The sequence below is a fragment of the Balaenoptera ricei genome, chromosome 9 (assembly GCF_028023285.1).
Source record: "Balaenoptera ricei isolate mBalRic1 chromosome 9, mBalRic1.hap2, whole genome shotgun sequence".
Classification (NCBI taxonomy): domain Eukaryota; kingdom Metazoa; phylum Chordata; class Mammalia; order Artiodactyla; family Balaenopteridae; genus Balaenoptera; species Balaenoptera ricei.
In genome coordinates, this window is record NC_082647.1 from 80,263,949 (window position 1) to 80,840,664 (window position 576,716).

Below are 576,716 nucleotides of genomic sequence, written 5' to 3' on the forward strand. Positions count from 1 at the left end.
TTTACAATAGCATAAAGCTCCTGGAAACATATTATGGTGTCTATGGTATTTTTATGGTGGTTGACGTTTACTGGTGTTCTCATAAGTTGTGTTCAGAAGGAAACAGTCCTTGTTCATTTCCGTACCTCACTTTTCTCCTTCCAACATCATTGCCAACAGCAAATTAAGTTAAGATGATGTAAATGTTTTGACTGTCTTTTCTTTCTTTAATATGTCTTTTTTTTTGCACATCTTACTGGGTAGGACATTCTTGAATGAGAGATCATGTCCTATGTCCCCTTCCACCCAAAACTAAAATTTTTTTCAACAACGACTTTGTTTTAAGCAATTGGAATTCTTAGACATAGCCATTTTTGATTTTTTAAAAAATAATGATATAGGCAAAAAAATAATTTATAAATGTCATTCATATATCATTCAATGATATTCAATTATAATATTTATCATTTATAAATATTATATCATATAATTTATATATATTTTGGAGGAATTTGGAGGGGCTGGGCAAGTAAACATAGCTATTCATGTAGAATTATTACAGCTTCAGTCTCTAGAAAGATAGAGAAGCAGAATGGCATTAATTGCAATAGTTGAAGAACTTAAAACTCAGAATCCCTCTAACATGGTTTCCATTTTTACCAGATGGTAGAATCCTCACTTAGAAGCCCGATGCTTTGGTAGTGCGTGTCCTCACATCTTTCCAGGGTCAGTCTCCTCAGTCTAGATCAGAGAGAAGGCACCTAAAATATGGTTGTTTGTTGATCAGCCAATATGTTATTTTATTGTGTTAGAAATATTTTAAGATGTAGAATAGTGTGTGTAAACAATAAAGTCATAGTCTTTCAGAAGAGTGAGAAAAAATGGTTTGAATATGAAACCTAGAGATAAAAGCTAAAATATTTATTTGAAAATGTAAAGATTTATGCTAGAAGGCATCAAGTTTAATATCAAAAGTTATTGCAACAAGTATAATAATGAGTTTATCTCTAACAGTCAAGAAGGGAAATAATGTTAAAGCTCATTAGGAGATATTTTTAAGTTAGATCAGTAGGAATCCTGTGATTTCATGAGTTAACACTGGGAATGCAGAAGAGTGGTGTTGTGAACATTTTCTTATTTTAAACAGTAAAAAAAAAAAAGAAGATTAACCTAAAGGCAAAATAGCAGATTGAGTGAATATTTAGGTGCCTCTTAATCTTATAACTACATAGTTAGTTAGTGCACTGTTAGGTTTGTTTGTTAATTTCTTAGATGTAATAAAAATTATATATTTGTATGTTTCATTGACCAGATCAATCAACAAATACTTAGTGAAGGCCAACCATGAACCTGACATTTTTCTAGGACCTAGATATACAATAGTGAATAAAACAGATAAAATATTTGCTCTCATGGAGCTTATATTCACCTGGGGAAACAAAGACAAAGAACAAATAAAGATATAGAGATAGATAGATAGATAGATACATAGATGATAGATATTCAAATTGCTATGACAGAAGGTAAATAAAGGTGTAGGTAATAAATTGAAATAGGAAATGCCTGGGGAGGAATGTAATTCTTTTTTTACAGGGTGGCTAGAGACCACCTCTTTGGTGAAATGACATACATGAGGTAGGAAGATGCAAGGTTATATACAGGGATTGTGCTTATGCTAAAGGAATAGCAAATACAAAGACTTCAAGCAGGTATGTGCTTGGTGTTTTCAAGAAACAGCAGGGAAATCAGTGTGGCTGTAGAGGAAGAGGGAGAGGAAGTATGGTCAAAGAGGTGCCATAGACCACATGAAACTTACAGTCACTTAGTGACACACTCATATTCAAGGATAATACCTGTAAGTTTTTCCATAGTGTTCTCAGAGCACCAACACTGCAAGCACGTCTCCTTTTATGCTGTACTTATTGTATATAAATTGTTTTGTTTTTTACAAATTCCTGTATTGTGTTACAATGAATGAACATATTATAATGGTTACTATGATCTATTGGAAGGCAGGTTTAATAATTCATTTGCATTATAATGCCAGAATCTATTACATTAGTTTTTTTTAAATTAATTAATGTATTTATTTATTTTTGCTGTGTTGGGTCTTCATTTCTGTGCGAGGGCTTTCTCTAGTTGTGGCGAGTGGGGGCCACTTTTCATCGTGGTGTGCAGGCCTCTCACTATCGCGGCCTTTCTTGTTGCGGGGCACAGGCTCCCGACGCGCAGGCTCAGTAGTTGTGGCTCACGGGCCCAGTTGCTCCGCGGCCTGTGGGATCTTCCCAGACCAGGGCTCGAACCCGTGTCCCCTGCATTGGCAGGCGGATTCTTAACCACTGCGCCACCAGGGAAGTCCTACATTAGTTTTTGTTAGATGGTCAATATACATAATTTCTCAGTGAATGAGTGAATAATTCAAATCCCTTTTTACACTGAGCGGTAGCATAACATGGTCAAGAGCACAGACCAGAGAGTAGACTGCCGAGTTTGAATGCTGGCTCTTTAGAGCTATATTTCTTTAGTTACCATGGGGATTACAATTAACATTATAAACCCTAAATTTATAACAATCTAGTTTTTATTGATAGCAGATTTAGCTTCAATACCATACAAAGCTCTACTCCTATGGAGTTAGTTCTCCACTTCCCCTTACGTTAGTGGCACACATTATAATTGTATATATTGTGTGCCCAATAATAGACGTAACTATTTTATGCATTTGTCTTTTAAATCACATAGCAAATAAGAAGTGGAGTTATAAACCCAAAACTCAGTAACTACTACAGTATTCTTACCTATAAACTAGTTTAGATTAGGTTATTGTAATGCTCATTTCTAAGTTGATGCCTGGACATAACTGATTATTAAGAGCAATATCCAATTAAAAGTTTGAAAGGAATATGACATTTTAAAATTGCAATTTGTTATTATAATTGACATCATTTAAATGCAAGCAGTAACAATGTTGTCCATGGTATTGTTAAATCACTATAAAATTTTAAATTTTGGATAAAAATTTTATGAATGTTTATAACTGAAATAAAACAGAATTTTGTAATGGAAACATAAAGTAGTCATAGAATTTTTGTCATGAGGAAATAAATTTAAAACCCATCTATATCAATTCATTTTTTCAGAAACTTTAAAGTGAATATTCCTATATTCTGTCGTGTAAGTAACGTTTTACACAAAAATATTCATTAATTTAAAATCTAAAGGAAGGTTTTCATCACCTTTTGAGTTCTAGACCAAACAACATTTTAGCTATCCATATTTATCATAAATTTACATTTTGTAGTGAGCCTTGTAATGAGTACAGAGTATCTGAAATAGGTTTGAAATGTTTATTTATAATAAAGTAGAACACTATTAAATCACAGTATAGGTAAAATAATCTTTATTCATGATTGAAGTATCTCTTTGTAATGCAGCCAAATTAAAAAGAAGTTCAGCACAGAAGTTAAGTTTAAAAATACTATAGCCAGTTATAATAATCATGCAAATTAGGATTTTTCAAAGGATTTTACCTTAAAAATTGCAAGTACCATAGGGACCTTAATGAAGAAGCCAAGAACTGAATTTTATTCCTTCTTGGAACAGATTCTTTCTTCTAATTAGTCTGCTATATCAGAGCTGTTTCTCCTGATGGATTAAGAATAGACAAAAAGCCTCTGCATCATTTTCCCCTTTGAAAGTTTGTCTTTCACCAAAGCCTTTCTCCAAATATTGTTTTAAATTATACCCGTCCAATTTCAAATTAAAAGAAAAAAAACTTGAGAACATTTTTATTTTTTTGCATCTCAAGTTCCTGTAACTTTTCCAATCTGGTATCTAATTCAAAGTTGATAGTCTAATACAGATAACTCCCGTCTATCTTGTTTTAAACCCAAAGCTCCATGTTTGAAATCTTTTTTCCCAACTTTAAAGCTTTGTATTTATGAAGTAAATGCATGTGACTATAACTTCCTTTTAGAGATTCTTATCAGCAAGAGATAGCCAGCAACAACAAAATGAGCTCATATACGTCCTGCCAATAACAAAAGATATGGAAGGTTTTCTTAAGTCAGTACAAACAAATCTGGATTACGTGGATATACCTTTTGAGGCTTGTGGAATTAGGCCCACGTTATGCTTTAAAAGAACTCCTACGAGTTTAGTTAACCAAATAGAAACTATTAGTATAAATTACTAAAGATATAAAATGTAACACTATTAAATTAGATAGCGTTTATTGAGTACGAAATATATGCTAGGTAATTTGGATGCTGTATCCCATCACTCAGCTGAGAAAACTAAGCAGAGTATACTTAAATTGTCCAATGATACACAGTTTGTAAATAGCAATTTTGATATTTGAAACCTGCTAACAAACTCTCACTTGAGAGCCTATACTCCAAGCTATACTGCTTCCAATGGATAGAAAACCAGGGCACATGTACAAGCAAACTGATATCATTTAAAATTTAAATAAGAAAAATTGCCAAAGCAAGCCAAATATCTCATTCTTCATGTCTCCAAACAGCTTATTTTTAAAATTACAACCCATAGAGAAGTTGGAAGATTAGCAAAATTAACACCTATATAACACATCAACTAGATTCATCAGGTATTAACAGTATTGCCACATTTGCTTTCTGCTATCCCTGAGCAATATTTTGCTCTGAATCATTTGAAGGTAATCACAGACATTATGAAACACAATTCCAAAATATTTCAGCATACATATTCTAAAAGCTAGGATATTCTTCCACATAAATGGGAATTTTGTTATCACACCCAAGAACTTTAACTTTGATACAACATCAGAAAAAATTCTGAAACTTGTAAATAGGCAAAAGAGATTTCTGAGTTTCCTTTGGTATTCAGTAGTACTAAATGGTAAATTTGGTAAATTTTCTATCAACTAGTCTATTTTAACACTTAGGGTTTATAAAATAGCAGAGGTTAACTTGTCGATTTTGTCTGCACAGATGAATGATTTCTATCTATTTTTAAAAAGATAACCCTGATAGCTATAGTATATTGCCCTAGTTTTATATCTAACCCAGCACTCTTATTTTACTAGTCCCTTATTTAATTTGCCTGTAGAAACCTTGTTCTTCATATAATCTTTGGTCTAACTTTAACATTTTACTGACTCATTAATTGATAGGCTAAATAAAATCTTTGACATATATTTATTTTATATTTGTGAGTCATGTTTTTAACTTTTTGAAAGTTACACTTTAACTACAATCTTATCTAATATACAGTTCTTATTCAAATTTCCCCAAGAGTTTCAGTAGTATTCTTTATTGTTCTTTATTTATCTTGATCCAGGATTCAATCAAGGATCCTACATTGTAATTGTTTTACATGTCCTAGTTTCCTTTAATGTGGAAGAATAGTCTTTCCATTTCATCCTGTTGCTTTTGTTTCTCATAATACTGACTTCTAAAAAAAAAAAAAATGCAGCCTAATTGTGTTATAGAATGTTCCACCATCTGGATTTGTCTTTTAGTCATGATTAAATTGAGGTTAAGCAACTTTGGCAAGAATACTACAGGTGATGTTGTGTACTTCTTATTATATCAGATTCACTTAATGATAGTTTGTCTCTTTTTTGAAAATGCTAAGTTTGATCACATGGTGATTAAGTTGATTTCTGTTGGGATTTCTCTTTTGTAATGTTACATTTCATTGCACATATTTATCAAGGTATCTTTGAGGTGTTACTCTGAGACTATGGAAAGATCACAGCTTCCAAAAACATTTTAGTCAGTGATTTAGCATGTTCTGATGATTCTTGCTTGGGCTAATATTACACTGGTATTTGCAAAACTAATTCTTTAATATTACAGTGTCAGTGTTTATGAGCAATAGAATGTTTAAAGGAGCTCAGGATTGGAGTCAAAGATATACATACAAATGTGCATGTATATCTAAGTGCATGTATATCCAAATTTCAAAAAATGGTAAACACTTGAGTATAAAACTATTTTTAAAGGCATAAAACAAGTAAACAAGTATCACACTTTACTTACTTTATAAACTGGTGTCAAAGAAGTTACTCAGGTTAACAATGCAGGGGTTAAGCCATGAATACCATTCTAAGACTCAGTATATCAATTAATAGAGCAATCAGGGATCAGGAATTCATAGTGAAGCAGTATGAGCCTACTTTTCACCACCTGCTAAATTTGGAAAAATATATCTACTTCATAGGGTTGTATTGAGGATTAATTGTGATGCTACATGTAAAGCACAGATCATATTTCCTAGAATGTGATAATGATTTTTAAATGTTAGCTATTTTTACTGCATTACATTGTCCTTCCCATCATGTGATTTAGAATTTTTAATTTTTAAAAATTACTGTATGAAACAAAGGAATAGTGGGAATAAAATCTAGGCTGCTTTAAGATTTTTCCTCTCTACGTATGCAATTTCATTTGATGGATTTGCTTTCTCCTGTATGTACTGTTTCTTGCCTTAAATCCTTTGTTCATTGTTTTAAAATGGCCCACATAAAATCATTGGAAAATGTGACTTTCATTCTTAAAGACATTCATTTAGAGAGGATGTGGCAATAGCAACATTATTCTATACATATGGTAATACATTCTGTGATGTCATAAATGCATTAGTTATAAACAGTTAAGTTCCTAATTGGAAGTCTGCAGTAGAAAGAAAAGAATATACAGAAGAGTAATAATTCCAGGATCATGTATGGCAAATTAATTAAATGAAAACTATTAAAATATTTCATCTGTTTGTAAAAAGTGGCATTTCTTTCCAAGGACAGAAAAGTAATGTTTGAAAATCAGAAATGGAAGTTTGCTTCGGTGTATTTGAAATGTAAGTGCACTTGCATGTGTGTGTGTGTGTGTGTGTGTGTGTGTGTGTGTGTCTGTGTTGGGAGAGAGCTGTGCAACATCCTTATGCAGGACACTGTTTTTAAAGCTTTTTAAACTTTGAATTGTTCCTATATGGAGTATGACTGCCTGGGAAAGTGTCAACCAAAGTGTTTGCTTCTGTTTATATTTTGAGTTAAAATTGAAGAAGTCATGGAGCTAGTTTAGAAACTTTCAAAATTCCTCATAGACAAATAAAAAGGCTTGCTTTTAAAATAACCCATCCAGCCTAATCTTTACACTACTTACAGCACAGCTACAAAGATTGCTCATCAGGAAAGGATAAAAGGAATGTGTTGATGTTTCTTTGTAAATGATCTAGCTCTTACTTTATTTGCCTGTTACTTTGAACCATTTCTGTATCAAAGTCATGTCTAGTAACGAAAGAGCTTTGGGGGGATTTCTGACTGACAGGTACCATTACAAATAAACTGCCTCAGAATGTAAAAATGTGACCCTTCAGGTGGTTCAACCACATTGTTTGCAAACTGTGACTAAGTATCAAATTCCACCTTTTTTGCTAAGCACACACCATGGAACAATACAGTTCCACTCTTTAGTGCTTTGACACTGATTGTGTAGGTCATAATTAGAGATTCAGCTGGGGATGACTAGAGAAGAATACAGCCATGCAATTGGCTGTAACCAATCTTGACCCTGCTTGATCCTCACTCCTTAAAAACCTGTGACTTCCTGAAGCCTCTTACATGATCCCTGTATGTGGTTAGCACTGCCTCCCGACTAACCTTTTCATCAGTAGGCTTTCTAGCTACTTTGCTTTGTAGCCTTATCAAGGCATTCATTTTGAGCTATAATAAATAGCATCTAGGAGTTCAAAGTTTGCCGAGCACAATAAGAAAAGTCACAATGGGTTTCTCAGGAAAGAAGGTGAAAAATTTTGTAGAAAGCATGTATTTTAAATAAGTGCATATTGGAATTAGGGAAGAATTACAAGAGAATGGAATAATGGGGAGAGAGATACAAGGTGTCTATTTTATAGACTCCAGTATGTTACCAGGATTCAACTTCACAACTTTTATTTAATCCATCAAGATCCAGTTTACAGGTGGTCCATGACCTCTTGTTAAAAGAAAGAAGAAAGAAGATAAATCTGAATGTAAAATACTTTCTTAATCCAGCTGTTTCATGTTGACATGACAAAAATAAATCAATAAATAACACCAGAAACATTATCAACGTATGTAGGGAAAAACTTATGATTTTTCAATAGAATTTTTTACATAGTCTTAATTTTTAAAAGGTTAATAAATTTGAGCCCATCCCACTTAATCCCACTTGTTTTAACAGTAGAGTTCAAGACTATATCATCATACCCAAATATCACTATTTTAAGATACAGATGTATTTATGTTAGTAGTCTATGTTAGTAGTCTTTATATTAAACACATTTTTTTCAAATGTGTTTAATATAAAAGACTGATTTGACTGGTATTTTGGAAACACCATAGTGGAATGAATTACTTTCATCATAATTAGGAAGTAAGCAAGGACTAGTATTCTAATATCTCTCCAAGATCAATTATTCCTGACAAGAAAATGTCTTAATATGTCCCACTCAAGTTTCTGCTCCAGTGACTATGTTTTCTATTTTGTCTCTTAAATATGTTTAGTTGTTAAAATAGAAATTCATAGTTACAATCATCTTACAACATTATAAAACAGACTCCAACTAGTCTGCTACCAATTTTCTCCTATTCCAGAAATCAAGTATCACTCAGGGAAGAAGGCCATCTCTCAGCCTCTGTTGATGCTTCTGAAATACGGTTAGCTTTTTCTCCTAAACACACACCCACATACAGACACACAAATTCACATGCATTCAAAAGTTTTTGAATACACTGACTTAACTGCAGTCCATATACTTCTGTCTTAAACCTTAAGATTTGGGGACAATGAAAAGTTACACCCCCTCAAGAAAATCTGGGAGAAGTTCTATCTAACAGTTGCCACTGTGTGAATATAATGTTAGTCTTGTAGGTGCAGATATCCTGGGAAAATTGTCAGATGCCTTTTCAGAGTCCAAGTGTGGAGAAACACAAATACTTTTGAATGCTTTAAAGGCATGGGGTTAAATGCTCCCCCAAGCAATTTGCTATTTCCGCGTTAATTCAGTTTGTAGAAACATATAATTAGAATCTGTAATACCTGCATTTTTCTTTTCTTTATGAGAAAAACATGTGGTAATGCACAGAGCATTGGATACACTGGGAAGGAAACCCTTTGTGGGGTAGTTTTATATTTCCTGCTGAAAGGCCACAACTATATTTCCAACAGAAAACAAAGCAAAATAACACTTTATTCCTTTATTGGAAACTAGCACCTTTCCTTAAAACTAAAATAAGTGCTTTCATGTAGCATTAGTAATTTTCTTCTTTACAGGTGTTGAACAAAGGAGCCTGGGGAGTGTGCAGTCTGGGCTGGGAATTAAATCCAGGTTGTTCGCTTAATAGTATAATACATAACCATATAGGCACAGGTTGACATTAAAAGAATGACTTTTTAAGATTATAGAAGAAAAATGCTCTCTGATGAATAACCACAATCACTACTTGTAAGGAAAAATATGTTGTGCATAGTTCATATATATACATATATGTATATGTATATATATATGAGTTATATGCATGTATATTAGTATATGAAAACACAATAATTCATGTGAATTTCTGTTTTCCCTTGAACAGCAAACAATTGATCATATAATACAAGAAGATAACATTAATTTACTTTTGTTGATTCTTGTACAGGACCACAGAAATATTTAACTGTCTTGTGATAGTCACTTAATTTGGCTTCCCCAGTAGGAAAATTGTCTTTAAGATCAATTATCATATAACTAATGCTACTTCATAATGTGATCTATATTAATCATTCTTTCCAAACAGAAAAAAAATCAAAACTTTTGAGAGAATAAGTATAATATTTACATTTCTTTAATGATATTAATACTCCTGTATTTTATACCTCACAATAGAAGAAACTTGGAAACCATTACATAATTCCCTGATAACTTAAATTAGGACACAATTTTTATAGTTTCTATCTATACTAATTTATTTTAAAAGTACTTGTTTCCACAAATCATATGCCATCATAGCATAGTTTTTCTCACCTAACTTATTTGGTCTAAAAATGTCAGCATTTCAGAAAACACATTTGCTTTCTCCTTCTCATTTGGGAACAATTAAATCAATCACAAATAAGTTAGATTTTTTTTCTTTTAATTCAAGAAGGATTTAAAAATAAATGTTTTATATACATGGATAAGTAAATGTGTTTCAGGGAAGCGAGCAATTTTCAGCTATGATTCTCTGGTAAATGCTAAGTTAAATGTTAATAATGTCAAAGTTACTATCTTCAAGTTTTGATATGAAAACATCTGGGCAGTTGTAACATGCCAAAGAAGTAACACAAAAGGGTCTGATGGGAAAGGTGACACTGGGATTTGTATAGTGTGGCAGACTTAGTGTGACAGATCTTAGGGTGATGCAGAAGCAAAATAGAACATTGAAGTGTCCTGTAACTGTGATTTTAAAGGCTACAGAGAGGAATTGCCAGAGGAAGGTGATGTGCTTGAAATGTCTGATACTTCTGAAATCGAGAGAAAACACTTTTCTAAGAAGTAAATGGTCAGAAATGTCACACGCCACCGTGATATTAATCAGGACAAAAGTGAGAAAAAGCCACCAGACTCCTTTATGTTCAGTGAAACAGCATAAAGCTCCTGTTATAGGTTCTGGGAAATTGCAGGCACACAATAAATGGTAGCTATTATTACTTTCAATAAGAAGGGGTGGGATTAAACTCAATATTAGAGTCTTAAAAGACCAGTTGGATAGGAAAGTGAGGAAGCAGCTAGATTATATGCATGCTTGAAAGTTGAGAGCGAGGAATCAAACGTGGATCATCCCTCAACATGTCTTTTAGTTGTTTTGTTAGTTTGCTTATTTTTACTTTTCAAAATAACCGTCTCAGTCCTTTGAAAAAGTAAATTGAGTAAGACACGGATCACCTAGCACAATGCCTGGCACGCAGGTGCAAAGGGGAAATAATATTTTTGTTTCCCATGTGCCATGCCCAGATTTATCAGCTTTGCATGATTTATCTCATTTAATTATCACGAAACCCCCTGGGCTGGGTGCCACTCTACCAGAAATAGTATCACATTCTGTCAATTTACATATCAGGAAACGAAGTTCCATAGCGGTTAACTAAGTTTTTCAAAACTACTCACCTAGGGGGTTTTGTCTGACTTCTCTCCACAATGCCACATTACATGTTAAAAGTTCCTCGTGCCTACATATGTATAAAATATAAGGGGAAGAAGTTCATGGAGAGTGCTATGGGCGAGGTTACAGAGTATTTTCATTGAAATGCTAGAAGTTTCTATGTAAAATAAACGTTTGATAAATATTTATTAAGCAGGTGACTGATACTTTTCACACATTTGCCTTTTCCTTATATCACAATTTTAATTAGAGCTGGACACGTGAAGTAACAATAGGATGAAGTAGATTATTATTTGATATTATGAGCAAAGCTGTAGCTTTGTACAGTTTTGAATTTCTGAGTTGCTCTTTTGGTATGCCTTTAAAAACTTCTAGGGACTTCCCTGCAGTCCAGTGGTTGAGACACAGTGTTTCCAGTGCGGAGAGGGGGCTGGAGGGCGTGGATTCTATCCCTGGTCGGGGAACTAGGATCCCACATGGCGGGACAAAAAAACAAAAACAAAAACAAAAACAAAAAATAAATAAAATTTAAAAACCTTCTATTATCAACTTGGAAATGTAAATCATCGAGATTTTGAAAATCTGGAACAATAACCATTACATTTTTGTGTTTTCTTTGCAAGAGAATATATATGTCATGTTGCCATTATACAACTGTTTGGACACAGAACAAAAAGGAAAACATACACCTTTTGTTAACTTATATTTGACAATGATACACAGGCATCATCAAAAGTTAACATGTACTAAAGGCTTATTGACTACTGGTTATCCTGCTGAGAATTTATCCTTATTTCATACCTGATGAGGTAAATACTATCTCAATAAGGAAATCAGGGATTAAAGTTTGGGTCCTATATAATTTCTCTAAGGCAAGAAAGTAAAATAAAGAGTATAAAGATAGAAAAGAAAGAAAACTTTATTATTCTCATGATTTCTTCTTACGTGTCAAAGCTTCAACCAGGAACGCTTCCCAGCTGCATATATTTCAGCCTTTGGAAGTTTGCTTAATGAGAGTCAGTTGGCAGGTAAATTCCTTCCCTTTTGGTTTTCCTGAAAACAAATATTTTATTACACCTTGGTTCCTGAAAGATAGTAGTGCTAGATATGGGATTATAAATTATAATGCTTATTTTCTCTCAACATATTGAAGGTATTACAGTGCCTCTAACTTCCATGTTTGTTACCTGTCTACTCTCATTTTTTAGCAAAGGGTTTATCTTTCTTGTCATTTCTAAAATTTTCTTTTTGTCCCTGAGGTTCTATTACTCTTTTATAGTACTATAATTACAATTATAGTACTATTATATATTTTATTGCTATACTGTATCTTGCCCAGATCTTTTTTTCATTTACCCTGGTAGTAGTTTCTAGCTCTTCCAGGATAAAACATTAGATTTATTTAATTTATTCTGTAAATTTATATTCATAATTTCATAATTATATCTCAAAATTCATAATTTTACACTTTTCTTGTCAAATACTGCCTTTTAACTCTTCTTCTACTCTTTCTATTCTGGAATTTCAATTAGACTTATATCAGCCTTCCCCAATTTACTTTCTATGTCTCATAACCACTATTTGATATTTTAACTCCTCTCTGTGGATTGCCTCATGAATATTTTCTTTAGTCTGTCTTCCAGTTCTTGCTTCCACCTTGATGCACTGAATTTTTTTTACTTTACTTTTTTCCATTTCTAAAACTTTGTTTAGATTCCTTTTTAAGTCTTCACAGACATTTTAAAGTCTCTTGATCTTCACTCAAATTTTCATGCTTCTATTTTCTGAAATATATGAAACATAAATATTTAAATTATTTTCTTATACAGCTAATATATGATATCTCTGCAAGTATACTTCTGCTAGTTTTGAACTCATGGTACGTTTTCCCCCTATGAGTTTCTTGGGTTTTGTCTGTGTATAAGAGTTTGAAATTGAAGTTAAGATTTACTAGTGTAGATTCTACACTTGTGTCAGTTGCCTGGGGGTCCCCCCTTCCAACTAAATTGTATAAAATTGAGGAGCAAATCTGCATGAAGACCAAATTATGGTTATGAATTCTCAAAGGATATCGTTTTCCCCTCACACAATACCAGTGACATAAGGAAGTTTATTTACTGTCCCTTCTCCTGTGAGTTTATTGCAGGTGTAATCCTTTGGGAACCCAGCTTTATAGAGCAATCTCCTATCATATACTCTACTTTAAGCATACCCAGGGCTTTCTCTTGTGTCTTGAATACCCTGAACAGCCATCAAAATAGAAACCTGAAGTCCCCTGTGTTTGGTGCATCAATGTAGGGTAAAAACTGACTTTTAAGCACACCTAATTCCTAGGCTTCTATTTTCACTGTTTTTAGCCTTTATGGATTTTTAAATTCATTTTCACTACAGAAAGGCATTGAAAAAGATACCTGCTACATTTTATTTATAAAATGTAAAATCAAATAAAAAGATACTTATTTCTTATTTATTTTTATTGGGAGGTCCATTTAGTTTTGTCTAATTGTTGCATTGAAAATCCTATTTTCAAAACTTCAATTACATATGCCTTTTCTTGTTATTATATGTTAACATTTTTTTGTATGTGTTAAATGTGTAGATTTTAGTTTTTAAAATTTTTATTTGTTGTTTCAATCAGCTCTCAACTATGACCTACTGATACTGGGCTCTTTGTTAGAACTGATACAAAACACAAATGAATGTTGATAAAGCATATTTATGAAATCAGCCTGTAGAGAACTAGGTTCCTAGGAATTATACCTCAGAAATAACATCCCAGTTTTACCTTAACTGTTCTTCAAAGATTAGCAAACAACATACAGAATGCTACATCCTGTTGATTTTATATGAAAATTTTTCTTACAATGACATTCTATAAATTCTTGATTTTCCAAATCACATGGTGCACATTGGGGTAAGGTTGACTTAATGATCTGTCAGCATCTATCAGTTAAAAATGCATTAAACTGCAAGTAACAAAATACCTGACCAACAGTGACCACACAATATAATATCATATATTGCTTATTTAAAAGCTGTCTAGAGGTAGATTGTTTCATGAAAGATTCAGTGACTAAAGAACTATAAAACTCACCTATTTTCTTTCTAATTTTTAGTATGCTGATTATTTTTCCTAATCATTCTTGTGTCTTGGCTAAAGATGGTTTCCATAGCTCTAAGAATCACATTAGTAAGGCACAAACAAAGGGGAAGGAGAGATGCCAGCAAGCTATTTTCTTTTACTTCTTTGCAGCAAATTATCTTTTGAACAAGACACCAGTAAAATTCTTCTTAGGTTACTTTGGTCGGAACTAGGCCACATGACTATTTCTTGCTTCAAGAAAGACTATAAGAATGAGAATCTGCTGGGAATCCATTGGCGGAATAAAGTTGGGAATGGCTTGAGGGAAGCAAACTAATGGTATCTGCAATAGTTCCTCCACTGGCTCTTCAACATCCATACTCATATCACATGGAAGATGCTCACTTCTTCCACAAGGGAAGGTTCATCCATTTACCATTTATTACATATGGTTCCTTTCCTAAGATAAGTGGGTGATATGCATACTCTCTGAAAGGTTAGATGTGACTACTCATGATCCAGAGACTGAGTTAAAACAGAAGGTATTGCCTTTAACACATACAATATACAAGAAGAAATGCTATAACTTAGTTTTTTTCATTTTAAGTGTGAACAATTGGAAACACACAATAATTGCTATCGAGAGCATATATCTTACCCTGCTATTTAGTAATGGCAGGAAATCCTATCCTGGCAGTGAAGTAAGTTTCCTGATTAGCCAATCATTCTGTCCCCACTTCTGTTCCAAAATCTTTAGTTCTATCACCAAGAGAGGATCTTTCCTCTTTATTATCCTTCCCATCCATATCTGAATTGGCTGCTCCTTCCGGAGGATCCACTGCTTTAGCATCTCTCTTTGATGCCACTTTGGAGGCCCAGGGATTCCCACAGATGTTTCCTAGCTAGATTTCCTATTTTATTGCTAGTGTACTTCCCTCAAATTTTAGTAGGTTCTAATTTATTTGCTTTTAAGATGGCTCCATGGTGCAATGGAGAGTGCATTGGACTTGTAATTTACTTACTTTTAATCAATTCCATGCTCCTGTATCTATGGCCCAAATAGCTTAAACATAATATTTAAGCTAGGCTAGGTAGACATGCAATTGGGTCTTTGCTAGAGGGTGTGTCCCCTTGATGAAAGGTGCTGGGGAGAATCTGAGGCACCTCTTTATCATGCCTCCTAATGAGACTGATGTTTCCATGCTGGCAGTTATACTAGCTTCAAGTTGGCATACAGAAGTTGGCTCTTCTAATCGTGCCGAGCTGTGAATTATGAGGATGGACTCTCAGTCAGCCTGGATTGCAAGCCACAGGCAGAGAGTGTGTAGCCTCAAAGAGTAACTAAACACAGGCCAGCATTCTGAGTTTTAACTACTCATTCACCAGCAGTTCAACCTCTGCTACTATGTTGTCTACATTCCAAAGTAGTTCAGGAAACAGTTTGAGGAAATGTTTCACCAAAGCTTAACAACAATCTCTAAAAAGCAGGAATTGTTGATTTCTGGCTCTTCTTCACCCTATTATCAAACAATACCACATTTAGAGGCACTGGCATCAACCCAATTCTCCTCCTCTGTTGAGGATATGTATTGGCACTCATTGATGGCTTGGGAATCTTACAGATGATTTGATACCTCTGCATTAGAATGTCTCGTTAAGTGTGACTTTAATTACTAAGTATGCTGAGTAAAGTAGCACGTTAGGGAGAAAAGATACAGAAAACAGGAGGAAAACTGGATAATGTTCTCACAAACTATATTTGTGACCAGAAAGACCATTTCTTATTACGTGTAGTAAAGGAGTTAATACTCTCAGTATCGTTAAAATTGACCTATGAATTGGTTCTCAGCTGTTATAATCATAATAATTCTTGGACACCTCCAGCTTTTTTCAGTTAACTCAATATATTCGAAGTATAGGTAAAAAAAATCTTGTACTGCCAGATGTGAGGGAGGATTCCTACCACATTGGCATTGGGATTGGAAGGACCTGTACATGTCTCAATAGAACTTGAAGACAACCAGTGGCTGCACTTGCTTTATAAATACTAAGTGTCTCAGAAACACAATCATCTATTTTATTGTTATTTTTATTTATTTTTTTATTTTAGGCAGAGGACACTTGTGGCTGTTACTTTGGTTACAAAATAATCATGCCAAACTGAGTTTAATATGTCAACATATAGAATGAGATGGACACAAGGGTTAGGAAATTACCTATATTCTTTTAATCTCAGCTTGCATAGGCAACGTTCAATTCTATACATTTTTGAGTGCCCTCGAATGTATTCTAAATATTTTGCAGGCTGTAATTTCTCTCTCTCTCTCTTTTGTTTTATATGCCTACAGTTATATCTGTTCTGTTTCATGCATAAACATTCCTTCATCCTCATTCTGTGTAAGTTTAGTCATAAGTTTTAGAAACTTACTGTCAGTATACAGTGGCAAAAATATAGGTGGAATACATTTTCATTCAAGTACACAATTTTTCTGTACCGTGATGACTACTTTAATGTTTCTAAGTAGAATTCCTCAGCTAAATAATGTATATTATGTTATGCCTAGGAAGGGTATCTCCAATCAGTATTCAGCAGGTATGTTTAGGAGCTCTGTACAGTTTTATTAAATTTGACGTATTAATGTTGCCAAGCCTTCAGAGATTTGCGAATTGTTTTCTTACCAGCCTGAGCTAGGCTACTCAGAAGCCAGGTGTGTACCATTGAGTTACACAATTACATACTTGAAAATCAAAAGGGGGAAATGAAACCATAAAAGCTGAGTAGACAGGAAAGCCAAGTGCACTCTCAGGGCACATCACTACCTACTTCAGACACACAAAAGAGGCCTCCCTCCTACAAATAGTAGATAGGGAAATCAGAGAGTGCATCCCATTGACAAGTGGAGAGAGATACAGGGAGGTTAGCTTCACTCTAGCAATTTTCTACCTAAGTGAAGCAATTCCAGTATACCTAAAATGTCAAAGGCAAAACAAACTTTGATTCTATTTCATCTAATCAAGAAAACACCTACTATTTTTTTCTTCATTTAATTGGTACCTGACAGAAAGAAGCTTTCTTTGCAGAGAACTTCACCGCCAACATTTCTAATCCTCATGATGTGAGACACAGAAATGGGCCCTTGCTCTTTTTTCTTCCTCCTCATAATATCTCCTTTTCATAAATTGCTGCTTGTAATTTGTTCCTCTGTAATTATAAAAAGAAATTCTGACTTTGATAACCTAGATTACTACCTATTTTCATAACAGTAAGTAAATATTCCAACTAAATTTCACACTTTTATTTTCCTAATCATATTAATGAAGCTTTGTTTCCTCACAGCCCTTGGGGAAAGCTAAGCAATCAGGAAGTTTTCCTAGGATCATACAACAGAGCTTTAGGGAAAGTGTTTCTGAGACTGTTATCAGAAGCTAAAATTTCCTCAGATACAGCATCACTCTAATAACCTACTAGCTACTAGAAAACTTATTTATGTTTCTATCATTTGTGCTTTCATTCCTAGGTCTTAGTATAGTTTCAGACCCATAGAAATTATTTAATAAATAAAGTAGTATTCAGTTTTCCTTTGTATTTCACATTGTTATATAAAGTTGTATGAAGAATTACTAAGAATCCCACTGATTGTTACAGTCTGGTCATCTGGAAATATAGAGAGCTGTATAAAATTAAGATATTAAAAATTAAACAAAAAAATTTCTGGGATCCATTTAATAATGGTTTTAAGTGTAATCAACAGTACTCTCAATCCCTGCCCCCTAAAAATGAAAGAAAATGTGCTTGAAAACAGTACAGATTCAAGAGGAGTTATCCTGTAATCCTTTCAGTCTTCAAAAAGCACACAACAATTTCCACCCCTTTTAGAGAGACGTAGAGAAGCAATAAAGTTATGGTTACTTAACTACCAACTTCCCTAAAAACATCTAAATCCAAGACAGCTTAAGAACCAGGTAAATGTTTTGGAAAAGCTTTTTAAACTCAAGTTTCTTACGTGAGGTAAGAACCTACCTGTCAACTAACAGACTTTTCCAGAGACACTGAAATTCAAATGTTTTGAGATCAGAAAAAAGTCTGTTGCTTTTTTTTTTCTTTTCTGGTTTGGGGTAAAAGTATATTCTACCACAAAATATCCTTTGTTTTTAAGGTTGTATTTTAACATAGGAAATAAATTGAGTTCTATCTTCTAACTGTATTTACCATGATTCCTGTAAATAGGTCACTTCCACTGCCCACAGGTGGTAAAATTATCTCACGTGGTTTTTATATAACAGCCTAGAATAGCAAGACCTGAAGAACAGCATCAAATGGTATCATTAAAATGATTGTAAACATGCCTGTTGTGGCAGATGCGAGCTTTCTTTCTGCTGATACACATTCAAATTGTTTGGTAAGATCAAACAAATGTGGAGTTTCAATATGTCAAACATGTCTACATTCTAACAGGTTCTTTTTTAAAGAGATCTGTTTCTTTAGAAATCAGGACAGCTATAAAAGAGCCAGACTACAGATCAGATTCAAAGTCAAAACTCATTTTCTCTGATTACGGCAGAATTCTCTGTATCTGTATCATTTAGCCAACAGTTTTCAAAGAAAAGAGATCAAACATAATAATGTTGCAGGTATTAAATTAAGATGGTGGTGGCATGTGTGTCTATTAACTAACACTAATTAGTGTTAGGTTTTGTGCAAGACGAAATTAAATATTTTTAGTCATTAAATCTAATCTGTCCTTCTCCTAACCTTTTCACCTCTTCATCACCATGCCTCTTCCTCTAATTTATTAATTTATTTAGAATAGTGTCACACCACATGCTCTAATTTTCAGACCATTTAAAATTAATTCTGGGGAAGCCAGTTAAATTTGAAGTTCTCAAGCGCTGGCTTTATTTTTTTCCAGTAACAATAAAATTAGATTTCTCTGGCAAGTTAACTAATATGATGTTTTTTAATTTTAGCAGGAAATTGTGAATTAAATATCTATATTATTTGTACGGAAAAATGCACATAGAGTATGTTTCCCAGTTAAAGCTAATAACCATCAAATACTTCATCGATGTCTGGTATTTTATATAAATTATCTCATTTAACCTTTCTGGACCCAAAATCACAGAGCTAATAAACCAGGATTATCTAAAAAAAGAAACTACAGTCCTAACCATTAAAATATACAGCCTGTTAAATTTTTCATTTGAGATCGTGTTAGTTACAGAAACTTCTTTTATTAAATAGGTCAATATATTTATAGCCTTCTCTCTACAAAGATGTAGGAGGTTTTTTCCTCTCTTGTGGCATACAGTAATAGTCACCAAATATTCTATTATCTTCCCTACGTTCCTGTGTTCTATTACAATTTTTTTGAACCACAATACTATTTTTGGAGAATAAAGTGCAGGAAGAAGTGTCATGTGAATTATTTTTAGGCTAAGATAGTGGATATCTCAGGCACCATTCTTCATTTTCTCTCTTGCTCTGCTGTGTACCTAGAAGGCCTTGTGTTGTGAACCCAAAACATCAAAACAGAATGGGTTACTGCATTGCTGCAAGGCAAACAGTGTCCAAAGAATTGCTCAAATATGCATTGAATTCAGAATGAACCCGAAGTAAGCCTTTGTTGTACTGAGCACTGAGATGTGGGCATTGTTTTTGTCTATCTAATCTATCCTACCTAGCTTGTCTGTCTTAGCTAGCCTATCCTGGTTATTGTAGAAGTTGGTAACAGAAGTGAGATGATGTCTTTAAAAACCTAATATATTTGGCATTGACCTAGTGATCCAGTGGTGGACGAACAGAGAGAGAACTGATATTAGAGGTTTTTGAAAGATAGAGATTTATTTCATACAGTAGCAAAGCATCAGAATAATGTGAGCAGCCGCAGTTCATGTGCCTAACAAAGTTGGGACTCTGGTTTGAAGCAGGATGTTAATAACGTGTGATTTGCTATTAACTCTATTCAGCAAGGTATATTAAGTAATAAATGTGTTCAGAATAGAAATGGCTACTTTGTAAGCAGAGATGAAATGGGTAGAGAAAGTCTAATACAGTCTTTCAGTGTTGGTAAAACAATTGCTAATAAATGATAAGAGTGCAAAAGTCTTTACCGATAAATGTCTGGTAATATATTTCCAACTGATTAAATTGCCTCAAAGCAAAGAACAGGTTAAGAAAGTGACAGTCAGTAATTTGGTAAAATGATTCAGGGCAAAGATCAGATTAGGAGAGTGGCTTTGCCCAGAAATTCAAACAGCTTTTGTGTAACCCTGTTATGTAGAGAGGATGAATAATGGAGTGGAAGAGTAGAGAGGTATAAAATAGAAAAGAACTGGGTATATTCTGGATACATGAAGAAGATTGGAATGAAGCTTACCGGATTTATTTAAAGTTCTCTGGTAAGGAACTATGAGTTTGGACAAAAAACAAAACAAAACAAAAACAAACAAACAAAACTTAAAGGCTTTAAGTGACTTGAAATTCCCAAACTTCTATGAGCAGAAAGCTGGCTCAGAAAACTCCTCAGATTACAAGTAGAGGATATTCCCCCAAACCCATATCCAATGGGAACAAGGATAATGGGAAAGAAAAAGCATCCTTAAAGATGAAGCCATGAGGTACAGAGAACAATGGACTTTCTGGAGGCTGCCAAAAGAATCTAAACCCAATGGAGGAACATTCCCCAACACCAGTTTAGGACTTCTCACAATGCCTGCTCATGGGGACCGAAATATCTATGTACCAGTGACTGAGGTATGTCTCAGTCTTCTCCTTTCTAACTAGTATCTGTTCTGTTTCTGTTCCACCATTATTAGTAGTATTTTTTATTATCATTTATTATTGAGTGTTCATGTACGTGTATGTATGTATATGGAGAGGCTGCCTAAACTTGTCTTTTTAGTTTATATGTATCATTTAAAAGTACTGACATCAGAACCTGATAAAGAGACTCAAATATCAGCCAGAGGTCTGAGTGATCCACAAGCAGAGACTGGATTGGACCTTTGAGTTGTCTCATTTGGAGAGTAGTTGACTGTATTTCTTTGTACATTAATGGGAACAAAGGATATTGGGTGATGGAAACAGTCCTCAAATAATACTTCCCACATATTCCATTAGTCTTCAATATTCCCTTGCTCCAGAGGTTAAGTGTAGCCAAGAACTATGAAAACTGATATGGTCAATGAAAGGTGAATAGAAGTGACACATAAAACTTTCAGTCCACGAGAGTTTGGCTCATATTTGATTTTCCAATCTCTCTCTCTCTCCCTAGCTTGGCAACAACAAATACTTGTGTTAAGATAATGGTCACATGATTGAAGCAGCCTGGATCCCTGAGCTGCTGTATAGAGAATAGTGGTCTTGGGATGTTATGGGATCCACAGTGCATTTGTGGGAATGAGAAATGGACTTTTGCTGTGTTAGGCCTCTGAGGTTCTTTTTTTAACTTCAACAAAACCTCACCTTTCTTGTCTAGATACTACTACTACAGCATTTAATGTAAATTTTGGAGAGACATACTGCTTTCTGGTTTCAGACTGAAGTAATGTTTAATTAACCTTTTAAACAGACTTATGTTTGTTCATTTTCATTCTTACATATTATAATAATGATGAAATCGATCTCTCTTCTCTTCTGAAGTCACAGTGTTGGAATTATTTTCTATGGTTAAGGTTCTGTAATACATAGGCCTAAAATAAAATTTAACACATAATAACACATCAAAAATAGTGTGAAACCTGCAGATGATAATTATTTTTAATTTCTCAGTGTCATAGAAAATTGATCTCTGCCCTAACATCTTAGCAAAAATAATTGGAACAAGGAACCAATGAGTTATTTAAAGGACTCATTAAGTTTCACATGACCCTATTTGTAATTGAGACAGTTGTGTCCTAGAAGTACCCTCCAAGAAATGATTAATGAGGTTTGCAAACATTCTAAATTGACTGACATGGAAGGGAGTGATCCTGTTCTTTAGCCAAATCTCTGCGAGGTCCAGGCAAAAGGGAAGACTTATCTCAAATAATTCATGGTAGTGTCTCATATTAAGCATTTAAAAATGCAATTATTTTTCCTAAAGTTTAAAGAGCTCAATAAACTAGGTCAGTAAGGACATACATTTATCAAAATTTTTCTCTAAATTGATCAAAGGTAAAGCAGGTTTAGATATAGAAATCTTTTGACCTCACTCATATTACTAACAAACTTTCCACAAATGCATTGAATTGCACAAAATAATTAATTTATTAGATTTTTCCCACTGTTTTGGTCAATGAATGAGTTATAATTTTACCTGTACCACAGAAGTTTGAATGGCAATCTGATATGTTTGATCACAATATATGGCTCATTTGAATAAATTATAATTAGACCCCTACTTGTATTAAACAGTAGAACCTAAGGACTGGAATAATATGAATCAATGGTTAAATTCTCCCTTTCCCTAGTGTAAGTTGGTACAGCTGTAAATTTGAAGTAAACTGTCAAAAGTGAATTTAAGAAAATGTTAATATAGCAGTATATTGTTGCAAATGAACTAATAATTTTTCTTTTTCCAAATTAACTGGACTTTGGAAGTTTCCTTCTGGTTAAGGATGAGTTAACAGTTGTTACATTTTATCTGTGTAACCAATACCCCCTTTTTGAATTTTCCATCCAGTAAAGTATAAAAATTAGTTAATGTGTGGTGGGAATATTCAATTATATTTTATCCCATTTATTTAATATTCTCTAGCAGAGAAGTACATTGGCCTAATATACATCTATTGTTCATTTTTTCCAGTTTCTTAAATATGTATTATAAATATAACTTGAATTTTTCCAGTTCATTGTTCAAAGTAAGAGCTTTCCATGTAGAACAAGGATTTTTAAACTATTATTATTAATGTATTCTTATACTAAAACTTTAGAGAGAATTCTTTTTAAAAATATGTAATGACAAAAATGTCTAATAGATATCCTAGGAAATGATTCTGGCTCACTTTACATGCATTTCCTCAATTATAAGGAAAATGATTTCAGTTTTCCCTTATATTTCACTGTGATCAAGAATGCATCTTCTTAAAAGAGTTAACTTTTGTGATATAGGCTATTTGTGCACAGTTAAACTAACTGTGACTAACTATAATACCAAACAATATCTAAAATGGTAAAATTGTTACTCATTCAACCCTCTGAGAAGTTTCTTTAGACTGTTTCCATTACACATACACACACACACACACATCATAACCAGAATCTAAAGTCTGTAGTTCAATTAAAAATAGCATACGAATTTTGAAAAGGGACATGCCACCTTAAAATTTTTTGTAACTTTCTGAATCAAGACAATGTTTCTTTAAATTGACATCATCTTGATTTCCTCAACTAATAAATAAATATCATACCTGGTCTCTTATCTGCATCTCCCCACTTCGTGTTTTTGTTTTTCTTTCAGCAGATATATCTAAATAATCTTCCTAAAATATCAATTAATCCCTGAAACATCCTTATTCATATTGGGTTATCTCATCAAGACAAAATTGTCTGTCCAACATTTAAGACCCCGCATAGAATAACCTCAAAATATTCAATCAATTGTATTTCCTATTAAGAATCAAGTTTAACTTTTGCTTGTTAGGAGTGTCTTCTTACTTTCTTCTATCAGAATTCTAGCTTGGATAAGAAAAGAGGGGTCAAACTGGACAGTGTTGGTTTTGCAGATTACAGACAGCATTTAGGACAATGAACCCAAATGTAGGTTAGTAAATGGGAGATCAAAGAGGGGAATTTTGTGAGACAGGTGTGACCAAGGGAGTAGGAGAGGGTGGTAGGCAGAAATTGAATGCTTTTAGCAGTTTGTTGAACATTTAAGTCTCTGTGTATTTGAGGTCTAAATGAGTGCCAGAGGAAGCTATCTGAATTAGACTGTTTTGCAAAAGATATCTGTGCCTGTTCTTGCGGGAATCTTGATGACTGGAGACAGCACAAGAGCAGTCTACCTCTTGTCCTGCCTGTAAACAACTGTCACCAAGGCTGTTGTATACTGTTTTTTGCATGAAATAGGGGCTCCAAGATGAAATATTCTTATGATAATGGGCTTAAATCCTCTAGGTGAACATCATGAGTAACCTGCAGCAAATTAGAAAAATGATTAAAATTGCGGTCCTTTTTTTCCCTCTCCACCTTGACCATGTTCCCAAACTCCATACTCAAATTAGGATCAGCCTCTGTTTATTGGATGGAGCTTAGTCTAATGTAAAGTTTAATAAACAACATATTAAAAGTTAGAAATCTTTAAGAAAGAAACAAAGTGAGATTGCCCATCCCATGCTGATGATGTGCTAGGAAAATAATGACTCCCAAAGAGGTCCACACCCTAATCTTTAGAACCTGTGAATATATTACTTTACTTGGTAAGAAGACTTTGCTGCTTTGATTAAATTTAGGGGCTTTGTGATGGGGAGATCATCCTGAATGTAATCTAATCTAATCACATGAGTTCTTAAAAGCAGAGGACCTTTCCCAGCTGTGGTCAGAGAGAGATGGCCAGATGAGGATTCAGTTCCCCGTTGCTCATTCTAAAATGTAGGGGTCTTTTAGCAAGAGCCAGAGAGAGACCTTTAGAAGCTGGAAAAATCAAGAGAATTCTCTGCTAGGGCATCCAGTAAGGAACTGAACTTTGCGGTTGGTCCCAGTTGCCAAACTTCTGACCTATAGCACTATAGAAGATAATAAATGTGTGTTGTTTTCAGCTACCAAATTTTATTAATTTTCCTTGGTAAATCCATTACATTTTGCTCAATTTGTTCATGATCTCTATCAAAGCAGCCTCGTGCTTCCACTGCCTAGCCAAAGTGCAGACAAATTCAGAGTGTGGTCTCTGTTACTCCATTCACTCTAATTTCCACTCTTGAACCGTGGTACCTGTATCTCATATCATACAATAGAACCCTGAATTGCTATCTGAAGATTTTGTCCATTTTTCTTCTGCTGCCAGACTAGACTATAAACATATCACATGTATGATTTAACTTTATCTTTCTTTTTTGTCTTCCAGTTCATCTGGAACAGTGTATATTTTTATTGCTCAAAATCACTTACAGTAATAAAATTAATCACTTAAATCTCTTTTTTTTCAATCCAGGGATGTATCCTTTTATTTTCATCTACTGTCCCAACTTTTATGATATTATGTGATAAAGTATATACTTGAAATACGTTGCAGAAGATCAATCTCGTTTCTTTGGGAATACATGCTGGACTCAATATTCTGAATTCACATAAAACCTGTCATGGAATTTCTCATATTGCCTTATAATTCATTGAAACAATTTTTCCAAAGTCTAATATACCAAACTCAGTCTCATTCTGAAACCATAACTTTCATTTACATTGTTAGCATTTGAATCAGAATAGCCACAAATTAGTTGCCAAACAAATCTAATTTATGTTTTTAGCAATTGTGTGTGAATCATGTTGCCAGTGTTTTTGTCTTATTTGTTACAAATTGTCCCTAATTGGCAAGTACTGTAGCAGCAAAATATGAAGAGAAAAGCCACCAATACTCTGAAGTTTGTTGGTTACAAAAATTGGATGGGTCTTCTCATGTTAATTTTGATGAGCATGGAGCTTAGTTTTTTGTTTTTTCCTGTTTCAGTCTTGTCGCCTTATTTTAGTTATGGAATAAATTGGTAATTTGCGAGATATTTTTCAAAACCAGACCATTTCCTCAAATAGAAGCTTTGTTCTTATAAATAGATACAATTATGTTCATATGTTTGGTAGATGAATCCAGTGGTGTGAGTGTTGAACAAAATGTCTCATGAGTAGCTTCCTTAGTCCTTTGGAATTTCACTCTTGTATAGAATCAGTAGAGACAATTCAATCTGAAAAATAATTTTTCATGATGACAATATTTTTCATCACACACTTCATCTTGTATGTATGTACTTAATTGTATTAGACAAGCTCTGGCAACATTAACCATATAGCTATAAATTAACTCCATGAATTATAAACTAACTCCTAATTATTATAAACCTTAAGGTTTCTTCCAGTTTATTAAAACTTGGTACAAATGTATGAAAATATGGTCATGGGTGTTAACTTTCGTATTCATAAGAACAAATGAATAAATGTACATTCATTTATAATCTTTCCAATTTTCGGTTTTTAAGTATACTGTAAATTATATAAAAAGTATTTTATATTTGAATTGGTAGAATATGCATTCTTTAGTTTCTTTGTAAAAAGAAGAAACTTAAGATTGTTTTGAATATCAAAACATTAGATTGCGGATAACATGATATTATGGACAACTCTATTTACCCATAAATATTGGGAAATGAGATTTTATTTTTGCCTATGATGAAGTGTTGTATCATCTGCTCTTATCACTGTGTGATAGTGAAATTGCCATCAATGGGACGTTCCCAAGGAGAGGAACCCTGTTCTGGACCAATGGGGGAGGGCTTTGGGGTGCGTGGTCAGATGAGCCTGAGAGGATTTGTGTGAATTCCATTCCCTAAGAAATCACCACCTATAACTGGAAACATGGCTATGTTCAGGTAAATGCCTTTTGATCAGTGGTAGCTGGAAGAGATTCACCACTAAGAATGTGAGTCTCCGCCATCCTAGAGGAGACCATTTGGTGAGTCATAGCTAGAGTTTAATTAGGGCCCTATTTTGGATGGAAACCTCTTCCTACTGTCCTGAGATGTCTTCGCATGTCAGAAAGTTCTGTCGCTGAGTTTGGGTAGCAGAGACCAGGGATGAGAATATCTACCACTCTGGGCTGGAAGGTGGATTAAGTGAAGTAATGCCCCACAGCTCTCCATACAGCCCTGATAGTGAGGAAATTTTCAATCAATGGAAGCTGTGGGGTTATTAGAAGGATGAGCAAGTTATCTTAAGTAAACAATAGAACTTGGTACTTGTCACACTTAATGTCCTCAATAGTGTTATTTTTCCCCAGAAACTGCCTCTTTTAAAGTACTATGCCATGTTTCAAGCATTCACATCTCTCCTCAAGATTGCAGACAAAACCATAGTACACATAATTCTGTCATATGTAGATACTATGACAGAATGGTTGGTCCAGTTGCATCCATCTCACTAACATAAGTAAAGCTCTCTGATTCCCTATACATCAGAAAACATATACTCTGAAAACAATTACTCCCACCAACTATATCTAGTATCACATGGCTAGATAAACACCTGTTACCAATCCATTAGGCCAATTATATTACTGGGTGCTTACCTTTTCAGCTTTTACATATAATTCTAATACTCCTAAATATATTTTAAATTGTTTATTGTGATTTTTTCTGGCAATAACAAGTCAAGAAGATTATTTTAGCCTAATTATAAATAGAGACAAATATAAAAATGATAAAATATGCTAAATGCTTATAAACCAGAGATAGTTTTAAACAGGTTGTTAATTGCCCTCTTAAACATTAAACATCGTACAGGTGTACATACACAGACACACACACACAGGCATAAATACTATGTCCCACAGTTGAGACCATATTAAATGCTGTTTTTAAATTTTTCTTTAACAATATATTATGGGAAATGTACATGTTGTCATTGAATATATATAATAGGTATATATATATAATGTGTGTATATGTACATATATAATACACATATATTCATAAAATATATATGTATTAAATATACACATGTTTAATATATATGCATCTTTATGTGCATAGTGTTCATTTCTATAAATATTCCTTTTTGGATAAACATACACTTTCCATCTCCACTATTATCGATATTAGCAGTGCTGCAATGGACATCTTTATGTAGATGTCTTTGTATACCTATGTATTTTTATTCTTTGGATGAATTCTTTAGGATGGAATTGTTGGGCAAAGGTTAAACACATTAACATTTTTGGTACATATTGCCTTTCGCAAATCCATTACTGATTTTTTGTCACCACTGACAAGGTAGTGTCTTAAAGTTTATATGAATTTCATTCTCTATTCCCACTGTTTTCCTCCTTCGGGCTACTGCCCATGAGATGTTGCCTGAGAAACATTACTCTCCTCCTGCTCTCACGCCAGGTCTTCTCGACCATGCTTTTTCAGTAACTCTTTCAGCTGGTCCCTTTCTTCAACATTGAGGACTCCCTTGCTGACCTTCTCCACCCCTTAAGCCAATCTCATCTCACGGCATATTTTCAACAACTACTTTTTAAAAGATATAATAGAAAATAAGGATAAATTTTACAATATTAATAAATGTAATTTAAACTTTCTTTGAAAATTATAATGCTCATTTTTATTTGCCAGATAGTAGGCTAAGTTCTGTATATGTATTATATAAATAATTAAATACCATTATTAATATTTACCTTTGCAATAAAAAACAAATTCAGAAAAATCTTAATTACTTTCCAAGGGCAAATAGCCAATGAGTAGCACACTTGGGCTTATATCCATGATTGTATGATTTCAATTCTACTTTCTCTTTTTCTTCTTAATTGAGGTAAGAGCACTTAACATGAGATTTATCCTCAACACAGTTTAAGCACATAATGCATTGTTGACTAAAGGTACAGTGTTATAAAGCATATCTGTAGAGCTTATTCATCTTACTTAACAGAAACTTATGCCTGTTGATTAATAACTGTGTTTCACTCTCCCCTCAGTCCCTGATAACCACCATTCCAGTATTTGATTTTATGGTCCATTCTGTTCTTAACTACCATGATATACTGTCAGCATTTGGAGATTCAGAGACAAATTTAGGGCTTTGCCAGAACTTCAGAAGCGTGATTCTGGAAATTAATTGTATTGATAAATTACTGTGTGATGAAAAATGTAAATTTAGATCAGGATAAGTCTAGGCTGATATTATTTTTTGAGCAAATGTCTGTTATTGGATTCCATAATAAAGGGTTATTGCTTGTTTTTTTTTTTTTATAATGATTGCAGATATTCTCTAAGAGATATCTAGTTAAAATATATTCATATAATTATGATGAAGCAGAAACTTAGGCAAGCTTGTAAGTAACTAATTCTGTACTTATCTGACAGACTATTCAGTGTGTACTGAATAACTGTTATGGCATAACAAGCACTGTAAATTCAGTGCCTTAAAATAACCGTCCATTCAGTCAGCTGGGTTTTATCTAATGTGAGTTCACACTAGTTTCTGCAGGTTGGCTCAGGTCACTGATCTAGTCTGGGCTATGTTGGGGCAGCGTATCAGGACAGCTGTGTTCCACATATTTCTCATTACCCTTCTGGGACCAGTGAGTTAGCCCAGGCATGTCCTTCTTATAGCAGTGGCAGAAGAACAAGAGAGTAAATGGAAGCACATAATATTTCCTAGGCTTAGAATTGGCACACTATTACCTTCACGCCATTCTATTGGCCAAAGCAAGTCTCATGACCAAACTCATAGCCAACGGATGGAAATATAATCAGCCCTTTTTGTGGAGGAAAAAACTGCAAAGTCATGTGGAAAAAAGCATGAGGATAAGAAAGGAGGGAGAACTGGGGCCACTAATGTGACCTGCCACCAAAACAATTGCATTTTATTTAAAACTGCATTGTAGTTTCAAACTAAATTATTAACTTATATTCTTAACCACTTGATCATGGGATACAGTGAAACTTTCCGATTTCCTGAGGGAGAGAGGAGATGCTGCCGACTTCTTGGGTTTTGGTCAGGTGTTTTCTTCTTATGAAATGATATTGCTCATGTTCTTTAAGAACCTCTTGTGCGTCTCTCTGGGTTCAGTTTTCAGCACTGAAACCTCTCAGTGAGTGACTCATTAAACTAGTCACCACTATTTCCACCACCCACTCAACCTCATGCCACAGCCTCCAAATCTGCGGCTGCTGTGTCATATAAGCATGAAAACTGTAGAATCCGGAATTCCTATTCAACCGGTGCCAAAAAATCAAGTCTGAAAGTTTGAGAAGAGCATTTGAGAGTAATCGTCTGTAAGAAAAATAGCTTGATTGCTGGGGAACCTGATCCTAAGGTGACTATTACTCACTCACAGTGAGTTAAGAGGAAATTGGAGGAGGGAATCATAGCCCAGGAGAATAACCGAAGATAGAAAGCCGGAAATGTCTAAAGCAGCTGAAAGGGTGAACATATTTTGTCTAAAAAGATAAGGCAGCTGAGAGAGAAAAGTCATGAGCCAAATTTACATACAAAAATAGTGGAAATAATCTCTGAACATCCAGTTTGGGAAGAAGTGAGGAAGATAATAGAGCTCTGAGTGGCTAGTGACGAGAGAACAAAGAGGTTAGTGATGCCTGCGAGAGATCAGTAATGCTTCCAAGGTGTCGTACAAGAGTTCACTGGCAGTAGGAGAGAGGTGTTCTTTTTTGCCTTTTTTTTTTTTTTTTTTAAACCAGCTCACTTGGTTTTGATAAAAGTTCAAATATGAAAGACGTTTGCTTCCTTGGCTTTTCAGAATATTTAAAAATACATCAATGAAACAATCTTTGAAGTAACAAAGGGAAGTATTCATCAAGAAGAGGCCCTTTAACAGGCCCTGTCTAAGAGTCCTATGACTCTTTGTGTTTGACTCTAGGTGGAACTTAAAACAGTCTTCAGGAAATTTTTAATATCTTTATATTCTTACAGCCAAAGTCTTCAAATGATCTAAAAGCAAAGCAGAAAGTCCAATTAAGTGTCTTCTCATTTTTCCAAATTCAAATATACAGGACATTAATTGTTTTTCAATTTCTGTGAGTGATAGGGCTTGTCTTGATATAAGTAGTGAAATGTATTTAATTAACATGTTTTAATATTTTATTTTCTTGCATTGTTTGACACTATGGTCTCAATAATGAAGACCTAAATAAATCATCTAGTTTCACATGAAAATTTAAATTTTTATGTCATAGGATTATTTTTGAAAAAATATCATAGTATTCTGCATCAGGGTAGAAAATAAAGATAATTACAAATCTGGATATTATTAATGTAACCTCAAATTCTACTTGTTCTAAATGTCTCATCTGTCTACCTCTCCCATATTATATACTATAGATAAAATCTCTGAGACACGTTACACATTGTCCAGTAGTAACCATTGGCATGCTGGTACAGATAGGTATATCTGATTCTATAACAAGTTTCTGAGGAAACAAGACAATAAAGGAGGAAGTGTTACTGGAAGGAGGTTCCGCCAATAATTACTTATGTGATCTGATGTATGGTTCTCCATGAGAATGGCAAGAGGGGAATCCTATATATATAGATGTTTGTGTGTATGTATGTGTGTCTGTGTACATGTGTGCATGTACGTGTATGTGTGTACAACAGGACCCATCATATGAAATCAATATATGCACATATATGTATATATGGTACATAGGTTGCACATATATGTTATCTATCCATCTGTCATCTCTGTGTATATATGTATATATATATATGTCTGTCTTCCTATCTGTCTATCTATCTATCCATCATCTATATCCATCTTCTATCTGGTTAGGTAGTACCATGCATAGCTTTTGTTATCATGGAGAGCCCTGGGGCCCTGGGAAGCTCTACCTGTGGCTGGGGAGCATGCTCTATTAGTTTGTGGTTTATGTAATCATCTTTGTATGTCCCCTCATCTTTTGTTACTAAAAAAATTTCATATCTTACAACTTCATCTCCATGAATCTCAGTTTCCTCCCCTATAAAATGAAAATTAAAATATATACTGTAAAAGTATTTTTGAGGTGTAAATAAAACAATGCATATTAAAAACCTTGAAAGGGCAAATGTTTACACTTACAAATTGAAACGGAGAATTGATAGAATGAAGTAAATGAGGGTTGATCCATGGCTATAGTAGTTCAACACAGCAAACAAGATTCTTTGTATGTTTTTATTATTTTTAATTGTATTTAAAACCTAGTTACTCTAAGATTTGCTGGAAATTATAATTCATCTATGGTTTCCATATTTATTCCATATTTTATTTAAGAAGGTATCTGTTAAACTATATAAATATGGAGACAACTTATACATTAATAATATAAGGTATTGGCATATGTATACGCATATTCCCGATTCCCTAATGAGGCTCTGGAGCTGTGGAGCATGAATACCACAGTGTGGAGACGAAGAGTATGAATTGTAGTTTGCATATGTTATCACATCTAATCCTCATATGTTTTTAAACACATCTTTCATCATTTCATGCTTATATTCAAAATCTGCAATGCCTTCCTTTGCCTGCAGAGTAAGTTACTAACTAGTTCCTTGAGTTTCCATTCCATGTTACTGAGACTCTGACTACAACCTACCTTTCCGAGGGGTTATCTTCTACTTCTGTCAATAAGATTCTCTGCTTCAATCAGATAAGCCTGTTCATTCCACCCACAATTCCACAGACAGTAACATTCTCATCTTTATTTTCGTAGCTTTCTTTCCCATCTAGGATGGCTACACAACTTGACCAAAGATTATGCATCCTACATCCTTTGAATAACAGGTCTAGCCTCTACCTGGAGGCATTTCTGCATCATCCTAGCCCATGACCATCCCGCTGTCATCTAAAAAAGTAATATCTATATTACTAATTTTCATTAGTAGAAAATTAGTAATTTACTAATTAGTAATAAAATTTGATGTATTTTCTATTAATAAAGATATAATTAATTGACTAATATAATGAGTGTTATAAAAGGGGCTATTAGGTCTGTAAATTGCAAATTTTTATAAAGTATTTAATAATGTATTCTCTGATTTACATTGCTATTCTTTTTCCACACATGTATATATTCCCAACTTATGGAAAATGAAAAACAATGTTAGATGACTAGTAAAATACTATCTATTACTCGAGGGAAGGAAGTATTATAATATCTTATAACCACTAGTGTCCCATCATATCCTCTGAACAGCAGGAACTCAGGAAACAGCTATTTGCTTTTGAAATACTAATATTTGGTACTGACATATAACTGTATAGCTTTTTTATACAAATTAAATATTGCCTTTCTCAATGCTTCTACCTCTCATTCTTCTGTCCAGAAGCCATCATCTCTCACCTCAACTGGATTCACTGCTTTCACTTTTGCCTCTATACTTTAGTCTCCCCACAGCAGCCAGAATTATCATTTTAAATGTCGATATGATAATTTCATTGTCCAAACATGCCAATGGAACACTTGCAGTTTAAAGTAAATTCCAGGCTCATACTTATGACTTTCATATTTTGTCTCAGACTGCCTCTGACCACTCCTCCTCCTGTTCTTTCCACTTGAACAAGGCTGGCCTACTTGCTGCTCCTTGACCATGACAAGGAATGTTTCATTACAAATATGAGCATTGCTCATGCTTCACCTCTCATCACACATCACCATATTCTTAGAGAAACCTTCCCTGACCAGCCTCAAAATATATAACCCCATCACTCAATATCCACTCACACCATTTTAACATTATGACACTTATTACTACCTAACATTATATTTTATATTTACTTGGTCATTTGTTTATTATCTGTCACCACATAAAAGAATGACATATCTGTGAGTGCAGAGTCTTTGTTTTGTTTGCCATTTTATTCACAACACCTAGGTTACCATCTGGTATATAATATATGTTCAATTAATTTATTTTGAATAAATAAATATTTTCAAATACCTAGATTAGAAACATACACGTCCTTTCTAGTTTGCAGAATTAGGGTGTTTGATATGATATTTCTTAAAAAGATTGCCTGTTCTAAACATCCAAAGATGACGCTTTTCTTTTATCCCAGGTCTGCAGCTTCTTTTAAATCTCATAAACACTCTGCATGTCAGTTTCTCTTCATGAAACAGTGATAAATATTATTTGTCTTTGTTCTTGTCATTTGGTGTCATGAAACTGATTAACAAAGTACTTTAAGAACCAAAAATCATTTTCAACAGCACACTATTATTAATTCCTGCCCATGACTAAAAATAATTCTTGTATTTGGTTCCAAAGAAAGATGATAACGCACATTTGGTAAAAATCCCCTAGAAATAAGTCTATATAGATACAGGATATTAAAATACATTTTTTTAAAAAAAGTTTCCAGACATACTAAACTTGTAAAATGTCTGGCTCCAAGCTGGTTTGAGGTTTTGCTTGGACTCCAAATATAGGTTTGTGTGTTTTATATGTTCATCTCTATAATTATTGATTTCCATTGGGATGCAATTTTGGCAAAGTGGGTTTATTGTTTTCAGTCAGAACAACAATAATATAATTCTAAATGAGATGAATTAACATTGTACTCTAGTGATATCTTCAGTTTCAAGGATGGATGTATATTTGAAAGAAAATCTAAACTAAAGATACATCATCAAGATAAAATCCAGTTACTGTGTAGACACAAATGTACACACAAATACAGAGAAAGACAGAGAGAAAGTATATATATATATATGATATAATAACCAAGGTAAATCAATGTAAAGCAAAGCAAATAAACTTGAACAAAAATAAACACCTTACCTAAATGTTTAACATAATATTCTAAAAAGTATTCTAATTAACACATTTTTCAGTAGAAAATACTTTCTATTATTATCATTTGGCTATACATCTCTGAGATAAGATTGGATTCAGTGTTTTGAGAAATAAAACAAATCTTCACCTATAAAATCTCTGGATTTTCATTTTGTAACAAAGTTGTGAAAGTATGATGTGACTTTGAGACGCTGCCCCAAACAGCAAAATGTAAAACTAATAAACCCAAAGCAAAATTCTGGCACAGTGATGTAATATTTAAGTGGTCCACAAAATAACTGCCTGGGTTTGACATACAAGTCACCTCTGTTGGGTTGCAAAAAAAAAAAAGAAAGAAAGAAAGAAGGAAAAAGATTACGTATAATGAGAAAGTACTGGGTCCTAGTCAGAAACTCTAGTTTGGTGAGCAAGATTCACTAAAAGTACAATAAATGAATTTTCATTCTATTCTTGAAGTTGTAACAAAAAATAGACTTTTTGAGGTTTATACTATATTTTTAAAAAATATTATGGTGTACTATTTATAAGCTTAAACACTTTATGTGTTTAATTTTTCACAGCACCTATAGCATTACGTCGTGATTCCTTATTTACTCAACTAAACCAGAATGTCCTTGGGAGCATTAACTCTGCCTCATTCAAGTTTTTATTTGTAGTACTTTCTATGGAGTATGTGTAAAATTACTACATATTTGTTGATACAAGGCCTAATATTTTATAAACCTAAGATTTCTTAGAGATCCTTTTAAATAAACAAGTTTGTAGATTTGGCTAAGGGAAATTATATGGCTCCCAAAGAATTAAGTCCAATCTCTTTAGCTTAATCTTTATATTTCATACTGGATTTCAGCCTGTATTTCCAGCCAATGTCACTCTACCTGTATACACATAGGTCTACTCATTATTCCAGATGTATCTCTTGTCTTCTCATCTATATGTTTTTTTTTTCCCCACTCCATTTTTCCTGTCTGGGATGTTGTTTTTCCTCCACAGGTTGTATCAAAAGCTTAGATTCTTGTTAAACCTCAATTCAAATCTAGTCTTTTTTCTCTGAAATAACTACAATAGCTGCAGATAGCTAGACTAGATTACCATCTTTGGGGAAATCTATAGCAAATCTGTCCTTTGAAAATCCAGAGAAATTTTTAGCAAAACTATTGTTTAGCAGTTATATTATAAAAAAGATGTGTTTTATTTATGCATATACCTTAGTGCTTTAAATTTATTTTAGAATTCTTAAAGACATAAACACATTAGGTAGATTATTTTGGAGAGTTTATTGGCTTAGTTTAGGAACACTTCTTTTTAAGGGCAATTGTATGTAACTTAAAACAAACCAAGTAGAATTTATTAGTCTGTTTCTTTAGATGGAAAATTAAGTAACTAGACTAAATTATGAAGACATCCCCATAACTGGTAATTCCATACATAGCCTATACATTTGTTTATTAGTAGAAAAAGTCTTTTACTCACACTCCACCCCGTTTCTAGAGGGATTTTGCTGTCAATCACTTTGTATATCCTTCGTAGATGTATTTGAACAGGGAGAAATGGAGAAGAGCAGGATTAGTAGATTCACAGAGTATTTCATAGAGTTATTGTCAAGACCTAGGACAAGTTACTTAAATTCTCAGGATTTCAATTTGCACAAAAACTAAACTTGGAATGAGATGAGCCCACCTTATAAGTTTTGTTTTGTTTTGTGTTGTCTTTTGAAGATTAAATGAACTATATGTAAATTATTTAGAACACTGGCCTGCTTAACAAACTCTTAGTAAGTTTCTGCCATCATTAAATGAAACCACAGTGAGAAATCCTCATGACCAAGAAAATAAAAATTTGAATCATCTTTTTTAAATAGTTAGTTTTAGAATAACAATTACCTGCCAGTATGCCTGTCATCTTACAATACCTAGAAAATGACATGTGGATTTTCATTGAACACAAAAGCCCTTTCAGATGTTGTTTATGATAAACCAAGTGTATCTCTTGAGGGAGCCTGAAGTCATTCTGCCTTGGAGTGCTCATCTATTAAGACAGAAACAAATGTGTGTTCTATATTCTTGCTTGATTGGGCATGAAGCCCGGTTGTAACCTACAGAGTTCTACAAGGTGAAGTGAGATTTGGACAGCAAAGACACATTTTCTACTATGGTGGTTTGCTCAGAAAAGTAATTGGTTATAGAAGATTAATAAAAATGAGTAATTCACTGTATTAGTAAATGAATATTGAGCATGTCCTCATAATTTACATGTTAATAACACATTTTTGTACCCCTTTTTCCACTGGTAATTGTTTAATGCCTATGTTTCTCCCCTAGAGTGTCAGATTTATAAGAGGATAATAGAGTTTTGCTTTATTCAAAACTAAATATGGGCCTACTTCAGGTCTGTGGCACATACTAGTTTCTTAATAAATATATGATGAAGCAAATTTTCATTGTTGTGGCATTACAATGTACTCCTCTGCCTAATTGATAAAATTAGATCATAGGGTACAGTGAAATCAATAATTAAAGAAAAAGAAGGTCTTTGACTTCCTCCTCCATCTGGACATGGGGGCATGAGAGATATTATAAACCAAGGAGAAGGATATCTCCTGTTTTCCCAAACTCATCATTAAAAAAATAATCATTTTTGATTTTTTTGAACAAAGATTTATCTGTCTATGGTAGTTTCAATGTGAGCTTTCACAAGTAGTGGAAAGCCTTTATTTTATTTTTCCTGGTACATATAATGCTCAAATAATTTAGTTGAACAGTAGTGTCCCGAATTCTGTTAAATTTTCTAACCATGTTATAATTACTCAAATATAATTATAATTCTAATATTATAATTTTATCTCATTCAAGATAAAGTATTTCAAATATAAGCTAAATTCATGTTTCTGATCACAGGTGTACTATATTCACAATCTCTTAGAATTACTTATTAAACTCTTAGAGAAATATCATCTTATAATATGTATATGGGTCTCAGTATCCTAGAGTAGTATCTGGTTCTGGTTATAAAAATAAATATGTTAAATATATAATTCATTTAGGAATATCTTAAGAGTAATTCTGAAGTTGTTTTCAAAGGTAAGAACATAGCAAAATGTGAATATGGTGAGTAATAAGCGGTAACTAGAAGTCACCACAGTAAAAGTGTTGTTGCCAATGTAAATGAACATATCAATGGAACAAATGGCAATAATAGAGTATGAGGTATAATTGAATTTAGTTTGGGAAGGAAGAGTCTTTCGAAAAGTGAGAGACAGGTTAGGGGAATAATTTTTGGAGTCTAAGAGATAAGGGTGTGAAGTCCAGATTCACCCCATACGAGCTGTGGGCCTTGGAGCAAGTTATTTAAACTCTTGTCTCTTTTTCAAGGGACAAGAATGGGCATAGCTGTAATAAGTGCAGAGAGCACAAAGTGCTCTCATACTTGGACTATTCTGAACCATAAAGGCACCAAAAGAGTAATCATTCTCTACTTCCAAACTCTAAATATGTGGGTGTTCCCTTCCAAGCCTGACTATTTCAGAAGACTGTGTAAGACAATGTTCTCTTCAGCGTGCAGGCTAAAGGGAATTCAGGTATAATTCCTCCTTGTCATGTCATTTATTTTCCTGTGGCACAAACTCCACCCAAACATCTCTCAATTCTCCCTGCAGGGTTGAACTGACTCTTTCACCTCCATCTCTACTCCTAATTATTATTATTATATAATTGTCGTATGTTTTTATTCACTTTGTAGTGTCATAACCAGAAGGTAATGGTAAGGCGGGATCCTATTGCTGACTTAGTACACAGCTCAGCTTTGATCAAGGATTCTAACTCTCCTTGGTTGAAGGCATTCTGTGTTTGTAACTGCCCTCATTCTTGTGGTTAAAAGAATGCAAACAATTCTACTGTTCCACCTCTTTTTTCTTCCCCCTTGTTCTGTTGTTTTTTTCTTTCCTCTCCCTTTTCAAGGTCTCTTTGTGTCCTCAGGGCCTGCCTGACCTGAACGGTCTATTCAGAATTTACTAACCTCTTTTTGTTGCAAAAATTACTCTTGCTTCTTTCTTTTTTCCTTCTTCAATAATGAATTTTGCCTCTGATCCATAATTTCTACTCAAAAACAAAAACCAAAAATAAAAACCACACCAAAAAACCCCCAGAAACCAACAGCACAGTAATGTTAATAGAATATTGGATTTTGCTCTTTAGAAAGATATACTTAGATTCTTGTGTCACACAAGAAAATACATCTCAGGTTATAAAATACTTTGTTTCTTATTCCATACAACAGTATACTTTTTTGTGGCTAAAATAATTAAATACAAAAAATTCAAATAATTAAAACATTAGAAAAATAAATAGCTTAAATCCAAAAAAGCCCATCGATTTCTAACCTTAAATGACAAAGAATTTGTAAGGAAAGAAGTACTTGATAACACAATATTAAGTTTTCATTAGAAACATAAATATAATTTTTTTTCAATATTTCCTTTTTTGTTTAACCAATAGTCATGTGCAAACTTAAAATTAAGACAAAGAGTTTTTAGGGAACATGAAAAAGGGTTATGTTACCATATAAAACTATTGGTTTCAGGACCTCTTTATATTTTTTTAATTATTGAAGACCATAAAAGGTTTTGTTTATATCTATAAATATGTATTGTAATAGAAATTAAAACAAGGACATTAAAAATATGTATTTCTTGCTTTATTTAAAATTGTAAGAAAATAATCATATGTTAACACAAATACATATTTGAATGAAAATGAATCTCCAAAACCAATTAGAATGTAGCATTGTTTTATATTTTTGTACATTTCCTTAATATCTGGCTTAATAGATGGGTTCTCATATCTGCATCTGTATTCAATTTGTGGTGACAGCCCCATCTGTAGCCTCTGGAAAACTGCACTGTACGCTTACCAGAAAATGAGAGCAAAAGAGGCAGATTAGATCCTCATATTATTCTGCAAGTAGTTTTGACTTTGCAAAGCCCCTGAAAACTTACTGAGGAAACTTAGGGTTCTCTAGCTCACATTCTGAGAACCATTGTCCTAAATCAACCATATCCATACCAGGAGTTGGGATTCATAACAATGTCACAAAAGCAGCTTGGTTGCTCCATAATTAAGCAGGACTAGAAGAGGTGTGAAAGTAAGTCACAAAGTTCTCTAAACCTAAGGTTTATTACCATGTAGCCACTCAAATTAGGTTAATCATATTGATTAAATGGAAACATGTTTATGTTATAAAACTGAATGCAAAAAGATTGCAAAATTGTATGTTTAATGAGGCCAATTAAAAAATCTACATCTATTCACATTTTAGAAATGACTGAAGTTAGATCTAAATAAAGCTGTTAAAACTTTCTCTTAAAGAACTGGAAAAAAACTGGAAGCAAATTCCCCATCAATGCTGCCTTTGGGACATGGACATGTATTTCCAAATGTCCAATAGTGAAAAGTGAGAATCCAATCCCATCTGGGCTATCATGGAATTTTAGGCCACTGAACTGTTTTCTCTCAGGATTCCTATTTCTCTCACTTAGTGAATCAATTCTTTGTTGGTTAGAATTAGAACCAAAGTAGTCATTTCCCAAATAATTCATTTCCTTTATCTTTGACGGATGGAATTTTCAATAAGGTGTGTCAGGAACTTGTCAGATGATGTGACTTTGCTGAAAGAGAGTTTCAGCAAATGTCTATAGACTGACTCTCCCATTGCTACTTTGTTTGGCTTCTGAGGCAGCTTGGTGATCTGTGTCAGGACATGTCATCCATTTCCTTCCTCCAGCTGTTGCTCCATGGTACCCTCCCACACCACTGTTTGATTTGTAGCTTTGCCATTTTTTTCCTCATCCATTTGATCTGCGGCATGTTTCCCTACCTAGATGAATGAATGAGTGTATCTTTACTGCAGGCACAGTGTGGGTCTCTGTGTGCTCGGTCTCTGGAATAGCCCACAGTTCAGTCCTGGGTTTTCAAAGAGTGCTCCTACAACACTTGGTGGATTATAAATATGTTAAATGTATAATTCATTTAGGAATATCTTAAGAGTAATTCTGAAGTTGTTTCCAAAGGTAAGAACATAGCAAAATGTGAATATGGTGAGTAATAAGGGGTAACTAGAAGTCACCAGAGTAAAAGTGTTGTTGCCAGCATAAATGAACATATCAATGGAACAAATGACAATAATAGAGTATGAGGTATAATTGAATTTAGTTTGGGAAGGAAGAGTCTTTCGAAAAGTGAGCATCATTAAAAAACAAACAAAAAAATAGGCAAACTATTTTCAAGAAGTTATAAAACTATCATAGAAATGGAAGAAGGGAGAGCCTAGAGCCACGTTCACCTTCCAATTCACTTGTAGGAATGAAGGAATGAAAGATGCAGCATCTTCTCCCAAGTTCTTCAGTTAACCTCCCAGCCCTAACCCTAAAGATGCTTCTCTGACTCCCAAGATGATGTCATTTGTATCCACATGATTGAGCAATAGGAAATTTTCTGAGGATTGTCCTTGCTGTACAGTGCACTTTTCCAGATGGCTTAGCTTCCTGTTCTATGTCATGAGACTCATCATTATCATGGCATCATTAGTAATCAAAAGGTTTTTCTTCACTCTCCTATTCTATGTTAGTGTGATGTCCACTTATTTTTTGCCTTTGAATATAGACAATTGCTTCATATTAAAAAGACCTAATTCCCATGCTTAGTAAAAATAAATGTATTTATTTGCATATATGCATAGATCCCTTGCTCTTGTGGTAGAATCTCCTCTATTTTGTGATACCTCTACATTTTTATTTTTCTGTTTTGTTATTTTCATTTGTTCCTATCTACCATTTAGGAATATTATAACCACTGGTTTCAATTATGTATAATTTCTGCAATTCAATATAAATATTCTTTCTTTCAAATTATAAAAGTTTCTCAAGTCCATTTAGCCATACTCCTTCAAAGCAAGCTCTCTCAGCAGAAACATGCTCCGAATTTAGTCATCTCTCCTTTGGATCATAATCTCCAGTAGAACTCTGAGCCACTGTGGTTCTACTTGGTGACTACTTAAGATATTCTTCTGAAAAACAGTTTACTTTTTCCCCAAGATCTAGTCATTACTTGCTCCAAGAGCTCCTGCTTATTTTTTAGTTTTTAACTTTTTTTTTTTTTACTAGTTTCTGATAACCACCAGGAACCAATTAACAGTAATTAACACCAGCCTTTGAAAGTCAATTAGTTATAAACCACCCAAAAATCAAAGCATAAGATCTTTAAGAATTATACAAAATTAATTAAACTCACCTTCTATGGAAAAAAAAGAAAAAATCTTGGTTCCTGCCAAATCTAGTAAGTTTTCTGTAGGAGATTTGAGATCTTGCATTTTCTTTCTGCCTTTGTGGCTTGGCCACCCTGCCAAGAAAGGAAATTACATTGATTTTCTCTTTGTAAAACTACCCCATGCTCTCTGAGATGATTAAATAAATTTCTTCCTAATTAACTTCCTGGTTAATTTCTTATATTACTTGTGAAAAAGTTTCCTGTTTCCTAAAGTTACATGTCTTTTCTATTATCTTTGTATCTGGCTAATAGTATACTCACTGAAATAGTATCACAAAAATCTTTTTTGCCCTTCTTGACATTGTTATGCATAGTTATAACTCTTGTGTTGTTTTCCCTCCCTTTCCTCCTTCTTTTCTTCCTTCATTTGATAGACTGCACATTTGTTGACCGCATGTCCTCATGTCTCAGAATTTATTGTCAATTACATTTGATGTGGGAAAGAATGAAGATGACCCAGTTCTAATTTTGTTTTGAACGATTTAATTTCATTCCATTACTACTGAGTAGATGACAACCAATCTAGAATACCCTGTTTTGCCTCATTCCTATATTGTTTCCCTTCTGACTTGTCATAGTTTTATAGCAAAAGTTAAGTATACCTATACAGGTTAATATGGCCTGTTGAAAACATCTCTCACAATAAAATCTGTAATAAGCATATGAAGTTATAAAACGTTTTCAAGCATTCAAGCGAAAGACGAAATACAGAAAAACAAATATTAAACTTTCAGTTCCTGATAATAAAATTTTTTAAAAAGATATTTATAGCTCTACATTTTAAAAATTCAAGGTAGGTTTTAGTCTTTGGTAACAGAATTTTTAAAGAGTTATTTAAACTTGTAGATTTGTTTTAAAGGGCTGTAGATAAGAATAGCTGGCCCCAAAGTGTGTTTATTCCCCTTTGAAGTTTAGATAATTTAAGAATTCTATGCATATTAGCAAAACCAGCATAATAAACTATATGTTCTAGACTTCATTCTGACCTGCTCCAAGTAAATTTGGGCAAGTGAAAAATATGCTAGTACTTTTGTAATTATAATGTCTTTCTATGTAATACCTCCCAAATCTAGCAGAGCAAGGATTCTGAAGTTGTGAGTCTATTTAGGAATTAATTTGTCAACATGAAATAGAGAAAAAAGTGTCATAATTTACCTGTGTGGTTCTCAGATAGACTTAATCAGAATTAAGCTGCTTTGTGATCATTACAGTTTGCATAGTAACTTTTTTCTTTACTTACAGCAAAACATCCATACCTGGAATTTCAGAATCAATCATTTTTCCAACATCATAAAAAACTTAAATACCATTGTGCAGACTTATCAAAACTAAATTTTTAATCATATTAAAACCGTTTCATAATAAAGTAATTCTATTATTTGTATTTACTTAAATTGAGGACATTTCAAAAATCAAAATACATAAAGAAGTTAGACTAAGTGACCCAAATGACATCCTTTTATAGTTAGACTTTCCTGCAGGTGCAAAACTTACTTTATATATAAAAAAAAAAAAATTGCAGACTTTCCAAACTGCGTATTTTTCTCATTAAAATGCATGTTGTAAAGGTCTTGATTTCATAGTGATTTAGTTTTACTTTATAGAATTCAATTTACATTCATTTAATAGACTTCTACTAAATGACTGGTTATAATTAAAAAACACATTTCTGAAACTCTTATGTTTAAAGATGTATTTAAGATTAACCTATAAATTCCAGGCCATTTTCTTATAATATGGATTAGGTTGAGAATAGAGTGCTGTTTATACTCTTGGAATTAAACTCAAGTGAATAAGTTAATTTAAATTTTGAATTTGATTATAAGTATATATTAGAAGTAAAGTTAATTAGCATTGAGGTACAATAAGTAAATGGCTATCTTACCTCTAAATTATCTTTTTAAAAGGACAAATTAAACTCATTATATTGCATACACTGCAACATCAACATGATCCGAATCCTTACATACTTTTAAAACACTAAAATAATTTTCAAAAGAAAAATATATTTTTAATATTCATAGATATATCATTTATTATGCACAGTAGGTAAATAAGGTCTGTAAAACACAGTTCCTGAATCAGAAATGTCGCAGAAATTTGTATGGCACTGCCATTTCCTATTAAAACCATTTCTGAAGACTTTTTCTAAGCTATTTCTTTTCGTTCTAGGATATTTCCATTTATTTCCAGTTATACCATTATGAAGAGCCATGGGCACTTCAGACAGACCAGGTTCTTCATTAACATTTTATTGATCAGGGAATATACATTAAGAAATTACATTCTCAAGTGTTTACAAACTTGTCTTTTATTCCTGCTCTTTTGCCTTAAAGCACATTAACTTGGGATCGTATATTTTTTAGCTTTCTTCAATTTATTCCTTAGTTTTGATTGTCTAGATTCAGCAGACAGAAATTTTTCCAAGTGGAAATAATATGATATGAACCCTTGATCAGATAAAAAAAAAATTTTAAAAAGAAAAGTGTAATGAGAGATTACTGGTGAGAATAATTTAAAAGTTAGTTGTTGACTTAGTAAATTCAAGCTTTTTAGAAAACATTTATGTAGGTTCAGATTATCCATTTGTTACAGAATCAACATATATAAGTGTGGTATATTTCTATACTTGAATATGGGTTAAATTTTAGTTTATTGAATGAATGAAATCATTATATCCTATAAAACGGCTGAGAAATTGAGCAGAAGCAGCTTTGCTTTTGTTATACTGAACTTGTGAAACACTAGAGACTTGGTTTCTGGTCAAAACAGTTGTTTCTGCCTTCATATTGTGGACATTCTAATTTAGGGAATTCCATTCTGTATACTTAATTTCCCTGAGAATCTTAACTGGAAATGATCTGCGTTATCCTCAGTCAGCCATGAAGGTCTGGTGTGCAGATGCTATATTTCATTCTCATGAAGTTACGGTGGTGGATAAATTGATTTCGTGACTTGGTTGGAAGACTAAAATTTGCTATGATGCAAAGAATAATAAGGCCATATTTTCACATCATTTTTGGAGGAATGACCTGAATTTAGTAATTCTAAGTTATTTTTATCTTCTCCATCTCCCTACCAAATTCTAACTATACATCTATTTGTTTCTCGTGGTGGTGCATACGAAACCCATGGACTCAGAAAATACATTTATAAAGAATCACATCTTAAAGGACTAGCACCAAATTCTTCTGTTTTAGAGAAGCATTTTTTAAAAAGTGGTATAATTGAAAGAATAGTTTCCCCCACTCCACCCCAAAGGCAGAAACATTCCCAACAGTACTGTTTTGTCTCTATGTTTGGCAGGATAAAACCTATTGTGCATGTGATTTAATGTTGCAAATGAATATGTTGTTTTAGAAAAATCTCTTAAAAGAAACTCTATCCAAAATGCTGGCATCTTAATGGAGGATATAGGAAAAGGAACATAAATGGGAGGGAAGTGGAAATTGAATGGGTAGAATAATGGTATAGATACATACCTTCTTACAGTTAATAGTAAAATCTATTTTTAAATGCTTTATTTCTCTTGTATAAAAAAGGAAATGAGAAATAGTTTGTTTATTAAAAGAGTAAGTTCAGAGCCATCTTACCACTTAAGGAACTAGCATCAGTTGCGATGAACACAAATCTCTGGTCTAAGTTTTCTTAGCTGTGTAGATCAGGTAAATATTACACAATGACTTCATATGGAGGGAAATACATTGCCAATGCTCTTTAGTATATCCCTTTATGTCCAAGAACTGTGTGGATTTGTTATTGCATCATTATAAGTTTTGCTTTAAATTTTAAATGTTTATAATATCATTTTGATGAAATTTTATTTTCATCTAGAACATGGTGACATTTTTATTTCTCTATTTTTTCAGAGTGTTAAGCTTATAGTATATGATTTGAGAGTAAGCATTACTGTGTCAAGATAACATATGTTCTTAATAGGTAACTGACACATAAAAGAAGAAAAATATGATTTAATGAAGCAATTTCAGTATTTGTAACTTAACATATGGTTTGAAAAGAGGATAAAATCAATAAACAATGTGGACCTAAAAGCTCACAGGCAAAAAACTACTTCTTAGGTTAGATTCCATGTATTATGACATTTTAATATTGTGATCATTGAGGCTTTACTTACTCCCTCTGAAAAATATACTACGGAAAAAAAGCAACATTTCAAAATTTTATTTCAATTCTATAAATAGCATAGCATGTCAGTTTCTACTCTAATATGACAAAGAAAATGAAACACTTTTCCTCCATATTTCATATTAATTCACTCATATATGTTGAACTATGCTTTACCCATCTGTATCTTTATATCAACTATATATGTTATGTAGGATCACAAAAATATATTAGGCATCTGGAAGATATACAAAGAAATAATTTATCTCATAGAGAAGAGTTTCTTGTGATGAAACTTGTTATTTCTGGATTACTTTTCTTTTTTTGTTTCAAGATATTCTGAGAACTGGTACAATTGATGAACAAATTTTCCAAACACCTCTATTTAATTAAAAAAAGAGAAGAGGATATATGTTTATGTATTTGTATGTGCATGTATGTAGGTATATAATGTACTATATAGTATATAGTTGTTACAGTTTAATTTGATGCTTGTCTTTACCAATCCAAACTTTCTTACCCATTAACTTCCCATAAGTGAAATATCAGTCTCCCCTTATTTGATTTCAATACTTATTTGAGGATATAATGAATCTAAAAGAAGGATATGGCAGTATGACTCTGATCTGCTTACTTTCTGATAGTTTCAGATGTGTTCCAGGATGCAATAGCATATTGTTACAGAAATGTATCCTCCTTTTCTTCCCACACTATAGCCGTGTTACATAATCATGTCCCTGAAACATTCCACAATCCATCCTCAGTCTTGGCCCTTAGTATGCTATCAACATGACCAAGCAGTTTCTTGCCTTATTAGAGGAAGTGGTCTACTATAAAATCTAGTTGAATTTTTGAAGTTCTGTTTCTATATTCTGAAATAGAGGGGCAAAGGCTATCATGCTAGGTTATATTAAAGATCAGAAAACTCAATTCCTAATGTAATATATATTTGGAAAAATGAATTGTGAATTTGGGGAGCTATGTTTCAGAGGCTTATTCAAGATATGATATTACTAGAGGAGAGTAAGCAAGGTCTAAGTCCATGTGTAAATGAGGATATGGGCATTATGTATGAGAAGGATGGGAAGGCATTTTGAAGGCCATCTAAATCATTAACAATGTTGACATTGACTTTATATAAGTACTGTGAATAAATATTTACCCTATACAAGCTCCTAATACCTGACTATCCAAAAAGTGTTTTCTAATGTGTTACTTTAAGGTATATGTGTGTGTGTGTGTGTGTGTGTGCGCTTGCACACATGCTTTCATATAACTTTGTATTTATAGTACTAATTTTCTGTCTGGTTTCCAAGAGGGATCACAAAATATACACAACTCATCTTATCTTCACTCTGTTCAATCACTAAAAATTCTTTAGGAGTGCCAAGTGTCATGACAGATAAGTTGACTACATTTCAAAGGTTACTTGAATTTTTTTGGAAACAGTAATTGAGAGATAAAAACAGTTGGGAAATACAAGTGATGAAAATAAAATAACAAACATGTTAATTAAGGATTTATGTATTATTGGTATGACTGTGCTCTGAAGCATTCTTTGGTTGCCAAGCAGCCTTACTGGTGATGCTTTTAAGAATTCTAAATTTAGATTTTAATATGGTATAGAAGACACTGTATTTTTAAATAAGATAAATGAAAAATAAAAGTGAAAATATCCATTGTTACTAGTAAACATGTCTTCAATACGGGGGAAATGCAGAACACAGGGAACACAGTAGCAATGTCTGTGTAAGTGTAATTTGGGCCACTGGTTTATGACTTTCACCCCGTGCATGTCCAATCACAAAGAAAATATTATTCTGGTTTTAAAAAAGTGAAGTTACTAAACACATAAAACTGTGTTCTCTTAAAAATTAAATGTATTGATTGTTTTCAATGAAAATTTACTGCTTTATGTATGATTAAGAGGTAATATTGCCTCACTCTCCACCTCTTGCAAAGCACTTGATCAGGCTCTATAATACATCAGTGATGAGAAGCTATGGACAAGTATGTTAGAGCACAGTGATGATGGAGATGATGTGATGTGAACAAGGACTAGGGGAATGAAAAACAGGAGGTATAGAGTGATATGAGGGATATTTTAGTGATCAATGCAATAGAGATTGGCATAGATTAACTGAAAGATCATGGAAATATATTTGATGAGGAATATAAAGAAGAAAGAGATGTCAAGGTTAAATTCTAAATGTCTGGCTTTTGTGATAGAACAGATGTAACACTGAAATAGGGAACACTAGTAGTTAGGTCAGTTTGGGGTTACTTAGGGCAGCAAGAATGTTATTTCCAATTAGGAGATATTGATATTCCCTGGAGATGTGAAGAAGGGAGAAAGAGACATAAATCTGGAGCTCAGAGGACCAGCCTGGCCTAGAGATCACATTGTTAAAAAATCTTTACATAGTTACTCATTGAAGTCATAGATGAATATGAGAATATCTAGAGATTATAGTGGAAAAAGAAAGGAGAACCTGGAACAAATTCTGTGAGAAATTATCAATAAAGTCTAATGCTGTTAAGATATCAGATAAGATCATGTTTGAAAATATACTGTTGGGATTATTAACATGGAGGCCATGGGTAAACAAAGGACATATGGTTCTGGTGGATCCAAATTGAAGTGGAGGGAAGCCTATTCCCTCATACTTACAATTTCCCTCCAGCTACAATATCTGTCCAGATGTTGCACATTCTGCAGCCAATATCTTCCTCCCCTCTTTATCTTCCTATGTTCACTTGTTCAGGAAAACCTTTTCTGACCTTACTGCCTACTTCAAATTTCTATATTATATGCTTTTCAGAGATATTTATCATTCTTCCATTGACTTGAATTTTTTAAAAACCAATATTAGTCTCCTTTCCTAGAATTTAATCTTCATGAGAGTAGGACCATACTATTTTTACAGTTCATTTGTATCCCAAGCACCTCGTCCATTTTGGGACATTGTAGGGGTTTAAAAAATATTTGTTGAGAAAAAGAGAAGATACGGGAAGGAAAGATGAAGGTGCGGAAGGAAGGGAAGAGGAAAGAGAGTAAAAACTATAAAGTTTTATTCACTAAGGGAGTAAATGAAGAACAAGAAGCCAGGGGGAATTAATAGACTTTCAGAAAAATATTAAGTAGATTATATGACTCCAATATGGAAAAAAAAATACCTCAGAATGTAAGTACAAACCACATGGGTAAGTGAACCACTCAATTATACAACTTGATAAAATAATAACTTGATACACACAAACTCATGTGACCACCACTGAGATAAAAATATGGGATTCTTTCATGTCAGTTTCCAGAAAATAGTCCCTCAAGTAAAACTAACATTCTGACTTTTTTCACTATAGATTAGTTTTTCCTCTAATTGAAATTTATGTAAATGGGAACATATAGTATTTACTTTTGGAGTCTGGCTTTTACTCAACATTATAACTATTAGATTCATTTTGATGTTTTGATCATTTTTCTGTAGAAAGTAGTCAACTAAAATCTCAAAATAAACCTTCAGAAATTTTAAATTATTATCTTTAGAGGTATAATTTCCTTAGCCAAAGAAGAAAACAGAAATCCCAGATAATATTCAGTGAGTTTACATTTTGTTATCTATGTGGAAAAACTAATTTTTATGTCAAATATATATTCACAAATATTTAGTATTTTCTGTCATATAAGCCCCACAAAAACAATCATCTTAATTAAAAATCCTGTAAATTTTATCTTTTCTTTTATAATACTAGTGTTAGTTAAGACTTCAGCAAAACCACATTAAATTTTGTGATAAAATTTACTTTTCATCAGTATTTTTTTTGTTGACTTTTTAAAAATAGATTTCAGTTTTTAGAGCAATTTTAGGTCCACAGCAAAATTGAGTGAAATGTGAAGAATTCCCGTATTTGCCCTGCCTCTCACATGTTGAGACTCCTCTGCTGTCAACATCCACATTAATTTTAAAATCAGCTTCATTGGAATATAATGTACATATAAGAAAATTTACCAATTTTAAGTGTAAATTTGATGAGTTTTGACAAATGTATACAATCATCTAGCCACCACTATAATTGTGATATGAACATTGCCATAACCCTCAAAGTTCCTTTATGCCCCTTGGCAGTCAATTCCCTCATTTCACCTCTGGCCACTTAAAATCACTTATCTGCTTTGTGAATCTAAAGCTTTACATTTTCTAGGATTTCATAAAAGTGTCATCACAGAGAATACATCCTATTGTGGCTGGTTTCCTCTACTTATGAATTCTTTTAAGAATCATTCTTGTTGCATGTAGTCTGCTCCATTTGATTCTTAAGTAGTTTTTCATTGTATGGGTATACCATAATTTATCTAGTCGCTAGTTGATGGAAATTTTTGTTTTTTAGTTTTAATATTATGATAATAATGTTAATATTATTAATAATAAAGCTATGAGTTTTGAATGCACATCTTGGTGTAGTTACATGTTTTCAATTCTTTTGGGTAAATACGTAGCACTTAGACTGCTGGATTGTATGGTAAGCTATGTGTTTAAATTTATAAGAAACTGCCGATCTGATCTGTTTGCTAAAGTGGCTATACAATGTTGCATTCTCACAAATAACACATGCAAATCCCACATCCTTATCCATACTTGGTGCTATCAGTATTTTTAGTGGTAGCCAAAAAATAGTGTGTAGAGGAAGCCCACTGTGTTGATATTTTGCTTTTCCCTAATGACTAATGGTGCTAAGCCTCTTTTCTTGTGCTTATTTGCTGTTTGCATTTATTCTTTGGTAAACTGTCTACGTATATATTGTGAACATTGTTTAAATAGAGTTGTCTTAATATTATTGAGTTGCAGAAATTCCTTATATATTCAGGATGCAAGTTCTTTTTCAGATATATGTTGTGAACATACTTTCTCCCAGTGTTTTAGTTTAGTTTAGCCTTTTAATTTTGAATAAGTCTAAGGATATTAACTGATGCTTTATGTCCTACTAGGTCTTTCTATGATGGAGAGTGGAAGCATGACCTATGATCCTTTAGCTCCAGATTATTTTTCTGCCTAATCTTTATAAAGTGGTTCTTTCTCCTTCCTAGAATAGTCTACTCTCACACATGAAATCAGTAGTTCCCCAAAGATTGAAGAGACCACTCTGCAGATATACAAAGGTCTCTCTTATCCTCTGTGGAGAATTCTCTCCAGGACTCAGGTCAGCCAAGTCTAACTGCCTTGGTTTTTCAGAACTTGGTTCTCTGTATCCTCAACTCAATAAGAATTTTGTCCTATGTTTGAGTCTTCTAACCCTCTCTGCCCTGAAGTCAGGATACTGCTTCCAAGAAACAAGCTGATGCAATTGTAGGGCTCGTTTTGTTAATTTCCCTTCTCTGAGGGACCCCAGTCCTGCACCACCTTTTGTTCAATGTCTTCACACCATTGTTCTATGTACTTTCTAGTTGTTTAAGGCAGAAGGGTCAATCTGGTCCCTGTTATTACACATTGGCCAGAAATCTTAGTATTTACCTTCCATAATATTGGAAGTATTGTATAAAATCCATACTGAGTAGATTGACAAACGTTTCCATTTGAGCAAATTTTAATATCAGGAATATCCATATTCAAATAGATTCTAATGAATTCTTTGCAAAAGTGTTAAAATCATAAAGTCAGGTTGTTTCCTTAAATAATTTCTATGTTTAGGCTTTTAATTTTCTATTTGTATCTTGAGGGACTCTTCCTTTCCTGATTCATACTGTTAACTTTTTTTGACATCTCCACTTGGTTGTCCCATAAGCACATCAGCTACCTCCCAATGCCAGATTATCCTCAATAGACAAGTGTTTCCTTAGAGAATCAGTATTTGGCAGAGGATGAGGTAGTATTCAATAATCACTCTAGAGGATTTAGTTTGAGTAAGCCTGAATTAAATTACTTTTAAGCATCCTAATCCTAGTTGCCTAGCTCAGTTATAGGCAATTTAATGTAGTCATAGGCAATTTAATCAATCCACCTTCATTAATTTTCCATATGTTCTGCCATAGAAATCTTTCTAAAAATTACCTTGGATCATATAATCCCTCTCCTTACAGACCTTCCAGTGTTTTCCATTGCCTGGAGGACAAAGCTGAAATTTAAACATGGTATCCAACATTCTTCACAAATGTGACTCAAGTTTATAATTCCAGCTTCATCTCTTCTCTACCTCTCTCTCCTCAAGAATAGTATAATCTGGTGGTTAAATTTGTGGGCACCAGAGTTCAGATGTTTTAATTCCTTAGCTATACATTCCTGCAAAATTTACCAAAATGCTCTAATCCTAAATTTAGAGTACTCACGTAAGTGAATTTAGATAGTATCAGTAGTGCCAATTTCACATGTTTGTGAGAATTAAATGAGAGTATACCTTTCAAAACATACAACATGGTGTCTGGCACTTGGGAAGTGCTAAGTATATGTTATTCTTATTATTCCTTCTCAATTAGAAGAATTGTACTAGTAACTATTTATAACCATTTTTACCAACCTCACTAGACTGTGTGTTCATTCAAGAGATGTGGAAAATTTACAATTAAGTCCACTGACAAATATTAAATTGTGCATATACATATATATGCCTAAAAGCCTACTTTTCCTTGTATTTAAAGATCTCTTATTTTCCTTGAAATATTTATTTAGTTGAAAAATAGAATTTGAAGGCCTGTATTCTTTCTACATTTTTAAAAATTTTCTTAATTTTCCATTATTTATTCAAGGAGACAGTGTTCTTGTGCTCATGGCATTCACAGTGTAGATGTTAAATAAGTTATCACAAAAATGCATTTACAAACTTTGACAAGAATTCCAAAGAGAGGTAAAAAAGTTTCTATAGCAACAAAGAACAAATGAATCTGATTTGAGGGTTTAGGCAAGTCTTCTTCAGGTGGTGAATCATAGATGACATGTAAAGAAGGAGTAGAATTCCATTTGTTTGGAGTTGGGAAAGTAGCAAATGCATTGTGGACAAAGATTCTAAGGTGTAAGGCAGCATAATCTTCCAAAATGGCAATAGAAATTATTCATTAAAAGAGTGGTCTCTAGAGTTATACTGCTACTTTCAAGTCCTTGAAGGGGAGAGGAGCTGGGGTATATAGATGGCATGTCCAGAATTATAATTTTTAAAAATCATTTTAGTGTCAAGCATTGAGGAGACTACATTGAAGAGCAGCTAGAGTTAATGGGAGAATAAGGAGGCTATTTCAGTCATCCAGGTTTGAGATGATGAAGGCTTGGATGGATGCTATCAGTGGAGATGGAGAAACTTAGATCAGGACCCGTTGATGGAACGAATGTGGAGTGAGAAAGAGTAAATAATGACTCCTAGGTTTCAAGCACCTAGATTCATGAATTGGTGTGAGAATTATAAGCATGTAGGCAACTCGTTCATGCTTTACACTTTTTAATTCAGAAGAAATGTCTTGGATGATTTGGAATTTAAATGGTGTTTTCTAAAAAAGTAGAAGATATAATTTTGCCTTGAGATAATCTTTGAAGATTGATAAAACATACAGTCCACTATTTGAAAGCAATATTTAAATCTTTATATCACACATTTAGAAATTGCTTAATAAGTGGGTGCTAGATAAGTATATCAAAGTTAGATACATGATCACATTAACGGCAGGGAGAGCAACAAGTATGTGTTTATCATGTAGTTCATATTATGGTAATTCATGTCTACATGAAGTTAAATGGAGACTTTACTGATCAGATTATTCTAATAATTAGGTTCATATTTTTTCAAGTGATCCTTTTATTCTTTTGAAATTGCCTCACTTTTCTATTTTACTTTGTCCATGGAGATATAACCACCATAAAGTTTAAGCTAAGAAACTTTGACTATCCGAAGAATTCTAATTTCACTTTTACATTTTAATTTTTTTATGGAAAATATTTATAAAAAGTTTTACTATTTTGTTTTTATACATCATTCAACTGTCAACAAAAAATTTAAGTGTTTTCTCCAAAAAGAAAAAAATTCTGATACACTTCCACCAGAAATACCGAGCCAGTTATAAATTTATTAATATCATAGTTAACCTGACACAAATATTTCTAATTCACTTATATCTTTTTAAATACATCTACATAAATCCATCTTGAACTTAGTATAATCCTATGGCTAAATTGAGTGTCATAATTAGGATATAAAATGGCTAGGCTTAAAAAATATTCTTCAATTACAAATGTTATTCTCAATCAAGGAATAGATTTTCATTGAATTATTAATAAATTTTAATATATTATTTTTAATTTACCTAGAAAAATGTCACTTTCTCAAATTGCCTCTTCAGAGCATTGAGAATTCATAGCTTATAGTTACATTCATATAATATTCAATTAAATACACATTTAAACAATTCACTTTAATAATCTCCTGTACAGGAATTATAGAAGTATATGAAGTAAGTATTTATTTTTCTTTATAAGATTTAAATAATCTAAAAATAAATTTATTATATCACATCATGGTAATTTTTGAAAATATGTTTTCTAGACAAAGTTACAATCCATTGAATTTTTAAAAAATCCTCCTGGCTTTTTTTTTCCTCTCTAAAATGATATTGAATATATATCCTAAGTGATGATTTGAGTACTGGAATTACTTTTCCCCAAAAATTAATGCATGTGGGTGAAATAGTTCATCTATGAATGTTGGAAATTTTTTCAGGAATACTACCATTAATATGTTCTTTAAAGATGCCATTGGTGTAAATTATCATGTGAAAGCTTTGAAAACTGCTGTCGAAATTGAGAAGATGGAACACTGTTCAGACCTACTTCACAACATTTTCCTCTTTGCTGTACTTCTCAAAGAAAAACCAAAATTTAAGCAGCATCTCACAATATTTTGCCCTCATTGCTGTATGAATGGGACCAAAATACCCCAATCAAAATAACCACGCTTATATTCTTTGACTCCATACCTCATGTGCTCAGAACCACAACTATGGGGAAAAGTTTTACAAACATACTTTAAGTCACCAAACCCTTTCCATAGTTCTTGCCAAACTTCTACACAGTAGGAGCTGTGAAAACAAGTGCCAAAACCTCACGTTCCTCATATAGCTTCTAACAGCTGCAAACCCTTAAGCTTCAAGTGCAGCTGCCTCGAGTAGAACGACTGAAAGGACCCACAAAGGCAGATACACAGATTACATATGTTCAATAACTTTAAAGCAATAATAAGAATATGTGGTTATATTAAGGCCATTAGGCAAGAGGGAAATTGTACAAGCAGTCTCTAATTGACCTTGCAGGGAGAGTCTGATCGCCCTTATTGTGCCTTCATTAGCCCCCAAATCATCTACTTTTGTTAGGATTATATATTTTTTCAACACACAGACCCACACCAAATAAAGTGCAATTACATTGGTTTAGTTAGTGCCCCATCTCTGATTTGTAATTTTCCCAGGGAGCACCATTTGAACAGTTAATTCTTGAAAAGTCTAAAGCAATTCCTGGCACCAAATTATTACCAGGGACCCAATATATAGGATATATGTATATCCCAACATGGAGAATGGAACCTACGACAGACATCTGAGCTACACCATATAAAAACAAAGAGCAAATTCAAGTAAAACCCCACATCTGATGAAAACAACTTAAAACATGTTTTCCTTCCAAACTTTAAAAACTAGATTTGCCTTGCAGTTCTCTTGTTCCCAACAAAGATCAAAATAAATTCAGTTAATACCTTAAATCTTCTTTCCCTTTTCTTTTTAAGGCTGTAGAAAACTGAACATTTGTGAATTGCTCTCCTATTCTTTCAGCTTCTAACTGACTTTATTCAGTTGAATGGACACACACAGAAGCTGGCATTTAAAGATTTTTTCTTGTGGACTTGGGCAAGCTGAATCCCCATCTCTGCCATTTTAGCGCCATTATATTAATTTATGCCCAATTTCTGTGTTTAAACGTCCAATTTTTTCGAACATTCATCCTTAGAGGCAAAAGAATAATGCTGGAGTTAGAAATAAGTGAAGTCTAAGAATAATTTAAATGTGAATTCAGGCTAATGTGTGTTTAAACTCTTAGGCATCATGAGTTTCAATTTATAAAATACAAAAGACATCAACATTATAATGATCAACTCTTACTGCCTATTCTAATGTAAGGCACAGGCACAGTGTTAAAATTTGGGAGGGGGGCATAATTCTAAACAGTTATTTAATTTAGGGTTTAACTTCCTCCTCTGCCTAAACTTTAGTTATAGTTTAAACGAACAGATTTGTTCTACTATAGTTTTCTTAATGGATGTCTTTTACACTGTCATATTTTGTAAGCATTTACTTTTCATTCATATTATATTTATTTAATCACTTAGCCTCTATTGGGATAAGTAGAACATTTTCCACTGTTTTATATATATATATATATATATATATATATGTACATATATGTGTATGTGTATATAAACATATATACCTATATATATACATACATATATATGTGTATTATATACACATAAATATATATAAGATTGTGATGAATATCTTTGTAAATAAAGTTTTGATAAGATTCAATATTCCTGGAACAGTGAGATTTATCTTCAACTTCTGCTTGAAATGTACCCCTCCCAGACATCTCACTGCTTCCTGAAATTCATTGCTCGAAAACTTGCTACCGTTTTTGGTTTTTGTTTGTTTTTTATTTTCTTTCTTTCTTTGAGACTGTTTTGGATGCTACATGTAGATCAGGAGGAACATGTGCCAACCCTCCTTTCCCACACTAAATGTAGTGAGAAGTATGACATCAAGCCCCAGCTGCATGAGGCATTTATGGATCTAGGGAGATTCTTTATCAAGGAGTTTCCAATGATCAAGAATGCAAGCTTGCTTCATTCAGATCTGCACACAATGATCCCTCCCTCTAAAGCCTTTTTATATTAAATTGAATTTGAATCCATTCCTCGGTGAACTTTCATCTTGAGCTAATTATGACTCAATGCTGCTTGGCCTTAGTAGGCTTCTGTAGCTTAGGATATGGTTTTGAAACACTGCCAGATGAATGCAGCAAAGTGTGGTACACATGGAGTATTGGCCCATTGGCATCTGGGGAAACAAGATGAGAGCTACCTGTCTTCTCTGAGTGTGGTTTCTTTGTTTTCTCTTTAAAATACCTGTTTTAAGGGATGAAATATATAGATATAGATGCAGGCAAAGGTCTGTGTATTTTTGTGTTTGTGCACACATGTATCAACAAAAATGTGCTAGACAATAAAACATAGTTTCAGTATTTTTCTTGACAGCTATTTTGGAATTAAATCACATATGGCATAAAAATAATTCATTGAATTGGATAATAATAAAATAACTGAAATGTATCCATGCTAATTATGTGCCAGTCACCTTTAATTTCTTAACCCACATAATAATCTAGGAAGTGGCACAACTTATCCCCTTTGGAAAGTGAGTGAACTGAGGCTTAAGAAGTGTCAGTTACTTGTCCTGTCACCTCGTGAGCCAGAATTCAAACCCAGGCGGTCTTCATAACACATCTTGTTCTTTACCACAAACACCAACCCATTTCTATTACAAAGATAACTTTAAGTCTAGAGAAGGTGTTGACATAATAGAGATAACAATTATGCCGTTCTTAGAAAAATTGTATCTAGGCTAGGCTTCCTGAAGTAAATTGAGGTGGTAAATAGATTTTTCATAATTTAACTTGGACTGACTATTTTAAACAACTGTAAGACACACTACTCAGTAAGTGTGTGTTTGTGTACATATATAATGGTAACATTTATCATCCTTTAATAGGCCTGCTAGGGGATGTTTCTCCCTAGTGCGTTCTCCTAATGGAACCCGTTTGTGTGCTGTGTAGATGGCAAGGCCTCCCTGGTGGCTGGTCTCTCCTCCTTAGATGCATTTCTCCCACAGGCTCATAGAACACTGTCCTACTGTATGGAGGTAAAATGGAGGTTGTGAAATGCAGTTCATGTTTTCATTCTGGCTTTGACTGAACATCTGCTCACCCAAGACCAGCTTTTTTTAGTTCCATCTACTCATTACTATGGTTACCATGGTATATACTCTATTTTAGGCCTGTATCTGTTGGCGTGTGGCCATTCTCTCTGGGAGGAAAAAAGAAAAAGTTTTCCAGAGCTAAACTGGCCTTCTATTCAGTAAATATGGTAATTTTTGCCTATGTTGAGTTTCCTCCCCTCCTCTTTCCTTTTTTGTTTGGTGTTCTTCTGTTTGAAAAAGGATCTTTCCATCCAACTTTTTTGTGTGGATTTAACTACACATTTTCTACTTAATTACTCCCTCTGTTTTGAAAAGTTTCCCCTTAATTGCACTCATATAGGGTTTGTTTCTATAGTCATTGTGATATTTAAATGTGACAGTTGCCTGCTTATATTCTTCTAAATATGGTATCTGGGAAGAAAAAGTTCTGATATTTCTTGAAGAAGATCATGCTGTTAGTCTGTTAGTAAATTTTAGCCACACTGTAGACCTGTGTTGTTCAATAGGATCGATAGCCAGTAGCATTGTTTGGCAACTGAGTTCTTCAGTTGTGCTAGCCTGAGTTCAGTTTTGCAGATTTTGAAGACCTAATAGGAAAGAAAGAATGTAAAATATCCCAATAATTTTATGTTGATTACATATTGATGGCATGAACTAATAATATTTTTGTTACAATAGGTAATAAAATGTATTATTAAATTAATTTCACTTAATTTTTTTTGCTTTTTTAATGTGATTACTAGGAAATTTAAAATTAAATAATGGCTCACATTGTACTTTAATTAGACTTTGCTGCTTAAACCACTTCTGAGAGTTGAGATATCAGTAAACACACAAACAACAGTAATTAGTATATTCATTATTTGGGGTCATGTTTGAATTCTTACTGCGGGCTATAATAATTTCTTTCTTAAATGCATGTCTCCATAGTTCATAAATGTCTGTCATTTAAAGGTAATATGTTTGAATATCCTAAGAAAATGTGAATCACATAATCTTTACCTTCCAGCAGGGAATAAACAGTGTCTGTGTGTGTGTGTGTGTGTGTGTGTGTCTGTGTGTGTATGATAGGTAGATTGATTGATAGATAATATTATATATATAGATACACAATTTCTCAGTTGATCTAATAAATTATTATCTTCCACAATTATAACTTCTATATGCCAATGTAAAAATATCTCTTAGCAGGGAGTAAACCTTCATAGTCAAAATATACATGCAAAAGATCTGAGGAATAAAGACATAAAACTTATGTATTTTATTATGAAAGGGGAGTAGCCCATCATATCAAAAACAATCAAAATTATGTAAAAATGTAGCTATATACATTTTATAAGTCTATTATCTTAGGTTCTACATGCAACCAATATTAATAATAAGTTTATAATGGGGAGAAAAGAATTACTCAGGAATCATAGGAATTTAGAGAATTTTTCCTCCCCATCTCATAGAATAGACCCAAATTATTTCAAGTCCTGTAATTGAAGTTTATATGGGTGAATCTGAGTCAGTAAGGACATTTGAAAGTACTTATAATAGGAATTACATACCCAATATTAGAAATTGGTAATACATTTTAGAAACATTTTTACCCCAAAAAGGCAAAATAAAATAAATTTAATGTTTTATAAACCATTTATTTAATTGTTTATCTTATTTACTTTATTTTTTATTTTATTATAAATTATAAATAAACTTTAGTTTTCTGGAAATTTTTTTCACCCATAAAGCATGATCTCAGGTAAAAATTAGGTTAAATTTTCTCTAGAACTAATTGTAAAATACTTCTGACATTACTTTGAAATCTATTTCACATATAATATATTAATAAATTTATAAAAATAAAATTTATAGAATAGTAAAAGTAAAAATGGCAAACAAATTTGCATTTCCAAAATATTTACTCCTAGAAAAGACCAATCCATACATTTGGAGTCACGTAGACAGAAATTAATAGTAGGTTTAGTCTTTGATTACTTGCTACCTTTTAGTTAATTAACTTTTAATAATAAACTTTGTTCTTGGTATTTAATCAATTGGAAGAAAAGTCAGGCATGGATATTCACTTTTTTTTTTCATTATACTTGGTGGACTTTAGGTATATACCAAAATCTGTTAAATACTGTAGATAACACAGTCCAGAATCTGAAAATTACTTCATTCCAGTACATAGTTTAAATTTCTGGCAGTGGAACACAATGTAATATGGGACATTTGAAAATTGTTTCCCTTTAAGTTTTAAAAATAGCTTCCTTGATGCCCCAAGCCTTAGAATTCATTTAACTTCTAACAGATACTTAGTCTCTTTATTTACATATAGCATATGTCTTGGATAAAAGTCACAAACTGAAAACAAAAGAGAAAAATGTCACTGCTCATCGGCATTATGCCTTTGAAAATTTCCTTTCTCTAAAACATTTCAAATTAGCACATGTACCGAACTATATCTTCTGACTTTCTAGCCTTGGAGCAATATTTTTTTCACCTGAATTTTTTTTTTTTTTTTGGAGGGTGGGTTTTTCATGGCAAGTCGGAAGGGTTTGAAATTTTGAAATAGTAATGAGAGTGTTTTGGTTGCTTTCTATGAATTAGAGGCAACTAGTTTCCTAGTTATTTTTTTTTTCCTTTTTTTGCTTGTTTTAATTTCTTCTGTGAGTTCTGAGAATTTTGATAAAGAGGCAAATGAGGAGTTTAAGAGTATATAAGAGTATAAATGAGGAGTATAGAGTCATTGTGGGAAATCTGAAACATCATCATTTTCAAGTTACAGTGTTATTGAGGTTGCTTATAGCCAATAGAGAGCCATTTTCTTTCTCTATGACTAGAGAGTCATAGTGTTGCATTTCTACAATCTGGTGGAAGCGTAAACACCAAAGTAGGGACAGTCAAGGGAGGCTGTAAATGTGTTTGTGATGAGGATGTTGATTGTAGCTCCAACTGAGAATTTTGGAAGATTGTGATTTTACCAGGTATTTCTAAATTGACACTCACATGCAGTATGTAGGCACTATTGCCATTTCCTATTTTACATAGGAAACTTTCCATCAAAGCTGGATTTTTGTCTCAAAAATCGTGTTAATGGAGCTAAATAAAGAGGTAATTAACGGACACCCTAAAGCAAGCCTGTAACAGTCTTCAAGGCAGCAGTCTTAGACTGAATCATGACTTTTTAAAAAATGAGATTGCATTATTTCTCTTTCTTATCTTAAATAATACAGCAATTCGTAACCCTATGATGTTAAATTGTTGTATTGACAACATGCCTGCTGTGAGTAGAGACATTTGAAAATAATCTCTTTGGGTGTAGAAAACTTTATAAAGTTACTCAATCTTTAAATATGCTCAAGAACTATGAATATTTACTCTGAAGTAAAAGCTAATATGTAGTAATCACTTTAAATGTTTTTTCTTCTACAAGATTTTTCTGTGAAGCACACATCTATCTAGCTACCTGTCTATCTATCTATCTATCTATATCTCAAAGCATATCAGCACCTATTTCATTAGTAGAGCATATGAAAATAGACAAATACTTCAATTTATCAATGCGTTAGATTTATTATGTATACAGCCATATGTTACTGAATTGCCACTGAAAAACCAAAAGATTAGTTTCTTCATATTAAGACAATTCCAACTGATCTTGTCTTAATTTTAGCCATTACTTTGAAAGCTGACTCCCACTTTGGCCCAGGATCTAATATAGCGAATTTAGGAATTAATAGACCTTTACTTATTTAGACATTTACATTTCGACAGACTACTGTCCAGGACAGCCTAGACTAGAATTAAGTATTGATACCTCCCTTCCTTGGCAGTGCATCTGAGTACTGTGAAAAAAAATAAAAGAAGGTAATTACGTTTCCGTGAATAAGAATTTGTAATTATTTACAATCATGTCGATCACATTTTAATGTGCTGCGGATATAGTGTCTTTTTTTGGAAATGAGTCACTGGGATTTAGAATGTTAGGTTTATTTGTAATATCCTGATGAAAACATCTGGTATGAGCCACTTGTAAAACTCATAATGCCACACCAATACTCACATTAGCATGTTGCATGATTCAATGACCTATGTAAGTCTTTGGATCCTTTGTTGGAACTCTCTCTCAAAGAGTACCGGTAAAGGAGTCATTACTAATGGTAATGGTAAAAACAAGTTACTGAGTGAAAAAGAAAGACAACTGAATCCTGCTTATGATAATTTTGTGAATGAGCTGTAAAGATATTAGTAGGAGTCAGAGATTTTATTTACATTTTTGGTTCTATACTTCATTCAGGCAAATTGTATTCTTCCCAATGTGCCAGAACATTTTGTTAATAACAGGAAAATACCTCATTGCCAGTGGGGTTGAATAGGCTCTTTTCCACATTCCTATTTTATTTCAGAAGATTGGACTCCCCTTCCTTTCATTTCTCCTTTTTCTGCCACTAAAGGAGCATGCATGCACGCACACAGACTTCATTCCCTCTTATTACTTGCCAGCTGTAAGACTGAAATGCCAAACTCTAAAATGTGTTTTTTTTTCAAACAGCAGCAGCAACATCTGGATCTATGCAACTTTAATCTTGGCTGGTTTCCTTCTTTTCCTTTTTGGCCTTCCAGGCACCTGTGGACGTCCTGTACATACACAATGACATAAAACCATAGTTGGAAATCTGATTCTCTTGGTATAATGAACAACGATTAGTTAGAAGCATATAAAACCACAAACTGCTAGTAATAAGAACAAGTTCAATGCATTACAGACAGGGGGCAATGAAAACTCCAGTTAAAAAATTAAGTGAATTTAAAACAGTTAATGAAAACTAGAGTCACCTGAATCTTTTATTTTCAAACTTTATTTTAAAAGTGTTGGTTGGGATTAAAAACAGAAAAGCACCTTTTGTTTAAGGGGGAAGGCTCTTGTCATAAAATATCAAACCTTGATTTTGAGCTAAAAGAACTTGGGAAGGAAGCCAAAAAATTCTTCCAAATACCTCTGGCAAATTTCTTAATCATCTTGATACTTCTATTTTTTGATACCTCAAAGTTCCTAATGTCTGTCTTTTTGAACTCCAAGCTGAATGACTGCAAAGTGGGATTTGGAGATTATTCAGAAAAACAATCAATAGTTCCAAACAGAAAACCATGTCTGTCACAGGTATTGACTGCTTGAAACTCCATTCTACATATTCATGGTATTCAAATGTAAAACATGAGATATAGAATTTGATGTACAAAACCTAACAGTATGTGATGCTGGTCTCTCTTTCCATGGCACGGACTCATCAGTTTACATTTTGAATGCTTCGGCTAACTACCTTCAGGTATGGATATCAAAGAGATAGATATAGGACAAAGTCCATTCCTATACTTATTGATTCTCTTTGATTTAATAAAATCCAAACCATTCTTATTTCAGAGTATAAAAGAAAGACCATTATGGCTGTTAGCATGAGCTCATGGAAGAGTTGGATGAAAAACTGTGCTTGTAAAATTCTAAAATACCTAATCATTTAAGTGTGCAATAAATAAATTGATTTACCCCTACCATGCCCCATGTACCACAGGGGGAAAAAAGTTGTGGAAAATTAGTAGTGCAATCAATGGCAGATGACTGTTTTGGGTGGTAAAGGAAAAATAAATTAGGTAATATCCTTTCAATGGTAAAACATATGAAAGGGGACATGCTTTTCTCATTTTACCTCCTCACAAACTCTGTCACTGTCTTCAAAATGCCTACTTATGATACTTACCTGAACAGATGATATTCATTGGAAACACTGAAAAATCATAGATCTTATTATTTAATGTTTTGTTATATATAGTCTTCATTAATTTTTTAAAAATTGTTTCAAAGTTTAGATATTAGGTTCCCTCATTGTTCAGTAGGTACAGTTAAAAAGTCATTTATCTCATCCATTTTCTTTATTTTTGATATAGAGATTGTTGTCATCCTTATTTTGTGAGTTATACTATAAAATATTTAAGAAATGACGGAAAACATATTAATGTCATAAAATATTTTTTTCAGACTCATTTTGAATTCCCAATTAACTGTATTATTAATAGATCAACCACAAAGTTGAACAATGGAACATATATCCAGGGCATAAAATATTTATTTCTGCTTAATATGAACCACTGATGCCATAAAATAAATTGAATATAACTGATCTCATGTTTCTTTTACTTGACTTACTTCTTATGGGAATCTTTTTTTTTTTCTATATCACACCTTTATACTTGGCCATTAGGTAAGAATGTGGGGCATTTGATTCTCAATCACTGTGATTGTCTCAAAATCTCTATAATTGAATAAATCATATTTGGGGCACATCAATTAAACCATCAAGTACAAGCCCTAAATTTGCTAGAAAAATCATACCATAAAATTATTGTAGGGTAGGACAGTAATTCATTAAAGGGCCACAAAGGACCCATGTGAAGGCATACAGAGAGAAGTGCAAATATGTGAAATAAAATAACATAACTTTTGGAATTATGCACTGTATTCTCTCAGTTTTTACTAAAACATTTTATATATCATTGACATTAATGACTGTTGTTTAGAGAAATATAGGATAACAGTATATTTTATAGAGGTTTGGTAAACAAAACCATGGTCCCAATCTTATTTCAGAATCTCATTGTTGTCCACTTGGACTATTTCAGTAGTTGCCTGATCTGATGTCAATTTCTCTTCTAGGTTTCTGGGAGAATGTTCTTCCTAAATTCTGCTACGTTTATGTTTCTCCTCTGATTAAAATATTCCTCAACTCTTTTGCCATAACAACCTCTCAAACTCCATATTTTGCCTACTTGTTTCATTAAAATGTCTTCTGACACACAAAGCTAGATGTAATTCCTTGAATATTAAATGTTTTACTGCCTCCATGCTTTTATACATACTGTTACCTCTGCCTGGAATGTCCTCGTTGAATTTGACCCTACTTTGCTATATCCCCATGTGCCTGGAACAATCTGATAAAAAATCCCAGGTTAAAATTACTTCCTCCAGGAAATATGTGAGCCTGAGTTGAAATTATTCACCCCGTACTACCTCTGTATCTTTGGTTTAGTTACGTTTTTCTACTTCTCTCCCTAATGAATTTACATTTTTACCTCCTATGGGATTTTGAGTTTCTTTAGGGCTGGAACCACATGCTATTTATACCTGTGTTTCCTGTGTCTAGTAGAGTGCCTACATGCTTAGTAAATATCTGTTGGATGAACAAAAAAAAGCAAATGAGTCAAAATGAAGAAAAGTCAGTTCAATAAAGGGTATTTTTGCTCTCTATAAACTTGCCATAGATTGTTGAAATAGATCAGCTATAATCAATTGATTCAGTGTGGATAAAGATACATCTCATCTGAAAAGAAACCTTCAAAGATTTTATGTATAACAAGTAATGTTTCATCTTTCATAAAGATAGAAACTTTTCATATATAAAAGCTCCTTATTCTGAAAATTGCCATCCATTTCCTCTCTCTCTCCTTCCCTCTTTGCCTCCTTTGCTTTCTCCTTTCTCTCCCTTTCTTCCAAGAACTAAGCATTTATTATATGCCAGAAATGTCTCTAGGATATGGTGTTAAGGGGGTCATTAATGTTTATTTATGGTTGCCCAACTCTCTTGTGATGGTGCAAATGAGTTTTTGAAGTGTAAAGATGGGGACACTAAAATATTTTTCCCCATAGACTGCCATAAAAAATAACTGGCTTCTATTATTTCCAGTCCTTACGCATTTGACTCTTTTCTGGTTCTCTGAGTAATGTTCCTAAAGAGTATAACGGCCCTTTTATTTCTTTATAATTTACAAAAACACTTATTTTTACAAAGGGAATTATATGCAATCCAATAAAAACAGGCTATTTAAAAATAAATGGAGCCACCCATAAATTAAAGATTTAATTCATAAAACTCAAAACTGTAATCTATCAATCATCATCCCAACAAATTCGAAAATGCTATAAATTATCTTTGTGTTTTATTTATTTCGTGGCAAATGCATACAAATATTATGTTGTTGCCCTTAATCCAATTTTGAATGTTATCACAGGCTAAAAGACCTTGCAAAAAGGAGAACAGCCTTGAGGGCTATCCATTCATCAAAAAGACCATGTACCATAGCTGCTTTTCTATACTGAAGTTTGCTGTATTTGCATGCTTTTAGGCTTGAAATCTGTGATTAAATGCTACATTCTTACATTAGCTAGCAGGGTGAAAGTTATGAAACTGGAACTAGTTCAAAACAATGCAGCTTTGAAAAAATAAACTCATATCTGTAAAATGATAGTTCTAATGTACAAATAGTAACTTCATAGATTTTTAAAAGGTCTCTTATATAGAATTATTCTAATCTTACAGGATTCAAGAATATTTTTACATACTCTCATGCTGTCTCTGTTAGGAATGACACATGCTCTTTGATACTACCTTGACTATATATGAACAATCCTAGTATAATTCTTGGCATACCTCGAGAGCTCAGTATTTCCCCACTTCCTTTGCCTGCCTGCTTTTCTTTCTCTCTCCTTCCCTTTCTCTCTCCTTTTCTCCCGCTACGCATCACGACCACTACATTTACGTGAAGTCTTCCCTGATTGTTCCAGTTAAAACTGACCACTTGCTTCCTAACTGCCACTGAACATACCTAATGGCTTAGAATTAAGTTATGTTATGAATTTTACCTTGAAAGGTCTTTTCAAATTCTCTCATATATAAATGTTCACCTCCCTGGAAATAATGTAAATCTATCGAGGGCAGAGATCAATTCATCGGCAGATTTTGCACATTTCAGACTATTGTACTTAAGTGGGCCTATCACAGCCTCCAAAATTATTTTAAACACAAAGATATACATTAAAACATTTAATAGACACATATCATTGATAAATCCTATTTTTTTCACAATGCAATTACTTTTTTACAAAGTAAAAACGAATTACTCCATATTTTTCTATCAACTATAGAATGACTATGGACTTTACTTATATTATCCCAACCTGAAATAAGTCAAAAGCAAATAATTTAAGAAAATATTTGGTTTTTTTATGGTTTAAAAACACTTAAATTTAATTTATAATATTTTTTTCTCAAATTATAGAATTGGCCAATTTAGAATTTAACCAGAAACCTTTATTTAACCATTACCACTATGAATGCCCTTGCATAGGCAACCAACATCTCTCCTCTGAACTACTGAAAAGCTGTCTAAATGATCACCACGATTGCACAGGCAGCTCTAATCACCTCTACTCTGCTGAGTTGCCAGAGTGGTCCTTTTAAAATATGCCAGATCATATCACTCCTTTGCTCAAAACCTTCCAATTACTGGCAAATCTCCCATGGCCTGTTGAGTCCTTCAGAGTTCACAAGGCTCTTCATGTTCAAGCTCCCTCATACCTCTCTGATTTCATCTCCCACCATGTCCCTCTCTCAGGCCACTGCAACCACACAGGCTTCCTTGCTGTTTCTAAAATACTATACTTCACCTGGATATTTTGAGTCTCTGATGCCTCAGGCTCTTCTCATAGATATCCTGTGGCTGACTTTCTCCCTTAATTCAGATCTTTATGCAAATGTGACCTCATTAGAGAAGTTTGTTCTGACCCTCCAATCTAAAATAGCACCTCTCACCACCCTTTCTCTCTTTTTTCCCACTTTGGTAGTTTGTGGGTTTTTAATATAATTTAATTTATTTCTTCATTTATTTGTTGTCTCTCTCCTTTCCCTAGAATACAGGTTTCATAGGGCAAGGACTTTCCCTGTCCATTTGTCCATCTAGACTCCAAAGTCTAGAGCTGTGCCTGCCCCATAGTTGACATAAACTGAATATTTGTTTAAAAGATATATATAATATACATATACTATATGATATATGTATACACACACACATATATTCCTTTGTTGTAGGTGTGTAGGCCTATTATAAAAATAAGGACAAATATAAATTATTGCATATAAACTGTTTATTACATTAGCTGTGGCACTCCTTTTCATACTCTTTATTATGCAATGAATGTCTTTTTTCTTTCCACTCAAATATAAGCTCTCCGAAGGAAGGGGTTGATTACATCTACATACTGTTAGTGTTACCTACAACACTCAGTACATGCCTTATACATTTTATCAAACAGTAAATATCTATTTAATGTTGAAAACATTATTTTTGAAATTATTTTTGTGGTTGATAATTATTTTTTAATTTATTTTATTAAACTCTAGTTGATTTACAATGTGTTAATTTCTGCTGTACAGCAAAATGATTCAGTTATACATATATATACCTTCATTTACATATTCTTTTCCCTTATGGTTTATCACAGGATATTGAATATAGTTCCTTGTGCTATGCAGTAGGACCTTGTTATTTAACCATTCTATATATAATAGTTTGCATCTGCTAATCCCAAATTCCCAATCCATCCCTCCTTTACCTTCCCTCCCCCTCGGCAACCAGAAGTCTGTTCTCTATGTCTGTGAGTCTGTTTCTGTTTTGTAGATAAGTTCATTTGTGTCATATTTTAGATTTGTGGTTTGTAATTACAACGTACTCAGGGATATTGTGACTCTTCTTACCATTTTCACTGATATTGCAGTCTATTTAACTAGACATATTTTGATATGTACAGTTGTCTCCCCTTATCTGTGGTTTCCCTTTCCACACTTTCAGCATCCATGGTCAACCACTGCCCAAAAATATTAAATGAAAAATTTCAGAAGTAAACAATTCATTAGTTTTAAATTACCTGCTGTTCTTAGTAGTGTGATGAAATCTTACACTCTCCTGCTCCATCCCTGTGTTCATCATATCCCATCCCTTGGTCATTTAGTAGCCGCCTCCGTTATCACGGTTGAGATACGGCAGTGCTTGTGTTCAAGTAACCCTTATTTTACTTAATAATGGCCCCAAAGCTCGAGGGTAGTGATGCTGGCAATTCAGATATGCCAAAGGAAAGCTGCCAAGTGCTTCCTTTCAGTGAAAAGGTGAAATTTCTCGACTTAATAAGGAAAGAAAAAAAAATCATATGCTGAGATTGCTAAGGTCTACAGTAAGAATGAATCTTCTATCTGTGAAATTGTGAAGAAGGAAAAAGAAATTTGTGCTAATTTTGCTGTCCCACCTCAAACTGCAAAAGTAATGGCCACAGTACATGATAAGTGCTTAGTTAAGATGAAAACGGAATTAAATTTGTACAATAAGATATTTTGAGAGAGCGAGAGAGAAAGAACACATTCAAATAACTTTTATTTCAATATATTGTTAAAGTTCTCTTTTATTATTTGTTATAGTTTTTAATCTCTTACTGTACCTAATTTACAAATTAAAGCTTATCATACATATGTATAGGAAAAAGCATATTGTTTATAAGTTTCACTACTGTCCACATTTCAGGCATCCACAGGGGGTCTTGGAGCATATCCCCTGAAAATAAGGGGGAACTACTGTACTTTACTTTTCATAAGAATAGAGGATGATTTTAAGACTACACACCTTATAATAAATTTCAGTCTCTTTGAAAAAATGAATTCAGGAATTATTTTGAAATTTTTTGTTAAAGATTTAAAAATTACATATTTTGTTATCTAAAATCTTCATTTGGTAAAATATGATGGCCAATGTATATATAATCATCATTTTGCCATTTATCTATCAGCCAAAAACAGCATTTGCTTTGTTTCAACCATATGTTCTTTTCTTTTTGCTCTACAACAATCTTGTTTTTGTTCATTCATTGGAGCTGGCAGATAGCTATAGGGTTTGAATTCCAAAGTCAATTCAGCATTAACTTTATATCCATGACCAATGTCAAATGTGAACTCTACCTAATAGAAATATTGAGTAATCTCATGTTAATCTTCTCAGTGTTCCAGCTCTGACTAGCACTATTGAACAAAGTTTGATTGGAAACCCCAGTAGATTACTATCATCCTACAGAGTTTACTTTTGTAGGAAACCACCCTATGGATTTATCCCACCCACCTAAGTCAGGCTGCTGTGGCTCAACAACATTTGAAAAGTCTTCATACACCTTGTAATTAAAGAAATCCTTGACTCATGGTGTCAGGAATTCAAGTGGGTTCAACCATCGTACTGGTAAATACGAGTTCTTCAGATAAGTTATATTTATTTACACATTTTGACATTGTGTTGATTTACCAGTTTTCAAAAGAGTTAGGAAAGGTAATACATAATTAAAAACTTTAAAACAATTTATTTTAAACTACATTTTTAAGAACTAAAATGTATTACTCTCTGGAAGAGAATAAACAGACTTATGCATGATTTTAAAGTCACATTTAAATAAAAATATTTGACATAAATATTTTTATTGTGCAGATGTTGTGCTATAAAAAAGAAAAATGCATAGGATATCGAGGTTTTTGTCTGTTATCATACCAAAGAAATTAAATGTTGAATTAAAGAATAAAATTCCTAGCCTGTGTTGCATAAACCTTGAATGATGGTAATCAACCATGATGCATGACTAAGGCACACATCTGTCTATATGATTTATGACAGAATATAATCAGAAAATAAGCTTTCCACTTTTTAAAGAACTATAGTTCATTGTAAGAAAGGATCATATTTAGCATGGAAGCATGGAAGTATTTTTCATTTATACTCCTTCTGCAGGGTTCTTTCAACATTTTTCCCCCAACTTTACTCTTTTTTACTCATTGCATGCTGCAGGTACCCCCTTGTGAACGTCCACTCAGGAAATGACATGATTTCTTCTCATTAGAGAAATGTTTTCTTTTTAAGAAGCGAATATACTTATGTTCTGTTTTAGCTGAAGGTGGTCTTTCTGTCATACTTGGCATGTTTGATTATGTAGTGATTAGTGCCAAAAGAACATATAGATTAAGAGCCTTGCTAATATGAATATTAGCAAACTTTACCAACCATACCACCGTGAATTGTATCTTCAGAAGAGGGAATCAAGCTCTCTTAAGAATTCATGCCTTTGATTGACATAAATATTACAGTATAGAGAAAAATGCACAATTAATTTAATGTCAGTCTATTAGCTGATCTTCAGAAGTCATAAAGAGTCTTAGCCTTGTTGTTAATACTTATCAAGCATTTCTTATGTATTTAATTACATTTAGTATTTTATGACATTTGTTTAAAGATTCATTTAATCTTTTTTACAACCTGATAATGAGTGTACTATTCTCAAAAAAAAGTGTATTTCACTTTATTGATTAGAAAACTGAGGCTAGAGTTGTCACTTGCCTAAGGTTGCCTGTGAGTAAAATGGTGGAGTCAAGTTTCCACTCTGGTGACTCTGTGGGTCATGCTTATAACTGCTCTTCTGCTCTACCTGAGTGTCAGGAACCGAGACCCTCTTCTCAAATGTAATCTTCAGGAAGCCTCTACCGAGTTTAAATGTGACTGATGTGCTTTCCCATTTTTTAAAACCCTCAAACACTTTTTTGGTATCTTTCTTAAAATATGTATATTTTCCGTGAATATAATTATAATACAAACGATGATGATAGTGATTCACTAGCAGTCTTCTATTGTGGGTTTTTTTTGTTTTTTGTTTTTTTAAGGAATTCCTTTATTTTTATTTATTTTTGTTTTTTAATTTTTAATTAATTAATTTATTTATTTTTGGCTGTGTTGGGTCTTCATTTCTGTGCAAGGGCTTTCTCCAGTTGCGGCAAGCGGGGGCCACTCTTCATTGTGGTGCACGGTCCTCTCACTATCGTGGCCTCTCTTGTTGCGGAGCACAGGCTCCAGACGTGCAGGCTCAGTAGTTGTGGCTCACGGGCCTAGTTGCTCCGCAGCATGTGGGATCTTCCCAGACCAGGGCTCGAACCCGAGTCCCCTGCATTGGCAGGCAGATTCTCAACCACTGCGCCACCAGGGAAGCCCCTGTGGGTTTACTTTTAACGGGCGTTTGTTTTACAACTATTAACTCATTTATCATCACAACACTACGAGGTAGGTAGTATTACTGTTCACATTTTATATATGATTAAACTAAGTCACACAGCTATTTAGTTACAAAGCAGTGATTTGAACACAGCCAGTCTGATTCCCAGATTGCATGTTTTAAAAGTTACGTCTTAATCATTATTGCTGGATTGTATCATAGAGAAAGATGGTGCTTTATTTAAGTTCTGGAGTCCTTTTATAAAGTAGTATCCTGAAATTTTAATTTTAGTGATAATTGTTTCCCATCTAGTTTCAGAAAGCAAGTAAATGTAACTTAGGGAAAAAACGTAGTGAAAACATACAATAAAGAGCACTTTTACTAATCAATAAATAAATATTTGTAGAGTTAAATATGTAATAATATGGTTAGTTAAGATAACCATAATATAAACATAAAGATTATGAGATGAAATTAGTATTATCAATTAGAATTGGCTGTAAAAACTATGTTGTCCTCCATAGATTATATCCAAACAACTTGATTTTATCTAGGTAAACCGGAATTTAGGAAAATGATGGTAATCACAATTGTTATTGCAAATAAGACTCCTAATTCAGCTAAATATGTATTTGGCTAACGTTAGGTAATTCACCAGTATTAGTCACCACTAAGTATTTAGCATACCTGTGGTGCCAATATTTTCATATGTCTTATCATTTAATCTTCACAATAATCCTGAATGGCAATCATATTCATATTCATTTTGCAGAAGAAGAAAATGGAGGCACAGAGAAACAAGTAAGCTGCACTAAGGTAACACAGCAAGTAAATTGGAAAAGTCCATCTCATTTCAAATCTCCTACTTTATTATTACATGGCTTCATCCTTTATAGTAACACTTACAACTAAATAATTATACATAGTTTATCTTTTTACTGTGACATATAACTGCTCTGTGCTCAGGTCTTAATTTATAAAAGTGACTGAGTAACAACAAAGAGAGATCAAATGCCACTGAAAGAGAAGTTTAATGTTCCTCACAGTTTTCCGAGAACGAGAGGCATGCCATGCCACGCAGGGCCTGAGGAAGAATACCGTGTTTTGGTCAGGAGGTAGAAGCAGGAGTGAGGGAGGAGACTTTACTGGGGTTTCTGCAGAAAAGGCAGTGTTGGACAGAGTAAGCCATTTAGGATTGGTTAGTTTGAATAATTCTGGAAGGCTTTGGGCTTTAGTTTCTAGTTGTCTGGTACCTGGCTGGCTCTGGGTTCATTTAGAGCAGGGAAATATTGGCTTGATGTATCAGAGTTAAATAAGAAGGTAGGTGGGAATATGGCTTTGGATCTGAAGATCTGCACATGAAAGGTATGTTCCAGGCAAGCTGTCCACCATTCCCAGGAATTAGCTTGTCCTGGGAGGGTCAGTCTCTCTTTGGGTCTGTAAGGCTCCCAAGAGATGTCAAAACATCATAGGTCACAGAAAATTCTTTTAAAAATATAGTTAATACAATAACTTACATACAAAAAACTCATATCTAATTTACTTCTAATGTGTAATAAGTTTGCCTTTTATGAAGCAAATGACTTAATAAAAATCCCTTAACTGATTATTTCTGCAAGTGGAGCATATTTCCTTTTAACCTTTTATAAATAATTCCATATATCCAAGTACATGCATTTAATAAGTAGTTGATGCTAGCAATATGAATTTTATAATTTTGCTAGCAATAAGAAACAACTTCTTTGATTGGTTTAATATACTTTTAGCAATCCTGCTTGGGAGGAATTCCTGCTAAAACTTAGCAACTTTTTTAGTGTACCAGAAGGAGTGTAACATTTTTACTGTATACAAAATATAAACTCTATAAATAGCAGACAAAAACTGTAATATATCATAAGTCTCAGAGACAACGTATCATTTTCTGATACCAGCAGGAGAATTTAAATGTATGTCACCTGTTAAGTATTGTTAGGACTAAAGGTATAACACCCATTACCATGTAGTCTTGATATGGGGTTGGGGTATCAGTGATTCCATAATCATAATAATACTTGGTCCCAGGAAAGAAGAAAGAGAATCGAGGTGGGAATGATGTCAGACACAGTAACAGAGAAGTGGTTCAATTGAGGTCTTTGCCGCCGACTGGGCTCTTGATTTGGTTTCACCTACTAGAGAGATTTACTATTTTTCACATCTTTTTTTTTTTAATATTTTATAATTCCCTTTTACTGGCCTTTTCTTCAGAATCTGGTGGTAATATCCCCTCCCACCCCTCTTCTTCTCTTGTTTTCTAATTATAAAAGTAATACCTGTACATAGTCATGGTAAACAATTCAATATTACACAAATATGCAATCGAAAAATGAAAGTCTCCCACAATCACCAACCCCCAAATACTGCTAGTCCTTTTTTTTTAACATCTTTTTTGGAATATAATTGCTTTACAATGGTGTGTTAGATTCCGCTTTATAACAAAGTGAATCAGGTATATACATACATACATCCCCATATCTCCTGCCTCTAGCGTCTCCCTCCCACCATCCCTACCCCACCCCTCTAGGTGGTCACAAAGTACCGAGCTGATCTCCCTGTGCTATGCGGCTGCTTCCCACTAGCTATCTATTTTCCATTTGGTAGTGTATATATGTCCATGCCACTCTCTCACTTTGTCCCAGCTTACCCTTCCCCCTCCCCATATCCTCAAGTCCATTCCCTAGTAGGTCTGTGTCTTTATTCCCATCTTGCCCCTAGGTTCTTCAGAACTTTTTTTTTTTTTTTATTCCACATATGTGTGTTAGCATATGGTATTTGTTTTTCTCTTTCTGACTTACTTCACTCTGTAGGACAGACTGTAGGTCCATCCACCTCACTACAAATAACTCAATTTCATTTCTTTTTATGGCTGAGTAATATTCCATTGTATATGTGTGCCACATCTTCTTTATCCATTCATCTGTCGATGGACACTTAGGTTGCTTCCACGTCCTGGCTGTTGTAAATAGAGCTGCAATGAACATTGTGGTACATGACTCTTTTTGAATTATGGTTTACCAACAAACACATGAAAGGATGCTCAACATCACTAATCATTAGAGAAATGCAAATCAAAACTACAATGAGGTAGCACCTCACACCAGTCAGAATGGCCATCATCAAAAAATCTACAAACAATAAATGCTGGAGAGGGTGTGGAGAAAAGGGAACCCTCTTGCACTGTTGGTGGGAATGTAAATTGATGCAGCCACTATGAAGAACAGTATGGAGGTTCCTTAAAAAACTAAAAATAGAACTACCATAGGACCCAGCAATCCCACTACTGAGCATATACCCTGAGAAAACCATAGGTATTTTTCACATCTTTTGCAGCCTGTTGGAGTCCATGAACTGCTTCAAGAAATGATGTCTTTAAATGCAGCAAATAAAATCTATAGTATTACAAAGAAAAACAATTATATTGAAAAAATTATAAGAATCTTGAAAAGAACAAATTTTTGATTTAGTAATATATGCCATTTTAAATTAAAGCATTAAACAAGAGGATATAGTGGAATTGTGGAATAATACCACAGTTTGAAAGGGATGGTGACTCTAAATGACATTCTAAGATTTCTGAAAGAAATGTAATGTGATATGAAAATATCTGCTCCCTTTTGGTGGTACCGTTATAGGTATTACTAATAAACCACTATGCTTTGTTACCTACCTTCATAAATGAAGGAAATGCTAAATTTCAGTTAAAAGTTAGTAAAAATATTTTTTTTCCAATTCAAGTTCATTGATCACCTGAATTTTTCAACAGATTCTTGGTGGTCTAGGAGCTCCTGGTTAAGAAGCTTTGGGGTTCTTAGTAATCTATTTTCATGAGGTTAAGGAAATGGTTATGTCAGTGAAGTATGTCTTTGACACCATCTGCTTCTTTACTTGCTGTCCCCTTCCAGCTCATTGTGCCTCTACTTACTTCTCCTCAGAAAAACCTATTAGATGTGTATTTTTTAGAAAAATTGCCAAGCACTTCATCAGGGCCTAACATCGCATGAGCTGAGCACTCTGTGTTCTATTTACCCTTCCAGCTTCCCTTTTCCCGCTAAATGCCCCTGGCCAAAATATAGATGCTAAAAGCCACAGAGCCTAAGAACTGTCTTTGCCATCAGGTTGTATCATCTAATATCAGTTCTGTCACTGATTATCCATAGTTATTGAGCTTTCTCTCTCTCATTTCTTTTTAACCTGTAAAGTGAATTTAAAATACCTGACTGAAATGTTGACTGAATTAAAATAGCTAATTGGTTTAAAATGCTTTGAACAGTATTTGGATTATACTAAATGCCCAGTAATAGTAGCTACTCTTCTCCTGACCTCTGGCTGATGCATGGTAAATTACTGTACTAATCAGCCTCTGTATGGTAGATAAGGAGACTTGAAATCCCTTGAAATTAGGGTTAATATTTTATTCAACCTCTTACTTGCATTAACTGGTGAGTATGTAACATCTGTGATAATCATTTACATAAATATATTTAAAGCAATGCATTCCCAAGACCATACCTAAAAGTATAGTGATTTCTAAGTGGATAGATTTCAAGGAAGTCTCGTGGTATCCTATCACCTAATTCACATATAGGTGTGGTAAAGGTGGCTATATAAAGGATGTTACCGAGCAGTGCAATGGTACACAGAAATCGTTTTATGCCAACTGACCAATTTGTTCTATTTTACATATCTTAATGGATACAAAAATAAAGAAATCATTTATTCACACAATAAATGCTAAAGACAGATCTGTGGGCAATTTCCCTTATTTAAACTATGTTTCAAAATTGTGATAAGTCATTTTTTCTTAACAACTGGTGATTATCAATTTAGTATTAATATTTAATAGCTAAGGAAAGAATGGGACTAAATATAAAAAATCCATATTTTTTAATGCTACCAGTGTTTAAAAAGATATCAATTTCATACTAAATGCTCAAGAATTAGTTATCGCCTGTTTATTTTAATGAACAGGAAAAGAAGGCTCAGATATGACCTAAAAGTCATGTGACGAACAACTTGTTTTGCTTATTTCACCATTCATGCTTTGCATCTTTTACTGTATAAAAATGTAGTGAATATCTCTAGATCAACTGATTTTTAAGAAACAAATATATCTTTTCAAATGATTTTTGTTTCAAAGCTTTTTTAGAAACCAGGCATTTTTAATACAATTCTACAGTTTCAGGACTTTCTGAAGTAGTTGCATTTTCATGGAGTTTGTCCCAAGAAATGCTGTCCGCAGAGTACAGATATTTCAGTTAAATAATTTATTGGCGACTCCTCGACCATAATAACTGATGAAATATGTTGAGACAAGGAGTAGTCAAGTATAGTGAATGTGAAATGTACTGCGAATTTTAGAATAGGAAGAGCATATGCCAAGAAAAATGAAAAATAATACCTATAGAATAGTAAGCTTATATTTGGTTTTTTTTGCATTTTTAAACTGAAGAAATAGTGATATTTAGGTAAAGACAAACTTTGTTAAAATATAAGATAAAAATAAAAGAGAAAAAAAAGCTCTATGCCAGAAAAAAAAGAAAATGTATTAGTCTATTATCTTTAACACCTAGATAGGCTGAGAAGCAAAAATAAATGAATTGTGATAGAGTATGCCGTCAGTGAATACATAATATCACGGATAACTATCATGTAGCCCATATTTAATTTTCTATACACAGCACTCTTATCTCTAGAAAATCAGGGTAAAAGTAGGAAATTAAATGAGGAGAAAGAAGTAATAGCGCATTCTTAGGTTTACTGTTTTAACAATCACCATCAGTGACCCAGTTTTCTTTTGTCTTTTTCCCTTCCAAAGAATCTATACATTACTTCTACAAGTTTTGTATAAAAGTCCCTCAAGGTTACATGTGACTAATGCTTCTTTGGGACAAATGCAGCCCGAGGGATGGAAAGAGTTTTTAGGGTCCAGAAGCTGACTCTCACATTAATATGGAGAAGTGTCCTATTAGGATGATGGGTACCTGCTGATAGTAGAACTTCCTAATGTGTGAAAAAAATCTTTTTGCTGGTGTCACGAGCTTTGTGCTGGGCGTACTGGTTTATTTGGAGCCCGTTACTTGTGAAAGCTTCACCTTTTCCATTTTTAGAAAATGTGAGGCAGCAAAATGGTTTTTGACAAACTGCAGATCCTGCAGAGTTTAATCAGCTTGATTGTGGACACCGCATGCCTCTCCCTGTCCCTTATTTTATTTGACCACTGGTGAAATTTTTCTGCTACTGGATTATAATTTTAAAAGAAAGTAAAATAATGTGATTCTTGAAAACGAAAAGTCTGCTTGATCAAAAATCATCAGCAAACAATAGGAAAAGACTCACGGGAACTCTGAAATGGTAACTAATTTTCTCTCTGTCTCTCAATGTTTCCAAGTATACTTTTAATATATAGACTTAGAATACCTCTTTTATCTTATTAAGGACTGAGATAGTACAGTAGTAATGTACTCTGTGTGATGCAAAAACAAAGGAGTTTTTTGTATGTAAATTAGTGGAGTTTTGGTTTGTGTACCTACATTCTTTATGTTGCTAAATAAATCTTTTTTCCAAGTTTGATTTAAATTGTTATTATTTGAAATTATTAACTGATTTGCCTGCTAAAACTTCTTTATATCAGTGGTAATTTTGGTTTTAATTTGGTTACAGTGATACTGAAAGTTTAAAATGGTACATAGAACTTAAGGCAGTGGTCCTTTTAATTCGAACAATTTTAACTCAGTTAATTTCTTTCAAATGGAACTGAAAAAATATGTAAGAAGATGGTTTGAAAAGAGTTTAGTATGAAAACAGGGAGAACTTTTTAAAATAAATAACAAAAGGAAAAATATAAAGTTAGAGGAAAAGGACCCAAAATTACAAAAAGAAAAAGAAAAAAATTAGTAATACAAAAATAACTAAGATGGAGTAGTCCCTACAGTTTTAACCAATGAATATATTTAGACATGAATAATCAGATTTTTGGGTAAATTTATATTCAAAAATCACTAGCAAAATGTCTTAATATCATAAGATATAGGTATCAGAGTAAGCTATTTGAATGTAATTAAAGTAAGTTTTTATATGAAATTTTTGAAGGAGTTCGTAACCATAAACCCGAAACATTTGCTAAATTTACTTATTTATGACAAGAATATATAGCTGCTTATTATTTTCAGGGTTGTCTGGTTGTTTTTATGTGTTATTGGTTCATGTTAAGGATGAAATGTAAGAAAAACTTCAGTCACCAAAGATTGCTTACGTAACTGTTTAAGAAGGAGATAAACTATGACCAGACTAGTTTTAACAAAGGCAATTTAGATGATTTCACATTATTTGTTTCTATTCTTTAATTTGATGACAATAACCATAGCTGGTATTTTAAAAACAGGGGTCACAATTGTGTCTATTATTATTATGCCAGTCATCCAAGGAGAGTAGAAAGTGGCTAGACTTTCATTTCTTGGGGTCTTTCTTCCCCAAGGCTGTTGTCTTCAGTGTGGTATCATTAACATACCAAGTTCTTCAAAAGTTAAAAATATCTAGAGGAGAATAGTTCATACTCTCTCCAGCCTAACAGATTACATTTGCATATCATACCTGTTCACTGAGCTGACAAATTTACTGATTAAAGTGATATATCTTAAAATTTCAGCTTGATACGGTGCTTTGGAGTCTTCTGCAGTTTTATTTTGGTAAGGTTGACTCCCTATTTGGAAATGAATGACTTACCCATCCAATCACACCAGCTAGAACAGTTAGTAGAAAGTTATTCACAACAAACAAAAACTTCTCCAGATAATATTATTTTCAGTTAGTTTATTATTTACTTATTCTTCATAATTCTACAGCATTGTGAAGGATTTATTATGAGATTAAAACAAATCAAACCACTTTCTCCATTACTGTTCCAACATTCTTTTCTTCTTTTTATACTCAGGGAAAATCAGCTTTTACTCAGAACAATGCCTCTCTGACCAAGTCTTGTCAGCCAATCCCCTGGAATTCCTGCTGTACTAAGGCAGACAGGGCATAAAATGAATTCTTTCTGAAGCAGACATTGCTTGGCTGAGCAAAAGTGACTATTGTCTCCGACATGGTGTTTTCTCTACACCTTTTGCTTCTGGGCACTTTCTATTGTATTATTCAGTCAGTGAGGCTACACTGAGTTGTACTATGGTAACAAATGATCTCAACATCTAGGTGGCTTTATGATAACAAAGTTTATATATTACACATGTTTTATGCCCATCATGGGACAGTTTAGGCTCTGCTTCATTATTCTAAAATAAAGAAGCAGGCCCTGAGGCGTACTCATCTCATAGCAGAAGGACAAGGACAACGGCAGAACCACGAGCTGGCTTTTAAAGCTTCTGCACGTGTTACTTGCAGTCACACGTCATTGTACAAAGCAAGTCATATGACCACATGTAAAGTCGATGGTGCTAGAAGTCTAATCCTCTTGCAGCGACTGGCCCAGCTGAGAGCAGCAGCACATATCTTGACAATAATACAACCTACCAAAGTCTAGTCACGTATATTCACGTTCCTCTGCTACATGCACCAAAAAACCCATCTAATCACGTGTCAGACTCACAAGTCTAGCACTTCATGATAGCCCAGATGAGGATCTTAATCTGGAGAACTAGGAACTAAAAAGGATAATTTATATACTCTATCCCTCCCCCTTCATCCGGCACCACACAAATACGCAGTTCTAATATACTATGGTGGACACTTTTAAACAGAAAGGGGAAGAAGTGAGACACAAAGCAGTCACCATGTAGATTATAGCAAATCCGAAATGATAGTGGAAATGCCCCTTTCCTGGTTATGGTGAATGTTCCCTGATGGTCCCCAGGTTTGATGCCTGCCTGCAGTTGTCGACCCTATGATCTCCATGGCTCTTAGCTCTGCCCTCTGGCAGATCTTTTCTATTACACTCCCTCCTTGGCATTATCTGAAGAGGGCATTGTGGGATATCCCCCCTATCCCCCCTACTATCAGGCTAAGTAATATCTTAGCCTGATTTTACTGCCAATAAAAATTTGGTAGGCCTGAAGTTTATCTTAAATTTTGAACACTCACAGTCTCTTTTATTCTGGGCTGATGGTTCATTTGGCAGTACAACTTTCTCAACACATAGTAGGCTTTTTACTAATAGTATCTTATTTTATTCACAATCATGTACCAATAGCTACACCCATGATATCCATCTAAACTCTGGTACCTTGAGCTTACTGGGCTTCTAGAAGACTTGTATCCTTTATTCTATTTTCTCTGAGCCATTGTATCCAAAGGAAAGTATTTACTGGCTGCTACCTTAATCAGAGGGTTCTTGTTTGTTTTGTTTTCTTTTCTTTTTTTTTTAATCAGCAGAGATTTTAACGAAGGGAGTGAAAGTTACACTCTCGATTTGCTCTATGCTAAGAGGCTGTGTTGAAATTATCTTTTGTGACTTAAAGCTTTTCACAGTTTTTCTTTTACTAAGTAATGAAAAGACGCAGTTTCATCTTTCAGTGCTGTTAAGGCCTGACATTTCTAGATTCCCTCTATTTTTTTTTTTTTTATTTTGATTCTCCTTACACACTGGCCAGTACCAACTGAATAATGACAGCAACTTGAAGCCACAGCTAATTTAAAACATTATATGCTCCCCAAGTTATTGCAGTTTACAATTTTGCCAAATATTGCTCTGTAGCATTATATGGGTCACCATCTTTCCAACCTCCAATAGAATTTTCTCACCAACTACGGCTTGATCTCAGTAAGAATAAAGCTTTTTAAATACCATTCACATTATATATATTTTGTGTGATGGTTTCAGCTCTGCTCTATTATTTTGTACCCAGACTTAAGAATTAGCTTATATCCCAGGAAAAAGAGTGATGGCAGAACCATGCCGTGGTCCTGCAACTTCTGTTCAGAAATAGGCCCTGGCACTATCACTCACATTCTATTTGCCAAATCAAGTTACATCACCAAGACTGACATCAAAGGAGTAGGAAGTATAATCTTCCTCATTCGCAGGGACACAGCGGAGAGGGGATGTAAATATTTTGACAGTAATGCAATCTTAAACATTTATCTTAAAGTTATGTTACTCAGTATACTAATATGTTAGTTGCTTGACATTTTTAGATAATTCTGTTTTTTTCCCTAATGGAGCTAATAACGCTGATGCTGCTTATAAATGTTTGATTTGTTAGTAAGATTAGCATGATATAGATATAATTCACTTATGCAATATTATATAATATAATACATTAGCTTCACTAATGGAATGTTAGATACTCACTGATGAAAAAAATGGAGTGCTTTGTAATATGCAGTATATAAGATACCTAAATGTTTGTCTATAATTTTTATTTCCCTAATGTTTCCAAGGAATAAGATCATAGATTTATAACAATCTTTGTCTTAATTAAAATTTTACCTCTTTAATTATAAAACTAGATGTATTCACTGAGTAAATTTTAAGGGGGGTTTAAGACTATCAAAATGTTTTAGGACAGGGGCCAGGTCTAGAATGAACTTGAGAAGGGTAGAAAATTTGGGTGTCATAGTTACAAAAATGATTCTCTCTCTTCACTCATCATAAGCACACATCTGGAGACACAGCATACACTTCTAGACCTTTCTATCACAAACTCACTCAACAAGCATGATTTTTTCCATTGCTTTAAGTGTAAAACTGAATATGGTACCATTCAAGCTAAGAGGAAAGAAGAAAAAGTTTCTTAACAGGTAATTTACAGGATGAAACCTATTGTTAAAATATCTGAGACCACAGAAGAGGACAATAAGTAATTAATTTGATTTATTCCCAAATAGCTATGAATCAATATTTTTGCTTTTACAGAGTTGCAAAATAAATAAGTGAAAAGATTTATAGACTTACAGTTTCATTCTCCTCCTAATTTCTACTGTTTTACTCTCAAAATTGGATTCTTTTGATTTGTATGGCAATAGAACTTCAAAGAAAATAAGCATTTAAGTGTATCAGAGCTGATACTCTGAAAAAATAATGATAAATAACAGTGCATGACTTAATTAGAGGCAAGTGGCCAGTGTGGTTAAAGAAGTCTGATATTTTATTCACAGTGTTTCAAAGAGAAAAATAATAAATCTACTTTGCAAACAACTTTACAATAGGTGTTGCAAACATCAGAAAGTTTCAAAAAAATGTACCAGTCATGTTTCTAACTATGATTAAGAAATAATAGAAAGATTCAAAGTCTTGTAGGGAATCATATATATTCAGAATAAGGGATTATATATATTTAGAATAGGTGATCACATATATTCAGATGGAAATAGGGAGTACGGAAATTGTGGTGGTACTAAGCCGTTAGATAATTTAAGTTTAAAGTTTAATTAAAACATTACAAAGAATGTACAAATCAGCTAAGGATTCTCCAAGGAGAGTTCGTGTATGTGTATGTATGTGAGTAAACACACATGTGCTTGCATATGCATATGTGTTGTGTATATGTGTTATATATAATTTTATACAGTGCATATTAATATAAATAATATATATATATATATTAGGAGATATATGTGAATAAAAGTTTACAAGATAGAATTATTAATATGAGTAAACTCAAGTATTTAAGCTATAGGTGATTAGTTTTATAATAGTTCATAGAATTTATTTTATTGGGAGAAAATTGTTTTCAGTGTAATTTTTTAAAAGCTTTTAGGAATTATCTGTTACCACTGGGGCTCTCTTCATGACCTTTTAATGACCTAAAACTGTCCCAAGAAATTTGTCCAGGCTGATTTAAAGTCACCTGAAAAGACACTAAGCAGTTTATTTAAGGTAACAATTATTCTGAAGGGTATTAAACTAAGGGCAAATATGCTAATTTTCTGTTACTTTGTAATCTCACTGAAAATAAAAATAATAAAGTTTTTAGCTTCAGGTCTGTATTCTAAACGTGAGACAATCAATGACACTTTGGGATTTAGAATTTGTTTAGTGAAAGGATAGATGCCATGCAAATATTTTGATCAAATTATATTTATCCTCAGCCAGTGAAAGACTGGATAATATGACCTGTTTTAGGTCGTGTGAAGCCCCACATGCCATTTATTTGTTTCAGTTGCCTCACTTCATATTACTTCAAATATATTAATTCTACCTTTGTTCCTCACTGAGCATTTGTTTTTGTTTTAAAAATTTGAAAACTCTTTATAAACGTACCCTTTCATTTCATTATCATTTTCTGTGATTTTTTTCTAACAATTTTTATGCATATTTAGGGATACTTGCAGAGTAAAAGAATCTTAAATATAAAGAAGCTTTCAGTTTAATAATTAATAAGGCTGAGAGTTTACATTTAACAGGAATTTATTTGAATATTTCTTAATTTATAATTTGCATCTTTTTTCATATTTTAGAAGTCATTCAATTTTTCACAACTTACATAATCTGGGACCTTGGAAGATGTATGTGTCTTCCCTGAGCAATTTGCTGTATTTCCTAATGATATATCAGCCCCAGATATGTATACTCTAAATCTTGACTGTGTGTCTTTAATCCTCTGTTCAGAGACTTGGAGCCCTGAACACCCCTATAGTCTGACTCACATTTTTATCTCTTGTTTCCTAAGCATTCAGTACATACGACCATCATTATATTCATCATATTGAACTTCATCATTAACTTAGTTGTCTCTCAGTAAAATAAAAGATGGGAGACAGGAATGTATATTCTTTCATTGACTCAAATATATACATTCATTCAAATATATACATTCACTTAAAATACATATTCATTGTATATATTTGTTGGTTTTTTAAATTAATTTTTATTGGAGTATAGTTGCTTTACAATGTTGTGTTAGTTTCTGTTGTACATCAAAGTCAATCACTTATACATATACATATATCCCCTCTTTTTTAGATTTCCTTCCCATTTAGGTCGCCACAGAGCATTGAGTAGAGTTCCCTGTGCTATACAGTAGGTTCTCATTAGTTATCTGTTTTATACATAGTAGTGTATATATGTCAATCCCAATCTCCCAATTCATCCTACTCCCCCTCCCCTGCTTGGTATCCATAAGTTTGTTCTCTACATCTGTGTCTCTATTTCTGCTTTGCAAATAAGTTCATCTCTATTTGAACACTACTCTCTACCAGACATTGTTCTATTCACTGGGGATATAGTGACAAATGAAAAGCAAGTCCTTCTTCCCCAGAGGTTATATTTTAGCTGCATGCCTAATTTAATTTTACACCTAAAACATGGCCTGACATATTGGATACAATTTTTTTTTTTAATAAATTTTATTTATTTATTTTTGGCTGCGTTGGGTCTTCGTTGCTTCACGTGGGCTTTCTCTAGTTGCAGTGAGCGGGGGCTACTCTTTGTTGCGGTGCACCTTTTCTCATTGCAGTGGCTTCTCTTGTTGTGGAGCACAGGCTCTAGGCGCACAGGCTTCAGTAGTTGTGGCACAGGGGCTCAGTAGTTGTGGTGCACGGGCTTAGTTGCTCCGTGGCATGTGGGATCTTCCCAGACCAGGGCTCGAACCCGTGTCCCCTGCATTGGCAGGCAGATTCTCAACCACTGCGCCACCAGGATAGTCCTTGGATACATTTAATAAGTATTTTAAAGTGTTAATAAATAAGTAAAATATGGAATTTGTATAATTAAACATAATAACCTTTGAAGTTACTTAAATTTACACAGTTTAGAACAATTTAAACATTCAGAACAGACAACACATATCTTTAAGTTATTTGAAATATATCTACTAATTCTAATCAAAATCACTTTGAATTCTGCATCATAAATGAAATTAAATTTCAACTGATTACTTTTAAATGTTTTCATATCTATTTCCCAAATTACCTCATCTTTTCATCCACTCTTGAGAGAGAGAAGGAGAGATGGAAGAAGGAAAGGAGAAAAATTGAAAGAGAGAGATTAAATTTGGAAAGAACTTTTCTAGAAATATAAAGAAAGTTTTAAGTCTTTGCAATAAATTTGCTATGTTATTTTTAAAGAAAATGACCAATGCAAGTTTTAATTCAGCTGACTCCTAGTAAATCATTGCTTAATGAAAACAAGAACCGCAGAAAGTAAAACGTTACATTTGTTCTCAGTACATTCCGGTAGGAACTAGCAGACATCAGATTTGTCAATGCCACAACTTCCTTAGAGTTTCCAGGAGAACACCAGGATCAAAGAAAAGAAATAGATAAGATAAAGAGTTACAATCTCTTTGCAATAGGAGTTTCCCATTTAAGTTTTACTTGTTACTATCATTTTAGAACAAGTTGAAAGTATCCTGGTTAGAAATGTTTACCTGACACTAATGGAACCCCTTCTGACAGATATTTTATTGAAAAATTACATGGTGTGAATGAAAAAAAGAACTGTCAGGTTGGATCAGATATTCTGTGTCTGCAGGTGGTTACTTGGCTCATATAATCTTCCCAAAGATATATGGAAAACATCACCTGTGCCAGAAGCTTCTCTATTTTATCAGAGAAGAGGCACATTTTCATTCTGTCAAACAAGTATTTAATCATAGTTTAAACAATATCTTGTGTGTTAGAGTAAATTTTTTTGACCAACGTGATGGTTCCGTGGTGGTCAGTTTGATATAGAGAGATAAATGAAGTAATAAAACTTTCATTGTGTAAGTAAGCAATTTTAATTACTTTATCTGTAGTTGGGTTTTTTCTTTTTTTTTTCTTGGTTGTTTGTTTTGTTTTACAATATTTTGATTTGACCACTGTATTGTTATTAACTAGAAAATTGTGTTTGTGGCCTAGACTTTACCAATTTTTATAGTACATTTTTTTACCAGTTCAAATTTATTTACAGTTATAACCATTTTATATTTTGCCTCTCCATTTCCTTCAAGTCACTCCTCCCTCACGCGTTAGTCACTGACTTTATTGCCTTTTCTGGAGCAATCAGTGCACAGTCTGGCCTCAGGACCTTTGTATTTATTGCTCCTTTGGTCGTAAATACTCTTTCCCAAGATATACACATGGTTTCTTCCTTCAGACCTAAGGTAAAATGTCACCAACTCAGAGAGGACTTCCCTGACCATCCCAAGCAAATTAATACCCACCCACCTTCTATCCTTTTGTTTTATAGCACATAACATTGCCTGACATTGTATTACAAGTTTGTATGTTATTTGGCTTATTGTTTGTATAACATTTAAGTGCCTTAAGGCCAGGCACTTTAATTATTTGTCACTACTGCCTAAAATACTGTCTGGCACATAGTAAATACTCAATAAATATTTATTGAATTAATAAAAAATGTCTACATGGATTATGAACAATCTGTCCAGTTAAAGTTTATGAAGCTGTTCACAAAATAGTTAAAACGTTTGTAACATCAGGATAAAAGAAAATTCAAAGACATAAAAAGCAGAAGACCTTATATTTGGAACAAAACTTCCCTTTCTTGAGGCTTCCAGTAGTGAAATTCAGGAGATCAGAATGCTGAAATATTCTGACCCACCCCTCTGCAGGCCTTTAAGTGTTCATATGCAGAATATTCAACCACATGGTAGGCATGGCCACCATCAGCTGGGCTCAAGAGACTGGCAATGCCCTCAAAGTAAGTTGACCTCTAGACTGGCCATTAGAATTTCTTCTGCACAAGTCAAAGGGAAGCCCACACGTGGTATACGTTCCTCACGTACAGGCCATTACTGACGGAGGTCAAGGAAGAAAGACTCCCCCTATGTTAGTCTAAAGGTGTCCATCGGAAATCAAGAGGAATTCACACATCATTTGCTGTATCACACAGCACTATTATCAAGGGTCAAGTGGTCACCCTAAAGCCCTGAACACGCCTGACAAAACCTCACAACCATCCCTTTGCCCTCACTGACATGCACAGCCTCAACCCTGTGGGGAATCCCTCATCCCTCATCCCTCATTCCCATCTGTCTTGGGAAAATGAGGATTTGACTTATCATGGCTGTTTTTTCCTGTTATGTCAGTAACCAGAACTTTCAAGTCATTCCTGACTCTCAAGACCCTAATCCTCATCTTCAAATTCTGTCTCCTGGTGCTCTTTCACCATGCTCTCTGGAACTCACCAACCAGGCCTCTTTATTTTCAACTGCTTATGTGTATTTTCTTCTTCTCTCTAAATGAAGCCTGGTTCTTCCCTGATGACACTGCTTCTCATGCCCGCTTTCAAGAGAGTGCTATATTCCTGTCACATCACTTAAATCGCCGGGATTGGAGGTAGGGTAATGTTCTGTTCCTCTTCAGTGTCACTTCCAGCACAGTCTCTTTCTTCCTCCCTGAATTCCCTAGCTGTGATCTCATGACATTGGTAGGTATCACCTGATACTCCTCTTTGTAGAAGTCTTCCACCAACCTCTGGTCACTTCCCCTCTTCTTTTAAGATTTTAGCTTTAGCTTACTGTTACTCTCTCCAACTTCATTCTTGCCATACAGTATGGTAATTTTAACATTCAAAGAGATGACTCTTCAAAAACACTAGTCTCTCAGTTACTTGACTCCTCTCCTGCAAAGATCTCATTTTCCACCATGAAACAATTTCACCCCCTTGTAATGTATGTGTACAAGGAATATTTAACATGGTATTGACATTTGAGTTTCAATGTGTGCATATATATTTAGGGTAGTAAATTTTCTGTTTTTTATCTATATACCTATCATAAATCCTTTGCTTAAATCAACTCTTAATTTATCCCTAATACTATCACATAGTAAGGGATCCAAAGAAGCATGTGGGATAATGTGTTCTACATTTCTGAAAAAATATTATAGAAATCGTCTATATTTCCCAAAAATGTACAGTAAAAGAAACAGGATTGGAAATAACTGTGAGAGCACTACTTCTGTATTACTGTAGTTTTTATTGACAAATAAGATTAATATTGTTTAATAAGGCTAATACTTAGCTAATGAATCTCCATTACATTCTTTTTTTTTTTGAGATAATATTAGGTTTTTGGCCCAGATTTGAATTGTCTTTATTTTGTTTTCTACATTGTTTTTATTATTTATTCAAATATGAAATAGTGAAAGACTAATGTTACAAAGCATCTATTTTAGTAAAATAAAACTATTCAATGCATATTTTAAATTTCATATTTAAAAAGATTCCGTTATTTAAAATTTATATTTACATATATGCCATATTTTCTTTATTTGGGAAAAAATAAAAAGCTTTTGTTAAAATGAAATCCTGTTACTTGCTAGCAGTGCCATGGAATTACTTCTTAGCTGCGTTGTCACTTTGAGCCTTTCATCATCAGTAGTGAAAAATGTTAATGACATCATAGCATTATGGACAAATCAATAGAGCATGTTAGAGTTTCAACTAACTCTCAAATAAATCAGGTATTCTTTAGCAGAGTCAGAGACTAAATAGTGAATTATTTCAAAGTACCTCAAATCCAATTAGTGATTACAAATTGTCATTTGTTTGAAGGAGCCAGAGTGAAAAGGTTGTCAAATTCAGTGTCTGCCTCCCATAATACCTTTTCCCTTCTTACATTACATTTTCCAATGCAACGAATTGAAGTGGTTTGAAAAAAATTTATACTGACTTTTAAGCACCTATTAATTAACAGCTAATTGTTTTATTTACATTGAATTCTAAGAATGACCTTGTTTATTTTTATAGGGTACTTACTGTGTCCAGGTACTTAAACAGTTGGACTGAACAAATGTACCTCAGGAATTAAGAATTCTTCCTGGAAAGAGGTAAGAGATTTGAAAATAGGCACATGTTTGTATGTTAATAAGTTTTGGTGAAAACTTAGATTTACTAGTACATTTCTTTGGCACATAATTTAGAAGGTAATTTCTAAAAATTAAGGGCACTTTCTGTTTTCACTTGTATAGTCTTCTTTTCTGTGGAATGATTTGGTTATATGAGAGGGCTCCAACATTAAGAAAAAAAAAAACAGTAGTGTTTAGGGAAGCCACATTGCCACTTTAAAATGTCAAGATCTGGATTGCTACTATTTTGCTTTTCTTTCTTTCTTTTTTTTTCTTTTTTAAAAAAGTTTGTTATACTTAGGAATTAGACTGGGTTTTCCATGTTCCCTGGGAGTCACAGAGCAGAGGTAGATGGTGTGTGGGCAGATTGCCATCCAGAAAGATCCTTTGGCTAGCCTGCCCCTTCTACATTTCCTGGACCACATACGGTTACTATCAACTTGAAGCCATTCAAAAGTTTAAGTGCCAAACACAGAAGAAGGAGTCAGTTTTTAATGTGTTATGCTGTCTTAATTTTGACCTCAGATGTGAGAGACTGAAATATTACCTTTAAAATAAAATATGGTTAGGAAATCTGAATGTATACATATTACTTTTTTTAAAACCCTCTTTAACTGTGATTGTTGCTCAAGACTCATTTCATTGTATAAAGTAGGAAGAAAATTTACCAGCATTAGGCTTACCATTCCCACTGTATTATATATATTGCTATTAGAAGGAATGAACAAAGGAGTGAAAACATACAATAAACATCTATGAGTAGTGTATGGGATTGGTAAGGAAAAAAAATTAAGTGTTTTTTTCCCTTATGGGTCTTTGAGTAGAATAAAATTCACTTATCAATTTTAGTTTAATTTTTATTTTAGTAAAACTGAAGATATTCCAATTTTATTGAGGTTCTTTGGATTTAACTAGATGATTATTCCTATTTAATGTGAACAACTGCTTTTTTCCCTAGGTTTTTTTTCATATTTAGTATGAAGAAAAATAAGATTTTTATGAAAAATATTTATATTATAATTGCTATATGGAAGCTTCACTTATATATGCAAATCATTTACCACATAAGGTGGAAATTCACTGACTTGAGGTGTACATTGGAATTGTTAAAGTTAATATCAAGTCAATATGGATTTTAAAGTTTTTATAGGGGATATATCTCATATCTTTAGCATTGGTAGGGCAATAAAGACTTCAAAATATGGCTTTTGTATTGCCAGTCCTCTAATACATACGTATGTATATATACATGAATGTCAACATCTGTATGCATATGTATATATATTCATTTTCAGCTAGATTAATTTTTAGCCTTCCACAATACTAATTTCCTGGATGATATTTTCCATTAGTGCGTCATGTACGTAAACAGTAAACATTTGCTTTCTTTTTCAGCAAATAAGAACCTTCCGATCTTCCCATTACAATTGCCTCATAGGACACAAATAAAGGAGGCATGGTTCACAAAGTAAATTTCCTGGGTCCTAATTAAAATCTGTCCCAAATTTATGAAGGCCAAAGTCATATATAGACTTGATTTCTATGTCATTGCCATCATCATCTTTAATGTATACTTGATAATCAAGCCAGTTTTTCAAAATTAATTTATAAAAACATCAGCAGTCCATATGGATGAGTCTTAAATCACCGAATGCAATTAACAAAGTACACATTGGATTGAAATGAGACAGTGACTGGTTGTCAACTCATGAATATTTATAAAAGAGTAGTAAATTCACCAAAAATCTGATGAAATTTACTTCCAGGTATTGCATCTAATAGAACTATTTGCAGAATTGAACTTACGATTCTAGGCTTTGAGTGATACAAATACAAACTAGGGTAGATAAATATCAGTTTGTTGGAAAATGCCATCTGGCCATCCCAAAGTGGGAGGCCTGAGACCTGTTTTTTATCAATATCCATTTCAGTGACAGTGCTACTTTATCCCTTATTTTCTCCTTTTTATTTTTTCTTTTTTAAACAGAGCAACCTGAAGGAGAATATCTGCATGTAAATTTATTAAAAATATTTAATATAAATAATTATTTTAAAGAGTAGACAATCAATGTATTTTTTTTTGTCCTGCTAATTCTATTATTTAATGGCTTATTTGCTTAGGGAATGCCAAGATCCATGGCATTTTTTTCCTCTCCTGAATCTGAAAACAGTTCTGCAAATATAGACTGTTTTCTAGACATGGCTTCATATAAGTTTGATTCTAAACAAATTCTAGATTGAATATATACAAATATCTTACTAGGAAGCTCATGACAAAAATTTTAAGCATCCATAAAAAAAGTAGAAGGCAATTAAAAGAGACTGTAGTTAAGAAAGAGATGTGCTGATTTTGGAAGAGGAATACGAGATAAAATTCCACATTAACTAAAAAAGAAAAATTAAAAAGGTGTGGATAAGAAGGAAGAAGAAGATACAAATCAGAATGCTAAGAAGAGTAAGAGTAGTATATATAATTTGTTATTCCATTCAAAGTTCATTGTCTTATGACTACTGAATAACTTTGGTCTGTTTTGTAGGAAGTTCTCATATACTAGAATGAAATTATATTCCAGACTCACATAGTTCTGGATTTTCAAGCTGAATTACTGTGTGGCCTTGAGAAAATTACCTTGCTTTTATCTAATTTTCTCATTTATATGTTGGGACTAACAATACCTAATTTTACTTGCTTACATTTTTTTTTGCTTACACTTTTTACGTATTTTGAAACAGTTTATGATTTACTTTAAAACAATTTTGAAATGTACAGTATAGTTTTCCCTTTCTTTGAATACTTTACAAAGTGCTTTTTTATTTACCTTATCTTTCAAAAGAGTTCTACTTTTTTCTTGGATATTTAAGTATGTCATTTTTCTACTCTAGATCGTAAGCTTTTTTAAGGTGAAAAATATTTTTTATTCATATGCCTCCCCCCCGCAACCAATGTAAGGAACAGACAATAGTTATTTAGTGAGTGACTGAAGGAAAGAGTATGAACCTTTAAAACAAAACCATTTAAAACATTTAAAATTCTCTAAAGGATGTCAATATTTAATAGATAAAGCCCTTTTAAAAAATGATGAATAACTCAAAATGTTCCTGTATTAATTTAGCTGTTATTTAATTTTGATTGTTGAATATGTTCTCTTAGCTTATAGCATATTAGAATTTCAATATTTAATATTGAATAATATTCAATATTCACTTCTAAGATTTTTCAAGGAATTAAAATAATTTTTCCTTATCAGAGAAGTCCTTAGACATTTTTTTTTTTTTTTTTTTTTTGTGCGAGGGCCTTCTCTAGTTGCGGCAAGCGGGGGCCGCTCTTCATCGCAGTGCGCGAGCCTCTCACCGTCGCGGCCTCTCTTGTTGCGGCCTCTCTTGTTGCGGAGCGCAAGCTCCAGACGCGCAGGCTCAGTAGTTGTGGCTCACGGGCCCAGTTGCTCCGTGGCATGTGGGATCCTCCCAGACCAGGGCTCGAACCCGTGTCCCCTGCACTGGCAGGCAGACTCTCAACCGCTGCGCCACTAGGGAAGCCCCTTTAGACATTTTTTAAAGAAAAAGAGAAAGGTGAGCTAAGAAAATCATGCTGGAACTGAGCTCCTACTTAGTTGTAGTGACAAGAATCTTGGTGACCTGGGCAACTAGGAAGCTCTTACCTCATTACCCTGGCCACATATTAGTGCCCACAGAGTCAGAAGGAATGCTTAGAGGCATGACTTTCCTCCTGAGGGAATCTAGTACATGCCTACCTTCCTCTGCACTCAGTGAGGGTGGGATCGGAGTGGCCACGAGTAGGAGAGGAATGTTACCTACCTTTTAAAAAAACTTCATTGTCTGCATGTTTGCACAAAGCCTGCTTCAGATTCAGACTGAGTCGTTTATTTTTCTGGCTAATAATTCCTTCTTTCCCTAAACTGTAATTTTTTTTTTCTTCAATCTTTGATAATCTGTGCTAAATGGTTTTAGGTCCACAGAATTTCTGAGCCTGCAGGGACTTAGGAGATCATTTCATTGTTTACATAAAGAAACCAAGGCCAAGAAAAATTTAATACAAATTACAGAGACTAAGAACGTCAACTCCAAACTCTCATTCTACAGTTCTTTTCTTTATATCATCATATCTTGCTTCCAAAATACTGCTTTTGCTGGATTTTCTTCCTTACTCATTTTGGGATTGTCTGTTGACAGTTTCCATTATTTATCAGCATTGTCTTCAACTGCAATTGATATTTGTGTGAACAAAATAAAGAGGTGGCATTTTCTTCTTTCACAAAGAGAAGTCTGTCAGTGGGTGGAAATAATTGAGCAAAAAAGATTGGGTAATAAGAGAAAGACATATGTACTACACTACCTCAAGGAACAACCCTTTTGGGGGAATGGAATTTTATGGCTGGTTAAATATATGTCTCTATATATGTGTCTACATATATATATAAACATATGTCTACATATATATAAATATTTGCCTATATATATATATATATATATGTATATATATATATATATATGGCAAAATGCTGCATAGAACCTTTGTCTCTGTTAAACACTTTGAGATGTGTACGACTTCTTTGGGTGAAGGCTCTCTGTCAGTTTATTTTTCCCTTACTAACTTTACTGAGGGGATACTTTAGGTAATAGAAACTGCACCTGGTTTAGAGGGCTCAATTCTGTGAGTTTTGACATTGCTGTACACCCATGAAATCACCCGCACAAGCAAGGTATAGAGTATTTCTCCACCCTGACAAGATTCCTTGTGACCGTTTACTTTTTTTGTACTATGCATTAGTTTGCATTTTATATGAAATAAGTATACATATTTGTGTGTATTTTTTTTACTTAGCATAATGGTTTAGAGATTTACTTGTTTGTATCAGGAGTTCATTTATTTTTATTGCTGAACAGTATTCCATTGAATGGATACACATTTGTTTATTCACTTGATGGTGGATATTTAGTTGTCTTTAACTTTTGACTTTTCTTAATTAATTTTCTCTGAGCATTTGTGTGCAAGCCTTTGTGTGGACATGTGTTTTCATTTCTCCTGGGAAAATATGGAGGATTGGAATATCAGAGTTATTTGGTAGGTGTATGTTTAATTTTTTAAGAAATGACAAACAGTTTTCCAGAGTGGTTGTACCATTTGGCACTCACCTGATCAGTGTATGAGAATTCCCATTGCTCTGTGTCATGGGTCTGCAAACTATACTTCTTGAGCCAAATTCAGCTGTACTTATAAAGTTGTAGTGGAGGAGAGGGTGTGGAGAAAAGGGAACCCTCTTGCACTGTTGGTGGGAACGTAAATTTATACAGCCACTATGGAGAACAGTATGGAGGTTCCTTAAAAAACTAAAAATAGAACTACCATACAACCCAGCAATCCCACTACTGAGCATATACCCTGAGAAAACCATAATTCAAAAAGAGTCATGTACCACAATGTTCATTGCAGCTCTATTTACAGTAGCCAGGACATGGAAGCAACCTAAGTGTCCATCAACAGATGAATGGATAAAGAAGATGTGGCACATATATACAATGGAATATTACTCAGCCATAGAAAGAAATGAAATTGAGTTATTTGTAGTGAGGTGGATGGACCTAGAGTCTGTCATACAGAGTGAAGTAAGTCAGAAAGAGAAAAACAAATACTGTATGCTAACACAGATATATGGAAAAAAAAAAAAAAAGTTCTGAAGAACCTAGGGGCAAGACGGGAATACAGACACAGACCTACTAGGGAATGGACTTGAGGATACAGGGAGGGGGAAGCGTAAGCTGGGACAAAGTGAGAGAGTGGCATGGACATATATACACTACCAAACATAAAATAGATAGCTAATGGGAAGCAGCTGCATACCACAGGGAGATCAGCTCGGTGCTTTGTGACCACCTAGAGAGGTGGGATAGGGAGGGTGGGAGGGAGGGAGTTGCAAGAGGGAAGAGATATGGGGACATATGTATATGTATAACTGATTCACTTCGTTATAAAGCAGAAACTAACACACCATTGTAAAGCAATTATACTCCAATAAAGATGTTATAAAAAAAAGTAAATTTCAACCCAGAATTCTACATACAATGAAAATATTCTGTAATGTAGGAGGCAAAATGAAGATACTTTTTAATAAAAGATAAGTAAGAGAATTCATTGTTGGCAGACCTGTACTTCAAGGATTGCTATAAAAAAGTCCTTCAGATTGAACAGAAATGATACCAGATAGGAATTTGGCACTTTAGGAGAAAATAAATAGCGTCAAAATTCGTTAAATATCTGAATGATTGTAAATTTCTTTAAAATAATATACTATTTAAAGTAAAAAAAAAAAAGTTGTAGTGGAACATAGCCACACTCATTTGTTTATGAATGAGCTGCTTTCATGCTACAAAAGCAGAATTAAGTAATTGTGACAAAAACCATATGGCCCTCAAAGCTTAAAATATTTACTATCTCGTCCTTTAAACAAAAAGTTTGCTGATCCCTGCTCTGCATCCTTGCAAAACTTCATGTTGTCAGTTTTTTAATTTTAGCCATTTTCATGTATATGGAATAGTATTTCAATGGGGCTTTAATTTGCATTTCCCTCATAACTAATGATAATGAACATCTTTTAATTTGTTTATTTGCCATCTGTATACCTTCTTTTCTAATATATCTATTGAAATATTTTGCTAAATTTTTAAATTGGCTTTTTGTCTTACTAATAATTTTGAGTTTTAAGAGCATTTATATAATCTAGATACAAGTCCTTTTGTAGATATATATGTTTTGTGAATATTTTCCTTCGCTTTATAACTTTCTTTTTCATTTCCTTAAGTTTCTTTTGAATAGCAAAAATTTTAGTAGGGATCAAGTGCAATATATCATTTTTTTCTTCTTTTATGATTGTTGGATATTAAATCTTGCTTATCGCAAGGTTACATTTTTTTCTCCAGTATTTCTTCTAAGGGTTTTACTGGTTGAGTTTTGAAGGACTATGACCCATTTTGGGTCAATTTTTGGATGTAGTGTAAGTAAATGTCAAGACTAATCTTTTATTCCATGTCAACGTCTAGTTGTTCTATATGTTGAAAAGACATGTTTTTCTCCATTGACTTATCTTAGGAAATTCATCAAAAATCAGTAGCCTATTTCCGGTTTGTCTAATTTTCTCCATTGTCTACCCTTTTGCCAATAACACACTGTCTTGATTTTTGTATTCTTTTTTCTTTTTAATTTTATTTATTTTATTTATTTTTGGCTGCATTGGGTCTTCATTGCTGCGCATGGGCTTTCTCTAGCTGTGGCGAGCAGGGACTACTCTTTGTTGCAGTGCGCAGGCTTCTCATTGTGGTGGCTTCTCTTGTTGTGGAGCACGGGCTCTAGGTGTGCAGGCTTCAGTATTGTGGCATGCAGGCCCAGCAGTTGTGGCTCACGGGCCCTAGGTGTGCAGGCTTCAGTATTGTGGCATGCAGGCCCAGCAGTTGTGGCTCACGGGCCCTAGAGCACAGGCTCAGCAGTTGTGGCACACGGGCTTGGTTGCTCCGTGGCATGTGAGATCTTCCTGGACCAGGGCTCGAACCCATGTCCCTTGCACTGGCAGGCGGGTTCTTAACCACTGTCCCACCAGGGAAGCCCGATTTTTGTAGTCTTAAAATTAAATTGTATCAGATGACCAACTCAGCTATATTTTAAATTTTAAAATTTCTTTGGTTCTTCTAAGTGGTTTGCTTTCCCATAAAACACGCCCCCCCAAAAAAAAGCCTCCTGAAATTTTAATTAGGATTTTGTTGAATTTATAAATCAACTTGTGTTTCTTTAGATATCTCATTATTATTGATGTTTAATTTCATTGTGGCCAGAGAACATACTCTGATATCAGTCATTTAAAATCTACCGAGAGGGACTTCCCTGGTGGTCCAGTGGTTAAGAATCTGCCTTCCAATGCAGGGAACGCGTGTTCAATCCCTGGTCAGGGAACTAAGATCCCACATGCCATGGGGCAACTAAGCCCATGTGCTCTATAGCACACATGCCGCAACTAGAGAGCCCACATGCAGCAACTACTGAGCCTGTGCACTCTGGAGCCCTCATGCCACAAAAAGAGAGAAGACTGTGCGCCGCAACGAAGAGCCCGCGTGCCACAACAAAAGATCCCGTGTGCCGCAGCTAAGACCCGACACAGCCTAATAAATAAACAATAAAAAATGAAATAAAATTTTAAAAATAATAATTTTTAAAAATAAATAAATAAAAAAATAAAATCTACTGAGAGTTGTCTTAAGGCCCACTGTGTGTGTTTCATACTGCATTTTAGATCCACTATGTGTTTACTGATCTATTTTTGTCTACTCATTTTAATAAAATCCCTTACTATGATTAGTCAATTTTAATTTTCTTCCCTTCCTTTAGTTCTGTCAATTATTGCTTCTTGTACTTTATGGTTCTTTTATAAGCTCGTACACATTTATGCTCAGTATGTCTTCCTGCTGAGTTGCCCCTTTTATCATTATGTACTGTTTCTTCTTATCTTTGGTGATGCTTTTGCCTTGATGTCTACTTTAGATGATATTAACATGGTCAACCCAGCATTCCTATGCTTAATATTTGCCTCTATTTATTTTCAAGTCATTTGTTTAATTAATGCTGAAGTTGAGCATTTAATGCATTCTGATTTCTGTTCTTTTGTCACATATATCCCCCCTATTTCCCACCAGAAAAAGAAAGCTTTTAGGATCTTACATTTGTCCCTGATATTCTGACATGTAGTTATGTCAGATTTGGGATTTGTTTTATTTTGTGATCATTGCACTAAGCACTAAGCAGACCCTTTTAATCTGAAGACTTATGCCCTTCATTTATGGGAAATTTTCTTGTTATATATAAAGATCTTTATACCTTTATGTCTATATATAGATATATAAATACAGATAGATACAGATAGATTGATATATATGTATAAAATAATTATCTATATATATAAATAGATATGTGAAATATATATAAGAAATTATATATAATATATGTAATATATAATATGTATTTCTTCCCTGAGTTTTCTGTCTTTTCATTCTGTTGGCCCTAAAAATCTGATATTTGACTGCTTTAATTGATCCATTAATTTTCTTTAACCTATATTCCTCCATTTTGTGTTCTTGCTGTCATACTTTTTGGGAATTTTTCCTGGTTTTGTCTTCCGACAATTGTATTATAGTTCCTATTCCAGTTATCATAGTTTTAAATGCTAAGAGCTCTTTTTTGGTTCTCAATTTCTTTTTTCTTATAATCTTGTTTGTTTGCTTATTTATTTTTAATAAATTAAATATATTTTATTTCTGGAAAATGTTCATTATAGTTTTGAGATGTTCTTCATGTCTTTCATCGTTTTTGTTTTCTCCTAGTTCTTTCAGTTGCTATTTTGAGGGGTTTTGTTTTCCATTTATGTTGTCAGATTTCCTCTTGAGTCAGGTAATTCTGAGCTGTCTATTGGTAAAATATCAAACCATTTTTGGAAGCATTGTATGGGTAGGATCGGGGAGGGAGGGATTAGAGTGTATTTTATGAATCATTAGATTACACTTTGTATTGAAAGGTAAGCAAATCAGTCTTTTCGCAATGGACCACCAAATGATGATATGTGGGGTACTTTCTCTAGTGCTGTTTAATTTCTCCAATAGTTGGCAGAGGGAAAATACTGAAATTGATCGTTGATATTTTGGGAGCAAAATGGGGGAAATGTTGACCTCCTTATTTTTATCCTGGTAAGGTATGCCTTTGAGCGCTCATCATCTCCCAGTTTCCTTAGAGTGAGTGGGTTTGCTTTTCTTCAGAGGTCTTCTAACTCCACTTTGTCAAGTTTATTCAAATTCCTTATCCCCAAATTTCCTTAAAGTCTTATATTGCTGTGATCATTTTTATCATTCTCTTGGTCCTAGTGGATGAATATATTTCTGTTTCCTTGTTTGTTAACTCTCTTATACCTTTACTGGGGCTAAGGGAGGGAGAAGAGATGGATTTGTATGTTTAATCTTCCTGGTTTAATTGGAATTCATATTATATGCTTAACAAATAATCAGATATTGTATAAACAGATTTATAAACTTAAATATGATTATGAATGATGGTGATGTGTTTCCAGAGGTTTGATAGGCAGAAGAAAGAATTTCCTAAGTTTCTCAGGAACAGATATCTAGACCAATGATTAATTACACTTTCCTCCCTTGTGGCCATATCTTGAGAATCATTTTATAACTTATTGGCACCTTTACTATATGAAGAGAAGAAAACTCACATGTCTCCATTCTAATACATACTAAGAAATTTTACTAAGAGATTCAGTAGAGGAGGGATTGGAAATTATTGGCTAAAACGATGCTTTGAGATTATCTGCAGATTTCATTACTCATGTTATTTCTGTTCTCCTATTACCATAGATAATTGACTATAGCTTAAGTGGGAGTATAGACTAAAATACAGTTACAGCTCATCTGGGTTTCATCAAAACTGTATCCCTGTTGGGGCACAACTGGACTTTGAAACAAGTTATGTCTGGAAGTACTACCCAGAGTCATCAGAGATTTGCCTGAGGTCTGAGACAGTTGCTGTGGAAACTATCCCACTCCACTCTTCTTTAGTGAAACCTCAACCAACAGCAGTTAGCCAGAACTGAAAATAAGAAAAAGTGAAGAAATAAGCAAAAAGAAACAGGTATTAACATTAGTTGAATTTGTAGACTGTTGTACATAGATCCATGTAGATTAGTTATTATGAATGGAGTTTCTGGAACAATTAATTTTAGTCAACACTATAAACATTAAGGCTCAGATCCTCAAGTTTTTGAGGAATTTTGTCCCACATCATTCTAAACATGTGGTCACAAGTTCCTTGAACTTTCTTTGTTAAGCACAATTGTGTTTTGTTTCTAAAAGTGAAGTTAAAAAAATTCAGACCAAAACATAGAATTAATTTTTAATCAGAAAAGCAGCGACATTCAGATGAGATTATTTAACAGTCTGTATTTTAAGTAGTGCTTTTCTAAATATTATTAAAATCTCAAAAAAGTATATCAAACGGTATTCAGAAAGCCATCTTACTGAATAATATAACAACTGACGTGATTTGAAATGGTGTTAAAGCTGTAAATACATTGTCAAATTGTCAAATTGTGATTTCTTTTGGGGGGGGAGTTGGGAATTTTGAAGTGAAAATACATTTTTTTAAATGATGGTATTTATAAGATTTTTCACCAACAATACTCACAATACTAAATTCTCCTTGTATAGTGATTAAAAAGCTATCAAAAGGAGTATGGGGATACAAAGATGAATAAAATAAAAGCGTGTTTAATCATAAAGTATTCCCAGGATATCTAAGATCAGTTACATCAATAGAAAAATCAATTGCAGTTCTACGATTATTTAAGAACACCCCAAATTTCCCTGTTAAGCAGTCAAGAAGTCCCTATACACAATGACAACTATAACTTGCTATATAGACTGCCATTCTGCCATAGATTCAGTTGGTAAGGAAATTATGATATCAAATGGATTGAAACACATTGCTATTACCAGATAATATGCAAAACATATCCATCCCTTACCATGAATCTCATCCAATTTTTAAACTAGTGGATGGGTGTGATGCTCGAATTCATAATTAAAAAGAAGATACACATGTTGAAGTGGCTATTTTGAAGAAACTACATGAAATGGTTTTATCAATTGGTCTGCCAAAATGCCTAATTTCAATCTCATCCATTCATCTAGCTAACTCCGTATAAACGTTCACATCTCGGCTCAATGCTACTTCCATAAGAAAAGCCTTCATGTTTTACAGTATTGTCATGCTTAAAACTTCTTGTTCAATGCTATCTTTTATATGTTATATTTTCTATTAAGTTAGTGATTGTGATTCTCTATTTACTGTTTTATTCACTAGTAGTTGCTCAGTTAATATATTTATTATTATTGAGCTTATATTTAAACATTATATATTTTGCTTAATTATTATCATGGTTTCTTATTGCTTTCAGTAAAATATGAGAATACCTATGAAAGTGGCTTTCACTTATGGATTTATGGACATGTTTGAATTATCAAATCCAAACTATGATAATGACTATTATATCATAAGCTTTTGCAAAGTTATCCTAAATGTGTTGTTGACTTATTTTCAAAATCATAATAAAAATCCTTGATTATAACCTAAATTTAAGTGCAACCAAGAAGGGGTACACTATATAGTAAAAAAAAAAAAAAAAGATGTCTAAAACTTTGGCTTGAGTATCAGAAGGAATTAATTACAATTTTTTACTTACTAGTTGTTTCGTTTTACCAAAGAAAACAAAGTTAGAACAGGAAGAATTTTTAAAAATGATTCTGCACAATTCTTTTAGGTATAAGAATGAAAGAAGTGAGGAGAGAAAAGCACAATGATTTGTCCCAAATAACCAGAGTCAATAGAAAGCGTAGGTATAGAAGACAAATTTTTGAAAGCTATAAAGACACTTTTTCTACTGCAAACATGTGGACTTCATTTTAGTTATTTCCCTCCTTAAGAATTGTGTTCTTTAGAAAAGTTGTGCCTCAAGCAAAAAATAAATGATACCATTCATGTTTCGTGAATGAAGTAAAATCTTTCTCTCTACAGCCTGGTCACTTAATGTAAGAATATCCAACAAAAATAACAAACCTAATGCCACTCATTTAACAACAAAATGATGCTGTCAGCATTTTGATTAATGTCTTTTGAATCAAGAGACCATTGTCTTATAGATAAATTCTAGAGCAATTGATAGTCTAGACTCTGAAGTTGGATGGAGGTGCCTTCTAAATTAAATCCTTTCATATCCCACAGGCTGAGATCATGCACATCTGAGATGTGTTAGTTGAAATTCCACACAATCCTCAGTTGCCAAGTTTGCATGGACTGAACATGATACAAAAAGCAAAGAAGCTAAGAAAAATTAACATTAAAAAATGAATATTATACAAAGGTCCTACACACAGCAGTGAGACGAGAAGGGCCCCTAGCATTCTCCATTCACAGATTTAAACCTGAAGTTGAACTATACTTAACCCCAAGAAGAAACTCTGAAGGTAGGGAAAAGAGTTTCAAGACTGAGCAACCAAAAGTGAAATAAGTCAGAGACAGACAACTACTGTGTGATCTCACTTATATGTGAATTGTAAAAAGCTGAAACAAAGTAGATTGGTGGTTGCTAGGGATTGGGGGTGGGGGAAATGAGGAGAATTTGGTTAAAGGATACAAACTTCCAGTTACAAGATGAGTAAAGTTCTGCGGATCTAGTGTACAGCATGGTGTCTATAGTTAACAATACTTCATCGTGTACTTGAAAGTTGCTGAGAGAAGATCTTAAATGTTCACACACACACACACACACACACACACACAGAGTAATGTGAGGTGAGGGCTGTGTTAACTAACTTTATTGTGATGATCATTTCACTATACATATGTGTATCAAATCATCATGTTGCAAACCTCAAACTTACCCAATGTTATTTGTCAGTTATATCAAATAAAGCTGGAAAAGAAAGATTGAGTAACCAATTAATTCAGAGGTATGGTGTGAACAGCTTTCTGTTGGGGACACATAATACAAGATGTGATTCTTTCCCTCAAGTATCCGGCAATTTAATTGAAGATGTACTTTTCTCACCATTTTACCAGTTCAGCATTCATTTCCTGAATATTTAGAGCATTCAGGTATTATGATAAATCTTTGGTAAAAGAGGAATAAAAATAAGTGCCCTATAATCAGAGGAATGTCATCACGGGAGCAATGTAGTAAAATTTTCATTAAAATATGGTAAGTGCTAAGATGGCAGGGTGCCCACTTCTCAGTATTTGCTTAGCCTTCATAGAACTCCCATGAGAAGAATATAGGAATTTAATTTATTTAATTATGGTGATAAATATAGACAAATAACCTAATATGAAACTGGCCAAAGCATATAAATAGGAAATTATATCAGACTAGACTATAATGTGCAGCAAGCATATGAAAGGATGCTAAAGCTTACTAGTTGGAACCTGCCAACTATAGCAGTAATGAGATGCCATTTTTCTTCCATGAAGTTGGTGAAAATTAAAAAGAAGAAAACAAGTCAGTGATTTCTAGGTTTCCAGGAAGTAGGCTCACTCATTACTGGAGAGAATCCAAATGGCCATGAATTCATGAAAACTGATCAAGAAATAGGTACTAAAATGAAAATGCATATATTTATATATATAACAACTAACAAACAAGTAGGGCAAATCAACAAGGACAAAAGTGAAAACTCCTCCAATAGTATCCAAATCTTCACTACTGGGGAAGAGTTAAGTAATGCGGTTTTAATCTGGACTATTGACTATTACACGTTAATTAACAGCACGGGTCAGATCTATGCATTTGACTGGAGGCCTATTCATGATGTATGTGTCATGAAAAACTGTTTTGCTAAACAATGTTTATGTTGTGATGCTTTTTGTAAAACAGATTACATAGAACTCAATCGATATGATATATGTATATACATATACGTATACATATGTACGTGTTCATCAGTGTGAAGAAAGATGTGGAAGAGGCTGGTGCTGATCTTGGCAGCCTGGGGCATGAGGAAGGGAGTTAATATAGGTGATTTAATGTAAAATTTTCCCCTTACATAGCTTCTTATATTTTCACTAGTTGAGGTGAACACATGTTGATTTTGTTTGAAAATATTTATTATAACAAAACATAGATATTCTGGGAAATAGTGAGATGAATGCACTTGAAATATTTTTTTGGATTATTAATTGTTTGTAATTTATAGACCTGTGGCTTTTCCCCATCGATTTGTACAGGTAATCAAGAGATTAATAATATTACTTCTAAAATTAAGATATTATAAACCAAAATAAAATTGTTAGGGTTTTTTACACTAATTTGTGAATTATTTTTCTATCTTTCACCGCACCTACTAATAGGTAGGTTGGAGTAGGTAGCGTTGTACAGTAACACTTTATAAATGTGTTATTGTACATACACGAATAGTCCATACACAGAATGTAACAAACACCATTGATTAATGTTCAGAAAGAAGCCCTGACATATCTACATAAATCAACATGCAATTGTGAGAAAGCAACTCCAGCTCCTTTGAGAAGATATTCTTTCATGAAACTGAAGTGCTCCTGACCTGGGTCTGAATAAGTAATTTTGTCAGTCCACTGCTCAGGGCACTGTGGATAAAACCATGAGGCTGATACTTCACAGCAGTGATTGGCCCAGATGTTTGAATTTTGATTATGTTTGAGATGGAAACATTCAAAAATATGTGCTTTAATTATAGACATGGAAATAATTATTTCTCTGCCTCATCCATCACCCTGCCAAGGCTGAGATATTTTAACTACTGCTTTGTCCAATGCATTTGTAAACAGACATTCTGCAATTCTGCTAGAACTGTTTTCAAATTACTACTTGTATATAATTTGCTTCAAGAAATATGTAAATGCATACTCACATACATACATTAATATATTCACCGATTATTTCTCTACTGTCTGGTCCACATGTAAAAACTTTCAGAGAACCTGGGAAGATATTTTTCACAGCAAAATAACCTACAAAACATACACTAATCTTTGACTTTTAAAATACATCCAAAGGTCTTTGTTATGGCTAATCCCAATTTTCTAATAGAAAGAGATGCAACTTCATATCACTTTTATACATTCTTTTTAAAAATTTTATTTATTTATTTATTTATTATTGAGGTATAGAGTCACATAAGTTTCAGGTGTATAACATAGTGATTCGTGATTTTTAAAGGTTATACTCCAATTATAGTTATTATAAAATATTGGCTATATTCCCAGTGCTGTACAATATATCTTTGTAGCTATTTATTTTATACATAGTAGTTTGTAGTACCTCAATATTCCACCTCTATCTTGTGACTTTTATATGATATTTATTTACACATTTTTGCAACTACCAAATTTTGTGGATCACAAAGTGACAAATTCTATCTTCTGTGATAAAGTTTGCTGAGAAGAAATTAGGAATATTTCTGATTTGTATGTTTTATGCTTCCTACACATTTTTATATGATATTGCCTTCAAGTAAGTAAACTCTTGAGCATCTCCTTCATTTTCAGAATAAAGGATCTCAAGTATTTTAAGTTTTATCTACTCAGGTAATTAAACGGGACCCAGGGTTTTCATCAAGAAAACCCTGCATATCATAGTGATAGACTTTTTTTTTTTTAAGTCAGGCATCACTCTACCGCATTCTGAATAAATTATTTAAATACATTCATGAAATTAGCTATAATTTATAGCAGCAATTTCTATATCAAATCTTAGTTAAACCATATATCATACTAAGCACATATTCTACTTTCCCATTTTACCTTCCAAAGAAGCACTGACAATTAGGCACCATTTGACATTTGTCATGCTTATCGTCACAGCTGCAGTGACACTAAAGGAGACTAAGAATGGCGAGAACAGCTTTTTGTAAAGAGTAGAAAATAAAGGAAAATAACGATTGCTTCTCCTTTGCTTTGAGTGGTTGGAGGCAGATAAGCGGATTTGTAGTGAGGTCATCAGTCACAATGGGGTGGTAATTTGAAAATGGATTAGTTTAGAAGTAGCGATTTCTGCTCCATGGGCTTCAGTGCAAAAGTCTACCTGATTCTGTAAGAGACCTCATAAACTGGCAGAGATCAATGCCTACCTAATGCGCCATTATGCACTGGGCACACTTCAGTGATTACAGCACAGCTGTGGCTGGGTTTTGCTTGATAGTTCCTTAGCACTTGCACCACAGGTGCTCCACAAAGGAATAAACTCTTTAGGGAATTAAAGTGGACGAGAGAGGCTTTTCTTCCTAAGAAGCTTTTCACTTTTAAACTGAAGAATGAACAGTGTCAGATGTCAGTAATGTCAGCCCAATAACAAATAAAGACTAAACAACTTATGAGAAGGAAATCATCCTATATTATATGTCTGAATGGCACTTTCTTATGTTTAAAATTTTATTGCATAAGATTATCTGACTGTGTATCTTGAAAGAACATGACAATACAAATTCCAAGTTGGAAATGTTCACTGTTTTAAAGGTTATAATTTCATATTGAAATGTAAGAGCATTAACAAGTATTTAAGTTGTTTAGCTTTTCTTACAGGCCATGCAAATTAGTTGGCAACAAAGAATGAGAAGGAATTCGGTCAAATGAATTTACAACAAAATTTGAATATGAGATACCTTACCGATAATCCTTAGATTCTTATGCTCAATAGATTTCTTCACTATTGCTTGCAAATGTTATGCGTAGGAGCAATGAATAAAATATTAAAGGCAGGTAAAATAATTTGAAATGTAAATCCATATAGTATAAATTAATAAATTCTGTTTTATACTTTAAACAAAGGAATATTAGTAATGTTAGTTATATGAAACTTTCCATTTTCAGCTCTTTAAATTTGATATGATATGTAATGAGATGGTATGAACGACATTCCGGGGTAATGCATCACACAGAAAGAAATTTATTGAGAATAATTTGTGATTAATTCCTTGGCACTAGTTGGAATAATATCTGGTAAATGGTCTGAACCCTTTGAAGTCCTTTTTTCTTCCTTTATTTAAGATAGATAATGTGTTTATAGTTAATAACCAAATTTAGCAGCAACATCAGGTTTCATTTTGCTGGCTGACCTGTTCTAGGGAAAAGGAATACAATTACAATGATTAGCAAACCATACTCTTTAAGATTTTAGGGGCATATAAAAGGGTTTCCTGTCCCAAATCATTCCTCAATCTTCTCATGCAAAATCCTTTCAAAAAGGAACATTCATCTAATCCACAGTTAAATATATTAATCTCTAAATTAAATATTCCTAGTAGAGGTAACATACTAACTTGAAATAGTTTAGTACATATAACAAGGATGGTGACAGTCCCATTTAATACTTCCAAAGAATTATGTTCAAATTCCAAATGGATAATTAATTTTAAAAAAAGGACTTAATTCAGAAGAGAACTGTTGCCATGTTTAGGGGACTCACCACGCCATATGCAAAAAAAAAAACTTATTGGGAAAATTGGGGAAAAGAGGCAATTTGAAGGCTATCACATGAAAGGAAGATGAAGTTTCAGCTGTGTAAATCCACCAGGGAATACTTGGAATACTCCCTGGCTCCTTAGACATAATAGATAAATAGGAAGAATAACATTTTAGCTTATAGAACAATCTAAAAAATATAATGAATGGAATGAGCTATGTTGAAATTATTACAAACGGTAATCCTTCTCCAAGGGTATTGAGCTCAGAGAAGAGATCTTTGGATTCTGAATTAGCCATGGTTGCAGGCATATTCTTTAATATTTTGTGACACTATTGTTTTATTCATAAAATAAGTGGGTTAGTCCTATTTTTAAATAATAGAAATTATCTCCTAGGTGCCTCTTATTGGGTGTATTAGATGACCTAAATTGGGGATTAACATATACACACTACTATTTATAAAATAGATAATCAACAAGGACCTACTGTATAGCCCAGGGAACTATATTTTATGATAACCTATAAAGAAAAATTCTGAAAAATAAAAATTATCTCTAAATGAATAGATAAATACTTTGTGTGTTACATTTTTAAAATGATCAAGATGGAAGTATCCATTGCCTGAAGTATAGAAAAATAAGACTCCACATTGCGTTTATGTGTGGAGGGGGTGATGATTCTCAAAGAGAAATACTGGAATACAGAAGGTAAATTTTTCTTTCCTTCCCATGTTTCTAAAGCCAGCATTGATCCTTGTTATAGTTTTTGTATAGTGTCATGAGTTTAATATAATTAATCTAGTTAAATACTCACTCTCAGTGTCCTATAATGACTTTCTATTTAAGGCAAACCGCAGAGGCACAGTCTGAGCCTACAGATATTATGGCAAACCTGTTGCGAACAAAGAACATTTGAAGCGTTTGGTGTAGCTGGCTTACACAACGGCACACTGGACAGAATACTGCAGGTACTAGTTTTTCCAAACTTGCCTCCATTTAATATACATAATCATAAATCTGAGAAAAATGTTTTTGGCCTACTTTTCAAGGTAAAGAAATCCATAGACAAGGATTAAAATAAACTCATTGAAGAAACTGTTGTAAAAATTTAGTAAATAAGATGAAGATTTGCATTATTTGAGAAGTAAGAGCTTTGGTTAAAATGGTGACTGGAATGGACAGTTCCTCACAATTCATTCTTGGAAAAATAATCCAATTAGAAAGTCTTGTCAAAGACATGCTTTTCTGAAATTATTGAAAAATGGAAAAGAAACTTCACATTTGAATCAAATGGGATGTCACCTTAAAATAAAGCAAGATAATAATAATAATAACAGATGTAGCAGGTTATGGGTTTTCAGAAATCAAATAGGCTGGGGAAAAGCAATGAAGAACAGAAAGGAATCAGGCCTGGTAGAAGAGGAACACTCTTCCAGTGATATTATTTGGCAGAATGAATTTGAAAATACATCTGAGTGGAGTTTGGATTAAGAGAATGATAAAAGAAAAAGAGAGATGATGATACATTGGAAAAGCAAAATAGATGATCCTTTTCAGCTTTAAAAATGCTATGATTCTAGGCTTTAGATGATTTGGCATGAAAAATTAAGAGAACATGGCAAGTTTAGTTATTCATAACAAAGTAAGATAATGTGAACTTTACTGAGTTATTATATTCATTGAGGGATAAAAATACCTTGACTCTGGTGTAACTTAGATGAAGCAGAACCTGGGATGGTGCCTGGTGTGTAGTCAGGGTCAGTCATTTTTTAGTTGAATTATCCCACTCATTTCAGTAGATGCTGAGTTAAATACTTAAGGAACTTCTTTGCTCTGTGTTTGTGTGTCTTAGAGAAAATACTTATATTTTCTAAAAATTGTGTAAGTATAGATACAATGTATAACTTATTGGTTTTAAATATTAAATATAATTATTGATGATATGAGTTGCATCAAATATTAAGAACCTTGGAAATACATTATTATTGCATTCTTAAGTGGTGCAAATGTAATTCCTTGCATTTAAAAAGTTGAAGCATATACAACATACTCAGGAACCTAAAACAGCAGAGCATAGCATTAAAGAATCAGTCTTCAGTGCAGAGGGAGAGTAGCAGTAGAGTTCAAAAGTTGCCTACCTTTGAGGGCTGGCTATTTCTTTGAATTCTATCTGCTATTTTGATAAACTTTTGCTCAAATTCTCTAAGGCCTGTTTCTACAGAATGGGAAGAAACAATAGTACCTGTATCACAGAGCTATTCTGAGGAAATGAGTTGAAGTAGTAATAGTTTTTCCAAGAAATGTTAGCTACCATTATCTAATAATATGAGAATCCTATCAAACTAAAGGTTGTAAATGGAGAGCTTTAAATACTGTTTTCTTTTTACTTTCCTAGAGAGTCATATTTGTTACTTATTCTTTAACCAGAGTCTATAACTTTCGATAAAAGTTTTTCAGCCGTCCTTGAGTAATTTTTGTTTTAGAAAGCGAGGTAATAAATATATCAAAATGAAATTCTAAGCCCACTCCTTCCTTCAGCTGCTTTACTTTCTATCTGTTCTACATTCCCTCACTGTCTGGCACTGAATTCAATGACTTCAAAATGTGAATGAGAGTTTGATTTGGATGAGTGTCAAACCAAAGCCACCACTACTATGTTGAGGTGCCTTGTATTTATTTCCTTTTTTTCCCCTTAAAGTAAAAAAATCCGCTGCTCTGCAGTGTTTTAGCTGTGATGGGGGAGGAGGTGAATTAAAATGTTTTAAACAAAATTTAACATGCCAAGACTTCAATGGAATTTCAATCATTATAGTGTATGCATATTTGCTGAAGGCTATGCTTTTGCTAATGTAAACAGCTATTTTTTTTCTTTCCCAACAAGTTGCCTGTTACCAGAGAAAATATCTCTTTGTATGCAGCTTCTTTTGTGTGAACCATCTTGCTAGTTAAATGCAAAACGAACAAAATATTCAATGAAATTCTCAAAAGATAAATAATAGTAATAAAGGTTTTTATGCTAGCCTTTATATTTGTTGGTTAAAATGTTTGACATCACCAGCCTTTACGTCTTAATATTTAGTTGAAAAGAAATATAACTTTACTATTAAATGATTTGGGTTTAGTACTTCCTCTTGCCATAACCACGTTTTTTAGGAATTCCATCGTGTGTGGGTGTTTGTGTGCATGCGTATGAACATACGTATTTTTTTCTTGTATACCTTTGTTATACCTGTATTGCTTTCATTTCCTGGAAGGGCTTTTAGTAGAGCATAAAGTCAAAATTCTTTGGATTTGCCCTTTGCTTCATGTCTTCCCTCAGGTTTTCAGGCACCTGCTACATTGTCTTCTGTAGTTAAACAGTAAAGGAAGTAGACTCATTGCAGAGGGAAGTTTGATTTTCTTCTCTGAAACCACCTGGCAACTGTAGATAAACGGTATATGTAAAGGGGGAGAAAATTTCTTAGGACCTCCACAATTACAACACAAATAATAAAAAAAAAAAAAGAAGCTGTAGTTACACTGTCGAACATAAAAGAGTACAAGAGAATAAATCATAGAATGTGCCCCACCAAGCACACATTGAGACCTGCTGTTTTCCCTGTGGGTGTTCACATGACTTTGATTTTCATCTAATGACAAGAAAACACAAACATTGGCAAAAGCTTTACTCGAGTTTTGGTGACCCCACTGTGTTAAATAGGACTTGAATTTGAGTGCCTAAAGAAAACTTCTGTATGATATGTTTGTTTGGCTTTTATTCCCAGAAACTTAACAGTCCCATCAATCAAAAAAGAAACATCATCTAGAATATGGGAAGAAGTGTTTTGATAGGGAGATTAAAAATTAAGCACATTCTCCTTCCTCGTGACTTTTGTTATTAATAACTTTGAAAAAGTCATTCCATTCATAGGACACAGTGATTAAAAGGGATCCAAACTTCTGTTTGAATTGTTCAATACTCTTTACAGCATAGGATGCTCAAGTTGAAGGTCAAGAGTCATTTTAGTTTTTGATGAGTGTGAGGAAATGAAGCAGATTTTTACATCCTAAGGTTGACCATCTACCTAGCCTTGTCTGCTCTCACTCTGAAGTTTTGTAGGTAAAGTCTAATGACCTTAGGTGGTGATATCGTCGACTAGGGTGGATTTAGGGCTGCATCTGCTGTTCTGTGTTTCAGTATCTCAGAATCTAATTTTCGGATAGTTCCTGAGTCATAATTCTTGAAAGAAAGGAGAATGCAGTACTTAGAGAAGGGTAAGAGAAGCTAGTCTTTGAAAATCAGGAGAACCAGGTTAAATATTTCCTTAATAGATAGCCCCTTTGCTGTTTCTACTAATCAGTGTCAGCCAGCTCTTGAAGTAAACACCTGCTCAGAGACAGGTACACATGGCATTTACTTTAGAAGATAATGTAGGTGCTCAATTTTTCTTAAATTTAGACCTTATTATAAATCAGTAATCTGCTTTCCTTGTATAATGCAACTATCTGGATTTTAAAAAAGAAAATAATGCTCATTTTTGGAAGTGATATTAATCATAACACTCTCATTTAAATATTTTCTATACACTGTAGGAAAATTTCCTCTCCCAATCTAGAATAGTGATAGTTTTCTACCATATCCAGTCAGTTGCCAAATTTTCTATATTCTTCTCTAAAATATTATATTTTTCTATAATTTTATTATTTTATTTTAACTGATATTACTTTTCTTTAGGCCCTTTTAACCTTTCACTTAGTAAATTACAGCACAAGGAAGGAATTACAGATTGTTTTGAGTATTTTCTGGAATTTTAAGCCTGGAAAGATGACATTAAAAGTAGTAGTTAAAATTTTAAAAATTGAAGAGAAAGATGAGCTTAGTTTTGACCAGATTCAGCTTGATACATTCGTTCAGTTACCAGCACACAGTTTAATGCATGCACGTGTCTGTGTTTGAATGTATCATAGAAAAGGTCAGCATGTATGTTTTGATATACTGATTCTAGATTGGTATAATCTTGGGTGTTCTGAGAGCAAAGATTTAAGGTTTGAAAGATTAAGTAGGTTTGCAAGCCAAGCTACCCATTATAACCCATGAAACTTGCACACATACACAATTTTTGAAGATTAACAATCCATGTTAAACTATTAAATACCTTACATAATTTTACTATTTTATTTATATAATTTAATTAACTATTTCTAAAATTTATTTCATTATGATAGTTTTTTTGAAATTTTTTAAAAGAGAAAGTGAGAGAGCACAGCTGTTACTATATAGAAATGCAAACATTTTTTCCCTTAGAAAACACTGATTTAACTTATCTAATGAGTAGAGAAGTCTGCAAAAAAGGGTGAAAGAAGAGGTTTCTAAACTTTAAGGATAGGGAGATGACAGAAGATGTTTTAGGATAAGAAAGACTTAATTGTGTTTATTAATAGATAATGGGGGAAAGTCAATAGTGGTAGCATGAAATTTCAAGAAATTATAAGGATGATAAAAAAGATCATGAAGGCAATAAAAATAGATAATATCAATTTAATCACTAACATAAAAATGAGTTCATTTAAAAAGCTTTTGCGGACAGCATTCTGGAGTTTTGAGAAATGATATGGCAAGTTTAAGGAGAATAGAAGTATTTTGTAATAGCCACAACAGGAAATGCAAAAAAAAGCTCACTAGGAAATTGAGGATAAATAAAAGTATTGTAAATCAGCTTTGAGAGTCCAGCAGTGGTTGAAAAATGTGAGTTGACTGTGAAGTTGGTTGAAAGTGGTAGATTTATTCCAGTTAAGGATGATGAGTTGATACGGTTATGGACAGGGGTTTCTGTGTGTCACCTTTGGCAATGCAAGTTTCGTGTCATCAAGGGCTCAGATGATTTTGAATGTTATGAAAGAGATCATTTAAAATGGACAATAAAGAAATCCCACTTCCACATAGCTTCTGGATGGCAGCCGAATGGCTACCTTCTCTCTTTCCTTAAATATCTATGAAGATTTGAAAGATAAAGAAAATGTCTCAACACTATCAAAAAACATTGTAATAATAATAGTGAACATTTATTGAATTCTTACTATGTCAAGCCAGTATAGTCATATGTATTGACTCAGTTTATCTTTGCTAATATTTTATTATTATCCATAAATTATTCCCATTTTTCAGCTGAAGAAATTGAGGTAGGGAAATTAAGTAAAATACTCAAGTTTGCATAGCTAGTGAACAAGAGTTGGATTTGAACCTAGTGAATGTGGCTACAAAGTCTGTTCTTTTAAACACCGCATTATATTGTTTAACATCAAAACCTATGAGAAATGATAATAATTTCACGTTGGAACAAGGTGAGAATACAACTGGAATGAGAGAAACCCAGGCTTCTGTTGATGACCTAAACTGTTTTCCCCTTTTTTTCTTGGCGAGAGGAGTAGGTGATCTCTTTCTAATCCTATCCAAGTACAGCTCATGTGTGATGCCCACTTAATTATCAACACGCTAACACCAGATCTAACTTCCACACAGCTGCCAGGTGACTCCCTGGGACTTAGCAACAGATCATGCTCAGCAGTTTCCCCTGGCTGCCCGTTCTTTCCTTCAAGTGGTCTTCCTAGGGCTGCTGGCCTTTCCTTTTAGTACCACAGACTTCTTCTATGGATGATTGTTATGCTAATCTCACCCTGCTTGGTCCAGCTCTTACAGTAGTGGAGAAGTAAGGAGGCAAAGAGAATATAATCCTTATATCAGAACTGAGTTTTCCAAGTAATAAATCTTTGATCTCAACAATTAGAGAAAATGCTAGTGGCTTGAAAAATGCTTTTGAAAAACTTAAGAGCAATCACTATAAATTTTAAGCATGACACGCATCCTCTTACATAGCAGTAAATTTAAAATCAAATTGAACACAGTCCATATAACAAAAATATAGATGTCAAGGACACATGAGATTAAAGAAAAAGACAAAGAAGAAATACATCTGTTGTAGTAGTAAATTGGGAAAATTCCATCTTAAGATACATTCTCTCACTTAGGGGAAAAAACAAATTTCAGTGATACACCATTTGAAAGATCAAATGCCTAAAATTTGGTATCATGAAGATTTTTAAAATTTTAACAGAAAAATGAAAATCCAAACAATGGGTGAAACTCTATCAAGTCATTAAAATTAGAAGAAAAGTGACAATGCAATTTTAATATTTCTATATAGGCATTGCAACAAAAAAAAAGATTAAATGGGACAAAGAATTACACTGATTGGAAAACACATAATTCATAATATGGACATAATGTAACTTTAACTCTGCCACACATTGCAATGGTATAGTGATCTTTTACATTAAGCTTCCTACCACCAAGGAGCTCCTATTTTGAGCTCAAGGGGCCATGTGATTCATGCCGATGGAGGTATATACAGAATGCTGTGGAGCTATATACTGAATAATATCTAAATAGACTGGGAGATCAGACAATACTGAGGTGACTTTTATTAGGAATAAGTTACATAAATATGACAGTACTTGTCCAGATACAGAAGAGAAATATTATATAACCACAAAGACCATGCATACAGCAGGCCAGTATCACACATTTCCCGTGCACACTGGCTTCAAATTATGATGCGTTTGACTAACTGCAGAAAAGTTTTCATTTATCTTCTATTGTTTCATATAAAAATATTTGTTCTGCTTTGTTTGCTTTCATCCTTTTTATTAAACACAATTTTATTTGGAAAAAATTCAAGGTTACCAAAAAATGTCAAGAATGGTACAAAGAACTCCCATGTATCCTTTACTACCATTTGGTTTTGACAACTGCCCAGGCAATTATCACAACTGAATCCAATCCAGCCTGGTGCCTTGCACTCACTGGTCACGTCATTCTCGTCTCCTTCAAAAAGAGTAGTTCTTCAGTCTTGACTTTTACAACCTTGACATGGTTGGAGATTACAAGGCATTCATTTTGTAGAATGTCCCTCAGTGCAGTATTGTCCAGTGTTTCCTCAAGGTCATACCTAGGAATATACCTATAAGGTTATGCATTTTTGGCAGGAATGCACAGGAGTCATTCGGTGTCCTGTCAGTTTGCCTATGATATTTGTGTCTCATTACGGTCATATTGCCTTTGATAATTTGATTAAGGTGGTCACTGCCACGTTTTTCCACTAGAAAGTTACATTTCTTTTTTCTCTTTGTAATTATTAAGTATTTTGCAGGGAGCTATTTTGAGATTAAATAAATATCCTGTTTCTTTTAACACTTCATTCATTAATTTTATTTTATTTTTTTATCTTTTATTTTTTAAATTTAAGTATGGTTGATTTACAATGTTGTGTCATTCATTAATTTTAGAAACTGTTGATATTTCTTGCCTGTATTATTACTTTGATGATTATTTTCTAATTTCATTTATCACAATGCATTTATTATTTGATACTCTACTGTAAGGGAGAGATTTTTCTTCTCATAATTCATTTATTCATTTGTTTATATCAGTGCAAACTAAAGAATTCTAATTTTATTCAGTGTGTTATAACCATTACTGTAATTGTCCAGAGTTGATCAGCAAGAGTCCTTTAAGCTAGATCCTTTATCATTTTGACATGTCTAAATCATTCTTTGAGTACTTCGATACTATCTGGTGCACACAGTGTTCTAGAATCATCTTGGAGTTGCTGCAGCACAGAAATTAGCCATTTCTTCAGGGAGCCCTGGTTCCTTTCATAGGAAAATACCATGTAGAAACCAAGATCATGTGCTTTTTATTCTTGGGATTTTGCTACTCATAGGCCCTCTCAGTGGACAGAGCTAGGAAATATATGTGTTTACACTTACACACATGCACATACAGAACTTTTCATCTATATCTGTAACTATACTTATATCTATATATTGAACTATGACTTCATGCTAATAAATCCAATTTTTTAAGACTTTAATTTTTTAGAGAAGTTTAGATTTAAAGCAAAATTGATGGTAAGGTACAGAGATTTCCCATGTACCCCCTACCCTCACATATGCATAGCCTCTCCCATTATCAACATTCCCCCACCAGAGTGGGCCATTTGTTACAATTGATGAACCCGTATTGACACATCATAATCACCCAAAATCCATGGTTTACTCACATGGATTCTGACTTTAGTGTTTTATCTAAAAAGTTGTAGACATAATCAAGGTCATCTAAGTTTTCTCCTATGTTATTTTTTAGGAGTTTCATACTTTGAATTTTACATTTAAGTTTGTAATCCATTTTGAGTTAATTTTTGTGAAGAGTACAAGATCTGTGTCTAGATTCATTTTTTGCATGTGGATGTTCAGTTCAGTTGTTCTAGCACCATTTGTTTAAAAGACTATCTTTTCTCCATTGTAATGCCTTTCCCCCTTTATCAAAGATCATTTGAGTATATCTATGAGGTGAGGTTCTATTTCTGGGCTTCCTCTTCTGTTCCATTGATCTACTTGTCTATATTTTTCACCAATAACACACTGTTCTGATTACTCTAGCTTTAAAACTGTAGTCTTGCAGTCAGGTGGTATCAGACCTCCAACTTTGTTATTATCCTTTAATATTGTATTGGCTATTGTGGATCTCTGTGTAAACTGTTGAATCGGTTTGTCACTATCAATATGATAACTTGCTGGGATTTTGATTGGGATTGCATTGAATCAGTAGATCAACTGATATCTTGACAATATTGAGTCTACCTATCCATAAACATGGAATATTTCTCCATTTAGTTGTTTGATTTTGTTCATCAGAGTTTTGTAGGTTTCCTCATATAGCTCTTATACATATTTTGTTACTTATATATAAGTATTTTATTTTTGGGGTGCTAATGTGAATGGCATTGTGTTTAATTTCAAATTCCACTTGTTCATTGCTATAAAAGAAAGCAATTGACTTTTGTATTTTAACCTTATATCCTGCAACCTTGCTATAATAACTTATTAGTTCCAGGAGGGCTTTTTTGTTACATAGACAAGGCTTTGAGTTTTTCACTATTAAGCATGATGTTAGCTATAGGGTCTTTTTAAGATATTCTTTACCAAGTTGAGGAAGGTCTTCTCTATCCCTAATTTACTGAGTGTTTTTTATCATGAATGAATGTTGGATTTTTTCAGATGCTTTTTCTGCATATATTGATTTGATCATGTTATTTTTTCTTCTTTAGCCTGTTGATATGATTGATTACATTACTTGATTTCCAAATGTTGATGCAGCCTTGCATACCTGGGATGAATCTCACTTGATTGTGGTGTGTAATTCATTTTATACATTATAGGATTTGATTTTCTAATACTTTGTTAAGGAATTTTACATCTACGTTTATGAGAGATATTGATCTGTAGTTTTTATTTCTTGTAGTGTCTTTGGTTGTGTTATTAGGGAAATGCTGACCTCACAGAATGACTTAGAAAATATTCCCCCTGCTTCTATCCTTTGAAAGAGATTATAGAGAATTGGTATAATTCTTTTTCAACTGTTTGGTAGAATTCATAAGTGAATCCATCTGGGTCTTGTGCTTTCTGTTTTGGAAGATTATTAATTATTGATTGAAATTCTTTAATACAGGCCTATTCATATTGTCTATTTCTTCTCATGTGAGTTTTGGTAAATTGTGTCTTTGAAGGAATTGGTTCATCTCATCTAGATTACAAAATTTGTGGGCACAGACTTTTCCATAGTATTCTTTTATTATCCTTTTAACGTCCATTGGATCTATAAAATAGATTCAACTTTAACCTATCATTAGTCATGCCTGTGCAATGACTTTTAAACTGAAACCAGATTGAGGGAAGAAAAAAAAGAAAGGCACTTGCCTTTTTTCTTAAAAAGCCTTTGTTTTTGCTGACATTGTTTTTTAAGGCTTCCTTGTCATCTCCTAATATTCAGTGACTTTAAGATGATGGAAGGATGTCGTTTTGTCTCGTCCCCTCATTTTAAGCCTAAAATGATTGAGAGGGAAATGGGACTACTTGCAAAGCAGCACATTTAGGGAAAGGTAAAGTCATACATTTTACTCAGAACATGTAAGTTGTCTAATGCTTTATCCACCAAACATTATTTTATATTTACTTACTAAAAAGAAAATAAGATGACTAAGACTTAGCTAGTTAGATTTCATATTTATTGAGGGACTGCTATAAACTGGGCACTCTTTCATAAATTGAATCTTTCAATCTTTTCAACAAAAACATGCAATAGTAGTTAAAAATCCACTTTACTAATGAGGATAGCCTTACTCAGAAAGAATTAATGAATTGCTTAAAGTCAAATAAGATCATCAAGTATGGCTCAAATTTTGCTGAATTGATTCTAAATCTGCTGAGCTTGATAGTACATTACTGCCTAAGACATCTGTAATAACAGAAAGAGGGCTAGAGTGAACCATGCCAAATGGCAATTGAATTAAAATAATCAATGATTTTTAAAATTAAATTAGATAGTGGAAGTGATTGATGTTTAATTTATTTTTACCATCTTATTTGTGAAATAATGAGTCCACTCAAAAATTACTTTAGTAAGCACCTACTATGTGCTGGAAATTGTACTTTTAATGGACGATTAAATGGTGATTAAATCATACCATCAAAGACTCAATTAATAACATATATATGTGGGAAAATATACAGTTAATAAAATATATATTAAGCATAATATAAGGAAATGCTTTTTGTGAAATACATACAAAACACTATAGAAGTACAGATTAAGGAGCCAGCAGGTACCTTCAGAAAAGAGAGGGATGTAAGGAATAAAAGCAATTTTTCTTTTTATGAAAAGAGAAGCATTAATCGGAGATAGTATGTTTAATGAAGCTGGGCCACATCTATCTTTTTTACACCGCTATTACCTACTAGTGTTACCTGCTTCAGTGTAGACACTCAATAAATATTTATTTAATGAACAAATAAATGAAAGAATAAATATTGAGTGAATATCCAGTAGCATCATGTAGCTGAAACTTAGATTATGGGATGGGGAACGGCAGAAGGCAAATTTGGAAATATTAATCGAGGCACACAGTGAATGTTTTCACTACCACTTTATGTAATCAGGACATTGTTCTGTGATCTTGAACAGCAGCAACCAAAGTAAATATAATGTGAGACACACAAATAATTTTAAATTTTCTAGTAATCACATTAAAAATTAGTAATGTATCCCTACTCTACATTAAATGAAATTTATATATCATTTATATATCATTTATATATCATTTATATATCATAAGGATCAAAATTATTATTTTGACATATCATCAGTTTTAAAATTATTAATAAAATATTTTACATTCTTTTTTCGTACTCCTTTGAAATCTGGTGTGTATTTTACATTGACAGTAAGTCTCAACTTTGATTAACCACACGTTAACTGCTCAATAGCCATATGTGGCAGTGGTTAGTGTACTGAGCAGAACAGGTCTAGGGTTCTGGTTACTTAAAGTGTGGTCCTTAGACAAGCAACACTTAAAAAGTTGGTAGAAATGCAGAATCTTGGGCTGCACTGGAGACCGACTAAATTAGAATCTGCATTTTCTTAAGAACTTCAAGTAGTTTTATGTACATGACAGTTGGAGAAACGCTGGTCTAGATAACCAGCTCTAATGTTAGCTGTGTACATCCCAAGGAGTTCAGAAGATACATGCTACTGGAGTGCAGAAAGACTAGATCTATCATTTACATTACATTACATTTTAAAAGTCCAAAGTAAATTAAGCTTCACATATATTTAATATTGTATCCACACTGGTGCCTTTATTTTGTCCAAATGTCAGATTATCTCATGTCATTAATGTCTGGTAACCTGAGGTAAGAGTTGAAGTTCTGCAAAGGGAACAAGTATTGTGCCTGTTATCTTTGCCTGTTAAATGGATTTATAAGTTTTATTGTCTCTTATGTTTCCTGGTATTAATTAAATAACAAAATGAAGACTGTAAAATATTTTTGCAAATGCAGTTTTTCAAATAAAAGAAGACAAAACAGAAAAGTGCCAGAGCTAACCATTCTAATTCTCACGGAAAATCTTCTTTAGTCTCAAATATAAGTAGGAAAAAAAAAAAATAATGATGATATAATCAGACTTGCTAAGCAGTGAGGTGAAACCACTAAAGTTATCAAAATATCTACTTGAAATATAGATTAACACCCCTAAGGTTAATGGTGAATTTAGCTCCCAGAGTATATTATACTTTGAGATATTACCTGATGATAGTAAAAAGCCATTATAATTAGTAAGACATTTGAAATATTTTTAATTTAATCTTTGTTAGGTGTTTTCTACAGGCAGCTTTGCCTAGGAGAGTTCCAATTCACATCAGTTGTCTCAATATAATTATAAATAGCACCACCTTTTGCCCTCAGAAGAGGCTCTGTTTGGAAAAGAAGTCATTAGGTCACCCTGTTTATCACGTGCACTCAAAATTTGTCTTTTGAGTGTCTTATAATGTATGTAATGTGTAAGTACAGCAAATAGTACATGTACCTAATTTTAAGATGAATGATCATATATACTGGTAGAAATCTATTTATTTATCTATTTATTTTTGTTACGTTGGAGACCACACTGTGAAGACCTGACTTGCGAGAAGCTGGAATGTTTCCCAGGTTCACTCTTAGTCCCACGCTTAATTGTTCTCGGCAGCCTCTTTCAGGCCAGGAATATGTGTTCCCTCTCAGACTGATGCAAAGTGACAGTCTAAGCAGAACTGTGTATTTTTTTCTCCTCTCTTTCTTCTTTCTCCTCCGTAATTGTGGGAAGAGGGAGAAATAATTGTTAGGAATTTCAGAGGTCTTTCCTGCATAGCGGGTTGTTTACTGACCCAAGAAAAGGCAGAATCAACAGGAGGCAGCAACTTAACCAAGTTGAGTGAGAGTGGCCTGTGAGCTTTGAAGGCAAATTTGCAAACTGCAAAGTGGCTCATCCACTCATGGTTCACCTGGGATAAGTTAAATATACCTGTAAATGGAAAATTTTATATTTAAGCAGATAAAGTAAAAGATAAATTTTAAATGGTTAAAAATGGACAGTACCCTAAATAAATGGATGCTTATATGATCTCTGAAAATCTTTTGGCACTCTACGAGTCTTTATTAAGAAAATAAGACTTACATAGATGTAGTCTTCCATTCCATGTCGATATATTATTGTTTTTTGAGTTTAAGCTGAAGGGAATAGGATGATTCTAGAGAATGAGATGGTATTTGAGTTTCCTGTTTAATGAAACCGGCAAGGCATTTGGGGAGGAGTCAACTGAACCAGCAATTAAATGGATTAAATGCCCCTGAAATGTGGAAATCAAAGAAACAAAGTTACTTGTTAAATATGACTCTTCATTATGGAGGAAGAAATTGGAGCAGGACACAAAGCCTGCCAAAACATAGCAGACGTTTGGCAGGGAATGCCATCAAACATTTAAATTACAGGTGTGTGTATTCTACTTAGAGAATGTCCAATCAGGAGCAATTGCTTTCTCAGCGTCCCCAGCACTACAAGAGACTTTGGTATTTTTCACACAATGAAGGTTTATATGGGGGCAACTTTTCTCAAGCGTGTTCCTTGGAACACTAGTTTTTCCAATATACCTTGGGAAAAAGGTACAACATTCAAGTAAATATAGGAAAACGTTCACATTCTATTACTGTCCTAAAATTCACATTGCACATTCACATACTTAATGGTCTTAGAGTTAATAGTCTTAATGGTCTTGCAGGAGCTAAATTAGTTGTTCAACTTTGTTCATTCCACCATTACCTAAGCATCTTAAATTTTAGAAACTTAACTGTGAGTGGCATCTATTAATAATCTAGGAACTAGTGTCCTACAGAAAACATTTTGGGAATTGCTGGGCTGGATGAATGTGGTTGATGTATTGCTATTACTAGCATGCTGTTGGCCTTGATATGAATACCTAAGTTTCAAAACGATCAAAGATAGTATTGGAACAGCATTTCAAAATATTTTAGTTGAATTTAGATTTCCATTGCTCAGTTATTTGAGCCTTCCTCTGTGTCTGAGATAGCAGTGTTATTTTCACTCCTACATCAATGCATTAGCGAAAGACCTGGTGAACAAGAAACCTGACAAATAATATTGAACTAGTCTCAGATGTGAAACTTGTGATTCTATAAATGCCAGGGCATAATAAAAAATATGTATTAATATGTATGTATGTGTGTATTTAATTATTTATTTTAATCAAACTGCATATTTCTGAAATGAGGTAGACATACCCTCAGTGGTACAATGTAGAAAATCATCATTGTTACTGTTTGGATGATATAATATACTATTGGAAAATAATTGCGTTTAAGCTTCAGTTAATGTTATATATTTCTTAAGGTGAAAAAAAAAGCTGATCTGGAAAAACAGAAAATTCCCTAAAGAATTTCTTGTTGGTGCTTAGGGACCAAATAGTATAGGTTTTCCAGATGCTCAGAGATAATGGTGTAACCTGACCAGCCTGTACAATGGTTAACTTGGTGGAAGTGTGGGAAAATATCTTTCAGCACTGGACTTTGTAATCTAGTCTCATTTACAATCAATATAAGTGATTCAGCTTGAGGAATAAAGTAAAGCCAATAGTATTGGTGAAAGAAAATGATATTTTAAACTGTCCCAAGATGTCATTACCAATACAATCTTATTTTGTTGCCTAGTTCTTCAGAACCAAGTTCTTTTAGCCCGAATTATTTAATATATTTGAACTGAAAAACAAATATTTTTACTTCATTACTGCTATTTTTCAGCTGAATCTGGTATTAATTACTGCTAATAATGAATATAAATGGGCCATTATCTAATAATAAACTATTTAAAATAATTGGATTAACAAACTAGTAGAGAGGCAAGCATCTAGAAGTATTATGTCCTTAACTGTCATCAAAAAAATTTCAAATTTTGTAAAATCTGAAACAGGTGCATATGAAATTACTTTACATCTTCCTTTCTTTTCACAGGTTCTATATTATCTTTGATTTTAAGTCTTGTTTTGTAATTACTTGTAATGGCCCTATTGACATAGACTATGATATCACTTTTACCAAGCTGATAGAAGGTTTCATTTTAGTTTTTTTGTCCATTCATTCCATCAAGTATCCAAACGTGCCAGCCAAGGTGCTAGACACTCTGGGTGTATCTATCAGCAGGACAGACATGGTACCTGTCTTAAAGAAGTTTGTAAACTGGTGAGAAAGGCAATGACAAGTAAACAGACTAAGTAATTGCATTTAGTAATTGAAAGGAGTGCAATGAGGTATGACATGTTATTATCTCATATCAAAGACAAAGATTGAATTATGAGGTGCATGTTACTATAATCATAATGTTCACATTTTTGGTAGCATGTGTTTCTGAATTTCCGAGGATGATTTTCTGACTGGGTTCCAGTGGGATGTGACCTTTGAAGACTGTTGACAGATTTGTGCCCACTCCACCAGACCCTCCTGTATCTTTCATGGTTAAGGTTAAAGGTGCAAGTCCTAGTTGTAAAATTAAGGACAGTCAACGGCTTGTAAGTTTGCTTGTGATTATGTTTGTTAATATCCACTCAAGTATCAGAATTACATGGACATATGGCACAAGTAGTTTATAATAATACTCAGAGCCAGATGAAATGTTTCTGTAAGGCTGATCATCTGAGTTTTCCTTTATTCACATTTGTGTTTCTGTTCACGATTTAGTGAATATGATTGTCCAGAAGTTGTAATTCTGACTCGAGAGAGGCAGTTCTGACTAGAGTTGAAAACTGATGAACCACTTTTGTCTTGTGGGTCCATTATCTTAGCATTTTAAGGTTTTTTTTTTTAATTTAATTAATTTATTTATTTTTGGCTGCGTTGGGTTTTTGTTGCTGTGTGCGGGCTTTCTCTAGTTGTGGTGAGCGGGGGCTACTCTTCGTTGCAGTGCGCGGGCTTCTCATTGCGGTGGCTTCTCTTGTTGCAGAGCACAGGCTCTAGGCACGCAGGATTCAGTAGTTGTGGCTTGCGAGCTCTAGAGCGCAGGCTCAGTAGTTGTGGCGCACGGGCCTAGTTGCTCCGCGGAATGTGGGATCTTCCTGGACCAGGGTTCGAACCTGTATCCCCTGCATTGGCAGGTGGATTCTTAACCAGTACACCACCAGGGAAGTCCCATTATCTTAGCATTTTAAATGGGTGTATATTTGTGTCTTTGAAATTAGTATACTTCATAGGAGGTAAATAAAAAATAGAGAGAAAGAGGAGAAAGGAAATCAGAATGAGGTTAGGAAGAAAGATGATATTGTCCACAATATATATTTCTTACAAAAGTTAATGATCCTTAAATTTGTCCAGTAGGAAATTGCTTCAGAGATATGAATGAAATCAGGTCCTACTAATGAAAAATCCCAACATAGTCACCAGGTAAACGAGGCAGCCCCAGGGATTAAGAGACATAATCTAACTGAAACGTTCCATTTTCTAGAGAGTACCCTGTTGATAGGACTCATGAAACACAATTTTTGTCTATAAATTGTGCTTCTATTTATTTTTTTAAAGTTTTCTGTTAGAGACTATTTTAAAATTTAATATTTGCAACTATTTATTATTCCTCTAAGAAATAACACAACCCTAATGTATCCCTGAGAGTTACCAAGCAAGAAAGCAAGCTAAATCAGTCAAAGATGCATGTATATAAGAATAGAAAAAAGAAAGCCTATGACCCAAGGCCAATAAACAGCAAACTAGATCCTAAAGAACAGTCAGAGCTATTCAAACTTGCTGGGAGTAACCAGGGGGAGGGGATTTATTTCTCAATTTTGTCATCTTCCCTTGGCCGTCCCCTTCACTTGTATCCTCTCTCACAACAGGTCAAATAGAAGTCTGATATGGGGTATATGCCACAGAGATTCTGCAAGGCACACAGGTGTTTGCATTTGGCACAAAGATGTTGCAGTCTTTATTTTGCATCATGCTAAGAGCAAATTTTTAAAAGAAAATAATTTACAAAAGTTTCTATACCTGGTTCACAGAATTAAGCCCACCCAGGCTGACAAGTAAAACAAGACTTAGTACCACCTTGACTCTCATGGCCAGTCAGACAAGCAGGTAAATCATTTGAGAAAGATTTCCAAGCTTAATCCTTTGAAAATTGATCTCACCTCAGGGGGATACCAAATCATACTCTCCATCTAAATGTTCCTGCTTTAAACCACACTTGCTCAACAAGTTTTGTAGGGGAGAAAAATTGTTTTTGTTTTGTAACAATATGAATTCATTATAAAGAAAATGCTTTATTCTTATTTTCAGAAGGTAAATTATGCCTTTTTTAAAAGTCAGTTTTTATTATAAAATTATTACTATAATGTGTTTATATACTCATAAAGAAAAGCATGCATATTTCTGAAGGCACCAAAGGAAATATTTTAGCCAAAAGTAATTTCTGCCATGGAGTTAAATAGCAGTGAAATAGCAAAGACCAAGTGCTTTTTAAGAAAGTAAAATGCTGCATGAATAGTTGTGCAAACTTCAATTAATAATAATATTAATAAAATGCTTGTCTCCTTAACATTATTTTAGACTAACATAGAACGTGTTCCAGAAGCAAAATGCTTGACTTGTGAGATAGGTGACCCCGATTTTAATCCGTGCTCTGCCATCAATTAGCTGTTTTATTTTATGTAATTCCCTTAACCTCTCTTGGTTAAATTCAATTATCCTTAAAATTGGAGAAATTGACTATATTATCTCCTAAGTCCCTGGAAGCTCTAAAATCTCTATGATGCTGAAAAGGCCAATATCATAAAATTTCCACCTCCATCAGTTTACATGCCTCTCTCTGGCCCAGTTTTGATCAGGGTTATATGAACTAATGACATGAGTATTGTGTCCAAGGATAAACTACTTCAAAGTTATGTTTCACTTCTTAGGTTTTCTTAAAATATGTTTTGAAATGTATGTATCAAATAATTAGAATTTTAACTCCAACAATTAGACCAAATAATATATATTAGGAACAGTGTTCTGGGATGATAAGAATTGCTATGTAATCCAGAATATGTGTGTGTGTGTGTGTGTGTGTGTGTGTGTTTGTACTTTTTTTAGCCAGTTGACAATTTCAGGCTATTTATTGATCCAGGATGCCAGAAGAAAGAAGAAAATGTTTCCAAGAGGAGAGAGAAAAGAAGGAAGGGCAGGAGGAAGGAAGGGAGGGAGGGAGGGAGGAAGGAAGGAATAGTAAGAGCAAGAAAAACCTTCTACTAGCTGTACAGTAAGGTTTATTTTGTTAGCAAGAGGAGTCACTGTGAGGTTGCTCATTGATCAGCCATATGTGTGAGCAGCAAATTAGAACCATTCGTTTTTGTGAGCTGGAGTTGCAATTCTCAAGAGTGGTGTGGGTATACTGATGGGTCATGATTAGCTGGAGGTGAATTTTGAGTAATCTGATATTTGTTAAAGGAGCAAACTTTGCAAATGATTTTCTTTAAAGTAAATCAGAACACATTTAGGTTAAGCCTATAATAATAACCCCTTTGCTTCCATTCTGACATTCTATCTAGAGAGGAGCAAAAGGGTAGAGTAATAGAGTGCTGTCAGTTGTTCATAACTGATAGTGAGAAAGACTTCTCTAGCTAAGAAAGTCAAGGAAACTCTTTGGATGAAAGTTACAGAAACTGAATTCAACTTAACCTAAAGAAAGAGGTAAAATACTGGAAAGGACAGGGATAGAGATTTGCCTCAGATTTAATGAAGCAGGCAGTCAAATACTGAGCCTTTCTCTTTCATTTTCACCTGGGCGCATCTTGGTTTCACTTCTCTACTGAAGATCATGTATTCCACTAAGTGGGAGGTGTGAGGGCAAACATTGCAATCAGCCTCATCCTAGCTTGGGACTCAAAGGGAAAAGCAGAGTTCTCTGTCTCAGCATATATATATACTGAGCAGATAGATAGATAGATAGATAGATAGATAGATAGATAGATGATATATGTATACATATATGTATACATATATCATCTATCTTTAGATAGATGATAGGTAGAGATAGATAGATAGATATACATATCTCTCAAGGAAAATCTCTGTTTCACTCAGTTGGGTAGGCTGGTATCACTTAAACCTTATAGACAAATCACCATGTCCATAAAGAAAAGGTACTATATCCAGAGGACCACATTACAATAATATACAGCCTCCCCAAATAAACAGGATACTAATAAGGAAGGAGTGTCCAAAAGCCCTGGTTCTCTGCTGAGTTGAATGCATAGAAGTTTTTATGTCTAATTAATTCAATTATTCCCTTCAATAATGGTTAGAAAATAGAAACCAAGTAATAGAATTACATAATCACCATTTTCAATTTTATAGCTGTCCCAATGCAGTTCAGATACAGTTTGCATTTTGCGTATGTATTGCTATAAAAGAGTCAGACAGTTTACAAACAAAAATAGAAATGAACACACCAGTCAGGCTGTTAACCATGAGAAATATTAACAAGGACATGATATGTCTTAGAAAAGAAAAAAAGCATTTTCTGCCTTAAAATTACAACTTGCACTTCATGGCTATGACTTAAAAAAATGTTGATTTAATTTGGATAACTAGTCCACCTGTGTGTTTGTATGTGTGTATGTTAAAGAATATTTGGTGATTTTGTTAAATATTTCAGACATTTAAATGTCCACTGAATCACTTTTATCTTAGCTTTAACTTTCAAACTGTTCTGTGCAGTCACAGTCACAAAGCTAAAGATCATTTTGTTTAAGCAACAAGGATATACTGTATAGCACAGGGAATTACAACCTGTAATGGGGTATAATCTGCAAAGATATGGCATCACTCTGCTGTACACCTGAAACTAATATACTATTGTAAATCAACTATACTTAAATAAAAATAAATAAATAAAGGTCATCTTGTTAATTGTAACATTATAATATCTTCATTGTTTATTAAGGACTTGCAAGTAAAAGTGTATGTATTTTTAAGTATTGGTCTTCCTATCAGGAGATGCTTAGAGGAAAAAGTTCCATTTTTAAAGACCCATGAACTGTTGCTTACAAACAATATTTATACTTTTTTGGGGGGGATTAAGTAAGGGATGTAGTTTATTACTATATTCTAACAAATTTACCCAGTGTTAGGCAAAAGAACTAGGTTCTTAGAATTAAAAAAATAAAATTAATGATTTCTCCCATTGAAGTTGATAACTGTACATTTTGTGTGCACATGCACATTTGTAGGGAAGTTGGATAGAGATAAGAGAGTCTTGAAAACATATTTTTAAAATGATATATTTAAATGTGTAAGTATTTAAAAAGATGTCATATCGTCTCTAAAGTTGGTGAAATTCACTTGACAGGTATTTTTACCCAATATATTGAAAATTAAATTATGTAATATGAAGTGACTTTCATAAATTTGTCTATATTTCACTTATAATCTCTATTATTTCAATGTGTATGATAAACAATGTGTAACTGTGATTTGATAGACACATCAATGATTAGGTAATGCTTATATATAAGGTTGTAAATATTCTTAATAAGCTCTTATATATAACATTCACAACATTCTCGAAATGTTCTAGCAAGTCCTGTGGTGACCAAACCTCAGCTAATTCATCATTCCTATTTTCTCGCTCACCAGCTGGAGCAATTTCCTCCCATTTGTGTGGGAGGAAAGTTTCTTTTCAATTATGTTTTTACATTTTTTGAATTGTATTTGGCCTCCACTTTCATTGCAATTTTAGGTAGTACCTTTTTCTCACTAGATGACTCATAAGTCTTTCTTTTTTTAAATTTTAACTCAAAAATGTAAATTCCCCAAATTTGCCAAAGGATAATGAATTCATATTCTATAGTTACAGATTCACACCAAAGCTGTTTAATTTTCAAAATCACTTTCTCATATCCATTCCCACCTATACTCTCTAATGTTGAAGTGGCCTCTTGTTTTTTCTGCTACTGTGATACTAGTAGAAAAAATTTTCTAAAACATCACTTTGACCTATCCATAAATGGTCAGTGGACCCTTATTTCTTACGAAAGTATGTCCAAATTCTTAGTCCAGCATTGAAGAGAAATCATTCATGCTGTGATCCTAATAATTTTGTACCAATGTTTTTACTGTTTATTATATATAGTCCATATATCAATTATGTCACTTATGCACTACAACATATTGTGGGCTTCATCTAAGCAAGAATGCTTGTTTAGAGGAGGCAAGGTGGTCAGAGTTTGGGGAGGCAAGGTGACTGGGGAGGTGGCAAGGATGGGACCTGTTATTAGTTTTGTCTACTAGGCTGAACTGAGTAGTGCAGACAGAGGTATGTAAAGGAAGATTTTCAAATAGGCAGGCCTGGTGGACATAGTAGAATGTAAATACTTAGTTCTTCTTCATTCACATTATTTCCTAACAGAGTAGTCCGACCCTTTGAATACCCAAAGGAAAGAGCAGAACACAGTTGCAATGAATTTATGTTAAGCACTACTTCTTCAGTGAGGCATTAGACAGTGTCTAAGGGGCCACTCCATGGTTGCAAGTTTCCATTCTGGGATCAGGTTCAGAAGACTGTCTTTTTGTGTTCACAGAAAAAAGAGACACAAGCTAAAGCAAAAGCAATAGCTTAGAGAATATGTGCATGAGCTTTGGAATCAATATGATTAGATGTGACTATAAACTCAGCTTTACTGTTCATTAGCCCTCATTCCTGGTGTAGTTCATTAACTTTCTGAACCTTACTTGAAGTTTTGAAAACTTCGAAACAAAACTCAAGTAGAAGTCTTAAACTATGACGTAGGCTAGTCTGGGATTGAAAATAGGTGCTATTGGGTTCAGACACCAGCAGAACCTTAGGTGGCTAGGGGAAGGGGCAGATAGTCTGATGACTGGGGCAGGAACTCAAAATAGGGACCATGCCAGAAACCTGGTTCAGAAAAGTGGGCGAGAAGTTTGGACAACTTCAACTCTTATAAGAATCTGAGAACAAACTAGTCAACATTGAGATACTGTGACCCAGGACAACTTACCAGAGACAGTGACTTGCCATCTTAATTTTTACTGCAGAGCCAAGCAAAAATCTAGAAGAAGGAGTATATCCTGGCTTAAGCAGACTGGAAAAGAGCTCCCAAACCCTCTCCCCTCCAAATTAAAAGCTAAATTTTGTTTTTTAGACATGGATGTGGCTCATTCTCAGGATGAATAATGCTTCATTGCACTAGAGATCAGTTTGGATACGATGAGTATCTCAGATCTGTGTACATGAATGCAGTTTATCTGAACCACATGGATCCACAATTGGGTTAGAAATCTAATAAAAATATGTTATCTTAATATATCAGGTAACCCTGAATTTATTGCTGTTACAGGAGCCAGAAAAAAAAGCTGCAGGAGTAATTTTTCTTATAGAATTTTGGCTCTTCTACTGCCATGCTTAGCCAGAAGCAAAATACATAAATATTCAGGAAAATTAAAAAGAACCGAGGGAAAGAGTTACCCATATTGTTGTAGGCCCCCCAAGTAGTCTGCTTCAGGTTACTATTTATTTTCCTCAAATATTTACATTCTCCCCTAACACATTCTGGAATGATCACATTGAATTTTCTAAAGTATTCCATCTATGTGAGGAGATGAGAAGATATTTGTAAACTTGTATTGACAGGAAGACAGACTGATGAACATGTAAAATATTCATTATCTGATTAAACAAAAATAAAGACTGAATTAATACAAGAAAAAGAAAAAATAATGTCATAAACAGTAATGGAGGATCAATCATCCATGTCTTTCTTTGATGGAAGCAGTGACAATGCCGACTCATTCATGATTTGTTTACAAATTTCACTGAAATAGAAATTAGTTTATGCTGTGTTTTACATTTAACAGTGTCAGGTACGCCAGAATACATTTTTCCCCCATTATTCAACTGTCGGTTCTGACATTTTAAAGAAAAAGTTCACTAATTATTAGTACCATTCATATTGAGATGTGTTATTTCCGTTTGGGATCAAGAGTCATGATGACGATTGTCATGTATAGCTAATATGCACTTCCTTTTTAATAAACACTGGAGAGATGTAGCATAGATCTCCTGCTTTTAAATACTGTACAAACTGATGCAGGAAATATTGAGTATGGAACATCATTTCTAGAAATAGCTATTAAAGGCAATGTGTGCATGTGAGCAAGCAAGTGAGAGAAAGATAGAGAATGATAACAGCAAGCATTTACACAGCATTGACTGTGTACCAGACATGCTACAAATGCTTCATGTATAAATATATATAATTTAATAGTAATTTAATCCTATAACAAACTATGTGTTAGGTACTTCTGTTAAAACCATTTCATAGACACAGAGGGACATGCACTATAAAATATCCCAATGAGGGAAATGAAAAGCAATGCAAAGACAAGCTGAGAAAAAGATAGCACGTGTCCTGTTGCCAACGTTAAAATTATATAAGCTCTAGAAGATGGGGATTTTCTAGTTCTGAGGCAAGCACTCCTGACCTTGTGCTCTGCACTACCTACAGTATTTTCCAAGTGAGACTGACTAGGACTTCCAGACCTTGAGTGCTGCTGCCTGCATATGCCTGGCTGTGGTCCACAAGGTTAGACAGGAGCCCAAATTCCATCACAGAACCGTATAAAGAAATATATTTTAGAATTTGGGAATTTCTTTAAAAATTGAGTCATGGGAAAATATATTGCACAAGGGCTTATAAAAAGGAAAGATACCATAAGTAAATGAAAACTTTCCATATGCTAAAGCATATAATTGCCATAATTTATTTTTAATTAAGCCAAATTTTAAAAGACCTATACATTTCTAATTTATACCTAACATTACAGCCTCTTAAAGACAACCCCTTCCACTTCCTCCACAAATAAAACACATGTTTTCCTCTTCCCATGGATCATCCATGAGACATCTACTCTCTCTGTAAGCTTGACCTTGACACTCTGAATAAACTCTGGAAGAGTTTCCACAAGCTCTTAGTCTACACTTTGTGAAATACTTATCTGACCTGTAAGGCTGATGGAACATAAACAGGAAAAAAAAAAAAAAAAGCATTTAGATGCTTGCCATACATTCAGGCTAGTAATGGTGAATTAAAAATTGGTTTAAATGTGAATGTTTCTTTTGGTTATATTTGTAAAAAAATTGTTTCATCACCCATATACTTATAGATAAATTTATAGGTATAACTATAGTTATGGATATAGGTTTCCTTAACTCTTCCTCTTATGGGAAGTAATCTAATGTAGAAGAGTTACCATCTTTTCAAAATGTTGAATATGTTTTATTGAATACATACATTAGTATGATTATGTATTGAAAATATAGCAATCCTGAGAGGTGTGATGGCCGTTATGTAAAAGGTATACTTACTCTGGTTTCATAATTGATGTAAAACAGTAATGTGATCAAAGTAGGATTAAACTTAGAGCTGTAAGTGTACAAAATCCTCACAGACAAGGCCAAAAACATAAACTTGCTTTTATAGACGTTGTTAGTTCAAAGGACCCTGTATATCTGTGAAAAGAAGATCTCCCCTGTTAGAAGAAGATAACAGTATTCAGTTTAATGCATGACTGTGAGAGTTATAAGTAGTATTAGTAGTATCTTGCTGTACCCATTATAGTGTCTAGTACAGATTATTTATTAAACATATGTGAGTATTATTGTTATTATGGAGAAAGTGATATTTTATTTATATTGCTCCCCCATAAAGATCTTAACCATATGCTTGGTTTAAAAGTTTCAGTCATTCTCATATCATTTTATTCATTCATTCATTTTTTAATTCACGTGTTCACTTAACATGTATTTACTGACTAAGAGCAAAATCTTAGTCACCATTCTGTTTGCTGTAGATGCAATGAAATATAGAAAATGTCTTTGAAAAAAATTCAGGCCGATAATGACATAGAGCATCAAGAACTCTTGCTGGTATCCTCAGGGGCCCTTGCTCTAAACCACTGCCTTTCCACCAGAAACAGCAGGAGGCCTTGCCCTAGATTTATGGCATAGTATACTTCCAAGTGTTCCACTTCCTATTTTACTGGGCTAATCTCCCAGTTCTTTGCTTGCATCTTCCTTTAATGTCTTCTCATAACTAATGTCTTCTCCTAACTAAACTAACTAATTTATGGCATCTGTATCTCCTCTTGGGTAACATTTGATCTTAGCAAGGAAAGATTCTACTTCTTTCTCAGCACCATAAATATTTCTGTTTTCTTTTCTAAAATAAGTACCTAGGATTTATTGTAGGAAAATTAAATAATAGTTGTTCATTTTCATGTTCTTTTTTTTTCTCAGTAGCATATTCAGGTCACACTTTCCCCAAGCCCTTCACCAGATCCTTCCCCACCCCTCCCAACAACACACATAAACAAATATATATAACTTAAGTGTCTTTCACCTGAGAAGTCAATCCTGCAAGGCTTTAGAGAACCAATTTCCGTTCTCAGAGTGAGTGAGGTCGAGTAGAAAATTTACTCATCTCCTTGGTGGTAATTTATCCTGTTGCTGGTATCCAGATAAAGGACATAAGAAATAAACTGTCTCAAAAAATTATACAAGCTACCTAGAATTAATAGGAAAATAGTATTCTGCATAACCTATCTTCTGTGGTATAAACTGAGTGCAAAAAGTTGTTGATAATCATCATTGATTAGTTGAAAATACAATGTGGTTTTTAAATGTTCCAATGCTTTATTTTAATCTTCTTGGAAAAACTAATTTATATGAAAATATATAAAATACAGGTATCTCAAAATTGAAGTTGTTTAAACATACTGGTCTCTAAAATGTCAGATCATCATAAGATATCCTATTTCTTTGCCAGAACTTTAGTTTCTTGGTCATAGAAACCAATTCTGGGCAACAAGGGAAATATAACAGATGGCAAAGCCACAGCTCAGAAAAGAAAAAAATAATCATCCCTTCTGGTTTAGATAATCCCTAGAGTTTTGCCTTTGGAATAAGACTAGTTTCCTGTAGCAATACCTTAAAAAAGAAGAATGAGGTTTTGTGGTTGGAATTTATGACTAGAAGTGAGGATTCCTAGGTTGTAATTTTGCGTGCACCATTTATTCATTGTCTCTTGGAGCAGTAAAGTAGCACTGATTAATAAATAAATATTGGCAGACTGTTTCTTGGGCTCTGTGAAAAGCACACTAGGCAAATATTCATTGTCACCAGAAGTATTTAAAATATTATTATTCAAATATCAGATGGTAAGAAAAATGAAACAGGAGAGATTATTTCTACCAGTCTAAAAATATGTAAAATCCTACAGAAACCAAGCGTGGATTGTCTCTGTTTTTTTTTGTTTTTTTTTTTTTTCCACAAGGTTGAAAGAATTATATTGAAAAGGGTAGAATTATCTTCTCAAAATACAGCATATAACTCTTTCTGGGGATTTCCATATCACATTTTCTCTTTCCTCTGAACTTTTACATAGTGGAAAAGAGTTCCTCAAGAGTTCAGTAGAAACCGCACATTACTAAACATTCATCCATCTGTGAATACCCATTGTACACAGGAATTGAGGTGAATTTAATAAAGTAATCACAACTAAGCAAGGGCAGCATGTGACCTTTGGAAATAAGAGCTTATAACTAGAAGACTAGTTCTTAAGGAAACCTGAAGTTCTCATCCATCGACTGACCCCTTAGGAAAGAACAAAGTAAGTAAATGAAGTGCTGGATGTGAGTCTACCTGATGAAGAAGGTGGAACCTGTCATACTCTGATGTTACATAAGAAAGTGGTGTCCGAAGAAAGGCAGAGAACAAAGCATTGAACATAAAGACTTGATCTCAGAGCTTTAAAGTGAGAAGTGGTTCTCTCTCATGTCAGATAAAGTATGAGTATTTGCAACTGCTTTTAAATTATCACAGGAAAGTTATGAACACAAGAAGTGAAATACCATTCTATTTAACATGTCTAAAATAGGACAAGAAATTTTCATCATATTTTATCTGATTTTGGTCCACATGTTTTTCTTTCACTGGTTTATTAAGTTATTTGAGTAGTGACATTTATTCTATCCAAACCATGCTCTTTATGTTTATGAATATAAACACACCAATTTTTGCCGTGATTAAGCACTAGCAAAAATGTGTCTTTATAAAGTTTTGTTTGGGGTCTTTATTGCTTTTCAGTTTCATTTATGGAGAGCCAATGCACACACTGCTGATGAATCAGATTAGGGAAAATCACAGCAGGCCCTGTCTAATTTCTACTGGGAGGCCCTGGCCATCCCCTGTGAGGATTACTGTTTCAGAGCAGGTACACATTCTTGTCCTAAAACGAATGACTTGAGTGTTATGCCAGTGCCCACATGTTTATGCATCTTAATACTTTAAATGTTACCTGATTACATTGTATGAAATTCTAAATACATACTGAGGAAAATTAAAGAGAACTGAGGTCTATATTTCAGAATGTATTATGGCTGGCCCCAGTTTCCTAATGTCCTGGGGGGAAAGGTGTAAGTTTTAAAACAGGTAGCATGGCAAACCAGCTTTACAGTAGATTTGAACTGCAGATGGGTTACTTGTTACAAGTTCAAAGAACTCCAGTCGAGACTAAAATAAAATTTAAAAAAATTAAAGTGCCCAGCCTGTTTTTGATGAATGTTTGACATTTATTACTTCCTTTGCCTTTTTTTTTTCCTTAAAAAAAGTCGTGTGTGATTTAGGAAAACCAAACCTCTAGCTGTTACAGAGTCAGAAATTAAGTTAGTCAGAAAATGATATTCCCTTGTTATCATTTGATTCATGGAAAATTGTGGAGACACTCTCTTTCCCCAAATGATTTTTGACAGTTTTCTAAATCCCCCTTTCAACTATGTTAGCTCTCTATGTCTGGAATACCTATGCCATGGGAAAACTCAGAGGGGAAACGAGAAGAGCGAGAATATAACGTATTACCCTTTTTGATTTTGGTTTCTCCAGCATCCATTCCTGCTTCTCCAGTGAAGAGAAAAATTGTCAGGCAAATTGGGAGAGGTGCTCCCTGGCCCATCACAACCGGAGGAGTTTCCATTCAGGGAGAAAAGTCATTATAGGGTTCAGAATATTTTTATTTATGTCTCATAAACAAGTTTAAAAATAACACCAAAAAAAGGATGTTAACCATATGCCGTCTCACAGTTTGTGACTAAAGGGGATAAAGTTAGCAAAATTCCCTCCAGCCCTTTGAACTTGAGAGCCAGTGTGTATTTTCCATTCCACTGTACAATATGCTAAACAGTAACCCCTTTGGGGCTGCTCTCGAGTGTGTGGTAGGCTCCCTTTGTTCCACAAACCCAGTACCTCTCATCATTTTTATTACTGTGGTTAACTAGAGTACTTTCAAACAGATGCTTACATTCACTAGGCTTTTGTTTTCCTTATTTGCCTTTAAAAACTACTTTTTAGATAAAATCATGATGGAAATCATAAGTTCAAAAATGTCCAAAGGATGCGTAGGTCTCAGAGCAGTGATCAATTATAATGAATTTTAACAGGGCTTTAAGAGTATATTTCATCATTCAAAAATAAAAGTTAAAGATAAATCATTACTTTCAGATAATGATATAACTTTTAGTATTATAAAACATATAGGGTAGCCACATGAAATAACTTCATTTTACAAATTCACGGTACCATTTATTGAGTCCTAAATATGACAAAGCAATATTCTTCAAGTTAACCTTAGCATGTCATTTCTTGTCAAAGAAAGTCACTTTTGTAGTTTTTTCTTTACATTTTGTATATATATTTATACAAATAACGGGACTGCACATGTGCAAAACCAACCATACAGAGGCTTAAGTCTGGATGTGATGTTGCTATCATGACATCATCGTCACCCCCATCACCCACATCGTGTTCTAAAAACTCCAAATGCCAATTGCATGTTGCATTTTATTCTTGTGCTTTGGGAAAAGATTATAAATTTCTAGATACTCAATAAAGTTGAATAAAAAGTGATAGAAGCAGAATGGATTCATCTGTCATCACAATAAAAAAAGGGACATTACAATTTGAAATCTTGCCTACTTTACCAGTTGGCAATTGTTCAAAGGATCAGAAAACATCAGTGCAGTGTTGCAGAATTTTCTGTTCTTATTTTTGAAACGGTATAGCTACTAATCTCTATGCCATCTTTCCTTTTCTCATTAGCAGTATCAGTTCTCCTAATGAGACTGATGATGAACATGAACTCGGAATAAAATCATAGGAGTTTTGCAATCAATGGAAATACAGCAAGGACACAGGGGAGATCAACCTCTGAAGTTTTCTAGGTTAGACCAAAGAAAAAGGAGAATGTAGATTCCAAAGATATTCGCCAAAGACTATAAATTTGAATAATTCTTCAGGTTTCAGGTTTCAACAGAGTTGCTGTGGTGTAGCAGATGTGTTCTCATACATTTCTGGTTGGAATTCTACAGTCTTTGTCAAGGCTCAGTGTGGAAGGACTGGCCTTGAGAGAGAGTTACCTTTGAGTGCAGACAGCCTGATTGGAAAACCTACGTGGAGACGGGCACAAACTTACCACAATTTCACTTCCTTATGCCTTGGTATAGTCATCTATAACATGGGGTAAACGAATACCAATCATACAGAATGTTTGTGACGAGGTAGTATATACGCAGGTATTAGAAGACTGTTTTTATTATGATCAGTGTTCAAAAATTTTCACTGTTATTTCTATTTGTTATATTATTTTTCACTTTCGAGCCAAGGCCTGCTCAAGCCAGATTCTTAATGTTGCCGGGTACTTCATTCCATGATGGTTATCTACTTTCAAGTTAAAGCTTTGGAACCTCATCTTAATTCTATCTTTCACTTGGACTTTGTCTCCAGCCATCAAAAGTAGAACTCGACAAAACACACAAGCTTCATAGATGAAGTACTTGCCAAATTTTACTTCATTAAAGTTTGAAGAAGGCTATTAGAAAAGTGCTGTCATGAACCTCTTATAAATGTTTTTGGTACACATATATAGGCCAACAGACATGGCCAAGCTGTTGATAGTGGCATGCAAAATAGGTAAAGCTAATCCATTACTATAAAAGCCTAATTAGTAATTACCTGTTCAGGTGGGTGTGTAACGACTAGGAGGGAGCAGAAGACAAGCTTCTGGGGTGTTGGTGATCTTTTCTATCTTGACTGGGTGGTGGTTACATGGTATGTATAGATGTGTCACCTGGCACTTAAAATGTGTGCACTTTGCAATTGTCAAAGTAAATAAAAATGTTTAAAAATCTTGAAGAAGAGATATCTAGGAGTAAGGATTTTCATGAATGTCATGTTATTTAAAATTTACTTTGGAGTGTTATGGTTCGTTGTCCTCTGATTTCAATTCTCAAAGACGTCCCTAAAGCCATTGCACCTCAACTCTTAGGTAAAAGCCCGTCTAATTTTAGGCTATGCACTCAGCTCTATCTCCCTTCATTTTTCATCCTACTTAGTTTCACAGATCTTCAAATCATTTCTTGTTATTTGCTGAAAACGTCAGGACCCAACTCAAGTGTTTTTTTCCCTATCCAGATGTTATTGCTTTCTTATGCAAATTCAGTGTCTTTATTTTTACTCAGCTGACAACCTGCCCTCTCATTTCCTTGGTCTCATCTCCACTTGACTCAACCTCAGTGACTAAATCTAATAGTCACATCTGTGCCTTGTCATCACCATGAGGGGTTTGGAATAAAAAATTGAGGCAACTCAATCTATCACAGCCTCCTTCCTTTGGCACTCTCATTCAGCTATTCCCAGTAAAGCAGTTCAGTTATTCGTCTCATCCACACATCCAATAGCCTGATGTTTCTCAATTGTTATCACTTTTTTCATTTCTTTACAATCTTCCTTGTTTAGTTTAGAGTTTAGTATCGTAATGCATCACTTCTGCAGGCCAACTGAACTTCTTTGCATCTTTCTTGGATCATTTGTGTCACCTGTCATCTTCATGCTTCCACCAGAAGTACTAGAGAAAAATGACAAAAGAGTGAAATTTATTTAACGGTACACATTCATGATGACGAGCACCAACCGGGCCCTCACGCAGCCCAGTGATTCTTAGTCTTCCTCATCACCTCTCTCGCAAGTTTTCCACAGCAATCATGTCAAGATAAATTTATCTTTCTCACTTTCAGCCTTCCCTTCCTCCATCCCGCCCTCTGAGAGATAACTTAGTCACCAATTGCAATGGAGAAAATAACCACCAAATGAGAACTATCCCAACTTTTGCCACCTGATGAATAAATGTAGCTCTCTCATCACTTATAATTTTTGTATTCTCTCTCAATACAGCAGAAGATGTTTTCTTCCTCCTGTCCCACTTGTGTTCTGGACCTCATTCTCAATTTCCTTCTTGGAGCTCTCACTCTGTCTTATTTCTTCACTCCTGTAGCTTCAGCTCTTACTTCTATACTAGATAATTCTTATCATGATTTTACAATAAGATGTCTTCCACCTTAAACTTCTCTCTTCCCATCCTCCTCGCTAGCTGCTTCTCCCCTTTTTCTCTTCTTCCTTTCACAGATAAATATCCACATATATATGTAGATGTATACATACATGTATTAATATGTAAAGCATATATAATCCATACATGTGTAATAACACATTACACATCTATATCTAAGTATAATGTATAATATACATACATATATAACACATAAATTATATATCTATATCTATTCTGCATACTTTTTATCTCTATGTAACTGATCTCATTAAAGTTGAAAATAAGTGATAGCTATTTCACTTAATCTAACAGACACTTCGCAACTATTGTCATAGACTTTGTCTTTTGAACTTTCTTTCCACTAGACTAGAAACTCTGTGAGGGCTGGGACTAAATCTGTCTTGCTAGACTTGTATCTCCAACCCCCCTCACAGTAGGTGCTCAGTAAATATTTACTGTGTGATTTAATTAATATTATAAAAAGTCATGTAATACTCTTTATCAGAACTTGCATTCAGAAGAACATTGACCTCTGTAGAAAGCATAATTTTGTTACTTAAGCACAAAGGAAATATTTACTAAAGCTTTCAGAGTAAGGCTCTTTTATTCAACTTTACCTAAGTTCACGCTTTTAACATTTTAAATTGATGAGTTTATATAATGCACTTTCTGTAAATGAATAGGAGAGTAAAATAATGTATTTTATATTATATCATCCAATATATCTTGATTCTTCACTGTATAACAGAGGCTCTTAATGTTTGTATGTCATCCTGAATTACTCTACAGGTGAAAACTTGTTTTTCTAAATATATATGTACAGGGAAATTTGGTTTTCATAAATGATAAATATTTTTTGAGAATTATGGAAATGTCTTAGTAAACAGTAATATTTCTGACAGGTTCATAACTTATGAAGGAGACTTCACTTTCAACAACACATCTTACACGTATAGCCCATTTTATTGTATATGCTGCAGCAGACTCAATATCACATCTGGAAAGGAAATCTTATTCCTCCTGTGTTATCCTGTGGTTTGCCTTTCTATGGAGGTTAGTACTCTTGTATTTGAGTATGAATGGCTTTTCCATCTTTCGTCTTTCATAAATGATTATCAAGCCTATCTTGCATGGCTGACTTTTAAATTATGTGATACTACATTTTAGCAGCACCACAGAATCACTGCCCACCTGGTAACGGTCAAGTGGTCTAAGACTGATCTTATTCTTGCTCAATACTTACCAATATTTCTCTAGAGAAAAATGACATTCAGGGAAGAGGATTGTGTGTAGCATTTGCTTTCCGTCCACTCTAACACATACTCAAGAAGAGTCCTTTTTTTTTTTTTTATTGATCTGCATATTCAAAGAGTTGCACATCATTTTGACCTCCTATTAACTTTTCTTGAATCATAGAATATCATTTTTAAAAACCATATTATTCTTGTGGTTTTATTTATTGTAAGAATGTGTGACATCAAATTTCTCAGGACCCTAAAAATAAATTTCTCTAGTCTCAGTACTAGGAATAGGTATAGGATATGTTCTCTGCAATTGGTTTATTTGGGTTTGTGGACATGGAATCACATTCTTGGTTTTATTAACCCTCTTATATAAGTAGAGCAGCTACTTCGAGTGGGAAGAAAAGCCTGTGTTCTCTGGTTGTTTTAGGTTCTCTTGCTGTTCTAGGTTAGAGAGCTCCTCATTCTTACAGGAAGCCTGTAGATTCAGAGACCCAGGAAATCCTAACAGTTGATCTGAGGATAAAACTGCTTTTGTTGCTCAGGGGAAGCCCAGTGTGTGGTGAGGCTGGATGAGTCATGTAATAATAAGTTCTGTGTAAAGAGTACTGGGTCACGGTCACTAGCCGTGTAGCATGGTTTCTGTGGGAACTCTGCTCCGTGGATAGCCTTTCAAGCTGTAGAGAGATATAGTTTACTTGAGTCAGCCTTCTAGCTCGAAAATGGTCTCTCTGTCTTCAATTAAGCATAGCTGTCCGCACTTAAGGATAAATGACAATACACAGCTTATCCTGGAGGCAGTTCTTCTGACCATGTGCACTGGCTTCAAGTCCTCCTATCCACTTGGAAGCAGACTTTTGGCTCCCAGTCATGTAAATCAGTCCTCCTGGCTTCTAACCTGCTGTTTCTCAGTCAGAAATCCCAACCCAGCTGCTCTCCTGATCATTTACCAAAGCATAGCACCTTGGATCAGCAGATGATACTTTTCGTTTTAACCAATGTTCCTGAAAACCCATAACACCATAACACTGATAGGATTAAAGGTAGCCAGCTGCACAGAATAAAGAAATCAATAGTGTTATCAAAGCTATACTATGTTGAGTTTTGACAAAATTTCTCTTGTTGCATACATGCTTTAAAAGGCATGGGTTATATTTAAACCTATTTATACCGTGAAGTTCTTATGGTAAGAAAAACCCTATAGGAAGAGCAAGCTTTATGAATTTTATCACTACTATCTCATCTCCATTTAATAAGAAAGAGTTAACTCTTCAGGAGATTACCTACCTGCTAGACATGGGCATTGTTGCCAAATTGAACAGAAAACAAAAGTAAAAATTAAATATTCCATAACTGATGAGAGTTGATTCCTAATGGGTTTTGTAGCAAGTGATGAAATCAGAATAAAATACTGTAACTCTGGAATTTTTCCTTCATTATATATATATTTTTAGATAATCTATTGGTAAAGGTAGCCACTTGAAGAAAGTTTCCTTTATTTGAGGAATAGTGGACTGTCAACTTATATTGAATTGTGAAAACAGATTAAAATGAAAATGTAAAGTGCCAAGCTTGTTTTAGAGTTAGAAAAAAAAAAACACAACATTGGCATAGGGCCAAAATATTTGCCTCCCAAATGTCATCTTTAGAACGATTTTTTAAACCCACTGTGATTGCTTCTCCCTCCACTCAACTCCCAGCAGGCTAAAGCAGACCTCACATAGTCTTACACAGATGTGGACAGAGAAACTGTTCATTATCAATCAACGAACACAAACAAGTTGAAGACTGCTCAGTTCCCCCTGTTAAAGGTAAAGAGGCTTAAAGCCCCCGAAGAGTTTATTATTCTGGGGCTGAGATCGTCCAAGTCATTTGATTTTGACTTGCACAGTAGCCACAAAGGTTAAACTGAGGTTAAGTTTCCCAAACAAAATGGAAGCAATTAAACAGTTAAATAATGTTGCTTTATTTTGTTTGTTTGTTTTTAATCCAGAGACCCAAAAAAGTATAAAAATGTAAATTTTTGTATATTTTTAAGTAACTAAAATGATACATAAGAAATTGCCTTTTATGCTTAATTATAGGCTTCCACACACTATTTTTTTTCACTAAAAATCACACCAGAATACTATGTATATATCCAGCCAGTAACTGGATAATAAGAATTCTCTTTTTGCAAGAGGATGTGTAAGGACTTCTGAAGTCTATAATCTTCGATTAGGCAGGAAAAAAAATCAAGTTTCTTGAAATGGGATAATAATCTTTATGTTTGTTTGAGTATGGTCAGTTAGAAAAAAAAACCAGTCAGACAGTCAAAAGACATGGATGTAGCTGTTTTTTCCTCCCTGAGAGCATTATGCAAGCATAACCTACTTTATTTTATACAAATCATTTCTATATTTATTATCGCACTTGACTTCTAAAATAGCTTTATAAGGTAGAAGGACATTTGACTAATGAAAAAAAAAGGAAACCAAAAGAAAACTCAGATTATGTGACTTGCCTAAGACCACGTTTAGTAAGAGTTGGAACTAGACTCTAATTCACCACTAATTCCATACATTACAGTACATCAAAACTGGAATCATGTCTCTTTAAGTATCATGGAGTATTTTATCTCTAATAAAAAAGATTTTGGTGGTATTCTTAAAGAATAACTTTTTAGCACTATCAATAGTTATACTATTTACTGAATCTGTGTGTCTGAAAAAATATCTTAACCTGCTACCATGGGGAAGAGGAGACCTAGATGAGTTGATTGTATCTGCATATGTTGGCAAAAAGAAGTTAAAAACAATTTGGACTGTGTCCAACGCAAGTCCTTTTCTTACTAAATTCCTTTTCCAGCTTGGTCTTAATTGCTATTCTAAGAACAAATACTCCCCTGCAGTAGGTTAATTGAAAAGAGTTTCAGTAGAGGGTTAATAAAAGAGGAAGTATGGATTTGAAGAATGGCCCTTTCAGATATTCTCTAGATCCTGGGCAGTCTTCAAGTACAGGGGCTGAAGGATTGGGGGAGGTGGGCTTTGGGAACATGACTCCCTTTGGCATCCAGCAAGGTAGAGAGAAGCACTTTATTCCTCTGAAACAGGGATGGGAAGAAACTGAGCTGCATGAACTATTGCACTGGTTTGCCAAGTATGGACACACCCAGGTTTCCTGTTCCACATGAGGTTAGAGCTTGGATCACAGATGTTCCGCCAAATGTGGCCTTGCTCTGACCCAGATCATGCCACCAGAGAAGGACCAGTCACTCTGAGGAGCGGTTCTTTTTTTGTTCCTTGAAGCCCTACACTCCCTTACAGTGGGAACACTGAGCTATTAAAGGGCTTAAAGAGCCTTTTTGTTCTGTCTCCTAGATGGAGATCCTCCCAACACACACTGTGTAATTTAAAAAAAAAAAAGACATCAAAGAGTGGCGTTTTTTAGGTGGTATGCCTAAAGAAAACCTTTTAGCACTATAAACAGTCATTGACATGCTGTTTATTGAAACGTGTCTGAAAAAACACGTTAACTCTTATAGATAACTGGGCCAAAGAATGCAGTTTTTATCTTTGGGCCGAATAAGTAGAGACAGATTCTTAGAGGAACCTCAGTGCATATCTGCTGACTCTCAAGAAAGACGAGTATTCAGTTTACGGTAAAATATTTTCTTGACCACATGCCACAATCTCCCAGCCAAAGGGTATACTCTTCATGGTTCCCTCTTGTTGCTGTGAAGTGTTTGCTTGCTGGAGCATGCCACACATACGCATGAGTGCTGCAGAAAGCATTCGCGAGTCTTCATTTGTCAGAATGGTGTGGTCAAGAGCTTGAAGTACTTTTTGATTTTCTTTCAGTAATTTTCCCTCACATAAAATATTAACAGCCTTTTTAAAGGACACTCTAGGCAGTATTTGAAGTGAAAGCAGAGGATTGGTGGGAAAAAATGTACATGAGAAAACTAAGATTAATTATATGTCTTAAGAGTTACTCACATCTGTCATTACCAGAAAAGAGACCACACATTCCAGTTTCTATCTTGAAGTGATAAAGGCAGGCAGTATGTATGGTATCTATCTATCTATCTATTGGATGGTGGGTGACAAGGGAATGACTGCTTTATTCTGCCCAACACAAAGCAGAAAGTAGTTCAGTGCATCATTATTTTTCAACTATAAAAAGAGCCTAGTCAATTTGTGCTGATGCAATCCAGAACATAAATCATGCTTTGAAGAAATAATTTAAACTCAACACATATTTTACCTTCTAAACACTGAGTTGATCAACATCTGTAGTTTTAAGTTCTTCTAAGACTCATGCTGCCTGACCAACAGCACTCACTTCTGGACAGCTACCTGGTGGGAGTAGTTTTGGTGGTGGTGGATGTAGTGGTCATGAGTGTGGTAGTTCACTGAGTTTAGTCAAAGAATTTTGGAGGCAGAACAGCTGATACCTTGCAGATATTTCCCTTCTCTTCTTCCTCTTTCTACTGGCCAGTCAAAGTGTTTTGTTGTATGTTGGAAATTTTTATCACTCTTTATTGACTGAGCTCTTCTTAACGGAAGGGTTTTGTTACTGAAATTTATTTTGGTTAAAAATTGGATAACTCTTTTTCCAAATACAAGTGTTATTTACACCAACTTTGGGATATCAGTTAACTCTAAAAACAGAAGGAGAGAGAGAGATTTGCTACTTTTTTATATTGTTACTTTTTTCATTTTTCTAAAATTTAAAATATAATGGAGAGATCAGGAACAAATATATCAATATGCTAATGTTGGTTTAACATTGATGGTGGATATCTGAGCGAATGCTATATAACTTTTTTCTGAAAAGTTAAAATACTTATATTTAAATTTTCTGAAGCCCAAAAAAACCTCAATGTAGAACCACTAGAAATTAAAAATAAGAAAATTCATTTATATAGCTATACTCAGAATTAATTACCTTAAAATTTGAGAATAAGGCTTTCTAGGTTTACTTTTTAAATAAACATTCTCATACTATTTTGTTGGTTTGTTTTACTTGCCGCAATTTTTTTCATACACTGTGTGCAGTTTGATATTTTAGTTTTTTTCTTCAACATTCATATTTCACCAAATTCTACCACTAAAAGCATTTCTGACGTCATTAATTATACTTAAAAATCATGGTATGTAATCATATCATCATATTGTACTGTATCATTTTGTAGAAATCTGTTCTCCGATTATTAAATATTTGCATTGTTTTCAACCATTTTCTGCTGAAAATAGCACTTCCATAAATAACTCATTCTGATGACTTCCCAAAGACTAATTTTTAATAGTTAAATTACAGGGTAAAATACAATACATACTTTTAGTTCTTATACATATGTACATATCAAGCCGTTTTCTAGGATGGTATAGTTTCTCCTGCAGGAAGACTATGCTAGTGCTTAATTTATCACACCCTCCTTTAAACTGAAAAAAAATAAACAGGATTTTGGCTTTTTGTCAGTTTAGGGGAAAAATATATCAGCGCACTTCTATTTGATTGCTTTTCAGTTTAAACATTAAATATACGTGTGTATTATATGGTCCCTTGAATTTCTCATTTTAGAGATAGCCTTGCTATAATCTAGGGTGTTAGTAATTTGTTAGTTATTTGTTATTATATATATTATTAATCCTATGTTAATATCTGTAACAAAACAATAGTAACAGTTTGAATTTTATTTTTGGCATAAATAAGTTTAAAATTTTATGTAGTCAAGTCACTGGGCTGAAATCAAGGTCACAGGGCCATGCTCCTTCTAGAGGCTCTAGGAGAGAATACATTCCTCGCCTTTTCCAGTTTCTGGAGTTGTCTTCCTTGGCTCATGGCCCTTTGCTCCATCTCCCTCTACCTCTCTCTTAAAAGGTCACTTGCGATGGCATTTAGGGCCCACCTAGGGTAACACAGGAAATCTCATCTCAAAGGCCTTAGCTTAATCACATCTGCAAAAAGTTTACACTTAAGGTAACATATACATGTTCCAGAGATTGGGACCTGATATCTTTTGGTGGCCATTATTTAGCCTACTACAATCCTCTTTTAAAAACCATTTATAAGTTAAATGTTCACTTCTATATATTTTCAGTCCTCTGATAATTCCCTGACCCTCACTCTGCATTTGAATCTGATATATCTAGACTAGCCTTGGTGTTTTTCTGATAATATTTACAAAAAATATTACTCTTCATTTTAGGATCCTGAATATCTAGTTCATTTAAGTGGAAGATAGTGGTTTAAAGCACTTGAGAATATATATGATATTTTAAAATTATAGTTTATACATACTGATTTTGATTAAAGCACTCATTATACAGACTAATAATGCTGGAAGAAAATGTGGGTTTTGTCTATAAAATTATAGAAAAAAATAACTATTCTACTATACTATATCAAACCTTAATATTTACTTGGATGTGGTAAATTTTTTTATAACTGCTATCTTTTTTTTTAAATCACAGTAATCTTTACCTACACTCATGATAGAAGTAGTGATTGTGTATGAAACTCTGTCCTTTGTGGAAGCAACTTCATCCAAAGATGGCGTCCAAAGATAATTAAACTCAGTAACGTGGTTTTGTCTTTAATTTGAACACGCATTTAGTGCCTCAGATCTCATTATATTCCTCAAAATACGTAAAAAATATTCCAACCACAGTTGTTTTCCTTTTATGATCCAATTTTTAGACTATAAAAAGAAATTGCTACCTATAAAATATAATTGGCATTGCATTTTTAATCAGAAAGATAACCAGATGCTTTAAAAAATGAATTCATTATAAAAGTTCTTAAAACTTGCTCTTTGAGTAATTATTTCATCAAATAACAGTTCAAATCTTTTAAAAAATATTACTCGTGTGTTCCATTTTTATTTGATATTTGAGTGTAAAATGAATATGCCACATGGCTACATAAAAAGGATTACTTATAAAGTGTTTAGTGGGTGCAATTGGCTGTGGACAAAGGAATTAGTTTATTTGCAAAAAATTTTTGCTCAATTTTTTTAGATAAAATATCTAATGTTTTATAGATTGAAAAATAATTTCTAATGATAATTAAACTTTTGATTTAGTAGATACTTAATAAAGTATTAATATATTTTTTTGTTTTGCCTAAGGCAAATATGTGTAGCTTCACAATCATGGAATCTTGCAGACTACTCTGAAATCTTTCATTAAAATTGAAAAAAAAATCTTATTTTACTATTACCGTTATAGTACACTTTTCTTGGTCTACATTCCTAAAGTTCTTGGATTTGAAACATGGCTTTAAATCGTTGTAATTTTCACAGATAGAGTCAAAGTAGAGAAATGACAATATATACACTTTTGCAAGCAGGTTTATGTATGGAGAGAAACACTTAAAATTTTTTAGGAAAACAAAATTAGCATAGAAAAACTTTGCATTTCTATTTTACTTGTAAAAAATTCAGGTTTTAAATATTACATGTGAATGATTACAAGTAACTTACTCATAAGCAACCACCCCTCCTTACCCCAAATTAAGGGACTTGAGGCAGCTGACTGAGATACATAAATACAGATTAAATGGAGGAGAGGGGTAAAAGTGTTTACGTTTGAAGTGTTCACGTATTTGATTCTGCAGGTTTTTGCTTTGAATAGTATGCTGATCATAACAGTTTATCAGAGGTGTGATTCAGAGGCATTGTTACAAAGCCAACCAGTCTAAAAATCACAAGATGTTAAGGTTGATTGCTATATTAATAACTACTAATATATAGATTGGCAAATAGATAAGTGATACATAGAAATATATAGATCTATATATCTAGAAATAGGTATATTGATATATATCAGAAACTACTAATGTATAATCCAAAATGAGAAGTATGCTTACTGCTGTTGTCCAATCCGATAGTACGTTTTTAACCAAACACAGTTTATACTGATTTGTTAATTTTACTCAGCGTAATACAACTAGTTGATTTTTTAAATTTTTTTATACAAAAGCAGTTATTATATTTCAGATGCTCTTTTAAAATATTCTTTAAAGCATTTATAGTATTCAGATTTCATATAATAATTTCAAGTATATTAGAATGTGATTCATTGGAAGTATTTTGCTTCATCAGGATACTACAAATTGAAGATATAAGGTTTGTTTTCTGTTTTTATTTAAATTATTTATTTTTTATTGAAGCATAGTTGATTTAAAATATTATATTAGTATCAGGTGTACAGCATAGTAATTCAAAATTTTTATAGATTATACTCCACATATATTTATTGTAAAATATTGGCTCTGTTCCCTGTGCTGTGCAATATATCCTTGTAGCATGTTTATTTTATACACAATAGTTTTTACCTCTTAAGCCTCTACCCCTATCTTGCCCCTCCCTCCTTCCCTTTCCCCACTGATTTGTTCTCTGTATCTGTGAGTCTATTTCTTTTTTGTTATATTCAATAGTTTGTTTTATTTTTTAGATTCCACCTGTGATAACATACAGTATTTGTCTTTGCCTGACTTATTTCACTGAGCATAATACTCTTCAGGTCCATCATGTTGTTGCAAATGGCAATATTTCATTCTTTTTAACGGCTGAGTAATATTCCATTGTGTACATATACCACATCTTCTTGAACCAATCGTCTATTGATGGGTACTTGGGTTGTATCCGCATCTTGGCTATTGTAAATAATGCTGCTATGAACATTGGGGTGCATATATCTTTTCAAATTAGAGTTTTCATCTTTTCTGGATATATGCCAGGATTGGAATTGCTGGATTGTATGGTAGCTCTATTTTTAGTTTTTTAAGGAATCTCTATACTGCTTTCCATAGTGGCTGTACCAATTTACATTTTCTCCAACAGTTTAGGATTCCCTTTTCTCCAACATTTATTATTTGTAGACTTTTTGGTAATAGCCATTCTGACCAGTGTGAGATGATACCTCATTGTGGTTTTCATTTGCATTTCTTTAATAATTAGCAATGTTGAGCATCTTTTCTTGTGCCTGTTGGCCATCTGTATGTCTTATTTGGAAAAATGTCTATTTGGGTCTTCTGCCCATTTTTTGATTGGGTTGTTTGTCTTTTTGGTATTGAGCTGTATGAACTGTTTATGTATTTTGAATATTAACCCCTTATTAGTCGCATCATTTGCAAATATTTTCTCCCACTCCAAAGGTTGTCTTTTCATTTTATTGATCATTTCCTTTGCTGTGCAAAAGGCTTTTCAGTTTAATTAAGTCCCATTTGTTTCTTTTTGATTTTATTTCTTTTGTCTTAGGAGACAGGTGCAAAAAATATTGCTATGATTTATGTGACGGAGTCTTCTGCCTATGTTCTCCTCTAGGAGATTTACGGTTTCATGTCTTACATTTAGGTTAGGGTTAGGGTCTTCTGCCCATTTTTTGATTGAGTTTTTTTTTTTTTAATTTCCAGTATTGAGTTGTATGAGCTCTTTGTATATTTTGGGTACTAACCCCTTGTCAGTTGCATTGTTTGCAAATATTTTCTCCCATTCTGTATGTTGTCTTTTAATTTTGTTTTGTTTTGTTTATGGTTTCCTTTGCTGTGCAAAAGCTTTTCAGTTTGATTTGCTTTCATTTCTTTTGCCTTGGGAGACTGATCTAAGAAAATATTGCTGCAATTTATGTCCATGAATGTTCTGCCTATGTTCTCTTCTAGGAGTTTTATTGTGTCATTTTGAATTTATTATTGCATATGGTGTGAGGGAGTGTTCTAATTTCATTGATTTACATGTAGCTGTCCAGCTTTCACAACACCACTTGAAGAGACAGTCTTTTCTCCATTGTATATTCTTCCCCCCTGTTGTCAATGGGTTAATTGACTGTAAGTGTGTGGGTTTATTTCTGGGCTCTTTATTGATCTATATGTCTGTTTTTGTGCCAAAATCATGCTGTTTTGATTACCGTAGTTTTGTCTGAAGTCTGGAAGGGTTATGCCTCCAGCTCTGTTCTTTTTCCTCAGGATTGCTTTGGTAATTCTAGGTCTTTCATGGTTCCATATAAATTTTAATGTTATTTGTTTTAGTTCTGTGAAAAATGTCATGGGTATTTTGATAGGGACTGCATTAAGTATGTACATCACTTTGGATAGTATGGACATTTTAACAATATTAATTCTTCCAATCCAAGAGCATGGGATAGCTTTCCATTTCTTTGACCCATCTTCAATTTCCTTTATCAATGTTTTATATTTTTCCGCATATAGGTCTTTCATCTCCTTAGGTTTATTCTTAGATATTTTTTTGAAATGATCTTATATAGTATTTTTTAAGCTTTCTCTTTCTGATATTTCATTGTTAGAAATGTAATAGGTTTCTATATATTAATATTGTATCCTGCTGTCTTGCTGTATGCATCTATTAGTTCTAATAGTTTTTGTATGGAGTCTTTAGGATTCTCTATATAGAGTATCATGTCATATGCAAATAGTGACATTTTACCTTTTTCCTTCCAATTTGGATACCTTTTATTTCTTTTTTCTCTTCTGATTACTGTGGCTTGGACTTTAAATACTGTGTTGAATGGAAGTGGTGAGAGTGGGCATCCTTGTCTTGCTCCTGAATTTAGTGAGAAGTCTTTCAGCTTTTCACCCTTGAGTATTATGTTGCCCCTGAGTTTGTCATAAATGGCTTTTATTTTTTTCTGTCTCTTTTTTTTTTAACTTTGATTGGAGTATAGTTGATTTACAATGTTGTGTTAGTTTCAGGTGTACAGCAAAGTGATTCAGTTATACATGAATATATATTCATTCTTTTTTAGATTCCTTTCTCTTTTTTAGATTCCTTTCTCATTCTTTTTTAGATTCCTTTCTCATATATACATGAATATATATTCATTCTTTTTTAGATTCCTTTCTCATATAGGTTATCACAGAACATTGAGTAGAGTTCCCTGTGCTATACATACATTAGGTCCTTGTTGGTTATCTATCTTATATATACTAGTGTGTGTGTGTTCATCCCAGGCTTCTGATTTATCCCTCCCCCCCATAAATGGCTTTTATTATGTAGGGATATGTTCCACTTTGGTGAGAGTTTTTATCATGAATCGATGTTTAATTTTATCCAATGCTTTTTCTGTGTCCCTTGAGATGATCATGTGATTTTTGTCCTTTCTATTGTTAATCTGGTATATCACATTGATTGATTTGCATATGTTGAACTGTCCTTGCTACACTGAATGAATCTAACCTGGTTACTGTGTACAATCCTCTTTATGTCTTGTGGGATTCAGTTTGCTAATATTTGTTGAGAATTTTTGCATCTATTGAATATGGATGCAAAGATACTGGGCTGTAATTTTCTTTTTTGGTAGTGCCTTTGTTTGGTTTTGGTATCAGGGTGGTGGTGGATTCATTGAATGAATTTGGTAGTGTTCCCTCCTCTTCAATCTTTTGGAATAGTTTGAGAAGGATAGGTATAATTTCTTCTTTGTATGTTTAGTAGAATTCCCCAATGAAGCTGTCCGGTCCTGGACTTTTGTTTGCAGGGTTTTTTTTTTTTTTTTTTTTTTTTTTTTTACAGATTCTGTTTTACTTCTGATTATCAGCCTGTTCAAGTTGTTTCTTCTTAAGTCAATTTTGGTAGGCTGTATGTTTCTAAAAACTTGTCCATTTATTCTAGGTTGTTCAATTTGTTGGCATATAACTGTTCATAGTATTCTCTTATGGCTTTTTGTATTTGTTTGTTATTTGTTGTTATTTCTTCTCTTTCATTTCTTATTTTGTTTATTTGGGTCCTCTCTCTTTTCTTCTTGGTGAGCCTGGCTAGAGTTTTGTCTATTTTGTTTATCTTTTCAAATAAACCAGCTCTGGTGTTTATTGATCTTTTCTATTTTTTATCTCTATTTTATTTATTTCCTCCCTGATCTTTATTATTTCCTTCCTTCTGCTGACTGTAGGTTTTGTATTGTCTTCTTTTTCTCGTTTTTTAGGTGGTAGGTTAGGTTGATTAATTGACATTTTTTCTTGTTTCTTAAGGAAGGCCTGTATTGCTATGAACTTCCCTCTTAGAACTGCTTTTGCTGTATACTATAGATTTTTGTTAAGATTTTGTTTTCATTTTCATTTATCTTGAGGTATCTTCTGATTTCTTCTTTGATTTCATTATTGCCCCATTGCTTTTTGAGTAGGATATTGTTTAGGTGGTAGGTTAGTTTGTTTATTTGAGATTTTTCTTTTTCCTGGGGAAGGACTGTATTACTATTTCATTTATTTCTGCTCTCATTTTTATATCTTTTCTTCTATTAACTTTGGGTTTTGTTTGCTCTTCTTTTTCTAGTTCCTTTAGTTGTGAGTTTAGGTTGTTTGTTTGAGATTTTTCCTGTTTCCTGATGTAAGCTTGTATCACTATAAACTTCCCTCTTAGAACTACTTTTGCTGAGTCCCATAGATTTTGGATCATTGTGTCTTTGTTTTCATTTTTCTCCAGGTATTTTTTAATTTCCTCTTGATTTCTTCAGTGATCCCTTGGTTGTTTAGTAGCATATTATATAACCTCCACATGTATGTGTTTTTTGCAGTTTTGTTCTCGTAGTTGATTTCTAGTCTCATAGTGTGGTGATCAGAAAGATGCTTGATATGATTTCAATTTTCTTAAATTTACCAAGGCTTGTTTTCTGACTTATCATGTGATCTATCCTGGAGAATTTTCCATGCGCACTTGAAAAGAATGTGTATTCTGATGCTTTTGGATAAAATGTTCTCTATATATCAAGTCTATCTGGTCTAATGTATGATTTAAGGCCATTGTTTCCTTAATGACTTTCTGTCTGGATGATCTGTCCATTGACGAAAGTGAGGTTTTAAAGTCCCCTACTATTATTGTGTTACTGTCAATTTCTCCCTTTATGTCTGTTAATATATTCTTTGTGTATTTAGATGGTCCTACTTTGAGTGCATATATATTTATAATTGTTATATCTCTTCTTGGTTTAATCCCTTGATCATTATGTAATGTCCTTCTTTGACTTGCGTAACAGTCAGTCTTTGTTTTAAATTCCATTTTGTCTGATATAAGTATTACTACTCTGGCTTTCTTTTGATTTCCATTTGCATGGAATAACTTTTTCCATCCCCTCATTCAGTCTGTGTGTGTCATTAGATCTGAAGTGAGTTTCTTTTAGGTAGCATATATACAGGCTTTTTTTTAATATCTAGAGATATATTCTCTACAAGTGCCCCCTATGTGGTCTTCTTAGGTCCTTCTATTATGGCAGGCTACCTCCTGTGGGAAGTCTGGTAGGCTTACGTGGCCCCTGGTCTAGTTGGTTTCCAGGTCCTGCCTTGTGCAGAGGCTGCTGGCCACTGCTTGTTGTGGCTGGGTCATGAGGCAGCTAGCTGCAGAACCTGTGGGGCCCTGGGCTAGTGCTGGCTCACTAGTGGGTCGTGTCAGGGTCCAGGAGATCCCAAAGCTGATTTCCACACACCAGTGGGCAAAGCCAGGACCTGGGCCTAGTGCTGGTCCACTGGCAGTCAGAGCTGGATCCTGGGGTCTGGCTGCAGGGCGTAGGTGCCCCAGAGCTTGTATAGCACCACTGGTGGGTGGTGCTCATTCCCATCACAGTTGGCTGTGGGGTCCAGGATGTCCTGAAGCTTTTGTTGGCCTGCTGGTGGGCATGGCCAGGGCCCAGCCAGACCCAGGACTGGTGCTGGCCTGCTGGTGGGTGAGCTACATCCACAGGCTGTGAGGCTGCAGTTTTCCTGGGGCTGATGTTCACTCACTGGTGTGTGAGGCTGGTCCTAAGGCTAGAGTAGACTTGCTGGTGATTAGGGCCAGGAATTCTGGCCTTAATTCCTGCAACTGCTCAGTGGAGCTGGGTTCCAGGGTATCTGGCTGCCGGGCCCTGGGGGGTTCTGGCTCTAGTGCCCATGCGCTAGTGTATGGGGTCTGGTCCTGGGTCCTCTTGTAGACAGGGCTCTCTCTGAGCACAGCTGTGGGCACAGGTTGTCTTAAGGCAGTCTGCTGCTGGTAGGTGGGGATGTGTCCCCACCCATTTAGTTGCTTGGCCTGAGAATTCTCAATTTGGTTGCCTATGGAATAGTGAGTATGGGCAGGACTAAGTCCCGAGGCTAATACGCTAGAAGGAGAATTCCAAAATGGCTCTTGCCTGTACCAGTGTCCACGTGATAGAACAAGCTGCCAAAAATGTCTGTCTCCAGTGTCTACGTCCCCAAGGGTGAGCTCTAATTGCCTCCTGCTTCTCCAGGAGACTCTCCAAGATCAACAGGTAGGTCTAACCCAGGCTCCTTTCAAATTCCTGCTTCTGCCCTGAGTCCTAGAGCATGTGAAATTTTGTGTGTGCCATTTAACAGTGAAGTCTATTTCCCACAGCACGCTGGGTCTCCTGAAAGTAAGACCTGCTGGCCTTCAAAGCCAAATGTCCTAGCAGCTTGTCTTCCCAAAGCAAGACCCCTGTGCTGGGGAGCCTGATGTGGGGCTTACACCCCTCACTCCTTATGGAGAAAACACTGCAATTGTAATTATTCTCCCATTTGTGGATCACCCACCTGGGGGTATGGGTCCTTTATATCTTTAGTCGTATAAGATCTTTTCTGAGGTTTCAGTCTTTTTCATCCAGAGGTGTTCTATAAATAGTTGTAATTTGGGTCAGCCCATGAGAGGAAGTGAACTCAGGCTCTTTCTAATCTGCCATCTTGGCTGATCTCTCTGGTAGGTTTATTTTCAATTCAGTTATTGCTCCACTAAAAAACTCACTTCACTACATGTTCCCTCTGACTTTTAACAAGATTTTACTATTGAAGTAGTACGTGATCCAGTATCTCTTGTTTTCCAATACGAATCACATTACTTTAGATGTCTTATTTTTCCACCAAAGCGGAAAATGATGCTTGCTTATCCTTCCCCAGAGTTGAGGTAAGCAGGCTACACCTGTTAAACTGATGAGAAAACCAAAATAAAAAGATGATAATTGACTCATCTTTTATCATATAGCCAATTAAGAGTGATGGAAAGCTGGAACCCCGATTTCTTGCCTTTTAGGTCACACATATAGTTAGTTGTGGGCCAGTGTTAAACCCTTGTCACTTGATTTGAAAACCACACCACTTAGTCTCTGACATAGTCTTATTACTAGAACTTACTGAAACTCTGATTGCCAGAAAGCACAGAGCTTCAGGGTCTTCTGACTGTAGAGGAATTGTTTTAACATGAGTTGAACCATATTTGAATATGCAATTTGAAGACATAAGACCCCAATTTGGCCTGTGTTTATGTTTAGCTATTATTTCATTTCCCTTCATTACAGCATAGACATATAAGCATATACATTGATATTTTAATAATTATGAGTATGTATACTTTTAATTTATAGGTAGTTGTCTGTAAAACGGTTGCTCCTTTTCTCAGTAATCAGCTTTCAGAGAAACATTGGTCACTGATATCTGGCAAATCATTTCCTGTTTATTTCTTCTAGAATTCTAGTACCTGCTCTTATCTGTCTTCTGTGGTGTAGACCTTTACTATGGCTACTATAGATTACCCACTGTCCTGTAGTCAAGTTCAACTGAAAATGCGATCGACATCCCTCTGAGGTACTCTTCATCTACTATTCCTGCAAAATAACCAATGCTCCACCAAATCTGGCTTCCTCAGTATTTTCCATATAGCCTTGCTATTAGTCTATCTAGTGACCTGTGATACTATCTTTTATTTTATAGATGAGTTTTCTGATAGCACTTCAATCAGCAATAATTCCCACTCTCATCTGCATTGCCATAGAACTTTTTGAAAAAACTTCTCTGAAGCATGTTTCCATGAATTGATCGTATATGGGTCTCAGTGCTGTGTTTTAATTTTAGTACACCATAGTACACCATAGTGACTAAAGACAATAGACTTTAGTCTATTGTCTCATAACAATCAAGAGAATAGTGAAAAACTAATAATTACCTGTATTCCAAGTGAATGCCAAACTCCTTTTCTCGGTCAAATTAATGTCATCAATGGAGAAATTCAGGTACTTTATGAGAATGTGGCTATTGATTTGTGGGTCGTAGAGTGTAACTTGTGATTGCAAAAGGAGGTCATCATGATCAGAACTGTAGCAACTTAATGCTAATGACTATGTGACTGAAGGAAAGAAAGTTAAATGACACCTCATCCAAAACCTTATTTCACTTGCCCCCTGACAAATATGTGGGAGGCACATAATCAATACAGATACGTGACTAGCTATGAGGCATGAGGAACAGTAAGTTCAAGAAGTCTGGAGTTTTAAGTCCAAGCAAAGGAGAGGATAGTGATGCATTTAAAAGTGAAGGCATAGGAGCATGAAAATTTGGAAGGGAAACTAATGAATTTTCATCTACTCAAATGAAGTTCAATGTAACTTCAGGCTTGTTTTGTGCAGTAAACAGAAGGCTGTTAGGTGTGTAGCTTTGATGTTAAGAAAATAATTTTGGAATCATCCAATAAGGGTGATGTTTGAAGTTGTGGGAGTGAAGTCAATTAGTGAAGATATGTAGTGTGAAAAGGAATGCACTGTGAACATGGGACCTGGAAAATGTACTTTGGGACAAGTGGAATAAGCTGGTGAGAGATCTTAAGATGCAATAGTATAAAATGTGGTTTAAAGTAGCCATGCTGTTAATAAAGATATCATACTCAACCGTGTCAGATGCCTCAGATTGTTGTTCAAGAATAAGGATCAGTGGATTTGATGATTAGTTCATTGGTGATTAATCTTTACAAGAACCGTTTTAGTAAAATGGTTGGGGTCAAGGAACTAGATTCCATTTTGCTTAGAGACAAAAGGGAGACGAGGAATTAAAACAATTATATCTAACTACTATTTTCCTCAAAATTAATGTAGTTTAATTGTGTTATTTTTCTTATGAGAGTAATATATATTCATGCAGGAATTTCACATAACACAGAAAAGTATGAAGAAGAAAATAAAGAAATAAAAAAAAAGGATCAAAATCATGCAAAATTTCAAAAAAATCAATGATTAATAATTTAGCAAACATTTTTTCCAAACTTGTATGTAGTTACTCACATACAACACAAGGCAGATATATATGATTGCATATAATATTAGATATATACTCACATGTATGATTGCATGTATCAATAATATGCCAGTTTATAATATTTCATTCCATTCCATAATATAGTAAAGATATTGCCTTATTAATATAAAATGCATTTAATGGATGCAGGCTAGTCCACTATACTTATGTAAAATAATTTATTTAACAAATTCATTATGTACAGAAAATAACATACATATTTTTGCACTTGTCTAATAATCACCTTTGAATAAGTGCTAATAATGGCATTCCTGTTTTGAAGATTATACGTTTTTAAATCATTTTCATATAGCTTACCAAATGCTTCTCCAGAATGTTTTCATCACGTTCCACTCTAGGCAAGCTGAAGTAAAGTTTTCCCATATGCCAAATGTAGACTAAAAGGACAGCATAACATCAGCATATTAACTGTTAATTAGCATTTGTTTGTAATGGATACCATTACTTTTGTTACTTGACCCTTTTCAGCAATACTCAGCACTCAGGAACCAAAAAGCAATAGATTGTCCTAGATTTGAAAACTGAAATGGCACACAGGGCAAGCAGAGGTCAGAATGAGTAAGGAGCAGATCTACAGATATGTGAAATTAATGATGGAACTGCTGGCTAATACATCTAAAAGGGGTAAGGATGCAGTGAGGGATGGGTGTGAACTGTAAGGGATAAAGCTCATAAGAACAAGACATGTTTGGATAAAGAAATGCATGTGTCTAATAAAAATGAAGATCGTTTGGAACTGAAGAGATCTAGGCCCTATGAGGGTATAGTTAAAAGGCTCATTAACTTGAATGTTGAGAACCAGACCAGAGAAGAGTAATCAAACAACATAATGATCAAAGTAAGTTTAAGTCAATGGCGAAAAGAGAAGACCCCCATGAAGTCTGAAATATATATCACAACTGAGTGGCACAGGCATCAAAAACGGAGCAGTTACTGATGAATGATGACAGGACAATGGTCTCAATACAGCAATGAGGAGTAAGGAGAACACTGGCCCCTCCTTGTGCATTCATGGGTATGAGTGTGGAAGAGGTTTTCAGGGTAGGTAGAATTATCAGGGTTAGGCTGAATTTCAGTTCAGGTGAGGACTTGGTGACACTGTTCTAGAAAAAGTTTAGATCATAGGACTTTTTTTTTTCCCCTAAAATATCTAGAAAGCAAATCCAGTTGAGCAGTGTCCAGAGAATGGAAATGATATGGTTTGATTATCACCACAGCGTTCCCAAAATCAATGTATTTACCTTTTGTTCAGCTTTTTATTGATTTCTTATGCTGCATTATGGCAGTAAGGTCACCACTAAAACAAATAGATGAACAAGCAAGACCAATAACTATGGTTCTATAATACATTATAAAATGAGACATTTTTTAGTACAGAGCACTTGATACCTACAATATTTTATTTTATATTTATTATTTAAATATCTTATGCATACGAACACAATGCTGAGTTCCTACCGGGGCCAAACTTCACTAAATGTACTGTTGTGCCTCTGAAGGGCAGAATTTCCCCAGACAGACCATCAGGTGACTTAGAAAATACAGCAAAATATATTATTTTTAAAATGTTTTACTTCTTGATTTAGTGTAATGTAAGTAAATCTAAGAGAAAATAGAAAAATCTACTCTGCTTACTACAAGTGTTCAGGGAATGAGACAGCATTATGGTATTATTGTATATATCATTCTGTGATTGAAATATTTCTCAAGGCTTTTAGATGTGCCTGGCTTACTTCTAAATTATCATTTATGTGAAAATTCCCCCATTAATTTATATCATATTTATTGACAAAAAGTCCTTTTTTTTGTCATGTGCAAAAATTTCATACTTGTGAATTTGTCTATGAAATTTTACCACACAGAATATAAAACCCTATGAAGTAAATACTGTTTTCCTTGTGTTTTTTTAATGAGAAAAATAAATACAGAGAGGTTCAATAAGTAGCAAAAATCAAACACCCAGAAGCAGGTGGGTTTGGGGTTTAAAACATGTTTAAGAGCATTTCTGTTTTGCTAGAGTATTCACCAGGAACATGGTTTTTACACAAATGAATAAATGTATGCAAGAAAAGTTTTGTTCTTGACCAATGAATGTATCAACAATAAAGGAGAATAGATTAATTAAACTGAAGAAAATGTTGTATGATTGAGAAATTCCATGTTGCCCTGACTGTTATCTTTGATCAGACCAGATCTTTAGGTCAGCAAATGAGGTATGGAAACCCTACAAAGTTACTGAGATAACCTGAAAAAAAAGTAGAACAACTCTAAAAGCAATTCCGCCTTAATCACTTCTCATTTTCCTAAGTCTAAGACAATATTCTTCATTAAATTAATTCTTTGTTACTCAATGCCTACTAGGAAGGGACTTGATAATATCAAAAGCTGCAGAGGCTGTCCTAAGGAAAAAGCTGACCCTCGGTTCAGACTCCTGGAAAGAATCTGAGGTGGTGCTGGGAAGGGAAAGCACCTAGAACAGCAAAGATGACTAAATGTTTGTGAAATATGAATCTGTGTTTGCACAAAGCATTCTTTTGCATTTAAACAGAACTTGGAGGCGTTTCAAGAAAATGGATGAAAATACAAACATCAACTGAGTTTTGAAAGAAAATTAGAAGGGAAAAATTGGAAGGAAAATTTGTCTCTTAGACAAGTTCTGTGCAATTGAATGTAGTTTCCCTAGGTGCTGGGGTTAAAATGAAGAAAAGAGCATGTCAACAGTAGGGCACTAGAGAATGGACTTGAGGATACGGGGAGGGGGAAGGGTAAGCTGGGACAAAGTGAGACAGTGGCATGGACATATATACACTACCAAATGTAAAATAGCTAGTGGGAAGCAGCCGCATAGCACAGGGAGATCAGCTGGGTGCTTTGTGACCACCTAGAGGGGTGGGATAGGGAGGGTGGGAGGGAGGGAGACGCAAGAGGGAAGAGATATGGGGACATAAGTATATGTATAACTGATTCACTTTGTTATAAAGCAGAAACTAACACACCATTGTAAAGCAATTATACTCCAATAAAGATGTTTAAAAAAAAAAAAAGAGTAGGGCAATTAAGAAAGAAGGGGCATGGCTCTTACTTGCAAAGGGATAATTGGTCTCTACAAGCTTGTTACTTTTGTTGTTCACATCTTCTATGTCTTACTGATTTGTGTGTGTGTGTATGTATGTGTCTGAATGAACAATATATCACTGAGAGATGTGTTCAAATCTGTTATTCTGGCTATGGATTTTTACATTTCTGTTTGGAAAACTGGATATTTTTGCTTTCTATATTTTGAAACTGTGCTTTTAGTTGCAGGCATTTAAAAAATACTGTATTTATTGAACTATTTTCTCATATTCGTGGAACCTCCTAAGTGATGATTTTTACTATTTTGTCAGATATTAATAAACTATACCAGCTTTCTTTTAATTAGTATTTAATGATATCTTTAAATACATATGTATATACATACATACGTACATACATACATACATATATATATATATTTACATCCTTTTGTTTTCAATGCTTTTCTTTCTCTTTGTCTTTCTTCTCTAGTAAGAACCAAGGCTAAGAATTCCATTATATCCCCTGTGGGGAGGGTATTTTTCTATTTTCCAAGGTGAGAGGGTCACTTTTCAGGCTCTGAAGTGATTTCCTACCCAGCTTGGCCTTGGCTTTGTCTCCTCTCCCCTACAGTCCCCCATTAAAATGCATGCTTCTGCTTAGCAAGGATAGACTGATATCCTCAGGGTGCTAATTTATCTCACAGGATTCAGACTTTCCAGTCCTTTCTGGACTCAGAAGTTTTCTCATTCTTCCCAGGACATTTTTTTGTAGCTATGCAACACTGGAAACTTTCCTATAGATAACTGGTATGCCATGTCAGTTAACATTTAAATAGTGTAATAGGGCTCTTTTAAAAAACTAAATGGGGAAGATGCAATCTCAACCTATCTTAGAGTTTTAGGATGCTGGTACCACTTTGTTTATTACTTCTACTCCCAGATAAATGATCCTATAAAAGCTTCTCTTCCTTCTGATTGTCTTCCTTTTGATGGTGACTCATGGTCTCTTTGTCTAAACTCATGGATTCTTATTCCTGGTCTACATTATATATTATTATGAGATTATGATCTATCTCCTTCTTTTTCCTATACTCATACCCTGTGGGTAGACACATAGTCATTTGCTGTTTACTATGATCTAGACCTTGTGATTAGAAGTGAGGTATTAAGGCAACTAAGACACATTTCCTGTGGTCATGAAGGCCAAAGGATAATTTGGAAAATAATATGTGTAAGTGAATCATTTCAGTACAGTGAGATATGTACAAAGAAATATATGTTGTATGCACCAGGGTTGGTGTGATGATTCACTATGTCTGTAAGATTCAGGAATGGCCTCAGAGAAGAAGTTCTGGGTGAAGAGATTTTTAAAGTATAATTAGGACTTCCCAGACAGAAAAAGAGCAGCATAGCAATCCAGTCAAAGGATTAGATTGTGCGTATATATTTCACTGTGATACTCTAAGATTTGAGGTAAATTGTAAATACATTGGAATAACCAGGAGAGATAACTAACAGAGAGATAATAGAAAATAAAATTAGAAACACTGCCAAGTAACTACATTATTAAAAGTCTTTTTTAGAATGCTAAGGAAAGAGAAGGCATTGAAAGGCTTTGTGTAGATGAATAATATTGAAGAGTTTTGTTTTTAATTAGATAACTGTATAATCAAGGCTGTAAGTTTTGAGATTATTGTAAAAGTATAAGCAAAAGATGTTGAGGCACCAAACCGAGCCAGTGGTAGCAGGGATAGGAGCAGAACCAGACAAGGCAAGGTTAGACTGTGAAATCAGAAGAATATGGTGCTGACTAGGTAAAAAATACTGGAAGATGCAAGAGCTAAGATAACCGAAAAGACATGGTTGACTTTGAGATTTCAGGATTATTATATGCATTAGAGAAAAGTACAAATGAAAGAGAAGTGATTTTTAACTTTGTCTCTGTTGAAATTGAGTTCGATAGAGGATATCTATGGGACTATGTCTCCAAATCAGATAGAAATTTGAGTTTTGGGGTTTAAAGAGAGTCTTAAGTCAAAGATATATTGATTTGGAAAATATCAGAATATACATAATTGTTGAAGCTATGATAGTGATAGCTTATCATTAATGAGGTAATGAGGGGAAATGTCATTTAAAAAATGGTTAGGCTAAAAAGAGACACAGGGATAAAACTGATAAAGAATGAGGATATGAGGAGGTGATTGAGTCAACAAAGATGATGGGGGTGGTGGGATGGGTTATAGACCTGTGACATAGGAGAGTTCAGAAGGCTCTATGATGAAAAACAAAGGAGAGGTTTCAAGCAGGAATTTCCATTGATCAAGAGTATCAAATGCCAGAGATTTGAAATAAGATGATAACTGGATAATTAGGACATTGTTAGTTAGTAGGTCATTGTTAGTGACCTACTTAGAGCATTTTGTTCCGAGTAGGTGGTCCTACTCGTTAAAGAAATAACCTACTCCCCTAGGCATCAGGCCTTTAAATACCTTTAAATAGAATGTGAGTATGCTTACTCAGAGTTATTGGAAAAACACTCATGACTATAGGAGCCCTGTTTTCAACAGTAAAATTAATTTAATAATGAAGTGGCTTTGATTTACCAGAGTTCAATCAAATAATTTGAGGGAATGAATACAATGACTTTTCCATTCAGCTGTTTCATTAAAATTAATTTTGTTTTTTAACTACCAAGCAAGACACACTTATTGAAAGCAAAAATATATTTTTAGTTTTGCTGTTGTTTCAAGAAAGGAGGTAGCAAATAAATGATGGCGTATCCAAGTTAGGATCACAAATCTTGCTTGCTTTGAGATTGAAAATACCCTGGTGGCGCAATGGTATTGGATGAACTCTTTAATCTCTCTTGAGAAAGACTTTGTGGAGCAATCACTTGTATTTTCTTCTGTGCTGTTGAATCTTCCTCTTAAAAAAAAAAAAAACAGCTGAATGGAGAAAACTTTTTTTTTTTTACCAAGCCCTGTCTAAATTGTAACCAATGTAGTTCATTTTAAAGCACTCATCTGTCATTCACAGATTAACCTTGTACAGGATAGCTGCTCTCATTTCCATTGCCCTTCTGTCCTAGGAAGAATAAAACTCGAGCATTAAACAAATAATGAGTTGAATCTGTGAGGCATATTTAATGCAAAGAGGATTTTAATGGCATTTCTATAATTATAGGCATTGATACCTGACTATAAATCTTTATTTCCCAAATGCCACAGCATTAGGAATAGAATGATACGTAATTTGTACTAGATGTTTTTAAGAACCTTATGCCAAAATCACCTTGCTTTCTTTTGGCCTCAAATATTGGTTACTGTGGAGAGAGTATCAGATATTTATTATAGTACATAGCTATAAATATACTATGCAGAATGATTGTAAGTGTTTGAGTCTTTGCTTTTTAATTGGAAAATGATATCACCACCATGATATTGACTGTAAATCTTAGCTCAACTATGGGGTGATACTTTAAAAATCACACTTATTTTAAATAATAATAATATATCAAAAAATCTTGGTTACTCTAGTGGGCAACAAGCTACACTGAAAAAGTTACAGAGATGTGATTTTTACTGCATGAATACTTATTCTTGTAAGCTATGTCTTGGAACTTTATTGTAGACAAATTTTTAAAGTGCTTCAAAAATTCTGTGGAACGTTTGCAAGTCTGAGTTCTCCCAGCCCCTGTTTTCGGTAAAGCTTTATGGGCTCAGCTTGTACGTTTAAAGACATTTTCCTTAAAGACTTTCTTATAGCGGAGTCCATGGCAAAATGTGTGATTTCTGACACCTTTCCTGTTCCCAAAAGCACCATTCTGAATTTATGTTCCCTGTCCTGAATCCTGTCCCCTAGGGATAGAGACAACAGAATGTCTCATTCAATGGTTAATTTCTAATTTGCTACCCCTTGAATACTGAATACTCTTAAATATTTGGAGAGATATCGTTTCACCCTTAGACTTACTTCAAGGTGATTTGTTATCTTTCCAAATGCTCTTGTGCAACTAAAATCTACCTTATATACAATATGTATATTGAAATTGAATAAGAAGATACACTTTTATATGGCTTTCAGTTGTGCTCTCAGGGGAAATTTACCACATAGCCAACTAATAAATAATATTGCTTAAACTTGGCATCCATGACTGTTTAAGTGCTTCTCAGAAATTAGCCCATTAATCTTCATGCGGCTGCTTGTAAAGCAGACAGCGAGTTATCTTATTCTTCCCACTTTCCTCTGTTATCCCACTTCAGCTGCCTAGAATTCTATACTGTTGGGCCCACATCGTGAGAGGCATGTTCCTTGCATGCTTCTCTGCAGAGTAAAGCACACATGGCGTGAGTGTCTGTCCTCCCTTCCGTGAGATGATCCAGGAAGTTCACGCCTGGCCCTTCAAGTTCTGTTTGGAGGGTGAGGCACATGATTGGTGCAGACAAACACATTGAATAAGTTGCGTGATCTCTGAGTCCTTGAAACTGATCTCTCTAGTTTGTAAACAGAGCTTCACTTCTCTTAAAGGAAGCCCTGACACCTCTCCTGTGTTCAGTCTTTGCTGGTTGTGAAAGGGAGAGTCCATTAAACGTAGAACAACAAACCTTAAAGACCTGCTTCGTTACTTTCTTACAGGTCACTCAAAAGTAAACTTGCTCTTTCCAAATAGATAAAGTTGTCTGGAGATTTTTAATTTCTTACTACCACTTTCAATGTATTCTTCTAGTTTCTCAGAAGAAAAGCCTGTGCCATACTGAGATCAAGCACAATGTGTGAAATATGATAAAGTGTTTAATTAAATAATTATGTGTTATACATATTGTACAGAGCTATCAGCTCAAACCCAGATCTCCTGATCATGGCTTATCTCTCCTCACAATATGTATGATGCTTTTCAAGAATTACATTAAATCTGAAACTGAGAATGATAAGGTATAAAATTAGAAGTCACTGATTGTAAATCAGTGACTATAAATCAGAAAGAAGAATTTGAACTTTTCCATGAAGCACAATAAATACTATTTTTAAATATTTCCTTTTAGGCCTACAAGACACTCATTATCATTCTATACTTCCGGATTCTTCTCTTCTCCAACTTTCTTCCATCTAACGACTTATAGTTCCGGTACATATACCTGAGTAGAATATAAAGCAGGCTCATTTATTTTCATAATAGGAATTGGACTATTACCTTATTACATGCAGTATTGATGGCTCATAATCCCCAAACATTCACAGATTCAAGGGGAAACCAATGACTCAATTAACTTCTACTTGAGTAGTTACCAGCTGTTGGGAAAAGGTCTGTGTATTAAGAGACGCATTATTCAGTTGGAGAGTGACAAATGAGTAAGCATGAAGACACATCTACTGCCCCGTGAGTGATGTGACAACAGATACTATTTATTTCATTAGTGGTACTTGAAAGGGGGCTCAAGGTGTCCTAAATCTCTTTTTCTCAATACTTGCAACTACCTAAGAAGGGACTAATGTGGAATGGACTTTGTCTTGTTTAATGGACTGTGTATAGTTCATAATGTATATTTTCGTGGGAACGTTTTAGCTCTGTGTCAATGCTCATTCATCATGATGTTGCTTGTTTTTTTTAAACCTAAATAGACCAAAAGATTAAGTAATCTTTTGCTCTTTGATATATTTACCAGACAATTTTTTATAAATAATTAAGTCTGGAGAATTTGAGGGGTTGTAAAAATCACCTAAAATTCCTTTCTATCATAAAGAGAATACAATTAGTACTGCAATACTTGAAATTTTAAAATTTTTGTACAATTTACAAAGTAGCAAAATAGCAGTATGCAGAACCCATGTATTTTGAGTTAAACCTTCAGATAGGAAAAACAAGAATAATTGGTTTAGGGGCATCACCTCTTACATAGGTCACATTTATGCTCTCCTCTATCTTTTGGTATTAATTAGTCACCTTTAAATTAATGTTGAATAGACATAAAGAACAGAAGGTAAATGTTGTCTTCAAATGAGTGATTGAGTTAAAAATGGGGAAAAGTGTAGGAGAAAATTACCATCCATTTTGTTATGGTTAACATCTGAACAAATGTACAGTTGTGGTAAACTTTTCTGTTATCTGCTTTTACTTTTTATAAACTTTTCTATTACCTGCTTTTACTTTTTATATATTTCTATTGAAGCCTGTTAAGATATTTCTTGTCTATGTACTTTTATCCACATATTGATCCTTGTTTTTGGCAAGATTTCATTCTTATAATTAGCTTTATGTATACCTGGACATTTATTTCATTAGAAGAATGTCATACAAGTCTCAAAATTTTCTACTGGTTAACCTTAACTGGGTCTAGTTAAGATAAAATTTTTACTTTATTTCTAATCTAGGATATGATCTTATCTGCTCTAAAGTTCGTAATATCTGAAATTCTCTAGAGGTCATGTTAATTTTATTATCTTTTTTTCTCCTATTGGTTTCATATGGCAAAGCCTTAACTTTTCACATAGATTTAAAGTGTTCCCCTTCAGAGCCTGTGTTATTTGGTTTTTAAAACCCGCATTCTAATTGGCTTTCTCTTACATATGGAAACACACTACATGTTGAGTTGAATTTTGAAACCTAGGTAACTTCAATTTTTGTTTTTGTGATGTAATTATATGTAGTCCCATCAAAGGAGTTTATTTTCCTTGAAAATATGAAGGTGCTATGATATTTGGAAACAGATTAGTAGTACGATTTGAACTCCCTCAGTGGGTTAACCTCTGTGTTAATCAGCAAGGGGAACAGTTTACAGATCAGTGTTAGCTGGACAAGTGTATACACACACAGACACACACACATCCCTATGTATATAAAAATGACAAACCAGTTTTCTTTAATGCTCCAAAGGGTTTTCTTCCTACCGCACTTCTGAAATCATTGTTTACTGTGACTATGATAGTTTTCTTATTGTTAGCATTCTATTTTCCCTCCCCTGTCTTTACTTCTCAATGTTAATGAAGGTGCATATCTCTTACTACAATATGCCTGCTTCCTAGGTTGCCAAGCTGAAGGAGTCTGCTGTAAAATACTTGTTGTGTAATGTATGAAGATTCTGTTATGATAATATTTATTTTCAGAAACATTTTCCATTTATGTGATGTATATCTCTGGCATAAGAATCATCTGAAAAATTTATTGAAAACGCAGATGATTATTCCCCACACCTTTGAATCCTGAATCAGAAAATTTGGAGTGATTTCTACATATTTGTTTTTTGAACAAGTTTCTCCAGTGATACCAATGCACAGCCAATTTTGAAAATCATTGCCCTAGCACAGGTGTCACACATGGTAGGTATTATGTGCTTAAAGAATGATTTAGTGGGGAAATGAATAAGGATGAAAATATTAATTTAGAATCAATAAACCTTTCTATACTAAAACTACATATAATGCATTTTTTAAAAATCACTGTTACTTATATAAAATTTTTACATTTTTCTTTGGAAAAAATCTATCCTGTGCTCACAGTTCATATTAAATTTTGAAATAAAAGTAAAACTAATTACTTGTAGGTTGCTTTGTCAGCAATTGTCATTTCCAACCCTTTCAGTTATGCCAAATTGCCAAAGGCAATATGAGATTTTATTTTTTTTCCTGACATCCTATCCTGTCTGCTCATTATATTACAACTGATGCATTGTCCTACTTGGATCTATTCTCATGTGTCTGGGCATCCATATTTTATTTGGATGTGCATACGAAAAGTCTTGGTAACCTGATTTGCATCTAAGTTATTTATTATTGGTGATATGCCCTTCTACTTTATCCATAAGTATAAGAAGATATGGAAATATGATGTGATATTCATAGTTTAAAGGTTATACTTAGTGTCACAGGTACAAAACTTGAAATCTAACTCCCTTTACATATCTAAGTTTAATTTTTTTTGATCACTTTATCATTGAACTATAAAGAACCTAAGTATCAGAATCAATAACTTACAGTTCTTTTTTCTTGACATATAGCTTGTTATCTTGAGAAGTTTCTCAACAATAAAAATGAATTTTGACAGAGATGACTACACTGTATTAGTAAGTAACACTGTAGTGAATCCTATAATCATGGCAGAGCTTCATAGTATGGACATGCATGACGAAGGAAGTTCCGTGGCTAGTTCTGTGAGTGCCTTTTTGGGAACTATGGCTAACGTGCTTAGAACTTTCATAGTATCTCTATATACCTTCAACATCCATTCACAAACACTCTTTATACCACATTGATGACTAGTTTTAGGGCCATTCTACCAGACATGAGAAAAGACTTCTTAATTTTTGTCAGGTCCTACATAATTAATTCATTTTATTAGGAAGTAGGTGAGAATATAGAATTTTTAGAGGCAAGAAATAGTTACTTAAATATCTTTAGTGAAGGTACTTTTACTTTCCATTGAAGATAATCTTAATCGAATATCACCCTCACTGGTTTTCAGTCTTCTGTTAGTAGTTTTGACCCACTAGTAGAACACAAAGGGAACAAATTATGTAGAGTCAGCCTCTTTTTTTTTTTTTTTTAATATTTATTTATTTATTTGGTTGTGCCAGGTCTTAGCTGTGGCAGGCGGACTCCTTAGTTGCGGTATGTGGGCTTCTTAGTTGTGGCATGAGAACTCTTAGTTGCAGCATGCATGTGGGATCTAGTTCCCTGACCAGAGATCAAACCTGGGCCCCTGCATTGGGAGCATGGAGTCTTAACCACTGCGCCACCAGGGAAGTCCTGAGTCAACCTCTTTGAGTGGAGCATTGAGTACTTTGTGGATCCTCTATACCAACAATTTTGTAAATAGTTCTTTTGTAAGTAAATCCTATCTTATTTTGAATATGTCATTAATTGTTGGGATCGTAAGACAGGGAGGCATGACAAACATCATTGAAGATAGGTGGGTGTGGAGTAATATGATAGGGAGGTTAAATACAAAATATAGTATTTCTTCACCACTTAAAATAGAGTTGGTTCTTCTGTCATGAAAACTTAAAGGAATAAGTCATAGGAAAGTGAGATCATACCTAAAGTGGCAATTGTATTACTCTGTACTGTTTGAATCCCTAAACATCACCAATGCTTCATTTCTTTTTCATTTTGCCTTATTTCTTTTTAAGAAATTAAATAATTCATCTCCATGATTTACTGAAGGCCAGATGATTAGTATAAATTCAAATTGAATGATTTCATTAAGGCCACAAAATAATTAGTAGATTTGGGGTTTTTAATATTCAATTGGATATTTCTAAAAATATCTAGAAATTATATAGTCTCAAGTTTATAAAATGTTAAATGACTTCCTCTCCTTAAAGTTAAGTAGTTTTTCCTAGACTACTTTATCTCTAGTTTACATCATTTTGAATTGGAAAGCAAGAGAACTATTGATTACTTAATGGTAATCCTTAACTCATTCGAATGCAGAAGGCATGATCATATAATCCCATACAAATTTTACCAGGTCTAAGAATACTAATTCTCTTTATTTAGGTTTTGAGATGGAAGTAATAGATACAACTTAGTTGTTGGAGCACAACTCTTCTTTTATGATAAAGCATCTTAAATTTTCTACTCAATATTAGAAAATCTCAGTGAGGAACAAAGATCTTCAATCTGCAGATCTAGGAGTCACACCATAAATATTTCAAATTATGAGGACTTTGAATGGAAATAATGTAAAAATAGGCCTTAAGAACTATAAGATGATCCTCATGTAGGGCAGGATGGCAAGTAACAATATATCAGTCATCTTAGGCTTAAAAATGCTTCTGTAATACACAACCCCAAATCTCAAAAGATTTATTTCTTGCTCACTTTATACCTTTATGTGAGCTGCCTCTGTCTCTGATCCAAGTCTTCAACTTGGGTTACAAGTTGAAGTAGCAACCTCCTCTGAGACATGGTAGAGAGAAAGAGACATGGTAGGACCATAGGATGGTTCCGAAAGCTGCTGTTCAGAGGTTGCAACAGTATTGTTCATTTTTCATTGTCAAAACAAATCATATGACTAAGTCTAAGGTCAACTGTAATCCTCCTGAAGGAAGAGGCAGCTAATAGTTAAAAACCATATTTCAGTTTACCTTCTGAAAATATTTTTTCCTGATGGTATTCTGAAATACACAGTTTATATCTCTGTCATAAAAATACATTTCAGAAAAATTTTTCTCAAGTAAAAATGATATTATACATTAAATGACACCTGGACATTTTTATATAAAAATAAATGCAATAAATTAACACTGTGTGAGAAAAATGTTTTTTCCTAACCTGATGCAGGAAAAATAATCTTTGTTATATTTTGCAACTTCATAAATATATGTACAACTATCTGAGCTTATTTAATGAACTACGTTTATCTCAATTTATTAACATGCTGAGATAAAGCAGAAATCTGATATATTGCTCCTCTGAAATGTACAATTATTACTATAGCACGACACGAACATCAATAATAATAATAATAATAATATGCATACATGGAGACAGCAACTTTAATAAAAATATATAAATATTTTATATATTTAAATCTCAGATTTGGGATTAAGGTAAACTTGCCTGTAAATGTCATGTTTCTGTTTTAGAGATAAAAGCATAATCTTATCATATTAGTTTATAGAAAATATTTTTCATTATTAACATTTCTCTAAGATTAAATTTAAATTCCTTTTTGAGATCACTATTTCACGAAAATTTACTGTATAAAAATCCCTCTTTCTTCATTTTCCATCATCATTAAATAAATATTCACCATCATTCAAATATTCCTTTATTATTAACCAGTATAGGACTATAAAATCTTCAGCAAATTTCAAAAGTTCGGTATAAAAAATTTTTTTTAATATTTTAGTATTTTTAATTTTAGGCTATTTGCATAGCCCATATGAATGGGAAATATATTGAAGTTATTTATATTAAATAGTAGTAACTGACTATTAGCAAGTATGGAAATTAGAAGCTCCGTTCAAAATCATAAAATTAGGTGTGAATTTATTCATAAATCTATTCTTACTGGCAAGAAGAATGAGTGCTTAAAAAAGATAAAGGGCGGATCTAAGCTCCCAGGGGAAGATATTTAAAAAGAGAGATTTTAAACCTTGCCTTGTTTAATTTCTTCCTTATTCCCTCTCTCCTTCCCTTCTCTGTTTCCCTCCTTGGCATCTCCCCTGCCTCATCTTTTTAAAAAGTATTGCATTTAAACACTGTAGCACATGGTAGAACTAGCAAGCAATATTATTATAACATAAAATTTAGAATGGAAGCTAAATTTCTTACATACTTGAATTTTTTACAAGTGTGTTCATTACCATAAAAATAGTCCTGCAATTTAGAAATGATAACTTTGTTCCCTTTTAATGATAGGAGACAAAGCACATCTCAACACATCATCAACATATATTTGACGGTTCACTTTTTATTGCTAATTTCTCCTTATCTGGATGTATTTTGGTATTTTAAAATTATTAGAGAGGAGAAAATTATAGTACAAATAAATTAATTTTTACTTGAAGTATTTATGAATGAAATCTAAATTCTCCTCTGAGTCTATCAAAGAGACAAATTCGTTTCACTACATTGAATATTGGTTTCAGGAGGATACGGAATACACACTGAAAACACATTACAGCTGTGCCAATCTTTTTGTAATTATTTTGAATAGTTGGCTATTTGCCCCATTTGACAGTTTGTGAACATGGTGAATAATTTAGCATTCATGCTGCTGCTGTTTTGGCACAATTAACACGAATCGCATATCCGCTGCTATTCAAACTGATTGCAATATGGGGGGAAAGAGAATCACTGCCTTAATGTTCAGTTCTTTGTACTCTGTTTTTCCAAACATGACAATGCCAAATAAAACACAGTGAAGACCACTTTGTGCGATGACCTAAAAGCCTCCGAGGACATCCCTTTTTATTAAATTCCTGATACCAATTTAGATCTGGTATCTAACGTTAGAATTTTCTTGGAGAGTCTGTCAACTGGACGTCCATGTATTCCAAGCATGTGCAAAATATTTATGGACCTCTGTGCAAAGCCAAAGACTGCCATGTCATTACGTGTATTATCGTCCATTTGTCATTCTGCCTAACATGACTCAGAGGCAATGGCTATTACACAATTTCTTTTTTATTCTCAGTGGCATAATTTGAGTTTAGTCTTCTGTTGTTCTGTTTTCATCTGACAAAAAAATGTCAGTATAATTTAAACTTGAGAAGGGGTCAGAGTTTGAAAAAATAGTTTAAAAATATATTTACCATAGATTCTTAAATCCTTAATACAACGAGCTACTTTTCCAACTACTCTTATGTCTATAAGAAAACCTGAAGGTTAGATTATCTTTTACTACCAGAGTCACTTTTTTAAAAAATTAATTAATTTATTTATTTATGGCTGTGTTGGGTCTTCGTTTCTGTGCGAGGGCTTTCTCTAGTTGCGGCAAATGGGGGCCACTCTTCATCGCGGTGCGCGGGCCTCTCACTATCGCGGCCTCTCTTGTTGCGGAGCACAGGCTCCAGACGCGCAGGCTCAGTAGTTGTGGCTCACGGGCCCAGTTGCTCCGCGGCATGTGGGATCTTCCCAGACCAGGGCTCGAACCCGTGTCCCCTGCATTGGTAGGCAGATTGTCAACCACTGCGTCACCAGGGAAGCCCCCCAGAGTCACTTTTAAATAAAGGACAAAAAGGATCATCATCAGTAAGTATTTGCTCAATGAATATTAGTGTTTAATAGTTCATCTGTAGGTTTAAAGTAGTATAATATATTTTAAAAAACTGACACCACAGTCTTATCAGCCCTATTATAAAATACTGCATGTTTTCTATATGGCATAGAAAAAGTATATTTCTTTCAGAGTGAATGAAAAAACTGAGTCCGTTAGTTTTTCATAGCTATACTTCTGGAGGTGTTATGAATTCATTCATTCAATAACTAATTAGTAACACTTACCATGTACCGGGTATTATTCTAGGTGCTGGGGATATAGAATAAAACAGACTAGACATGGAGAATATTTTCTAAAAGGGAGAAGACAATCAAAATCCATATAATTAAAAGATATTATATGTCCGATGGTGACAAGCACATCTGGCTTATTGTGGACAATCAAGAAGCAATCCATGTTATTACTGTGTAATCAATCAGAATATTTATTATCAAGGTACAATAAGAAACTTAAATGTCACAAAACCCATAATGCTTATATTTTCATGACAGTCACATTCTCTCCTTGTAAGCATACTGCTTGGAGCCAGAAAAAGGGAAAGAAGTTTGTTGTTGAAGAACATCATGTTGAGGGCATAGCTGGATGCATCTCTTTTCATGATGGTGTTGGGACAATCTCCCCTTTTCAAAAAATGAAAATCCAGGGGAAATGTAAGTGCTGTGCACTGCCACGAGTTGGCTTGGGGTCTTTTCTCTTGGTGCCTACATGGCCGTCCTACCTCCTTGTGATGTGCACCTTCTTATGCTCACTATACTCATAGTGTCAGGCAGGTTCAATTCAAGCTTTTTTTGTTCTGGGAGTTAGGTGATATCTGAATGGTAGTTTTGCGTCACAACTCCAGGGCACTGTGTTGATTTCATGTTGACTTCGTAAGAGACAGGTTTATTTTCCCCACTTCTCAAATTCTTACTAGGACTCTTATTCTTGCTACCCCATGCCATCAGTAGAAATGTTATCATCAATTCTACAATCATCTTGACTATCCAGAAAGTGAAATATTTAAATTCCAGAGCAGTGCCTCATTATTCTTCGGTTTTCAACCCATATGTCTGCCTCGTTCCTTCCTTCCTTCATTCATGCATTTTAGCTTTCAAAACCAGCCTTTTTTGAGATCCTAGCGCTCACTGCTTAGGTTATAAGGCAAATAAGGTATAATTCCTCTCTGTGAAGAGAGGAAGGAAGCTGAACTTTAAAGAAATCATTACAATGTATTTTGAGATTCCGTTATAATCGTTAAGAACAGAGTGCGTCAGGAATCCAAAAAAGGGCACTGATAGAGTGACTGTCTAGAGTTTTATGGAAGTGTTCAAAGAAAAAGTGGCATTTGAGATGGGTCATGAGGATGGGAAGGGATTTATCTTATAAAGTATATTTGGGGATTTCTTGTAAAAAATAAAAAAAAAAAGCAGGTTTTGCTAGTTCTCATATCAAATGCCCTTCTACAATTCTCATGCCTACACTCAAACTGTAAACATTCCATAACTGGTATTCCTTGTTTCATTATTTATATCCCTTTATTTGTACCTGCCACTCTTCACACTGTTCTTAGGAAATTCTGTTGAGGGAAAATGAGGCATAAGGGCAGCACGCCAAAAGTATTCTATTAGAAGAGAATGTCATAAAATTGGTTAGAATTAGGTTACAGTCTCAAGCGGTTCTAAGTGTAGTTAAATGTCCTGTAAGAAGAATCACCACGGATATTTGTACTAGGCTAAGGATTATACAATTAAAAATAAGAGAAGTGTAGTAAATTAATAATGTTCTTCAAGCCAGAATTAAACTCTTTTGTATTGCTTTTCTTGAAATTAAGTATATGAAAAAAAGGAAATGATTGATTTTAAATACTCATCGAGAAGTTTATCTTTAATTAAAATAATACCAAAAATATGCTTTTCATCTAACATGGGTTTGTGTGGGAGGGAAAAGAAACCTTCAAAAGGAATGAAGAGAAAATGAAATAAAATGCTGACCAAATACTTTATTACTGTGATTTTTATTGTTGTTGTTCATTGAACTTCTTATTTTAATAACATTTGAAGAGGACTTCAGTAAACAGACATATACATGGACATACACATATGGTTAAAATAGTACAGAACAAGAAAACTCAAAAAGGATAGAAAAGGTGCTCTCCAGGAACTAACCGGGAAACTAGAAATAGCTGGTTTCTACATGTGAGTGTCAAATTTCATTTTAAACTTCCCATCAACCAAGGTTGAAAAGAACTAAGTTCCCACATACTGATAAAAGGAATATATCAGTTCTTCATCAGAGAAAGACTTCCTGGCATTAAATTCTGGGAGGAATTTATCATGTGTATTGTTGTTTGAGATGTTGACTAATATAATGAATAGTGGTTTTGCAGATGTTGGAAGAGTATTCCTCCTGAGATCATTTGTTATATCGTCCTACAATAAAAGCTAAGGGCATAATATTACACTGTGATCAGTGAATCAACTTCTATGAGAAGCCTGTAATAACACTTGGGGAAAAATAAAGAAATAAACCAAATTATTTGAAAGAAAAGGGAATCAAATTCCCCAATGTGGTGATGATAAATGAAGACTGTTATGTGTTCTAAATAGTTTCCATTTGCAGAGTAGATGTTTAAAATCTCATTGTGAATTCAGGATTCTAGGAAGGTAAAGAATTTTTATATGTCATTTCATATTTGAGAAAGGGAGAAAGCTGATTAACCAAAATCAACTCGTTATTACCTATTTCTCTTGTAGTTGGTCTTCACAAAACCCAGTGCCATCTGGCTTCTGTTCCCACGTCTGAATCAGTTCTTGTAAGGAGTAAGAATGATTTTGGAACTACCTATTCAAACAGAACTTGCGTAGGCCAGCTTCCACATCCCTCTCCCACATTTGGCTGACTTCCTTAAAGAGTTTCTACCTGGGTATTCGTGATGTTGTTTTTCCTGTCCTTCCATGCTTAGTTGTCACATTCCCCTGTTTGGGGTTCTCCTCTTTTGCCTGTTCCTTACTGCCATCCATGGTTCTCTCCTCAGCCCAGTTTTTCTCTCTATATTGACCCTAATTTCTAGATAAACCCTAATCTTTGTCTCTGATATTCGAGCTTTCAACTAATTTACCAAACTGCTTATGTGTACGTAAAATATATACTTAGTAATCTTCTCAAAACCAATAAGTGCACAATTGAACACTGTTCTTTTTCCTCAAACATATCTGCTCATCTTCTTCTCTTGCTGGTTTCAGTTAATAGTGCTATTCATCCATGCCATACGCATGGGAATCATTGTAAATAATTGCATTATTTACAATACAACATTTACAATATTGTAATAAAAGCACAGGAAATGGAAAATTCCACTTCGCCATCCTTCTACTTATCAAATCTTTCATCAGGAAAGCATCAAAGCATGCCTATTTGTATCTCCCTTTTGCGATTTCTCTCGCCTTTTCATGATCTACTGCCATGATTAGGTGCCTTGTCACCTCTGATCTAGGCTGTTACAAGAGAAACACACTTGGCCGTCGTAACTTCAGGTTTGTTGCTAGTCATTACATCCTTCCCACTGCAACGAGGCTCATTTACCTTAAAAGCAAATCTTTTATCAATGGCTTTATCCTCTTGGATGTCCTCTGTGTCTTTTCATCACCTATATTAGAATTACAAGCGTGACTATATAGACACATTTTTCGTTTGGCCCCTGCCGATTTCTCCTCCCTCTTCTCTTTGCTATTTTCACCCTTTTAATGGCAAAATTGCTCCCATTTCCTGCACTCACACATGCTTTCCTATTTTGTGGCTTTGTGTTTTGCTTGAAGCCCTGGCACGACCTCCTCATCTTTCTTCACCTGCTCTTACCTATCATTGAAGACCCGGCTCAGGCACCATCTCCCACAGGAAGCCTCTATAATATCCCAGCTGGGCTAAGTGCCTGTCATCTGCTCTATCTGAGCAATTAGCATTTTGTGTTCGTATCTTCTTTTGCTGTAACTTTCCCTCACTAGATTGGGACCTTCTCAAGGGCAGGAATCACATTTAATTCATTTCCTTTCTTCCCCATAGCAACTAGTTCAGTATCTGAAAATGATTGATAAATAGCCATTGAAATAAGCGAAGTTAAAATTATCATCATTAGTAGTGTTTTCCCTTCTATTAAATGCATATCATAATGTAACCAAATGAGAAGAATATAAATTGAACATGTGCATTATAGTCTCTATTAACCCTGTCTGAAGAAGAAATTTAACTTTTCTTCCTCAAATGATAGGAACAGTAAACATTCTCCAAAAACCTTAACTTCAGCCAAATTCTTCTGCATCATGCCAATTACATTTAACATCAGAATGATATAACTGATTTTATCCTAAATACCTACTTCAGAAACTAGTATAGGAGGTATATTATAACTGAGTTCTGTTTAATAAAGTAATCATTTGACATTGGGACCATCATAGATATTTTCAAATATTTTAGTGACACAGTATCATATAACAATTTTTTTCTATTCCCCAACTGAAATTACAGTTTTATATGGAGCAAAATGAATTATTACATTTTTATTTCTAACTAATTAAATATTGCTAAACGTTTAAGTGATAAATTTCACACTATGGCTTGGAAATATACTTTAGGATATAGGATTTTCAGCACTAGAAGGACCCAGAGGCGGAGTATATCTCGTCCAGTTAACTCATTTTTAGAGGAGGATATTGAGGCCCCAAGAAATTCATTATCTAATAACACATCACTCGTTAGTGCCCAAGCCGGAACTAGGACTCAGGTTGGATTTCTCTCATCACGCTCTACTGCCTCCTTACTTGCTATTTAAAACTGTAATCCATGTACTTGGGTCAGACATGAGCCTACACACAGCTCCCCTGCAACACACACACACACGCACACACGCCCAACTATGTGGAATACTTAAACAATGGACTGTTCTTGTTGTTGTCATTCCTACTTGGACCACGGAGGAATGTACAAGGCTCATCTCTACAATTAATAGACTCAATGAGAAGGTGTTACAGAATGTTCATCTCTGCTTTCCTGTTTCATTCTAGATTCTTTCCAGGTATAAGTAACAAAATAGAGGTCTGAAAAGTGCATTTCATCTCCAGTAAACACGAGATAAAATACTCAGAAGAAAAATAATTTTAAAATGCAAATATTAGTCACAAAGAAAATTCTTTGATATTTAAAATTGAGTCAAGGTGTGTAGGCCACTAGCCAATTAGTTGTATAAAATATACTACTTAGAAGTTGAACATTACTTTTAGAGCATTTAATATATATAGTATCCATTGATTTAATGAGACTCAGGTGACGGTATTTACCTTTAGACCCATTTAAAATGCACTAATCAGAAAGCTGCAGTTTTCTATATCTTGAGTCTGATTTCTGAGAATAGCCTTTATCACTTTTTCCGGGACTGAAATCTGAGAGTAGTAATTCTTCAGAATAAGGATATGGGTCAAAGCCAACTGTTCCGCTTGTACTTAACATGCCAGAAATCACACATGAGTTTGTATCATTCGAGAAAGAAGAAAAATATTTTATTACACATTATTGAAAACTACCTCAGCCTAGCTAAGTACTTCTAAAAAATGAGAGTAATTATCTTTTGTCTGTGTTTTAAAGTTTATAATTGAATGGCGTCTAGGAGGTTGTAGGTGTATATTTCTAAAAGGCTAGTCTTACGTTGCCTCTCCAATCCAATTGCAAATCCTTCATGGTAAGGAATGCGTTCATTTGTCTTTGAATTTTTACAGTTTTAGCACAGAATGCCTGGCACAGAAATTCAATAAATTTCTGTTGAATTACATTCAGTGTATGTATATATGTGTGTGTAAATGTATATATACATAAACATGTATATACACAGGTTTACCTATATACATGCATGCATATATAAGATACATAAGATTACAATGCTTTAAAATCTTGGTAGAAAAGGTGTTCACTTAACCTCAAACTCCTCGCGGTCTCACTATTTTAAGGCCCTCCTTACATGCGTACCCAGCCTTATTCTCTCATAGCAGCACTTCTTTAGTGCAGAACAATTGAATGGAAACCTGCCTCACCCACCAGCGCCCCACTGACCTCCCAGGAAAAGGGCGACACATTTTTCCCACACCTACTTACACAGGAAGAAGCCTTACCTCTTAAATGTTATAATACCTGATATTTAGCTTATGGGTCAGAGAACTGGGCAAGATGAAAGCCATTTGTGTCAAACTTATACCTAATGAAATCCTATTATTTAAGGATATTTCATCACCCTACTACAAAATACTTTTCTGCATATCCCACACTAGAACATAGTAATCTCCTCAGGTAAATATCATTTTTAAACTACCATATTTTTTAATCTTTTTTCTTTCTTAATAAAGCAAATTAGTCATTGACCAGTTTCTTGAATTCTGGGATTTGTTTTTCAAACCAGTCTTCATGAGTTCAGGATACATAAAATTCTTTGAAACAGTTTTTGACAAAATGGGCAGAGTGCTTCCGAAAACTTTCAGATCTCTTTCAACTTTTTGCTGTTCATCTGAATATAACAGTTTTGACAGCCAGCTTTGTCTCTTGCTGCCAACACCATCCTGCCTCTCCCGGGATCCTTGACAATAGTCAGGAAGTCATTCACTTACATTTATGGAAGACCCATTGTGGGAAAAGAACTGCACTAGGAACTTCACAGGAAATAGGCCATAGGCCCATCACCATTGAAGTTGTCCTGTAATTAAAGTGCTATTGAAGACAAATATATTCATGATTTGTGCACTTCACTGACAGAATGAATACATAAAAACATGCCCCAAACACAATACATATGTATAGAGATTTAGCTCATAATGCATAATGAGTGTTGGGATGACTAGAGTTAAAATAATTTATTTTGGAAGACTTGGTAGAGAATTGAATTTAAAGAGGGGAATAACCAAATTAGAGATAGAATGAACTAGGGAAGGGGACACTTACTATAATGTTATGTTTACGTAATGTATATAGAAAAAGGTATCTTACCCCTATTTGTTACAGTACCCAGTCACTCATTTTTATAGTTGACGGAAAGGACTGTGGAAAGTATCCCAAAGCCCATTTAATGAAAACATGCACAGAAAAATAGAAAAGTAAGAGCAATTAGGGAAAACCTTTAGAGTAAATAAAAGGTCGTCTTAATTTGTACAATAAAATGCACGCAAGTAAAATTGCTGGCTTATTTCTCTTTCTTTTCTAATACTTTTAAAGTATCAATGCATTGCAGAGATATTAACATTTAAATACATCAGAATGGGAAGAAAGCTAGAGTGTCAATCATGTCATTTTTATGAAATTATTCTGAAATCGTTTGAGGCAAAGGAAACGTGATGTAGCTGCTGGGGTGGCGCACAGCCCGCCAGTGTGAGATCTCTCAAGTGCCACATGCTGCATCTTGTTAAATGTAACTCGGTCGTCTCCTTTTCAGCAAAAGGGTCTTTATTCTCATCCAGGCACTCCAGTCTTAAAGTAGACTAAAGCTTAAGTTTGTTTAAAGCTACAATATGATTATTCCTGTAAAACAATTAGTGACATTTGAACCACTTTGATAGACTCAATTTAGTGGGAGTCTAAGTGGCTTTCTACAGTTGTTGAATTCACATTTGAAAAGGCTGCTAAATACATTTGAAACAGCATTTTGTGAGGGAATACACTGGACAGATTTTTTAAATTCCATATCGGTTTATAAAACATGAGTCTTTCTTTAAAATCTGCTTAGCATATCCCACGACTTATGTCCAGTGAATCTAGAAAGTTTTGCCATGGACTGATAATTATGCAAAAATAGAAATTGTAATTCTATTCAGATTGTGACAATTGTATTTTCATACTTCGTAATGTTTTGACGTCTGGCAATTATAACGAAAAATAAATATGAAAATGGACTTATTTTGTAGTTTAGTATATCCATAACAATTTATTTTGTGACTCTAAATGATATTTTGTGGGTATCCATTTGCGGGTTTAAGAAACTGTTCAAAGATAGTGGTATAATGTTAATCATTGTCCTGTTTCTGCCGGTGTATTTTAACAGTAATAATAAAGGTAAAGGGAAAATGTTTCTCTTGAAACTATTATAGTAAAACACTCCACTAGAATGGAAAACTAACTTATTTACCAGCCAATCAAGATTCCCTAGTGTTCTGAAAACAGCATGAAAAACGATTCGAACAGTTAAAATACTAAATAGTGCTGTTGACCTATGAGACATAATGACTTAAAATATAAATAGTAGTAGGAAATATTCCCATAATAGTTGTACAGGTGTTTCACCTGTTGACCTAAACTTCTCTGCTTCCTAAAGTTAAGTATGACACTTATCTGGGAAAATAATTTGCTCTGAAACGTAAATACTGATTCATGAAGCTTGCAACTTAGGTTATTTAAAAAACCACTTGCAGGTTGAGGATTTAGTGCTAATAATGGGTCCTCTACTAATTTAAGGCTTGAGTTACCATAAAAGATACAACTCTTTCTATACTGTGTAATCTGTGAAAGGTGGAGGATCTCAAACCCACATCTGGCCAAGTGAGTCACCGGCAGTTTGTTAAGATGTGAAATGCCGCTCTCCTTCAATTTGCAGCTGCCTAGGTTTGCAGGGCTGATTAGCGAAGGCAACTTCATGCTTGTTAGTCTAAGACAGGGCTTCTCCACTTGCTGCTGCCTTCTCTGCTCTTCATATTTCCATTTAGCTATCTCATTCTTTGTGATCAAACCTCCTGCACTTGATATGTAAATTTGGTGCATTTAAAATCGAACATGTGATACTTAAAGGACAAGTTTTCAACACACAGAAGTAATAGCAGCCTACGTTCTCCTTTCCTCTTTTTCATCTAACATTTGCAATGATTCTCAAAGGGTTGTCTTTTCTTTCTGCAAAAGGGCATTTTAGAATCACTGTTTTTTACCAACAATATTTACATGACACCCTGGCCCCTATATTCAATTCTGATGTCCAGAGGTTTGGTCAAACTCTGACTGCAGAGTCCGGTTCCATGCTCTGTGAAGGTGGAAACTCTGCCTAGGAACACTGGCTCTCTGAATGTCCTTGTACCGGGCAGTGTCAAATATGATAACTGGTTTGGTCTTAACAGCCATTGGGAAGCTGGGAAATGCCCAAACTCATTTGTAGCCAAAGAAACTAAAATTTCAATTATATTGCTACAAATTATGATCTTGTGGTTTAAACCCAGGTGTTCTGTCTCATATAATATATGCATTTTCACAACTGTGGTGGCTTTCTTTCCGGGAGTTTTATAAACACCACTCAATTTTTAAAATAAAAAAATAAGAACTTATTGCCATTTGAAAACTCTATATATTTGGTAATACTGTAGAATGTTCATTTTGATTAATGTCCGTATTAGCAACATACTGTAATAATTTGCAGGCTATAGGAAATCTGAAGAGAGGTCTTTAACCTGAAAAGAAATCTATAATTGAATAAAAAATAATAATAACAAAAATAATTTTCCATGCTTTGAAGAAAAGACCAAATGTATTTTATTTTATGGACTATAATGTGGTTACTTTAGCAGCATTTTAAATGAACAAATTAGAACTCTATCAGTGTTACTGTCTACACTCCAATCCATGTTTAGTGTAAGAGCATGGAAAACTAGTATAATTGTACCTGCAAAGAAACTATTTCTACCAAACTATTTATTCAAATTGTGAGATTTCTAGGCCTATCTAACATATATTTCCCCTGACTCTTTAATTAATTAATTAATCCATTAATTAAGAGGTTAAACTTTACTCTGTGCCAGAGGTTATGCTGAGCACTGAAAATAAAATAATGAGAAAAAGTTTCTGTTCTCTTTGAGATTAGAGTCTGTTGAGGAAATTTATTATAATATAAAGTAATAAGAGCTAAACTAGATATATGCACCTAGCACCACAGAATCATAGGGGAGAGAGCTTCTAGAAGACTCACAAAACATTGTGAAAAAAGTATGCAAGCCTTTTTTTTTTAGAAAGCAATCTTATATCCTGAGTCCCTAATGCAAAATCCTGATATAGGCATATTAACTTTAGGGGAATACAATAGCCTATAATCAGGAGTAATCCAGCAAAATCCATAGACAATCTGTCATCAGGTAGGGTCTTCCACAGCAATAGAGAAAATATTACTAGACAGAATGAAAACAGGTACAGGATTTGATGAAAAGAAAAGAGCAGGAGAGATGTATTATAAGTAAGTAAGTAAATAAATAAATGAATGAATGAATAAATAAATCTCTCTCTCTAGACCAAAATGGGTACAGAAAGCTTTGTAGATGTTTTTTATCTTTATGGTAGAAAAATTTTTTTTAAAAAGATAAATTGGCATTGGTTATCAGGACTATATATCACTAATTCTCAAAAAACTTGTAATTTGTTTTACAAGACACAATGACTGACACCTAGGCAATTCTCAAAATCTTGTTGAATAAATGGGTAAATATAAAAGAAACAATTCAAGAAATATAAGTAAAATGGTTTCAGAAGTGACTGGATTTAAGAGTAAAGAAAGAGTATACATATCTAAAATTGCATCTCTGGAACCAAATTAGGTGTGCTGGGTTACACACAGTGGCAAACACCTACAAACTCACGTTGACAGCCCAAGAAATAGATTACCATATTTAGTTTGATTCACTCAAATTTAGTTTTCTTATTTCTCTAAGTGTTTTTATTTTAGCTTAATGGAATTGAAATAGGTTTCACAGTAATTATTGGCAGTAAATTATTTATTAATTAAATAATTATTAAATTGGCAGTAATTAATATGTCAAAACAAGACCACCAAACTATCTGATTGTATCAAAAAACATCAAATGTTATTTCTACAAAATTACACAGCGAGGATTACACTCGTTTAAAATCTTAAGTTCAAAAATTAATTAGTGGGCTTTTTTCTTATGTATCATCAGCACATTATTACAGTTAATTGCTAAACTTTGAGATAATAGAGTTAAAAACTGTGTGAGAATACTATTTGTTGTAGTGGACATTATTTTTATGCCACAAAGGGTGTTTTATAACATTCTGTCTATTAGATATTTGAGGGCCTTTCAAGTGCTTTAAGTTACTAAAGTTATACATCAACTTTGAAAAAACAAGCAAGAGACTAATCAGATCGCCATTTAAGTCCTCAAGTCAAACCATTTTCAACTTGGATCTGTAATTTAAGAAGACTCAAGGCTGGACATATTGGATGTTATTTTCTCTTCTCATCAATACGGCAGGCATGAGAAAATGAATTTATGTTGATTGATTTTCAAAGAGACTTATTCTTTGAATATGCCCTGAGGAAAAATGGTGGAGACTTGAATTTTCTTCATAAATCACTTGTAAATAATAACTGTTAACTAATAAACAAGGCATTTCCTAATCTCTCCCATAAGGTGACAGCTGCTCCTGTAGCCAAGGCAGTGAAATGAAACCTGGCATATAATTCTAACACCAACCCCACATCACAAAAGGAAAAAATGGAGGGCATAGACTAGACCAAATGATATTTAACACTTGAAACAATACAGAATAGGGAAGAAAATAATTGAAGTCTTTTCTTCCTAACTCTTGCAATTTGGAGAAATCTGTGCCCTTGAAAAGCAGAATGCACTGTAGTTTTTGAGTCACCATCCGCCAAACAGTTGGTTTTGCCATTATAATAAACCCTTTTAAGGAGCTTTAATTCTAGGCTTCAGCATCTCTGTTCCCAGTCGTAATCAGTTTCAAACTCTTTAAAAACATTTTTAAGAAGAGAAAATAGGCTGCTTCCTAGAACATACAGATTTTAGTAAACTTACATCTGAGGTGCAACATTCTTTTCAGTGGTAACAAAGGGAAACTATATGCATCTGCTTTGCCTGAGTCAGATGGAAAGTAGTCCTTTAAACAATACTGCCTGGTTTCTTCACTTTGTTTTGTTTAGTACAGATCTGCTTATTTATTTATTCAGTGAGAAACTGCATGCTATACCTTTGCTGAAAGCAAATAACTAATAACTTCATGTCCTGAAACACTCAACAGCCAACCTGCTCATTTCATTTGTATTCCAGGGACGCCTCATTTTTTCCTCCTCACTGCCTAGCCTGTACTGATCAGTATTAACAATGGGATTTTTGTCTCACTTGAAAACTTTCTGTTCCATTTGAGTTGAGGTGGGGACACTCTCACTTAAAAACAAAACAAAACAACCACCACAATAACAAAAAACCCAAACAGGTATTCTGGTATTTTCAGTGTTTAATTATTGCAATAGATTAATATTCTGGAAAACTGCATTCACTTATCAGATAATCTAATAAAGAAGCTGTAGTGATTATACTGCTTAACTAGGTGAAAAAGGAAAAGTCCCATGTTTAAAACATTTTGAAATGTTGAAAAATATGATCGATTTAAAAAGTCGAAAGAAAAGGGAGACTGTGGAAATGTTAAATTCTGTTCCTATAACTGGATTTTAGCCACTTTTGGCTACGCAGACGCTAAACATAAAATTTTATGCATCCCTTTTTTGTCACTCTCTTCTGTTCCCCCCCCCACAAACTTAATACAACTCACCTGCTAGCCCTTGAATCAAATTCTCAAGGAAAGGGAAGTTACCGCCTCACCTTACTGCTAAAGAACTTCCCCTGTAATTTCTGATACCCCTTAATTGTTTAAATTTTTCTTAAAATCTAGAGCCACAGCTAACGTGACTGGCCAGTTTCCGGACCCCTGCATTGATTTAACATCTATCATGTTAATTCATTTGAAAAACAAAAAGGCTTTTATCTTGAGTCCCTATTTACCTTAAATCTCAGGATGAACACTGATGTCACAAGAGAAGACATATAAGTGTTTTTTCTTAAACTGTTGCAAGTTCACTTCCCAGGAGGGGCTAGCTTATTTTACTGAGATCTCTGTTCATGGGTGGGTAAGAGGGAAAGAGAGGAGTTAATGCTTCCCTAGAGATTGAATTCCCTCTGCCTTTTACCAATCCTTCCTCTCAACTCATGCTTTCACGCATTGCTTGTACCAAAAGCATTCACAGGGGTCAGATTTTTAAAAAGTGCAACTTAATTTCTTAAATATTGCTTTTAACCTGCTACCACCCACCCCCGCCCCGTTCTCAGCGACTACGACAATAGTTCTTAAATAACTACCATTTTTTCGCTAGAATGAATAATACATCAACTATTTAGTTTTCCCAATTAATAAGATGTCTTCTGATCTTCTAAAAAATGTTTTCACCCACACAATTCTTTTTTAGAAAAAAAAAAAATTCAACTTCCCTGTACCAGAAAAACCCTCATTAAATATGAATTTCCAGCATGAGATGTCAGAGCAAGGGCAAATGTTCTACTCTGATATTTGCTGTAATTCTGTTGATCATAGGCCTTTCTCATATACTAATGAAGCATTCTCTTGAAGGAAAAAAAGGGAGATAGCAGACGAATGGAAACTAATATAGATTTTTTTACATGACTCAATTAAATAACACCTTGGGAGGAGTATGGAAATTTGTGTTTGTTTTTTAGTATTGGTTTCCTTCTTGGTGTTGTTTCTTAGGAGAGCTGGTTAACCAACTCCTTTTGAAATTCTTTACTCCATAATTTCTCTTAAAGAGGTCATCTACTTCTGTGGCTGGCACACACTTTGAGGGTGTTTATCTAACCACAATGAAACGGGGGTGGAGTGGGATTGCAGGGAGAGGCAGGTATGTTTAATGAAGCGCACCATAACATCAAGTACACTTAATCCACTCAATCTCTTAAATATATCTAAACTGTGTTTCTCCTTATATTCTTTTATGCACAAATATAGCAAGTATTTTTACCTACCACTCACAGAAAGTTTCAGGCTGTCTCTAACCTGGGGAAGCACTTGGAATACCATCTCACAAATGAGAACGATTTCTGCTATTAAACTGCAATGTTTATTGCCATCCCAGTTTGTTTCATTAATAAATAACAAATTATAGAAAGTGGACATTTAAAAAATGTACACATTGGTTTTAGCTAACATATGAAAAGATCAGAAATACATTTCCAATGGAGAATTGCTTTAACACGTATCTTCTCTGACTGTACCGGTCTTTACTGAAAAACAAGAGTTAACCAAACTGTTGTGAAGTTGGAAGAGCTGTTTCTCTAGAAAATCAAGCCCGCCACCCAGAAAACTGCCTGTCAAGAGTTTTATACTTGGAAGTCTCTGTAATCCATCTCAATATGGAGTGGGGTGAGATTAAAAACTACTGATTTATTTGACAGAAGTATATACAACAGCATGCTCATCATATTAAACACCTGCTTAAATTTGACTCTGTAGCAGGACTTAATCACCTCTGAAAACTTGAAATTTAAGAAGATATTATAAACTCAGTTGCGAGTAAATTATAGCATATGATGTAGATTGTGGGTTAGAAAATAATTGAAAATAGAGATACTGCTTTAAGAGAAACAAAATAAGATTTTTCACTTGTACCTTAAAAAAACTCAACGTTAAAAGGTCAATATACTATGTATGACTTTTAAAAACGTAAATGATGCAGCAAAATCAATGGTTAATGTGGCAAATACAGCAGGCTTGACCGTGTCAGGGCTGAGGTCACAGATTCTCAGAGTAGGGAGTGATGTTTCTTGGGAGGTGAATCAAAATTCACATTTCACACATGCACATTTTAATAGATTCTGATGACATCCACCCAGGTCCACCTCAACTTTGCATCTACCTCAATTCCGAAATAGGTTTAACCTTGGTTATCCCTCACATGTTTGGATGTATAAGAAAAACATTGAAAATAACTTTATTTAACCCTGACCAAAGTCAATTGAGAAAGCAGTAGAAATATAATATTACAAATACTTTGGTAAGTATTTTTCAGGAAGTAGTTCCTTCCTTCCTTCCCCCTTTCTTCCTTCCTCTCTTCTCCCCTCCCTCCCTCCCTCCCTCTCTCCCTCTCCCTCTCTCTCTCTCTTTCTTTCCTTCCACAATTAAAAAAATTCTATCTGTGGGCACACTTTTCTACAATTTTATAATTTAATCAGTCTAGAACGGTTATGCTTACATAAAGAATTTCCTATTCTCACATTTTTTTAATTAAAAAAATCTACAGATAAGTAAATATAAATGTGAATTCACTAAACTTTCAATTGTTTGAAAAGACCCAACGATCATAAAAATTTTAGAGGGTAAGAAAAATGTCAAATGTAAATAAGTATATTAAAGTTTTAAAAAAAATTTGTGTGTATATAAACATGGGGTGTCAGTGCTACCAAATTCCAGGCTTCAACATTGTTATTTATTTTACAAAATAAAGTAATTCTGTCATGATTTTGTGGTTCAAACTCCAGATTGAATGTCTTTCTTCTCCATGGAGTCAATTCTGACCCTCTTTTATCTGAATTTTGCCTACAACCTTTTATTTTTCCTGGACAACATCAAAATGTTTCAGGATTAGACATTACGCAAGTGAAATGGATACATTTCTAAATTTGCTTATCCTGTTTAGTTTTGACAAATATAAACTTGCTCTCCTAGTCTACGTAACAAGAGCTGGAGAAAAAGAAATATTTACAATATGTATTAATGAAAATGGTACAAGTATTTAAAGTGTTTAATCATATGTGGTATTTCAATAGGATAATTCATTAGTCCAATCTTCTAAATAATCCCAAGGTGACATGAATTCCTCTGCAGAATGAATGTCTATAGAGAGTAATCCATGGAAGACAGACAAGCCTCTTGTCATTTGCAGCCTTAATCCATTGCCTAGAGCGTGAAAAGTGCTCAGGATAACAAGTGTGGGAATCAGTAAAATCAACATTATTTTTGGATTTTATTTTCTTAACAATACTGACTGATCAATAGGCTGGCGGAAACTGACAAATACAATAGGGTCTGTTTGATGAATCAATCTAGTGAAGTAGAAAGAGAATTCCTCCTCCCCTCCCCCATTCTCCCCCCTTTAAACCCTCTTCATTCTCTTCCTCCTCGTCCACCTACACTCACGCAAACACACACACACACACACACACACACACACAGAGGGAGAGAGGGAGGGAGAGAGGGAGAGAGGGAGTTGCTCTTTCTCTATTGGTCTATAGACATTAAGTAATGAAAGCTGTAGTGACAATGCTTAGGTCATTTTTTATAAGAATACTAAACCACTTCCAATAAGTGTTTATGTTTTTAATTGTAAGACTCACCCTCTCCTTTCAGCCAAGAAATTTCCGTATGACTGAAATAGAGCTCTCTCCTCCATATTTCTAACATGTTTTGTATGTGGGGTGGAGGGAGGGTGCAGAGTAGAGAGAGTTGGGGAATAAAGAAGGGAAAGTTCTGTCCTGTTGATCTTCATACGCCCTTCCTCAAAAAAAGCCATAAGGATATCAGCTTTGAGAAAAATTGAAAGAAAATACGAAAGGAAATTTAAACACCTCAGACAACATGCCTGTTTGGAAAAGAATTAATGGTGTTTGTATGACTGCCTGAATACGTGCATATATGTCCACAGAAAATTTAGGAACCCTTCACCAGCTCATGAAGACACAGAGATATTCTCTTTATGTTGGTCCTTGACACCCAGCAGGGACTTTTGTGAACTTTGTCATCTTCCTCTGCCCTTTAAACCAAAACTAGGGAAGTGGCTTTAATTAATGAGATGTGATGCATTAAAAATGTTAGCCAGAGCATTCCAGGAGCTGGAAAACCATACATGTTTTTAAATTCTGAGTATCCTTTTGAGAATCCCCTGTTGTAATTTATAATTCTCAGTGGACCTATATTTGTCTTGAGCTGATTGTTGAAATGGGCTTTACTAGGAATTTCTTCCCTGAAATTGCAGTGGGGCGGGGGAACCGGGTGGTTGATCCAAGGGGGTTTGTTGGGAGGAGGGAATGATTGCTAACAAGGCTTTAAAACCTCCAGTGGTTAAAGTTATATTGATGAAAAGGACAGACATATATATGCATATCCATATACGTATATAGGCATAAACGTACGTATAACATACAACGCACAAGTTCAAGCAGAATTATATAATGAGCATGAGTTGTAAATTATGTAGGTAGCAGGATTCAGATTTTTTTCATCAAAATTGCACCTAAAAATGGCTATAAAACAACGCTTGCCTTGGGAAGTAAATTTATAGCTACATGCCTTTCACAGGCACGCTGGAGTGTTCTGCTCCCGGCTCTAATCTCTACGAGATGTTTTTTGCATGTGTTGTGTGACAGGAGGGAAGGGGAGTGGGTTGAGCTCGCCTGTTCTCCCATTGTCAGCCAGTCTAGTGAGTGTTGGGAAAACCTGTCTGTGGGATCTTGTGTCATCTCTCCCTACATGTGTACAGGAAAAGTCCGCGCTGCTCACGGTTCCTCTCTCTCTCCCTCTCTCTCTCTCTCTCTCTCTCTCTCTCGCTCTCTCGCTCTCTCGCTCTCTCGCTCTCTCGCTCTCTCGCTCTCTCTCGCTCTCTCTCTCTGTTCCCCTTTCATTCTGCTTCCCCGGAGCCGAATGAAGCAGGGAGCAGGATTAGAGTCCGCCAGCTATCAGAAGAGTCTAGATAAAAGGAACTGCTTCTTAAGCACCACTGCTGCAGCCCTTGTTGATTTTTTTTTTTCTTTCCACACAACAGTTGTGCCTCATTATCCGGTGCCTGGCTTGATTTTTTTTTTTTTTTTTTTTTGGAGGGTTTGAAGTTTCTGGGCTTCAGTGACTGTTACAGAAGAAGAGGTGTTAGTATTGCCTGGAGGTCTTGATTGTCTGCATTTATGAATGAAACTGACCTAAATCACCTGTTACCTCCAGTTTCCAGATTGTTTGAACTTCTGTGGCCGCACAATACAGGACCCGAGACTGAAGCAGCATAGGACCCACAGCGTCTGCAGCATGGGCTGGTTCGCTAGGATTGTCTGTCTTTTCTGGGGAGTATTACTTACAGCAAGAGCGAACTATCAAAATGGGAAGAACAATGTGCCAAGGCTGAAATTATCCTACAAAGGTAAGTTTTTCTTTTCCTTTTATTTGGCTAGCTTTCTAATGCCCCCCTGCCCCCTGCCTTTTCATTCCTTGAACTCCCTCCCAACCTAATCCGTAAAACCTTTAGTTTAACCTGGGAAACCTTTGTGATCGTGTGTGTGTGTCTCTTGGAGATGACTGAAACACTTTTTTATAAAAGCATGGCTTCTGTTGGATATATGACAATTTAAATGCAAACAAAGAGCATTTAATCACATTTGCAGAGAAAAGCTGAATGCCTGGTAAATGCTGATCTATATATGTGATCATATATCCTGATAATTTTTCTAACTCTACTCCTGTTAAAATATTTTTAAAAACCACTATTGCAACAATGGTCTCTTTGTAGATGTGAGTGCCTCACCTATAATAATTATTATGATAAATTGTATTTTCTTAGTTTTAGACAGTAAATGGTTAATTGTCATCATGAATATTCAGTTTGTTCAAATCTGACAATCAGATGCTTAACATAAGCAGTAGATCATGGTTTGCCAAGAGAATATAAACTGGAGAGAACAGACTAGTTTTTCCACAGTGTGTTATGATTGTACAAAAGACTGTGTATTTGGCTAATTGGTGCAAAGCTAAAGCCTTTGAAATGTAATGTTATTTGACTCTATATGTACTTCAGTGAGAACTGAAGAGATACTACTTTCTAGTTGTAAAGCTAGCTGTGTGAACTTCTTTTCAAAAAAAGTATAAATTTAAGAAGAAAAAAAAAGCCTTATCACATGATCGGTCTGGTTACATCTTAGTGTGTATGCTTGTTTTTTTAATGAGGATTTTAAAGAAAATATTTGTTCTATATTTGTTTAGATAGATTTTATAGATAGATGTATAATATCATGCTAATATGGATTCCAACATGATATATATATAACTTTTAATGGAAGAGAATATTTATATAACTGAGGTATTATTAAAATGGAGTTGAAGAGTAAACTGTTTTAACTCAAGTAGTTTTACTCCCTAGGGTGTTGCTTTCTTATGATTCTCAAATTTCTACAGTTGGGGGTGGGGCAATAAGAAGCTTCAATTATATTTCGTTTTTAGCCTATGATGTGAAAGAAAATTATTGCATCTATCTGTAGAGATGTCTGTCTACTATACATTGCTCTTATGCCAGAAAAGATATTCTTTAATTTTCACATGATAGGGAACATCTCTTTCTGAGTACTCTAGTGTGAATGAGAACCACAAAATAGGAAAGACAGATGTAATTTTTCACACTTTGGATTAGAAAATTAAACACCTACTAAATGTGTTTGTTTGTATTTAATACTTAGATAAAATACATTGAATTGGAAAATATATTTATTTTTGGTATAATTTTTTGGTTATTAAAATGAGAATGAATTTTAAACATTAGCAAGCAGAATTGCAACTGTACTCATTATATAAGGTTTTTAAAAATAATCATATGGCATCCATTAAATATTTAATTAAATCCCAGTTATGTCTTTATATAGTAACTGTCTTTAAATTATTTTCCTAGTATATGATATTATGGTATCTGTGTTTTCATCAGTTTTTGTTTTCTATTTTTACTCTTTGAGAGTATTTCATCCAATGATTCTTAGGTTAATCGTCTACTTTCTTCAAGTTTATATTCCTCATGAGTAAGTTTTACATACGAGTTTACTTCCTGAAGACGTGAATAGCTATATGCTATAATTTTGGAGTAAGTTTGAAACATGACATGCATTTTAAAAATCTACTATATTTGGAGATACTTGACTAAGTGCTAAATAAATTGCAAAATCAATAGGAATTGAGAATTATACTTATTTATTTTGCAAGAATTTTATTTCCATGGTAATGGATTACTCTCCATTAATAGAAGAGGCACCAGTTCTTTCTACATATTAAAAGATAGCATTTAATTAGAATAGCCCTTTGTTATATACAAATGCTTTAAACTTGTCTAATGAAGTGAGTTGTATATATTGACAAGATGTATATATTTGAAACTGTCTTTATGAGCTCTTTTTAGTAATGGTATCCATTAGAATTATTCTGCTTTCCTTTAAACCAAAAACTGCCCTACAGCTACATAACAATTCTATTGATATACCTAGAGCTTGGCAATTTGGTAAAACAAACTGTGAAATGAACAACAGCAAAAAGAATAATAGGGATGGCCCAAGCAATTTTTCTTCTGTCATTTTATTGGTCTGTCATTACCTTTTTGTCTCTACATGTACACTTGTTTTGCCAAAGCAACTGCCTGGTAGCCAATTGTCAGTACTTTGTTTTTAAGCTGTGATAGAGATTTTTTTTTTAGCTACTTCTTTTTCCTCTTTAATTAGATGTCAAACACAGTTAAAACATCCACTGCTTTGCCCTTAAAAATATTCCAGCATGATTCATGAAGAGTTAAATCCCTGCCAACCCTAATTTCCCATGGTCACTTGTTTTCAAAGATCCACCATTAACCCTCTCATTGCTCAGGTTGCCAAGACGAAGTTTCAGGCAATCACTGTGCTTACTTTTCTACTTGTCATTTTGCCTGGTAGGAGATAAAAGAGATTTGATACGTTAAATGAGAAAGAAAAAGAAGTAAGAACAAGAAGGCAGCCTTTGTAGTGGATATACATACATATCTAATACGGTACCTCTTTACTTTCTAGGAACAGGAGTTGAATAGATGTTTTCAGGACCATCTGGAGAAGTGATAATATTAGAAAAATGGGGTAGGCTGGCTTTTCCTCTGAACCAATCTGATTTAGAATCCTTGCGGGGGAAGCAAATGTGAGAACTCTGTAAATCTCAGCAGTCACATACAAATTATCCTCAAGAAACATTCACTCATAGATACTTTTCCCTTCCTTAAATTCATGTAATATAGCTAAATGTTATAATGCTTCTTTTTAAAATTGATGCATAACTGTTTATTTGCCCTACGAAACTAGTCAAATTTCACTTTTCTCATGAAATACCAGATTATCATAAAATCTTCCTTTTGGAATGTGTGGTAAAATGAAGACTTCAGAAAAACCTATGGAAATCACAAGGAAATAAACTAGGTCTGGGGTTTTAAACAAATGACAAACGTTCCATCACTCAATGTAATGAGCTTTTCCAGGACATTGTGTACTTCAGTTTTAGTAGAAATCAAAGACACATGCAAGTCTGAATGTGACGGTGATCACGTGAATCCAAAGATTAAATCAGTGCCTTTAACTTTACCTTCATAGGGAGGGCTTAGTAAATAGCCGTTAAATAAATGGTAGACATTTCAGAGGCTTTCTTTTCATACTTTGTAAAGGTTTTTTTGTTTTGTTTTTTTTCCAGAGTCAAATTGTTTAATTATTGTAAGAATGAGATTATTAGTTAAATCAAAATTCTTAGGCATATCTTTCTGATAGATGATAATGTTTAATTAAAAATTATGAATTAAAATTTGCAAAACCTTTTTTATTTGCCATTATTCAACATATTATGACCACTTCAAAATTTAATTTGTATGAATAATGACTTACTAATTAAACTTGTTGACTTTTCTGGGATTTTCATTAGTCTGCCAAAAGCACAAACATATATTTACATATTCATACATATATGTGTACACATGTATGAATACATGAATATACATGAAGGACAAAATTTATGTTAATACTTTAGAGTTAATAAAAGCAATCTTGGCAATCTACAGGTGATAAATTATAATAAAATACTTTACAAATAAAATTGTTATTGGTTTTAAAGATAGTCATATGTTAAATTACATATGTATATTATAGCAGACATGATCTTTTTTTTAATATTTATTTTATTATCTTTGGCTGCATTGGGTCTTCACTGCTGCACGCGGGCTTTCTCTAGTTGCAGCGAGCGGGGACTACTCTTTGTTGTGGTGCACGGGCTTCTCATCGTGGTGGCTTCTCTTGTTGCAGAGCACGGGCTCTAGGCACGTGGGCTTCAGTAGTTGTGGCATGCAGGCTTAGTAGTTGTGGCTTGCGGGCTCTAGAGAGCAGTCTCAGTAGTTGTGGCGCACGGGCTTAGTGCTCCGCGGCATGTGGGATCTTCCCGGACCAGGGCTCGAACCCGTGTTCCATGCATTGGCAGGCAGATTCTTAACCACTGCGCCACCAGGGAAGCCCCAGGCGTGATCTTTTGAGTCTCATGAAAAGTCTTCATAAATATCTCAAGTATTCAAATAATAATATACAATGGAATTTGTCTTATACTGGAAATCTCCTCATAGCTAAAATGGAATGTGTCTTTGAAAAGTAGGGTAATAACATGTATATTTTCACAGAGCAAAGACATTATAAATTCTTTGCAATACCTTTTCTCCAATAGTCACTGCATATATGGCATCAGATCTCTTATTTGCTGATTCTTATTTAGCATGGCCTTTTCTTCCCCAATTCTATTAACTTTAAAAATCATATTTTGATTCTGAAGTCTTCGATTTGAGCACGCTGAAAACTAGAACTTTTTATTTATCTACTCGACAAGTATATCCAGGCAAAATAATAAAAAACAAAATACAACGAAATGCACAGTATCACATCTTGCAATCCAGTGCTGGTCAGATCAAATGAGAGCTAGTGAAAGTCTCCAGTTTGAGGCTTCTCTGTTTGGAGCTGCCAACCAGATTGGCCTTTGAAATAATAACTTATCAGTGCAGACTTTGGCAAGTAAGAAAATGACTGAGACCACAAAACCACCCCATGTAAGATAACCCACCAACTTTTGATAATGATGTACAGTCTTTAATAGCTTAAGGAAACCTGAATACTGAAGGGATGAATTTTCCAGTTGTAACTTTTTTAGGTTGTTATTTCTCTTCATATAAATTATTTCCTAGACTCCACTATTGTCAGTGAAATGAAATGCCTAAATATTTAGGCAACTAAATAGAGGTATAGATCTGTGATAACTAATTTTTCTTTGTTTTCTTTTTTTCATTATCATACATCAATCAAACATGATTTTAAAATATGTTGTGATTTTCAGTCTATTATATTTAAATTCTACATTGAAGAATTAATGCTACTAAAGGATTTTTCAGGAATAAATTTAATTGGAATCCATCAGTATGATTGCATATGCTCCTAGTAACAAAATAAAAGTTAAAGTGTTGGTTGCAGAGCATAATCTATTTCTGTTTAGTGTGAATATATAATTGTATTTGAGATGTGAGATTTAAGTAACTTATAAAGTTATCAAGAACTTAAAGTCAGCTGTAAGGAAGTGTGTGGTTTAACTTCTTAGCCCAGTTTCTCTCATTTAAACTTCAGTGATATACCTACGTATCACAGTTCCCAAGATCAAAATATCACACACACCTTTACATCATTTTGGGGAACTGTAAAATCTAAAGTCAGGACTATTTTAAATAGAATTTATACTTGAGTTTTTAAAAATCTTCCAGTACTGAAATAGATTTTTAATTGATCATTATCTATAACATTCATTTACAAAGTCATGATATTATAGCATAGAGAGTTACATATTAATTGATGAAGACACTGCACTTATCAAACCTTCATGAAAATAAAAACCTATGATAAAATGATCCATTAATGCAAAGCTGTAAGTAAAATCTCCAAAACTCATGACAGTATCTAAGTTTAGTTCATGCAGTGAAAGCTGATTTTAAAAAGACCAGCAGTTGTAAACATAAGTTAGAACCAGTGTGAATCTTGGGATGGATTTTACCCTTCATGACTTCTAAGGTGCTGTTTAAAGGACCTACCATGATTTGCAGTTCTATTCTTCCGCTAATAGGTGGCACTAGCAATTTGAGACAGTTCTTTCATTAGTTTGGAAATGGGAAGGCTGCTAGGATAAATACACACAGAGTAGTGTGTGGAGGCCAAGCTTGGAAAAACTGGCATGAGAGTCAGGATACGTTAACAAGCACAAAACAGAAGCATTAGTTAAAATGGAATTTGCTACAGAATTTGATGTGCTCTTTGCATTTATTGGTACGTTCTGACCCTCAAAAAGTAGATTGTTGTAACTAAAATTAAATAAATAAATAGTGTAATTTAACTTAAATGAGAATTTACATGTGAAATTGGTCTGTAAAATGTAAACAAAATAATGAGTGAAGTAGTAGTACCAAACAATCAGAGTGATAGAAGGACAGTGTCCTGTGGATATGTATAAATAATACATATATAATTATTTTAAGCCTGAATCATAAAGTGCACTTAACAGGAGCTAGGCAGCCTGCCTGTGGCACATTATCACCATCGTTTATAATTGGAGAGTGGCTAGTTGAGAAGGTAAAATAATGTTTAGAAAATTACATTTGATATATTTTTAAAAGAATGACTCCTTTAGATTTGTAGGTTGTTTTAAATTATTATCGTAATTAAACATACCAAAGAACCAATAAATTCTATCTGACACAAATAAGTCTAAATGTCTTCAGTTACTATCTCCTACTATTGCCAAAACATAAACATCTGTATAAATAGAGAATTTGCACACTATTTACAGACAGTAACAAAGCTGGACTCTGTCAAACCCAGGATAAGAGGATATACAATTTATACTTGAATTAGGGGATAAAGATAAGTAAAAATAAAATTCTGTTGAATAAATATGAAGAATGAATTGGTCTTAGTATTTTCTACAAGCTTAGAGTAAAACTGAAAGGGACCACGAATTTAGGGAGTCTTGTCATCTCTTGAATGAGTCATTAAAACTACATTTCCAGGTTTCCTTTGCTTGAAGAGATGTGCCGTGGGAAACAATGTTGACCAAAACTTTACAGTAACTTAATTCTTTGCTGCAATCATGAACATGTCTTTGGATAAAATATAACATCACCCACTTGAGTCTTCATCAGCAAACTAAATGAAGCTTAGTTCTATTGAAATGTCCAATGAGCTCTTTAGTTCGGAAAACTACTTATGTGGATCATCTTTGTTGTGTGAGATTGTGAGGTTCTCAAGGCCAGATTTGTATGGTTTTTCATTGGTGTAATTTCAAAGGCTAGCACAGTCACTCACTGAATGAACTTGTGCTTCATTGGATACACCTTGTTTTTAAACGCAAAGTATACCTGTTTATAAGTGAGTATAAAATTAATGCAAATCTGTAATAAATCAATTCATTATAAGTGAATAGTACATTATAATGTGGTAGAGAAAGTAAAGTCAGTTCTAAATGCTAAGGTAGGAGGATATCAGTGGAGGCATTTAGGTGCATGCAAAGGGCAGTGATATCTCCACAAATAGAGTCTCCTCTGAGCCAAGCCTATTCCAGCACTGAATCAGAAAGTGTCTGGGTCACCTTTGTTTGCCTGCAAGTAGGAGGTGGAGAATATATAACAATAAATGCATCTTAGAAGACTCTAGGAGAGAAATTATTTCATTCCTTTCAACAAATACCCTGAGTTCCCTTATTATTGTATCTCAGTACACATAATGAGAAAAGAAAGTGAGTGAGACGATTCTAAAATCAAATAGTGGCTAAAGACATACTGTCTCCTCATCACTCTTACTGTATCTGGATTTTTGTGTGGAACAAACCAGTCCTACCAAGCAAAGTTGAAAATGCAATTGTTTAAAAGTTTAAATTGACTAGATTTCATTGTCCACACTTTTGGGAGAATCCTGGCTTTGCTCTCTGACAACTTGCTAAGATTAGTGTTGCAGAGCCTTCCTTGCTTCTTCTTACCCTTGATTCCACTTATCAAGAGCAGCAGTTACTCATTGCCCCTTGCTTTTCATCTCCAAGTAAGCCTCTGTCTTACTTTGGCTCTGTGTTCTATGGCCTGGGACCACCACCTACTTCCATCCTCAGCCCTTGCTCCCAAACCCCACCTGCCCAGGAGAGTAGATGTGATAAGAAAGAGCCACAGGAATCTTTGCTGAAGTGTGATGTGCAAAATATATGTTGAGTTTGTTGTTTAGGATCCCAATCTTATATAATCGAGAGGTGAGAGAGAACAGTAGGCTACTTTCCTTAGTCCACTTATAGGTCTATAATTGATATCTAGAATATAAATTAATGTACAATGCTTGACTTTACAGTCTTATAAAATATATGTTAGTCTTGTGACAAGGTAGAAGTATCAGTAGGAAAGGAAATAATACAACTACCCAGAGTGCTATTACATACAAATCATAGTTATTCATGGTGTTTAAAAATGATTAAGTCCTAGTCCAAACCCTTCCAGAATATATCTGGGGAAAGCCAAAACAAAGTTCTTTATGCCTGAGGTCAAATCAAAACTATACAAGCACTTGTGAGTCTTTATAATATGTGCAGAAATTTTAATTTTTACCTTCAAATTTGAAACTTCAAGAGAATAGACTCTGCTCTGTTGTAATCATCCTTTAAGAATTAGTTTAAATGAACCTAGGTTTTCATTAGCTATGCAAACTTCAATTATTTACAAAAATAAGTTATGATAAATAATAAGCATTTCTTACTTGTATTTTATATGTAAGACAAACACATAAAACCATGTAAGGCAAGTGACAGATTTCTTCATAAATAAGTAGATTCTTGGATAAATAAAGTGAATATATAATGGGACTTCTGAGGAAGGTGGTATCACATCTACCTAAAGACTTCAGGGAATTTTGTAAAATAAAGCATAAGGAAGGTGGGCCTTGAAAGACAAGAAGTATGTGAGAAGGCAGAAATAGAAAAAAGTGACAATTACCACTATCAAAAAATATTTGGGGGATATTTTTTTACAAAAGCAATATATTTTATAAAGCATGTAATAATACAGTTATATATATATTTTTTTATGCATTCAAATGTGATATGGAAACAAGTGTGTCCTTTAACAAGGGGAACTTAAAGTTGCAGTATGTCAGGCTAGGAATGTCATGTAGTTAACAGGTGTTTGTCTATGTTTGACTGAAAATGAGAGCAAGACAGACAAGTGGCGTATCCTTGAAAGACTTTTCCACAGTGGTCACAGTGGTCATTTGGGCTTATTCCATCTCTCCTTTGAGATTTATCTATAAAGTATATGAGAAAAGCTTCTTTCTAACCAATGGAGAAAAGAGGAAAGTTGAGTTTTGTTATCCAGTATAGAAAACACTGTGACTATTTTTCCTTGAAATTATAAAATATACTGGTTTGGAATGCAGGTTTCTTCTTGTTCCCCTAGTTAATTCGTATTTTTTTTCTGCTTTACTCTATTATTTCTGTAACCAATCCACCAACAAGTTTTGAAAAGAGCAACTGCTATTTTATAAATCATATTTGTTTTTAACATGAAGACACCCATATCATCTATATGATGATCATCAAGTATTAAAATGTCCCTTTAACTGTGTATTCCTGTTATGTGCCACGTCTTTAAATGCAAAGTCATATATTACATATATTTTAATTTGCTTAGCACTTTGTTATCATTCAGGATGTTCCTCTGGCTCACTTAAAAAGGAAACTTAGTTTCAGAACAAACAGGCTAGTAAAATCTTGGAACATTTCATAACATATTAGACAAAGTTGTAGGTTCGTGGTATTTTGCAACACAAACTGCAAAAAGTTACTTTTGGAATTTTGGTCATAATAGAATAATCCCTTGTACTTGCAGAATTATATGTAGATGAAGAGCTACACAAATCAGTGTGTTTATACGTAGTTCATATGTGTGTGTATCCATAACAAATACAAGAAAAGTTATATTCAAATCATTATTTTTCTAAATCACATCATGTTTGAGAATTATGGAAAATGGAATGCCAATCACTAGAACACAGACTGAGGCAAAAGGTCATGGGAGACTGTCTCTCCCTTTGCTCGATGGCAGGTCTTGAGTGGTTCAGGACTGGCCATGATTTTCTGTCCTTTAGTGGTTGACCTTACCAGAGCATCTTCTACTGTGCAGTGCTGCTGCCGAGCCAAGTTCTCTGCTCTCTCTTAGGCACTAGCACTCTGGGAAGTTACCAAATTGCCTCTTTCAGTAGCCCTTCCATTAAGACTTCTCAGCATCTTGGCTCCAGGTCATGTAGTGTCTTTCCTCTAAAAGCACGCAGGTCCTCTCAGGTCCTTCCACCTCCAGAATGCGGTGTGTGAGCAGGTCCCGCTAGTACAGTAGCCTTTCGTCTTTCCAGACTTGAAATAAATGATCTTTTTAACTGACCCTGGCCACCCTCCTCTACCCCTTTTCTCTGGAAGTACAAAGTCTTCAACCCATATCTTCTTATCCTATCCAAAGAGATCTCCTCTAAGTCTATCATTTGGAAAACAAAATCTGTTAATTTTCCCCTAAGGGTATAGAAAAAGTTTCTAGGCCTCAAAAATTAAAAGCCTTTCTGTCTCTCTTGGGAAGAGGCTAGGAAGCTTTCATTTTTAGCAGATTAATCTACAGAAATTAAATGGCAATTTCTTAATTAGGTAACTTTGCCACTTTAAATTTTCTCTAAGGGCTCTCTTCTACACACATACACCTAAAGCTAGACATCGTGCCTAGAACAGAGAGTGTGGTGATCATATACTTTAGTCTAAATGTCTCAACTTTACATCTATAAAATATGCTGATTAAAGGACAAACAGATAAGTCTTCTTGACCCTTGAGATGTAGAAGTGTCCCACAACTGATGACTGGGAAGGGAAGCACAGCAGAAAGCTGACAACTGGAGAGCGTGAGCCAGGGTTACCCAGGGAGCTCTTCCCAGTCTGCGCATGCCCCTGCTTGGGAAAATTACTTCCTCAGATGCTACAAGTTCTGGGAACCAGTTGCTGCGTAAGCTGGGGGCTTTTGCATGTACCCCTTCCACATAGCAAAGGCCACAGAAAATCTACACTTGGATCTGTCACAGGGAACCCCAACTCAACTTGTTTGTTCAAAACTATACTCACAGTCCTCTCTACAAACTTGTTTATCCTCTTTGTTCCCAGTTTCAGGGATGGTTGTCATTTTGTCCTAGTTGTTCAGACCACTAGCATCTTTGCCTTCCCCTTGCTGACTCTCCCTATATCTAACCAGTCTCAGTGTTCTATCGATTCTCCCTCTTGAGTTCATCCCTCAAATCTTTCCTCTTGTCTCCTCCAGGTTAAGTCAGGCTCTTATCATGACTTGCCCTGTTATGACAGCAGCCGCCTATAATTATCTCTTCTTTCTGTCATTACTGCCTACAACTCTTTCTGAAGTTCAAATCTAATTATACCTTTCCTTTTTAAAAAGTTCCTACTGATTAAAGCCCAAACTCCTTAGTTTTACCTAGAAGGATGATTAACCTAAAGTAGTCTAGGGCACAGAGGAGCTATTTGGAGGGCCTGCCATGGTTCAGCCGTGAGGAAATTAATGCCGGAATAAGGATCATGATAATTGAAATGAGAAAGAAAGGCTGGAGATGAGACACATTGAACGTATAGAAAAATTGGGTTTGGTGAATGATTGTGTGTAAGGAGGATCTGGAGAATTCGAGAACAATAAGTTTTAAATTTTCTGCAACTAGGAGTACTATACAACAATTGATAGTATCTGGAAGGTGAAACTCTCTTCACCTTACAGCCCAACCATGCCCCAATATAGTACTCCCTTCCCATCACAGCTGTGACCTTGCTGCTGCATGCTCTCCCACCCTCTCAACTGTGTACTGACACTGTCCTCTCAAACAGACATCGACTTGAGTATCACCTTTCGCAAGGCTTTTGAACAGGCAGAGAAACATAGGTAGGAAACATAATATGGCACCTGTCCTGAAGAAACTTAGCATTCGGAAGGGGAGAAAACACAGACTGTCAACTTTGTAAGATCACACCTGCTCTTTACCTATCTTATATTCTCAGTCAAGTACGGAGTCTTGTGCATGACAGAGCCTTACTAAATACTCCTTGAATGAAGTGATTGAAGGAATAAGTGAGGAGGTGGCTGGTAATCATTCCAGGTGAGAGGGCTAAGGAGCAGAGGTGAGACCATATAAACAATGGATTTGAGATCAAAACATAGCCCAGTTTAAAGGTTTGTAAAATCAAGTAGTGAATTATTTGATGGGAAGAAAAATAATTGAAGGCTACAGAAGCAGTTCAAATACCGATAAATGGTAGGGAACTTTGAAACAGAGTTTACAGGATTTAAACTTTAGATTAGAGTAATAGATGATGAAATTTTTTTAAGTTTATAAGTGAGTGGCAGGTGCAAAGCAACGCTTTAGGCATCCCGAATCCTGGAAGTAGGGCTTCAGTTCTGAATTACTGAGTCATCATCTGAGATGCAGAAGCAAGATTCTGTAACAAGACTTATAGCTCAGGTTAGGCTTCACGTAATGACCTTGTTTTCTTGGGGTACAGAGACTTCATATATGGGCATGTAGCTCACCTTATCTACATAGAGCATATATTTTCACATGCCCAGAAAAATGCAAGTTATACTTAAGAAAAACTGCAGATATTTATGATTTCATATAAAATTGTAAATTCCAACAATTGAGTGTCATTTAGGATATAGCTCTACCTAAAAATATTCTACATTATGTACTAAGTCCTTCAAATATTCTTAAGTTTATGGCAGACTATACATGTAAAACTTCTGATGAGGAATGATACATGCATTTTACTCTGTCACAAAGTCACTATTTAGGCAAAGCAAGGTATCAAAGGTGACTTTTTTTTTTTTTCCCCGATCACCATATTATATGAGTTCATCATTCTTTTGATGAATTTTTTTCTTTTCTCCTGGGGTGGAAAGCAGAGATTCACTCCTTTGCATTTGATTCTAACTAGATAAAATTAGAAGCTGTACTCAGAGCAGCTACTCCTAAGCCTCAGATTCCCTGTTGGGCTCTCACATGCTGACCTGGAGCCATGGAGCTTTCTTACTTTCCCTGCATGTTCTTCATGTTCAATAGGGTCTCAGCCTTCTTTTGCTTCCCAAGGTGCTTATTCAGAGCAGAATTAAGGTTGCCTCTGCTCACTCTAACAGAGCAGACGTCCTTTCTCTATCATTCAACCCCCTAAGCCAGACAGATTCTTGAGAAAGATTTCTAGCATAACAACAAAATGAGACCCAGTGACTCAAACAAATAGTTTCTTTCTGGCACGCATGAAATCACTTAGCAAGGCACAGTGTCCGTTGTGCCTACTGTTTCATCAGAAACGAGATTACTACTTATCTGATTGGCTTTGCTCTTTAGCTGTCAAATTGGAAAAAAACTGTCTACTCTATGACAGTACTTCTGTTCCCATCTATATAAACATCTGCACATTAATTCTGAAAGAATCTGTTTAGTCTATTCTAAGCAGATGCCATATAAGGAAGTGAAATGAGCAATGTTATAGCGATTGGTTTCTTTAGTACAGGTCTCAGTCCAGAATATCGAACTGTACCACAAGCAGCATACACTAAGGGTCATAGTCTCCCGAACAGATTCTCCATTGTACATATTACACCATCTTTTTCATACAAATTAGTTTTCTTTATAGAGCTAATAGCAGATTTACTACCTTTTCACATTTACTAAAGAATAAAAGTTCACATTCTTGGAGTATACAAAATGATAGCACATATTCAATTAAAATTATATATATTTGATCATATGTGTTGTCATTATTTAGTATTACTGAATAGTAAGTCATGCTGTGTTTACAGAGTTCAAGTACCTATTTGCTGGCCTTTTGAAAATTAGTGGCCTTTTTGAATTTAGCTGCTGGAACAAAAATTTCACCAATACAAGAGGAATGTAAGCATAGCAAAGAAAGCAGTGAACTGACTCAGGCATTTTCTAGGTGTTTGGACTCTGGCATGTATTTTAGCCTCAGGTTGCCCTTCTCTAACATGGGGACAATAGCTACTTTACAGTAGCTGTTATTGGGATATTGACAATACACGTGTAAGGTGTTCAGTCAGTGCTTGGTACATGGAAGAGATTCATTAACTATTAATTCCTTGAGGCAGATTAATAACTGCATAGGTTCTAGGTTACAGTGTTTTGCTCATTCAGAGTGGGTATGCATGCATGCATTCTCTAGCTATTAGACTTATTTTGTGAACCAAATTAATAAATGCTAATAATACAAAGAAAATCACAGTTCTTATATTTGTAATGTGCTTCTTTCAGAGACACGTAGCATAATAGTGCGAATCTTTGAAAACATGAAGTTTGTCAATGTCGGCTGGTCAGTGACTACAGGAGAACGCTTTGTGAAAAGCTAGTGTTGCAAGTAGACAGTTGGAAAAAAATTTAAAAAGCTGAGTCTAACATTCAGCCTTTCAGTCCTACATAAGTGCCCTTAAATGTCTTGGTGTTGACTTGTTGCTTGTCACAGTTTTAAGTGTGGACTATGGATGAGGGTATACATGACACTGATCATGGGGGGACTTCCCTGGTGGTGCAGTGGTTAAGAATCCACCTGCCAATGCAGGGGACACCGGTTGGATCCCTGGTCTGGGAAGATCCCACATGCCATGGAGCAACTAAACCCGTGCACCACAACTACTGAGCCTGTGCTCTAGAGCCCATGAGCCACAACTACTGAGCCCACGTGACACAACTACTGAAGCCCGCGTGCTCTAGGGCCCATGCTGTGCAACAAGGGAAGCCACCGCAATGAGAAGCCCGCACACCTCGACGAAGAATAGCCCCCGCTCGCCGCAACTGGAGAAAGCCCATGTGCAGCAACGAAGACCCAACACAGCCAATTAATTAATTAATTAATTAATTAATTAATTTTAAAAACCACTAATTATGGGGATGAAAGCAGACATGATTTTTAGGTCTTCTGGCTCTCAATACTTAGTGAGCCAGGCTGAGCAAGGGAGCACCTGTTTCTTAAGAGAAGAGTTGCCTGCATCTCGCAGATTATAAGTTCCAGTTTGTGTTTTCAACATGAACCAATGTCAGCCATTTAATATTCAGTAAAAATAACCAGGAAATGACTAGTTTTATTAGCTCCTGTACTTATAGCATATCCTGTCAAATGGTGTAATGGTTGCCTTGAATATTATTTTGTTATGTCTTGGTCCATGAAGACACAACATCCTTCATGACAACTTAAAAAGTATTGAATCCACAGAGGAATTAACACAATATTCCCATTTAATATGTCCCCGAGTCTGAATGAAACATTGTAGATATGAAGTCTGGGTCTTTCAGACCAATTCTATGAACCTCCTGTGATGGAGAATAACCCACTTGCAGGAAAAATGATATGCAGTCATTCGAGAAAATAAACTTGCAGTCTGAAGCTAGTAAATAGAATGAAGAACATGTTGGGAGCCACTTAAAGGGGCTTTTGTCTAACAGAAGACACTGGGAAGCCAGACTGGGAAATCTAGACGTTGTCAGAAGGGGAGGTGACACTAACCACAGTTGGCTTTTAAAGGACTTTCCTGGAAGGCAGAATTCCTTTGGAAAACACTTTATGCACCAGCATGAATAAGTTTCTGAGGTACTCTAGACAAAGATGAATTTTATTTCTTTGTGGCTTTAGCAATATTACAATGCTCATAAACTCTTTTACCTTATGCCAGACATGTGGAAGCAATCAGTATATGTAAATGATATGTGAAGGTGAGGCATAGTTTTAGCTTAAAAACTTAGACTGTCTGTGGTTATAAATTATAACCACATCACAAAGAGCTACTCGCCTTTTAATAGTAACTTAAATGTAAAAATAATCAGCGATGAATTCTTAAAACTGTTAGTGTTTTCTTAGTAAAGTACAATAAATGTAAAATATAGTGCTACTTTGTGCTGTTACATTATTTTTAGGACACAACATTTAAAGGCAAATATTTTTTACTTTGAGTAATTATTAAAATGTAAGTAGCGGTAGTTAGACATAATTACATCAGTCTATCTCTGAAAAACTACTTTTTTGCCAAGGGTTGCATTTTAGATTAACTGCAGTTGCCCTGTATTAATATTAATGCCCCCCTTTTTCTGTTAACATGATATCAATTTGGTTTTTGCCTATAATATACTTTTTATATTTATATATATGTGTGTATATATGTATTCCTATGCTTCGTAACATTTCGTAAATTTTGAACATATAAACCTGAATCAAATCTCCCGGCAAAGGCAACAGATATAATAAAAATAAATGTTCCCCTTTCTTTAAATTCAAAACAATGAAACTCTTAGTCTCAGTATGATGGTGCTGTGCCTCTTTTAAAATATTTTTACCATCTGCTCTGTGTAAAGCTGGATATTAAAATAACAGGAATTCAAAGTAGTGTTACCAGACACACACACACAACTAGTAGAGGGAAAGAAAGTAAAATAAAATAAATCAAAGATGAATATTTAAACATTAATTTATCATCTTTTCAATGAAAAAAAAAGATCATATTTTGTTAGACTGAAATCAGATCTGTTATAGCCCCAATTTACTCATAGTAAAACAAACAAAACTCATTCTAACATATGTACTCGAGAGAACCAAGGAACAATCATTATGCTAAATATTTAAATAAAATTCACCAATATAGAATGGCTCTACATGCCATCCTTCATTCAGCAGGCATGTTCTGGTGCAGGGTCTCTGACAAACGGGACAGAGATAAAAGACACAGTCCCCATGCGGAAGAATCCTACCCTCCTATATCCACCCAGATTAATTAGGGTTTAGTATATCATTGGGCTAATTTTTTAAAATATGGAAGTTTTACAAAATAGAATTAATTCCTCAGCCTACTAGACAAATGCCAGTTGCCATTTGGAGTTTATTTCCTAGAGCAATAGTAGAGGAATGTGAGGAGAGGGAGAATGACCAGGAATGGAGAAGCGTTGACTCAGCTGCTGGATGTGAACAGTCCTAAAAGAAAGACAAATTCTTCAGCTCAGATGCATGTGCCCGTGTGTTGTTGTTGTTGTTGCAGTTTGGTCTAGGGTTTTACTGTAACTCTGATTACTCAGTACATATTTCCATGCTATTATGCTCTTGCTTCTTTAAATAGTATTCTCTTTCTCATCCAGAAAATGTTCTTTTAAAACAAACTCATTTCAAATGGACAAAAATTTACTAAGAATAACTATGCACCAATCACTATAATGATTACTATGACAAGAAAATCATATAGGGTTAATCCCTTTTCTCAAGAACCTCACAACACAGTGCTCCAGAAAGTATACTACCCAACAATAAGGCAAATTGGTCCATCAGTTAGATATAAAACAAATGCTATGAGATTTAGAGGTGACAGTGGCTTGTTAATTATGCTGCAGTATGCTATTGAGCATAGAGAAAATATGTTTTACAGGGAGTGAAAATTAAGCTAGACATATAAGGATGAAGAAAATTTTCCAAGGAAGAATGGGGAAGGCCTTTCTGGTAGAAGCACAATCTGGAGACATGAGGCATAATGTGTATAGCTTATCTAAGGAGCCACAAAATTAACTGAAAATTAATTTAATCTTTATGGAAAGGGGTAGCAGATAGTGAGGCAACGGGAGCCAGTTCTGAAAATCTGAGTATGTCAGTGATCAGTGATTCTTTATAATCTTTGATCATCCCTCATACTAATATGGTATGCAATGAAGTACACTATACATTGTGGAATATGTACAAAGATAACGTGAATTCTACCCCAAGGGGAAGAGTTTGTTAAAACACCCATTGTGACACAGATGTGCAAAGAGTAATGTATCCTAACAAAGGACTGTGAGAATTCGGAAAATTAAGATATCACAGAGGCCATGGATCAGGAAAATCCTCTTGCGAGAAGAAGAATTTGAGGTGGGCCTCAAAGAGCCTTTTGGCAAGTGCGGAGGAGAGAGGAAGAATAGAAAACATTCTAGGTGATGGAAGTAAATAAACAATAAACAGAAGAGAAAGTGTTAAGGGTAGTTCATGAAGTGTTTAGTATATTAGTTTCCTTAAGCATATTTTTAAAAATCATATGAGGTACGTTCAGGTACTAACTGAATAATCATGGGCAGTTAACTTGATTTCTCTGAGCACACAGTGCATGACACAAAAGAGGTATTCAGTACCTATTCAGTCTTTTATCCTTCAGTTTCCAATGGAAATGTTTAAATATCCCATAAAAATTGTCATCATCATTATTTTTAATTCATATGTTTAAGTACATTTTAGGTGCATGGTACCAAGCCCAGAACAATAATCTACTTAGAATCGGTAGAACATAGTAGTTAAGAACATGGTGTTAGTAATCAGGAAACTGGGGCTCAAATCTGACACTTGACTATGTGACCTTGGACAATATGCCCCACTAAAACTCAGTGTTTGTTTAAAAGATGGGAATAATAAAAGATCTACCCTTTTGGATGCTTCTGTAGATTACATGAGGTTTAGCTGGTACCCTTTTAAAATGTATCATGGATGATACACATGGAGTACTAGCAAAGCAATTGGCATGGTGAGTGCCCAGTAATATTGCATTTTGATAGAAAATATAGGAATGGCTCACAAAATGAGGTATCAGGTCAAGTGATAAAAGTGTAGAAAAAATAATAAGTATAATGGAGAAGCAGAGGAGGCATTCTTTTTTTTTTTTTTTTTTTGAGGAGGCATTCTTTACAAAGGATTGAGATGAGAGCTGAGAAGTCAAAGATGGGTACAAGTAAGATAAGTCGAGAGTTGAGATAGTGCTGTGAGCAATTAGGTAAAAACGTAAGCTGTATTTGGAGGGGAAAGACAATTTGTTTGACTGCCTTTTCCCTCTATTGTATTAAACATTGGTTTAAATAAATCATTTCAGTCAATATGGCTACCCTTGGTGATGTAAGTGCTAATTATTGTGACTGATTTTCTATTTTCTCTCTGTCTTCTGAAAAGATTGATAAGCAATGACTACATCAAGATGTATAAAATAGAAGAGAATTGAAAGAGCAAGATGACTAGATATCTCAGCAATTATAGCTAACAATAGAGTTGTTTGATGTAATGATATATCCAGAAGTTTATCAAGACAGTTAAAAGGCTACAAATAAATAAAATCAGACAAGTGGAATCAGGGGGAGGAAATAGATGCTGTGAGGTGGGATTGGGGAAGAGGGGACTACTTAAAATTATATTGGTTAATGCTTTATTTTTTCTTACATCTGTCATTCATTTGAGACAGGAAACAACTCTAACTTTCAAAATTATTTAAAGTTTTGTAAAGAATATTGAATTGTTTAACCATCATCACTAAATGGAGTCTTTTCTAAGTGATTTATAAAAAATGAACATAATATATATCATATATAGAACAAAACTTATAAAAATTGTTGTTACTAAACAGTAGCTTGTTTCCATATTCTCATTATATTTCCCTTGTTATTGAACTTGTGCCTAACAATCTGTGATTCCTTTTAGTTCAGGAAAAGAACAGAGAGTTTTACCTTATGTGACAATAATGGGCAGGTGCTATAGCTAAATAACTGGGATGATATTATGTCATAATCATTGAAAAGAATAAAATGCATGACCTATCAAGGGGAACTAAAGACAGGTAACCTACGAGTAGATTATTTTTTATCATGTGCCTTCTGATAGGTTATGGATCAAAATATCCTTTATGAAGCATAACAACTACACACAGTAAAGGCTGTGTGTTGTATGCCCTTTAGTTCTGATACCACAATTCTAAAGCCATGCCATTGGATTATAGCTCTATTAACTATTTTCTCTTAACTCATACAGAAGAATGAGCTTTATTTGAATGCACATGTTTCATCATTTTCTTTTAACTTTTTGAAGTAGCATTTTCTTAACTTTTTCCCTGTGTATTCCTAATAATAGAGGACAATTCCAAAAATATTTTCAAAACTCTATAGCACTACTGAAGTTGTCCAATATTATGGCCCAAGGCTAGACATTATTATGCAACAATGAATAAGGCTTAGATGGCGCTGTTGTTTCCAATTTCCAGAGTCAGTTATCTTCACTACTGGAATTGAATGTTGCACACTCTAAACTTAATGCATGTTACTAGGAAAGATGACTCCAGACTAAATTATTTGAATTATTTGCTAAAGTAAATTGCTTTCGTTTCACAAACATTGTCAGAGAGGCTAGGAAATGCGAGTGAATAGGAAATACTAGTATTGTTCTCTGTCAGGTTGGAAACTTCTTTTAAATGCTTAAAGAAATAAGCATTCTTAAACACTACTCTTCAGTCTTAGATTAAGCATAGGAAGACCAGCTGTTTGCTGGGTCTACAAATATTGATTTTTCTACTGTTATCTTTGGAGAAAAAGAGTTCATCTTAAGCCACTGTTCCAAACTCTTATGGGTAGTAATCTGGCACCTTAGTGGTTTGCCATGCCATCTTTCATAAATAAATAAGCTCATACATCTTAGAAGATAATAGATGATTTATTTTTCTTTTTGTTAGGTATACATCAAACTCATGGTATGTTTTCCATTAAACACAGGAAGAGAGAACCATTTGTGGTAGAAATTCCAATAGAAAACATATTTACACCCCTCTGATCTTTACTCCAGTCTGGATAATAATTTTTTGATTTGACTGCTCCTTTTTTCAAAGTTCTTAGTATTCATACTAATTGGGGCCTTTATTTAAATGGCTTTCAGCAATTTGCAGCATACCGCACAATAACCTCTTAATGTGCATTTAGTACCAAGATTTGTATCTACTGAAATATAAGAACTGCATCCTAAATAATTTATAAATTCAATGAAATAAGATATTGCATGTATTAAAAAGGGAGCAACTAAATATAAAGAATCGTTCTTAAAAAAGAATATTGAGTTTTAATTCATAATTGCATATTTAGACGGTCACAGATTTACCATTTCCATTCCAAATAAAGTGATAAGAGTGCTGTGAAAATTTAATGCTTGTTAGTGTTGGAGAATCACTGTGACCATAAATAAAAACTGCTATAAAACTTCAGAGCATTCTTTTGTGGGGCAGGCAAGGTTCACGTAGAGTCTGCTCCTATGCCTATTTCCAGACATTTAGGATTCACATATCCAGCTTTTAATAGTATGTACATCTACTTGATGGAATGCTTATCAGACTGTTTTATTCAAAACGATGGATATAATAATACAGAGAAAAAGTAAAAAGACTGATGTAAGTTTCTAATCAAAACATTTGTTAGCTATCATTTAGATAACCAAAACCATTTATCTGTTTGTTTCATGCTCTGCCCTTAAGTCATCCAGATGACTCTGAAAGAAAGGAGTGGAATTTGCTCTCAAGAAAATTCTAACTTTCAACCCTAGCAGCAGGGTCCCAACTAACACAGAATGCTGATTACTAAACTTGCCCATGTACCTCCAAGTGGTGAACCCTCATGCTTCTAAAGCAAAGGGGAGTTGATACACAGGATACTCAACTGGCATAAGTAACACAGTGAGGTGCTGGTTTGAGATCAACCTTCCTATTCCTTTTAACTGAGGTTGATTGGCATTCCCCAACATTGGTGTATCCTGATGTTTGAAATAAGGTTAGCTCTAAAGCAATTGTTTTTAAAGTTACTTAAAATAAATAACGCTTTCTGTTAGAAGTAAACAATGGTGATGATAAAATTAATATCAACAATCACTACTTAATGAATATTTATTATTGGCTAGAAATGGTACTAAGATTTTTGGGTAAACCATGTCATGTAATCATTACAGCCATTCTAGTCAGTGGACATTTTCTATCCTTTTATGGATGAGGAAACCAAGGCCCAAAGTACAGCAAGTAGTAGGGAAAACAAAATTTTCATGTCTGTCTGATACCAAAGCCTTTACATTTTTTTTTTATTTTGGTAAGGACACCTAACATGAAATTTACCCTCTTAATAAGTTTTAAGCGTACAATACATTATTGTTGATTACAGGTGTAATGTTGTATAGCAGCTCTCTAGCGCTTATTTATTTTGCTTAACTGAAACTTTATGCCAGTTGATTTGTAACCTCCCATTTCCCCCTCCCCTAACCTCTGGTAACCACCCATTCCACTCTTTGATTCTATGAGTTCGACTATTTTAGATACCTCATATAAATGGAATGATTATTTTTAATCATTGGCTCTCCATTGAAGAAGATCTGATTCCAGGTGATTGAAAAAAAGAACACTACTCAAACCGTGCAATTTTACATGATCGTTATGATCCAAAAAGTGACTTAAAAATAACAATGTCAAAATCACAGAGTCCTAAAATTCTTTTTTTTTTTTTTTTTTTTACAATTTTATGCATTTTGACAAATGCACATATCCATCATTATAGTATCATACAGAATGGTTTAGTTGTCCTAAATTCTCTGCTCTGCCTATTCATATTTCCCTCCTCCCTAACCCCTGGCAATCACTGATCTTGTTACTGTCTCCGTAATTTTGCTTTTCTGGAATATCATATAGTTGGAATCATACAGTTTGCAGCCTTTTCAGATTGGCTTCTTTCACTTAGTAATATGTATTTAAGGTCTTTTCATGGCTTGATAATTCATTCATTTATTTATTTATTTTCAACATCTTTATTGGAGTATAACTGCTCTACAATGGTGCATTAGCTTCTGCTGTATAACAAAGTCAATTGAATACTATGGATGTACCACAGTTTATTTATTTATCCATTCACCCACTGAAGGACATCTTGGTTGCTTCCAAGTTTCATCAGTTGTGAATAAAGCAACTATAACCATCTGAGTGCAGGTCTTTGTGTGGACTTACATTTTTGAAGTCTTTTGGGTAAATACCAAGTAGTGAAATTGCTGGATCATATTAAAATTCTTGATATAAATTATTGCTACTGGGCTTGAGGGGCAAAACATTTCAGAGACTACTACATTTCCAAGAAGTTAACCAGAGATTGTTCATCTTTTTCTAACTTAAAACACACCCTAATACCTAAAATCTTTGGAAAAAAATAAAATCATTTTTCTAAGCATATGGGCTACTTATAAAAATGAACACTTAGTCCCATAAGACTTACTCCCATCATAGATATTCATTCATTCTGTATCTTTATTTAGAAAATGATGTAGATTTCCATAAAATCTTTCATTTTTTAGAAGTGAATCATAATGCATAGTTTTCCCTTAATTTGTAGCTAATCATGTACCATTATGTAATTAAGTTTACTGAAATAAAAAAGATAATATATAAAAAGTAATTTTTGCAATAGCAAACAGTTCTAGCCTCTTTTTTTTTGATGCTCAAGATGTTTCAGCATACAAACCATTATTTCAGATTTCAAGAAAATTTTAAGCAAACTCAAGTGAAACTTCTATAATATCCCTGGTTGAAGCTGAAATAATGCAAAACCTCTGCATTCCACAGGATTTACTCTCTAAAACATAAATCCTTTCCTAACATCCAAATATTACCCCAGCATTGCTGGCATGTTGAACCTGGTTCATATAAAGGTTCCTAAGTTTTGGCAAACTTTTTGACAAATGAATGAAATCAGAGACTGGAGTCAATTGTCACATGCTATTGCGGCTACTTTATTGGAGGCATTACCTCTCAGAATTAATGAAGTGGGCAGATTTATGAAATGTTAAGAGACTCACCAATCTTTTAAGAAGAAAGAGAAAAATGGTGTTTAGATAGTGTGCCTTCGCTAGTTTTACAGTAAGTGATAAGTTCTTCTGTTTAGAGATAACAACAAAGTGTCAACTGTGAACACCACAGGTTATGTTTTTGTTTTTTATTTAGCTCTTTCACTTAAAAAAAATGTTTCCAGTGTTGTTCAGATGAACAGCTGGAATACTTAATTGTAATAAAGTGCTTGCCTTGACTATCATGAACCTGGAAATTTATAAAGGATTAGTAAAGGGACCAATTATGCATTATCTCAGTATTTCTGCACCTCAGGGTTTGATTTCTGTTTCATATTTCTGCTTGTGAATTTCAGATCCAAATATCTCTTTGTATCCTGGGTCTGTCCTTCTGGATATACCAACTTGACTTTATGACAACTTGTGCTCATCAGGTCCTCTTCTTTCTCAGACTCCTTCTCTTATCTTCCACCCTCAGGGTATGGCACCATCATCTGTGCAGCTGAGCTGAGAATTTGGGTCATGCTGGGTTTCTCCATGATAGTAAATGGATTTGATTACATATTTCCAGTAAATAAATAGCAATTTTATAAGAGTTTTTAAACGTAGTTCAAATTGTTCAGTGGAAGGCTCTTACTTTTCTATGATTGGTAATGGTACCTTAAAAGATGATATGACAAAAATAGGCCAAATACCCTAACTGTCAATATGGAGATATACAAAATGAATATATTGGTTGGTAAACTCACAAAACGTTGACAAATTCTGATTCAAAACTTAAAAGAGTGTGTTTGAGATTTGAAAAAATGCAGTGAAATCTTGCTTTTAATCATTTAGCTTCCTTCCTCTACCGCTGAACATGTAACTTAATAGCTGCTCTTTTTTTTTTTATTCTTGTTTGAAGAAGCCTGGTGGCTTACATTATTATCCTCATGGTACAGCAAATGCAGGAAAGTAAAAATAATCATGTTTTCATGTAAGCAGGATAAAATATAATATTTGGTTAAAAACATTTAAAATGTTTAGTATTAAACTAATTTGGTTCTCTCTTAATATGATACTTTTTTTAATCAAAAAAAGTATAATAATTATATTTTCTTCATTAATATTTTTGTTTAATTTTGTTTTCTACAGATCTTACATTTTGCCACTGTTTAGCTATTTAAGATATTATTTATCTAGATTTATATTATAAAACAATAGAAAACAATTGAAGGGTATACCAATATCAACATTAAATTAATTGGCCATTAATTAATAATTAATGACCAGCTAATAGCTCTATGTTATTATTTGGAAAAGAATGAATTTTTCTAGTGATTTTGTGTATTTAAAGTTAGAACACTTTCTAATCTTTGGCAAAGGTGTTAATTTACATATTTACATGTGATTTACATATATAAAAAAGCTTCACCTCTTTGAAAGTAGTATAAATCCCTCAGATCTGCACACTCAAATTGTCAGTGAGTAAGTGCAAATCTCCTCCCACTCTCCAGCCCAAAAAAGAAAATATAATTTTTCTGTTTCATTAAGCCAACTGTAGAAAAAAACCTTTCCCCTTCTTGTGATGTCATATTTTCACACAGGATCATCATAACTTGAAACTGAACTCTATATTCATTTTTGTTGAAAATTTTTTCTTGCTTCAGAAATAAGCAGTATGTGTTGATTTTATACTCTAATTGAAATAACTACTCAGGAGATTGGAGCACCATTCTTTATAATTCAGTGTGATAGTGTATTCCATCACCAGGCAGCTCAATTTCTTTCTTTCACCATCTGTTCTTTCTTTCTTTCCTCTCTGCCAAAAATCGATAGAACTCAATGAGCAAAATTGAGCTGTTCCATAACCCAACCATATTGGGATTATTTTGTTCACAATACATTGACCTAGTTCTTACACTGGTCCAGTTTAATTAGGTAAGCCCTCTGTTTATAAAAATGCACATTTACTAAACTGTAAACATTAAATGAGTGTTATAAAAGCAGCCAAAATGTTATTGTTTCAACAGTCAAGATTTTAAGTTGGCAATACTTGGCAAACATAAAGCCACACAGTCTGTTTTCAGCTTGGAAATCCATGCAGCAAGAGCTTTTCATGAGGATCAATTGTACACATCCAACGAGATTAGATAACTAAATTTTTAAATGCAAGGAAGTCTGAAACTCTTATCAGAGATTTTAACATATATATAAGTATGTCGCTGAAGATAAGTCTATCACAATACTCACAAAATCCTCGAATACTTTTCAGCTGCTCTATTCCATTTGAAAATGCCATATAAAGTTTTTTGCACACATATCAAATTAATCTCATATGATTGTCACAAATATAAAAACAGCAAAGAACAGGAAAAAGTCTGATGACATTTTCTAATAATCCACAATTGTCACAGCATTTGCTATTGTGTAGCTTATTAGCATAAAAAACCACAGTAAAAGACTCATAAATTCCATTTTAAAAGTCACTGCAATGCTAAGCACCTTGAGAAATTGCAGAAGTTGCACTCTATATATACTTTAATTGTGTGCACTTTATGTATTACACAAAGTCATTTTAACTTTTAAATGAAATGCTTTTATAAGTAGGAAGATGGGAAAGATGTCAAACAATGCACATATAAAAATGTTTTATCATTACAAGGCAGTGAGTCAGAGTAACTGAGAGTACCAAGATGTGTCCGCCTTCCATAACTTATGTCAGGGCTGTGCTAACAAATCTGTTTTCATCTGATGTCTCATTCATCTTTGCAACCTGAAAACTGAAATTGCAGAATGCTTGGTGACACTTACATTTGTCATTTTCTTTCTTTGCATTTTTCTTTTAAAAATTTTTTTTACTTTTCTTGCTGGAACTCTCATTAGTTACAGGCACTTATAAAAGTAGCCTGCAAGAAAAATAGAGCTTTAGGTCTTAATAACTGTTAAATATGAAGCTATTTAATGAGACGAATGATATCTTCTCTACAGAAAAGCTTTAAATATTCATACAAAGGAATTGTTACCAGTTATGGTCATTTTTAATAAATAGTATCTCATTTTTAAAATTGATTTCATCTTTATTATGTGTATTAACAACATTGCACTTCGTGATGGCATTATTTAATGTTACTTCCCAAGAAAGTGTCTTTCTTTTTGTGGTTGATTATAGACTATTCATTGTGACTTAGCAATAGAAAAAAGCCAAAGATGGTCTTTTGTTTTTTTAAAGCAAAGAAGAAAATTCTGGAAGATATCTCCTTTCTTAAATTTATGAATCTTAGTTCCGATATCTGAGGAATAGAAATTAAAATAATTTCTATTAAAGAGCAATAAGCTAATTATAATTAATTTAAAAATCCTTCACAACCATTTATATTTTACTCCAGTAAACAAGGATTACAAAGAAGAGCATTTAATAGATACATCAATGATAATGATTATCTGCAATGCCCAACCTTTACAATGGTAATCCAATGATACTAGATGTGCTGTAGGCCAATTTATTAATTTTATTAACTATAAAATTGAATCCTAAGATAATTCACTGGTATTTCCTCTTGAAGATTTGTGGCAGAGAGAGGACTAGAGCCCAGGGCTTGTATCTACATAAAGTTTTCTCAACATTTTATGATGGTTCATTATTTTCATAGACAACATAAGTAGTGGAAAAACTTAATGCCCCTCTTTTCTTCTCCATATTGAGAAGTGTTTTTATTTAATAGGAATGTTATTTACAATTTACAATAGTTGTTATTTTTATCACAATACTTAAAGTATTTGAGGACAATCTGGCATTCGAAACACTGACTACACATTAGATCACCTGGTGAGACTGATTAAAAATATATTAATGATGCCTGAGCTCAACACAGGATCAGTAATAACCGTCTCAATATTTTTTTAAGCGTGTCAGTTGATATTAATGTATGGTCAGGTTTGGGACCACTGCTTTAGTTTATATAGTTCAATATAAACTTGAACCCTCAAGAAATTAAAATTACATATTAAAGCCAAGTAGGAAAGAAGTTTAAACCTTTATCTGACAAATTTAGATAATGAAGATAATCTTTAAAATGTATATTAAAAGATTAACTGAAATGGCAGAAAGGCTCATATATTTTGTGAATTAGTAGGTGTTGTGTTAGGTATCCTAATTGGTTCTCGTCATGTTCTGAAATAAAATCCATTTTGTAAATCATCTGATTTGCTTATGAAATATAAATTTTATAAAGGATATGATTTCCATAACTTGATAGCCATCATTCATTTCCCTCTTTGTTTACCACAATGTGACACTATTATTTGCTTCAGCACACGTTTATTCCTTCTGTCAGTTGTTTGTAGAAGGTCTCTTCTTGCCTTTTAATACACATGCATATTTGTAATATTGTTGTTATCTTTATTAATGATACTACAGAAGCTTAGCTGTTTTGTAAGCATTAGAAACGAAAACAAGAGAACATAGATTGCTGTGTCAGCACGTGGGCTGCAAACAGAACAGAAGAGTTTGTAAATACACCATACACTAAACGAGTAAAAGGAGGGAATATGCACATTAACTTAGTTTGATTCCAGTAAAAGTCATTCGAATAGAGGAAAAAACAACCCAGGAGACAGATATTTTGTCTTACTACCTCTTGGTTTATTCTTCATTGTCCTTTTTCAAAAGCAGTGTTTTCTAATTGAGTATCAGCCTGGAATGTGGAATTCCAGAATTTTATTCCACTTACATATGAATTATCTTTGACCTTAAACCATGGTGACTTTGTTATTAAGTAACACCTTACTTATTGAGTGAGATATGATTGTATAATCTACGGGAGTGAAAATAGTAAATGTAGTCAAATAAATACGACTGAACTCTGTGACCTGTTTCCTCTAATAACTTACAACCACTAGTTGTTGGTTTAGCCTATGGCCTACTTCTCTATTTCATTCAGCTTCAAAACATTGCAATCATCACTGCAATGCAAAATTAAGCCATTTCAACAAATAATCTCAATGTGTATAGTTCTTTTTCAAGAACTATATTTTCGTTTGCTTCATCCACTTGTATTTGAGAAGGGATATTATGGTAACTTTTATTTTTACCTTCTTGGAGTGATGTTAAGCTTGAAATGAAGACATTGGCAATTCTCAAACTAAATGACAGAAAAATCTGCACCAGATGATTGTCATTTCTCTCTGTCTTGTTCTATTAACACCGCTTACAGATTCTTCTCTACTCTCCACCTCATAGTTTTGCTGTTTCATGACTTTTATTGTCATGAGTTCTTCTTACAACCTTCTCTCTATGTGTCTGGGTGTTTGCCATACTCAGTTCTCCGTGTCTCTAGTATTCAAACTCCCAAAGAGAGTACATTTAATCTTTTCAGTTAGAATTCGATAACAAAATGTTCCTACTGAAAAGAGTTAGCGTGCCAGGCATGTTAGAGGCATATCAAGTACAGACTTTGGCGCAGGCAGAGATCTCTAATCCATTAAATTGTGGCTGCATGATATAAAGCATGACAGCAAACTACTGTTCCTGTTATTCAAAGGGAGGCTTTGGGTGTGGTGAACACAGTTTTAATGATTTCAATCCAAATGTGAGTGCCACCTGGCCACCCAACCACATGTCCCATAGGTAGCTTGAGGACTACATGTGCGTCCTATGACCTTTCCACAGTTCAGTCCTGATTGGGTCTCTTCCCCTTCTATTTTTTTTTCCTCTTTGATGATTCCCCTTCATCATCCAGATAAATTCTTTATTTCTTACCATGTCTTACAAGATGCATTATGTTTTCAAATCTGCCTGCCTTTTCATTATCACATCATTTTGTTGTCGGTCACACCCATGATCCAGGAAATCTGAATTGCTTTGGCAGTATTTGTTCACTCAGCAAAAAACTGTGGGGCACCTACTACATGATAGACACTGTTCTAGGCACTAGGGATACAGTAAGAAAATAGAGTAAAAAAGTTCACAGAATATATTGTCCATTCTTAACATTGCTACTATCCATCTTATCCTTCTTGTCGTAACACTTTTCATCTTCCATATTTTATATAATCACATATCACATATACTCAAGTTTACTAGAAATAGAGACTAAACTGGAGGGTCTTGATATGAATATATATGTAAAATATATTAAAATGAAGATTCTATGTCAGCTGGGCCTAAAGCCATGGGAACAAGGAATGTGTTAAGAATTAAGAACTATTTTCTTGATTTATTGTTTCAAGGTATAAAGACAGTGCAGTCCAATGAACAAGAGCAAAGATTGTTAAGCCAAGCTGCCCATATTCTGTTCTCAAGTTATTTACTACATACAAGTTATTTATAAGTTTTCTTACTATAAATTAGGAATAATAATAGAATCTACTGAATAGGGTCATTGCTAGGACTGAATGTGCTAATATGAGACTACCTGGTCTATATAAAAATGACACAAATTGAAGCAGTTGTAGTTATCAGGTATTGTCAACAAATATACAAGATTATCCTCTCTTGGGTATAGGTAGAAGTACAAAGCACAAAAAAGGAATGTTTACTTAGCCCCTGAACATTGTCTAAATACAATTCTAATTTTCACAATTGTATAAGAATGTGGAGATAAAAATATCAAATATATTCTAGGAATTTTGTTCTATTTTAATAACAATTAAGATTAAATCATGGCAATGGATTTATCAGTGAATTAGTATATAAGCAGAATTACAAGAAATAGTTCCCAAGCTTCATTCAAGTATCTTTTACAAGTATTTAGCCTTGGTTTTCTGATTTAACATCTCTGTTAAAATAGCATTATATGAAATTAATTGCCATTTTTCCATATAAAATAATTTTTTTCAAAAGCATAAATATAGGCCATTGGAAAAGATGATTCAGTTAGAAGGTGATCAAACAAATAGATATTTAAAATTTACAGATAAAGTTTCTCTCAAATATTGGTCAACAGGAATTTATATAATTTAGGGATATAGAAAAATATATACTTATACTATTAATTTTATTAACTGAGTGTCACTTATTTAAAATTACATATAAAAATATATTAATTGAGGGATGATGCTGTTTTCCAATCTCATTTTATGAAAATACTTTGAAGTATTTCCATGCATCTCTGATATCAGAATCTTCAACATTATTTAAGCTGAATTTGGAGTCACCAAAGTTGTTCATCATTTTAACTTTTCTTTCCCTGAAAATTATAAGGCTAATCAAAAAATGCTCATATAAAATAAGGACAGTTAGTGTTTTTTTGCCTGTTGGTATATATATATATATATATATATATATATATATATATATATACACATTCTCACCATCTACTCGTTGTATTGCTTCTTTAAGTGTGCTTTAAAAGATATATGTGTATAACATAGTACACATATGTATACACATACATATATATGTATAACATATATAACATACACATATGCGTAGCTTGAAGTCATAAGTTTATACCTCTATGTATAATTTATAGGATTTAACATAATTCTATACAAAGCATATAAATACAGCAGAGCTTGGATTTTGGAATCAACAACTTTGGGTTAAAACACCGTTCCAACAACTGTGTGGTTTTTGACAAGCTACTTTAATAGCCTCTCTTTGCTTACCTATAAAATAAAGTTTAATGGTCCTCACCTTGCCAAGTATTCAGAATCTGAATTTCTAAAGGACTTACCAAGCAATTACATTAATTAATCACTGGTAGTTTTTGACTTTGGTACATAATTTCTAATGCAAGATTTCAGCCTCCGCGTAGCAGCTCTCTCCCTAAGTATTAATAGGAATTCCCGGAGTCTGTCTCCCTTCATTTCAGTAACAAATCTAATCCAGCTCGCTTGAACTATCAGCCAGGAAATGCTATTACTTAGCTGTGCAGCTCTATTCTCCTTGGTTTTTGTGGCAGTGGGTAGACATAGCTACAACTTTGCTAAGCCACCCTGTACTGAGAACTTTTTTTTTTTTTTAACTCCTTAGCAAGGGATTATCTCTATGACCTTGAGGTGCCCAAGCTCTTTGGTTGTTTGTAGGTAAATTGAGAGTAATGTTCTCTCCCAATCTAACATTCTGCTATAGAAGGAGTAAAGCTTCTACCTGGATTTTGAAAAACATTTTAAATGAAACACATCTCTCAAATTTTCCTTAAACCTCTCTTTTTCTAAAAAACCAATTCCAGTCCAGAAGAATATGGGCCAAAAGACAATTTGAAGATCACTTACTGCACTTAGAATCATATTCAGTTTTTATCCCTGAGATTTGTTATGAAGTTTCTCTCTCTTGTCTCCCTCTTCCCAGGTCCTAAAACATATGAGGGGTCCCCATCTCCAATTCCTGAAATGTAGCCAAGTCTGGATCTCATGTTTGGCTCCAGTGGGGCGCTCTGCTTCACTTCCCCCATGCTTTCCTGCCCTCCTCACATCTACATTTGTAAAATCCTACTAGAGTATACATATGGCACTAATGGTACTAGCCACTCACAGATAGTAACAGCATCTCACTCTTCCTATAGTGACTCTTTCTTATTAGAGAAAAATGAACTTAAGAAATGACATTTTGCAGAAAACTCCATGTATACAGGAGCTTCTGCACACTACTACAGAAATCAATTATTAACATATTATATTTATAATATCCAGTATGCACGACATGAAGCTGAATGTTCTTGCCCTGTCAGTAATATGAAACTCAAAATATAAACATTTTATTCAGAGTAAATCCAATAAGACCATATGTTAAATGCTGTATACTTAAGCAGGCTAAACTCTCAGGACCTGAATTAGGGTCAGGATTAAAATGAGTACTGAGCGAAGCAGTTTTAGGGTATATTGTTGCTATTTTTAATGATAAGCTTATATGAATGTGCTAGAAAAATGAAACATTAGTAGCATTAAATGAATTTAAATATTAATTCTTCTAGGGTATTTAAAAAAGAATATACTATTCATATTCTCTTTTTTGACAATTGTCTTGTCAACATGTTAAATATCTATTTGGTTTTGATCTTAAGTAAAGTCAATATGCAAAAGTATTTCACACGTGAATGAGCCTGCCTGTCCTGGATCTGCTCTGTACCAGTTCCAAAATTAGACTGTAGAGATCTAGCAGTTCTCTCCATAAATCAAGGTATTTCTACAACCTCCAAAGCAGGGAAAGATATACACGATACAGTGAAATCATTTTACACGTCACTTTAAACCACCTATTTCATGGGCTTGCCAGCTACTTTTATAGTTTAGTAAAAACCTTCAGTGACTGGTTTTCCTAGTGGAGTAGGATTGGGACTCTTAGTGTCCCATGAGTGTGCTTGGTATGATTTGTGCTGTAAGCCACATTTGTAGTGCAAAGATCGTGTGTTCACATTTTAATTTCTGGATTGAATTAAAAAATACTTTAATGAAAAGCATTCTCTTCTTCTACTCAAAAGGTTGCCAAAGAACAATCTTTTGTCCTATTTCTGGTAGATAGTTCTGTTGAAGTAAGCAGAAAGAACAGTTGTGATAAGGGGCCTGTGAGGACTTTAAATTCAGACAGCCTTGACACTTGCTAGTTCTGAGGTCTTAGCCTCCTTTCTTTACTTCTTTGAACATTAGTGTTCTCATTTGTAAATCTGAAATAACACTGCCTACCTCATGAATTTATTATAAGGATAATGTATATAAAGAGTGTGAAAGAGCACCTAACACGGGATATTACTAAATAAATATTAACTTTTCTACCCCTCAATATGGTCCATGGTTAAAAATATTTCAGCACCAATATTGGGTGCAATTTTGTCAGTGAGAATAAATGAGATCACTCCTTAAGAATATATTTTAATCTAAGTTTAGAGTACCTCAGATTTTATTTATTTTATTAAGACCCCATAGCTGTCTCCTGAGGTTTTAAAAAGCCATAAATTATTTCAGAATAAAATTGCATAATCAATCAATCATATTTTGAGGATCAACTTAAGATTTTTATGCTTATTTTTATTCTTTAATGTGTGAAAATTGATGCTTTCTATTGTGGGACTCTTGTTCTTATTGTTGCAGTGTTTCTTTTCTGGCTTTCGAACAGCAAAATGTCCAAATTATGAAAGTCACAAGATTAAACCCATTAGGACACAATTGTCCACACCCAGCTTGCACGAAAGTCATTATGTACAGCTAATGGTAAAATTGGGTCTTTCCAGCCCTCAAATTACTAGAAGCATTAATGCTTAGATTACATCAAGAGCTAAAAGAGCCTAACAATATTTGTGACAGTGTATTCTGTGATTGAGTTACAGTATAACTAGGTAACACACTTCTCAAACTGCAAATTGCCTTAATGTTGGAATGCTTTTCTCTAACCGGTGTGAAGAGGTGTGGTGTTCTAATTTTATTTCCCCCACTATTACTATGTCAACTCCCTGGGAAATATAGCAAAGGTAGAGTGATAGAGCTTCATGTAGGAGTTTTGCATCTAATGTTTTACTATTTAACAGGATCTGCGTGTAATATTTGCTAGGGAAGAATACATTTGTAAAGATGAGTGCTTTCAAAAAACACCACCCTATTTCTTTTAAATTAGTGTAAAATAACAAATGTACTGCAAAAGACTTTTTTTTTTTTTTTTTTTTTAATTTGCTCCTAGCGTAGGGTGTAGCAGTTTCGGATGGATTGATTACTTCAGTGGGTGTAGAAACAATCCTTCAGTATTACCATTACTGTATCAAGCACTAAAATATAAATTAGGATTTATGAATATTGTACCTTTAAGACCTTGGTAAACAACATGAAGTTGCTGTTTACTTTGCTCACTGACAGATTATCCTAATGGGTTTCTGTAAAGAGGGGAAGGCAGGCAAAAGATACAGTCCCTTTCTTTGAAGAAAAAAAGAGAAAATGAAAAATCAAAACATTTTAAGTTATTTATAATGCAAAAGGTCATTGCTTACCAGGTCCAGCAAGTCAAATGAAGCTTGTTTTTAAAATTGCAAACTCTTACAGAGGCAAGCTTTAAAAATTAGTCCATAAAATTTAGTTTAAGTTTGAAATGTGACTTGTTACACGAATTTTGGAATCACTTGTCATCTACAGAAACTAATAGGTATAATTTTCTACCTTACTGTTATCTTGTAGAATTCCTATATTATATAGAGACCATAATGTTAAAAATTGTAGAAAAACAGGTAAAATTCAGGGCATCACAACAATATGCAATGATCAATGGAATAACTACTAGCAATGGAATTGTATATAATTTTTTATTCATAATTTATTCAATCAATATTTTTTGAGCACCTACTCTGTGCTACATGCACTGTGTTACATAGAAGAGTTACAAGGAGGCACAAACATATATAGTGCTGCCCAAATGACACTTACTGTCTAGTTGGGGAGAGAGATAGTAAACTAAAGTATGGCAAAAGTAAACATATAGACTTTCACCCTATGACAAATGCTATGAGGCAAAAAGAATATTATGAAAAATTTAATAGTGAGACCTATTATAGATTCTCACATCAGGGAAGACATTTAAATTGAAATGTAAAATTCAGGTTAGCCAAGTAGAAGGGGAAGGAGGGATTAGAATATTCCAGACCAAAGTTATAACATCTGCTAAAGACCTCAGACAAAAGAGCACTATAGTTCTAAGTGTGACAAGGGAGGGAGGAGTTAATAAGATATTGGACCTAACATGGCAGGGACTTGAGCAAAGGAGTTGCATGATATGGTCCAAATTTTAAGAGGATCCTCCATTGATTATTCTGTGTCCAATGCATTGAAGAGTGGAGTCAAACTTATTTGGAATTCTGTTGTATTAGTCGAGGTAAGAGAGAAGAGTATCTTCAACTAGGTTGGTAGTGGTGGCCGTTGAAAGGTGTGTGGTTGTTTGAGATGTATTTAAGGGTAGAATTGACTGTGACTTTCTCCATTTGGATAGCAAGTCGAGAACAACTGTGTTTCATAATATTCTGTCACCTTCTTTTTTTTTTTTTTGAGTGAAGCCATCTTTATTTTATTTCATTTTTTTTAACATCTTTATTGGAGTATAATTGCTTTACAATGGTGTGTTAGTTTCTGCTTTATAACAAAGTGAATCAGTTATACATATACATATGTCCCCATATCTCTTCCCTCTTGCATCTCCCTCCCTCCCACCCTCCCTATCCCACCCCTCTAGGTGGTCACAAAGCACCGAGCTGATCTCCCTTTGCTATGCGGCTGCTTCCCGCTATCTATTTTACATTTGGTAGTGTATATATGTCCATGCCACTGTCTCACTTTGTCCCAGCTTACCCTTCCCCATCCCCGTATCCTCAAGTCCATTCTCTAGTAGGTCTGCATCTTTATTCCCATCTTGCCCCTAGGTTCTTCTGACCTTTTTTTTTTTTTTTAGATTCCATATATATGTGTTAGCATACGGTATTTGTTTTTCTCTTTCTGACTTACTTCACTCTGTATGACAGACTCTAGGTCCATCCACCTCACTACAAATAACTCAATTTTGTTTCCTTTTATGGCTGAGTAATATTCCATTGTGTATATGTGCCACATCTTCTTTATCCATTCATCTGTTGATGGACACTTAGGTTGCTTCCATGTCGTGGCTATTGCAAATAGAGCTGCAATGAACATTTTGGTACATGACTCTTTTTGAATTATGGTTTTCTCAGGGTATATGCCCAGTAGTGGGATTGCTGGGTCATATGGTAGTGCTATTTTTAGTTTTTTAAGGAACCTCCATACTGTTCTCCATAGTGGCTGTATCAATTTACATTTCCACCAACAGTGCAAGAGGGTTCCCTTTTCTCCACACCCTCTCCAGCATTTATTGTTTGTAGATTTTTTGATGATGGCCATTCTGACCGGTGTGGGATGATATCTCATTGTAGTTTTTTTTTTTTTTAATTTTAGCAATTTCATGTATCTTTATTTATTTTATTTATTTATGGCTGTGTTGGGTCTTCGTTTCTGTGTGAGGGCTTTCTCTAGTTGTGGCAAGCGGGGGCCACTCTTCATCGCGGTGCGCGGGCCTCTCACTATCGCGGCCTCTCTTGTTGCGGAGCACAGGCTCCAGACGCGCAGGCTCAGTAATTGTGGCTCACGGGCCTAGTTGCTCCGCGGCATGTGGGATCTTCCCAGACCAGGACTCGAACCCGTGTCTCCTGCATTGGCAGGCAGATTCTCAACCACTGCGCCACCAGGGAAGCCCTCATTGTAGTTTTGATTTGCATTTCTCTAATGATTAATGATGTTGAGCATTCTTTCATGTGTTTGTTGGCAATCTGTATATCTTCTTTGGAGAAATGACTATTTAGGTCTTCTGCCCACTTCTGGATTGGGTTGTTTGTTTTTTTGATATTGAGTTGCATGAGTTCCTTGTATGTTTTGGAGATTAATCCTTTGTTAGTTGCTTCATTTGCAAATATTTTCTCCCATTCTGAGGATTGTCTTTTGGTCTTGTTTATGGTTTCCTTTGCTGTGCAAAAGCTTTTAAGTTTCATTAGGTCCCATTTGTTTATTTTTGTTTTTATTTCCATTTCTCTAGGAAGTGAGTCAAAAAGGATCTTGCTGTGACTTATGTCATAGAGTGTTCTGCCTATGTTTTCCTCTAAGAGTTTGATGGTGTCTGGCCTTACATTTAGGTCTTTAATCCATTTTGAGTTTATTTTTGTGTACGGTGTTAGGGAGTCTTCTAATTTCATTCTTTTACCTGTAGCTGTCCAGTTTTCCCAGCACCACTTATTGAAGAGGCTGTGATTTCTCCATTGTATATTCTTGCCTCCTTTATCAAAAATAAGGTGACCATATGTGTATGGGTTTATGTCTGGGCTTTCTCTCCTGTTCCATTGATCTATATTTCTGTTTTGTGCCAGTACCAAACTGTCTTGATTACTGTAGCTTTGTAATATAGTCTGAAGTCAGGGAGCCTGATTCCTCCAGCTCCGTTTTTCTTTCTCAAGATTGCTTTGGCTATTCGGGGTCTTTTGTGTTTCCATACAAATTGTGAAATTTTTTGTTCTAGTTCTGTGAAAAATGCCAGTGGTAGTTTGATAGGGATTGCATTGAATCTGTAGATTGCTTTGGGTAGTAGAGTCATTTTCACAATGTTGATTCTTCCAATCCAAGAACATGGTATATCTCTCCATCTATTTGTATCATCTTTAATTTCTTTCATGAGTGTCTTATAATTTTCTGCATACTGGTCTTTTGTCTCCTTAGGTAGGTTTATTCCTAGATATTTTATTCTTTTTGTTGCAATGGTAAATGGGAGTGTTTTCTTAATTTCACTTTCAGATTTTTCATCATTAGTGTATAGGAATGCAAGAGATTTCTGTGCATTAATTTTGTATCCTGCTACTTTACCAAATTCATTGATTAGCTCTAGTAGTTTTCTGGTAGCATCTTTAGGATTCTCTATGTATAGTATCATGTCATCTGCAAACAGTGACAGCTTTACTTCTTCTTTTCTGATTTGGATTCCTTTTATTTCTTTTTTTTCTCTGATTGCTGTGGCTAACACTTCCAAAACTATGTTGAATAATAGTGGTGAGAGTGGGCAACCTTGTCTTGTTCCTGATCTTAGTGAAAATGGTTTCAGTTTTTCACCATTGAGGACAATGTTGGCTGTGGGTTCGTCATATATGGCCTTTATTATGTTGAGGAAAGTTCCCTCTATGCCTACTTTCTGCAGGGTTTTTATCATAAATGGGTGTTGAATTTTGTCAGAAGCTTTCTCTGCATCTATTGAGATGATCATATGGTTTTTCTCCTTCAATTTGTTAATATGGTGTATCACGTTGATTGATTTGCATATATTGAAGAATCCTTGCATTCCTGGGATAAACCCCACTTGATCATAGTGTATGATCCTTTTAATGTGCTGTTGGATTCTGTTTGCTAGTATTTTGTTGAGGATTTTTGCATCTATGTTCATCAGTGATATTGGCCTGTAGTTTTCTTTCTTTGTGACATCTTTGTCTGGTTTTGGTATCAGGGTGATGGTGGCCTCGTAGAATGAGTTTGGGAGTTTTCCTCCCTCTGCTATATTTTGGAAGAGTTTGAGAAGGATAGGTGTTAGCTCTTCTCTAAATGTTTGATAGAATTCACCTGTGAAGCCATCTGGTCCTTGGGTTTTGTTTGTTGGAAGATTTTTAATCACAGTTTCAATTTCATTACTTGTGATTGGTCTGTTCATATTTTCTATTTCTTCCTGGTTCAGTCTCGGAAGGTTGTGCATTTCTAAGAATTTGTCCATTTCTTCCAGGTTGTCCATTTTATTGGCATAGAGTTGCTTGTAGTAATCTCTCATGATCCTTTGTATTTCTGCAGTGTCAGTTGTTACTTCTCCTTTTTCATTTCTAATTCTATTGATTTGAGTCTTCTCCCTTTTTTTCTTGATGAGTCTGGCTAATGGTTTATCAATTTTGTTCATCTTCTCAAAGAACCAGCTTTTAGTTTGATTGATCTTTGCTATTGTTTCCTTCATTTCTTTTTCATTTATTTCTGATCTGATCTTTATGATTTCTTTCCTTCTGCTAACTTTGGGGGTTTTTTTGTTCTTCTTTCTCTCATTGCTTTAGGTGTAAGGTTAGGTTGTTTATTTGAGATATTTCTTGTTTCTTAAAGTAGGATTGTATTGCTATAAACTTCCCTCTTAGAACTGCTTTTGCTATGGCCCATAGGTTTTGGGTCATTGTGTTTTCATTGTCATTTGTTTCTAGGTATTTTTATTCTGTCATTTCTATCGATTTCCCTAGTAGTTAAAATCTCAAAGATATCTTAGTCACAATATTAAAATTGCTGGAAGTAGCTAGAAGCCCTAGATCCTCAGAAAGGACTGCTAGTGCTATTTTCACACACACACACACACACACAAACACACACACACACTTCATTAAAGTAGGTAAGAATTCAAAACCCACCTTTTAACTTTTTCCTAGCACATCTGCACTCCACAATCCCCTTAACTTTGTTAGATATTAGTCAGTGTGTGGTTATCAACAAAACCTTTTGTGTGAATTGTCAAATTAGTATTCAACAGGCCCTAAACACAAGACTTTTGAGATCCCTACAGATGTTAGTCGTCTTTTAATAATGAAGTATGTTATTTCAACAGATGTAGATATTTGGAATACAACTGATAGCTAATAGTTATACCTGCATTTTTGCACATAAACATATATATTGTAAAATAATGTTATAAGGATTTTGGAGAATTAGAGGTAGCAGTGTGAAGGAAAAATAAAAGATTTTAATACTCAGAGGAATGTTAATGATCCGCATCCCTTCTAATACCATTCAAAAGAGTACATTTTTGTCCATTCATATGTTCCAGGTAATGTTGCAATTGATAGAGCATTCAATCACTTGCTCAAAATGTACTAACCTTGAAAATTACACTGCTGATTGCTAATTTTTCAGAAATTTGAAGAAAAAACAAAGCATTCCATACAAGTATTTTAAATCAGTGCTGGCATGCATAATAGACATTTCAAGTCTGCCTATCCACCGTTTTGTGGAAAGTTTAGTTACAGTAAAGAGTTGGGCTTGATAATGTTATACAGAGTTCCTTTAACAAAAGAAATAGAGACATTCTTCAAAGGATTAACATTTTATGAGTCAGGATGGAGGACTAGGACTTCCATTCAAATAAATATATAGGGGAAAAATCCTATGGATAGAATACACAGCTGGTGAAAAACATAATATTCCCACATACATTTCATGTCTTTTTGACATGTGTATCTTCACTGTATACAGACTTATATACATACAGACTTTCCCACAGAAACATGCCACATACATAGAAATGGAATGTGTATTTTACAAATAATTCCTTCACAGACAATCCAGGCAATAAATACTAACTGAAGTGATAAAACTATCTTTTTCTGTGGCTCACTCAATTATGCAACATTAATCTAAATCTTTTTTTCTAATAGATTATTTTGAAGGTACTTTCAAGTCACAGAATGACCAAGAATGAATGCTGTTATAGTTCTCCCAATAGCATTTTATTGTGTCACATTTTCAGGGGTTTATGATTACCTGTCATGAGGAAAGTTTGGAAAGACTACTTTTCTGCTATAAGGCTCATAGGTGGAGACTTCAAACAGGAACTAAATCCAAATAACTAAGTAGTTGTCATAGCATGAACAAAAATGGCATATTTTCATCACCCTAGGAAGTCAGAGAGTATAAACCTCATCTTTTCTTTTTTCTTCCTGGTGCATCATGTAAGTATTGGTAACCTTTGATTCCAGAGGATGATACCAAAAAATGAAAAGAAAAAACACAATAAAAAGTTTTAGTTGTAATTTACAAAATTCCAGCTGGGAAAATTGTATAAAAATCTTAAAAAAATTGGAATCGTAATGTCTTCAGAAAGAAAAGGGCTTAAAGATATTCAGACATTACATCATTATTTTTCTTAAGTTTGCCTGAGAAATATTTAGGGGCAGGTATTTTAATGTGGTCTAACAGGGACAAAGAAAGACATAGAACAAATTTTGGCAAGGCATAAGTTCCATCATAAATCAGCTGTAGCATTAAATATGGTATTCAGAACAAAACCTAAGCTTTCTGAATCTTCCTTAACTCTACAGTTAATCTAGATATATTTGAAAATAATATGGTATTATGTTGCTTAAATATAAGAACAATGTTTTTAATGTAACTTTACCAAAATCTCAGCAGATCTCATCAGCAAATAGAATATATACTTTAAAAGCTGTTTTACTGGATAAGTTAGAGTAGAAGTATATTTAAAACATTTTGATTTTGATTTTCCTCATTCTCCCCTACATAATTAAAATAACCTAACGCGTGTAAAGACAAAACAATAATGAAGCCGAGAAGACTGTATTTGGTAACCCCTCAAGGCAATATTTGATAAAAGTTGACACAATTTCTAATCCCCTACCCTAGAGAAATTCCCAAAGTGAAAAAGATGGCCTACTTGAGGCCCAGTGTTTTTGTCAAGTTGTTTGGGAAGAACAAGGCACACCTGCCTAAAGTACATCAACTTCTTAAGATGTAGAAGCTCTGGACTGGGAAGGCATAGAGTTGATGAAAGCTAAAATATATTCAAATTCTCCCAGAAACTTTGGAGTAACTTAAAAAAAAAAAAAAAAAAAGCTATGAAAATCTAATGGGAATTGAGAACATTTGAGTCTAATTAAGAGAGACTATTTTTTGTAGCCTTGGATATGCTGATCCAACCATAGGAAGAATCCTGCATAAGGAAAATGTTGCATGGGAAAGAGTGTTGATAGATAGGTCTTGAGTTGGAAGTATGAGGTCACTGGTTTATATGCTGAGGAGAAAACCTGGACATATTCCATGAAAAACAGCTGCTTTAGTAAAATGTAATGTCTTACACACAAATGGAATTAAACTAGCTACTGTCATTTTAAGGATTCCACAACTCTCCAAGAGAGGTGGATGTTTGGACTCAAGCCTTTCAGATTTGCTGCTTCAGCACAAAAGTATAATTTTCCTTGAAATAAATCAATAACAGAAAAAAATACATTTCAGTCAGAGTATATACTTTATGACTTGAATTATTTACATTTGTTGAGACATGATTTATGGCCCAGGATAGAGGCTATCTTGTGTTTCATGTTTACTTGAAATGAATGTATATTGTATTCTTGTTTGGTGGAGGGTTCTACAAATGTCAACTAGGTCAAAATGGTTGATAATGTCGTTTAAGTTTTCTGTATCATTGCTGATATATATATATATATATATATATATATATATATATTCTATCAATTATTTGAAAAGGATTGTTGATATCTCTGAATATAAAAATATTTCTTTGTGTAGTTCTGTCAATTTTTGCTTTGAGTATTTTGAATCCCTCTTATTAGGTGAATAAACATTTTCTATTATTATTATGTCCACTTATTTTTTAAAAAGTGTAGGTTTTTTTCCCCTGCCAGCTCTGTAGAATTTCAGAGATGCCCCAGGATCATATCTGACTTCCACTGGGAAGTGTCTTCCCAACTATGGGAGTAGGGGTGTTGGGCTTGATTCCACCATTCTCTGAATCTCAGCACACCCCACCCACGCTCACCCTACCCCTCCTTTTTTAAATACCACTCTTATTGTTTTAATATTTTTACAGGGATATGTTATCATTTTAACAAAAAATAATGTTTAAAAACAAAAACATTACTCCTCCCCCCCAGTTTCAGATCCTTAAAAGTTTTGTTTCCTATAGCGAAGATAGTTACTGACTGCTGGGCCACACACCACAGGTCTGCAAGCCTGTAGTTGCCCAGCCTCCAGACCGAAGAAGAAACCCAGAGACAGTGACAGAGACATCAATTTATTGCACAGGGGATCTTAAGCAAAAGAAGTCCTAGAGCGACACTCCACCGTTTACAGAAGATGGCAGGCAGGACGTGTCTACAATCTTCTCTACCAGGGGGAGCAGGCTACCATTTACAGGGGGAATTGACATCAGGTTGGCTCATCAGTTACCAGGGAAACCAGGAGCTGGGGCGCGTCCCTCACAGCCCCTCAGGTTAACGAGCATCACAAGGGCTGATGTTTCCCTTTAATAAACTAGCAGGTGGAGCTGTTCTGGCCTAAAGGGCAAGGGGCAGGCACGTTCATGTGAGTAGGGTGCAGATGAAGCAGGGACTGGTCCAGAGTGGATGTACAAACAGCAAGAGAACAGTCGTCTTGAGTGGCTGACCGTACACCAACCCCCTGGGATTGGGTGGACGCCAGCTGGGTCCTTTCCTTGTGCCACTCACGCCAATTGAAGGAGACCAGGTTCGGCAGAGCAGAAATTTTATTTGTTGATCAAGGTATGGGAAGGGAGAAAGACCCCTTCTACGAAGGGGATGGAGGCGGGAAACTTTTAAGGGGTGGGTATGCCATCAGAATTGCGGAAAGGGGTGGAGACTTCCAGAAATAGCTGGAGCATGTGCAGTCCTTTGCACATGGCAGGCACTAATTGTGCCTAGCAAAGCGCAGGTCCCCCATTTGAGCGGAGGTCTCAGCGTGGTAAGGAGGCAAAGGAAACTTTCCAATCCTTTGGGTCTTGTCTGCGCAGGCGCGGCCCTAGTGGTCAGACTGGAACCGGCTCAGGGCGGTTGACTGTCGCCATCTTGGCCCTGTCTGGTTGCGGCGGTTTCTGCGGTTTGGCTTCTGTGGCGTCTGCCTTAGTTTCTGTTAAATTGGCACAGCTGTGGGCAAAGGCTGACGGATTGTGGTGTGGGGAAAAGAAAGCAGGTTAGTCTCTGTACTGGCGTGGGTCTCTTTCTGGGGACGAGAGGACCACGTCAGAGAGCCCCAGGCAATTTACTGGTAGATAATTCAGCCTCCGCAGCTGGACCCAGGTGGGGCCCCATGCGCTGTCATGCTGCAGCCATGGCTCCGGGGCCTGGCCTGGTGGAGATCCCTGACTCACAGGACCGGCGAAGCCACTGCACAGGGCGTGCGGAAGGGAAACGGGTAGGTTGCCCTGGGGCCCGGCTGTGGAGATGCCAGGTTGGGCATACAGTAGGTGCTCACAAAGTGCCTAGGGATTTGGAAGCTTCGCCCTGAGCAAGCGTCACTGGAGGTTTTGTACAGCAAATCCTTCTCATGCCAGGAGCAACACTCTATTTAAAGAGCATTTCAGGGAAGCCAGCTAGCACCCCCATAGTTAGGATTAGGGGTCCCAGAATTTGGTCTGTGTGTGAAGCGGCCGAGAGCAGGAGCTGGGCGGGAAGTACCACCCGTATGTGAGTTTTAGGCCTGACCGGACCCCTGCCTGCCTTTGAGAGCGGGCACTGTCCTCTTAGCTTGGGGGCCTGGCTACAAGCTCATGCTGCCCACGACGCTCACTTCCCCACCTGCCTGGCAGGAGGATTCTGAATGCAGTGATCAATTAGCCGTGTCTGCCCTGGGTGCAGGAGGGAGGAATGGCTACCTATGTGCCCAGAATTTGTCGTCACTCATCTAAATGCCTGGTCAAGGCCCCCCCAGGGATTCTGCTCACAAAGGAAAGCGTCACAAGACAGCGATGTCAGCTGATGGCTACACGCCGGCCTGTGGCTACAGCCCTGTGGATGGCCGTGAGGACCCAGCTGGCCTCAGTACACGAGAGCAGCTACCCTCACCCACTGGGCCACCTCCGGGAAGGTTCCCCACCCCCCACCAGGACATATGGACGCCTTTTCTACCCTAAGGCCGATTATATACATCAGAGAATTGACATATATATATATATATATATATATATATATATATATATGCCTGATATATATTACAATACATACAATGTTTATACAAAATATACCATTTTACAAAAAAATGAGTTGGCCGAAATATACAGATATGATATATTTTAAAACCAAGAAACAAGAACCAAAAAATGGTCTCTTGAAACAAAGTGACTTTGTTTTATTTTTCAGTTCTAGACATATGATTTAAATTCTGGGAAATCATCCAAATTTTTTATTCAGATAATGGCTATTAATCAGTGTTAGCTGAATTCGATATTAAATATTTGTTAAGTATGTGTCTCACTAATTTTATGGCCTTTCTCAGTGTTCTATTTAAGTAGATCCTTTTTTAAAAATTTGGAAATGTATATTTTTTTAAAAGTTAAAATTATACTAAGGAATCTACCGAAAACGTGGGGTATTGTTATTACAATACTGTTACCCTCCAATAATTAAAGGAATTGAAGACAACACTAGTGCACAAAGAAAGGAATTGGTCTGTACTCAGTTTTCAGAATAATTAGCCTAGGTAGATAATGTCTATGATTTCAAGATAATTCCCACCAAACTTTTTCCCAAATATTTTAACATCCCATTATTTATTCATGTATATTTTTAATAATCAATTTCTGCCATTAATATGATAGCATCTCCCTGAATAGTCCTTGAAAAAGAATGCTTTTATATTAAAAGGAAACAAAAGACTCAGCGTCATACAAGGTAGGTAAACATTGGGTTTAATAGTTTCCTTAAGCAAATTTCCTTACCTCCAAAAGTCTTCAATGTCTTAATTTGAAGTATAATATAATGATATATGTAGTATTCTCTCAAACTCGTTTTCTCATGGAATCCTTTATTCCATGAAGCATCAAAAGAAACTGTTGTTTTATAGAAATATACCAGTATAGCATCATTCATTCATCCGCATGTATGTTTGCTTTCATTAGGCAAAGAGACAGGATCAGCAGTTCTTAATGTATAGATAATGTCAAGTAAATGTCACAGAAAATATTTTTTAACTTTTGTCTGGGATACTTAAGATTTTATACCCACATGCTTTTCCTGTTTAGTTTTCTGTTTACTAATCATAAGAAATATAGTAGAAGGTAGAAAGAAAATAAAAGACTTTATGATTAAAATTAAATTTCACTACTATTTTGAACCTCAACTAGAGTATTGAAAGGAAGTTCATGATAGGATTAATTAATTAACAAAAAAATACATTTAAGAAAAGATTGGCCACAAAAACAGTATAAGGCCAAGTATAAGAATCCATTTAAGCAGAGATTAAAACATGCACCTTTTTATTTTTTATGGTCTTTCTTTTGGGAAGAAAATAGGCATTTTTTTAATCCCCATTTTGTCCTCACATGAGTATAAGTTAAGAGTTCTAAGGTCGATGATAACTCCGCTGCAATGTATATTAAATCAATGTGTGTACTTTTTCTGAATGTTACAAGTCAACTACTGATAGTTCAAACGCTCTCTCTTTCTTTGATGTCTGCAAGGATGATAGCCAACTGTACGGATGTGGATGATGTGCCTTTCCTGATAGATCCTCTTTTGACTTAAAGTCTGTTGATTGCTCCTTTTGCAATAAGAGCATTTTCAACTACCTGAATCAAGACTTTCGTAATATCACTTACTGGTTCTTGACAGCTAATGAAGTGTCAAAGCAGGGCTGATAAACTCCAGAGCCTATCAAGAGGGCTGAGTGTAGCATTTTTTAGATTCTGATTTACTAAATGAGGTGGAAGTCATTATGTTCATCAAACAAACTCAACTATGAACTTTTAAACTAATTTCTTGATTTTTTTAAGGAGAAGTAATTTCTTCTTGTTGAGTACTTAGAAATGGTAAAGCAACAGTTATATTGGGAAAAGCTAGAAAATCTTTCTCAATTTTGTAATTATACTAGTTTCTACCACTTTCTGAGTTTTATCAGTAGTGGCATTTAGCCTAATAAGAAACAAATGCCTGTTTTAAATAACACCCTTACAAGATGAATATAAAATTAAAATAAATTTTAAAAATCTTGGAAATCTGTTAAAAATGCATTGCTGCTTAGGGACACAGCCAAATACATAACCTCAACTTTTAAAGCAAGTTTTGTGAGGTGGAAGTACATAAGTTGCTATTTTCATAACAATTGATTAATTTGAATAGAAAGTTAAAATATGTGTCTTTGAAGAAATAAACATGTTCCAATTTTAAGTATATAAAATTACTTTCTATTATTTAATCCAAAGTTTAGTAATAACAATATTGTTATAAAGACACGATCGACAAAGATAATCTATTAACTATTTACATGCAAAGTAAACAAGTATCAGGAAAATGAAAGTATTAAGGTATCAGTGACCTTAGATAATGTTAAAGGACTCTAGTTGCTCACATTGAACTACTCCCGAGGGTTTTATTAGGACTGAATAGCACTAACACACACTTTCTCTCCCTGCAGGTCTAAAGGCAAATTTTACCCATTATTCTCTGCATTCAGGCTAATGGGAGTGTCTCATTTTGAGTGTGTATTGTGGCCAGCAGGGATTAAAGGGAGATCATGTTTCGCTCTAAACAAGGTTTATTACTTATCATTCTAACATTGTTATTAGTGCTTTGTTTTGGTTTTTCTTTTGCTGTTTTTTTAAGAGGAAAACCACATTTCTTGATGAAGTATAGAAGGAAGTTTAAAAAGAACTTAAGTTGGGTTTTTTATTTTTTTGGCTACTCTTGATAAAGAGGTAAATCTGGTTCTGAATTAGATATTTGTCTTGTGGGGATAAACGTCTGTGTGTCCTGTATTGGTCTAGAGAATCTTTAGTGTCTGCTGTCCTGTCCAGCCCAGAGATGTGCTTGATTTAATGGGCCCTGGGAGAGCAAGGATTTTCCACAAACAAGCTGGATTTTTAGCTTCATCCTAGGGAATCACTTAGTTGTCCTTTGGGCTCTTAAACCAAACCTGGCTCACATTATATTTAATTTCAATCCCAGAACAGTTCTAAACATGACCCAATCTTGGAACATATTTACAGTAGAATGTTTTTGGAAAAGAGAATAGAATAATTGTCTCATTTTCTGTATAAGGTAAAATTCTTAAATTATTTTGTTTCTATACAAAATTAATTTTAGAAGTAGTACTATCAGATAACTTTTCAAAAAAATTATTTTGGCAGAGCAGAATATAGGAAAACTTAATTTTTCCCAAATTATCCACATAATAATCCTATTTACCCCCTTTTCATTTCTGTATGTAGAAAAATTATAAAATGTCAATGAATTGTTATGAACTAATTTCATTAGGGCATCTGACTTCCATTGCTTAATTAGTTCTGAAATGTGTTCACTTCAAAATTAAGTATATCATTAGGGGAAAAATACTTGTGGAGTTCCATCATAAATAGGATATTATTGTCACTAAGATTAGAATGTCCCCAGAACACATTGTGTGGTTTCATCTAGAGACTCTTTGAGTTCATTGGTTTTCAACACCATCCTCTCTCATCTCCCTCCTATCCCTCTGCAGGGAAATCTGATTCAAACAAAATCCTTTTATAAGTAAGCCTGAAGCTTTCATGATCAAAATGTATTCATTCTAATTATGGAGGTGGGACATGCCAAGTGAATGCCCTCCCTCCACCCATCCCCTAAAAAAGACAATTAAAAAAACATCTCAGGTGAACAACTTCTATTTTTCAACCGACAAACTTAAATTGCATTTGTTTGTGACACTCAGATACTATGTAGTTTAGAGAATGAAGAGACTAGGAGTAGTAAGGGCAGCAGGATAAATTACGAGTTATCTAACCCATATGCACTATTATACATGATAAACATATCCATTTTATCCACCTAATCGGAAATCCATCTATTCATTCATTCAGTAAACATATAGTAAACAGCTTTGTCAGCCAAATCTGGGGTTTAAGTAATTCCTACCCCCAGCCACACACAGCTGCCTCTTGGATTTGGTTACTTGATTTATCCTTGGGAATAGTCACATCATCTCCTGGACTTCCTTGTGACCTTCTCTCTCCCTCCCAACTCTAAGAATTAAATAGATTCTTGTCTCAGTTACAAAGGGACACCCACAAACACTGAAATACGTATGTTCTCTAGTAAGTTCACGCTTGGACATATCCGTTTTTGTCAGTGAGTAAGCAAAACTTTTTTGCTCCCATAAATGTGGTTTTGGGATGGAAATAATGGAAAAATACTGATTAAGTACTCAATTTATTTCTTCAATAAAAGATCATTTGCTCAACATTAAGGCAATTCAAATAAATCATTCTTAAGCAGTTTTTAAAAAATTCTTATAGTGGGCATATGCAACAGATAATGGGTGACTAAGTGGTTTATAACTATTTAATTCTCCATATGTGAATATTTTACACAGTTTTGTTACTGGAGAAATGAAATACTCAATTTGTAAGTATCAGAATAACTTTGCTTTCTTTTAGTCATGTGGGGAAATGCTAGTTATTTGAAGAACACACTGAAACATATGCTGTGGTGTAGGTAAATGAAATGACCAAGACTGCCTGAAAAATCAAACTTTCAATTACATTAATCAGATAAGCGTCCTTTTTTTATTCTTCGCTAATGATACAATGCTTACCACTCATAGGCATTTAATGCACACTTGCTGGTGAACTGATTGATGATGGAAACCTGCCTGTAAAGGAGCCTTTCAAATAAGACAAAAGACAGACTCTAGAAACAAATTTTAATCCTAGATCACTAGCCCATCACTTAAAGCACCAAATTAAACTGATTTGAATTGTAAAAGGAGTATCTACATTTCAATTCTAAATTTTTACTGACTAATCATCTTGCACAGAAATGAGTGATCAGTTATAATATATGTTTGTATTAATAATTTTTGTCCACATTGAAATGTTTAGTTGATTTATGTAATAATGACATTTAAACTTTCACTGTTATTCTTCCAAGAAGTAAAAATTAATATTATGCATTAGTTACTTTGTAAATCGTTTCCAACTTTTTTTTTTTTTTTTGACTATATGCTTGTGCCCTAAACTTACTGCCATCAGCGATCAGGCAGCAAAAATGAGGAGAAAAAATTAGTCACAATTTTTTAGAAATTTATTTAGAAAGAGCATTGAACTGAGAGCTAGGAGACCTGAATTTAAACCTGGCCTCTGCAACTGTTAATGGTAGAGTCACTCATGCTCTTTTGCAAATGGAGACAATCAGACTACAATCTAAAGATCCTTCTAAAAAAAAATAAATAAAAAAATAAAGATCCTTCTAGATCTCAAATTCAATAATTATCTAGTTAATCATTTCCTCTACAGATAATTAGACCCATATGCCACTGTGCTAACTTTATATCTAAAAGAACTAAACACATAGTCTAATGCCCATGCAGATAAATGGCATGCAATTAATGCATTTGTGTGTGTAATGGTCAAAGTGTGTGGGGCATCAGAGGAGGGAGTAATGCCTACTAATTCTCAAGGCTTTCATAGGAGAGATGGCTTCTAACTGTACCTTGAAGCATGAAAACATGGAAAATAAGCTAGAAGCAAGAAGGGGAAGGCTAGATTTAGAGAAGAGTAAACTGGCCATTTCTGATGGAATTGTGGGAACTTATAGAAATAAGAAATAGGCATAGAACAATGTAGCAGAGGAAGATTAGGGACTGTGACGTTTATTAGGGAGACTGAGCGAAGGTGATAGTGGTGGGTGTAGGTGCTTTTTTTAAAAATAAAAACATTACGTTTTTGAAATTGGCTCTGGTCAATTTTTATAATAATGCCTTGAACAATATGTTAAAATTGAGAGGAAGATAGGGGACCAGTTAAACTATTGCTATAAACTATAGCAATAAACTCTTGCAATAATTTCTGTGTTTAATGTTACTAAACAAAACTCTGAAAAACTTTATTCATATGATTATTATATATAAAATGACTATAGCAGTGCTTAGCACATAGAATTTTTAAAAATAGCAATTTTATAGCCACATTGTAAATAATTTAGGGTTTAGATGGCATAATTTTATTGGTTATTTGAATGTAATATATAATTAGAAAATCTAGTCTATAATCTGACATACATATCACAACATTTACTTATTCCTAGATGCTATTACATTTACTTTTTCTGAGTTTTTGCTGCATTTTCTTTAAAAAGGTGTTTCAAATACTATTTATTGAGACACTTGCTTCTATGTGCCAAGACTGGTTATATACCAGGAAAAGGTTCTAGGACTAGGAATACAAATATAGGTTAAAGCAGCATATTTTAACTCTAGAAAGGGAGCCAAAAAGATAAAGCGGTGATTAACCTACATTATTACATGGTACTGTTTCACAAAGGAAGGCATGATATACTCTCCCTTAGAAGGCTGGCGAATTCACAGGAGGGGCTTAACCTGGATCATGAAATCTGAGTAGGTTCACATGGTAAGTGAACACGGAAACCATTGGGAGGAGATAGACCACATTCTAAGCTGTGGTAAGTATAGATAGCAGGCCATTGAGGTAACTGGAAACAATTCTACCCATACATGTGTGTGTGTGTAAATATATGTATTTATAAATCGTTATATATAGGTACATACACACGTACACACAGTCTACTGGTGAACGAGCCCAAAAACGTGTGGAAAATACAAAGGGCTCAAATGATACGTTGGAAATTTCTAGGCAGGTTTTAAAGAGGCAAGTGATGTAATATCTGTGCTTTTAAGTTTGATCCATTCCTTGTTTGAATGAATATATTACTAAGAAGTTGTTATTGCTGTAGTTTCTTGAATGGGTGGGTGGTCTGTATCCTTAAACCTTGCAAGTTTCAGAATGTCTGATATTGCCTCTCTTTCTTGCTGGGTATAAACTTACTGAGTCACATATGTTTTCAATTGGGTATTTGCACAGATTCCTTTTTCGTTTTCTGGCAAATAATCTTGCTTTCAATAAGGATGAAGCCCACCTGATAACTTTCCTTCAATAGGTGACTGGGTTTTTATTCATGGATCCCAAATATATTCTTCCTTTATTTAGGAAGTTCCATAACTGATCCTCTGTAAGATTAGATTTTCCTGGAAGATGGTGATATTTCAGTCTGCAGATATGTTTATTTTTAGGTTTTATTTCCTATCTTTTATTCTTGTTATTTTCCCAATCAATTTCATCTCTTTCAATGAAAATTTGATTTTGTTATTACTTAGTTTGGAACTTTGGCAACAAGACTCAATCCTCTCTTTTCTATGTCAATTCCTCTTTCCTATGCTTTTCAGTTGTGTTTTGGTCAACTTTTTGTCTTCTTCTGACAGTGAGAGAGTGAGCTGGAGGAGTTCACTCTCTCACTGTTGGAGTGTACAATTGTTGTTTTGACTTGAAAACAAGCTTCAAATTTTTTAATATATTCTAGGAAAATATATTCTTTATTCTTTCATATTTTGGTGATTGGTGTGTGTCTTGTGAAACTCCATCAAAGACACTGTGGAGTAGTCTGGTGTTCACACCTTCTACTCCTGCCTTCACTGTAGTTTACCTACAGTGATTTCCTTTAGTAGAAGGATAATGCACACACAATAAATATTGAGCATGTGTGTGTCATTAGAACAGTACTTGGCATATAAGTGTTTGTTATGATGTTGCTGCTGCTTTTGTACTTTAGCTGTACTTCTGCTTTTTATGGACATTTTCCAGTAATTTTATAGCCATATAGACTCCTGCAGCTTGTTTATGTAGTAAAGCATTTATGGATGGAAGGTTTGTGATTTGTTACATTTTAGTTACTAATTACATCATACCTGGGACATTTGTTTTGTAGAAAGGTTATTCTGGTGGCAGTGCATAACATGGCTTGTTGGTATAAACCTAGAAAGGAAGTTCTGTTAGAAGATAATTAGAATAATCAAGGGAAGAAATTATAAGGAATTGAACTGTGACAGTGGCAGTGAGGATATAAGCAAAAGCAAGTTACAGGAGAAATTATAGTGTTGAACAAAACTGAAGTGATGGAATGGGTCTCTGGATGATGAAGAGGCTCTGGTTTGTACAATTCTTTGGATGAGTGATACTTGCAACTAATTTTAAAATGTACAGAAAAGTGTTGATGTAAATGGAAAAAAGAAAAGGGAGTGAGTTCTGATCAATTCCTGCAGACTCTGAGATATTTGTGCAATATGTAAATAGAGGTTACTAGTAGCCTTTGTTTGGCTTTTGGGGGGAAAATCTGTCTTTGAAGACATACGTATGAGACATGTCAAAATACTGCTAGTGACGAAAGCCATAGTTGTGCATAAGATTAACACAGAGTTATTATTGTATAAAAAGACCAAGTACAGAGCAAATAAAATAATATAAATATTTAAGAAACTCTTAACTAAGGTGAATTATGTGATAGTGAGAGGTAACCAAACTTCTCAACAATCAGTTCTTAGCGTTCTCCAAAGTATATTCTTATATTTCTCGCTTTTCCTTTTCAATGATCATTTCTTAGTATTCTCAAAAATTCTACCTTCTTAGAGGTAGTGCAGAGGAGGACAGAGCCTGGCCTCTGGTGTCAGGAATTAGAATCTTGCTCTACATCTCACAAGCTTTATGACCTAGGATATTCCCAATATCTATCTGAGTCAATTTCTTCATGAGAAAAAATGGAAATGAAAATTTCCACCTCAAACTGTTGTTGTGGGCCTTACATAAATATACTAATAAATCATTCAGCAGTTTTTTTGGCACATAGTAGGCACTGAAAACTTATTTCCTTTGTATTTTCTCTTCTGTCTACTGGTTTTTCTTCATGTCCTCTTACACTTCCGTGTAAGAAGGTTAAAAAACTAGTCCTCGATGAACAAAATTAAGTCAGAAAAATAAGGTGAATTTTCCCACAGTATAACTTTATTAATCTCTAAAAATTATTCTTTATATGTGGTTTTTTGGTCCTTTGTAAACTTTTTGCTGATTAAATAAAATTCCTTCTCCTCTTTGTATGAAATGATAATGATAGTAAATAGCACTTGTTTTGTTGTTTTGTTTTTATAGTGCAACCTTTCCTTTCAGCCCTTATTTTGTTTTTGGAAATTTAAATAATAATCTAGGAAGTGATGAAATACAGAATCTCAAAATTTTGGGACCTTGATGAACTTTCCAATATTTACAAATATCTAGATGTGATGATCATTTAGTCAAAATATTTTGATATCATATAGACCCAAACTTTGACTACTTTAAATAGGATCTTTGTTCTATGATAAGGACAAAATTCTAGTCATGGAAAAAGGACATAAGCCTAAAGCCATCAATGAATACAGGCAATTCATTAGAGTCCAGCAACTGGTGGGGTCTTATTACCTTTCATGCTATAAAACTTAGAGAAGGGAGGGTATTGAAGGGAGGGAGAAAGGAAGGAGGAGAGAAATAGAAATAGAAGTGTCATGGAAGTCAGAAATATAGAGAACAGGATGGCTATTGTTTGGATTTGAGGTCAAGTGTACAGCAGTTCTCTATCCAACTATAAAAAAGTCTAGTTCTGGGCGGTCTTGCATTCTAGAAAGCAGTATTCACTTTATTGCCTTTTTGAAATCTGATTTGATCATTGTAATGTAATCATCTGTATAAATCTGTGCTTATCCTAAAGATAATCAGGATACCACAGGAACTATACAACTTTCTTATGTAGAGCTGAATCTACATATGTGATTTTGATGTAAATTTTGTTACCTTTTTTCTTTTCGTACATTAAATATACAAGAAGAGCATTAACTTATAAAATAATTTTTCAGTATCTTAAATAACGTACTGATAGTGACTGCTAACAATGTCTTTTCCTTTTTCTTTATTCAAATAGAGCTACATTAGAGATCCTGATGAATTCAGGGGGAAAAGGCAAATCTGAAAATTTATAAATAAATAAGTATAATGAAAATGACAATTGACTCATTAGAAAAAAAATCACGGTTCTTCTCCCATGATTATTTGATAGGATATTCTGATTAAAGAACAGATCAATTAAAATTTCTTTTCTCCTTTTGCTGCATGATACTAGATTTTAAAAATCTATCAAATGGACTTTATTTGTGTCTTGAACTTCATAACATTCATAAGATTTTTTAGTATTACATCACAAGAGAATGCAATCTATTTATAATTGAAAACAACGCTGCTTGAAATTATATGAATTGATTTTCCCTTCCAGAACATCTATACACTTATGCTTACTGTCTGCATTGTCTTATAGCCTGTCATAATAATAATGATGATAATAGGTAGCATTTATTGAACACAAACTATTTGCTTGGCCTTGTGACCACTTTATCTTTCATTTTGTCATTAAGCAAATTATAGGAACACTAAATCATTTGATGAATCTGGAATAAACAAAATGTCTGCTTAATTATCTTTCAAATTTAAGAATACATAGTTCATTAAGAGTGCTTGTCTGAAATGACACTTTTGATTACAGTCCTACATTTACTTTTCTCTATGGTTGACACGGCATGTAGAGGTTAAAGTAATGTCTCAACAAGGGAAAAACTGAATTGCACCCAAAAAGAATTAGTGCCTTTGTATGCTTTAGTCTACTAGGATTCACCAAAGTCAAGCTGATTCTATAGAAATTTAGGTTTTTCTAAAATAACATCTGTTGTTGTTTGACTAAATGTGAACATAGGCAAGATGTAAGGAAGTAGTGGAGTATTAAACATCTCATATTACTGAATATTAATTTTAGTTCCAATACCAATTTGTGTAATGGTAAGAGTTACATAACAAGCTGAAAAGAAACACCTAAAATTCTTTGACTCTAAAGGAGTAAAGTCAAAGTTGAAGTTATTTAATATCAGTTGCAGCTGAACATGTCTACATATAGGGAAAATAAAATTATACATTTAAGTTAAAAATCATAAAGGAAAACAGAATATTTAAAAATGTGAAATCTAGACTTTGAGAAAAAAATCTCTGATTTTAACCTAGGTTTTTTCACCCTGAAAAGTGGTGAGATAATCTAAGCAATCCAGAATTTGCCCTGGCTCACTGCCAAGAAGGTCTCAAAAAGACTCCTCTCGCAGTTACAAAGCAATGTGTAAAGTCCCTGATACAGAGGAACATCTAAAGAAATTGCAGCAAAAGGAATGATGAGGCAAAATTAAGTACATTTGAAAGGAATGTAGAACAGCTGCTAACCTGTACTCCAGGAAAAATTGCCTTTTTGTTTAATGAAATGATCCAGCAGTAACATTTTTTAAAGTGTAGTTTGTTTCTAGAGTGATTTCACCCGTAAATGACTAAAGACTTTCTCTAAGTTGTCAGTACCTAGGAACCAATAATTCTCCCTGAACTCAAGCTGTAACATATTTTTCAATTGTATGAATATTTTCATTGTTTAAAATTGTGATATAGAAAGTCATTATTTTTGCTATTTAAAGTTCAGCATACAGAAATTGGCAAACAAAAAAGAATACTGTTCTTAATATGAGCATTACATTTAATATTAATATAAATCAAGGAGCATAGTGCTCTTCTTATTTATCCCTTCACCATACAAAATTACTGATGTTAACAAGTCAGCACACTTGGTAAGATAGTAGAAAAGTACTTTTTTCATTCAGCTCCATCTGGACCCTAATTTCCTACTTGTAGTCAAGAAGATCAAACATATTAATATTTAAGCTCTACTTATACAAACAGGTAATCTTTATTTACTATGCAAACTATTGCAGTAATTTTTTATGAATTATCTAATTTCACCTTCATAATAACTCTTGGGAGATTTATTATTAACCCCATCTTCCAGAACTCGAGACCCAGGTAGTGTAAGGAACTCATGCTAGTTTACACATCTTGTATGTACTGAGGTGGTGCTTGTGTTTTCACCTATAACTGTGACTCCGTGTTCTATGGCTGTAGTAGTTGTCTTCCTGTAACTTCTTCCACGTTATGCTTAGAGCTCTCATACATGGTTTCTATGCATTTCAAATTAAAATCAATCCTTGTGTCTCTTAAATGAACCTCCCAATGATTAATATCTCTATGTAATTTTCTTGGTTTAGACTCAGCTGGCTTTTCAAATTTTTTTAGTTTGCCTAGCTACCTATAGTTTAGTCTCTCTGGTATTAGGGTAGAATTATAGAGTTTAGAATTGGAAAGAAGAGTGAAGGTTATCTAGTCTATTTGGTAAACAGATCTCTTTATACAGCCATTCAGTCAATGCATGAATATATCCAGCGATACAGCCCTGGTCTCTGGTAATAGCCCTTTGCATCCTCACACAGCTCAGAGTGCCTGAAATATCAGTCTTACATTGACTCTCTGTAGCATTGATCCTTTACAATCATTTCGTGAGAGGAAGGACATTTACATTCAGATATCATGTGGTGGATTCTCTGTTCTTTCTCTCTGGAGACTTAACAGCTCTCATTTATTTCTGATATGACTTGCGTGAATGAAACTCCCTTGATCTATTTCTTCCTTCCCTCCTTCCTTCTATTCTTCCTTCCTTCCTTTTTTTTTTTTTTTTTTTTGGTCAGAGGTAGAGGATAAGGTAAGACAAGCCCAGTATTGTACCGTTTCTCATGAAGAAATTAGAAAAGCATCTTTTAACAATTTATTAACAATTAATTCTTGTAATTTTGTGTGTAAGATGGATAGGTAGGTAGGTAGATAGATAGATAGACAGGCAAGCATTCAATTTAATATTTATGACCTGGTAATATGGAAAAGAAACCATGTGAGTTGTGGATGATGAGCTATTAACTATATATCTCCTTATGTGAGGGAATGTTAATTCTGGTAGATAAGTCATTTATAGGAATGATTGTAATAATTGACAGTGTGATGCGGATTATGAGTAATTCACGCAAAATATTACAAAGAAATTAATTCTATGAGAATTCTTAGGGATTGCATTTGAACTAGCTTGGAAGAGTGATACTGTTTTCTCTAGGTGGCATATAGTTGTAGGTGTCAGGAGCAATGGCAGGAAAGGCTAATAAGTGGATGACCACAGAGAATGTTTTCCTGGAGGGTTGTGGACGTGAGAAAGAGTACTGAGGTGGGGTCTAAACGCAGATGGTGTTGATCTGACCTTTAAGGCTAATTTAAGGAGTTTGAACTTTATTCTCTATTAAAATAATATTTTTGATAAGATGGAAAAGGCAATAAGAGAAATAAAGCAGGCAACTTATCAAATGGCTAATGTCTTGGGATAGGATTGGGACATTGAAGCAGAAAGGTCTTCCATTTCGTCTTCCTCTCCTTGGAAGGCACATTCTACATTTTATGGAGGCTGATGAAAAGGTTCTACTATGTGTGCACGGTAAAAATCTGAATCATTGATTCAGGACACATTTCTGGAGGCTCCTCAACATTTCTATCCCATGAGAGATGGGTTGTGGTGGTATATATATATATATATATATATATATATATATAAACCTAACTTCAATTGAAGCAGATAAAGAAAACCTCTTTGGTGATGATCAACACTTAACTCTCTAGTGCAAAGGTGGACTTACTGTTATTTCTATCTGAAGATGTTTTTCTCACTTAAGGTGTAGGTCTAAAAAAGTTCAATATTTGCCTGTTCACAGCAAAAGCAAATTGGAAATCAATAGCAAACTGAAAAATTGGGGTCATATAGTAAAATTAATTTAATTCAGTGTTTTTATAAAAGCCTAACTCAGTTTATCTATTATATATGTCAGCTACAAAATATTACAAAGTATTTAGATGGTGGAGTTAATGATTTAATGGTCAAAAAGACGTAAATGAAAAGAGGCCTCAAACAACCTAGGAGGTTAAACAGTGTTTTCCCCACACTACCTCTGCTCTGTTGGCCCCTATGCTTATCCTTCTAGCAATGACTTGGAGCAAATGAAACCACTTAAACAAGTCTTAGTAAAGTTAAAGACATTTTGTATACAAAGTGACCATTCTAATCTATTACTACGTGCAGAGATTGCACCAGCCCAATTGTTTGGACAAGTTATTTCTCTCCTTTCTTCTGTAGGAGTGTGTGGTCTTGAGTATGAAATCAGCAAACTAATGGGAGTATAACTCCCACTTCAATGAAATGTAAAGAAGTCCTGCATATTTTTTAGTTCCACAAAGAATAACCTCTGATTGGTAACTACAGCAGGCAGTAGCCACATTACCATGTACCAATAGTCTGTGCTCATTTAGGACCTCACATTAACACCCAATGTCTTGCTTTGTTACCTTGCAGAAATGTTGGAATCCAACAATGTGATCACTTTCAATGGCTTGGCCAACAGCTCCAGTTATCATACCTTCCTTTTGGATGAGGAACGGAGTAGGCTGTATGTTGGAGCAAAGGATCACATATTTTCATTCAACCTGGTTAATATCAAGGATTTTCAAAAGGTATCTTTATTCTAATATATGTACTATAATTCTTTCGAAACAATTCAAGTTATATAGAATTTTCTAGCTATTTAACAGTGTGACAACTGAAAAAAATTGTTTAAATTATCTTTTCGGACACAAATAAAAATAATGCACTGATCTGACTATCACAAATCAATGGATGCAGTAAACCGTCAAAATTATCAGGGAGGAAACTGTAGTATTTTCAGTGATCATTATAAGAAATACTAACTTTAGCTTATTCTTCCACAGATTTATCATTTTTCCTGCATAAAATTAAATACCTAAAGCATTATAGAAATATATCATAATTGATTTCATATACTAGGTATATATATTTATATATAATTTACATATCTCTCTGTATTGCCAGCACATGCAGAGTTCATCAGTCATCATATACATGCCTCATCTGAATGTCGCCTGCGTTTGGAAAGTTTATTAGAACACAGGCACTCTCATTCATTTACATATTGTCTATATCTGCTTTCATTCTACAGTGGCAGAGCTGAGTAATTGTGATAGAAATCATGTGCATCACAAAGTCTAAAATATTCACTATCTGGCCTTTTAAACAAAAAAGTTGGCCAAACACTGATCACAAAGATCAGTTTTCAGTGTCAGGTTTTTGCAAACATGGACATTTAGACACTAGCCTTCTATCAGTATTTTTAATATACTTTATTGTGTTTCTGGCTTATTTAATTAATAAGCTATACAGTTTGGAAAATAAACATGGGTTGACAGATTAGTGGAAATTGTGCTACTGAGTCTATATGCTGTATTGTAAGTCAAGCATTTTTTTTCAGTCGGTATTTCCTGTCAGTTCTCTGAGGAATAAAGATCTTTATGCAACAGCTTTCCCAAGAGTGGTAATATAACATGCTTTTTAGGGTGTATACACTTTATTGTATACATATATATATATATATATATATATATATATATATATATATGTTAGCTTTGCTGCTGCTTAACACTCAGGGTTTTAAAGTCGTGTGCCTCAACTTCTTATAAACTGTAACATATTGGACAGTTATTTTTAAAAAGTAACAGAATTGTAAAAAGCTTTTTTTCTGGTTGGAGAATGTTGTTTTGGGATAAAGTGAAGATTTAATTTCAGGGCTGATTCGTATCTCTAATAGAGTATACCGCTAAACCTAAGACTTTTACTTTTCTTCTATTACCCAAACATTAAAATTCTGACTATATATTAAGAGATTTGATTCATAACATATAGTCAAATAAAATGGCAGTGCCCTTAATGATATATTTTGGAATTAAGATATAACATTTAAAAATCACCTTGGATATTTCTTTTTTGATTTTTCAATATATTAGATTTTGAAGCCTTCTCAGATTAACAATATCCCTAAGGTTATCTATTATCTAAGAAAACTGGTTATCTATTGTTTTTTCTGAAATGATAAAAATATTTATCTTAGCATCTTTTATAAAGGTCAAAAAGTAAGCAAGTTTTTGTTGTTTTAGTGAAAGACAACCATCCTTTATAAAATGAATGAAAAATGTAAGATGATTAGGAAGACTACATATTTTAATAACAGGAGGTTATATCAGTACAAATTTTCAGTGTTTATAGAATTTTCATCATTTTATGAAATCCATATATATGAATATATGTATATACTTATTATATCTATGTATCTATGTATATATCTATGTATCTATAAATAGAAAATATTTGAGCACATCTCACCTCAGAATATATGTTTAATGTATTCAACATTTTTTCTGAATAATTATTCTTAATTTGGTTTATATATTCAATTGGCTCTAAAATTGAAAAGAACTAAATTGTCATATAAACAACCTACTATTTTATAGGTAAGAAAAATCCTAGAGACATTTGTATGCCCAGGATGCATCACTTGTAATAAACATATACTGAAATAATGGGTTAAATAAAAGTTAGGTGACTTGCCCAATGTCATAGTGTTCTTCTTATAGGCTCTTGATTCAAAACATTATTCTAATAATAGAAGACATATTTCTAAATTTTAAAGCATTCGTTTCAACATATTATTTAATTTTAATTATATCACACTGTTTATAAGGGTAAATACAATTTACTTAAGGATTATATCTCTTTGTCTATATTGTCTATTAATGCTCTTTTTACCCTATGTGTAATGTTATTCAACAACTTTTTCCTAAGCATCTACTACTGTGATAAACTCTATAGGGGGCACTAGGGTATGTCATCAATAATTCTTGAGGAACTTACAAGATAATACTAAAGATGTATGAGCATAAAGGTAAATACTAGGCCACTCCCTGTTAGAGACAAAAACACAGTCTCAGGTTTGAAAGGACCATGAAAAGATTCTTGGCCTTGGTAAAGGGCTCAGTCTCCTTAAGGCATAAATGCTTATTCGATAATGAGTAAGAGGAGCTACCATGGGTAGATGTATAGAAGCATAAAGAAGGGAAAGTCTAAAATAGATCATGAAGCACTCTGAATATTAGGGTAAGAAATTTAGGTACTGTTAACTGAGAAGTTTTTGAGCAAGAAGAAAAAATATCAACAGGTTAACAAATCTAACCAAAAGGTAGGAATTATTCTTCATGGAAATAGATGCTATTGGAAGGACAATTTATGTATTTGTTCCATTGACTTATAGTTATTCTTATTAAATTGCTTTCCAAAAGAGCACTTTCTACACGAGAATTTATTTTACTCATGCCAGATCTTTAAGCTAATTTTTTTTTACCCTGATCTTTAACAAGTTGAGAGTATACACCCCTCTAAATATGAGACAATTTAGCGTGACTATTAGCAAAATTACTTTTTATTAATATATGTCATAAGAGAGAAATCGCAAAATGAGGCCCATGTTGTGTCAATGCTGATAATCAAGAGCTAGGAGACTACGAGAAAACAACCTGCCCTTTTCAATTTAAAAAGTTATCTGTTTTAATAATCTGTGATTTTTCACAATCTAGCTGGAAAGCTGAATATGACAGTCAATAAATCTTAGCTCTTCTATATATTATTTTTGTGTCCCAGAGAAAATTTATATTTGATCCTCCTCCTGTGTATGTTTTACTTTACATACACAGATACACATGAAAAGAAAAGTACCTGAAAAGGAAAAGAATACATAAATTAAGAGCTTCAAATGGTAAAAATAAATACATGTCCAAAAATTTTTAGGGCTTTTTATTGTGACATGGACCTGAAATGCACTTGCCATGTCATCATAGGTTATTTCAATATGTCCTAAATTCTTGTTTATAAATGTGTTATATTTTGCTTTTTAATTCCCTAGATTGACTATCACAGCCTTTGCCCAAGTTTATGACCATTTATACTGAATTATCTAGAGGTTCCCAAATGAATGATAATCAGTCATTTTGAGACTAAAAGCTTTCTAGCAGACATGGATGATTAACTGCCATCATCTCTGGATTTTTCTTTTACATATGACTTTTTTTTTTCCCTGAAATTAACTAATGTTACCAGAAAAGAAAGATGAATAAAAAAAAATTAAAATTGCTCTACCCCAGTACAGATAGGAGTCATGGGAATTGCTCAGGGGACTGGAAAATTTTATATTAAAATTTAGATGAGGGTATTTGAATTAATATTATTGAGGGAAATGCATCTACAATCCTCTAAGCCATGAGTCATGCCTTGATTTATCTACCACTGTCACTTGATTTATCTACCACTGTCACTGTATTCAAACAATACAGGAACCTTTGGAAAGATGAAGACCAAATATCAGGGATGAAAATACAGTTATTACACAGTCTGAGTTTTGCCTACAGTGGGGAAGGTGATTTTTTTTTTTTAGAGCTATCTATTTGCTTCTTCATTTCCTCCTTTATCTCCTGAAATTATGTAGTGCTACTCTTACCTATTTTCCCTGTCCAAAAAAAAAAAATAAAAAATTCCTTTCTAAAATGGGTTTTTCTAACCCTATCAGTTGCTCATTCTAGCATGTCATGCTGAGATTTGAATTACAGAAATGGATCCAGAGCACCTGATGTTAAAATTTCAAAATCACTATTTTATTATAAAGACCAATTCATTTAGAAGACTGCAAGCCACATTCTATGCTTATTTCTATCTCTCTTCACTAGATTCTCACGTGGTCTCAAGATGATCTCCCTTTCCCAACCTGCCTTACAATTCTTTCCATTGCACACTGCTTAAATCTACTGACTACATAAATTTCTGTGTTGCTCAACTTTCATTTATACAGCAAAGCCTAATGGGTAGACAGAGAGTGGAAGATGTTAAGTTCATGCCAATTAACTGTTGCCACTGCAAAGTCTAAACTAAGAGGTTCCTGCCACATAATGCTTTATGGAACTTTCTTTATCTCAGTTGCTCCACTTGTTCTAACAGACTATAACGTTGGGTCTCTTAGAAAACTTAATTGGCAGAAAATAATGTTTCTTCTCTGCCCTTAGATTGTGTGGCCAGTGTCTTACACCAGAAGGGATGAATGCAAGTGGGCTGGAAAAGATATCCTGGTAAGTATCAATCTACTAAGTTATTTTAGTAATTGCATAAGGAATTTATTACTCTATCATAATTTTTGTTCAGTGTTATATTAAACACCATTCTTTGCTTCTGGACTTAGAAACAAATTAATGATATTTGATTTTGAATATTGACATTTTTATGTAAAGTATTGAAAATCTTATGTAAAGCAAGTGGGTAGAAAATGACAATACACCTGAATAAAGCAAAAATGTGTTCCTTTTGATGATTTATATACACAAAAGGTAATTAACAAAGTGCATTTTTAGCATATATACTTATACTCAATAAGTCAACTTATTTGTGCAGATTTGTTTTCACGTTAATTCCTCTTGAGTTCCTTTTGAATGAATTGAAATTTTTCTTCTTCTGAGTCATCATGATTAAATTCCCCTCCTTCTTTCCATTTCATTCTATTCCTTTTCTTTCTTTTTCTTTCTCCTTCTTTCCTTCTTACATTTCTTCTTTTTTCTCCTTCCTCCCTTAGAACTTCTCTCTTCCCTTCCCTCCTTCTTTCTCACATTTCATGCACTCATTCCTTAAATAAATATGGATTGAGAAATGACTATGCAACAGACATTGTCCTGGGTACTACGGACAAAAGATGAGTGAATGGTAAACAGTCCCTACAATGGTTTTACCACTGTTAGTAGGTAGAGGCCATTTTTCCTGAGGTAAACTTTGCCAGTAAAATTAAGTGGGCCGCTGGTTTGAAGTATAGCCAAGGATCTGCACAGATCATGAAAGTCGGTTATAATCATTTAAATCAATAAATTAACATGAATTCAGGATTTTAAATATAATTTGTATTATTTTATGTCTTACCAGATATTTTTGGATCCAAAACACAAGGAAATAAGTTTAAAAGTTTTGTCTCTATATTAGCATTTAGAAGACATTTATTCTATGTGCATAAAGACATAAATCAACTTGTATGTATGTATATAGACATATAGGTATTCTCAAGGGACAATCTGATTGATTGGTAGCAGCTGCCTAAGATGATGTATATGTTTAGAAGGATTTAGAAGTGAAATCGGAGTTCATGGAAAAGAATGTCTCAATCTGGTAGCAGTGTTGGCTACAGGTGAAGGCAGATAATGGAGCACAAAGCACAGGTATCTCCCATCCATGATTAATACATAACAACAAACATGGGAAATTCATCCTTAAAAATTTCAATTTAAATATAGTGATTACAAGTCACATTAAACCATAGTACAGTAAACATTTTTCTGATTATGTGAAAGTGGGCAAAAAATTCTGTTCTATCAAATTTCATACTACCCCAAGTTAATACATAGGTTGGGATGATTGAAAAGGAGTAAATAGAAAGAAAAATGAAGTAGGAGTCCAAAGAAGTCAAGAATTTTATGTTGATTCCCCACTGACTCATTAATTTTACTTGAGCAAGTACCTTAACTTTTGGGGGGTTTTAGTATGTTATCCATTAAATGGGACATTACATATTTTGCAGTTGTGAGAGAGAAGTTCAATAGATTTTGTGAAAATTATTTAGAAGTAGGTAATATTGCATAAATGTAGGCAAGAAATATGACTGAATACACAAAAATTTATTAACATCAAAATGCTATATTTACCATTAACAAATTATGTTGAAAGACTTCAGTGTGATAATAACTAAGGATGGAGAGAAATGGAGGTTTTACCTGTATACAGCTGTGACTTTTAAAAACAGATTTTTTTCTCTTTCTGTTAAAGTATAACAGGTGAAGACATGGAAACTTAGAATTACTGAGAATTCTATCCTGTGCCAAGTACTTTGATAATTTAAATAGTATTTTATATATGTAGTTTTAACAATAATTTTGTCAAGTGGGTATCATTACCACCGTTTTCTTAAGAAATATAATGATTCAGCATATTCATTCAGAATTGTTTCATTCAAAAATTTTGGAACATTTTGAGTACTATGCTAGAAGTCAAGATCAAAATTTTTGTGCCTCTGCTGAAGTTTTTGGTGTTGTGTGGCATGTATGGATTTGAACGTAGCTATTAACACACAGATAATAAGCAGTAGAGATTCAAATAAATACCTTACCTATTCTGGTCTTTTTAAGCGTGTGGATGTAATAATAACCAGCTCGTGACATTCTTGTAAGACAAATGAAATTATTACATAGACTGTAATGCATGATACAAAATTAACTATTAGTATATGTAACAGAGTTGCTTAGACAATTTCTAAGTGAAAACATCATTAATGAAATTTGTTTGGTCCTCTCTAATGAACATGACCACTGTAGTGTGGAACTGTTCTGAATTCAATTCCATCTGAACACTGAAGATAATAACCATACTTATCTGACAACTTATCTGGATTTTATAAAAAACACTGAGCCAAGTACTGAGCATATTTCAGTTGCTAAGATAGCAGATATTCTTTTGTGTTTGTCGTTTCCAAAATTCACCTCAGTACATTTCCCTTATCTTCTATGCCTCTCGCCTTGCCTCCCCTGCTCCTCTCCCTCTTCCTCCCCTCCCCTCCCCTCCCCTCCCCTCCCCTCCCCTTCCCTTCCCTTCCCTTCCCTTCCCTTCCCTTCCCTCCCCTCCTCTCCCACTCCTGCTCCACTATCAGTACTGAACACTGAGGGATTCTGGTGATAGCCCAAACACAGTTATTTCAGCAGCTGCAATAAAGTCAAGATCCCCACAGTGCCCTATGAATAACCTTAATCATGACCTCAGAGGTTTCCTCGCTAAGAAAAGCAACTTTATTGTATTTTTCAGGCTTACTGAAAATACTTATGGGTTTGATAGAACTAAATTAAAAAGAGCTAAAACATACGGTGTTTGCCAAGTCTGATACAGGGTATTAATGGCACCTGATTATTTCATAATATCTTGTAATGAGGATTCTGCAAACTTATAAATTATGTCTTATATATTATGTTAGAAATAGGTAATTATGTGTGCATTAAAAGATGTAAATTTTTCAAAGTTTAACAGTATGGCAATATTAGTCATACAGATCTTAAGCCAGCTAATTAATGTAACCTCATGCTTTTGTTATTCCTCTACATTCTACGTTAAATCAATTCAGTCATGGCGAATTTTTATTTTTCTTTGTTAACACTTATTTAATGAAGGGAAAACACAACAATTTCCATATATTTTAGTTCAAAGAAAAATGTATTTTTCCTTTAGCTCTTAACACTAAACACCAAACACTAAAGTATATTTAAATAATAAAATATATTTTGTACTATTTTTCTGGTAACCCATCTTATTCCTTTAATATTGCTTTTCATTGACTGTTATGCAAAATACATTTTGTGCATTTGGAATGCATTTTATTAAAATTTATTTTACTTTTCAGGAGACCTCACTTATGTATCTCAATTTACATAACTAATTTAAATAGGATACATGGCATTTATTGGTTATGTTTGGACTTTAACATACAGATGCATTTTTTTTTCTTTCTTAATATATGATTTTAGAAAATAGCAAATAGTTGATTTATTGGGATTGTAACATTTCTTCCTTGACAAACATAAAAAATAGAATTAGTATTTTTACCAAAAATGTCTTAAATAACCACTTAAAAGGAAAGATTAAGGGTAAAGAGGTTTTTGGTTTTTTGGTTTTTTAAAATTTTCATTCAACACCATATTTGTGAAGTGACACATGGACAGTTTGAAGGAAATTCTGCACTGTATCTTGAGTAAATAATAGTCAGCTGTGACTGATGGACAATAATTCCTTTCAAAGACCTCTTGTGATCCTCAAAACCACATGAATGAGGCCTTGAGTTGTTTTTGCAGCCATCAGGACTTCAAGATAGAATTGTAACCAAAATAGGAACTGACCTGAACATTTATAGAAAAGTAAACTAACAACCTTCTTGAGTGCTCTCCGTGGTTTCTAGAACCCAAGTTTACCCTTTTCCTACTGGTTTTAGTGTTTTCTCTAAATGTCCTCTGGAAGTAAATCTCCTTTAAACAAACCATCCTGGAGGAAGTGCTGTCTTGTTGGTATTAGATTCAGATGCAAGAATACAACAGGAAAAGCAGGACAAAGACACTGGTTATTTTTATGTATCTTGAGAGTAGTTCATTTTTAAGTCCGGTTAAGATGGTCAACATGGTACAGCCACCCGGCAAGTCAGGATATGCCACTTGATTGAACCTACAGAGTTCCTGTGTCACTAAGTGTAGCATTATACAGAAAGTATTCCCCATTCTCCCAGGCAGCTGGGAAGATACAAACCATCATTTCTCACAGCTCAGTTTTGCATCATACATATATATTAAATCAGCTGCTGGGATTTGAGCAGCTAGTCCACAATAAAAGGTGTTGGTGGTAAGAGGGAATCTACAGCCTAAGACATGTATAGTCTCTCTCTTTCTTCATATATACATAGATGGAGAGAAAAAGAGAGAGAGAATACGAACGTGCCTTAGGCTGCTGATAGTGGCATTTCTGACAATAAGATTAGTCTAAACTTATTTTTTTCCAGAAGTGAATATGCAGGATATATATACTACCATTGCCTTCTTTTCTTGGTGTTGTAAGTTCTAAACATTTACATTGTTATGATATTTTTATATTACAGGAGTGAAATGCTCATGAACTTTTCCATTGTTGTTACTTGAGAGTTGTAATTAAAAAAAAAAATTACATGATATATATTATTGTACAGATACCCTCAATAAGGACATAAATGCAATCCAGATATCTCTATTCTGACTGCTATTAGCCGCATTTACTTTTATTTTTGATATTTTTCTGGTGCTTAAAATCCACTTTGTATTCACAATAACATTTCTATTGAGGGATTAACTTCCTTGACCCTGTTTTGCAAATGAAAACTGAATACATGCTAAGCTGGTAAAAGAATCTGTTTTGAATCAATAGCTCTCTGAATCTTCTTTGTTTATCCTACTAAACCATCTCTCTTTGTACTAAGTTTCAGTAAAACCAAATGGCAACCGTATGACTATTAGAAATATTTTGAACATCGTTGGAAATCAAAATTTCAACCATCTGAGATGAACAAAAAAAACCAGATTCTCATAAAATTGCTATTGTTGGATACATTTCAAAGTACAGTATCATGCACCTGAATTTTGGGACATTTTTGCAGTTCTTGAGAGATTTATTTTTATATTTTTGTCCTTAGTTGTTATTCATTTTTAACATATGATATATTATTACATGTCTGTCAAATTTATCATGACTCAAATTGCAGGACCTCAACAACACTAATTTTTGCCAAGTGAATGCAACTGAGAATTTGAAGCTACACATTCATCTGAAGTTGCAGTACAGTCTAAAATGCATGTTAGTCCTTGAATTTCATTTACTTTTTCAAAGGTCAAAGTTGACATCAACTTTTTTTAAATTTTATTTTAGGGACTTCAAGGCATGTTAAAACTCTGAATGGGTAATTAGAATTACCTTCTGATTCTATAAAAATCATAAGGTTTCATTAAATCTCAAAACCCTGTTGTTTAATTGTTGGGAGATAATTTTTCATTGATCTCTCACACTTCTGCACATCTGATGAACAGAGGCACTCTTAAGCAAAAGGCTACTTTTCAAATAACCTTGAGAAATAGAGACAGTGTCTCCCTCAGAGCAAAGGGCAGTTATGCTCACCTGCAAGTACAATGAACATAACATCTTCCTCAACATGTAATGGCCAGGATGCTTATGCCTACTATAAAATGTTCAGGTTCCCTCAACCCAGAGTTCCTCTGCTGTAATGCACCTCACTGCATGTGCAGGTGTCACTTGGCCCTCTTCTCACTGCCCAGTGGGAATTGGAGCTTGGGTAACCGGTATGAGAAATGCTGATACTTTGACTACTGATATTTCTGTAAATAATAAAGTCATTTATCTCTGATTCAGGAGCTGTATATCTTCTGCCAGCATTTGCAAAACTGTGTCAGGGTAGCTGGTTATCTTACAAGTAGAGCAGAATCATAGACCCTTTACTGTTCCTGATAATATTGATTATAAGTTTTTGTGGGCATCCTAGATGACCTCACAAATGAAAGACTGTGGTCACTTTATTCATTTTTAAGTATGATTCCATGATGAAATTTGATGATACTTTAGGTATATAGACAATTGATTCCTGATGAAAGCAAGTGAAAGACTTCTTATTAAATGTCACAGAAATGAGCATAAATTTTCAAGTGCATTCATGTGTATATGTTTATTTCTGCTTGGAGGTAAATAACAGGCAAACTGATAACAGTTTAAATTCAATATTCAAAGAATACTAGTAATAATGATAGCTAACATCTGTTGAAGCTTACTGTGTATACTAGGTATTATTCTAAATCATTTATTTTATTAACTCATTTATGTGACTCCTTTTTGGTTATAAGATACACATTTCCTTTCAAAGGATGTAGTTCCAGCTTACCTAAGTGACACACCACAATTCTGCCACAGCTATTGAGAAACAATTGCTATATTTGCTGTTTGACTGTGACAGTGATTCATACCATCTACCACTTTGATAAAAAGAGTGATTATAAGTTTATAATTTATAGTCCTTACTGTTGGAGGACTGGAATTTTATGAAAATTCTAATGAACAAAATATAACTCGCCTTTGTAACAGGAATGAGCACAGATTAATATTCAAAACCAATTTTATTAAATCCACCTCTCATTACCACCAATTATGGGCTTAACCTCTTTTAACTGTACTTAAGAAGAAATGAACAATTCATCATATACTTCTTGCCCAAGTCATGGAACAGTGTGTGGAATGGCATGAGAGTTAAGCGGACGTGAAAATATTCTAACCAATGGATGATTGATTATTTAAAGAATAAGATGTTACTCTTCCGTTAATAAGTGCTAGGCATCATACTATGTACTTTCCACAGATATGTCATTAATACCAATTTTAGTTGAAAAAACTGAGGCTCAGAAGTCCTAAATAACTTTCTTGTAGTCACATAGCAAATGGAAAATGATGCTTTAATAATTCTAACCCATGTCTGACTGACTTTTAAAGCATCAGATTAGTATAGGTAACTACCTTCGTGGTATTTCTATTTTATCATTTTGATTTTATTACTTTTATTCTATGTTTTTCTTAAATTCTTCAAGAATACCTTTTCAAATGTAAATACATACCTAAGAATAAGTAACATTTTCATTAAATATTAATAAATATAAACAAATTTTTAAATTCTAAAGTTTAAACTTTTAACTGTATTCAGAAATTATTCCTAAATTAATATGTGTATACATAATATATATACATATAAATGTGTGTGTAATCCACATATATTATAAATATGGAGTGTATGTCTAAATGGATTATTGTAAATGGTTAAAGAGCCTCCATTTATTAGAATATATGTTAAGAGAACATTTTATATTATTAATTAATTATATAATAGCATTTAGTACTTTGGACATTAAGGACTTCAACCAAAATTTTTTTACTTTTGATATTAGACAAGGCAGAGGGTAGAAAAGAGGTATATATGAATTTTAAAAAAGCATTCCTCTAAAATCTGGATTTCATTTTTTTTTCTCCTTCCTTAAAGCTATATCTCATATATGATTAAAGATGCAATTCATCTCCCTTATTTGAGTATTAAATTCATTCATGATAAATGCATATATGTTAGAATTAATATGCCAACTAATTCTATCCACAATAAATCTCTTTAGATTGTAAATCTACCTACTTGGTGTAAACCATTGACTTAGTTGCTTTAAGGCATGAACACTAAGTATTCAACAACCTTGCCCAACTAATTCTATCCACAATAAATCTCTTTAGATTGTAAATCTACCTACTTGGTGTAAAGCATTGACTTAGTTGCTTTAAGGCATGAACACTAAGTATTCAACAACCTTGCATAATATTGGAAACCACAGAATGTCATTGAAATCAGAGTAAGGTTTTTGACTACTTAATAGTTCTGGTTTGGCAGGAAAAAATATTCAGGTTGGTTTCGCATATACAATTGTTTGCATTCATTTGAATATGAGATGAAGAAAGGTTATGTTAAGTACATGTTGTATGGACCACCCACAATCAAATAACTCCAGTGAGTGGTACACATGTAATAATTAATTAGATCGATAGCACAATGTAAAATAAAATATAAGCCAAAAGTAGACATTATCAGCTTCTCTGGTCCATATGACATTTCAAAGTGAAATTGCTCAAAGCTCCTTTAAATAGTAGAAGAGAATCACATTGGCTAACTTTTGCTAATACCATGGTCTGTAGTGCTTAGGCATATAATTTTGACCAAGTTTGAAGGTTTCAAGTAATTTGAAAAAAAAAATGTTTATAGAATCTTAATCAGTATTTCTAGAACTTCAAAACAGATAGTCAATCCAGAGGTGAAAAACCAGTCAAATGGGATGCTTAATTGAAATGAGCATTTAAGTAAAATGTTTTGGCATCCTTGGGCAGGAGTCTTCATTTAGTCTATCACATCATTGAAACCAAGTTAAAATTTCTTTTCTAATTGTCATGGATTTGAAGATGATATAGTTCAATTAATATGAATAGACTCAGATACTTAAATAACTAGCCATGAAGTAATGCCATCTTAGTTGTCCTAGTTGAATCAGTATGTTTAAAAAAAATTCTCTGAAATCAAAACAAAACAAAACATTGAAGTGGAAAGGTCCATTGGTTTGATTATGCCATCATTCTTCTTAAAAAGGAAGGGGAAAATGTCTCCCCAGATGGACAGAACAGGCTACTCACTATTTCATCAGGTGGATATTAAAAAGTTCCAAGTCACAAATTCAACGTTAGATGGCTAAGACTATAAATAGGACACAGTTAAGTCTTAGTTCTATTAGGCACGCCTCTTTGAAGAAGAGATTTCTAACATCCTTTAGTGAATGCTGAGGTATTAGGAAGACATGATTATGGATGATCTGATCACAGCTGTAATAGCACAGTGTTAAAAGAAAAAAAGACAAAACATTATTGCTAGGTAAGCATGGGACAGCTTAAATACAGAGAGGGATGAAGTGATTGACGGGAACAATCTCACGGATTACTGCTTTGGCACGAAGATTCTCGTATTCAGCCAGCTTGCCAAATAAATTGACCAGAGAAGAAGAAAGTCAACAGATTAACTTCAGGAATTAAGCTTATTAATGGATTTTCATGCAGAAATGTATCCACCCACCATGATAGGAAAAGGCTTCCTTTGCTTTCCCAGCTGCTACATTATACATTAAAATATTTCAACATAAATTGCTGATGGGATAGAGACTTTTTTCCTTTTTAAATGAATGTTCACTGACCTGAGGCAACGTTGTACTATATCCATTAATGTTGAGCTGATTTATATTTGAACTAGAACAAGTTGTTTGATTTAATCATGAACTGATTATATTTAAATATAGATTGTTCGTCTTCACAGCCTTCTCTCCTCTTTTCTCTTCTTGTATTTAGAGTAAAATTTCACTGCTCCATCCATAATTTAAGAACATGCAAGGAGGTAATTGGAATTGGAGGTAAATTACATTCTTTTATAGAAAGTGTAATTATCGGAGGTTAGTTAAAAACACCTCTATTCTGTTTTAATTTTCATGCATGGAGCAGTTGTTTTGACAGATGGATGGACTTTATTTTTGTAACTGTCCGGGAAAAGTCTTTGTAACACAGTCTAATCAGTGCTGCATATTTGTAATGTTTGTTTTTGAATCACTGTGCATTTGGCTTCTATATCTTTTTCTGGGGGTAGACATTTTCTTTCTAAGTTATTTTTCCAGGCTAATATCTCTGTGTGTAATTCCTCTCTACATTTGACCTGAAGGCACTAGAAACTCTTAAAAAATAAGTGTAAATGGTTTGTCACTAAGGATGATGAATCATTGCTCCTCAGGTGTGGCCTTGGGTTTGCTGGTTTATAACTGCCTTTACTTTTACTACTAGGCTAAGTTAACAATTTATAATGCTGTTGTTCTGGAGTACATTTCAGTAAAATAAGAGGTCAGTATGGTTGCCTGGCTCTCGGGAAGCCAACTCGTGGCTAAACTTGTCTATGTGTATCAACTTAAATTCCAAAAAGGATCCAGGTTTGAAAAATGAATTCATTTTGAACTGATTACATTCTCTTTATTATGTTGTAAATCCACCAGTGCTGAGCAAAGCAGTGCAGTAGTTGAATGCCAAAAAGTACATTACATTCTGAGTTTTAAGAATCATCATGGTTCAAGAAAAGGTCAGAAACACTCTTCTTCTGTCTCCCTAGAGCAGAAATGTGTGAAGTGTGTTTCCTTTTTCTGCCATGCTTCCTTTTTTTTTTAGAGGAATGTCCAGGCTGCTTCCAAATAAAATGAATATCCCGTTTGGAACACTCAAAAACCTTGGCAGCAACAAGCTGGAGAATGAAGGCAAATGAATGACAGGGATTGATACTCTTTTATGTAGGTTTTCTATTTAAAGAACAGTCATTACTCACAATGTCTCTTTCAAGTTTTGGGTTCTTCTCTGTGCAGTTCTTTTAATTCAGTGTTTCTTCCTATGTTGTTATTGATGAGTTTCCTTGCGGCTATTTTAAACCAATTTTGAAAGTATTTCATTCAATTTCTTTGTTTCAGTTCAAGTGTCTTAACATACTCTCTAAACCCCAGAAATTTCTCTCCATTCTATTTGCATCAACCTTCACTTCAAAATAATGTTGAGCTAGCCCCCAGGCACGGAGACAGTACAACCTGCTGCCACCTGGGAACGTTCACTGGGAAAATCATTCCAGGCCTCAGGCCAGTAGGCTGAGTCTAGCTGCTTTGTAGGACAGATAGAATCCTTATCAACGTTCTCAGTAGAACCCTTTGCCAGGTTTCACAACTATAGTCCTGTGATTTTTTCCAGCAGCTCTGTAGAGGAATAGTTGTCATATTAGAGTGGTGCTTCTTTGACAGTTAATAGAGAACAAAATAAAATTAGGATATTCACTGTGGCTCAATTCCATAGTTCTCAAGAATCCTGAGAATTTTTCAGTCAATAATTATTGCTAATCAGTTACCCAGTCTATGAGATAAGAACCCACAGATTCTATGATCTTAGAATTCATAACAGTTGTGGAAGTGACATAGCCTTCATTTGTATGCACAAGTATCTATGCTCATGAAATATTTCCTTCCTTTTTTTTCCTTTATTGCAGAGAACTGCAATAAAATAAATTCTCAAATTTCTAGTATGCCCTTAGGTGTTAGTAGTGAGATTAGAGAAACTGGGTTTGTATTTTAAATTGCCTGCATATCTTTATGGGTATGACTGTGGGCAAACTAAAACCCTGTTCTTTTCTAAAATGAACAGTACATCCATCTGGGTGTGCCACTACTCTTTATTAGAATATTCGTTTGCTTACCAATATGTGTGTACACATCCAGTTTCTTAATTTCAACATATGGTGCTGGAACTGGTTGTTTATAATCTTGAATGCTATAGTATTGAGTCCACAGTCATGGATAGCTGTCTTTATGTAAAAGCAGAGTATGTGACCACCTACATGTTTCAAAGAAAGAGGTGCCATAAAACATTTTCCTGAAAATGACTTATTTCCAAAGGACTGCATTTTCTTAAGAGTACAAGGTAAGTCCTTTGGGTAAGACTCATGAATGTCTTATTTGTAAATGAGTTTATCAGATGTTTCCCTGTCCATAGCCTCTTTCCTCTGCCCAAGAATCCATGCCCTATCCTCTTGGGGAAGGAGAAACTGCTACAGAATGGGGAGTTTGTGACTAAAAGTCTTGGAAGTTAGGTTATATCTGAGCTTATGTAAGGTTATGTCTAAGATGTACCGTGTTCAAAGTGGTACATGGATAAGATGCATGTACTCTTTAAGCTAGGAAATTTTTCTTCATAGAAACTTGCAAAATCAGTTGATTTCAGTGCTTAATTTTCTATGTTATAATGCCTTGGCAGACAAAAGAAGGATTCAGGATCTAAGTAGTAAAACAGTGGGAGAAATTAGATGCGTATTTTAGTTACTCCCCTAAACTACTCAGCATATGATAAGAAAGCATGAGGAGTCGTAACTGGCAAGTTTCATATTTTTCCTTAAAAGATCTAATTCACCTTTGGGATGATATGTTTATAGGTCATCCTCAGATGTCATCCTAGAAAAATCAGTGATGATGGAAAGCAAGTATTTGAATTTAAATAACAATCACTCTTCTCAGATTTGGTCTGCTCTTTATTTTATGGAGGCAATAAAGTTAATACCAAAATCATCAGCTACAATCACAGAATACAAGTGTCATGTGGAAATGTACTTAAATAATTGTAACACCTCAGTTATAAACACCAACTGACTACATAAGTCTAAATGTATTCTGAGCTTTCACTTGAAGAGTCACATGTTGTAGAGAGTGACTTTGGGAGTGTTACACACTTAGAGGCGCAAGGACAAACCCAACCACTGTTATGTTTGCCAGCATTACTTGCACTATAGTCTGCTTTTGATCTTTATCTGCATTTTTAGTTACATATTTGGCTCTTATTTATAAATGTTTAATAGGCAAAAACATAAAACTGTGTGTATAAGAAAGTCTATGATCAATAACAATAATTTTCAATGTAATTATTATTTACCATATGAATACTCAATTGGATATTAAAAAATGGGTATTGTATATTCCATGACAAACTCATATTTTCTACTTATATGTATTTAATTTTTAAGATTTTCTGTATAGTTAATAGACCATAACATTTTATTTGAAAATATTTTGATAGTTTGAATTTCTCTTTTCATTGTTTTATTTTTACAGTATTGATATGGACTCATCTATTTAAAAATAGTTGGCAAAAATTATGTCTTTTCTGCTCTGGATTTCTTTGGCAATAAAATTATCTAGTTTATATTTTGACTGTCTGATTTTTTCCCCTAAATCTTTCCTTAACAGGAACAAAAGGCTAAGATTCCTATTTGTTTTACATTTTCTTTCACAGGATCTACAGATATAATAGAGTATATAGAAAAAATATAAAGAGCTCTGTCCATTTATCTCTTAGGTGACATTTTATTTGGGTAATAAAATGGCAGGAATGTCTAAACTTCTGTAAATAATAATAAGATATGACTATAATTCCCTCTTATAAGTAGCTGGTTTTTACCTGGGGGATCCACGTATGGGTTTAGGATGTACGTGAACTGCATGAAAATATTTATTAATTATAGCCACTCTAATAAAGACCTTTCAGCCTATAGACATTCCAGACTCTAACACCTTCTCTATCTCATCTTATACCCAAATTGTCTTTGGGGGTTAAACGACTTTTTCAAGAGAAGGTGGTTTTGTCTTCTTAGGGTCTGTAAAGCTCACTAGTAAGCAGCACTACTGAAGTTTGAAGTCAGTCACCCATCATTATGAGTTACTAATGATGTTTCAAATTCATATTTAATAGAAGGTTGTATTACCTTTTATTTTTGATTTACTTTTCCAAAATTAAACTCAGACCTGACTTTTGAAATTTTCACCATTGTTATGATTTAAATAATTCATTAATTAACCATATAATTTGCTGTTTCTCTCATTTCTAGAAAAGTCACATATGGTAATCGGTTATCTATAACTTTATTCCACTTTTGTATAAATAAATTATAAATAGTTTTAATAAAAACATTAAAGAGAATATTATATTTTACCCCCCCAAAAATAAGAACTTCTATATTTCATGTAATAATGCAAGCGAACACCTTCTGTATTTCATGTAATAATGTGAGCAAACAATAGAATAATAAGCCCTAAAAATGATGTGAAAGGACACAAAAGAAATCTGTTCAAACATGCCTAGCAGCACCCTAGAGGATACTTCAGCCATGCTGACCACTAAAACTCACTGGTTTTCCTTTTGTTTTACAGAAAGAATGTGCTAATTTCATCAAGGTGCTTAAGGCTTATAATCAGACTCACTTGTACGCCTGTGGAACGGGGGCTTTTCATCCAATTTGCACCTACATTGAAATTGGACATCATCCTGAGGTAAAGCTGGCTTTTAAAAAACGGTGTTTGTCCATGACCCCGTCCTATTCAAATGCTTCATTACTAATTTCTTCAGTTCATTTAGCTTCTGGTTGCTATTCAGTGGGACCTACTTCGAATTCAGATGCTGTTATTAATTTTAATCTGTGAATGCAAAAAGAATGAGACCATCACTCAACAATAACTGTGGAACAGGAGGAAGGAAGGAAGAAAGCATTTGCTTTCGCTCTGGATTACGGAGTCCAATCCATTTTGCATGTGCAGCAGATGTCAGCAGGCTGAATGTGTACTGTTTTCTCCTTCATTTGTATATTGCCAGCTTTCCCCTCCATTTCCATCCTTAGCCAGAAGTGTCTGCCACCGCAGTTGTTTTCTTCTGCCCAGGGATTAAGAAAGGATGCCATACATGTGCACAATGATCTGATCTCACGTTTGACCTAAATTACTCACATTTATGTTCTTGCTTAGCTAGGCTTTGCTTTTATATTTTGGGCTATTATTTTGTCAGTATAAAAAAGGAAAAAGTTTATTTGTCTGTTACTTCTACAAGATGTTTTGGTGAGAAAATTTAGTGAGGAAATTAAAGTTAGGTAAATTTAAGTACAACTTGCAATTAGGGATGTATTTAAAGGAAAAGTTAACTAGTAGGAAAGCAGTTCCATGAATTGGATTTATGAATAGCCTTAAATTATAAGCCCTTTTATAATTTTTGGCACAAAATCCTAAGAAGAACAAAAGTGTTCATGTGGTGAGAAAATCATTTGTGACAGAGTTTTCTTTCAAACTGGAATTCAGAAATACTCAACAGGTAAAGAATTTGTTCCCAGAATATTTCTGGAATCCTAAAGATAAAATATAATTTACATGTTAGCCACTTCTTTATAACTTAAACTCTAGAGCCTTTCTGTATATTTTCTTAAGGGGTACAAAAGTGTTACAAATATTTTCTTTCAACCCAAAGACTTAGAAATCAAAACAGTTTGTGTTGTGCCTTCTTTGTATAAGAAGACACCTTCGAGGCTATGTGGTTTCTAGACTGAACGCAATTATTATGACTTTCCTGATGATCCTGGGAGGATAAAAACCCTTTACCAAGGTCTCACCGGCGTAGACATTTGCCCTCATCAGCCTCTTCTCCCACTGCATCCTTCTTCCTTCCTTTACAAGTATGCATACTGTTCTTGCTGACATACCCAAGAGTTTTAAGTAAAAATTAACTTTAAGGAAGGGCAGTTCCACTTAAATTACTTGTTTCATATTGATGAAATTAGGAATAATTTCCTGCACACAGTCCTGGAGACTTTGCATAGTAAACTTTTCAGTAACTTCTGGATAAATCTCTCCCTCTTTGTTTCCTTCTCAGCTATTTCCTATAGTCAGGCACCCTAAAATTGGGTCTCACTTCTCTGTTTACTGGAGACAGCTCTGGAGAACTTTCCCCACGTCCTATTGCACTTTTCACATCTGCCAGGCATCATGCTGTATAAGACAGTGGGGTCCGGACAGCTGAGCTCCAAGCACAGGTTGGTGGAAAAGACATGGGCTTTAGGGACAGATCTGGCTTCTGATCATGTTCGACAACTTACTTACTAGCTGTGGAGCACTGGAAAAATTACTTAACCTCTCTGAGACTCTGTCTCATAATATGTAAAAACAAAACAAACCTCTGTGATTCTCAGTGTCCATATGTTTTAAATGAGAAATTGACTTATTACCTCCAACTGCCTTCCAACCCTCCCAGCGGGGCGTGACCCACTGACATTTTTTGCTGTAGAAACTCAGGTAGTTCTAATCCCATCATTGTTAAAGGCGTGTCACCTGGCCTCACACTGCAGGGCTTTGGTCCAACCTCAATTCAGTACTCGATGCTTGATAAGGAGCAAGCTACTAACTTTCTTTGTGTCTTTGTTTCTACTCTAGAAAGTGGTAATGAGAATGGTCTCTACCTCATACAGTTGTTGTAAGAGTTTAACATTGTCTAATAGGTAGTACATACTGAAAAAAAAAAATGTGGATTAGCATTTTTAAAATAGAAATGTGTATCTCAGGCTGAAAGCCTGTTTCAGATTTTATGGTAATAATTATCACCTTGCTGTTCAATGTACCTCATTCATCAGAGGTTGTATGTTACTGCACTCGGCTCTCATTGTTGCCAGGTCATTCTGTACTTAGCCTAATTTCTTCTATTTTTATATTTGAAGCTTAGATGATCTTGGTGGCCATTTAAATTAAAATATCATATATTGTTCCTGTGTTTTTACCATTTTCCCCAAAATGTAGTTGTTTTTTTTTTTTTTTTCTTTTGAAGTTGCTCTTTAACAAAGTTCCTTCCTTCTCATCTCATCAACTACTTTATTGCTGCTTTATGGGTGGGTGGGGGGATGCAGAGGTACAGCTTCTGGAGGCAGGCCATTTACCCAGGAAAATGGAGGAGGCCGTTTCCTCCACTGAAATAAATAAATAAAGCTTCCCATCCAGTCTCCTTAAGGTGGGATATTGACGTACAAGTATTTTCCTGAAATCCTAAAACTCAGAACCTTTGAGAGAAGTCCTCCTTCAGAAGCTCAGTGATCTTGATTTGCATGGCAACTATACATGGGGGGGATGCTGTTCCAGACTGTTCAGGGGGTCGGAGGGAAAATGATTATGCAATTACCTGGGGGAATTTGGAGCAGTCTAGACAGTCAATCTAGGAAATTCTGGAAAAGATATTATCACAATGGCTTGTCTAGACAACATAAAATTTAATTTTCAATGCTTAAGCTGCCTTAAGAGAGAACCTGCTTTAAATTGATCTATATTGGTACTAAAAATACTACACTCGAATTTAAACAGTTATGCTGTTTTTGAAGTTGAGAAAAAAGAGACAATATGTGCTTCATGCTGTTAGGAAAATAATGCTGGTAATGGAAAGATTGGATGAATAAGAAATAAAATAACAATCAGGACTGAGGCCAGGATTGTTGGATAAGAGTTTATAAGGTCTCATGAAGTTTGAATTTAGTAACTTTTATTTACAAGGATGGATTTTCAGAGAGAACCAAGACAAATCTTTCTCCTATATTCTGGTTGTAAAGTAGCATGTATACTTTGCTGTTCCTGCCCCATTCTACATAAAATAATGAAATAGTTTCCTTTTTAAACTTCTGTCCAGCCTTTACATATTACAAATAATTTTATCATACAAAAAAAGACATTTTGCTTTTTGCTTTTATCATGACTTCATGGACATTTTAACATCCAGTTTTTTCTTTGCAGTGCTCTTCCTTTAAAATAACTCTTTGTCTTACACTGAGTCACCAAGATTGTTGAAATCCATTGTTAGAAATTATGGACTTACCATTCCAGATGGCTGGATGCCACAGAAGTAAAGACATCACTTTTGAAACAAAGCAAGACTCCCTTCATCATTTAATAGCTTCAGATCTTATACGAGGAAATTAGCAATTCCTTTTAAATAATGATGAACAGTTTGCAAAAAAAAAAAAAAAACCTTGTTTAGTCTTCTAATTATGCAGATAGACCCGATTTTGCTCTTCTAACATTTTAATAGCAGTATTTAAACTCCTCAATACTGTATTCCAAAACTACTCTTGCTGTATAGTGAATGCCTTATGACCACACACAGTATGTCATTTATTGCTGTATTAAGCAGATTTTGTGTTTGTGTTTCCTGTAGTACAATTGGGAATTGGTAGACCTATTAATTAACTCCAGTTCTATAAGATGTGTCAGTCAATTCTTGGTTATCCTCCAGTAGTACTTGACATTGCAGATAACTGCCAGTGAGGTCACATGCTCCATACGCATGTGTGTGTTTATTATTGAAATGCATGCAGAGTTCACGGAAGGAATGATTCAGAGCTAGAGTACAGATGAGTTTTGTGTTTAAGCTTCCAGCATCCATGCCATTCAAATGAAAAGTGTAAGTCATCCTTACGAGACAGAATATTCCCAAAAGGCTTATAGTATATGGTATTTCCCTTTCAAATTTACATCTGTTAATATAAAAAATGTATGAATTTAGGAGGAGTATAGCTTTTCGAAGAAGTGTCTGGATGTTTTCTCAGATTCTAAATGGGCCTCCTCCTTGTACTGGGAAGGAAATCTAAAGAAAGATGGACCCAGATGAGAGCTGGAAAATATTAACTCTATAAATACTCTCATAATGTCATGATCTCAATTTATGATAGAACCAAAGGGACATTAAGAAATGCAATGAAGCTTAATGGCTATCTCTAAGGTCATTTCTACAATGACAACTAATATATCAAGATATAAAATAAAATGTTTTGTCTGGTTCTTCTCTTCCACCAAGAATAAGAGTTTGCTTTTATGTAAAACTTTGAATCACATGCTCTTAGTAACAGTCTCCAGGGCCAAATACTACTTAAGTGGTAGCTAGTGCTCTGTCGACTAATTTATACATCTAATCTAACTTTTTCCAGTTGAGTTATCTCTCTCAATGTATTATGTCATTGAGTCCAATGGAGTACAAGTTTATTTCTAAGAGGAAATGCTAAAGCTAAGAAATTTAGATATCTTGGTAAAACAATGAGGCGTTGTTTTGGGGTTGGTTACATCATTCCATCTTTCTTAGATCATGTCTTGGAGTCTGACTTTTCCCACTTATGTTAGTAGGTTAGGTGGGAAAAGTCAGGATTCCTTGGTGATTTCTTCTCGGCTTCATCATTTCCACCAGAGGCAGCGTGTCCCTCATTTGCACTCTCAACCTGAGCCAAGCGTGGTTAGAGCAAGACCATTATGGTTTCTAGGTTTTTCTTCCCTAATCTTTCAATACTTGAATCATGTTGGAAAGTGGACCATACAAGTTACCATGCTGAATAAACAATACCACCGTTTATATTGCAGATGAAATTTTAAAATGCTTTGCTGTTTGTATTTGAGAAAAAGAATCACAGTTCCTAAATTCTGTGACCTTAACAGCTCACCAATGTATTTCTTGTGAGCTATTCACATTCTAACTCTAGATATTATCAGTGAGGCTGTTTCTCAAAATCAGCGGAACTAGTGGCCAAGTGAGGTAGTAGGGGGACCTAAGTTATGATTAGAAACAAGTTTAGGAAAAAAAAAATCACAAATGGTGAAAGAGAGAGAGAGAAGCAAAAATCCAAACCAGCATCTCCTATGCCCTATTTAAAATATTTCAAATCACCATTTTATATTTTGACTTGTTTGCTCTAAATATAGGGTATGAAAACACCATAGTTATGAGATTAATACACTTTTACCCTCTACACTTATTTGGCTCAATTGTAAAATGTTTTCTTTTTTCCCCCCTCATAGTATTTCATCACTTTTTATTCCTAAGAACAATGACAGAAAAAAATAGAAATGTTAGCATTCAGTTCTTAACTTGCAGGGTATTTAGTTTCATGTTTTGTCAGATCTGGTTCACCTAGTTCCAGAAAAAGAATTTGAACAAAATTAAACAGTTTTCTTAAGGCCATATTGGTGCAATGATGTCATTATCATTTACTTATTAAAAGACTATATTATCCGTAGTAGTCAATTTCTGAGTGACATCTTCATTCACAATCAATACAGACATAAGGACTAAATCATAAACAGCACATTAACCAATATATATTTTTCTTTTCTTCATAACTACTAGTAGCTGGTTTGGATCAAAGACTTTATATTTATTGGAGCTAATCTGTCACTGGAGGTATGTACTCCAACTTAAATCTTTCTCTTACTGTGCCCTTTTTGATTGATTGCTTTGCACTCATTCCCTATATAATCTATTTTAAAAGGAAGTTTCTGTTTATAAAAGCTCTAATTTGTTTGTTATCAATATTACATTTTTCAAAAAACACAAAGAGTAGTGCTAAATCCCATTGCCTGCTCACCTGTTTGGGCTGTTTTCATCTCTTTTGTTCTTCCTCTTCATGACCCTTTCTTTGCCCTTGAACTCTAGTTCTGTTTTTCTTCCTTTATCTCTTTGTCTTCTTGCCTAAATTACTTCATTTGGAACCAAAGTTTAAGGTAGTGGAAATACAGCTTGGATATATAATATAGGTGAGAAGGAAGGCATTACTTTAATATATTTGAAACTTGGGGAAAATACCAAAATAAATTTAGACTGAGTTTCCACAAATCAGAACATGTTTACCTCCTCTTGGAGTGTGTTTCAAATAGGCCTCAGGAAGCTATCTTGTAGATTTGTTTTAAATCATGATTGTTCACTTTGATGATAACCTGAGGAAATGATACAAGTCCGTTCTAAATTATTTGGATAACTACCTCATAATCATGTAAAAATCTTAAGATTTTAGTGCTCATGTTTGCTTAAGGCTTATAAGCATGTGAGTGCCAAGGATATACCTTTAATTTTCTTGGGCTATTAATAAGAAGGAAACAAAGGTTGAGTTAACATGCAAACACTGTCTTCCTGCCAAGTAAAGGCCAAAATGAGGTCAGAGTGGGCTCTGTGAAGGAAGATCTTGCTGTGGTTCAAAAAGAGAAAAGTAAATTACCCCAGAGCACAAAGGAAGGTAGAACTGCTCGCTTCAAAGACTAGCTTCTGGTCACTAGAACCACGTTCATATTGTAAGACGGTATTTACTTTTCAAGATACACAAAGATATTATTGTCCCATTGCTTTGCTATTGCTAATTTCAATTGTATTTGCTTTCTAGTTTTGTTGGTACTTAATTTGAACCAGGAAGAACCTATACTTAGCTTTATAATTTTATAAATTTAGTTACTATTAGAAAATATGCTATGCAAGGTAACTGGTGGCACACTAAGAAGATACCTTGTGGTAGCTTTTAAGCAGATAGAGTCACCTGTTTTTCACATCTGAGGACACTCCCCTTGCTCTAGTGTAATGGGCTGTGGTCTAGGTTCCTCATGGCTCTCAGCTGCTCCAGGCTTACCACATGTGGTCAATTTGGGCGTGATGCGAGCTGGGGAAATAGAAAGAGCAAAGGCTGGTGCTGTGAATCAGCGTGAGGTGATGAGCATAGCACTGAGGTGAAAAGGAAAGACATAATGAGAAAACCAGAAGTTCTGGAATAAAGGTTTTATTTATTAAATAGATTTGGGGGAATAGTAGGAGATAATGGAGGCTTAACATTTACATCTACGGCTCTTCAGCTTTGTAGCTACAATTCTGTTCAACTGCTACAGTCAACGCCCAAGTGATCTTGGAAGCAATTTGTATTCAGAAGCAATTTATATTCAATAGAGATAAAGTTGACTTTAATAAAAATATAAGAAACATTTTTCCTAAGCAAGGTTCTAACAATGGTGAGGAACATAACCACAAATGTCTGCCCTCAAAGATTTAACGTGTACATAAATATGTAACTTCAACATGATGAAACATCAGTAATAATAACAACTATACTCCAAACAACTAGTATTTACTAAGCAATAATGATGCTCTGTACTGGCTGCTTTGAATGTATTACCTTACTCAGTGTTCACAAAATCTGATGAGGTAGGCGCTCTTCACATCCTCACTGTACTGATGAAAAATTAAGGTTTTCATAGGTATTTTATAATGGGCCTGAGGCAATCATGCTATTCACTGGTTTATGTCTGAGTGGAGAACCTGCTCCTTTAAAAGGAAGTACCAGCCCGGTACAGAGCGAGAGAAGGGTTAAAATCACTAATTCTGATTTAGTGTATTAAGTCAGAGATTTTCTCATGTATTTATTTTATATTCCAAAAATACTTAATGTGTGCCTAGTTTGAACAAGGTGATGGCTGTAAATAAGGGAACACTTGATGAAGTGAAGAAAGGTCATCATCACATGTAAGCTGAGTTTTGAAAAATGGGTGAAGTATTGATGGATGTGGAGGATCCGTTAGTAAGCCTAGAAGGATAGAATAGAAAAACAGAGACATTAAAGTCCAGTGGGGAAATGGCAAATACCCCAGTGTGCATCTAGTACACTGATTTTCAAAAATGAGGCTGGAAAATTAGGATCAAGTTGAGTTTAGGGAAGCTAGCCAAGAGCTATACAAGATTTTAGGAAGAAACTACTGGTATTGCTATGATTGGTTCTGAAACATGTTTTTGGTGTAAATGTATGTGTGGAGGGGAGAATAGACATATAGGTACATCCATTTTGAGACTATGGCAAAAGTTGAGTAGTGTCACATGATGAGAACCTGGACTGATAGTGAGGGAAAGATACTAAGTACTGTTTAAAGTTCTCATAACAAACAATAAGAAAATAACATCTAAATTTCATAAACCACTAGATGACGTACACTGACATGATGATACTCTTTAAACTCCCCAGTGAAAAGATGGTTTCCCAATTGTCTGGGGACAATTAGATAAACATGTTTTGTAGCATACTGTGGCTTATGCACACTCAATTTTCACTCCTAAGTCTACAAATAAGCTGAATTTATACTGTGCATAAAACATTAAGCTACCATATGCAAAGTTATGCGAATTTCTCACCCACAGTGTATAACAAAAACATGGTTTCTCCACACTTGTAAATCCAGAGAATGCTATTTTGTGTAATGCATATGTGAAAGCAATTCAAACACACTTTGTTTAAAAAATAAAAATAAGAAAACACAAATAACAAAAAGAAACAAGATATAATATATCATACTTAGAAATAGTAATTTTTAAATGAAAAAAAATCCATGCTTTAATTTCATTACTATCTTATAGCTTTTACTGATATTGTGAAATTTTTATGTGGATGATGTATCCAATTTATCCCTTGTTATTCTGCCCAATTTCCATCCTGCTGTAACTACTCTCCATGATTTTTTCATTAATTTTATTTCTATTCATGACTCATCGTTGGCATATTTGATGGTTTTATGACTATTATAGCATTTTGTATTTATAACCCTGTGATGAAGGTGTTATCTCCATTTTTCATTTTAGGGAACTATGTCTCAGAGAGAGTCAACAATCTACCTATCATCACACAACTAGTAAATTTGTTGTCATAACCATCAATAACATACGACCTTCCTAGTGACATCAATATTAGTCTCATATTGTACCAATATTGTAGCATCCTCATTGGTAGGATGCTGTCCCATGTGCATTTTTTGGTTAGTTTTTTTTTTCTTGTGGTAAGAATACTTAACAAGATCTGCTCTCCTAACAACTTTTTAAGTGCACAATTCTGTACTGTTAACTACAGGCACAGTGTTGTGCAGCTGATCGCTAGAACTTACTCATCTTGTGTAACTGAAACTTTATACCCATTGAGCAGCAACTCCCCATTTTCCCCACCTCCAGCTCCTGACAACCACCATTCTGTTCTCTGATTCTGTGAGTTTGACTGTTTTAGATTCCTCACATAACTGGAATCATGTAGCATTTGCCCTTCTGTGCCTGGCTTATTTTACCTAGCATAATATCCTTCAGGTTCATTGCAATATTCACAATAGCTAAGATAGGGAAACAGCCTAAATGTCCATCAGCAGATGAATGGGTAAAGAAAATGTGGTGTCAGATGCAATGAAATATGATTAGGCCTTAAAAAAGAAGGAAATCCTGCCATATTCACTAACATGCACTATGTGTTCATTAATACTCAGGTGTAAACACTCTCAAAATAGTGAATTTCAAGTAAAATGAATTACAACTTGCATTAGTAGGAACCTTCTTAAAAGAAGCATTAAGTTCTCAGTGCTGAAAATGTGACCGTGACTGTCAACTTGGTAAAGTGGCAGTGGCAAATTCATGGTGTCCTTTAAAAGGATATGATAATAATATAATCTCGAAGTCATGTTCCAATAAAAGAAGTGCTTGGATACCCACGAAACAGTTACTTTCTGTTGCTACCAATTCCCTCTCTGTGTAAGAAAGGTGTTGAGCAAAAATAAACAAAACTTGCCTACTGGTACTTCCACTTAGACACACAGGAGAGTGCAAATATGTTTTACAATCAAAGAGAGTTGTAATTCTTTTTTTTTTTTTTTTAATAAATTTATTTATTTATTTTTGGCTGTGTTGGGTCTTCGCTGCTGTGTGCGGGCTTTCTCTAGTTGCGGTGAGCAGGGGCTATTCTTTGTTACGGTGCGCGGGCTTCTCTTTGCAGTGGCTTCTCTTGTTGCGGAGCGTGGGCTCTAGGCGCGTGGGCTTCAGTAGTTGTGGCACGTGGGCTCAGTAGTTGTGGCTCGCGGGCTCTGGAGTGCAGGCTCAGTAGTTGTGGCACATGGGCTTAGTTGCTCTGCGGCATGTGGGATCTTCCCGGACCAGGGCTTGAACCCATGCCCCCTGCATTGGCTGGTGGATTCTTAAGCATTGTGCCACCAGGGAAGCCCAAGAGTTGTGATTCTTTTTTACGCAAAAGGGATAACCAGAATCTGTAGCATTAATATATAGAAATAGATTTCTTAAAATATTTTAAAAATTAATGTTTCCCAATTCTCATTCAAAGTAAGTTTAGCAATGAAACATGCCCTTTTACTATTTCTCAATATTTTGATCACGTAATAAATGTTTCAAGAACACAGAAGAATCTGGATATTACTATACATAGAATTTTAGATTAATAAACAGAAAATACTTAATTTTACAATGCACACAAATTATCAAATAACAGAAAATTGGTATAGTCTTTATTTCATTTTCCTTAATGTAAATGGACCTTATCAAGCTATCTCTGCCTATGAAGATATTGAAATATTAATGTATTTTTTTAAAAAGCTACATTCTTACTCAAAATTAATTTTGTACTTATGAGTCTTTAGAGTTTCCAGCTAGAATGAATATATTTGGATAAATATATATTTATGTGAAAGGACATCTTTTCATCATTGCCTCAAAAATTGAATGACATAGGCTTTCAACTTTCACTTAACACAATTATTTCTATCTTTGCTTATTTTACTTTGAGATTTGTATTTACTTTGAGATTTACTTTGAGATTTGTATGTTTACATGCGGGAAATATATTGTTTCAAATTGTCAGAAATCAAACCACATAGAATGACTACTTTCCATTTTTATTTTATTTTATTTTTCCAGTCTGCCGTTTTAATTCGATTGTGCATCTCCGGCCACTGAAAGCAATCTCAGGAATTGCTGAGTGGTTAAAAAGGGAGTCTAATGGGATCTAAAATCAATTCACAGGTCTGTCACTGATTCATTGTGTGACTTTTGCTGCCACTGAAATGACATTAAACTGGTCTCCTCAACATTTTTATACCTCAGGATTTCTCTTGTGATAAATAAATACCTATCTAATATGCATTATGGATATATACTTTAAAAAGTAGGTTGATGATGAAGAACTACAAGACTAGCTTCTGTTTTAACAAGTTACCTCACTTGAGATTACCACACAGCTTTATACAGAGGCTAAAAGTCTGGATCTTTCTAGTGTTGCAAATTGGGTTTTGTATACATGCGAGGGTTCAAGCTCCTTTTAAGTGCTTTTATCCTGGCAAACTTTTCTTCTTTTGATTTATATTTTGTTGGCATTTAATAGCTGTCATACCACATATTTAAATTAACCTGGAAAGGATGGATGTTTAGTGTCCCATATTGACTTGCCCTTTGCTGGCCTAAATCTTGGAGGCAAATGGAAGATTTGCAGGGAGGAGCACCTATTCTCTGTATTATGTCATGCTAGATAGCAGTCCTAGGTACTACCTTAACACTACGTCAAATTTTTGCAAATTTTTCCTAACAACAGTATGGAATTTTTAAAAGTTCACGCTAAGATTGCACAGTCTCTTAGACATATATGAATTTTTTTCTAGAATAAGATGTAATAACTTATCTGACAGAGGAATAGGAAAATATTATACCATTGATAAGCAAAATATTTCCATTTTTACCATGCAAACGACCAGAAAACTAGACGTGAACTGACACCCCTTTGTTCATAAATTCATCAGAGGCAATCAATAGTTTCCAGTCTCCTTTTTTTTTTTTAATAAATTTATTTGTTTTATTTATTTATTTTTGGCTGTGTTGGTTCTTCATTGCTACGCGTGGGCTTTTCTCTAGTTGCAGAGAGCAGGGGATACTCTTTGCTGCGGTGCGCAGGCTTCTCATTGCGGTGCGCAGGCTTCTCATTGCCGTGGCTTCTTCCGTTGCAGAGCACAGGCTCTAGGCGTGCAGGCTTCCGTAGTTGTGGCTCGCAGGCTCTAGAGCGCAGGCTTAGTGGTTGTGGTGCACGGGCTTAGATGCTACGCGGCGTGTGGGATCTTCCTGGACCAGGGCTCGAACCCATGTCCCCTGCATTGGCAGGTGGATTCTCAACCACTGCGCCACCAGAGAAGCCCTCCAGGCTCTTGATTAAAATCAACTTCAGGTAAAATGAAAAAACAAAATGAAATGATGTGTTTGCCACATGGATGACAAAAAATGTAATCCCATTCACTTTTCTACCTTATACTACTAAGAGTCTGAAAATTTTAATAAGCTCCTAAGAAAGAAATGAAAAGTACTTTTCAACTGTGCTGCTAAGAAAAATATTTTGATCTGGAAGATTTTAGTACAAAAAATTAAGTTGGAAAATTTGATATACACAAGACTACTGAAGCCCAATACCATCCTAAGCAGAAAGCTCAGCAATATCTGATATCTTACTTTTTTTTTGATATCTTACTTTTTAAAACATGATGTGTCCAGAGTTAAACTGTGACCACAATTTCCATGAATTTTTGCTTAAAAATACATGTTTATAAAATACTATATCTTACAGTTACTGCATAGCTCCTCTAATTCCTATCCTTCATTTCATAATATAGGAAACTTAAACTCAGATTGCTTAAATAATATTCTCAAATCCCATGGCTACTTAGTGGTAAAAGCTGAGCTTAAACTCAGCTCTCCTGACAGCCAATTCAGAGTTCTTTCCATTGCACTGCATTGCCTTCACTCTCACTATCAAACATGGAAAAGGACGTGAAAGGCACAATTTTTCATTTACATCAAGCTGTTTATAAGTTTTTTTTATTAAAATAAAGTGAACAAGTAAATAACATTAGATAATTACTTTTAAAATATAGTTTTACTTTATTTTCCATGCATTCATGGTCTGATTCTAAACTATATAATGTAATGTCAGGGAAAAATTGTATGATTTCTTTTACAAAATAATATTTCCTTGTTCAAAATGAGTCAATTGTTTCTTCAAAATAGATAAAATTTGAATGTTGTTTCAATACTTTATACTATTTTCCTTTATTCTCATTAAGGTAGCTAGATTAAAGATGATTTCTATTAGTTGAAACAGTCAACATATATCAAATATTATCAAAGAAAATAACTGAAACATTAGGAAGGCAACCTGAACACTGTGAACACCAGAATCATGCAAAATTTCACCCACACACCTCTGCATACAATGGACAAGAACGACTAAACTCTTTGACCTCTCCTGGATGACATGAAAGAGTAAAAGGGGAAAAAAAGCAGCGTCTGTTAGAAAAAGGGTTTAATGAACAGGGTGGAGACCAGCTGAGTGTTGACATAGAGCATGAGAAAAGAAAAAGAATGCAGAAACAAATTTATTTATAGTCATAGACTTCAATAGATCCAAAGAGAGTCTGATTTAGAAAAAAGATATTAAAATAAATGCAGTTTGATTTATATGTAAAGTATTTATAATTCCTGTAGTGAGTTCTCTACAAATGTTTTCAGTAGGAAATATATATATATTATATAACGTATATAACTTTTATATATAAAACTATATATTATATATTATATATATGTGTGTGTTTATAACCATAGTGATGACAACATCTTAGACAAAAATGTGAAGGTGTAATATAAGGAATGTAAGTCAGTTTAAACTGCCTGAACATATATTTGTAAATATAAATTTTAGTCTATTTTTCATTTAACTTAAGGAAGTTGTGGGAAAAGTGGTTGTTTTGAAATGGATCAATTCTACAGGGATAGAATTTGCCTAGGCGTTGTCCATCATGCAACTGTTGCAGCTATCCAAAGCAAAAATATTTTATCAGTACTTTATAAATTTGGGCGACTTTCAGGCTTGTGAGTTTTTGTATCCCAAAGGGTGGTGGTGATGGTTTTTCTTTTTTATGATTGGCATCATATGCTGTTATAAGTATAGATTCTGCTGTCATGTGATTTAGTATTTTCTAGGATTCTGACTGTTACACCAGCCGTTCCCAACCTTATGTCTGGTAGGTGACATGTACCTATGTGACCTTCTCTCCTGGGCACACCCATCATTATATGCATAAGAATATTCTGAAATATGAGCAGCTAAGAATAATGACATCAGAGCCTTAACTTTGAAAAATAATGGCATAAGAGCCTTAAACTTGAACTGGCCATAGTTTCTTTAAAATAATAATAAAGTAAAAAGAAAACTATTGAAAATGTACATATTTAAGTTCAGGGAAGGAAACCATGTTTGAGGTTAGAGAAAGTGAATCATGGGCAAAAATGACAAGAAGCCATGATCTTAGATGTGTGAGAAAGTATTTAGGAAATATGAAAAGAAAGATACTTGCCTCTAAGATCATGCCTGTATGTAATAGACTAAGTGGACTCTTCTGCTGGACACCAGACAAGTTGTGTGAAGGTCACCATGACATACAGTTCCACTTGGTGAAATAATGCTGTTAACTCAGGTCCTGCTCCCTCCCTGCTGCTCACCACTGGGCCTGTCCAATCAGGTTATCACACTGAAGCCAGAGCAGTCTTCTCAGGAAGCAAACTAGCCCATCACCTCTGTTTAAAGATAGCAACTAGGAAAATCTACTTTTTGGTCTTGGTCCTTTGTATCTCAGAATCCTTTTCTGGACCTTTATCCCGTTACCCTCTACTAACATTCTGGAGTTCCTTTTGTTTTTCTGGTTCCTTTAATTCCCTGTCTCTTTTCTTTTAGGTGTTTGCACTTATTGTGCCTATTCCTTGGATCCCTTGGATATTTGCTTTAATAAATCAATCTCATCCTTCTGATTCCCAACTCAAGCATTACTTCCTTAGAGGAAGTTTCCATCACTTCTCTTGTATTGTAGATAATACTACTATTATATGTGCTCTCATAGCAACACAGGTGAAAAGGCAGACAAACAAATAGATGCATGTATTGTGTTAAGTCCTATAATAGGGATTAGAGAAGTTTATCTGAAATAAGATATATATTTGCAGGAAGGATTCACATTATAAACTCTGAACTGCTAAGGGTCATTTCTTCATCTCTCAAGGGTTAATGTGATTAACAATTGTGATTCTTTTGTGCAAAAAGCCACGGGGTGTAGATCAGAATGAGGACCTGAAATAAAGATCCCCAGCCAGTTTGAACCCTTGAATAACACCAAATAGTTTCTTTTTTAAAATGTGGGTACTCCATATTTTAATACGAGCCATTTTATAAATTTGACATATATCACCATTTTCATGTCAGGAATAACCCATATTGATTAACATACAAGTATGCTGAAATTTTAGCACTTTTGGTTTTTTTTGTCATTGGTATAATTGTTTTATCTCTCATATGCATAAGACCCTAAGCAGAGAACAGATTTAAGTAAAATTTTCACTGTAACATTTGGTCTGCAATTGAAAGTTATTCTGCTGTCAGGGCCCTTATGTAGCAAGTCAGAAAAGAAGTAGATGAAGGATACACATGACTAAACTTAAAGGAAGGAAGGGCGACTAAGAGAAGAAAGGATTGAAGTAATACGCCTCAAAATCCATTTTGTTAAAATAGGTTGAGCTAACAGTGGAATTTATTGCATAATAACAGTAATGATAATAATAATATCTATTAATTTTTATTTTGGGCCCTTTGTTTAAAATAGAATAGAAATTCGTGGCAGATTTCAGTGCTCTGAATCAAGTATGACATTTAAGATTCTGTGAGTGCTGTCATTTGTAATGTAACATAACGTTTATGTTGACGTCTACATTTCTGTCCTGAAGACTAACACAGAGGAAGCAATAAATATAATTAGCAATGTAATGTTCAGCAGCAGCTTTTCCTGGCAGTGTAGGGAAGTGGGAGTTTTAAGGTGAGAGGGCCAAAGAGGCAAGGGGAGGGCAAAGGCAGAAATATGTTCACACTAACATTAAAAAGATAATAACTGAAGGTAGCATTACCAGAAAACTACGCTCCATTGTTTGAGTTTCGAATTAAAGCTCTCTGAGGATAAAGGCAAATTCTATTTTGGTCAAAGAATTGCCTTTCATCTCCCGGCATCAGGATGTAATTGGCAGGAGATGACACAACCTGCTTAACAATCAGGTATTTCAGAGGTTCCCAGTTGACAGGGAGCAAGATTCCCTTGACTCTCCTTAAATGCCTTTTTTTTCCTCTTTGTGAACAGCATGTATTTGGTATCTGTAAAACATTAATTCACTAATACTCTCAGAGAGTAGACCGTGGGTTGACAAGAATTCCAACTTTAGAATTTAGCAGAGTGTACAAAGTTATGAAAAAATGTAGCCTGCATGTCTATCTCTTGGGAAAAATGAGACATTGTAATATTATGGCATTTAATTGTGTTCATAATACACTGATTTAAATTCTAGAGAAATCATCTCAGAATTCTATAATGCTTGGCAGGTTAGAAAAAAAGAGTATTATAATAAAAATCACTGCCTATTTTTGACAAACTGAAAATGACAGACTCTTCTGAGTTATTAATAGATCAATAAATTTCTGGATATTCATTGTGAGGAAAGTATGAAGATATTGCCCAAAACATGGAGTCAAAGTAAAGCAGTTTTCCCTAAGCCTGACTGACTTTTTAGAGACCACTTTGGATTAACCATAGTGTTAGCTAGATTAAGGTTTAATTTTATCATTTTACCTCAAAGGGATATTGTGATCAAATGTGTTTTACCTAGTAAGGCATTCTGCCTAATAGATTCTGAATTGTACCACTAAATACTACTTATTCTAATTCTCCTCCCGTTTCCCTGGCCCAACACTCTGATGATAAGGTGTGTACTTTCAGTTTGGAGTTTTTTTATTCAGATTAGATCTGAAATATAAAACATTTTGTGTAAAAGCATACCCTTTTTATCAATCTACACAGTTTTCTACAGCACACAGTGTGACATACTTTAGACACTTGATAATATTTGTTAAGTAAATGAATAACCACTAGTAGCATAATTACCATGACATTAAAAGTATCAACTTTACATATTCTTATTTTTAATAGGTAAACAGTTAATATCGTGCATTCAGTCCCACTTTGATTTATTTTCTTGGCTTCTAGGTGTAAGCTTAAATTCTATTTTGCATTTATTTGTTCAACTCTGTGTTGTGTGTTTCCTTTTCTTTGCATTTGGGTTAAATCTTTCCTCCTTGCAGAGAAAACATGCTATTGCCATGTTGTAGGCTATTTCTGTGCATATTTAGGCAAATCATCTGCAAACATTGTGTTACCTGTCCATTGCTTAAGGAGCAAATGTTAGAGCACACATGTTTCAGGAATGGAATGGAGGATACATCATGATTTAGCAACTGTTAGTACTCTGATTGTCAAATTCCTAAATTTTTATTAAACACACATGTTGATTTTTTCCTATTAGGTAGTCCAACTGACTTATCCCCTGAACTTCCATGGTTTTGCTTTTAAAGTTCTTACCAAGTTCTTTCCAAATCAACCTTTAAATCCAAGAAGTGCATGCACTCACACCTCCACTGTAATCTAAAAAGTAAAAACAATCTTTTATAATATTTGTATTATTTTATTACTCAGAGAATATATGAGATCAAACTTCAAAATCTTTCAAATATTCACAAACATAATTCTGTTGTTTATTTCTTATAATAGGACAGATCTAACTTCAAACCCTTCCTAATATAATAATAATGAGTTTTACAAATATATTGTCCTAAGAATGAATGTTTTAAATGTCTTATTTATTTAGTCTCTATATATCTGTTAAATATTTCAAGCTTATACAGCAATTTTGCATCATCAGTACATTTCATAACCTTTAAAACTTAGTTTGATAACACAGAAGGTTTCCTTGCTAGTTCATAAATCTAGGTATTTAAAGTAATACCCAGTATACTTAAACTATGAGTTGTTTGTATATAATAGTTTTATGTGTAAGATAAATATATATAAATATATATACCACCCTTTAGAAGCTGCATAATTATTTTTTAAAAAGTACTCATTTGTAAATTGAGCCCTATAATGAATTTACCATAAGAAATGTTAATAACTACTTTGAAGGAATGACTATGTTTCATTAGATGTATAAGTAATTTGAAATTATAACTTTATGTGATTTAGATATGTATCATTTCTGTGAAGTGATTGAAGGTTGCAGACTGTTAAATGGTTATCTTTAAAACTATAATTGCACTAAATCAATAATTTTAGCCTTCTCTATTTTTATCTATGAAATAATATTTGCAGTCTGGTATATGTCAAAATATTAATAGTTGACAAGTTTCTATAGATTTGTATATATGAAGTTAAAAATATTCTTGTTGAAGAATTTACAATCAATAAGGACTTGATTTATTTTTAAAAAGGCAAAATTTGTACCAGTTATACTAATAGCAACATGTGTAGCACATATTCTTCTGCCAGTGGAGTACCAAACTGATAGCTGAACTGAGATCTTGAGATTTCTGTTCCTATTTAAGGGGAAGTATTTTACACTACTAGGAAAACATGTTGCAAAGTGGTGCTTGAGATGAGTGTTTACATATAATTTTTCACCAAATGGCATTTTTTTTCCCTAACAGCTCTAAATTGACTCATCATTGGGCCTTTTTTACTCTTAGTATAAGCTCAAAAACTATGTAAATAACTTTAAATAACTTAAAAAAACACTTTCCATTGTTTCAAATCCTGAAAAAAAAATAGTAGCATGTAACAACATTTAGAGCAGCAACAAAGACTTCTCACCAGCAAAAGAATAATTCTCTTATTTACTTTTAAATTCTCAAGCTAATATTTCGTATTATAGTGGTTTTCATCTTGTTGGACAGGAAGTTGGGAAAAATGAGTAGGATGGTGCATTTCGTATCATTTTTCTAAGTATGTCACATTTTATAGTCAAAGGATAATAAAATATTCTATTATCTTTAAATAGATATGAAAAATGTCTTCATAATCAGTCAGCATAAAACTCACACAGAATACACTTGTGCCATATTATGATAGTGGTAAATAAAATTGAACTAAGGAATCCTGCCTTAAATAACTTAGAATTTACTTAGAGACATGACATAAAACTGTCGAAGTCAAAAAACATATTTTCAACAGACACTTTTTTGGTGCTCATTTTATGATGATACCAACTTTATGGATTTATATAGTTGAAAGATAAATTTAACATGTTTTCTGCCCTCAGGACTGCAAGGGCATTTGGGAAAGAAATCATTTTTAACATACAACAATGACCAGTTATATACAGTTATGTACAAGGTGCCATGGAAGCCCCTATTTTGGAGTATCCAGTTTTGCCTAAGAATCTTTAAGCTAGTTCCAAAGCAGGTCAAGACAAGAATAGAGACATTTCAGAAAATGGGAGGAGCCTTGCAAGGCACAGAGGAACAAGATTAAAACAAAATGCAGAAACATAGAGGAAGGCAAATGTTAGTAAAAGAATATAATACAATGCAGTAGATTTTCAGAGAACAGAGGTCATTGGTAATGAAGTGTTCATGAAAGATTTCAAGAGGATAGTAATAACAGTGCTAGCAATAAAACAACAATAATAAACTACTATTTTGAGTTACTCCTGAACACTTGTCTGTATAACTTCCATTTATCTCCCAGATCTCCACTGAGATGCCCGTCTCTAAGGGAAGCCTTCTCTGGCTACTTCATTCCCAGTCCCCACCTAAGTAAAGTCACCCTTGTATTTTTAATATATTGTCCTTTAGAAACATACATTAAAATTGCATATATATTGTATATGTGTGTGTATACATATATACATATGTATAAATAGGGAATACAGACATATGTTTAATGTCTGTATCCCCTATAACACTGTAAATGCCAGAACACTGATACTGTGTCTGTCTTATCTAGCTTTGCAACCACAGCTCCTGGCATGAGGTAGGATCATTGAAAATTAATGATTACATGTCCAAACACTGTCCCAAGTAGTTATCTTAGTTCATCACTCCAACAGTCTAACTAGGCAGATGGAATTTTTTTCCATTTTATAATGAGAAAAATGGGAATTAGAGGGGTTCATTGATCTAGGGAATTCCAGAGCCATGTTTTGAACCCAGGTCTTTATATCTACTATAACGCCCTATTACAGTAGCTGTGTTAAGTTACTTGAAAGTGAATTCTGATAATGGCCTGCAAGAGTTTGGATAAAAGGATAGAACAAGGTAAATATTTTCATTACAAAAGGAAACTAGAAAAACAAAGACATGAAATTAATATCAGATGCACTATTTTGGGGTATGGAGTGGGGGTAAGAGAATATGCTGAATAAGCCATTTTGCATATTAGAAAATAGGAAGAAATAGAGTTGGACATTAGGATTAGGCCAAATTATGAGGAATCTTTTTTTTTTTTTTTAATTTTTATTTATTTAATTATTTATGGCTGTGTTGGGTCTTCATTTCTGTGCGAGGGCTTTCTCTATTTGTGGCAAGCGGGGGCCGCTCTTCATCGCGGTGCGCGGGCCTCTCACTATCACGGCCTCTCTTGTTGCGGAGCACAGGCTCCAGACGCGCAGGCTCAGTAGTTGTGGCTCACGGGCCTAGTTGCTCCGCGGCATGTGGGATCTTCCCAGACCAGGGCTCGAACCCATGTCCCCTGCATTGGCAGGCAGATTCTCAACCACTGCGCCACCAGGGGAGCCCTGAGGAATCTTGAAAGAAAGTTATATATATGAAAAAGAAAGCTACTGAGGATGGCTGAATGGGGAATTAATATGAAGAAAGCAGGTTTTATACAGCTTTAAACTGCTAGTGGAGCATGTGATAATGCAATTGGATAAAAGGGGACAGAGCATCAAAGAAATCTAGGAAGCTAAGCAGAAATCTAGTCTTGATATGATCATAGCCAACACTTTAATGGTAAAGGTAGAAGAAAAAAATATAAGAGCTTTTTTGGTTAAAGGACAAATTGATAATTGATAGTTAGTAAAGAATACATGAAACTGATAAACCAAAGGTATGTTCTGGGCTTTGAACATGTGTAATAATGATGATTTCATTGATAAGATTTGGAGCATCATTAGGAACATTGGCTTGGTTATAGGATCCTGGTGTTAAGAGAGAACTTGCAGTGCTTGGTTTCCACTCTTTTGAGGTTATGATTTGGATGAGACATCCAAGCAGTATGTCACTTAGGCAGATACTAAGCTGAAGGGAAAAAAGGAGTAAAATGTAGACGAGGGAGTCGTGACAGTGAAGTTTTGAGTGATGATTAAGGGGAAATAAAATATAAAAAAGCCAAAGACTAAACTTTAATGAAAGTACTTTTGGTCAAGCTAGGTAAGAAATGATGAAGAAAGAGGAAATAGATAGGGGTAGAACAGACACAGAACAGAGTCAAAACAGAAAATCTTACCTTGTAATAGGCACTCAGAATTTCCATAGTCAATGAAAATGCCAAGGAACAACAACAACAAAAAGCCTTGGGAAAACTCCAGGGGAGTTGGAATAAGAAAGTCATTGGTGTTTATGGCCCTGTATAGAAGAGTGGGAATGGAATTCAGAATAAAATGTTAATGTGGAAGGGATTGTTGAGAACAAGGGATAAGAATAAAACAATTTACATGTGAAATTTGGAATATGTGAAAGGAATCAAATTCAAGACAGTGTCAGTCAACAAGAAAAACAAATTGTGCAGCCAGCCAAATTTATCTTTATGTGTCTAAAATATATTTCCCAATTAATCCTTGGGAAAAAACAAAACTTATCTCTTTTTCTCAGGTCTATCATGTGTTACACAGGCCCCTGGTTATCATTTTGAACATGTGAAGAAACAAGTTAAGACAACTTGTGGTAGAACAAGATTAGAAATAATAGTTCCTTGTTCCCAGAAATTTTTCTCAGTATACAAACCACAACTTTTTTGGTATGAATTTTTACAATCACACATTTCATGTGGCAATACCTGAACAGTTAAGCCTATCTTCTACTATAATACCTTGGCCATGAACATAATTATTGTGAATTCCAGCTCTGTTAATTATTAGTGGTACCCCCTGGAGCATAGGCATTCTCCTTAACTGTCAAGTGAATAAAATAATACCTGCCTCCTAGCAAGTTTGTGGGGAATATAAATGTGATTTGAAAATAACAATAATAAATCTAATAGCAAAGAGTTTATATGGTCCAGTCACATAGGAGAAAACAGCCTTAGGTGAAAGTCAGAGTCACACAACTACAGAGCATCAGAGCCTGGGCTCAAACCCAGGTGCTCTAATCCCAGAGACTGTGAAAGTAGCTGGCACAGGACTCGCATCTTCCTATGTTCTCAACTTGTGCTGCTGTAACTTAATGCTAGTATCAGAGAGAGGGTAGGCAAAGGGGACCGTGGTAATAGTAATTGTAGTAGCCACATCAATAGCAGCAGGCTTTGATGTTCACCCTTTGGTTCTGCAAAGTGATCACACAGAGCACCTACAATTTATAATAGCTATAGAGGTAGGAAAACAGTAAAAACAGCCTTGCTCTGGCCTCTTCCCTGATTCTGTGTGGCACCTATGTTTGGGCACTGAAGCAATTATAAAGTGCCAAACAACAACAAGATGGGAAAAATAAAACCAAAAAATTAGTGGAAGGTGAGCAGTCTGGTTTGATTATACATTTAAGGTTCAGTTGTACTTCCCTCTTCCAAAATATTGTATGTGTCAAAGCTTCTGACTCACAACAGTCATGTCTTCATGATAATCCACTCATACGCATCTTTTCCATTTTAACTCTTTTATTTTTAAAAGTGCAAAGGGGATGCAAAATAGAGGATGGCTTCATTTACTTTTAAAAGATTAAAGAAGATACAAAAAATTAGAGTAATATAAGGGTATACTTAAGATAAAATTAATTTTATGGTATAAATAGCTCAACAAATTTATTTCATGTTTTCTAATTATTTTTTCTCTGTTAAATATTATTGGAATTTTATCTACAAAAAATTCCAGATTTCAAATTTTCCAATTGTGCTACAGTTTATAACTTTAGCACATGATTCAGGATATTCCTCAACTTAGTTCCTATCGTATTTTCTCCTTTCTTGATCTTGCAGCAGTTTTCCATTTCCATCTGTGCTCACTCACTGCCCTCATCTCAGCCCACCAGTTACTTTCCCCCCCCCCCCCCCCAGAACAGTGTCTTAAGATTTTACAATCAGTTTCAAAGCTCTGTGTAATGTGATATCCTCCTACATCTATGTTCTCATTTCCTAGACACCCCCTCTTACCCTCCCTTTGCTCCTCCTAAACTTCAATACAGTCCATTCGTGCAGTTAGCCAAAAAAAAAAAAAAAATTCCACATGTAGCATCCTCCCTCACTAATACTGACATATTCTTATCCTTTATTCTTCACATCCCTTGAGAAACCCACATGGTTAGGCATCACATTTCATAGGCTTTTTTAGGTTTCAACATACTGTAACTTTATTTTTCCTAATGGCATTGTCTTTGACAATGTATAATATCAGTGAATAGTGACTCACAAGCAGGTTTACAGAATATTGGACAGTCTGTATCTATAAAGACAAAAGTAATTCACCTACTGTTGAGGACAGATTCCTACTTTATTTTGCTCATATTCAGAAATTTTGACTTAAGATAATGGGATATATGAAGCAAATGGGTGCTGTGGCTTTTTATTAACCAGCTGGAAAGCTGCCTAGTTTTCCATTTTTCCTTATGCGTACTACCTTGGCATTAGCAAAATTTGAGTGTCTTCAAATAAGGGGGAGCTAGATTTCTAATACGTGCCATATCTGGGAGCATAAATTTAAATGATAGGAGACTATGCTCAAATTCCAGAAATGTTTAAAAACCACAAAATAACTCTCTAAAAAAAAGTATCTCGCCTCTTTTGGGAGGACTTTTTATAGTACCACATAGATAAGCAACAGTTGTACTGCTAACTATTTAAGATACTAAATGAATTTTGCCTCCATATCCTTGATATTCCAAATTAGCTATGAGGCATTCTAAGCAAAATGGGTTTAAGGGATTATTTTATGATTTGTGGAAAATTGGAATAACCAGATCATGCCATAAGCAATTTCATCTGAATTTTTATACATTTATTCTCAACTCACTGTCTCAATTGAACTCTCCAGAGAGCTGATTGGTCCCTTTAATGTTTCAGATTTTCTGAGTGAAAATTTATAAAGAAACATGTACAGAATTACAATTCATTAATCAGACATAATTTCCCTACTGTGTTATTTTATTATCTAACCTAATTTCAGGATTATTTTCAAATATAGTGTAAATATCATTTATCTTATAGCTACTTGATCATTTGTTCAAAGTATGTACAATAATTTCAAAAACTGCATTGAAACAATAACCAGGTCATCATTTTCCCGGTCTTTACGATTATTTGTTTTTAAATCATTTTAAAGCATCAAAAGAAATAAATAAATAACACTTAGGGACTTGGAAGAGATAAATTAAGAACTGTAGCAAAACTGTGAATGATTCTATAAAATTAAATCTGACCCAAAAATCAAGCCATTAAACATGTAACCAACTGAAATTTCATTGAAATGGTTGGTGTTCTAAGCCTACTCTACACCCACCACTTGTATGATCACTGATGCTCAGCCAAGCAGAAATCTGGACTTGAAACAGGCCAACAAAAATAAACATAAGATAATTAGTAATGGCACTTGAAATGTAGCTTGTATTGTATATAGAATAATGTCTTTTACAGAATTAACTATGGATTTAAGAATAAATGTTGTAACAGTAACACACAAAGGTGACCATGGAAAGAGGCAGAATTATTTGGTGGAAAGGTTCTAAAACTGAGATACTAAATAATCAGTTATTCTCTCTGAACTTCAGTGTTTTTATTTATTTTGATGGATTGCGTAAAATAGTAATATTAATAAATCTAGACTATCTAGAGGCCATGGTTATCCCTTATTTGAGTCAGTCATCATTTTGGTTTTATTTACATTTATTACATACAATACTAAAGAAGTATGTATTTTTAAATAAATGTGGTTTCAAATTATTATTTAGTTAATTACATTTGTATTTAGTTGATTATATTAGTAAATATCAGTAAAAACATACATATAGTAAATAGATATGGTGAACCATCTCTTATAAGATGATCATAATTTAATGCCCTTCAATATAAATATAGAAAATGTTATCAGAAATTGGTTTATTTACCAAAATAATTTTAAGTGATTAGATTTCAATCAAATTTGGACCTCCTTCACATTTTGACATTCTTTATAAATGTTTTTATATGTTTCTGTGAAGTCGTATCCTACTGATTAAATTCTAATATCAAATTTTAAGGATGAAACCTCTCTTTTGATTATAACTATAATGACACAGTAATGAATAGCACTAGCAATTGGCATTATATATTATTTAAATGATCCTGTACACTTCAGACAAGATTTGACTATGTACTTTTAGGTATGGATGACTACTCTGAGAGCATGCCATCTGCAATGTTTTAATACAGCCAAAATTTAGTTTTTCTATCCATGTGCAGATTTTGGATGGCTTGAATTTCTTGTTAGACTTCATAACTGGTTGATATAGGAATTCCTTGAGCTCAAAAGCTAATACCACTATGGACTTTGCCTGTAGAATTTTTTATAATCAAGATGCTTCTAGATTTTCCTTGGTCATATCTTAAAAAGGACCTCAGGACTAAATTCTTACAAGATTTAATATAGTATAACGTTTTCTTTTTAAATTAAGGAACACCACTTGTATGCAAGATTAAAAATAAAGATGACCAAAAAAAAGTATTTCTTTTTCAAGTAGTCTTTTCTTTATTTAGTAATACAGGATTCTTCAATGATGACAATAATATTAGAAATTACCTAAATTTCCACTCCACAGTGTACCGACTGCCATTTTCATTATCTTTTACACTCTTTTGTTATCATCTTGAGTTCTTTCCACTCTCCCCTTCCTGCTGCTCATCCTTGTTATATAGCTTTGTATCTAGAATTCAGGCCAAATAAATAATTCACAATTTGAAAATGAATGAAACATATGTAACATGTTCTGGTCTTTCAAGAGCATATACTTCTTGCCTCTCTATACATCTCTTCATTTTGAATTTGTATACTACAAAGTATGTAGGAATATATGTCATAACTTACAGTATTCAATTTTATACTACTAGTGTTTATTTATTTTATTTTATACTGCTAGTATTTATTTCATACTGCTCTCAGTCTTTATGTGTTACTATTCTCTCCACATCTAAAATTTTACAGTTCTTAATGACAGGGATTAAAATATATTTTTTAAGAGTAATAAATGGGCATTAACAATGGGCTAGTGCTATTCATTACTGTTGGCATACAACAGTAGCATGGATAATTAAGATAATGATAAAATAATTTTAAGGAAGCAGCATCAAACCAAAACTACAAAGGCAAACTGAAAAGCTACCCCAAAAGGTAGACTCCTTTTTTAAGTATTTTTCTTCTACCACCATGGGGCAAGCCATCCTCAATCTTGCTCTCAGTGTTAGAAAGAAAAAACAAGGAAGAGGGCAGAAATTAGAACAGAGAACCTTTAGTCAATCTCAGAATTGAAAATGAAAAAAAGTATTTTGTTCTCTTAACCTTTAAAATATACAATATCGTTTGTGTGCATCTATATGTTTAAAAAATTGTAAACCCAGTATCATGGTTAAGAAGTACCTTAAAATATATATAATATTAAGTTATATATGTATTTATATGTAATATATAATATATGAGATCAAATATATAGACTATATGCAAATGTGTTTATATGTACATATATGCATTCATATTTATAACTACATATCCATATAAATACAATTAGTCTAGCATAACTTTTTTATGCTATCTGCATATTTCCAGTTTTTCCTTTTGTATATATATATGTATATACATATATAAAAACATATGTATATGTTTAGGGGCTTTCTAACTGTAATTATGTATATTACCCATCAGTATTGATCAAACATAGGTTTGGAAAATATTGACAATTTAAGAAAATTTAACAATGCCAAGACACTTAGAAAATACAATTTTGCTAAATTTTTCTTTCCTGTTATTCCCACATCAGTTCATTGTTCAGGTTGGTTCATTCTTCTAATTATGCCACAAATATATCATGTGCTTTCTTCAACTTATTAAAAATATCTCTTCATTTTGAATTTGTACACTACAAAGTATGTAGGAATATATGTCATATCTTACAGTATTCAATTTTATACTACTCTCGGTCTTCATGTGTTACTATTCTCTCCACACCTAAAATTTTACAGTTCTTAATGACAGGGATTAAAATATATTATTTTAAGAGTAATAAATGGGCATCAACAAGCTGAGCAAGATACTAATTGAGCTTTCAACTACTCTTAAAATAATTTATAATGATGACTTATTATGTTTTCTGTAATTGAAAATGTCATCTACAATGACATAAATGTCTAGTCCATGCAAGTGGTAATTTTAGGTGTAAGGTATGATTTTCAACAGCAAACATTCTAGTTAATAAACCAAGTAGAGAAAAGTGAGTTCCACTGGCTTCAAAGAAGATGGTAGTAACTATGAGTTCCTTAGCTATAAGGAACTAAATTCTGGCAAAAACTGAATGAGCTTGGAAGAAGACCCTGAGCATCAGAAGAGACTGCAGCCCCAGCTGACATCTTGATTTCAGCCTTATGAGATTCCGAGCAGAGGTTCCTGCTAAACTTTGACCAGACTTCTGACCCACAGAAACTGGGCTATAATAGATGTTGTTTTAAGCCACTAAGTTTGTGGTATTTGCTGCACAGCAATAGAAAACTCATATAGGTAGATAGATAAGAAATATTCCTTAAGAATATGTATTTCTAAAGTAGTGTGATTGATGTTCTTGTAGCAACCTAATGTAGGGGCTTTTAGATTTCAGGCTAGAAAAGGATGCTTTTTACCAGTGGTAAAAATGATCTTTACCAGTGGTAGAAGAGTAAGTAATACAACGATGATTGGAATATTTGACAGAAATTGAGGGTCTAGCATTTTAGATGGTAGGAAAGGATCAATATGATATAGTGATTCCAGCTATCGGACCTACCAGGGCAGATGTGAATGTACAGGAAGGAAGTACATTTTTATACAAGAAGGTAACATAGAAGTCTTACTGAAGAGGGAACTTCTTGAAATCTGTGTATATGTGAATTACAGATACAGTGAAAGATTCACAGTAGAGACTTATCATAGACATCAGGACAAGATAATAAGATGGACATAGAAAGCTTAAAAAAGAAGATCTGTGTTATAAAATTAGCCCAGGTTCTAGAATGTGGTAGAAAGGCTCAACAGTAACTGAAGACAAAATGAGGTTATTTTTTGGATAAAAGATCATTTCCTAAAACAATTGGTTTAAGAATCCACATGGAATTCCTGGTTAGGAATTTTCTAGTTGGGAAAAACAAAGTCCAAGAAAACTGCCATACAGCTTATCAAATTTTATAAAAGACAGCTGTAACAAAATGTAGTTCTTAAATGAAATGATAATATAAAATTTATGTAATTAGAAATTCTTAAGAAACACAGAGAGGACAGGGTGCACAGCCTCAGACCCATGCAAGCAGAATTTTGGAGCTGAGTTCCTTGCGTAAAACCAGGAGCTGTGAAAGACAGATGCACCTATCCATGAAAAATGGAATAAAAATGTATTGCTCACCAGCCAGAGGAAGCAGAAATAAATGGATATGATATATTCTAAGGTTCTTGCATTGTCTGGAAAGTAATAAGTTAGTCATAAAAAATAAATAAATAAAAATAAACCAAGTAAAAATGCTTGATTTGTTCTAGGTTGTGTAATTATAATTGTTTATTTGATAACAAAAAAATCTTGCTTTATAGCCAGAAACTGACTTCTACCAGTGAGAGAGATACATTTATAAATAATACAGGTGTTAACTATAGTAGATTAGAAATAATGACCCAAAAGTCAACTCAACATGTGATGTAGAATGTCTTCCTCGTCATTAATTTGAAAGCAAAATAAGCCACCCAATATCTGGGTACTTCTCTAAGGACTACTCTGCCTGTATTTTGCAGTAGTTAACCTCACAGCCTTAAAGATCAAGTCTTATGAATTCTGGATAATTTAGATATAAATATTTGGAACAGTTAATTCTTTCTAAATAAAACAGAGACATTGTTAAACAGCAGTGCATGTATAGATTTATTTAATTATATAAAAAGAATGAGTGAAGAGCTATGGAGATTTATGATACTATGACAATTTGAATTTCAAATCACTTTGAAGTTCCCATTAACTTCTGTGTATAGCCATGATTAATAGCTAAACTTTATTTGAAGTAAATCTGAAAAATGGAGACAATAAGATGATAATGCAATGTAGTTTTTGGTAATTAAGTAATTCACAATGCTTTATAGGGGTTGCAAACTTAAATACCTACGGTACCATGCAGGTGACATAAAAAGATGAAAATGGAAACACACAAAAAGTGGGGAGCAATGGAAACGTTGAATTGTCCTATGAAAAGTTCTAAGTCTCATGAAAAGGCTTTCATGTTAAAGATTTCAAAACCGCATGTCAACTAAATAAAGCATGTCTCTGGGCCAGATTCAGTTCATGCACTGCCAATTTGAAAGTTTACTTAAGATATAGCAACCCTGGGGTTTTGGGGGGGTTTTGTTTTTAATACATGGGCTGCATGATCATTGTATACAATATTAAAAGTAGATAAAAACAATATATATAGAAAAAATACCTAAATAACAAACTAGAGATTCAATATTTTGATGAATTTTCTTCAAGTTTTTTTTTCCATGTATCTTACGTAGTTGTTGTATTACTACATATTGCTTCCACAATGACTTAACAAAGGTATTAATTCTAGATATTATAACATATTTAATATAAACATTTATTTTAATATCTGTATCATAATATGTTTTGTAGATAGGTCATAGTTTACTACCCTCCTCTTATTGGCATTTAAATTTTTTTTCAGTCTTCGAAATACCATGGTGAACCTCTTCTCGCTTTAATTTTTAAATTTTTATTTTCATTTGTATATTTTTCCAAAAGTAAAATAATCAAGTTAAAGTATATGGACATTTTTAAAGAGCTTTCTAATTCCCAAATTATTCTTTAAAATTTATGTTCTTCCCAAGAATTGACAGGATTGTCTCTTTCCTAAAATACCTTTGCCAAAAATAAAAATTATTTTTGTAATCTTTGCTAATTTGCTAAAAGAAAATCGTATATTTATGTCATATGATTATAACAACACTTGAATGACAAAGCTTTGCTAAAACAAAGCTTGGTATAAATAAAATGTTAGTTCTTTTGGCTCATTGCTTCCCAGATGGTATCTATGAAAAAATCTTGAAATGTAAAGAAACCATATGAGTAGATTCCAGTACTTCTTACAGAACATATGCGGCTTTCTATTGACATATTTACATTTAGGTTGATAAAATTCCCCAGTGGTGTCTAATCATGGATGTGACAAACACTTTATAAAAAGAAGTGGTTAAAAATAATAGGTGTACTTTCACAGTTTAGGATAAAAAACACTGATGCTTTGTGAAATTATAGCATGGCAAATACAAAATAACTGTGTTTTGGACATAGAAGACTTAAAATGCACATGGAAAGATCAAGTGAATTGTTCCATTATTTTACTTTTTGGGGACTTTTGATTTGCTCTTTGACTGAGCTCACTTTACCAGGTCTCACTGGGGCAAAATATTTTAGAGTAAATTGTTCATGTTCTGGAATTTCTCATTCTAGCCAAGATAAAATTTTCCCTCTCATTGTTATATACCTTGGGAGTTAACAGGCATTCATAGCTGAATGATTAAACCATGACAGGTATGAGATATCTGCATAAACTCAAATTAAGCTCCTATTAAAAACATAATCTGCATGAAGTATGAACACATATGCTTTCTGTTTTCCTTGGTTTATACCATTAATTTTAATGATGACAAAAAGCAGATGAATTATGTCACTGATGTTTGTTTGAGGAACCCAGATAAATTCGGATACCTTAAATTTAGAGGGCAAATCCTATTTAATCCAGCTGTAAGAAGTGTATGTTGTTACTGGGTGGACAATGAATAAAGTGATGCTAATTTCTCACAAACTTGGAAACAAAGTAATTTCATATATTTTTCTGCAAATAAAGTTAGAATTATGTTAGTTTTTTTCTACTTGTCTTTACTGTATTAGAGTATAATGTGGGGACTATATTAAATACAGTGTTATCTGTCATGGTCAATTCAGTTAAGATTAATTCAGGACTTAACGTATGCTTGAAATACAAGGAAAATAGTTGAGTTAAGAGATATTGTTATAACACTTTATGTATGATGTGTATTTATAAAGTAACACGGTGTGCAAATCAAACACAAAAAATAAGGTTTTTAGAATCCCTCCATTTATTACTGGTTATGGAAATTGTTTACCTGGCTCTGCTATATACTATGTGACCTTAGGCAAGTCATTTTTTCTCAGTCTTTGTTACTTCATCTGTAAAATTAGTGTTATCACACTATGTACTTCAAGGGGTATTGTAATGATAAAAAAGTAAATACCTATAAAGCACTTAGGAGAGTGTGCTTGGCTAATATTTGCTTAACACATATTAGCTATTACGTTATCATAGATAATGAGTTATCAACATGCTATCATAATAAAGATGTACCGATAATAGTGAATTTAGGATAATTAAAATTATAATGAACTAAATTTCTATATGGTTTAAGTATGCTCTCCTATGTTAATTCGCATATCTCATTGAATCCTTGAGGCAATTATGTGGAGTATTTTCATTTCAATTATGTGGAGTATTTTCATAGATAAGAATGTTGACACATCAAAGAGATTTTTGAAACTTGTTTTAGAGCTTACAATCAATAATTGGCACAAGGGGTTATATAATCTAGATTTTATAATTATTAAACAATAATATTTTTGACCACATCTACCTTCAAATTCAAATAACAACAACAAAAAATCTGGGTCGCAGAAAAGCCATATAATCTCTGGAGACAAATTTTAGAGGTAAGATTTCCGCTTTACTAAAGCAATGCTTGAACAGACTATAGAAATTGAAATCAATGATTTTAACCATTCCTACTTACATTTAATCTAGAGATGAACTTTATAGAAATGTTGTGTACCCTGATGATATTATCCGTCTTCCTATTTTGGATCCTCAGAATTCCTCAGGAACAGAAATTATATTCAGTGAAAAAAGTCTGCATAGATGTAACTAGAAAGGGATCACATATCATGAATATTAAATTGGACTATATTTTATATATAAAATATATTTTATATATTAAATATATTTTATATATTTTATATATAACTGGAATATTTTTATTTAATTTAGTAGATAAAATACATTTTTGTCAAAACAATTATCATATAATTGGCTTTTGCTGAGAAAAATTTACTTTCCAAAGTGTATATTTGAAAAGTATTGGCAATTATTGAATAAGCATAATTATAATTATTGACTCCAAACATTTTAGCATCAAATGACTACATTTGGGATTTAAAACCAAATCTTGTAATTATTGTACAGCTATAACTACTCAAAAATATTAATTATCAATAATATGAGAAGAAGGTATTAGTATACTCAGTTCTAAAAATCCTTACAAGTATATAGCTTTTCCTTGAGCTTATCTTTCACTGAGATTCTTTTTCAATTAGCAGTCAGTCATTTACTTGCAGCAATGTTTTATTAGATTGTAGAGAAAAATAAAATTCTAATGTAGTATGGCTGCAATCATAGTGAAATCAAAGACAGGACTAATATAATCAGGGCAGAAAATTATACTTGCTTTATTCACATAGCACTACTTTTTAAATTTCCCAGCCCTCAGTGACAGATACCAGGGTTACATTTCTTTTGTATCTTCCCACAATGTATATTGTTAAATAACTCTTTCTGACAGGCTAATTTTTATGAAGTTTATTATTCGTAATTGCTCTTATATTCTTTTGAAGAGCCAAGGCCTCTTAATAGCTCTCAATTTTGAAATAACCATGGAAAATGGAAGATTTCATACAGGCCAGGAAACCAAGTTTGAATGATTAGAATAGCAGAGGGATTGGGGCTGAAGTTCAATAGCTGAATTTATAAAAATAAATGAATACCAAATAATAGTATGTAGAGAATGAAAACGAAAATGGGTTTTAAAAGTCTGGATAATCCCTCTATTATGTTCAAGGACAGAGCCAAAGAACAACAGAAGCAAATGTCCAAATTCAGAGGGATAGGATGAGAGAATCATACCAAGTTAGAAATGGAAAGGTCTTTGTAGAATAGCTGATTTGGAAACTCTTGCCATGACTACATAAAGTCAATAAACCCTAAAGATTGCTTATAAAACATATGTATGCTTAGCTTCAATTTTCTGAAACAAAGAATCCGTAGCTTCACTGGACTATTAAAGGGAATTCTGATGCAACTGAAGTTAAGAAACATGAAATACAAAGAAGCTAAATGACTTGACCATCATAACACACAACATAAAAAATTCCTTTAAACTGCCGTAATGTGTAAGAAGAGCTAATTCTCCCCTCCCCAGGCTATGGCAGTAGGTCTTTTCCTGTCACAAGGCTCATGTATCTTTAAATCATCCTATGCGTCACTGTCAGATTCATCATAATATTGCACTTCTTTGATGCTATTGTTCTCCAGCTAAAATTATCACTGTGTCATGAATGCATGCTAAATTGCTTATTCTGGCACAGAAAACTATCCACAGTTTGATTTCAAATTTATCCACTATATCTCTTAATATATGTATACAGTCCTCATTGTCTAAACTCAATTTTATGTTACTTATCATATGAATTATATCTATTTTGAGAGGATTTTGTTCATGTTGTTTACTCTAGATGGACTAACCTGCATCTGTGCTTTCCTCTGCCCTCTCTATGAGCTCCTCTGGCCCTCTGCACCCATAACCAATGAACACACAAACATACACATGCGTACTCCCAGATACACTCACCTCCCATCAAAATACATTTTTAAAGGACTAAATCAAATAAAGCTTTTCTTTATATGCTGAAACATAAAATTATCTATCCCCACTTTGAACTCCTGTGGTTTCCAGTTTCTACTATCATAGGGTACATCTCACGCAGTTTTTTTTTTCACATAATATTTATGGTAAGCCCACTTTTTTATGTAGTGGTTAAAAACATGGATTTGGAAAGAGTTCTGTCATCAAATTCTTACTCCATCATTTATTGTCTTTATGACTTTGAGTATTAAATGGAAAATGTCTCTGCTTCTCATCTGTAAAACTGGCACAATAATAGTAGGGTTGTTTGAAGATTAAGTGAAAAAATATAGATGAACTCTTAGGACATTATTAACACTTAGTATGTGTTTAATGTTAAGTGAAATAGCTACCAAATACTTTATAAACATTGTAATAGCATATATATGTAATGTTATTATATAATTTTTTTTTTTGATAACGTGGGTGGATTTATTTCTTAAGATTCGAGTGCAAACTTAAAAACCAGAACAAACGAAGCTTTTCATCAAGGAAAACATGAAACCCTAAGTAACAATCCTGCAATCGTGCATTTTAACAGAAAGTAGAAATATGAATACATTCTAATTTGTAACTACATTTGAAAATTAAAATATTTCTCTCCAAATCCCAAATACCACACAATCTTTAATCTGTTCTCATCTTGTTACTCCAGAAACATCTGTCACATGCTATCAGGAAAATATAGGCAAGGATTATTAATCAGTCTTTATGACCAAAGAAACATTATTCTCCTTAACTTCTGACTTTTTGAATCAATCATGTGTATCTCAGTTCCGAAAAGTGACACAATTATACCTCTACTCCAGAAAAAAAAAAAAAAATCAATACAAATATCAAATATCAAGGAGGCAAGGTACTTTCATGTAATTAAAGCAAAAGTCACAAGTGTTCGACTTAGATTATATAATTTTTATTGTAATTTCTTGCTCATTGAATTAAATAATTAGACCTTTCACTTTCATATTCCAAACATAATTCTTACATAGTCACAGATCAATATATATTTACTGTACATATTAATATTTATATAGTGTTTCAGAAAACATATAAATTAGAAAGTTTCTAAAATAAATATAGAAGTGCAAATCCCGATAAGAAATTATATATACTTTATAAGTAGCAAATTGTATTTGGCAAAAGCCCAAAGAGCTTCTCCAGTTTGATGTTCCACTAGCCAACATCCCAGAGATACATGGAGTAATTTCTGTAAGTAAAAAATGGTCAGGTAAAACAGTTATCCTGGAATTATGGAACTATTACATTGATAAGAAAGATTTTTGAATTTCTACAAAGGACGATTTTGATAACTTTTCCCTCAATAAAATGGCTCTATCGAAAGGAGTAATATTTATTAACAAGCTTAATATTAATAATAACTGATGAACTACAAGGCCCAATGAAAATTAAAGAGGAACAGGGATGTAAAAGCAAAGGGATTGTAATGTTATGCTCTTTTGTCATTAAATTTTATTTTTTATCTTTTATAGTAAGAGTAAACTCGTATTTGAAGTATATAACAAGTATCAATAATCTATTAATAGTGACACATACAACACTAAAAAGTTAAACAGTATCATATTTCTTAAAACTCACTTTAAAGCTAGGTTTAATATTTGAATTTTGTAGTCTGGCCTCTACTGCATAACTGTGTTCATATCTGTGTCATATCCTTGAAGTATTAGCTCCTAGAGTCCAGGGCAATGCCCTTGCTATTCCTTGGATGTAGTTTTTCTCTAGTGCCTCTTCTACTCAGTCACACGGTCACTCATTTATTCATTCTTTCCTTCATTGAGCTTTAACTCAGTGAAAAGTTCTATTTTAGTACTTGGGAGAAATATAATGAATCAGATTTTTCCCTCGCCTCAAAAGTATTTAATAGGAAGAAAAGAGAAACGTGCATTATTGAATAGCAAGGTTGAAGGTAACAAATGGCACAAAGAGATTATGAATAGATTTCTATACAAGTTCCAGGGAGAAAATATTTCTTCTGCTGGGGAAAATTAATGAACATTTAATGGACTGGTATTATGACTTAAGCTTTAAACAATGAGTAAAATTTTTGCCTGCATAGATTAGGGAAGAGTAATTTGAATGGAAGAAGGATGGCATATAAAAAAATACAGGGCATGTATTTGTTCATCTGTCCTGCCATTAAAAGTTACTTAGGGTAATCCCTAGCTAATAAAAATAAAAAACTAGTGATTTTACTATAATCTTTCCTTGTAGATTTCATGAACTTTTTCTACTATGATTGTGGTCTGAGGACAAATTTTTTTTTTTTTGCATTTTTTTTTAAACATCTTTATTGGAGTATAATTGCTTTACAATGGTGTGTTAGTTTCTGCTGTATAACAAAGTGAATCAGCTGAGGACAAATTTTCTTTCCCTAGAGGGCCTCTAATTTTCACTTCTACTCTTTGCTACTAAGGGAATAGGATCTAGAGTGTTGTCCAATAGAGTGTTGTCCAGTAGAACTTCTGTGACAGTGGAAATGTTTGCATCTGTGTAGTATTGTATTCACAAGTCTCATGTGACTATTAAACACTTAAAATGTAACTAGTGCAACTGAGGAATAGGATTTTTAATTTTAATTAATTTAAATTGCTACATGTAGCTCATGGCTATTAGAATTGCACAGCATAGATCTAGAGTCACCTTTTTAAGAGAAGTAAATCCGGATGAATTTTATCCACAAGTGGATCTCCTTTGGGTAAAATATAGTATGTCACAGTATTTCCTATGAGATCCTATGACGTCCCTTCATTGCTGAAGCCAGTAGTTTTACCCAGTATTGTCATTGCTTGTGTACTGTTGTTAATTAGGATATGCACAAAGGAAACTAATAAATTATATCTCCAGGAAGCTCTGAAGACTTCTCCTAGGAAGTAACTTTTGAATTTAGTCTTAAAGGAAAGGAAGTTCACCTTGGGGTTGAGGATGGGTGAGCTGGGGATAGTTCAGGCAGAAATGAGAAAAATATGGTGTGACCAAGGAATACTTGATAATTCATTAGAACTGGCAAACAAAGTATCTTTGTAAAGAGCAGGAGAGGAGAAAGAGCAATTTGAAAAAATTTAATAATGTATGTTTTAAAATACTGTCCAAGTATTGGGTTTGATTAAGTTTATATAGTTCCCCACCCAAAATGGTTATTCTATCACATATACATCGGATTTTCTTTTCTTTTCATTTCTTTTCTTTTTTACAAACATCATTTATGTTTTAATCATTAAATAAAACAACTAAAATTGCAGCTTTGTTCCCTAAATTTATTACTTGGACAAGATTGAGATTTAGGAAATTTATTGCCATGATGTCACCACTGGTTTATAATTTATAAAACTTTGGATTAGACATTAGCACAGTTATTATTTCCTCTAATGTCTTACCTCACCACAGTCTAATAACATTCAGGAAATCCAGAAGACAAAGGGGAAAGAGTGGTCTTGAAAGCTAAAAATAGTTGCTGAAAACTGATGCAATCATGTAATAAAATATGGCACAATAACTTATATGATATGCTCACAGTATCTGCTAAAGCAATTAGAATCCATGCAGCTAGATTTCTTTTCATGTATTACTAAAAATGAAAAGTATTTCAGCCCAAGTAAGAATATAAGCTATGTGGTTTAATTGTATACATTGGTCTTAAGATTTTTCGTCTTATTACTTGCGTATGTGATCTGTTTAACACTCTTTAAAACAGAAAATCATTGAGTAGCAATCAGATTTCAAAAAGTCTTCCAAGTACAGCCAGACAGTTGTCTACGTGATATGCTATGTATGACAACATAGAATGTACAATTATATTAACACAGACTTCTTTTCCAAGGGGTCAGTATTTTCACACACCTAATAGGTTTCGTGCACAAGATAACAGAAACAGCAATATTGGTGTCTGTCAATCACATTAAGTTCATCAGACGTATTAAAAGGGGGTAGCCCTTTTTAATTGAGAATTTTTATACATATTATATATATATTTTTAACATCTTTATTGGAATATAATTGCTTTATAATGGTGTGTTAGTTTCTGTTGTATAACAAAGTGGATCAGCTATACATATACATATATCCCCATATCTCCTCCCTCTTGAGTCTCCCTCCCACCCTCCCTATCCCACCCCTCTAGGTGGACACAAAGCAGGGAGCTGATCTCCCTGTGCTACGAGGCTGCTTCCCACTAGCTATCTATTTTCGATTTGGTAGTGTATATATGTCCATGCCACTCTCTCTCTTCCTCCCATCTTACCCTTCCCCCTCCCCATGTCCTCAAGTCCATTCTCTATGGCTGCGTCTTTATTCCTGTCCTGCCCCTGGGTGCTTCAAAACCTTTTTTTTTTTTAGATTTCATATGTATGTGTTAGCATATGGTATTTGTTTTTCTCTTTCTGACTTCCTTCACTCTGTATGACAGTCTCTAGGTCCATCCACCTCACTACAAATAACTCAATTTCGTTTCTTTTTATGGCTGAGTAATAGTCCATTGTATATATGTGCCACATTTTCTTTATCCATTCATCTGTCGATGGACACTTCGGTTGCTTCCTATACATATTATATTTAATGATTTCTTTTTTTTGTCAGAAAAGCTTTTGAACTGGACTGTGGTCTAGCTATAGAAATGAACAATTTTCAGTGCATTTTGGGAGTCCAAAGTATTTACATATTTTTAAACATAAGTCTTAATTTCTACTGATGAATATATAGGCAGGCATTTCCACTGTAGCATGAGAGATATTAATCAGTATAGGAAAGAATGATCTTATTTTGGTAACTATAAACAATGAAAAAATAAATTAATGAATATTTTTGAGGGCATACTAAGTATTGTTTCATATACATTATTGCAGTAAATATTCCCAATCAACCCTATGAGATTTTCCTATCTCCTTTTATAGATGACTCTGAGTTTCAGAAGGGTTTAGGGATTGCCTGAGGCCCAGATAATAAAAGGCACAGCCAGGGATAATATCCATTTCTGTCTGATTTCAACAGCCTTAGACTCCATTACTATGTGTAATCGGTATGAATTTTACACTACAAACATTTGTATGTAAGAAATATCTTTTACTTCCCTATTCAGAAAGCAAATTATATTTATTCCAGGCCCCATATCACTAGGCTGGAAAGGAAATTCAATCTTTTACCCTTCAGTAGAATCCTATAAGAATATAGAATAATTACACTGTAGAAACCCAGAAATTTGGGCAAGAGTTCCATTTAAAGGAAAAATGACGGAAAGGAAAAAGGAGGCCGGCTTTGAACACATTACCTGACACCATGACAAAGGATAGTTTTTCATCTTCTCTTAAACTGTAACTGACATGCTTAACCTCTCTTCCTATGAAGTTTAATCCTTTACCTTGTAAATCAAATGTTAAACACGAAGTTGCAAGTACTTCTCATATACCTTGGCATTGTCTTACTAACGTGGATACATGATCCCAGACATCAAGTGTCTCACACTTTGACAGATAGCTCCTCTATCTTTGTCAGTATTGTAAAATGTCTTATGAGGACAAGAAATTTATACTAATATTCATAACAATATTTTCAGCCACACCACCACTTCTCCCTGATGCTTCCTCTAACCTGTGAGGACTAATCACATAGACAAATTTTAATATTTTCTATCATTGTGGCAGTAGAGTGTATATCATCTACTGAGCATATTTATTTTGGATTGTTTCCTAATTTTTATCAAAATATACCTAAATATTTCTTAAGATTTCTTCTATGCTTCTTCTTAGTATATGGCAATAAATTTCATATTATAATTTTAATATTCAAGTGTCTATGACAAATGTGTATTTGTAAATAAGTTTATAATTTGGTGACTTATGTAACTGTTTTTAAGTAATATTTCTTTCAAGTTCTGGTAGGAAAGTTTACAACAATGGTAACAACTTGTGTTAAATTTTCATATTCTTGTGGTAGTAATATGAGCAGTATTAATAGAATAGAAATAGTGTCTGTTTTTTTGCTGCTTTAAAAATACTTTATTTCAATTCTTTAATCTTCACAATAAACATTTGAGATTAAATATCCTTATCAACATTAACTTTTAGAAACCGAAGGCTCAGAGATATTAATTGGCCACCAAAGAACCAGAGCTAATCATTGGCCCAACTGGGCCTGACTCCTGACTCACTGCCCTTCCTACTACAACTTAGCACAATTCTGAGAAACCCCGTAAATTTTTCACAGTGTAAATTTTAGAATTCAGCTAAAGAACCATCATTGCTAGGGGATAGCTATTTACCAAGTACAGAGTCAATGCAAGGAAAGAGGAGACTTGGTAATTCTTACTTACAGTAGTAAAAATGGAGAACATTTTTGGTTTGCTTCCTTTTTCACTCTTCTTCCCTAACTCAAATGAGTTTTAAGAGTCATAATTTGAAACTCTGCCATTAGCTCCATCAGATATTAAATGTTAAATAAAGTGACCCATATTGGCCATAAAATGAACACCATTTACTATCCTAAGAATATAGAAAATGCTTTTATGTGAATACTAGAGAAATTGCCAGAAAAGGTGTTTTATTTCAGTGTGTGGACAAGTTAATGTGCTACTGGAAAATGCATACATATTCTGACCTAATTAATTTCCAGAGCACTTGGTTCTGAAAAGAATGCTCAGAAATACCCCAGTTTACTCCACTGTCATATAGAAGCCTCACATTCTGAGGACAGTGTCTTAGGCATGAGTTAGTTATCTCCTTATTAAGGATTTTGTTGCAGTGCTTTCTGGCATACTTTCTACCATAGTCAAATGTTCACTTAAGTTTCTGGGTGCTTGAGCCTCAACTGAGCAGACTTCCCTGTGATAAAAATGTGTCACCTCTGTGCTTATTGTCCTAAGGACACTATCTCCAGGCACACCCATCCTAATAAGCAGTTTGATATTTCCCACTTAGAGAAATTGATAAGGATAGTTTCAGGTACCTTCCACCTTCCAAGGTGAGTAATTTTAAAATGCTTGAGGAGCTTGTAAGCATCAAAGTTGTAGGAATGACAGAGTGGAGGACGTGACTGCTATGACTATTTCCTTCTGGAAAGTACATACAGAAAAGTGAGATAGCGTATCTTCTTGCAGACATCTAATATAGTGAGTTGTTATTTTTTCTCTATGTGAAGGAAGTAAAGGAGTCATTTGTTTAAATTTAACATTCTTTCAAGAGCCATTAGGGTAGCTCTTCGCATACCTATGTGATAAAATGATCACTCTTATCATAGCATTCTTGTCCTTTAGAGTTCACTTATACACAATTACTTGCAACATGCTAAATGATACTAAAAGTCACCAAGCTAAATAGATATTTGTCTAGTAATAGCTAGGTTTTATCCCCCTTAAGTTATTCTGTCATCTCTAAAGTTTACACAAATAATAATACACCTTGATAGTGCAGAAGAATACTCAACCTCTCTCTGATTAACTGGCATGTTAAAAATACTTTTTATTATAAATAAATTGAATTCTTCTTTTTCTTTTCTACAGGACAACATTTTTAAGCTGGAAGACTCACATTTTGAAAATGGCCGTGGGAAGAGCCCATATGACCCTAAACTGCTGACGGCATCTCTTTTAATAGGTACTCAGTCAACAGTCAGCTAAACAGTGAATTTTCTATAGATAATAGCCAGATTGCATGTTCCTTGTTATATACCAAGATTTTTTATTATTAATCATAAAATATTTTAGGAGTATGTCAGTTGAGATATTTTCAAATATTTTGAAAATGAAGAAGAAACACTAAATGCTGATTTGATTATTGTACTATCTAGTCTATGATTCTTTTTAATCAGAATGGTTTAATAGTATCTTTAAAATTGGCTGCTCAATCACTATACATCCCCCTAGACCTTTACAATTTTTGTTTTGTAAAAATATGGTTTTGATTTTCATTTTTTGGGAAGAGGCGTTTCAAGGGGGAATTTTGACAGGTCAGAAGGAAAGAATGAGATTCACTCTAGGTTGTTAATTGTAGTCCCAAGATTTGTCACACTCTCAGCATTTGGTCAGCTTAATCAGCACAATCCAACTAAATGGTAGTACAGTTGACAGAGACCCCTTGTGTTACCTTGAGTTGGCAAAGTCCTTCTGTATTCATCTTTTCTGACTTTAGGGCTTCTTCTTCTTTTTTTAATCTAACAAAACATTTTATGTATTTCCTGTGCCCTTTTCTTTAACCATCTTCCTTTCTAGTTTTCTTCTTTCTTCTTTTACTTCAACATTGCAGATAGGTGGTGAATGCTTAGCCATAGTTCAAAAGGATAGAAATAGGAAGATAGAAGTAGGCAGAAGGAGAAAACTTTAGTTTGTATCAAAAAATAGAGAATTCTTTCCACATGCTTTTAACCACTTCTGGACTGGGATTAAATAATACACAAAAAGTGATATATCATTAAACAATTTTTCTTTTTCTTTTTTTGTTTTCTTGTTTTAACTTTTGAGTATGCCAATAACCTAAAGTACAGAAGATTCTGGGTCATTACCTTACTCCTGAATATATGTTTTTATATAATCATGTAGAATTTATGTAGCTTTTTGTTTCCTTTTCTTTTTCCTTTTGTTTTCTTTTTTATAAAATATAGAAAGTAATTATTTGATAACACAAAAAAATAATAAGTGAAACTTTTCAGGTGTAAACTTTCTGATAGAATTTTGAGTAATACATCTAGACTTTTAAAAGGTAAATTTAGGCTATTATTTGACATATAATAATTTCATAAAGTTTAGCCTTTTTATTTTAAAAAAAATCTTTTTTCTATTCAACAAAGTAAGACTCTAGTCATACTGACTACAACATTAACTTGAAAATATATTTTTTCCAGTATTCTCTAGTGTTTACTTTATCGCTGTTTCACTGATCCTTTTACTATTAAGAATAAAACCATTACAGCATGAATTATCTCCTCTATTGCCTTGGAAATGTAGACAATTTCAGTCCATTTGATCCATTTATGGAGCACTTTAACAAAAGTTTAAGACCTGAAGGAATGCAGCAAATGTAACACACTTATAATTTTCCTATTCGCAGATGGCCTAGTGATTACGTCTGGCTGACTTCCTTAAGTGCACACACAGAAATTTGAAAACTCTTAAACAAAGGGGAGGAGTCCTATCTTGTTTGAACCTGCAGGCTATACTTATTTAAATTGCATTCTGAACAAAAAAAGATAGATATTCCTCAAAAAGCAGTATGTAAAACTGTGCCTAGAGCAGCTCTATTTTGTGGTATGTTTCTCAGTAGGGATTTACTTATTTATTTTAATATTCCACTGAGAAAGAATGATGACAACTAAGTATTACATAGTTCATATGGCGTCCAACCACACAATGTCCACAAAGAATATGAAACACCGCAGGTTTGGTTTTATATTAGAACTTCCTTGAAACAGTTGTATAGGTTTGTGAAAAGGAAAAGAGAATGAGGGAAGTTGCATGAGTCAAGGACAGGATGTATGGCTAGAAAAGAATGGTAGGCATTTCAGAGAAACAGCTTTTAAATGAAAGCCCAGATCTCACCTAGCCAATACTGTAAAGTAATTGAATAATTTTCAGAGATATTTAGTGCTTATTGACAGAGGAGATTATTAAAGCCAACTTAAGTTAATTTCTGGATCAGTTGAATAGCAAGATACAGAAAAATGAGCAGGCCATACTAGACCTGGTAAAATCCCTCAAAATATTTGCAGCATCATTTTAATTCAAAAGCTGTGACTTCCTTTATTGAGGTTACTTGCTTCTTTATAACTATGCTATAATTCTGCCATGCTTCAGGAAAGAACATAATTTGACATTAGAATATACTCTCACTTGGTATTAAAGGTACTCCCCAAATTAATTAACTGTAATTGAGAAAATTATTTGAACCTCTCTGAGCCTCAGTTTCTGTGTATGTAAAATGGCATGGCTATGCAAATTCCACTAGTTTGTTGTGAGAATTAAATAAGACAATGTAATAGCATACTACATTTGGGTACGTACATATTTCTGGCATATATTTGGAAGTAGAAACTGAAAAAAGAGGAACTGGTAATAGTGGTTGCCTGTAGGGAGGCTAGGAGAGAGATTTGGTAATGTATAAATTTTACATTTTTAATTTTGTATCATTTACAACTACTCAAAAAATGTTAGTTTTAAAAGGACCAGTATTAACAAAGCCAGTATATTTATTGTTATAGAAAAGGTTGCTTAACAAATGTGAAAATGTAAAAGTATTCCCATACCATTCCACTCTCAAGAAGTAGCTTTCATCCATGCCATGTCGGGGGTGTGTGTGTGTGTTTGTTTGAGAGACATATTTTTTTCCCTCTGTTTCTAATTACTCTGCTATGCTGTGAGTAGAATTTGCTTAAGGTGTTAACAACATAATGGCTTGGTCTTTAGGTTTGTTTGATTTTTGCTCACATCCATGATACACTTTACACCTGTGTTAGTAATGCTGTGATTTCATCAGGAAATATTTTTTTTCCACCTTCTGTTTCTTCTCACCACACCCTTTTTAGGAATTGTAATCCAATACATTAACTGATCTAAGCCACGTTTTTACTTCATTTTGAGCTGTGAACAGAAAGTACAGAGTACATATGAACTTTTGTTTTTAACACATGCTTCTCAGGTAACACTGCCATGGTGGAAATGCAGTTCACTAAACTTTTTGTTCATCTCAGTAAAGAATACTTTCCTTAGAGACAGTTAAGAAAGCTTACAGTTCAGAAAGAATGGCACTGTATTCAAATATGAAAGAGCAACTTTCATATTTGACAATTTCTAGCTTGTTAGTTACATCTGTCAGCACTAATTTATCTCAGTCTGATGTATTATTTTTGAGACATCAAACTGCCTATATGGTATTTTTGTAGAAAGACTTAACAACTTTGTTGGACAGAGTATCCACAACCACTTTTTGATGTGTATAACAATTCCTTGAGTATATTATTCTACCATCAATTTAATAAAATTGGACAGATATATTTTCTTTCACTAGTAACTTAGTATATATGGGAAAACCCAAAAGTATGTATCTTAGCCATAATGCAATTTGAATCATTGTAAGTTAACATTTACCTATACTTAGGGTCATAAAATTGGAAAATTAACACGCATAATTTGATAACTTCATAAGTGACCTCAAACATACAAAAGAAGTTTGGCAAGTGGGCTTTTTTAAAAAAATAAAAAAAATATTTGTTCTCCAAATATAAGCCAACTAAGGTATGTAAATTGCTTAAACGCAGATATATATATATAATTTTTAAAATAAATTTATTTTATTTATTTATTTCTGGCTGCGTTGTGTCTTCGTTGCTGCACGCAGGCTTTCTCTAGTCACAGCGAGTGGATGCTACTCTTCGTTGCGGTGCGCGGGCTTCTCATTGTAGTGGCTTCTCTCGTTGCGGAGCATGGGCTCTAGGCGTGTGGGCTTCAGTAGTTGTGGCACATGGGCTCAGTAGTTGTGGCTCACGGGCTCTAGAGCGCAGGCTCAGTAGTTGTGGTGCACGGGCTTAGTTGATCCGTGGCATGTGGGATCTTCCCGGACCAGGGCTCGAACCTGTGTCCCCTGCATTGGCAGGAGGATTCTTAACCATTGTGCCACCAGGGAAGCCCTATACTCAGAAATTGTCAGATCATTTCAGATAGCCAAAGAATGTAATAAGTCTTTAATACAGGGTAGAATACACAGTTACACTAAATGAAGTATAGTCTGAGTTGATACTATATATCTGCTTAAAGAGAATGAAAGAGTAGGATATTCTACCACCTATACAGTTGGACCAAATAAAAAATATGTCATACAATTTCTGGAGGAGTCATCCTTGATAAGAATCCTATAGACATCTGAGCAGAAAATCTGATCTAAGGCCTGGTGTAAAGGAACAGTTAGTGATATTGAGCATTGACAACATGAGAATGTGCCCTCATGCCCACCTAATCATCTAGTGCCCTCCAGCTCATAGATATCATGTTGACTCTTGCTAAAAACAATATTTGAGTAGGAGGTAATTTCCTATGACTGGAGGCAACTGGTGCCTTAACTACAACCTTCCTTTGGTTTCTAAGTCAACTCTTTATAAATTCTGTCTTTAGTAATAAATTCAGTCACTAGCTCTTCTACTGATGAACTCTTCTAACTCTTCTACATTCTCTGAGTGATCTACTTATCTGTTGTCAAAAGAGAAAGAAAATCAGTCTTTCTGCCTTTGCCTTCATTTATATTGTTTTTTGCCTTCCTCATGTGGGAATGGATCAAAAAAGAGTCATAAGTTATAAAACAGCTAAACAAATGAATATGAGAAACAAATACATATCAATATCCAAATAATGTTTATTTGGTTACAGTTTTCGTTATTTCAACTCTATCTGGAATAGAGTTTACATATAATAGCAACCATAATTATGAATTTTACTCACACTGAAAAAGCTAAATGAAAAAAACAATTAACTGATGATATTCTTTACTCTTCCATTTCTGATTACACTTACTGTTAGGCATGGTCTGGCTACAGTCTGATATGAAATTGCTCAGTTTTCACCTTTTGGTTGTTCTGTTTTCACCTTTCATGATTTTCATCACCTAACGTGGTTGAGGGGGCAATGAGGTTCAACTAGTAATTTAATACTTTTGATTTTTCGAGGTAAAGAGGATACAGGTCACCCTATGACAGACAGGTGTTCCAACATGAAAGTATTTGAAATTGACATGAACATTTTAGGCTGCTTTCACACGTTTTTAACTAACATTCTCTCATTCACCTGAAGTTTAAAAATTCATCACTTCTATCAATCAATTATTTGTAAAAAGATAAGGTGTCAACCTTAATAAAAATGTTATAGTGATTGAATATAGGTTAAAATTAAGTAGACCGTATGCATTAAAATGTTTCAAAGTACCTTTGAAACTTATAGATAGCTTGTTCATAGTGTTTTTGTGCCTTTCGAAAAGGGTTATTTCTTTACCTTGTGGGCATATAGAACATTATTTTAGCATATTATGGTGAGAGCAACTCAGATTTGAGCAACTTGATATTTAATTAAGTAAAGAGAAGACAAGATGCTTTTGAATCCCAAAGATACCATACTATGGCAATTTATGGTGTCATATGAGTACCATCCATTTAGCTAGTAATTTGTACTTAATACATTGTCAAACCATCACTTTTATTTGTCTTGATTCACAACAATTCAAAATAAGTGATCAATTTTTAAAAACTCAGTCTCTAAGATAAGGTGTCTTTCTATTAATATTTAAAGTTATAACTCGGCATTTCTCAGTGATTCTGTCTATGTAGCTATTCTGCACTGCTTTGGAAGTTTTCCAAAGCCTGATACCTTCAAACACATCAGAGAACCAGAGGTTCTACCAGAGGAATTAATTTAGTTTGGACCACTGAAAATGCCTATTTTCGTTTCAAAGCCCTTTATTTGCAAGTGAGAATTGTGGGTGTGAACAAAGATATCACATAAGGGATCAGACTAATTAGACTTTCCCAAAGGTATTGATAACTGAAGATGCACAGAAAGTTTCTGATTGATAGACAAGAAAGTCCTTTGGAAATTATAGTGGTATACAAATGTTTTAAGTTATAATTTATGTATGCCTACTTTGTCTTCTGAGTATTTTTTGAGTCAATGAATTCAGAAACATTAGCGTATCCAAATAATCAACAAGATAATAGTAGGTTTTACTGTCATTATGGTAGCTTATTTGGAGAAAATATTACATTTATTGTTTTGTTTTGCTGATAATTCACTGTAAGCAAGCAGGCAATAATGCATTTTCTGGATGGAATAATAGGCACTTTTTGTTTAAAGGAAAGAAAATGTCATTTTTACAAACTTCAGTTTATTCAACAGTGGTATGGTGTATATTTAGTATAAGAGGCTTGGGTTAAACAGGCCTGGGTTTGAACTTTCCCCTTGACTTGCCTAGTCATTAGCTGAGCAACCTTGGGTTTCTTGAGCTGTAAAATAGGGATAACATTTACGTCATGGGGTTGTTGACAGAACTAAATGAGGTAATTTGAAAGTGTCAAGCCAGCACCTGACTACCCTGCAAGCACAAATGGTATTCAGTAAATATTAACTGCTCTTTCTCCTTATTTCTTTTTCCTTTCTATTCCAGCCTTCTGATTATGATTCTCCCATTATTAAACTCTGACCTAGAGTTAATTCAACTTAAGTAGAAATGAGTCAAAGCACAACAGAATCTTGAGCTGTAGTGATTATGGCCTGCGTTTATCAAAATACCCCCTTCTTCAAACACATTTCGGTTATATCTGAAACTATGTGGTGGACTTGTTTTTGGATTGTATGATAGCTCATACCAAGTTAGAACATTTTTCCCACTTGATATACTAAAAAATGAAAGGCAAGAAAAATTTTTGGCAAGGAAAATATTAGTCTTCTCTAAATTATAGCAAAATCTCATTAATTTAGATCCCACTAAAAAGGAAGTATATTAGAAATTTAATTTCCATTAAAATCAAAACTATAAGCAAGATTTTGCCATGAGACTTTACCCTAAAAAATAAAGATATTAGAACCATAGTAGTTTGAAACATATAAAAGCAGACAATGTGATGTATATAATTTGTGTTTTGTACTTTGTCTTTGGTCATAATAGAAAATATAAAAGTTCATGTTTTAGTAATGTGCACTGAATCATACTTTACTCAGTTTTTCAAAGTTAGTGCTAAATGAGTAGTGAGATACTCCCTTCAACAAAGACACAGGATAAACATAAGTAGCTTTGCATAATGATGCAGAGAGCATTAGCGTGGTCTTAACATGAAACTTGTATTTTGTGTTTTGTTTCTCTTGCCTTAATTGAATTCAAGTATGTGTATGTGGTTTTATTTTGTCACAACACAGATGGAGAATTATACTCTGGAACGGCAGCTGATTTTATGGGGCGAGACTTTGCTATCTTCCGAACTCTTGGGCACCACCACCCAATCAGGACAGAGCAGCACGATTCCAGGTGGCTCAATGGTAGGTGGTGCATGCCAGAGTGCAGGCACAAAGCACGGGCATCTATAGTAAGTCAGTGGAGAGCTTTCCTTGTACGGTGCAAACAGCATGAGTTGAGATTTAGTGTGCAGATAAATTCATGGTGGTGACTTCATGGCTGTGTGTGTGAGAAAGTGGGGCAAAAAGAGAAAAGAGAGATTAAAAATTTAAGAAAATATTTGCTTTGTGCCAAAACTAAAGTTTCTCAGTAGTTAACTATGGAAAGAAATAGATCTGGGCTGGAGCTACGGAAGGGAGGCAATGGAAAAAGATAAGATGACTTACCAATCTTGTCTTCCAGGGACACCACAACAAATCTCATGATGTAGTATTTTTTTTCCTCCACACCTCTCATGTGGCCTTGAGAGCATAAGTTATTAAATGTTTGAAAAAATTGTTGTGCTAAAAGCATTACACTGAAAGTGGTTTTGAAAGGACTCTGTATCATTTCATTTGATTCTCCTTTAATCTTCCTAAAATTCTTTCTCCCGTTTTATAGGTTGGGAAATTAACACTAATATTTTATCTAATATTACATCTAACCCAGTAGTAGATTTGGGGCAAGAACCCAGTTTCCTGACCTTTAGTCACTAGTGTCATACTTGATGAAGCAGATACTTTTTTAAAAAATTTATTTTATTGAAGTACAGTTGATTTACAATGTTGTTTTAATTTCTACTGTACACCAAACTGATTCAATTATACATATATATATATATATATACATTCTTTTTCATATTCTTTTCCATTATGGTTTATCACAGGATATTGAACATAGTTCCCTGTGCTATGCAGTAGGACTTTGTTGCTTATCCATTCAATATATAATAGTTTGCAAGGCAGATACTTTCTTAATTCTCTTTTTCTTTTTAATACATAAATAAATTTACCATAGAAGAAAATTATAAAATTTATATGCCAAAAATAAATAAATACTATTTTCATTCAGATTTTGAACCAAATAATCCTTATATAAGTCTTCCATGTAGAGGTTTTTTTTTTTTGGATTATTCATTTATGCATTCATCAAAGATTTTTTATAATCGTCCCCACCATATTTTCATGGTTATTTTTTATTATTAAATAATGATCTCCATTTATATCTGCCTTCAGTCCTGTAAAATAAAGCTTCCCAGTCCCGAATCTTGCATTCATGAACTCTCCTTTGGTTTTACATGCCTCATTAATAAGGATGAAGCTCATGGCTTACAGTCCATCTATATACTCAGTAAGATGCTTGATTATCTCACTCTTTGAACTTCTGCCACACTTGCTTCTCCTGCACTTCTGGGGGTACCCAAAATTCATTTCACCTCTGTCTTTCACTGGTTTGTTAGAGAACAATCACAATATGCTCTAAAACCTCACTGAAATTTCAGGAGACCATGAGCTGTGTGTCTTTGTTCTTCTGTATCCCAATTCTAAAATGACTATTTAAATCATAAAACATACCTCAAATTACCTCAATCAGCATTTCATTCCTCCTGTAACAACATTCTGATTGTCCTGTTATTTTTCATGTATTAGTGAAAATGATGTGCCCCTTTACTTCCACCTTTGACCCTACTGCTTTTGCTCTTAATTGCATTGATTTTTTTCCATAAATTTACCCAATTTACTGTTTTTGCTGTTTTTATCTCTTCTTCACCACTGATTTCTTCCCTGACCTGCAAACATGTTTGTCTACCCTATCCATACTCTTCTTTTAATCATGGTGTACCACGAGGTTCCTAGATGTCTAAGTCCATAGCCTGGTTAGGAACTTGTTTTCTCAGCATTTTCACCAGCTTTAGCCATTTTCAACCTGACTTTGATCCCGTGAAACTGCTCCTCCTCCCCTAATGACTTCCTATGTTTTTTTTTTTTAATCAGTCTCAGTTTAGACAACCTCTCCTGTGGTATTTGTCACTTAACTAGCCCTTTCTCTTTAAAAGGGTCTGTTCTCTCAGTTTCCTGCATTTCCTGCTCTCCCAATTTTCTAATAAGTTTGACATTACTTCCCAGTTGCTGTTCTTCAAATGCAGATGATGCCTAAAATAATTCATGATTGAGTACAAACACTGTGGTAATCAAAAGGGACTGGACGTATAGTCAAATACCCACCTCGGGGGGTAGAGGAGGTAGAATGGTGTCCAGGTGACCATCTGAGAAATTAGAAGCCTCACTAAGGAAAAGAAAAATGCTGAGATCACGGTAAGGCTCTCTGTGTAAAGCCGTTGAAGACCCAAACTCTGAAATCCCAGAGGACAGTTTTGGAATATCCACTGTTAATTATTAAACCTAGGCTTTGTATGGACTCAAAATTAGTAGGAAAAAACCTCTTTCAATGTGGCTATCTGGTCTACTCTCAAACTGAAATATTTATGTAGGAGGGGAAAATGTTTGTGTTTTTGTTCAGCAAGAAGGAGACTTTGATCTACTAAGAACTCTAAAGGGCATACAAGCTTTCACTGTCCATGAGAAAGAAAATCTCATTAGAAGATGGAATAACATAAAGGAGAGTATAGTATCCATTTCATTTTCATGGCCTTGGAGGAAAAAAGTCATCAAGTTAAAGCTGCTTTTGTGCTACGCACTCCCATGTTGACAGCTGAGTCAGAAGAATTTACACTGTGGGAAAACAGTCATTGTCCGCAGCTCTGTACTTCATCTCTGCAAATGTGTAGTTCATTTGAGAATTCAGTTATCAGTCTCTCAGCACTAAACGTGAGAACTGATTTTGCCAAATTAGCACAAAGGTTACATTTGACAGGGTGCAGAAACCAGAACTGCGGCAAGATGGAGGATGCAGACACATATGAGATAGAACCAAGGGACTGTGTGATTCACAAGCCTCATGAAATTAAACGCCACTGAAGAACAAAATTGGAAACATAATGTTTACACATGCATGCATAAAATAAGTGAATTTTGAGGCATCAGCATAGACTACACAATCAGTTGTGCTGCCAGAAGTAATAAATTACTTTGCAAGGTACTTTTTGAAAGGTCTTCTGGGCTATTGAAATTACTTTTGGCACAGGACTTACTTTACTTTTATCAAATCAATTCAAACCAATTCAATTATTTTGGAAGAATTAGTTGGCCTATTTCAGATGACTTTTAATTTGTGTTCTTGCTACACAAAAATAAAAAACAAAACTGTTGTGTAGAATTGGATCTTGAAATGTCTCAGTTTTTATGGAATTTCACTATTTTCATAATTACTCACTAAAGTTTACATTTTTATAATAGTAGCAATAAAGGCTTAAATTCAGTTTCATTTTACCAGGAAACATTAGGAATTAAGTAACAAACTTTTAGATGAAGAAACATGAGAGATGGAATCTATTGATTTTTTCCATAATTGCTTTTTAAAAATCATCCTTTACACTAGCCCCTAGTTTAAGATTGCTAGATGTTAGAACAACTTTTGATTCCAGAAAATGTACTGGTATGAGTTGGACCTGATGTGCCAAAATTCACTGTTTTTTTCTTTTTGCTTCATAAATTCTCTTAATATTATATAGCTTTAAACTTCAATTCTAATTTTGGTTTACTAACAGTGTAAAAATTAGGTAAAATTTCTCTCTGTATATTCGTAGTAAAAAACCAAGTTTACCCTGCTGTTATAGTAATGATTTCTTATCATTTATTGTGTAAGTATCACCTAGTTCTTGTACGTATTAGTCATTCATTAGAGCAGATGGATAGCTAACCCACATTTATTTTTCTATTTGATAGACACTATTTCTAACATTGTTTATTTATGTCTTGGACTAACATTGGAATGCTATATGATAGAAGGAAAGACTACAGTCTTTAGAGTGAGACACTGTTTTACCTTGACCTTGTACCTATTCATGGGTTTATAATACTACCTACCTCTTAGAGTTGTGAAAAAATTGACTACGTGATAATGCGTATAGAGTACTAAGCAAGTGATTGGCATGTAGTAAGCACTTAATAAATGTGAGTTTTTTCTGTATCCTTTATCCCACTTCCATTGGGTGGAGCATGCTTAGTAAGCTTTGTCAGACTCATTCTGTGAGTGATTATATTTGAGTCAGGGTGAAAGGGCAGTCAGAGCTGGGTTTAATACATGAAACCACATGGATACTTGAGAGAGCCAAGGCCCAGTGCACACAAACAGACCTAATTACAGTGCCCAGAGTGTGAGACCTTCCTACTCATTTCAGGAAGACCTGTTTTCTTTTAGTGGAATTTCCTAAAAGGATTGTGCCTGTGGATAGACCAACTCACTTGCTTTTTTTCCTGTAATTGAAATGGTATGCGAGTCATCATTCCACTTCCTCTCACTTGTAACACTCATACCAGGATGGCTTGCCCTTATTGGAATCAGCATAGCTTCCTCTGTGGTCATGCACTAGGATATTTCATGTTCTCTAAAGATTCAAATTTCTCCACAAGATATATTTTTTTGAAAATAGAACCAAGAAATGTAACTGCAAATAAATTCTGAGAGCACAAATTAATACTGCATTGTACCAGATACCTAATCTTAAATCACTTGTATAACTCTTTTGATATACTATTTTAATTCTACCATCTTTAAAGGCATGAACTGTATCAGAGTATCTAACTGGATTTTTTTAATAAATAAAGTTAATCATCTAGTTTGGCATAATGTCAGACTTATTTAATGATACCATTTTGAACTATTTCTCTGACTTAAGTTAGTAATATTTTGCTGACCTTGAGGAAAAAAGCCCTCTGGAAGCCTTACTCTATGGTTACATGAGCAGATGAGTATTATAGATGTTGAGTGACCATTCAGTTGAAACAACAAGAGCAACTACAAACATCCTCTATGAAAGAAGCAACAAAGATAGAGTCTTTTTTAACTTTTGAATTACATATTCTATGAATTACATTCTGTATTAATTAGTTAACAATTCTGAAGTATCAGTGCATAGAGTCACAAATAAAAATGTTAGTATTTTTGGTTATTTTTAGTGAAATCATGCTGAAACATGGATATGTAATAGTTTAAAATAAGTATCCATAACTATATCTAAACACAACCTATTAGTTATGATTTTTTCCTTATGAATCTATTACCAAGAAAAATTTTCCTGCTGATAAAGAATGCCCACCTGCCAGAAATACAATTTTTTCAAAAAATACATACCATGAAATTATTCTACTCTCTAAATGATGATAAATTTAATACACTCACTAAATATGCCTTCTTTTTCTCATAAAGAGAAAAGTTACCAAAATATACCTTTACTTGCTCTTCTTTTCTGAGGACCTATTTTCTGTGTCACATTTTATCTAAGGACCATAATCACTATTAACCAGTTTTGTTTGAAATTACTTTGCACTTATGAGAAAAAAAATGAATAAAACTTTGGAATAAAAATTAACTCATTAGTGGCAATGTTTGGAAGATGATTTTTTTTTCAGGCCGCTGAGAAAATGTAGCTGAATAAAATTGTTAGGATATGCTATTTTAACATTTTTTAATGATGGGCTAAAAAGTACAACCCTCAAGTATGGCACATTAATCACAAATTTTGAACCACTTATTTCAGAATTTATAGTTGAATGGTGAGAGTAGAAAATAATATTTAAGGGTATGATTACATTTACTAAAGAAAATTCTACTTTTTAACTTAAAATTGATGAAAATGTATAAAAGTGAGACAATATCTTGGAAAATTCTTTAAATTATAGCCAGCTCTCCTTTTCTCTTGGTTCTTAACATTATTTTTCTCTCGTCTCACCATCAGCTTAATGAATACAGAGCCTGTCTATACCAATTTCCTCTTCTAGAGTCACTACATTCAGAGCTTGGTGGGCCTCAATAGGGATTTACTGCTGACTGAGTAATCTGGGTTCATGTGTGCAGTGACATCAAGCAAGAGATTTACCCTGAGAAGTGGATGCCGTGACAATGCGTGTAACCATGGTGTGACTGGCCTCTCTGACATGGCTCTCAAAAGCTTTCCCTCTGTGAAAACAGAAGCCTGTTTGCAAATTAATTAGTTTCTGGCGGCAGCTTGATTGTTGACCCAGAGTTTGTAGAGTGGAAAAACAATCAGATTAGTGTGCTCAGGGTAAAAGACCAGTGTGCAGTTGCGTGTGGCTTGCTCAACTATTGAAACCATGAATGGACTGAAACAAATTCTTTTCTGAGAAGCCTAGGCAGAGGTTAAGTGTGATGAGCCTAGAGCTCCCAACAGCAGGGGTGGGGGAATTAAAGGATTTTAGCCAGATAAAGCTGGATGATGGCAAGCAATGCCATTGAATTTTAATAGCATGGATAGTTTTGACCAAATAAAACAAAAAACAAAAAAACAAAAAAACACTTGTTACGTTGTTCTAATCCCTCTGAGTAGAAGGAATAAGTTTACAATATTATTAAATGTAGGTTTGACACAAATACTTTCATAGTAGAAAATTTCAGAAGCTTTCAGATGGGAAGGTTTTAATTAAATTTGTCTCAAAGGCTAATATGATAATATCTAAATGAAAAACTGTTCTGAAGTAACCTGCCTTTTTTATGTTGGTAAAATTTTTGTTGATATATTTACCTCAGCTGCTTTCTGAGGTGTAATCCTCACATGCCCAATAAAATTAATCCTGAGTCAAAGAGAGATGTTGGCTCATGAGAATACATATTCTGCTATCTACTTTTGCAAATATCAAATTAGGTAACCGTGCCAAGGAATGATGTCTGCAATCTTAGGATGAAAAAATTCTGCATACAGTTTTTGATGATTAAAATTTGTTTTAGTCAATAAATTATTGTTTATGCTTCATTTTGTAAGATTACCTAACACAATAAGCCATATATACTCTTCCTTTTTAGATACCACTGGCAGATGTCTCCCTAAATACAGCTCTGATGGCTATCACAGTACTTTCCCATTCAAAAATCATTTATATCTCTCAATTTACAAGTGAATTGAATCCAGATTTCGCTGCCTGTCACGTTCTTTGTCATGCAATCCTAAATGACCTCTCCAACATTAAACACTAACAGACTCAACTAGGGTCGGTTGCCCTTAAATTTACTATCATTTTCGTATAACCATACCGTTCTCTCAGTGGATTTTAATCTTTCCCACCTTTGAATCCCAAGAGCACATATATGCATGTTTCGATTTATCACAGGGCCTACCACTTTGCCTTGCAATCTAGGATATGCCAAATAAGAAACTCTTCAATGAATCTGCTTTGCAGGCTCTGGGGTCAGATGGCCTGAGTTTGTATCCCAGGTTCTCCATCTACCGCCCTCGTGACTTGGGGGGTAATTTATGTTACTTATTTTCATCACCCATTTATGATTTGTAAAATAGGGTTAATAACTAATACACTGTTTTTCTGAAGATGCGTGAGACAGTCCTCATAAGTTACTAAGAACAGTGTCTAATAATATGGTAGATGCTCATTATAACTGTGGTTGCTGCTGGCGTTTGCATACCAGCTCTATACATAGAATACAGTGCACATTTGGAGAATTAATACAGAGAACCAGCCTGAAGGTTATGTTTGCCTTTCTTAATCTGTTCTCAGGCTATTTTGTTTTGTCTTATTTAATTGACTATTGTCAATATATGGGCACTTAATACATCAAAAATATATAAAATATTTGTCTTTAGTATTAAAATAGTATATAAACTTTTAGTCAAAGTGAGCTTAACAAAATTAGCAGATGAAACAATGAAATGGTGAACCAAGGGTAAATTTCAATAAAATGTGTTTTCGTAAGTATTAATTTAGCTCTATTAAGTGCAATACTTACCACTTAAGTAAATAAATCATTAGGTTAATTCTTTTAGTTTTCCGATATAATTTTTAAAAAAACATTGCATTGTTGCATCTAGGATATTCATTTATCCTGCCGTATCACAGCTTAGCTTTTAATTTTTTTCATGTGAAGACGTCGTCTGTAACCTTTGGTGTGGTGGTTAAGAGCATGGAGTCTATGGAACTTGACCGCCTGACTTGGGCACTAACTGAGCAGCTGGAGACAGCTACTGTAAGCTACCTGTGCTCAACGTCCCTTTTTTCAAGTGGAAACGATAATCGTTCCTCCTTATTGGGTTGTTATGAGAATTATGCATAAGTAAATTTCTATAAAGCCCTTGGAAAAGAGACTATTCTTACCAAAAACAAAACAAACAAACAAAACAACTCGGTTGATGTTAGCTTATTCCATAACATTATGTAAGAATTTTAAATAATAGAAAAATAAAAATACCTAAATATGTCAACTCACTAAAGATGTAGTAGAATGTACAGTCTCACTTAACTGAACAGCCATGTATTTCTAGGAAAGCCATGAAAATGGCTTAAGGAAAACAAGACAAGATGAAGTGATAGTGATCTATGCCCTTTCCTTAGACCGAGTCTATACATACATGATTTCTTGTCTAACGATGTGAGTACATTTTGATAAAATAGATCTACTACTCTTTTGCTTCAAGAAAGGGAAAAAGGATTTTTTTTTCTAAGTTTAAAAATATACTAAGTTACTTACATATGACACTGAAATGCTCTAAACTTCATGTATCAACTAAACATAAATTACAAAATGTTATGCAGAAGAAGGGTCTTTAAAATATTTTCCTGGTAATATTAATAAGGAAGATTTGCATGTGTTTAGATGCCCTTAAAAGAAACATTTTTAACTTAGAATTGTTTGTGTCACTATATGATTTAAGTAACTAGACAAGAGAAAATCACATCCCTTCACTTCCCACCCCGGCCTCCCCCACCTTCCTTTCAGCAGTCTATCAACTTCCTGTGGCACTTTTGGATCAACACATAAATTCTGCATTTTAAACACTATAACATTTTACATATGGTAATATTATTATTTTAAAATATATTTATGCAAAAATAAAGATATGCATTTGAAAACTATATTAGTAGTAGTAATCTTGTAAATTGATTAGTATAAATTTTTTATTCATTAGAAGTATAATTTTTATTATTTTGTGATGATTTACTAAATCATAACTATTTTGGCATTTAATGTAGGCTGTTAGCATAAGGGATTCATCAAAAATGTGTCGCTTCAATATGTTTATAAATTTTTCTAAATTCACATAAGCGTAAATAATCTCTTTCACCTCATTTAATTACTAATATTTTTGCCTTCTTTTTTACTTTTATTTTTTAAATTAATTTTTATTGGAGTATAGTTGATTTACAATGTGGTGTTAGTTTCTGCTGTACAGCAAAGTGAATCAGTTATACACATATATATATATCCACTCTTTTTAAAATTATTTTCCCATAATGGTCATTACAGGGTATTTAGTAGACTTCCTGTGCTGTACAGTAGGTTCTTATTAGTTATCTATTTTACATGTAGTATTGTGTATATGTCAATCCCAGTCTCCCAATTTATCCTTCCCCGCCTTCCCCCTTGGTAACCATAAGTTTGTTTTCTACGTCTGTGACTCTATTTCTGTTTTGTAAATAAGTTCATTTGTACTATTTTTTTAGATTCCACATATAAGCGATATCATATGGTATTTGTCTTTCTCTGACTTATGGATAAAGAAGATGTGGTACATATATACAATAGAATATTACTCAGCCATAATTACTAATTTTAAAAAATGTTAGGGTTTCAATATCAAAGAGAACCATCCCTTTTTGTACATTTAAAATCCTCACCTGAATGTGCATGGGAAATTCGTGACAGCCAATTTAGCTTTCCCTCTGAAACCCACACTGCCTTTTTCTGCTTAGCGTACAATAGGATTGAAGTGACAGACAGTACAGAGCTGTATTTGGGGGCTTGTATGTTGTGTTTTGACCCATTTACAATTTAGTAAACTTGAATCTAAGTGATCCTGAAAGTTATTAATGCCAAGACTGATATCAGATGATTACTGCCACTTAATTGCTTAACACCTGTAGAGTTTATTTATCAGTGTGTTTTCTAAACACATTTAAGAATGAATGAACAAATTATACTCACGTTTTGCAGGACAAGAAAGTAATCTTCTAAGTCAAACAAAAATGACAGTATTCTGAAAATAGGAAACAAAACATAGAAATTACCACAAAACCTTATTTTGGGATGAATTAAAGGGACATCTAGTCATACTAATAACTCAAATTATAAAATTTGGACTTATGAGGCTAGGATGAACCAATAAGGTACAGAACATCTTTGATCAATGACTTTTATGTATTTGCAGTAATCATATTAAATATTTTGACGGAAGAGAAATTATTGAAGTAGTGGAATATTGCTGTTTGCCATAAGAAAGCTAATGACTGACCTCCCTGTTGTTACTTCTGTTGATTTCCTTTAAATAAAATAAAAGGGAAAATCACATTCTTTATAAATATCAAGGTAAATATACAGCCAACTCTGATCAACCAATCAGTGCCCAAATTAAGAAAATTGTAATATAACTGGATGTGAAAGCCCTTGAGATAACTGTATGTTAATGAATCTTAAAATGTGAACTGATTTTCCACTTTTTTCCAAACTGGAACTACCTTTACTGTTTTTCCGGTTTGTTTCTGATTCCTGAGTAAGAGCAACCTGTAGAAGGCAGTTGAAAAGACTGGCTGGAGCTAGGAATTTGACAGCAGGAAATAGAACAAGAATGGCAGACCGTTAGAGCGTCTAGTTTGAATGTCCTACAATGCTGAGGTCATTTGGTAGTGATAGAGCAGAGGCAGTACCAAAAAAGAGGGTAGCCATGTCATAAAGATATGTAAAATCTCTACTAAATTTAATAGTTTTGATTAATTTTGTCATCTCGATTTTGTATAAATGTGCTGCAACTCCATTAGTCAATTCTGCCTGTTAGCTACTCATGAATTCCCAAACTGTTTGTCCTTGGAAGGATCACACTTTGTTAGCAGTAGATGTCACTAATATGTTAGTAAAGAATATTCTGTTAAGAATAGCAAAATGAAACTTCCTTTAATACACTTTAATACAACTAAGAAAGCTGACTATGTCATTGCTATTAAGCTTGATTACTTGTAACTATTACTTATTTTCTAGGATGGGAAAACATAGGTAATCATTAAAAGAAAAAAAAGTTTCTAAAAAACATACCTATCCACTATTCGTATGGAGTCAGAAAAGAAAGATAATAATTATGGAGGAATAAAGGGAGAAAAGAAAAGAGTAATTCCTAATGGTTAATAATAACTTCCTGAATAGATTTTGTCATTATCACTTAACTATAGTAATAACATCTGTCACTATAAGAAAATTTATGACATCACAAACTGAAATTAAAATCCTTAAACTATACCAGTGTCTCGTATCTAAAAGTCTAACCCTGAAGTTTATAATGTAAGTTAGATGTGATATATATTAAATAATTTTTACAGTCTCAGAACATTGCAAAATATTATTGGAACATATATTAATTCCTGGGCCATTTTATATCTGACCATACGGTTGTCAGTAAAAACAATGAAACGCCATGTAACATGATAAAGGTAAAATAGCTAAGTTATTAATGAGAAGTTAAGAATAGATCACTTTTAGGTGAACTAAACTGTCAAATTTAATTACTGTTTACAATGTATTTATTTTCTGTTTTTTAATGAGTATTTTTAGTTTCCCCAAGCCTAGTCCCTTGTCATCTCATTCAGCAGTGTTTTCTATTTCTCTGTATATAACTTAAGTATATCAGTCAACACAGTTACTAACATAGAATGCTACTCTTTCCTCTGTACCCTACAGTTCTACTGGAAGTGCTCCTAGATAACTGATATTAGCACAACGAATAGCTAGCTACGTTTGCTAGCTACTAACATTATTCTGGCCAACTTCCATTTTCTGTACACATTAAGCACTCTCTAGGTACCAAGAACTATTATAAGAAATAGCTGAGTAAGAGAGATCCCTGCCCTCCAGGATAATACTAATAGAACTCTTTATCAAAGGAAAACCCTGGAAGTCTTAGCACATCTATGGGATTATATGCATATATGTCCAAGAAGTCTTAATATCTTAAAAACATTGTTTAACTCATAATGTGAGAGAGAAGGTACTATCCATTTTTCTTTCAGTGAAACATGAATTTTTTGATTCAGTTGATTTTCAGGCTTTGAGTATCAGAACCACTGACTGTCTGAGGTCTTTACTATAAAATGATTTGACAACTTATGAGGAAGACTATTTTTTGTCCATATATCTGTGGTCTTCTGTTAGTGAATATGTATATAAGACAGTTCAAAATCCAAGAAACTGGAAACCCCCTTTTTTTAAGTTTTGAGGAAAAGGATGGGAATCTTTTGGAATCAGAAAAACTGTACATAATATGACTATAGATTTTTAGAAGGTATTATTTTAATGGCATACGTTTCTAATTATAAATAAATTTTTAAGAAGGGAAGTCATCCGAAAATAGTGAGACCAAAAAAAGATTGGTGGTGAGAGAGAATTAGTTAAGGAGTGGAGAGAAACTAGAAACAATATTCTTTTATATTCAAGTATTTTAGCAGAAGTTCTAAATGCTTCTAGATGTTCTAGAAATTCTAGATGTTCTGGGCTGCTGTCCAGTAAGTAAGTAAATAAGGTCACTTAAATTGGTCTCTGAGCATTAAAAGATATACATAAAAAATTACGAATTAATCATTAGCAACAATCATGGTTCTTGACCCGTTTTCCAAGAGTAAAATCATTTAATTTGTTTTAAAATTTTAATTTCTAATTTGATTATTTAAAGCAGTGGTTGAATAAGAGCTTAAAAATGCATGTTCTGAACAGTTTTCTAAGGTAAATTTATTGTCTTCATTGATTTAACACACTATTTGCTATAGAATTTTTATATATCAATAGTTATACTGCCTTTCTTTTCTATCATAAAACAGAAAGTGTAGTAATTTTCCAGTTCCTTTGGGTTTTATTATATAAATCTATAAATTGTTTTGTTGTCATACTTTTACCTGCCTTTCTCCTTACATCTGCTCTGTAAACATTTTAGTGGGGGTGTGGTCACAGTAACAAATGGAGGGATATTATTTAAAAAGATGAGGAAATCATTCTCTCGGTGTTTTAAACTAATATATGTAAACATTTCTTATTATATGGTCTAAGAAATTTATTCCAAGAACATGTAATTATATAAGGCTCAGAGCATGGCTCAGACAATGGTTGTATTTATAGTTTAATACTTACTCCATGGAAAAATGTAGAAATCGTAGGTCCACTAGAAAGTAAAACTAACTTAGTCTATATTAAAGACATTAGAAACCATTTCTTAGTGTTACTGAAATAAAGGGAAACAAACCCTGTATTTATTAAAAACAAAGTTGAGAGTATCAAATTGGTTTAGAAAATACCTTTATTAGTCTTGAGTAGGTATCTATGGAAACAACTCTATATTAGCCCTCAAAATATATAAGCATTATTAGAGCAGAAACAATAGGGAAAAGTTGCAAAGGAAGCTTTTGGAAAAGGAGATGGAATGCTTGCACTGAACAGAAACCACAAATTGAATTAAGCATTAGCACCAATTTTATCACATTTTTTTTAAAATTAATTAATTAATTTATTTATTTTTGGCTGTGTTGGGTCTTCGTTTCTGTGCAAGGGCTTTCTCTATTGTGGCAAACAGGGTCCACTCTTCATCGCGGTGCGTGGGCCTCTCACCACCGCGGCCTCTCTTATTGCAGAGCACAGGCTCCAGACGCACAGGCTCAGTAGTTGTGGCTCACGGGCCCAGCTGCTCCGCGGCATGTGGGATCTTCCCAGACCAGGGCTCGAACCCGTGTCCCCTGCATTGGCAGGCAGATTCTCAACCACTGCACCACCAGGGAAGCCCATTAGCACCAATTTTAAATTGCATCCACCACACTGCAAATGCTTGACATTTAGTGTTATTACCCAGGATGTTTGAAAGTTTTAATAATTAAAGCAATAATTTGAGAAATTGATGTTTTTACATAAAGAAATAATTGAAATAATCATGCACAACTGAAATCCTGTGTTTGTATAGTGTTTTATATTCTTCAAAGTGCTTCCTATAAGATCATTTCGTCCTCCCCAAAACCCTGTGAAATAGAAAACTGCAAGTAATAAAATTTAAGTAATCTGCAAGAGGTCAGAAGTAACCTTGTATCCAGTGAAAACTGAGATGAAATTCATACCTTCTGACTCTCTGTTCTCTTTCTAACATGTTCGTTTTACTATTTACCATTACTAAAACTTGCATGTTTCTGTTCTTTGCTAAAGCTTTTTCATGTAGGAAATTTTTATCAAGTTATAGACTTTGGTGTTTGTTTTTTTTTCCCTTCCCCCTCCCCATATCCTCAAGTCCATTCTCTAGTAGGTCTGTGTCTTTATTCCTGTCTTGCCCCTAGGTTCTTCATGACCATTTTTTTTTTCTTATAGATTCCATATGTATGTGTTAGCATATGGTATTTGTTTTTCCCTTTCTGACTTACTTCACTCTGTATGACAGACTCTAGGTCCATCCACCTCACTACAAATAACTCAATTGTGTTTCTTTTTATGGCTCAGTAATATTCCATTGCATATATGTGCCACATCTTCTTTATCCATTCATGTGGTCAGTGGACACTTAGGTTGCTTCCATGTCCTGGCTATTGTAAATAGAGCTGCATTGAACATTTTGGTACATGTCTCTTTTTGAATTATGGTTTTCTCAGGGTATATGCCCAGTAGTGGTATTGCTGGGTCATATGGTAATTCTATTTTTAGTTTTTTAAGGAACCTCCATACTGTTCTCCATAGTGGCTGTATCAATTTACATTCCCACCAACAGTGCAAGAGGGTTCCCTCTTTTCCACACCCTCTCCAGCATTTGTTGTTTGTAGATTTTCTGATGATGCGCATTCTAACTGGTGTGAGGTGATACCTCATTGTAGTTTTGATTTGCATTTCTCTAATAATTAGTGATGTTGAGCAGCTTTGCATGTGCTTCTTGGCCATCTGTATGTCTTCTTTGGAGAAATGTCTATTTAGGTCTTCTGCCCATTTTTGGATTGGGTTGTTTGTTTTTTTTTAATATTGAGCTGCATGACCTCTTTATATATTTTGGAGATTAATCCTTTGTCCATTGATTCCTTTGCAAATATTCTGTCCCATTCTGAGGGTTGTCTTTTCGTCTTGTTTATGGTTTCCTTTGCTGTACAAAAGCTTTGAAGTTTCATTAGGTCTCATTTGTTTATTTTTCTTTTTATTTCCATTTCTCTAGGAGGTGGGTCATAAAGGATCTTGCTGTGATTTATGTCATAGAGTGTTCTGCCTATGTTTTCCTCTAAGAGTTTGATAGGATCTGGCCTTACATTTAGGTCTTTAATCCATTTTGAGTTTATTTTTGTGTATGGTGTTAGGGAGGGTTCTAATTTCATACTTGCAAATGAAACTGTCCAGTTTTCCCAGCACCACTTATTGAAGAGGCTGTCTTTTCTCCACTGTATATTCTTACCTCCTTTATCAAAGATAAGGTGACCATATGTGCGTGGGTTTATCTCTGGCCTTTCTATCCTGTTCCATTGATCTATATTTCTGTTTTTGTGCCAGTACCATACTGTCTTGATTACTGTAGCTTTGTAGTACAGTCTGAAGTCAGGGAGCCTGATTCCTCCAGCTCTGTTTTTCTTTCTAAGTTTGCTTTGGCTATTCGGGGTCTTTTGTGTTTCCATACGAATTGTGAAATTTTTTGTTCTAGTTCTGTGAAAAATGCCAGTGGTAGTTTGATAGGGATTGCATTGAATCTGTAGATTGCTTTGGGTAGTAGAGTCATTTTCACAATGTTGATTCTTGCAATCCAAGAACATGGTATATCTCTCCATCTATTTGTATCATCTCTAATTGCTTTCATGAGTGTCTTATAATTTTCTGCATGCAGGTCTTTTGTCTCCTTAGGTAGGTTTATCCCTAGATATTTTATTCTTTTTGTTGCAATGGTAAATGGGAGTGTTTTCTTAATTTCACTTTCAGATTTTTCATCATTAGTGTATAGGAATGCCAGAGATTTCTGTGCATTAATTTTGTATCCTGCTACTTTACCAAATTCATTGATTAGCTCTAGTAGTTTTCTCATGGCATCTTTAGGATTCTCTATGTATAGTATCATGTCATCTGCAAACAGTGACAGCTTTACTTCTTCTTCTCCGATTTGGATTCCTTTTATTTCTTTTTCTTCTCTGATTGCTGTGGCTAAAACTTCCAAAACTCTGTTGAATAATAGTGGTGAAAGTGGGCAACCTTGTCTTGTTCCTGATCTTAGTGAAAATGGTTTCAGTTTTTCACCATTGAGGACAATGTTGGCTGTGGGTTTGTCATATATGGCCTTTATCATGTGGAGGAAAGTTCCCTCTATGCCTACTTTCTGGAGGGTTTTTATCATAAATGGGTGTTGAATTTTGTAGAAAGCTCTCTCTGCATCTATTGAGATGATCATATGCTTTTTCTCCTTCAATTTGTTAATATGGTGTATCACATTGATTGATTGGGGTATATTGAAGAATCCTTGCATTCCTGGGATAAACCCCACTTGATCATGGTGTATGATCCTTTTAATGTGCTGTTGGATTCTGTTTGCTAGTATTTTGTTGAGGATTTTTGCATCTATGTTCATCAGTGATATTGGCCTGTAGTTTTCTTTCTTTGTGACATCTTTGTCTGGTTTTGGTATCAGAGTGATGGTGGCCTCATAGAATGAGTTTGGGAGTGTCCCTGCCTCTGCTGTATTTTGGAAGAGTTTGAGAAGGATAGGTGTTAGCTCTTCTCTAAATGTTTGATAGAATTCGCCTGGGAAGCCATCTGGTCCTGGGCTTTCGTTTGTTGGAAGATTTTTAATCACAGTTTCAATTTCAGTGCTTGTGATTGGTCTGTTCATATTTTCTGTTTCTTCCCCGTTCAGTCTCGGAAGGTTGTGCATTTCTAAGAATTTGTCCATTTCCTCCAGGTTGTCCATTTTATTGGCATAGAGTTGCTTGTAGTAATCTCTCATGATCCTTTGTATTTCTGCAGTGTCAGTTGTTACTTCTCCTTTTTCATTTCTAATTCTATTGATTTGAGTCTTCTCCCTTTTTTTCTTGATGAGTCTGGCTAATGGTTTATCAATTTTGTTCATCTTCTCAAAGAACCAGCTTTTAGTTTGATTGATCTTTGCTATTGTTTCCTTCATTTCTTTTTCATTTATTTCTGATCTGATCTTTATGATTTCTTTCCTTCTGCTAACTTTGGGGTTTTTTTGTTCTTCTTTCTCTAATTGTTTTAGGTGTAAGGTTAGCCTGTTTATTTGAGATGTTTCTTGTTTCTTAAGGTAGGATTGTATTGCTATAAACTTCCCTCTTAGAGCTGCTTTTGCTACATCCCATAGGTTTTGGGTCGTCGTGTTTTCATTGTCATTTGTTTCTAGGTATTTTTTGATTTCCTCTTTGATTTCTTCAGTGATCTCTTGGTTATTATGTAGTGTATTCTTTAGCCTCCGTGTGTGTATTTTTTACAGGTTTTTTCCTGTAATTGATATCTAGTCTCATAGCGTTTTGGTTTCAAAAGATACTTGATATGATTTCAATTTTCTTAAATTTACCGAGGCTTGATTTGTGACCCAAGATATCTATCCTGGAAAATGTTCCATGAGCACGTGAGAAGAATGTGTATTCTGTTGTTTTTGGGTGGAATGCCCTATAAATATCAATTAAGTCCATCTTCTTTAATGTATCATTCAAAGCTTGTGTTTCCTTATTTATTTTCATTTTGGATGATCTGTCCATTGGTGAAAGTGGGGTGTTAAAGTCCCCTACTATGATTGTGTTACTGTCTCTTTCCCCTTTTATGGCTGTTAGTATTTGCCTTACGTATTGAGGTGCTCCTATGTTGGGTGCGTAAATATTTACAATTGTTATATCTTCTTCTTGGATCGGTCCCTTGATCATTATGTAGTGTCCTTCTTTGTCTCTTGTAATAGTCTTTATTTTAAAGTCTATTTTGTCTCATATGAGAATTGCTACTCCAGCTTTCTTTTGATTTCCATTTGTATGGAATATCTTTTTCCATCCCCTCACTTTCAGTCTGTATGTGTCCCTAGGTCTGAAGTGGGTCTCATGTAGACAGCATATATACGAGTCTTGTTTTTGTATCCATTCAGCCAGTCTATGTCTTTTGGTGGGAGCATTTAATCCATTTACATTCAAGGTAATTATCGATATGTATGTTCCTATTCCCATTTTCTTACATGTTTTGGGTTTGTTATTGTAGGTGTTTTCCTTCTCTTGTGTTTCCTGCCTAGAGAAGTTCCTTTAGCATTTGTTGTAGAGCTGGTTTGTTGGTGCTGAATTCTCTTAGCTTTTGCTTGTCCGTAAAGGTTTTAAATTTCTCCATCAAATCTGAATGAAATCCTTGCTGGGTAGAGTAATCTTGGTTGTAGGTTTTTCTCCTTCATCACTTTAAATATGTCCTGCCACTCCCTTCTGGCTTGCAGAGTTTCTACTGAAAGATCAGCTGTTAACCTTATGGGGATTCCCTTGTGTGTTATTTGTTGTTTTTCCCTTGCTGCTTTTAATATTTTTTCTTTGCATTTAATTTTTGATAGTTTGATTAATATGTGTCTTGGCGTGTTTCTCCTTGGATTTATCCTGTATGGAACTCTCTGTGCTTTCTGGACTTGATTAACTATTTCCTTTCCCATATTAGGGAAGTTTTCAACTATAATCTCTTCAAATATTTTCTCAGTCCCTTTCTTTTTCTCTTCTTCTTCTGGGACCCCTATAATTCGAATGTTGGTGCATTTAATGTTGTCCCAGATGTGTCTGAGACTGTCCTTAATTCTTTTCATTCCTTTTTCTTTATTCTGCTCTGCGGTAGTTATTTCCATTATTTTATCTTCCAGGTCACTTATCTGTTCTTCTGCCTCAGTTATTCTCCTGTTGATCCCTTCTAGAGAATTTTTAATTTCATTTATTCTGTTGTTCATCACTGTTTGTTTGCTCTTTAGTTCCTCTAGGTCCTTGTGAAACGTTTCTTGTATTTTCTCCTTTCTATTTCCCAGATTTTGGATCATCTTTACTATCATTATTCTGAATTCTTTTTCAGGTAGACTGCCTATTTCCTCTTCATTTGTTAGGTCTGGTGGGTGTTTGCCTTGCTACTTCATCTGCTGTGTGTTTTTCTGTCTTCTCATTTTGCTTAACTTACTGTGTTTGGGGTCACCTTTTCGCAGGCTGCAGGTTCGTAGTTCCCGTTGCTTTTGGTGTGTGTCCGCAGTGGCTAAGGTTGGTTCAGTGGAGTGTTTAGGCTTCCTGGTGGAGGGGACTAGTACCTGTGTTCTGGTGGATGAGGCTGGATCTTGTCTTCCTGGTGGGCAGGTCTATGTCTGGTGGTGTGTTTTGGGGTGTCTGTGGCCTTACTATGATTTTAGGCAACCTCTGTGCTAATGGATGGGGTTGTGTTCCTGTCTTGCTAGTTGTTTGGCATAGGGTGTCCAGCACTGTAGCTTGCTGGTCGTTGAGTGGAGCTGGGTCTTGGCGCTGAGATGGAGATCTCTGGGAACTTTTCACCATTTGATATTACGTGGAGCTGGGAGGTCTCTTGTGGACCAGTTTCCTGATCTTGGCTCTCCCCCCTCAGAGGCACAGCCCTGATCCCTGGCTGGAGCACCAAGAGCCGTTCATCCACACAGCTCAGAATAAAAGGGAGAAAAAATAGAAAGAAAGAAAAGAAAAGAAAAGGAAAGAAAGAAAGAAGATAAAATAAATGAAATGAAAATAAAGTAAAATAAAATAAAGTTTTAAAAATAAAAAATAATTATTAAGAAAAAATTTTTAAAAAGTAAAAAACAAAAACGGACGGACAGAACCCTAGGACAAATGGTAAAAGCAACGCTATACAGACAAAATCACACACAGAAGCATACACATACACACACACTAAAAGAGAAAAAGGGAAAAAATATATATATCTTTGCTGCCCTAAGTCCACCTCCTCAGTTTGGGATGATTCCTTGTCTATTCAGGTATTCCACATATGCAGGGTACATCAGGTTGATTGTGGAGATTTAATCCTCTGCTCCTGAGGCTGCTGGGAGAAATTTCCCTTTCTCTTCTTTGTTCGCATAGCTCTCGGGGTTCAGCTTTGGATTTGGACCCACCTCTGCGTGTAGGTCGCCTGAGGGCCTCTGTTCTTCAATCAAACAGGACAGGGTTAAAGAAGCAGCTGATTTGGGGGCTCTGGCTCACTCAGGCCGGGGAGAGGGAGGGGTACGGATGTGGGGCGAGTCTGTGGCGGCAGAGTCTGGAGTGACGTTGCACCAGCCTGAGGCACGCCGTGTGTTCTCCCGGGGAAGTTGTCCCTGGATCACGGGACCCTGGCAGTGGCGGGCTGCACAGGCTCCCGGGAGGGGAGGTGTGGATAGTGACCTGTGCTCGCACACAGGCTTCTTGGTGGCTGCAGCAGCAGCCTTAGCGTCTCATGCCCGTCTCTGGGGTCCACGCTGATAGCCGCGGCTCGCGCCCATCTCTGGAGCTCCTTTAAGTGGCGCTCTTAATCCCCTCTCCTTGAGCACCAGGAAGCAAAGAGGCAAGAAAAAGTCTCTTGCCTCTTCAGCAGCTCCAGACCTTTTCCCGGACTCCCTCCCGGCTAGCTGTGGCGAACTAGCCCCCTTCAGGCTGTGTTCACGCAGCCAACCCAGTCCTCTCTCTGGGATCCGACCTCCAAAGCCCGAGCCTCAGCTCCCAGCCCCCGCCTGTCCCGGCGGGTGAGCAGACAAGCCTCTTGGGCTGGTGAGTGTTGGTCGGTCGCTATCCTCTGTGTGTTAATCTCTCCGCTTTGCCCTCCGCACCCCTGTTGCTGCGCTCTCCTCCGTGGCTCCGGAGCTTCTCCCCTCGGCCACCTACAGTCTCCGCCGGCAAAGGGGCTTCCCAGTGTGTGGAAACCTTTCGTCCTTCACAGCTCCCTTCCACTGGTGCAGGTCCCATCCCTATTTTTTGTCTCTGTTTTTTATTTTTTGTTTTGCCCTACCCAGGTATGTGGAGAGTTTCTTGCCTTTTGGGAGGTCTGAGGTCTTCTGCCAGCGTTCAATAGTTGTTCTGTAGGAGTTGTTCCACATGTAGATGTATTTCTGATGTATTTGTGGGGAGGAAGGTGATCTCCGCTTCTTACACTTCCGCCATCTTGAAGCTCCTCCCAAGTTATAGACTTTGGAAAATACAGTTGCATACTTTTTAAAAAGCCAAGATTTGCCACAGTTAAAGGAGTCTGTCCAACAATGGTTCACAGAATGGATTATGTTATTTATGCATCACTCAAATCATTGAAAGCTTAGCTGGTATAAACCCTTATTACCAGGAGTTTGCCATGGAACTAGCAGCATATGCATCTGCTGGGAATTTGTTAGAAAGGCAAAATCTCAGAGCCCACCCAGACCTACGTAATCAGAGTCTGCACTCTCATGCAACATTAAAACTGAGGACTAGGCTAAACTACCAAAACATAGTACATCTTTGATTGTTAAAGAAGAAACATAGAGACAGAACAGTTTTGTTCCATTCTGTGAGTGGACTATCTTATATCTCAACTAAATTGACATTAGCATGCAAGAATGTTTGTGTGGTGTGTGTGTATGTGTGTGTTCATTATTTAGACTCAGTTTACTGTGATGTGGTCTACTTCAGACTTTGTAATTATTCTAATATTGGCCTTAAATTAGTAACTTTTGCTTCCATTTTAATTGGGGAGTTATAAACACTACCTTAGTGTATCCTTTGAACAGGTTGGTTGGAATTTTAAACAACAATCACTGATAAGATGTCTATGAAAGGCTAGTAAGACCTACCTTACTCTGTTTGAATCATTCTACCAAGACAGTGTTAGGTTAATACAACTGCTATCACCTTTATAATAGCGTATAAAATCTCCCACAACTACATGTCCTGTTAAATGTTAGGAATTTTTTTTAAATAGTGGTAGAGATGGTGACTTCTAGGTTCAAAAAAGCCTCAGGTAGTTAAAAAAAAAAGTTGTTTTCAGAATAGATTAATATGAATTAACTGTTTTACACTTGAACTAGACTAGGACTAATAATGTTTTATTTTAAATGATAAACTGGATGATAAAACAGCAACATAGTGTTTAAAATATGTGATAACTATTATTTCCATGTAAATATCCTTTTGTCCAAAGCATCCAGTAAAGAAAAACTAGATAGATTTTTAGTGCAAAGACACAGGTAAAATTCAAATAAGACCAAAAATTATACATTTTATGTTACAACTTTAAATTTTGTATTGCAACCTTAAATTTTAAATTATAGGGATGTGATATAATTTTATACATATAATAGAGCACTTCCAATGTTAAAAAACTCAGTAGTATCCAGTTCATATAGATGTAATCCTAAAAAAAAAAAATCTCAAAATAAGTGCAGGTTGTTTTATTAAAATAATAAGTTGTTTGTTTTCAATACAATGAGATTAGGAAAGTACAAAAAATGGTAGCTAATGTTAAATTTGAATTATTATTTCTTAAGGGATAATAAAATCTTGAAGATTAAACAGGTGTGTAATAAGAATTATTTTCTGCAAATTCTAATTACTTTGAAAATTGTGCTGTAAATTGTCTTCTTTTCTGCCTTGAATTTCCTTCCCCACATAATTAGACATTTTCAAGAATCGAAATGCTTATTGTCTCTTAAGAACAAAAGCCATAGAAACTGCTAATTATATCACAGTTGAACATGTTTTTCTTCTTTGAAGAGATCCTATATTTCTGCCATTTTTGAGAACACTTTCTGATCAGGGAATGATAGAAATAAATGCTGAAGCTTTGCTAGTTTTGCAATCAAGATAATTAGTTTCTACCTATAATAACACTCATTAAAAAGTTGCCAAGGTCTGTGTCAAGTAAAAATTGACCTAAATACTCCCTGGTCCCTAAATCATTATTTTAAGAATCAGGCCACATTGTCATAGATAGTTCCTTTCCCTAGAATTCAAGGGCCTAACTACAGAGGAAAAGCCCCCAGTCAATGCAGTCCTTGAAAAAGGGCTTGAGCTATTACCAAGTCCTAGGAAATGGGCAGATAGCAAGATGAAACTTTTTCCATTGCACTTACAAAATTGACTTTTTATTTCACAGAGTAAAAATTTTTTGTGTGATTACATATTCAGAAATATTTTGGCAAAGTAAATTTTATGATTATATAAAATTGGCTTTTTTCTGTATACAACTGTTACTAGAATTCACAAATACCAGTTTTGCCATCTGTAGATTCTGAACTACTTTTCAGAGAGAAAAAAATTAAGTGGAAATTGAGTATACACCTGAATTTTAAGAGAATTTAAAAGAAATAAATTGGTATTACATATTTGCTTTTATTTTTGTGTTGCTTAAGTGGTTTTGTTCATTTGTTGGCAAGATTTCAATCTATCAATTTATCTTTGAATCATGTATAAAAGATGTGGGTGAGATAATTGTATGAAACCTCTAAGAAATGTCTGAGAGCATAGACAAAGATAAAAAGGCTTTCAAGCCATTCAAGTCATCTGGAGCTATAGTATCACCAATAACAATATCAGACAAAAAGGAAAACTAGAAACAAATACATTTATGAGTATCCAGATATTCCAAATAAACACATGAAATCAATTCTAGTGTTACAAGGATGATTCAGTAAGTAGGAAACCTCTTAATTCATTACCTTAATATTTTAAAAATAAAATATATGTTACCTTTTTAAGGTTGAAAAATAAATCAAATGACTTTTTCTGGCTAATTAAAATATGTTAGCTAAGAGTAGAAAAAAGTGTTCTTAACATGATAGGAAAGGATTGAACTGCAATTAGAGTTCTTAATGCATAGAAGAATACTGTTAATTTAGGGTAATATGTTATTATAATTATTTGAAAATAATAGGCCTTGTATTTTAGAGCACTTTTAGTTAGGTTTACAGTAAAATTGAATGAAAGGGATAGAGATTTTCCGCATAGCCCTACTCCCACACATGCTTAGCTTCCCCATTATCAACATCCCCCACCAGAGTGTACATTTGTTACAGTTGATGTACCTACACGGATGCATCATTATCACCCAAAGTCTGTAGTTTATATTAGGGTTCACTCTTGGTGTTTGGACCAATGTATAATGACATGTATATACTTTGTATGATCTATTATAATATCATACAAAGTTTGTCAGTGTAGCCACTGTGAAGCCACTGACCCAAAAATCCTCTGTGCTCAACCTATTCATTCTTTTCTTCCCCTTAATCCCAGCAACCCCTGATCTTTTTACTGTCTCCGTAGTTTTGCCTTTTCCAGAATGTCATGTTGTTGAAATCACACCATACAGTGTGTAACCTTTTTCACATGGGCTTCTTTCACTTACTAATATGCATTTAAGTTTCCTCTGTGTCTTTTCATGGCTTGATAGGTTCATTTCTTTTTCGCTCTGAGTAATATTCCATTGTCTGGATTCACCTACTGAAGCACATTTTGGTTGCTTCCAAGTTTTAGCAACTTTGAATAAAGCTGCTATAAACATCATGGGCAGGTTTTTGTGTGGATATAACTTTTTAGCTCCTTTGGGTAAATACCAAGGAGCACAGTTGTTGGGCCATATGGTAAGAGTATGTTTAGTTTTGTAAAAACCACCAAACTGTCTTCCATAGTGGCTGTGTCATTTGGAATTCCCACCACCAATAAATGAGAGTTCCCACTGCTCCAAATCCTTGCCAGCATTTAGTATTGTCAGTGTTCTGGATTTTGGCCATTCTAATAGATGTGTAGTGGTATCTCGTTTTAATTTGCATTTTCCTAATGACATGTGATGTGGAGATCTTTCTGTGCTTATTTGCCTTCTGCATATCTTGTTTAGTGAGATGTCTATTAAAGTCTTTGGCCCATTTTTTAATTCAGTTGTTTGTTTTCTTATTGAATTGTAAGAGTTCTTTGTCTATCTTGGATAACAGTCTTTTATCAGATGTCTTTTGCAAATATTTTCTCATAATCTGAGACTTGTATTCTCATTCTCTTTATATAAATGTTTTTCAAAAGATGTATTTATTTCTATGAAATGTCTCTTAAACGTACATCATTCCCCTTATTTTAAATGTTACCAAATGAGTGAGATATAACTGCAGATTGGAGAAAGAGTTGAAAGGAGTTACTGCTATGTTTTTCTTCCTTCTAAGAGAATTTAAATCACTCCTGTACTATATCTCTTTGGTGTGGGTTTTTCTTTTTTTTTTTAGCTCCTTGCTCAAGCACTGAAACTTTTAAAAAATAAATCACATTCACTTAAATGCACTTTTTCATCTCGTTTAATAAAGTAGAGTAAGTACACTGTGTAAAAAAATGTGATGATCTTTCTGGCAAAGGGAAGAAAAACGTGCTCTAATTTAAAATGAGGTGAGTTAGGAAATACCATGTTTCTTGAACCTCTACCAATTTTCTCCTTACAGGAAAGTTTTAGTGTGAAGTCATCGATTAAGTAAGATCATACAAATTACTTTTTATCATGGAGCAATGACTTTTCTAAACAGAAAGTTTTATTTTCTTTGGATGTAGGAAATGAAAGTGTGCTGCCTTGGTTTTCCTCATCCAGGTTCAAAATTTATTTTTAGTTTGTATTGTATGAAAAATATTGTAATTACTTTATGAACATGGACTCTATTGATAGCATGATTTTGTTTTTAGAGAGCAACGTTTACATTATACATATTCCATTTATTGTTGACCTGTCCTGTAATGACAAAATATTTTTTAAAATTGTCTTTTTCCCAAACCTTTTCAATTTTATAGAAATCCATTGGGAAAAAAATCTGTATTGTTGAGTCCTTAAGGTTTAAATATAATCAAAATCATTATCCAAATTATTACCTCAAGAGTATGTGCATTATATGTGTGTATATATGCATGTATAACCATTATGAGGTAATGAAAAATTCTTCTATGAAATTATTTCCTTCATGAAATTCCTCTGATTTTCTCAAATAACAAATCGTCTAGTCTGTTCATACAGTAGTTTATACTTAACATAATTTAAAAACATAATGTAAATGATAAAAGGACAGTTTATGATGATGGATGGGTATGAACTTATTTGTTTAGAACCTAATACAAGGAATCACTTGTAAATATTTCAGCTTCCTGCATTTAAGAAGTAATAAATAGTCCAAAATTATAGAAATGCCTACAAATATTATAGTTGAGGTAACTGTATTAAATCTAAATTATTATATCAAAATATTTCTAATCTATATTTATCATGATAAAACACAGACCTATAAATCATTATACATTGTATCTGTAAATGAAAGGACATCATTATACAACTCTCAAAATCTGCAGTGGAAAAGGTCAATCTAATATACATTGAGTAAAGCACATAATTATATCATTCCCATATTTAAATATTGAAGAACTCTTCTTTTACAAGCAATTAATAAAAAAGACCACATACTTACAAGATCAGAGAGTGGAAATAGACCACATTTTAGTAGATAAGTATCAAATCGTAAGTAATGATGACAAATAGTCATATGAACTCATGATAGATCCATTTGGTTTAAATTAGATTAATATTCCAATCACTCTCCTTAAAACCTACTTTGTGCTCAACACTATGTTTCTGTAATTTGAGAAATTCACCAAAATAGAGAAATGATTGTAAGATATACATGATAGAAATAAATCAATCAGCAGGACAGAAAGACAAAACCAAAATACAGCAATATGTATTTTCTTAAAAAAAAAATCACAAACTAAATATTTATTACCAATTTACTTTCCAAACATAGTTCTACAGCATGTAGGCAATTACAATATGAAAAAGTTCCTATTTGAATACAAGAAGTTAAAAACCATAATATTTAAGTAAAAAGAACAAAACGTGCTATCTAGATATAGAAAATCAACCATACATTGAAGATTTTATCAGATCAAATTTGCTTCTCTATGAAAATCTAAGTAATGTTTGGAGCTCAGACTCAGTTATATTGTTCAAATTTCTCGATTTTGCTGCAGTTTGAATGTAAGATTAAGCCATAAAGATAAGTATTAGTAAAGAAAAAAAGTAAATGTTTTTATTCACCACCTATAATAATAATTTACAGGCTGTATTTTCTTAATTTGTCTTAATCCTTATACGTGCCTTAGCTCACCTTAGCCGAAAGTTAGTAAAAACATACTATTTTTTTGTTTCAGGAGGCATAGAAGTATTTTTAAATTATTTTTCTATGAAAAATTTCAAATACACGTAAGCTGAAAGAATTTGACAGTGATACGTATTTGTCCTCAATCTATATTCTACAAATTTATAATTTTCTATAATTTATCACATAACTATCCATCCATTCCTCTTCATCCATCAACCATCTTTTTTTATGAATTCAAAGTAGATCTCAGACACCATCACACCATTCTCATATGATTAACAATGATATGAGCTCAATATTTGTGTATTTTTTCTATTCAGATGAAATTTATATACAATGAAATGCACTAATCTTAAGTGTAGTACTCACTGAGTTGTGGCAGATGATATACTCCTGTACCCCAAATGCCAATCAAGGTCAGAAACACCTCAGGAAGTTTTCTCCTGCCCTTTCCTAATTGTTCCCTACACCCTTGTTCCCAGAGGAATCCACTGTTCTGAATTTTCCATAATAGATTACTCTTGCCTATTCTAGAAACTCACATAAATGGAATTATACAATAGATGCTCCTTTGTTTAAATGTTTTTGAAATTCATCCATGTCATTGCATCTATCAGTAATTTGTTTCTTTTTATTTCTGAGAAGTATTTAACTGTATGGCTACACCACATTGTGTTATCTGTTCTCCTGTTGATACACACCTCAGCTTAAAAAAGCTGCTGTAGCCATTCTTGTTCAAGTATGGTTGTGGGCATAAGCTTTCAGGTCTCTCAATTAAATAGCAATTAGTGGAATGGCTGGTTCATAGGGTAGATATATGTTTGGTTTGATAAGAAACTGCCAGACCAATTTATATTCCAACCAAAACTGTATGAAGGAGAATGTTAAACAATAGATTGGGAGAGGAGGAGTCAAGATGGCGGTGTGGGAAGACGCGGAGTTAGGGTCTCCCCACAACCAAGGTGCCTGCTGGCCACGGTTGGGGGACTCTGACACCCAAGGAGATGGGAGGAACACCAGTAGGACGTAGGGGGACTGAGGGGTGGAGGAGAAGTGGAAGCCAGACAGGATCGGCGCCCCTGAGGCTGGGGAAATCAGGAGAGGCAGGTGGGAGGGGCCCTCCGGGAGGAGCAGGAGAGGAACGGAGGGTGATTGCCCCACCCACTCGGACCCGAAGAGCCTGCTGAGCTCCCAGGCCAGTCCCCTGCCCTCCAAGGTCCCCTCCAGACCGCGTGGGTCCTTGAGGGCATAGGAGGGAGGCTGGGGAGATCAGGAGAGGTAAGTGGGAAGAGCGGGAGAGGAGTGGAGGGCGATTACCCCACCCACTCAAGCCCAGGAAGCCTGCTGGGCTCCTAGGTGGCTTGCAGGATCTTGGTTCACAAGCCTGGGGTTGGGCCAAAGCTCCTGTGGTGGGAGCTCCAAGTCCAAAGCACTGGACTAACAGAGAACCTCAGACCCCAAGGGATATTCATTGGAGTGAGGTCTCACAGAGTTCCTCGTCTCAGCACCAAGACCCAGCTCTGCCCAATAACCTACAAACCCCAGTGTTGGATGCCTCAGGCCAAACAACCAGTAAGACAGGAACACAATCCCACTCATAAAAAAAATTAAAAAATAAAAATAAGACTGCAAAAAAATATATCACAAATGAAGGAGCAAGGTAAAAACCTACAAGACCAAATAAATGAAGAGGAAATAGGGAATCTACCAGAAAAAGAATTCAGAGTTATGATAGTAAAGATGATCCAGAATCTCGGAAATAGAATGGAGGCACAGATTGAGGAAATACAAGAAATGTTTAACAAGATCTAGAAGAACTAAAGAACAAACAGAGATGAACAACACAGTAACCGAAATGAAAAATACACTAGAAGGAATCAGTAACAGAATAACTGAGGCAGAAGAATGAATAAGTGAGCTGGAAGACAAAATGGTGGAAATAACTGCCGAGGAGCAGAATAAAGAAAAAAGAATGAAAAGAATTGAAGACAATCTCAGAGACCTCTGGGACAACACTAAACGCACCAACATTCGAATTATAGGGGGTCCCAGAAGAAGAAGAGAAAAAGAAAGTGTCTGAGAAAATATTTGAAGAGTTTATAGTTGAAAACTTCCCTAACACAGGAAAGGAAATAGTCAATCAAGTCCAGAAAGCACAGAGAGTTCCATACAGGATAAACCCTAGGAAAAACACACCAAGACATATATTAATCAAACTATCAAAAATTAAATTCAAAGAAAAAATATTAAAAGCAGCAAGGGAAAAACAAAAAATAACATACAAAGGAATCCCCATAAGGTTATCAGCTGATTTTTCAGCGGAAACTCTGCAGGCCAGAAGGGAATGGCAAGATATATTTAAAGTGATGAAAAAGAAAAACCTACAACCAAGATTACCCAGGAAGGATGTGATTCACATTCGGTGGAGAAGGCAAAAGCTTTTCAAACAAGCAAAAGCTAAGAGAATTCACCACCACCAAACCAGCTTTACAACAAATGCTAAAGAAACTTCTCTAGGCAGGAAACACAAGAGAAGAAAAAGACCCACAAAAACAATCTCAAAACAATTAAAATGGTAATAGGAACATACATATCAATAATAACCTTGAATGTAAATGGATTAAATGCCCCAACCAAAAGACACAGACTGGCTGAATGGACACAAAAACAATACCCATATATATGCTGTCTACAAGAGACCCACTTCAAACCTAGGGACACATACAGACTGAAAGTGAAGGGATGGAAAAATATACTCCATGCAGATGGAAATCAAAAGAAAGCTGGAGTAGCAATACTCGTATCAGATAAAATAGACTTTAAAATAAAGGCTGGGGCCTTCCCTGGTGGCGCAGTGGTTGAGAATCTGCCTGCCAATGCAGGGGACATGGGTTCGAGCCCTGGTCTGGGAAGATCCCACATGCCGTGGAGCGACTAGGCCCGTGAGCCACAATTGCTGAGCCTGTGCGTCTGGAGCCTGTGCTCTGCAACAAGAGAGGCCACGATAGTGAGAGACCCACGCACCGCGATGAAGAGTGGCCCCCTCTCGCCGCAACTGGGGAAAGCCCTTGCACAGAAACGAAGACCCAACACAGCCATAAATAAATAAAGAGAACTTTAAAAAAATAAAAATAAAGACTGTTACAACAGATAAGGAGGAACACTACATAATCATCAAAGGATCAATCCAAGAAGAAGATATAACAATTATAAATGTTTATGCACCCAACATAGGAGTACCTCAATACATAAGGCAAATGCTAACAGCCATAAAAGGGGAAATTGACAGTAACACAGTCATAGTAGAGGTCTTTACACCCCACTTACACCAATGGACAGATCCTCCAAAGAGAAAATAAATAAAGAAACACAAGCTTTAAATAACACAATAGACCAGATAGATCTAATTGATATTTATAGAACATTCCACCCAAAAGTGGCAGAATACACTTTCTTCTCAAGTGCATATGGAACATTCTCCAGGATAGATCACATCTTGGGTCACTAATCAGGCCTTGGAAAATTTAAGAAAATTGAAATCATATCAAGCATCTTTTCTGAGCACAACTCTATGAGATTGAAAATCAGTTACAGGAAAAAAACTGTAAAAAACACAAATACATGGAGGCTAAACAGTTCACTACTAAATAACCAAGAGATCACTGAAGAGATCAAAGAAGAAACAAGAAATACATAGAAACAAATGACAATGCAAACATGACAACCCAAAACCTATGGGCCACAGCAAAAGCAATTCTACGAGGGAAGTTTATAGCGATACAATATCACCTCAAGAAACAAGAAAAATCTCAAATAAACAGTCTAACCCTACACTTAAAACAACTAGAGAAGGAAGAACAAAGAAAACCCAAAGTCAGTAGAAGGAAAGAAATCATAAAGATCAGAGCAGAAATAAATGAAATAGAAATGAAGAAAACAATAGTAAAGATCAATAAAACTAAAAGATGGTTCCTTGAGAAGATAAAATTGATAAACCCTTAGCCAGACTCATCAAGAAAAAAAGGGAGAGGATGCAAATCAATAAAATTAGAAATGAAAAAGGAGAAATCACAACTGACACTGCAGAAATACAGAGGATTATAAGAGACTACTGCAAACATCTATACGCCAATACAATGGACAACCACGAAGAAACGGACAAATTCTTGGAAAGGTACTACAACTTTCCAAGACTGATCCAGGAAGAATTAGAAAATATAAACAGACCTCTCACAAGTAATGAAATTGAAACTGTAATTAAAAATCTTCCAACAAACAAAAGCCCAGGACCAGATGGCTTCACAGGTGAATTCCACCAAACATTTAGAGAAGAGCTGACACCCATCCTTCTCAAACTCTTCCAAAAAATTGCAGAGGGAGAAACACTCCCAAATTCATTGTACGAAGCCACCATCACCCTGATACCAAAACCAGAAAAAGATATCACAAAAAAAGAAAATTATAGACCAGTATCTCTGATGAACATAGATGCAAAAATCCTGAACAAAATAATAGCAAACAGGGGCTTCCCTGGTGGCGCAGTGGTTGAGAATCTGCCTGCTAATGCAGGGGACATGGGTTCGAGCCCTGGTCTGGGAAGATTCCCACATGCAGTGGAACAACTAGGCCTGTGAGCCACAACTACTGAGCCTGCGCATCTGGAGCCTGTGCTCTGCAACAAGAGAGGCCACGATAGTGAGAGGCCCATGCACCGCGATGAAGAGTGGCCCCCGCTTGCTGCAACTAGAGAAAGCCCTAGCACAGAAACAAAGACCCAACATAGCAATCAATCAATCAATCAATCAATCAATCTTTAAAAAAAAATACTAGCAAACAGAATCCAGCAACACATTTAAAGTATCATACATCATGATCAAGTGGGATTTATCCCAGGGATGTAAGGATTCTTCAATATATGCAAATCAATCAATGTGATACACCACATTAACAAATTAAGAAAGTAAAACCATATGATTATCTCAATAGTTGCAGAAAAAGCTTTTGACAATATTAAACACCCATTTATGATAAAAACTCTCCAGAAAATGGGCATAGAGGGAACCTACCTCAACATAATAAAGGCCATATATGACAAACCCACAGCAAGCATCACACTCAATGGTGAAAAACTGAAAGCATTTCCACTAATCAGGAACAAGACAAGGATATCCACTCTCACCACTCTTATTCAGCATAGTTTTGGAAGTCCTAGCCACAGCAATCAGAGAAGAAAAAGGAAAAGAATATAAATTGGAAAAGAAGAAATAAAATTGTCACTGTTTGCCAATGACATGATACTATACATAGAAAATCCAAACATGCCACCAGAAAACTACTAGAACTAATAAGTGAATTTGCTAAGGTTGCAGGATACAAGATTAATGCACAGAAATGTCTGGCATTCCTATACACCAACAATGAAAAATCAGAAAGAGAAATTAAGGAAACACTCCCATTTACCATTGCAACAAAAAGAATAAAATACCTAGGAATAAACCCACCTAAGGAGGCGAAAGGCTTGTACTCAGAACACTATAAAACACTGATGAAAGAAATCAAAGATGACATAAACAAATGGAGAAATATACCATGTTCTTGATTGGAAGAATCAATATGGTGAAAATGACTATACTATGCAAAGCAATCTACAGATTCAGTGCAATCCCTGTCAAACTACCAATGGCATCCTTCACAGAATTAGAACCAAAAAGTTCACAATTCTTAGGAAACAAAAGACCCCGAATAGCCAAAGCAATCTTGAGAAAGAAAACCAGAGTTGGAGGAATCAGACTCCACGACTTCGAACTATACCACAAAGCTACAGTAATCAAGACAGTATGGTACTGGCACAAAAACAGAAATATAGATCAATGGTACAGGATAGAATGCCCAGAGATAAACCCATGCACATATGGGCACCTAACTTACGACAAAGGAGAAAAGAATATGTGATGGAGAAAAGACAGCCTCTTCTATAAGTGGTGCTGGGAAAACTGGACAGCTACATGTAAAAGAATGAAATTAGAACACTACCTACACCATACACAAAACTGAAGTCCAAATGGATTAATGACTTAAATGTAACACCAGACACCATAAAACTCTTAGAGGAAAACATAGGAAAAACACTCTTTGACATAAACCACAGCAAGATCTTTTTTGACCCACCTCCTAGAGTAATGGAAATAAAAACAAAAATAAACAAATGGTACTTAATTAAACTTACAAGCTTTTGCACAGCAAAGGAAACCATAAACAAGACCAAAAAAGAACCCTCAGAATGGGAGAAAATATTTGCAAATGAAACAGCAGACAAAGGATTAATCTCCAAAATATACAAACAACTCATGGAGCTCAATATCAAAAAAACAAATAATCCAGTTAAAAAATGAGCAGAAGACCTAAATAGACATTTCACCAAGGAAGACATACATATGGCCAAGAGGCACATGAAAAGATGCTCAACATCACTAATTATGAGAGAAATGCAAATCAAAACTACAGTGAGGTATCACCTCACGCCGGTCAGAATGGCCATTATCAAAAAATCTAGAAACAGTAAATGCTGGAAAGGGTGTGGTGAAAAGGGAAACTTCCTACACTGTTGGTGGGATTGTAAGTTGATACAGCCACTATGGAGAATAGTATGGAGGTTCCTTAAAAAATAAAAATAGAACTACCATATGATCCACCTATCCCACTACTGGGCACATACCCTGAGAAAATCATAATTCAAAAAGAGACATGTACCACAATGTTCATTGCAGCACTATTTACAATAGCCAGGACATGGAACCAACCTAAATGTCCATCGACAGATGAATGGATAAAGAAGATGTGGCTCATATATACAATGGAATGTTACTCAGCCATAAAGAGAAACGAAACTGAGTTATTTGTAGTGAGGTGGATGGACCTAGAGTCTGTCATACAGAGTGAAGTAGGTCAGAAAGAGAAAAACAAATATGGTACGCTAACGCATATATATGGAATCCAAAAAAAAAAAAAAAATGGTACTGATGAACGTATTTGCAGGGCAGGAATAAAGAGGTAGACATAGAAAATGGACTTGAGGACATGGGGTAGGAGGGCAAAGCTGGGGCGAAGTGAGAGTAGCGTCAACATAGATAACACTACCGAATGTAAAATAGTTAGCTGATGGGAAGCAGCAGCATAGCACAGGGAGATGGGCTCGGTGCTTTGCGATGACCTAGAGGAGTGGGATAGGGAGGAGGGGAAGGAGGCTCAAGAGGGAGGGGATATGGGGACATGTGTATGCATATGGCTGATTCGCTTTGTTGTGTAGCATCAACTAACAAAGTATTGTGAAGCAATTGTACTCCAATAAAGATGTATTAAAAATTTAAAAAAAAACAACAGTGGATTGGCGTAAACAAACTGAATGTTGATGAAGTCACTTTTGGCATTATGTAGAAGAAAAAATGTAGGAAGGTAAGACTGATAGCAAGAAACTCAGAAAGCTATTAAAGTGTGGGAAAACTTTAAGGACCTAAACTAAGACGTGAATAAAAAAAAAAATGTGTTCAGTTGAGTTTAAGTTAGTTAGAATTTAAAGGGTAATGTACTATCTTAAGAAGCAGAGAGGATTTGAAGATGAATGACAAAGCCCTGCCTCAAAAGAACTTTGTGAAGAAACATCCTATATCGTAAAGAATAATTTAGGGCAGATGAGACGGTATAACTACTTTAATTGAAGTCTAAACAAAATATTGTGGAAACCCAGAAGACAAATTTCCACTGGAAGAATATAAAGAAAGTACTTTTGGAAAATACTAGAAAAGGATCTTGAAAATTTGGCATGATTCTTCATAGAGAATTTGCATGAAAGAGTGAAAGTTCTGAGAATCCAGAGTGATAAGAGAGGAGGATACAGAGGGAAATGCAATGGGAGGTGAGCCTAGAATTATACAGGGGGGCACTGGATAGTGAAGACCTTGAATGCCTTTTAAAGGAGTCTGAAGTGGTAGAAAGCATCAAGGTTTTCCACTAATTTTTTATTAAAGTTAAAAGCTGATCTCTTTATTAAAATAGTAAATAATAATCAAATAGTGTATGTGTATATGCAACCTAGAGACATATTACAAAAATTACAAAATACATAGATATAAATATTTGATGCTGCTTGATGCAGTAAAAAAACTCAGCTCTTGTTCACATCCTAGCTTTGCCAGTTTCTAGTTTGCATTTTGAGCATTTGTTGAGTCTTAATGTCAGAGTTTCTTTCTGGGATGAGTGTGGCTTAAAATAATGTATAAGAAGGACAAGGAAGGGGCAAAATAAATAGTACTTTTTATTTTCACTTACCATTTGTGCTCATCTTCCATTCTAATCAGCCCTTCTCTCTTTCCTGGCATGATTAATTTTGAACCTTTCTTCGGGTTAAACTATCCCAAGGGCTGTTCATAGTTTCCCAGCCAGCTAAGCATCAAAAGTTTTTCCAGGCCTGTTCCTTGGCAGCCAGAGGTTTTTCTATTCCACAGCCAAAAATGATATATCCATTATGCTTAGGCTGTTAGCTAAGAATGTGAGATGACCTTATGCTGCATTCCCTGCATTCCCAATGTGCTGGAAGTTCCCATTCATGGTCTTCTGATTCTTCGGGGCCTTTTTTCCCCCTTATGTTGCATCAAAGCTGAAAGGGGAAGAAACTAGTCACTATGGCTGCTGTCCTGGTGCACTGGCCTTCATCTGGTGAGGATTTTTCCGCATCAGCAACTTGTAAGTATTTTGAAGTCTAAGGCTGTGATATTGGAAATATTTTTTTTAATTGTAAAAATGAAGTTATACGATTTACATAATTTACAATTGGTCTTTGTTCTTCTCAGTTGTCTTTAACAGGTTTATAGCTTTCTTATCAGCTGGCTTCTGATTCAGCTTGCTTTCATTAGCAATCTAAGTTTCTGTTACGATTAACTTTTTTTTTCCCCCTTTTTTTTTTTTTTTGGTGGCACCACGCAGCTTGCAGGATATTAGTTCCCTGACCAGGGATCGAACCCGGGCCCCCAGCAGTAGAAGCATGGAGTTTTAGCCACTGGACCGCCAGGGAATTCCCACCATTAACTTTTAAACATATATTTACATAGGATATTTCTCAAAGTTTTATAAACAGTGTTCTAAAATAATAACAGCTAGCAATTTTGAAGCCCTGTGATACAGTGATATAGATAGGGAGGGAGGGAGATGTTAGATAGATAGATAGACAGACAGACATATATGTATATGTAGGTGTAGATGTATATATATTTTCTAATGTAATTCTCCCAGCACCCCTCAGAGGCATGTGCTCTGACAGATAAAGAAACTGAGGCTAGTTGACGTTAATTCATTTTTTGAAGTTAAAAGTCTAGTGACTGGGAGAAGCCTCGTTTCTATCCAGTTCTCTTTGACTCCTATCACAGAACAGTTTTTATATATGTACAATGAAGTAAGAATTTGTTTATTTTTATGTTGTTAATTCAAGGTATATATTTAGTAAGGATTTTCCTTCCTACATAGTCATAATGTCAGTGAAATCACCTTTTAAGTGTGAAGAGAACAAGAGTGTATATGTTTTTTTGTGAACTATGTGAATTTTCACGCTTTCCTGTCCTCTCATAGATGGTGTCAGGATTGATTCACAGAGTTAGATAATTAGGGCTGTTCTTCTGCACTGGGTTTTTTTCCCTTCTGTTCTGGTCTGGAACCCTCTAACATGCTTTTACAAGAGGATTGTCTGAATGTTTCACGGTGTGAAACTAACTATTCCTCTTAAAGTTGCACAAGAGAGTTTATAATCATTAATTCCAACCTCTATCCAGATGAACTATCTGTAATTTATGTCCTAGAAAACCAATATATGTCCTACCTTTTAAATTTATAGGTACTCCAAAAGCCTTAATTAATCATCCAGTAGATTTGATTCATTTTCAGAAAAAATATTTCTACAGTTTTAGTTGGATGTTCTTGTTCTTTGGGGATTGTCAGTGGAAGGGAGAAGTCCAGTCAAATGCTGGTCAGAATTTTGCCATACTAGCGAATCCGATTGATCCTAATGCTGAGAGCAGCAAAATGTGTTCATTATTTAAATAAGCTCAAGCTGCCAAATGAATCATAAAGGCAGCCATATGTCTCGTGCCAAGATGTCATTTTCATTAAGTGTGAGATTGCACCTGAAGGACAGTTTAATTTGCAGGTGCTAAAAATATTTCGACAGAGTCGTACTGTTACAAGTAGCAGGTGGTGCCCAAACGTGAATTTGGCAAGAAATGCCATCTGTGGGATGAGGTGTAGAAGAATGTGAAGGGGGTGGTAACAGAGATAAAGGGGGAAAGAAAAGAAGTGTATTTACTTACCATTTATTGCTATTATCATGATTAAAGATTCCATGCTTCACATAATAGCATTGGGCCAAGAGTATTAAATATGATTATTTGTTCAGCTTCTACCCTGTGCTCAGGGACATTGCAAAAGTAGCACAGTACCTGTAAAGACAGAGTTTCTTCCCCGAAGGCATACCATTTAAGCTATCCAGATGAGAGAATATTTCCAACTCTATTTACCCTTTGTAGTGCTTACATTGCAGTTGTGTACTGGCAAGATAAATGCACTTTGATTTTGCTTAAATGGATTTTGCCCTTTTCTTTTGATGTTCAGCTTTTAATACACATCCACATCAACTTCCTGCTTCACATTGCAAGAAATATATTCAAATTGTACAAGCTCAAAGATTTTGTTAAATCATTGTCGCTTGGGATTTTGTGAACTTTACAGAGTAGAGAACTGTACAGAGTTGCAATGTGGAGAGGTATCTAGGGGCATTGTAACTGTTTACATTATTAAAAAATCTGTAAATATGTGTCTGTTAGTTTCAATGGACTTGAGCCATATTGAAATCAGGAATTTGTGTCTGAGGACTGGAAATAGACAATCTCTGATTTAATGGGTTACAGAACACAAATTTTAAAAGAAAAAAACTAGTGGGTTTGGGTTTTTCATTTCTGCTTGCCATTTGCTGGGAGTAACTGGAAGTAGAATAACTTCCTTTGTGAATACCATGAATTTTCTTGGATTCCTAAGGAGAACTAATAAAGTAGGTCAATCTGAATGAATTTTGGTAAAACTTCCATGTGGAGTTTTTGATCACACAGCAAGTTATTGAATTGCTTTAAGTTTCTCAGGACAGTGGTAATCTCTGACCCCTAACATATGCATTGATCTTAGCTTCATAAAATGGACAGACATGCTTTCTGATATTTTAATCCTATTGATGAAATCTAATTTTGAAAAATTACAAACAGATAATCTTTTTTTACTGCATTAATTACCTAATACAAAAGGATGCAATCAGAAAAAGAAAGCTTCTTCCAAGTTCAAAGAACGTTTATAACATTTCAGAAGAACATTTTGAAAACCCACTATTGCATAATAACTCTTAGAAATAGTTGCAATTTAAAGAAGCATGTCTAAGCATTTCTTTAACCAGGAACCTTTGTTAAAGCTATGCTGAGTTCTATTCATCCCCAAAGCTTCAATAAACTATGTCAAAAAGCAAGAAAATGTGATTCTTTAAAAAAAAAAAAAAAAAACCTTACACATTTTAGTTCAGCAAATTCATTCATTTATTAATTCATTCATTTATTTAGGAGTGATGTTCTGTTTCAGAACTTATACTTATACTGGAAGAACTAGGAAAATATAGAGAGACCAGCTTACAAGAATAGAGGGGAAAGAAAACAAATTATTAAATAGAGTTTTATGGATTCTGATTGAGGAATATGTACCAGGTGCCAGGGAACAGTTTGTATATTAAAAGGTGGTAGACCATACAAGGTGGTTTGGAGAAGGTGAGGCCAGAAGCAGGGAAAACATTGAATGTGGCTGCCAGGAGAGAAGAGATAAGGGCCTACATTTGGGTAGCTGCAGTGAGATAGATTCAAAATAAATTTTTAGTATATATAGAAGCTGAAGGTAAGAGAGGGAGAAATATAGGACAAATGCTTATCATAACAAATATGAAGATGAACATAATAGAAAAAGAATTAAGTGATATAGAAGAGGTAGAAGCAAACTTTCCTCCATGTTCTGTGAGATAAATGCCTGTGAAGATGGTAGATGTGTTGTCTTCTAGAATGATATGCAGGTTCACTAAGGGGCTAAAGAAGGGAAACTGTGGTCAGTTCTACTGGAAGGTAAGTCGAGGTTAGTTCGTGGATGATGTGGATTGCCCTTAGTTTATTTTCTATATCAGAGACAGTGTGAATAATGAAACTGACAAGGTTTCCCACTTTCCTCTTGTGCTAGAAAGTTCTGAACCAAAACCGTGGTCCGTCTTAAGCAGGTGTATTGATGAATGTAGTATCTCCTTTTAGCCCTGTTACTGGCCCAGAGTAATATCAGCCCTATTGCCCTTTCTGCTTGCCACATCTTAATTTATGCTACTTTGTCATATCCTATGACACTTGAAATCTGTTCTGGAAAATATGTGGTGTAAATACATTTGTATTTCTTTCTGTAGCACTGCATGGATGATGGCTTAGAAGAAATAGATAATACATGTGGAAGACCAGTTAGATGATTCCAAAAATATAACTGTTAAGTGAAAAGAACAAGAATTGTGCTGGCAAATTTAAGACTATAAAACAGGGAGAAGAAGTGAAAACAATAGCAGGAATAAGTTTGATAATAGATTTAGAGTAGAGAACAGAAGTCCTGCAGGAGATGGGGGCAATGTAAGGTAAAAACACATTTTATATCTAGGTGCCACTCTTGACATTAACCAAAATGGAACGGGAAGAGCAGAAACAGTTTTTAAGGAAAAGTTGACAAGTTCTTTGCTAAGCATGACGAATTAAAGTTGCAGTAAGATTTCTAAGTAGAAAATTTTAGCCAAAATTTTGAAGTGCAGAATTGGATGCAGGAAGAAAAGAAAGGTTTATATAGTTTGGTGATAACTTCAAGCATTATAAGTGAATAAATCCCCAAAGAAAAAAACTTTACAAATAAAGAAAATTAAGAATATTAAAATAATGGAAGCAATACCAGGAGATAACTTTATTTATAGGAGTAGAAAGAAATAAAAGTGCCCCACAAAATTTAAGGAATGTCTATATTTAGGGATTTAGGAAAAGAGAGTCCTAAAGGAAATTATGAAGATTTGATTATTAACAATTCAGGCTCAGACACAAAAAAGCCACAAACCAGAGAAGCAATAAAAATTTTGGGGAAGATCTGAATATTTCATTGTGTCAACGGCTAAAGACAAAGGAAGATGAGTACCAATTTGCTGATTTGGTGGTTTCTGTTGTTCTCATTAAGGACACTACCAATGGTGATAGTTGCCAAAATCTATAGACAGCAGAGTTGAGAAGCAAGTGGTAACTGGGGCAGGGAGTATATGTACTCTCCAAGAAGTTCTATGGCTTAATGGGTGCAAAAAGCCACAATAGATTCCGTGGAGTGTCCGTGGAAGTTTTCTGGTTTTCTTTTTCTTTCTCAGGATAAAAAGACTTAAAAGACTGACCATTCAACAAAAGATTGCCTTCTTCCCTTCATTTTACAGCTCCCCAGTTGCTAGATTTCTTCCTGCTTTTCATCACTTTTCTCAGGGCTCCATTCTATCCTCTTTTATCTTTTTATTCTATACCCTCCTAATCACCCCATTGACTTAAATAGCTTCAACTGTAGGCCTCTTTTCTTTTCTAAGCTCTTTTTTAAAAAAATTTTTGCATTTTATTTTACTTTTTTTTTTATACAGCAGGTCCTTATTAGTGATCACTTTTATACACATCACTGTATACCTGTCAATCCCAATCGCCCAGTTCATCACACCACCACCCCACACCCACCGCCGCTTTCCCCCCTTGGTGTCCATATGTTTGTTCTCTACATCTGTGTCTCAGTTTCTGCCCTGCAAACCCATTCATCTGTACCATTTTTCTAGGTTCCACATATATGCATTAATATACAATACTTGTTTTTCTCTTTCTGACTTACTTCACTCTGTATGACAGTCTCTAGATTTATCCACGTCTCTACAAATGACCCAATTTCATTCCTTTTCATGGCTGAGTAATATTCCATTGTATATATGTACCACCTCTTCTTTATCCATTCGTCTGTCGATGGGCATTTAGGTTGCTTCCATGACCTGGCTATTGTAAATAGTGCTGCAGTGAACGTTGGGGTGCATGTGTCTTTTTGAATTATGGTTTTCTCTGGGTATATGCCCAGTAGTGGGATGGCTGGGTCGTATGGTAATTCTATTTTTAGTTTTTTAAGGAACCTCCATGCTGTTCTCCATAGTGGCTGTATCAATTTACATTCCCACCAACAGTGCAAGAGGGTTCCCTTTTCCCCACACCCTCTCCAGCATTTGTTCTTTGTAGATTTTCTGATGATGCCCATTCTAACTGGTGTGAGGTGATAACCTCATTGTAGTTTTGATTTACATTTCTCTAATAATTAGTGATGTTGAGCAGCTTTGCATGTGCTTCTTGGCCATCTGTATGTCTTCTTTGGAGAAATGTCTATTGAGGTCTTCTGCCCATTTTTGGATTGGGTTGTTTGTATTTTTAGTATTGAGCTGCATGAGCTCTTTATATATTTTGGAGATTAATCCTTTGTCCATTGATTCCTTTGCAAATATTTTCTCCCATTCTGAGGGTTGTCTTTTTGTGTTGTTTATGGTTTCCTTTGCTGTACAAAAGCTTTTAAGTTTCATTAGGTTCCATTTGTTTATTTTTGTTTTTATTATCATTACTCTAGGAGGTGGGTCAAAAAGGATCTTGTTGTGATTTATGTTAAAGAGTGTTCTTCCTATGTTTTCCTCCAAGAGTTTTATAGTGTACGGTCTTACATTTAGGTCTCTAATCCATCTTGAGTTTACTTTTGTGTATGGTGTTAGGGAGTGTTCTTATTTCATTCTTTTACATGTAGCTGTCCAGTTTTCCCAGCACCACTTATGGAAGAGACTGTCTTTTCTCCATTGTATATCCTTGCCTCCTTTGTCATAGATTAGTTGACCATAGGTGCATGGGTTTATCTCTGGGCTTTCTATCTTGTTCCATATATCTATGTTTCTGTTTTTGTGTCAGTACCACATTGTCTTGATTACTGTAGCTTTGTAGTACAGTCTGAAGTCAGGGAGTCTGATTCCTCCGGCTCCGTTTTTTTCCCTCAAGACTGCTTTGGCTATTCAGGGTCTTTTGTATCTCCATACAAATTTTAAGATTTTTTGTTCTACTTCCGTAAAAAATGCCATTGGTAATTTGATAGGGATTGCATTGAATCTGTAGATAGCTTTGGGTAGTATAGTCATTTTTACAATATTGATTTTTCCAATCCAAGAACACGGTATATCTCTCCATCTGTTGGTATCATCTTTAACTTCTTTCATCAGTGTCTTATAGTTTTCTGCATACAGGTCTTTTGTCTCCTTAGGTAGATTTTTTCCTAGGTATTTTATTCTTTTTGTTGCAATGGTAAATGGGAGTGTTTCCTTAATTTCTCTTTCAGGTTTTTCATCATTAGTGTATAGTAATGCAAGAGATTTCTGTGCATTAATTTTGTATCCTGCAACTTTACCAAATTCATTGATTAGCTCTAATAGTTTTCTGGTGGTGTCTTTAGGATTCTCTAGGTATAGTATCATGTCATCTGCAAACAGTGACAGTTTTACTTCTTCACTTCCAAAACTATGTTGAATAATAGTGGTGAGAGTGGACATCCTTGTCTTGTTCCTGATCTTAGGGGAAATGGTTTCAGTTTTTCACCATTGAGAATAATGTTTGCTGTGGGTTTGTTGTATATGGCCTTTATTATGTTGAGGTAGTTTCCCTCTATGCCCACTTTCCGGAGAGTTTTTATCATAAATGGGTGTTGAATTTTGTCAGAAGCTTTTTCTGCATCTATTGAGATGATCATATGCTTTTTATTCTTCCATTTGTTAATATGGTTTATCACATTGATTGATTTACGTATATTGAAGAATCCTTGCATCCCTGGGATAAATCCCACTTGATCATGGTGTATGATCCTTTTAATGTGTTGTTGGATTCTGTTTGCTAGTATTTTGTTGAGGATTTTGGCATCTATATTCATCAGTGATATTGGTCTGTAATTTTCTTTTTTTGTAGTATCTTTGTCTGGTTTTGGTATCAGGGTGATGGTGGCCTCATAGAATGAGTTTTGGAGTGTGCCTTCCTCCACATTTTTTTGGAAGAGTTTGAGAGGGATGGGTGTTAGCTCTTCTGTAAATGTTTGAAAGAATTCACCTGTGAAGCCATCTGGTCCTGGACTTTTGTTTGTTGGAAGATTTTTAATCACAGGTATAGGAAGGCTATACCTTTCTAAGAATTTGTCCATTTCTTCCAGGTTGTCCGTTTTATTGGCATAGAGTTGCTTGTAGTAGTCTCTTATGATGCTTTGTATTTCTGCCTTGTCTGTTGTAACTTCTCCTTTTTCATTTCTAATTTTATTGATGTGAGTCCTCTCCCTCTTTTTCTTGATGAGTCTGACTAATGGTTTATCAATTTTGTTTATCTTCTCAGAAAACCAGCTTTTAGTTTTATTGATCTTTGCTATTGTTTTCTTTGTTTCTATTTCATTTATTTCTGCTCTCATCTTTCTGATTTCTCTCCTTCTGCTAACTTTGGGTTTTGTTTGTTCTTCTTTCTCTAGTTCCTTTAGGTGTAAGGTTAGATTGTTTATTTGAGATGTTTCTTGTTTCTTGAGGTAGGCTTGTATAGCTATAAACTTCCCTCTTCAACTGCTTTTGCTGCATCCCATAGGTTTTGGATCGTCATGATTTCACTGTCATTTGTCTCCAGGTATTTTTTGGTTTCCTCTTTGATGTCTTCATTGATCTCTTGGTTATTTAGTAACGTATTGTTTAGCCTCCATGTGTTTGTGTCTTTTACGTTTTTTTCCCCTGTAATTCATTTCTAATCCCATAGCGTTGTGGTCAGAAAAGATGCTTGATATGATTTCAGTTTTCTTAAATTTACTGTGGCTTGATTTGTGACCCAGGATGTGAACTATCCTGGAGAATATTCTGTGCGCACTTGAGAAGAAAGTGTAATCTGCTGTTTTTGGATGGAACGTCCTATAAATATCAATTAAATCTATCTGGTCTATTGTGTCATTTAAAGTTTCTGCTTCCTTATTTATTTTCATTTTGGATGATCTGTCCATTGGTGTAAGTGAGATGTTAAAGTCCCCCACTATTATTGTGTTACTGTCGATTTCCTCTTTTATAGCTCTTGGCAGTTGCCTTATGTATTGAGGTGCTCCTATGTTGGGTGCATATATGTTTATATTTGTTATATCTTCTTCTCGGATTGATCCCTTGATCATTATGTAGTGTCCTTCCTTGTCTTTTGTAACATTCTTTATTTTAAAGTCTATTTTATCTGACATGAGTATTGCTACTCCAGCTTTCTTTTGATTTCCATTTGCATGGAATATCTTTCTCCATCCCCTCACTTTCAGTCTGTATGTGTCCCTAGATCTGAAGTGGGTCTCTTGTAGACAGCATATAGGTGGGTCTTGTTTTTGTATCCATTCAGCAAGCCCATGTCTTTTGGTTGGAGCATTTAATCCATTCACGTTTAAGGTAATTATCGATATGTATGTTCCTATTACCATTTTCTTAATTGTTTTGGGTTTGTTTTTGTGCGTCTTTTTCTTCTCTTGTGTTTCCCACTTAGAGAAGTTCCTTTAGCATTTGTTGTAGAGCTGGTTTGGTGGTGCTGAATTCTCTTAGCTTCTGCTTGCCTGTAAAGCTTTTGATTTCTCCATCGAATCTGAATGAGATCCTTGCCGGGTAGAGTGATCTTGGTTGTAGGTTCTTCCCTTTCATCACTTTAATTATATCATACCACTCCCTTCTGGCTTGTAGAGTTTCTGCTAAGAAATGAGCTGTTAACCTTATGGGAGTTCCCTTGTATGTTATTTGTTGTTCTTCCCTTGCTGCTTTTAATAATTTTTCTTTGTCTTTAAATTTTGCCAATTTGATTACTGTGTGTGTCGGTGTGTTTCTCCTTGGCTTTATCCTGTATGGGACTCCGCACTTCCTGGATTTGGGTGGCTATTTCCTTTCCCATGTTAGGGAAGTTTTCGACTATAATCTCTTCAAATATTTTCTCGGGTCCTTTCTCTCTGTCTTCTCCTTCTGAGAGGCCTATAATGTGAATGTTGTTGTATTTAATGTTGTCCCAGAGGTCTCTTAGGCTGTCTCCATTTCTTTTCATTCTTTTTTCTTTATTCTGTTGCACAGCAGTGAATTCCATCATTCTGTCTTCCAGGTCACTTACCCATTCTTCTGCCTCAGTTATTCTGCTATTGATTCCTTCTAGTGTAGTTTTCATTTCAGTTATTACATTGTTCATCTCTGTTTGCTGTTCTTTAATTCTTCTAGATCTGTGTTAAACATTTCTTGCATCTTCTCGATCTTTGCCTCCACTCTTTTTCTGAGGTCCTGGATCATCTTCACTATCATTATTCTGAATTCTGTTTTCTGGAAGGTTGCCTATCTCCACTTCATTTAGTTGTTTTTCTGGGGTTTTTTCTTGTTCCTTCATCTGGTATATAGCCCTCTGCCTTCTCATCTTGTCTATCTTTCTGTGAATGTTGTTTTTGTTCCACAGGCTGCAGGACTGTAGTTCTCCTTGCTTCTGCTGTCTGCCCTCTGGTTCATGAGGCTATCTAAGAGGCTTGTGCAAGTTTCCTGATGGGAGGGACTGGTGGTGGGTAGAGCTGGCTGTTGCTCTGGTGGGCAGAGCTCAGTAAAACTTTAATCTGCTTGACTGCTGATGGGTGGGGCTGGGTTCCCTCCCTGTTGGTTGTTTGGCCTGAGGCAACCCAACACTGGAGCCTACTGGGCTCTTTTGTGGAGCTAATGGCGGACTCTGGGAGGGCTCACACCAAGGAGTACTTCCCAGAACTTCTGCTGCCAGTGTCCTTGTCCCCACGGTGAGCCACAGCCACCTCCCACCTCTGCAGGAGACCCTCCAACACTAGCAGGTAGGTCTGGTTCAGTCTCCTATGGGGTCACTGCTCCTTCTCCTGGGTCCCGATGCGCACACTACTTTGTGTGTGCCCTCCAAGAGTGGAGTCTCTGTTTCCCCCAGTCCTGTTGAAGTCCTGCAATCAAATCCCACTTGACTTCAAAGTCTGATTCTCTAGGAATTCCTCCTCCCGTTGCCAGATCCCCAGGTTGGGAAGCCTGACGTAGGGCTCAGAACCTTCATTCCAGTGGGTGGACTTCTGTGGTATAAGTGTTCTCCAGTCTGTGAGTCACCCACCCACCAGTTACGGGATTTGATTTTACTGTGATTGCACCCCTCCTGCCATCTCATTGTGGCTTCTCCTTTGTCTTTGGATGTGGGGTATCGTTTTTGGTGAGTTCTAGTGTCTTCCTGTCGATGACTGTCCAGCAGCTAGTTGTGATTCTGGTGTTCTCTCAAGAGGGGAGTGAGAGCACGTCGTTCTACTCCGCCATCTTGGTTCCTCCCTCTCTAAGCTCTTGTATTTCATGGTCTAAGTGATAACTTCACAAGCATCTGCCTCTAAAGATGCACTAAACTGAGCTAGTCTTCCTTCCACATCTCGTATCTATTCTTCCTCAAGTGTTCCTTCTTGGTAAATGATTCCTATCCCACCAGTTGTTTAAATCGGTCTTTCCTTTAATTTTACCATGATTTTTCTTACTACTTCTCACATCCAGCATCTTATCAGTGAACATAATCCATTGGTTCTACTTTCCCATAATCTCTGCATATGTCTCCTCTATCATACAAGTCCACATCACCATCATTTCTCACCAGTCTTCTAAGTAATTTTCCTGCCTTCATTCTTGCCTCAGTATATATTTTTTTCCTACAGCAGCCAGTGATCTTCTTGAAATAGAAACCTGGTAATGTCATTACTAGGTTTAAAATACTTCATTGGTTTCCCTTTTAGCCATTAGGACAATAAACTCCTGAACAATAAACTTCCTTCTTATGCTGGCCTCTGCTTAACTTTCTGTCATCCTCTCTGACCACCTCTCTCTCCTGTTGCACAACATTCTCTGTTGTTTCTGTGACCTTGCACCTGTGTTTCTTCTACCTGGGAAACTCTTATTCTTCAGGTCTTGAATTACATGTCATATCTTCTGAGAAAAACTTTCCCTAATTCCTTCAAAGCAAGATCAGTTGTCCCTTCTATTTCTCACTGCATTCGTTCCAAACTCATTTTTGCTTGTTATGTGCAACTTGATAATTGCTCTGTTTAACTGTTGGTATTCCCTCACAGATAGTAAGCACCATGTAGGCAGAAAACATTTCATCACAATATCCCCTAATCTTCCACAATTCAGCGCATAGAGTAAATGATTAGGAGATATTTGATAAATGAAAATATAAATGTAAGTGATTACATGAAGAATAGAGATTGCTTATTGGAGAAAAATTCTGTAGATTATTAGATTGAGAGCAAATAGAGAGAGGCCTTATATATATAATGGAAGGGAAATAATTCTTCCACAGAAAGGAAGAAAAGAACAATTGTGAGGGGGGTGAAGGAAGCAAAAGGAGGGAGTTCTTACTGAATGGCCTTGGTCTCAGCAGTATAACAAATTAGAAAGTCCATCTTTGGTGGGTAGATTGAGAGATGGCACATTAGTTGTTCTGAAGACAATGAGAATGATTTTAAACAGTAGCTGATAATAAGTCTAAGGTGAGCCACTAAAAGTAAATAAAATAATTACTTAGCAACATTAGAATTCTTGTTCAGGATAAATAACTTGAATTTATAGCAAATCCATTTACTACGATTATATGGTTTTCTTCATCCTGGCTTAGGTATGGGGGCAAAGGGAAAAAAAGTTCTGGGGTTTCATAGGCAGGTAAGTGGAGGTTTAGGAGGCCAAGAGGTTCTAGGATGATAGGGAAGACAATTAGAATGACTGGTTAGAATGTTCATTTGATAAAGAGGGGAATTCACCAGAGGGGAGGGGAATAGACTGAGAGAATAAGATGGGCAAGGAAGGGAGAGGCAAACTTTGGGGCATAAGTAGAAAATGAACAGTGAGCAGAGATTTTGGCCAAAAAAAAAAAGATTTTCTAAATATGAAATATTAGAAGAATGGCTTCTTTTAAATTTTTGGAGGAGATCAACTAAAGACCTAATTTATTTTGAAATTACAGTGAATGTTTTTTCAAGTATAAGATATAACCTAAATTTCTTGAAGAGAAGTCACATTGTTTTTCTTTGATAATCTCTTTTACTATTTTAATATAATTGTCTTTTGTTTTCTATGCCTAATGGTATTTTTTGTCTGTATCTGAAGCTGTGTCAAACTGCTAATTCACTTACCAAATCCTCTGTGCCTGTAGTATCAGATACTAAAGGAGAGACTAGAATTGAAGACCCTTTTAACAATTAATGTACTTGATAACTTGTTTGAATTATTTCCTACTAGAGCCCATATTTATAAGATGATAATTATCTTCATATATTTTAGAGATGGAAGCATGATGTTTGATAACTCCTTTTTTCATGCCCAAATACTAAGTTAAGAGAATATCTATAAGTATAAAATATTGTTTGCTTTGTTGTCATTTGTATGCTTCTAACATCACTTTTGCTAGATTGTAGCTTTCTGAAAACAAGGGATGTATATTATTCATTTTGTTTTCTACATAGTGCCTTGCGTGTATTTGTGATCAAATAAAAGGTAGTTGGGTTTAATTACTTGAAATTCTTTAAGTTATTCAAGTGTTTATTTGAAAAACTTCCGTAATATGGGAGGTAGTATTAAACTGACTTCTCCATTTTTTCAGCATTAAAGCAGAAGAAAGTATGATTTTTCACTTTAATTCTGCAGCTGGATTATAATGAGATCTTATAATGAGAACTTAACATGTGATTGAGGCTTCCTTTTAGTATCATCGTCATAACAACATAGTACATCTGTTAATATTTTACAAAGTTGTTTCACATGTACTATTTAAGTTTAAAATACTTGTTTGTATGTGAACTGTTTATGACACAAGGTGAATTGAACTTAACATGAAATAAACCCAATTTGAAAATTAGGCAACTGAGATCTGAGAGGTAAGAGTCTTGCTAAAGTGTCACAAAAGTTGTAAGTGATTGAACTGAGTTCTATCACGTGTAGGTCTGTGCTATATATCTGCATGCACATGCACACACACATACATGGACGTGCTGAATTTCTGAATCTAGAAATCTGACTTCATCAGTGGGGTAGTAATTATTGGGTTTGTAACATAATTTGTACTATTGTCACATTAATCCACTCACCATTCTTCAGGAGACAAAAACATGTATACAAATATGTTTATGAATATGATTAAGTAGAAATTTACGAAGAAAAACCACCTTTGCAACATTTATTAAAGTTGAAGTAATGTATTATTAAAAATTCTAGTCCTGATTCCAACTTTTGAGGTTTTATTCTCCTTCCCTTATTCCACTGGCATACTGAACTTTAAATATGAATAGGTAATATTTCATATGTTTCGCATTACTTACAGGGTCTGTATAATTTGCCTGAAAAAGATAGTGGAGTGTAGCCCTGTGAAATATACTAAGTACATGGTCCCAGAGCAAATACTAAAGGAAAGTTACAAGTGTAGTACACGTGACAACATGATTATTCACAGGTGAAAAGGTTAGGACTAAATAAGATGGATAAAGCTGGTTTCAATATTCTGATCCCTTTCCTGGTATCTTAAGTATGGTGCTGACCTAGGTGTGTATATTTCATTGTTAACTTGATAACATAATACACCATGGGAGTAAAAGTAAAAGGTTATTGTGAGAACTTAAATACCTGCAACGATCCTAAGTGCTTTCAATGAAACAAACTCAGCTTCTTAGTATGTTACACTGTTAAAGCCGTGAAGCAATTACGTATTGTTAGTTTATATGAGCCCACAGCCATATCAAGCCAGGTACTTACGGAAGTATGTTTTGAAGTAGGACTCTAGACATCACAAATACACCTTCTGCATAATCTAGGCAGTCTTGTTTTTTCCTTTTCTCTTTCCTTGTCTTCTTGCACAGATATTCATTGAATGCCCACAGTGTTTTAAGCTCTAGGATCATAGCATCAAACAAAACACTCCAAGTCCTTGCTCTCATCGAACTGATATTCATTGGGATGGAGAGGGAGACAGACAATGGGCAAATGAAGATTAAAGAGAGACAAAGAAACAGAGATGTAGCATAGCAGGTGTTTCATAATGTTAGGAAGAAAAGTAATGCATGTAAGTAGGAGTAAGGCTTTCAGCACTTTAAATTAGGGTAGTCAACAAAGATGTCTTTGATAACGTAATATTTTGAACAAAGACCTGAGTAAAAATAAGAATCCTGTCTTTAGAATATATGAGGGCAGAGAGTTACACAGTGAGGAAAAATCTGAGGCAGGACTGAGAGTGCTTGACCTGTTTGAGAACCAGGAAGGGATTTGGTATGTCTGGCTAAGAGTAAGTTAGGGAAGGGAAGGGTAGGAAGAAGAAAAGTCATGTGAGGTAGCAGGGACCAGATGGTAAATGACTTCTGGTCACTGGAAGGAGTTTGCATTTTATTGTGTGTGATTTGAAAAGATATAGGAGGGTTTAGATATGTCTGAAGTGACATATCAGAGGTACACACTGCTGTGTGGAGACTCAGAGAACTCAAGGGTAACTACATGGTTTGGGGCTTGAGTACCTCGTAAATGACGATGCCATTTAATGAGATGGGGTTCAACTTGAGAAAATTTCTTTTGTTTTGTTTTATATGAATCTCATCTCTCCCCTCCCACCTAGTTTTTGCTCGAAAGTGGAATAGACCAATTGGTAGTTTGATTTAAATTATTTTATGCTTGAAAGAAAGAATAACAATAGTGATGACAATAAGTAATATTTAATAGCCCTTACACTTTGCAAAATGTTTTAATATCCAGTAATGCATCTGCACTATATGGTCACATGGAGGATTTCTGCACCTACTTCTAACTTTATGGAAAAAAAAATTTTTTGAGACATAAGGTGATTTGTAACATACTTTAAAATACATAAAGAACAGTTCACATCTACTGAAAAAGAGTGAACTAAAGAGAGATTAGGTCTTGAAATATGTCACATAGGGGTTAAGAGAAAATTGAAAATGGACTGTAATGAATGGTCTTATTTACCCAACTGTGAATTAATATATATGCTATAATTTGTCTCTCAGATCCAAGGTTCATTAGTGCCCACCTCATCCCAGAAAGTGACAACCCTGAAGATGACAAAGTGTATTTTTTCTTCCGTGAAAATGCGATAGATGGAGAACACACTGGAAAAGCCACTCACGCTAGAATAGGTCAGATATGCAAGGTGAGGTAAAGAAAAAAATGAGGAGGGTATCATTGTCCAATCGCAGATTTTTCCTTTTCCACCTTTGTACAAATATAATGAAAAATATGGCTAAAAAGCTTGACTGATCACTATAAATATTTAACAAAAAAAGATTGAAAACATATTATAGTTGCTTATGAATAACTTCATAGTCAAACATAGAGGTACAGGTTGTGAGGTGTTATTTCACAATTACATTAAATAATATTAGTTTGAAATTCTAGAGAAATAATTTTTTTCATATTACCTGGGAAAATATAATTTTTGTATTCTCAGACCTAGCATAGGTTCCTACAATGTATAAGTTTTCAATGAATATTTTTTGTTGGAAATAACTCAAGTATGAATATAAAAGAGACAAGTGTTATAGCTTGTTCTTATGAATTGATTATAGCATCCTATATACACATATGTGCACACACACATAATTTTGAAGCTCTGAACTTTCATATACTGTGTGGCACAAATTCAGATGTGATATGTATTATAATGTTAGATATATAGAATAAAAAATTGGTCAGTAAATATGTATGGATTAGTTAGTATCAGTGTGAAAATACGATAACAATACTTTTCTTACCCTCTATACTGTACAGTACAGTATATATGAAATATGAATGAAGCTAACTGTTATTATATATTAAAGCACCTTTCATCTCAAGAAAAATCACAACGACAAATCCAGTTACTGTCTTAAAATGAAATTATTTCTTTTTAAAAAAAAATCATGAAATTTTAAAAATCCCTGTCTTGGGGGCGGGGGTATCCTCTTTCCTATCCCAATCATGATCTAATTATTTATCTGTAGTATATTAAATTACTGGAAAATTAAAAGTTTTAATGCTCTGGAAACATGCAAATGATATATGCAATATATGAGAATCTTTTCTCCACAAAATATAAGGCATATTTAAAAGCAGTACTTACAAGGGTTAAAAAAATCTTTATACTAAACAAAATCGTATAAACAAAATATAAATCAGTGTTATATTTTTGAAGAAAAAGTTATTTTCCTTCAAACATATGCACATAAATATTATTTTATAAGACTATAAGTTACTGGTAAATCCATACCATCATAATAGAATTTATTGCTACATCAGGTTACAGTTAAGTTTCATTTTCAGTGAGAAGATACTTCTTCAAAATTTTTGCTCTAGAATGAGTTTTCTTTATTAAGATTTATGCAGATGTTTTTTCAGCTTGCTGTTTGTAAAGTCAGCATTCCGTCAACTGAGTTTATAAAAATATTTGATGCTAGCATGCTTTTGTTTGTGGTGTATTTTCAGTATGGGTTATAAGGCATGCAGTTATTCTTTCATTCAGTAAATACTCATTAAGTGCCTACTATGTGCCAATGTGCTTACCTCTGTGAACCAGCCTACTTAGGTGAGTAAAATCTTAAGGAAAACTTACATAAGAAAGAGAGACTAAAAGCAAACCAAAACAAACACAAGAGTAGTATTGTTCATTGCAAAGTGGTAACAGAATGGAAAAAGTACAGTGACTTTTTAATGCTAAGGCATATTTATTGTAAGTCACTCCTTGAACAAGGTTGGAGTGAATAGATTTCACCAAAAATATAATAAGAAAGCATAGTTACTTATATCTAGTCATTTAAAATTCATTTCTCAATTTGAAAAACGAGGAATTGTGTTTTGTATCTGTCTCAAGATATGAGAAGATAAGATATTTGAAATTATCATTTGCATGCACAATTTCTAAAACCATTATTCTCTCCTTTCAGAATGACTTCGGGGGCCACAGAAGTCTGGTGAATAAATGGACAACATTCCTCAAAGCTCGTCTCATTTGTTCGGTGCCAGGTCCAAATGGCATTGACACTCATTTTGATGAATTGCGTAAGTAGCTGATGATGTCATATAGAGAGTATTCAAACTTTGCCATTACCTTCAAAAATGCAACTTTCTCCAATTTTGTTTTAAAACAGAGGATGTATTCCTAATGAATTCTAAAGATCCTAAAAATCCAATTGTATATGGAGTGTTTACAACTTCCAGGTAAATAATGCTTTGCTCTCTTATTATCATAGAAAATTCATGTCCTTTAGATGCTTTCCAAGTGTCCATAATTTGTGAAAATATTTTTGAAAGAACAATGTTGGCTAAACCTTTGAGCTCTTGTGCATTCTTGGGTGCCTGAAATAAGTCATGACCTAAATCATTTTTTACATAAATTTTAGCAAAGAATTCATTACTATGAATTTAATGATGAAAAATGTATGCCATGCCCTATGTATAGCTTTGACTTTAAAATTTTGAGTGAAATATTTGAGTAAAATATTATAAACATAGAACTCTGAGTTTTGTTAAAAGTTTGTAGTGATATAAACTAAGGGTGAAAAATCTTTTTCCCTCCCCTCTCCTTTCTCTTCTTCTTTGTCCCTACCCCCTCTTCCTCTCTCACTCTCTCTCTCTCCTCCTACTTCTTCCCTATCTCCCCCTCTCTTCGCCCTCCTCCTTTCATCATTCCCCATCTGCCTCAAAGCTCTTGCTGTCAATCAAGCAGTAATTATTTCCTATTACATTCAGCATAAAGTTTACGTTACCTGGAGTTGCTAAAAGAAACATATATTTAAATGCATATAAAGAGGGATATGCATTTGGATATGTATAAATGTTTAAAAGAAAAATAATTTAAAATCAAAAGTCAGGAAAAGTGCTACAAGGGACTGTGATAGCATAAAGAAAGATTAACTACAATGTCCAACACTGATTTTTTCTGTAAATATTAAAGCCATTACAAACTGATTGGACATTTTTACTTAATTTTTAAAATAACATGTAAAAATTAGGAAAACTATATTAGTAAAACCAGATGCAATTTCCCATACCTAAATATTTCTCCCCTTTGGTATAAAAACAGAATGACAGCTAAAGAATGTGGGAGGCTCAAATTAAACAAATATTAATCCATTTCTTCTGCTTCCTCATTGCTTAGTACAGTAGTTTTCAGTCTTATGCTCACGTCAGAATTGCCCAGAGAGCCTGTTAAAATACAGATGCTAGGCCCCGCCCTCAGAGTCTCTGATTCAGTAGGAAGGGGTAGGGCCTAAGAACGCATTTCTAACAAATTCCCGGGTGATGCCCATGCCGTTGGTCTCGGAACCACACTTTGAGAATCACTGGCTTAGTGGGTAAAATAATTTCACCTCTCTGCTTCAGCGAGATTGATGTCATATATGAGTTAGTCTTAACAGCTGTAAATCCTAAAAAGATCTTTTGATGATGATGGATTCCATCAATAGATAAGCAAAGTGTGTAACAATGAAAATGGGACACATAAACATTATAGACTACTATAATGTATCAAATATGTATTAATTTGCTACTTATTCCATTATGAAAATATTATTGTTAAATTCTATAAATATTTACTGAAATTTACTGTGTGTCAAGTACCATGCGATTTGTAATTTATGTTACAGAAAAGAAGCCAGGCATGGTTCCTTCCCTCATGAAGCTTGCACTCTACCAGACATTGTCTAGATGCACCTGTTTTCAATAATAAACTCTTATTACATATGTTTTTCATTTGGTCTAATTTTTATGTAATTTTCTATGGGTAGAGATTGATTAAAAGGTATGCATTCCATAGTTTTAATGTGCATAACTGTTTTATATCTTTGTATAAATAAATCCCTCAAGCTGTATTTATAAAAGCAAAATAAAATGGGAAATTGTGGCAGCTCATGGTAAAATTCCAATTTGCTTCAATTACCTGATTTTTTTTGTCCAACAAAATGATGGGGATAATTGCTGTAATACTCTACTTTTGCTAGGGTGTAATAGCTACTAACTTAAAATGATTTTCTGTGTTGGAAAGAGATCATTTTAAATGCCTTCACACAAATTGAACTCTGTTACTTGATCAAATACTTTTGTTGGTTTGGGAGTTAAAAATTATAATATAACACATTGACTATTCATCTTCACCAGTTTCAGTTTATAAAATGTTTTCTTAAACATTCTTTCTTGTTTAAACATTTCCTGGTTTCAGCAATGATGCTTAAGTCTTAACATAATACCAAAGTTTATATTTTTATTTTATCTGATATCAGAGTTAATCATACCTTTTAGATTTTGTATATATGTTTTTCCTATCAGTGTTTACGTATGATATGAATGTATATATTTATATTGTATATTGTCTATTTATGAAATGAATATGTATATGTTCTATGAGTACTAAAGGTGTTTTCATCCATGCCTTCTAATTTTGAGCAATCATAATTTTGCTCTCTTGTGTATTATTAAAATATATATAAACATGTGACTTAAAAAATCCCAAACACTATTTGAAAATTTATGTTCAAGTATTGATAATTGCTATCTGAAATTTAAAAACTCAGTATAAATAGCTCTGTCATTGTGTAAAGATGAAAGTCTGTTTTTGTTCTGTCTGTCTTTTTTAGTAACATCTTCAAGGGGTCAGCCGTGTGCATGTATAGCATGAGTGATGTGAGAAGGGTGTTCCTGGGTCCATATGCTCACAGGGATGGTCCCAACTACCAGTGGGTGCCTTATCAAGGAAGAGTCCCCTACCCACGACCAGGAACTGTAAGTGGCCTAGGTGTTTAAGATAGGAAATGAATAAATTTATGCTGAAGGTTAAAAAAAAAAGCAGCTACATACATATTAGATACAGATAATGTGAAAGAAAAATTCCAAGACTATAAATGAAAGCAAGGCAAGGATTTTTCTCTGATAACCATGAAATTCCACATTTAAAGACATGTTCTTCACAGACATCAATGCTTAAGTTCAACACTTACCAGTAGTTAATACCAGTAATTTATGAGAAATAGAAACTGAGCAGGTAACCTTATTTATCTTCTTTTCTGAAAGAGATATGGTAAAAATGGCTTTCATGGAGAATTGAAACAATTAGGATACACATAGACTTGCTCTCTCTGATTGTGGCAAAGGCTCAAGAATTGCACATTAAATAAGAGGAAACAAATTTAAATCAATATTATCTACCTATGGAAGTGGGACACATCTCTCAAATAGGTAAAGAAGATATGCAAGGAAGAAACAAACAAAAACCTCGTGGAAAGGGCCTAGGTGTTTTAACAGATGCTGTCTACTATCACTGACCTCTCGCCTTCCAGCAATGTTGTGCACATTCAGGCTTAAAAAAAAGGTGGCTAGAGCTCAAATTAAAATCAGCTTTAAGTCTGCAATTTAAAGTAGGGAGAGGGCTTCCCTGGTGGCGCAGTGGTTGAGAATCTGCCTGCCGATGCAGGGGACACGGGTTCGAGCCCTGGTCTGGGAAGATCCCACATGCCGCGGAGCAACTGGGCCCGTGAGCCATAATTACTGAGCCTGCGCGTCTGGAGCCTGTGCTCTGCAACAAGAGAGGCCACTATAGTGAGAGGCCCGCGCACCACAATGAAGAGTGGCCCCCACTTGCCACAACTAGAGAAAGCCCTCGCACAGAAACGAAGACCCAACACAGCCATAAGTAAATAAATAAATAAATTTTAAAAAAATTAAACAAAAATAAATAAATAAAATAAAGTAGGGAGAAAAACAGAAAAGACTCATACGGTAGAAAGTGAGTGATTATGACGTCAGATGTTCTAGAATATGTGGATAGAACCATCCAGTGCAACATTTCCTAACCCTAAGAATTTTTTTTTTTAACATCTTTATTGGAGTATAATTGCTTTACAATGGTGTATTAGCATACGGCATTTGTTTTTCTCTTTCTGACTTACTTCACTCTGTGTGACAGACTCTAGGTCTATCCACCTCACTACAAATAACTCAATTTCATTTCTTTTTATGGCTGAGTAATATTCCATTGTATATATGTGCCACATCTTCTTTATCCATTCATCTGTCGATGGACACTTAGGTTGCTTCCATGTCCTGGCTATTGTAAATAGAGCTGCAGTGAACATTGTGGTACATGCCTCTTTTTGAATTATGGTCTTCTCAGGGTATATGCCCAGTAGTGGGATTGCTGGGTCCTATGATAGTTCTATTTTTAGTTTTTTAAGGAACCTCCATACTGTTCTCCATAGTGGCTGTATCAATTTACATTCCCACCAACAGTGCAAGAGGGTTCCCTTTTCTCCACACACTCTCCAGCATTTATTGTTTGTAGGTTTTTTGATGATGGCCATTCTGACTGGTGTGAGGTGATACCTCATTGTAGTTTTGATTTGCATTTCTCTAATGATTAGTGATGTTGAGCATCCTTTCATGTGTTTGTTGGCAATCTGTATATCTTCTTTAGAGAAATGTCTATTTAGGTCTTCTGCCCATTTTTGGATTGGGTTGTTTGTTCTTTTCGATATTGAGCTGCATGAGCTGCTTGTAAATTTTGGAGATTAATCCTTTGTCAGTTGCTTCATTTGCAAATATTTTCTCCCTTTCTGAGGGTTGTCTTTTTGTGTTGTTTATGGTTTCCTTTGCTGTACGAAAGCTTTTAAGTTTCATTAGGTCCCATTTGTTTATTTTCGTTTTTATTTCCATTTCTCTAGAAGGTGATAACCCTAAGAATCTTTAAAGAAATAATTTCATATGATGAAAAAACTTGTTCTTTAAGTTTAACCATTATTTTAATTTCATGTCAGTTTTATTGTTAAATTCAAGTAAATGATGTTTTTAGATGAGTTTATTAGGCATAGGATGCTTTTAATCTTCTTTATTTTCTATAAAATTTTTTGCTAAACTTATTTATGAGCATTTCATAAAGATTACTTCTAGCTGATGGAGCTTGTAGGTAAAAAACCTAAATAGGCTTTCAGAAGAAAAAATGAACAAGATAGACTATCCATTGATTATAAGAAGCCTGTTTTAACAGATTTATGCATACATACATATGTATATGTATGTGTGTGTGTGTATATATATATAAAATAGTATATTCAATAGCCCAATACTTGTACCCATTTCACAGATGAAGACTCTGAGGCAAAGAGAGGAGCCAAGATTCATTCCAGGCAGTTTGATTCTAGAGCCTGAATTCTCACCCATTGTTCATAGAGAGTTGTTATGACATGGTCCATTAAGTCAGCAGTGTGAACCAAGTGCTGGAGGCAGAAGACAGAAAGCACGGCCTAAGCTAGGAATTAGGGAGGGGCTGCCAAAAGGAGGCAACACCTTGCTCCGTGAATAAAATTCACTTAGATCAATCCATTAATCCCAAAAGTGGGCAGCTGAGAATATGTCATTCCATCAACACTACTGGAGAAAAACATATTAAGAAGCCTTCAAGCAGTGTGTCAATAGAAGGGCATTTTCTTTATTTTTAAAGAAAAACCTACAGCTTAAGTAATACTAAATACAAAAATAAAAGTAAGGCAAGAAAGTGAGACAAATTGTAAGATAAAAAACTAAAATAAATAAATCTCTTCATTTTCAATCATTTCTAAATTTTTGCAAGTTGTTTTTAAATGGTGGTAGAAAAGCAAAAAAAATTAATGTTATAAAATATGTTTTATCGTTTCTTCTAGGAGTTTATACAGCTATTTGATATTTCTATAACATTAAATAAATAATTTTTTAATTTACTTAAATAAAAAGTAATTCCCTAAATCCCTTAACTGTTATATTAGTGTATTATTGTGTGTGTATCTGTATAGTACATACATATATATTCATAAAGAGATACTCTTCCTGTTTCAAAATAGCTTTATTTCATTTCTCATGAATTATTAATGATCTGTGTTAAGGTAATGGCAGAGACAATTGATTTCTCCTTCTAAGCCTCTTGTTAGATCAAGAACCACTCAACTACATTTCAGCTCTCAAACTCTTACATTAAATGGCAGAAATTAGTTAAGTGTAAGACAAAAAGCAAGAGACTGGAGATACTGTACTCTGAATGCTTGCACCACATAATTAAATGCAGTGAAAAGAGACAGTAAAATCTGAATTTTCTTGTTTTTGTTTTATTGCCTTAAGTGGAGCATTTAAATCCAGAGGTGATATTATGACACTGTACAGCACAGCATCCTGTCTGGCTCTCCCTATGGCCATCATCTGTTCTGCTTGGTCCATTCTGATTGGTCAGTTTCTGTGCCATGCAAGTTGTTAAACACCTTGAATAACACATCTCCTTATCCCTAGAATTACTGTAATTTTTAAAGAAATAATATTTTTGGTCCTTTTTGTGGTACTTTTTCAGGGTTATGTTAAAAATAAAGCAATAAAGAATAGTTTATATTGTCTTTTAGTTTGAAGAGAGCATTTATATTTTAGCATAATACCATAGGGAAAAATGAAATGCATTCAAGAAAATTTTTGATTTTCTCTAATCTAATGATTAATAGCATTTACTTATAACATATTCCACTCATTATTTCAAATACTTCATTTCGACATAAAGTACATGATGTTGTCACTAATAGAGGCATCAGACTTCTCCTGTACACTGAATTCATTAGATGCATTTGCAATTTTTGGTAAGAAATGATGACATCCCATCGAGACTTAAAATATGTTTAGAAAATGTATATTATATATTACATCTTCTAATTTAAGTAAAATTATTTTGTTTTTTAGTTTAACAGTTACTTAAAAAAATTACAGATTTAGATTCCTAGTTCATTGAGGCCATATATTATATAAATTATAATCCTATTCATTATATTTTAATCAAAAGATAATATTTTCTTTATCTTAATAGTGTCCCAGTAAAACATTTGGTGGATTTGAGTCTACAAAAGACCTTCCTGATGATGTTATAACATTTGCCAGAAGTCATCCAGCCATGTACAATCCAGTGTTTCCTATTAATAACCGGCCGATAATGATCAAAACAGATGTAAATTACCAGTTTACACAAATTGTAGTAGATCGAGTGGATGCAGAAGATGGCCAGTATGATGTCATGTTTATCGGAACAGGTAAATGTTTTAACTTCAGCTCTAAATGTTCTTCCAGAACATTGCGTCTAACTAATTAAGTATACTAAGAACTGAAGGAAGACTTTATAGTCACTCTTAAGGTATAGTTAACCTCTGATAAATGACTAAAAACCCTGAACATTCTCCCATTCCAATGTGTTATTTTTTTAGGCAAGTTGACATATATTTATTAATTTAAATTAAATTTCCTTTTCAATCAAAAGTTGATAAATGTAGTCAGGTAAAGCTATTGATTAGGTGAACAATCAATGTCTATAATTGAATCATAACTCTTTTCTGAACAGTGGCTTTTCAGGACAAAAATGTATTGCTCAAATCGTGCATAAAATTCCCAAGACATTCAATAAAAGTTCTAGAATATATTGATGCAAAATTATCTGAACTTTAAAATTATCATAGAGTGCAAATCTTCCAGAAAATAAATTTTGGCAACAAAATTTGTTTAGTGTTTTTACCATACAATGAGAAACAAAACAAAGCAAAACAAAACTTCATCAGAAAACCAACAAAGTGGACCTAAGGAATCGTCAGATACATTTTAGATCCATTTCTATAGAAATTTAATGACGTATTTTTACCAATTCCATGATTAGAAACAAACATTTTATAGGTATATTTTCAGGATGAATTCCATTGCTATTATGACATATTATTTTATTTTTCCCCTACTCTCTTTAATAATACTATTTTAAAAGCACCAGTTACAAATCTGAAACTTGCTACTTAGGGTCAGATTCCAAGGTAATAAATTCCTAGTCTCCATTAACGTTGTTAACTGAAATAAATCAATGGGAAACAGAGTGAGTGCTCCACTGAAACCTGTATAATAACATTTATTTTCCCTTGGTGAGAACAGAGAAAGAAATTGCATTAAGTACAGGGGAATGGCAACTGCACAGTAAGTGCTTTAAAGACTTGAAGTTTTATAACAAAATTGTGAAATACTTACGTTATCAAGTGTAAGTGTCAGGTTCTGAGCGATACATTACAGTCTGCTTTTATGAGTGAGAAAGTTTCTCTATCAAATAAAAGAATCCCAGGGAGACCTGGAGTTCAATAAAAGTCAATGAATTGCAAGTATCAACTTCTGGTTATAAATAACTTGAGAAATTATAAGATGATAGGATTTCTCTTCAATAAATATTAGTTTATCACTAATGTCAATTTATAATTAGATCTCTCTACAGAGTAATTAAACTTGTTCAATAATGTCACACTTGCCTTTTTCTTCACCTCTGGCCTAAACATGTTGAGAAGTCCCCCACTCATTGTCAGTGCAACAAAAGCTTGCTTCCGGCTATTTGACCAAAGAAACCTAATCATGAATTTTCAGTTCTTCTTGGACGCAAGCCGTCTTTAAAGGAACCAATTTCATGAGCACGTTGAATGTCTGATGATGTGGATGGCTATCGGTCAGCACAGAACAGGGTCATCTGTCAACAAAGTAAATTGATTACAGTAATTTTATCTTTTAAGTAAGTTACACATTGATCCTAGTTGAGTAACCTGATTCAATTGGTGTGAAATTGTTTGAAATACTACTCAGTAAAACTTGATCTGGGACACAGATAAAGTTATTTTGGGGTATTGGAGACTGATCAGAGGCACTGAGTATATTAACCTAATTTACCTTTAATCTTTGGTGTTAAGAGTAGTCTAAGGTCCTGTAAACAGAAGGATCTGCTTAAAAGAGGGATTTTTTTTTTTGACTTTACAAGGGATACACTAGCAACCTTTGTTGGTCTCATATAGCACATCATATTGATCCCCTGAAAATGGTTATCTGTGGTATGAATACATTGAATTATTTTTCTGGTGTAACTTTAGTGGTAAGATTTTCTTCTCGAATAATTAGACTGTTTAATTTGATTAAAATGAGCCAATTGAAGCTAAAAATAATTGATCAACTGATCAGAAACGGAATGTTGAAGAGTCAAATTTTTGAATTTAATAAATCCCTGTTCTTTATTCTATCAAGAATAGGAACCCATCTGTAAATACTGGAAAATAGTAGCTTCTTAACCCAACTTAGAGTAAAAGTGCCAGCTCTTATCATTAAAACAATTTGTCTCTTTTAACAATGAATAAACAGTGCTTTAAATCTCTATAAAATGTATTCATTTTAACAGTTTTCATTATTTATGGTTCTGAATTTAAAAATTTTTTAGTACTCTGAAGTTGATTGAACAGCATGTTAATTAAACCAGTTTGCTAACCAAAATTGATTAGCCAGTTATTGAAAAGCCACTGTAATAAGTAATCCAGGGTGTTTACTTTGAGAAATCAGATTATTGTCATTTATCAGGTAATGGTCATTGAGCTGTTGTTAGGGGCCTCTAACTACTAGAGTCTTCCTCGTGGGAAGAAGATGAGCAGCCAGGCTCTGAGGCTCTAACTACTTTTGTTGCTTGACAACATTCCTTCCATTTTGCTTATGAAGTATTCATGGTAGTTCCTGGTTACATAACAAAAATGGGAAAAACCTGCAATGTCTAACTGGTCATTTTTTTCTTTTTTTAGTTTATTTTGTTATAGAATGAAAGATTCTTTAAATTAATTCTATAGTGCTTTACAATTTTCAAAAGTTTCACACAGATGATTTCATATAACCCCATAATAACCCTTTTTTTCCCCTACCCCTATATTGCCCCTCCCCCTTCTGCCTCCCCACTGGTAACCACTCATTTTGTTCTCTGTATCTGTGAGTCAGCTTCTTTTTTTGTTATAGTCACTAATTTGTTGACTTTTTAGATTCCATATATAACAGATATCATACAGTGTTTGTATTTCTGTCTGACTTATTTTACTTAGTATAATGCCCTCCAAGTCCACCCAAGTTGCTATAAATGGCAACATTTCTTTCTTTTTTATGGCTGAGTAGTAGTCCATTGTATATACATATACCACATCTTCTTTATCCATTCATTTGTTGATAGCAATTGTAAATAGTGCTGCTAGGAACATTGGAGTACATGTATCTTTTTGAATTAGAGTTTTGGGGTTGTTTTTTTTTTTTTTTTTTTTTGGCTATGTACCTTGGAGTGAAATTCCTGGGTCATATGCTAGTTCTATTTTTAGTTTTTTGAGAAACCTCAACACTGTCAAACTGGTATTATTTTTAGTTTAGTTTTGTTTTGTTTTTGAGACACCTGATAGTTGAGATTAAAAATACAAATAATCCAACCTAGTGATTATTATATATATATATTTTTTAATTACACAGGTTTAGGATAAAATCATCTCCAAAACTTCAGATATTTCTAAAAATCCAACTATTTTTATTCCATAGCTATATGTTTATACTTTATCTAGTTTCATGAAATGCATTTGTATATATTACTAATGCTGTAACAATAAAATAAATTTTAAAATGCTGACGTCAAAATGTTCTTTCTGGTCAAATACTGATTTCATTCATTAACACTAAACTCTGTTCAGATCTATTTAAATTGTGGTCTTCTCCACTTTCTTTCAAAGATGTTGGAACCGTTCTTAAAGTAGTTTCAATTCCTAAGGAGACTTGGCATGATTTAGAAGAAGTTCTGCTGGAAGAAATGACAGTTTTTCGGGTGAGTGCTGCTTAATTTCAAGTGTCAACAAGTTCCCTTGTATGTCTTTCCCCCAGGACAGCTGCACAGCGAACTTGGTATGGACAAGCAGTCTAGCATAGCCTTCTAATTAGCTTGTCAATTAGAAAGCCAGACACTAGTCAAAATAAACCTTGAAACTTTCAATGCTAGTTAAATCACAAAATGTAAAGAAATATATCCTTGGCTCATATTTTGTTTTCTCAATGATAAATTATATGATTTACATTTTATATTGTTTATGTAAGTTACCTCAATGAACAAACCCTGTGTGCCTCCTACCCTCCAAATCCCCTCTTTCACACTTAATGGTATAACTGGGATGATAGGTAACTTCCATGAATGTCTTAAAGGAAATACATTCAGAATGATAACGGAATGAAGACATTTTAATAATTTTTTAGCTTATTTGTGAATTGTTTTATCATATTTTCCTAAAGAAATCATTTGTTAGCAAAAAAAAGTTTCTGAGGTTTTTATATCACTTGTGGAAAATCTGTTATGAATTCCTAGTCTACACAATTAAGAAGAGTACAGATAGTTGCCCTTTTGTCCTGAATCACTGATGGCCCAAGTAGGTTTATATAGGATTGGGGGTAGAGGCAGCAGTATATGGATTGAAGTGAGGGAGGAAAACTGAAGTAATGTAACATACACCACAGTGTTCTGTTGTTCCTTTTAGAAAGCCAGCTAGGGGGAAGAGTTTGAATTGAAGCACACCTTGATATAAATCATTTATGAAATATAACAGAGAAATAGATGCCTATCAAAGGTGTTATTTCAGTTTTTGATAAAAAAGAAGGCAAAAGTCTGAGACATTTATAACTGCAAAATAAACTGGAATTAGAAGAATTTCATGGACAGAAAATGAGAAAAAATTAGATCTAGTCTCACAATTTAAAATTATCTCATTTAGTCTCCAGAAATCTCAGATACTTTATCTATAACATGAAGTGGATGGATTAAAGTTTTCAGTTGATTAAATATTTTGATTGTAAGCAAAGTCTTCCCAAGACTTCTTTTAGCCCTATACTTGTAGACCAGTTTATTAACACAATAGAGCTCTTGCTCACTATTCAGTAATACTTTGAAGAGAAAATAAAGTAAAATATGGCAAGCTTTTAGTATATATATTGATTGAAGTAAAATTATGATTAGCTTTGAAACAGATAACTGGTACATCATGACACAGACATCTTGTAATAACTAAACAATGTTCTAATGGGAAGGGCTTAGGTTCTTCAGTCATAGCTACATGGCAGTTCTATTTGGAACACATACAGTCCCTCTGAGCTTCCCTAGCAGGAAAAATGATACCTACCTCGCAAAGAAGCTAGAAGAATTAGAGACAACTATATGTAGAACATCCGGGACAGTGTCAGCTCCTGTGCTCAGAATCTTATTGTCAATATAATTTTACTTGTTTTAGTTTGTCTACACTGAATATAAGCCACATTCTCAGGAGCCTTCTCTACTAATCCTTGGTTTAAGTCTTAAAATAACACAATCATCATAATTCTAGTATGATTTTTAAAATCAGGCACTTGGATCTTACTTTGTCTGGTATAGAATGATGACTAATCCCTATCTTTCACCAAGTCCCATTTCATTATTTACGCATTGATACTTTATCCTACAAATTCAAAAATACAGTTATGCAAATAGACTATGTCAGTAATACAGAGCCCATCTAGATTTAGCAAACAAATTATGGGCACTGAGGGGCAGATACATATATTGCTGTCTTGTGTCCATTGTTGTGTCTCCAGAGCCTGAAGTGTGTTTTCAACCTACATTTATTAAATGAATAAAGGAATCAGTATTTATGCAAAAATGAAAAATGAGAAATTAAAGAGTTTAAGGTCTTCCTTAGGGAGACTCCGCTTAAAGTGAGGTGCCAGAGTATGAGGAAGATAAACCGAGAACAGCAAAAAGTTATCCTGCTGATTATATCCCATATTATTCTAGTAGAAAAAAATTTTTACCAATTCTGTATTTTTGGAAATCTATATTACCACCACTGTTGCAAATGAAGTTACAGGAATACTAAAATATTGTTAACTTTAGAATTTCTTAACTATTTCCAGAATCTTTTACTTTTGAATTTGTCATGGTTCCTTTGCATATTCCCCTTCAGTTATAGTATATGATTATAACAAGTTCCATTTACTAATTCAACTGTAAACAAACATGTCTACCGTGGTCCTGGCACAATGCTGAGTTCTGGTGATTCAGAGATGAACACTATAAACATGGTCCCTGACCTTGTGTAGCTTAGAGACTCTTCCATATTATCCTTCATAGTTTCAAGTACTTAACTTATTATCTTTTAGTACAATTAAGTTTTATCTTGTAGAATTGTATCATTATGTCATGCCATTTAAAAAACTAAGGTTCTTTTTATCTATTATTTAATTATTTTCCAGGATTTTATGAATCAGAATATGTATAATTTTGCAGTAATACTGTATTCTAGCTAATTTTCATTCCCTACATCTCTGGGATTTTAAGTTTACGTTTCACATCTTATCTATGTTTTTTAATAGTAAATCAAATTTTAGTTTAAAAATATTACTTTAAGCTGATCTATTAAATGACTTTTAACAAAATCTTGGGAGGTTGGAAGCCAACCATCTTGCCAACACAAATATTTAATGTCTATTAGATTTTGTTAGTGTTTTGTAGTTTCCAGAGAAATACACAGCCAAATTACACCTATGATAACTATTGAATGACTTTTTTGTGGTTTTTTAAGATATCATGAGAGAGGTTCTTTATTCAGTTTTTAACAATTAGGTATAAATACGTAATATTGTGCTTTCATGGAAATGATTGTTTATGAGTTTATAATATTGTTAAAAGGTTGTTTGCAACATGGGACACATCTTCCAGAGATAAATGTTCCATTTTTCTCCCATATTCTGTGCTATGCATTGTTGTCATTATTATTTCTTTGGCACTCAAGTAGACAAAATGTATTTGGGCAGAGTTTAGAGAAATATTTTCTTTCAACATTCTATTCTATCAGGCAAAGTTCATACATACATTGTGGTCTAGCAAGTGGAATATTTCACTGTCAAACTTTGTTTAATTTTGCAGAAGAAGGGCAAAAAACACATTAAAGCAATTTCTATATACACTGAAACAAGCAGAGAAATGTTACAGTTTCTGTGTTTTTATTTGAGCCTTGCAAGTCATTCCATTTAACATAAAATAAAATTTGAAAGGGTTAACTTGAGCACTGTGGCAGTTTGACAAGGTAAATAGACAAGGAACAGATTTAGGGTCCTGGTGGTATCTGATAGTCTTGGATTTTAAAAAGAAAGACATTTAATGTCAACCAACCAGTTAATTTTAGCATAATATCATCTCCAGGAGACCATGTTCATTATGTGTCTTTGCTAGACTGAATAACCAAACCTCATATAAAATCCGGAATTAAAGCCAGTACTATGTCCATTGCCATCTTGAGGTTGGTTTTAGGAAAACACCCTGGCTAATCACAGAACATTCCAGTGGTTCCAGTTACATCTAAGATACTTTTTTTTCTGGGTGAAATCAAATCCCGATCCAGAGTATAGAAAGAAAAATGTTCCTCAGTAATAAAATTTCCATTTTAGAGTAAAATTTTTGTAGGTAACAAGATGTGAGATAAAATTGGCCTTGGTATAGGACTCTAGAAATGACTTTAAATAGCAATTATATATTCAAAATGGTATCAAAGTACTAAGACACAAACCTGATTCCAAATATTACTTGTAACCATAAATTTATGTTTGAATCTCATTTACTATGTGATTCCAAACAAGTTGGTTAAAGTCAGTTGAGCCTCCACTTCTTCATTTCATAAATTTTTTGTTTTTTTAAATGAAGATTACTGGTAAATTGTAGCTATTTTTAACTAGTTATACAAATGAAAATCTCATTTAAAATAAATGCTTGAAAATTCTACACCTATACCTTGTTAAAAAAATATTCAAAAGGTATGAAAACCAGACTTATGCTGATTTTTACTTTACTCACATCGAGATTTTTTTTTTCCAGTCCAAAGAGGGTTTTACTTTTGAGACAGTGGGGTGTTCAAGTCACAATGCATTTAGTACAGTGGGTTTTATTTATAGTCCTATTGACTGCAAAGGATTGCAAGGCAGTTACGTTGATAATGCATGCATTTTAAACCCAATTTATGCAATATTCCATGAACAGCTGAGCAAATAAATGAAAGAGTTTAATTTTCATTCAAATGTAAATCATAATTGATGCTTTCCAAAACCTAGTCTATTAACTCATTCTAAAGGAGCATCAGCATGCGTAGCATCCAAGGAGCTCTGTCAGATTCTCCTGGGATCAGCAGGTTGAAAAGCTCTGCAAGTGTGCAAGTTTAATAAGGACTAGATTAAAATATCTGAAAAAATTTTTTAGCAAATTAGAGTCATAGAAAATCTTGAAAAGATGCTAAGTTTTTAATTTCATTTTTACTTGAACTCCAATTAAATTTGCACTTGAAACCAGTTTCATGGAAATGCTTATGAAGCTACATCTGTTTTACATGAAAGTTATATTCACCACCAACTAGGGCTCAGAAAAAAATATAGCTTATTTAAATGGATGTCATCTTAATATATTGTCTATTAAAATTCAACCGCAGGCAGCATATAGCACATCCTATTCCAAACTGTTATTAATTTCCTGGTCTAAAAAATAAGTAAGTTTCTTTTAATTAAGAGCTTCTAGGATCTTAATTGAAGAACGTTAAAATTAAAATATGGCACAATGGAGTTTCTTGTGTATTGGGGTTTGTTTTGTTTTACAATTTATGTATGAAGTGATCATTTCCATCTACCTTACAGACATTTAATTTTTTGTATTGTCAATGAATGTGAAATGTCTGAAAATTCACCAGCTTCACTTTTATATAGTTTCACTGAAGTTTTTAAAAGAACTGAGACATAGCTAACTTTCATTTTAATTATACTAGCTGTTGATTCTCTAAGAAGTACTTTCCTTGTACCTTGGCTCTAAAATTTATTTCATGAAAGTCAATATGAAGTTAGCTGCTTACATAACCACATAACCATTTTTCCTGTGAAACTCTTGGAATGGAAGAAGCTGCTATGGAATATTTTCCTAACTCTTTTAAATTCTTTGTTTGGGTTCACTGATTCCAATATTATATAAACCTAAGTACAATAGTCAATTTTGTCTTTTAAAACTAAAAATCTATGATGAATTGGCCCCTTGATTTTTGTGATTTGATGCTACTAAATTCCAAAGATCTTATTTCTGTATAGAGAAAATTGGTAGATATTTCTTTCATCATAGTTGTCTTTATGATTGACAGTTCCTATAGAAAATTATTTTTAATATCGTTAAACTCTGAAAATGGGAAATTATGGGAAATCCCTAACTTATCCCATCAAATTAATTTACATTCTAAATCATTTGTCTCATTTGTGTCTCAGGCAGGTTGTCTTAAATTTGTTAACAAAATTCTGTGCTCAGCTTAGATGTCAGGGTTCAAAGTGGAAATTTGCAATTCTGCAGTACTCAGCGGGTAATTAAAGCCACAAGAGTGGATAAGCCCACCAGGAACATAATGTGGCATCCAAAGAAGAGTAGAAAGGAGTCAGCAAGGCAAGGCAAATATATGAGGAATGGCTGGAGATAGAAAAGACTGAAAAAGGCTAAGAATAGTCAATAAAGAGTTTCAAGGCATAATGAAATCTAAAGGAAGAAGCAGTCAAGAAGAAATGAGTGCTCAGTAGTGCCATATCAAACAAGAAGTCCAGCAATAATAATAGACTGAAAGCTTCCATTCAGCATCAGTGATTTCTCTTGCTGAGAATCGTAGGCCACCTCTCTAGAGTAAGGGCTAGACTCAGTGGGCTGAGGGATGAATGGCACTGAATGGGACATGAAGAAGTAAAGATGGTGAGTATAGAATATTCAGATTATTTTCAAAGAAATTACAGCTAAGTTTAAAGGATTAAGGAAAAACTTCTTTTAAAGGATGGCCTTCTTTATCTCATATACAAATTCAGTTGAAGGAACAGAGTATAATGGGGAGAGCAAAAGAGATATGAGAGAAAGGGGAAAATTGGTAGGGAATTCATTTATTCATTCATTCACTCATTCATTATTTAACAAATATTTATTGACAACTTGTAAATTACACTTAACCTTTGAACAACTTGGGGGTTAGATGCACCAACCCTCCAGGCAGGGGAAAATCTGAGTATAACTTTACAGTTGGCCCTCCATATCTGTGCTTTTGCATCCATGGATTCATCCAGCGCTGATGGTGTAATACTATAGTATTTACAATTGAAAAAAAATCCACGTCTAATTGGACCCACAAAGTTCAAACCCCTTTTCTTCAAGGGTCAACTGTAGGAGCAACAATCCCAGGTATGTGGCAGTGCACGAAACAGCCCAAAATCCCGGGCCTAAATAAGTGTGTCGGGTGGTAAGGGGGTGGGGAGGGCTGGGGCCAGGGGAAGATAAACAAGAAAACATATGAGAGATTGGTTCACAATGACGGAGTAGAAGGGTGTGCTCTCATTCCCTCTTGCAAGAACACCAGAATCACAACTAACTGCTGAACAATCATCGACAAGAAGACACTGGAACTCACCAAAAAAGATACCCCACATCCAAAGACAAAGGAGAAGCCACAGTGAGATAGTAGGAGGGGTGCAATCACAATAAAATCAAATCCCATAACAGCTGGGTGGGTGACTCACAAACTGGAGAACACTTATACCACAGAAGTCCACCCAAAGGAGTGAAGGTTCTGAGCCCCAAGTCAGGCTTCCCAACCTGGGGATCCGGCAATGGGAGGAGGAATTCCTAGAGAATCAGACTTTGAAGTCAAGTGGGATTTCATTGCAGGACTGTGACAGGACTGGGGGAAACAGAGACTCCACTCTTGGAGGGCACACACAAAGTAGTGTGCGCATCGGGACCCAGGGGAAGGAGCAGTGACCCCACAGGAGACTGAACCAGACCTACCTGCTAGTGTTGGAAGGTCTCCTGCAGAGGTGGGGGGCGGCTGTGGCTCACCGTGGGGACAAGGACACTGGCAGCAGAAGTTCTGGGTAGTACTCCTTGGCATGAGCCCTCCCAGAGTCTGCCATTAGCCCCACCAAAGAGCCCGGGTAGGCTCCAGTGTTGGGTCGCCTCAGGCCAAACAACCAACAGGGAGGGAACTCAGCCCCACCCATCAGCAGCCAAGCAGATTAAAGTTTTACTGAGCTCTGCCCACCAAAGCAACAGCCAGCTCTACCCACCACCAGTCCCTCCCATCAGGAAACTTGCACAAGCCTCTTAGATAGCCTCATGAACCAGAGGGCAGACAGCAGAAGCAAGAAGAAACTACAGTCCTGCAGCCTGTGGAACAAAAACCACATTCACAGAAAGATAAACAAGATGAAAAGGCAGAGGGCTATGTACCAGATGAAGGAACAAGATAAAACCCCAGAAAAACAACTAAATGAAGTGGAGATAGGCAACCTTCCAGAAAAAGAATTCAGAATAGTGATAGTGAAGATGATCCAGTTCCTTGGAAAAAGAATGGAGGCAAAGATTGAGAAGATGCAAGAAATGTTTGACACAGATCTAGAAGAATTAAAGAACAGCAAACAGAGGTGAACAATGTAATAACTGAAATGAAAACTACACTAGAAGGAATCAATAGCAGAACAACTGAGGCAGAAGAATGGGTAAGTGACCTGGAAGACAGAATGATGGAATTCACTGCTGTGCAACAGAATAAAGAAAAAAGAATGAAAAGAAATGAAAACAGCCTAAGAGACCTCTGAGACAACATTAAACGCAACAACATTCACATTATAGGGATCCCAGAAGGAGGAGAGAGAGAGAAAGGACCCGAGAAATATTTGAAGAGATTATAGTCGAAAACTTCCCTAACATGGGAAAGGAAATAGCCACCCAAGTTCAGGAAGCGCAGAGAGTCCCATACAGGATAAACCCAAGGAGAAACACACTGAGACACGTAGTAATCAAATTGGCAAAATTTAAAGACAAAGAAAAATTATTAAAAGCAGCAAGGGAAGAACGACAAATAACATACAAGGGAACTCCCATAAGGTTAACAGCTCATTTCTCAGCAGAAACTCTACAAGCCAGAAGGGAGTGGCATGATATACTTAAAGTGATGAAAGGGAAGACCCTACAACCAAGATCACTCTACCCGGCAAGGATCTCATTCAGATTCGATGGAGAAATCAAAAGCTTTAGAGAAAAGCAAAAACGAAGAGAATTCAGCACCACCAAACCAGCTCTACAACAAATGCTAAAGGAACTTCTTTAAGTGGGAAACACAAGAGAAGAAAAAGATGCACAGAAACAAACCCAAAATAATTAAGAAAATGGTAATAGGAACATCATATAGATAATTACCTAAAACGTGAATGGATTAAATGCTCCAACCAAAAGACACAGGCTTGCTGAATGGATACAAAAATGAGACCCATCTATATGCTGTCTACAAGAGACCCACTTCAGACCTAGGGACACATTCAGACTGAAAGTGAGGGGATGGAAAAAGATATTCCATGCAAATGGAACTCAATAAAAGCAGGAGTAGCAATACTCATATCAGATAAAATAGACTTTAAAATAATGTTACAAGAGACAAGGAAGGACACTACATAGTGATCAAGGGATCAATCCAAGAAGAAGATATAACAATATAAATGTATATGCACCCAACATAGGAGTACCTCAATACATAAGGCAACTGTTGAGACCTATAAGAGAGGAAATCGACAGTAACACAATAATAGTGGGGACTTTAACACCTCACACCAATGGACAGATCATCCAAAATGAAAATAAATAAGGAAACAGAAGCTTTAAATAACACAATAGACCAGATAGATTTAATTGATATTTATAGGACATTCCATCCAAAAACAGCAGGTTACACTTTCTCCTCAAGTGCACATGGAATATTCTCCAGGATAGATCACATCTTGGGTGACAAATCAAGCCACAGTAAATTTAAGAAAACTGAAATCATATCAAGCATCTTTTCTGACCACAACACTATGAGAGTAGAAATCAATTACAGGGGAAAAAACGTAAAAAACACAAACACATGGAGGCTAAACAGTGCATTACTAAGTAACCAAGAGATCACTGAAGACATCAAAGAGGAAATCAAAAAATACCTAGAGACAAATGACAGTGAAAACACGACGATCCAAAACCTATGGGATGCAGCAAAAGCAGTTCTAAGAGGGACGTTTATAGGTATACAAGCCTACCTAAAGAAACAAGAAATATCTCAAACAATCTAACCTTACACCTAAAGGAACTAGAGAAAGAAGAACAAACAAAACTCAAAGTTAGCAGAAGGAAAGAAATCATAAAGATCAGAGCAGAAATAAATGGCATAGAAACAAAGAAAACAAAAGCAAGGTTCAGTAAAACAAAGCTGGTTCTTTAAGAAGATAAACAAAATTGATAAACCATTAGTCAGACTCATCAAGAAAAAGAGGGAGAGGATTCAAATCAGTAAAATTAGAAATGAAAAAGAAGTTACAACAGACATGGCAGAAATACAAAGCATCCTAAGAGACTACTACAAGCAACTCTATGCCAATAAAATGGACAACCTGGAAGAAATGGACAAATTCTTAAAAAGGTATAACCTTCCAAGACTGAACCAGGAAGAAATAGAAAATATGAACAGACCAATCACAATTAATGAAATTGAAACTCTGATTAAAAATCTTCCAACAAAGTCCAGGACCAGATGGCTTCACAGGTGAATTCTTTTAAACATTTACAGAAGAGCTAACACCCATCCTTCTCAAACTCTTCCAAAAAATTGCACAGGAAGGAATACTCCCAAATTCATTCTATGAGGCCACCATCACCCTGATACCAAAACCAAAGATACTACAAAAAAGAAAATTACAAACCAATATCATTCATGAATATAGATGCAGAAATCCTCAACAAAATACTAGCAAACAGAATCCAACAACACATTAAAAGGATCATACACCATGATCAAGTGGGATTTATCCCAGGGATGCAAGCATTCCTCAGTATACGCAAATCAATCAATGTGATACACCATATTAACAAACTGAAGAATAAAAACCATACAATCATCTCAATAGATGCAGAAAAAGCTTTTGACAAAATTCAATACCCATTTATGATAAAAACTCTCCAGAAAGTGGGCATAGAGGGAAACTACCTCAACGTAATAAAGGCCATATACAACAAACCCACAGCAAACATCATTCTCAATGGTGGAAAACTGAAATTATTTCCTCAAAGATCAGGAAGAAGACAAGGATGTCCACTCTCACCACTATTATTCAACATAGTTTTGGAAGTCCTAGACACGGCAATCAGAGAAGAAAAATAAATAAAAGGAATACAAGTTGGAAAAGAAGTAAAACTGTCACTGTTTGCAGATGTCGTGATACTATACATAGAGAATGCTAAAGATGCCACAAGAAAACTACTAGAGCTAATCAATGAATTTGGTAAAGTTGCAGGATACAAAATTAATGCACAGAAATCTCTTGCATTCCTATACGCTAATGATGAAAAATCTGAAAGAGAAATTAAGGAAACACTCCCATTTACCATTGCAACAAAAAGAATAATATACCTACGAATAAGCTTACCTAAGGAGACAAAAGACCTGTATGCAGAAAACTGTAAGACACTGATGAAAGAAGTTAAAGATGATACCAACAGATGGAGAGATATACCATGTTCTTGGATTGGAAGAATCAATATTGTGAAAATGACTATACTACCCAAAGCTATCTACAGATTCAATGCAATCCCTATCAAATTACCAATTGCATTTTTTACAGAACTAGAACAAAAAATCTGAAAATTTGTATGGAGACACAAAAGACCCCAAATAGCCAAAGCAGTCTTGAGGGAAAAAAATGGAGCTGGAGGAATCAGACTCCCTGACTTCAAACTATACTACAAAGCTACAGTAATCAAGACAACATGGTAGTAGCACAGAAACAGAAATATAGATCAATGAACAGGATAGAAAGCCCAGAGATAAACCCACGCATCTATGGTCAACTAATCTATGACAAAGGAGGCAGCGATATACAATGGAGAAAAGACAGTCTCTTCAATAAGTGGTGCTGGGAAAACTGGACAGCTACATGTAAAAGAATGAAATTAGAACACTCCCTAACAGCATACAGAAAAATAAACTCAAGATGGATTAGAGACCTAAATGTAAGACCGGACACTATAAAACTGTTAGAGGAAAATATAGGACGAACACTGTTTGACATAAAGCACAGCAAGATCTTTTTTGACCCACCTACTAGAGTAATGGAAATAAAAGAAAAATAAACAAATGGACCTAATGAAACTTAAAAGCTTTTTCACAGCAAAGGAAACTATAAACAAGATGAAAAGACAACTCTCAGGATGGGAGAAAATATTTGCAAATGAATAAACAGACAAAGGATTAATCTCCAAAGTATATAAACAGCTCATGCAGCTCAATAACAAAAAAACAAACAACCCAATCCAAAAATGGGCAGAAGACCTAAAGAGACATTTCTCCAAAGAAGACATACAGATTGCCAAGAGGCACATGAAAAGCTGCTCAACATCACTAATTATTAGAGAAATGCAAATCAAAACTACAGTGAGGTATCACTTCACACTAGTTAGAATGGGCATCATCAGAAAATCTACAAACAACAAATGCTGGAGAGGGTGTGGAGAAAAGGGAATCCTCCTGCACTATTGGTGGGAATGTAAATTGATACAGCCACTATGGAGAACAGCATGGAGGTTCCTTAAAAAACTAAAAATAGAATTACCATATGACCCAGCAATCCCACTACTGGGCATATACCCAGAGAAAACCGTAATTCAAAAAGACACATGCACCCCAGTGTTCATTGCAGCACTATTTACAATAGCCAGGTCATGGAAGACACCTAAATGCCCATCGACAGACGAATGGATAAAGAAGAGGTGGTACATATATACAATGGAATATTACTCAGCCATGAAAAGGAATGAAATTGGGTCATTTGTAGAGACGTGGATGAATCTAGAGACTGTCATACAGAGTGAAGTAAGTCAGAAGGAGAAAAACAAATATTGTATATTAATGCATATATGTGGAACCTAGAAAAATGGTATAGATGAACGGGTTTGCAAGGCAGAAATTGAGACACAGATGTAGAGAACAAACATATGGACACCAAGGGGGGAAAGCGGTGGGGGGTGGGGGGGGTGGTGTGATGAATTGGGCGATTGGGATTGACACGTATACACTGATGTGTATAAAATGGATGACTAATAACCTGCTGTATAAAAAAATAAAATTCATAAATTAAAAAAAAAAAACGTGTGATGCCTCTGCTGCTGTCCTCATATTCTGTCAACCTCACCTCTAATTCCCACTGTGTGTCTTTCACTTTTTGCCCCAGCACTTCCCTGACAGGCAAGAGGGCAAGCAAGAGTCACAACTGAGGGTGTGGGAGATTTAACAACCCTGGGGGCATCCAAAGAGTAATGGAATATTTCCATATTTATATATATATACAACTTTTCTTGGCACAAGCCTTAGAGGATAGTTTTGAGAGTCATTGTCTACTATCCTCAGATTTTGTCTCAGTGGTGACTTACATGACCTACTTTTTATTGACTTTTCCTCCCTCCTCTCAATCCTTAGTTCCTTACTCCTCCTCCCTACCTTCAGATAAGAGCTTTGAGGTATAGGAGGAAACTCACCTCCTATACCTATATGACTCAAGATAAATGTCATATATAAATCATATATATACATAGATGTCATATATATGTATTTCTAGATAGTGATAAGCACTCAAGAGAAAAACTAAAGGAAAGGATATGGGAGTGTGTGTGTGTGTGCACATGTGTTGAGTGTGTATGTTGTGCATGTGAAAGAGAGGAGAGATTTGAATAAACACTATGTGATGAGCACATTTGTAAAGTTATTTCATATTTATTCATTCATTTAATCGTCTCAGCAATCCTATGAGGAAGGTACCATTGTACTCATTTTTCAGATGAGAAAACTAAATTAGAAAGAGATTCTATACCACACCTAATACCACACTTCTGGCCAAGTTTGTGTTACTACTATTTGAACCCATACATTTGACCCCAGAGTGTAACTCCTTACCCTTTCTTCAGGGCTTAACTTCAGTCACCTACACAGAGGGACCTTTTAGGATTTTGTTCTTCCCACCTAAGCCTCTTTGTTATCAGCTGTCTCTGAAACCCCCCAGCCATCTCTTCTTAGAGTTGTGTTTGTCATTGATGAGACATAGGATGGAGCACAGTTAAATGAAAGTGAATCTAAGAGTATAAGCGAATGCATTCAGGTGACTAGCCTTTTGATGGTCTAAGTTCATCAAAGAACAGCCTTTATTTATGCAACCTACATATGTTTATGATAAGCTTTAGCAGAACACTTTATCAAAGTGTATGTGATTATTACTTCCCTAGTCATGACTGCTCTAGATTAGCCTGTTGATAGAAATTAAAGAGATTATGTTCTCCAGCAGAGACCTGAAGTGTAGGCCTTTGCATCTTAGTCATTTTAATAATAAAGAAATAATCTCATCCCAACTGAGCTCTCACAGTTCTTGACAGCTGGAAACCAGCCTAGTACTCTCAGCTCATCCTTGGCGCTATTAGGAGCTGGCCTGGCAGTCTCACCTATGCCATGGTGGTGTTCTCCAGTTGAGCATACAAATTTTCACAGATCCCCAACATCAGATGGGGCCATTCTCAGACCATTATGAATCAAAAAAAAAAAACAAGACCATTCTGTAATCATGTCTGAATATCTGAACACAGAAAAGAATGTAAACGTTGTCCAAACCATAAAACTGACCAAATATCTCCCTACCCTGCCCTAGTGAGTGATTGTTACTTTACCTATCACTACTTTAGCTTCACTCTGTTTTTCCCTCCTAAATAAGACTTATGAAGATACCTAATCATAGAATTACTTCTGCTTTTTGACAGCATCCAATGCAAAGCAAAGCCTTACTTCCTGGAACCCTTCCTTAAATCACCTAACACAAGCCCAAAACATATAAGTCCTTTCCATCCCTCTCTTACTGAGCTTCCCATGCACAGTGGGCAATAAAGCCAACCTGATTCATGGGTATGTTTCTAATGGTCGTTAACTGGGGGATGCACTTATTGTCTGCTCCATACATACAACACTTGTCTATGCAATTCCTTTTACATGTCTTATTTCCCAATTATAGTGCTTCTTACAGGCACTGAAGTTATCTTTCTGAAAATTTATGTTGGTATTCTATGACTTTTCTAATAGACTAAACAATTCACATTTTGTTTTTCTTCTTTAGGAACCAACTGCTATTTCAGCAATGGAGCTTTCCACTAAGCAGGTACTATCATTATATATTACAGTATATACAATATTCTATATTTTGTTAATTTTATGTTTCAAATAGATAAATATGTTCCATCAGATTTTATGGATTTATTAACAGTTGTTCAAAAAAACAAGACAAAAAATTCTTACAATAACTAGTAGGAAACTAAAGATAATTTTCATTGCCCTCATGCTTTTGACCAGTCTCATATATGTCCTATAAATATATTTCTTAGATCACTATTTGTTGTAAATTTTCATTTATAGCATTTCTTTTTTGGTCATTATAATATAATTTACTCAGTAATTATTTTCATCTATCTATCCTTTAAAATAACATTGGTGAATATTTCAGAATATAAATAAATTTATAATTTAATTTGTATGTATAAACAAAATACATTATATAGGCTAATAAAATTATGCACTGGACTATGTGTTTTTGGAGGATTTTTACTTAAAAGTTAATCTTACTTTTTCAGTAGTATTGTGTGCTAGAGAAAACATTTAGTTTGGCTAAATATAAAAGGGAAGCAGCAAAATGGTCTCTGCCAAATGATGTTATTAAACTCCATGAATTCAAAGGTTAAGGGCAGCGTGTTAATAGTCTTTTCATTCACGTTGAATGAATGCTTTGGCAAGACTCTTAAGAAACACAAATGACTTCTAAACGCTAAATGATATGGGCAAAACAAATATAATTTTAACTTCTAATGAATTACCTTTTCAACATAAATGTTACCTAGCCTTTCTATCCAGTATATCAAAGGTAACTAAAAAGAAAAAAATGGCTTGGATCCTGAGTTGAAATTAATTATTAAATAACCTAGAAGAAAAAGCCAGGAAGGAGTAGGGAGCCCTTTACTCACTGTAAACTTACATACAAGTTTTGTATGAAAACTTAGATACAAAATTATTGAATCTGAGAATGATTTGGTGAATCTTATTTCTTAACTGTTTACATGTTTTATCTCTGACCATGCATTATTCCTCATACAGGATGCTAAAATACTGTGCCACTAAAACTCAGTATATATCCTTTACACACATTCATATCAAAATAGATTGATAATCTCCAAGTTATTTAGAGAAATCCAGAGTGCAGATATTATTGACCTGATACTGTCATCTTACACTTCATAAGTGTGTGTTCACCTGTTCTTGTAATCTAAAAATTGTCAAATGTTGGCAAAGAAATCTGGGGATTTCCAGGATAGTAGCTAGACCAGGATATTCTTTCCTGTAATGATTTTTTAAATTATTTATTTATTTTCTGCTAGACTTCTTTGTCAACATTAATTACATTGCATCTAGTTTTGTAAAATATTTCTTTCTGTTTTAACATGTTTAAACCTACCTTAAGAATTGCCTATTAAATGCAACACATTTCACCAAAAAACAAACACAAACAATTTATCAACCTAAAATACTGTGTTAGAAGAAAGTGTCCCTAGCCTTCATTTTCCATTACTGGAAAATTTTCACAACATCAGATGGAGTTTGATTTCCATTCAGATGTGACTGGAGTTTGATTTCATTCAGATGTGACTCAATTTCATTTATGCTCATGGAAATTTTAAAAGTGAGGCAGTAGTTTCAAGAGGGACAAGCCGTGTTGCAACTAATTTTCTGGGTAAACGGACTCATCCCCTGCTTATGAACCACAACTTGTTAAGGAGGTTAGTGAGAAAGCCTGTGGTGATGTTAAATTGGGCAGAAAAAGCACATCAGGTTATTTGCTGGTGACTGGCTTATGCTCAATGGTGCCTGCAAGCGTCCCCCATATTTCATTTAAATAGCATAATTCATTGTGAAAATCATTAATAGTACTGCAGAATAATCGTGAAGTATAAACTACATTGAATTGTATTTAATTTGGGACATTTTATCACTCTTTAGGTTTTCATTACAATGATTTCAGTTGCCATATTTTTGGTTTCATATTCTTCTCATGTATTATTTCTCTGATTTTCTCCTAAAGGGATCTGACAGATTTAAATATTATCATTTGGATAACAACTCCTTTACTACTCAATGCCATATTCTTACAGAAATCTATAAGTATGAATTTCATTCATGCTTCTTAAAAGTTATTGGCCAAACATAGAAATCTTTTTCTTAGGTATAACCAACTTGGTCAGTAGCTTTTTAAATAGTTATGACCACAGTATATGGTTTGGCATGTCTGTATTCACCAATGCCAACCATGCTTCTAGATACTGCTACCCCATTTTAACTAATTTAATTGTTGTTTAAACATTATGTTTGTTTCATTTTTTATCATATTGAGATTGCTTGCCTTCAATACAGTCTAAGTTTTTTTTTTTTAAAGGTGCTTTTGGAAGAGAGAAAGAATAGGAGGGAAAAAAAAGAATAAAGAATTTCTTTCCATTAGTTAAGTTCCCTGTTAATATTTTTCAAATTATGATGAACTGTTATCACATGCAGGTTCTGTAGATGCTTTAAGAGGGGTACAAATCAATAAAATTTTCTCTCAACCAGAAAACTTAATAATACTTTATCTTTTCCTCCCAGAGACTTTAACTACCATTTCTTAATTTGCCATGGTTTGTAGCATCTTTCAATATAATAATAGAAGGTGAATATAGTAAGAAGTTGATTTTCTGTAATATATTCCATATTCTATACACTATATATTCTATATACTATACTATACTATGTTCATGTACTATAAATATTCTTCACTTACTGAAATGGAATAAGCAATCAGTATATGTGCCTCCATAATAATTTAGTTTTTATTGTATTATTTCTTCCCCCTTTTTTTCCCTTTCTTATATTAAGATATAAGTAAGTTGGTTAGCTTTCAGCATATAATTATTTTCTAAAAGTACTCCTTATACCCTCAATAATTTCATAGATTCTAATAGTTACTTATATCTTCATTTAAACATATCTATTTACATATGTAGTCCCACCTTTGAGAGCCTTTTGGAAATGCAATTTTAATTATATCCATTGCTGACTGTTAGACAATTTGTTATAGTAAAAGAGCACACCATGGTTCAGAGACTGGCTTTTCTGTAACTTACTTTCATTTGTGGAGAAATTAAAATACACTTTTGAGGTCTTTTCCATATGTACTGTCATGTTTCAGTATTTTCACAACTTTTATTTAATGTTTTATTATAATTATTCAATCATCTAGAGCAAGAAAGGGAGCTATGACACCAATTACAGTAAAATGTAGAAAAATCACAAAACAGTCTTGTTTGTATTTCATTTTGTGTTTACATAAATTTGCAACTGGTATGCTACATTGGTTCAACTTTGTTAAAGATATTTTTTAACTTGTATTGAAATCCTGATGTAGTTTCTGTTAGAAAGCTTTCCCCCCCCCCCAATTCTGGCTCCTTTGATAATTTCAAATTGACTGAGGACAGTGGCAGCATAGACGTTTTATCTAGATGCATACTTTAAAGATCTAGTTAAACATGCTCATTTTATCAATAAGGAAGTTAAGTCTTAGAAAAATTATGTGAAAGGCCCAAGATCACAAGAGAGTTAATGTCAGGCAAGACCTTGGATCCAGGTATGTTGATGCCCAATACCCCACTTTTTCCCACAACACCTGAGTTTTTTGTTCAAGTCCACGGCACCAGCCAGAGTGTAATTGATTCCCCTATCTGATGATCTTTCGAATGAGAAGTAATTGAGTACTTTTGTTTAAAGTAATCTTCCTGGAGGTAGTGCAAAGGCAAGACATTTAGCGTTGAGCAAAACTTCTTACCAATGCGAGTGCCAAAACTTCACCCTTTCCCTTCTTATAGGAGGGCAGACTGCATTACAGGCAATGCAGTAGGGCACCCAAGAGTCAAAAGCAAAAGATCCCTGCCTCAAGACCAATCAGAATACATGGCAATGTAGATAATCTGATTAATCAAAATTATAAACAGTAGAAGTTAAAAAAGCAACCTAAGAGCAAAAACTGAAGGTTTGAACTTTACATTGCTCAGTGTCTTACTGTCTGTTTAAAATTTTTTATTTTTATGAGATTTAATTGACATATAACTATTGCTGTCTTCCTTTATCTTCCCTTGGTTTTACACTTATAAAATATACCTGTTTCAGTCAAATTTTTGGTTTTGATCTTGCTCTATTTTAAATGGTCACATTTCCTGCCAGGCCTTTGAAGAAACTACCAATAATGGAATGTTTTTAAACCCACAAATATAAACGTATTTTTGCTAAGCTAGAACCTTTTTTTTTTTATTTTTAAGAAAAAAAGAGATTTGAAAAACAAGGTAGTTTTTGTCATAACAGTAAACTCTTTCCACAGCAACAACTATATATTGGCTCTACTGTGGGAGTCACACAGCTCCCTTTACACAGATGTGATATTTACGGGAAAGCCTGTGCAGAGTGCTGCCTCGCCCGAGACCCTTACTGTGCCTGGGATGGCTCTTCATGCTCTCGCTATTTTCCTACTGCAAAGAGGTAGGAGGAATATTAGAAATAAACACAGTGTTTCATATTTATCTTATCTGATTCCATTTTTGGAACAACTTCTTCATATAAATACATCATCTTTTCTCTGATGAATAAAATGAGGTGTTATACTTCAGGGAACTCTTAGACACGTCCTAAACGTTGTACACAAACTTGGTTTACTTTTGTTTTAAAAAACAAAAACACTTTCTTAATTTGACAAAATAGTCGTTTCAACGTATTCTCTACTACTCCCTTAAGGCTTCCTTTCCCCCTTGATATTCACCAGTATTTAAGAAACAAGCAATAATAGGTGAAGTAATATACAGTACTTGTTAATATAAACCTGAAGATGAACAGTATGCACATGAACATATTGAAACATTTAATAGAAATTAACATTATTAAGCCAATGCATTATAGGAGCAGTAAAATTTGTTTTGTTTTTTTATCTTAGCTAATGTTTTACAAGAAGGTAAGAACGTGGCTTTTTTCATTGCTAACGAGATGTGTTCTACCACATTTGGATCATTTTAAAGGTTTTGGAAAAATATTAGGGAAAAGAAATAACCCTAATATCTACTTAAATATTTTAATTACACACTAGATAATATTGACTGTAGTGTTAAATCATCTACAACTTAAATCTTTCATATAGTCAGTCTATATGGATTAAAACACAGTTACCTTGTTAATAATAATATTAAATATAAATGTAGTATTAGCTTATTCCATTTAATAAATATGCAATTTTCTTAAGCCTTCAATATTCAGAATTTAGACAACATGTTAGTATTACTTTCATATACCTATTGACTTTGTTGGAAGTTTAAATTTAAAACAAGAACTTAGTGTGGAGATAATGTGTTATTGATCAAAGAAACCATGGATAATTTAATAAATAGGAATATGCTGTTTTCACAGCAATAAAATTAAATTAATTAAGAATAAGGTTTTATGCTTCTTATAATCAGTTAGCTCTAAAGGGCTTTTAATGTTGCTTGAAAGTGTGGAATTCATGTTTGAACTAAAAATGGGTATTATTTCCTTTCCATGTGAAAATGTATATATAACATTGCCTAATTTAGTAATAATCCATTTGAACTTTAAGCTTTTCTTAATGAGAAAGAAGATAAAAATAAGATCATAACTACATCTATAATAAGTTAAAAAGCTGGATGTTATTATACATTTGAAATGTGTTTATTGCATACCTAGAATCCAAGATTGAAGGAATTATCATTAACACATTTTTGTTGTGCCTTGCAGATTTTACTTAATCCAATTTCATGTGTCTTTGAAAAGGATGTTTAGAGGCCTCACAATTTATATATTCTTTGTGATGGCATTTTTCAAAAGCTTCAATGGCAGTAAAAAATGCCTTCCCAAATGCTTTGTGGTTCGTGTTTCACAAGTTCCCTTGTGGGCTCAATTTTGAAATGTGCAACATCTGTTTGATAGTCTCACCAATTCTACAAATAGAAATCTATAAATACCTGGGACTTCTAAATTTATGAATACAGTAACAAATTCCATGTTTGCAATTCTCAGTGGCCTTTGTGAGAGCTCTTTTCAAGGATGGTAACTAACTGTGCAGCAAGACAATACCCATTAAAATAGATGCAGAAAACAGATGGGCAAGTGTCCCCAGTCTTTTCGAGTCAGTCACACAGAGCCAATCTCCAGTTTTAGCCTTCTACTCCAACTACACATCTAGTTGGCACCACAACGGCTGGAGCCAACCTCCTTCCTCCCAGTCAACCAGTAGCCAAGTGTAGAGAGAGGACTCCCAGAATGCACTGTAAGTAACATGATCTGAGCAGTAGAATGCAGGAGAAATTAATTTCGAGTTTTATAGCAAATTTAGCTTTTCTTTTAGAGGTAAGTTCGTCTTCTCTCTCACCTTCCTCTGATAAAAGGAGGAGCCTTGCTCCACGGTATTTGTTGTTGTTTTTGTCCTTTTATTCACTTCGCGGGTAAATTGGTTTGCAATCATAACCATGTAATCATAAAAGAAATGTTTTATAAAAAAAAGTTGATATAGCAACCAAAAAGAAAAATTAAAGACTAACTTACAAATAGAATTCATAGTCTTAATACTATAATTTAACAACAGTCTATTTAAGGAATTATGTGTAAGTATTAAGAGAAAGAGAACATTCATGTGAGTTTTAATTTTCAAGCTTACTCCCTCATTAGAGATTAGGAAAAAAAGTTTAATTCTATTCATTGAATAAATGGGTTGCTCTTCTGTATTTTGTGCTTTTTCCTCAGAATTTAAGATATTAAGAATTTTAGATTTTCTAGATGTTAGATTCTTACTGACATTCAGTAGCAAAAAGAAACCATGAATTTTCTGTTATCAATACTTTGCAAGACTTTTTGTGCATTGTTAGTACATTTATATACTATTTTCCATTTTGATCATCTTTCAGACTGCTCTTATAGGTATAATGAGCTGCTTTTAAAAAATCTTTTAGGCAGATGTAGATGCATCTCTTCTGATAAACTCCCAGGGTCTTTGATTTTGACTCTTCTCAATTCTTATGACAAATTCTCAAGAGGGAATAGAGATACAGTAATATTTTTAAAATATAATTGTTTTAGACGCACAAGACGACAAGATATAAGAAATGGCGATCCGCTGACTCACTGTTCAGACTTACAACACCATGGTAAGTTATAGCATTTTTAATCTTTCAACTTGCTAACACCAGGGTAAAACCATAAGCAATAATGCATATCCACACACATGCATGCAAGTTATACACCTCTGCCAGAATACTTAGAGAAGTGCAACTGAAGAGAAAGAAAATCTTGTAGAAAGAAAATTCCAATGAACACAAAGCACTGAATTATGTTTTATTATTGTAGGTATGATAAATTCAGGATGTTAGACCCTTACGAGACTTAACGCTCAATTTTCTCATGTAAACCAAAAGAAGTCAAGTTTAAGTACATGCTTTTGTATGTAGTAGCAACCTGAGAGTAGTAGGCAACAATTATATTCATTTAAATATATCAAAGAAGAAAGTGTAGTCTTAAAATAAGCCATGCAAATTACTCATTAATACGCTCATAATATAGACCCAGTATATTATTACTGGGTATCCTACTCAAATAGAAGATAGTTTGGATGTCTTCACTCTGTACTAGGATAGTCCCTTGAACTGGGGCTTTTGGGCCAAGTTCATTTTATGCTTCCTAAAAGATGTCAAGGTCTATGTCAAGTTGCTTATTTAATGATGAAATATCAACCAATCTTCATTTAAAACGCATTAAAATTGTAGTATAGCTCATCCCTCCCCACCCCCACTTCAACCCTTTACAAAAACAATAATTAGGCTATGCTTCCCCCTGCTGGGAAAACTCAGCAGTGACATCACTGCTAACGAACAGCTCAGTTAAAAATGGCTAAAATATCAAATGTAAACATTTTACATGTAATTGAATGTAATTATCCTGTTAACTTTTTTGGTGCGTTTTACATTAATCTTAAAAGAAGGTATACTATTTTTTATCATTTACTTGGATTTGATTTACTAATTCTGTGTGGAGAACATTCATGGTTCATGAATGTTAAGAAAGAAAACACACTGTACGAATAGCACCCAGCAACATTCCAAAACCTAGTTGCCTTTCTGAAAGTCCCTGTGTGTATCCTACATGTACTGGTATGTGATTCATGAATGTCCGCACAGTTGTTTGGGGGATACCAATACCAGGAGACAGGTAGCCACAAATTGGGCCTATATTTTGAATTCATTTTGCTTGCAAAATTTCCTTATCTGTTTGTTATTTGCTTTCCTGTCTGTTATCGCTCTCATTATAAAAATAAAAAAATACCACTAGATTTGAGCATATGTTATAAGTTTTTGTCTTTATACGGATTTAGTGCATTGTTGATACATCCTCATTTAATTTTTCGGATGGCATATTTCAATTGGACAACAAAATATTCACTAGTCTTCTATTTATTTCACGTAGAAATATTGAATTATGATCAGCAGCTTTTCAACAATACAGTATTATGAAATATTAATTCCTTTTATTAAAGAGTATATTTGCTTAGATATAGAGAGGCTAATGATACTAACTAGAAGTAAAAGAAACAAGATGATGTAAGTAGAGCTCATTTCCAATCAGATTTAATCTCCATGTCAATATGGACCTTGCTATTTTGCTCACTTTTTTATCTCTAGGTCTGTAACAGATGCAATATTGTAAATATTGTAGATATTTAATAAATATTTGTTGAATGAATGATCTAAATATTTCAAGCTATAGCATAATACTTACGTTTCTCAGTAGAGATTTGATCTAAATAGCATCCGTTATTTATTGTGAAAATGATTTGTCATACATTGTTATTAATACCATTGTATTCATAAGTAGAATCTTTAAGAAATATCATAAACCAATTAACTAATAAATTATAGTTGCAAACCACTTTATGTAGGATACCATGCTATGTTTTGAAGATCGCTAGAGAAATATATATATATATATATATATATATATATATATATATCTTATTAATGCATCCATTTTTTTAGCAATTCAGTCCCTTCATAGACCCAGTTAGTGTTTTTCCTAAGTGATATATATGCTGGAATTATGAGTGTACATATATACAAGGAAAAGTTGACCGAAGTCATATTTATTTTTTTAAGTGAGGCTGTGGATAAATAAATATTGTTAACGGTTGAATGAATGGGCTTTGGAGAGTGCTTCAGATTTTAAAGTTATGTTTTGATGAAATTAGAGTGGTACAACCCTATAAACTTTGGGAATATAGAATTGCTTAGCTGTAGAAAGTAAAATGAATGTGAATAACTTTTTTCTCCTGATTCTTCAGTTGGAATGCATACTGTAGGGAGGAAAAATAATTGCTGTGTTTCAATGTTACTGGGTCTGCGTGTGTGTATAAAAACAACCCCAAGTAGATGCTTGTGATATATGGGAGGAAATGGTAAAATAGTTCAAGAAGCTCTGCAGTAGTAAAAACATTCCTTTTTTGAAGGCCTCTTTATTCCTTGTCTGCTTGTCTTGCTAATTGACCAAACATAAAAAATACACACCATAGATAACAGTAAATTTCAAATGTTTGGAAACTAAGTCAGGCATTCCCATATGGTCAGACTGAGTCTTACCATTAGGAATCAGTGAATTATCTTGGAATAGGTGATGTCAATCTTTGAAAGTAAAATGGGCAGAAATCCAGAGCTCAGCCCTGTTAAATCATGTATGTTGCCTTGCTAATGTCACATCTCACATTGAATAAAATATATGTGCTCATATGAAAACATACAAAGATATGAGATGTTTTCGCAGAAACCGCTAAGCAAGCTGAAGCCAATTATACACTTCAGGACCATCAGTTCCAGCTGTAATGGTAAACATATTCTGTAAAACTCTATATTTTACATCTCTTGAGGTTTTAATAGAGAGACTATATAAAATAACTCAGAATTAAGGTGGAAGACATTTCACTCTCGATGAAACCTTTAACACTTACTCAGTGCTCTGTTCGCTCTCTTGTAAAGGCAGCACTAATGGTGAGCTGGACTGGATGAAACAGAAAAATCCAGCTCCACTTCCCCTTTGTCCAGCACACTCTCCCCCATTGCCGGTAGCCTTTTGCCTAGGGAAATTTCAGTACAAAACCCTAAATATATGTGCTGGCAGATCTTCTTGTCTTCCCATTCACTCATACACAATGCTAACGAGAAACCTCCAGTATGTTCCCTTTCCTAAAATAACTGTTGTGCACAGAATTGGAGCTTGTCTGACTTTGCATTCAAGAGCATAAGTGGTTGAGTCAATTTACCTTTAAACTACCTCTCATTCTTCCTTCTTTACTAAGCAAGCTGTACTATGATCTACATGTCCAGAAAGGAAAAAGCTATACCAGAAGTAACAATTTTTGAAAATTAATATCTTAGATTTTTGCATCTTTGAAATATTTTATGTCCTAACTTCTACATTAATGCCGTCATTGAATTTCACTTTGTAATAGTTCTCTTGGCTGTTCTACATACATGCGTTTCCTTTCCAACAACCCACAGTAAAATGTTGGCAGAATTCAACCTTCTTCATTATCTCCACAACTAGTTCATCTCAATTTATGTCTTGGTTGGCATAATTTAAATGATATCATTCCAAAATTGTTCCAAAATTTCATAAAATATCTCTGGCAGTGTCATCTTTATGGTGTGCAGAGCTGTAAATTTAGTATTTTGGAGCAATGCTAATCTGGTCTGTGCTTTAGCTTCTTTTATACATGTAGAAAATCCAACTATGAATCTGAGCATTTGGCCCCAAGAGAAACCTCAAGATTTGATAGATGAGCTGATGTCAGTCCTAAAAAAAATCCCTAACTTTAATAAATTACCAAATTGTATCAAGTCTAAGACGTCACTGAATGTAAGATGCACCATTATGTACTGCTTAGAGAGAAAAACTGCCCAAAATGGACAATCTAATATATGGTCCCAGCATCAAGCCAGAACTCAATATGTTTCAGTATTGGCACAAAGGAGAAATAAATTCCCAACCGAAAGAAGATAGCAAAGAAATTTGCCTGTTTTACTCCTTGAACCACAAAGGTGGTCCTCATGAAGGTTTAATTTCTGAATTCACACCAATGGGGTGGACCAAAAGCTTCAGACAAAACTTTAATTTAAGGAGCTGTCAGCTTAGTAGGGTCTCACGTGTCTGGAAGAAGTAAGAACAAATTATTTCTGGAAGGAAGCAACTTCAACTCAGATGGAGAACAACTGTAAGACATTCTGATATCAGAGATGTTAAAATATAAAGAAGCATGCATCCTAGAATGAAATTATTATAGTAGTGTCTTCCATAACTTTTGTAAACCTTTTTTGAAACTGTTTTCACTGGAGAAAATCAATCATCACCACAGTAGTCTTCTGATATTACATTAGGCCAATAATCCACTTATTCATAGTACATGTATGCGAGACCTGCACACACAACCTGAATAAGAAGAATAAGAAGAGGTTTAAAATATTTTGTGCTATCATTGTTCCTTATTAAAGGTTTTAAATATGTCATCAGAGATCACCCAACTGTTTATACACCTATAATTTAACTATTGTAAATGAAAAGTTCTTAAACAAGCTGTATTTTTTTAATTCCAAAACTTATAAAGAAAACATATTAAATAAAATACAAGGTGGTATTTTTGTTATTGTTTATGGAAGGTTTCTACTTCAGCAAATGGGTGTTTTCCATCATCTTCTATCATATCTCTTCGGAAAACGTAAATTGAACATTAAAGTTCATGTTTCCTTATTTTTAAAGGTGTAAATTCCCATGGTAATTTTACTCTGTCATGTAAATTATATGTGTTTTCTTGGTAAAGAATTTGCTATAAAGTCATGAAAATAAAACATATCAGACATTTAATATAGACTGTATAGTACAGTAGATACCTTCATATTGGTGTTGCTTTTTAAAATAATTGAGTTTCAGCCCTCCCTATACTAAGAAGCATTGAAGCCTCTGATATCCCAAGATTATTAAGCACGTTATTAAAATGGCTTCATAGTTAACTTCAAAACATGTCAATTTAATTTTTGTATTTTAAATCAATGTATACCTTAAAAATAAGACACTAGCAATTCTCTCTAAAATAATTACCTATGAACAATAAAATTAAAATATCCTAGTCATATCTCTCTGTTTATCCATCTACCTATCTATACACTGACAAGAGCATTTAAACACAAATCCACAGGTATCTGTGAATTCAAGGAAAGCTGGAAACTCCTTGAATTGTAAAATTCAAAGTGTTGTATTCTGGTTGATAATTATTTCCCAGCACCAGAGACAGATCTTAATTTAGGGCATAAAACAAAGTAGTTTAAAATTTAAATTTATTTTAGCAATTTGATAAATTATAAGTTTAAATTTTCTCTAAGGTTTCATTAATTGAGTCTTTTTTGCACTTGAGAAATAGATGTATTGAGCATATGGACTTTAATACATATGCACACATTTCTAGGCACATGTATGCATGCAAACTCACATGCAACAAACATGTACTGAGAAACTAGCTGGTATAAGCATCACACAGAACATTGGAGAAATATTATACTAAGCATTATCTTGATGAATAAACAACTAGTACCCCTGTTATATAGCTGTAAATTTGTGTTAAGTGCACTACAGTATATGAGATTATTAAATCAGTTGTTAGCCATCTTAATATTCAGTCAGGCCCAAAATATACATGAATGTCAAGGATAAATGTTAAGGATGAATGAAACTTTTGTCTTCTTTTTTTATTTTTAAATATTTTATAGCTTCCCAAGAGTTATTGATTCGTCCATGAAATGCCTTTTCAGCTACTGCTACTTTTGGAGATATTTATTATTCATCCACTTGAAGTCAAATTAGAGTCATTTCTATTGATAAATTACCTGTTGTATTTCTGGAGAAAATAATCTAGAATCCAGTGAGAAAAATCTAAGTAATGTTGTTTATAATAAGAAGTGCATATCTACAGCTTTCTCTGTCACCATGAGTTGGTGGACAACATTTCCTTTCCTCCTTTGCTTGACCTTTTACATTGAATAATATTGGGAAAAAATTTACAGTGTAAAATATTAAAATTACAATGTGATGAAAACAAGTGGAATTAGATTTCTCTTTATGTAGTTTGGCAACTAATTGAATTTGCTAAATATTTAAAATAATTTGCAACTATTTTCCCTCCCCCAAATTGTTTCATTATTTATGAAATTCAGCTTTTTAATAACCTAAAGGGGTAGAATATCAAAAATGACAGCAGAGATCAAATAGCTGAATACATATATGGTTCACTACCTCACCTATCTCTGTCTTTTCTACATGAAATCAAATTTCCTAAGATTTTTACATTATTAGCATTTCAATCTTGGGAGACATTTATGGGGTTAAAATGGAGAGTGAAATAAATGGAAAGCTGAAATGTGATGCCTTCTGTTTCTGCTGTATTGGAAGAGAATCAAATACTAAATAAGGCCTTTAGCAACGTGATATTTCTGGCCAAATGATGGATATCTTGACTTTTTGTTGTTACAAAAGGAAGCAATTTATTTAACTTCTTTCTTTCCTCCCATTCTTTCTGGCTTATTAGCCTCATTTCATTTCCATAAATTATCCCACTGAAAGAGGAAATGGTTAATTGAAGATTGCTTCCTTAAAAACATTATTTCTTGTCATTAACAGCTGCAACATATTGTAATATGTGTTATTCAAACACACTGTGATGCTTTAAAAATAATTTTAATGTTCTCAATTATTTTGCTCTAACTATTCACTTCAACCCATAAGAATTCATTATGCCAATTTAACAACTCACCCTTCTTGTCTACTAGTAATATTCATGACAAAAGTTTGTATTCAAAATCATTGCTTTCTAAGTATGAAAAGTAGTTTTAAATTGATTACAATGAGATTGCTTTCTTTCTGGAAAAATTACTTACTGGCATAGACATCATTTAGAGATATAGGTGTCCCTGGAGATATGAGAATACATTCATATATAATTTCTCAAATATCTTTCTCTTCTTATTATCCCATATTTGAAATTTTTGATTTTGGAGTACACTTGATTCATCATCATCATCTTCTACCATATCTCAAGTCAACTCTTGTAACATTATAAAACTTAACAAATTTAGAAGACTTGAAATGTTTACAGTGCAATAATGTATTCTGTCATAATGAGGGTTGTAAACCCTATGCCATTTTTAATTGATTAAACTCTTAATCATTTATGTAATTATGATAACTCTTTATCTTGAAAATGTCAAAGTTACACGAGATTTCAGCTTTTAAATGCAGAGTAAATTGTTCCCTGGATTTGCCATTTAGCAAACATCAGCTAAGGGTTTATGACTACCTTGTGCCCAAATTGTGGAACACACAGTATGAGGGAGATAATCAGATTAATAAAAAATTGTAACAAATAAGACTACAGGTGCTCTAAAAATACATATAAAACGAGATTTTTTGAAAGCATAGAAGAAGCACTACTTCTTTTTGGTACGAATGAGAGAGCAGAATTGCTGCTGGGAAGGAGTTCATAATTTGTCTTATTAGGGCTTCTCAAAAAGGATTTTAATTTTTGAATAAACAGTTGAAACTATCACAAGAACAGCAATAACAATAATATCACCTCACATATTTATGACTACCTCTGTATCCAGACATGATACTATTATTTGTATGTAGATATATTTTAATAACAAAAAATATTTAAGGGGATTATAAAAAGTATATGCTGTCTGTAATTGATAAGTGACCTAATACATTTCAGACAATTTGCAATTGTTTGATTAAAAGCAAAGATAGGATAAAGGCAGCAATAATGTCACACAAAGCAGATGTACTGACAGAGAACAAAACCAGGCATGTGACAAGAACATATTTACTAAGAACATATTTACTAAGAACAAAACCAGGCATGTGACAAGAACATATTTACTAAGAACATATTTACTAAGAAGTTATAAGGGTAAGACATAAATTTGTCTAATGGGTTTTTTCAGCCAATGTGGGGGGAGAAATATGGTCAACTGGTGAGTCACAAAGTTCATTAAAAAATTCAGTTGTTCAAGCGAATCTCAATAATTCCTAAAAACTAACATTAGAAAAATTTCTCAAAGATGAACACCATAGTCAACAACATTGGGACATAAACACAGTGAACAAATCCATAGAGTATTGCTTATGGGTTCCCTCAACATAGATCAGAGGGACCCCACTCAACAGGATTCAGTAAAATCAATTATATCATGGGATTAACACAATGTGTTTCATGTAAACTGCTGTTGGTTCAACTATAATCCAGACAGATTTTAGATTAGATTTACCTGTATGTGCAAGATTTCATATCCTTCAGGAAATCTTTAATCAACAATGTTTTCTCAGGTGAGCTTTTGATTTATATTGTGTATTTATGAGTTCAACAGTATATGCTGTGAAAAATACTTATAGTGCAGCTATATTCTATGCCACCATTTCTATGCAGAGCTGTTTGCTTTAATAACAGTCAAAATGATAGTGTATTTGGCATCCAAAAAATTGTAAATCTAATAAGTTTAGAAGTCAAGAATCAAAACGTTGTTCCTGTTTGTTAAATTTTTTTTTTTTTTTTTTGAGAGAAAGAGAGGGAAAGAACGAGACAGAGATGGGGGTAAAGGGGCATGGGGGGGAAGAAAGGAGGGAGAAAAGAAGAGAGAGAAAAACATATTGTTATTAGACCCCTAATGTTTCCTATGTTGTACAAAATTTACTCAAGCGGTTGGGATAGAAGGGTCAGAAAAGGGAATGGATATTTACTCAGTGCCTTCCAGTAGTCTATTGTGTGTAAGATCGGCTGCAAGGATATATTGTACCACATGGGGAATATAGCCAATATTTGGTAATAACTGTAAATGGAGTGTAACTGGTAAGAATTGTATAAAAATAAATGTAAAATTAAAAATTAAATAAGATATTTATTGAGTATCTGTTTATAAGGTATCAGGTGTGGAGAAATTAACAGAAAAAATGTTTACAGGGTGTGACATCAAAGCACCCAAATATATGAATGCTTGGCTGAGGCCACTTTAAATGAAAGTTCTGGTCCTAAATTAAAAATTGCTGATGATAGAAACATTCTACTGCAGAGGAATTAAGAGAAACAAATGTATTCAGAAGATATTTAGTTTTTTCCATTTTTTTGGCAATGGTCGCAGAATCTAACAACATACAGTAGGAGACTCTCAAACCAAAGAAAGAGAGTAGTACCTCTGCATACTAAGACTGATAGTTAATGTGACAGGACTTTTAGCTTCACTGCTTACTAACTAGAAGATTTTATTTTGCTTTCAATTTCGACAAAGGAGAGGAAGAAAGGGCCAACTTAGAGGGGAATGAATTCTTAAGGTATTGGCAAGAGTAGTTATTAAGACACCAAGACAGTGAACCAAATTCACCAGTTGTGCTTCTTATCTTACTCAGGTGGGAAAGTATTTGAATATCATGATATTTCTTGAAGTCCATGGCCTATTGCTATATTAAAACAAAAACAACTTGGTATAAATTTATTAGATTCTACTATAGATAAGTAACAGATGAAATATTTTTTAAATTCAAGAAACATTTACTACTAAGAGAATTCTTTTCTTTTAATGGGTTTTGGGAAACATTTGCTGTCACCAGAGATCTTGGAGAGAAACTAAAAACTAAGCAGATTTCCCAAGACTCTAGAGGTGAAAGAAAGCTCTCTATGGATCAGTTAGAATGATTAAATTAATTGAGAAGACAAACAGTGACTTTTTTGAAAATGTGCCTAATAGATGATTCATTTATATTAAGCTCTATTATGTCTTATTATACAAGTTACATTGCTTTTCTTATCTGTGTATCAACTAATGTACTGAAGGATTTATACAGAGCTCTATGTTTGAGAGCAATAACTTATTTATACCTTAGATTTCTATAGATATCTATAGTAACTTGGACAAATTAGATGAGAGACAAGTCAAGTATTATCATAAATTTCTACAAGAAAACTAGACCTGAGAGGCATGGCTGGCAAGACAGAAGATACTGGTGGATAACCATATTGTTTGTCTCTAAATCCAGCTGATTTTTTTCTGTGTTATCATGCTGTCATATATCTTGTGATTCAGTAATATGTAGATACTGAATGAAAAGCTACTTCCTAAAAGTAATAGGATTTCTTTTTTTAATTAAATATTTTTTTATGTTTTTATTTTATTGGAGTCAGAACACAACATGAAATCCACCCTTTTAACAAAATTTGAAGTATTGTTCACTGTAGGCATAATGTTGTATAGCAGATCTCAAGATCTCATTTATCTTGCATAACTAAAATGTTATACCCATTGACTAGCAACTCCCCATTTCCCTTTCCCCCCGCCCCTAGCAACCACCATTCTACTATGTGCTTCTACGAGTTTTTACTACTTTAAATACCTCATCTAAGTGGAATCATGCAGTATTTGTTTTTCTGTGACTGGCTTATTTCACTTAGCATGTCTTCAAGTTTCATCCATGTTGTTGCATATTGCAGATTTCCACCTTTTTTAAGGTTGCATAATATTACAAGTAAATAATTTCTAAATCAAGTTTAAACTGCACAACCATTAGCAGAAAAAAAAAATGCATTCTATGTAAACTCTAAAGACCTCTGTGACAAGGCATTCTAATTATTCATGATAGCTCCTGAATCACAGATCTTCCAGCTCGTGTTGGACATAGACACTCAATTCATCTTTATCCAAGGAAGCAGATGTCTTGCAAACTAGCACAGCAACATGTGCCATATCTGTTCAATCAAAGATATACTAATAATTTCAGAGGGAAAAGAAAAACACTACCATAGTGCATGTATATATTGACACACAGATATACATATCTCCAACATGAAATAAACTGTGACTTGGAATCAGTTAAATATTGTTTCTTTACATTTCAGTCATTTCCTGTTTTTTATTATTTCTAGGGGATTGATCTTTCAAATAAGAAGAGATAGATACTTGCCAATATTAGAAGAGTTTTGTTTCACACCTGGAACAATAAAAGAAAAAGCACTGGGATTGACATCCCTGGAGATAGCAAATGCAGGCAGAAGGTTGACTATAGGTAGGGTGAGAATAGGAGATGATGGCCATAGGCTGTGTACGGGAATTGGATGGAAGCAGGATTTTGGAAAGCTTTAAACTTAGAGCAAATCATACTGTCTATGACAGACAGAAGTACTCAGATAGTTATAACAAGAGTAAAACTGTCAAAGTGATGCAGAAAAAGGGGGAAACATTTTTTTAATTAAAAATCTAGCTGAGTTTGAAGAAGAAAGCAAAAATTTTTCATCTGTCTACACTGTCAGCCCTCTATGCATGTGAAAATATATTTATTATTTTCTAAATTAATTTAATGAGTTCCAGATTGTACAGGATGTCATAATGGAAACAGGATTAAACAAGATAATGAGTTTTTTTTCTCTAAATGAGTTTTACCTAGACGCCCCGTGTCGTGCTTTTGATCTTAACTGTGTTTCATTTACCACATTGAAGGAGGTTACATAAAGGGTAAAATAATAGAAACTTAATCAGGAAACAGGATTTTTTATTGCTGCATTTTATTATATACTCTTGCCATATTCTTTAGCCTAATTCTTGAAAATAATAAAAGATGTGTCATTTTAAAATAAGGACAGTTGAAACCACATTGCATTATAATTGTGCATCTTTCTTCTGGACCATCCCAAACATTTCACACCAATTGATCTTCAGATCAAACTTGTAGATTATTTAAGGGTTATTGGTGGGGAGTATAAACTTCCTGAACTCTACCTTCTGTAAAATACTAGATAAATATTACTGGCTGGTAAATTTGATTTTACAGATGAAACACAAACACAAAAAGGCAAAATTAAGTTCTCAGAAATGGACTCTTATTTCCAAAAACCCAATCGAATAACTTTTCTGCTGGAGAATTGTGGCAGAAATTCACTGGCACCATTAGTCAGGGCATAGAGTTTTACAATGAAAATAATATCTTGGAGAGTATTATCATGGCATATAAATGTATAGTTATACTGCACACAGGACTGATTTTGTTAATGTAATGCTATTTTCTGGTAGACAAATCTCTGTATATGCTTTATATAACCCATACCGAAATAATTAGTCTATTTAGGTAGACACTTGAATTCTGAAACCTTGTCATTTCTGCCATCTTCAATCAAATTGGAAAAGACTTCCAACTTGGCAACAAATTCATCTCCTGAATTTCTGAATAAATACTTTGGAAAGTTGAGTTTACTTCTCTAACATTTTCTCATTTCATTTCCTCATCATTGGCCAGATAATCACCATGGCCACAGCTTTGAAGAAAGAATCATCTATGGAGTAGAAAATAGTAGCACGTTCCTGGAATGCAGTCCAAAATCACAGCGAGCTCTGGTCTATTGGCAATTCCAGAGGCGAAATGAAGAGCGAAAAGAAGAGGTATAGGAAAGAAACTGACTGGATTAATTCTATATGACATATGCCGTTAAGTGACTCCAGCATGGTTGACTTGAGAGGGGAAAAAAAGTACTGTGAATATTTATTCTTTTCTTAACATACCAATACTCATTCATTAAACAAGTATTAATTGAAGGCTGATTTTATGACAGGCTTTGTGCTAGGAGTTAGAGAAACAAAGGTGAACTGGTAAGAGTTTTGTCTCAGAAGCTGTTTGGGGATATATTTTAGAGACTTCTTCTTTCTTCCTTGAGTTATCTACAAAACAATTATGTTATCTACATTCGTATACAAAAAAAAAAATCTAATCCTTCTACTAATTTTAATTTTTGTTTAATTAATCCTGCTATCCAAACATGTTTTCCTTTCTCCATTAACTTCCTCCTCAAATGGGAAGGGGCAGTTAAGGGAAAGGAGTAGTAGATTTTGGATAAAGGATCTGAGGTCCAGTTATGAACTCTGATGTGAACTGTGCATGTAGTTTCACACAAATCTTCCTCCTCAATGGATCCATTTATTCCTCTGTAAAATTTAAAAAAAATATATACATAGAAAATCTCAGTGAGTACTCTGAGCCTTTAAAACTTTTTAAAAAGCATTAAATAGGGTAACCATAGTATGTAGGTGATTTGTGAATGTACAATGTGCAGACAATTTTACAAACATAATCTGAATGTAGAAGTAAAAGTCCTTCCGTTATCTCTTTTGACAGTTGAAGCAGTCTTTAAACATGTAATCACATCATATAAATGTTAAGGTTGATTTTATATATTACCAGCTTTGGCTTTCAGAGATCTCTTTTGTAAACTGTATTCAAAATAAAAGTGAGGTCAGACATATTAAATAGCCTATCTTCATGTCACATCTAAGACTTAGGAAATTGAATAAATAAGTAAGCATGCAACCCCATGTTTTTTCTGGTTGCTCAACTGCTGAACTTATTCTATTTTTTCAAACCTTATTATAAATTTATTCTAATGCGTTGTTTTCTAGTATCATGTTTCTGTATTTCCAATTCCAATATTCAGTGTTAACTTTCTCTTATATTTATATACCTTATTTCAAATTTATAAAGTATATCTTTGTCCTTTCATCCCATTATCTTGATTACTTTAAATTATTATGAAAAATTCTATTAAGACAATAGACAACCAATATTTTGCAATACTTCTTAAAAACAATTGGAAGAAATTTATAACTCTTTTCCCTGATAGGAAAATGCTGTCATTTCTCTTAAACTAGAAATTTTATTAACTATTAAAATGTGTCTCAGTACACAGTCTAAATTTTTGCTGAGACAGAGTTTTGGAGCCTGTATTTCTTGTAAATATGTATGATTTTACTACATCTTTTCTTTTGCTAGGTCAGAGTGGATGATCATATCATCAGGACCGAACAAGGCCTTCTATTGCGTAGTCTGCAGCGGAAGGATTCAGGCAATTACCTCTGTCATGCCGTGGAACACGGATTCATGCAAACTCTTCTTAAAGTGACCCTGGAAGTCATTGACACAGAGCATTTGGAAGAGCTTCTTCATAAAGATGATGATGGAGATGGCTCTAAGACCAAAGAAATTTCCAACAGCATGACACCTAGCCAGAAGGTCTGGTACAGAGACTTCATGCAACTCATCAACCACCCCAACCTGAACACAATGGATGAGTTCTGTGAACAAGTTTGGAAAAGGGACCGAAAACAGCGTCGGCAAAGGCCAGGACATACCCAAGGGAACAGTAACAAATGGAAGCACTTACAGGAAAATAAGAAAGGTAGAAACAGGAGGACCCACGAATTTGAGAGGGCACCCAGGAGTGTCTGAGCTGCATTACCTCTAGAAACCTCAAACAAGTAGAAACTTGCCTAGACAATAACTGGAAAAAATGCAATATACATGAACTTTTTTCATGGCATTATGTGGATGTTTACAATGGTGGGAAGTGCAACTGAGTTCCACCAATTATAAATTAAGTCCATGAGTAACATTACTAACAGGCTTTCTTCCTAATACCAACACTTAATAGAGGTCAGGTGAACGCAGATGTTCACGCTAGTGACTTAATGTTTCCTATGAGATTTCACTATACCGGTTTCGCTTTCTTCTTTGCCTGAGAAATAAAAATGTCATTTGCCATGTTGCCATCTAAAGAAGAAAAACTGCATCAGCAAAGCCATTTTATTGAACTAGAAGTTTTAAACTGCATGGATTTACTAAGCTGATGAATATTCCAAAACACTGTTGGATTCAAGGATATTTTTTGTCTACCAGCACTCGTGTTTATATGTACTGGAGGAGTAAAATGATACTGAATTAAACGGTCTGTGGAAATATGAAAACCATAAACCATCCATCATCCAGAAGAAAAATGGAATACACTGATCTACTACTGATGTCTTCTTCCAGCTTTGATCTAAAGATGTATTTTATTAAAACTATAATTTAAATGTACCATGACAAATATGCAGAAAAAATTAGCTCTTTTCTAAGCTAGAGTAGGTTTTTGTCTTACAATTATTGTGCTATGTAGTTTTTGTTTTTAAAAACTCCAGTTGTGTGCTGCTTTTTTTAAAACGTTTTCAGTTTTGCAAGAGGAATAACCAATATTGTCCTAGAAACACATATACATCATTAACAACTAATTCCTAAAATCTGGATATAAATTATGCTTTATTTCTCTGAGGAATTTAAAAAAAAAAACACTTCCCCTTCTTCAAATATTATCTAAATTAATTAAAACCTGCATAATGTTCTTAGAAAAACAGAGCATTTAACCGGAAAAAAAAGAGAAGAAAGAAATAGATTTGTAAATGCATTTTCTTGTACCTAATGGATCAACAAAGAGAAAAGGAACTGCATATTTCATGCAAATAGTAAGCATTGGTTTAATTTAATGTTAATAGAAAATGTCTTAATTCTGCGCTTGAATTCCTGCCTGATATCTGAGACATAAAAACTCTCTCTCATGACTCCATTTGGAATTTTATCTGTCACTTAATTTTTTTGAGAAGAGGGATATCAGTAATATTCAGAACAACCTCCTAAAAGCAAATTTGCCAACTCTGTTTACATTTTTATCAGCTGCCTCTTATCTCACCTTGTTTAAGACAATTATCTGTCTAAAGAACACATGACTCTTTTCAGGTCAATGGGAGTGACTTTTATACAAACTATTTTCCAGGACATGGCTCACACTTAAAACATGTAAAGCTCTTTGTCTCCTGCAACAACTTACAAAATAAGATAAAAGATTATTAATTAAGGGCTTGCCTGCTTCATTGTCCTAAGATGATTCTTTGAGAATCATTGACTTCAAGATGTATAAGACCTTCAGCATTGCAATGCAGTTTCTTTTGCACTGCACTCATCTTTCCAAGAATTCCTCTCTGGGTCCTTCATCATGCACAAAAATGCAAAGGAAACATCTTATTGCTAATTAATGAAAGCAACATTGAAATTCTAACTCTAGCTGTCTTGGGATTCTAATTAACTCAGCATTAATTTCTCACCTCAGACTACAGTGAATTTTTTTAAAATTCTCTATCAGCTGAAATATTTCACAGATGGAAGCTCATGTTTCAGTTTTAAAGATTACTTTGAATAAATGATTTTTTGACATTTGTTTCAAATGGGAGCCTAAAAATATTCTACATTCAATTTTAGGCTCCAATGATTAATACAGTGTTACTTTTAGAAGTACATCCTCAAATGGTAGCTGAATTTTAAATTATTTGAAGGACAGACTCCTGTAGAGGAAAAAAAAAATGTTTGAGATATAAATCAAAGAACCAAGAATACTCCAAAAACAGGTCATTTAAAAATTTTTCATAGAGTATCTTAACTGTACTAAAATTCAGTGTTGCATTTTATTCTAAATTTGCAGCTGAAACAAATTTATTTGCAATAACAGAAGTATCTTATTTCTTATTAGTCCTCAAAAATAAAGGATTTGAAGGGGTAGAGATTGTATAACTTCAGGGATGCCTTCCAATATCTGAATGCATTTTGTTTAGCATTATGAAATACCCATAGAAAGAATGTGTAGATTTCAACTAACAGAAACAAAAACAAATCCACTGACATGTCATTATAAATCATCAGGTCTAAGTTTTCAAAGAAAATTATAGATATAACATGCAGGTAAATAAGTCTTATTACAGTCATAATCTTCTGCCAATGTGTATTGAGGTGGGCAGTTTGCACAAAAAGTAATTAATGTCCCATTTAATTCAGTTTCAATAGACTGACTTATGCACGTATCATCAGAGTTGAAACTTTGTTAAGAGACTAATGTGACCTTGAACAGATTATTACAGCAATCTTAAAATAGGAAAAAGGTACAGCACAGCAGAGAAATTATGGCCCAGTTGAAATCAAACGCAAAATGTAAATGTACACTTACTGCTACATTTTATGTATTATTTAGTGATTTTCAGTGGTATGTGTTTAATATTTTTGCTACCTACACATTAGGCAAAAGAGATGTAAATAATTTTGAAAAGAAGAGGAAGGACAGTGTAAAATGCAACTTTTTATAGGTACTCCATTTCAGTGTGTTCAACATCATCCTAAAATGCAAGATTTTCCCACATAGGTAACAAGGTGGCTTATGTGCTATTTAAGGACAGAAGCTGTGTGCCCATTCAATCAGCATGTTTTTTGCCAGGTAGTAAATATGTTCCATATCTGTATTTATCATTGCATTTCAGATGGGAACTAGAAAACTGGAGAGAAAAATGTAATGAAACTGCTGCTGTAAATTATTCCTTTTAGCATGTATTCAGTTGCTAAATACACATTTCTTCAAAATATTTGAATTCAGATGTCTTTACTATTCCATGTAGCATATAGTGTCAAGGAACATAAGTTTAGCAAAGGTTGAGAACCAAAGTCAGGTTGCTAGCAGATTTCTTCATTGTAGTCATCTGTAAACTGAGCTCTATACTTATGGAGATGATGTGAATTTAATGCCCTTTAAATTAAATACTGTTATTTTATGCCATACTTAAAAAGCAAATATGGGGATGAAATTCTTTAATGTGTCATTATCATAATCAGTTTGGTTTCATTCTGGATCTACAAAGATGCCTGATAATTGTTATTGAAATTGCCTATCCTGAAGGTCATAAGCAAGCATTTTATTAATATAGAGTGATTAGTATAACATTTTGAAATCTTTGTTTTATGAATTCATTTTTTAAACACAATCTGTGTTCACTTTAATGGAAATCTGTCAGGTTTCATGGCTTCAAAGACACGTAACAAATAGGATTCAACATCAGTGTTATAATGTGTTAGAGATAAGTTGGCCTAATGCCAAAGACATCCATGCTTCTTATTTTAATGTTGTTTGAAATAATTATTTAAAGTCAATGTTAATGTTTGCAAAATACATGTTTCCATAAAGAAGAAAGCATTTTTCAAAAAGTCTGCAAAATCCTATTAGTTTGATTTGTAACAATTTTTATAGTAATTAATTAAAGAAACATACTTTTTAAAGTTAATATACTAAGAGGACCTATACATGAAAGAGAGAAAGAAGCCACAGAAATCGTGCCTCATATAGTATGGCCATTTTCACAGTCAACCTGACCAGAGAAGACAGCTTGGTTTTCATTTCAAACATGCAAGCACACACAGGCAGAGGCAGAGGTACCAAATCAAACTAAACTAAAAAAAAAAAAAAAAAAAAAAAAGGATTTTGAATATAAAGGATTTGGACTTTTATCTTATTTTTTAACACCTTTTTTGGAGCATAATTGCTTTACAGTGGTGTGTTACTTTCTTCTTTATAACAAAGTGAATCAGTTATACATATACATATATCTCCATATCTCCTCCTGCTTGCATATCCCTCCCACCCTCCCTATCCCACCCCTCTAGGTGGTCACAAAGCACTGAGCTGATCTTCCTGTTCTATGCAGCTGCTTCCCACTAGCTATCTATTTTACATTTGGCAGTGTATATATGTCCATGCCACTCTCTCACTTCATCCCAGCTTACCCTTCCCCCTCCCTATGTCCTCAAGGCCATTCTCTATGGCTGCGTCTTGTTTCCTGTCCTGCTCCTAGGTTCTTCAGAACCTTTTTTTTTTTTTTTTTTAGATTCCATATATTTGTGTTAGCATACGATATTTGTTTTTCTCTTTCTGACTTACTTCACTCTGTATGACAGACTCTAGGTCCATCCACCTCACTACAAATAACTCAATTTTGTTTCTTTTTATGGCTGAGTAATATTCCATTGTATATATGTGCCACATCTGTCGATGGGCACTTAGGTTGCTTCCATGTCGTGGCTATTGTAAATAGAGCTGCAATGAACATTGGGGTACATGCCTCTTTTTGAATTATGGTTTTCTCAGGGTATATGCCCAGTAGTGGGATGCTGGGTCGTACTATTTTTAGGTTTTTTAAGGAACCTCCATACTGTTCTCCATAGTGGCTGGATCAACTTACATTCCCACCAACAGTGCAAGAGGGTTCCCTTTTCTCCACACCCTCTCCAGCATTTATTGTTTGTAGATTTTTTGATAATGGCCATTCTGACTGGTATGAGGTGATACCTCATTGTAGTTTTGATTTGCATTTCTCTAATTGTTAGTGATGTTGAGCATCCTTTCATGTGTTTGTTGGCAATCTGTATATCTTCTTTGGAGAAATGTCTATTTAGGTCTTCTGCCCATTTTTGGATTGGGTTGTTTGGTTTCCTGGTATGTATGAGCTACATGAGCTGCTTGTAAATTTTGGAGATTAATCCTGTGTCAGTTGCTTCGTTTGCAAATATTTTCTCCCATTCTGAGGGTTGTCTTTTTGTCTTGTTTATGGTTTTCTTTGCTGTGCAAAATCTTTTAAGTTTCTTTAGGTCCCATTTGTCTATTTTTGTTTTTATTTCCATTATTCTAAGAGGTGGCTCAAAAAGGATCTTGCTGTGATTGATGCCATAGTGTTCTGCCTATGTTTTCCTCTAAGTTTTATAGTGTCTGGCCTTACACTTAGGTCTTTAATCCATTTTGATTTTATTTTTGTGTATGGTGTTAGGGAGTGTTCTAATTTCATTCTTTTACATATAGCTGTCAAGTTTTCCCAGCACCATTTATTTAAGAGGCTGTCTTTTCTCCATTGTATATTCTTGCCTCCTTTATCAAAAATAAGGTGACCATATGTGTGTGTGTTTATCTCTGGGCTTTCCATCCTGTTGCATTGATCTATATTTCTGTTTTTGTGCCAGAACCATATTGTCTTGATTACTGTAGCTTTGTAGTATAGTCTGAAGGCTGGGAGCCTGATTCCTCCAGCTCCGTTTTGCTTTCTCAAGATTGCTTTGGCTATTCGGGGTCTTCTGTGTCTCCATACAAATTTTAAGATTTTTTTGTTCTACTTCTGTGAAAAATGCCATTGGTAGTTTGATAGAGATTGCATTGAATCAGTAGATTGCTTTGGGTAGAATAGTCATTTTCACAATGTTCATTCTTCCAATCCAAGAACGTGGTATATCTCTCCATCTGTTTGTATCATCTTTAATTTCTTTAATCAGTGTCTTACAGTTTTCTGCATACAGGTCTTTTGTCTCCTTAGGTAAGTTTATTCCTAGGTATTTATTCTTTTTGTTGCAGTGGTAAGTGGGAGTGTTTCCTTAATTTCTCTTTCAGATTTTTCAGTATTAGTGTATAGGAATGCAAGAGATTTCTGTGCATTAATTTTGTATCCTACTACCAGATTCATTGATTAGCTCTAGTAGTTTTCTGGTAGCATCTTTAGGATTCTCTATGTGTAGGATCATGTCATCTGCAAACAATGACAGCTTTACTTCTTCTTTTCCAGTTTGTATTTCTTTTATTTCTTTTTCTTCTCTGATCGCCATGGCTAGGACCTCCAAAACTATGTTGAATAATAGTGGTGAGAGTGGGCAACCTTGTCTTGTTCCTGATCTTAGAGGAAATGATTTCATTTTTTCACCATTGAGAATGATGTTTGCTGTGGGTTTGTTGTATATGGCCTTTATTATGTTGAGGTAGGTTCTCTCTATGCCCACTTTCTGGAGAGTTTTTATAATAAATGGGTGTTGAATTTTGTCAAAAGCTTTTTCTGCATCTATTGAGATGATCATATGGTTTTTATCCTTCAGTTTGTTAATATGGGGTATCACATTGATTGATTTGCGTATATTGAAGAATCCTTGCATTCCTAGGATAACCCCCACTTGATTATGGTGTATGATCCTTTTAATGTGCTGTTGGATTCTGTTTGCTAGTATTTTGTTGAATATTTTTGCGTCTATGTTCCTCTGTGATATTGGTCTGTAGTTTTCCTTTTTTGTGACATCTTTGTCTGGTTTTGGTATCAGGATGATGGTGGCCTCGCAGAATGAGTTTGGGATTGTTCCTCCCTTTGGTATATTTTGGAAGAGTTTGAGAAGATAGGTGTTAGCTCCTCTCTAAATGTTTGATAGAATTCACCTGTGAAGCCATCTGGTCCTGAGCTTTTGTTTGTTGGAAGATTTTTAATCACAGTCTCAATTTCAGTGCTTGGGATTGGTCTGTTTATACTTTCTATTTCTTCCTGGTTCAGTCTTGGAAGGTTGTGCTTTTCTTAGAATTTGTCAATTTCTTCCAGGTTGTCCATTTTGTTGGCATACAGTTGCTTGTAGTAATCTCTCATGATCCTTTGTATTTCTGCAGTGTCAGTTGTTACTTCTGCTTTTTCATTTCTAATTCTATTGATTTGAGTCTTCTCCCTTTTTTTCTTGATGAGTCTGGCTAATGGTTTATCAATTTTGTTTATCTTCTCAAAGAACCAGCTTTTAGTTTGATTGATCTTTGCTATTGTTTCCTTCATTTCTTTTTCATTTATTTCTGATCTGATCTTTATGATTTCTTTCCTTCTGCTAACTTTGGGGTTTTTTTGTTCTTCTTTCTCTAATTGCTTTAGCTGTAAGGTTAGGTTGTTTATTTGAGATGATTCTTGAGGTAGGATTGTATTGCTATAAACTTCCCTCTTAGAACTGCTTTTGTTATATCCCATAGGTTTTCAGTTGTCCTGTTTTCATTGTCATTTTTTTCTAGGTATTTTTTTGATTTCCTCTTTTATTTCTTCAGTGATCTCTTGGTTATTTAGTAATGTATTGTTTAGCCTCCATGTGTTTGTATTTTTTACAGATTTTTTTCCTGTAATTGATATCTAATCTCATAGCATTGTGGTCAGAAAAGATACTTGATACGATTTCAATTTTCTTAAATTTACCAAGGCTTGATTTGTGACCCAAGATATCTATCCTGGAGAATGTTCCATGAGCACTTGAGAAGAATGTGTATTCTGTTGTTTTTGGATGGAATGTCCTATAAATATCAATTAAGTCCATCTTGTTTAATGTATCATTTAAAGCTTGTGTTTCCTTATTTATTTTCATTTTGGATGATCTGTCCATTGGTGAAAGTGGGGTGTTAAAAGTCCCCTACTATGATTGTGTTTCTGTCAGTTTACCCTTTTATGGCTGTTCGCATTTGCCTGATGTATTGAGGTGCTCCTGTGTCGGGTGCATAAATATTTACAATGCTTATATCTTCTTTTTGGATTGATCCCTTGATCATTATGTAGTGTCCTTCTTTGTCTCTTGTAATAGTCTGTATTTTAAAGTCTATTTTGTCTGATATGAGAATTGCTACTCCAGCTTTCTTTTGATTTCCATTTGCATGGAATATCTTTTTCCATCCCCTCACTTTTAGTTTGTATGTGTCCCTAGGTCTGAAGTGGGTCTCTTGTAGGCAGCATATATACAGGTCTTGTTTTTGTGTCCATTCAGCCAGTCTGTGTCTTTTGGTTGGAGCATTTAATCCATTTACATTTAAGGTAGTTATCAATATGTATGTTCCTATTACCATTTTCTTAATTGTTTTTGGTTTGTTATTGTAAGCCTTTTCCTTCTCTTGTGTTTCCTGCCTAGAGAAGTTCCTTTAGCATTTGTTGTAGAGCTGGTTTGGTGGTGCTGAATTCTCTTAGCTTTTGCTTGTCTGTAAAGGTTTTAATTTCTCCGTCGAGTCTGAAAGGGATGCTTGCTGGGTAAAGTAATCTTGTTTGTAGGTTTTTCCCTTTCATCACTTTAAATATGTCCTGCCACTCCCTTCTGGCTTGCAGAGTTTCTGCTGACAGATCAGCTGTTAACCTTATGGGGATTCCCTTATATGTTATTTGTTGCTTTTCCCTTGCTGCTTTTAATACTTTTTCTTTGTATGTAATTTTTGATAGTTTGATTAATAATATGTCTTGGCATGTTTCTCCTTGGATTTATCCTGTATGGGACTTTTGTGCTTCCTAGACTTGATTGACTATTTCCTTTCCCATATTAGGGAAGTTTTCAACTATAATCTCTTCAGATATTTTCTCAGTCCCTTTATTTTTCTCTTCTTCTTCTGGGACCCCTATAATTCGAATGTTGGTGCGTTTAATGTTGTCCCAGAGGTCTCTGAGACTGTCCTCAATTCTTTTCATTCTTTTTTCTTTATTCTGCTGTGTGGTAGTTTTCTCCACTATTTTATCTTCCAGGTCACTTATCCATTCTTCTGCCTCAGTTATTCTGCTATTGTTTCCTTCTAGAGAATTTTTAATTTCATTTATTGTGTTGTTCATCATTGTTTGTTTGCTCTTTAGTTCTTCTAGGTCCTTGCTAAACATTTCCTATATATTCTCCATTCTATTACGAAGATTTTGGATCATCTTTACTATCATTACTCTGAATTCCTTTTCAGGTAGACTGCCTATTTCCCCTTCATTTGTTTGGTCTGCTGGGTTTTTACCTTGCTCCTTCATATGCTGTGTATTTCTCTGTCTCATTTTGCTTAACGTACTGTGTTTGGGGTCTCCTTTTCACAGGCTGCAGGTTCATAGTTCCTGTTGTTTTTGGTGTCTGCCCCCAGAGGGTAAGGTTGGTTCAGTGGGTTGTGTAGGCTTCCTGGTGGAGGGGACTGGTGCCTGTGTTCTGGTGGATGAGGCTGGATCTTGTCTTTCTAATGGGCAGGACCACATCTGCTGGTGTGTTTTGGGGTGTCTGTGAACTTATTATGATTTTAGGCAGCCTCTCTGCTAATGGGTGGGGTTGTGTTCCTGTCTTGCTAGTTGTTTGGCATAGGATGTCCAGCACTGTAGCTTTCTGGTCGTTGAGTGGAGCTGGGTCTTAGCATTGAGATAGAGATCTCTTTGAGAGCTTTTGCCGTTTGATATTACCTGGAGCTGGGAGGTCTCTGGTGGACCAGTGTCCTGAACTCAGCTCTCCCACCTCAGAAGCACAGGCCTGACACCCAGCTGGAGCACCAAGACCCAGCTGATAATAAAGAAGTACACAGGGAGAGATCAGGAAGGGTCCCAAGCAGAGGAGCTTCTGACTCTATGAAATTGGGGTGCACCACCCTCCCAGCATGTGGACATGCTCACCAACTCCAAAACTCTCCTACTTGGGCTTTTAGACGTTTTGTTCTTTAGAACCAGATTCCTACCCTTTCTATTAAATTCTACTAATAGGTATTGTCTACCTGCTATGTGCTAGGCACTGGTAGGTGATGAGGATGCTAACATGAATGTGGCATAACCCTTGTCCTCAAGAGCTCCCAACGAAATAAAGAAAACAGATTGTAATATCACTTGCATCATCTTATCTGGCCAAGCTTTCCAGATCCTCCCATTCCTACATTGAACTAACCATCTCCTCTGCACTAAATCTGTGCCTTGTATATAATTTTTATTGCCACACTTATCACAAGAGTGTAACTTCTTTGTTTACAGCCCTGTCACCTTTTCTAGACTGTGAGCTCCTTGAGGGCAGGGTTTGTATCTAATTTATCTCTTCCCTCAGTGCCTAGCATGATGACTGACACAGGGAAGGATCTCTTTATATTGTTGCAAGAAAGAATCAGGTTACACTGTGATGAGTGCCAAATGCAACCTCATAATAAAAGTGCTCTGGGGCTGGCCAGCTTTCCCAACACCATTTGCTGAAGAGACTGTCTTTTCTCCATTGTATATTCTTGCCTCCTTTTTTGAAGATTAATTGATCATAGGTGTGTGGATTTATTCCTGGGCTCTCTATTCTGTTGCATTGATCTACATGTCTGTTTTTGTGCCAATACCATGCTGTTCTGATTACTGTAGCTTTGTAGTGTTGTCTGAAGTCTGAGAGGGTTATGCCTCCAGCTTTGTTTGTTTTCCTCAGGATTGCTTTTGCAATTCTGGGTCTTTTGTGGTTCCATATAAGTTTTAGGATTATTTGTTCCAGTTCCGTGAAAAATGCCATGGGTAATTTGATAGGGATCACATTAAATCTGTAGATTGCTTAAGGTAGTATGACCATTTTAACAATATTAATCTTCCAATCCAAGAGCATGGGATATCTCTCCATTTCTTTGAATCATCGTCGGTTTCCATTATCAATGTTTCATAGTTCTCAGCATATAGATCTTTCAGCTCCTTGGTTAGGTTTATTCCTATGTATTTTATTTTTTGACCTGAATTTTAGATGGGATTGTTTTACTTTTTCTTTCTCATATTTAATTGTTAGTGTAAAGAAATGCAACAGATTTCTGTATATTAATCTTGTATCCTGCTACCTTGCTAAATTCATTTATTAATTCTAATAGTTTTTGTGTGTGGTGTTTAAGGTTTTCTGTATAGAGTATCATGTCACCTGCATATGACAGTTTTACCTCTTCCTTTCCAATTTGGACACCTTTTATTTCCTTTTCTAGAACACTCCCTCACACTGTATACAAAAATAAACTCAAAATGGTTTAAAGACCTAAATATAAGACATGACACCATAAAACTCCTAGAAGAGAACATAAGCAAAACATTCTCTGACATAAATTATAGCAATATTTTCTTAGATCAGTCTCCCAAGGCAAAAGAATTAAAAGCAAAAATAAACAGGTGGGACCTAATCATACTTAATAGCTTTTGCACAGCAAAGGAAACCATCAACAAAATGAAAAAAACTATGGAATGGAAGAAAATATTTGCAAACAATGTGACTAACAAGCGGTTAATAGCCAAAACATACAAACAGCTCATACAACTCAGTATCAGAAAAACAAACAACCCAATCAAAAAATGGGCAGAAGACCTAAGTAGATATTTGTCCAAAGAAGACATAGAGATGGCCAACAGGCACATGAAAAGATGCTCAACATTGCTAATTATTAGAGAAATACAAATCAAAACCACAATGAGGTATCACCTCACATGGGTCAGAATAGCCATTATCAAAAAGTCTACAAATAATAAATGCTGGAGAGTGTATGGGGAAAAGGGAACCCTCCTACACTGTTGGTGGGAATGTAAATTGGTGCAGCCACTATGGAGAACAGTATGGAGGTTCCTTACAAAACTAAAAATAGAGTTACTATATAATGCAGTAATCCCACTTCTGGGCATATATCCAGAAAAACTGAAAACTCTAATTCAAAAAGATACATGCACCCCAATGTTCATAGCAGCACTATTTACAATAGCCAAGACATGGAAATAACCCAAGTGCCCATCAGCAGACGATTGGTTTAAGAAGATACGGCATACACATACACACACACACACCCCCCCACACACACACACACAATGGAATATTACTCAGCCATAACAAAGAGTGAAATAATGTCATTTGCAGCAACATGAATGGACCTAGAGGTTATCGTACTAAGTGAAGTAAATCAAACAGAGAAAAGACAAATATTATACCACTTATATGTGGAATCTAAAAAATAATACAAATGAATTTATTTACCAAACAGAAACAGACTCACAGACTTCAAGAACAAACTTACGGTTACCGAAGGGGAAATGGAAGGGGGAAGAGGGATAAATTAGCAGTATGGAATTAACAGATAGACACTACTATATATAAAATTGATAAGCAACAAGGATTTTCTGTATAACACAAAGAATTATATTCAACATTTTGAGATAACCTATAATGGAAAAGAATCTGAAATATATATATAAAACTGAATCACTTTCCTGTACACCTGAAACTAACACAATATTGTAAATCAAATATACTTCAGATTTTTGTTTTTTTTAAAAAGTGCTGTGGGATCACAGAGGAGGGAAGAATTAATTTGGTGAGAGAGATCATGGAAAGCTTCAGAAAAGAAGTGACACAAGCTATGAAATGAAATATAAGACAGATTTGCCCAGATGAAGTCAAAGAAGTCAGTCTGGGCAGAAGGAATAAGGAGATTGGAAGAAAGGTGTGAAAAAATGCTTTTATTTTGAGAACAAGTATTCCAAATGGAAAGAGCATGGAATTCATAAAGAAAAGTAAAATGTCCCACTATTATGAGTCAAAATAGTGCAATTTGTTTGGTTTATACTGGATTTTGGTTTATTGTCCTCTATTTGTAGCTCATATTCTCATCACTGGCACATGGTGTCATTCACTCTGCTTCTTTATACTCCCTACCCACCCTTCGCTCTCCCTACCTATCTTCCCTCTTAACGTTGACCTCTTTTGTCTTTACTCAGCTGGAGTCATAGCACTGGCCTGTGTTCCCATGATCACCTTCAAATTAATCTTTATGCCATAATCTCTTTGCTAGTTCAAGTGACCACAGGTCAGCTGAAATTTGGAATTCCACAGAGGCATGGCTGAGAGAAGATAGCTTCATCAGGTTGGCCCCTCTCTTTATCTTATATTTCACCTACCTTCAGCATTAACTCACCCATCTAGTACTAGACTGCTAGGTCACAGGGTCCAACATTGTGTAGCTAATTAGCAAGGAACCTCACAAAAAAGACTTCACCAAAGATAGCATTGAAATAGGAAGCCTGTATTTGTTCGGTGGATGCCCTAGATGGAGTACTTCCCAGCTAAACAATGATGCAGGTGAAGTTAGCACACATACTTGACAGGAAAAGACTCCTATTTTTTTAAAACAAAAAAAGAAAAAGTTAAAAAAATAGTCACATCTTGAATCCGTCAAATCCACACCACCGTTATATTATACTGTCAAGTTTTTTCTCCTATAACAAAAAGAATGTATTTTATTTCCCTTAATCTAAACATTATACTTGTAGACAGAGTGTTTATTTATACAGTACCTAAGCAAAAGTTTTCATAAATGTGTTCAAGTCATCACAGTTTGGGTAATTTTGAAGTTTCAACTTCCATCCTCTCTTTGTAAACCTCACTGAAGAATTAGATGTCAAGTAAACACAGTTTTTAAAAATCCATGTTATTTGTGTAGCCCAGTTCTTAATGTTTTGACTGTTTTGTTAATCACTAAGTCCAGAGTGGCTTACACTTTTTTAGACAGTTTGGTGTCAAAAATCAAACATCTTTTCCACTTTAGGATTTGTTCACTGCACGTCAATTTTTAGGGGGTTTTCACCTTTGAATTTCTAAAAATGAATGAATTTTATAAGTCCTCAAATATTTTATATGCAATGATCTGAATTGCTGGTAAATGTCAACAAATTAATACAGATCTCCACATACCATTTAATAAATTCTACTTGAATTTAGATACTGACTAAAGATGGTACCTGTCTGTTGCATTGTTGGCATCTACCAATTTTAGAAACATTGCTCATTTTCTTCTTTGCATTACTTTTGATTCTAAGTGTATGTTTGTTGAAATTAATTTGACTGTATTTGGTTCAGGAAGCAGATTAAATTTATTACCTGGTGAATATTATACAGCATCAGAAATAACTAATATTAAAAGTAGTAGTCATCATAGATACAGTAGTACTAGCAATAGTGATATTAAGTGTTTATAACATATTGTTTTCTTTACTAAGTGCTTTATTTGTATTGCTTTATATAATTAACACAACAGCTCCACACACCCTATATTTTATCCCTATTTAATCAATAAAGAAACTCTGGCACAGAGTGGTTAGATAACTATTATAATTACCCAATTCACACAACCAAAAGCTATAGAAATAGAGTTCTAACCCAAATACAATTCCTGATTACTTGTGTTTCTAGAAAGAAAAGTAGTTATTGTAAATATTATTTAAGATACCATGCTGTACAGAAACAAAGAAAGATTATGATGTCCAAAAGTTTTAGAAGATGAAGGAGGGGACAGGATCTGAGTTGACTGAGGGAGCAGGGAACGCCTTTTTCATAAGGCAAGATAGACAATCAAGGGGCTTTAGAGGCCAGGTCTTCTCCTTTACTTGGTAGGTGTCTTTGGACTTTTTTTTTTTTTTTAAATCAGTACTTCCCTAGGCCTCAGTGCTCCTATCTATAAAATAGATAATACCTCAGTTTTATTCATCAGTATAAAAGAGATGATAGCTTATTCATAAAGTTGGGGTAATAACATTGATATATGACACTTACTGCTAACACTGACATTTATTCACTTTTCTCTATTTCTGTCCTGATAATGATAAAAAAAAAAATTACTCTCTTCCTTGTTAAATAAAAGAATAAAAAAATACTCTTGATTATGTCTACTGCCACCCTCTCTAGTCATTCGTCCCTCCACTTCTTGTCTTGGTTTTTTGTACTTACAGTTTCTCCCTCTTCCATTCTAATGTAATAATTGTAACAATAACAATAATTTCTCTCATTTATACTATTCATTTGAGCAGTTTTCTACTTGCCTTTTTGAATAAGAATTCTCAAAAGATATTCTAAGGGACTCCCAATTAAAGATAAATAATTTATGTGTTTGACTTTTATCCTCTTGTAAAACCTCATTAAATTAAGATACAACAGATTTATCTTAGTTTCTATCTAGGTCAACTTTTAATTCCCAATTTTTCGGGCTACTGTCTGTCTGCCGTCATCATCGCAAAAGATGTATTCTAAAGGTGAATTACCCAATTGTTCTGTACTAAGTAATCACTTGTATATATATATATATTTTATATACGGTTTCCACAGTTAGCATTTTCAAGCTCGGAAAGAAGACATTTCTCTATACATTATTTCATGAACCCTCTTCCAGAAGACAAAATAATTCTTTTTATATAGGCTCAAATAAATAAACCATATTGCACTGTGTGCCTTTATATATGAAAAATCCTTGAGATGTGGTCTGAGCAATCACATGTGCTGATAAAGAACTTTCAAAAATAGAATCAGAGTTAGAAAATACATTGTATAGAAGAAATTATATTTCTTGTAGTAAGATATAATTTAAAATACAAGAACAGGCATTTACTCATAGTCTCTAAAGAACACATGAAAAAGAGCACTACCATAGTTCACACCTCCGAAGATAATAATCTGTGCAAAATTACTCCCTTTAGAAAGTAGAGGTGAAAAGAGACATGAGACCTCGAAACCCTGCCAAGCTAAGGATGAACAAAAGAAGTAAACCACATGTACTGTGGGAGGCAAAGCCATGGAGGAACTGTTAGGCAAAAATAAGACCAAGCCGTGATGTGGTCCAGAGGCTCACTAACGTGAAGTTCTCAGAAGCATCTGATGGGCCTCGAGGTCTGATAGGAACGGATAAAAGTTCCGGAAGTGTGGACACTGATCGGGTTCAATTGTTTGGTAATTTTTCTTAAAGAGTTGCTTTTTGTTTGAAGCACTGTCCTCCTTCAACTCTCTCTTGGAAATGGATAAAAAACAGCATAAAGAGATGAAATAACAGTGCAGGCTTTGAAGTAGAATTATTCTATTCATATGAACTTCAAGAGAACATTTGGGCTGGTCCCTAGAAAAGACTACTGTATATATTAGACAAGCTGGAAGGGGGAAAAGAATAAGGACTGTAAAAAAGTGTTTTATACTGTCCCTAAATGAAAGAGCATTAAGTTCAAAACTCAATGGGCAGTATATTTATTCATGGTAGAACTGAAGATGATTTTCAGAGAAAACTCAACTAGCTTTTTTTTTTTTTTTTGGAGGTATAAATTGCAAAACAAGTATTTTATTTTATTTTTTATTATTTTTATTTTATTTTATTATTTTATTTATTTTTAACATCTTTATTGGAGTATAATTGCTTTACAATGTTGTGTTAGTTTCTGCTGTACAACAAAGTGAGTCAGCTATATGTGTACATATATCCCCATATCCCCTCCCTCTTGCTTCTCCCTCCCACCCTCCCTATCCCACCTCTCTAGGTGGTCACAAAGCACCGAGCTGATCTCCCTGTGCTATGCAGCTGCTCCCCACTAGCTATCTGTTTTACACTTGGTACTGTATATATGTCCATGCCACTCTCTCACTTCATCCCAGCTTACCCTTCCCCCTCCCCGTGTCCTCAAGTCTAGAGTTTCTTTTATGCCTTAAGTTTAGGTCTACTCTCTGGACATCTCTCCAGGCTATGTGTTTGTCAGTATCTGATCAGTCCTGCTATGTTTAAATTCCTTGCACTGAATACAACACCGCTTACCTTGTATGCTCAGCTTTCATTTATTGACCACAAGATGACTTAACATATTTAACATAACATTAAGGGATGGGAAGATACTGCTCCAAAATAAGAAATTTTAAGAGCATAAGGAACAGAAATCTCAAATGTTGTGAGAGTGTGATGCAAGAGAGAATGGGAGCTGGGAAGGCAAGGGAAGAAAGTGCATGGATCTTCAAAGGAAGTAAAAGCATACAGGAACACCGGTATCATCTCTTTTATTAACAGTGCGAATGCTTGGGTTGCTATCTACTTTCTCTTTTTATCCTTCTGGGGATCCCAGTTCTTATGTGCTATCCATCTGTATTTAACTTGTCTACTTTGGTCAATCATTCACTAAGTCCAGCTACTCAAAACACATGGTCAAAGTGTGGACTACCAACATTGGCATCACCTGGGAGCTTATGAAACTACAGATACCTAAGACACTCCCCAGACCTACTGAATCCGAACTAGTATTTTAGCTCAATCCCCAGATCGTGCTTGATCAGCAGTACTCTGACTCGTTTCTATAGATTTGGATCTCATTCTCTTTCAGGCACACACATTTAGCTCGCTCTTCCTATATTTCATGGCTGATTTCTCAAGACTTCACTGGCCCAGTGGCTCCACACAGGCTTTATATCCTGTCTTTGTCCTACGAAGGCTAATCAGCTTCCAGGGTCTATGGGCTCCAGGGGCCTGAGACCAGTCACCAAGATGTCTCAGACCTGGGATATCAGGTAAAAATTACTTATTCCACTAATTAAGAGAAATTGTTACATATTTCAAGAATAACTGTGATGGAAATTGACAGAAACTTGTATTTTAAGTAATATTTACCTATCAATGACAGAGGCTAGATTGGAGGTGGGAGAATCTTACTTGGAAGATATTTCTACTATTCAGATTTTTTAAAGTGTTGCTCCCTGTGTTTGCTTAGTTTGGGGTTTTTTGGGTATTTTGTTTTTTGGTTAAAAAAGAGTATGCAAAACTTCAACTGTATAAATAGTTTTATCTAGTTTTTGAGTAACATTCTCAGGAGAGGGAGTGTAATGCAATGAGAGTGTATACTTTATAGATAATATCGTCATCTCATTTCCGTTAGATTCCCTAGGATAATGAAGGTACAAATTTTCCTGGAATATTTCCACATTAGGCTTCCTGAAATTTGGCAGCAGTATGAGTGACTTCTTGAATTTCTTAACCATTTTTTCCCATTAATCTTAAAGTATTTAAATTCTATGAAGAAAATACAGTAATTTAAATACTTCCTATAAATAGAACTACTCAGATTACCAACAGAAATCCTTCTTAAAATTAAATATACAATTTAGCAAAATAGTAATCAAAGGCTATTTCCTTAGAATATTTTGGTGCCATTAAATCCCAGTAGTTTGTAGAGCTAATACTTAAAAGCATAACCAGCTTTAACAGTGTACGCATGTGTACATGCCATATATTTCCAAGATTTATTTTTCACTTCATCTTGGGTGGTCTACTACTGCCTTTTACACTACAACCAACTGATCCCAAAGTTCAGGGTTATTGAAAAGCATCATAAATAAAATCCATGTGTGCATTGTTTAAGTACCAGATGATATTTACAAAGGTTTCAGCAACTTTGCCAGTTCACTGCCAGCAAAAATTACCGATCTCTACCGTTAGTTGTACAATCACAAATGTTTTTGTAAGGTTGAATTCACCCCAGTAATCTTTCCTGGCAAATTCTAGTAGGATTGTGAAAGAATTATATTATTTATGTTGCACTCACTGTTGCATGTCAAAGCAGCAGATACTATCTGTTTAAAGCAGCCCTTGAACTTCTTGTTGGACTACCCATTGTCACAGATCTATACATTCTTAAGGAAAGAATGTCTGTCCTTAAGAGAAAGTCTCTATGCTATTTTTTCTATGAAAATAGTTTATTGATTAGCAGCAGTTTGTGAGCCTATTAAAAATCACTTCCAAAAAAAAAAACATTTAGGACTGAAGTATTGGATGTTTTATGTCAATGAGATTTCAGGAAGTGGGGACTTTAAATTAAAGCTCAAGAGAGTTTCCAGTCATGGAGTTTAAAAAGTGCAGTTTTCTCTTAAGCTCTCTGTAAATCATCTTAAAACACTGCTGATTTGCTAATGTGTAACACAGACTTCTAGATTTTTGTTGGGGAAAAAAGGATAAATTGGGAGCAATGGGAATGGGAGCCTGGGGGCAATTTGAGGTAAAGGAATGTTTCCAAAGCAGTTTTTGAACAGTTGTAAGGACAAAATGAAGTCACTACCAAAGAGGTGCTAGTTTACAGTCCCAGAGTCATGAAACATAAGCATTTCATTTTGTACCGCTGAGTATCAGCTTCTTGATATGAATTAATAGCAGGTTATATTTTTATATTTTTAGCATAAAAGGGTAACCCTTGGATAAAATCTCATATAGCATCAACAGCTATGTCATTAGGCAAAACCCAGTGTTAAAGAATTTAAAACCCCAAATCTCCATTGATAGCTCATAACCTACTCCAGTCTCAGGCCACTTTGGCAAATGTGTTGTCCTAAGTTACATTTGTGACAGTTTCCTTGAACCTTTAGGAGTTGTTTCCTTGGCTAGGTACAGTGAACCATCCATGTTTTTTATTGGTCAGTTCCGGTGCTGATCACCACAGAATAGTGGCCAGTAGCTTATAACGTATAAATGTTATGTAAAGTGGTCAAGGTTTTGATCAGTCGGAAGTATTGGCAAATTAGAAGAACTACACTTTCCAGGAGGCTCATTATCCTTTCCACTTTGGGGCTGAAGAGAGGACCACATAGGACAAGGTTAGAGGACTCTGACCACTTTCAGAGAAAAAGGCTATCTCCCCAAGCAAAAGCAAGAGCTCCCTGTGGGTGAGATGTCAGAGGAGATACCAGAAAGTGGAAGCAGGAAGAGAAGTGGCAAAGAAGGTGGATAGGGAGCTAACTTAACCTTCTTTCCTTTAGGAAATCTAAATTTTCAAAAGGAAATTTACAGTGAAGCTACAGGAAGATAATTTTAGAATTTGGGTTAATCTGAAAAACGACATGATTAAGGGATTGATTCAGGGAGTTGCTTGTCTAGCTGGAAATACAGATTCTCAAGCCTTGGGTTGTTTTATCTAGGTTCTAAAGAGCTGTGTGTATGTGCTTGTGTGTGTGTATGTGATTGTGTGTGTGTGTGTGTGTCAGTTCAAACATATCTAAACTGACTAATAACCCTCTCTCTATTTATTCAAATTTTAAAGAAGGTAACTTGTAGAACTCTTATTTTCAAAGCTAAAATTGCTTGTTGGGAATCTACAGTGTTTAGGTCTCAAGCACCTACCCACTTTCCCCATCTTTGCATTTTATACACCATTAGCTAATAGAATAGGTCATAGCTCCACTTTCACTAGGAGTGTATGCTTCAGTGAGGAGAAATTCAACGGCCCCACCTTTATCACCAAATTTACAGGCAATTCATTTGGAAAAATAAAATGAGATACAGCACCTCACAGTCGTAGGTTCCTCCTATAAAGCCTTGTCCATCAAGCTGTGACTGGTGCCGCTGCTGCAACCCACCGTCAGTGCCTGCTCCTCTTCTACAACCAACCCAGCTCCAAGCCTCTACTGCACCCGTCTGCACTCAGCCCAAGCTGACTATGAAACTATTACCTGAACTCCTTGGAGCTCATCTTTGTGGATACTCACACATCCAGCCCCAGACACTCGCCCTGGGAAACCACAACAGTCCCTAGTGCCACTCACTGGTGCCATCCCCAATCCTCTAGTACCCCGATCTTGCTACTGCTGACATATACTAGTTCCTGGTATGTTTCGTAGAATTGAACAATAGAAGAAATACATCTACCCAGACTTTAAAAAAAATTTCCTCAATAATCTCTTTTAAAAGAGTTTTAATTTAAACCCAAACACACTTCAGGCAAGATGAAGGTTTGTGACAAACTCTTTCTTCTGTCTCACATGCGAGTACTCAAATGCAACTCTTCTCCCTCACTTCTAGGAGTGTAGTTTTTAGAGGAGATGGTGAAAGGAGACCTCCACATCTTTCTTCAAACTCCTTCCATTGATTACAGAGGAAAGAAGGTAAACCAAGTAAGCACCTTAGGATATGCTACAAATATCCTAGGACTGTTCCAAAAAGGTTTGAAAATGTGACTCAACCTCTCAGGTTGTGCATGGTAACATAAGATAAATGCTATATGTGAGGGAATTGCAAAAATCTCAGTGACAATATTAAATATTAAAAGGGAAGTATTTGAGGTGCAGGAAGGCTCTGCCCCAAATCTCATCCAGATTACTGCCTCTTCTGCCTGCCTACAAAATTGACTCTACTTCCCCTTTCTCTTTCCATGAGCGACCTCTTTATTTTTGCTCATAATTGTGGATACTGAGGCTCTTGGATTATGGTTATAATCCGAGCCCACTTTTTAAAAAAATCCTGTCTTCTATAATACATTCATACCATGACCATACTCTGATTATGTTACCTTTGAGCTCTATTAATCAGAAACAAATGCATATGACAGATATCTATCACAAGCTTACAATACGTAAAAACTAATAATATTACGTTATGGAGGAATTGACACTGCACTCAGAAAGACCAGAAAAGATTGAAGTATCTTATTTATTCACCTGAAAAATATTTATCAAGTCTTTATTATGTGATAGACACGAGATATAAATCTGACTTCTGGGGGGATTACAACCTATAATTGAGATAAGAGTTGATACTGAAATATATAATAGAAAGCTACAAACATATTAAGAAAACAAGTTATTTACATACTACTGCAATTCATAGATCACATTGTTAAAAAAAGAATCTCAGAACTAATTCTGGAACAACTTCGCTCTCTCAGGGAGATTCAGCATTCTTAACCCCGTTATACAGAGAAATGGACAAATAGTGGAAGGCTTTGATGTTAGAGTTCATGTCTCATTATAGATTGCTTTTCATACTAATTATCACTGTCTCTATGGTGTATGAAGTTAACATAAGTATTTCTCCACGGTAATTTAAATATTTGTACAAATTTACCCATATAAAATGTTTTTGTGTACATATTTCTGAAATTTGAGGAATAAATATTTCAGTTTGGTAACTTTCTGCTTTTTCAACTTGCCCACTAGTAGCTTCTATGACTTCATACCTATTAATCCCTCCTCAATAATTGTTTTGTTTTTACGTAGAAAGATCCTAGGCGTTTAGATTACTCATTTCCTTCATGTAACTGATGTTACGCACAATTTATATTTAGCTAAGTGTGTTCACTTTTAAAAACATACTTAGGAAGAGTTCAGTCTTGAGAATGGGTTCATGCTGGGGTAAAGCACCAACAGGCACTAACAGGCTGTCAACTTTTCAAGAAAAGACCTCTCAGGATATGAGTATCCAGGGATTTTGCAAAGGCTATTTTCACATGATAAAATGTCTCAGTCTGAATTTCTTGGCAACTTTTGTTCTTGATATTTTATTTTTCAATTCAAAGACATTTCAATGTGTCATTATCTTGAAGAATGTAACATTACATGAGTCCAGATGAGCATAGAAACTTAACAAAAGTTCCATGATTTTAGCCAACCTGCACCTGCCATCTTCCCTGGAGACCCACTCCTGTGTGGTTTCCTTACATGAAGTAAAAGCTTCTTAGAGATCATACTGCAGTAATTCCCAAATGTTATGCAGTTGCAAAACCCTCTCATTGTGAGATTTTTGCCTTCCACCTCTAGCATTTTGGGAAAATTTGAAGGAATCTCAAGTTAATCTAGTCTTTCTGAAAAACCCAAGTGATGAAATTAGATAATGAGCATGGAAAGGAGATTTTAAAGTAATTATTCTCTCTTCTTTTGGGATTGGGCTGGCATTCCTGGGGAAGGAATGGCTTCTGCACATGATGTCTGCTTCTATACCCCTGATTCACTTATCACCACTCCAAGAAAACATATTTCTTTCATTCATTCATTCATTCAGTAACTATTTGATGAGCACTAATGTATGCCAAGCATGGTCCTAGGTGCTGAATATTTAGAGGTAAAAAAAGACAAAATTCCTATACTAAAGGCTCTTACATTTCAGTTTGTGAAACAGACAATGAAACATTAAACAAGTAGATCTTTAGAATCTAGTAGCTCACAATTTTCTTTAGCACCAAGCAAAATATTTTGTACATAGTAAGTGTTTAGTAACTATTTACTGAATGAAAGATACAGTGTGGCTTTGTTATTTACTAGCAAGCTATTTATCCTTCCTAAATGAGAATAACAATAGAGTTCTACTGGGTTTCCATAAGATTTTTAAAAATGTATTTAATATGTGAGTCACGGTATCTTGCATACAGTAAATGGCAGAAAGTGTCAGTTCACAAAATTATGCACAATATGTTATAAATGTTATGGAAACTGAAGGCAAGGAGTTAGTGATGTTCTGGTAGGTGGTTAGATAAGTGGGGTTAGCTGGACCTAAATATATCATAAAGGATGGAAATAAAGACATGTTATTCCTTCTTCCCCTTCAAGAATGGTACTTGACAATTTACAATTGAAAACAAAAGATATGAAGGAGTAAAAGAGATTTCAGCTAATAATTTGAATCAGCCTGACTAGTGATGGCAATAGCTTTGGAACATGGGAAATAGGTCAGTGTATATGTGAAAGCCATAATGGTTAACCAGGCAGTTCCACAGCTGTGGCTAGAAATTAGTCTTTTCCATGTGGCTTTAATATACAAACTGAAGTGGCAAAAGTACTCAGAAGGGCAGATGTAACTTGGAGAATAAAAATGTATTACAAGTACTAAAACTGATTATATTATTTGATAGTGCACTATTTGCACGATGTCCCTTCCCTTTTATCATTATTAATAATTAAGTTTTGATTATAATATATACCATAGTTCATTAATTCAACAAATGTTGAGTGTTTCTAATGAAACAGAAAATGTGTGAATACGTTAAACTGGAATACCACACAGAAATCCTTTAATACGAAACAAACTTCTCCATAAGTTATCATAATATAAATTCTCAGCTAACTGACCCTTAAAATCCTTCCATTTAAATTGATTCCTGTTGTCCAACCATATAAGAGCTTTCACTTGCATATTTTGTGCCATGAACATAGAATCAAGTGGGAACTGGCACCACTCAGTTTGGATCTCAACATCTGTCCTTCTTCAAATTAAAAAACTCGGGGTGGGGGGAATGACACATGATAAATCTATGATAGTTTCAATCAGTGTCAGTTGATAGAACTTAACTAATACTGTTTGAGGTTCTAATTACATGAATAGAGTCAAGGTGTTTGACATGTGTAGATTCCATACACAAACTTAGTTCATGCAGTAAATTCACCTACTTTTATTAAAAGGTAAGAAGGTGCCATAAATCACAAAATTATAATCCTTCACTAATGGAGAACCAAAATAAACAAGTGAATAAGTGCACTAGCAAATGCTGACTAATTAAACCTACACCCCAGAATTATTTCTTTAGCCTCCAAAGCCTTACTTATTAGAAAACATACCATGAGAAAGTATGCTTTTCTTTCTAAACTTTCTCATGAGCTATAGAGAATAAAACCTGGTTGGATAGGGGAAAGGAAGTAATATAAAATCCAATGAATACATGGGATAGATTAACATGGAGAAATGTGGATAATCTACTTATGCAGGAACATTTTCTTAACAACAGCTCTTTTCTGCCACTATCTCTTAACTCTGAAATCCTAGTGGAATTGAATATTATATTTTATTATTTGAATTGATTCCCTAAATTCTTTGTTAATTGAGAAAGCTGATATTGTATGAATTCTCCAAATGACTGTGGTTTCAAATGAGAAGTACATTTATAAAAGAACTTTAATTCCTCTACTTTTGAAATGAGACTATTAATCTTAATTACATATTATTATAGCACCTAATATTTTAAAACTGAGGAGTAACTTTAAAAAGAGTAAAATCAAACTTTTTTAAAATAAGACTTTCCCATTAGGATACTACAAAATTATGTTTTAAATATAGTGAATTTTTCTCCAAAGTATTTAAAGCTTGTTTTATTTAAAAGATATTGGCTTCTTATTCATTGCTAAGTAACTCAACTCTGAAGGCTACCCAGTTATACATCTGGAGTCAGCTACATAACAAAAATATCGACTATTTTAAATACTTGGGCAAAAGCTGAACCTGGAATTAAGCTATGTGGATAAATTTCAATTCACAATACCTCAACCATCTCTCAGTTTTATCAGTACTTTCTAATTAATTCAATAGGTTTTATTACCTTGATTACATTTGAAAGCAAAAAATGATATAACAGGAAAATGGAGGAATATTAAAATATTTGTGCAAAAATATGCAGAAAATAATCTCAGAAGTATTATAGATTATCAAATACAATTTTTAGAAAGATGTAAAATGTCATTAAAAACACATCAATCTACAATGATGTTATGTGAATAATTTCCATTTTTCTAAAAGTTACTATCTAATGAATACCCTAAATTATCTAAAAGATAAAAAAGGGAACTTCAACTTAATGCTTTTATATAATTAAATTGTAACAATCTTTTAAAATGTATTTTTCTTCTCATAAACAATAGAAGCATTAGAAATCTATGCCACAGATGAGAAAACACAAACAGGTTTCTTCAATAAGATCTGGCTGAGGAAAACCCATTTTAGCTCTATCTAATTAGGATTCTTTACTCAGGCTATTTTGGGCCAAGTGTTTAGGAAGAATACCAGTAACAGAATGGTTTCTAAAATCAAATATAGTGAACCCAGGCAGAAAAAAATATAATAAAGTTGCTTCAGAAATGCACCTGCCACACAGATTTGTCTCCAGCAAAACAAAGGCAACAGGCAGGGTAGTCTGACACTGAGCTAAGATAGAGTGACATATTTTAAGCAAGATTTCACACAGCTCACAAGACAAAGAGATGAAGTCAACAGCAGATGTGTAAAGAACGAAAAACCAGCATAAAGACCTTGTGTGCTCAGACAACCATAACCATAAGAAGCCAAGAGACTCCAACACAAACCCTTAACCAAAGCACCACTATCCTCCCAGTAAGAGAGTCCCTGAACTCAGATGAGGAACACAGAGGAAACTGACAATGAACACAAAGTCAAAAAAGCAAAGGCAAGTATTGAATCTTGATTCTTCAAAGGCGTAGGTCATATTATTTATTTAATTTAATTTCTTATCTTCAGAAAAACTTCCTGATGTACTTCTATTCTAGCACTCATTATATTATATATCCATATAGAGATATACTCTCTCTATATATATTTTTTTAATTTTACACTTTATTTTTGGCTGTGTTGGGTCTTCGTTTCTGTGCGTGGGCTTTCTCTAGTTGCGGTGAGTGGGGGCCACTCTTCATCGCGGTGTGCGGGCCTCCCACTGTCGCGGCCTCTCTTGTTGCGGAGCACAGGCTCCAGACGCGCAGGCTCAGCAATTGTGGCTCACGGGCCTAGTTGCTCCGCGGCATGTGGGAATCTTCCCAGACCAGGGCTCGAACCCGTGTCCCCTGCATTGGCAGGCGGATTCTTAACCACTGCGCCACCAGGGAAGCCCCTACTCTATATTTTTATCTGACTGGCATCTTAGCCAGATGTTGAGCTTTTTGAGAGGAAAAAATCCTCTATTGATCTTTATATCCACAGCTTCTAGCTTAGTTCCAAACATATAATAGAAAGTACTCAGTAGATGTTTAACTGATTGATTTGTAGTTAATGTACTACTAGAAACGTGTTAAATTTTCTTATCAAGTATATTAAAATCAGCAGTGCCATCTTTGAGTATGAATGAGAAATGTGGTATGTGTTTGTATAGATATGGTATCAAGTGTATGTAATGTAAAATGTCCACAGCATTGGACAAAAAGGCATAGTGAGCACACACTATAGTCTTCTTCCCTCACATTGCACCCTAGAACTGCATATATATGTTTTTAATTGCACAAATGTAGAACCATACTCAGAAATAAGGAAAATTTCAGAAGATCAAAAGTGAGTTATTCCTGACAGACTGAAAGGAGACAAATTTTGATCAAATAGAAGAATGTGAGCTCAATAAACTTTTGGAAGAGTATGATTTTTAAAACCTGACAGGAGCAAAGCCACAGAAATTCCATGGTGGATGCCTGCAGTGGGAGGGAGCTGAAACAACTGTAGTATGATAAATTAGGGTACCACCAAGGAGATAGTCTATCTGCCAGCTCAGGCACATTTCCTGCCCCTCTGCCATCGCATATGACACATCCCTCTCCACCAAGATAAGCTGTAGCATTAGTGTTTATCTCAAGGTAGACTTACAGGTTGGATACAAAAGACAAGGAGCTAGGCAGCTGGCAATGCTAGAGGAAAATTGGGGGGAAAAAAAGCCCAAAATAAAAGGACAGAAACACCTCTATATAAGGCTAATCTTGCCCTTCTACCAGAGTCACTGAAAACTGAGTAGTAAAAGAGCCAGTTGTAGTTTGAGTAGATAGACTTCATAAACTAGAAGAGCCAAACACCTGAAAGGGAAGCTGAACTACAGATAAGACCATTTTCAGAGATCACAAGACACCTTAGGAGAACCAGCCACAGGAAAGAGAAACAACAATCAGGTGAACTTAAACCAGAGAAAAAAGATCAGATAGAGCAGTGATTATCAACCACTGCTGCATTGGAATCGCTTTAAAATGTGTTGAGACCTCAGTATCTGAGGGTTAGATATTATGATGTACTTGGTCCAAGGTGCTACCTGGGGGTTAGGTTTTTTTTTTAAAGTTCCCCAAGTGATATTAATGTGCAGCTAAGGATGAAATCTTTTGTGATAGGGCAGCCATAACAGGAATTTAAAATACATATGCACCTTCATAGAGTTAAAAGAGAGATTGCATCTATGATGCCTATTATGATATTCAAAGATCCTTTTAGGATTTATGATATTATCTTTATCCTCTGCTAGTTTTCCTCTGTTACCACTGACTATTATTGTGGGAGAGAGGGGTTTGAATAAAGGGAGGCTGTGTTGAGTTAGGGTATCTCCAAGGGATTTCCTAGAAATTAACCAAACAAAGGCCGCATAAAGTAGAATTACCTGCTTGTATTCAACAAGGTCCAGTGTCTGGTCCTTACATGCTCAGAAACATGATCTGCCAGATTTCAAGATCCAGTGTACTCAGAGATGCTGTCTCCAGACTACAAAATGCGATTCGGAAGAAAATAGACAATTTATTAATTTACAACAAGAAATATAGTTGTGAATAAGATAGAAAAGCATGCAGAGGAAGATTTTCATTTAGCATGGAATCAGAACAAAAGGAATTAGTCATATGCCTCAAATGTTTGAGGGCCTCAGCTGTAATTATTGGAAGCACTTTCTCGTTCATTTGTTAAAAATAAGGATTGACTGAATTCCTCTTTTGTGTCAGTATGACACATGAACGTATAGACAACGTTTCTTGTCTCAGGGAGATGGCATTCTAGTGGTAGGGGGGATGAAGACAATAAAGAAATTAATACATAGATCAATAAAAATATCAAAGTGAGTATAGTGGGTTAAACAGTACCCTCCCACAGCAAAATCCATGTCTACCCAGAAATTCAGAGTGTGACCTCATTTGAAGATAGGGCTTTTGCACAGGTCATACTGTTTGGATTGGGCCCTAAATCAAATAACTGGTGTCCTTATAAAAAGAGGAGAGGGTACAGAGAGGCACACAGAGAAGAAAGCCATGTGAAGATGGCGGGAGGCCGAGATTGGGAGTTGTGCTTCCACGAGGCAAGGAATGCCAGGAGCCACCAGAAGCTGGAAGAGGAGAGGAAGGAACTCCCCGCCCCACAGCCTCATAGGGAGCACAGCCCCTCCAGCACCGTCGTTTCAACCTCCAGTCTTCAGAACAAAACACCTGGTTTGTGGTGATTTGTTGCGGTCGCTGCAGGAAACGAATACAGCAGTGATCCGCTGTAGATGTAGAATTAAAAGGACAACGGTGTGATGGAAAGTCAATGAATGACATTGATTCTGGGATTGAAATGGGAATAAAGAGCAAACCACCAACAAATGATAGTAATAATGCTCAAGATAGACGACATGGCCACAGCAAAGATTCTAAGGCCGTAAACAGCGTGCCGCCTTCCAGAAACCAAAATTAGGCCAGTGCAGCTAGAGTTCCATGGGCTGAGGGCAGAAAGGTAGGAGACCAGGTTGGAGAGGAAATCAAAAGGCATGTAACATAAGGATTTATATAGATTTTAACTTCAAGTGCAATTTGAAAATGTTGGAAAATCTTAAAATAAGCAGAAAATGGACTCAATCTGATGGAGGATTTTAAAAGATCCTTCTGGTTGCTGTGGAGAGAATGTATTTTTTTCAGTTAACCCTTTGACAACTAGCGTATGGTCACAGTGAGGGATAACTTGGGATACGAACAACATGTCATTTCTAGATCTAGCTCTTTGTCCAGTCACTGGTAGCATGTTTTAGTATCAATGAAATGGCAGTAGGAAAGCTGAAGAATATTAAAGGAGAAAGATCCCAACGCTAAATAATTGTCACGAGTAGCAGGCTTCTTCTGCATTTGCTTTTCATCCGCTCTCATTAGCAGCTACTGGTTTTCTAAAGGGTGAAGGGCTAAGACCCATAGCTTATCAGATGATATTACTATAATATGCTCAAGATAAGAATAATTTAGAGAAGTCCTGTTTCTTTATTATGTGTACTATTTCTCACAGAAAGAGCCAAGCAGCAGTAGTATTTCTAATTAACTGCACCTGAGAATTTGAGATTTCCTAAGAAATGACCAAAAGAATGCTAACTTGGAATGATGGTTACTGGATATCCAATCCAAAAGGTGAGTTATGTTGTATTACATAAAGAAAGAAATGCTGTAACAACTTACCTGTATATATGTATATAAACTTGAATGCTAGTGATTCTAATATTTATAATAATTCTGAAAGTTTCCAGTGTATAGCTTCACTATTTATACAGTCACTAAAAGGGAAATGAATAGCAGGTAAGTACTTTGTTCTACTAATAAGAAACAGTGTAGAAATACAGACAGATAATATGTTGTGCCCCAGTGAATTTCCCAGCACATACAGTTGAGAATAACAGCTAGTGAAGGCATGGTTCTTTGGTCACCTACTTCAGAAAAAAAAATCTGGGGAACTTGTGCTCACCTGGGGAACTTGCTCTCATCAGCTAATTTTGAGAACAGGATAAAGGAAATTGTGTCCCAGGCAGCCTGACATGAGACAATGGGGCAGTCTCCTTATTGCTTAAACATACGGCATTATGCAGAGCCGGTTCTGCACTTACTTTCTCACAAAAAGCAAAAATCAGCCTCAAAGACCAGTGACGATATTGCAAAAGAGGATTTATTGAGCTTCATTACATCTTGAAAGGATTAGCTGCACCTGCACATAAAGAATCTCAGTCGGTTCAGATAAACAGGCTGAAGGCGCCTGCTTTATTATACTGCTTTCAAGGGGAGATCTGTGACTGATACTCCTAAAGATGTGCAAAGCCTCCAGGTTCCCTGGCGAGGAGCAAGAGTGCCATCTTCTGGTAAAAGAGACTGAGAACATAGGGAAGGCTCTTCTTGAACTTGTTAGGAAAGAATGTTATTAAATAAAGAATTTTCATTTCTTTGAAGCTGAATAACAGAACTGTTGAACGTATCATTTCCTCCTCAGGATTTTATTCCACTCTCAATTGCATAAAATGAAGTAAAAATACACTCTAAGAAGTAAAGTGGGAAGAAGGCGGAAAAAGGACAAAGGAGTGTCTTTTGACAGAGAACATTAACAGAGAAGTTCTAGTTTTAGGGTTGAGAGTTATTTCCCCCTATCTAGTTTTTTCTTTCTTCTTGTAAATACCTTCAGGTAAATTAGCTATTATATAATTTGGAAACTCTTGATAGTTAAAACATAATGTTCTCTGCTCAAGACATTAATGTCAACATTTAGAATTAGAGTAAGCATGTATCAAATAATAACAAAGCATAGTAGCTTTATTAATGTTAAATTATTGCAATTATTTCTTTGTTCCACTTAAAATATCACTCACTTATGCGAGGTAAGTTTGCACCTTTCTCTCAATTTCTGACCTATACTTTAAACAATATGCTTTAAACATCCATATTTTAATCTTTATTTGAATCATTACATTGAAATAATTCTACTTGGTCTGCAAAATGTACTTTGTTCCTAACTACATTTAACAGTTCTAGAGTCCTCACTTAACTAGCGGTTCACATAAATTCTCCACAAAATTTAGCTGTGATCAACATAGCCAAGCACTTCCCAGATCTCCCTTCAAAGAAGGGCTTGTTATCCCAGAGTCTAGCTTCCAGCCTCTTTAGGGATTGATTCCTCAGCTGCACCTTCTTACCCTTCCGTTGGCTCCAGTTCCCCCATGGCTGACATCCAATGACAGGTGGATACAGGAATATCAAGACCTGCTATTTCTGCCTAATTTTGGACCACTCTAATGGACCACCTTGGCCCCAGAGCAACTTGTAAGGTTGACAGAAGTCAACCTTCCAGCCTGAATTCCGTCTCTTCCCGATTTCCTGCTTGCTTACCCTCCCTTACACAGGTTAATCCCAGCGGCATTCCCTAATGAACAACTTGTTTGCAGGCTCACTCCATCTCAGCGTCTGCTTCCAGGAGAATTCAAACAGCTGCTCCAGTTGAAGGACAGCCTCATTATAACCAGGTACTTTGTTTTGTCCTCTTCTATGGAAAAAGATGTTATTTTTAACTTAAAAATGATTTATCTCTCATCAAATCTTATCAAATACTGTGAGATGCATGGTTTTTGGCCATTATGTCTATTTTATATCACTGAAATATTTTACATAATCCTGTATGTGTATTGCATATGTATGTGTGTGTATTGGTATGTTGATCTAAATTTGAAATCCTGAACAGTTTATTGGATTAATGTTTTAAATTCTAACTAGTTTAACTATAGATCATGGATGCTTAAAATATGTATTTTAATATAATATGTGCCATAAAGACTTTGAGCTCTTAATAATTTGAGATGGTAGATTGATCTGAAATATTTTATCTTTGCAAGTTAATAATGCGTACTCAGTCCCTCTAGTTTAAAAAAAAAAAAAAAACAAGGACTAGAATTAGTATTTTTAAATGGAAGGAAAATGCCCTCTAGTGGTAAATATTAATAAGCTTTATTTTTAAAGCATTAAACTCAATGCCTTGTTTAAGGCATAGTTAAGTGTCTACCATGAGCTAAGCCCAGGGTACAATTATGAATAAAGTAGAAAGATTACAAAACCTCTTCTAATGTGCATTCTAGTAAGAGAGACAAATTTTTAAAAAGAAAATAATTAAAAGAATTGTGTATTTAGTGAACATGATAAAGGGAACAAACAGGATTTTGAGATAGCGAACAGTTAAGGGGAAACTTGCTTTATTGTCAAATACTACTTATGCCTTCATTTCTAGGAAGCTTCAATCTTCTCATTTATATTTTGTGGAATAAGGATGGTTGTCTTTGTCGCTTTTGCTTTATTTTAAAAATTTGAGGCTTGTGAGTGTATGAAACTAGAATCTCAAATCCGAAAAAGAACTCAAAGCTAAATTAGTTGTCTAGAGACATCCTGACATACCAATTCATGTACACAACATCTAAAATGTTATGTAGCAATTTTGCAGGTTTTGCAAAATAACAAAGAAGTAAGAGGAAACCCATTGTATTACCAGTAGAAGGGTTTCACAAATATATAATAATTCAGAGTCTTCGTCTCACTACAAGAGCATAATCTCACCAGTATAAAGAAATAAAAACTTATGGAAATCCTCATAATTGTATCAATTATATGAGCACTGAGCAAAAGAAAAACGAACTTCTTCAAGATCCTACAGGATCCCACTGACTTCATTATTGATGCTCCCTGGCCTCTTTCAAATTTTATTCCAGGATTAGACCCAACGTGCTGCTCACAAATTGCTCCCTGACAATTCTGATCTCCCCAAACACGTTTCCACAGTGATGTGGTCTATTAGATTCTGCATTTCTAACAAGTACTTAGCTGATGTCACACTGGTCCACAGAACACACTTTAAGTGAAAGAAAGAGACCATCCCCCCCTATGGGTACTTAAATTAAAAAAACAAAAAACAAACAAAAAAAAACAACTGGGTAGGCAAGAATCAATATTCTCAAGATGTCAGTTCTTCAACTTGATTTATAGATTCAATACAATCCCAATCAAAATCCCAGAAAGTTATTTTATGGACATCGACAAACTGATTCTAAATTTTGTATGGAGAGGCAAAAGGCCCAGATAGCCAACATAATCTTAGAGAATGACAAAGTTGGAAGACTGATACTACTGTACCTACTTCAAGTTACTGTCATTAAAATTAAAAACTTCTGCTCTGTAAAAGACAATGTCAAGAGAATAAAATAGATAAACCACCTACTGGGAGAAAATATTTGCAAAAGATATATCTGATAAAGGACTGTTCTCCAAAGTATACAAGGAACACTTAAAACCCAACAATAAGAATACAAACAACCCAATTAAAACATAGACCAAAGACTTTAACAGACACCTCACCAAAGAAGATATACAGATGGCTAAATGTGTATTGAAAGATGCTCCACAACATATAACATCAGGAAAATGCACATAAAAACTACAGTAAGAAACCACTACACACCTATTAGAATGGCTAAAATCTGGAAAACTGACAACACCAAATGCTGACAAGGATGTGGAGCAACAGGAACTCTCATTCATTGCTGTTGGGAATGCAAAATGGTACAGTCACTTTGGAAGACAGTTTAGTGGGGTCTTACAAAACTAAACATACTCTTACCATACAAACCAGCAACTGTGCTACTTGGAATTTACTTTAAGGAACTGAAAATTTATGTCTACACGAAAGCCTGTACTCAGGTGTTTACGGTAGCTTTATTTATAATTGCCAAAACTTGGAAACAGCCAAGATATCTTGCAGTAGCTGAATGAGTAAACTAAGATATATTTAGACAATAGAATATTATTCAATGCTAAAGAGAAATGAGGTATCAAGCCCTGAAAATACACAGAAGAAGCTTAAATACTAATAGTAAGTGAAAGAAGCCAATCTGGAAAAGCTACATACTGTGTGATTCCAAATATATGACATTCTGGAAAAGGCAAAACTATTGAGACAGTAAAAAGAACAGTGGTTTCCAGGGGTTGGGGGTTGGAGAGGAGGGATGCAAAAGTGGAGTACACAGGATTTTTAGGGCAGTGAAACTATGCAATATGATACTGTGGATATATGAAATTATATATTTGTCCAAACCCATAGAATGTACAGCCCCAAGAGTGAATTCTCGTGTAAACTATGGACTTCAGGTGATAATGATGTATCAGCATAGGTACATCAATTGCAACAAATGTAACGCGTTGGTGGAGGATGTAAAAATGGGGGAGGCTATGTGTGTTTTGGGTCAGGGATATATGGGAAATATATACCTACCTTTCTCTCAATATTGCTGTTAAACTAAAACTGATGTAGAAAATTAAAATCTTAAGAAAACTAATAAGAACAAAACACTCTGTTTTAGGATGTCTTTAGGCTAGATTTAGATTGAATCCTACCAGCTTGGTATTCTTTCATCAAGGTTAAGGTAGCAAGACCTAATTGTGTGTCTTCTCACAAATGTAATCTCAATGCTCAGCCCGGTGCCTGATCCAGGACTGTTAGCTGTTAATAAATAAGTAAATGACTGATGAATCCATGAAAATGCATGGGGGAAGGAGTTTCTTGTAACATCGAAAGAGTAATTGATATTCTTTTTACTTTTGGAACATATTTTGTCCAACATCATGCACATTTCTTCATAAATGTTGCTCTTTTCCCATCTGCTCTGAATGAGAGCATCATTTTTTTTTAATGATTTGCAAAGGATGCTAGGCAACTCCAAATTTTCTAGTTTATAAAACATTCAGTAAAGCACAGAATTCTGGTGTTAGCTCAGGTAAATACATAATTCGCAACACGCATTCTTACAGCTGAAGATAAAAGAAAGTGTGAAGTACAAGGCCTGGCAAAGTTAACATGAGTGCAGAAACATTGGAATAGAATGCATATGGGCATCACATTTTTTAAATCCATTTTTTCCCCTTAGAATTTAGGGAATCATATTCAGGAACTAAGTACTCTAACTGGACTCTGGCTAACAGAGCTTAGGGAAGAGACCATTTTGTCAATGATCACGAAGAAAATTATTTAACATACACACCCACTGAAATATCGTGTCCAGTCACCCAGTATCTTTCCTTTGTTAATGCAGAGGAGAAGGAAATGATCCTAAGGTTTCTCAAAGAAAATTATGAAAAACTTATTATAAGTAGATTTTAGGTGGCAGCTTGAACCAGCCACTAATGGGAAACCTGACTCCTGTTATTACGAATTTTGTGAGAAACAATGGTTTTAAACAAGTTTGAGAGCCTAAAGCATCAGTATCTCCAAACTATAGGTCAGAAACCTAAACAATAAGTGGATAAAGATCAAGGAAATGAAATCTTGATGCATTTCCTCACACAACTACTTGTTAAGAAATTAGAATTTATTAAACTTACTCTATTTTTTTTTTTTTTATAAATTCATTTAGTATTTTTTTTTAATTAATTAATTTATTTATTTTTGGCTGTGTTGGCTCTTCGTTTCTGTGCCAGGGCTTTCTCTAGTTGCGGCGAGCGGGGGCCACTCTTCATCGCGGTGCGCAGGCCTCTCACTATCGCGGCCTCTCTTGTTGCGGAGCACAGGCTCCAGACGCGCAGACTCAGTAATTGTGGCTCACGGGCCCAGTTGCTCCGCGGCATGTGGGATCTTCCCAGACCAGGGCTCGAACCCGTGTCCCCTGCAATGGCAGGCAGACTCTCAACCACTGCGCCACCAGGTAAATTAAAATACATGCTTGAGTTTATTATCCTTTCCTCTCATGCCCGGAACTGGGAAGGACAATTTAACATTGAGAATGATGCCCTCCGTAACATGATAATCTGGGTACTTAGTTACAAATGAACACTTTCTATCACTCTCTTCCTTGCTTGTCACTCTGTTACATAATTTTTTCTCTTGTTCCACTAGAACAGTGGTTCCCAAAGTGTTTACTGTGAACTCCTGGGGAACCCCGAGCCCCATTCAGGGGAACCACAAGATGAAAATAATAATAATAACAACAACGTGTTATTTGCCTTTCACTCTAGTTAGTACATAAGTGTATAGTGGATTATTTCAGAGGCAGATAGGAGAATCCAGCCATTTTATACTGTCAGACATTTTAGAAATTTGATAAAGTGTAAAACAACACAAATGTTACACAATCTGCCAAACCTGAATAAGTTTGGATGTGGATTCATTACTAGACCCTCTGTGAAGGAACAGTCTTGCTGACACCTTGAAGTTGCCCTGTGAAACCCAGTACAAAGAAGCAGCTGATGTATACAGTGCCTGGACTTCCAACCCACTGAAATTGAGAGATAATATATGGATGTTATTTTAAGCCACAAACTTTTGGTAATTTGTTGCAGTGACAATAGGAAACTTTTGGTAATTTGTTGCAGTGACTAGGGAAATAACTAGTCCCATATTTTTATATATAAAGAATATATATTCAAGAAATATTTACAGAAGAATAGTAGTGAGACATTTGGAAGGTAAAGAAAGCATATGCTCTTTGGTAAAATGTGTGCAGTTATATAGATTGGTATTTTATAAATATATTTTTTGGCATAGGAAATGTAAAGAAGATGCTCCTTGTTTATGGCAGGTTAAAATAGGTTTTAATCTCATTCATATTAAAGGGTGCTATGAGGAATGTGTCTATTGAGTTAATAATAAATGTTCTGATCTGTGTCTCAGTAATATTGCTGAGCAGATTATATAAAACTGACTTTAAAAAGCTAACATTTATTCTGTAATCCTTGATTTAAAAGGTTTCTCTCATATTCTCATATCACACAGAGGTAATGGCATCATGAAAAGCAGAAAAGGATTGCTGCTTATACTAATAAATTAGAAAAAATGTTACTTTATAAACAAAAGCAAGTTCCCTATAAGAACTAAATATTGAATTTAGAAGCAAAAAGTAAAACAAACAAACAGAAAATACACAGAACAATTTAAAAGATTATTTTGTATTTTAATGAAGAGGAAAACTACTTGGAGTCAATCTTATGCCAAAGCTAAATACAAAAATAGAACTATCATATATAGTAAAGTCCTGTTTACTCACAATAGAATCCTTTAAGGTAATATAATACAGGCATTGAACACCATCTGCAGTACAGATTCATTGGAGTCCTGAAGCTTGTACACTTTGGGGATCATCTTTTAAAAAAAAATCAAAAAATTATACGTATAAAATTAAGAAAATGAATATTTAGAATCAGAAAGAAATCACAACAAATAAATTAGTTTTTAAAGCTGCAATAGTACAAACATTATAAAATCCAGTAAACTTCTGTTTTATTAATTGACTGTCAGACACACTCTTTTTTAAATTTTAAGAGTTTGAGAAAAAATTGATTTGAACCAGGCAGCACCAAACCAGAGGTGGTTAAACGTGTTTCACCAGAGGAGCCAAGGGAAAAACTTAGAAAGAGAAAGTGGAAGCAAAGAAAGGAAATTATTGACTGGCTAGAGTACAATGCCTAGATGGCTGTTTGTGATTGGTTTTCCTTAGTGTTTTGATGTTGTAACCTTGAGGCATTTACACGCTTAGATTTTGGTTTGCTTACACAAGCCATCACGGAATTAGAGCCACCTCAGTCTGGTGGCCTCCTTGTTTAGCTAATTTAACAATTCCCCCTGTTTGCTCATCCTTTCATACATGAGAGATTGACCAACAATTTGGTATCAACCCTACTCTCAGTCACCATCATAGTTAAGCTGTTCCTGTCTCATTGTGAAACTCTCAGGTTATGAGGTCAGATCTGGAGGAATTATTTTTGCTGTTTGTCTTAGGTTCATCTTGTTTCTGTTTCTCTAAGAACAGTGAGACCATCTGAGGTAATGTTGATGGCTGTGAAGAGGCACTTAAGACCTTTGAGCAAGCATAGCACAACAGGGAGACTCCAATGATGACTATTAGAAGGATAACACCAAGAGATTGAAGTATACTCTGTAGCCAGGGCCCCCATGAACCAAACCAGTCAGTGTCAAATAAGTCAAAGCATGTACCTGAAGGGGGATTAAACTGTTTTAGCCAAGTACCTTGTTTGTTAACTTCTTGTACTTGCTACAATACCAGAGGTTTTGAGCCAGGTACAGCAAAAGTTATTCTCTACGGCAGAGACTCCTTTTTGGTCAGCCAATAAGTAATCTAAAGCAATCCTATTGTCTAAATCCACCTTAACAAGAAAGTCTAGAAAGTTTTGTTGTGCAGGTTTTAATTGTCTGACACGTTTAATAACACTTTTTTCCTACATTTTTGGTTGAATACATTTTGATTACCTCTTAATTGAACAATAATTTCTAATAGGATTTACTATAGAGATAATAGAAAATATACTTCTGTTGGGACTATTTCAGCCTGACAACTTGTTATCACTTAATATCATGTAAGTTTTTAGGATTGTTGTCAAATAGGGGGGAAAAAAAAACTATCAAGTTTCTTCGCACGTAAGCCGTAATATTGCAGGAGTCTATCCTCGTTATAGTAGTGTATTATAGGTTTTATATTATTTTCATCAAAGGTATTTTCAAATGTGTCCATATGATTCATTTCTCTTCAATAACTTGATCATCATATAATCAAGGAGTCTATTCATTACTTACACTCTTCCTCTTACATTACTGCTTTTACTGTTGATCTAAAAATTTTTGTTACAATTCACTTCTAAATATCAGAATGACTTCTATTGATGTTGTGCACCCCTATCATTTTGTTTTATATTTCATTTTTATCTGAATTTTCTCTCAGGTTTTAATAAATACATTTTAAAGTGACAAAAGAAGGTACACTTCAAATATATCCAAGTCAAGAATCTGTAAGTTCTCTCTTGTTTAATTAAGCATTCCAAACCATCTTTCCAAATTGCAATTAAAATAGCACACTTAAGCTTTATCAACCTTTAAATACATTTTTTGCATATCGTTTATGTTCTGGTTTCACTCTCAAATCTTCAAAAATACATTTACAACTTTATAATAAGGAGCAGACTTTCTCTTTAGAGAAAAATCCAAGTTGTCAAATGTGTTTAAGATAAACCGAAGAGAAAACTTGTAATTGTGGAAAAATACCAAAGCAATATTTCTGGTACTATGGCAATAGCTTTTTTCTTTAATGACATCAAGGTTAGGAGCTGCTCATGGCACATATTCTGTGTATTTAGTGATGTTTTATGGAATGCTTGCAGCTCTTAAAAGTAACATTGTCATATAACAGACTATGAATATTATTCATAGGTAGGTTACAATCATGCTACTTTTCTGGTGATCTAATGGTCAAAAAAATCATGCAGAGGGTTTTCCCTTGTAGCAGTAGGACACAATAATTATCAATGATTAGGATTTATTACATGATGCAAAATCTACAGCTATGAGTAATAATTGGTTTCTGGTTTATTTATTTGGACCAGTATTATATACACTCTCATAATTTCTATTAATCTTAGGAATTTTTTAGATTAGTTACATTTTTTTCACTTTAATGCTTTCCAAGTGCTCATACAAAAATGAACCATATTCAACTCTAATTCAATACTCCATATAAAGTTTTCATTTTTTGTAGAACATCAATTTTCATCTTGACCACTGAAGGCAAACATATTTTGCCTCAAAATGTATAACTGAAACTCTTTCTTCAGTATTTCAAAATAAATGAAGATTTCTGTTTCTACATGTAAGGAGCTTGGAAGTCACCACTTTATCCTAACAAGTCAAAAGCTGAGCAGACTAAAAAATCACCAACTCTACATGGATCCAGAAGAAAGAGCAGGACACAGGGCAAACTGCTGCCTCCAAGATTGAAGAGACAGGCAAATACAGGGAGTCTCAGCTCATCACTAGATCAGAGGCTTGTGAGGCTCTGCAACAGACACTGCAACAGAAACCAGTGCCAGGGTATGAAAACCTGAACTCTAACTGATGAATTGCTGAAGGCTCATGTAGACAAGTCTGAGAGTTAAAAATTCTGCGGGACCTAGTCATAAGGGGCCGCCACGATATTGTGAGATTTATATCCAGGTAAATCTTACTGTATGGCCCAGCAATCCTGTTTCTTGGTATTTACCCAAAGGCGTTGAAAACTATATTGATACAAAAACCCACTCATGAATATTTTTAATTGCCAAAACTTTGAAGCAACCAAGATATCTTTCAGTAGGTGATGGATAAATCAACTGTGGTACATCCAGACAAAGGCTAAAAAGAAGTGAGCTCTCAAGCCATGAAAAGACATGGAGGAATGTTAAGTGCATGTTACGAGGTGAGAGAAGCCAATTTGAAAAGGCTACATACTGTGTGGTTCCAACTTTATGACATTCTGGAAAAGGCAAAACTATGGAGACATTATAGCTAGTATTTATAACTACCTTCTTCCACTATTTATTCTGTATTCTTTTTACCCCAAGCAAACACCTAAGCTGGTTGTGTTTTCTTGCCTAGGGTGGTGACCCAAACCTTTGTTCCTGGAGGGTCTGGGCTATTAGCAGTCCTTCATGAATTGGATAGTTGTAGCTGTCCATTGACTCTAATGACAGGGTGTGGTAGTGCTAAGAAACACCTAAGGGGTCTCCTGTATTTCAGACCTACTCTTTCTTATCTCCACTGTGGAGCAGCAGTCCAGTTTTCCCCCTTGGCAATCAGGATCAGTATCCTCAGCAAGTACACTAACTGCCTTCTTTGCCTGTAGACTCAGAGGCAGGAGGAGCCAAAAGTGACTGGGAGACAATCTTAAATTCCAGTTCAATGGAATCTCCTGATAGAAGCATTCTTCCTTTTGACACTAAGACCTCTAGACCAGTGTTGCAGTGACGTGAGTTCCTTGATCAGAAGCAATGCTGTGTGGAATACTATACAGTGGATAAGACATTTCGTAAATCCATTGATGGTAGTTTTGGAAGAAGCATTTCATGCAAAGAAGGCAAATCCATATCCACAGAAGTGTGGCTTCCAGTGAGAACAAAATGCTATCCTTTCCATGATGATTAGCAGTCCAATGTTATCAATCTGTCACGAGGTAGCAGTCCAATGATCCTGAGGAACAGTGCCATACGGGGGCCAGTGTTGATCTCTGTTTTTGGCAGACTGGGCACTTTGCAGTGGCAGTAGCCAGATTGGCCTTGGTGAGTAGAAGTCCATGCTGTTGAGCCCATGTATAACCTCTCTCCTTGCCACCATCACTACTTTGTTCATGAGCCCATCGGGGAATGACAGGAGTGGCTCAGGAAGGAAGCTGATTAATATCCACAAACTGGGTCATCATATCCACTTCATTATTAAAATCCTCCTTACATGGGACTCAAATATCTTCATATTTTCTGTCCATTCAGAAAGGTCTGTCCACAGACCTTTTCCTCAGACTTCCTTATCACTAATTTTCCAGTCGTACTACTCTCAAGTCCCTCACCATTCAGCCAACCCCCTGGCCACAGCCATGACTTGGTATACACTCTCACATCTGGCCATTTCTCCTTCCAAACAAACTGAGCAAGCAAGTGCAGTGCTTAAAGTTCTGCTCACTGCATGGATTTCCCTTTACCATTGCCCTTCGGGGATGTCCCAGAAAGAACTGTAGTGCCACAGATGTACACTTTTGGGTGATGTCTACATCATCTCCCAGAACAAGATGTAAACCAAGACTGAGGTTTCTCTTCCTCAGTCTAGTGATCATAGGGCACTCCCCATGATGACATAGATGCAGACTGGGAGAGAAAAAGTAATATAGCAGGAGCGGGAACCATGGGCATCTGGGCCACTTTCTTATGTAACTAAGTTGTGTTCTCACAACCCAGTCTTACATATAACACTTCCATTTGATGATGGAATGCCACTGCTGTGCACACCCACCTTTATAGCTTGGGGAGTCAGGCATGGCCCGTTCATCATGGGAAGCTCAGGTCACGTGGTAGCTTGATCTCTTCTGAGGCCTAATAGCAAGGCAAAAGTAGCTTCCGAAAGAAGAATAGTTATCCACAAGAAGGGCAGGGCATTGCTCCAAAATCGTCAGGGTATTTTGGTGTGGTTCACCGATAGGGCCCTGTTAAAGGTTCCAAACAGCATCCCTGCCTCTGACACTTCAGGAGCCACTGGATCTGGCCCAAATGACAGAACAGCTTGTGCAACAGCCTGGACTTGTTACAGAGCTTCTCTCATATTGGGCTCTACTCAAAACTAGCAGCTTTTGTGTTCCTCAGTAAATGGGTCAGAGTCGCACACGTAAACGAGGAATATGTTGCCTCCAAATGCAGAGGCCCACTGGGCATTATGCCTCTTTTTTGGTTGCAGGAGGAGCCAGATGCAGCAATTTATTCTTTAACTCAAAAGGGATATCTTGACATGCCTCATACCGCTGGACCCCTGGAAATCTCACTGAAGTAGAGGCCACTAATTTTTTGTTTAATTTATTTCCCACCCTCTGACACACAAATGTCTTACCAATAAGTCTAGAGTAGTTGCTAATTCTTGCTCACAATGTCCGATCAGTATAATATCATCAATGTAATTAATGTGATTTCTTGTGGAAGGGAAAGTCAATCAAGATCCCTAATGTGAACTAAATTATAACATCGGGCTGGAGAGTTGATACACTCCTGAGGTAGGACAGTGAGGGTATTTTGCTGGCCTTGCCAGCTGAAAGCAAGGGTGGTCTATACTAGTAGACATAGAGAAAAAAGCATTTGCTCAGTCAACAGCTGCATACCACATACCAGGGTATGTGTTAATTTGCTCAAGCAATGAAATAAAATCTGATAGATTTGCAATTGGTGTCAACACCTGATTAAACTTATGATAATACACTGTCATTCTAACAAGATACATTTTGTGCAAAAGCCAAATAGGTGAGTTGAATGGGGATGTGGTAGGAATCACCTCCCCTGCTTCCATCAAGTCCCTGATGATGGCACTAATCTCTGCAATCCCTCCATGAATGTGGTATTGCTTTTGGCTTACTATTTTCCTAGGTAGGGCAATTCTAGTGGCTTCCACCTGGCCTTTCCTATCATAATGGCCCTTACTCCACAGATTAGGGAACCAACATGGGGATTCTGCTAGTTTCTGAGTATGTCTACCCCAGAACTGGAGAAATGAGTAGACAGTGGGTTTGCAGACCCACTGAAGCACCTTGAGACAGTCCCAAGTTAAATCTCCATTGATCACCTAACCTCTGTAAGTCCCTACTTCTATTGGTGAGACATAGTAACTTTTGGGGTCTCCTGGGATTAGTGTCACTTCAGAACCAATGTCCAGAAATCCCCCCAAATCTGCTTATTTCTTTTTCACCAGTGCCAGTCAAGGTGGAAAATTCTGCAGTTCCCTTTTTGGAAGGCTGGGTGAAAGACCAACAGTATAAATTTTGGCAGTGTAGCCAGATTCTTCCTCAAGGGGACCTGGCCTCCCCTTCGTTCAAGAGGTTCTGGGTCTGTAAACTGGCTCAAATCTGAGCAGTGTTTGAGGGGCTGTAACTCGTCCTCCCTGTCTCCTGGGACAAGGACCACAGGAAGGAAGGAAGGGAGGAGGGAAGGGAGGGAGGGAGGAAGGAAGGAAAAATGAAAACCAAACCAAACCAGGCAGACAAGGTCACTATAGTTGGCATGCTTGGACTACTCTAGAAAATAAGTGAAATCTGTTTTTTCACTGTTTTCACTACAGACCAAATATGTAGCCCCTGGTTGGTCCATTAAAATGTGGCTAGAATTTCTCTAAGAATACCTCATTTCAAGATATCAATATTTTTCTGAACACACACACATACAGAAGTGTGCATTATCTTTGTGTAAGTAAAAGTCTACAACAATTGATGATTGTGAAAGATATTCACATGCATAAACAAAAGTAATAAAAAGTTTCAAATAGATAAGAAATCACAGAAATATTTAAAAACTGAATGCGTTAACTAGGTCATTTGAGGAAAAATATATCCTTTTAAGGTAATAGATTTTTATGACATACAAATAATATAAAAAACAAAACTATAGAAATTATACAGTTGTTTTAATCATTATAGAATTGTTTGTATTTTAACATTTATAACATCAAACAGTATTTAATTTTTTAATAATAGTATTTAATTTTTAGTTACTTCATTTAATTTAGGCCATGATCATTTCAAGAAAAAAAAAACCCTAAACCTATTTGGTTATTCTTCCCATGATGATAAATTGAAAACACAATGCCAACATAGGCATAAAAATTCAGTAGGAAGAAAAAATCCAAAGTCATATCCATAAAATCTTTGATAAATCAACTTGGATCTCAACATGTTAAAGAATGTAACGTTTGAAGAAGCAAAAAAAGTGCAAAAGTATGCACCCATAGCTTACTTTGTTCTTTCTCATCAAAAGTTCAGAATGATAAAATTATAAGAAAGATTTAAGAGGAAGATTCCTTTTACTTTTCTGTTTGTGAAGGCTAATATATTAAACAAAAACTGGTCAAATGATTACTATAGTCTGTCCAACCATTTTCAGCATTTCAAGTCAGTATATTCTTGAGATTTTTCTCAAGTATGACTCCTTGGTTTAAAATTCCTTCTGGAAAACATGCTACTGAAAAACGTTTCCCTGAATTACATTCTACAGTGCAAAAAAATCTTAGCGATATTATTAAATGTACTGTTTGAAAGTGATTGCCTGTTTAATATTTTAGTATTAGCATATGACTCAGGCAATTATAGAAGTTTAAATTTTTGAAAAATTTATGTTCTTGAAGTATAATAGAAAACTTTAGAAAATATGTTTCTATAGGTTTAATAATAAAATTAAATAATAATGTATTCCTTTACATTAAAAAATCAGCATTTCTTCTTATATAGCAGAAACTCCTTCTGTAAGTTGATTTTTTTATTCTCACTTTCAGCCAAATTTGATTTTAAGTAACTTAATCATTTAACATTGAGTAATATGTGTATTTCATGCCCCTCCTAGTATCTTTCAGTTAACAAAAGTGTCAAATAAACCAGAATTTGTTGTTTATTGCGAGTGACCAGAACTTTAACAGGAAATCCAAGAACCAGAGGGTAATACTTTCCATGTTGTCAGAATTTGGAATTTATGGAATTATGATCAATTTTGAACCACTGAAAAATAATTAACAGTTTCAGACATAGAAAGTGACTCGAAATGAAAAAGACATACAGATATTTTGAGTTAATATGTAGGAATCATACGTGTGTATATGAAAGGATATTATGAGAAAGAAATTTACTGGGGCTTAACTACAACAAAGAGATTTTGAGGAGTCATATGGAAGAACATCTTGATATACCTTAAAACATTTGCCAAAGAAGAAGATGGAGCCTCCTTTTTGGAGACCTAAGTGAAAATGTAGACTGGATTTTATCTTTCACACTTAAAACCCGTGTGGTGTCAGGAACCCGAACAGATGACCTTTCTGTTCTATCATTCCATTATTTGAAAGGTTTGTGAAATCCCAGCCCTTCAATTGCTTTCTGGGGCTTGTCTCCTGCTAAGTCCCATAAGGTATATTTTCCTCCCAGGCACCAACCTACTTAACGCACAGCAGTCACTGGAGTTGCCAACTCATCAAAAGCAGAGTCTAGTACAGAAACGAAGACCCAACACAGCCATAAATAAATAAATTAAAAAAAAAACAAAAAACAAAACAGAGTCTAGTCCAGCATTAACCTAATTATATGCTGCAACCACTTTCTTGTGCATCTGGGAGTAACTCTTTGGCTTCCAGCCAGCATCTCTGGGATTTGATTTTCAAGTGACATAACCAGTTACTTTAAAATGTTTACCTCCTGAATGCTGGAGATGGAACGTCATCATTACAAAGGAGAAAATTTACAATTGGATCAAAAGCCTCTACTCGTGTTAGCAGGGGCTTTGCCATTGTCCAGAGAGCCCTGGTCTCTGCTTTCTCTAGACTCATATTTTCTAATGATGCAGTATCTTGTTCATTACGATTCACTCTGAGATGAAGTCATTATGTGCCTTGCTCTTTCATTCACAGAGCATTGGTAAGCACTTTAAGGAAAATTTTTTACAAATCTTTAAAATTTCTGGCAAGGAAAATAGGCAGACATCTGGAAAAGAAGCAGCATCACTTATCCCCATCCAAAGTGTATTTTTGCTTCATGTCTATACTTTTTCCAAAAGCTTATATACAATTTCCTCTTAGCCATGAGCCTTTCTTGAGCAAAAGTGTCTGAATAATCTATGGGTTATCTTCCATATCTTAGAGAAGGAACTCTATGTTTCTGTTCCATCCCTGTATTTCAGAGGGCTACAGTGGGGTATAGAGCTGTCCCATGTATTAAATCAATAGCATTTCTTCTCCATCTGTGGCTGTGGAGTTTGGCTACAGTTTTCCCTTCTGGTGGTTTGTAGTCTCTGTCTTCTGATGTGTTCTCCTCGGTAGAGGCTTTATGAGGTGGTTTCCTGAGCTGTTATAAGATTCTTTTCCACACTCATTGACTGGCTGCCTTGATTGATCTTAGCAGTACCTTCAGAAATTCTGGTGGAAATCTTTTCTTAGTTGAGGTTTTTAGATATTGGCTATATAACGAAATAAGGAGTTCCATATTTCAAAGTAGTGTGTTTGGAAGGGTGCCCAGAGTAAAGAAAGCATTAATAGGCATAAAAAGCTAGCATATGGATGCTATAAGAAGTATATTGGAAAATGTACAAATAGAGTAGTGGAACCTTCCAATCAAAGGGTGTGAGGGGCAGTGAGGAAAATATGTTTTCTCTTATGTTTCTGCCAAAATGTAAGGACAATACAACCTATACAGTAAATTCAGCAGATGCTGGAAACTGCAAAAAAAGAACACTTGTTGCAGCCAGCTTAGTGTAAAATAACATACTATTTATGTCTGAATTTGATTGTAGTTATATTCTCTGTTATTTGATCTATTTTATCTATGTTATTTTATCTATGTTATTTAGTCTATTAAGACCACATTAAATTAATATAATTAGATTCTACTATATTGTTCACACAGAAAAAATAAAAGACTAAGAATTATTTCCTTGGAAAGGCCAATCTAAAAAAGAAGATTTATGATTTGTCCTGAGCTCAATCTGTTGGTAATTGTCTTATGTTCCTATTATGCACCTAGGTATATGTGAGGCATATAAGCGGGGCATAAGGCATAACTTCTTCTTTTCAGGGGTTTGAAAGCTAGCAAAAAATGATAGTTGGCAACATTTTCTTTGTCCACTTTAGGGCAGTTATTTCAAGGTTTTTGATTATGAATTTTTTTGTTATCAAATTCTAAGGAACACTTCTTATCTAGAGTCCTGAATATAAATGTTAATTGAATTGTTTTTATGTGATGCACATAGCTTTTAGGTAAGGGTTGTCATGTGCTTTATAAGACTTAAAGATTCTTCTGATGGCAGGATATCATAACGCACTAACACTTGGAAAGATGGAAGGCAGAAATTTTTGTTACTTACAGCTCCAAACTAGAGAAGCCTGCCAGGTAAGGCCAACAGGGGGTTGTACCCAGGGGAAGAGTTACAGCAAACTGGAGCTGTAAGAGGCAGATTAGGTATGGCTAGCAGTGTGGGGTTAGCAAGATTTCTCAGGTTCCCTGAAGATCGGCTAACCTGAATGATTTTGTGGGATCCTAGGCCTAGAGGCTGTCTCCAGTCTCTTACCTAGCCTTGGAGTGATTAGGGCTGATACACTGTGGCTTGGAGTGTGATAGCCCAGTAAGGGAAGTGGTCAGTTGGATACGAACTTGGTTAGCTGCTCAAGAAAAAAAATTGATCGACCTCAAATCAGGGCCTCAAAACTGGGTCAAGAGAGCACAGTTAAAAAAACCCAAAAAACTATACTACATAATGATACAAACTCTAAAAATATTCTTTATAATTTTTTAGGCATTCATTCATTCATACTTGCAATAAATATTTAATGAATGCACGTTAGGTGTTGACACCATGATGAACACGGAGAAAATAAAGATGGATCAGAGACTTTCAGTTCAGTAAGAGACAAAACAATGACAATGTTGTAGTCATTGTAAAAGAGTCATAACATAGGTGCTACTGGAACACAAATGTGGTTGTCAGTTTGACAGTACTGACCACTCAGGAAAAGCTTCCAGACATAGGATGCATCATGAAGAAAGATACAGAAGCAAGATACAATAGGCAGGAATCTTAGAAAAAGCCTAGTATTAACAAACTTTATAAATAAGTAAAAAAAAAAAGGCCCAGAAAGATAAAGAGACTTGATTCATGTCACAGATATAGCAAAAACCCAGTATTCACCTGTATATTCTCTTGCATGGTCAATATCAATTTTGTTTAATCACACATCACACATATTTGACCATCTGGACATGATATATGAGCGTTGTAATAATCTGGCTGGAAGGACTTATCATAGTATAGAATAGACTTAGAATTCTGTTCTTCCAAGATAGATGCACAGTCTCTTCCACTGGACGAGTAAACATCTGGGCCCTTATCTGGTCCGGGAACCTTAGACCAGAGCATTATGGTGGCTATAATTGGGGTTGAGTTTTGCATGATGCAAACACAAAGAGTAAAATAAAGGTGGAGTGTCATGTGGAGACATAAATGAGTTCTCAAAATGTTAAATGTTAAACCCAAAGGAAAAGGCAGGAAGCAGATTTAAGGTTTAGTGATACATAGGAAGAGCGTGCTGGATCCTGGAATCTAGCCTAGAGACACACCCAGAGCAAGGGATGGGAGGAAGGTTGTAATGAATGTTGGTGATTTAATCTGTGGGTAAGGAGGGAGCCCTTAGGGACACAATGTGTGTTGGTGATGGAGTTTTATAAAATCAAGCCTTTCTGTTTGTATTTTATGACATTAAAATAACTCTATACTGGAGGAAATATATTGGGATAGTTGATTTTTATGTAGTAGTAAACTAGATTATACATTTTCATTTTAATATTAAAGAAATTTACTATATTACATTGATTCAGAACCCATATAGAATTAAGCCAACAACACAGAGTCAAAGAAACATATAAAATGTTTCAGATGTACCCACCAATTACATGAAATAGTTAACCTCGTGCATTATGATCCCTTTGTCTTTCACTGAAAATGCAGACTGTAACTTTGCAATACTTGCACCCTAAATGCATAAACTGCATTTCTCAACCAGCCCTTGAACCTTCTGAAATGCAGGCCTCAAAACTTAACTTATCCAACTCAAACTGACTTTACCATTATTCTCCTGTTCAAATTTCCCCTTATTGCCTAAACTGTGTCTCTTTACAGTTGGTTTATCTAAATCATGATTGAAACAAGGTACAATTATTGAATTTAGTTGTACGTCTCTCAGGACACACATAAATAGATTTTACTCTCAACCTGATCTCTCCCACTGCAACTTCACTACCATTTTCATGGCACTGGCTTGTGGACAGCTGTCCTTGGAATGTCCTGTACTCTGACATTGACTAATTACTTCATAGTTTTGCCATTGAATATGTTTCTGCACCTCCCATAATATTCTTATACAGGTATTATACACACAGATGGATTTTACTTCATTATTCTATCTGATAACCTCTGTCTTCTGTCAAGCTTAGCCTGTTACATCTGCTGTGATAACTGACACATTTGGACTCATTTCTACCATTTTTATTTTACTTTATTTCTACCACCATTATTTACCGTTCTTAATGTGTCACTTTTCTGTTTACATTTTTCTTGTATTTTACTTCTTTGGCATACTGATTGTTTCTTCCTTTTAATCTCCCTTTGACTAGAAATACTTTGAAATTTTATCCCATATATTTAACTTAACAGTTTTCTAAAGTTATTCAATATCTCAAGCCCCTACCAAATAATACAAGGTACTTAGAATGCTTTAATTCTGATCTCTCCTTTACTGATTTATATGTTACTCTTATATAGACTATTATTTGTATATCTTGTTAAATATATAATTAGACTATACTGTTATTATATAGACAATATATATTTCAGTTTACTTATGGATTTACTTGTTTCTTTGCCCATTATTCCTTTTTGCCTCTCAGGTCCTTTTTCCTCTTCCTTAAGTATATCTGATAAAAATTCCTTTATTGCAGATCTATGGATGTAAACTCTTATTTGAACATTTATTCATTTTGGTTTCTATTTTCTTTTTCATTTTCTTTTTATTATTTTTATTGTTATTGTTTTTGCTGATTTATTTCATTTGTCCCTAAAAATTTCTTAGTTTTCTTATGAGCCCAGTAATGAATGAAAAGTATGTGTGTTTTCACTGATTTAAAATCTCATTGTTTTATTTCCAGAGGGCTACTCAGATATTCAGACCACATGCTTCAGAGGAAGGTTATCACAGAATGCATTGGTTTGGATGACTAGTAGGATAACAGGGAGAAGGCTATTTATGGATCTGAAGTGAGAACTGGAGAGGGAAGTCCACACAGGAGACTGAGAGGTCAAGGAGCAAGTGCCTCAAAAGGGATGGGGATTTGGGAGAAAAATCTGGATGTTTTTATACTATAATGAGGAGTTTGATTCAAGGTCACTGGTACTGGCACATCAAGACTGACTTGTCACTGACTCGATTAATAATCAAGCTAGTATGTTACAGTGTTTTAAAAATAAATGGAGTTCTATAACTTTTGTTAACATAAGCATGCAACTAGTAGCCCTCTTAGTATTAATCCCTTTAATTTTTAAAGACTCTACTTGGAAAATAGACACAATGGTCATGGCTTACTAAGGACACACCAGAATTCTAGCCTCCCTGAAACACCCAGAGTAAAAGTGTATTTGTGTGTGTATGTGTGTGTGTGTGTGTGTGTGTGTGTGTGTGTGTGTGTCTTTAAAAATCCCTTTCCATCTGGCTTAAATGCCTTCTTTCAGATCTGTTACATCTGGTCACCACTTTGACCCAGGGATGGAATTGAAAAGTTACCCCACCATCTGGCAGTCTTTCTAGACTTGCTCCTGACATGAGATTTCAGAGCAGCTCATACTGCAGCACCGTGGAACTCTGAGGCTGCCAGTTTTCAGCTTAACTTATTACTCAAAATGTTTCTCATAACTCATCTCAGCACAGTCCTTTACACTAATCATGCAAATGAGTGTTCTCTCTTCTATAATTCAAGTGACTTAAAGGAAGGCGTACTGTTTTACTTGCTTTTTTTCCTCCCTCTGTATCCAGTAGAACTTAGCATGGTGTTTTGCAAAGACACATTGAATGAGTAATCAAGTTAATAACTTGATTCCCATTTTCTGAAAATAGCCCTTATACCCTTTCTCTTAGCCATGTTTCTTGTCCTCTGAGCCTCCAATTAAAAGACAACTCCTAACCAATAGTAGGCTCTGGTACTTACCGTCTGAAAGATGTATCTGAAATGTGCTTTCTGTCAGGTGTGGCAGTGCAAATGCAAATATGATAGTCTCCCTTTTTTGTAAATAAGTTGAGTGCCATGTAAGTGTAGTTTCATTACATTCGATTTAATTTTACTTTTACAGAGTATAGTAGATTTACGTAACTATCATTTTCCTTTAAAGTATTATAAAGAGCACACTCTGCCAGAGTATCAAATTTATAATGAACCAGGGATATCAAAACAATTAATTGCTTAGTTTCTAAAATCACTCACTTGCAACAAAAAACATTATTTCTGCTGTGAAAACAGAAACAACAAAAACACAGTTGGGTTTTGGGGTGGCATTTTTTTTTTGGTCAAAAACACTTAATTCATAATACAAGCCTTACTGACCAGAGAAGCAAAAAAAGAGAGAAAAACAAAGATAATTTCGCTGGAGTAAAAGAAAACAGCTATTTGTTTTCAATTATTTTGAAATATTCAAATATTTTTAACTGGTGAATTTTATCTTATCTTTTCGGAGCAATGTATAATTGTGTTTCAGTTACATAACATTAGGCTTTTATAAAGGTGAAAGAAATGTCTAATCTCTATCATCTCCACTTGAATTACTAATGTCACATGTAAATATAAGGTTTCCCATACATCTGTTTCGTAATCCTCCTCCCAAGGATGACTAGCTAAAGAATTTAAATGTCATGACGGCTCTAAACCAGCTGCCATGCTCAAAGAGCCCTTCCTGGAAAGAGTTTAGTGAACACGCATAAAGAATGCCATTCTTGGAAGTAAGATTGGAGGCACCAGAAAGTGTTCTTTTGCAGCAGTTGAGCTGTCATGTATCCTCAAATGTAACACTAATCTAAAAAAGATCTTGCCCTTGATTTGCACTTGTGATATAAACATTTACATGAAACCAAGATTTTAGGCAAATCAAGGGTTGCCACAATATGAATTATCTCAATGGAAAAGATTGTTCAGCATTTATAATTTATGTGCATGCTTGATTCATATTTTACTCATGTCTACTATTCTAATGATATTTCACCCGGGTTTTACAAAGAAATTGATGTGTGCTTTCTTTTAAACATTGTCCAATATCCGTGCTTCATTTGTACTTTCTTTTCCCTAAGAATATGATGGGTACAATCAGAAATGTAGAACCTATAATCCATATAGACCTCTGATAGCAGAATTCAGGTTGGAAGTTTACCCATCAAGAAGCTTCATTTCCTAGGCTACAGTAAAACATTTAACCAATAAAAGCATACAATTTTCACTCAAATTGAATATTATATATTCAATTACTTTTTATTCTTTTGTAAGATAATTGAAAACAATATAATTTATATAAAAATGAAAGTTGTAAAAAAGTAAAAGCTAGATAATTTAATCCACTCCCTGAAAAACCTTGATGTATTCTAAAATGTCAATCAAGATTAGAACGAAGCATCAGAAGGGAATATTTGTATGGTAAATGAAGTGATATAGCCCCCAAAATGACAAATTACATGTGATGAACAGAGCAAAAGTTGTTGAGTGCATCTCAATTTAGCAGATAGAATTTTCCCAATGGACAAATATTCAGTAAAGATAAAGTTTACAGAAAGTTATTGACAAGGCTCAGTTAAAATTGTACATATTCTTCTTCATAGAAAAGTCACAAAACTGTGATTGAATATGTTTAATTAATTTGCAAACTCTAAGGAACTAATAAACTTTAAAGATAATTTATTTCTACTGGTAGTAGTAGTTGTAATAACAGTTATGGTAGTAATGAACACTAGTACTAATAGTGGTAGTAATAGTAATAGTCGATATTTATTAAGCACCTACTTTGTGCCTAATATATGTTGTAAACTATATGTATTAAGCAATTTACATGGGTTAAGCAGGTGGTGCAAGATGATAATGCTTGAATGAGGTGACGCTAGAATAAGAAACTAAGTAGTCTAACTCCAGAGCCTGTACTGTTGGCCACCATGCTATACTGCCTCCGTTTGTGTATCATTATCACCATTCGGGGGATGAGAGCAAGGAAAAGATATAAACAAAGTCTTTAGAAATATTACATTTTAAAATCTGTTTTTATAATTATTTCTTAATTATTTTCATGTCATCATCATGCAGGTTGTGGGCATTTGAAAATGGAGAAAAAAGATGAGTGAGGAAAAAGAAGCAGTCTAGGCAGACAAGTGAAACAGAAATAGTTATTTCAAAACCATTTGAATGTTATGCTAAGTTAGCTTACCTTGAAAAGCTTCTAAACAGAGAGCAATAAAATAAAAACAGAAGAAAGGAAACAGACTCACATTCCACCATGCAGTGAACACTGGCAACTGCTTTCTTTAAATTGACACAGTATTGTACCAACCATGTAGGTATATTTGCCTGCCTCATTCACAGCCCATTGCAGAGCGTTTATCCCATCTAGAGTTTCTGGATTTGGCTGTCCTGGTATCACATAAATCCATAGCCCTGAACGTTACTGGTCACATTAGGATAGACACAGAATTCACAGGTAGAGGAGAGACTCATAGGCTGAATTGAGCCAACCAGATTATTTCTCTTAAGAATTTTAAGAACACAGAATGTAATCGACCAATAATGGATGCCAGCCAAATGATATATTTTGGGATAAAGGCTGCTAGCTTAGAGTCATTTAAGGGTGATAAATAAGCAGAGGAAGCCATTCTACTGACAGAAACAGGAAAGTATAGCAAATAAGCAGGGAGAAGCGGAAATTGGAGACCTGAAAACTCTGAGAGACATAGGTTAAGTTCAATTTCTGACAGCTTTCCAGGTTCTGTAAGACCAGTCTCTACCTATGTCCCTTCCTCAAAGTCTCTTGAGTTTTGGTTTCTTACATAACAACCCCCTACTCAGTCTTTGTTTAAGTGACTCATGAATCCTTGAAATTAAAATTGCCTTGACTAGAACAAAATGAAAGTAAGTATCAGTCTCCATTTTCTAATTAGAAGATGGTTTATCTTGGTTTAGATTTAAGTAAGGAGAAGTGAGAAATGGAAAAGTCTTGCTTTACGTAAATTGTTTTGTCATGAAGGGACAAACTTAGGGGAGATTTGACTCCCTGGAACTAACTTTCTGATGAGATAGTCCCTGAACGAGGTCCCCTTGTTCAGTAGTTAAAATCTGGAAGGAGTCTCAGCTTCTGATCAAAAGGACAACTGGAAAGTAGAAGATGAGGTAATAGAGAGATTTTCAGTATTCACAATAGGGAATGGTTACACTGAAATTAAATACAAATGCATCCAAGTTATTTGGTTTAGTTTAAATATGTCCCATTACAAGGGTTTTTTTCCACCATTGAATAGATTTTAATTGGTGACGTTACAAAATAATGATTTTTTTTGTCATTAATTTCCAAATTAATGACAAAGAAAAGAAAGTATATTACATTTTTGACTCCTCCAATTAATATTTATTGAATGTCTAACCTTTTCTTGGTGTCAGGGGTTCCACGGAGAATAAGATATATCCCTAGTATAAAAGTAACTTACAATTTAGTGGATAGAATACTGATTCTGAAGTACAAAAACCATATTAAACTTGTAAACGATGTTTTAAAACTTGATAATAGCTTATTAATATTTTCTAAGGATGAAGTTATAGTTAAAACTAGGCTAAGAGTTTTAAGCAAAATGCAAAAGGTTATCTGCTCAACTGAGAGGATGAATCTATTTGTATTAAAAGTTCTTTGTGAAATATACTACCCAATGAACATTAAATTAAAAACAAATCTGCCTAATGATTTAATCAGATGCTTAATGAAATACTTAGATGCAATTATGTCATGAAAAATTCTGTCTGACAAAAATAATATTTAGCACGTTATTCTCCTATGGCTTTTTATAGATTAACATGTGAAATACATAATTTAGGATTCTTTACTTAAAACTGATGAGTTGTATGCTAAATCATGTTGTGTAAAAATAAACACCTAGCATTATTTTAGCCCAAGAGAGTAATTAGACATTTACCAATCCTCACCACATCACAAAACTCAGTGTATAATATATAGTAGGTGCTTAATAAAAAAAATTGTTAAATAAATGAAGTCAAGAGAAAGCATTTTAAATCTATTTTCTGTACTAAGCAATACACAAAGTGGAAAAATAACTTTCTTAAGGCTTAATTGTATGTTTGGGAAAGGGATACCAATACAAATAATTACTCAACTTTTTATTCTTTACCGTGATTTAGGAAAACGATAGTTAATATCATATCACCAACTACAAGGAAACTAGGTCATTTAATAAAAATGTATTATTTTGTGCAGTGGCATATGGAACTGTTTCATGGATGACCCTGGTAAAAATTCTGCACTCAATAAATAAAGAATAAGTAAGTATGCTTTTCTCTCTCTCTCTCTCTCTCTCTCTCTCTCTCTCAGGCCAGTTCAAATTAGAAAGGCATGACTGCTTTCAAAGAAAAATCAAGCAAACTATGGTAGACGTACTTAATATAAAACAAATTGTTTAAATTATTTCAAAAGGAAAATCCTTGATTTTCAGACATGGAAGGGCCAATCAGGGGACATAATTAAAACCAAATGCAAAGAAATTTATTAAGCTTTCTGAAATATGTAGGTTGTTTGTGTGTGTGGGCAGAGAGGGAGGAAAGCATATTGACAACTGATAGTTTTTAGAACAGGTGAATTTAAATCATTACATTTAAATATAAAAATAATCTGGAAAAACATAGCAATAATTTCCCCAAACTTCTAAATTTGTTGACATTTCATAACATTTTCCATTTCCTAATAAAATATACTGTTTTTAAAATCATAAGTATAATTCATGTTCATTGTAAGTGGAACATGAGTCCCCCATATCACCCTTCCATATTTTCTGACATCAATAATTTGAACTTCTATATGAAGTGATACCCTTCCCACATGCCCTGAGTTTTTATGTTTACCTGAGTTTCACCTGTCAACACCTACTCTATGCTATTATTCTTAACTTTAGTTGGGCTTGAGGATAGAATATAAAAATTGCAATCTAGAAAATAATTTAAAAGAAATTGAAATCATAACTTGAAACCTTCCCAAAAAGAAAACTCCGGGCCCAGATGTCTTCACAACTAAACTTCTCAAAACATTAAATGAATAAATGACGTAACTTTTATACAAACTATACTAGAAAATAGAAAAGGAAGAAATACTTCCCAGTTAATTTTTTTGAAACCAGCATAATCATAATGTGATTATGGTCATATGTGGTATGACCATTGCAAGAATGGAAAATTATAACATTTCCCATGTACTTAGATATAAAACCACAAACAAAATACTTATAATCCTATCTTTATACACACACACATACATGTATATATAGCACCATGTTTTAAGTAGGAGTTTTTTCATGAATTTGAAATTAATTATCACTTCCCAGGCAATCAATATAATTTATTATGTTAATAATAAGGAAGAAGAATGATTTGATCATCTGCAGAAAAAGCACTTAATAAAATTCAACAACCATTAATTATAAACATTCTCAAAAAAACTAGAAATTGAAGGGATCTTTCTTAATCTCATAAAGGATATCTACCACAAGATCTATAGCTATCATCCTAAAAGGTGAACTATATAATGCTTTCTCTTTCAGACTGGAAAAAAAGATAAGGATATCCACTCTCACTACTTCTTTTCAATTTTGTACTGAAAGTCCTTGCCAATGAGAAGAGAAGAGAATTAAAGAGAAGGTAATTAAAGCTATAAATACTGGAGAAAAAGAAGTAAAATTATTTTATCACAGGTGACATAAGTATGTCTAGAAAATTCAAAAGACTCTATAAAATATTAGTATTAATAAGTGAATTTAGAAAGAGCATGCAATACATGGTCAATATGTTTCTATATACTAGCAACAAACAACTGTAAATATCATTTACAATATCATTAAAATCAAATGTGTTAGAGCTTTTCTGAGAGAAATGTGTCAGATCTTTCCTGAGAGAATTTTTTTTTCTTTTTTAGGTTCTGTTCCCATCTAGGTCATTACAGAGTATTGAATAGAGTTCCCTGTGCTATAGTGTAGTGGGTTCTTATTAGCTATCTATTTTATGTATAGTAGCGTGTATATGTCACTTCCAATCTCCCAATTTATCCCTCCCCTCCCTTCCCCCTTGGTAACCGTAAGTAATTTTTCTACATCTGTGAATATTTCTGTTTTGTAAATAGGTTCATTTGTACCATTTTTTTAGATACCACATATAAGAGATATCATATGATATTTGTCTTTCTCTGTCTGACTTAGTTCACTCAGTATGACAATCTCTAGGTCCATCCATGTCACTGCAAATGGCATTATATTATTTTCTTCTTTTTTATGGCTGAGTAATATTCCATTGTATATATGTACCACATCTTCTTTATCCATTCCTCTATCGATGGACGTTTAGGTTGCTTCCATGTCCTGGCTGTTGAAAATAGTGCTGCAATGAACATTGGGGTGCATATATCTTTTTGAAGTGTGATTTTCTCCAGATATATGCCCAGGAGTGGGATTGCTGGATCATATGATAGTTCTATTTTTAGTTTTTAAGGAACCTCCATACTGTTCTCCATAGTGGTTGCACCAGTTTACATTCCCACCAACAGTGCAGGAGGGTTCCCTTTTCTCCACACCCTCTCCAGCATTTATTGTTTGTAGATTTTTTGATGATGGCCATTCTGACCGGTATGAGGTGACACTCACTGTACTTTTGATTTGCATTTCTCTAATCATTAGTGATGCTGAGCAAATATTATTTTAATAAGGCCATAATTCAGATATTTTAATTATTTTTCTGTTATTTACTCTATCTCAGAATGCTACATGTTCACATTTGTTTTTAATGGAAACAGTATTTGAGTTTACTCACCAGCAATCTCAGGCATTAACATTTGGACCATTTAATTATGTGCTGACAGTTATTAGAAATTTTGTGAGTCTGTTTCTACACCTGCCCTTGTTTCTTCCAAGTGAAAAGTGAAAAAGGCAGAGAATAACAGAGCGTAAAGAGAATTCATTGATGCTGTCATGCTCAGCAGAAGATTTGACAACTATGATGGAAGACTGAAATTTTTCAAACTGCAAGGTGATGGTGGGGATGCTAGATGTCAGCACAGAGTTCACACAAGTAAAGTAAAATGTTATTTATATAATGTGCAAATTCATCAGATATATGGATGAACACAGTAAATTACTGAGATTGGCACACTCATTTCTGGGAATTCCTTTGATATTTATTATACCAAGAGATAATGTGAATCAAAGTTTAGAGGTGACTCTACCTTGTTTTGTATGAATTAATTTTATTTACAAAATTTTATTCTCTACTTTTAGAAGTATATTTTAAAAATAGAGCAAATATGTCCCATATTTTTATTTTGTGGGCCACAAAAATTGATGTGTGATTACAAAACATGATATGAACTACAATTTCTAAACTTTCAGTTTTTTAAAGAAGTAAACTTCAAACATTTTCCTAACCTCTAGCATTCTGCACCCCACCCATTGTTTAAAACCCTTCTATCCAAAAGGTTAGTCTTACCCTATGCCCATCCTTCTGTACTTCATTTCACCAGTAGTGCACTTCCTCATTTCTGAGACATTCCTTTAAAAGTAGCACAAGCGCTGGTTTGCAGCAAAACATGCAAAATCATGTTAGAAACTTGGAATGTCGAGGTCTAGGGCATGTGGCTGCTGTTAGTCTCACCATAAAGTCCAGTAAGGGCTTAGTCCTTCCAAAGCAGGTTTATTTAAAGATTTCTCTTTCAATGGGAGGTGTAGGCACATCTGTTTATTATTATTTCAACCATCCAGAGCATAGTTGTTGGACCAAACGCACACACACACAAATGCACACACATCTTTTCCAAAAGAAAATTAAGTACTAATTTTTAGAGACAATATGATTTTAATCCATGAGAAGGAAGAAAATAGATTTTCTAACTTTCTGATAATTTACAAGCTGCTTCTTTACAATAAAGTTAGTAATTTATTTTTCTGAACTGAGCTTAGTGTGCTTTCTCAGACCTAAGAGAACAAGATAGTAGACAATTGCTGAAGTACGGTTTTCTTAGTGCTGTCTCCTGGCTATAGAGAGGAAGGCTATGAGACAGTCATCCTAATTATGAATAAAGTGTAATCTTACCAAAGAGTCCTCATTTTTAAAAATGTCTATCCTGGAAAAGTCAAAGGAATAATTTTATTCTCCCAGTTAAATAAATGTATCAGGATCAATATAAGTCTTAGTTGATTGGCAATGTTAGAAAAATGATGTTACTGCTAGTTGCTTTGAAAATTTTAAGTAGTAAGATATACTCATTAAGTATCTATTGGTAATAATTCTCGATCAGCATTTGAAATTTAGAATTCTTTAGAGTAATTTTTCTTTGCTACATACTAGTCATATTGTTTTATTTGTAAAATATTTATTGAACAAATATAATGATGGGAGATTTTGATTCAAATATAAATAAATCACAATATTTTACCAAAAGTTGCTCACAGTAAAATGGAAGGGATTCTATGTACATAAATTTTTAAAACATAATGCAAATGTTTCTTAAACTCTAATGTGCATACAGATCTGAAGATCTTGTCCAATGTGATTTTAATTTAGTATATCTGAATCATTTGTATTCTAGCAAGCTCCCAAGTGATGCGACTGTTAACTGGCATGGGGACCCGTTACATGCATGTGTTTTAGGGCATCGAATGGGAGTTGCATAAGTCCCAAACCTGAGCTGTGATTCAAAGGATTAGTGAGAGTTTACCACATAGAGAACATGGAGAAAGGTATTTCTGCAGGAAAAAAAAAAAGAGCACAGTAAGAGCCTTAAAAACTCAGAAAGCAGAGGAGTTCCTAAGAGCAAATATTCTAAGTGTGGCTCAACTTTATTACACAGGGCAGAGCCTGGAGCAGCTTCCTTAAACTAGGGTACCACACGGTCAGCTACACCGAGGCCAACTTGAGAAATGGGAGAATTTACTCCTTCATGTTCACCTTAGTTCCTTTCTTCCTTTTCTATATTCTCTTCCTGACCCTCATCCCCACTCTTATTTTGTGCCCTGTTCTTTTCTACCAACAATTGCTCTCATCCTATCTGCAGAACTTAGGTATTTTATTAAATATCCCCTAACCCAATGTTTTTATAGAGGGCATTCTAGAGACTGACACTCTTGCTGCAATAAAAGGGAAAAGGCTATTCTGATAGAATGATGTGTTATAACTTTATAGGGTGCTGAAAGAACAGCAGAGATTTTCTGTATTTAAAAAGAGAATGTATTGATGCTCTGTCTGTTAAACCTTGCTTTATTTCCCAGGAAATGAGTGACTACACAGTTTGCTTTCAGAGTGTAAGGCAGACTGTGTGTGCATTTTGAGGTGAAAATTGGGGGATAGGGAACAGACAAGTGTCTGCATTGTTCTAGACAATTATTGTTTTTAAGTTATGATCAAGATTGGAGAGAAAAATGTTTAGGAGAATATTTCATGATGCTGAAGTTGGTCATTATCTATCGAGTCCAAATATAGCTTAATAGTCAATGTATCATTATGACAATATTGATTCTTCCAATCCAAGAACATGGTATATCTTTCCATCTGTTTGTGTCATCTGTGATTTCTTTCATCAGCGTCTTATAGTTTTCAGAGTACAGGTCTTTTGCCTCCTTAAGTAGGTTTATTCCTAGATACTTTATTCTTTTTGATGTGATGGTAAATGGGATTGTTTCCTTAATTTCTCTTTCTGATCTTTCGTTGTTAGTGTATAGGAATGCAAGAGACTTCTGTGTATTAATTTTGTATCCTGCAAATTTATCAAATTAATTTATGAGCTCTAGTAGTTTTCTGGTAGCGTCTTTAGAATTTTCTATGTATAATATCAGGTCATCTGCAAATAGTGACAGTTTTACTTCTTCGTTTCCAATTTGGATTCCTTTTATTTCTTTTTCTTCTCTGATTGCCATTAGGTAGGACTTCCAAAACTATGTTGAATAAAAGTGGTGAGAGTGGACATGTCTCTATGATTTTCCTCTTAAGAAGACCAACTGTTCTTTCTGTTTATTACTACTGTTTTTAGTGTTTCATTTGGTATGTTTCTAGACAATCACTTGAACAAATAATTGTAATGCCTCATCAGTGGGCAAGGTTTTGAGATGATACCATACATGCATGTGTGTGGTGCGAGATGGGAAGAAGGGAAGAAGGAAAAGAGGGGTTAATACCTAATATCATGGCTACAGGTAATTACCAATGCCTCTATTGTTAAAGACAGCTAAAACCTTCCAGTTCTTATCTGAAAAAAAAAACAAAAAAAAACCCCAACACTTAACATTCTTTCATGACGTTTGATCTCATCAAGTAAATGTAATGAGTAAAATTAATTAATTGAATTCTGAGACTATGGATTTCTGGGTTCATGAGTTTGTTGTCTCACTGTTCATGGCAACACCCACTCTGTACACCAGATGGCACGGTCGGTCGGCTCTAGCTGCAGAAGCCTGAATCACCGAAACTAATATTCATGAAGAAAATGGCATCCATTATTAATTTATCACATCTGAATCACATTATTTACATGGGAAGCGGCCATATATTTAAAAATTTATTTTGCCATAAACACATTTATTTAATAGAGTATATGTGTGCATGTGTATGCCAAATTGAAATATATTTACACGTATAGTTTGGTTGCATTGGAATTAATTATTGTATTAAGTACTTTTCAACCCTGTTGAGAAGCAATAATAAGGAATTTATAGACATTTTACCAGAGGAATAGCTATATGATGCAGGTGCATTGTAAAAAGAGACAGGTAGCCACTATGCAAATATGTTTGACAGTAACCACAGTGTGACACTCCTGTACCTCTACCCCTGGAGTTCACCAGAATGCTTAGGGGCTTCTGGTGTCTTCTTGGGTAACTATTGGTTATTTGTTAAGAGCATGACTAGCTTCATCCAAATCGTAACTCCAACATTTAGTTGATGTGCGTCCCATGGAGTAAGTTATTTATCCCTGTTTTCTTATCTGGAAAATGGGGATGATAACGATTGTACCTCCTTGATAGAATTGTCCTAAGAAATCAGTGACCTAGCATTTATGTTTCAGAATATTTAAAAAATTCAATAAGTGTTAGCTAGTATCACTAGTAGTAGCAGTAGTAGTAATAGCAATAGTAGCAGCAATAGTGGTATGGATTCTGAAGATAATAAAGAAGCAACAACAAATTTTTAACAAGAAATTTTAGGAAAGTAAATAGTCAACGATTCTCTATTAGTATGTGACAATTTCCACTTCCCCCTCCTCCCTGTCTCTCTGATGCACATGTGAACATACATACACAGCCTTTACATATCATATCTTCTGTTTCATTGGTTTCCTTTGTCAATTCTATTACCACAACATCACACCTCACTGTTTTACTCATTGCAATCTTACTATACACTTTCCAGCAGAGTGAGTTACCATGCACTGCTCTACCTCTGCAGGCTGTTACTTCCTTGCACCTTGTATTTGTGAGGATTCTGCAGTTGCAACTTAGAGAAATAAAGTCAACCTGTCCTGAGCAAAAAAAAAGAGATTTATTGGTGTTTTATCAAAGAACCCCAAGCTTAAATGGTGTCCTCAGGTCCCTATTCATCTGTCTTTCTCCCAGACTTCTCGGTGTAAGTGGCCCTCATTCCTCCTGTTTCTGCAGAAAGACTTACTTCGTACCCTGGGCGTACATGGCCTCCAACAGATCCAGGCTTACATCAGCTCAGGTAGTCATCCTGGAGGAAAGAAAGTTTTTCCCTTTCCCAATATTTTGTATTAAAAACTCAATATTTTATCAGGTCCCTGTGCCAATAACTGTGGTGTGAAAGATAAGATAATTTTATTGGCCAAGCCTGAGTTAAATTCTCACTTTAAAATTTAGAACAGAATTCAGCACTTTGGACCCCATTAGAGCCACATGGGTGGAGGAGGCAGATTCCCTTATTTTAAGCCTGGGTGTTATTTCCAGAGGAATATGATGAAGGAGAAATCTAGCAAAATAAAAATAGGAAATGTTATACACAGCTATAGGAACGAATGTATTCAAAATTTTCAATCTCCAGCTTAATAAGCTTTTTATCTATTTTGTGCAAATTTTGCTATTTTAATGGAATAAGCTTGCATTTATGGAGTAGGAAACTAGAATAATAATATAGAAAATAATTTTGCTTCATCTCAGCATTTATTCTGTTTTTGCTGTTCTGGTGAGATTTTGCAAATTTATATACAATCATAATAACTCTAGTATAACAAAGCAAATCTCACTTTTGTTGTGCACCTTAATAAATTTTAAGAGTTAACTAGGTTGAAGTGCTAAACATAACATTATCACAAAAACTGGTTAAAAATAACATTGCCACAAGGTAACATCTTGAGCAGTTTGTATAGTGTACACTCTGGCAGAATACCACATTGTTCCTTTGTACATAAAGACATTTATAAATGATGTTTCTAACTTCACCATAAGTTCCTATGTATCTGGGACCAAATACAGCTTCCTAGAAGCTAATTTTGAATAGTCATTTTGTAAAGGGATATTATTCCAACACAACTGAAAGTGAATCTTGGCTTTTAGAAGATTTCATATATGCCAGTGTAAATTTAATTTCTGTAGAACTTAGATATGACTCTATTTTATTATCTAAAATAATTAAAACATTTAGATTTAAAAGGTTAAATTATAGTTTTAGTTTTACCTCTGCTTAGAATTGTAAAATCCCATTCACCCTTACTTAGGTTTTACATAATGTAGTCTGATTTTTACATAATGGAAACTAGGATGAATACAAGCAAAAATATAAGCTAATTTTTAAAATAGCTATAATAACTTTTTCTTATTAAAAATTTTTTTTTTTTTTTTTTTTTACTATTTTACAGGCTTTCAGTTTGTTCACTACAAAAGTGGTCTCATTTCACCTGGTATCTGTAATAACACTAAATGAAAGATTAGGTTATGATGATAGTAAGGAGGTGACCCAATTAAATCCAATTATCAGATTCCATTATTTTTAAAGCTCATCCTTCTTTCCTTTTCTCCTGCAATTTCCTCAGGCACTTTACCCTGGAATCCAAAGGATTTGAAGAAGCTAAACTCCTCCTTCTTCTTTGATATTTAAAGCAGTCAAGGAAATAAAAACTCCTACCCACTCTCCAAATATTCTTCCTTTAGGCAAGGCTCTTAATGAAACCCAGGTTGCATTTAAAGCCACAGTAGCAAAATATTTAATTTTAAAAGAAAGTTCTATTAGTATACATTTAAGTAAAATTATGTGGCTAAGGCATGAGGACAAGAGGCATGAGAGTTGTCAATAATATTAAAGTGCTACCACATGGAAAAAAGGGTTGAAACAGTTTTGAGCTGCTTCTCAGAGAATAAATTAAACCAATGGGTGAGACGGGCATAGCGTATACAGTGAAGATGTTGTCTCACAATTAGAGTTGTTCCTGACCCAAGCAGTTGCTAATTTATTGGCTGTTTTCTAGAGGGATGCACTGGGAAGAAATTGAATTGGATGATCTCTAAGCTCACTTTAGATCTGAGATCCTGGTGATTAAGCCTTTCATGAGCCAAAAGGTAGTCTTAAATCTCTTCCTCAAAATCATATTATGTAGCACATCTCCCAATATTTTATTAATACTTACCATTTGATGATATAGATTGTTAAGCCAAAACTCTGACCTCAGAAAAAAATAGTATATTGTCCTTTTATAAAATTGGCTCTTTTGATATAGCTAATTGCAGTTTTAGTGTATGTTGCTGACTTGTTTCGTTCTATTTTCTTCTGAAAGAACTGAGAAGACATCATTGAATGTGCAGTCAGAAAATCCCTCATAGGGGAGATAAGATATTTTACGTTTTGGCAATAAATTATAAATGTTTCCCTAGCATGCACAAAAAGAAAGCCAACTTAATAAACAAATAGCATATATACTGTTCAACAACTAAAAAAAAAATTTAGAGAAAAGATGAAAATATGAACAAAGACCATAGTTTTATAACTTCCTAGACTCAATATCACAGAAATAACAGCACCAAAATTCACCTTTTTAACCTAATTTTATTTCTTGAATTTGCTTCATGCAAAGTTCAGCATACTTTGTACTTACTTGTCTTGAATGTTAAAAAGAAAACATTGTATTTTCACAAAATCGTGATTTCAAATTCCAGAAGCACGGCTTGAAGAGTCACACACTGGTTAATGGACTGTCGATGAGTGATTTTTTATGACCCTCTTTTTGTTAACAGATAACAAGAAGTCTCGTCAACCGAAGCATCTTCAAATATAGGAAAATGAGCACATCCAAAGAAGTGAGCAGTGTCCTTTGATGTTCTTCTGATTAGACAAGTTGGACTACTCTGTACATTCACTCACTATTCAGACCAGGTCAGACAATTTAATTCCAACAATGGCTTTATTTGTTCATTTACAAATCAACAGAATTTCGTTAAAAAACAAAAAAAACCCAAGCCAAAAGAAACCATTCTTACCTATTAACCTTAAGGTCCTTTCTGATTAAGAATTTTATTTTCAATTTTAAAATTTGTAAAGAAGGAAGTAAAAGATTAAGGTAGGGTGCGAGTCAAATTGTGATTTCTCTTCGTCCTGTAATTATTTGAAGGATTTTGTAGTGAGAGTAAAAGAGAGAAATGGAATTTGCTCTATTGTAGAACTGAATTCTGGTAATGCATGGAAGTATGGTAGAAATAATTCTAGGTAGAAGATAAAGATATTTTGGTTTGGGTCTTAGCTGTAAAACAACTAAGTATGTGACATTGGAATGTCATTTCATTTAGTCATTAAATCTCATAGTCTAGAAAATGACGTAATTACTAGATACATTATTTGCAAACAGTGTTTGCTCATGAAATTCTTTGTCAGCCATGAAGGTGCACCACCCAGATCTTTCTTTGAGAGAGAACTTTCTCCAAGGAATGTAATTAGCTGACAGGCCCCAACTGCTGCATCTTTAAAATCTGATGTAGTATTTATGCCAAGGCCACTTTCTTCCTGGGTTACTGCCAGCGACTGAGAAGAATGGGGGTTTAAGAACCGTGCCATTTGTGCCTTAGGAGGGTAATTTCTTCTACCAGGAAACCTTTGCTCAGTCTCTCCATCAGGCTAGCAGGAGTTTCTCAGAGCTCTACTGTAGTTTGAGGGTGTTACCCCTCAATCCTTTCCCCTTCCTTCTCTTTCTTCACAGGTATCAGATCAACATTGTGGTCTGGAGCTCACCCGTGTGGCAGCCATGAGAATCTACTTCACACACCTCCAACTGCAGGGAGAATAATGGACCAAGGGCTCCATCTGCTGTGCTCTGACATCCATTGCCAAGTTTGCAAGGAGACTACACTTTCCATGGGATGTTTCCTGCCAATGACTAACAGATGTTAAGGCAGGCCCATTCCTGGTAGACACAGGATTCCTCTGAAGGCTAACTTTAGCTTGCAAACTCCCTGAAGACCTTGCTGACCCTCTCGTAAGATTGCACAGCTGTCTGAGAGTCTTCCATTCGCCCTTCCCTCTCTCCTTCCCTTAGGATAGGACTTTCATTATGGTCTGATGGCTCTCCCAGCCTTCTCCAGCCACCTGTCCATTTTCTTTCATACAGGGATTTCCACCATAAAGTCCTGATATTTAACATTCCATCTTGGCATCTGCTTCTCTGAGGGTTCAGAGATCTCATTCCATCTATTCCTGCTCCTTCCACTTTTATCTTTCACAGGTGTTTTGCCCAATCTATATCTTACACTCTTAGTTCCATATTTGTATATGCTTTCTGGAGATCCAAAACTGACACACATTTTTTCTTTGAATGAAATTCCACAGGAAAGCTTAATCTTGGAAGTCATAAAATGGGTCTCTCCTGGCTGAAGCAAGAGTTGGGGTCCAGAGAGCTCCTTATTCACTGCCACTCTCACCCCGCCTTTGGCTCCAGTGGAAGCTCCTGAAATATCTTTGAGACGTGTTTTAGGATATGGGAAAGACAGTTTGGAAACTCCTGAACAAGATGTCCTAACACATTAAATGCTATAATTTTGTAACATCTGAATGTCTTAATTGGAGTCCATATATAAGGCCTTGCTGGTTCTCCCCCAAATCTGAAATTTTACCACCAGAGCCAGGCCACGGTAAGGTGTCCCCAGGCGGCAGCCACCAAAATTGAGGCACCAGACAAGGGTATAAGCTCCTTTCTAGGAGACACCAGCAAGCTGGAGTGAGGCAGAAGGAGATCACACAGATGGTGTCCACCAGCTTCTCTTTCCTGAGAGCAGTTGTGTATGCCCCTAGGTGTGTGCCAGACCAGAAGCCTGCCCCTCAGGCCAAGGCCTAGACAAGCACATGGGCCTCTTGCACAGACAGACTGGGCTGTGTTTCCGTGTGCCCCCTGTACAGTGTCCTGGGGCTGGTAGCCTGCCAAGACCTGCCTCTCGCATTGCTACAGTCCCGTGGGCCCCAGGAACACAAGCTCCCCTGGCCGCTGGAGACAGGCATTAAGGGGTGTCCCCTGGGAGGCAGCTGCAAAAGCCAGGGGCCAGGCGTGTATAAAAGCTCCCTTCCGGGGGATACACGTCCTCTGGAGCATGGCAGCGGGAGAGGGCGAGGATGGCGCTCACAGGAGGGGGGCAGGGCGGAAGGAGAAGAAACAAGCCTAGATTTAAAAACAAAACCAAAAACTTGTATGGTGCCCACAAATGGGAGGAGTTGCGGAAGATGTGTCCTGAGGGGAAAAAAAAAAAAAAGGGTGTCTGCAGGTGGTGTGGAGGTGGAGGAAAAAAGAGAAAAAGACCTGGAATTTATTAAAGAAATTAATCAATTAAATTTAAAGAAATTCAAGGCACCTGCGGAGAGGGGCGAAGGAGGTGGTTTCTACCAAAAAAGAAAAAAAGAAAAAAGAAAAACCGCCCAAATGATGGCGTCCGGCGGCTAGAGCAACGCGGGAGTACGGGGGAGGCCAAGGATGGCGCCCCCCAGTGTCCTCCCTGGAGGGCGTCCAGCAGCTCCGGGATGTGCTAGTTAAGTCAGATGCCCGCCCCTCAGGCCGCTTCTATATCAGCAGACGAGCGTCCTTCATGGAAAGTCTGGTTGCAGTCAGCGGCGTCTGCGCTGGACCCGAGGCGGGTGAGTCCGAGCGTTGGGCCCTTTGTAAGCCACTGCTCAGCTTGTTACTGCCTGTGTGTCTCTTGGACACAAGCCCCTTTGGTTTGCAAAGCTAGATGTTTTGGGGGCTTGTCTCTCAGGTGCAGGCCTTAAAGGCGGGGGTGCCCAGCGCGGGGTTCAAACCCTTTGCTCCTCAGGAAGGAACTCCCGGTTTGGGTTCGGTCTTGTGAGTCGCTGCGCCAGGGATGGGGTTTCGGCGAGATTGTGGCCCGGCCTCTCCCACCTGCTTCAGTGTGTTTCTTGTTTGCCCGGTTTGAAGTTGTCACACAACCAGCGTTTAGGTTTTATTTTAGCGGAAATTGTTCCATTGGTAGCTGGAGACTCGGTGTGTCCGTGCAAGGAGGCGAGTTCGAGATAGTCCTCCACCTCCATCTTAAACCAGCACCTCCTTTTGTCTTTTAATTGAACATTTTCATTTGATTTAATCTCGTATTTCTTTGTTAGACTTTTACTCTTTCCTGACCCTACTTGTTTGTTGTGTCTAATTCTCTGTGGTTTGGGATATGAGGAAGATTTGTTACAAATTATACGCAAGATAGTAAGAGAAGAACAGGAGAAAAAAATTACACAGCTTGTCAAAATCGTTCATTTGGAGTCGGCTGTGGATAAATACGTTTTGAAACCTGAAGAGAATGAGCAGAGACCACTTCACCTTATGATTTCATGTCTGCTTGTTCATATTTCCATGAGAAGCATTATGTTCAGTATCTAACGCGATTGCCGCTGTTTAATGGGAATCTGAGCCTGATCTGAGGCTAATTTCTATTTAAGGAAAATGATAGAATCTTATTTGCTCATCTGTTGCTGTGATGTACAGGGTGTGTGTGTGTGTGTGTCTGTATGTTTGTGTGGTGTGTGTGTGTGTGTGTGTCTCGGTACGTGTAGTTGGGGCTGAATGAAGGCCGGAACAGGCAGGAGGAAAGAGAGAAAAGAAATACTTCTAAATTAGGCAGGTGAAAAAAGACAGTGTAGCGTAGCAATCACCCAGCAAATAGATTTGGGTGGATATATAATAAGCAGTTCCTAAAGAGAACTGTCCTCTTTATGTAATCCATGGGGATTTTAATAAAAAGATAGCAACATAATACAGCCTGATACTAAGTGACTTTCAGATTCTTTGAAAAACAAGGATCAAATTCGAAGTTATATTGATGTCACTGAATCCCTGCAGCTTTTCATTAGTTCCCTTTCTAGTTTGATCTGGAATGCAAATTTCTCAGACCCATTCACTATTGTAAGCATTAAAAGAACTGCTTGTTCACATTATTTGGATATGTCATCACTTTTGGGGGTTCATTAGAAAGAAACATGGTTTATACCTGTGAGTTACAGTCAACTCAGCAGGCATTTAAAACATTAAAGTTATGTGTTCCTCTTCAAAAGAAAAGAAGCTGTGCAAGCAGTAACTTTTCATGTCTAGAGTAAGTAGGAATTTATTATGTCTTCTGTGGTAGTCAATTAATCACCTGGAGTTTTACATATGATCCTGGCTGGGGTAGAAAGCTTTAGTCATAATATTCTTTTTTGTAACTATTTCAGCTTTGAATAGTTAACATGGTATTAATTTCTTGAGTTGGCTTTCATTTTGGGTAGTTTAGGAGACTGTTTCTATTTCATTGCCAACACAGACGCTATCCTGCCTCCTCTATGAAGCCTTTTCTGACTGCAAGCTGTCTTCTCTGCTCAGAGTTTAACTTTCTCTACCATTAATTTGTCACTTTCTACCTTGCACTGTAATTTCCTCAGCCTATGCATGTATTATCTCCACAAACATATTTTAAGCTACCTGAGAGTCAGGCATTTCTCTAAGATCTCTTTATATCCCCCAGTTCCTCAAGAGTCTTTCATTCATTAACTCTTGGCAAAGTTTTGCAACATAAATTTCCTCAACACATCACATGATTTTTTTCTATGTAAATATCTTGCTCTGTATTTTAACTTGTGACATATTCTGATAATGCAAATAAAATACTAATTACAATTGAAAATTTCACTCATCTTTTTTGACCTTACACCATAATTTACAAGTCAAATACCACAAACATTGTTTGTTTATATGTAATTTTTCCAAATAAGTGCATTACATGTACATCAAAAATGATGTATCATCTAGATAAAAACCCACCTGGAAACCTACCAGGCATTCAGTCTGTCAGGTGTATAATATTCACTGATCTAATCATTAGGTTCTTGAACTGAAAGACCAAAGGATTTGGAATGTCAAGAAACATGGATACCAAAGGCAGTTTTACATCTTCAAAAATCATCTCTAGTGATTTTCTATTGCCATCCTGCATGTGCTTTTAATCAATATTTATTGAGTGCATACTATAAATTAGTAATTTCATAAGTACATGGGATACCACAGTGGAAAAAAAAGTCCTTAAATTAGAGTTTATTACATTCCTCTGTGTGTATGTGTGTGCGTGCATGCTTGTGTGTTGGAGCATGAGTCAGTAGTGAATATGTAAGATGTCAAATTGTTACAAGTAAGAGAAGAAAACTAAATCAAGGTAATTAAGGGGGTAGAGGGTATCAGATACAGGCGCTAATTTACACACGTTCATGAAAGGACTCCATGATGAGGTTACATTTAAGAGACTTAAATGAAGTAAACTATTTGGCTATTCAAGGGAACAAAGTTCTAGAACTGTAAACAGCAAGTGCAAAAACCCTGAGCATAGACCCTGCTTGGGATGATTAAGGAATAGTAGGTGACCTGGTACAGTTAACACTACCTGAGCGAGGGGAAATGTGGCAGAAAGTACGGTTGGAGATGTGGTCAGGTGTCTGATTGTGCAGGTCACATAAAGAATTTTAGGTTATATTTGGAGTATGATGATAAACCTTTGAAAGACTGGAGTCAGCTGAGACATAATCTGACTTATGCAATGCTTATAATGGTTAAAATAGCCTTTCAGAATTACTGCACTGATAAAACATGATTTACACTGTGAGAGTCAACTCAGCACGTATTTAAAACATTAAATACATGTGCTCTTTTCCAAAATAGCATATGTGTATTAAGTCACATCTAGGACCATGAATCTTAGGGATTAATTCAAAAATAGAAAGACAGTTGATTTGCTATTTTTTGTCATTGTCGTCTTTTAAGTGATGGTTACCCTGGAGCTGAGTACTGTGGAATTTCAAAAGGCTTTGGTGACCCCAAGACCAAGGGAGTGGTGCTAGTAGTGACTGCTGAGTGACCCTAAGTGATTTAGGAGTTCTATCTGAATCACTCACATGGAATAATCCAGCTATATGATCACAGGCAACCTTTTTTTGTCTCTTGTATGCAATCAAAAACTCTGAAAACCATGCACTGTCCACACTTAAGAGACATTACTGCCAAATGCAGCTTGCACTACCAAATAAATATGAACAAAAAACTAGGGGAATTACCAGTTGTCCCATGCTCAAAGCAGTAAGCCATGAGACAGAGCTCCTCTGCATTTGGAGCTTTTCCAACTGATGTGGGAGAAAATTTTCAGCAAGACAGCCACTGCAAAAATTTCTTCTACAATGACAGAGACTGAGACACATAGCAAAAGACATGATAAAAATAGAGAGAAGAAGATCTTGTAATTCTGGCCACAAATAGAGATTCTTGGGAGACAAGATTGGAGCCAAAGTAACTATAGCAGCAACATACATTCATTTATTTATTCAATAAATATTTATTAAGTGGCTGATATGTCTAGGCACCTGGAGATACTGCATGTGCAGTGATCACCAAGACAGACCACTGTCACTCATGCATCGACATTCTATGGTGTTTTTCATCCTGACTTTCCTCACTCAAACTGCAGTCAAGACAGTCTTAGAGGAGAAAAAGTCTTTAAGAAGGGGTCAGAAGCTCTTGTTTTGGAAGGAGGGTTACAAATTCTGAGAAACAGAGAAGGTTGTTTGGTGTCTTTGTTCAAAGGAAGGAAAATAAAAACACTGAGTAATCATACTAACTCAATAGCTGCTAATTTTTTAGTTGTATATTTGAATCACCTGTGAAACTTTGAAAACATCCCAGTGCCTAGGCTGTACTCCAAGCCAGTGAAATCAGCATGTCTGGAATGGGTGGGGCACAAGCCTGGATAATTTTAAGAGCAATCCAGGTGATCTCAATGTGCATCCAACATTGAAAACCACTGCAGTAGCTTAATATTTGTCTTGTTTTGTCCTAGGTATTTTCCTGGGCATATATATACTCCAGAACATATGTCTACATGTATATTTGTATGTACCATGGAGATACATATGTATGTGTGTTTGTATGATGCAGTTATTTGAAGGCAGCAAGGAGCATCTGAGTGGAAATATATTTGGAGGGATTTTGCTTTACTGAATAGATCCAAGCTCTTCTGTAAGCTCTGGTAATTTGGTATAATTAACAAATCATGTTTGATGTTACTGCAGAGAAAAATCAACCTGAAGTTACATAAACTCTACAAGAATAAAAAATACGCCAGCATTAGTTTTTGACTAGAAGTTATTATCTCTGCATTAAATCCATGATCATGTGTGCTACCCTAATTTATATTTTCCTATTAAAAAAACAGCAGAACCTCTCAAAAGTTAGACTTTATCTTCAAAAAACATGAAGCCATTTTTTTGTTTTTATAACTGTTTCCCATTCAACTATTAGATGTGGATGTTACTATTTCTTATCAAGCAAACATGTTGTTTGTTATAGTACTTATCTGTTGAAAGCCTCTTTCTTGCCCATGATTAATAGATGTGTAAAAATACCGTACTCAAGTGTTACTTAACACCATCCCTTGACCAACACTGGTATGTCTCTATTTGTCTCTTCTTCTAGGGTACAGGGAACTTCTCAGAAAATAGTTTCCACATCTTTCTGTTCCTTATCTTCTGCCAAAGTGCTGGCACAATGACCCCTTCAGTCTCTCCCAGTTCTCACAGTAATGGCTACAAGCCCAGCCAAACAGAGGAAAGCAGCTTCTTCAGGAGCTTAAAGGAAATCTGGTCTCATTAAACAATAAGGAAATGGGCCACACAGCTCACTTATATCCTCTGCCCTTGGGGAAATGTAGATTCCTTAGTGTGAGGCAGAGAAGCAAATCAACACTAAATTACCTGTGTGTAAATAAATCATGTGACACCAATAATTAGGAAACTTGAATATAAGAGCATGACCTGATATATGAAAAGACTAAGATTTACTTCCAGATCAGCTGACATGCATCTTTAAACCCTTTGATGATACAAACAAAACCTTTAAGCAGTTTGATTCTCAGCCTGTGTCTTCATCCTTCCAGCAGGATTCCAGCTGTGATTTGTCAGATTTTATGGTGTTATTATCAGATCTGGACTGATTGTGCTAATTATTCTCCTAAAAGATGCCAGGATTTAATCATGCAATAACAATATTTTGCTCCCATTGAAATGATTTAAGAAATTTATCCCATCACACTATTTCTATTGCTTATTATTTTTTTTATTTTTTGTAATAGAAAATGGGGCTAATTGTATTGGTACTCTTTTGGGATTCATGACACTCCTTTAAACAGAGTATAAGCATGAGTAGATTATACAGGGGTTTGTTACTGAAAATTCTAAGTCAGTTGCTTTTGACTTCTTGAACTTTTTGCATTTGTGTGTTATGAAGAGCCTCCAACCAGCTTGATTTTGTTGCTGCTATACTGCCAGATATAGCAGAGCTAAGACATGTTGCTTTGAGTTACGTCCTAGCAGTTTTTATTTGTGTTGTAACTTAGGTTCTCCACATTAGTTCAGTCAAGCAGTTCTGTGGATATCTTGATGTGTTCCATATTTACATGGTCATAAATATCCTATAAAGAATTGTGTACGACAGTTATTGCTTCTGGGGTTATGACATAGGTTCATTCTAGGGCTAAGACTTTTTTTTATGGGTAAACAGTTCCCAAAATTTAATTATGCATTGGTTAATTGGTTAAACTGATAAAACAGTTTATAGACCAAATATGTTTGAGGCACATGAACCCAATCATAACAAAAAATGATGTCAGGCCTTCCCTGGAACTTCCAGAGGTTAACAAAGTTGGGTGTTTATTAGAAAACACAGACCAGAGCTTCTCAATTTTAATGTGTATACAAAATAGGTGGGGATCTTACTAAAATGCATATTCTAATTCAGAAGGTTTAGACTGGGGCCTGAGATTCTAAGCATTTTTCGGAACTCCCCAGTGATACCCATGCTGCTTGTCCAAGAACTACACTTTGAATAGAAAGGAACTAGGGAACTGGCTTAACACCCAGATTCTTGGGCTCTGTACCTCACTTATTAAATTGGAATTTCCATAGCACTCTGATTCTCCTTCAATTCCTGTATTAATTCCAATGAATAGCGAAGTTATAAACCACAAACCATGAGACACAATGTAAAGAACTCAACGGGGTAAGTCAGAGTGTGATTTCTAATTAATTTTCCTAATATCTAATTTCCTCTTAAGCCTTGTAGTTAGCTCATCACATTAAGCACTCCTGAGAATTAGGCTTTTAAAGTAGAAGTCTGCTTGGGAATGCAGTGCTCAGTCAGGAGACACCTCTTTTCTCAACTGTCCCCTCAATCCAAGGTAGAATGCTTCTCAGAGCAAGGCTCTAGAAGCATGTGGACACTGTGATGCCAGAAGACGGTCTGAAAGTGCTCTTCCCCACTCCTATCTGTTCCTGTCTTCTCACAGCACTTCAGAGTAGGCTCGGGTCTGAGGCAGAATTTCCAGGGCAGCTAATCCCATCATGTGCCAGGTTTCTTAATGTAAGATATTAATCTATTGATATTCAAAGTACTGTTGAATTTGAAAAATCTAATAGTTTAGTTTCAATATTACTCCATATCATTTTACTCACAGACAGTATTAATAGAGAAATAAAGGCATAATCCTATCACCCAATGAAATTTTTACAGATATTCTTCCATTACTTTTTATGTGCATACATTTTAAAAGAAAATTTTGATAGTACCTTAAGTAATTATTTTTAAATTTTAGATCTGACAAAAGCATTATGGTTATATTTTTAATAGGGTCCTTTTATTTTTTGAAATACATACTGAAATATTATTGATGAAATGATATCTGGAATTTATCTAAAAATAATATGGGAGGTTGAACAGTGGGAATAGAAATGAAACAAGATTGGCTGTGAATTAATGACTGTTGAAGGTGGATGAAGGACATGTGAGGTCTCATTATACTTTTCTATCTACTGTTGTACATGTTTAAAATTTTCTTCAATAAAATGTAAAAAATTTAAATCACACTATACCTATAGAGCCAGAAAAATCTTCCTAAAGGAAAATCTTGTCATATTTATTCCCTTCTCACAGACTTTGGAAGTTCCATTGCTCTCAAACTTTAAACAAGTTAATTAAGCTCATATGCCCTATAGATTCTCTCCTTTGTGTAATTCTTCAACTTCATGTTATACCATGTCCCTCTTCATTCTCTGAGCTTCTCTAAGTTGACTTATTTGCACATCCTGTGACATGCTTTTCAGCTCTGGGACCACATTTTCTTTTTTGCCTGAAACTCCTTCCTTCAACTTCTAATCCCAGTTTTTCATAAATGTTTTAATTTATGGTTTCCCTTTGTGATTACTCTTTGTAATTTGGTGTCCATACGTGGTTCACACATTTTTAATCTTCTCTCATATAACTTTTCTCTCTCTTCTTCTACTTTTGTTATTCTTCCACAGCTTTTTGATATTATTACTATCACCAATGAAGTATAAAACAGTTGAATTTTGCTTTCAGTATTATTGATGGTATTGCTAATTCTGCTATTGCTATTTAGCTTATTTGCCTTCTTTTCTTAGGCCAATCATGCCTCGCTTTGTTCAGCTTATTGTGACATTTGGTATTGAGTATATGTTTTTTTATTTTATTGACAATGAAAATGAGTTTTTAAGACTTTCATTTTATCTACTAAATTATTTTTACATGTTTCTCTTACATGTGCATTTTCAGGGCGTTGTTTTTCTCATCTTAATTTGCAGAATCTTTTCCTTGATTCTGAATTAGATTGGGTTCCTGCAAATGGAGTCTGAGATGGAAATTTTCATTCAGAGTTTCCCTGAAGAGCACCCTTAGGAACACCACTTCTGAGACGTGAGGAAAATTGGGCAGAGGGAGAAAGTGTTACAATGCAGTTAGAATAGTGACTTCAACTGCGCCACAGTTTACCTTGAGAGTAGTCTGGAGTGGAGGCAAGGGTGCCAGGTCTTGTATACCCACCCCTGCCTTAATAAGAAGGAGCGATTCCTGGGGTGGATGCAACTTTGAGACCTCAGCAGCTAAAGACCTATCAGCTGGGAGATTAAGTGCCTTGGACTTTAAGGATAGTGCATCAAAGGACCACTACTATCCACTCAGATCCAATTGCTTCTTTTTGTAATTTCAGCCTGCTTGGGACGACTTTCTCAGGATTCTGACTTGTCTCATTTCCTGGGGAAACTTAAAAGTTGAAGGTTCGTAGAATGGACGACAATCTCTGTTGTTGCAGCTGGTCTAAAAACTCATCACCCCCTTCCTTTGGATCCTCCATTCCCGTGGACAGCACCTCTGCTGCCCTATGAGGCATACCTGGTGAAGTGACCCAGACTTAAACGCCCAGGCACCACATCCTTATCGGGCCATGGCCGCTGTAGTTTTTCATTTGTCCTCATATTTGGTCACCAGAGAACCAAGAGATACACTTGGATCACCTGAGTGCCAAAGATAACCCTCCCTGTCCTGTGGTACCGCAGGAGCCCCTTGGTGCTGATCAGGTCGGGAACTCCAGTTGGAGCGTTGCTTCTTTCGTTTGTATGCTTTACTTTGGGCATGGGATCCTGAAGTGATTGGGTGGCAACCACATCTTACTGTTTAAGAGAACTCTTCCTCTGTCTCATGGTGGGAGCATTTGCCCCTCTGGGAGCCAGGACGTCTAGATCAGCGTTCCTCAGCCTTGGCACTATTCACATGTTGGGCCAGATACTGTGCTGTGGAGGACTTTCTGGTACAATGCAGGCGATTCAGCAGCCTCCCTGGCCTCTAGCCACTAGTCACCAGGAGCATTTTCCAGTTGTGACAACCAAAAATATAAATAGACATTGCCAAATGCTCCCCCCAGCCCACCCCAGCAGGGGCAGCAAAATCATCTCCAATTGGTCTAAGCCCACAGAGCCTAAATTTGAGGGAATGAGGAGCACAGATTTCCCAGCTTCCCTATTGGGAGTGACAACATTACTATCCCTTTGTTCCGGTACCCATGCACCCTAGTATTCGAGTACAAACTAATATTCATTAATTTAGGGTGTATACTGTGTCCTCATGGAGAATGGCACAGGGTATCTTCTCTAAACTGGCCTTGCAGCTGAATCTTCAAAAGACCACCCTTCACTCTATTTCTGAATACAGACCCTCAGGGCTGTGCAGGGGCCAGGGGGAAAATCACCTGGTAGTTCTGTGGGCCTAGTGGATACATTGCGAGCCAGACCTTGCCACGGGCTTCATTTGTTAGCAAGTCCTCACACACCTGTTTAACAGTGGCAACATGATGACATTTTGGGTCCTGGGTTATCAGTATCAACTCATACCCTGTGTCTTGGATCTAAAATCCCTATTCCTCTCTCCCAGTACATAGGTGCCAAGTAGATGGTCATGAGTCTCTTTAGAAAAGCACTAGAAATATCATTACCATACACACTTGGCAGTTGTATGGTAGAGTTCTTCGTTATGGGCACCTGGTGCCTCTCCCTCTATCAGTGGATTCCAGTTGTAGACCTGGCTCATATCTGAAAATGGGATCTGAGAATGTGACATTGGCAGGGGTGCTGCCCTCAGCCTCCTCATCATCCATCTTCAGTTTTTTTTTTTTTTTTTTTGATTGTATAGATTAAGCAGTATTCCTGTTGGCTTCCCTACTACCTTGTGCCTCGGAACATTGTATTCTATTTTTTCCATAGCTCTCTTTAGGTCAGGATCACAGCTGCCACTTAGACCTTGAAACTCATCATGATAATTTCTCCCCCCTGAATTCCTGAATGCTGAGCTTTAAGTGGACCAGCTGGACTCTATTATTTCAGGATCCTTATTACTTTCAGGGACCTTTGTTCTGAATCAGAATTTTCTCTGATGAGCCTAGCCTATAGAGGACAAACTCCAGGGAGCATCTCAATGATTTTGACTCACTCTTCCTTTCTGCTTTGATGAATAAGGCGTCCTTTGGCTCTCCCACTGAGCATACTTGGCTGATGGGTTTTTCAGCCTTACCTAGTATAGCCATTGCAGCATACACACCTGTCTGAGCCTTTGGAGACTCTTAAGGACTAAATGTTTGTGTCCTCTCAAAATTTATATGTTCAAGACTTTAACTCCCAGTGTGATGTTATAAGGAGGTGGGGCCTTTGGGAGGTAATGAGATTCAGGTGAGGTTATGAGGGTGGAGTCCTCAAAATGGGATTAGTGCCCTTATAAGAAGAGGAGGAGATGCCAGAGCTTCCTCTCTCTGCTGTGTGAGGATATGGCAAGAAGGTGGCTGTCTGCAAGCCAGGAAGAGGGCCTCACCAAAAATCAATCTGCCTTCACCTTCATCTTGGACTTCCCACCTTCCAGAACTGTGAGAAATAAATGTTTGCTGTTTCAGTCGCTCAGTCTGTGATGTTTTTTAATAGTAGCCCAAGCAAACTAAGACTTAGCCTTTCCTCTAGCATGTAGTTTAGGTCATCACTTTCTCCAAACTTCCAAGGCCATCCTCATAGTCTATTAGCACTGTCTCATGGGGTCCCTGCCAAAATACTACACCTCGTATTATGGGAGAACTCTGTTATCCAAATTTATGCCTCTCTCCTAGATCCTGCAACCATAGATGTTCTCTTATCTTTCTTTGGTCTGTATGTTACTTAGATTCTGAAGCTTCTTTGGAGTGTGTTCCTTTTCCTCCCTTAGCAGGTCCAAGACTACTTGAATTGGGTTATGCTGATATTTGGCCCTAACTATGGTGCTTGTGGCCAAGGAGGGAAGTAAGGTGCACTCTGAATGGCAGAACATAATGTCTTGCAAGGCAAAGGCGTCTGCATTGCCTACAAGCAAGGGGAAATATTAATATTTAACTAAGAGACCGAGCTACTTCTGCAGGTTCAGAGGGTTCAGGGAGATCTGGAGTTTCAGAGCTCTCAGACTCATAAACCAAGATGGTCCCTAACTCAAATCTTGGGTCCCAGTCTCTGTTCTGTCTCAACCTGTGCCTCATCTTGGTGTAGCAAACTTTCCAGGGTTGAGAAATCAAGCCTCTCTGGAACTCTCTTATACTTATGGTTAAGCTCTCTGTCTGATCTTTTTTTCTGCCCTCTAGCTGTAGATGATGGGAATCATTTTATGGGCAACAAAAGAAGCACTCTTTCACATTTCACCTTAAATTAGTGATCATTCACTTCTAGCTTTACATTTTTATCTAATACATCAAAAATTCCCAGCAGCAAATACCCAATTTTACACTTAGTGAAATTACTACTTTCCCCTCTCAAATGCTTGGACTATTCCACCAGAGCTTATATTCCTTTCACAGGCATCCATCCCCATTTACCACGAGGGAGGGTTTTCACAGTTGCCTCACTGGAGAACACTGTGGGCTATTGATACTCTACTGGCCATCAGAGGCAGTTTCTTCACTATCACCTGGCTGACAGGTGAATCAAGACTCCAGTTCTCATTTCAGGGTTGGCTTCCAAGGCCATTCCTAACACCAACTCTCTTGAGTCAGGTTTCCTGGAAACAAAATGCAGTCGAGGTTAGGGTACAAGAGGTTTTTTGGGAGCACACGTTGGGCCTCTCCTGCAAGGCTGTGAAGGAAGAAAGCAGGATTGAGGAGGGAAAGAAGCTGAACTGCAGTTCAACTCCAGTACTTCAGCTGATCCCACAGGGAGCTTTAGCGTTGGTGTGGCCCTTCAGTGTCATCTCAACCTGAGACAACAAGGCATCAGGCATTTGTTCACCACCACCTCCTCCCCCAACTCTTAAAAGTGGTAAATTTTATTGTTTTCAAGTCATATCTAAAATACAAACAAGGGGGAAAATGTTTTTATTCTTATTACAAGCAAATAAAAAATTTAAAACAACATCATAAAAGGAGAATGAAGATTTTTCTGAAGAGCTCATAGGACAAAAGGGAGAGTTAGAGAACATATAAAACAAAACTTCTTTAAAATCCTTTTTAAAACTCTTTTTGCCCAACATCCCACTCCTCAAAACAGTTGCTACATCTCTTCTATACTCTCATTCTGTTTGCAGATTTAACTATTCTTGGAGCATTTCCAACACCACCTTGGGCTGAGTTCTCCCTTTTTATCTGCATCCATATTTTCCCTGACCATTTCTTTCTTATAAGATAATTTGGCTCTCTCAGCTTTTGCTGTATGCAGCCCCATCCATTGATCTACTTTACTAATGAGGGATCTTCTTTGGGATCCACCTGCCCTAGAACATTCAAGACTGGAGATAATAAATTCTTTGTATTGAATATTTTATCCTCTCCTATCTGCATATGATAATTACAGCTCTCAAACTTTCCCCACAGTGAAAATAAAATCTTTTAGTATTTTACTTGAAAATGACAAATGGTCTCCATTATGATAAGGAAGAAAAATCAGAAGTCATCAGTGTCAAATTTTTAACACTCGAATTGGCAGGAGAAATTCGAAAGCTATCCTCAAAAGATAACTGCATTTTTCGCAGAAGCATATTTTAACTGTATATCAAAAATTAAGAATATTTTAAGCAAAACTTTATCTTATTATATGCAGAAAGATTATCGGCTTCACTCTAAATATATACATTTCAATTAAACGGCAGATAATGCAACTCACACTAAGACTCGGTTTTAAAGGGTGATTGCAAATGAGAGTGATACCTCCTCTTTGGGATGTTTTAAAACTATTATCTGATCTCTTCCTGACATACTATCTTATTTACTTTAAAAAAGCCGTAAGACATATTTATTAACCTATAGGTGAATTTGGATAGAATTTTTTATGCCAGGAGAGAAAATCAGAAATTGCTAACAATAAACCGCTTGTATTAGATGGAGTCATGATACCAGACACTAATTTGAGAAAATAAGCCAGGTAGGTAAGCAGTCCTCTCCAGCACAAGAGTAGGCTGCTTATCAAAGGTCCCCAGGGGAATTTTTTCAGTGTCCTATTTCTCATCCTTTCAGGGCCTCTGGTAAGCTGCTTTGGCACTTGTTGGACCCACCCAAGGTTTTCTTTCATGATTTATTTACCAATCCAAAGCCAGCTCTCTTTTGTAAGAGAATCACATTGAGGAGGGAAAAAAAAAAAATCTGTAATATTGGGGACCATTCCAAATAATTTGTAAAGAAGCCTACAGACTTTCTCCAATGAATTGCACCATCATTCTACACAAAACAAGGATTGCTTCATACTTGATCCACTGCATTTGTACTAATTTTGGCAATAGATTATAAAAATATACCACTCAAACATAATGCAGGCATTCACCACGAAATCTGGTTATTTAGGTATGAGCTCTAAAAACCTTAGAGATTATGATGCTTATTGGGTTGAATCAAAGTCTAAAGATAAACACTCTGGAACAAAATTTCCACTCAAATCCTATCAGGCTATTTCATGTATATGATTATTTGTCTAAAGATGCTGAAATAGGGATAAGCTCAGGAATTTTATAAAATGAAAATTACTAGATTTTTCTACTTTAGCAAAGCAGTCTGACTCTATTCAGTTACAGTTTAAGAAAAAAAAATGACGTGCTTATATCTATAATCGCAAAGTTCAATCCAGTAACAATGAGCAGTTCAGACTCATTCTTTGAAAGTTGTTTGCAGAAATTCATCAGAGGCCTGTAAATATTTACAAAAGTAGACATTTCTATATCATGTTTACCTTTGTTAAACATTTTAGGCAAGCAGGAAGATTAGTCCTAGGCCCTCTAAGGAAAAGTCATTTCAAAATCAAAAAACAGAGAAATTACCTCTGTTTGGATGCCCCCTTTCTTTACTAAGATATAAATTTCACCCTCGCCCACAGCAGGTTGTACATTAGTGAAGGCTGTGCGTAGAGAATTTTTGTTTTTTTGCTCTAAATTAAGATTTTATTTAATGAAACTGACTGTTATAATTGAGATTATTGGTTGATATTTTATTGTCATTTTATCTCATGAACATTTATATAGTGCTAATTATGGTATAATCAAGACACTGTTCTAAATGCTTTACCAATATTGTCATTTAATCCCCAGTACATTGAAATAGGCACTATTTGATATCCCTAAATTACAGAGAAGGAAACAGGCACAGAGCAGTTAAATAATTTCCCAAAGGTCGCACAGCTAGTAACTGACAAAACCAGAATTTAATCCAGGATTTCTCTCTCTGGAATCCATACTCCTAACCATTGCACATGCTAGTGAAAAGATAAATTATAAAGCTAGAAATTCTTAAATTTTATGTTTCAAATTCATAGCAAAAATAAAAATCATTTTAAAGGAACTCTACCTGGTTCACTGTTTCCCTCTCCACTCCTTCTCCTCCAGTCACTCACAGTGGCCCCAGCGTGTACACTGTGAACCCACAAAATGCTACAGCCCAATGCCCAGTAACTTAACCTTCTCTTTATCAGGCAGCAAAGCATAGGTTTTAAAGGAAGGAGGCTGCTGGAGCTGTGCTTTTGAGTTTGCATCCTGATTCTGCCACTTACAAACCATGTAACTTTGTGCAAATTATGTTTCCTCTTTGGGCCTCCATTTGCATTGCTGAGAAGATTAAAAAAAAAAAAACATGAACAGCACTTAGATAATGAGCACGTAAATATCGTTATCTTTTTTTATTACTTGCTCTTCTCAGTAGGAATTCCTACTTTGTGAGAGTGCTGCAGGTCTTAACTCTGGCTTTCTATAAAACATCTAACTCCGTGCCAGGCGCCTGAATCAATGAATGTGAAATACTTCCCTCCAAAGTTCTGGTCCACTTTCTTTCCTAGACTACGGCCATCTCTCTAGGCTCTTTCTTTCCCAATATCTTAACCAATACTGCAAATTAGCTACAGTTCAAAGTCTAAATTTGAATTATACTGTATCACTTACAGATAAAGTTGTACATGTTAGGGAGCCGTTTGAGGTCCTGTGCACTTTGGTCCTCGCTTCCTTTTTCTGCCTCTCATCCCTACTCTTTCTCATTTACACACATACTGGTCCTGTCACACCTGAGAAGTCACTTATCCAAACACGTTTTGATACCTCTGGGCTGGTAACCATGCCTTTCTTGCTGCTTGGTTGCCCTCCTGGCTAACGACTCTGGCCACAGGCCCCATTCAGAAGTTCTCTATGGATCCTGTTTAGGTTTTTGGGACAGTTTATTATTCCTTTATCTGTGCTCCAAAGGCACACCACTTACAATCTTCCAATAGTTCTAGTCATGCCCCATTGCATTTTATACTTAGTTGTATACCTATTTGTGTCACTGTGTAGGGAGTGAAGGCCTTGCACTCTCCTCTATACCAAGAACAATGCCTGGTGTGTAAGAAGTTCTCAATAAATATATGATATGCACAAAATATGGATTGAACACTTAATGATTCCTCAAGGACAATTTGAAAAAGGTAGCTGTGTCAGAAATACAGAAGGGAAACAAAAACTTAATATTTACACTGGAAAATTGGTTGGCATTCAACTTCTAAAAACAAATTTGGAAAAAAAATAATATGAAGCAGATACTCAGTTAATGGGAGCAAGATGGAAAATGCTATTGCCAAACCATATTTAAGAGTAATCAAGTTCTCTAAATTGAGCATAAGTCTGAAGCATGATCAGGTTAACAAAAAAGAAAAGGCCAGTGTTATTTTGACTGAATTGAAAACAGAGTGTGGGGAAATTTGTGTTTTTCCCTTGGAGAACTGGGTGCCTTTATTTCCTCAAGTTAAGCCAATTTTGTGCCATACTTTAGCTGATGCTTCAGATCTTTATCAGTACTTTATCAGTACTACTTCTTTCCCTGTGTCATTACTGCCTTGTTCTGTTCTCTGCAAAGTAGTTGCTTACTCACCTAAAATTTTGTGTTAATGGACATTAGTATAATATTTTCCCTTATATTAAATGTGTGTTTCCTGGAGCTTTCTGGATTTAGAGACTCACTTCAAGATAAACTAAGGGTTGGATTTCCCTTACACTGACCATGCAAGGTGGTCAGTCATCAAACTCAGTATCTATTATGTGTCCGCCATCATAGGATACAGCAGTGTCAAAAGAAAATCCTAACCACTATCCGCCTGGAGTTCACAATGAAGTAAGGAACGCAAACATCTAAGTGTAGGTGAGGTATGTGTTACAGAATAATGCTGTGTATACTCGAGCTTACAACCTAGTTTTAAGGATAAGAAAAGTATCATTTAAAAAGTGATGTTTAAGTATAGTTTTAAAACACAACTTAGAATTAGCAGAACAGAATAACAAAGGTTGGGGGAGGTATTTTTGGATGACAGAGAGGAGCTGAGGTAGAGGGAACGATATCATACGTGTAGACTTTAGAAGCCTACACTTCTGTCTGAGGGACTATGGAAGAAATTAAAAGAAGTCAGCATTTTTGCAGAGGAAATAATGAAAAAAATAATAAGATATATAAAGCTAGTGATAAGGACAAAATAATTTGAGGTCTTCTAGTTCGCTTCAGAATTTTGGACTTGATCCTAGAAGCTGTACCTTCTTTCCTCTTACAAAGAACAGATTCCCCCTGCAGTTATCAAAAGCCATCTCATCTAGCATTCCAAAGACTTTATTCCTGCAATCAATACTCTCTCTCCTGAATCTTTTTTTTTTCCCCTACTGGATCATTTCTATAAAAATATGAATACACCATAAGAGATCACATATTAAAGAATAAAAAACTCATTCCCCCATTTTCTCAGCACCCCTTAGAGAAAATCACACTCAGGCATTTGTCTATACTCACTGTCTATACTTTCTCACCAATCTGTACCACTTCAACGTAATTTTACCAGGATTTTGTCCCCATGCTACACTAAAACCACTTTGGCGAAGTGATCAGTGACCTTCATCACACACATGCCAGCTAATCCAGTAGCACTTAACAAGCTTGCATCTCACTCTTTATACATTTCTGTCAGATGTCCGACATTGGTCCACCACCATATTCCTCACTTGATTGAGTCCATACCTAATGCTATTGAGGCCATTGTCACCAGCCGTTCGTGAGATGAAGAGTGTGGTGGGACTCACAGTACACCAATAGCTTCCTTTACAAATCCTTTCGATACTCTTCTCCCTGATTTTCCAATCCTGAACGTTTGATACCCTAAAGGTAGGTAAAGGTTTAAGAGTTTTCAAACAGGTTTTCACCCACCTATATTTGATGTTTCTGTATAGTTTTCTCACGTTGGGATGTACCGTCTCTGGTCTGAATGCCTCAGATAAACTGAGATGAGAAAAATTTCATTTTAATAACTGTTACCCATGTATCTTGAGATGGATCACAAATCTTCACTTAGAACAACGAACCGATCTACTTTGGGGCTCTCAGTTCAAAACTCCTTAGGGACTCTTTCCTCTTTGATCATAAAGTTGCTAGGTAGTGAGTAGTTGAGAAAGTGCCAACATGTACTAGTCTCCACAATGAGGGCACTTTTTCTTAACAGGTGAGTTCCAAACATAGGTTCACAGAGAGCAACATGCTTGCCCTACTCCAAGTCTCTTCATATAAGTAGAGTAGAAACATATGGATGAAAAAAAAGGAAAAAAAAGGGCTGTTCTGCTAATGCACGTAAGAGAACCATTTCACTCACATAGTTAAGCCCGTAGTGGACTGAACTTCCTAAGTATGGACAAACCTGGTTTCTGTGAGAGTTAGGCCCTGGTGTGTTATCTTGGGAAAAAATACACCCTGCAGAGTAAATTATGAAAGACTAAAAATATTGGAGAGGAAAATAAAACAAGGGAAAGGAAGAAAGATGGCTCAACTCAGTGATTTGCAGCTGTGTTTTTCTTAATAGCAAAACCCAGTGTAAACTGCAGTATGATTTCCCATTTCTCTGATAGTAGAAGCAAACATACATGTGGAGTTATATAGTAAGATATATGTTTTATATGTAAAAGCATAATTATTTTACACATTAGAAAACAAGCCTTATTTTAAAAAATACCATTTTTTTGTTATAAAGGGGAATAACTAGAAACAGTGCTGTTATTAGTACCACTCCAAACAGTTACAGACTTTCAAAGTTTGCATAGCTTTTAAAATGGACCATGTCAAAATCATTTAAGAAAAATGTAGATTATAAAATGTCACATTAGAGTTGTGCCATATCCACTTATGGTATTTTTCACTTATATTCGTAGTTAAATGTTGTCAAATTTTATGACAAGCCTCAGAGGTACTGTGGTAATAAGGATAAAAACTTATTGCTGAATAAATTTTAGATATGATATATGGAGGGGTTTGATTGATACTCTCCATCCATTACATAATTGGGTGGCTATCATGTAATGTTGCAAACCTACCATTACTTAAAAAGTAACAGCTTTTCCTATTAATATTTCATTCCACTTTTTTATCAGATGCACTTACCTTGAGTATATTTTATAATTTAATTGTTTGCAATGACCATGGGCATCAACAAGACAACACAACTATATCATTTTATTTCTATACTAACCTCATACCCATACAGCTCAAGTGGCTGTCGTACCACTGACATTTTGACATGTTATGGGTATACCTATACACCAATGCATCTACAATATTGCATATATCTGTTAATCAAGAGCAATATCTATGCATGCTCTGGTACTGCCATTGCCTTTCTTCGACTAGTTTATTTTTTTGGCTGCATTGGGTCTTCATTGCTGCGCACGGGCTTTCTCTAGTTGCGGTGAGCGGGGGCTTCTCTTCATTGTGGTGCACAGGCTTCTCGTTGTGGTAGCTTCTCTTGTTGTGGAGCATGGGCTCCAGGCGCGTGGGCTTCAGTAGTTGCAGCACGCAGGCCCTAGAGCATGTGGGCTTTGGTAGTTGCCGCGCGTGGGCTCAGTAGTTGTGGCTCGCGGGCTTAGTTGCTCCGTGGCACGTGGGATCTTCCCGGACCAGGGATCAAACCCATGTCCCCTGTGTTGGCAGGCAGATTCTTAACCACTGCGCCACCAGGGAAGTCCCTCTTGGACTAATTTAAAGAGAAGAATAATGAACACCTGCTGAGGTATAAGGATGGGAATATGAGTAATGGATTAAGCAAAAGCAAAGGAAAAGTGAATGCATATGTTGTATCTTGCAGTACATCTTGATTAATACTTTGTAATTAATTAGTCAAGGGTCTATGATCTTAACATGTCCTGCTTTATCTAATGGCACAGTGTGCTTCACCTCTGTTAGATCTTTACTATTTTCTTCTTGTTGACTGTCTTCCCTACTAAGCTGGATTTCTCTCTTTATACTTGGCACTTAGTACCATGGGAATAAAACACAGTATAAAAATAATGACTTTGAACTGTATTAAAATAAACAAAATTATAGTATTAAATATTCTTTTCAGTCAGGACAGTATCCAGAATAAAACCTTATTATTCCAGTAGTACAAAGCATTATCGCCTATAAAATACTGTTTATAAATAAGTGAATAACATCTTTAGATGTGGATGAATAGAGTCAAAGAAAGAGGGCATTTACCACGTTCCAATTGCTGTTTGTCCAGTTGCTCATTTCTCCAGCTGGTACTGGAGAAAAGAGATTTTGTTCTAAATTGTTAAGAACACATGGGGGAAAATATGAGAATTTGGAATTTTTAGCTGAACCCTAACCTTTAGGCGTTTGTCTTTGTTTATTCTTGGCAAAATGCAATCCTAGTTTGGAGATAAAAAGGGTTAACTGGGCTATTAAAAGTCTCCTTGAACGTCAAAGAGCTCTTAAGTGAACATTTTCACAATTTAAATATGAATGAATGAAACCATGTGGGTTACTTTCCTTTAAATTACACATGCATTTAGAAATTAAGGGAAAATACATACAGAAAACAAATTATAGGTTTCATCACTCTCTATATTGAGGGGTCAATATGCCGTTAACATGTCTACAATTAGTTTAAAATTTAAGTGTATCTAAAGCAGAAGAACAATCACTAGATTAGAATAAAACAAAAAAAAAAACTTTACCTCAGTGTCACCAAAAATTAGTTACTGACTGTACATGATAATGTATCATAAAATGCTACCCAGATCCAGTCTCTCCTTTCTGGGAGTTTATAATAATTCACGGACGTTGTGAGATAAGTTCATTCGTTCTTCCTAAAAAAGAACATTAATAATATTTACAGCATGTATAGTGTACCACAAGGTGCGTTGTTCTTTTCAAGACTGCATACTTGGCTGGAGAAGAACCATAGACACACCAAGTCAAAATCTGTAATGAGAGAGAGATATGGATGGGGAATTGAGAGCTTTTTTCTGTCACAGCTGAAAGAGAAATCTGTGAGATTTATTTTTAAATGACGACAAGATAGTGGCTTGTCAAGCTACAATTTGGAGGGATATTCTAAGTACATGGTGCTGCTAATCAAATCGATTCAGTGCACATTTACTGAGTCCTGGCTATTGTACGGTGCTACTAGTAAACAGTCCCTACAATGGGAATCACTGGGGACTCTGCTTTCAAGACGTATCTAATGGAGTGATGAATCTTGGAAAGAAACAGAGAAATCAATTGTATTTTTTGGACGCAAGTCATTTTAGGTTCTCCAAAATGAGATGGGAGACACAAAATACAATATGAAGAAATTTCTAAATGGCAGGAACCATGTCCCAGGTAAAATCAGTGAAGTGAGGCTCACATAGACATGTGGCCAGCTACAGTTATTACATATGTTTATCCTCACTTCCCAGTCAGGATTTTCTTCTGGGTTATTGATGCAAGCTTCCAGAATTGTCCCTGTGGATACTGCTTTTTCTCATATCAGGAATCACATTCACAAGTTTATTTTAAATTGTGATGCAAGAGTGCCTTCTGGGTGAGCCGTTTCTTCATAGCCATTGCCTTACTTCTTCTTTAGAACATGCTGCTTGGCACTTGATACCTCAATTCAAAATTCAATACCTCAGTTTTTACAGACATCATAAGAAATTTCTTTTTACTATAGCCATATATACATCAATTAAATTGAGAAAACATATTTGTTTTTGACGTTTCAATCTCAATACAACCAGGTTCCTATTTCTCCTACATTTATCTAAATGGGATACTCTGCCTTGGACTAGGTGTTCTAAGTATAATGAATTTATAGGCACAATCTTTGATGTATTGGTTTCTTCCAGGTCTTTTAGGAACTCAGAGTCAACTCACATCCATCGATTTGGTCTTCATTTGCAGAAAAGCACAGGCGAACAATGATAGTTCTTTCTTCAAGCACATCAAACAAACTTGTTACCAGGGCCAAAACCTAACTGATCTCTAAGGTTTGAAACTTGAGCCAGATTCTGTTCTCACTGGGAAGGATTGACATATCCAAATTAGACCCATGCACAAAGCCTCTATTCTAAACACTAATGGCAGTGTTCTTGTGTCAGTTGAAGGCCCTACGGGTCTCTCACAATTCTCAGCAATGAAACAATATGAAGTTTTGAAAAAAAGAAATCTCATTCTATGTATATTGTTTCCCAGAAGACAGCACTCAGTTGACTCAGTGCTGGTGTCTGGAAATGAAAGAAGTAACCATGACCTCTAGTTCTGAGTGAAATATTCTCTTCCCAAAGGAAGCCTCTCAACTCAGTATGAGTACCTGTTTATTGCACTAAGTTCTAAAGAGGGCAGGGCAGGTGAGACAAGCAGACTTTGGTGCACAGTCTTTCCTGTCATCTTCATCAGAGTATGTTTGATAGCAAGTAACTGAAACCTGCTCAAGCAGGTCTCAGGGGGATTTTCTGCAAGCTCATGTTGGGTATCTCATGAAACACTAAAGAAAGAAGCACAGCTAGGCTGGCTTAGGATAAGAAGTGCTTGCTGGAAAGTCATCAGGGATTGAGCAAGTTACTCTTGAGTTAGTATGGGATTTTATAGTGGTTAACAGCGTGGAATCTGGAACCAGGCGTCATGAGTTCAAGTCCCAGTTCCTCCATTTGCTTGCAGTACTTTTTTGAAACATAATCTCTCCCTGTCTCTTCTTTCTTCAGCTATAAAGTGGGATAATATTAATTCCTGCTATAGAGGATTGTTGTTGGAGTTAAGAAATACAAAGGGTATGTAGTACCTGGCACGTGTAACTGCACTCAATAAGAGGTAATCACACTAATAACCTATGTATTGACAATGTGACATTTATTTTATTACCTGTGGGCAATTATCCCTTCAATACTTACTTTTAGAAAAAGCTATCCCTTAACATAAAATATTAATAAACTGAGTCAAAAAAGGGGTGGGACAGGGAACAACTGAGTAAATTAAAAGAGTAACATTGAACAAAATAGCACGTGATACAGAATATCCATGAAATAAGGTTCATATAAGATCAAACGCATTCAAATTGGTGGTTTATTTTATGTTGCACAAAAATTCTATATCAAGTCTTTCTTTCTGTGACTTTAGCCTGTATCAGTTACAAGTCAGCAAGATGTTTTGTCCTTTTAAAAAGTATAAAAATGGTTATATCAAATAAAAACCTGTTACATACAATAACATTTGGCAAGTAAAAGAGAAAAAATCATAATATTGATAAATCCATTGATTTTTATGTGTGTATGTATACATACAAATGAAGGACATGCCCACAAAGATATGGCAGTGTGTTAGCCTTCTAGAACTTAAACCTAAAACTAGGGACTTGAGGGAGAAGAAAACGCCTGAATTAGCTGAGGTATCCTGACTTGACTGAGTTAGCGTGCAGCAACTGAGTTTTCACTGTCAGGCAGAATGGAGACTCAAGAAACAAATTAAGTTCAGTTTTTATCTTTTTTTTTTTTTTTTGCATAAAAACTTCTTCATAGCAAAGAACATCATAAGTAAAGTCAAAATACCAAAAAGCCATAAAAGTTTATTTAATTTGGCTACATATAATTATAACTTCTATAACTATACCATTAACAAAGTCAAAATACAAACAAAACACTGAGAAAAAGTCTTTGCAATGTGTTTCACAGAAAAGGACTAATCTCCTCAATATATAAACAGCTCATAAAAAATCAGTAAGAATAAAGACATACAGCCCAAAAGAAATATGATTCAAGATTAGTCACAGAAAAGAACTTTGGAAAATTTACCCAGCCTCATTATATAAATTGTATTCTAATGTCATAAGCCATCTAAACAACATGCTTTGTTTACGAGTCTGTGGAGAAACACACACTCTCATGGAAGTGGAAGTATAGTTTTTTGTTTTACAAACCCCGTGGACTATTAAGCAATGTCTCTTGAAAATACAAATGCATATAAATTTGATCCTGCATTTCATCCAGATTTATTTGCATGTACGTGAAATGAATGTGTCTTCTTATTATAGTACATCATTTTCTAAATAGCAAATTATTAGAAAAAGTTCAATGTCTATCAACAAAGGACCAGTTAAATAAATTATGGTAAATCAAAAGAATGAGAAAATATTTTATATATTTGTTCTGTATGAAGCTATGTAAAACAATCTACGAATATTATATGGAAAGATCTCTTAAGTGAAAAATATTTACTACATACCTTTTTATACACTTTGAATTTTCAACCATGTTAATGTATCACCTATTCAGAAAATTAAATTTTGAAAATTAGAGAAGTTATGGTAGTACTCACAACAAATAAAATCTAATTAGAGAGTTGTTCCATCATTGCAGGAGCAGTGAAGTAATATGTTTGTTCAACCTTTTTATTATAAGAAAACTTCAAATTAAAATCATGCTGTGATACCGTTTTTCATTTATCAGACAAGGAAAATCTAAAATTGACAATTCACAGTATTGGTGAGGCTCTCTGGAAATAGACACTTGTACATAGCTGGCAGAAGTATGAGCTGTCTGCCTACTATATAGCAACATCCTCACCTATTTCTTTCTTTCTTTTTTTTTTTTTTTCTTTTCTTCCAGCAGAGCCTCCCACTATAATAGCTGAACATATTAGCTACTTGCTTTCCCAGCAATGTGTAGTTAGAGCATGGGCATATATAAACTAGTAGAGACAAATAGAACCTGAGAGGATGTCTGGGATTTGGGGTTGTTATTCCCCCTTTCTAATAGAAAGGAACACACAGATGGAGAATATTTTCCACTCCATATGACACCTTTGACTGTGGTAACTATCTTGGACCATAAGGGACAAGCTAAAAATGCCATGCTTTCAGATTTTCTGTTATATGTAAAGGACATTTCTGTCTTTTAGCCACTTTTAGTTGGGTATTCTTATTTATAGCTGTAAGCATTCTGATACCTGAAGTTTCTCAGAAAGCAGATCAAATGCTAATAAATAGAGCAACTTCAAGTTATGTTTGTAACTGTTCTCCACAGGTCAAAAGTGGAAAATTAGAGAAGTGAGAGAGGGCGAGAGAGCATTAGAAGAAGGTGCAAACATTGCAATTTTCTATAGGTGTGCATTGCTTTGCTTTAGCAACACCGTTCCTTACTTGTGTGGTTTAAGAACATATGGTTTTAATCTCACCATCAAATATAGTTTGTGGGCATAACAAATGCTAATATAGTTTACTGAATGAATGTGGAATTCGAGAAAATAGCTTCTCAATGAACAAAGGTAACACTGAGTTTTACATCTTTCTTGATTTTGTCTATTTCAGGTGTCAGCACCTCTTTGTCATTTAGACCCCTAAAAATAGGGATCATTCAAAGCAGAATAACATTAGTGGTCTCTCCTAAGTTATCCACTAACCAGCAATTAACTTATGAAAATCCAGTTCATCTACGATCCTATGAAACCCTTGCAAAATTACTACTGCCTTATAAACTCAATAAATTTAAATTCTAAGCAAAATTTGTTCTTAGGCTTTCAATTCTATAGACTAAAAAAAAAATCCCAACAATTTTGTTTTTCTCTAAATCAAGTGATGCTACCAACTGACAGATTGTTGGTAAATTTACAGATTGTTGGTAAATTGTAAATTTTACAGTTAATTTGTCTTTGTTACATACAAACTATTTGTATGTAACAAAGACAAATTAACTGTAAAATTTACAAAGAGAAATGTAAGTAAAGATTTCTGTTAGGAATGTCTGAACCAGTTGTAATCAATCAAAAAGCTGATTAAAATTATTAATTTACTAGACTATGAATTACTTCTCTAGCTCTAATTTTCTGTACTGTAAACACTCATTTGCCATGAAATTAATAGTATGAGCCTGAAACTGGAAAATTCTATGTCAACCAATATCCAAATATGTATATGGGTGTGTGTATATATATCTATATATATATTTTAAATTATGAGTATTAAGGACTTACTGATTCCTTCATTTTGCCATTTCATTTATGGCCAAATCATACTTCTTATGTAAATTTATTTTCATGCAACTAGAGTTTGAGATACATTTTTCCAAAACCTTGTAAAATCTAGATGAAATTTGGAACCATTTTATTTGCAGTGGAAATGGCATCTAAGAAATTATGAAATTTCACAAATATTTAGGGTCTCATTTTCCAGAATTACATGAAATATTTAATGTAGAACTTAGTAGAACAATTAAATTAGTTGTTAAATATTAAATTCTATGCTGGCCATTCAAAATATGTCACTCTACTTGTTGTCTATAATGATATATATTTTTGTCTTTATACTTAGATATTTTAATCAGCGTGAAATCCATATTGTATCTTTAGGAGGAACAGAAGTTTATAAAATTATGTAGCAGATTTAGTTGATTCCCTTTACCTTAAGGAAACAAATTGTGCATTGTCTCAAGCAGGGAACAGAGGTAAGACATGCTCGGAGAGAAAGAGGAAGAAGAGGGGGGGCATAGTAAAAGCCACTTGTTATCTTTTAAGCGACTTGGTTATATCTGAGGGGGAAAAAATCACAAATTCAGCACACAAAGCATTAAGGGATAATGTGGATTTCTCTGAATGAGTCGTGGGAATATGCAGGTGGAGGCAATTGTCATCACATATCACGAACAAAACCTCCCCCAACTGCTCCTTGGGCATCACTGGCTTGTTACAAGCTCTAGTCCCTAAGGCTGATGACTTCCATCTTGTTCTCATTCTCTCCTTCTGCCCAGACTTCCTTCTTCACAGGCCCGTCCTACCAGAATTCCCTTTCTCTCCTCCCTCAGCCTCTCCTTTTTTCTGCTTTCCTATCCTACCAAGCAAAAAGTGGCTCGGCTATGAGCCCAATTTAGATAGTGTTTTTCCTCTAACATGGCTCCTGAAGGAATGTGTGTTTGTCGGGGGTGGAGGAAAGTCTCAATTCTTCTGCTGTATATAATGTCTTATGTATATTTGTGAGAATGTATTTGTTGCATCTATCCTGTGTACCTAGCCCTGTGCTCAACAACAGTGATACACAAATAGATATGTAGATACCTATCTATATGAATATATACACACATACATACATATATCTACATATAAATACACACACATATATACACAAATATACGTATATTTTAATACATGTATATTATATAATATTCCCATTTCATTTCATATAGGACTAACTTTTTTTTTATAATTAAGACTTGTACTCAAACACAGATTACATGCTTCCCTAAGTGGTTTCACCTCCCTTTCAAGAATGCTTTGATAAGATTTTAAAAATAATTTTATTAGTCTTACACCTGATACTCATACTCATCATTATTCTCTTGCTTTCTCTGGGTTCATCTTGTTTCTGCTTCTTGGACCCTACAATGGTCACTACACAATGAGCCTCGCAAAAAGTACTGTATGCAAAAGTATAGAATTCCAGAAGGAATGTATTAAAATAATAGTCAAAACAAGCCCCAGCTTCATTCCCAGCTACTCTTATTTTGTTAAGCTTTTTGTTCATGGTTCATGATGAGCATAATCTCTTGTCTGTTCTGCTATGACAAGAGCCCCAGACTGCACAACTTTACCATCATTTCATTCCGGTTGCCCAACCAGTTCAACTTTCCACACATGTGAACATGTACTGGTTTTACAATCTTGATGGATGAAACAGTTAAACTTAGTTTTCCCAGACCCTTCCATTCTATTTTATTTCTATCCCCCCACTTTACTAGAACCTAACTCATTCCTTCTTGTCCTTTTCTTAGTAAGAATGGTCATATTTCAATCATCTTCCCTTTATCTGAAGGCCATTATATATTCATTTTTTCCATTCTGTATAATTGTATCCCAAACCTTTTGTCATTTTAAGAGCATACCACAGCTAAGGAATAACTAATTATTATTCAGTGCGATATTGCATTATGATTTATTGCCTTTCCTTTCAATTTCATCTATATTTTAAAGATAAATATAGAGAACTTTCCAAAATGTATCTAATTTTAAACCACTACCAGTATTCATGGGCGTTTAACCAAAGTTTTCACGCATTCTGAAATACCCTCAAATATCTCTAAGGAGTGTGTCTTCACGGGATGTTTTTTCACTTCCATGTACAAAGCAGTAGTGTGAGTATAATTGGCAGAGAACCTTAACAGAATAAAGCTTTGTTTCAGTTAACCAACAGGAGCAATAGGCTTTCTCAATTTCAACATTTTTTTTTTTTTAATATCACTCACCTACTCCAATTAGAAACATAAGGAAAATATATTCACTGTCCTTGGGCTTTCTAAGCTTGCATTAGTCCATGGAATAATGAAAAAGAAATGTCTTAGTTACACATCAGTGAAAATACTTGATTAAAATTTTTTAAGTGAATTTGTATAGAGGCACATCTAAGTATGGTATTTGTGTCACAAGGATTGGGTAATACCACTAACAACTACAATTATTTTTAGGTCTTTTACATCATTAGCCGTAATGCACTTGAATGGTACACTCATCTTAGTACCGGTAAGCAGTTCAAATGAGTATCACTTTATGACAAAATTGCTTAGGGTAAGTGAGTTTCCTTTTCCAAATAACTTTCTTTCAGTACTAAGGGGGAAGGAATTCATTAGAAGTCATGGAACATTCACTGTCGAGCCATTTCCATTTTCTGAAGGTAGAAACAGGTCATTAAAAAAACATTATGGGTAATGGTGGAAAAGCAACAAGAGAATGTTGTCTCACAACCCATGGGAGCATGGGAAGGAAGAAGCACCAAAATAATCAGAAATTGTTTAAGGCAGCTCTCTTGTGCCAAAAAGAAAAAGAAAGAAAGAATGAGGGAAGGGAAGGGAAAGAAAGTGAAGGGAAGGGAAGGAAGAATAGCCTATAGTGTCTCATGAGATATGCCTTTACCTCTCTGGTCCTTAGATTCCCCTGCTCCTGATACACACTCACTCTGCATTCTATAGATCTATTCCAGTTGGGAGTTGCAAATAATTTTTGTCATGTGATTCTTTCCTCTACTCTTCCACGAAAAACCTTCTTACTCAAAAATTTAAGAAAAATAAAAAACTTTTTTGAATGATACTGTGACAAGAGGACTTAGAAAATGAAAGTCTTCTATTCTCTTTCTTTCCCTTCCCCTTTCTTCCCTCTCTCCCTTCTTTGCTTCCTGTCAATCATCTACTGATGTATAACACATATTCCTCATTTTGTTATATTATATCATGCAATTTAATTCAGTTAGATAAACATTTACTAAGTGTTATGTACAAGGCACTTACCACTTTTAAGATAAATCTTAGAATTTTGAAGGCCAGGGATGAAAACATCCACAATCAAGGAAAAAAGGCAGCCAGAGCACACTACTTCTCTGCCAAGCAGAAGTTCGTATGAGCCCTTGTATGTACAGGCTCTCATTCTTTCCATGGTATTCACTTGGTTTAGCACTTAGGGCCTTTATTTTGAAGATCTCTGTGACTGTGGTTATGTATCCAAATCTTACTTGTTTTGATTGCTTGATTCCCACTATTGACCCATTTAGGACATTGCATTTATTCTTTCCACCTCCATGAAAGTTTATTAAAGCCCTTCTCTTCTGAGTGGGAGGATTTAAGATACTCATTAAACTTGGACTATATTATTGCTATCAAAAAGCATTATAGTAGAGCCTTACGTTATTGTGTACAGTAATCCATTACAGGGGAATTAAAGCCTCCTGTGTGAAAGGCAAAAGTAGAAAAACTTTTCTAAGAACATATAGAAAGACGTTTACATGGACTTGGGACAGAATAAGATTTTGCAACAAAACAGAAAAGTGATAACCATAAAAGAAAAGATCGATAAGCCACAAAATTCAATTAAGAACTTCCGTTCTTCAAAAGACACCATAAAACAATGAAAAGACAAGCCAGACACTCTGAAATATATGACTGTTCAGAAAGAACCCATACCAATCCCTAGACAAGTGCACAAAATTCACGAACAGCAGGACGTTGATGCTGGGGGAGGCTGTGCACGTGTGGGGTGGGGAGTACGCGGAAGTCTTTGTACCTTCTCCTCAGTTTTGCTATGAACCTAAAAATGCTCTAAAAAATAAAGTCTATTTTAAAAAATCATGAACAAGCATTTCACTGAGAAGGAAACATCAAAGATCTTAAACATGGGAAGATTGCTATTGATTAGAAATGTGCATATTCAGACTGCAATTAGTCACCATTTCCATTTATTCCCCCAAATTAGCAAAAGTCAAAATATCTGATGATGCTGAAGGCTGGTGCGCATGGGAATCAATGGAACTCTTTTATACAGTTGGAAAGTATGTGTATTATGCAACCATTTTGAAGGATAGTTTAGCATTGCCTTGTGGAGATAAACATAAGCATTTTCCACAACCCAGTGTTTTACTCTTGCAAGATGTGCCAGGATACAGGTACTTAGATGCTGCAATAGCTAAAACTGGAAACAATTCGCATGTCCTTGAAGAAGACAATATATAAACAAATCATGGTATATAAATAATGAAGTATTATACAGCCATTATTGAAAGGATTAATGAAAATAAATGAAATATAACTATCTTCAAAAACAGAATAATATTAGAAATATATATTTGAGGAAAGATATGAATTACAGCAGTAAGGTAACATTTTTATTGAGCTCAAAAGCAAACAAAATCTAACAGCATATAGGTTGTCTATACATACGTAAAGTTATAAAATAATTTAAACAGAAAAAAAAGGAAAAGAAATGATTAGCTCAAAATTCAGAATAATGATGGAGTCTGAAGGTGAGACAATGGGATGTAGTTGAGAAGCATACACAGCTGGGTATAAGGGATTGGCAGTGTTCTAGATCCAAAGTTGGGTAGTGACAATAAAAGATGTATACTTTGGTATTCAGTTTCTTAACTTCTGTGAATACTACATGTGTTTTTCCTGAGGAATTACCTGTCGCGTGGATACATTTTCAGAATATCCATTTATTGCAGTGATTAATTACCAATAAAATATACCAAGTATTTATAAAATTTAAGGGAATGGCAGATTCAGAGAACACATTTGTCACCTTGCAGTTTTACCTCTTTTAAAGATAACAGACAATTGTAGCCAAGCAAATAAAGAATTTATTTTTCAAAAGATTAAATCCAAACTGTACAAAATTCAACTCTAAAGCTTATTCTATCCAAATATAGGAATAAAAATCAGAATCGATTCTCAACTTTAGACTTTCTAAAAAATTATATAATAGCAATCAGGAGAAGTTCTTGTTCAAAAGTACAACAAAGCAGTGGTACCTCACCCTAGGCCTTAATGCAAACTTTGATTCATTTGACTCCAGTGATGGGAGTCAGTGCTTATGATTCTAGTTGATCTTATCATAGACTCGTATCTACTCTGTCACGGGTGGATGACTTGTGCAGTCTTTGAGTCTTCTCTTTCTTTGGCCCAGTTATGCTAAAAGCTGGAAGATTCAACTATATTTTACTGATTTATGAGGAAAATAGACTTTGGAAGACAGTGGTTACTCATGCCAGCCCTGCTCTGGCTAGGTCTTCCCAGATAATACTGTAGAATAGAAAATTGCTATTTGGGGAGTTCCCTCAGTGTGCTAGGAATTGAAACTAAGACAATTTGGGCAAGGTCAACTGAGGTATGGGCTTAAAATATAACTACACTATATATATATATATATATATATATATACACACACACACACACACTATACACTATATATATATATACTATACACTATATATATATATATATATATATATATATATATATATATGTATGTATGTATATACTAGAACATTTTTCCAAGACACAGGAATACTTTTTTATCATTTATTAAAAAGAAATTAAACTTGATTCAGAGCTGGGCTGGTTTCCACCAAAGTGTTTATAATATTTTTTTTTACAAAGCCAGCAGGAAAAAATAAATTCAAAAATAAATCAATTTTGAGATAGCTTGAAATAATGAGTCAACATTTCCTTTGAATTATAGGAAATGTATTCCTTATAGAGAGATAAAGTGTCTCTGACTCTGTACCCTAAATTACTTCTTTTATAACGTTTCATTTCGGGGGAAGTTCCTGCCGTTCAGACTGGGCAAACAATCTTGCAACTCCATAAGAATTTTTAGTTATAAAAAATGTGTTTTCTGGACTTCCCTGTGGCACAGTGGTTGAGAATCTGCCTGCCAATGCAGGGGACACGGGTTCGAGCCCTGGTCTGGGAAGATCCCACATGCCGCGGAGCAACTAGGCCCGTGAGCCACAATTACTGAGCCTGTGCGTCTGGAGCCTGTGCTCCGCAACAAGAGAGGCCGCAATAATGAGAGGCCTGCGCACCGCAATGAAGAGTGGCCCCCGCTTGCCACAACTAGAGAAAGCCCTCACACAGAAATGAAGACCCAACACAGCCATAAAAATAAATAAATAAATAAATAAATGTTTAAAAAAAAAAAATGTGTTTTCTGCAAAAGCCACCTAACTAGAAGCGTAGAGAATGTCATTACAGTAGGTTGAAGCACCCTCCTCCTCATCTGTGGGCATGTGGGCATACATTGTTTAAGCTGTAGACCAGGAAATCGGCCTACAACCGGGAGTGGAGCTATAATACTTACATATTCAGATAATTCTTCCTTCTCAACAGAACTGGTGATAGATATAGAAGAAGGTGTTATGAGTATAGCAAGTACAATAGATTTACTTAAGTAAAATAAAAAGTCATTGAGCAAAACCTTGTTAATTTAGAGTTTGTCACATCATAGAAATTATATATAAAATCAGGCAAACCCAACTTGCCCTGATGCAGCTATAAGAGCAAATAGTTGAAAAATCAGTTAAGCACTAACAACAACAGCAAAAAAAAAGCAAAATAAAACAACCAAAAAACAGCAGTAGTTTTGTCCAAACTAGACATTATTTTTTAAAAAGCAAAATTCTTAAATATTTTATAATTCCCAAATATTTTTACTCTAAAGAAAGATACTTGTTTTCTATATGTGTCTTAATTTTCCTCATAGCTATTAGATTCATGCCTGAAACCTGAATCCTATTTGCTTCCTCTCTGTATGATTAGGGTTAAATGGTCATTTAATGTGTTTCAGTGTCACAACTAAGGACACACTGACTCTTAAAGCAGCTCAGACTCCAGACTCTTGTCACCTCCCTTTTGTTCTTTTGTCCTTCTTGCCAGAGTTCCTTCCAGGTACACATTACAGCCGTCTTGCATTAGGAACACCAGACAGCGCTTCCAACCTACCCTTGGGGACCATTTTATTTTTTTTGCTTATTCATTTATTTATTTAAATATTTATTTTATTTTGGAGCATAGTTGATTAACAATGTTTTGTTAGTGGCAGGGGTACAGCAAAGTGATTCAGTTATACATATACATATATCTATTCTTTTTCAAGTTCTTTTCCCTTTTATGTTATTACAGAATATTGAGCAGAGTTCCCTGTGCTATACAGTAGGTCCTTGTTGGTTATCTATTTTATTTTATTTTATTTATTTATATAAATTTATTTATTTATTTATTTTTGGCTGTGTTGGGTCTTTGTTTCCACGTGCAGGCTCTCTCTAGTTGCGGCCAGAGGGGGTTACTCTTTGTTGTGGTGCGTGGTCTTCTCATTGCGGTGGCCTCTCTTGATGCAGCGCACAGGCTCTAGGCGTGCGGGCTGCAGTAGTTGTGGAATGCAGGCTCAGTAGTTGTGGCGCATGGACTAAGTTGCTCCGCAGCATGTGGGATCTTCCTGGACCAGGGTTGGAACTTGTGTCCCCTGCATTGGCAGGCGGATTCTTAAGCACTGCACCACCAGGGAAGCCCTGGTTATCTATTTTAAATGTAACAGTGTGTATGTTAATCCCAAACTCCCAATCTATTCCTCCCCTGCACCCTTTCCCCCTGGTGACCATAAGTTCGTTCTCTAAGTCTGTGAGTCTGTTTCTGTTTTGTAAATAAGTTCATTTTGTTTAAGATTCCTCATATAAGCAATATTATATTATATTTGTCTTTCTCTGTCTGACTTACTTCACTTAGTATGATAATCTCCGGGTCCATCCATGTTGCTGCAAATTTTAAACAGCAAAACACGGAAATGCAAAAAAAAAAAAAAGAAAAAAAGGTAGTAACTAGATAGTGAAAGGGACACTTGTTGATAGCATGAATGCTGAAACAAGGCAGAGCTTGGCCTTGTTCAGCCTCAGCTGGGAACATGCACATTAGGTGACTCAAATTTTTTGCTGCTCTGCCCATGTCTGCGAGTAACCACAGAGGCACATCCCTAGTATTAATTTTGCATTTACAAATAAATTTTAGTAAGTAGGCAAATTAGCAAATACTAGGTCCTTGAATACTGAGGATTGAATGTATTTCTCTAATGCCACCTCTCAAACAGAACAAGCCTATCTCTTCTTGTATTAGCCCTTCTCAACTTCGAGGCTAAAGTAAGAGCTAACAGTTATGTAGCCTTTGATAGTTGCCAGGCCCCTTTCACAGGACTTCACTTGTATTTACTTCTTCGATTCTCACAACAGTTTTATGAGGTAGACATACCATGATCATCATCTTTATTTTATAAGGCACTCAACGAGCACAGAGAGTTTTGATTATTTGCTCAAGTTACACAGGCAGTAAGTAGCGTAGGTGGAATTAAACGCAAGCAGCCTAGCCCCACGCTTGTTCAGGTAAACAGATGCTCAGCTGTACAGCTCACACAAGTGCCTCCTCTCTCCCCACCGCCTAAATGTCCTCAACATACCCAGTGCCTTGGTCTCCAGTCATGCAGGTTTTGCTAGTTTGGTTTTATCTCTGAATCAAGTTAAAGTGCAGAAAATTCTGTGTGTGTGTAACATGGTCTTGGCTCCTTGGAGGAAGCTTTTCACAGTATTCTGTCCTGGGCTTACACGGTGAGATACCATAAGTGCCATATGGAACCTGTTACTTTATTTATTGGAGATATGTTGTTGAGGACGTTGCCTTCGACATTCCTCAGTGTTCCCAGTATAAAGAACCACATGAATCATTTCCCTCAGGCCTAGTGCCAGGAAGAGCCTAAGTAATACGCATGCATTTTTTTCTTTTGGAACAATGTGGGTCAGATTAATAACCATAGTTCTTAAGTGAATTTTAGGCAACTGTAGAACTCTAAAGGAGGCCATGTGTTCACAGCATCCTACATGGTCATTAAAGCTTATGTTACTATATACTCATTACATGTTTTCATCTTTCTTCTCTTGACAGTTCATTCTATTTGAATTTCTACCTTACATATATCTATATATGCTACCTCAAAACAATTGTGGGATGAAACACGAGGAAAATATATAAAGAAATGAATATGTAAATTAATTTGATCTGGAGTCACCTCATTGTCCCTGTCACTGTCTTCTAATGCATTCTAGCTTATAGACACAACTTTAAAAGGAGCATCCAACACTGAATGTGAAATTCTAGAAGTGCTCTAACCGACACTCCTAGCCTTATTCTCATTTGCCTTGATCAATTTTGGTTAAAAGATAGCATACACTTTGTGTCTAAGTTTCCTTAATTCACTATGTGATAGAATTATAATATTTTAGAAATTTATAAGGATATTTTTGGTAAATTCCAATTTAGATTTATAAGCATATGTTTTTAAATAAAAATCTTATTTTTAAGTTGTATCAATTTTTTTATACAAACAATAAAGTTATATTCAAGCTCTGCAATATATTTTTAAAACTTCTGCAGATAAATCTAAACAAGACCAAAGTGACTACATTTCCTAAGAATGAGTAGATGAACATGTGTGGGTGTGAGCAGAGTCACACCTGCATAGATTATGCTCCAAAGCAAGGAAGGACTCCTAGTTTTGTAGATGTTATGTCAGCCTAGCAACATGATCACATCACCTTCAATTCTAGGAATTCATCCACTGATCACAATTATGATGTGATCATAATCTTATGTTTTGACCATTTTCTTCTAGAAATGTAATGAAGTTATTTACTGTGGGTTATAGACTGGCATCAAAAATTGTTTTTAACTAAATGTGATGGGGTTGAAAAGGTGAAATTATTCTATGAGCCTGTATATATTAGAACTTTAAAAATAATCTTTAAAGAGTCATAAAGGAGCAAGAAGAAAGACGAGACTGCTAACTGTCTCATAGGAGGGATGAGTTTAGCATGTTGTAAAGTAAAACATGGTTTGGTCTCAATATAAGTTAACTTTATTTTATTAAGGATAATTTACAACCCAGAAGATATAGTCCATGTTGAGACTTTTAGGAGGCTTTAAAATTTATGTGTAGGAGGCTCTTATTTTATGTTAAGAGAAGTGGTATCTGTTTATTATCCAAGAGAGAATAATCCACATTTTGTTTCCATGATTACGGATATGATATTGAATACAGTTAAAGAGCACATTGTGGATTGATTTTTTTGACTTCAGAAAGTGCCAGAGATAGGTAGATATAAATACACACACACACACACACACACTCACACACGCACACACACAGATTAGGTAGATGTGATTACTAGATCAATAATGTAAAAAGCAGAATCGTCGGGCTTCCCTGGTGGCGCAGTGGTTGAGAATCTGCCTGCCAATGCAGGGGACACGGGTTCGAGCCCTGGTCCAGGAAGATCCCACATGCCGTGGAGCGGCTGGACCCTTGAGCCACGATTACTGAGCCTGTGCGTCTGGAGCCTGTGCTCCGCAACAAGAGAGGCCGCGATAGTGAGAGGCCCGCGCACCGTGATGAAGAGTGGCCCCCGCTTGCCACAGCTAGAGAAAGCCCTCGGACAGAAACGAAGACCCAACACAGCCATAAATAAAATAAATAAAAATAAACATAGAATAAAAAAAGAGGCCGGTGGAGGTCGTGGGAATTTGAGCTCTCATTTGAAAAAAAAAGCAGAATCGTCACTTTTCCAGAGAACCAAGAGGGCAGGCTTGACTAAAGGTAAAACAAAATTAAAAATATACACTATTTTCCCCAGAAGTTGTTGAATTTTAAACATACTAATTTTAAGCCTTTTCCCAATGTTGAATTTTAATCATTCAAATTTAAGCAGGGAACTGTAGGAAGAAACTAAGCTTGATAAAAAGTAATAAAGAAGAAAAAAACCACACTAGAACACCTAATATACATTACTCTATAGCATGGATCATTACAGACTATTATTGAAGCATTTTTATTTTGGTAAAAGATACACATTTTGCCACCTAATAGTTCTGATATTTGTAAGTGTATCCCTATAAAGCAGTTCTTAATGCTACCACACAGAGGAAAAGAGTGTTTCCCTGAATTAATTATATCAGTGAATGAAGTAACAGAATCTTCCTTAGGTATTTATTATTCTCTTTTCTTTTAGGTGGTCAGCAAACTTAAAGTTTTCAAGGCAATACAGGTACTTTTTTTATATATGGCTTTTATTCTGGCATAAATCCCTTAAAATCAAGTAAAACTCATCATGTTCAACCAACAGAAAACTTCAGGAAACATAGCTCCTTCTGATTAGTAGACATAAATGTATTGGCACAGACATAGGAAGTATAAGTCCCACTGACAACAATATTTTTGTTAGAGAAAATGCATTTATTTATAATGTATCCAGAGTCTTAAAATCATCTAAGTAATGTATAAAGAAACTTAGTCCCTCTCCAGCGATGGAGAGCACATTCTCTGTCTGATTGTGGATAATTACAGTCCCAGAAGTCAGCAGCAAAGAACTTTATCATGTAAACAACATCTCAATTTCTATGCAAAGGGTTGTATGTTAAGAAAACACTTAATATGGGACATAAAGCCACCTAAAACTAACATTTTTCTGAATAATGACTAAGGATGATGGTATTTTTCTGAGTTGTGACATAAAACATTAAGTGCTGGGATTTGAAAATATTAGAAATAAAAGAGAAATCACCAAAAAAAACATGCAAAATCTTAACCTGTCTTCTGGTCTACTAATTGAAAGCATAACATATAAAACAATTAATGGTAACATCCACTCAATATATACTGAGTAGTTATTCTGTGCCAAGCACTGCTTACAATGTATAAGTGAATCTAGCACTCAAGGATCCTGTTGCATTCTCTTTGCCTTGACTGGTTTATATTCTTCTTTCCTGTATTACCTTATTTTGTTTATGTTTACTATTATTATCAGTTGTTTTTCCCAGTACTTACACAGTGTTTATTATTTTAGTCTAGATCTGTGCTATCCAATATGGCATCCACTAGCCACAGGCGACTATTAATTTAACTTAATTAAAAATAAATAATATTTAAAGTTTAGTTCCTCAGCCTCACTAGCCACATTTTAGCAGAGCTAACAGGATTTGATGATGGACTGCAGGAGGGATGAAGAGAAAGCAAGCCATCAATGAGGATCCAAGGACTTGGCCCTAAGCACTGTTAGGGATGAATTTGCTAACTACTGAGATGAGAAAGCCTGTAGACAGAGATCAGTAATTGCATTTGGAACATGTTAATGTAAGTTATGTATCTTCACATCTCTACGTGGAGATGTGAAGAGGGCATTCGGCTATACAAATCTAATGTTCAACAGAGAGGTTTGAATTGAAGATTTTAATTTGGAAATAACAACATAGAGGTGATGTTAAAACCTAGATAAGATCGCCAAACTAGCAAGTATAGATAGAGGAGAGAAGATGAAGGACTGAGAATTTACATACTCCAAAATGAAGATATCTGGTAGAAGCTGAGGAAAGAGTGTAGGAGAGCAGTGTCCCGGAAGCCAAGAAAGGGTGTGCAACCAAGGGGAAAGGTAATCGATTGTATCAAATACTTTGATAAGTCAACTATAGGGAGAACTGGAAATTAACCATTGGATTTAGCAACCTAGATGCAACTGACAGAAGCAGTTTCTGAGGAAGGTAGGAGTGAAAGCTTGATTAGAGTACGTTTAAGAATGAATTGGAGAGGGAGTTTGGAAACAGGGCTTATACTTGACTTTTTGAAGATTTTCGCTACGAACAGGATAGTAGCTCACAGGTAAATGGGATCAAGAGAAAGAACTTTCAAAATAAAGAAGTTACAGCTTGTGTGGTTGGAGATGAGAATGATCCAATAAAGAGGGAGTATTGGTGATGTCAAGGGGAAAGAGGAGAATTACTGGGGTAGAGGAGAGGGGATAGGATCTGTGCTCCCATGGATGCATTGACTTTAGACAGGCTTGTGAGGTGCTCTTCCATAGTCTTGGACAGTAGCAGAGATCATGCATGAAAGGATAGATGTGGAGGAGGCACATAAGCTGGTGGGGGTCTGTGGAAGTTCTCCTCTGAATGCTTGCTTTCCTCACCGAGCTAGGAGGTTGTTGTTTGAGAGTAAGCATAAAGGAAGAGATTTGGGTGGGTAAGGGTTAAAGAAGAAAGTAGGAGATACACATTTAAGAGTTTATGATGCAGGGCTTCCCTGGTGGCGCAGTGGTTGAGAGTCTGCCTGCCGATGCAGGGGACACGGGTTCGAGCCCTGGTCTGGGAAGATCCCACATGCCACGGAGCGACTAGGCCCGTGAGCCACAACAACTGAGCCTGCGCATCTGGGGCCTGTGCTCCGCAAGGAGAGAGGCCGCGACAGTGAGAGGCCCGCGCACAGCGATGAAGAGTGGCCCCCGCTCGCCGCAACTGGAGAAAGCCCTCGCACAGAATCGAAGACCCAACGCAGCCATAAGTAAATAAATAAATAAAATTTAAAAAAAAAAATTAAAAAAAAAAGAGTTTATGATGCATAGTATTATTGTCTGGCAATACTAGGAGTCCTTTTTTTTTTTTTAATTTTTTTATTTTATTTATGTTTGGCTGTGTCGGGTCTTAGTTGTGGCACGCGGGATCTTCGTTGAGGCATGCGGGATCTTTCATTGCCGCGTGCGGGTTTTCTTTCTCTAGTTGTGGTGCGCAGGCTCCAAGGCTCATGGGCTCTGTAGTCGTGGCACACCGGCTCTCTTGTTGAGGCGCGCAAGCTCAGTAGTCGTGGTGTGTGGGCTTAGTTGCCCTGAGGCACGTGGGATCTTAGCTCCCTGACCAGAGATCGAACCCGAGTCCCCTGCATTGTAAGGGGGATTCTTTACCACTGTACCACCAGGGAAGTCCCTGAGAGTCCTTTTGAGGTTAAAGGGCATGAAATGAGATCAGTCCACATGATTGCGTGACTTTTCCCCAGCTTTCATCTTCACAGATGCAGCTGCGGAATAGGGCAGAAAAGTATTTAACCACAGCTGTGGCTAAAACTAGTATGATAAAGAAATCTAGGCAAGAAAATTAATTTTATATACAAAGGCGTACCTAAGCTGGGTAAAAGGGGCTAGAGGACCTCATGGAGTAAGGGACAAGGAAAAGATGGTAGCATCTAGAATGGTAGTTCTCAATGTGTGGTCTGGGCAGCCCTGGAGGTGCTCCAAGATCCTTTCAGGGAGTCCTAACTATTTTCATAATGCTACTAAGATGTTACTTGCCTTTTTCACTCTTATTATCTCATAAATCTACAGTGGAGTTTTATAGAAGCTCACGATGTGGATATCAAAGCATTGACTACAGAAACATAGGAGAATCCATCTGCCTTCTTTTAGCTAGACGTTAAAGAGATTTTCAAAATATAAAACAGTGCTACTTTTCTCTTAAAGTTTATCTTTGCTTGGGAAATATAGTAATTTCCCCAACGTGGAAATTGATGCTAAAATGTGTATTTATGTTTATATAACATAAGTCTATTTTTGCTGTTTTTAATAAACATTTAAATAATTTAAATTTTTACTTTCGTTTATGATTCAACAAAAAGCAGTAGACAGCCACATAAATAAAAGCTTTTTGGCATCCTCAGTAATTGTTTGAAGTGTAAGGTGTTCCTGAGATTTAAAACTTGGAGAATTGATGAATTAGAGGAAGTGATAGAGTGAAACTATTGTTGAAGTCATAGTAAAACAGTGAGCTGAAAACATAGGAGGTGTTGATAAACACACAATGCATGCAGTTGAGCTTGGGGAGGGATTAAAGTTATTGAATTCAAGGTCTACAGCAGTACAAGCTAATGAAATTTTCTGTGATGATAGAAATTTTCTATATCTGAGCTATACAATATAATGGCCATTAGGCACAGAAGGCTACTGAGCCCTTGAAATGTGTTTAGTGCAACCAACGAATGAAATTTTAATTGTAAATTGTATTTAATTTTAGTTTTAATTAAATATGTATAGCCACATGTATCTACCATATTGAACACTGCAGTATCACTGTGAGACTATACAGCTGAAATAGGTTGGAAAACAAGATTATTGCAGAAGAAGAATTCAGCCAACTGAGAGAGGCCAAAGTGTTGGAAGGATTATCTATCCATAAGTGCATTTTGCGTGTTGAAATCATCAAGAGTAATATAGTAATCATCAAAATGACTAATATTCATAGAGCACTTTATGTACTGGGCTGATACTTTCACATGTATTTATTCATTTACTTGTCATAATAGTCCTGAGATTTAGGTACTATTATTATCTCTATTTTACAGATGAGGGGACAGAGGCAGATGGCTGTTAGGTAATGTGTCATACAAGGTATTGTATGGTTGAGGGAGATTTAAACCTGGGTGCTCCAACTTCAGAGTCCACTCTTAGTGCATTATACGGCTTTTCTTATTTGAGGTTGGTAATCTTTCAAAGTTTCCTCTAAATATTGCAGATAGGTGATTTTACACCAGGTACACTCTGTGCTAATTGCTAAGACAGGAATCATACTAAAAGGGCTTGTGATGCAACTAAAGCAAGCTTTATGATGGAAAATATACTATATAAATAGTTGACAGATGTGGCCTGGGAAATGTTCAATACATTTTTGAACCTCGCCCCCTGAAGTGTACTGATGGCTAAAATTTAGGTCATAAAGGCGGATCTCAATCTTTATGAACTTACATTTTCCAACTGAGCTAATTAGCCCTCTTGGCTATTTCCATAATGCTGATAACTATAAACACTTAACTAGGTATTTATGATGATAACACAGGAACACTGAATAGGCCTTTTTTTCAGGGTACATTTAAATATCTCCAAGGTAGGAGGGACATTTCTTTGTCAGGGCAAGAGGTAATGTCACATTAACTTTACCAAATCCTTATCAATACCAATGATAATAGATTGAGAATATAACATTTTTCTTATAAATACATTTGGATTAATAATTAATTAAACAACCCTAGCAACAGAATAAAATAACACAGTTTAAAAAGATTTAAACTCCCTTTTACTAAAGTGTTTATTAAACTAAGAAAAAGGTAGACATATTAATTACTTTGAAGGTAACATTTTATTTACTTAACTTTTATTTATATCTTTTATTAAGCATTTAACATCTAAAATTTATTTATTCAGAGAGGAAGAAGGCTTGGGTGAAAGCATGCAAGCACAAAACATGGGCAGTCCTAGTGGAATTAGACTCTAAACAATAAAATCATGTAGCTAAGAATCATTACTACAAAAATAGTGCTAATATTAAAAAGTAGTATTCCTGAAAGTTAAAGTCAGTGGCTGAGGCTGACATATGTGAATTCATAACTATTGGTCAAGGGTCTGCAGTGTCCTGGCCTCCATCCTAATTGATGAGCATCCAGAGGTGAACAACACAGACATTATCTCTGCTTTAAAGTCACCACAACATATAGTGTTAGAAAATTAAAGGAACCTGAAATATTCAAACCTCTGTGAAGAACAAAATATTTGATTGTGAAGAACAGTTATGAAAATAAAGACAAATCTCATAAACACCACTCTATAACTTTTTCTTAATTAGAGTAGTTTCTAGGAGAAGCTGGTCAAAAGAAATGTGAGGTTTGTATATATAGTAAACAGTCTTTAACGCACTAATAATGTACGCTGTATTTTCAGTGTCTCTAATGTGACATCAGGAGTTATTGTAACTCTTTGAGCATTTTATTTTTCTATCTGTCAAATTACCATAATGACTCACTCACATCAGTTAACAATTCTCAAGGGTGTAACGAGCCATGCATATTTTTAAAAGAGCTTTGAAAAATTTTTTTATTGCCATTACAGTTTGATGCTGCTACAGGTTTGGCAAACTTTATTGCCACAATGTATTTATTATGAATATCAACATATAGAACAGGCATTATTATCTATGATTCAAATAGATGTTTCCAGCTATGACATTTATTTAGAAGTAAACATTCTAATCTGTTGCTATATAAATATTCCTAGTTTCTTAAGCTGTCTGACTGTTTACATGACACTCCTCTGGTTACTAAAACAAATGACGCACCATTTTTGCTCCTTTATCAGAGTAGTATATTTGTTTCATTTCCTCTGTAATATATAGCTTGATGAACCATTATGTACATATTTCATTCAACAAATATATATTTGTTACTAGGTGTACAGCTAAAGTTTAGCTCATGTGAAGAATACAGAAGAATATACAAATGATTCCTGTGATCCAAAAGTTAAAATTTTAATTGAAGAAGCAAGAAAAATGAAATAAAGGGTATAATATAATCGTATCGTATAGTAGATACAGTACAGTAAAATTAACATCACAGTGTATAGAAAATAAAATATATTTCATTATTGATTTTCATGAGCAGAATGATTTTTGCTGTCATTTTTAGACCTATCAATTATGTTCTATTTCTGTTCATTTTGTTGTGGCTATTTCCTGAAATATACTTAGCCCATACTTGGCTTAGTTCATTATTGTTTTAGAACTCCATTGTGAAAATGATATTTTGCTCTCAAAGTAGAATGGTTTCCTTTGGTCATCTAGGTTTTGCCTGCTTATTTGGAAGTTTCCTAATTGTGTGTGTGCGTATGTGTTCATGTATATGTACCTTTATTTATTGTGTGAGTGATTGGAGCTCGTGGTAATCAAACCCTGAAGAGGTGATTTTATTATGATGATATTTATTTTTTAATTTGCATTGCTAATCAGCCTAAAATCTTCATGTTGTTTGATCAGCTGACCTCTTCTTCATAGGAAAGCTTATGTGGGATAGTAACGTACTATCTTGTGATAGTAGATCAAAATAAAAGGGCCTTGGACATAATGTTGGCAAGTTATGATGCTGTTCACCTTCTCCATTTAAGGACGCATCTTCCTAACTTATCACAATATCTACGTTAGCAAATCCCAGCATCACATCACAATCAAAAAAAGGAGGAAAACATTCTGTCATTTCTCCATGATCTAAACTCCATGAAGATTGTCATCTTTTTGTATTTTAATGAATGTTACAATTTTAAAAGTTAAAATATATTTTGCCTTAGTTTTATTTTATGACAGTTGCATCCAGTTGTGAAAAGATTATCAATTAGCGATCTCTTTAAAATCACAAGTGGGGTGACTTATTTTTGGAAAAGAAAACAATGTAAATCTCTCTTTTTGTGTGTTAATCTTCTTGTATCTTTTCTCTGTTTTAGGGTTTATTTAGTTCTTCATTCCCTATCAGTAAAAAAAAAAAAATCCTCATATGGAAGCATTTCTCCTTATAGTCAGATAGCTTTTTATATATTTGGAAATTTTCCATGGGTAACATATACTTAATCTCTAAATTTCTGACTAACTTGAAAGATTTCATTATTCGTCTTTGCAATTGACATTTTATTTATTTTTTATGTACAAGTTATACATATTTAACTTGTAACACTTCACAAGCACTAGATACATAGATACATAGATAGACACATAGACAGATATTTAACCTTTTCATGCCCTTTAACCTTACACTGTTAATTCATTTTATTATGTTATATTAGTTTTACTGATGCTACTACTTTGAAGAGTTTTGTTCTTTGATGAGCAACGCTTACGAGGAGTTTAAGGGAATAGAAGGAGATTGGGGCTTCTACAGAACAGATTCTATACATTATAATTGCTAACAACAGTAAAATTAGAGAAACTGCTTTTTTTACTGAATAACAAAAATCATAGCCTGTTTAGGACAATGCTTGGCATATACAGTGATTGATATTACTCTCATTAGATCTTTGTTGAGACTATGAGCTTTCTTTATCTACTTTACTGATTACGCTGACTACTTCTCCTTGGCTGAGTATGGTATATACAGTACAGGGGACAGAGGGTAGAACCCAGGGGACTGGCCAAAGTGCGGGAGACTCGCTGCAGATCAGAGCTGAGCAACCAAGTAGAATCTCTCCCAGCACTGACTCTCATCTATACAGAGATTCTTAATTTTCAGTGATTTCTTATTACCGTTTCCTGAATCAAATTTTATTTTTCTAAACCTAAATCCATGAAGCGATCTCAGCTAGTCACATGGTTTTGACTACCTGTATTCACTTTGCTGACTGAACCTGAATTTGGAGGGTACTTGTAACTGCGAGTAATCTTTTGATATTTTCTTAATTTCCTGTGGGTAAGAAGGGGCAGCTATATAATAAACTGTGTCTTAGGTACCAAGCAGCTGTGTAGAAGAGTTGCCAGTCAGGTAATAGGCCAGAACATCAGATATATATTTGATCACTGTTAAATTTTTTTTAAACGGGTTTCTAAGAAAGTTACTTTTATAGTAAAAACTACAAAAAAATTACGTACTTTACTAAAAGAAAATTCTGAATCAAATATTCTATATTTTTCTTTGTCTAACATAAGTGCTGTCAATATGGGTCAGACGATTGTGCCAAAATGCCAAGACTTGTGACAATGTCACCTAACAAATACCAGGAGCCCAGAGCAGTGCCAACTCAGATCAACACGAACTTTAATGTACTAATTGCTAACACTTCATGTTTCAGATCTGCTTAATATTGAAGTCATTGGTAGCCGTTTAAAGGTTGGCTGTGAGTTCAGAAGAAAGTCATAAAGCTCAGTGAACTAAATAATACAAACTAGTTTAGAGACAAGGTTCATATAAACTGATAGAATAACACTGAAGAGGGAAATTCCTGATTTCACAGAACAGAAATGAACTCGAGGAACATCCATCTTACTGTGACTGTGTTTTCTTGCCCCAGTTATTCCTAGTAGCTGAATTCACAGTGAACATTAGATTCTTCAGAGCAAGCTGCCAGTCTCAGTCTGGGCTTGTGGAGGTCATTGAAGACTGATTCTTAATTGGGGTTTAAGAGAATTTCAGCTTGAAGAAAGAATAAGATGTTCCAAAATATGCCTTATTTTGTTCCTCTGTAATTTAGATACCCTATTTCCCCTGTAGGTTCCCCAAGTTCCAAATTAGCAGTTGTGAAATTTACATTGTACTCCCAGCACTAATGTGATACTTGGTATGTAACAAACTTATATAATTTGTTAAAAAAAAAAAAATTAATTACATTATTTTACAATCTGTCCTTATTTATTTAATTTCACTAAAAATAAGCTGGTATATATCATTTAATTTTTAAAATCCAATTTTAATATAATATGAAATATACTTTATATGATTTTATCTTATATGACTATAGTATGTTAATAGTATATTATGTTGTACTATAAAATATATATTATAATTAATATATTTTAAAGGAATGTTGTGACATATTCATTATAAAATAAAAATATTAGCTAATTTAATGCACTCTGTTATTTTATGTTTTAGAATTGTATTGATTATAACTAACCATGAGTGCATTATTTACTTACATTACATTTAGTATCATCACATTAATATTATAGCTTTAAAAGCCCTATTGAGTACTTGCTATTTCTTAGCCATTGGGTTAAGTACTATATAGCACCTAATGATTTATCATTCCCATTTTACAGACAAGGAAATTGATACAATAATTTCCTTGCTTGGTGAGTGGAGCAACTGGAATCTAAACCAAAGTATGCTAATTCTAAAATGATCTCAGTGGATATATCTCTGTCTCACCTACTTAAACATTACATCTGTCTTAGAAATAACAAACACTGCACAAATCTCATTTTAAAAGATTATATTTTGACTCCCACATGAAATCACTCAGTATGTCACTGATACATCAAAGTTTCAATCTTATGGCACCACCAATATAATTAAATTATTTTAGATGACACATGCATACTTTCCATGGAATAAAAGTTATTGTGTATTTATAACAATGAAACTGCTTCCAACAGCTCAGTTCACCAAGGGGAAAAACAGACAGATGTTAACATGGCTCATTATTATCATTTTTCTTAAATTCCAAATTTCAATTGATATTAGAAGAGGAAAAGCAAGCTAATTAAAGTCGAAAAATCAGCTGATTATTTTAATGCCCAAATGACAGCACTGACGGTCTGTTACCAAATGTCACTCTAACACTTAGTTTCTAAAACTATTATATTTAATGGAGGAGGATGTGAGAATGTGTAACAAGTGCTGCCAACTCTGTCCAATCTCAATGCTCAGCTTTTCACTCAGGTGTTTGAGCACTGAGGAATCAAAGGATATGAAGGTCTGGATCTTTCCTTCTGTTGAAGATGGAGCCCATAGCTAAAGCCTGGAGGTGCATTAATTAGCTCAGTGGGAGTACATAGCATCGAACACCTTGTGACGATGCCTTCTGCTAATCAGTATGTCACCAATATTAACTGGCTATAATTAGTAAGTAAATTATGTCCCGACTTTTTGAATGCTTTTCAAAGGGACAGGAATTTTATTTTTCTCTTGCCACAGTGTTTTGGATGTACTGCAAATTCTCTCCTTTTTATTCTTTTCCACTTCTGTAATTAGATAAAGAGCCTTACTTTTTGGTAGAAGCAAGGGAAACCTTCCAAGATAATTACCATCTAAGTTTGTATTTCTTTCTCCTACATAGGGTTCTGATTTCCTAAATCCATTGGTTCATCTGCAGATGTAGAGGCTTGCCAGGTTCTGCTCTACCTGAATGGAGGCATTAAATTTTAATTTGTTTCTTATGTATCTGTCTTCTAAACCCTCAAAATAATTCTCACCTAATATCCCATTTGGACGCCAAGAAACCATGAGTATAAATATCTAATTCATGTAATTAGCTCACAGGCTGTATTCTTTTAAGAAATGACATGCATGTAAGTTCTCTGTAAAAAGAATTAAATAATTTAAATGTAAAAATCCCTAATATAGGTAATTAAGCTTTCTAACTTTTAAAAGTGTTTAAATTTAATTTAAACTGAGATATGAAGATTAAAATTCCCAGTAAAGATGAGAATCATATCCACAAGGACACTAAAGAAAGACTCATTTTACTGCTGAATGGCATCTGTTCATTTAACTTCTATTTTTCAGTGAGTACTGATAATCTAATGACATCCCAGAAAATAACGGAAAAGAAAAAAAATCAAGATTTCAGACATATTATCTTTCCATTCTGGAAAAATCATCAGTGAACATCCTTCTATAATAAGTTATTACCCTAAGAGAATGGATGCATTATAACTCAGAATTGCTAAAGAATAAAAAAGTCCTTCACATAGATTAATACAAATTTAGAAAACTTATAAGAATAAAGCACTTATCAACTCCCCTGAAACTTTTTAAATTGCTATAAAAAGTGTTCAGTTCTGATTCTGATTTAATAAGACTATCATACTGAGGCGGGCTCAAATGTCAGTGGGTAAAAATAATAATGTATAAAATGATCAATAAAATAGATGATCACTCTGTACATAGCACTTGGTGGAACAAAATATAGGAATGTTTTTAGTTCCTTTTTATCTGGAATTTAAATTCTTGCAATGGAGCTGAGTCTGTGTTCCCTTTTTAAGATGAAGAAGCTCAGAGACTTTGACCAAGCAGAGCTGGTTGCACCAGTGGAGCCCCAAAGGAATATGACACAGAGGCCTCCATGGGATGTGGCGACAGTTTTTGATCCCCACATTAGACACGCTAGTCCTTAAATCTTCAAGGATAGTGGCTAAGAAATAAATGAACTTACAAATCAACACTTTTTCAGTTATGCTTTATAAAGATAGTTAGCAATGAACGAAACAATAGCTTTTGCTAGATTGGCTTACATTAGTAAATATAAAGATTTTTTGCCACAGGATTCTTTTTCTGCTCCATTTAAATTTAAAAATAAATTGATTTCAATTAATGAAGAGTCTCCAGACACGTGACACTGTTAATAACAGCATTTTCCTCGATGTGTCAACATAGCTAAAGAGTAAAGGATGGCAAACCTTTAAGGAAAGTAAAATAGACTGCACAGTGATCTAATTCTTCCATCTCTGAGTACATAAGCCTGCCAAGTTTTAAAAAGCACACATACACGCTCACAAAATCTAACAAATCGCAAAATAAGCAGTAAGCAAGACTAAAAAAAACTTTCATTAGGCAAGTCCAAGAACTTAGCAATAGAGTAAGTACTCTAAAATACCCTTTATATTTGATATGTCAATGTATCTTTTGCTGTTTGATGTTATAATGTATTAAAACTGAACAGTAAATAATGCTCCATACAAAGATAAGAAGTCTGTTGATGAGAAACTATATAAATTCCAAAATATGACTCCATTTTCCTGTCCTCCATACTGATACAAAACACAGCCCTTAAGGTTCTTCAATTCTACAGCAATTCTGCGGCAGGAAAGGCAAATTTTTTAGCATAAGAAAAAGGAGCAAAACTTTTATTTTACCATTGACACAGATTTCAGTAAGGAGTGAAACTAAGTTAAAATAGCAAGGGCCTCAAATTTTGTTCTTTAAAAGTTAAGAGTAAAATGGGTAGCTAGAGTTCATAAAAAATTGAAAGCAAGATTTGCTACATGAAGCTTGACTTCAAAATGTATCTAAATGGTTCTGTATAAGTATTTTTAAAATGCTATATAATTTAAACAATAACATTCCATAGTGGTAGTTAAGATAACATAGTAATTTCTACTTTTGCCATGAATTTTGTTTTGAAGCCACTAGATATCTAACAAGCATAGATGTATAGATTTGCACATATGTTTGTTTTCTTACATATACATAGTCACATCATATATTTTCCAAACCATGTGCTAGAGCAAATTTGTATGAAAAAACTGCAAATAGAAGGGACATGTAAAAACATTTCTCTCCAAAAATTTTAGGCTGTGTGCCTTAACTAGGAAAAAAAAAAAAAAAAAGGTAGAAAGACAGGCTGCTATTTTCTTGTTGCCAATGAGATTCTTTGGTAAAACTGATCATTTCCAGAAGTACTTGAGCTAAATATGGAAGATGTCTAATCAAGGAGCTCAACACAAAGGGAGTAAATTAAGTATTCTTGATCCCAACTGTGATCTTAGTTTTTACCTTATTTTTGCTTAAATTAAATATATCTTTCTATAATTCAATTTCTTCAGCTTTGAAAAGGTCGTATTAATTTTACCAAGTGCCACGTATAAGGATAATTTTGTCACTTCAAGTCAAAAGTGTTTTGATGAAAGTTCAGTGTAAAACTTAATGAATAACTATTATTACTTATAGCCATTTCATATTTTACCTAGAAGTTTTAGTCTAGAATTTAATTTATATTTAGTAAGAATAATAATATGTCCATATACTTTTTCCAAAACTTTAGGGCCAGGTGTTTTTTGGAATTCAGGATTTGGAAATTTGAAAAAGTTAAATGGCACATATACCATATCTTGTGTCATATTTCTTCTAGAGTCTGGGGCTACAATATATAATTAAACTCATTAAATGCTTGCAGTGAAAACAAATTATTCATTCTGTAAGCAGCCTTATATCAATTCAGGTTAAATATTGTTGCCAAATGAATTACAAAAAGTCTATAACTTTCAGAGTATTTTGGATTTCAGAATTGTGGACCTGTGATAGTGACCATTTTTACATACTGCCATTTATCTAATCCTCAGTGAATACTAAATACAATCCTGCATGCTAGGATTACTTACCCCACTTTGTAAACAATGGAATTGAGATCCAGAGAGCATAACCGCGTTTGACGGACTCCAACCATGTGATCTTTCCGAAGACATACTGCCTCAAAAAAGGAAAGTGTGGCGATCATGTGGATGTGAGAGAGATTTTTGCAACTTTTCAAGCTGAAGGGAAGAAACTCCCCAAGTTTCTCCCTGTATTTAGAAATTATTAGGAAGAATAGGTGCTAAATTTATATAAAATAATGTAACCCTGATAAAAGTGCAAGATGTTTCTTGACCTTAGTCAACTGTGAGTTCAGTCACTGAAAAATCTGACAGATCGTTTTTTTCAGTTAGACATCCAGTTTCCTATCGTGGACAGTGTGTATTCTGTTATTATTAAATCAAATCTTGTATTTTCTATCTCAGTTTTCTTAATAAAACCCTTGAAATCTCAGTAATAAAATGCATAACAAGGAAAGTCGTAGTAGAAATTTGGCACTAGACTCAAATGAGTTTAAATTTCAATTTACTTAGTCATACCATGAGCAGTCACTAAACTTCAGTTTTATTAATTGAAAAGTGGGAATAACAATAGTTATTTAAAAGGGTTCTTGTGAGGATACAGGAGATAATATATGGCAAGTGCTTAATAAGTAGTTGGTAATCAATAAATGGCAATCATGATAAATTCCATTTTATAAATGAGGAAGAAGGAGCATTAAATTAGGTGACTTTCTCAGTGAAGTATATCCTGAATCATGGGATCTGGCATCCAACTCAATTGAGCAAGAAAAAGAAAAAAAATGGAAACAGGGAGTGAGAGATAAGGAGTAGTACCTTAAGGATATGAATTATGTCTTTTCATCTTATTTTTTCTTAAAAAAAAAAGCAAGGACCTATGTTAATACATACCTCAGAGTCTCTCAAGAGTTTGCAGTCTCTCCAAAACACCAAGGATATAAATGCTAATTAATAATGGTGGATCTAAGCTCTTCTCCATGCTATATGTTATAGAAATTGTAGAGAATAGGTCATCCTATGTAATTCATGACTGAGTAGGAACACCATCAGTAGGAATCCAAGTTTTGAGGATGTGTGGTTTCTAGAAAGAGAGAACCATAGACACAAACTACATAATGAGACAGGCCAACCATACCCTGAAGGTCTGAGCCTGACTGCAAAGTAATTAGCTTAAGTAGTTATTTGAACTGGCTTTGAACAAGTGCATTGTTTAAAGTGACTGTAATTTGCTTGTTCCAGGTAGGGAACGCAATTAAAATTTGAGTGTACAGGGGAAAAAAGGCCCAATCCTGAGTAATAATGAATAAGGTAATCTAAAATTATTTATACTCAGAGATTTGTTTTCCTTTTGCTTTTTTTCTCTTACTAGTCAAATGATAGGGAGAAGAAACTCAAATTTACTGAGTTCACTTACTGTGTTGGGCTTTTGACATGATGCCTTATTTAATTGAGAAAACATTATGATGAGCTATTCCTATGCCTACTTTACGAATAACGAAGATTAGCCTCCAAGATGTTAAGAAACTTGTCTAAGGTTGCACAGTAACTGAAGGAAGCCAGGTTGCTCTGACTTCAAACCCCATGTTTTGAATCCATGTACATGTCCATATTCCTGGCTGTTTGAAGTTTGTTGGTTATTATCAGAACATATTTTGCATGAAGCTGACTGAATGTCTGATTATCATTAAGAAAATGAATTTAAAATGTGTCATTGTAATATATTCTATAAAACAGTGCAAAAGGATTAAATATTTTAAGGTAATAATAGTTACTCATCATAATTTTATCCCTGTAGAAAAATGTAGTATCTAACTAGTTGAATGATTTTTTTTCAAAGTTCACAGATTTTCATAGCACAGAAATTCATAACTCATAAATTTGACAATTTTCCACACTAAAATCTTATATGCAAAAGTGGGCTGATCTTATTCTTCAAGTGAAAAAAATGATTAATCAACCAAATGATCTTTCTTCTAGTAGAACATCTGGTATAGTATAAATATAGTAAACATTACAAGTAGCTTGGCTGCTGTGAGCTTTGATAAATCATTATGAGATACAGGGAGAGGCCCTTCTCTATTCTAAATATGAAATTTAACAAAAAATCCTTTTACCATATGGTTCTGGATTAACATTACTATGTATACTGTTCATAGATATTGTTCCCAAGTGAGAAATGTTCTTCATCAAATTGTAGACTCTACTTTCCTGTGGTGCATATAATTAACTTGTTGAAATTTGGATACTCTAGAGAACATAAAACTGTTTCTCATGAAAGACCAAAATGATAGCTAAGTAATAGAGTAAGGCATCCAGTAAATTTCGAGTTGACAAACTTTTATAAGGTCAAAATTGGTTACTGGATAAAATAGTCTGGGATAATTCAGAGATCAGATTTAGATTAACATTTATTAACAACTTTTATTAGCATGAGTTATACAGCTATATTATCTATATAACATGCTAAAATGTATTTTTATTTCTTATAAATAATTAGAAATTGAAATAAGGTTTGCTCATGAATTAATCTTAGTTTATTTTAAATGCTGAGTAATTGAAAAACTGTATAACTTAATGACACATTGCTTTTAACAACCCAACTTTAGAAAACTTAATGTAATTTTCTTAAACTTACAAATTTTAATTCTCCAATTTTTAATTATAGAATAAGGTATATTTTACTTTATGTAATTCACCATTTCTCACATTATTAGTTTTCATACTATTGTCAAATTTTTTAAAATGTTTTAAACCAAGTAACAAAATTCAGAACATAAAGGCATCTTCAGATGCTAAATAAGTGTTCTAAGCTTAGTCACACAGATTTTCCCGTTTTTAACGTAATTCTTTTTCTTAACCAAAAATATTACCTGATGTTAAGTTTAATTTTGATATCACTGAATAAATAAAGCAGAAGGAAATATTGTTATTATTTCTTTCAAAATTGTTCTTTAGAGTTCTTTTGTAACTGTGTTCTATGTATATATTGTACACCCAAATGACTTCACAAGAGTAAAAGGCCCAAAGTCATCTTTTATAAATTTAAATGTTACCCTCCAAAAACTGTTGAAAAGTTCATACTCAATAAGTATAGCAATAACCAGAAGTCTAAAGGCATATTTTCTGATTAAGTCATCAAAATGAAATAAAATTACCTAGTATTTTGCTGGATGATTTTACTAGAAATGTAGTTATTCACTATGCATCTTCATCTTTTAAGGTCTATTGTTACTAGTAAAAATTTTAGAAGTGAGTTAAATCATTTTAAAATCAATTTCTAGGAAAAATTTTCACAGATTTATCTAAAGATGTTACAAGGAAAGAATCAGAAGAAAACAAGTATTGGACTAAGACATAGAAATGAATAATCATTTGCAAGAACAAATAAATTACATTCTAGTAGGTTAAGGAGTTAACATGAATGGCCATACTTAAAAAATTATTTCTGATAAAAGCAAATTTAAATTGGTTAAAATTTTTAAAAATTGAAATAATCTATGAGAGCAAATCCTTCTCTATATTCTCAATTAAATAGCAACACCTAGAGTTTATTGTATGCTTACTTGTGTCACGAACTGTAGTAAATATGCACCTTCATTCCTTACCACATTACCTTTTGTAGTCCTCTCAACAGCATGAAGTAGGGGCTTTTATTATCTGTATTTTAGAGATAAGAAACTGAGACTTAGAGGAATTATGAATCTTGCCCAGTCTATTCAGATCAGGCAACTAAGTGTCAGAGTCAGCACTGAAATACTTTTCTTATTGCAGAGCCCACGTCTTTTAATTCTACTCAAGGCTGACACTTAGAACACAATTGGTAAAATTATCTTCTAATTCAGTTGAAAATTACATACTAAAAATGCCTACTTCTTAGGATGCAGAAATAGAATACTGCTGATAGAAGAAAAGAGGCTAAGATCAGAGTAATGAGAAACAACACTGTTCTGTGAAGCTAGATGTAAGCCCAGAATAAAGGCAGAGAAAGAATGACTACTAAAATAACCTAGGTGGAAGCTGATGGAAGTCTAAATAAGAATTGTGATAATAGAGAAAGGGATGAGGGAAAATATTCAAGAAATATTTAGGGGATAAAACTGGTGGAACTTTTTACTTCATAAATTTGGATATTGGAAGAGGCAAGAGTTGCCAGTACCTCCCAGATTGCTCTGAGTTATTGAATGGATGATTTATTATTGATTGCATTTGAGTGTTTTGCCTAAATATAAATTTTCTTATGCATATACACACATTGAAACAGAATTTTCATGTAAATCCCAAAGAAAAGTTAATGGACTTAACAAAAACATCTAATGCTTTCTTAAATAAAGCTTCTCATCTCACTGTTTAGTCTGTGTTTTGGACTGAATGTTTGTGTCTCCCTAAAATTCATATCCCTCGATATGATGGTATTAGGAGGTGAGGTCTTTGTGAGGTATTAGGATTACATGAATGTGATGGTATTAGGAGGTGAGTTCTTTGTGAGGTAATTAGGATTATATGAGGGTGGAGCCCTCATAAATGGGATTAGTGCCTTACAAGAATCACCAGAGAGCTTGCTTTCTCTCTCTGCTCTTTCCACCATGTGAGAATACAAAGAGATGTAGCCAGTCTATAACCCAGAGAGGTTTGTCACCAGAACCTGACCATGCTGGCTGGCACCTTGATCTTGGACTTCCCAGCCCCCAGAACTGTGAGAAATGTGTCTATTGTTTAAGTCACCCAGTCTATGGTACTTGGTTACAGCAGCCCAAACTGACTCTGACAGTTTACGTTCTTTACATTGCTGGACTACAACCCAATGTTGAATGTAAAAAGTATTCCTTTTAAACATTCTGTGTTCAGTTATCATATCTCCACGTTCAGAGGCTGTGTTTAAAGACCAGTCTGTATTGCTTCTTGTACTGTATACAATTTTTTGAGAGTTTTGCCTTATGGTAGAATATTTACACATTCACAGTTAATGCAGAGATGGTAAGGTTTGTGGAAAAAAATTTAAAAAAGGACATTGAGAAGGTACTGAGTGTGCTACCTTTGTCACATTTTTTCTGGACCTTCATCATCTGTATTAGTCAGAGATCTCCAGAGAAACAGAATCAATAGCATGTGTACATAGAGAGAAAGAGAGATTTATTTCAGGGAATTGGCCCTCGTGCTAGTGGGAGGTGGCAATTCAAAGTTCCAACAAGAGTTGATGTTGCATTCTTGAGTCCAAAGGCAGTCTGCAGGCAGAATTACTTCCTTCTCAGGGCTTCAGTGAGGCCCACCACATTATGGAGTATAATCTGCTTTACTCAATGTCTACTGATTTAAATGTTAATCACATCTAAAAAAATACCCTCACAATAATATCTAGATTGGCATATGACCAAACAAGTGGACCCCATAGCATAGCCAAGTTGATACATAAAAGTAACTATCACATCATCCTTCTCGACCCCACCATTGCTTTACTGACATTGATTTGCCTTTCACTATAAAGGCAAATGATTAGTTATTTAAAAGTCTTACTATGCTTCCTATGGCCTTTCAACAAACTGGTGCAAAAGTAATAACTTAGTACACTGCATTGTTTCTGATCAGAGATTAATGCATCGAGTCAAAACTATTAGAACAAATTCATACTTAGTATTTTCTGTTTACATAAATATTATACCAATATTTTCCTGAGATTCAAGAGAATTCTCTAAGCCAGCTATTTACATGAGAATCATGAATTATGTAAAACACTGTGGTCAAAATATTATAATTTTAGGAATGTATACAATGGCGTTTTCTGGGATAGAGAATCTAAAAGTAACAGGTTTTTTTAATAGGAAATAGAGTTATTTTTCTTATGTTGTAATTCATGGCCAAAAAAATTGTAATTCATTTTTATTCTATTTGAGGACTCAAATCAATTTTCCTAACGAATAGAGACTGAGAAAGCTTATAATATAAAAATGTAACTAACACTAAAATTATGTAATCAGATTCTAGTCTTAATAGAATTTTATCAAACCTTTGACAATATATCTCATGATTTTTCAAATATTTAAAGCAAGAAAAGTATAATTTCATTAAAAATTTTTGAGAAAACAATTTGAAAAATTAATATACACATTTTTCAGGATTTTTTATTATGAAAATTTACATTTATATAAGTCAAAAACAGTACTACAGTAAACAACCATAAACACTTCAGCATGCATGTCATTAAATTTTTCAATATTTGTTTAACATTTCTCTTTGATGTAAAATTTATATACAGTTTACTGCACAAATGTTAATTGTACCATTCTGTAAGTTTTGATAAGTACACACAGCTATGTAATACAAATACCTATTAAACATTGCCATCCATCCAAAAGTTCCCTCATACGCCGTCCCACTCAATCTTCATTCCTACCCTTTAGTAAACAACCAGTGTTCTAATTTTTTTTCCCTTCCTTAAGAGTAATTTGCCTGTTACAGAACTACATATAATTAGAATCATAACAGTTTATGCTCTGTTGTGTAAGGCTTCTATCACTCAGCATATCTTGGAAAATTTTTGATTATACATATATTTGTGTGTATGTGTTTTCTGTTAGGTTTTTGGCATTTTGGCAAGTATATTTTTATGATTCCCAACATACACATTATAAAAATTCCATGTATTAACTTGCCTAATGTTTTTGAGCACCTATAGTACGTAAATCGAGGCATTTACTTGTTTTTTTTGTTTGTTTTTTTTTATAGTTTTTGTTTGTTTTTTTTTAATTTATTTGTATTTATGGCTGTGTTGGGTCTTCGTTTCTGTGCGAGGGCTTTCTCTAGTTGCGGCAAGCGGGGGCCGCTCTTCATCGCGGTGCACGGGCCTCTCACTATCGCGGCCTCACTTGTTGCGGAGCACAGGCTCCAGACGCGCAGGCTCAGTAGCTGTGGCTCATGGGTCCAGTTGCTCCGCGGCATGTGGGATCTTCCCAGACCAGGGCTCGAACCCGTGTCCCCTGCATTGGCAGGCAGATTCTCAACCACTGTGCCACCAGGGTAGCCCGAGGTATTTACTTTTTAAATGTATTCAGTGGTTATGTATTTGGAAGTTTACAGTTTAGTTGGAAAAAAACCAGCAGAAAGCCAGAAATATCAATTCAATTTGTTAAAGTTAAGCACAAACTGCTATCAGAGCCAAAAATATATAATTAACCTACAGGATCGTAGTTGGCTACCTCTTTGTTGTAAAGTATAAATAATGAATTGTTTTATTTCTTAATAAGATTGATTAAGGGTAACATAATAAGAAAAAATATATACACATACCACATTATCTGTTTCTTCATTGGTTTTAATAACTTCTTCAGTAATTGTTTAAAACCACACTTCACCAAAAAATAAATTTTATGAACATCATTATTTTTAAATAAATTTTTTAAAGGATTAAAAAGAAAGCAATTGTGAAGCCTACATTATTCGCACTCTTTTATAAAATGAATAACTAATTTGTCTTCCACAGAGTAAATACCTGACTCTAGTACATTTTAATCAGAGCCAAGAAATATTTTCAGAAAAGATTATATTTAAAATGATGACTAAGAAATTAATTTATATGGTAGTCAATCAGTTATGAAGTAACAGTGGTTGCTATGATAAGGGCATATCACAGCCTTATCACGTTGGGAGAGATCAGGACAATATTTATTCACAATCACAAAATAAGTGATAAGGTTCTGCTTAAAGATATAGCAGTTTTATGTTTTTAAAACTAACTTATATTTAAGACAATTATTTTTAATTTTATATCAAATGGTAAAGGCAAAAATGGTTCAATGTGTGATTTAAAGATATCAAAACATGTACAGGACTGCAAATCACAGAGCCGATAAAATTGTCAATCTGGAAGCATAATGTAACAGATTGCATATATCTTTCACTTTTCTCTAAGAATTACTAATAATTTCAGGCACAGAGAATAAGTATGTGACAAAAACAAACATGAAAAAGCTTTCTTAAAGAAAATACATATGTTGCTTAAAATGTAAAGAAAATACAAATGTTGCTTAAAATGTAAATAGCATTCATACATATTAAAACATTAACTACAGGAGAAAAACACCCCAAACAATATTGGCTCAAAAATTAATGAATCCTAATATAATTTTAAAACTCTCTTACTCACTATACCTAAATTTGATCAGTGCAATTCTTATGGTCTATGTACAATCTGTAATCTGTACCATCCATTCATTTATTCTTTTATTTATAAATAAGTATTTAGCATCTACTGTATATGAGGGATCACTTTGGGCACATTAAGTGTATTGGCAAACACACACAGCCTGCATTTATCAGGGGGTGACTGATAAAATAAAATTAATCTATGAGTAAATTACATAGCATGTTAAAAGGTGATGAGGAATGTCACAAGGGGTTTTGAGGGACCATATGCAATGTTAACAGGGTGGTCAGAGTTGCCCCCATTGAGAGGATGACAGTGGAGCAACAAGACCTCTCTCAACAAACCTCTCTCTTGGTTTGTTGAGAGCACAAACGAAGAAGGTATCTAGAGATCTTCTAGGCAATGGAGGAGCCACTTCATAGACTCTAAGGCAAGGAAACCAGGGCAGCTGGAGCAACCTGAGTGAGAGGAAGAAAAGTAAGAAACACAGTGGAGATGGGAAGGAAGCCAGAATATATATTGTATTGTAAGTCACGTTAAGGACTTTGGCTGTGACTTTGAGTGAAATTGGGAGAGTCGGCACAAATGAGTGACTGTAATAGCTGGAGAAGAATTGGGTGATGGTTGTATAAGAGAAAGAAAGGAGTCAGAGTTGACTCCAAGGAGGGTTTCTTGTTTGTTGGTTTGTTTGCTTGTTTCTTTTAACCTGAGTATTGAAGGATGGATTTCTAGGGTGGCCCTACATTCCAGATTCCTCCAGCTCAGTGTTTGCCTATAATCCAATATAGTACACCTTTTACTTTGAAAGTACCTAGTTTGAATGATAAATTATATGGTTTTTCTGTGGTCAATGAAATACTGGCAAGAAGCAGAATTTTGAGGAAAGGTCAGTAGTTAAGTTTTGGAAGTGCTCAGTTTGATTTGCCTATAGGAATTGTGGTTAGAAGGTTGAGTAGGAAGTTAGATGTTGAGTCTTTTCTTTCCCCTGGTTTTATTGAGATATAATTGATATACAACACTGTATAATTTTAAGGTATACAGCATAATGTCATGACTACATATATTGTGAAGTGATTACCACAATAAGTTTAGTTACACCCATCCTCTCATATAGCTACAAAAAAAAAAAAAAAAACAGTTTTTTCTCTTTGTGATGAGAACTCTTTAGGGTTTACTCACTTCACAACTTTCACATATACCTTACAGTTGTCAGAAATTTGGGCAGGGCTCGAGCAGGTGATCATTTTGCTCTTCATAGCTTGACTAAGATCCTCAGTGGTATTGAGCTGGTGGAGGGCTGACCTGGAGGATCTAATATAGTTTCCTCACATGTCTGGCTTCTTAGCAGGGGTGTCTGGAAGGCTGAGTTCAACTGGGATGGTCTTGCAGAGCACTTATAAATGGTATCTCCAACCTGGCAGTCTCAGTGTTATCAGACTTACTACATGGTGGCTTAGGGCTCCCAGATGGAAAGTGTTCTTCAAGACAAGAAGTAGAAGGTGCCTGTGCCTTAGGTTCTGGGTCCAGAAACTGGACCAACATGACCTCCCCCATGTAGGGAAGGAGACATAGACCTCAACTCTGAGTGGAGTGTTAAGAAATTCATAGCCATTTTTAATGTATTGTAGAGTGACTAAATGTTAATTGTGGCTGCCAGCCAAATCATATGAGGACTGAGAACTGACAGTTGGATTTAATAACATGAAGATCACTGGTTTCCTTTATAAGAGAAGTTAAGTTTCATTGTCATGATGATGATGAAAACTTGATTAGAGTAGGTTTAAAACAGAATAGGAAAGCGAGATACAACACATGGGTTCCCCCTTATCACCCCCTTGGTGATAAGATTGAGCGATTCTAGTAGTAATATTGCAACTTAAATCACTCTGAATACTTTTCTAATGCCAGAAAATTGTCTTTTATTTATTTATTTATTTATTTATTTATTTATTTATTTATTTAACATCTTTATTGGAGTATAATTGCTTTACAATGTTGTGTTAGTTTCTGCTGTATAACAAAGTGAATCAGTTATACGTATACACATATCCCCATCTCCCCTCTGTCTTGCGTCTCCCTCCCACCCTCCCTATCCCACCCCTCTAGGTGGTCACAAAGCACAGAGCTGATCTCCCTGTGCTATGCACCTGTTCCCACTAGCTATTTCACACTTGGTAGTGTACATATGTCAATGCTACTCTTTCACTTCGTCCCAGCTTACCCTTCCCCCTCCCCATGTCCTCAAGTCCATTTTCTACCTCTGCGTCTTTATTCCTGTCCTGCTGCTAGGTTCATCAGAACCATTTTTTGTTTTGTTTTTTTAGATTCCATATATATGTGTTAGCATACAGTATTTGTTTTTCTCTTTCTGACATACTTCACTCTGTATGACAGACTCTAGGTCCATCCCCCTCACTACAAATAACTCAATTTCATTTCTTTTTATGGCCGAGTAATATTTGATTGTATCTATGTACCACATCTTCTTTATCCATTCATCTGTCGATGGACACTTAGATTGCTTCCATGTCCTGGCTATTGTAAATAGTGCTGCAATGAACAGTGTGGTACATGTCTCTCTTTGAATTATGGCTTTCTCGGGGTATATGCCCAGTAGTGGGATTGCTGGGTCATGTGGTAGTTCTATTTTTAGTTTTTAAGGAACCTCCATACCGTTCTCCATAGTGGCTGTATCAATTTACATTCCCACCAACAGTGCATGAAGGTTCCCTTTTCTCCACACCCTCTCCCAAGAAAATTGAGTCTTTCAGAGTAAAAAATATTGACCTTGAAACTCTGCCAAAAAGTCCCTTTGAGTATTTGTTGTTTTTTATTCCTTTTTACCTACATTGTTGAAGTGGCAATGTTGGAACTATTCTGTAATAATTAAATAACAAGAAATTTTTTCATACGTTGAGCATAGACTTTGTGTATTTTTTCACATCCTCAGCATCATTTATCTCAGATCAGACATTAGGGAGTAAAAATACAAAAACATAAACCATCCTTTCCTAGTCTAGCAAAGACATAAATATTTAATATCTTGTTTTATTATAATTTATGTTAATTTTATAGTTTTAAAATATAGATTTTGCTAATTAGTTTACAGTTTTAGAATAAGTTCAATTTCTTAAGCAATATAGAAAAAAACCATGGGAACTGGGGAAAGAAGAGCAGTGAGTAATGAGTAAGCCATTTTGTAAAAGGCACAAGATTTGTATGATCTGAAGAGAAACATGAGTTTTGAGTAAGCCTTTTGGGAGTAAAAGTCACAAGATTTGTATGATCTGAAGAGAAACATGAGTTTTGAGTAAGCCTTTTGGGAGTAAAAATACATGACTTCAAAAGCATGATGTTTTAAATCTAAGATTCCCTTTGAGTATTTTAACTTGTTTAAACATCGTTGTTCAATCAGGTGCTTCAATAAAAAGCAAAACTGTGTCATGTTATTCACCTAATATTGTTTCAAATTTTGCACAATAAATGTTTAATACTAGTATGAATATTTAATCAGTTAAATTTCCAATGACAGCATTGCAAGCCTAATAGATTTTAATTGAAAAGGTGTTTTAATTGTTTGGGTTATTTCTTATAAATATTTAAATGTATAAAGTAATTTTAGTACACTGTAAAATCCAAATAATTCATGATAACTAAATAAGGTGTTTCTAAGGGCCAAGGAAATATGTTCCATAAATTTCAGGCAATGTAATTAATTTAGATGATGGAGAATAGAAAATCACCTTTAATTGCAGGCACCCATTTTCCCTGATTAATATTTTCTTTAGCTCTTTATTTTTGTTACTTTTACTTAAATAATTAATGTCTTCAAACCATCACCACGTGAATTGGTTAAATTATGTTATCAACTTGGTTTAAATGCTGCTACACAATTCAGTCATTACTAAGTAAGTAGTGAAATATCATAGGGGAGTGTAAAGAAAGTTATATAATTGATTAAAAAGAATTTTATAAATACTTGTTTTAAATTGAAAGATTTTCATAGAAATATGTGTGCTTAAAAATTAAGTTCCTGAGAGCTTATGCAAAGTTGGTAAACAAGCACAGATAACTTCCAATAACTGCCATCCTCATTCACCTCTATAAGAGAATTAGACTATAAAATAACGTACAGGATTCATGTTCAAAAGATGTATGATTGACATTAGTATTTACTGGTAGTATTGATATTGACAAAAATGTTGAAATAAACCAAGCTTATTCATGACCCCTTTAACTATTCCTCTTATCATCTTTACTCCCAGTCTATCTACACTTCTCCTACCACCAACCCTTATTGCTACCACAAAACACTTCTACCTTCTGCATTTCTTTCAGCTCATCTGTTCTTAATATTCCCCTGGATCTGTTGCACCTCCCTCCATGTAAAATGTCCAGTAGTCTGTTTGATTTTTACCATGTCCTCCTTAGTTGATAATCAACTTGAAAAAAGATTGGTAATCTTATTTACACCAAAGTGTTTGGTTCATAGCTAACATCAGTATTAACAACTATATATAGTAGCATGAAGATGATCATGCTATACAACATGAGAAGCAAATATTTGTTTCTTTCATTTTGTGTATACCTTATTATTATGTCCAGGGAACAGAGAGATGTCCATGGAAAAGGTACTGTTTTCAGGGCAGGGAATCTGTTTATAGCCTACGCATACTGTTTTAGTCAGGGTCCTCTGGAGAATCAAAACCAAAATGATATATATAGCTATATATAAGAGGAGATTTATTGTAGAAATTGGCTCATAAGGTTATAAAGGCCTAGAAGTCTGACAGTATGCTTTCTGCAACCTGGAGAACCAGGAAACCAGGTGGTGTAATTCAGTCCAAGTCCAGAGGCTAGGAACTCTAATGTCAAAGGACAGGAGATGATGGACAACCCAGTTTAGGAAGAGAGATTAAATCCATCCTTCCTCCATCCTTTTGCTCTATTTGAGCCCTCAATGGATTGGATGATGCCTGCCCACATTGGTAAGGGCAGATCGTCTTCATACACTTTATTGATTCAAGTGATGACCTTTTCCAGAAACACCCTCACAGATACACCCAGAATTTATGTTTCACCAGCTATCTGAGCATCCCTTAGCCCAATCAAGTTGACAGATAGAATTAACCATCACTAATACATATGTTTTCAAAACTAACATCACTTGTAGTCTACCTTCATGAGTTTTCCCATATCAACATGTCACATGTACTATTTAGCTACTTTTTAAATTTTAAGTCAACTCATTATTTGACTCATAAATTTATTTAGAATAGGAAATGTATATCACAATGGTAAATGAAAACCAGTGTCACTTGCCATAAGTAGTAAGGATTAACATCCATTAAAAAAAGGTAGTAAATATGAAAATTGAAAATATTTATTCATGCGCTGCCTAAAATATCACACACACTGAAAAAAATGAAATATGAAATCATCTACCTTCTATTATTTAAAAGATAAACCATCTTATGGCAGTCCAAAATAGCAAATTAAAAGATCAGCTATTATGAATTCTTTTTTTTAATTTGTCCAATCTCTCTTTCTCTGTAAATCTCATGAAAATGATAGTAAATTAAAAATTGACCAGAAAAAATAGAATTGGAGAGAGGGATAATGACAGATAAAAGATACCAACAAAATTTTTTAAGGTTAAAACAAATCATGAAAGAAAATCCTTGTAATCTACCAGAGAAGAAACTCAAATATGCACAAAAGTCTACAAAGAACCAGATGATTTGTATTGATTTGTACTTCAGAAATATCAGGAGTTAAAAGCCTATATAACCATGAATGAATGATTCTTGCTCCTGTCTAAAGCTAATCCTTCCACATGTGATGTGGGTCTCATCACCTCTCATCTGCTCAAGAACAACAATCCAGGATTTCTCTCCTAAATCATCAGTGCCTTTTAATCTACTGGATGCTTTTCATCAGCATTCAAATATACTATGATCACTACCATCTGAAAACACAATGAAACAAAACAAAATTTAAAACCTTCTCTTCTTCCACTTCTACCACCATCTACCACTAAATTTCTTTGGTTTTAGAAGAGTTGTCCAATCCTGTCCTCCCATTTCCTTAAACCCACTTCAGTGAGGGCTTTGCTCTCCTTGGTGCATAGAAACTAGTCAAAATCACCAAAGTCTTCCATTCCGCAATGTCCAATGGCCAATTCTTAGTACTTATCATACTTGGCCTATGAGAAGTATTTGACACTGTTGCTCAGTGTCTCCTCTTGAACCCTTTCTTCATTTGGCTTGCAGAACACCCCTCTTTTGGTTTTCTTTTCCATCTCCCTGAACAACTTTGTCAATTCCTCCTCTCCTCAATCTCAATCTCTTAATATTCAGGTGTCCTAGTCTCAGGCTTGCTCCTCTTTTCTTTTCTGTATATATTCATTCCTTTAGTGATACTGTCAGATTTCCTGGTTTAAATACCATGTTTATGCCAGGAATTTTCCAATTTATATTCCTACCCATATCCGTTTTTCTCTCTCTCTCAAACTCCAAATTCATATATTCAAATGCCTATTTGACATCTCTATTTGGATGTCTAATCGCAACATCTCAAACATCATGTCCAAAACTAAATACATTATCTTCCCCCAAACTTCATACTTCTGGTTACTAAAAATCATAGGGTTTTCTTGATTTGCTTTTTCTCACATTCCGCAGAAAATTAATCAGGATATCTTTCAAAATATATCTAACATCTAAACAAACTAAGTTTCAGGTTAGCATTTTCTCTTTCCGGGATTACTGCAACCTGCCCTTTCGTTAGGTTTCTCACTGGTCAACGTGTATTAATTCAACACAATACCGCTCTTTTAAAAAGGTAAAAATCATTGTCACAAAAATGGAGCTTTCCTTTCAATTTATGTGCCTGATTTAATTTGACTCTCTAGTGGACTCAGAGTTTCAAGGTCAACATAGTATAGCCTATTCTAATTTAGGTAGAATGATGCCACAATATTCTTGCTGTTTTTGTATATTTCTTTGTCCTTAGTTTGGGAAATATTGAAAATGTATTTCTAAACAATATAATTATAGTGATTTTCCATAAGACATGCTTATCTGAAGGAAACAATTTGTCCTGTAAAGTCGCATATCTTCCTGTGTATCTAAGAAGCTTACGGGATAGACCATGTTGCAACAAGATATAAGTTTAATATTTCAGAATATAAGCTGGTCTGTGAAAGACCTATGTAGCATTAAATGACCTGTGGGACAAATGGGAGGCCCTATTATTTTGGCACTATTAATGATGTTCAAATCTAATAGAAATAAGCTCTTTAATTGTGTAACACTTTATCTCTCCAGACCTGTTTTTTGTCTCCTCCGCTCTGGGAAAATTGAAGCAAATCTTTAGACCTGTTTCTTGGTATCTGAGCACAGCTGGCCAAAGCAAATAAAATATTCAAAATACAGCTTTATTTTAAAGTACTTTAAGGATGTTTTGGGGATGTGATTTTTCATTTTATTTCTCTTCCAAAACGTTTCAAATCAAATTCTAGTTCTTTTTCAGAGAGTCTCAGTTCAGTTCCTTCCTTCCTTTCTTCCTCATTCTTATGAACAGAGTACTCTAACTTCAGGCCTTTTGTAGCCTCCAAAATGAAAACAAAAAATTTACATTGTGGATATAAACAAAGAAACAAACAGAAATCTTACATTACGATCACCTGTGCAAACTTTTAGCCAATTTAAATATTTTGTCATTTAGCTGATAGCAATTGCTGATGAGGAAGCATAGCAGAATGGTTAAGAGCATGGGCTCTGAACCAGACCCTGTCTGTCCTCATTCAGAACTATCACGTATTGCTCAGTGCTTCACCTCAGAGGTCAGGCCATTTTGGTCTCTCCGCCAAATAAGATTAATTTTACTTTGTAACAGCCTAACTATGCCCTTAACATTTAACTTTAGGTGGACAGGGAGTTTTAGTCAAAAGAAATAAAAATGTGCATTTTAGAAATCTCACTACAAAAACATCTAAAGTCCAGAAGAAATGCAAAGTGCTTGTTTTTTGTTTTGCCTTTCAGTAATTTTACAGTCCATGCAGAGGTTTTCTTTTACATAGTTCCTGCCCTCTTCTTTCTCCACTTATTTCTATCATTTTTATCTCTCAGTCCTCCCAACAAGATGCAGATTCTCAGTCATTTGGCTCCATCCAGTTTTCTGTGAATGCAAAGAAGGGGATTGCAGATCATTTTAGATTGAAGACGAAATCGTTGACATCCTCCTATCTGCCTAGATCAGAGCTAGTAGTTTCTTTGGTTAATTAAAATATTTTGTTTAAGTGTGGAATTTTAAACAAATTTTATAAAATCTATACATCTTGTTTTAATGTAAAGAGTAAATATATGTGTTCATTCGCCAATTTTGTGATACAGACCCCGGTCTCTTTTTTTGAATACGTGTCCATTAAATAAAGTTTTTCAGAGTATTTTATATTAAAGCATACCCATAATCATCTATGATTTTCACTTCAAAATTTGTTAAAGAGACTTAGAACTTAAGGATACTTAAAGCTGTCTGAGTGAATAGTAATTCTAGATTTTGAAACTTTTTCTCCTAATTTTTAACAGTTGTTTCAACAGTACTAGGTTTGATAGCAATTTTTTGATTGGCTTGTCCTTGTTAAGATTTTCCAAAGCATTCCATTAGTGAAAGGCACATCTTTTTTTTTTTTTTTCATTCTGTTTGCATTCTTATTTCATTGGTTTGCATAATATTAACTGAATTCTGTAATTATGTTAACAAGTAAAATTAGCATAAACAGACTTGAGAAGTTAACACCTGACTTTCAGTAAGAACATAGCTCTACAGGTTAGGAGAAATGGTCAGATATTTTAATGAACAGCTTAGTAACCTAGACAGTTCAGCATATTGTAAATCTCAGTGAACAAATAGACTCTGCAGGCTATGTTAATAAATCTCACGAGTTGGTTAAGGTGAGGTAAATTACAATAGCTTTTGCTGGAATTTTAATGGCTCATGATGCCAATAGTCTCCTTCTCCTTTCTCATCTTATCTAAAGACCCCTTCTTCCAGCAAGGAGTTGTAGCAGGAAGAAGGGACAGAGTGAAAAAAACTCCATACTGCAACACTTATTTGTACACCTAAAGTCTTAGGCTAGAGTAATATATCTGTAACACATTCAATATGCTGAGTTTTAACAGAATTTATCATTGGCAGCAAATAAGTAGGGTATCTGAAGATAGATACATAGATTATGGATGAACTAAAGAACTATATATTATACTAGTAGAATAAGAAATGATATATATTTGTGGAATTGATGTAATTTTAATTATTAGCCCAGGTGTTACTGAACACAAGTGCAGAGTGAGGCCAAACAAACTGTAACGTCGTAGTTTGGAGCAGAGAAAGGTTTATTGCAGGGCCATGCAAGAAGACGGGTGGCTCGTACCCAAAAAACCCCTGAACTCCTTGAAGGGTTTCAGCAAAGCACTTTTGTAGGCAGGGTGAGGGAGAGGCGTGGTTAGTTGTTGCTTGGTGTCGAAACTTATTGGTGTTGAAATCCTTTGTTCTTGTAGCTGTTCATGTAGGTCAGGTCACGATGTTCCTGTAAGCCTCCAATAAAATAAATGTTATTCTCTGTTCTCTAACTTTTTATCTCTGTATGAATGGGCTCTTAAAGGTCAGAGCCCTGAGGATAGGCTATTCTATATATTTCAGGCTATAGGTAATACTCTTTTACAAAAGGTGCAGAGCCAACGTGACTGAGCACAGGCAATAGGACAGATCTAATATGGAGTCAGATTTGTTCTTCCCTATTACACAGGAACAAGGAATTCTTACCACAGCATTGGTCCTTATTTATCACGTCATTGGTTAATTTATGTTTTTGCAAATCTATTGGTAAATATCCACTTGAATTATTTAACTTGTACTAGTATTCTTGTCTCACGTTGGCACTATAACATACTTTCTCTGCTCTAAGCTTACTGATTTACTCTATACTATGTATTTCTATTGGTTTTAACTGCATTATAGAAAAAGTAGGATTAATGGGCACTTAATATATTAGTTTGCTGGCACTGCTGTAAGAAAATACCACAAAATGGGTGGCTTAAACAACAGAAATGTATTATCTCACAGTTCTGGAGGCTAGAAGTCTAGATCAAGATGTTGACAGGCTTGGTTCCTTCAGAGAACTATGAGAAAGAATATATCCCATGCCTCTTCACCTAGCTTTTGGTGGTTTGATGAAAATCTTTAACGGTTCTTGGCTTGTAGAAACATCACCCAAATCTCTGCTTCTATCTTTATGTATGTTCTCAGGCATTCTCCCTGTGTGTGTATCTGTCTCTTCACGTGGCATTCTTTTATAAGGATAGGGTTCCACCCTACTCCAATATGACCTCATCCTAGTTTAAATAATTATATCTACAAAAACCTATTTCCAAATAAGGTCACATTCTGAGGTACTTCTGAGGACTTCAGTATCTGAATTTTTGAAGTACATAATTCAACCCACGTCACTTATTATCTTTGAATACAAGAATATGTAGAGAAATTAAATAAACGTATAATTTGAACTAGGAGAAATTGTCATACATTTGTCTAACACCTTTACTGTAGATCCCATAAATGAGGTAAGGGCTTAATATTGCTAGGACACAAGAATGAAAATCAAAACAACACCATGACCTAACAGATTTATGCTTGGCTAAAAGAACTAGATTTTTTTTTTTAATCTAAATTCCTCATTCACAGGAATGACAGTAAATCTTCCTTCTGATTTGTGTTTCATTTAGAATTATATTCAGCAGTTATAAACATGAATGAAAATATACTGTCCACCATCACTACCTTCAAATCACACATTCTTAATATGAATCATCAATTTTTCATAGTTTATACTCTCTTCCTATTTAGAGCTACATAAATAAATTATTAAAATTCTTTTTTAAAGTTCAGTAAGTATATATACATATAAAATTTCCTTTCCCCTCTTCAACAATGTTTATATAAAACTGACATTATTCTTTTAAAGCACAGAGTACTTTAGTGACCATTTTAATTGTTTCTATTATATTTACCATCTTAGAATTTTCTACATTTCTTTTCCATGTCTCAGCTTACTTTCCATATTTGCTTCCTTTCTCTTCTATTTGCATTTGAAACGCTGCTTTATAAGAGCTTCATTTGTCAGTTACTCAAGTTTTCATATGGTTTTCCTGTTTTATTTTGAAAAGTGTGTTTTCTATCTTATGATTACATTTCTCCAAATTATAGTGTATAAAATGTTTGTTTCTTTAAGTTATGTTGTTTATGATACACTGTATTTTTTAGACTTCTTGTATAAATTTTAAAAGTAAATGGGCAGTGATAAAAAGTAACGTAGGAACAGACATCATATCAAGTAATATAATTTGGACTCCTTTGGAAATCAATTACACTTTTTTCTAAAATCACGTAAACATAAATCATATCACAACTTTATTATTTTAAGTGTGTCCTTTTAGTATTAACAGAATTACAGCTAATAAAATAGAGTCCCAGAGAGCACTGATTTGCATCTGTAATGCCCTTTAAAGATCAACTCTTGCCATTATAAGTCAATCAAAAATCAAGTTAAGCCCCTTGACATAATTGGAAGTTTTAAAGTGATCTGAAGAGCACAATTTTCTGTTACATATGTCAAAGCTAGATGGGAAAAGTACCATGGGAACAGAAAGGTCAAGGGCTAATCCACTCCAAAGTCATTAAAGATCATATTTAAATTGCTTTGGAAACTTCAAGGTTTTTAAAGCCATCATCAAATTCCCCACCAGGACAAGGTGCCTCTGACATGACAGCCACTCTGTACAGGGAAGGAAGCAAGTTCCTTTCTCTGTCAAGCTGAAATGGATCTTTGGCTTTTTAAGTTTATTTTGTTATGCATATTTATGTATTACACAAATTAGTTAAATTTTAAAACAGAACTTTATTCTGTGTTATAAAAGAAGGATTTTTTTTAGCTAAGTGAGCCTACTTCAAATTGAATAACACTGTATTTGAAAAATTAATTGTGGCAGTTTGCACAATGCCATCATATTAAATATTGAAGGAAAGGAGTTCCCCATTTATCCTGAGTATATCACCAGCATTGAAGACCTGGAAGAACAAAGTAATTCCCTAAGAATTAAGGCTACAACATGAGCATTTTTCATAAATCATCCAGATAAGATAATTACTTCATTGTCACTACATTTGGGCAGTGGAAACCTATTTTATTATAAGCATTAAATCATAATCATTTAAACTTGCTATATGACTGTGTAATCAAAACAATGTTAGAAGACATATAAACATATCCACACACCACTAGTAAGTTTCTGGAACAGAATAAAGTACATAAACATATCCAAATATGTATATATTTGTGCATTTACTACATAATAAAAGCTGCATTTAAATTTAATGTGAAAACAGGTTATAACGAATGGTTTTGGCAGAAGATAAAAGTAAAAATGGACAACAAATCTATGGACCAGTATGCAACTGGAGGAAATGAAAATGCCAATGTGACTGGATATCACATTTTACCCATTAGACGGACAAATTTTAAAACAATAGTTGCCTCATTATTCACAATAGCCAAGATATGGAAGCAACCTGAGTGTCAGTGGATGAATGGATAAAGAAGATGTGGCACATATATATATATATATGTACACATATACACACACACACATACATACATACATACAATGGAATGTTTGTTAATCAGCCATGAGAAGGAAGGTAATACTGTCATTTACAACAGCATGATGGACCTCGAGGGCATCATGCTTCTTGAAATAAGTCTCACAGAGAAAGACAAACACTGTATGGCAACCCTGACATGTGGAATCCAAAAAAGCCAAACTCATAGAAATAGAGAATAGAATGATGGTTGTTAGAGGCAGGGAGTGGAAGAAATGTAGAGCTGTTAGTCAAAGGGTACAAACTTCCAATTAGAAAATAAATAAGACATGGGGATGTAATGTACAGCATAGGAAATATAGTCAGGAGTATTGTATTAACTTTGTAAGGTGACAGATGGTAACTAGGCTTATTTTGGTGATAATTTCACAGTGTATACAAAAGTTCAACCACTATATTGTACATCTAAAATTAATATATTGTATGTCAATTATACCTCAATTTAAGTAAGTAAATAAATAAAATGTACTTTTATCATATATTCTTTTTATATGTATGATATGTCTCACAACAAATTTTTTAATTAAAAAATTTGCAAAGTGGAAATAAATAAAATACATGAAACAATTGATAATATCAAATGTTGGTGGGGTGGAAGAAACTGAGAATCTTAAAAACCACTGGTGTATGTATAAAGTTTGCTAACATATTTTTATAAAGATATTTGTCAGCTCTAGTAAAATGTGAAATATGCACACATTTGACAAAGCAGTCCTACTTGTAAGACTTTGCCTTCTGAAATAAATGCAACAGTAAATAAGAATATATTATAATAGTATTTATTGCGTCATTATTTAGAGTGACAAAAACTCTAAATAATGACCGTTACAGTAATGACCGTTATTAGAAAAACTGAATAAATTATTTAATATCCATATATGGAGCTATTACATTTTTAAAAACATGAGTTAGATCTGTAGATACTGACCTGAAAAGCAAGTAATTTCAAGATGTTGTTTAGAGGAGAAAAAAGCAAAATTTGTTTTAATGTGTGTAGTGAGATGCCATTTTGTAAGAACAAGGCAGCGGGGGCAATATATAATGGTGTGTATAGCTACAATTTAAGGCCAAATTTATGCTACCTAAGCTTATTTTAAGTCAAATCACATATAAAAAGATCTAAGCATCTGGATTGGTTTAACACTCTATATTGCTGTCATTCAGACATTTTGTTTAAGTATTTAGTGTTTCAGACAGGAGAAACACAGGAGTAAATTATTCGCTTGGGGTTTAATGATTTTTAAAAAGGAAAGTTCAAGTGCTAAAATAAGTAATAGGTGACTACAAGTACTTCCTAAAATTCACCTCCCCTGATAGTATCCAGAAAAAATGTATACTTCTCTTCACAATATCTCTGACCAGAAGGGAAACAATGGAGTAAAAGAGAAGATGCGTAGATGTTCAACTTGTATCACCAATTTTTGCCTTCCTCTTAAATTCCTAAGATCCCTGCTCACCTTAGGGAAAATCATTCTTCATCCTAGAAAGTTAGAATAATATATGACAACTAGTAAGTTCATATCACTGCATCTTCCCAATAGTCCTATTAATATAAGACATAGTCTAGTGTGTATTTGATGCACATTCCAGATACAAATTGATATTATGATTCCTGCATGTGAGGTTATCATTTTATCATTTTTAGAGTCATTAAATGGCATTTATTCATAGCCAAACTCATAATAACTAGATGTGCTATTGTTTCAAATAAATAAATACAATGGGCTGAATTGTGTTCCCCTCAAAATCCATGTGTTGAAGCCCTAACCCCCTGACTGTATATGGAGATGGGGCCTTTAAGGAAGTAATTAAGGTTAAATGAGGTCATAAGGGTGGGCCCTAATCCAATATGACTGATGTCTTTATAAGAAGAGAAGGAGACACCAGGGATGTACATACACAGAGCAAAAGCCATGTGAGGACAAAGGGAGAAGGTGGCCACCTGTGAGCCAAGGACAAAGGCCTCCAGAGAAACCAAACCTGCCAACACCTTGAGCTTGGACTTTCCAGCCTTCAGAATGGTGAGAAAATTAATTTATGTTATTTAAGCCACCCACTCTGTGGTATTTTGTTATGGCAGCCCTAACAGACAGGTATACATCTATAACATGCTTTATAATAAAACGTGTTATATATATTGTCATACAGTAAACAATTGTTATATTGTAGATACATATATATACACATACATATATATGTGCTAGGATTGCCTTAACGAAATACCAATGTAGCTTAAACAAAAGAAATTTATTTTCTCATCGTTCTGGAGGCTGGAAAGTCCAAGATCAAAGTAATATGTTTTATATTTATACAAAAACTCAGAAATGTGTAAGGGTACGTAAAACAATCTCACCGTATACGTTAAAATAAAAGCTACACTGTGATGTTCAGGTAGAAATTTGTACCCTAACACGTGACACCAAAAGAATGGTAAGATACAGTGTGCATAGAATTTGGAAAGTCAAGTTGTGAAAGAGACCAACGTTGTGCAATTATTTTCCTTATTTTCATTTCCTTCATCTTCATCCTGTTCCTCCACCTACATCTGGTGTGAGTGGAGAGAACGTTTGCTACAAATGATCACAGATTTATGGTCCTAGAAAAACTGAAAGGTCTACCAGGAGGCCAAGTCATTTAACCAGCTGTTCCTGGATCATGTTTTATTACTTAGGATTAGACCGTAGTGATACAAAGCCATTTAACATGTCCCTCAAGGAAAAGTGGAAACTTGCTTAAGTGATCATGAATCAACCGCTCTAATAAGGAATTAAATTGCTTTGGAAAAACTACTGGGAAATCCTCATTGGAGATAGCTATAAAGAAAAAAAGTCACATGGCAGGATGCGATTTGTGACAGGGACACATGACAAATCATTTTCCCTAAAGAAATTTTTTAGAAAGCAGTAAGTTTACCTAGAGCAAGAGAACATGATTATAGTAAAAAGAACACTAGACAGAGAAATTCGGTAACTGAAAATTTATACCTCTAGATCATGCAACCTCAATAGGGCTGATATCAGCCCCATGGCAGGGCAGCGGGATTGATTCTTGGGGAGAGTGAAAAAATTTTAAATACTGTAGTGGTTTGTGGCCCTCCAAAAGACCACAGTACATAAACAGACTTACAAGATATCTGTGGTGGTACAGTTTCATGGAGTGGAGGTGAGGTGTAATTAGGAAAAATTTGACTACAAAATTCCTTAGGGAAGTGATTGCTTAAAAACAAACAAAAAAAAAGGTTAAGAAACACTGCTGTAAGTCAACTGTAACATGTATGTATGGCGATAAAGACTGGAAGAGCACTGGACCTGTCTGTTCCTGCCCCTTGATAAGGAACCTTGGCTATCCCGCACTCACAGCCCACCAAATTCCCAACCGGCCGTCTCCAAAGCACTCCCCACACTTCCTCTGAGTTGATAGGAGGCTTATATTCTCTTGGTTTTCTCTACCTCCTGAGCTCTTGCTTCTCTCTGTTAGTCTCTGTTCACTCCTGTATCAACCAAAATGTGGACAGAGCCGCTTCACAAGATCCTCCAAAATAGTATTAATTTTTTTTTTAATGTGCTCAAGCATTTGTGAGTCCGGTAGGTTTTACTCCAAAGTTGGTCATAATAAACAAGGTCACAGAGTTTAGTGGACAACAAGCCACATTAAGGTGCAAATCAGACAGTTAGGTTCTTCAAAAACCCTGCTGGCCAACCCACAGCTGGGAGTTAGTCCTGTATCCTCCTCATCTGTGCAGAACCCCCAGCCTCAACCTCGCCCCGGACACACACACAACTTCTCTTCCTTTCACACAAAAACGTTCACACCTTTTCTCTGGAACGTTAGAAGCAAAGGATCTCTTGGTTACATCCCTTTTTAACCGCTGGCTTACTGTCTGTGATGGTTAGTTGGTAAACATTATTTCTGGGTGTGTCTGTAAAGGTGTTTCAGAAAGAGATCTGCATCTGAATCAGTAGACTGAGTAAAGATTACCTTTATTCAATCCACTGAGGACCTGAATAGAAGGAAAAGACAGAAGAAGGGCAAATTTGCTCTCTGCTGGAGCTGGGACATCCATTTTCTTCTACCGTTGGGCATACCCCTAGTTCTCAGGCCTCGGGGCTTAGACTGACACACCGTTTTCGCCTCTGGTTCTCAGGAATCCAGGTTTGAACTATACTGGGTTTGAGTTATACCACCAGCTTTCCTAGGTTTCCAGCTTGCAGAAAGCAGATCATGAGACTTCCCAGCCTCTGTAAATTACATGAACCAATCCTTCATAATAAACCCCTATCTATCTATCTATCTATCTATCATGTTTATATGTATATCCTATTGGTTCTGTTTTCTCTGGAGTACAGTGACTAATACAGCATCACTCATGCCAAAATGACTTCTGTTACGTTTCTAGGTGGTTTCAATATCCATATAGATTATGTTTTCATTTCTCCAGGTTTTGAGTCCCTTCACCTTTTCCTCTCCAAATTATCTTCCTCATTCAACTTCAGCCACTTACTTCAACAGTCATAAGCTAGGCTTGTAATTACCAGTAGCTCTACCCTTTCTGTAGTTTTAATTCCAAGCATTACCAGTTTTTGACCACCACCTCTTTCCATTTTTCTCCTAATATTCTGACTGCAAAAGTACTGAGATCTCCAACTCATTGATACTCTTACCATTTCACTTTCCCTCACCCCCCTTCATGTCTTCTCTAGCATTCTAATCCAGTTTCTACTCCAGGGCAATCATTATCATCTTTTCCTTTTGAAAACTTTTAACTCCCTCTCATCTCATGTTTGTAAAAAATGAATAAACAGAAACCTCAATTAAACAGAGTTGGGAGACCAGAAGGGGGAGCTCTCATGCCTGGTGAGACAGCAGAGCCCAACAGGAAGGAAAAAGACACCTCTTCTTTCCTGGCAAGGGCTCAGCCAATAGAAAGCCATGGACTCCTTGTTTACTTAGCCTTTCCAACTTCCTTTTTCTCTCTATAAAATTGTTCTCCTTCCCTTGCCGTGGGGGGATTAACCCGTGGCTCGCCATGGTTGCAGACCCTGAATTGCAATTTCCTGCTGATCCTGAATAAATCATCTTTGCTGGAGAAGTAACTGGCAGTCTGTTTGTTTCAGATTAACATGTTCTACCGTCCCCATTGACAAAACAATTACAAGCCTGGTTAAATATAACTTCTTTCTTTCTCCATGCCTGTACTGGCACAGCTAAACATGACTATAGAAAAACACACAATTAATGATAAATCATCTCACTTTAAATTTGTGACCTTTAACCTAGAGAAGGCCATTTTCCTGCCCGGTAATTCTATTTCCTTTTTTGCACTTCATTATATCGTTCATTTCATGTTACAACTTTGTGTGCTTCCTCTCCATTCCCATTCTCAGCTGATGATCATGCTTTTCTCATTGAGAATGTTGAACTACCAGAAGTTCCATAGATTTTTCACCACCAAATCTGTCCCTTTTCTACATCTGTATCCTTATATTCTGCCTTCCTGCCATTACCATAAATAAACTATCTTCGTACCTGAAAACAAATTTCCTTCATTTCTGCACTAACCCTTTTCCCTTCCATCCACAAGGGATGTGACTAGTTACAGTTAGAAAGACTGTAATTGTCATGAGTATTTCCTTCCTTTTTTAATGAATATGTTTGTGTGTATGTGTGTGTGTGTGTGTGTATATATATATGGCAAATATCTTTGTCTTCTTTCCTCTTTTACTCCTTTATTATGTAACATAACACATTGACTTTATATCGTCTTTAAGTATTGTTAATTTTACATCATGGATATCAAGTTATAGGACATCAAGAGAAGAGTAAACATTATTCAAGGACTTTACCTCCTCTTCTAGGGAAAGGATTTTTGCATTTTCAGTTGTATGCAGGAGAGTTGTATCATGTTAGATAGAATTATGACTTTATTATTGTCTTTATTTGGAGACCATGTATGGCTTAAGGAAATGCATATAGGCATCAAGTTGACAGGGGTGGACTTGTGGTTTTATGTGTTAACCAAGAAATGGCAAGATAGCCCATAAAAGGTTATTTCTCTGTATGTCTGTGACAGTGTTTCTGAAAGAGATTAGCCTTTGAATCAGTGAACAAAGTAAAGGAGATCCACTCTCACTGATGTGGGCAGGCATCATTCAATCCACTGAAGGCCTGAATAATAAAAAAAGTGGAGTAAGGGTGAATTATTCCTCTTCTTGAGCTGGAACCTCCATCTTCCCCTGCCCTTGGACATCAGAGCTCCTGGTTCTTATACTTTTGGACTCAAGGACTTATACCAGCTGTCCCTACTTTGTTCTCAGGACTTTGAGCTTGAGCTAAATTCTATCACCAGCTTTCTTGGTTCTCCAGTTTCCAGATGGCAGACTGTGGCACTTCTTGTTCTCTATAACTATGTGAGTTAATTCCTAGAGTAAATCTCCCCTCCCTGTCCCCCTCAATAGATAGATAAATAGATAGATAGAGCTATATAAATAGAGGAAGATTTATTTTAAATATGTGTATATATGTGTATATATCCTATTTATATTTATTTTATATATGTGTACACATTCTATATATCCTATTGGTTCTGTTTCGCTTGAGAACCCTGATTAATACATATAACTGTGTAAAAAAATGACTACCAAGCTTAGTGGCATAAAAGAACCATTTATTATACCTACTGACTCTTGGATCAGGGATTCTGACAGCACACAGCAAGGATGACTTGTCTGTACTCCAAAATGTGTGAAGCCTCAAATGGAAGTGCTGAAGGCTGGACATTAGAATTATCTGCAAATCTGTTGATGCCGGCTGTCCGCAGGGAGACTCAGGTCCTTTCTAGGTGGCTTTTTCTCCTTGTGGTTTCACCAGAAAAGCTAGTTTGAGCTGCCTCTCAGTGTGGTGGCTGGCTTCCCCAGAGAAAGCATGCCAAAAAGAACGAGCCAGAGAGAAACCATAACATTTTTATGACCTAACCTCAGAAGTCACATAGTAACACATTCACTAACTCTATTGGTTGAACAGTCATAAAACTCCTACCAGGTTTAAAAGGAGGGAACACAGATACACCTCTTCCTGGAAGGAGTATCAGAGTTACATTGTAAGAAGAGCAGGTGAGATGAGATGAGAAATGTTGCATCATTTAGAAAAATACAATCATCCACATTTGCCTCTGTAGATATTGTCAAGAATTTCCTTGTTCTCTGCCTCTTTACTGATGAATCTGGCTTGGCGTTCTTATTTTCTGTAGTTTAGGTGAAAGCCAGTCACATGTAATGTTAGACACGTGTTTAGACCTATCCTAACGACAACATATAAATGTATGGAATAACCTGTGTGTGTGTATGTGTGTGTACCTGTGGCATAATACGAAATATATTTGGTCTTTATCGTTAGTTCTTGACACAGAGCTACTAAATCCCTTGGAACTTCCTGAGAGAAAAGAGCATCTTTTGTTTTAATGAGGTGACTTTTTTTTTTTTTTAACATCTTTATTGGAGTATAATTGCTTTACAATGGTATGTTAGTTTCTGCTGTATAACAAAGTGAATCAGCTCTACATATACATATATCCCCATCTCTCCTCCTGCTTGCGTCTCCCTCCCACCCTCTCTATCCCACCCCTCTAGGTGGTCACAAAGCACCGAGCTGATCTCCCTGTGCTATGTGGCTACTTCTCACTAACATGCTCCTAGACAGACAGCTTCAGGGTGGGGGCTGGTCACCAGACAGATCAAACCTTGATTAGAAGTCTAGAACTCTCAGCCGCATCTTCTCAATCCCCGGAAATAGGAAAGGGCAGAAGATTGAGTTAATAATCAATCATACCTGCATGATGAAACCTCTTTAAAAACCCCTAAATGATGGAGTTTGGAGAACTTCCAGGTTGGTGAACACATGGAGGTACTGAGAGAGTAGCATGCTGGGAAAAGGCATGGAAGCTCCATACCCTTCCCCCATACCTTGCTCTGTGAACCTCTTCCATTAGCTGTACCTGAGGTGTATCCTTTATAATAAAATAGTAATAATATGTCAAGTGACTGACTGAGCTCTGTGAGCCATTCTAGCAAATTTTTGCACCTGAGGAGGGAGTCATGGAAATATCAATTATTAGCCGGTTGATCAGAAGTACAAGAGTCCCAGGACTTGTGACTAGTGTCTGAAGTGGGGGCAGCCTTGTGGGACTGAGCCCTTAACCTATGGGGTCGGTACAAACTCTGGGTAGTTACTGTCAGAACTGAATCGAATTGTTGGACACACAGATTTTGTTTGGAGAATTGGAGAATTGGTTGTTGGTGTTGAAAAACACTGCAGAGTGTGCATATGTGTGTGTGTGTGTGTGTGTGTGTACATATATATATATGTAAAATCGTGCTTGAAAAATGACTCATTTTCCAACATATTCTTTCTGCAGATCAAAAATAGATTAGATATCCAGTCCTAACCACAGAGCTTTATTTGGAGATTCATCAGTTATTATAAAGGTATTTCTCAGCATGAACGACTTATTTACCAGAGATAGATATTCCAGTCTAGCTTCCAAAATTGGAAGCTAGCCATGTGACAGCTATCACATCCTTTTATGCAATTTATTTTAACAAGATTAACATTTCCAGTTCTCTACTCTGTAGCTCCTCTATTATGGTTACCCTCCTCCACTGCCCACTCCGGACCTATCCAGCTGGACCCAGATTTAACCCAACATTTATCACAATTATCCAGACGTGGTTTGACCAGAGCCTGCCATGTGACTGAACCTCAGTCAATGGGTTGAATGACTGTTACCTGATTTAATACTTGCAGCAGTTTTTTGAGGTATGTTTTACTATCTCCATTTTATAGATGAAAAAGACCACATATTTAATCTTATCATACTTCAGTTAGTGAGAGCCAAATTAGACCCCAGGGCTCTCTTAATTTTCTATAAAACAAAGATGCCTCTCTTTGGGGCTAATTCTGCACCTGTCCTCCGCTTTTATGACTGAGAGGCTACTCATCCCTCATCTTAGAGGAATCAAGATTCTGCTGCCCTCTTGAGCCTGCAGTATTTTCCTTGTTTTGTCCAGTGATGCATAGCCATGCTTATCACAAAACTTGAAACCGTGGGTAATCGTTAGTCAAATCCATTTCACCTGCCTTCACTAATCAAGATTGTTTTCCTTGCTACTGCAAAAGACTTGCATGACCTCCAAGCAGCACGTTGCCTACAGTAAGATGTTTGCCCAAGTTGTTTTCCAGGAACTTGGAGTCAGTTGTGTCTAGTTCGAGTTGAGCTGGTTAAGACTGTATAGGACCACCGACCTTCCAACTGGGCATGCGCAGATGTCCACTCGGTGACCTTTTGATGTCTGAGGGCCAAGAACTCCATACTCAGATCCTGCTAAACGCCTCCAAGTTTTAATACATGGAGGCCTGTAGCTTAGTTATGCCTGCGATTACTGCACCTTTGTCCAGTCTCTTTTCCCCACACTCCCCATGCCTCAGACCACCCTGATTCTTTATTCTTTATCCCATAAGTACCCTTAGCCCCTTGTCTTCAGGGAGGCTAGCCCAGGACTTGTTTTCCCATCTCCTTGCTTGATTGCCTTGTGGAAAAAAACCCAAAACCTCTGTTTAAAACCTCAGCGTCTCAGTGTTTTGGCTTGCTGTTCTTCGGATAAAATGAACCTGTTTGGGTAACAAACTGTTGGGACAAACGTTAGAACAACCTAAAACAGGAACAATATGATATGAGATCACCACCATGTTTGGGAACAGAATGTCATAGTTGGTATATAAAACTTGGGGTGAACTTGGATCAAAGTGCTTTACAGTGTATTAGGTTCAAAATTAGAGAATCAGGTAATTATATGGCAAGAGAAAAGAAACTATCCACTTAGAACCAAAAAAAAAAAAAAAAAAAAGGAAGAAGAGGAATGAATTTCTAAAACTGAAATTCTCCTAATTAAGCTCACCACCAAAGCAAGAGTTAATGGAAAGTAACAGACATTTAGTTCATGCTGAGGGATAGTTATAGAGAAAGAAAGGTGCTGTGTTCCCTCTATGATCATAACACTTAATGGTGGAATAAGTAAAAATATAACTATAATATAAGGCAAAATAAGGTGAATGCTGTAATAGAGCCATAAGTAAAGTGCCGTGGGGAGTTGAAGGAAAGGTCAATGCCAAACAAGTCACAGTATAGAAACTAGATTGACAAAATAATATTGCAAATTTTGTTAACCAAAGAGCAGACATTTCTTCCTGACTCTGGGGGAATTGCTCATTGGTAGGGCAGCCTTCAAGAGCAGTATAACACTAAACAGAAGCGAGGCCAGTATTAAATGAATTTGATGGCTGAAACAGTTTTCTGCTCCTGGGCCTATAATTTAAAGTCATTATTGGGCCTTTGAGGCTAATCCCACTAGGACAAGTTTAGGGGCTCTGAGCAAAAGACAAGTAGAGAGGGGGTAAAGTAGCACCAGCAACTTCTGGTAAACAAATTCTGAAACTTAGTATTTCAATAATCTCTTGGGAACCAAATTCCAACTATCAGAGGTATTTTATGACTGTAATATATTAAATTTACTTACATGAGTAGCAGCACAGGTGTGTCTTGAACTATAAAAATTGAAAACAACCTTCTAATAGTCATAAGAGGGTGGAGAAATGCCTTTTTTTTTTTTTTTTTTCTGTTAAATAATGGAAATGCACCTAAGGCCTGGAAACCCTTAGAATTAGGGAGCAAAATTGACAAACTGACTGGCCTGTGTTATTTATTTGTATGTAGAGCTTACATTTTGTGGATATATGTTGTTTTCTTCTACGTTACATGTATTTAGTTTGAGACTAACTTGATGTTTTAAGATATTTCATTCTGTAGATCTTAGTTATTTAAATATTATTTGGAATGAAGGGATTGATATCTGACAAATTTTTATGGGACATAGGATCTTTTCATTATAAAGTTTTGATAAAGGCAGCCTCCACTGATTTTTCCAAGTTAAGAAATAAAGTAGTCCCTTCAAACTGTTAATCATATTAAGGTTGATCCTTATTTCGTTTATCTAAGAAAAGATGAAAGCCTGGTCACTCCAGGCATGCGACATTGTCGACAGACTTTTCAGCACTCCTCCTAATTTATGGCCATTCAGTGGGAACTGAAAAATACTCAGGTGGCTGATGGTAGACTTCGCAGTGATTTATTCACAACATCTGCCATCCGATCACAGATCACATAGGCTCCATTCAGCAGTCCGTGTCTCGTAAAATGGTGTTCCTCCTGAGTTCCTTCTCTTGGGCAGGTCACTTCCCCTCTCAGATAGGTATTGAAAGAGTCTGTCTCCCAAGAGAATTATAGTGAATAAAGTCACTTTTCTGAATCATGTCGTATTTAGCCAGGCAGTTAATAGAAAATGGGGGGGAGGGGGTGATAAAAGGAAAAAAAAAACCTACTGCAGGAATCTTAACCTTAGGATTTCATATCTACTTGTAAAATCCAATAGTGTACTTTTATTTTTTTAAGAGATCCATCTTCCAGAAAAGTATCTGTGATATTTATTTGTGAGAGAGATGATTTCAGGGAACTGAATATACTTACTTTCTCTGTATTATCTGCAGAGAAAGTAAGAAAGTAAATGTGAGCACATACATATTTATGCACAGTGAGCTAATTACGGTTTTGTAAAAGAAAAACAATCTCAGATTTCTACCTATTGTGATGATTAAAATTAACAAAGCCACAGATTATAAACAAACATTGTGGCAATTAATATGCACTGAGTACAGTTAGTTCCCAATACAGTTATGACCAGCTGTAAGCTTATTTAATAATACAACGGAACACAATAAGGTTCAGTTGCCAACTTTACATTAAGTTGCCAATCTCTAAACGTTGTGTCCGCTCAGATACGTGCGTGTTGCCGACACCCTCTGAATTTTTCAGAGACATCGCATAATGAAACCAAAAGCAAGTTTAGAGCCGTTTAGAAGAAACAAGGTTCTGATTGTTTTTGAGGTGGCAGCAAACCATTTGGCACAGAAATAAACTTCTTAAACAAGTGAAACACGAAGAGCTCATCTATCAATCTTTCCTTTGTATTATGTACTTAACACCAAGATATGCTTGGCTGGGGGACCAGCCTCTAATTACATCGCGAGATAGATGATATGCCAACCTTGTAGCACCACATAACCGTTTTCTTCTTTTCCCAAAAGAAAATGCAGTACACTAAGTTCAGAACCTGGGTTGGGATCCTAGCTCTGCAGTTTACTTGCTGCGTGACATTGGGGAAATCGTTTAACCTCTTCGTCCTCAGTTTCCTCACCTGTAAAATAGAAATAATTTACTCATTTCATAGGTTTATTGTGACTAATGACTAAAATGACTAAATAGATGTGAAGTCTTTGGACAGGGCTCGGCACATAATTTGTGCTACATGAGCATAAGCTATCCTTATTACCATTGTGTCTGGCGTGCGGGGAAGACGCACATTGCGCAATCACTGCATCAGGTACACACGTCTCCTTCAAACACCCCCTCTTACTTCTCTTTCGGGCTCTTCTCTTGCAGCTTCCTCTGAGTGTCCCCAGCATACCTTTTTTTTTTTTTGGTCTTCACCAGGCTCACTTGCTTTAGCCCCCTGTGTCCAGAATTGCATCCCACACCAATCATAGCTTTCCATTGCTCCATTTCTTACACAGAACTTAGCTTTGTCTCAGCTTCTACAAAGTTGGATCCTCTCACCTTTACTTAATCTTGTCTTCACATACCTGAAAGTATATTTACTGTAAACACCGAATTTGTTCCCTCTCAGCAAACAAAAGACCTTCTATAAACTAGTCTCCAGTATTCTAGAAATGTGAGTCGGGAATTATAAATAAGGTTTTTTTTAATTTTTTGGTAATACAGGCCACATTTACTACCATTAATGTGATGTATGATTTATTTTTATAAATATCTTTCACCATCCAGTAATTTGATACCATTGAAAGAAACATTAAATGTATGAAAACATTAGCAAGTGTGTGTTCAGTGTAGTCATTTAGAATAATGGAAATGGTTTTATTTACCTGTTCAGGCTACTTAGTGCATAAAAGTCATGACTATAATCTTTAGTTAAGTTCCATATTCAGTTATAATAGGTAAAAATATATGAACATGTTTTCTTTAATCGGGACTGTACAAAAACTAAAACAAGATTACGTGTATATGTATATTTGTACAAATTTACTCAGAGAGTAGTAAATATTTTGTAGAGTTTTCATGTAGACAGAGATATAGATAATGCGAACTAGAAAAAAATAATAAAGTCACTCTCACATAAATTTTCAATGCTTCCCAATTCAGGAAATAGTGAAAATTCAGAATGCTTAGCTAGATGAATGTGAAGAAAATTGTTTTCTACTGGAGCATTTAAAACCAGCTGTAAAGAATCCTCAATCATTCCCCTACACACACCACTGCACACCCTCTCCCCCAGCCACAAACAATCATTCTCAGTTCAGATTTAATTTGTAAGTTTCCATCACTTGGATTTTTATTGTTCTAGTAATCTTTGCACTTACTTACACAGATCTGAGGTTTTCTACTTCCAATATAGTCTGAAAAATGCCAGTGCTAGTTACCATTTTCTAGGACCAATTTGTCTCTGTGTGGTATGAAGCTGTCTTGCATCTTTCTCTTTTCTGAAGGATTGTTCTCCTACTTGTGTATTTACTGAAATATCATGAACTATAGGTAGGAAGAGGATATCATCTTAAAAGGAGAGGGTAGTAGGCAAATTGAGTCAAAACTGAGACATACTCTCATTAATGCTATGGTGATTTACATTGTATTCAAACACCCTGCTCCTTCAGTTACAGAGGTTTAACTATTTAACTTGTAGTAGGAGTCCCAGCTTGAAAGACAAAACTAATGATCACAGGTGTCAGAGATCACAGTGTGCCTCAAAAGGATTATCTTGAGGTCTGCTAGGATTCAACTGGCACGAAGGAATGTGGGACTTCCTATGAAGTAGAGGAAGGAAGATTCCTACCTCCAGTAAAGAGCCATGGACATGGGGCTGGTGTGGGTGAGAGAATTGTATCTGCTGTTCAAACTTTCTTCTGGTCCCATCTTCATGGTATATTCTCGATGGATGGCTAAACATGGGTAAGATAATAGAAAAGAGAAAAACACCAGGAAGCGTTTTTGCACTTTATTCTCTGGGTGACTCTTCTGGGACAAGGTGGTGGTATAAATCTCTGGCGGTTTCAGGGCTGGTGGAATGTGGCACTGACAGCTCTGAGGTGTGTCCCTGCAGTCTAAACACGGATGGTGGGGACAACTGCAGCCTATGATGCCAGTATCACCACAGGCAGCTGGACAGGTGGAGTGGAAATTGTCATATGCTGCATTGCTCATGAGCATGAAAGAAAGAGGGGTGAGAGGGAGGAAGGAAAGAAAGGAAGAAGAAAAAAAGAAAATATAGACCCAGCAGAAAATGCTCTGTGAAAATCAACATTGCTACTTGCAAAAAATATACAATTCTATTACCTTTTAAAGGATTATAGTAGTAATTTCATGTTACTACTTTCCCTTCTTTGCAAGATTTCGCTCTACAAGTTACATCTGAAGGTCACCAAATAACGAAAAATACTTTTGAAAAATATTTCGGCCTGAATGCCTTTTTTTCCTTCTTAAAATTAGCTCGGTCTTTTAAACTCACTCACTCTTTTATAGCTATGTCTTAAAAACAGGGAAAAATCTATGAAAAAGACAGGGAAAAACTGTCTTATGTTTTTCTTCATTTTCTCTCTTTCCAGAAGTGAATTACTATTTTCAGTAGCATTTTCCTATGAGAGTCATGAATCATTCTAGCCTATTTTGAAGAAGGTTCTTATGACATTCTTTATGCCCTACCAATGATATAAATATTTGTTGTCACACATAAATATGCAACTAATTTAGTATCCTAAAATCTTTCAGTTTCATCCGTCCTTACCTTGATGTACTTCATGGCCAGATTTGAATGTAATTTAAATATATCGTATTTGGTAAAAATTGAAGTTAACAAAAGGAGTAGCAAAAATAATTATATGTTTTAAAATGCACTAGATTTAAAATTAAAAGACCACAGTATCAGTTTACTCTAAGTGATAACAATGTGAGTTTTAAGATTTTAAAATATCCAAGTTTTATGACATGTTAAAAAATATTTCTATAACAAGTTTAAAATATTTATAAAATTGATAAATTAAGCATTCAGCAAATAATGAAAGCTCTTTAAATATAAATTGTAGTCTTTATTAAAACTCTATTTTTTCTACTAATATCAAAGTAAATTATATAAAGTAAATTTGAGTCTGACTAACCTGTCAATTCGATTTAAAAATGACATAATTCGGGGCTTCCCTGGTGGTACAGTGGTTAAGAATCCGCCTGCCAATGCAGGGGACACGGGTTCGAGCCCTGGTCCGGGAAGATCCCACATGCCACGGAGCAATTAAGCCCGTGAGCCACAACTACTGAGCCCACGTGCCACAACTACTGAAGCCCTTGTGCCTAGATCCCGTGCTCCACAACAAGGGAAGCCACCGCATTGAGAAGCCCGCACACCGCAACAAAGAGTAGCCCGCGCTCTCTGCAACTAGAGAAAACCCATGCGCAGCAACGAAGACCCAACACAGCCAAAAATAAATAAATAAAATAAATAAATCTTAAAATGACATAGTTCATAACATATTTTAGTATTAATCACCCAAAGAGAACAGTGTTGTACTATGTATACTATCAAGAAAGTATGCAAATGAGCAGCCTTCTCCTTATGTTCCTTTGTTAAATATAAGGTAAAATCCCCAAAAATATTTGGTTCACATTTTTAAGTTAACCCAAATCACCACTCTGTCAAACCGGTGTTCTTTTTTGGCAACAGTCATTGATTAATCCTTGATTAAAGGGATGAATGGGAGAGTCTCATTCTAGTTCTCTCACAATATGAGAAACAAAAAATTGGGAATCCCACAACTCCACACCTGCAATGGCCATAAACCGAGTTCAGTACAAACAAATATTTATTGAGAAGCATCTGCGTGCTGAGGACAATGTTATATAGTACAAAGGCCTAAGTATGAAGACAATAAATTCCTGGCTTGCAAAGAAGAATCAGACAGATAACAAATTGACTATAACAGAAAGAATAACCATCCAAGAGCTGTAGTAGAACTACAAAACCAGGTCAGGAGCTCTGAGTATGAATACATTTGCATCAATCTTAAATCTGTCTCTTTCAATAGATTGTTTTCTTTTTCCCTCTATTCTTCCATTTTGTTCTCATTCCTTTTTTCCAAAGGAATTAAAAATACAATATCCAGTTTTCATTTCAACTGATAAAAGGTTGGACAAGGTCTTTAAAGGGAATATAAAGAAGAACTGAAAACTTGGTTCAATTATTGTGGTATGTGTAATACACTGTGTTCTTTATTTTCTTAATAATGTGATATTGACAAATTAAAAAGACAGTGCTGATTATTTCATATGTTCAACTTCTAGGTGGAAATGGCTCTACGTATAGTAATAATCTTAAAAGCCAATGTTGTTTTTTTTTCCAAGTGCCCAAGTGCTTTAAAAAACACACACACTGTACTAACAGTGATTATTCAACATGGAATGCACTTACCTACTCCATGAATTTTTTAAATTCCCCTTTCTTTCAGAGTGCACTTATGCACATGAAACACAGTTTGTAGAGGCTTATGGATCTCAAGGGATAAACACTACATGCTCAAAAGAAGTCTTGTATGGTTATGGCATAGGATCCCCGATTACTTGTTTTCAGTTACTCAAAGAAAAAAGATACTTTTGGCAATTCTTAATGAGAAAAACAGATGATTTTAGTTGAATTTATTTTATAACATGTGCAAAAATATAAGTATCACCCCAAATTTCCATTAAGCACAAAATTCTTTAGTAAGATTTGGACGTATAATATTATTTCAGTTTGGGAATTTGTTACAAGATAGAGAATTACTATCTACTTATAATCAGGAGAGCCTTAGTGTGGTACGTTTGTGTATGTGTGAGTGTTTATTGTGCTTATAAAGCTTTTTTCCCTATATCTAAGTTAGAAAATGAAACATTCTTTTCACATCCATGTATGGCCTGGAAAACTATATATCCTGTATTGTGAAAATATTGCTATGGCTATTAAGTGCTTGCCCTATTTACCCCACCTGATTTTTATGAAGATCTAATTTTTAAAAGAATGTGAAAATTTTTAAAAACTATATACTTATAAATTATAACGCTCAAAAATTTGATGAATAACAATTAAAAGTATCTTTATTATTAAGTATCATAATATAGCAACACTACTCTAGAATTGAGAAAACAGTATATTAAAAAGTTAGCAAAGGGGGAGCTGAAATTTTTTTAACTCTCTGCTTTTCAGTGTGAATACATATTTCATCCAATTGTATTTAAAGTGGATAATGAATAATAGAGTACACATCATAACCTAGAACTGGCATCCCTACCTCAAAAAAAATTCTTTCCCAGTAAATGCTGTCAAGTAATAAATAGGTAAAACAAGGAGAGAGAGCAACTTAACTCAATGGCTTTACAAGACTGGAGGGAAGGGGAGAAGAGGGGAAAGGTAAAAAAGGTAAAGAAAAAAAGGTAAAGAAAACCAGAGAAATGTGTTAATAGGGACATTTTGCATCCTTTTCTCCTACAAAATTTATTTTCCTAAGGACAATATCGAGAAGAGAAAAGAAATTGAGATTGCAGAATGAGTTAAAAATATTTGGATTTACGTGAAAGGTAGAGAAGTGCCTTCCAATGTGGATCCGCCTTTTACTCCTATGACACTCTCTTCCTAGTGATTCTTTGCTTTTGTCATCAGGTACTTCACTGTGGTCTTTTCCCTGAACTCCTAAATCTGCAACATTGGTCATTTCATTTCCCTTCTATATAGAGCATGTCATAGTTTTTCAATTATAACTCACTAAGTATTAAATACTAAAAACTTAACTATGGGCAAGGCATCAGGGATATAAGATGGACATAGTCTCTGTCCTGTGACTTGTGATTTTACAACTTGAGATGAGAGGGAGAGAACACAGCCCTAAAGTAGACAATATCAAAGGTAATAGATGGCTTCACAAAGGTAGGATAGAAGCCTTTGGTAATGCTTAACAGAGCAGCCTGACTTAGTCCGATGCATCAAAGTAAGACTTCTCTAAGTATTGATAGTTAATCTGAGTCCTGAATGAGAAGTACCTATTAATCAAGTAACTCATGATGGCGAAGAAGAGGGGAGGTTGTATCCAGAGGGTTGGAAGGGGAGAAAACAGTCTGCTCAACAAACTAAGCAAAGCTGGAGGAAAGAGAAGAAACAATCGATAGCATGAAATAAGTAAGGGGAGAGAAGGAGGCAGGTAATGGAGGACATTGTAAATTTTGCTAATCCAGCTGAAAGGTATCAGCAAGCAGTCATCCCAGTGTTTTAAGCTGGGGAATAATATGATCAGATATGCATATTTAACAACAAATTCTGGAAATAATGTGAGAACCAAATGGAGGTAGATTCAGGGAAACCAGTTAGGTGGCTAATATAGTAGTTTAAGAAGATATTCTTGCCTTGGGCAAGGATTGTGGTAGTGTGGATGCAAACAAGAAAAGAGATGTGACATATTTAGGGGCCGACTAGATGAGATCAGAAGAGGGAAGTCCAGGGTAATTTAGAGACAGGAATACTCAATTTGATGTGCCGGTGAAATGTCTGAGTATGTTCAGTGGGCAGTGGATTGATGGGCTGAAGCTCAGGAGAGCCATCTGGGCCAGAGAGATATTCCTTTGAGAGAAAGATTACAGTG

At 34.6% G+C, this 576,716-nt stretch overlaps 1 protein-coding gene across 1 annotated transcript; it reads left to right on the forward strand.

The window, feature by feature from the left end:
• Window positions 1-191,910: 191,910 nt before the first annotated feature.
• SEMA3A (semaphorin 3A) lies at window positions 191,911-419,214 on the forward strand. The gene is made up of 17 exons (XM_059932864.1): window positions 191,911-192,258; window positions 250,997-251,154; window positions 255,598-255,660; window positions 269,521-269,640; window positions 311,319-311,412; window positions 318,699-318,818; window positions 370,136-370,278; window positions 372,047-372,161; window positions 372,251-372,320; window positions 374,735-374,879; window positions 378,964-379,183; window positions 382,682-382,773; window positions 397,185-397,226; window positions 401,514-401,671; window positions 404,270-404,337; window positions 416,552-416,694; window positions 418,076-419,214. Exons 1-17 carry the CDS (start codon window positions 192,147-192,149, stop codon window positions 418,529-418,531), a joined length of 2,319 nt encoding a protein of 772 aa, XP_059788847.1. The 5' UTR covers window positions 191,911-192,146; the 3' UTR covers window positions 418,532-419,214.
• The last annotated feature ends 157,502 nt before the right edge of the window (window positions 419,215-576,716 follow it).

Excerpts from the sequence above, each read along its gene's own strand:
- SEMA3A (XM_059932864.1), top strand. The coding sequence starts at position 192,147 with ATGGGCTGGTTCGCTAGGATTGTCTGTCTTTTCTGGGGAGTATTACTT. Across the intron at positions 251,155-255,597 it reads ATATCAAGGATTTTCAAAAG|ATTGTGTGGCCAGTGTCTTA; the intron begins GTATCTTTATTC and ends CTCTGCCCTTAG. Across the intron at positions 379,184-382,681 it reads TGTCATGTTTATCGGAACAG|ATGTTGGAACCGTTCTTAAA; the intron begins GTAAATGTTTTA and ends TTTCTTTCAAAG.